Raw genomic sequence first — 543,749 nt, 5'->3', positions numbered from 1 at the left:
TACCCTGATATCTATTGTATGCTTTATAGAAATTCCTTGAATTTTCAGTATAGCACAGATACTTTGTTTTGTGTCTAGAGCTTTTATAGATTTGTCTTTTGTCTTGTATCATTCCTGTTTTTCAAGGTGAGATTATGGATGAAAAGAAATAACTGCTACTGTGGTGTTGGTGACTATTTTTCCCACTTCACAATAGATGAATAATCCAATGGATAAGCTTAGAATCACCAGCCTAGCTTAGGCTACATAAAATAAGCAAAGATTCATTGACGTAATTGAAAATTTAGCTTTGTCATTGTATTCAGAATTTGTGTTCATGTGACTAGATTATTGCGGATGGACATCTTTACCATGATACTTTAAAAATGTAAACTAATAAATGATGTTTATATACCTCGTTGTACTGCTGAGAATTTTTTAAAGTTCTTTTCTGAATGATGTATATATCAATTGACATAGAAATCTATAGTAACAAATATATGATTTCATATGAAGAAAAAATACTGTCATAGAAGTAGAATTTTGAGTGATATTGATATTTTTGTTTTTAGATTATATTTTTTAAAGTTGCTACAATAAACATGTATGTAGTTAAAAGGAGGGCATTTAACAATAAATGCATTTGCTTTTGTTTTCTTTCAGTTCTCTAGATAAATGTTATGCCACACTCAAGACAACAGAGTAGTGATCACATTGTAAAGCAGCACATTTAAGACATAGCACATTTAAAAGCATGATCAGTCTCTCATAGACTAGTTGTATAGGGATTTTTTAATGTATACTATGGACAAGCATGGGAATGTAAAACTTTAAACATTACTTCTGCTCTGCTTTTTCCTGCCAGCTCTGACCTTCAGATGAACATATTATTGAAATGACTCAAGAGAATCAATGTAAACTAGAACATCTTATTGCTAAAAGTTTCCTCCCTCCCTAGGTTGCTATAATAATGTAGCAATAATGTATAAAGGCAGAACAAAGTTCTACAACTGAGATTAGAAATCCGTCGTGTCAGCACATCTGAAAGGAACTGTAATTCTGTTAGGAATGTGCACAGAAAGAGTCAGTGTTAACTACTCAGTTAAAAATAAAATTTATTATGCCAAAGAATTAACACACCAGCATTTCAAGACGAGGTCACAGGCTGGCACCATGGCTTAACAGGCTAATCCTCTGCCTAGTGGCGGCGGCACACCGGGTTCTAGTCCCGGTCGGGGCACTGTATTCTGTCCTGGCCGTTCCTCTTCCAGGCCAGCTCTCTGCTATGGCCCGGGAAGGCAGTGGAGGATGGCCCAAGTCCTTGGGCCCTGCACCTGCATGGGAGACCAGGAGAAGCGCCTGGCTCCTGGCTTCGGATCAGCACAATGAGCCGGCCGCAGCGGCCTTTGGAGGGTGAACCAACGGCAAAAACGAAGACCTTTCTCTCTGTCTCTCTCTCTCTCTCTCTCTCTCACTATCCACTCTGCCTGTCAAAAAAAAAAAAAAAAAAAGAAGAAGAAGACGAGGTCATTTCTGATTCATGTAGGGCCTAACACAGAGCTTTGTGACCTCCATTACAATCTGGCTTGTAGCATCCACCTCTCAAATTTCCATATAAATTATATACAAATTATACACAGAAGATTTTTTTTTTTCAAAACATGAGGGCACTTTGGGGCTGGCGCTGTGGTGTAGCAGGTAAAGCTGCTGCCTGTGGTGCCAGCATCCCATGTGGGCACTGGTTCTAGTCCCAGCTGCTCCACTTCCAATCCAGCTCTCTACTATAGCCTGGGAAAGCCGTAGAAGATGGCTCAAGCCCTTGGGCCTCTGCACCCACATGGGAGACCCAGAAGAAGCTCCTGGCTCCTGACTTTGGATTGGCTCAGCTCCAGCCGTTGCAGCCATTTGGGGAGTGAATCAGCAGATGGAAGACCTCTCTCTCTGTCTCTATCTCTCTCTGTAACTCTTTCAAATAAATAAAAATAAGTCTAACAAAATAAAAAACAAAAACAACTATAAGGACACTTCAAGGATTTCATGAGATGATAATGTAATTAAAAGATAAGTTTATTTTAGAGAAAAACTTGAATTCATGCACAGGTTTTTATTTATTTATTTGTTTATTTGAAAGGCAGAGTTTCGGAGAGAGAGAGAGAGAGTAAGAGAGAGATCTTCCATCCACTGGTTTATTCCCCAAAGGACTGTGGCAGCTGCAACTGGGCCTATCCAAAACCAGGAGCCAGGAGCTTCTTTCTAGTCTCCCACGTGGGTTCAGGGGCTCAAGGACTTGGGCCATCTTCTACTGCTTTCTCAGGCCATAGCAAAGCTGGATCTGAAGTGGAGCAACCAGGTCTCAAACCAGCGCCCATATGGAATGACAGCACTGTAGGCAGTTGCTTTACCTGCTATGCCACAGTGCCAGCCCTGGTATTTTTACAATATGTATTTTACATGAATATGTGAAGACTTTTCACACGCATGGATTCCAAAAATTACACCCAAATAAACTTACCTTTTAATTCCAGATTTCTCTGTATGTGGAAATGACATCAGGAGACATTTTCAAAGTCTAATGAAAATAAAGAGTTCAAAGTATTAACATTTTAATTTTACTTGAGCCATCACCTGTTACCTCTCAGGGTGCACATTAGAAAGAAGCTGGAATTGAGAATAGAGTAACTGGCTGGCCTCAGAATCAGCCCTTAAGGCATTCGGATCTGGCTGAAGAGCCCATGAGAGTATTTTAGGCATGGAAAGCCAAGACACTCTGGAAAAAAAAAAAAAAAAAACCAACACCTATATGAAAGATCTCTGCGAGTGAGATCCCAGTGGAAAGAATGGGTCATCAAAGAAGGAGGTACCTTTCTCTGAAGGGAGGAGAGAACTTCCACTTTGACTGTGACCTTGTCTAAATAAGATCAGAGCTGGCAAACTCAAAAGGCCTCCATAGCCTTGGCAACTCATGACAAGATCCTAGGGTGATTACTGACGCCATAAACAAGAGCGTCAATTTGTTAAGTCAGCAACAGGAGTCACTGTGCACTTACTCCTCATGTAGGATCTCTGTCCTTAATGTGTTTTACACTGCGATTTAATGCTATAACTAGTAGTCAAGCAGTATTTTTCACTTTGTGTTTCTGTGTGGGTGCAAACTGTTGAAATCTTTACTTAATATATGCTAAATTGATCTTCTGTATATAAAGATAATTGAAAATAAATCTTGATGTGAATGGAAGGAGAGAGGGGAGGGTTGTGGGTGGGAGGGAAATTATGGGGGGGGGAAGCCATTGTAATCCATAAGCTATACTTTGGAAATTTATATTCATTAAATAAAAGTTAAAAAAAAAAACCACAAAAAACAAAAACAAAAAAAAGAGAATAGAGTAACTGGGATTCGAACCTAGCCTCTGATATGGGATGCAGTCCTCCCAAACAGCATGTTAACCGCTTTGCCAAACATCAGCCCTGACATTCCTCTTGACTAGTATGGAAACATTTTTTTAAAATAATTATTTAATTTATTTGAAAGTCAGAGTTACACAGAGATAGAAGGAGAGGCAGAGAGAGAGAGAGAGAGAGAGAGAGAGAGGTCTTCCATCCGCTGGTTCACTTCCCTCTTGGCCGCAATGGCCAGAGCTGAACTGATCTGAAGCCAGGAGCCGGGAGCTTTTTCCGGGTCTCCCACGCAGGTACAGGGGCCCAAGGACTTGGGCCCATCTTCTACAGCTTTCCCAGGCCATAGCAGAGAACTGGATTGGAAGAAGAGCAGCCAGGACTCGAACTGGCTCCCAAATGGGATGCCGGCACTGCAGGCAGTGTTTTTAACCCGCTGTGCCACAGCACTGGCTCCAGGAAACAACATTTTAGCATAGAGAAATAATAACAGAATATGGAAGTCAGAAGTTTATTGGTGCATCCCAGGAATAAGTAAATGACTGAGGGATCCACAACTGTGCGTTCAATTCTCAATTTGTTACTAATTTCCTGTGAGTCTTGGGGAATTACTAAGCCTTTTCATTCCTTTGCACCATCTCTCACCAAGTATTGTAATAATTGCAAGGAAATGATATAATTTAGTGAATTTGTAGGCAATGTTAAATAAATTACTGGAAAAAGAAGTAGCATGAAAAATATAAATCTTTACAACCACAATATTATTTCATACATATTAGGATGGTGGCTATCATAAAAATCAAATAACAAGTGTTAGCAGGGATGTGGAGAAATGGAAACCCTTGAATAAAATTGGTGAGAATGTAGATGCCAAATGGTTCAGCTGCAATGGAAAACAGTATTGAAGTTCTTCAAAAAGTTAAAAATAGAATTACATGTGACCTAGTAATCCCAATTCTGGGTATACAACCAAAAGAATGAAAGCATTTCAAAAAAGTGTTTGACATCCATGTTCACAGCGACACTATTTGCAGTAGATAAGGAGTAGAAGCAACCCAGTGTCTACCAGTGGGCAAATGAATGAACAAAATCTGGTCTGTACATACAATGGAATATTATTCAGCCTGAAGAAGGTAAATTACGACACCTTTTGCAGCAGGGATGAAGCTGGAGGGTGTTATGCTTAGTGAAATAAGCACTCACAAAAGGACAAACACCTGCTGGCCTGCTTGCTTGTGCTAACTAAAGTAACTGAATTCCTGAATACAGGAAGTAGAATCCTAGACACCAGGGACTGGGAATAGGAGGAAATGGGGAATTGTTGTTTAATGAGTTGCAAAGTGGAAATGTTTTTGAAATCCACTGGGCCACAAGGTGAATATACTTAACACCTCTATACTGTACACTTAACATGGTAAGCGGATAAATTCTATGTCACCTGTTCTTACCACAAATAAAAATAGATTATTTCCTGCTAGAAACAGCTCTGTTTCTGTGTGGGGGGAGGGGGCACACAGGAGCCTGATTTCAGGTTCACCGCAGGATTCTTCCCTTCTCCCAGTTAAGGCCACACAGGAGCCTAATTTCTTATGGTTATGAATAGATCCCCTACTGTGGGTAAATATCCAACACAAAGACCCAGCACCAAGTGTGTACGTTTTTAAGAACATTGATGACCCCTTGTAAACAGCAGGCTTTGATGGAATGTGGGAAGGAAGAGAGCAGCCAGGCACAGGTTTTCTCTGAAGGGAAAGCCAGTATCTAGAGAAGCCTGGGTGTCCACCCTGTACCTCCTGGCTCTTCCTGGGGCCCTGGAGAGAGCTGTTACCACAGTGAAGGCACTTTGGTGTGGATCCTGCACATTCCTTTCCAGAGCAGACAAAAGAAACGTTCAGACAGTGCTTCAGTGCTAAGCCATGCACATGCTCACTTTAAAGCAGTGTTTTCCGTTTTTGCGAAGTTAAATTGCCTGCTGACTGTTTCTCCTCATTTCCACATCTTCTAGTTGGGTGGGGAAACATTGTATGATGAGTATAAAGGGCCCAGAAGTGTCAATCCATTTTATTGTCTATTCAAACTCAGCCCTGTGCTGTGGAACTTACTTCTGGAAGAGACCCCTTGCTAATTTTATGATTTTTTTAAAATAATAGACCTCCACTAAAAAAAAAAACAACAACAACAAAAAACATGGTTACCATGGAAACTGAGGAGTACACAACTTGGTGGCTTTAACAGAAGTCCTTACTTGCTGTTGTCAAAGCTGGAATAACTGTTGTACATTTACTAGGGGGGGAAAGGAATTTCTTTACTAATTATATACTGAATCGATCTTCTGTATATAAAGATAATTGGAAATGAAAAAAAAAAACCTGATGTTAAATTGGAAATGGCATAGAAAATTAATTAATTTTTAAAAAATATTATGTAGGATCTCTGCCTTTAATGTGCTGTACACTCTTATTTAATGCTATAACTAGTATTCCAACAGTATTTTTTTTTTCACTTTGTGTTGCTATATGGGGGCAAACTGTTGAAATCGTTACCTAATATATACTAAACTGATCTCTTGTATATAAAGAGAATTGAAAATGAATCATGATGTGATTGGAAGGGGAGAGGGAGCGGGAAAGGGGAGGGTTGTGGGTGGGAGGGAAGTTTTGGGAGGGGGAAGCCATTGTAACCCATAAGCTGTACTTTGGAAATTTATATTCATCAAATAAAAGTTTAATAAAAAAAAAAAGAAATGAAAAAAAATTTTTTTTAAAATTTTTAAATTTTATTGAAGTTATATAAGTTTCATGTATTTCATATTTACATATGTAGGAACATAGTGATGCTTGCACCCTACCTTCCCTCCCACCCATGCTCCAGCCCTTCCTCCTCCTCCCTCTCCATTCCCACTCTTAATTTTTACAAAGATCTACTTTCAGTTTACTTACTGATAGTAAAGTTAACCCTACAATAAGTATAAGAGTTCAACAAATAGTATGAAGGAAAAAACCACTGTTCCTCAACAGAAGAGACAGGACTGTAAACAATCATCAAATCTTAAAATGCCCATCTCACTCCAATGCATTACATTTTAGGTACTTTATTCATTGCCTTAGGTCAGAGAAAACACATGGTATCGGTCTTTTGGGGACTGCCTTATTTCACTAAGTCTAATGGTTTCCAGTTGCATTCATTTTGTTGCAAAAGACTGGGTTTCATTTTTTTTATAGCTGAGTAGTAGTCCATAGTGTATATAGACAATAATTTCTTTATTCAGTTAACAATTGATGGACATCTGGGTTGATTCCATATCTTAGCTATTGTCAATTGTTCTGCAATGAATATGGGGGTACCAATAACTCCTTCATATACTTATTTCATTTCCCTTGGGTATATTCCCAGGAGTGGGATGGCTGGGTCATATGGTAGGTCTATATACAGATTTCTGAGGTATCTCCATACTGTCTTCCACAGTGGTTGCACCAGTTTACCTTCCCACCAACAGTGGATTAGGGTACCTTTTCTCCATACCCTTGCAGCATTTATTTGTTGAGTTCTGTGTGACAGTCATTCTAACTGGAGTGTGGTGAAACCTCTTTTTGGTTTTAATTTGCTTTTCCCTGATAGCTTGTGATCCTGAGGTTTTTTTTTTTTTTTTTTCCAAGTGTCTGTTGGCCATTTGAATTTCATCTCTTGAAAAATGCCTTTGCCCATTTCTTAACTGGATTGTTTGTTTTGCTGTTGTTGAATTTCTTGAGATCCTTATAGATTATGGATATTAACCTTTTTTCAATTGCATGGTTTGCAGATATTTTCTCCCATTCTGTCGCTTGCCTCTTCACTTTGCTGAGTGTTTCTTTTACAGTGCAGAAGTTTCTCGGCCTGATCAATTCCATTTGTCAATTTTGGATTTGATTGCCTGTGATTCTAGGGTCTTTTCTTTTTTCTTTCTTTCTTTTTTTTTGACAGGCAGAGTGGACAGTGAGAGAGAGAGAGACAGAGAGAAAGGTCTTCCTTTTACCATTGGTTCACCCTCCAATGGCCACTACGGCTGGCATGATACGGCCGGTGCACCGTGCAATCCAAAGCCAGGAGCCAGGTGCTTCTCCTGGTCTCCCATGCAGGTGCAGGGCCTAAGCACTTGGGGCATCCTCCACTGCACTCCTGAGCCACAGCAGAGAGCTGGACTGAAAGAGGGGCAACCGGGACAGAATCCGGTGCCCCGACCGGGATTAGAACCCGGTGTGCTGGCACCGCTAGGCGGGGGATTAGCCTATTGAGCCGCGGCGCCGGCCTCCATACTGTCTTCCACAATGGCTGTACTGGTTTACATGCCCACTGACAGTGGATTAGGGTACAGGAAAAAGGAATTTCTATTGTAAAACTGGCTATCTTTATTTTTACCAGGTGCTCCCTAATACTGCAAGTGTGCCAGAGTGCTTCAAAATGTGGAATTACATGAAAAAATTGAATGGAAAGTTTGCACCAAAATAAACTTATCTTTTACCTCCATTTGTTCCATAACTTTTTGAAGTACCCTCATATTTTCCAATATGGGAGCAATAGCTTCTGTATTGATGACACAGAAAAATGTTTATTACTTGGATATAGCAGTATGGAAGTTAGTGAAAAGTAAAACTAAATTGGCATTGGCATATCATTTATGATACCTCATGTTTCTGTATCTTCTCTTCTGCAAGGGAATCCTTGAGAATTTTCTTTATCTTTAATTAAACACTGAAGTAATCCACTATACAAAATTTGTCATGCACAGTAAACTGTTAAGAAGGAAAAAAGTCAAATTTAGTTAATTTGATCCATGTTCTTCTTCAAGTATTTTTTCTTAAACATTTTCATAGCATAGCTGAGAATGTTGAAGGTTTTAGTTGAAATTATAAAAGGAGTTGCAGGCTCCCTTTTTAAATGGCCTGGATACATGAATAAAATTGCTTTGTTTAATATTTTTTTACCTTTAATCTTCAGCACTGATTTTTTTTTTTTTTTGCCAGGCAGAGTTAGACAGTGAGAGAGAGAGATAGAGAGAGAGTTATAGACAGTGAGAGAGAGACAGAGAGAAAGGTCTTCCTTCTGTTGGTTCACTCCCCTAATGGCCACTACAGACGGTGCTACACCAATCCGAAGCCAGGAGCCGGGTACTTCCTCCCAGTTTCCCATGTGGGTGCAGGAACCTAAGCACTTGGGCCATCCTCCACTGCCTCCTGGGCCACAGCAGAGAGCTGGACTGGAAGAGGAGCAACCGGGACAGAATCCGGTGCCCCAACCAGGACTAGAACCTGGGGTGCTGGTGCCACAGGTGGAGGATTAGCCAAGTGAGCCACGCCGCCAGCCCAGCAGTGAAATTTAACCCAGCTATCTCTCATTCAGCATTAACCATTAATATGCTCTCACTTTTGCCTTAGAATGTCTATTTTCCCATTTGATGTATGGTTTCTGTAATTTTGAAATTTATTTGATTGATAAATACTAGTGTTAGGGAAGAAAACAGGAAAGATCTTTGGTGCCATAATCCCAAAGCACTGCTGACAGATGAGAGTTCTGAGACTTAAGATGACAAAAATATTCAAAGTGATGATGACACCTTTTTTTTCTTAAATTATTTATCTGAAAGAGTTACTGAGTGGGAGGGGGAAGGAGAGACAGAGAGAGAGAGAGAGAAAGAGAGAGATCAATCTTCCATTTGTTGGCTCATTCAACAGATGTTGGCAACCACCAGGCCTGGGCCAGGCCAAAGCCTGGAGCGAGGACCTTGGGTCTCCCATGTGGGTGCAGGTGTCCAAGAACTTGGGCCATCCTCAGTTGCTTTTCCCAAGCATGAACAGGGAGCTGGATCAGAAGTAGAACAGCCAGGACTCAAACCGGTGCTCATCTGGCATGCCAGTGGCTTTACCCTCTATGCCACAGTGCCGGGCCTGAGACTTTCATGGCTGAAGTTGAACAATGGTTGTTCCTTCTGTAAGAGAAGAAAATTTTTCCTTTTCCCTCCCTCTATTCATCTTGGGTTCATGGGCTGGAGTGTTGTAAACTAGACTGAAAAAAGGTAGATTGACCAGAGAAAAACAAGTCACGTTAACATGAGCTGCGTGCATACATGGTTAGTAGTTCAGCATCTTAATAATAAATTTTAGGACTATGAAAGGTCAAGATACAAGACAAAGGAAAAAGACTTTGAGTCTCCAGGGTAACAAATTCTGCCTTTCAAATAAAAAAAAAATCTTTTAAAAAATAATAATTTAGGTTGATCTTTTGGAAAAGCAAGTAAGTTGAAGATTTTCCTTAATATGATTGCTAAAATAAAAAAATAAGACTGCAGATGACAAAATCTCTCCGGTCACATTGTAATATGAGTTATCTCATTGTTTTGGCTAGAGAAAAATATCACCTACAGTAAGGTGGTGAGGCAGTTTGAATGGAAGCCTGAAATACATATTTTACTTCATGCATTTATTATAAAAGAGAAATGAAAACCTAAATCTGAGTGACTGATTGTTAGAAACATTCTTCTCACTCACTCTAGTGGGACTTTTAACCAGGCAAGGCAGCTTAAGTGACAGACGAGACCAACAGTACAGTTCCATAAAGAGGATGAGCACACTGCACACACAAATGTCAGCGGAAAGCTCTGAAGTCAAGAGTGCAACAGCCAGATGAAGCCATGAGGGTGCCTGGAATCTAAGTAGGTCTTTTCTGATATTTATAAAAATTGTTAACTGAACTATAAAATTCTCTCTTCTATCCAAGATCAATTCTAGCTTCTTGGCTGTTGCAGTATTTAAGGGAGTGAACTAGTGGATGGGAGATCTCTGTCCATCTGTCTCTCTCTCTCTCTCTCTCTGCTTCCAAATAAAGTGAAAATTAAGGAAAGAAAAATTTTTAAGTCTTATAAAAACTCCAGAAGGTACAAAGTAAAAAGAATGCAAGATGTAGTCAAGTTCAAAGGCTTGTAAAGTTAGACAGGAAGATAATTTAATATCTTAAGGGTGAAAATCCAAACAAGATGATCCAAAAGCAAGCTGACAACAGCCGTAGTAGAAGACAAGTGTGGCCTATCCTGCTTCATGTCAATAAACCACTGCTGACAATCATTACTCCTGCACATAATTGTTAACAGGAACCTACTTCCAGTCATTTTAATTGGGAAAACTTATACTAAACATCCACTCAAAGCTTCTAAACAATTTCTTACAATACCGAAAGCATTGCAGATGAGTAACAGACTCTAATGTTAGGAAGGGAAATTATTATGTATTGTATGTTTGCAGTAGTGCTACAGTGCCTGTCTTTAAGCTGTGAACTTCGAAAGAGTCACACCCCTTTCACCGACATTATGATAGGCTTGTCAAGGCTTTCACACTGATTTTGTCATCCTGGCAATTGTATTAGTTTTTTTCTTTCTCATCATTTTGGTAGAACATATTGCATTGAGCTTTGGGACACAAATATATATACATCTCCCTCACCTAAACACCAGCCAGAAATAATGTATTGAGAGGAGAGAGAGAGAATATTTTTATGAAGTAGGGGTATTAAAAAGCATTTCAGTAGGTCAGAAAATCCTGAGGAGAGAATCAGTGCTTGTACCACTATTAGGAAATCTATGATTTAAATGCATGGACTTGAGCTTTGTAACACTGCCTTCACCTTGGACTATGAAGACTTGAACAAACACTATCAGTTTCTCAACAGCTCAAGGCTGCATCCCTAGGATAACTGTAGCCTCACTTAAAGTGACTGCCTGAAAAAACTTAAGGCTCCAAAAGATCTCACCCCTTATTCCAGCCAACACCTGAGACAGAGCCGCTATCTCCCAGGCTGTAGGGGAGGACAGGTGGCTGACATCAATAAGCTTGTTAATAATCCCAGATGGTTTTCACATGGACCACCCCCATGTCTCGCTGTTTGTAATTTTTCACTTCCCCAACTCTACTGATTTCCACTTCACTCCATACCCCTCATTTTTTTTTTTTTTTTTTTTGACAGGCAGAGTGGACAGAGAAAGAGAGAGACAGAGAGAAAGGTCTTCCTTTTGCCATTGGTTCACCCTCCAATGGCCGCTGCGGCCGGCACACCACGCTGATCCGAAGCCAGGAGCCAGGTGCTTATCCTGGTCTCCCATGGGGTGCAGGGCCCAAGCACTTGGGCCATCCTCCACTGCACTCCCTGGCCACAGCAGAGAGCTGGACTGGAAGAGGGGCAACCGGGAAAGAATCCGGCGCCCCGACCAGGACTAGAACCCAGGGTGCTGGCGCTGCAGGCGGAGGATTAGTCTATTGAGCTGCAGTGCTGGCTCATTGTTTTTTGTTTTTTTTTTTTTTAATTTAATTTAATTTAATTTTTTTTTTTTTGGCAGGAAGAGTGGACAGTGTGAAAGAGAGACAGAGAGAAAGGTCTTCCTTTGCCGTTGGTTCACCCTCCAATGGCCGCTGCAGCCGGTGCACCTCGCTGATCCGAAGCCAGGAGCCAGGTGTTTCTCCTGGTCTCCCATGTGGGTGCAGGGCCCAAGCACTTGGACCACCCTCCACTGCCTTCCCAGGCCACAGCAGAGAGCTGGACTGGAAGAGGAGCAACCGGGACAGAATCCGGTGCCCTGACCGGGACTAGAACCCGGGGTACCGGCGCCACAGGCGGAGGATTAGCCCAGTGAGCCGTGGCACCGGCCCCCTCATTTTTGATAAGGCCTAATCACCTCTTCCAAATTGAAGGTCAGTTCACACAGGACTTTTCCTGAAGAAGTATAGCCCTGATGAAAGTCTGCCCTTCCCATTTCAACCATGTCCATAGGGAAAGAAAAGAGAGAGAGAGAGTTGGGTTCCAGCTAGCTAACAAACCATCACTACCTACTACTGGCGTAGTGTGGGTCAATCAGGTACTCTGTACAACAGAAATAGAACTGAACTCAATGGCTGCAGAGCCAAGCTAAAAATGCAGATAGGTAGCATGTGTTTCCCTAGTTAAGTTGTAGTGAATTCTCTAATTTTTAACCTCCAAGCCTTTACTTGGTTCTTTATTCATTAACTGCCACAGCAGCAGGCCATTGGTGAGTTCTGACGTTGGCCTGGAACTGTGGGGCAAAACTACCAAGAGCCTTGATAATAAGCAACCTAATTCTCTCTTCTCGAGGTGAGCAACTTATTATTCTGCTCAGGTGCAAAAGCAGTTTGAAACTGATTCTGGCTCTGGCTCTTGAAGATTTTTCCATAATCAAAAATAGACTTTCTTTCCTTTTAAAGTAATCTACAAAGCACTCTGCCCAGCAACATGTACATTTTATAATTTGGGGGGAAGAGAATAAGGGTGGCCTAGTGTGATACCATTTTAACGAGCCCGTTCATCCTGGAGCAAGCTCTGGGCTGTGGTGCTTAGGAGGAAAATTTTTGGTAGGTCAGAATCACTTACTGGTCGCCCTCTGTGTGTGGATTACTGTGTTTGTATTATTGACAATTTAAAAGAATAACAGAAGGAAAAGACTTGGACTTCAAAGGGTTGCTAAAAGCCTTTGTGGAATGTGGAGTAGCACTTCTGGGTAGGCAAGGCAGGGACAACATGCTGCAGCCAGGAGTCAACTCCTGGGCAGCAGGTCCTTTGGCGGGATAGGAGAAGGGGTGAGAACTAGAAGGAGGCTATAAAAATAAAATCATCTTCAAAGCAATCCTCTGACTAATGGCCAAATGAGACATATCAGATGAGGACTAGAGAAACCCATCAAAGTTCACACCTCTTATGAAACGCAAGATGTGGGCCAACGCTCAGTTCAATGAAATACTTGCAGATTGAAAAAATCATGTCTTCTTGAGAGACTGAAAATACAGGGCAAAGGGCAGGCCCTCCATGACAATGCAATTCTGACTCACACCGCAGCAGCCAGTCCCAACCCATCAAGATATGGTCAGCGACTGCTAATTTGCAGCACAAGCCCAGCCAGAGAAATCCAGATTTGCCCTCACGTGATCACGTAGGAGACCTCCCTTCTTCTTAGCTCATCTGTAGCCTCCCTATGCCAACAACCTCCAATAAGAGCAGATCCAAGGCTCCCCCACCCCCTTGTTTCCCCTGCAAACCTTCCCTGGCTGTCTTGGAGTCTCAGCCAAGAGTAAATGATAGTGACTGATTCCTTTGCCACAGCGAGCTCTAAATAAGCAGCCTTTGAAAATGCTCGTTTCACTGGTCTTCTTGTACCTGCACAGTTTCACTAGAAGCCCCACCTAAACACATGCTGTGTGACCTGTTGCTGTGGACCCTGGCATCCAGCCCAGCAGGCCCTGTTGTGCCTCGCTATTCTCAGGGAGTCCACATCAATGTGGTAGGTCAGTCAGACCTAGGTCTGAATGCCTCTCTCTCTCTCTTTCCCTCTCTGCTTTGAGTTCCTCAACTCATTTATGCTGTTGGATGGCTAGAATTAATTATTGGTTCCTATTCATGTGGAATCTTCAGTGGTATTCCTTTTTTTCTGCCTTTTGTATCTTGTTTTGTGCTGTGATGCTTGACAGTGTTGTTTGTTCTAAGGAAAATCGCAGGTTGGACTCCTATAAGCCTGGAGCTTCAGCTGGCATCAGTGACCTGTGAATTTGTGGCTCTTATTGGATGGATTTTCATTTGGATAAATTTACCAAAACTAGATGTGTTTCTCCTGTGCTGACTTTTTGTCTCTGGAGCTTGTATTGATCCAGAGACAAAGTTCCCTGATTTTCTGCCTGTAAAGTGGAGGTGTAGATTGTTGGGTTTGCATTTGGAGGCAGCCAACCTAAAACCACATGTGCACAAGAGTTTTGACCATTGTCAGCTTTCCTGGAGTTGTTTGTTTCTAAATCCTTTCCTCACTAGGAAAACCTTCCTGTAAGTGCTTCTCTAGCCTGCTCCTCACACCTATCTATCTAAATGGCATAGCTTTACCAAGAATGGTTTGGGCTGTCCAAAGCCACTTTAGGGAACATTTGAATTGAAAAGAAATTGTCCATTTTAGAAATGTCTTAGGAAAGAAAAAGAATAGTATTTTTTTGGTCCACTGGGCAATACTTTTTGATTGGTAGCAGAGGCTTGTAAATGAAATTCTGAATCAAAAACTGCTTTGTTAAAAGATTCTTTGGCCAAAAATAATAAACAATTTTGTAAACTTAAGCCAGAATAATACTCATCTCTCTAGTAAATCCTTCCTCTTTGTCCCCCGGTTATCTCATTACAACCAGCTTTCTCTATTCTCCCCCTGTCCTCTGATGGCTCTCCTTCTGCACATCCATGAGTGCCTTCTTCCTCTTCCTCCAATTCAAACCCTCATCCTTCTGCCAATGACTTTAAACATCCATTCCTCCCATGAGCCAGTTCGGCAGGCAGCCATAAATTTAAACCTTGGACCCAAAATGAATTGAAACTCTGATTAAGGGTTTCCCTAAACCCAGTCAAGAGTTGCAAATATTCCTAGATTTAGAATTTTCTTGTGTGCATAGGCCTTGGTTGCCTAACTTGCACCCATGTTGGTCCAAAGATCAGATGCTACATCCTGATGGCAACTTGAATTGGACTAACTCAGACAGAAACCTTTGATATCAATCTTAGGAAACCTGAGGGTCAGAAAAAGACTCAGAAAGGAACCTAAAGTCTCCTGAAACCACTCCTAAAATATTTCCAGTGAAAGTTGATTGGATCACAATTTTTTTAAAAGATTTATTTGTTTGTTTGAAAGTCAGAGTTACACACAGAGAGAGGAGAGTCAGAGAGAGAGAGAGAGAAAGAGAGATCTTCCATCCGCTGGTTCCCTCCCCAATTGGCTGCAATGACCGGAGCTGGGCCTATCCCAAGCCAGGAGCCAGGAGATTTTTCCGGGTCTCCCACACGGGTGCAGAGACCCAAGGACTTGGGCCATCTTCTACTGCTTTCCCAGGCCATAGCAGAGAGCTGTAATTGGAAGAGGAGCAGCCAGGTCTCGAACCCACTCCCATATGGGATGCCGGCGCTTCAGGCCAGGGCATTAACCCACTGCACCACAGCGCTGGCCTCTGGATCACAATTGAATTATGCAACTAGAGGAAAGAAATTTCTAAGGTAGCCTAGAAAATACATTTTTGACAATATTAGGAAATTAAAGAAGGCACTGCTATAATAAAAGGCTTTCATCTCATTTTGCAAATGCAGTTAAACCTGAAATTGGAGAGCTACTTCAATAGAAGTTGCCAATGACTTCATAGTCATTTCCACTAGCTGGTATGTTAGGAGGGTTGCTAGTAAGAACAGCTTGAGGGACGCATTTTTCCAGTCATGTAGAAATGTCAAGACTGCACTTAGTGAAATTCCAGTCAACCATGCAGAAAAACTAACATTTTGTCTTCATAAATGTGATAGAAAAATTATACAGATATCAGAAATAGGTGAAAATGAGTGTTACAGTACTCTTTCATCACAGTATTGGACTTGCAGCTTTGGTTAATTTTCTATTTTCCACATTATTTTATAACTCTGTAGGGAAGCAGATTAACGTGTATATTTTTGGCCAGTAAAGATGCAAACAGCTTCTGCCCTGTGTCATTTATTGCCCTGTAAGATATTAACCAGTTCAGTAATCAATACTAATATTGTTTTGTTAAATCACCTATAGATTCCTGGTTCCTCAAGTGTTGTCTGTACTAGTTTGAATATATTATTGGCTCCTTCTTTAATGACTTTAATAATATCTTTGATACATGTTCATTTGATATTTGTATAAAAGATAGGATTGTAACTTTATGAAAATAATTTAACCATTACAATTTGAAGCTCTTGAAGGAAAGCCATCATATGACTTATTCTCCTAAATATTTATATATGATAATATATACCAGTACTCAGAGTTATAATATGGAATCACCCTTGCATTCTCAAGATAAAATATGCTTGAATTTTTAAGAAGATTTATTTATTAAATTCAGAAAGAGAGGGAGAAAGAGAGAGAGAGAGAGGTATCTTCCATTTGCTGGTTCAAATGCCAACAATAGCCAATGCTGGGTCAAGTTGAAGCCAAGAGCCAGGAACTAAAACTTGATTTCCCAAATGGCTAGCAGGAACCCAACTACTTGAGCCATCATTTGCTGTCTTCGCAGGGCCTTTATCAGGTAGCTGGATTGGAAGCAGAAAAGCTGGGATTCAACTCATATGGGATGTGGAAATCCTAAGTAGCAGCTTAATTTGTTGTGCCACAATGCCCAGCCCTCTACTTGATATTATTGTGACAAACTTTGTTTGCTAATATTTGTATTTAGGATATGTACATTTATAACTGTAACACAATTATCAGAAAAAGGGAAAATCATGATGTATACAAATATAGAAATAACATAGAAATGTTTTACAGGGAGAGTCAACACAGGAAAAAACCTACATGAAGTAAAGGAATGTTGAAGAGAGTTGCAAATGGGAACAAAACAACTTTTTTCCATAGGGCAAGAAACTGAAAGTCATTACTGGAAAAGACAACATCTATACATTTATCAGCTGTCTAACATAAAAAGCAATCAAAATAGCTTAAAGATAATAAACAGGAGCAGAGTCTGATAACCTGGAAAAGAATGCTATGGGTGATGCATAGTTTCATTCGAAACACAAAGAAAATTTTGATATAATCATTGGTGAAACTGGTCAGTAAGTTAAACTTTTATGTACCATTTACTGCATTTTGGTATTGCACAAGGAAATCAGTTTTGCAACTCTCTGCATTAGTTAAGTTTTCTGTTGCTGTAATAAAATACCTAAGGCTGGGTAACTTATAAAGAGAAGGGGTTTTATTGAGCTCTCTGTTGGAGGCTGCAATTCCAAACAGCGTGGCTGGGCCAGCTTCTCCTCACCTCTATCAGTGCCCCTGAGGCTGCATCAGATGACAGGTGGCAAAATGGTGGGAGTGCCTGTAAGAGGGAGAGTGCATGGTGAAACAGGGGGCCAGAGAGCAGGGGTTTGGTCTTGCTCCTTTACAACAACCAACTCTCCTAACAGCCAACTCTTGTGAAGGCAGCAACTCCCATTGACCTAATCACCATGCACTAAGCCCCAGGTCTTAAAGGTTCTACTACTTCCCACAAGCACCACATTGAGGACCAAGCCTCCAACATATGAACCCTTGGGGAAATACCCAAACCCCATCTAAACCGTACCACCTTCTGTCTGGAGAGTTTCAGGACACATGGACATAACTAAAGTTGGTGGAGTCTGAACTTCAATGGCCCTGTCCTTCCATAGAAACCCCCAATAATCTAGCAAAAACACCCAGGATCAACTTTGTTGGAACTCTGAAAGGTAAGCAAACAAATAAATGCAGCCACAAGGGGATGATTAATTGGGAGGAAAGCCACTGAAGCAAGGTGAAAGAAATTTGTGACAGTTTAACTTAGCCTTGGCCTACCCTCTCGCCGGCTCAATAGAGGACCTAAGGCAGCACCCTGTGTTCTTGGTGTGGGGACATGGTTACCCAGGGAGTCAAGGGGACCCTGTATTTTTCTCTTTTGTCTTATCTGTGGGTTCCCTGAAATACTGACACAATGGCTCTGCCTTCCGTTCACCTAACTTGGAGCTCTCTCAAGGTGGAAAAGCAATGTCCTCTAAAACATTGTTCCCTAATAATACACATTCTTCTAAAATACTGAAAGCCAAAAGAATGTCTTATATGAACCAGCACAAGAAATAACATCTGGGGGCCAGGTGCTGTGGGTACAGCAGATTAAGCCACCCCTTGAGGTGTCTGCGTCTTACAGTGACGTGCCTCACTTCTGATCCAGCCTCCTGCTGACGTGCCTGGGAGGCTGTCAGTCATGATTCAAGTGCTTGGCTCCTGTCACCCACGTGGGAGACTGGGATAGCCCAGTCCTGGCTGGTGTGGACGTTTGGAAAGTGAATCAGAGGATGGAAAAACTCCCTGCTCCTCTCCCTGCCCCTCCCACTTAGTCACCCTGCCTGTTTTAAAAAGAAGAAAAAAAAAAAAGCCACTTGGGGCAACAGATACACAGAAAGCCATGAAGAAAATTGGGGAGTAAAAATCTTTGGGGACTAAGGGCTTTGAAAAGCTCTTGCCTATCCAGGGGAACCTGGAATGCCACACACACACCCAGGCCTGCTCACGGCAAGCAGGAAGTGAAGCTGAAGGCAGACTTTTAAACAGGCTGGGCTAAGCCGTGAAGACGTGCTTCAACACAGGGCAAGCCCAACCCCTCCCCTCTAATGCTAATGCTGTGTTTTTCTCTGTGTCTTGGTCTCTGCCTCTGTCTCTGTCTCTAGGGTCTCAAAAACACAGGGATGAGTCTGTGGACTCTCTTGATTAATTTATCTATTTCTACGTCAGAATCCTAATGTTTTAATTAAATAGTCTCAAGTAAATTTTTATACTGGGTAGTGCAACTTATTTTTTAAGATGTATTTATTTATTTGCAAGTCAGAGTTACACAGAAAGAGGAGAGGCAGAGAGAGATAGAGAGACAGAGAGGCAGAGAGAGAGAGAGAGAGAGGTCTTCCATCTGCTGGTTCACTCCCTAGTTGGCTACAACGGATGGAGCTGTGCCAATCCGAAGCCAGGAGCCAGGAGCTTTTTCCAGATCTCCCACGTGGGTACAGGGGCCCAAGGACTTGGGCCATCTTCTCCTTTCCCAGGCCATAGCAGAGAGCTGGATCAGAGGAGGAGCAGCCGGGACTAGAACCTGTGTCCATATGGGATGCCAGCACTGCAGCCGAAGTCTTAACCCACTACGCCACAGCACCGACCCTCATAGTGCAACTTCTTTAACACTACCTTTTTATAAACTTCTTGCCAAGTTTTTTGTGTTTGCTGTTTTATATAAACTTGATAATGATTTTATTGAGTACAATGCTTAAGAATTTGGGGGATTTTTATGGGAATTACATATTTATATATTATTTTGAGAAGGAAAGACTTGAAGTCTTTCAATTCCAAAGAAATATGTTGGTATTTAATCAGTATAGTCATGATATTTAATATTTTTAAAAATTATTTTCTTGAGATTCTATGTTTCTTGGTAAATTTATTCCTACATATAGCTTTTTCATTATTATGGATGTGATTTTCTGTTTTAATTTTTTTTGAAGGATGTAGGGACAGAGACACACAGACAGAGATCTTCATTCAGTGGTTCACTCCCCAAATGCCTGCACCAGCCAGGACTGGGCAAGCTGAAGTCAGGTGCCTGTAACTCCATCTGGGTCTCACACATGGGTGGCAGGGACTCAAGTACTTGAACTATCATGTGCTGCCTCCCATGATGTACATAAGCAGGACTGGAAGTGGAAGACCCAGGCCTCAAATCAGTCACTCCGGTATGGGATGTAGGCATCCAAAGTAGTGACTTAACTGCTGGGCCGAACATGCATCCATCCATTTTAACTTCTCTTTTTAAAGATTTTATTTATTTGAAAGGCTGGGCGATATATATAGAGGGAGAGACAGAAAGAGCTATCTTCATCTGCTGGTTCACTTCCCAGATGCCTACAACAGCCAGGGCTAGACTGTGACAAAGCCAGGAGCCTGGACTTCGATCTGGTTGCAGAGACTCAAGTACCTGCACCATTTTCTGCTGCTGTGCAGGTGCATTAGCAGGAAGTGGGATCAGAAGTGGAGGCAGAGTGCAGAAGGCAAACACCTAGTACCCGGCCCATGCAGCATTACTTCTCCATGTCTCCATAAATCATCTTTGGGGGATTTCACCACACGCCATGCTATGGAGCTACAGGGAGGGTACACATTTTCCCCAGCAGAGCTGCAGGAAGGGTTCCTGTCTGCATCCCGTGAGCCCTCACCAGGTCTTGGGGGGAGAGTTCCCTTTCCTTTCTTAACCCTTGTTTTTCCCTTTCCTTTGTTCCCATGAAATGGTTCACATGTTTGTGGGGGAAGGGAGGGAAGGAAACAGTTTGGGACACTCTGGGCTGGAGTCAGGAAGGGCCTGGGAGGCATGTGCCCCCTCCCCCTGGGCCCCTGTGGATCTTTAAGTTCCCTTGGTGGGTGATGGTACTGGGACTTGGGAAGCTGTGTGAGTTGCCCTTGGAAGGGGCAGGAGTTGAAATGAGTCGGCCCCTTCTGCCCCCATGAAGTTGGGGTTCTTTTCCCCCAACTTCTCACATTTCTAAAAGGCATTTTGGTTTTTTTTTAATCTGTACAGTTAGAGCAACTTTTTATGTCAAATAAAAATGAGAAATGTGAGAAAAAAGAAAAAAAGTGAAGGCAGGACTTGAACCAGACACTCTGATATAGGACGCAAAGGTCCCGAATGACAGCTTAACCTGCTGTGCCACTGTGCTCACCCTCCATTTTTATCTCTATCTGGTGATTTCTAGTGTAAAACACTATTGATTTCAACATATAAGCATGCCTCAAAATATCTATGCAAAATGGAATTAAAAGTTTAATTTAAAAAATTTATTTTAGTTCCAAAAAAATTTTGAAATCCATGACTAGTTATTTTTATAATATGCATTTTCTGTGAACTTTTTGAAGTACTCTCATATTAGTCATTTATCAGATTCACTAGCTATTATAGTCTTTTAAAATGATGAGCAATGTTAATGGTAGCAGAGATTCCTGTCTTTTTCTCATTTTAATTCACTGGCATCAGTATTTTCCTATTTTATATGATGTCTGTAGGTAGTTTCTGGGAAATGTTCTGTCTTTAAGGAATTGCTTCCATTCCTTTTTACTTAAGAGCCAGGGTCTGAAAAGTTTGCTGCACTGTCCCAAATGTCTGTTGATATCATCACTCATTTTTAAATTTTCATAATTGTAAATATGTTGATAGAGCCCCTAACTGCAATTGCCTTTCTTGTGTAAATCCTACTGCCCTGGAACAAAACCCAAACTTCTTTGGTCTGCAGGATCTGGCTCCTGCCTACCTTCATCGTTATCCCGCATGGTGGTTTCCCAGACCTCTGCTCTCTTTGGCACTCTGAGCCTCTCTGTATTCTACACCATCACCAAACCTTTGTACACAGCTGCTTTGCCAGGAATGCTCTCTCCCTCGTTCTCTACTCGGCAGACACATCGGATTCCTTCTGTGTCCTCAGGACGGCTTTCTCTGACCAGTCTGTTTAAAGAAGATTCTTCCGAGTACCCTCCCTCCTATTATTCAGTTTCTTTACATTGAGTTTTTAAAACTGTATTTAACTTGCTTTTTTTTGTGTGTGTGCTCTAGTTCAGAATCAGCAAACCTTTTCTAAAAAGAATCAGGTAGTGAGTATTTTAGACTTGGTGGTCTGTATGTTCTCTGTTACAACTACTCAGCTTTGCCACTGTTGTGTGAGAGCAGACATAAACAAATGGAGGTGGCTGTGGTCCAATAGAAGTGTTTACCAAACAAACAAACAAACAAAACACCCAGGCAGCAAGGAGATTTAGCTCACAAGCTGGCATTTGCCACTCATGGTCTGTTATGGCTTCTGCCTCTCTAGCCTAGGAGATGAAAGATGCTGTGTCCTTACTTCCTGGCAACTTGCCTGGTTGATAGAGGTGGTCAGTGCTTGGTACACTTTTACTTTAGTATAGGCCTGAATTCTGCTTGCTGTCTTTTTAAATCTTTTAAGAATTTGAGCATCTGTTTTTATAAATGATGGTAGTGCTTTTTATTTCTAAGTGCTTTTGTCAGCCATGTGTGATGCTATAAATGTTTTGGGGAATTTTTCCTTATTTTTCTAAACTGAGTAGTTTGAGTTACAGGGGATATTCTTGGGAGGTTAGATAGAACTCAGATATAAAACTATACTGGAGTGTCACCATTTTGACTGTAGATTGTTAACAAATGTGTCTTGTTCTGAATTTTCAGTTCTTAGGTCAACAATAAAATTTGTTTTCGCAGAAAAGCTCCCATTATGCCAGATTTTCAAAGTTATTTCTAGAAAGTGGTATATGATATGACAGATGGAAAAAATGGACACAATTCTTTGCAACCTTTCTTATCACCAAGAATTGGAGTCTATTTCCTCATTTTTTTTTTTTTTAAATTTGGAATGGCCTTGTGATTTGCTGTGTCCAATAGAATGTGCAAAACATGTTTTATCTGAGTTCACAGACTGTTCCTTCAAGAAGATGTATGACTCTGTTGTTGTTTCAGAACTCACAACCTCCACCTGGACAGGCCCGGGTAGATGAGCGAAGGACGGGACACCAAGGGGAGAAAGGTCCCAGTTATGTAGTCCATACCAGCTGAGATCATTCACAAACCAGCAAGCCTCAGCTGGCCACCAGCAGACCAGCAGACAGAGGGTTCAGAGCGGAAAGGTCATCCGATTGAGTGCAAGCCCAACCGATACAGCCAAACTGTTGTACTGCCAGCTAAAGAAATGTTTTGTGTTTTACTGATTTAAATTTCAGGGTGCCTTGTTCTACAACAAAAGCTAATCGCTGTAGCATCTACTCATTAATTTCAAATTTTACCTGTAATCATTTTCTTCTTGGTGTTTTAGTGTACTTGTGGCAAGTTACTTATTTGGTTCTTTTCCTACTTTACCAAATCCAATGATTATTTCATTCCACTGAGCTTTTCATTCTTCATAAAGCACCAGGACTTCTATGTAAAGCATGCCTTTAAGTAGAGGTTTATCTGAGTTCTTTGAGATTTATTCTGGCATTTTGTCTTTTTTTTTTTCCCCACTTCTTTTTTTTTTTTTTTTTTGTCACTCTTTGGTGATTTTACATTTCATTTGAAAACCCTATTTCTAGGCAGGCATTGGTCTAGAAGTTAAAGTGCTGTTTGGGATGCCTGCCTCCTGTATTGGAGTGCCTGCATTCAAGTCCCCAGATCTGAGTTCTGACACTGCTGCAGATTCTAGCTTCTCGCTAACGCTCACTCTGGGAGGCAACAAATGATGGCCCGATTAATTGGGTCCTTGCCACTCATGGGGGAGACCTGGATTAAATTCCTGGCTCTTGGTTTTGGCCTAGCCTAGTTTCAGGAGATAAGAAAATTCTAAATTCTAAAATTCACTAATTAATTAAACTATACAGTTCTATTTCTTTTTGTCATCATTTTAAAGTGTTTTCTGTCATAAAGCAACTAAGTTTATATTATTTTATGTTATTGATTCTGATTTTTTGCAGTTTAGTGAAAGAATATACTTGCTAAATCTCAGTTTTTAAGTTTTTAAGTTTTTCATCTGCTTGGTTTCAGATTGATTTTTGTAATTGTCCTATAACAGTAAGAAAATAAGAAAATCATATAGTGATATGGATGGATATAAAATATATACATATATAATTAAGCCAGTACTAACTTGTTCAAAATTTTTGTTTTTATTTTTTTTGGTAAATAAATATTAGTGTTTTTTAAGCAATTTTTATCGTTTTTACCATAAATTTCCTTTTGTTTTTAATACTTTCAAATTTTACCATATTGATATTAATATGGTAAAACTAATTTTAAAAATTTTTAAATTAATTAAAAATATTTGTTTTGTTTATGTATGCCTATGAAATCTTTGTCTATCCTTTTATATTCACTCTTTGTCTATTATGGTCATTGTATGGTTAGAGTTTATTTCTCAGAGAAATGTGAGAATCTATCTTTTGAAGGGGGAATTTATTGAAGCCAATTAATCAACTTGATCCATCCAACTTCTATTTATCCTTGAGTATAGTTTTTTTTTTTAAACAATGAGAGAATGAAGGGGGGGTGAAGAGAGAGAGAGAGAGAGAGAGAGAGATCTTTCATCTGCTGGTTCACTCTCCAGATGGCCGCAATGGCTAGGGCAGGGCCAGGCTGAAGCCAGGAGCTTCATCTAGGCCTCCCATGTGGGTAGCAGGGGCCCAACACTTGGGCCATCTTCTGGTGCTTTTCCTAGGATCACTAGCAGGGAGGTGGATCAGAAATAGAGCAGCTGGGACACCAGCAGGCGCCCATATGAGATGCTGGAATTGTAGGTGGTGGCTTTTCCCACTGTGCCACAAAGCTGGACCCATACTCTTGAGTGTATTTTGTTACAGGCTTCTCCTTCTCCCCATAAATCCCTTGTGTTAATCTTTATAAAAAAATTCTAATTTATTCTAACCTATTGACCTGTTTTAATGAATCTGCTCTAAGCCTCTGGGTGATATTCCAAATGAAATAATGAGTGTGTTCTTCTGTCCACTCTCTCTTCCACCATTCTCCGCTCTTCTGATGCTGGGGATTGCTGGGCTGTCCCGGAGCTGGAAAGCAAAGCTGTAGAGAGGCAAGATGGCTGAGTTTTCTGGAAATTCTGCATGCATATAGAAAGAATGAGCTAATGAGCAGGGGAGTACGGGGAGAGGAACTTCCTCCCTCAGAAAGTATCTGCAATGAGAAGGTGGTGTCCAGCCAGCTTCCATGTCATTGACCCTCTTCCTGTGAGGGCTGCATCCGTTCCCCATTGCATTGTTCCAGGGCAAAAGGGCAAGCGTTCACTGGCTATGATTAGAGTTGTTTAAACCTGAACATCTGCTGTTAATTAGCATAAATCCTTCCAATGTTCTGATATATGATGAATTCTAATCCTCGGTTTCCAGAGGCATTGCACATGTTTTTCTAATTTATGTTTTCATAGATATTTCCTAAGATTTATTGCGGGTTTTTGTAGCCAGTGAAAAAGTAAGACACAATATTGCCTAACATTTGGAAAATACAGGAAAAAAACTCCAAGAGAATACACCCATAATATATCTACATGAAAATGCTGTCTCCAGGTTTTTGTATATATTATTCTAATTCTGATTTAATCTATTATTGTAAAACTACCATCAGTCTATTTGTAAACCATTTTATATGTTTAAGTCTACATATCATGGACATTTTATCTTCTACTTACTATTCTTCAGAAACATAATTTTTATTGTTACTTACTATCTTATATATAATCCCAGAAAATTATTTTCAGATTTGTCAGAATTATGCTGGTATTTTTTTCATCTTTTAGTATCCTCTGGACTATGTGTATTTGCTTTAATCAAATTTATTCATTTTTGTTTACTTCCTCTCATTTTTTATTAGACTATGTAGTGTTTATCAATACTTTTTTTTACAGGCAGAGTGGACAGTGAGAGATAGAGAGAGACAGACAGAAAGAAAGGTCTTCCTTCCGTTGTTCACCCCCCAATGGCTGCTGCAGCCAGCGCACCGCGCTGATCCGAAGCCAGTAGCCAGGTGCTTCCTCCTGATCTCTCATGCGGGTGCAGGGCCCAAGCACTTGGGCCATCCTCCATTGCACTCCCGGGCCACAGCAGAGAGCTGGACTGGAAGAGGAGCAACCGGGACAGAATCTGATGCCCCGACCGAGACTAGAACCCGGGGTGCCGGCACCGCAGGTAGAGGATTAGCCTATTGAGCCGCGGTGCCAGCCTATCAGTACTTTTTAAAACTTCTTTGGTAAACTTTATTTCAATATATATATATATATATATATATATATATATATATATATATATATATATAAGTTGAATGAGTAGGATAGGGAACTCCCATATGCACATTACCCAGATGTATCACTGTTTCCATTTTACCCCATTTTCTGTATTAGTATGTTTATATGTATATATGTACATTATAAATACATATATATATGTACTTTTCTACTATTCTACCTCTTTTGCAAACCATTTGAGAGTAAGGTATGAGAGTTTAAGATATGGTACCTATATTTCACTAATTACTTTTATTATGTATTTCCTAAGAATGTCTTCTTACTTAACTGCACAGTTGTAAAAATTGGAAAATTAGACATTGGCATACTACTATTGAATCTGCAGCCTATACTAAAATTCATCTATTCCTAAATAGTATCCTTTATAGCATTACTTTAATTTTCATATCTCTTTTTCTTAAATCTAGAAGAAATTCTCATCCTTTTTGTAACTTACTTGACCTTGAAATGTTGAAGAGGGCAGAGCAGTTATTTTGTGGAATATGCTACAATGTGACTTTATCTGATCCTTCTTTAAGATAAGGTTTGTGTTATGCATTTTGGCAGAAATATCGTAGAAGAGATGTTGGGTCATTTCAGCGCAAAACAGAAGGAGTGAGTTGGTGCCCACAACAACGGTGTGTGGTGGTTTTGATCACTGACTGAGGTGATGTTTGTGGTTTTCTCCACTTTAGAGTAATAGCTTATCCCTTTAATTCTAACTGATAATGTGAGGCTATGAAAATATCTCGACCCTACTCAGACCATTACTTATTTAACATCTCTAGAGGATTGTTAACTCAATCACACATTGTTGTACTATATGAAGGAGTATTCATTCTCCATTTCCTTACAGCTATATGGACTCAGTGATTCTTATTTTATTAAATTATTTATAACCCATTGCTACCATTATTTCTTTTGATATGCAACTTTTCCCAAAGTTAACTAGTGGACGCCCCTTGAAGCTGCCTTCTTTTTTCTTTTTCAACCTTGACATTTTATTGCTTTTTCATTAGTCCTATTTCCTGTTGTTAAATCTGTTTCCATGTGTACTCACAATACATTGAATTATGTTGCATAGGAGATTCCTAAAAAAAATTGCACTTTTTCCTCAAAGGTGTTCAATTACAATGATCTTGACTTGATCAGAAATTGTCTGCATTAGAGAGTAACTTACAGGGGAAGCAGTACACATGGTTAGATGTCAGGACACACTTACCACCTCTCTTGTGTCTCACTGCAATTGTTTGTGGGAAAGCATGTGTTGTTTTTACCTTTAGGAAAACTTTCTTTGCACAACATGGACTGAGAGGCTCACTGATTCATTAATGCTGTCATAGCACTACTTTGCTCTTTGGACTGTTTCTCTTTGTCATCCATCACAAAGTTTTGGTTTCCACTTTTGCTCACGGTGAGAGCTTGTGGATCCCGAAGTGTTTGTGGATTTTCTACACACCCGGGCTTTGATCTTAAAAGTGTTACTAAGATTGTTCTTTAAGTTCATCAATGTCCTGTAGGAGGGGGCTTTGAAAAGTTTGTGGAAAGTGAAACTAAAAGATAAAGTTTGTTTTGGTGCAAAACATTTTGAAACTCAGGCATGGTTTATTTATAAGATGCATTAGCAAGAAGCAGAAATTTGGAGCAGAGCCAGAACTTGAATCCAAGCACTCTGATATGAGATGCGGTTGTCTTAACTGGTGTTTTAACCACTGTACCAAATGACTCCTCTGAGCCAGCAGGGTTTGCTTGTTATTTAGGTGTTATTCTGGATAAGGCTGTAACTAATGCTTAAGGGCAGCATGGGTTGGACATTGGACGGGTCACGAGCTTTCCCAGGCATGGTCACAGCTTCCCTCCACTCCTCAGCAGTGGGGGACAAGCGCTGTAGTCCCTTTCTTCACTTAGAATCCCTTTTTATTCTTCTGACCTTTCCCCATGATTTTTTGAACACTTCCTTACCTTCTGGTGGAAGTAGGTGTTTCAGGGTCATTTTATTCTTTCTCTCCCCCAGGCCTGGAGTCTGCTGTTTTCACAAGGAATCCTGCCACCTTTTGGTGGAGACAGTACATAGATAACCAAGATTTGCAAGTTGGGTGTGCTCATTGCTATGATGTGTCTTTGCCACTAGTCCCTTTGACAAAGCGAACTAGGAGACCTTTATCTATCTATACTCTTTTTAAAATGATACAGCCGCTTTCTGTTTGTTCTAAAGATTTCCTTATTTATTTGAAAGACAAAGTTATGAGAGACAGAGATCTTCCATCTGCTGATTCACTCTCCACATGCCTGCAGTAGCTGGAGTTGGGCCAGACTGAAGCCGGGAGCCAGGAACTCCAACTGGCTTTTTTCCAACTTTGCATTGGGGGCTGGGGACCAAACACTTGGGCCGTCATCTGCTGCCTTGCCAGGCACATTTGTGGGGAACTGAATCTGAAGTAGAGCTGCTGGGACTTGAACCAGCACCCAGAGGGGATGCTGGTATTGCAAGCAGCAGCTTAACTCTGTGCCACAACACTGGTCCCCACACATCACTTCTATGTTTTGTTTTATATCTAATTTAATAAATATTTGTTCCAATCTCAGCTTAATACCACAGGGCACACTTTAGAAGTTTTTATCCTCTCTGTTCTGAGCATTGAGAAACTGGGATCCTGTTATCCTTAATATTTTTACTAATATTTGCCACACTTGAAATAAACAAGGAGATATCACAGGAAAGTCTCTTATAGCATTTGTTGCTCTGTAAGTTCCTGTAATTTAAAATCACCAAGATATTGCCAATATTCTTTTTTTTTTTTTTGACAGGTAGGGTGGACAGTGAGAGAGAGACAGAGAGAAAGGTCTTCCTTTTGCCGTTGGTTCACCCTCCAATGGCCGCTGCGGCCGGTGCACCGCGCTGATCTGAAGCCAGGAGCCAGGGGCTTATCCTGGTCTCCCTTGTGGGTGCAGGGCCCAAGTCGCCACCCTCCACTGCCCTCCCAGGCCACAGCAGAGAGCTGGCCTGGAAGAGGAGCAACTGGGATAGAATCCGGTGCCCCGACTGGGACTAGAACCCAGTGTGCCGGCGCCGCAGGTGGAGGATTAGTCTATTGAGCCACGGCACCGGCCGTCAATATTCTTATAATTATTGATTAATGGTTATGAATACTTCTAATTATGAATACTTCTAATTATGATGTATTATTCTAATAATTGCCATATTTAGGTATGATAGTCCCTGGACTTCTTCAATAGTTAGCACCAACATGTACAAGCAAGAAGTGTACTTATTTTTTCACTATCTCTTAACTTGGTGATATAAAATAGTATAAATGGAATCATACTATATGTATTCCTTTCCCGTCAGCTTCTTTTTATTCAGCACAAAGTCTGCAATCATTCATGTTGTCTTTCGTGTCAGTATCAAAGAACCAGTTCTCAGGTTTAGTCACCATTTTATTTTTCTTATAATTAAGTATTTCTTTTATCTTTCTAATTTCTCATTCCTTTTGTCTTAAGCCATGATTTTTATCTTTAAGTTCATGAATTTCATGGTTATTTTATTTACTTTTATTCCTCCTTGCTTCCTCCTTGCTATGTCAAAAGCATATTTAGGGCCAGCGCTGCAGCTCACTAGGCTAATCTCCACCTATGGCGCTGGCACCCTGGGTTCTAGTCCCGGTTGGGGTGCTGGATTCTGTCCCAGTTGCTCCTCTTTCAGGCCAGCTCTCTGCTGTGGCCCAGGAGGGCAGTGGAGGATAGCCCAAGTGCTTGGGCCCTGCAACTGCATGGGAGACCAGAAGGAAGCCCCTGGTTCCTGGCTTCGGATCGGTGCAGCATGGCGGCCGTAGCAGCCATTTGGGGAGTGAACCAACGGAAGGAAGACCTTTCTCTCTCTCTCTCTCACTAACTCTGCTTGTCAAAAAAAAAAAAAAAGCATATTTAGGATTATTACATAAATTTTGTCCCTGGGTTTTCCTAAGGCCACGTGCTGTATTCAAAAAACAAAAACACAAACACAAGTATCTTAACTGTTTTTTAATTAACACTATTTTCAAAAGACTTTGTAAATGGCCATTGCTTCCTGGTGAATTTTGTCCATTCCCATATAGATTCTCAGTACCATTCACTACCTGCCGCCTCTGCTCACCTCAAAATATAACACTGACCACCTTCAAAACTCTTGGTAGGGAATTGAACAGGGTACTTCAGGGATGACTTCAGACCAAAAGCATCACCTCCCTCCTCAGAAGGGAGACTTACAGTTCAGCTTAGCATCTGCCTTCAATATCACCTCATCTTCGTCATGTCTAATGAAAATTGTTTCATGTCTGAAGCATGAGTACTTCAGTCTTCCCTACTTTCCTGTGTTGTGACACGTCCCTTCAGTTTTCATATCCTTTGGACACAGGAAAACAGACACTAAACCATTAGGGTGATGATAAGCTGAATTTTCTGCTAGATAAGGCAGGCAAAATATGAATACAATGATGATATGGATGATACGAATATAATAAAAATATGAATGCTAACATAGAAAGGAATAAGGCTCTGAAAGATAGGACCTTCTCACTATGTATCGGAGAGTAACTCTGAGACAACTAAGATTCTCAGATAATTAGATCTAGAATAATTCTAAGATAATTAGTTCAAAAAATTGGAGATTGACTTACATATAGGTACCCAGAAGAGGAACTGCTTCTATGAAAACTGCCTTCCTGACCAAAGGCAAAGATTCAGTCAATGAAAGCAAATCCATGAGGTTTCATCAACAAGAGCGAGCTGCTGGTCTGATGCACTAAGTATCGTTAGAGTTAGGAGAGTGCAGTGGAGCTAATGCATGCTAATTTCTGTGACCCAGGTCTGCTTGTAAGCATTACAAACTGTGGACAAATCAAATCCATTGAGTTTAGTCAACATCGTCTAAATGAATCAAAATACCTCAGGCTGTTTTCTTGTTGAGTCTGGTCAGTTCTCCAAGGAAAAATGTTCTTATCCCTTCCTAAATTCTCTCTGCCCTTGTGTGTTTCACTCACAGGCAACCTCCACACTCAGGGTCATGCAGCAAAGAAGTCTGCATTTAGAAGCTCAAAGCTCAGCAACAATTCCCTCCACCGCTTTTCTCGTATTAGGCAGGATTTAGGAAGATGAATTGGATGCCTGGGCGGAAGCTGCCGTGTCACCTACAATGTCATGATGGACATTTTATATATAATCTGCGGGCTAGCAGGTGCTGCTGTTATTTTTACTTTACTAGAAATTATTCATTTTTAAAAAGATTTAGATCTGTCTTCATAAAGCATTTATTTGAATTATCATTCAAAGTACCTATACCATAGATTCTCTAAGTTAACCAAATGATGGTATTACTTTCCAGCAGATACTTGAATCATCTAAATTCCTTGAACAAAATCATTTATTACTGATTTTCAAAATGGTAAAATCCAGCAAAGGAAATATTGTAGATGTGGCCTGTTCTAACTTTGTTTAGTTCTTGTTTTCTTGTCAACCTATTGAGGATGTTTGTTTTTGTTGCTGTATGTTTTCTCATATGTATTTGTCAAAAAGCAAAAACGATAAACACCTTAATGAGAGCATTAACTTCTCACCATCCCAACCTGCCTGAACTTCAGGTTCTCCTTGGTAATCAAAACTAAAAAGGATAAATTGATTGTTGCATCTAGATATTGCCAGTCAGTAACAATTTATGCCTGGAAGAATAAAAGGTCTCTCATTCAAATGAAGCAAATAATATTAGGCTGATAAATGTTTATTGTAATAATTTTTTTGAAAAGTAAAACATGTCAAAATGAAACTCAAAATTGTAGCTTAAAGGAGGTTTGAAATGAGTAATCCCTTTACATGAAGAATTCCTTTTCTTAATAAAATGTATGTCTTGAAGATTAGAGTTGGTGACATCAGTATGAACCCATGTTTAGCTTTATAAAATTTTAAAAATTTAATTATTTTAGTTTTATTATTTTATTTTGAGAGAGAGGGAGAGTGAATGAATATGGATCTTCCATCCTCCAGTTCACTTCCCAAGATGTCCTTGACAGCTCAGCTGGTTCAGACAGAAGCCAAGAGACTGGACTTCAATTGAGGTCTACCATAAATGGGTGATAGGGACCCAACAACTTGAGCCATCCTTTGCTGCATCCCAGAGTGTACAGTAGTAAGAAATTGGATAGGAAGAGGATCCAGGACTAGAACCCAGGCACTCTGATATGGGATATATAGGTGTCCCATATGGTATCAACCGCTGTATTAAATGCCTGCCCTCTTTAGGGTAATATAAATACAGATGTTATATATGGAACTGTTTACAGATATGTTTGTACACAGTGATTACTAAGCACATGTGTATTTCCTTGCTTTGTCAGCCTAGAGGGCTAGGAACAATAATATTTCTGTAGCAACTTAGGGCCCAAGTCCTGGTTTCTAATGCCATTCTCCAATAAAAGGAACCAGTGCTCCTTAAAGAAACAGTTGATTCTAGGGCTGCAGCAAAAAATATACTATATAGGCATAGAGTATTTTATAGCATCAGGAAGTATAAAGGTGCTAAAAAGCAAAACCAGAAACACCTCCCATGATGGGGTCATATCAAAGAGACCTGAGCAAACTGAAAATTCTCCCAGTGCTAAAAGCTTTAGCTTAGCTGAGCAATTTGGAAAACACAAGGTTTAAAATAAATTCCATGAGTCCATGCTGATGGCAGTAAATGACTGAGTATTGAATTTAAAAGTAGAGCAGATGGCCGGTGCCGCAGCTCACTAGGCTAATCCTCCGCCTTGCAGCGCCAGCACACCGGGTTCTAGTCCCGGTCGGGGCGCCAGATTCTGTCCCGGTTGCCCCTCTTCCAGGCCAGCTCTCTGCTGTGGCCAGGGAGTGCAGTGGAGGATGGCTCAAGTCCTTGGGCCCTGCACCCCATGGGAGACCAGGAGAAGCACCTGGCTCCTGCCTTCCGATCAGCGCGCTGGACGCGGCGGCCATTAGAGGGTGAACCAACGGAAAAGGAAGACCTTTCTCTCTGTCTCTCTCTCTCTCTCACTATCCACTCTGCCTGTCCAAAAATTAAAAAAAAAAGTAGAGCAGAGACACATACCTAGGCAGAAAAAATTGAAATAATTTGTGTAGATAGCCTGCTGTCAGGAATGGGGAGCTTCACTCCTCACTCCTTCATTGTAGACTGTGCATAGTCAATTTGCTTTAGAGGAGTACACTACAGAAAGAGAGGGGAAAAGTAACTTTATAGTAGTGAAATGTAGGTTATCAGGGTTAGCATGAACAATGAGAATCATGCTATATGAAGTACCCTTATCAGGTTATGGAAATGACACTTTACTTTAGTCTTCCTTCCAAAAACTCATGATCCCAGTCTAATTGTGTGAAAAACATCGGACAAATTCTGTAGAAGAGCATTTTTATAAAACACCTCATTGTGTTCCCCAGAATTGTCAAGGCCATCACAAACAAGGGAAGTCTAAGAAGCTGCAGCTACCAAGAGGAATAGGAGACAGGACAACTAAATGTCACGTTGTATCCTGGGTAAAATCTTGTAAGGACAAGGACACTGGATTAAAGCTAAGAAAATCTGAATAATGTGTGGACTGACTCCAGCTAATAATAAGGTATCAATATTAGCTCATTAATTATAACAACTTTAGGGAGCTGGCACTGTGGCACAGCAGGTTAAAGCCCTGGCCTGAAACACCGGCATCCCATATGGGTGCTGGTTCTAGTCCCAGATGCTCCTCTTCTGATCCAGCTCTCTGCTATGACCTGGGAAAGCAGTGGAAGATGGCCCAAGTGCTTGGGCCCCTGCACTCATGTGGGAGACCTGGAAGAAGCTCATGGCCCCTCACTTTTGATCGGCTTAGCTCCAGCTGTTGCAGCCATCTGGGGAGTGAACCAATGGATGGAAGACCTCTCTCTCTGTCTCTACCTCTCTCTGTAACTCTTTCAAATAAATAAAATAAATATAAAAAAAAATTATGACAACTGTATCATACTAATATAATACATCAATAAGGCAAACTACATGTGAAGTATAAGAACTCTATATGTTATTTCAGTTTTTCTGTAATCTAAAATTTTGTTTTAAAAGTCATTTTTTTGAGGATGGTTTTGTGGCACAGTGGGTTGGATTGCCACTTGGGACACCTGCATCCCATATTGAAGTGTTTGGTTCAAATCCTAATTGCTTTGCTTTTTTTGAATCCAGCTTCCTGCTGTTGCACATCCTGGGAGGCAGCAGGTGATGGCTCAGGTACCTGGGTACCTGCTACCCACATGGGAGACCAAAATGGATTTCCTGGTTCCTGGTTTCAAACTAGCCCAGTCCTGGGCTGTTTCAGACATTTGGTGAGCAAACCAGTGAATGGAACATATCTTACAATATCTCCTCTCTGTGTGTCTCTCTGCCTTTTAAATATATTAATAAATAAACCTTTCTTTAAAAGTCAGTTTTTAAAAAGAACATGTTGAAATCTGAAAAGCTCAGGTGATTTGGTGCTGTATGCATAAACTATTATCAGTGTAAAGGTCAATTGTGTTAAGTTCTTATGGATTATTCTTTCCTTGGCTTTAACAGTAACTGATTCTTCTGGTAAAATGATTCCAAGTTATTTACTTTCACTCCCTTTAGCAAAAATGTCCACATCTGCTCTCCAGTATGCTATTTTGTGGCCTCTAAAGCAATGTTTTCAATATACATTCTTTTTAGTAACAATACATTTAGAGTTTATATAGTCAAATGTATTGAATTAAAAACATTGGTTCTTCCCTACGTAGGTTCAATTAAATCTTGAATTCAAAATGCAGATCTCATACATATTACTCGATTCTGAAAAGGAAAATGTGCCTTCTGTGATACATAAAACAGGGTAGTATGTGAACATAATTGTGGATCTTGAGTGTGAAAGTGATCCTGAAATGAACAGTTACACACTGAACAAATCGTTCCAGCAAAAAGTTATGACAGCCAGGGCAGAAAAGAAAGTAAAATAAAAATAAAACACTCAACCACACCATAAATGGCAAATATTAATAAATGTTAGAAATAATATTAGTAAAGGTGATCTTTTTTTAACAAGAATTCTCAGTAGGGCATAGGGATATAGTTGGGAGCCTATTTACCATGAGTGTGTTAATATAGAATCCGGTCTTGTTTCCCAACCTTTGAAATTTTTATTAAGACTAAAGACTCTTCCTTGACATTAAAATTCTGCACAATCCTAGCAAAATTCTGGAAAGAAATTTGTTTCCTTCACACAGAAATACATATTCCCTGATATTAAAGGGAAGAATTTAGTTCAATAAGAGGGCTTTCCCTGGAGTGCGACACTGTAGAACTACTGAGAGCAGCCTTTTCTGTACTGGAAATAGAAATTGGTGCTGCTATAGAAAATTTTGTAAAATTCAAAATCAGACAAAGTCATCACTGATGGCCTTTCAATATCATAGTGGACAGTGCCTTAATAGGACCTCCCAAGGACTATCTAATTCTCAAGAGGTTATACCTTTGTTTGATTCACTAGTTGCATTTGATTAAAGCCCAGGTTCTGTGAATTACTTGTCAATGATATAGATTTTATTCCAGTGAAGTGCAAATGATTTCTCTCAGAAAAGATAACCCAAGATGTTACAGTTTTATCGCCCTTAAGATATTAATCAGTTTTGTCTCTTGCTGAGTAGACTTATTTCAGCAAATCCCTTCTTTCATGGTTGATTTAATATAAATCAATATGTATCCTTTTATATGTAGATATAGAGAGATCTTTATACAATACATATGTGTCTGCATATATGTAACTTTGCACATACATGTATCTGTGTATTACCTGAATACATATATATATAATGGCTTTATATATAAGATAATATATAATTTATAATATGATGTGGTATGTATGCATATATATGTATGTGTATATAGATATGTATAAAACTCAAACATTATCTGAAATATTCTTGGAGGAACTTTGCCACTCAACTGGCACCTTTATGAATAAGTCAGATGCATCTTTGAAACACAGGTTTTCTACACTTGTTTGAGAGTCATGCTTTAATAAAATGAATCAGAATTATTTACCTGCATTTCCCCAGGCAAGGTCTTCCATGTATATTAATAAACTCTTTAAGTCACTGAGAAAAGACATAGATATACATTCATTGGTTTAGAGCTGGATTATGGCTACCAGATTTCACTGTCATACATCCTCAGTCACTTATGATTATTAGGTGGCCTCACAGAATGTAGCGGCTTTATTTTGCCAAGTTGCACAGTTTGACTTTGTGATGCATGTACAAGTTGAATGTGTCATTAGCTTTCAGAGCATCTATATAGTTAGCAGTTGAAGAAAATGCTATGGTTTAACATTTGTATTTTAAAAGAAAGCCATTTTTGAAAATCATAAAATACTATCTTCAAAATAAAGAAATTGATTTTACTCAATGTGTTAAATGAAGGGAAGAGAATAATAAAATGAATTAACATTATTATTTCTCAAGTAGTTAAATTATTTATTTTTATTTATTATTTATTTTTGTGAGAGGTAAATGGATAAGGTAAATCCCATACATTGATTCACTCCCCAAATGCCAGAAAGGATCAGGGCTGATTCAGAGCTGGAGCCAGGACCCAGGAATACAATCCAGGTCTCTAATGTGAGAGGCAGATATCCAATTACTTGAGCCATCACCACTGCCCCTTAGAGTCTGCACTGATGGGAAGCTGAAGTAAAGAGCTGGAACCAAAAATTGGGATGTGGGTGTCTTAACTGCTAGGCTAAATGCCTGCTCTACGAAGTAGTCACTCCTAAACATTGTGTTACTATTGAATGCAATCACTGCAAAATGGAAAGACATTAAATAGGTAATTTAAATAAGTAAATAAAATGAAGACAGAATAACTGGGCTATTAAAGTTTATCAAATAGTCATAGAGATAAGTTGCATTGAATAAATCATTTGGGTGCCCAGTCAGCCTAGGGACAAAGGTTTACTGAATGACAGTTACCTTTGAAATTTCCCTGCTTATAGCTTCTGGGACAAAATAAACAATCATCAGCAAAACTATACAGTCTGATATAACCATTATTGATAATGGGAAGGTATTGAATATTTATATCTTCATATACCACAGTCAGTGTTTTACAAAGAAAAATACTTCAAAATCATCATAGAAAATGAAATTAAAAGTTTGTTTTGATGGAAACACAGGAGACCTGGTTAGCTAAAGCAATGTTATACAACAAAAACAAAGCCGTAGGCATCACAATACCAGATTTCAAGACATAATACAGGGCAGTTATAATCAAAACAGCCTGGTGCTGGTACAGAAACAGATGGATAGACCAATGGATCAGAATAAAAATGCCATAAATCAACCCACACATCTACAACTAACTCATCTTCAACCAAGGAGCTAAAATCAATCCCTAGAGCAAGGACAGTCTCTTCAACAAATGGTGCTGGGAAAACTGGATCTCCACGTGCAGAAGTAAGAAGCAAGACCCCTATGTTACATCTTACACAAAAATCCACTCAAAATGGATTTAAAGACCTAAATCTATGACCTGATACCATCAATTATTACAGAAATTTGGGGAAACCCTGAAAGACATTGACATAGGCAAAGACTTCTTGGAAATGACCCCAGAGGCACAGGCAATCAAAGCCAAAATTGACAAATGGGATTACATCAAATTAAGAAGCTTCTGTATTGCAAAAGAAACAATCAGCAAAGTGAAGAGGCAGCCCACAGAATGGGAGAAGTTATTTGCAAATTAAGCAACTGATAAAGATTAAAAACCAGAATATATAAAGAGATCAAGAAACTCCACAACAACTAAACAAACAACCCAGTTAAGAAATGGGCAAATGACTTAAACAGGCATTTTTCAAGAGAGGAAATCCAAATGGTCAACAGACACGTGAAAAAATGCTCAGGACCACTAGCCATCAGAGAAATGCAAATCAAAACCACAATGAGGTTTCATCTCACCTCAGTTAGATTGACTTTCATACAGAAATCAACAAACAACAAATGTTGGTGAGGGTGTAGGGAAAAAGGTACCCCGATTCACTCTTGGTGGGGATGTAAACTGGTACAGCCACTGGGGAAAACAGTATGGAGGTACCTCAGAAATCTGAATATAGACCTACCATATGACTCAGCCATCCCACTCCTGGGAATTCACCCAAGGGAAATGAAATCAGCATATGAAAAAGTTATCTGAACCCCCATGTTTATTGCAGTTCAATTCACAATAGCTATGCTATGGAATCAACTCAAATGTCTGTCAACTAAAGACTGGTTAAAGCAAATTTGGTGATATGTACACCATGGAACTGCTACACAGTTGTAAAAAAATGAAATCCTGTCATTTGCAACAAAATAAATAAAACTGGAAAACATCATACTTAGTAAAATAAACCAGTCCCAAAAAGACAAATACTGTATGTTCTCCTTTATCTGTGATAATTAATAGAATACCTAAAAGGTAACCTATAGAAGTGAAATTGACACTTTGAGATGCACTGACTTTGAGCAGCCCTTTCCTCAACTGTTAAGGAACAGCTTTTTATATACTATTTGTTGAACTCTACTTAGTACAGAGTTAATCATATGTGTATAAAGTTAATTGAAAATAGATCTTAGCAAAAAAATAAGAAGGGGGATAGGAGAGAGGAGAAAGAGGGGTGAGTGTGGGTGGGAAGGTAGGCACAGTGATAAGAATCACTATGTTCCTAAAGTTGTACTTACGAAATACATCAAGTTTGTATTCCCTAAATAAAAGGTTTCTGGGGGAAAAAGTTTGCCTTGGTGTAAGAAATTTTTTGAAATTCATGCATATTTGTATATGGATGTAGAAACACAAATCCTGTCCCAGTGAAAATCCCTTGATTCATCAATTCCTTTGTCAGGATTTTTAACGAATTTCTGTAATTTACAAATCATGTTCAAGAGCCAATATGTGTCATGGTTGGAATTTTTATGTAAATCTTTAAACTCTGTATTGAAGTTCTTTCCAAAAGATGATTGTATCCATATTCCATACATCTTGATTTTATGTTATTTTAGATTAGGGTTTATTAAAACCTTGTTTCATGTTTCAGAATGTGAAACAGTATTTTCCAAGTTTCACTTCCATAGAAACGGGATGCATGTATATATAAGAAATTCACAATTATCCAAGCAAATAAAAACATTAGCATGAAAGATGAAAAGACCATGTTAAATCTGCCACCTGAGAGAGGTAAGTCCCACATGCAAAGAAGTGCATGTTTGTCTCCATCTGCATTCATATTTATGTGTGTCCTACAAAACCATCTAGTCAACTCCTGATTGTTCTGCACATCTTTTCTACACAAAATACCAATGTCATCTGGAGTTCATTCATATTTACAAAAGCTGGGGTTTTATCTTTCTTTTATTGAAGTACTATCTTTATTTCTAAAGCAAATTATACCTCTGCCTAAAGGCCAACACTTATAGTAACTTGGGGTTTTTCAACAAATTTAATAATATGGAAACACCACTAAGATTTGGACAGTTTTCAAACAAAGATGAAAAATATAAATAGAAAGGCCAAAAATATTGGACTGGACTGGGGGTCTAAGAACCTCTGGTTCCAGTAGAGGAAATTAGGAAATCAGCTGGGATGGTTTTCCTCTAACAGAAAATCAGAGGGCTGGGCTGACTTCCAGAAGATGTCTGATTTCTCATCCATTCCATAATTCACTTACTTCTCTTAATCTTTTTCAAACATGGAAGATGAATTCCAAATAAAATCCCATGTTTACGTAAACATAAACAAGCACCTAGAATTTAAATATGAGCAATTTCTTCCAGGGTGGAAAAAATAAAAGTTAGGATTACACCAAGTTTTAGGTTTACTCAAAAGAGCTAAAATAACCAAGAAAATGCTTCCTTTGCAATACAACTATAAATTTCTATGGCTCAATAAATGTTCAATGTATTATAAACCTGCAACTGCACTAGTTGAGACAAAATTGAAAATATCGCTTAAACCTGGATTAGCCATAGTGTTTTTGATATGTTGACTAAATATGTTTAACTATGTTAAATGTTAAGGTTTAAAAAATAGCTTAAAAATGAGAATTTAACAGATTAAGTCACTTATTATCTGGGAACATATAAGCAAAAACTAACAAGAATCTTTATAATATTCACTTTGGAGAATGGTTGATGAAATCAACAGTAAAAGCTATATAGCTAAAATGTCCAGCTTTGAAAAGTAAAACCTTAATTCTGCAGTGTGAATTCTATCAGCTTTTGTTGTTTCAATCTTTTAATTCTCCTTCCTCTACCCCCCAATATGTTTCCCATTTAAGTTTCATCTTTGGGATCGTTAAAATCCAAGTACATGTGGTTGACCGAATCATTTTGCACCTCAGCTAGGAAAGAAAAACAAAGTCAATAACTTCCATAAGAATTAAACCAGGGCTCCTTCTATTCGTGAGGGTATTTCAGTTCTGTTGGGAGACCCTCCCAAGTTTAGCTGGAGACAGTTTCTATGGTAACTGAAGAATGCGCTCTGATGAGTCTTGAAGCAGACAAATAAGAATCTTTGCTTCTTACAAGTGGGCAACAATTTACCTCTCTAATGCTTAATGGAAGATATTAAAATGTATTTTTGTTTGAGACAAAAACTGGAAGAAAGCCAGTTTTGTCAATTATGTGTCAATTACACAAAATTTGAAAGGTAGATATTAATAAAGTTGAAGCTAGTACTGGGTATTAATATGCATCCCAGCTATTTTAGCCTTTCTAAGATATTCTTTTCCAAAACAAAAGATGTATTGTTATAATCAGATAACTTCTGCTACCAAGAAGAACTTTAAAACTAATTTTCATAATCCAAGGAGATACATTACTCTTCATTATCATTGTTGATTTTAACAATTCTATTTCTTATGAAATATAAAATGAAAAGTTGTAACACTGCAAAAAGTCCAAATTGGTGCTAATGTTTTATGGGTTTTTTTGTTTTTTGGGTTTTTTTTTTTTGGTGGAGAAAAATTCAGGATAAATTAATGGGAATATGTGAGTCAGTACATGATAGAATGAAATACTTGCAAACTATTGAGTTGAAAAACAGGTATAACCTTTCAAGGCCTGAAAAACACCCCAAAACCATGAACTTATGAAAAGAAAATTAGTAGTACTCAATCATGATACTACCTGAAAATATCACTGCATCAACTTGAATGGTAAAGATAGAAAAAAATAAATAAATATCGAAATCCAAAAACAATGTCAACAAAGTGACAATCAATTTCCTGGAGAGGTTTCTGTGTTTCTCTTGTTTATGATGGTGGTTACCAAGGTAGTGATTATATCTGAGAGGCCCCTGGCTGCAAATCCAGGATCTCAAAGACCTTAAGTAGAATCTAAATCAAACAGACCTTCCTGGTGCACTAACTTGTGTGCTTTAGTGGTCAAACGACTGAACCCTAGCCAGGCAGGCTTCTTTTAATACAAAGCCACAACAAAATCAAGGTAATTATTGCAAAAATTTGGGTTAAAACTGCTTTTACACTCCCAGGAATATGAAGCACAACTTGAATTTAATCTCCCCCTCACTCCTACATCCAGATGCAAGATGCATTTGTGCAGTGTATAAAAGAATAGCTATGGTCCTAGCCTGAGATCTTGCTTAGGCAGTGATAAATAGAAACAATAGTTGAGATGTGTTTATTAAAGGACAATTAGATTTTTTTAATGAATATAAATTTATTTAATGAATATAAATTTCCAAAGTACAGCTTATGGATTACAATGGCTCCCCCCCATAAATTCCCTCCCACCCGCAACCCTACCCTTTCCCACTCCCTCTCCCCTTCCATTCACATCAAGATTCATTTTCAATTCTCTTTATATACAGATCAGTTTAGCGTATATTAAGTAAAGATTTCAACAGTTTGCCCCCACATAGCCACACAAAGTGAAAAATACTGTTGGAGTACTAGTTATAGCAATAAATCACAATGTACAGCACATTAAGGACAGAGATCCTACATGATATTTTTTAAAAATTGATTAACTTTCTATGCAGTTTCTGATTTAAAACCAAGGTTTTTTTTTTTTCCATTTTCAATTATCTTTATATACAAAGATCGATTCAGTATATACTAAGTAAAGATTTCATCAGTTTACACCCACACAGAAACACAAAGTGTAAAAATACTGTTTCAGTACTAGTTACAGCATTACTTCACATTGGACAACACATTAAGGACAGATCCCACATGAGACGTAAGTACACAGTGACTCCTGTTGCTGATTTAACAATTTGACACTCTTGTTTACGGCGTCAGTAATCTCCCTAGGCTCTAGTCATGAGTTGCCAAGGCTATGGAAGCCTTTAGGGTTCGCCGACTTCGATCTTATTCCGACAGGGTCATAGTCAAAGTGGAAGTTCTCTCCTCCCTTCAGAGAAAGGTACCTCCATCTTTGATGGCCCCATTCTTTCCACTGGGATCTCACTCGCAGAGATCTTTCTTTTTTTTTTTTTCCAGAGTGTCTTGGCTTTCCATGCCTAAAATACTCTCATGGGCTCTTGAGCCAGATCCGAATGCCTTAAGAGCTGATTCTGAGGCCAGAGTGCTATTTAGGACATCTGCCATTCTATGAGTCTGCTGTGTATCCCACTTCCCATGATGGATCGTTCTCTCCCTTTTTGATTCTATCAGTTAGTATTAGCAGACACTAGTCTTGTTTATGTGATCCCTTTGACTCTTAGACCTATCAGTGTGATCAATTGTGAACTGAAGTTGATCACTTGGACTAGTGAGATGGCATTGGTACATGCCACCTTGATGGGACTGTATTGGAATCGCCTGGCACATTTCTAACTCCACCATTTGGGGCAAGTCCGATTGAGCATGTCCCAAATTGTACATCTCCTCCCTCTCTTTTTCCCACTCTTATATTTAACAGGGATCACTTTTCAGTTAAAATTTAAACACCTAAGAATAATTGTGTGTTAATTACAGAGTTCAAACAATAGTACTAGAACAAAAAAAATACTATAATGGATAAAGAATTGCATTGTACATCAACAGTCAGGACAAGAGCTGATCAAGTCACTGTTTCTCATAGTGTCCAATTCACTTCAACAGGTTTCCCCTTTGGTGCTCAGTTAGTTGTCGCTGATCAGGGAGAACATATGATATTTGTCCCTTTGGGACTGGCTTATTTCACTCAGCATAATGTTTTCCAGATTCCTCCATCTTGTTGCAAATGACTGGGTTTCATTGTTTTTGACCGCTGTATAGAATTCTATAGAGTACATGTCCCATAATTTCTTTATCCAGTCTACTGTTGATGGGCATTTGGGTTGGTTCCAGGTCTTAGCTATTGTGAATTGAGCTGCAATAAACATTCATGTGCAGACAGCTTTTTTGTTTGCCAATTTAATTTCCTTTGGGTAAATTCCAAGAAGTGGTATGGCTGGGTTGTATGGTAGGGTTATATTCAGGTATCTGAGGAATCTCCAGACTGACTTCCATAGTGGCTTAACCAGTTTGCATTCCCACCAACAGTGGGTTAGTGTCCCTTTTTCCCCACATCCTCTCCAGCATCCATTGTTGGTAGATTTCTGAATGTGAGCCATTCTCACCGGGGTGAGGTGAAACCTCATTGTGGTTTTGATTTGCATTTCCCTGATGGCCAGTGATCTTGAACATTTTTTCATGTGTCAGTTGGCCATTTGGATTTCCTCTTTCGAAAAATGTCTATTGAGGTCCTTGGCCCATCTCTTAAGTGGGTTGTTTGTTTTGTTGTTGTGGAGTTTCTTGATTTCTTTATCTGTTGCATAGTTTGCAAATATTTTTTCCCATTCTGCCGGTTGCCTCTTCACTTTCCTGACTGTTTCTTTTGAAGAACAGAAACTTCTCAATTTGATGCAATCCCAAATGTTAATTTTGTTTTTGACTGCCTGTGCTCCTGGGGTCTTTTCCAAGAAGTCTTTGCCTGTACCTATATCTTGCAGGGTTTCTCCAATGCTCTCTAATAATTTGATGGTTTCAGGTCATAGATTTAAGTCTTTAATCCATGTTGAGTGAATTTTTGTGTAAGGTGAAAGGTAGTGTCTTGCTTCATGCTTCTGCACGTGGAAATCCAATTTTCCCAGCACCATCTATTGAATAGACTGTCCTTACTCCAGGGATTGGTTTTGGATTCTTGATCAAATATAAGTTGGCTGTAGATGTTTGGATTGATTTCTGGTGTTTCTATTCTATTCCATTGGTCTATCCATCTGTTTCTGTGCCAGTACCATGCTTTTTTGATAACAACTGCCCTGTAGTATGTCCTGAAATCTGGTATTGTGATGCCTCCGGCTTTGTTTTTGTTGTACAAGATTGCTTTAGCTATTCAAGGTCTTCTGTGTCTCCATATGAATTTCAGCATCATTTTGTCCAGATCTGAGAAGAAGGTCTTCGGTATCTTGATTGGTAATGCATTGAATGTATAAATTGCTTTTGGGAGAATAGACATTTTGATGATATTGATTCTTCCAATCCATGAGCATGGAAGATTTCTCCATTTTTTGGTATCCTCTTCTATTTCTTTCTTTAAGGTTTTGTAGTTTTCATCGTAGAGATCTTTAACGTCCTTGGTTAAGGTTATTCCAAGGTATTAGATTGTTTTTGTAGCTATTGTGAGTGGGATTGATCTTAGAAGTTCTTCCTCAGCCGTGGCATTGCCTGCGTATACAAAGGCTGTTGATTTTTGTGCATTGATTTTATATCCTGCTACTTTGCCAAACTCTTCCATGAGTTCCAGTAGTCTCTTAGTAGAGTTCTTTGGGTCCCCTAAATAAAGAATCATATCATCCTCAAAGAGGGATAGTTTAACTTCTTCCTTCCCAATTTGCATCCCTTTAATTTCTTTTTCTTGCCTAATAGCTCAGGCTAAAACTTCCAGAACTATATTGAAGAGCAGTGGTGAGAGTGGACATCCCTGTCTGGTACCAGATCTCAGTGGAAATGCTTCCAACTTTTCCCCTTTCAGTAGGATGTTGGCCGTGGGTTTTTACATAAATTGCTTTGATTGTATTGAGGAATGTTCCTTCCATACCCAGTTTGCTTAGAGTTTTCATCATGAAAGGATGTTGTATCTTATCAAATGCTTTCTCTGCGTCTATTGAGATCATCATATGGTTTTTCTTCTGCAGTCTGTTAATGTGGTGTATCACATTGATTGTTTTACGAACATTGAACCATCCCTGCATACCAGGGATAAATCCCACTTGATCTGGCTGGATGATCTTTCTGATGTATTCTATTGCATTGTATTGGCCAGAATTTTATTGAGTATTTTTGCATCTATGTTCATCAGGGATATTGGTCTGTAATTCTCTTTCAATGCTGCGTCTTTTTCTGGCTTAGGAATTAAGGTGATGGTGGCTTCATAGAAAGAATTTGGGAGGATTCCCTCTTTTTCGATTGTTTTGAATAGTTTGAGAAGAATTGGAGTTAGTTCTTCTTTAAATGTCTGGTAGAATTCAGCAGTGAATCCATCTGGTCCTCGGCTTTTCTTTGTTGTGAGGGCCTTTATTACTGTTTCAATTTCTGTCTCAGTTATTGGTCTGTTTAGGTTTTCTATGTCTTCCTGGATCAATTTAGGTAGGTTGCATGTGTCCAGGAATCTATCCATTTCTGATAGATTTCCCTGTTTGCTGGCATATAAGTCCTTGTAGTAATTTCAGATGATTCTTTTTATTTCTGTGGTGTCTGTTGTTACGTTTCCTTTTTCATCTTTGATTTTATTGATTTGGGTCTTTTCTCTTCTTTTTTTAGTAGTTGGGCCAATGGGGTGTCAATTTTGTTTATTTTTTCAAAAAACCAGCTCCTCGTTTGGCTGATTTTTTGTAATTTTTTTTGGATTCAATCCTGTTGATTTCTTCTTTGATTTTAATTATTTCTCTTCTCCTACTAGATTTGGGTCTGGTTTGCTGCAGTCTTTCTAGATCCTTGAGATGACTTGAAAGCTCATCTATTTGGTGCCTTTCCAATTTCTTGATGTAGGCACCTATTGATATAAACTTTCCTCTTAACACTGTTTTTGTTGTATCCCATAAGTTTTGGTATGTTGTGCTGTTATCCTCATTTACTTCCAGAAAATTTTTGATTTCTCTTTTAATTTCTTCTATGACCCATTGTTCATTCAGGAGCATGTTGTTCAATCTCTATGTGTTTGCATATGATCTAGGGATTCCTGAGTTGCTAATTTCCAACTTCATTCCTTTATGGTCTGAGAAGCTGCATGTTATGATTCCAATTCTTTTGAATTTGCTGAGACTTGCTTTATGGCCTAGTATGTGGTCAATCCTAGAGAAGGTTCCATGTACTGCTGAGAAGAATGTAAATGTTTTCTGTGTAGGATGAAAAGTTCTGTAGATATCTGTTAGATCCATTTGGGCTGTAGTGTCATTTAAATCTACTGTATCCTTGTTGAGCTTCTGTCCTGTTGATCTATTTCTGAGAGTGGAGTATTGAAGTCCCCCAGTACTATTGTATTGGGGTCTAAGTCTCCCTTTAAGTCCTTTAACAAATCTTTTAAATAAACTGGTGCCCTGTAATTAGGTACATATACATTGATAATCTATATCTTCCTGTTGAATTGATTCCTTAATCATTATATGGTGCCCCTCTTTGTCTCTCCTAACAGTTTTTGTGTTAAAGTTTATGCTGTCCGATATTAAGAAGACTGCACCCATTCTTTTTCATTTCTGTTGGCATGGTATATCTTTTTCCAGCCTTTCACTTTCAGTCTGTATGTATCTTTGTTGGAAAAATGTGTTTCTTGTAAGCAGCAAATAGATGGGTTTTGTTCCTTAACCCAATCAGCCATTCTGTGTCTTTTAACTGGACAGTTCAGGCCATTAAAGTTCAATGTGACTATTGATAAGGAGTAACTTTGCCCTGCCATTTGCCAAAGATATTTTCTAATACATGTTTTGAATTCCCTGTGATCTTTTACTGTGAGGTTTCCTTCCTTTACCTTCTTTCTTATTGATGACCGTGTTTCTGTGTTTCTGTGTGTAGCACATCTTTAAGCATCTTTTGCAGGGCTGGATGAGTGGTGACAAATTCTTTCAATTTCTGTTAGCTGTTAAAGGTCTTTATTTCACCTTCTTTCACAAATGAGAGCTTTGCAGGATATAATATTCTGGGCTGGCAGTTTTTCTCTCTTAGTACCTGGGCTATATCTCACCATTCCCTCCTAGCTTGTAGGGTTTCTGATGAGAAGTCAGCTGTGAGTCTAATTGGAGATCCTCTGAGAGTAATCTGACGTTACTTTCTTGCACATTTTAGGATCTTTTCTTTATGTTTTTCTGTGGTGAGTTTGATTATAACGTGTCGTGGTGAGGATCTCTTTTGGTCATGTTTATTAGGGGTTCTACGAGCTTCCTGAACTAAGATGTCTCTGTCCTTCTCCAAACCTGGGAAATTTTCTGCTAGTATCTCACTAAAAAGGCCTTCTAATCCTTTCTCTCTCTCTATGCCTTCAGGAACTCCTAGAACCTGAATGTTGGGTTTTTTAATAGTATCCTGTAGATTCCTGTCAATATTTTTTAGATTTCTAATTTCCTCTTCTTTTCTTTGGTTTGCCTGTTTCCTTTCCTGTTCTCTGTCTTCTGATATTCTCTCTTCTGCTTCACCCATTATGTTTTTAAGGCTCTGTAATGTGTTTGTCATTTGATCTAGAGAATTCTTCATTTCATTATGATTTCTCATCACTATCACAGTTTCATATTCTACTAGTTGTTTCATTTCGATTCCTCCTTAATATTTCATTTTCATGAGAGAGATTTTCTATCTTGTCCATTAAGGATTTCTGTAGTTCAAAAATTTGTTTTTGAGAACTTCTTAATGTTCTTATCAATTTTTTGAGATCCGCTTCTTGCATTTCTTCTATCTCATCATCTTCATAATCTTGAATTTTGGTGTCTTTTTCATTTGGGGGCATCATAGTGTCTTCCTTGCTCTTGTTACCTCGATTTCTTTTTTTGTTTGGCATATTGGAGATATTCTTTGGTTCCTTCACTGTAGTGCTTTTTCTCCTAATACTATGACTCTAGATTAAATGGACTGTCTGCTTTTGATGGATCCTTAGAGGCTGTGATGGGTGTGGCCAGAGAACTCTGTTTGGTTCTTCAGGTTTAAGGGTGTGCCAAAGGTGACTCACCCAGATTGTTCTCTTGCTCGCTCGCGCTCTCTCTCTCTCTCTCTTTTTTTTTTTTGACTCAGTTGGGAAGTAATTCCACACAGCTGAGTGGAATTGAGGGTAGTTGATGTATGGAATCTGGCCTCTGTGGGTATTCATCTGATCTACCCCTGGGACCACACAAAGAGTTTATGCAGTCCTCAGTGTGGTCTCAAATTTCTCCACAGTCTCTCACAGGGTTGCCAAGGTTACTGAGTTTGTGTACTCGGTGAGTTCTCTCGCTCCCCCCCCCTCAGATTTTCACAGTCTCAGTTTGTTAGCTCCACAGTTTCACTAGATCCTAACCTCCTGTTATTTCTCCCCACCAGAGTCAGGTTTTCTGCTTGGCTAATGGCGGGCACCGTTTTACATACGTAAAATGGCGCCTGCTCTTTGTCTTGCTCAGCTTTGTAAGGTGAGTGGAGAGAGAGGCCAGTGTCCATGCCGGTTCCCCTTATTTATTCCTTTTTTTCTCTCCTCCAGTCAGCTTGGTGAACTTTCCCCAGTGGAGCCTCAGGCCTCTTTATGCCTTTCCCCGCCAATGTCTCAGGTTACCAAAGCTTTTGTTTCACCTCCCCTTCCAGCGCTGGCATGCAGACTCTGCAGCTGGGCTTCCACACGGTCGGCGACCTTATTCTCCCCGTAGGTCCTCTGTGTCACATCCACTAGATCCGGAAGAGTTTCCTCTGCAGTTTTTTCCTGAGCCTTTTCCTGAGGCTACAGTAAGTCCACTTTTATTAAACTATCTTTTCCCGGACTATTGGTGTGCGCCCTCACTATTCTGCCATCTTGACTCCACCCTCCAGGACAATTAGATTTTAAGTAAACTGGAAACAACATGCATTGAGAATCTTGAATATCTGAGAATAGAAAAAGGACTCACAACACCTAGCAACTCATTCCAACCCCCATATTAAAGATGTGACCAGCGGTGGCATGGTTTCTGGCAGCCTAAGGCGGTATCCCTGGGACAATTCAGCCCCGCTTTGAGTTCCTGTCTGAAAAAGTTCAAGGCTGTCAAAGAATGTACCATGTGTTCCAACAACACTTGATAATAGGCCCGGAACTCCCTCTCTTTATTACAGAATTTACTTTTTAAGAAAGCTCCTAGTCATAAACCCTTCTTTTGTCTCTTTGAGGTATCTAGGTATGTATCTCCTGTGACCTAGAGTAGCTTTCACAAGGACCTGCAAGCCATTCCTTTGACAGGAACTCCGTTTCTCAGTTTGGAACTCACACACACATCCATAAGCTGTACTTTGGAAATTTATATTCATTAAATAAAAGTTAAAAAAAAAACAAAAAAAAAAAAAGAAAAAAAAATCACAGAATGTAATAGGAAAGACTATGGAGACAGAAGTGAGAATGTACTAACTATCAAGCTTGCACAACAGCAAAATATTGATTATTTTCAAGCTTAAAAAGATCATCCATCAATACTATACCACAATAGCAGCCCCTATAAACTACAGATCATGTATTCTCACTACAACAGAATTAAAAATCAATAATGAAAAATACTTAGAAAATCCCTAAATCTTTGGAAATTTAACAACATTGGTTCAAAAAAATCACAATGAAAATTAGAAAATGTGTGGGGCAGGTGTTGTGGCTCAGTGGTCAAATCTACCACTTGGGCCACCCACAACCTACATCTGAGTGCATGGCTTCAATCCAGTATCTGCAGCCAACCCACTTCCTTCTAACATGCATCCTAAAAGGCAGCTCCACTACCAGACAGATTTCCAGGCTCCTGATTCTGGGTTAGCCCAGCCCTGGCTGTTGCGTATATTTGGGAAGTGAACCAGTGAAAACAGTGAATAGAAAGTCTCTCTCTCTTTCTCTCTCTCTGCCCCGTGTGTGTGTATGTGTGTTTGTGTGTGTCTCCTCTCTCCCCCTTGCTCTGCTTTTTCATACAAATGAGAAAAATAGAACATAAAAGAAAATTTAAATCGTTTAATAAAAATTTAATCTACACCTTGCAAAATAAAATTTCCTAAAGCAATCATTTTAAATTCTTACATTTGCAAAAGAAGAAAAGTCTAAAATATATTACCTAAAATACCCCACTTGTTACCTGAGATACCCCACTAAGAAACTATAAAAAGAACAAAAGTAAGCATAATGTAAGTAAAAATGATGAGCAGAATTTAATAAAATTAAAAATAAAGAAAAATGGTGAAAATTAATGAAACAAAAGCTGTTCTTTAAAAAGATTAATATATTTAAACTGCAGTTAGATATTACAAATGACAAAAAAGTGACTCAGATTACTGATGTCAGGAATAACATTAAAGAAACTCTTTGAGATACCATAATAATTAAACAAATAAGAAATTACATTTTAGATGTTCAACAATGATTTAAATAACCTTGATAAAGTAAGCAAGTTTCTTGAAGAAAATCACAGAGTAGATCCAAGAAGAAACATAATAGCAATACTGGCTGAGAATTTTTCTATTAGAAAAATAAAAATTTACAAATAGAGTGAAGAAGCCAAATAGCCCAAATCTCTGTATTTATTAAAGAAATCAAAATTCTAACTAAGTGTCCTCCCACAAAGGAAACTACACAGTGCAAAAGACAAGAAAAAAGGCCCATATAGACTGATAATTACAGACTGGAACATCTTTCTTCAATCACAGACAATATGATCAATTATCTAGAAAAGTCCAAGGAAGCTAAAACTATTAGAGTTAAGTAAAATTAGCAGTATAGTAGGGCCCAAGTCAATATACAGCAGTCAATTGTTATCTTTCTATACTTAAAGATACAAATAAACAAATGAAAAATAAGATCTATAAAGCAATACAATTTATAATAACATGATATAGTTAAGAATAAATTTATCAATGTGTGATTAAAAAGTATTCACCATTGGAGAGAAGCATCAAAGGAGATCTAGATAAATAGGATCTGTTATTGGATTAGAAGACTGAATGTTTAGATTCAATACTCCACAAATTAGTGATTGCTAAAATGATTTTAAGATGTATAGTAAAAAAAAACAAAAGACCTAGAAGAGTCAAAATAATTTTTTAAATTACAAAGTTGGAGAAATCAAACTGCCTAATACATCAAGATATATTCAAGCACCACTCTACGTCTGTATATTTAGTCAGACTAAAGGAAGTGAGAGAGGATCTAAAACCAAATCTATGATCCTTTGATTACTGCAGGGTTGCCAAGGTAACTCAGTGAAGAAAAAACAGTAATAGAACAACTGGATTTCAATTTTTTTTTTAAAAAATGAAATGACCCATACTTTAAAACACAGAAAAATTAACTTGTAATGGATCATAAATGTAAACATAAAAGTGAAACTGTATAATTTTAGAAGGAAACCTTGGGTGATCATGAGATGTTTTTCTTTCAAAGTACAAAAAACACGAACTGGAACAGAAAAAAAAATGACAAAATACACTTCATCAATATTTAAAATTCCTGCTTGTCGAGAACCGTGAAGTCTCTCACACTATATGCCTCTTGCAAACGAATAAGTCACCCTATCACAGTGCCATGGACACTGTCACCCAGGATTCCTGGCTCAAACTTTTATTATTCTCTGCACAGCAAGCAGCATGACCATCAGCATATTTGCATCAGTACCCTTTGCCCCCAAGCCCCAGAGAGGAGAAGCAGATAGGGCAAGATGGGTGCCCAAACATGCAGTGAGTTGCATTATCAGAAGAATCCTTGGGGCTGGCACTGTGGCATAGCAGGTAAAGCTGCCACCTGCCGCTTCACCCACCCATATAGGCTCCAGTTTGAGTCCTGATTGCTCCACTTCCGATCCATCTCCCTACTAATGCACCTGGGAAAGCAGCAGAAGATGGCCCAAGTGTTGGGGCCTCTGCATCCACTTGGGAGACCTGGAAGAAGCTCCTGGCTCCTAGCTTCGGATTGGCCCTGTTCTGTCCTTACAGCCATTTGTAGAGTGAACCAGTGGATGGAAGGCCTCTCTCTCTCTCTCTCTCTCTCTCCCCCTTTCTCTCTGTGTAACTCTGTTATTTTAAAATAAAAAATAAAAATTTTTAAAAGTAGAATCCCGAGCTTAAGGAAGTCAATATTTATTTATTTATTTATTTATTTATTTATTTATTTATTTTTACCATATGCAGAAAGCTTGGTTGCCCTTCACTTCTGGAGATTATCACCCCAGGCAGTTTCCACTCCTGCCCTTGGGTCTGGAAGAGACAGCATCTCTTTCTTTCAAGGCTGCTTGCTATACAAACATTCTTTAAAAGACAGACCATAGAAAAGCTCAGTTAGCAGTGTGCTAACAATAAATACAGAAATACTAAGGGCTCATGAAAAATTTTCTCCCCAAACTGTTCCTCTAATGACCCTAAGCAAATAAAAAGGAAAGACGTATAAGAAAGAATTTACAACACACGTATGTGACACAGAATATATAAATAACTTGTATTAATAAAAATATGAGCAATCCAATTTTTAAAAAGACTAATGTTATAGATATTTCACAAAAAAAGATACTGAATTTGACATGAAGTTTATGAAAAGATGTTCAACAACATCTCATATCGTAGTAGAACCCCAAATTAAAGCTATATACAATAGAATGGCTAAAATTAAAAATACTGATGTGACCAAATGTTGAGAAGAATTTAAGGCAACTGGAACCACATAAATTGCTGATAATGTTGTATAATTGTACAATCATTTTATAAAGCTTTTTTGGCAAATCTAGTAACGATAAAATACACTTAATTGATGATTCAGCAATTCTAATGTTAAGTACATGTTTAAGAGCAATGGCATGTCCAATAAAAGACTTATGCAAGAATAAGACTGGAACAAGGATATGAGTAATTATCATACTAGTCCAAATTGAAACATCCTAGAGGTCTGTTCCTCCCCTGGAGTACTGCTTGGCAATTATAATAATAATAAATAATAATCCCAATATAATCAACAACATGGATGAATTGCAAAAGTATTATGTCAAACCTAAGAAGTCAAATACAACAAATTCTAGAAGATGCAAAGACAGAATTAATCGATAGCAACCAAAAGCATATCTCAGTGGGTACTTTAGAGTTCAGGATGAATATGGCTTCAAAGGGGCTCGTGGGACTCCTGAGAGTAATTGAAACATTCTGAATCTTGATTACAGTGATGGTTACCCAGTTGTATACATTTGTCAAAACTTATTAAACTGTACATTTAAAATATGTGTATCATGTTGCATGTAATTTATGTCCATATAGAGTTGCATGTAAATTATGTCCATATAGAGTTGATTAAAATAATCTATTTCCGTGGAGAGGAACAATTCTGAGTCTTAACCCAATTTTTTGAGGCCTTGTTTCAGCAAGACTAAAAAAAATAAATAAAAAATAAAATAAAATAAAATAATCTATTTAAGGATAAGATCTGGCTAAATAAAATATGACTCAAATAACAAATGCACAGGTAAAAACATTATGAATGAAAAATGTGGTATTAGACTTTGAATTCAGTGCAATATAAGTTTAAATGCAGTGAAATCATCTGGTATCTACACAAAAAAGAATTGAGTTTCTGTAATTAGTTGAAAAGATATCAGTCATTCAGAAAGCTAGTTGGATGCAAAATTAATATTCAAATATAATTATTTTGGTATGCAATTCAAAAATATAATGTAACAACATTTGCAATAACAACACAAAAGAAAAAAAAACACTTGGGAATGCACTGGAAAGGAAATATGAAGAAGATATATGAAATGCATTTTATAATTCTAATAGGGAACACAATATGTACTTGAATAAAATAGGATTGTTTTGATTGGCTGCTGTTATATAACACATCACTCAATAACCAAATGACTTAAAATGTTCATTTACCTGTGGATTTTATGGTGTTTAACTGACCTAGGAGAAGCTTACCTGGACAACACTAGCATTTTGCTGTATGTAGGTGCTATTTCAGGTTGTGTAAGCTAGGATGAATCCACGCCACATCTCTCTTATCTTACCTCTGAGAGTTGAAATAAAACTGGATAATTTTCTCCTAATGATAGTGGCAAAGACTCTAGAGGGCAGCCCCATGACTCAAGAGAATATCAAATTCTACTGCTATTTCTGCTAAAACATCATTGGGCAAAGAAACTCCACATGTCCATGGCCAAAACCAAGAGGCAGGAAAAAAATATTCCTCCTGTAGTGGAGTAGAAGAGAGTGCAAGGTCACATGAGAAGGTTGTGCTATGGATTGTTGCATTCCTCCAAATTCTCATGTTGAAGCCACCTGCCCCCCCCCCCCCAATACGCTGGTACTTATAGGTGGGGCCTCTGGGAAGTAACTGGGTTGCAATGAGATTGTGAGGATGCAACCCTCGCAATGGGACCGGTGCCCCTGTAAGAAGAGGAAGAGACAACAAAACTTCTCTTCACCACATGTGGATAGAGCAAGAAGGTGGCTGTCTACAAGCCGGGAAGTAGGACCTCTCCAGGAACAAAATCTGTTCACATCGTGATCTTCAACTTCACAGTCTCCTTAACTAGCAGAAAATTAATTTTTGTTATTTAAGCTACATAGTCCATGCTATTTTGATGTGACAGCTTAAGCAGACTGCAACAGATCATCATTAGAGGAAAAGGTAAGCAACTGGACCTATAATGAGGTCTACGAAAAAGATTAACTGGATTTTGGACAGAAAGAGTCAGTCATTACGGTAGTTTTAAAAGATTCAAATAAATCCTTTGCTACTTGTCCCATGAAGAGAAGTCAGTGATTCCCCGACTTGAACCTGCGAGGCTGCTGGCAATGGAAAGGATGAGCCACAGGATTGGGAGGCTTTGTTGGAGAGGTCCACAGGCTTTTAAAAATCACCTAAGTGCTCAAAAAATGATTACTGTTGTCTCAACTGAACTTGTTCATCTCAAAATGTGTCATAGTACACATGTTTTGTTAGAGTGCCCAAAATGCATCTTATAATTACCATTCGTAATTGTGCTTACCTTTCCACTTTTAAAATTGTTGCACATAAAAATTTATAAAAAAATACTGAGACTTTTAGTTTTTATTATAGAACTCAGCTTTCAAGCCACTTGAATCAAAAGAATTAAGAATAAAATAAATACAACTGTAGAAGACCCATTTGCTCCTAATTGTCTACAGAATTGTGAGGACTATGCAGACTGCACTGTTGGTCTAAGGAAAGGCCAGGGGTAGCTGTGGTGAAGTAGGCAACAACGAGAACGACAGAGTTGGCACACGGAGATAAGTTCACTAAATCAGAGAGCTGCAGGTGGAGCCAGTGTGGTACCACGAACCTGGGGTTGTCTAGTCCTGGATGAAAGCCTTTCTGCCGTCCTCTATCTTCACAACCTTTGAGATATCTACACCGAGGTCCTGAAATCCAGCCAGTGCACCCACACTGCACAGCTGAATTCACAGCCCCCAAATTCAGCTAACCAGGACATGAGTGAGAGCAAACGAGATAAATATCGCTAAATAGTGTTTGTGTGTTGTGCAGAATTAGAGCAGCTGTGAACAGAGCATCCAGAAACAAATGGACATTGAGGAGCCGCAAGCAAACTTGAAGTAAAACTGTGCAGTAACAGAATGTGAGGTGGGTGTGCAAAAACTGACGAGAGCACGTGAATTTACAAGCATTAGAATAAGCAGAGTGGTTTTTCTAGCAGGACCAACACTGCTGTCATAAAATGGAGACTGGTAATACATGTGAGTGCTCAGTCCAGAGACTGTAGCTTCCCAGGAGAGCTGTCTGAATCTCCTATAAAACAAAACCTGGGTCAGTGCCCTGGCTCAACAGGCTAATCCTCCGCCTGCGGCGCCGGCACACCAGGTTCTAGTCCTGGTCGGGGTGCCGGATTCTGTCCTGGTTGCCCCTCTTCCAGGCCAGCTCTCTGCTGTGGCCTGGGAGTGCAGTGGAGGATGGCCCAAGTGCTTGGGCTCTGCACTCCATAGGAGACCAGGAGAAGCACCTGGCTCCTGGCTTCAGATCAGCGCGATGCGCCAGCCGCAGTGTGCCAGCCACGGCAGCCATTGGAGGGTGAACCAACTGTCCACTGTCCACTCTGCCTGTCAAAAAAAAAAAAAAAACAAAAAAACAAAAAAACCCTGAAGTTCTGACTCCTATACTCTGTTCAATCGCTTCCTCCAATTTGAAATAACTTCTGCATTCCTGGTATCACTACCAGGACCTCCTCTGTTTCAATATCTGGACAAAATATCTTTTAACTTCACTCAGCCCAACTTCCAAAGTGACCACTGCAGTTGAGGGGACAGCCAAGTAGAGTCAGCAACATTGCAGGCAGAACTGTAAATTTCTTGTTAGAGATGCCCCCTGCCTTTACCTGGCCAGCTCTCCTCCCAGGCCAGCCAAGTAATGAAAGTCAACAGAGTGCCTTCCCCTAGGAGGTTCACACCTCCCTTAGGATATACCCCATGTGAAGAGATAGATAGGTCTGGGCCTCTTAACTTACAAGGCCTAAAGCCCAACAGATTATTATCAAGCCCCTTCTATCAGGTTCTATTTGCCTCTCAATCAGAAAAATTACTTGTAGCTTAGACAGCACCTTTCTTAGCTCCTCTAATAATGACTCTGTCCTTTGTTCTAGACCCTGTCTAGTGCACTTGGGCCTCATTCCTTTGTAATCATAACCTCTACTCTACCACCAATGGCTCTACTCCCAACCTGTGTGTACTGATGGTCCTCTTCCCCACTTAATGCTGTATAATTGTTCAGACCTGGTTAAGGCCACTCTTAGGATCATTGGTTACTATCCTCAACCTGTCTTTTATGACCTTGTCTAAATATGATCAGAGTCGGGGAACTTGGAAGGCTTCCATAGCCTTGGCAACTCATGACGACAGCCTAGGGTGGTTACTGGCACCATAAACTAGAGTGTCAATTTGTTGGGTCAACAACAGGAGCCACTGTGCGCTTGCTCCTGATGTGGGATCTCTGTCCTTAATGTACTGTACATTGTGATTTAATGCTATAACTAGTACTCAAACAGTATGTTTCACTTTGTGTTTCTATGTGAGTGCAAACTGTTGAAGTATTTATACTAAATTGATCTTCTGTATATAAATAGAATTGAAAATGAATCTTGATGTGAATGGAAAGGGAGAGGGAACGGGAGAGGGGAGGGTTGCGGGTGGGAGGGAAATTATGGGAAGGGGAAGCCATTGTAATCCATAAGCTGTATACTGGAAATTTATATTCATTAAATAAAAGTTAAAAAAAAAAGAATATTTTATTAAAAATATTCAACACAAAAAAAATGTACATATTTATGGAGTTCTATGTGATGTTCTGTAGTATGTATACATTGTGTAATGTCCAGTCAGTGTAAATATATTTATCCTTTCAAGCACTTAACATTCCTTTATAGTGCAAACATTCAATGAGTCTATCTGTTAGATTTTTAAATAGGGAAGTACACAAGCAGTTAACATTATCTGTCTTCAGCCTACCGTGGCTGAAGGACCCAGAACTTCCTACTCCTATCCAGCTATAACCTAGTCCCTGCCGATCTTCTCCAGTCCTCCCTTTCCCACCTCCCTCCCCGAGAGAGCTCTGAGCTCTGCTCAGCTCTCAGCTGGTCAGTCCCCATTTTGAGGCTGCTTTGCAGTTTTGGCTGAGAGTTATCAACATGTGTGTTCTATAATTTCTACTAGACCTTGATCTTCTGGAGGTGAAGCATACAAAACCTTACTTAATCTCTGTTTATTACATCATTGTGCTTACTATATGCCTCAGTCCTGGGCATCCTCAAGATATGGTAGTGACGTATCTTCAGGTATAGTTAATGGCACATTGGCAAAGATTATAATTGTGTTTTTCCGAAGTAAATCATCAGAAAAAACCTAAATGATCATTGGAAATGCAGAATCCTGGATTCAACCTTAGACCAATTGAACCAAATTCTGGGTGATACCCAGAAACCAAAATTTAAGTAAACTCCTCTGTGTCCTTATGTTCAGTGAAGTAAAGATGTACTTCAGGAAGCAAGCACTGTGGTGCAGCAGATTACCCCATTGCTGGAGTCCTGGGTATTCCACTTCCTACCCAGCTTCCCTGGCACCTTGGGAGGCAGCAGGTGATAACTCAAATACTCGGATTCTTTCCACCTGCACAGGAGACTCAGATGGAGTTCCTGGTTCCTGGGTTCAGCCTGGCCTCAGGCCTGGCTGTTGTGGACATCTAGGGAGTGAACCAGTGGATGGAATATCTCTCTCTCACTGTCACTTGCCTTTCAAATAAATAAAAAGATAATGTCTAGTTATATATTTTTAAATTATCAAATTTTTGCAAGGATCTTACAAGAAATTAATATGACAAATAATATCTCTCCTGGATATGAATGTAAAATTCCTGGACAAAATATAATCAAATAAATCTAGCGTTCTATATGCATATACATACACATTAATAAAAGTGAATTACATATAACATTGAAGTATTAGCTTAATTATAACCATATATATGAACATATATTTATATATGTGTGTATGTATATATTTATATGGTGGTTATTATCTTTTACTGACAGTAAGATTACATTGAGAAACTTTATAACTGTTCAAGCAGTAGTGTTTCAAATACTCCAACTGTGACTATATTAAGCAATTATTACTTCACATTCCCGCAATGGAAGTAATTAATTAGAATGGATTTGTGGGCTGGCGCCGTGGCTCAACAGGCTAATCCTCCGCCTAGCAGCGCCGGCACACCGGGTTCTAGTCCCTGTCGGGGCATCAGATTCTGTCCCGGTTGCCCCTCTTCCAGGCCAGCTCTCTGCTGTGGCCTGGGAGTGCAGTGGAGGGTGGCCCAAGTGCTTGGGCCCTGCACCCCATGGGAGACCAGGAGAGGCACCTGGCTCCTGGCTTTGGATCAGCGCGTTGTGCTGGCCGCGGCGGCCATTGGAGGGTGAACCAATGGCAAAAGGAAGACCTTTCTCTCTGTCTCTCTCTCTCACTGTCCACTCAACCTGTCAAAAAAAAAAAAAAAAAAAAAGAATGGATTTGTGAAAAGCAGTGCTTTAAATGTTGATTATTTATTTATTTATTTATTTTTTTGACAGGTGGAGTGGACAGTGAGAGAGAGACAGAGAGAAAGGTCTTCCTTTGCCGTTGGTTCACCCTCCAATGGCCGCCGCGGCTGGCGCGCTGCGGCCGGCACACCGCGCCGATCCGATGGCAGGAGCCAGGTGCTTCTCCTGGTCTCCCGTGGGGTGCAGGGCCCAAGCACTTGGGCCTTCCTCCACTGCACTCCCTGGCCACAGCAGAGAGCTGGCCTGGAAGAGGGGCAACCGGGACAGGATCGGTGCCCCGACTGGGACTAGAACCCGGTGTGCTGGCGCCGCAAGGCGGAGGATTAGCCTAGTGAGCCGCGGCGCCGGCCTAAATGTTGATTTTTGAATTAGCACATGACTGAGTCTGTTTTAGCTATAAGCTGATCTGAAAATAAAACGGGATTGGGGGCAATAACCATACTCTGCTTCACCTTGACATAGAATTTGTAAAGGTTTTTAAAGAACATTTGTTGTTTCTTCTTCTCTTTTTTATTTTAAAGACCACCTAATAGTTGTATATATGTTTAGGCCCAGTATGATATTTAAATATATATATGGACATACACACACACATATATACACACATACAATGTGTATTTAGCAAATCAGGGTAATTAGCATTTCCTTCTCATGATGATTTCCATGTTTTGAGCCTTCAAGATGCCTCTTCTAGCTCTTCTCAAATATATAATAGCTTACAGTCAACTTACCATGCTGCCTAACACTACAACTTATTACTCCTGCAAACTGATTTGATATCCATCTCCCAAACTCCTTCTCTTCCCTCTCCCCCTTCTTCTAGCCTCTAGTTACCATATTCTACTCTTTGTACTTTGAGATCAAATTGTTGAGCCTCCACATATGATAGGGACGTACATTTTATATATAGCACATTTTCTTTATCCATTCTTCTATCAATGGACACCGAAGTTGATTCCATACTTTGGGTAGGATGAATACTGATGCAAACTGAAACCATGACAGTGAAGATGTCTCTTTCATATACTGATCTGATTCCTTTGAATAGATAGCCAGAAGTGGGACAGCTGAATCTATTGACATGATCATATTGTTTTTGTCATTCATTCTGTTGATGTGATGTATTATATTTGTTGATTTGTATATACACACCCATTCTTGTATCCTTGGAATAAAATCCATTTCATCATGGCATCTATTCTTTTTTTGATGTGCTGTTGGACTCAACTTTCTAGTATTTAGTGGAGAATTTTTGCATTTATGTTCAAGAGTGATATTGATCTATAGTTTTGCTGTTGTTGTTGTATCCTTGTCTGGTTTGGCTATCAGGGTAATGCTAGTCTCGGAGAGTAACTGTCAAGCTTTTGGAGTAGTTTAGAGAAGAACTGATACTGGTTCTTTAAAACTTTGGCAGAATTCAGCAGTGAAAACATCCAGTCCTGGGTTTTATTCAGAGATTTTTTTTTAATTACTGATTCAATCTCATTACTGTTTTTTGGTCTGCTCTGGTTTTCTATTTCTTCATGGTTCAATTAAAGTAAGTTTTATGTGTCCAGAAATTTTTCTATTTTGTCTAGGTTTTCCAATTTGTTGGTGTTGGAATATTGTTGTTCATAATGGTTTCTGGTTATTCTTGATATTTCTGTGGTATCAATTGTAGCGTCTGTGTTTTCACATCTTCCTTTAGTTGTTTCAGTCTTGTATCTTTTACTTTTGGTTAGTCTAGGTATAGGTTAGTCTAAGCTTCCCAATTTTGTTTATATTTTTAAAAATTCATTCTTCATTTTCTTGACATTTCATCTTTTCAGTTTCTTAATGTCTACTCTGAATGCTTGTTATTTCTTTTTTTGGATTTGATTTCTTCTTTTATTGTTCCTTGAATTGCACTGATGGGTTGTTTATTTGAGATCTTTTATTAAATGTAGGTGCTTATTGCTATAAACATTTCTCTTGATGCTGTTATTTCTGTAACATATAGAATTTGGGATGATATGTTTCCATTTTCATTTACTTCAACAAGTTTTTATTCTCCCTTTTGGTTTCTACAATGGCCTGTTCTTTGTTCAAGAATATATTGTTTAGTTTCCAAGTATCTGTACAATTTCTAAAGAGCCTCTTCTTGATTTTGAATTGTATTCCATCGTGGTCAGAGAAGACATAAGATATGATTTTGATTTTTTTTTTATTTTGTTTGGACTAGGTCTGTGATCTCCTATATGGTCTATTCTGTTGAATGCTCATGTGTTTATAAGGAGAGTGTGTATTCTGTGGTTGGCAGATGAGTGGTTCCATGAATTGTCTGTGAGCTCTGTTTGGTCTAGACGTCTGTTGTTAACTTTGATGTTTCCTTGTTGATTTTTCTTTTATCCGGATATTCTCTGAACTGATGAAAGTGAAGTGTTGAGATTTCATGCTAGTTTTTTTTTTTTTTTTTTTTTTTTTGGACAGGCAGAGTGGACAGTGAGAGAGAGAGACAGAGAGAAAGGTCTTCCTTTTGCCATTGGTTCACCCTCCAATGGCCGCTGCGGCCGGCGCACCGCACTGATCCGAAGCCAGGAGCCAGGTGCTTCTCCTGGTCTCCCATGGGGTGCAGGGCCCAAGTACTTGGGCCATTCTCCACTGCACTCCCGGGCCACAGCAGAGAGCTGGCCTGGAAGAGGGGCAACCGGGACAGAATCCGGCACCCCAACCGGGACTAGAACCTGGTGTGCTGGCGCCGCAGGCGGAGGATTAGCCTGTTGAGCCACGGCACCGGCCTATCTCTTCCTTTAGATCTGACAATGGTTGCTTTATAAAATTGGGTGTTCCAGGCCAGCGCCCAAGTCCTTGGGCCTTGCACCCACATAGGAGACCAGGAGAAGCACCTGGCTCCTGGCTTCGGATCAGCGCGGTGCGCCGGCTGCAGCGGCCATTGGGGGGTGAACCAACGGAAAAGAAAGACCTTTCTCTCTGTCTCTCTCTCACTGTGCACTTTGCCTGTCAAAAAAAAAAAAAAAAAAAAATGGATGTTCCCGGCAGGGTGGGGGGAATTATAATGCAGTGAATTTAGCTACCACTCAAAATGCCCGCATCTCATATCGGAGTGCTGGCAAGTGCCGGCTACCCTGCTTGTGACCCCATTTCCTGCTAGTGTATCCTGGAGGCAGAGGATGGTAGCTCAGATGATCAGGCCCTTGTTATCCCATTGGAGATCCAGAGTTCTTAGTTCCTGGTTTCAGCCTGGCCTACCCCTGGCTACTGTGGACATTTGGGGAGTGAACCAGTGTGTGCTCTCTCTCTCTCTCTCTCTCTCTCTCTCTCTCTCTCTCTCTTTCTCTATGTTTGCCTTTCAAGTAGATTAAAATAAATATTTTTATTTATTTATTTTATTATTATTTGACAGATAGAGTAAGACAGTGAGAGAGAGAGACAGAGAGGAAGGTCTTCCTTCTGTTGGTTCATCCCCTAAATGGTCGCTACTGCCGGCGCTGTGCTGATCCAAAGCCAGGAGCCAGGTGCTTCCTCCTGGTGTCCCATGCGGGTGCAGGGCCCAAGCACTTGGGCCATCCTCCCTGTGTGGCCTCCAGAATGTGGCCTCCCTGGCCACAGCAGAGAGCTGGACTGGAAAAGGAGCGACCGGGACTAGAACCCGGTGCCCATGTGGGATGCAGGTGCCGCAGGCGGAGGATTAACCAAGTGAGCCACGACACCGGCCCTAAAATAAATATTTTTTAAAATTTGGTGTCTCAGCATTAGTCACATATATATTTACAGTTGTATCTTCTTGTTGAATTTATCCTTTGATCATTTTGTAGTTTGTCTAAGTAAAGCTATTACTGTTCACTTAATGTTTCCATTTGCATGAAATATAGTTTTTGCATCCTTTTACCTTAAGTCTCTGTGTGCTTTTATTTTGATAAGACAGCATACGTTGGTTCTTTTTTAAAATCAATTCAGTAGTCTGTATCTTTTAATTAGGAAATACAAGTCATTTACATCCAAGGTTCTTATTAGTATGTAAAGATTTCTTCCTATCATTTAAAAACTTTTCTTCTGGTTATGTTTGAAAATGTTCTGTTCCTATGGAAGGCAGCACTGTGGCACAGAGGGTTAAGCTGCAGCCTACAGTGTCAGCATCCCATGTGGGCACTGGTTCAAGTCCCAGTTGCTGTACATCTGATCCAGCTTCTGCTAATGCGCCTGGGAAAGCAATAGCAGATGGCCCAAGTGCTTGGACCCCTGCCACCAATGTGGAAAGCCATGATGAAGTTCCTGGCCTCTGGTCCCAGCCGGGCCCAGCCCTGGCCATTGCAGTCATCTGGGGAGTGAACCAGCAGATGGAAGATCTCTGTCAGTCTGTTTTTCCCTCTCTCTCTGTAACTCTGCTTTCAAGTGAGTACATGATAAAATCTTTTTTTAAAATAAAATGATAAAGCTTCTGGAATAAGACATAGGAAGATGCCTTCATGATGTTGGAGAAAGCAAGTATTTCTCAGACAAGAAAAAAACCAGAACACTGATTTAACTAATCGGTATCATTAAATGATTGTTGTTATTAGTTATCAGAGAAATTAAAATCAAAACCCCAATGAGACAGTTGGAAACCTGGCACAATGGTTAAGATGCTGCTTTCGATTCCTGAATATTGTATCAGAGTATCTGTTTGGATTCTCAGTTCTTCTAATCCTTATTCAGTTTCCTGTTAATGCCCCCTCTGAGAGACATAGGGGATGGCTCAAGTACTTGGGTCCTTGCTACCCATGTGGGAATCCTGGATCAAGTTCTGGGCTCCTGGCTTCTGCCAGGACCAGCCCTATCTGTTTTTTTTTTGTCTCTCTCCTTCCCCACCTTTTCTCTTTCTCCCTCTCTCTCACTGCTTTTCAAATAAAATAACATAAATAAATAAGTAATGCAAAAAAATGAGAGTGTCTGACACTTAATAGAATGACTAAAGTATATAAACACTATACCAAATGTTGATGAAATGTGGATTGATAACTGTCATATACAAGGCAAACTATTGTAATCATTTGAACAAATTGGCAATGTCAGCTAAAGCAAAACCAGTACCTATCCTCTGATCCAGGACCAGGTGTATACTCCTGAAAAATAAACATATATGTCCCAGAAAATTCATGTCAAGAATGTTCAAGGAAATTTTGTTCACAGTAAGCCCAAACTGGAAGTAACCCAAATGTCTATCAAACTTAGAATGGATAAATATATTGCAGAAGTCATAAAATAGAATATATGTATACATAAATGTATACACAGTAATATGTGATGAATAAACTGTTTATTCAACGTAATTATTGCTGCACATTACGTTGACTCAAGGACACTAGACATAACAGAGTACATGCAATGTGGTTTCATTTACATTCAGTTCAGAAAATAAATTAGACTGATAGATGCTGGTCAGGTTGACCTGGGTCTGTCACCCCGGGGAGGGGAATTAAGGGAAACTCATTAGATTGTCCTGTCTTCATCTAGTTGGAGCTTCCCAAGTGCATATGTGTATTTAAAAAATCATCTAACTTTTAATTCAAGATTAGTTACTTTATACACCTTATTGAATTGTTGCAATTCAACGTAAAAAGGGAGGAGTATTTTTATTGGCTGAAGAATATGTGAGCTTTTTTTCCCCAAAACGTGTTTTATGTGAGACAGGGACGGAGTCTCAGGAGAGATTAAGTCAACTCTCGTTGATCACAGTATGCATGTTCCAGAAAGCTTCCAGCTACACTCCATTAGCAAATACCAAACCATTGCTCCGAGGGGAAATACAAGGTTAAGTCCCTGCTAGCACGTGGTCACAACATTTTTGTCAACTGATTAATACATAACCTTACAGTCTGCACGCTTCAGTGTAAGGACGCCACGTGTAATGTATGCTGTTGATTCCTTCACAGTGAGCTCACAGCTCCAGCAGTGTAACTCATGCCTGAACAAAGCCGGTCGCACACATGCATTTTCTCCACAGGATACTTCACAGACTGTGTCTGTTGACACCAGACAGTGCTTTAACACGGTGCCACGTAGGGGCCGCTTTGAACAAGGAAATTTTCAAGAAAAAGTGCAAAAAAGCAAACGCCGTGGTATAAGCTAGACTGTGAAAATGATAGCAGAGGAGTTGAAACCAGAGACAGAGCATCAGCTTGTTTGACTTGGGTTATGAACATACTTTACAGGCAGCACAAAGTCTGCCCTACACCGTGCTAGGCGTCAAAGAGCTCTGAAAGTGCCTCAGGAATTGATTTCAGGGTTACAAACAATCTTATTGAGTAGGTAAATTTGTAACTACAGAATCCACAAATAACAAAGATAAGTACTTTGGTACTTCTTTCTCCAATTCTGTACAAAGAATTAAGTACATTGGTACTTCTTTCTCCAATTCTGAAGTTCAGGAATAATATCATTTATAAGGAAATTGATTTGGAAATCAAAAAGCTAGATATGGCTGAAACAGTACTGAGACTGATAAAATATCATGGAAAATGTGAGAGAATTATAAAGCAAAAGGGGGACCTTCCAGCCACGTCTACACAGAGCAATACAGGAGACCTGGAGAAATCACTGAAGGAGTTATTAATGAGGTAGCTAGCACGATGGGGTCCCTAACTCACTTTGTAACTCCATAATGCAAAGAACTACATGCAGCAACACCTGCAAAAGGCCCGAGACCAACCGACAGACAGATGGACAGGAGCCCCCTCCACCAGGGAGCCCTCCTATAGCTGCTGGATTGCAGCACACACAGATGCTCACAGCCAGCCTACATCCAGCAAAGCAGTGGCACTGCCTACAGCAAAATAGCTCCAAATAAAAAGGTAATAAACTACAAAAATATTAACCAAGTACCATTCCTTTTACTAGCAAACAGCCATCAGGGAGTCGGCAATCATGAGACAATATTAATGTGTAGTAGATAGAGCTGTAGAGTTGCCAGATTAATCAAATAAAAATGTAAGAAGCCCAGTTTAATGCGAATTTTAGATAAACAACATTTTTAATATAAATATGAGGATTCTTAAAAAATGTCATGGAATAAGCATATCATGTACAAAATGATGCCAGGATTTCAAGAAACTTTTGTGCCAAGACAAATTATTTCGATTCCATTTTTCCACATACTTCCTGCAAGACTCTTATATATCCCATGCAATGTTTGTTTGACTAAACTGATCATTCTGAACTCGAAATTTAGCAATTTCTGTGTTAACTTAGACAACCTAGGCAGAGAAAACCAGGCTTTATGGTAGTTGAAAATGGCCTCTTACTCCAAGTCAAAGTACAAAGAGAGCTTATTTGCTTTGTTCACCAGGGGAACTAGAAGGCAATGTTTTGGGAGAGAAATCACTTAGGCTACTGCTGACAGTCAAGGAAAGCTACAGTTGGAAGCATAGCCTTGTCTTAGCTCTATTTTCTACTGCTATAACAAGATTCCTGAGACTGAGCAGCTTACAAATAAAAGATTTATTTCTTACAGTTCCAGAGGCTTGAAAGTCCAAAAGCATGGCCCTAGCATTGAACAAAGGCCTTCCTGCTGCGTCATAACATAGCAGAGGGCACCACGTGGGGAGGAAGTGTGGCACAGGAGCAGAGAGAGAACCAAGGGAACGCCTCCCTGGATCAGCACGTGACTCCCAAGATGGTCAGCCCCTTCCTGGGATAACAGCTTTCAACTCCGCACGAGGGTGCCGCCTTCATGCCCCGTCACAGCTTGGAGGCCCACTGTTGTCATCTGTGTCACAATGATGATTAACTTTCATCATGAGTTTTGGAGGGGACATTCAAACCACAGCTAGCCTCCAAATCAATTGACTTCCAAAGCCCAGAGCAGAAATTGAACTTGAGAGAAGTCTCTTAGGACAGTGACCTTCAAATATTTTTATTGATGTTTTCCCTGAAAGAATTTTTAAAGTGATATGCTCCCTTGAATATTTCTAAATGACACACTAAATTTTATAATAATTTAAAATAGTTGTATGTCCAGCCTCTTGCATGCAGTGGATATGCTTTAGATGTTAGATATTATTTAGATATTTCTGTTGAAACCTCATAGCTTCATATGTAATTCATTCTATTTACAGAAAATTGTCCTGCAGATGACCAAATTGGCAAAAAAAAAAAAAAAACCACACACACACAAAAAAAACTCGCAGTCCCCATTACCATAAGCCAGATCAGAAGATACTTTCTTTTATAATTAAATATATATGTTACTGTGGGTCTCAGTGATAACCACTTCTGAACTATAATTCCCAGCTAAGAAGTAAAGGGAGAAATATGAAATCATGCCAAGAGTTTGTCTTCTAGACTAAGTGGTACATCATCCTCTTCAAATTTCTTGATATTTCTTACCAAATTGTATAGTCCTTTTAATATGACTCACCTAGTGCCTCCTTGTCTTCGATCACAGGATGCATCCCTTTGCAAACTCATCCCTTTCAAACAATGCCTTTTCCATTTTCTTCTACTCTCCTCTGGGTTTTTCACATGGGACTTTTAGAATGAACAAGAGATGGATGGTGTTTAAAGTCACAGAGACTCCACTATTGAGTCCAGGACTTGCAAAGAGGGTTGAATTATTCAATGAGGGGTTGGTCAAGAGGGAGCTCACAATAGGTCAGACACCCAGGTGCTAAAACTGCAAGGTACTCTGTGGGGTGGAGGAGGCTGGCATTGGGGTATAGTATGCTAACTCTGCTTATGGTGCTGGCATCCCATATGGGCGCCAGTTTGTGTCCCAGCTGCTCCTTACTGATCTAGCTCTCTGTTAATTGTCTGGGGGAGCAGTGGGAGATGGCCCAAATGCTTGGGTTCCTGCACTCATGTGGGAGACCCAGAAGAAGGTCCTGGCTCCTGGCTTCAGATCAGCTCAGCTCCAGCCGTTGTGGCCATTTGGGGAGTAAACCAGCAGATGGAAGATCTCTCTCTGTGTGTCTCTGTCTCTGTCTCTCTCTCTGTCTCTCTCTCTCTCTTTCTCCCCTCCTCCCCCCCGACTGTAACTCTACCTCTCAAATAAATAAAATCTTAAAAAATTAAAAAATCAGATACCTGGAATTTCTGAAAACTTCAGCCAGATTAAAATAACTATTGAAAGTTTATCTTACAAGTATCAAAGGTGAGGCTTAGGCATGTGATGCAACAGATTGAGGTGCTCCATGCCCGTGCCCCCAGTCCCATTCTGGATGGGGTGTAAGTTTAAGTCCTGACCCTCAACTTCTGATCCAGCTTCCTGCTAATGCATTCTGGGAGGCGGCAGACTTAAGTGCTTGGGTCCCTGCCACTCACATGGAAAACCTAGATTGGAGTGCCATGTTCCTGGCTTCTGCTGGTACAGCCCCAGTTGTTGTAGGCATTATTTGGGGGGTGAGCCTGCAGATAAAAGATTCTCTCTTTCTCTCTCTCTCTCTCTGCCTTTCAAGTAGATGAAAATAAATAAGCATTTAAATATATATATATATATATATATTCTAGTTAATTCACTAGAATGAGTGCCTTGCAAATACTGATGTTCATTAAATGCTTAATAAATCTGCAAGGTCTTCTGTAGATGACCAAGACACTTAAAAGATAGCTTGAAGGGCCAGCATTATGGCATAGCAGGTAAAGCCACCTCCTGCAGCAGTGCCAGCATCCCATATGGGCATTTGTTCATATCCCAGCTACTCCACTTGCAATCTAGCTCCCTGCTAATGGCCTGGGAAAAGCAGCAAATGATGGCCAAGTGCTTGGGTTCCTGATATCCATGTGAGAGACCCAGATGAAGCTCCTGAATCCTGGCTTTGCCGTGGCTCAGCGCTGGCTGTTGTGGCCATGTGGGATGTTGGATGTGAACCAGTGGATAGAAGATCTTGCTTTCTCTTTCTCCCTTTCTCTCTGTAACTCTAACTTTTAAATAAATAAATATATCCTAAAAAAAAAAAGATGGCATGAGCAGGAATGTTGGCCTGTTCTAGCCGAGGACAATGTAGCCAACAGGAACCCCAGGACAGCTGGCACCAGGAGGTGAAATAGTGGAGAGGGATGTCCCTGTATGAGCACAGGGACCTAGCAGCAGAAGGCAGAGCAGCTGGCTAAATCACACATACTCTGGGACATACTGAAGAGTGTTTATGCTGTGACTGACACACTGGAATGATACAGTGTTGGTAGTGCATCTGCTGAATTTTCCCAACTTTTCATAAAACTTCACTCAAACTTTGTGGGCAATGTGCTTGCGAGAGAGGGCATCGATAACAGAATGGTGCTATCAGTAAGGATACTGTTAAGAGCAGGGAGCGTTGTCTCAGGTTCTTGGTGGGATAAACCTAAGCACATTACCCTGGATTTTATGTTTTGTTGAACCAGCCTACCAGCCCTGCGAATAGGTCTGCCCAGTTAAATAATTATGTCTCATTTCAGAACAGAGTGGTGATCATTTTTCGTCTTTGTTTCTTATCTCCTTAGCCACAATCTACAATATTACACTCATTGGTATCCCCTATGTTGTTACCCTGTTTGTAATATAGATAGTTATGAATGCAAACATATGAACACACTACCCATGTTTATCTGCTTCCCATCTTTTAGCCAAGGTCACAAACTATCTCCTTCATGTCCCCATGTTCTCAGGCATTTCCCCCACATAGTCTGTAGAGCAAGATCAGAGGAGCCTTAGTTGGATAAGATTAGTGTTATGAGTATATTTTGGGTTGAAGTGTGACAGTCTAATAGTAAATGAGACTTAGTCAAGTCTGGACCCTCTTTTGTTTGAAGATACCTGTGTTATTCTTCTTTGCCATTTGTGTGAATAATGAGTTAACTCCATGTGTGAGATGAAATGAGAAAAACTAAGCAAATTCTGGGAGATATTTAATCAACAGATTCACAAAACTCATCAGTGTAATAAAACTGTACAAATATTTAGCTAAATTGCAAAACTGCTATGAGTATTCCCAGAATGCAATTTGGCATATAACAAATCAAGAGAAAAATTATCTCTGTGAAGCGAACACCAAATAAGTAAAATTATACAAGGTTATTTGCTAGCTCTGAAACAATTGTTTACTTGAATTTTTCATGAAGGCTGTTTAATTAAATATACCTGATATCTTGGGTTGCATATTGTCATCTATTTCTTTGTATTGTGAATGTTTTTCATATTGAAGAGCTATGTACAACACATTCAGTTATTCTGAAAGTAATTGTTGGAAGTTAATTTATCTGTTTATGAATGATTGATTTCATTGCCAATTATGGTTAGACCATTCATCAAATATTCTTCTGTCCAGTAAATTCTATCTTCTCAAACTATTTAAAGGAAGTAGAGAAATATCTCCACAAACTTTCTGGACTGAAGGTCACAATAACCTGGTTATTTACTAATATATATATATATATATTATATATAATATATATGCATATATCTATGATATATATTATATGTATAATATATATATCATATTGCATAGAGTGACAAAAGGGCTTATATGGATGGGGGAAATGTCTATAGAGAATGTTTGTGTTTTAAGAGAAATATGGTAATGAAAACCAAGAAATAATTATTCTGCTGCTCTTTTCTCTTTTTTATCTTCTCCTTGCCATAACATAGCCATGGCAAACCTAGGAAGTCTTTTATCCTCACTGGGATCAATTTTTAATTTGGAGCCCTGATTACAGTGGGTTCAACATTGGTCATGAGCCAATTACTTTTCTTTCTAAAAATATTTCCTTATTTATTTATTTGAATGGCAGAGTCATGGAGAGAGAGAGGGAGAAATCTTCCATCTGCTGTTTCACTCCCCAAATGGCTTCAATGGCCAGGGGTTGGTCAGGCTGAAATCAGGAGCCTAGAACTCCATCTGAGTATCCCAGGTGGGTGGCAGGAACCCAAGTACTTGGAACATCATCTGCTGCTTTTGTAGGCACATTAGCAAGGATCTGGAAAGAACGGGTTAGCCAGCACTCAAACTGGCATTCTGATATGGGATGCCATTGTCACAAGCAGTGGCTTAACCTGCTGCACCACAATACTGGCCCCAAGCCAAGTACTTTCTCTCCTTTGTTTTCACATTTGGCACCTAATTGATAAATGGTATCTTACCATATGTGCTTACAAGTTTGTTGTTGCTGTCATCCTTGAAAATTTAAATTATTCTTCAAACCAATCAGGGCATATAGACTTACGTGTGTATGAAATGTGTAAATCTTACCATTTTTCTCTTCCAGTTCTCTGCCAGCCAATTCCAGATGTTGAAACTTGCTTACTAAATACCTACTTGATCATATTGGTTTGGTGAGCACTAATGTGCTACATATTTATTTGATTTTTTTACAAAATAAATATGAATAATCCACCAAGCTTACTCATTTTGCACTCTGAAGAATGTAAACAAATATGATATTATAGAATCTGATCTGAGGAAGAGACTATAGACAGGAAAATCATCCCTTTGTGTTAAATATTCATTGAGGGCCACAGCTAATGCTGTAAGAATACAACGCATCTTTAACCAGTGGTTTATAAATTAGGACACTTTCCCTTATTAAATTTCAGAACAGTGTTATTCTAATTGTCATAACTATTAAGTTCAATAAACTTCTGAATCATTGGCCTAGTGTCAAAGTATAATCTTTGGAAATTTTATAAGTCATTCTTAGACAAATATAAAATAAATGATTGTTGTAGATATATTAAGGCATTAATGAGGGCACTGAGCCAGCGAGATGGTAAAGACCATTCAAATGTCATCTGGGGAGGTGGGCATCATGGTGCAGGGTACTGAGCCACCACCAGGGATGCGCCTGGGACCAAGTCCAGCCTCACTTCTAGTCCAGTGTCCTGCTGATGTGCACCCTGGAAGGCAGCACATGTGGGATTCCTGCCACCCAATGGCAGACCTGTCCCAGCCCTGGCTGTTGTGGACAATTTAGGAGTGCACCAGCAGAAGGAAGATCTATTTATCTCTCTCTCTCCCTATCACTCTCCCTTTCAAATAAATGTAAATAAATATTTTTTCTAAATGAAAGAAAAATTATATTTATATATTATATATTATGATTTAATTATAATTAAAATTTAAAAAAGATTATTTTGAGAAATAAAGTACTTACAAGCTATTTAGGAGATGGGGTCAAGAATGGCATATTAAATGCAAACTACTTAATGTCCTGCAAGACAACTTAACCATAACCTTTGTACTTACCATTTTTATCAAATAGAAATCTGTAAGTTAACATGGTATCCGCATTCTAATCAAATAGTAACATAGCAAAGTAAAGTGTAGGTACATTCACTTGGTTAGGCCCTTTATACCTTAACTTATATTGCATTAAAAGTTTGTACTATCCCATTCCTCAGTAGCAACATTTTGATAATTTACTTTAAAACGAATTTGCCCACTTGGTTACAAAAGTTAAATTACATAACTTCTTGGCCTCACTTTTTTGGTTGATTGTTAAAAGGAATTCAAAATTTACTTTTTTTTTTTTTTTTTTTTTGACAGGCAGAGTGGACAGTGTGAGAGACAGAGACAGAGAGAAAGGTCTTCCTTTTCTGTTGGTTCACCCTCCAATGGCCACTGTGGCCGGCGCATTGTGGCTGCTGCACCGCGCTGATCCGAAGCCAGGAGCCAGGTGCTTCCCTGGTCTCCCATGTGGGTGCAGGGCCCAAGCACTTGGGCCATCCTCCACTGCACTCCCAGGCCACAGCAGAGAGCTGGACTGAAAGAGGAGCAACCGGGACAGAATCTGGCGCCCCAACCGGGACTAGAACCCAGTGTGCCGGTGCCACAGGCGGATGATTAGCCTATTGAGCCGTGGCACCGGCCAAAATTTACTTTTCTCACAGTGGAGACAATAAGCTAATGTACAAAGGCTCTTGAAAAGGTATCATATTTAATAATTACCAATTATTAATGCCATATAAATCTCAATATATTTCAAGAAATAGCTATGCATTTACATGGGTAAGTATATACTTCCACTCCGGATAGTAAGGGCATTGTATAGAGACTGGAAAAGGCTCTGAGACGGGACTGACTTCAAACTCTGCTTGTGCCCCTTGCCAGGTTTAAAAGATGACAGATGATTAAATTTCAGGGATATGTATGGACTTCAGAAATCTTAAAATCTGACAGTCAAATGATCAAGATAAAGAAATGAGTGAAATAAGAATTCATTTCATTATAATCATTGTATGGACATGAGATACCAGCAGAAAGGCCAGTGCATGTCTTAGTTACAGAAGATCACACTGAAGGCAAGCTCAAGGTCTTTGTCACCTTGAGCGGCTATAACAAAACCCTGTGGACTGGATAATTTATAAACGATAGAAATTTATTTCTCACAGTTCTGGAGGAAGTCCGAGATCTGGTGTCAGCATGGCAGGGTTTTGCTGAGCGCTGTCTTCCAGGCTTGGAGATGGTGACCGCCCTGCTGTGTCCTTGCCTAGAGGCGAAGGGAGGTGCTCGTGTCTCTTCCTCTTTCTTTATAAACAGTGACTGAATCATGGGGTCTGCGTCCTCATGACCTCATCGGGAGCTAACTCCCTCCCAAAGGCCTTGCGCTGCCATCACATTGGAGGTCAGGACTTTTAACATAGGCATTTGGGTTTCGGGAGACACAAGCACTCAATTCACATGATGGGTATTTAAACCAAGTCTTCCATGCTTGGCAAAGGATGGGAGCAAGCGGGCCACAGATAATCCACCATGAATTTTCCAGGGTGTCTCAGAATCAAGAAATACCTTATGTCCTCAAAGTTGGCAGGCTGCTGTAGGACATATCATGGAGAGGTTTTTCATTTAGTTGGTTTGATGTGACTTCAGGGAATGTGTATTTTTATCAGTCATTCTTACTGATTTTGACTGAAGTCGTCTCTGGACTCCACTTTGACACACACTGGATTAGACATTCTCTGAGGTCACTTAAACTTCCGAAATGCTGGTTATAAAAGCCTAAGAAGTCATCAGAATTCCATCTGACATACATTTGTGCTGGTATATATCATCAAAGCACTGTTTGTGAGTTCTGATTACCGGAGGAAGACCAACCCATGACCTGTAGGATAATTAAAAAAAATAAAATAAAACAAATTTGAAAGAATGGGGCAGCTGTTTGGTGCAGGAGGTGAGACACTGCTTGCAATGACTGCCGCGCATGTTGAAATGCTTAGATTCAAGTCCTCGCTCTGCTCCCAATTTCACTTTTCTTCCAATGCACACCCAGAGAGGCAGCAGGTGATGGCTCAAGTAGTTGGGTCCTGCCTCCCTGGAAGTTGAATTCCTGGTTTCAGACGTTTCAGGAGTGAATCAGCAGATGGGAGGGCTCTCTCTGTGTCTCTCTAGCTCTGTGTCTCACAAATAACATAAAATTTTTGAAAATTATAGGGAGGGCATTGTAGCACAGTGGGTTGAGCCACTGCTTGGGACACCCTCATTCCACATTAGAATACCTGGTTCCAATCCTGACCACTCCATGTTTCTGTTGAACTTCGGGCTAATGAGCCTGGGAGGCAGCAGATGATGGCCCAAGGACTTGGATTCCTGCTACTCACATGAGAGAGCTGGATAAAGTGTCTGACTCCTGGCTCCTGGCTTCAGCCTTGCCTAGCCCCAGTTTTTGAGGGAACATGGGCAGTGAACGAGTGGATGGAAGCTTTCTTTCTGCCTCTTCCTCTCTCCCTCCATGTCTCTTCATCTCTCTGTCACTGCCTTTATTTTTTTTTTTATTTAAAAAATTTTGTTTATTTGACAGGTAGAGTTATAGACAGTGAGAGAGACAGAGAGAAAGGTCTTCCTTCCATTGGTTCACTCCTCAAATGGCCGCTACAGCTGGCGTGCGGCGCCAATCTGAAGCTAGGAGTCAGGTGCTTCTTCCTGGTCTCCCATGTGGGTGCAGGCACCCAAGCACCTAGGCCATCCTCCACTGCCTTCCTGGGCCACAGCAGAGAGCTGGACTGGAAGAGGAGCAACTGAGACTAGAACCCAGCACCTATATAGGGTGCCGGCGCTGCAGGTAGAGGATTAACCAAGTGAGCCACGGCACCGGCCCCTGTCACTGCCTTTCAAATAAATAAATAGATCTTTTTAAAAAATTATAAAGCAAAAAGCCCAAAAGAAATAACTTAAGATAACCTTTTATCCTTTGCTTGGCACAATGAATTTATTTTGCCCTGGGAAAAAATAGATCCTCATTTTCATATTTTATCTTTTTCTCCTTCTTTTTCTTAATTACCCATATTTTACCCAGGATACAATTTGTCTGACTTCTACATGATTAGTATCATTGGTAAGGTTCATCTGCACCATAATACTAATAATTATTTTTCCTGGCATGTTTTTATTCAATCTTTTGAAGCAGTCTAGGCCACAGTGTAAGTTACTTAGTTCAAATTGCTTCTAATTAGAGTGTCAGCCTCATTTGATTTTTTATAGTGCCCTTGAGTTGTTCAATTCCATTAGTGTTTTTTTAAAGGTGGGGGAGCAACACAGACAAAGAAGTGAGAGTATCTGCCTTCTGTAGTTGTGTACAGTCTTATAGACTTTATAAGCTATTTTCCTTGCTTTGTATTTCTTTCTACTTTTCTGATAGTATGTACCCACTATGAATAATTTCCAAGACACATAAGCTGGATTGGGTCAATAGAGCAATACATAGTCAATGATAGTCTTGTTTTTCTTCTTAATATTATGAGAATTAAGGTCTCCTGGAGTTGTGGTCAGCTCTGTTGTCAAGAGCTCTTGGCCAATTTCCAGGTCAAGGTCTATTAAATGAAGCTTCTGAGAAGCCACATGATTTGAATGCCCGGGAGTTAAATGAAGGAGCTCTATTCAAGTAAGCATCAGCAAAGACGATGGTACTTTCTCTATTCCATTAACAATTCATGAATTCTCAGCGAATGGCGATAAGTTAATTCAATCACTATAGGTAAAACAAATGGTGCTTAGATTCTGATAGTTTTCCTTCTTCACCCACAAAATTTAATTTGCCTTTTTTTCAATGAAATATGTTAAGGAGGAAAAGGGCTTTGAAATGATACTGGGCTGGTTCACATACCAGACTCACCCCTTCTTAATAGCTTTAGGGAGATTATATAACCTCTGCTAGATTCAGACCCTCCCCTCCTCCACCATAAAGTAGAAAAATACACTCTACTTCATAGAGGCTGTCCAAAAATTGACATACAAGCCGACATAGGGACGGGTGTTGTGTTCACAGTTAAGTCACTATTTGCAGCCCGGAACTCAGTCTAGGTCTCCTACAGGGGTAGCAGGAGCTCAGCAGCTTGAACCATCATCTGCTGCCTCCCAGGGTACACAGCAGAAAGCTGAATAGAAGTGGAGGAGCTGGGACTCCAACAAGGCCCTCTGATATGGGACGTGGCAGTCCAAGGGTATTTTAACTGCCACCAAAGTTAGATATTTATGAGTACAAACCATCAGGAATAATGAGGGGCACTTCTTTGGAAGAAAAACAGCTCAGGTTGGAACTGACTCCAAAGCCAGTCTTTGGGTCCTAGGAGCAGTCCGTCAAGATTTCTAAATCTTGGACTTGAAGCATCTTTATGTGGCAGTGCCGATTTCAGAGTCATGGTTATTTCCCAGAGCTTGGGGGACCACGTTTAGATGAACTTCCTCAGGGAACCAACTGCTGTGAAAACTCCTTTGAAGTTATGTCAAGTCCTCTGGCTTCACTTCTAGTTCAGGGATGGCAAGTCAGGAGGGTGTTCCTGATTACGAGATGACAAGATCCAGTTGGCAAGTGGATGACAATGGCAGTGATCAACCCTACAGGGCTCTATGGGTTTCCATTGAAACATACAATTTCTCCCAACTATCACTCCCATTGGGATCAAAGATAATCAAAGTCAGATTATTTATGTTTACCAAGTAAGTCTAGTCATATTAAATCTGGCCTAATTTTTCACATAAGTGACGTAAGAATGATAATTAATCACATAAACCTCTTAAGTTTGCTTTGCTAGAATTACTTATAAGGAATTTCAGGTTAGACTTTATATTTTTAAATTTGTTTGTTCAATTGAAAGGCAGAGAGGGAGAGAGACAGACACACACAAATGGAGAGAGGGCTCCAATCTGTTGGTTTACTGCCCCAAAGGCTAGTGCTGGCCAGGACTGGGCTGGGCCAACCTAGGCAGGCAGGAACACAATCCTGCTCTCCCACGTAGGAGGTAGGAGCCCAGTTACCGGGGCTATCACTGCCATCTCCCGGGGTCTGCCTTAGCCAGAAGCTATAATCAAGAGTCGGAGCCAGGGATCAAACCTTGGTGCTCTGATACGGGACACTGAATCTTTACCATCTTAATGGCTAGGCCAAATGTTTGCCCTAGATCAGGTTTTTAAAAGTCTCCTGAGGCTAGGAGGCCACATCAAGAATGCACCATCAGACTTCACCTACAGATTTGATGTGCCCAAAGTATCCTAAGTTTTCAGGGTCTGTCTGGAAGTAACCTGTACTCACCTATAAAGCCATGAACTTTATAATTGGTGAGATACCAAGCTGGAACTAAGGGGCTTTGTACGCATTGCTTTATAAAATCAGCTTGAGTTTCTTCCAACTCAAAATCACTGTCTCATCATATCTGATTCTCTGTCCATGATTTCCAAATACCATTCTCATCAAAGCCTTGGTGATAGAAGCAATGTTTTTAAGCACATCCTGTTGTAAGAACAGATTATTATTGCATTTATGTAAATAACTGTAGTACCAAGAAAATAAAAATATGCAGTTAGAGTTTCTGCATTTTGGAAGGATCAGATAGGAAGCTACTTTTATTTACAGAAGTATAATCTGCTATACTATTAAGAAAAGAAAAAGCAGTTTCTTATATTCAGAAAATAAAACATTCGAGAACTAGAAGGGGCAGGCACAAGGCCTAGTGTTAAGATGAAGCTGGCAATCCTTGTGTTCCATATCAAAGTGCCTGGGTTTGAGTCCTGATCCCATTTCTGATTCCAGCTTCCTACTAACGTGCATCATGGGAGGCAGCAGCTGATGGCTCAAGTTGCTGGATCACTGCCACCCACAGAGGAGACCTAGACTGAGTTCCTAGCTCCTGGTTTCAGCCTGGCCTAGCCGTGACTATTGCACACATTTAGGTAGTAAACCAACAAATAGGAACACACTCTTGCTCTCTGTTTGCCTCATAAATACATTCTTTAAAAATTTTAAAAGTACAGGGGCTGGTGCTGTGGCGCAGCGGGTTAACACCCTGGCCTGAAGCGCCAGCATCCATATGGGTGCCGGTTCTAGTCCTGGCTGCTCCTCTTCCAATCCAGCTCTCTGCTGTGGCCTGGGAAGGCAGTGGAGGATGGCCCAAGCCCACATGGGCCCCTGTACCCACATGGGAGACCCGGAAGAAGCTCCTGGCTCTGACTTCGGATCGGCGCAGCTCCGACCGTTGAGGCCAATTGGGGAGTGAACCAGTGGATGGAAGACCTCTCTCTCTGTCTCTGCCTCTCTCTGTAACTCTTTCAAATAAATATAATAAATCTTTTTTAAAAAATCTAAAAGTACAGACCATGATACAGGAAAAATTTGTGTTTAACAGAGATAACTGTATTCTAGTTTTGTATTTATATATTATTGAAATCATTTTAAAAATACATAAACCTGTTAAATATCAGCCAGCTTGACCACACTATATAGTATTTTTCTCTCCTTCTCTCTCCTTTTGCCCTCTTCATCTGTCCCTTGCTCATAGACTCTTTCTCATTCTGGAACATCTGTAACAATCTAATTTAGAACGAAATCACTAAACTAATTTGAAACAAAATCACTAAACTAATTTGGAACAAAATCATTCTCCTTTTGCCTTTATAAAAACACATTCTGCATACTTTGTGTACTTGTCCTTACCAAAATCACATCTTCCTTCTCTTGCATGTAGTTTGTAGCTTTCCCTTATTATTCATTTACAGATTTGATTAGATTTCTTAAATCTTAGTAAACTTACTTTTCAGTGAAAAAGAAGTAGACAATTGTGAACTCTTAGTCACATGCCCAGCTTTCTATAGAACATTAGCCATTCATAATTTCTAAGCAGCATACGTTTCCTTCAGACGTCAATGTTTTTTCAATTTTTCAATGTGGCAAAACATGTTTATTAATAGACCTGCATATCTTTAATTTCTCTGTAAAAATAACAAGTCAAAGTAGAGCAACTTAAACTTACATTCAGTAATCAAAATTTTACTATTTTATCTTAACCGAAATGATCTAAATAGTCAATGAATATCTATCATTTACTGTAATATAACTTTAAGGTTTCAAGTTGCCAAAAAGATTTTGAAAACTGATAAAAGCAGACATGCTATAAAACATTAATAGCTTAAAAGTTTATTTACCAACTTTTATCCTACATACATCCATTGAATCACATGTTTTTAATAATCATACTTTAATAATGATAATTTCATGAGATATTAAATGGTGCTAGTTATCATCTTGAATCAATTTCTTTTAAAAATATTTAGTTACTTGAAAGACAGAGTTACATGGATGTGGTGAGACAGAGAGAGGGAAATATCTTCCATCCACTTGTTCTCTCCCTAAATGGCTGCAATGACTGGGGCTGGGCCAGGCTGAAGCCAGGAGCCTGGAACTCCATCCAGGTCTCTCATGTGGTAGGCCTCAAGTACTTGGGCCATGTTCCATTGCTTTTTCCCAGATGCATTAATAAGGAGTTTGCTCAGAAGTGGAACAACCAGAACTTGAGCCAGGGCTCATATAGGATTCTTAAACAGGGCTTATATAGGTGGCAGCCCAACATGCTGTACTACAACACTGACCCCTAGAAGTCAGTTTCTTATTCATGAATTTTGTAATATTTGCGTATTAGGAAAGTATCAAAAATCACAGAAGCCAAGAATCTAAAAAGTTAAATATAGGTCCTTTTTATTGCTGTCTGACATACATCAAGCAATTCATTTTTACTATAGATTTGTTCTTAGTTTAAATTTAGAACATTATAATAATCATCTAGCAAAGATAACATAAGTTTATTTGATTAGTAAATCCAGGAAGAATAAAAAGGTTTGTCTGCATATTCTTATTAACAACTCTGAAGACATACCTGATTTTATTAAACCAATGATACTGAACTAAATTTATTTACCTGAGGTTTTCTCAAATCGCATGAACTTGAAGAGCATTAGGGTTAGTTCCTGTATTACTGAGAGTTTTACTAATACTTTAAAAGCATTGATTTTTTTTTCTAAACCAATTAAAATAGAGCTCCTTGGGGTGAGCATTATAGCACAAGGGATTAAGCTGTCTCTTGGGCTGCTGGCATCCATACTGGAGTACTGGTTCGAGTCCTGACTCCTCTGCTTCTGATCTAGCTTCCTGCTAATGCATCTGGGAGACAGCAGATGATGGCTCAAGTTGTTGGGCTGCTACCAACCATGTGGGAGACCTGTGCAGTTCCAGGCTCTTGGCTTTGGTCCGGCCCAGCCTTGCTGTTGCCAGCATTTAGGGGAGAGAAATACCATATGCAAGGTACCTATTTCTCTTCTCTCTCCCTCCCTCCCTCCCTCCCTCCCTCCTTCTCTCTCTCTCTCTCTCTCTCTCTCTCTCTCTCTGCCTTTCAAGTAAATGAAAATAAATAAACATTAAAAATTAAATGCAACTGGAGTTCTTTAAGAGATTTTATAAATGGGAACAGAGAGACCTTACAGCTTTCATGTTAAACTTGTAGCCATGTGTCAGGTATACAGAAACACAAAACTCACTGATTTGTGTAAGGATTGGTTTTCATTTCTTCCTTATTTTCTTATCTGCATTATATTTCTGGCAGGTGGAACAAGTTACGATTATTTACTCAATATGAAAGCTAAAGTCTTTTTATTAGTATTTATGGAAAAGACTTTTTGGCTTTTCATTTGCCTGATATTTATTCTCATGGAGCTTGTGAACTGAATTTGGGAAGAAGGACCTTTTGGAAATTACTGAGCTAGTGTCTGGGTGTCTCCAAAGCTCATCTGCATGAACAGAATATCCACCCAGTCTGTTTCCAATGAGCCTTTTTTCTTTTCAGCCACTGGTAGTTTTTTGTTGTTGTTGTTGTGTTTTTTTTTTTTTTAAGTCAAATGAGAAGTTAAATTGAGGTGCCCTTGGGTCAGCATCACTTTTCTTAGATATTTTCATTTTAAAGAGATGGGCTTCCTTGAGAAAGGCAGGCATTGTGGTGCAGTGGATTAACTGGGACACCCACACATCCCATATCAGAGTGCCTTCTTCAAGTCCTGGCTACTCTGTGCTTCTGCTCTAACTTCTTGCTAATGGGTCTGGGGGGCAGCAGATGATGGCCCAAGTATTTGGCTCCTGCCACCCATGTGGAAGACCTGGATGGATTTATTGGCTTCTGGCTCTGGGCCTGTCTCAGCCCTGGCCACTGAAGAAATTTAGGAAGTGAACAAATGGATGGGAGCTCTCTGTACCTCTAATATTTAGAAACAAATTTTTAAGAAGATGAAGATTTGTGGTTGGCTAGGAAGACAGTCTAGCTTCTCTTGCTCCATGCAGTGCATGAGAATTTACTGAGACCAGTGCTCTATACCCTTGATAATCAAAGCGCATTCTAGACTAGACATGCCAGCAACAGGAGGATTTCGTTAGAAATGAAGAATTCCAGGCCTTTTCCCACACCTAATGAATCATATTTGGGGTTTCACAAGATCTGCATTTGAACAAGCTTGGTATATATACGTTAAGGTCTACACTGCAATGTAAGATGTCCTACATGCCACTATTTGAACCTGTCTCCCATATTCAGTTACTTAAAATGTTGTCTTTGACTTCTTATTCTTCTTCTTTTTTTTTTTTTTTGACAGGCAGAGTGGACGGTGAGAGAGAGAGAGACAGAGAAAGGTCTTCCTTTTTGCCGTTGGTTCACCCTCCAATGGTTGCTGCGGCCAGCGCAGCGCGCTGATCTGAAGCCAGGAGCCAGGTGCTTCTTCCCGGTCTCCCATGCGGGTGCAGGGCCCAAGCACTTGGGCCATCCTCCACTGCCTTCCCGGGCCATAGCAGAGAGCTGGCCTGGAAAAGGGGCAACCGGGACAGAATCCGGCACCCCGACCGGGACTAGAACCAGGGGTGCCAGTGCCGCAGGTGGAGGATTAGCCTATTGAGCCACGGAGCCAGCCATCTTTTGGCTTCTAAAAGAAGTTCCTATCTGTGACTTTACTTTTCAGTGGCCTGGACTACATACAACTGTTAACAAGAATTCAACTTTAAAAGACAAGATTGGGTTAAGTCTGTCACAAGACTAGTGTGACACGTGACAAAATAGAATATCAGGGTCTGGAGAAGCTGGGGTCTCTCCCAGGATTCTGTTGATTGATAAAACTAGTGCTAGAGACCAAAACTTTTAATTTCCACCACTAGATCTTCTTTTATTTGCCTATAAGTGGAGAAATGGAAATAAAGGTGAAGGAGTGAGGGTCAACCTCATCAAGCTTAAGAGTGGAAATCTCATTATCATTGCTTGAGCGTCTCCTCTAAGCCACTCTTACAAACAGGCAGGCCAGAGGCCTCTTCACACATACCCTTAAGAGAAATGCAGACCGGCCTCTGTGAAGCCCTGTGTGTATCAATGGCACAATGTGAGAATCCTTTCCATTTCTGTATGACACATTTAAAAATCTGGAGAAACATTTTGTTAGCCAACGTGTTGTAACAGCATTTGTTTAACTGCACTAGAAGATAATTTTCAGAGTACAATGAAATACTGACTCTCATATAGATATATAAGTAGACATGTATTAAAGATTTTATTTTACTGATTAATTAATGAGTGAACCAGGCAGATGATAAAATTGATTCACAGGAAAAGTCAAAAAGCACAAATTCATATGGAGAAAAGAAATGGATTACAAAGGGAGGAAAAACTGGTTTTTCCACAGGGGTTAGAGAAGTAGACCAAAATTCTATTGATGGCAGAATTTGCATATTTATCAATTATCTGCACATTAAAAAGAGGTGCAAAATAACCCAAAGATTTAATGAATCTGATTACTACTAGACTGCCCAGATGGATGTGTGATAGAAAATGTGTAGTTTTTCATTGTAATACGAAATAGGAGTAGGCCATTGGCACTTGTAGTTAAGATGTCACTTGTGATCTCTCCATCCCGTAGCAGAGTGTCTGGGTTGGAGTCCTGGCTTGTAGTTAAGATGTCACTTGTGATCTCTCCATCCCGTAGCAGAGTGTCTGGGTTGCAGTTCTGGCTTGTAGTTAAGATGTCACTTGTGATCTCTCCATCCCGTAGCAGAGTGTCTGGGTTGGAGTCCTGGCTTGTAGTTAAGATGTCACTTGTGATATCTCCATCCCGTAGCAGAGTGTCTGGGTTGGAGTCCTGGCTTGTAGTTAAGATGTCACTTGTGATATCTCCATCCCGTAGCAGAGTGTCTGGGTTGGAGTCCTGGCTCCACTTCAGATTTCGGCTTCCTGTTCATGTGCGCCCTGGGAAGCAGCATATGATGCCTCAAGTACTTGGGTCCCTGCCGCCCACGTGGGAGACCCTGCTGGAGTTCTTGGCTCCTGACTTTGGCTTGGCACAGTCCTGGCTTTTTCAGGCACTTGGAGATGCAGGTTGGCAGATCCCTTTCTGTATGCCTCTCTGCTTCTGTTTGTGTGTCTCTGTCTTTCAAACAAAATGGAAAGTAAATACATTTTTAAAATATATTTTAAAAATAGAGAAAATACAAAATACATTCCTGTAATGATAAAATAACTCATTGTTCTTTTTTTTTATAGCTGTTACAATGACAGTGTGGTCATTTTCCTTAAAAATAATTCAGTATAATTAAAAATGAACACTACCTAACACTCTAAAAAAACAGATTTCAAGTGGATGAAAGATCTAAATGCAAACAGTAAAACTATGATGTTAAAAAAAATTGGGCAGACATCTTTGTAATATAAAGAAGTTTTTTTAAGAAAACCCAAATGCACAAGTTGTAAGACCAAAACAAAATTAAGGATCAACAAGGACAAAGTTAGAGGTATGATACTTAGGGCAGGTGATAGTTGCAATGTCTAAACCCTGAAAGGGATCTACATGGGATACATGAGGAACTGCCGCATATCAATGAAGGAAAAGCACCCAAAGGAACCCCCCCCCCAAAAAAAAAAAAAAAGGAATAGGCAAGGAATTTCATCTGAGAGTTCCTTTTCTTATTACAAACTACCTGTGGTCCCAAGGGCCTGCCCTTGCCTTTAACTGACAAGAGCAGCTAATGTGTTTTTTCACGGAATCCAACAATGTTCAAATGTCTGACTTAGTTTGGTTGGCAACAGCAGCTGAAAACTTCCTGTGACTGAAACACCGGGTTGCAAATGTGGACAGTGGAGAGGGGGGAGGTCAAGAAAGTGGAACACAGCCCAGAGAGATTCTACCAGGTACAGGAAATGTTTGTGGCCATGGGAAACAATCCCTGACACCTTGGGTGTGGAGGAACCCGGAAACATTGAGACAGCCATGGAGCCAAACACAGAACACAGTGTGCCATCTGGCTGGCCTTTTCTTTCTCCTCACCCTTTGTACTTACCAACCTCAAACTGCAGGAGCTACTGCACTTACAAACCGTGAAAACCACATCCAAAGTTGTGCATGTATGTATATGTGTATTTCTAGTGTGTGTTTCATCACATTGTGTTAGTCAGCTTTTCACCACTCTAACTAAAATACCCAAGCAACTTTGGAGAGAAGACAGTTTATCTTGGCTCACAGCTAGAGGATCACAGCCCAAGATCAGGCATCCCCATGAGCCTGGCATTTGGTGGAGGCTGCTGGCAATGGCAGACATGTGTGCAGGAGCAAACTCAGGGAGAGCCAGAAATCAGACACAGGGGGCACACTCTGCGCTTTCAGGAGAACTGCCCTCCTAGGACAAGCCCCCAGTGACCTAAGGACCTCCCACCAGGGCCCCCATCCACATCCATAAATAGATCAAGTCTCCACCCTCAACATTAGACTTCAAGTTGAAATGTTTGTATGAATTAGGTAGCCAAATCCTGTTCAGCCCATAACACTTATATAGGTTTAGTATAACCACTTGTGATGTACTTTGCGTCATGTAATAAACTTAGCCCTCAGAGGAGACAGCAAGATTAAGTGTCCTGGTAAAATATTTTTATTGTCAATGACTAGATGGTATCTCAACAAACTTCAATCTTGCTATTAAATTGTTCCCAGGAAGAATGGCTTAAGAGCAAACAGTGTAAGAAGATGTAAATTATCATTTGAGGCAAATATTTGAGTTTAATAAACTTACATCTAATTCCCCCAGGCAGGGGATGAACTCAAAATGTGTAGGGCTACGTTCCACAATTAGTTCAACTCAGAGGGTCCGCTTGAATATTGTATTTTTAAGATCATATTTTATGGAAGCTTTTTGAGCTATTTTGTGCATCATCTCCTCTAAATATTCCCCAGGCAGAAATAATTATGGAAAGTTCTGTTGCTTTCTGGAGGACATTAGTTCTTCACTCCTTTGTTAAGTACTTAACAAACTTTAGAATTATTTCTGGAGAAAAAATTTTGGCTTTGTCTGCCAGCAGGTCCTTGGTCCATCTCTGGTCGGAAGCAAAGATGACCGTCTGTGGCCATCTTAATTTGTAGAAGAAGGAGTTCTCCTACTTTGACAATTAGTTTGAGTGTCAGGGCCCATCAATCTGCCCTTTTTGGCAAAAGAAAATAGGTTCATTCTAGTTTCCTACCAGAGTATGTCTGACATTTCTTATTGCCTGAGTCTCTCTCTTTCTCCACCTCCCCATTATTTAGCATTAAATGTAATTTGTTTTTAATTTTAATTTTTTTAGTTGAAAGTAAAGGGGCAGTGGGGGGCAGGGAGGATCTTTCATCAGTTGATTCACTCTTCAAATGCCCTCAACAGCTGGGGCTAAATCCATCAAACTCAGGGGCCTGGTACTCAGTCTGTATCTCCTACGTGGGCAGTAGGGACCCAAGGACCTTAGCCCTCACCTGCTGCCTCCTAGGGTCTGTATTAGCAGGAAGCTGGAATCAGGTCAGCAAAGACTCAAACCCAGGGACTCTGACAGGGAACATGGGCAACCCAAGCCATGTCTTAACCGCCATGCCAGACAACTGCCCTTATCACCCATAGGAGGAAAAAAATGGAAATTTCTTGGAAAATCTGTAGACGTGATTGAAGGTCATGGCTCCTTCTGTATGAAGCATGCCTTTGCATTTTCTGTAATTGGGCTGCTTTTACATCTGGGGCCTTGCTGGCCTGTGAAGCTTGCCCCTCTCAGGGATAGCCAGGGCCTGGAGAAAGTCAGTCCTCCTCTGAGTGCATTTTTCAAATGCGAATCAACCCATCCAGAGCCCACTCCCCAGCCTCTGCCTTTATCAGGCTCTCACCTCTGGGGCTGTTATTCCTCTGCCCTGATCACAGCTGTCCGTTAACTGCCCTTTAGCGACAGCCACTACACTTCAGCACCTGCCTAAATTATTGAAATAATCCAAACTAGCTAAACCTAAGTAACTATAAAACCTACACTTCCAAGGACCTTTGGAAAAGAACAGATCTCAGACTGAGTCTCATGCGACTTGCTTTTAGTGAATCATCTTTTCACATATGCCATCCACCTATATTGTAAGATTTTTAAGAGAAATGGGTGGAAATTGTTTGTTATTAGATAAAGGGGAAGTTGTTGCTAATAGCAGAACCCACTATTGTCATAAAATGTGCCTTTTATGAATTCAGTCAAAAGAAATGTAGCCTCAAACATGCTTCCTACCTCATATTTTACTTTTAGCACTACATTACTCAAAATTTGAGTTTATTTTTGAGTATCTAGATATTTTAATCAAATGTTTACTATAAAAAGCTTTTATGTAAAAACAAAAAATCTTAGGAAGGCATTTGTTGTAGTGGTTAAGATGTTGCTTGGGACAGCCTCATCAGTGTCTGGATTTGAGTCCTGGCTCGATTTCTGATTCCAGCTTCCTACTATTGTGCACCTTGGGAGGAAGTGCAGTAGATGATGGCTCAAGTACTTGGGTTCCTGCTATCCACATAGGAGACCTGGATTGAATTCTAGGCCCCTGGCTTTGGCCTGGTCCAGCCCTGGTTGTTTGAGCATTTGGTAAGTGAACCAGTAGGTGGAAGATCAATGTCTTCTTCTCCCTCTCTCATTTAAAATAAAAATAAACAAATAAAACTTCAAAAACTGTGTAATTTGGTGTCACTAATTACCTGCTAATGTCCTCTTATTAATTCATTTTCTTCAGTAGTGAGTAGGACCTGGGTCTCACTGGCTTGTGTTTATCATGTTATTAGGAATTAATTGTGTGTTGATAGTTTGAAACAAGCTGTAGTTGGAAAGACACCATGAGTATTGACTGTCAGATACTGCAAACTAGGGCTGCCCCATCCCGATGGAGAGCCCATTATTAGACACACATCCACACACTACTAGTCTTTTTATATTTACTTCATAAACCAGTATACGTCAAAATATACAGAAAAGGTGCAGCCTCGTTTACAGTACTGATCTTAAAATTTGCCAAACACTAAATGGAATCAAAGATGAGGTTTTGGGGCTGGTGCTCTGGCACAGAGGGTTAAGCCACAGTCTGCAGTGCCAGCATCCCATATGGGTGCCTGTTCAAGTCCCAGCTGCTCCACTTCTAATCCAGCTCCCTACTGATGTGCCTGGGAAAGAAGTTGAAGATAGGCCAGGTGCTTGGGCCCCTGTATCCACATAGGAGACCCAGAGGAAACTCCAGGCTCCTGGCTTCAGATTGACCTAGACCCGGCTGTTGCAGCCATTTGGGGAATGAGCCTGGAGATGGAAGATCTCTCCTTCTGTATCTCTTCCCCTCCTTCTCTCTCTGCCTGTAACTTTGCCTTTCAAATAAACTAATCTTGGCCGGCGCCGTGGCTCAACAGGCTAATCCTCCGCCTTGCGGCGCCGGCACACCGGGTTCTAGTCCCGGTCGGGGCACCGATCCTGTCCCGGTTGCCCCTCTTCCAGGCCAGCTCTCTGCTGTGGCCAGGGAGTGCAGTGGAGGATGGCCCAAGTGTTTGGGCTCTGCACCCCATGGGAGACCAGGGGAAGCACCTGGCTCCTGCCATCGGAACAGTGCGGTGCGCCGGCCGCAGCGTGCTACCGCGGCGGCCATTAGAGGGTGAACCAACAGCAAAGGAAGACCTTTCTCTCTGTCTCTCTCTCTCTCTCACTGTCCACTCTGCCTGTCAAAAATTTAAAAAAAAAAAAAAATAATAATCTTAAGAAAAAAGTTAGGTTTCATACCAATAATCAAGGTGCTTGATTTTTATTAGACCAATAACATGTTTTGTTAAATTGCTTTGTAAATTGAAATGGAAATTCAATGAAAAAACAAGTTTAACATGATTCCTTAAGCTAAAGGGAAATGTGAAAATAACAAGTATTTTCCATTTGCATAAGTTTAAAATTAAATAAGTCTGGGAAGAATACTGACCGAGAGAGAGAGAGAGAGAGAGAGAGAGAGAGAGAGAGAGAGAGGTAGAGGGAGGAAGAAACAAGAATTAGTGTCTTCTCTGGCACAGGTTCAGTGAGCTACCAGAGAACTGACTGTACCCATTTCATCAAAATAGAGATGAATCTGGGGCAGGCATTTGGCGCTGTGGCTTGAGTTTCTCCTTAGGATACCCAGATCCCTTATCAGTGGCTTGAATTCTGGCTACTCAGCTTCTGATCTGGCTTCCTGCTAATGGGCATTCTGGGAGGCAGCAAATGATGGCTCCAGTGTTTGGGTCCCTGCCACAGAGATGTGAGATCTAGATTGAGTTCCAGGCTTCTGGCTTCAGCCTGGCCTGGCCCTTGCTATTGTAGGAATTTGGAGGAGTGAACCAGCAGATGGAAGATCTTTCTCTCTCTGTGTCTCTCTACCTTTCAAATAAAAGTGAAAATAAATAATAATAAAAAAAGTTACAAGTAAGGCTGAACCAATTAAAACCATTCCTTGTCAGACTGGAAACAGTGGTTCCACCTAAACCAGTACCCTAAAGTGGAGTCAGAATCAGAATATCATCTGTATCTGTGAGGAAAAGTCATTTGACTTTTAGTTTTGCGTTAGTAAATAAGAAGTCAGACGTGCGATTACAAATATGTCAGGGTTAAAAGAGCCTAAGCACTTTTATGCTTTCAAAGTATTTGGTGCTTAAATTTTTATGATACAAGTAAGTAATAAAGTACCCGAAAAATAAAGAAGCAATTTCTGTCCCTTCTGGGGCATTTGTGAAGCTAGAAATGTGAAGACGACCAAAGAACGTTGATATACAGGTTACCTTCACATACCACTGACTCTTGATTTTTGATGATTTTCCAGGGATCACACATGCAAAATTGGTTCTCTTTTCATCTGTGAAATTACACTTTTTTTTTTTAGTGTGGCCAAAAAATACACAAAATTTACCTTCTTAACCTTTGTTAAGTCTAAGGTACAGTGTTATTAACTATGTATATGAGTGTCATGCAACAGAGCACTGAAAGTTTTTTGTTGTGCAAAATGGAAACTATATCTATTGGATAACTCCTTCTCCCCTGCTGCTCCCCCAATCCCCTGCCTATGGCCACCACCTTTTTACTTTCTGTTCTAAGAGTTTGACTATTTAGGTATCTCATATAAACAGCATCTTCTAGTATTTGTCTTTTTGTGACTGACTTATTTCACTTTATATAAGATCCTCAAGATCTATTCATATTGTAGCATATGACAGGAATACTATCTTTCTTAAAGGCTGAATAATATTCTGTGATATGCATATGGCTCATTTTCTTTATCCATTCATTTGTTGACAGACATTTAGTGTATTTCTACCTTTCAGCCTACATGAGTAATGCTGCTGTGAACATGAATGTACACAAATTTCTTTGCGACCTTGTTTTATAATCCTTTGGACATAGATCCAGAATGGAATGGCTGAATCATATGGTAATTCTATGTTTAATATTTTTGTCAGAGCAACCATAATGGTTTCCATAGCAACCATACCATTCTATTCATGCCAGTAATGCACAAGGGTCCCAGTTTCTGCATATCTTTACCATGCATTTTATTTCCTGTTTTATTTTTTTTTTGACAATGGCTATCCTAATTAGGTGTGTGGTAATATCTCACTGTGGTTTTTATTTTCATTTTCCAAATGATTATGGTGTGAATGAATTTTCACTTGCTTGTTTGCTTGTCTTCTTAAGAGAGCTATCTATTTAAGTCCTTTGACTATTTTCAAATTGTGTTGATTGGATTTTTGTTACTCAGTTGTAGTGCTTTACATATTTTGGATATTAACCCCTTATTAGATATATATTTATTATATATATGTACAATATATAGTTTTAACCCCTTATTAGATATGTATTTTCTCCCATTCCATAGTTTTCATGTTATTGATAGTTTCCTTTGGCTGTGCAGAACTCTTTAAGTTTGATGTATTCCCACTCATCTACGTTTGCTTTCATTGCCTGTGCTGTACTTTTGGTGTTATGTCCAGAAAATCAACACCCAGTCCAATATCATAAAGTTTCCCTTGTTTTGTTTTAGAAGTTTTATAGCTTCAGGTCTTACACTTGGTCTCTAACCCATTCCAAGTGAATTTTTGTGTATAATATAAAGTAAAGGTCCAACTTCATTGATTTGCGTGAGGATATCCAGTTTTCCCAACACCGTTTGTTGAAGAGACTGTCCTTTCTCCATTATATAGCCTTGGAACTTTGCCAAAGATCATTTGATCATATATATTGTGATTCATTTCAGTGTTTCCTATTCTGTTCCATTGGCTGAATGCCTAGGTTTGTTTTTGTAAGTGCCATGTTGTTTTGATTACTATAGCTTTATAATATGCAATGAGATCAGGAAGCTCTGTTTTTCTTTCTCAGGGTGAAGCCACATTTTTTTAAAAACCTATTTGTTTATTTGGCCAGCGCCGTGGCTCACTTGGCTAATCCTCTGCCTGTGGCGCCGGCACACTGGGTTCTAGTCCCGGTCGGGGCGCCAGATTCTGTCCCGGTTGCTCCTCTTCCAGTCCAGCTCTCTGCTGTGGCCCGGGAAGGCAGTGGAGGATGGCCCAAGTGCTTGGGCCCTGCAACCGCATGGGAGACCAGGAGAAAGCACCTGGCTCCTGGCTTCGGATCAGCACAGCGCTGGCTGTGGGGGCCTTTAGGGGAGTGAACCAACGGAAGGAAGACCTTTCTCTCTGTCACTCTCTGTGACTGTCTATAACTCTCTCTCTGTCTCTCTTTCTCTCACTAACTCTGTCAAAAAAAAATTAAAAATAAAAAAATAAAAAACATATCTGTTTATTTGAAAGGCAAAGTTATATAAGGAGAGGAAGAGACAGAGAGACAGAAAGATCTTCCATCTCTGGTTCACTCCCCAAATAGTCCAACAGCACTGGGGCTGGGCAAGACCAAAGCCAGGAGCCTGGAACTCCATCCGGGTCTCCCATGTGGGTGTAGGGGCCCAAGCACTTGGTCATGTTGTGCTGCTTTCCCAAGCACATCACCAGTTAGCTGGATTGGAAGTGGAGCAGCCATGACTCACAACAGTGCCCATATGAGCTGCTGGTGTCCCAGACAGTGGCTTACCACTGCACCACAACACTGACCCCAGAAGCACATTTTTAACATAAAAATTGGCTATGAGGAATTCATACTTTTCATAATGAAAACTGGCTACAAGATAATACTCCATGCTGGCTTCTTATATATTATCTAGTATGTCATGGATAAGTTCCCATTATATAATGAAGCTGTACAATATTAATTATTATATTACAAAGTGATTTTTATATACCAGTAAAATATTTTTTGTACTTAATAATAAAACATTGTTAACCTGTAGCTGTGACAATAATGAGGTGTGACTAACTTGCAATAAAACAAATATATTACATGAATAACTTGTGCATCAAAGTGAGATTTGTTCCCTTCCGAAAATATGCCTTTTCAAATAATGCTAAATATCAGCCTTTGAAATTCCTCTTTTGTCATTAGTGACTATTACCCCATCACTGGGATACTTGATAAAAAGTAGAGTCACTGCTTTCATTTCATTTCAAATCATATTTGAGTATAAATGACATGAGATTGTTTATAAATGGCAAATTCCTTTTCAAAGTATGAAAGTGTTCATTCTTGAATAGACTTAGGAAATTGTTTTGAGGTAAGATTCATTTGGATGCAAATTTTGGACTATTTATTTCAAAATTATCCACTGTCTGATATATGTGTGTGTGTGTGTACACATACTTATATATGTCTAGAAAAAAATTTGACTATGAGGCATCTGAGAAAATAAAGAAAAAAAACAAACAAAGCCAGGTATTTAGAGAAGCTACCTGCCCATGAGTCTCATCTAATTTTTTACCATGTCAAATCAAAGAATTATTCCCTTATGTGTTAATTTATGTTAACTGCATTCCTAAAAGGATTTTAAGCAAGGTATAGTTAACATTAGTTCATGTTACAGACATTTTTGTAAACCCTCAATAGGGAGTGGAATTATTGATCTAATTTTTTAAAGACTTTGTTTTATTTTATTTGAAAAGCAGAGTTACAGAGAGGTCTGGGGATCTTTCATCCGCTGATTCACTCCCCAGATGGCTGCAAGTAGAGGTTCACTTACCTTCCCTTTCAGGTTGGGAAGAAGCCATTTTTGCTTTCCCTTATGAGCAAATTTCAGTATTCCTAAGTATTATAAATGCCTTTTAAAGAGTCCCTTAACTATTACAATATCTTGCTAGTTTACTCAGTAATGAATTAAATAGCATCTTTGACATGCTATAATTTTTACATCTTCCTGTATGAGAGTCACATTCATGTTTAAAAATGACTTTTTAACAACATTGTTAATATCTGGGTGCCTCACAACTTCTCAATTTTCTGCCAGAATTGGAATTTTAGTGGCTATGAGAAGTTTCCATCAGTTGTTCTGGAAAGTTTCTGACATACAAACTGAGGTAGCTTATGTATTATTCTATTCTCAAATTTAAACAAATTCCAAGAAACTAAAATTTTGCTGGATAGTCTTGAAGTTAGAGGAGAATTTGGAGTGGAGGAGCTCAACAAGAATTCTCAGTTCCTAGAAGTGTGAATATCACATTTACAGTTTTCCTGGCCTGTTTGGGTCCATGTAGAATGCCAGTTAGGACAGTAACCACAAAAGCAATGGGTAATACCATCATCCTAACCAAAAAGCCAGGGGGAAATCGCTGTGTCAAAATACAGGAGAGTATGCTGGGGCTAGTATGATTTCTGACATTGCCAGCTCATACTACATAGGCTTCCCCACATATATGACAGCCCTGGCAGACAGAGGCCAGCCAACAGTCATTCAGGAGCAAGCACTTCAGTGTATCTTAGATATTAGCAACTTACTTTATTGTAGTATCAGTTACATCATCTAGCCAGTGTTTCCCAAACAATGGAACCATCCTGGCAGCCTTCTGGGGTTTACTAGATCCCACTCAGAGATCCTTGTTCAGAAGAACTGACATGGGACCTAGGAATTGAGTCAGACTAAGCTTCTGTAGGTGATTGCAATTTTTTTCTCAAGGTTTGGAGCCAGTGAATATGATACTCTTAACAGAGTTATATTCTGAAAGTTGCAGTATAATTCATATATTTTCCTTTTTAAAAAAGATTTATTTTATTTGTTTGAAAGGTAGAGGTACAGAGAGAGGGAGATATAGAGAAATCTTCCATGTGCTGGTTCACTCCCCAAATGACACAATAGCCGGGGCTGGGCCAGATCAAAGCCAGGAGCCAGAGGCTTCATCCAGGTCTCCCATGGGGCTATAGGGGCCCAAGGACTTGAGTTATCTTTCACTGCAAGGCACATTAGCAGGGAGCTGGATAAGAAGTGGAGCAGCCAAGACTGGAACAGGCACCCATATGGGATGCCGGCATTGCAGGCATCGGCTTAATTTGCTATGCATCAATGCTGGCCCCTGTATATGGTCTTATATTGCTTTCCAAACATCCTTTACAAAGACAAGATCATCTAACTCTCATCTTTAGTTATCAAAAAATGAAATATACCAAAGAATAAATGCAGAGAATCAAACATTCTGGTAGCAAGAAACATAATGGGATCTTAGTAGATTCCCAAGCTACAAAATTGACATTTGATCTAATTAATTAATAAACAATGCAACCTATTTTTTCAAAAACATCTAAAGCCTACCAAGAAGTATTTAAAGTCAATTATGTGTTTGATTTCTACGTGGTGAGCCTACAACACAGTCATGTATTGAGAACACTGTGTGTTATTTTTGTTGATCATTTGGTCAATTCTGAGGTTTTACATACCTAAACATAAGGTTATAGAGAAATCGTATCTTTCATAATTGTGACTGCTTCATTTAAAGTGAAATAAAAGTCACTGTGGTATGCAATAACCTTGTAATTTTTAAATCACACTGAAGAGATCAGAACAGTTTTAATGAGGTGATGATGACGTACAAATATACTAAATATGCTTACATTTGTAAATGTGTTAGTTTCTGGGTCAGTATTCATCTAAGATCTTGGTGCCAATTTTAAGCTTAGCGTTACATTTTTTAACGTATTTGCTTTTCTGAAACTCTAACTACATCACATAATAAATAACTATTTATTTACGCATCTAAGTGCCTCATTTGGCTATGAGCCAGCTCTTTGGGGAGCATGTTGTAGTCTATCATTTGCATGTCGCTGGCCTTTGCCTAATTTCTGAGGTTCTTTAGTAGATTCAATGTAGTGAATTTACAAAATATGTATACTTTGCATAAATTACGTTATAGTGTATTGTACTCACAAACATGAAATTACAAGAAAATAAGCTTCACAAAATAATGTCAGATTAGATTGCTAGATTCTAGAACATGGAGAAATTTTTAAAAAGTTCAGTTTCTTTCCTTTTAAAGCTACACAAGGTCAAATGTATCTCTCTGGAAAAGATGATATCTTGTTCCTATTCTTAAATTGACTTAAGCATCTTCTAAAATTATAAAATTTTAATTCTTATCAACTCAATTTCATGTTAGTGTGTTTGTTTTTATTCGCAGTATCATAAAATATGAATTTCATTTCCTTTCCTTTGAGGACACATCTAGGTATTAAGTTGTTTTAACTATTCACCATGCTGTTTCTATATTCACAAAATAAATACTTAGCAAGCTGTTTATATTGTGAAAATTCAACAGAGAAAATAAACAGCATTTTATATTTTTCATAGACACATGCCACCTTGGTGTGTATAGCTTTCCCCTTTTAAAAGTAACTTGGTAGAAGGAAACAAGCATTTAGTTTGCAGAGAATTATCAAATTGAAGACCCCAAAGTGGAGCTCTGATTATCCCAGGGAATCTAGATGTAGTTGATACACTGATATCCTGAGTTGTGCAATTTCCATGTTCACCAAATAATTGTCAACCCATCATTCATTTATTTTGGTCTTGATGTGCTCAGAGTTCCATGCCACAGAGCAACTTCTGTGTAGAATTTAAAAGTGTTTAGCTCAATGAAAATAGTATCAAGAGCAGCATTAAGACAAGACTGTCTAAATTCTTTATTTCATCTTATCTATGTAGATGTAGTTACATAAATCTGAATTATAGGGCAGGCATTATAGCACTTAATATGCCAGCATCCTATAGGAGTGCTGGTTCCAGTCCTGGCGACTTGGCTTCTAGTCCAGCTCCCTGGTAGTGTGCTTGAGAAGAGTGGATGGTGGCTCAGGTACTTGAGTTCCTATCACCCACGAGGGAGACCTAAATGGAGTTCTGGCTCTTGGCTTCAGCTTGGCCCAGTCCTGGCTGCTATGGCCATCTAGGGAGTGAATCAGAGGATAAAAGATCACTCTATGTCATATGGAATGCTGGCGTCGCAGGTGGCGGCTTTACCTGCTTCACCATAGTGCTGGCTGTCTCATTTGAGTTCCCCCATGGTGGCTGGGGGTAAGACAGTGTGGAGTCACGACACACATATGGGGCAGAAGCAAGCTAGTGGGGAGCAGCTCACAAACTCGTTTATTTCAGTTAGTGCAGTAGCTTATATAGGGGTTCTAGCCAATCAGCTCAGAGGGCATTTCTTTAGTCGGCCTATAGGTGCTGGTTGCCGGGCAGAGTACTTCTGTGGCTGCTCCCTGCTGCCATTCCTGGTCGCTCAGTTATATGTCGCTTGTGGCTGTTGGCACCGTCTTCTGTGATGGCTTGCTTTCCCCACAGCTGGCCCCTAGCATTTTCTTAAAATACAGTGTGTCATTTGTAAATTTCACATAAAATGGGGCTATTATTGACCCTTTGAATGAGATTGTTACTAAAGCCAGACTGGAAATGAAAATGAAATTACAGGAATCTCCTATTTATTTGTAGACAATTTTTTTTTTTGCTTGCTTGTTTTACTTCAATGGCAATTCATCAAGGCTAATGTTATTGAATAGAAAAACTACTGAAATACTTCTGTTTTTCTTTGATTACTTTACACCAATTTTCACAACTAAGAGTGCCTTGCCTTGGCTGACTATTGTCCCTGTCAGTGTTGTGCACAGAAGAGTTATCACATGGCTCAGGGACCAGGGTAAAAGACAGTAAAATGTCTTCAGTTTGACACATTACTAACTGTTCTGTGAAGGATCACTGTGTCTCTCCCATTTGTTTCAATCTTGAAATAACAAATGATTCTGAAATAGGATTGACAACATGCCAATCTCAAGGAGCCAGAGTTCAGGCGAAACCTATAGATGGAAGAGGCAGACTACCACTGTTGCAGAGTAGATTACCACTGTCAGACATACTCCTGCCAGATGGGCTGATCTGCTGCAAGCAACAGTGAGCTTCTGTAGAGAGAAATACCTTACACTTGTTTTTAAATGTGAAAATTAAAAGGAATGGTGACAGCTGCTGTTGTTTCAACCTTAGAAACACTGACAATAATGAAAACATCATGCTGGTCTAGCCCAACAAAAGTCTATTTTCTTTGTTTTGTGTGGATAGGTAAATAATGTGATAGTAGGGAAGAAAGATAATAATGTATCATGTTAGCCAAAGATATGCTGTGTAGATCCACTATTGCTTATTTGCAGATGTAAGATATTAATAGTAACTTTAAAGTGATCTGAAAAAAAATCTGCACGTGTTCTACCTTTTATTTCTCATAGCAAATAAATGTAAATCCTCAAACTTTCCATGAGACATCTTTCAGGCTGAGAATCCAAGGTACTGGGTACTGGGTGGACCATGATGATGACAATGAACTTTCACTAATACAGCCAAGTGACGAATATTGACAGAAAGCCATGCCGAATCATTATAGACTTATGTAAACACAAATGACATGTTTAGTTTCAATTTCCTAGTTCATATCAAAAACAAGACTGACCATAGATACCCTGACATGATATTATCAGTGTTTGCCTGAGAACTCCATGACTATTGGAGACATAGATTTTACTCCACAAGGAAGTGTCTGAAATACCATAGGAAAAAAGGATGTAAACCTAAACTTTTACCCTTAAATAAGAATGGCTATTTTATGGAGTTGGTGCTGTGGTATAGTAGGTTAAGCCTCTGCCTGCAGCACCAGCATCCCTCATGGGCACTGGTTTGAGTCCTAGCTGCTCCACTTCTGATCCAGCCTCCCTGCTGATGGCCTGGGAAAGCAGTGTTAGATGATCCAAGTGCTTGGGCTCCTGCACCCACATTGGAGACCCAGAAGAAGATCCTGGCTCCTGGCTTAGGATCTGCCCAGCTCTGGCTGTTGCAGCCATCTGGGGAATGAACCAGCGGATGGAAGACCTCTCTCTCTCTCTCTCTGTCTCTCCTCTCTGTGTATAACTCTGCCTCTCAAATAAATAAATAAATATATCTTTTTAAATAAATAAGAATGGCTATTTTAAAAGGTGGACCTTTAAGAAAACTGATATCAACATTAAAGGCTGAAGGCAACCAATCCTTTGTAAGACATTTGCAAATGTGAGATAAGCAGCTGTAGCCACACTTGGCAACAGGCTGCCTCAGCTCTATCAACAAGTTTTACTCATTACCACTGGTAAGGTGATCCTGCAATGGTGAACCATCCTCTTATGTTCAAATTTTATGTAAATAACCTGCAGGCATTACTCTCACCTTGCTTTGCCTGCTCCATGCAGAAGCTAAGTCTGGAGACCTTTCACTTTGTTCTGTTCTTTTGTCTCCCTCCATGAACTTCTGTGAACACACCACTAGCCAGGAGCCCTTCTGCTGTAAGTCAAGGTGTGATGGGCAATTTTCAGCCCCTGCACAGTTTACTTTAGTCTCTCCCTCTTCTTTTAAATTGACTTATTTACTATTTTTTTTTATTTGAAAGGCAAAGATGCACAGACAGACACAGACACAGACATACAGAGAGAAAAAGTTTCTACCTGCTGCTTCACTCCCCAAATGCCTGCAATAGTGGAGGCCAGGCTGGGCTGACATCAGGAGCCTGGAACTCAGTCCAGGTCTCCCCTGTGGGTAGCACAGATCCGGGTACCTGAGCCATCCTGTGCTGCTCTTCAGGGCAGGAATTTGGTGGAGTGGTTAAGAAGCCACTGGGGAAACGTGTGCTGGGTTTGAGGCTTGGCTCTACTCCTGATTCTAGCTTCTTGCTAACACATATCCTGTGAAGCAACAACAGCTCAAGTTCTTGGGTCCCCACCACCCATGTGAGAGACCTCAATTGATTTTCACGCTCCTGGCTTCAGCCTGGCCCAGAACCCAGCTGTTGCAAGCATTTGAGGAGAGGATGGGAGATTTCTGTCTGGCTGGCTCCTTTCAAATAAGTTTAATACATAAATAGAAACTTTTAAAAAGATAAAAATTTGATTCAGGCTTGATTTGGGTTTAATTTCAGAGCTACACCCAATGTCTCACTAAACACATGAATGATTTCTTTGAATAGTTAGTCAGACTATCCACTGTGGAAATTAAAAAAAAAAATATATATATATATATATATTGAACAAACCTCTAAAACAATGTAGAATATATTTTGTACTTTTTGCTTAACTGACAATATTGCAGTTTGTTCTTATTAATTATGATATTATTGGTTACAAAGGGAATGAAAATAATATTCCATAATATACCATAATACATTCCATAATATTCCATAATACATAATACATGATTTATAAAAGGCTGAGAAATTAGAAATGAAAACTGAAAAATTTCTACCCTACACAGCTTTTGGATTCTTCGCATATCAATATTGACTCTCATCTTTCACAGTCCCTGTGCCTTTCCAGTTGACATACATAAGAGCTATCAGATCTAACGCCTGCAATAATACGGGTCTATTGAACTAAGACATCCTTACAAAGTCAATACATGTCTCAGTTCTTACACAAGTGGAAATGTTCTCTAAACAGCACTGTCCGATAGAAATGCCTGTGATGGAAGGGGTCTATATCTACACTGTCCAGTAGGGTTGCCACTAGCCACATGCAGATACTCAGCCCTTCATCTGTGGCTAGTGTGACTGAGGAACTGAATTAAAAAATGTTTAATTTTTATTTTGTTAGAGAGAGAGAGAAAGAGAGAGAGAGGCAAACTGCTCCCTCCCCGCAGCCAAATGCCCACAACAGCCAGAGCAGGTCCAGGCCAAAGCCAAGAGATTGGAACTCAACCCAAGTTTCCCACGTGAATGTCAGGGACCCAAGTAGTTGAGTCATCTGCTGTCTTCTCAGGGTCTGCATTAGCTGGAAACTGGACTGGAAGGAAAGCTAGGACTCGAACCATGCGCTCTGATAGGGGATGTGGATGTACCAAATGCACCTTAATCTCTGGGCCAAGGGTCGTCCCCTGAATTTACAATGTATTTAACTGTAGTTCACTTAAACAGCTACATGTATTGGATTAGCTCAGGTCTAGCAGACCCTGTTAGAAGCTGGAGATCCATTATGGGCAACCCAGGAATCTTAAATGATCACCATGATGTTTTAAAAACTCTCTCATTCCTTCAGCATGAATTTTCCCAGAAGTTTCACATTTTCAAAGAACAAAATCCAAATCAACCAAACTCTTCAGGCTGCTTTTCTGTATGAATCATCTTTTTTGCAAAGAGGTGTAAGACTGACTTTATTGCCAATTCTGCCCCCTCTTCTACAGACAGAACTTGCTGATTAGATTCTGCATTTATTTAGATTGTTCCCCTAAAAAAACCTGGTTTCCATACTGCAAATAAATGACAGGAACTTTTCCACTAGATTATCCAGACAGCACAAATGTTCTTTCCAAAAGTGGAGACTGGATCCACGGCCCCCTCACACTGCCTGCTACATCTGTTTATGCTTATAGAAGTGACATCCACTTCATAGACAGAGGATGCCTGTCTTGGGAAAAGATGGAATTTGGGGAGCCTGAAGAAAAAAGACACCTCACTGTTCAAAATAAAAGATGTAGTATTGATCAGCTACCAAGTCTTTCTGAAATCCAGGGGAAGGTTTTGCTCCTGGAGTACAAAGATTCAGCATTGCATCGGTGCCTGGGTTCCTACCATGTCTTAGTCATCTGCTCCCTAATTAAAGATGGAGACGTTAGGAAAGTTCAACCTCAGTTTGCCCATCCATAAAATGTGAATAATGATGTTCCCTGGGGAAAACTTGTGGAAGCCTTTGCAATGGGCAACAAAGGACTGTGTTATCTTCAGGCTCTGGAGTTCTGGGATCCTACAGAGGTCTCCACCTTTAACTGCCTTTCACTAGGCTTTATACCACTCAGTAAACTGTAGACACTTAAGGTTATGTAAAGTATTCTTACCCACAGAGATGCAAATTACTTAGGGAACTAAAGAGAGACAGCTTATTACTGCCCTGGAGAGCAGATGGGGGGTAGGGGGCGCTTACCTGCTATTCCCACTGACCTTGGTTTCAGTTGCCCTTGGTCTACCCTGACCTGTAAATACTAAATTCCCCCAACACTGTCCAATTTAAATAACTTTAACAGTTGTTCTACTTTATTATTCTTGCTCATCTCTTATTATGCCTAATCTATAGGTTCAACTTCATTTTAGGTGTGTATGCAGGGGAGAAAACATGCAGGACTTGTGCTATCCAGGGTTTCAGCACCCAGTGGGGACCCTGGAGTGCATCCCCGTTGGGTGAGGGGAGGGCGCCTGTTATGCCAACATCACGACGACTCTGTGCCCTGCAGAACATGCAGCCGTTTTTGTCATTTTTCCTGACATCATTCTTCACGTTTCATCTGAGTAGGGTGCAAGATCTTGCTGGTTCCTGCCCTAATGAGTCAAATAAAAATTTCTGACCCATGTTCATCTGGGGAGTGTCTTTCTTTCAGGGTCATGCTCTTCTCCAAAAACGACCGGGTGGGCGCCGCAGGCTGCTCCGGAGCAGTTGGAAGGTCTATATGGCCAGTTGTGATCAGTTGTGTTTTGCAGGAAGGCTGTGGCACTTCCGGTATTCGGGGGCGGGGGAGAAGGAGTTCTGAGCACTTATAAAAAGGGCGAGGGCGGGCAGGGGGGCTGAGCAGCCCTCCCCAGAGGAGAAACTCACAAGAGCTGCCCCAGTCCTTTGCTTTTAGCCGGGAGACCTTGAGGTCAAGGTGGGTAGCAGGCCCCAGGCGCTGGAGGCCAGGCCATCCTGGGCCTAGTCTTGGCCCTCCAGGTCAGGAGCATGGCCCGGGGCTGTGGATGCCTGGGGGTCACGGGGTTCACTGCGGCCTCCGAGGGGCTCGAGCAGCCTGCAGCCCCGGGACCCAGGGACCCAGTGCCCGGTCCAGCAGCCCTCAGGAAGGCAGCCGGGCCCCCACGGGGCAGGCCGGGTCCCAGGCCCGCGAGGCCCCTCGCCCACGGCCGAGGGGGTGGGGCGGCCTCGCCTCGGGCCGGTGCTTTTCGCCCTCCGTTGGCCGCCAGAGGCTCCCTCTCGCTCTCGCTCCCTCTCCTGGGATTTTGCTGCTGGGCTCCCTCTCTCTCTGCGGCCCTAGAGTTAATCCCATCCAGCCGAGGTGAGGCACCTGTTACCCCGGGCCTTCCTCACCCCCCACCCGGCCTCTCCTCCTTCACACCGCGGCCTCCCGGCTCGGTCCAGCGGCCCGCGCCCGGCGGCCGCACGTGCGCCCAGCCCCTGCCCCGGCCGGCGCCCCCCGCCCCGGGCCGGCCCGAGGGCGCGAGCGCGGCGCTGCCCGCCCGGCCGCCGCCCGCCATGGCGTTGGGGAGCGCGGCGCGGGCAGAGCGCGCGTGGGGGCCGGGGCGCGAGTGGCCGCGGCCGCCGTGCGCGCCGCGCCGTGAGGAGCGGGTGGCGGGGCGGCCAGCGGGGCCGGCGCCGAGCCGCGGCCACTGTGGGGCGGGGGGCGCCTGCGAGGAGGGGGTGGGAGCCGCGGCGGCGCGACCCTCCCCGCCCGCGGCGCTCCCGCTCGGGTAAGGGGGAGGCTGAGCGCGGCGCCCGGAGCCGGGGAGGGTGGCGATGGGGAGGCGCGCAGCCGGCTCGTACAAAGGCTGAGTTGCAGGCTGGGGTGGGGGCGGCTGTGGTCGGGGAGCGCCAGGTGGGGGACCGGAGGCTTTATCAGTGGGATCTATTGTTCCCTGGCACGAGGGGAGGGATTTATGCTCATTACCCTGTCATTTTGTTCTTGCTTTTTATTTTTTTTTAAATTTTATTTATTTATTTATTTTTTTAACTGTGGCCAGGGAGCTCGTCTCTCCCCGTGCCACCCTGGGCTCCGCTTGGCAGCCGCCGGGAGCCGCAGCCAAGGTGTCAGGACTTAAGGTGCTTCTTGGCACAGAGCTAGACTGCGACCTCCTACCGTAGCGCCTGGCGTCACCTGCTCGCCCGGCCCGGCCCCGGGGCCGAGGGACTGCGTCCCGAAGCAGGCTTGGGAACCGGCCGCCTCTCAAGTTGGTGTTATTTATGTTTGTCTTTTGTGAGGGCAGGATTTGAACCCTCCCCGGCGGCCCCTCCGCCTCCGCCCCCTCGGGCTGAGCTGGCGGGGGAGGGAGTGGGACGGGTGTGTGTGTGTGTGTGTGTGTGTGTGGAGGGGCGAGGGGAGGGTGTGGATGGCTTTAAAAAAATGTCAGGGTAAAAGGAGATTGTCGATGGTTTAGAAAAAAAAAAAAAAGGAAAAAAAAAATCGAAACGAAACAGGCAACACACTCTGTAGCCGTCCTTGTTTGCATGGGCCTGCATGCGCGATGGGCCAGGAGCCCAGTCTGGAGGCGATTTAAGCGAAAGTGATTGTGGGCGAGGGTGATGGGGCTCAGGGAGTCAGAGCAAAACCAAACCAAAACCTAAACAAGACGGGAAACCTTTAGCACCGCATTGTCTGCTGCTCAGTGGATCCGCCAAGTGCTGGATTGCTGGTGTATCGATTTGGAATCCAGCTGTGGGCTAGAGCAGGCCAGCACCACGCAGTGCCTCGCGGTCTCTGCTTGCAGTCAGCTGGAGGCCAGGAGGCATACACGAATCCGGGCTTTGGAGAGAGGTGGCATGGTGTCCTGATTGCTACAGCTCACGCATTTATTCGCATGGTAGTCCACATCCCACTTCCTAATTAATAATAGCCACTGTTAGGACATTTCCCCATGCTTGATAGAACTGAACTGGAAGAACTTTGTTTTTCTGCTTGTTTTGATTGGAAATTGCTTTGGGGATGTGATAGAAGAGTGATGCCCTCAAGAGTGAAGAGAAGCCTCTATGGGCATGTTTTTAAGTTTCTAAACATAGATTCGTCACTTTCACTTGTGCTTAGGAGTACTAAGTGCTGCCTGGGTGTGGGGAATCCTGGATGATAATTCTGGACAGTTAGAGGATGAGTCTTGGAGGTCTGCGAACTGTTGTTTCCTTTTAAGGTCGTTTACAAAAGCAACCAATTCTCAGACTAAAGTATTGTTTTCAGATGTACTTATGTGTAACTGTGTGTATGACAGGAGAGGGAGAGAGAGAGAGAGAGAGAGAGAGTGTGTTTTGGTAGGGATCTCCAAATTTTGTTTGAGATATTTTTGTTACCAAAGACCAATTAGAATAACTTTCAGCTTCTTGACTTTTAACTACCTATTTCAATAAGCAATGATTTCTGTTTGATGGATGGCTAAACCACATGGAAAATAAAGTATGTATCAGTAACATAAATTCAAATAAGTCAATGAGTTCAGAAATTCATTTCTTCTGTTCCAGATGAACCCCAACGTCTTGCTTTGAAAAAGCCATTTTGTGTTGAGGCTTGACTGTGAATGGCTCCCTAATACACCTGTTGGGACGATCACAACAGAGTATGCTTTTTGAGAGGTACTTGGCTTGACCAGATATTGGTACTAGAGAAGAGAGGCATTTTGTGTTTTGGTTTATCCTGATCATTATGAACATTGGCTTTTGACCCCTGAAGTAACAATGTTGAAAGCTGAGTCTTCAGGTGAACGGACCACTCTCAGAAGTGCCTCTCCACACAGGAATGCGTATAGAACTGAGTTCCAGGCACTGAAAAGTACCTTTGACAAACCCAAGTCAGATGGAGAACAGAAAGCAAAGGAAGGTGGTGAGGGTTCTCAGCAGAGCAGGGGGAGGAAATATGGCTCCAATGTCAACAGAATTAAAAACCTGTTTATGCAGATGGGTATGGAGCCCAATGAGAATACTGCAGTTGTTGCCAAAACCAGGGGGAAAGGTAGACCTTCATCCCCTCAGAGGAGAATGAAGCCCAAAGAATTTCTGGAGAAGACAGATGGCTCGGTGGTTAGGTTGGAGTCCTCTGTTTCCGAACGCATCAGTAGATTCGACACCCTGTATGATGGTCCTTCTTACTCCAAGTTCACGGAGACTCGGAAGATGTTTGAGAGAAGCGTGCACGAGTCAGGACCCAACAACCGCTATTCCCCAAAGAAGGAGAAGGCTGGAGGGGGGGAGCCGCAGGACGAGTGGGGAGGCTCCAAGTCCAACCGAGGCAGCACTGACTCATTGGACAGCCTCAGCTCGCGGACCGAGGCTGTCTCTCCAACCGTGAGTCAACTGAGTGCTGTGTTTGAGAACACTGATTCCCCTGGGACTGTTAGTTCCGAGAAGGCTGAAAACAGCGAGTACTCGGTGACTGGGCACTACCCCCTGAATCTGCCAACCGTCACTGTTACAAACCTCGATACCTTCGGCCGCCTGAAGGATTCTAATTCGTGGGCTCCTTCAGACAAACAGGGCGTGGGTGCAGAGGATGCTCCGAAGAGTGACTCAACCCCAGTGCTAGAAGTGGCTTCTAGAAGCACCTCTGTGGCTCCGGTTCCTACTGAAGAGAATCAGCAGAGCAAGGAAGCCGGGGACTCCTCATCCAACCTAGAGGCTCCCAGCAGAGTCGACGCAGACACTCCCGAAGGACCTTGTGCTGAAAATCGGGCGATGCCGAGGTCTGAAATCCTCTCCCCGCCACACCAACCCTCAGCAGATGCCGAAGAAAATGTGGTCGAGGGCGAGGCAGCCGAGCAACTGAGAAAAGACCCTGCAGGTGGTGCTTTCCCCTCTCCTGTTGCTTCTTCAGACACCTGTGGAAAAGAAGGACCTGAAGATGCAGACGATTTCGAGAGTTCCCACGTGTACATGCACAGTGACTATAACGTGTATAGGGTGAGATCCAGGTGTAATTCAGACTGGGGAGAGACAGGTACCGAGCAGGACGAGGAAGATGACAGTGACGAGAATAATGACTATCAGCCAGACATGGACTACTCCGAAATCCTTGGACTGCCCGAAGAGGAAGAAATCCCAGCAAACAGGAAGATCAAGTTCAGCAGTGCTCCAATTAAGGTGAGTATGTCCTTTGCATTTGTTTGTAGGCCTGACTGGATGCAGAATAGATTTGAAAAGTGTTAGAAGTTTTTGTTGGGAATTCAAGATTGTGGACATGCACCTGTTGTCAGGTGATTTTAAAAGCTTGGTGTTTGAGAGGTATCAGTCACTTTGATTACATTGAGTTAGCGTGATATCCACCAAGAGTGAGCACTGTTTAAGTTGAGGAAGTTTGGGGATTTTTGAAAAGCATTCCAGTGGCTTGGAGCATTGGTACTGCACAGGCTGAAAACCAGGAGTGTTAGTTTGTAATACAACCACTTTCACAAGTGTATCTAAAGTTAATAAATAATTATATTTTCTAAATCTATATACACTATAGGTTATGAGGTATAATGAACAGTGGAAGAGTTAAAGTAACTTTGAAATAACATTCTCTATTAACTTGCTTCAAAAATCTGATTTATTCCTAAGTGTAAGTGGATTGTGAGGAATGTTGTTGGAGCTGAAGTTTATTTTTTGTACTGCTACTTGGTATTGGACATTTGATTTATGGAAATATATTAGCTGACTTAAACACTTGGATTGAAAAACTATGTAAACAGCTTTGAGTTCAGAATTTGTTATGTAGCTTTATAGTGGAATTTTGTGAAGGGAGGTAAATATTGATTTGCCAATCGTGGATTTATTTTTACTTCTCAAAAATGAGAGGAGTGCCAGTTGAATTCAGACGCCCTATTCTAGTGACTTCACCGAGCGAACATTTGGTGTAGAAGAATAGCACTAAGTCCATCCGCGCGGCGCTGGCACCTGAGCAGGGGGTGATGGCAGCAGGGGCAGCGGGTGGTTGGTGAAGTACCTGCATCCCTGGAGAGTCTTCGCAAAGTGCACTTGCGCAGCGGCTCAGCCCCGGGGGAGTCCAGAGGGCTAATATGGCAAATGTGTAGCTTGACACCACTTTCTAGGGGCTTCTGGCTTACACAGTGTATGTATGTAGATTTGGAATTTGATATCATACCTTTTTAAACCTTCTCAAAATCTAAAATCACTCTCTGTCATTATTTTCATCTTATTGAGTTTCTATGTAAGACTACATGGAAACAGCCAAAAGGGAATCTGACGTTTCTTTAATGGTGAAATACTATGTTGAGATGAAGTAATAATCTGTGAAATTATTTACAGATGTTAGCAGAAAAACTCTAATTTTATTAGTGTCAAGCAGAAATTGTGGATCAGAATGGGACATTTCGAGTCAGGGTTTAACGGGAAACATGAGATGTGAAGTAGTTTGAAAGTGAGCTAAGTTTCTTTGCAGTTCTTTGCTACTGGCCTTTGTTTTTCTCTGTTTTCCCTTGTCATCTTCCCCCTCTCCACAACCTCTAGGCACCGCCTTCCAAGGTGCCTCTCCCTTAAGTCTATCCCTGAGCTCCTAAATTTCACCATCTATGTCTTCTTTGAACATCATCTCTGTACCCTTTAGGAAGAAAGCCATAAGATTAAATTGCTTCACATAGAACAAGGCAAGGATAATTGAAATGCACTCTTCAAGGAGTATGTTAAACCCAGTGACTTATTTTTTAATAGGGGGATAGGAGCTTATGAAAACGTATCAAGTTAGAACAATGCCCCTTCAGTCAGATAGGATGCCAGCCTTGCATTTGGGTCCTGTGCCGCACAAAACATACCTGCACAGGAGTAGATTTATTGGATTGTAAAAGATTCATCATTGAAATGTGTCTGTTCATATGTGAACAAATTAGCTCTTGGAGTAAGATATTTAGAAATTGAAGTCGTTTTTAATATTATCGCTCTTAATTTTCACATAGGACACCGGATTCATATAGGAATGAATGAAAATACATACACTGAAGTATAAGAGAAGTAGAAGACATTTCATCAAAAATTTAGATCAAGCATCTGATTTGTGAGAAGATGCTAGTGCTTTGCACTTTATTGGACACACACAGTGCTAGTTGGAGTGGATTGATTTTGAAAGCAACAATTCCTTATTAGCCCCTTTGTAATGAATAAAGCAGTTCTTCATTCTAGTTGCTCCCATTGTTTACCATGCAAGTGGGTCCACTTGGAAATTTTCAGAGCCGCTTTCTACTGGTGGTAGTGGCAATAGTAACAGGGTTATTCTCTAATTAAGATTTTTTTGACTGGAAGGGTGGTAATAATTAAATTCATTAAGTATTTATTGAAGACTAATCATGTGTGTTCTGTCTTGCTGTCAGCTGTGGAAGAAACAGTTTTCTCCTTCTGTGAGCTTGTGGAGTCAGTTCTTAAACACATATAGCACAGTGTAAAGAAAAGTGCCAAAATAGCTAATATCCTGTGAGTTCTTTAAAAAAATGTGGCTGTACTAAATACATAGAATAAAAGGGATTTGATAGATATTTGGAAAGGAATGCACACAATCATTCCTTATGTGTGTTTCCTTATTCTGCTCATAAGATTTATTCATGAAATGGGAAGTTGTGATTTCCAGCCTAAATCTTTTCCTTTGACACTTAAGCACAGTCCCTCTTTGAGAAGCAACAGGGAATATATTCCTTACAGAAATGAGTTTTGGAGCATTTATATTCTTTTACTGATATCCTCATTTTATCATTTGCTGTGTTTCCAACATCTTTAGTCTTATGTTGTAGGTCTTGCTCATGATCTGTATGTGTGTGTGTGTGTGTGTGTGATACTGTCATTAGAATGTAGTTCAGTTCTGTGGATATTTTAATAGGTACTTCCCTAAAATGTCTTAAATCTGCACCTAGAAGAGCATCAAAATGATGCCTGATCTTTTCTGTGTGCCATTTTCCTTCTATTTGTTAGTGGCTTTTAAAAGTAGGTAAATTGGGTTGCTGGTCAGCAGTTAGTATGACTGCCTAATCTTTCACAGACATGGTCATTTCTTATTGACAGGTTGATGTGTTTTATAGAGTCGTGGAGTATTAGAAAGGGATATACAACAGAAAATATAAAATCCAACTTTGAGATATGGAATGGAGGACTCTTTATATGCTATACTAATTAGAGATGTGGAGTTATGCTTTTATTCACTGGAATTTCTAAAAACAAGAGATGGAATTAGAGTAAATTTGTCTTGGATAAATGAAAGATGGAGAAGATGATGCTGATCAGATTTTTTTTTCTATTGCTTGAGAGCACTTACTGAGCCCCTGCTATGTGCCAGGAACAATGCGAATGTCATAAACACACAAAGTGACTGGAGCCGACTGAGCAGGAGCTGCTGGGTCGGGAAGCAGGCGGCCCACGCAGGGGGCCCCTCAGACCATTCCACCGGACTCTGCTCCTCATGATCTTTCCAAGGTCACTGCGACCTCCTTCAGGAAGGCGTTGCTCCCTCAGTGTTTCTGTTAGCTTTATGTCCTTTGGATTGGCATTTCTGAGATATAGTCATACATATATATATATATATATAGCCCCTTTATAATGAATAATAATAAATATATATATTTATGTCTATATATGTCAAATATACATATAACATATGTATATATATACATATATTATATGTATATATAATACATATATATATTAGGGAAATCTCATATATATATGATTTCCCGCAGGGTTAATGTTGAGGTGTGTTGTGTTAAACCTGGAGAGTTTCTCAAACTGTGTGGAGCTTTACAGAGCTGGAGCTCAAAGGAGTATGGGAAGGCCTGGACTGTGTCTTTAAACCTTGCAGGGTGGTTGTAGAGAAGGGGGAGAGAGAGTCTATCCATCTTTGGGGGCTCCGAGTCTTTGTCGGGAGGTCCCTGGTTCTCTGCATTGAGGGTGGCATTCAGGGCCCAGTTCTTCTGAGACACTGCTTTTGTCTGCTGCTTTTGTCTTCCTGGGTGTCTTTCTTTCCTTGCTCCAGTTTTGTCAATGCCTTTTCAATCTTAGTACGCAGATGAGTCACTTGGGGATCCTGGTGAAAGTGCAGGTTCTGATTCTGTAGGTGTTTCGTGGGAAATTGCTTGGATAGAATGCTTAACCTCCAAGAGCACTACCCAGCAAGATGCCTCCGGAGGCTACAATAGAAGAGCTCAGCAACCCAATTGAAATGCTTGAATCTCATGATTTACCGAATTAATTTAAAACCTAAGTCCAGAAGCAAGAGGAATGCCATGGGGTAAGTTAACACCTTTCAGTAACATGCAAATTAGGCTGGAAGGACCACACCTCCTGCATTTTAGGTGAACAAAGTTCATATGTCTTGTATCACTTTCACATAGGTTTTCTCCATTGATGGTGTGGTTATGAGGAGGAGAGGGTGGTATTTGAGCCCATACTGTACAAACTCATGATGTCCGAGGTCAACGATACATACTTACCCTATTGAAGAGATGTGGGACGGGTGCCCCCAGGTATGGCAGCAGCTTTGCCAGTTTACCTGCCGATGAGCCATGAGTTTTATTTGCTTTTCTTGGGTTGAGCACTTGGAGATGCAGAATAGGACCACACTGGGTGTCCTCAGGAGGTGACTGGTAGGAGGAGACATACATGTTTGTCCAGAGATGGGATAATGATGCCTTGGTCTTTCCATCCCTTTCTGTCAGTGAACCTCATTTGTTTCATCTTATTTTTTATTTATTCTGGTTTTTTTTTTTTTTTTTTTTGGTCATTTCTTATAGGTTACTTACTTACCTAAGGTATTTAAGAGGGAGGGGGAGGAAGAAATGGTGAAATCTCTCTCTCTCTCGCACACACATGCGCACACACACACAGTGGTTCACTCCCCAGATGGCTGCAACAGTGAAGGCTGGGCTAGGTCAAAGCCGGGAGCCAGGAACTCCATCCTGGTCTCCCACGTGAGTAGCAAGGGCACAGGTTCTTGGGTCATCTTCCACTGCCTTACCGGTGTGTCAGTGGGAAGCTGGCTGAGAAGCAGAGCAGCAGGGACTTGAACTGGCACTCTGATATGAGATGTTGGTGTCCCAAGCAGCAGCTTCACCTCCTGCACCACAGCTCTGGCCCACAGAATTTAATTTCCTTGGATACTACAACAGACCTGGGGGAGAGGAGGCCTGGCGCGGAACCTGGCTTTGACATTTCTTACAAGCTCCTCCGTGCTGGTGCTGCTGATCGTGTGGACCGGTCTTTGGAATAGGGGTTTGAAGTTCAGTCCTCCTGCTTGTGAAGAGGCTGGCCATGACATGCTGGGGAAGTGCTTTTAAAAGCCTGCCGTCCAGAGGAGGCTGCTGCAACTGGTTGGCTGGAATAGTGTTCTTGGAAGATGAAACCAGGCATAATCTTGTGAGGAGTTTTGTTTATGGATACCAATGTGGACTATGATCCCTGCATTTGCAAGCAGTCTGTGTCATTAAAAAGTCACATCCTATGGCCCACGTGCTTGGGCCCTGCACCCCATGGGAGACCAGGAGAAGCACCTGGCTCCTGCCATCGGATCAGCGTGGTGCGCCAGCCGCAGCGCGCCTACCACGGCGGCCATTGGAGGGTGAACCAATGGCAAAAAGGAAGACCTTTCTCTCTCTCTCTCTCTCTCACTGTCCACTCTGCCTGTCAAAAAAAAAAAAAAAAAGTCACATCCTAGACCCTTGTGTGTTCTGAGTCTTTAATTATAAAAGGACAAAAGAGGAACTTCTCGATAGGCTCAGAGATTCTATTTCTTTTACTCGTTTGGATGCCTAAATTAATAAACTTCTGGAGCGACTTGTTTAACTTGTTTTAATTTGTGTAACTTTGATGGTATGGCATTATTTGATTTCCTTTTAAACTTTGATGTTTTGTAAGTTATGGTTCATAATAAAGTAAGGGAAATATTTTATTTTTAAGATTTATTTATTTATTTAAAAGCAGAGTTACCGGGGGGTGGGGGGTGGGGGGTGGTCTTCCATTTGCTGGCTCACTGGTTCACTCCCTAAATGGCTGCAACAGCTGGAGCCGGGCCAATCTGAAACCAGGAGCTTCTTCCAGGTCTCCCAGTTGGGTGCATGGGCCCAAGGACTTGGGCTATTTTCTACTTCTTTCACAGACCATAGCATAGAGCTGGATGGGAAGTAGAGCAGCTGGAACTTGAACTAGTGCCTATATGGGATGCTGGCATTGAAGGAGGCGGCTTTACCTGCTACGCCACAGTGCTGGCCCTATGAAATATTTTAATTCACTGTGTAAAATCATATCATAAATATTGTGTGAGTTCTAAAGTCCAAAGGTAGGCACTATAATATTTTTAAAGACTTATTTATTTACTTGAGAGGCATAGTTACAGGAAGGCGGGGGGGAAGACCTTCTATCCACTGGTTCACTACCTAAATGGCCACAATGGTCAGAGATGTGCCAATCTGAAGCCAGTAGCCAGGAGCTTCTTCCCGTCTCCCACGTGGGTGCAGGGGCCCAAGGACTTAGGTCATCATCTACTGCTTTCCCAGGCCATAGCAGAGAGCTGGATCTGAAGAGGAGCAGCCAGGGTTCAAACCGGTGCCCATATGGGATGCCGGCACTGCAGACGGATGCTTAACTTACCATGCCAGAGCAGCAGCTGTGCACTATAATATTTTTTTAAAAACTGAACAATGAATGATCATTTGGTATTTAAAAGAGGTTCTTTTCTTTCTTCTTCTTCTTTTTTTTAAAGGTTTTATTTATGTATTTGAAAGGCAGAGTGACAGAGAGAGATGGAGAAACAGACAGGAGGATCTTCCATTAGCTATTTCACTCCCCAAATGCTTACAACAGGGCTCATAAAGAGTTTGTTTTTCTTCTGAACTTCCTCACAAATGTCACTACTTGTTGGATTCATGAGTTTCATAGATAAGACACTAAATCTGGAGCAAAGCAAGATAACTTTCTATCATGTTAACCATACATAATTTACCTTTTTTTCTTTTTTTAAAGATTTATTTATTTATATGAAAGTCAGAATTACACAGAGGGAGAGGTAGACAGGGAGAAAGCTTCCATCTGATGGTTCACTCCCCAGATGGCCACAGCAGCCAGTGCTGGGCCAGGCTGAAGCCAGGAGCCAGGAGCTTCTTCCAGTCTCTGTCGTGGGTGCCTGGGCCCAAACACTTGGGCCATATTCCGTTGCTTCTCCCAGGCTGTTTAACAGGGAGCTGAATTGGAAGTGGAGCAGCCGGTGTCACAGGCAGCAGCTTTACCAGCAATGCCACAACACCGGCCCCCAGGCATAATTTACTTTGTTAACCCAATTATATGCCCATTAAGAGTAACTTGTTTTAAATCTTATCTTCATTGGATTTTTTTCTCTAACATTTTTACTTCATTGCCTCTGAAAAAAAAGAAAGGTTTATGAGTTTCTGTGGAGAAATACAATTAGATGTAGGGTAAATTACATATTAAGTTTAGAAAATAACTTGTTGATTTTTGGACTGTTATCTAACTGCTTGCTTTGTTTTTTTCCTTAATTTTCTTGTTTAAAAAAGGATTTTGTTTATTTAAGAGGTAGAGTTACAGGGCTGGCGCCGTGGCTTACTTGGTTAATCCTCTGCCTGCGGCCCGGCATCCCATATGGGCGCTGGGTTCTAGTCCTGGTTGCCCCTCTTCCTGTCCAGCTCTCTGCTGTGGCTCGGGAGGGCAGTGGAGGATGGCCCAAGTGCTTGGGCCTTGCACCCACATGGGAGACCAGGAGGAAGCACCTGGCTCCTGGCTTTGGATTGGCGCAGTGCCCGCTATAGCGGCCATTTGGGGAGTGAACCAACAGAAGGAAGACCTTTCTCTCTGTCTCTCCCTCTCACTGTCTATAACTCTACCTGTCAAATAAATAAAAAAGAAAAAGAGGTAGAGTTACAGACAGAGAAAGGTCTTCCATCTGCTGGTTCACTCCCTATACGGCCGCAATGACTGGAGCTGGGCCAACTGAAGCCAGGAGCCAGGAGCTTCTTCCAAGTCTCCCACCTGGGTTCAGGGGCCCAAGCATTTTAGCATCTTCAGCTGCTTTCCCAGGCTATCAGCAGAGAGCTGGATGGGAAGAGGAACAGCTGGGACATGAACCGGCGCCCATATGGGAAGCAGGCGCTGCAGGCAGAGGCTTAGCCTACTGTGTCACAGCGCTGGCCCCCTTTTCCTTAATTCTCTAACCTCTACCTTTTTGGACCTATCTTATTTTTGTCCTTTGGCTTCATTATATTCTTAAGTACTCACTTTGAAAAAGAAAAAAACTTTGAAGTTATACTTTGTAGTTTTTTTCCTAGTTACTTTTAACATTTTCTCTTGGTTCTTGTTGATTTGTGACATAGAAACATAAGAGATGAAAAATTCTTAGAGGTAATCTAGAGTAATGTCCCAGTTCCATCAGGAAGCCCCTCAACAGCATATTGCTAACAGGTGACCTTTCAGCTTCTGCCTGAGTGATTCCACTTTCCGGGAGTTTATTACTGGAAAGTTAAAAGAGAAATTAGGAGGAGGGGCTTGCTGGTGTGTCCGGTGCACCAACACACGATCCTTTTTGCTTACTTACTTTTAACTGGTGATTTCTTTTAGAGACAGAATTCAAATAGCATAAAATTCACTCTTTTAAAGTGCCTAGTTCAGTGGTTTTCCTTACATTCACAGTGTTGTACGACTGTCACTTTTATCTAATCCTGGAACCTCTCCGTCTTCTAAGAAGAAATCTCATCCCCATTGCTAGTCACTCCCGATTCCTCTTCTTCCTCCTTCCTCCAGCAAACACCAGTCTATTTTGTGTCTCTGTGGATCTGCTTCTTCTGGCCATCTCATGTGTGTAGGAGACACAAGGAAGCAGGCCTGGGATAGTGTTCCATGGCAGATGCCAGAGCCTGGCAGGGTACAGGAAGCCTGGAGAACTGGGTGAAAGGGTTTTCTGGATGGTAACATAGTCTAAAAACTAAGTGGCAGGAGATGGGAGCACAATTCCCGCCTGCCCTTTTATGCCGTTTCTTAGATGATGTGAAGCCAGGGAGATGGCAAAGCAGGGATGAGTCTTGTAACTGAGAAAAAGTGGGTTTCTGTGGCAAAGAATGGTTGGAACAGCTCCCATGCTTAGGACATTGCGCTTCTATTAATATCATCTAAACTTGGAATTGATGAAGCCTGAGGTTTGATTCAGCAAGGGGGTTCTGTGAAGGCACACATGGAGCGAACGCTGATTCTCTTTATGTCAGTCTTTTTAGTGCAAGGCGCCCTTTTCTAAGGCCTGATGTTCAGTTCAGCCCTACTGCTGTTAGGTTGTTGCTTTTTTTACTCTTTACATTGACTGCAATTCTTCATGGGCAGATACTACTATTTATTTAAAGATGTTTCCTTAAGTATTGCAATATAGATTTTTTTTAGAAAACTTTTATTTAATAAATATAAATTTTGAAAATACAGCTTTCAGATTATAGTGGTTTTCCCCCCATAACCACCCTCCCACCCACAAGCCATCCCATCTCCTACTCCCTCTCCCATCCCAATCTTCATTAAGATTCATTTTTTTTAACTTTTATTTAATAAATATAAATTTCCAAAGTACAGCTTTTGGATTACAGTGGCTCCCCCCCCCCCCCGCCATAACTTCCCTCCTACTTGCAACCCTCCCATCTCCCGCTCCCTCTCCCATCCCATTCACATCAAGATTTGTATTCAATTATCTTTATATACAGAAGATCAATTTAGTTTATATTAAGTAAAGATTTCAACAGATTGCACCCTCACAGAAACACAAAGTGTAAAATACTGTTTGAGTACTAGTTATAGCATTAATTCACATTGGACAACACATTAAGGACAGAGATCCTACATGGGGAGTAAGTGCACAGTGACTCCTGTTGTTTGTTTAACAATTGACACTCTTGTTTATTGTGTCAGTAATCACCCTCGGCTCTTGTCATGAGTTGCCAAGGCTATGGAAGCCTTTTGAGTTTGCCAACTCCGATAAGATTCATTTTTAATTATCTTTATATACAGAACATTCAATATAGAGCTCACATTTCTACTTGCTACTGTCTGTACTATTACCATCTGTAGGATGATTGATTTGGGACAGGCATTCATTTATGTACTTATTTTGTTATGTATTATTTTGTTTAATTTCATTTTCTTTTAAACACACACACACACAGACACAAAGATCTTCCATCTGGCTGGTGCCATGGCTTAGTTGGCTGATCTTCTGCCTGCAGTGCCAGCATCCCATATGGGTGCCAGGTTCTAGTCCCAGTTGCTCCTCTTCCACTCCAGCTCTATACTGTGGCCTGGGAAGGCAGTGGAGGATGGCCCAAGTGCTTGGGCCCCTGCACACACATGGGAGACCAGGAAGAAGTGCCTGGCTCCTGGCTTCGGAATGGCACAGCTCTGGCCATGGAGGCCATTTGGAGAGTGAACCAACGAAAGGAGGGCCTTTCTCTCTGTCTCTCCCTCTCACTGTCTATCTGTCAAATAAAGGGGAAAAAAAAAGATCTTCCATCTTGTTGATTTATTTCCCCAAATACCCTCAAAAGCCAGGGCTGTGCCAGACTGAAGCGAGGAGTTCAGAACTGAATCCTGGTCTCCCACATGGTGGCAAGGCCCCTGGTAATTGAGCCATCACTTCAAGTGAGCCAGCATATTCCAGGGTGTGCATGAGCAGGAAGTTGACTTGGAACCTGGATAGCTGGGACTGGAACCAGCCCTGCAAATGAAATGCCCAGCCCTGCTGTGAAATGTTATCAACTGGTAATAATAAAAATGACACTGACAATCACTTTTATGTTCTGTAAAGCTGAACAAATCTGCCTCTTGAGGCTGTGGCTTTCTTACTTGCATTTGAAACCATCTTAAGATCCCTTCTCAGCTTTGTCATCTTGTCATTCTCAAACTGTTTCTTAAACACCTTTGTACCAAACCATAATCATTAATATTTGTGCTGCTACTGCAATGGGAAAATTTTGGTCATCTGTTGAAATATCAAGAGAAAGAATTTCCATTAAATTGCTCTTGAGAATGTTATTTATGCTACAGATTATAATAAAAACTAAAATTGTTTAAAATATCAAATCCAAGGGAGGACATTTCATAGAGTGGATATTTAGAGCTATTTGACTTTTGAAAGTAGGGGTTGAGCTGCATATTAAACTCCCCTGCTGAGGAGCCTGAGAATAAAGAGAGAAATGTTTCGTAATGCAGTTGCTGACATGTTAATTGCATCATTCAGTTTTGTTCTGGAAATAGCTTCATCACATAGTTCAGTGTGATTGAAGTATTGATAATTTTTTGTACAATTCCTAAATTTTTAGCCTAACTTGTTATTTCTCACATTCCTGTCCTTAAAAATGAGACAATAAGATAGAGAATAAGGATACCTGGGAATTTTATATTTTAGGAGAGGGAAGTTTTATTCTTTTCTTATTTAATTTGTATCATTGGAATTTTATTTTTTTCTAAAAATTTATTTATTTATCTGAAAGTTGGAGAAGGAGAGGAAGAGGCAGAGAGAGAGAGAGAGAGGAAGAGAGAGAGAGAGGTCTTCCATCCATCCACTGGTTCACTCCCCAATTGGCCGCAATGGCGGCAGCTATGCTGATCCAAAGCCAGGAGTGAGGAGCTTCCTACGGGTTTCCCACACAGCTGCAGGGGCCCAAGAACTTGGGCCATCTTCTAGTGCTATCCAAGGCCACAGCAGAGAGCTGGATCTGAAGTGGAGCAACCGGGACTGGAACCGGTGCCTATATGGGATGCTGGCACTGCAGATAGCGGCTTTACCTGCTGCGCCACAGCACAGGCACCTCTTTGGAATTTTAAAAATGTATTTGTTTGTATAGCCAAAGCTGTTCCTTGTTTATTTGTGGATGGTGATAAATGATCTTAAATGAAATGGCTCACAAACTTGTTTTTTTTCCTCTTTCTTAAGCCAGATAATGACTTGTGTGCTCATCCATGCCAGTTGGGACACAGTGGGTGGGCTGGGATGGGGTCAGGAGGGGAACAATGTCCTGCTCATGGTTTCTCTCTGGGAGGGGCGGATGAGAGGCTTCCTGAGCTGGTATTGGGCGCTCTTCTCCCCATGCCTTTCCATGACTCAGTGATGAAACTGAATGATGCTGAGATGAGACTGTTACTATAACATGAAGCAGACTTTTTTTTTCTTTTATCCACATCAGATTTCTCCTCCAAAAATTTTATATTTGCTTCTACTCTTGCAGAAACAGGTAAGGATAGAGAGTACATTCACAATGGAAGATTTGTATAATCTTGAACATAAATATTTTAAATAGAGTCAGAGATGACTCTTTAGACATTGCAAGAGACCACCGTAGAGGTTTACTGGTAGGGTCTTTTTTAAATTAATTAATTAAATTATTTGAGAGTCAGAGAGAGGGAGAGACTGAGAGAGATCTTCCATCTACTGGTTCACTCCCCCAAATGGCCACAACGACTGGCTGGAGCCAGGCCAGACCAAAGCCAAGAGCCAGGAGCTTCTTCCATGTCTCTCACAAGGGTACATGTACCCAAGAACTTGGGCCATGTTCCCCTTCCTTCCCAAGCTCATTAGCAAGGAGCAGGATTGGAAGTGGAGCATCTGGGTCTTGAACCAGCACCCAGCACCCATAAGGGATGCAGGCTACGCCTTTAACTCGCTGAGCCACAGTGCGGACCCCTACTGGATAGTTTTTTTTTTTTTAAATTTATGTATAGTTTGTGTATTTACTTGAAAGGCTGAATAACAAAGGGAGAGAGAGGGAAAGAGGGTGGAGGGAGGGTGAGAGAGAAAAAGAGAGAGGCATACAGATATGTTCCATCTGCTAGTTCACTTCACAGATGACTGCAACAGTCAGGTCTGGGCAAGGCTAAAGCCAAGAACCAGAAGCTCCATCCTGGCCTCCCATATAGGTGGCAAGGGCCCAAGCACTTGGACCATCATCTCCTGCCTTCCGAGCACGCATTAGCGGAAGCTGAATTGGAAGCAGAGTAGCTGGAACTCAAACATCACTCCAGTGTAGGATGCACGTGTCACAGGTGGTGGCTTAATCCATTATAGCCTCTACTGGTGATTTTTTTCAGATCTATTTTGGAGTCAGTGCTGTATTGTTGGCTTATTTTCCTAAATAAAGTGAATGTGCAAGATCATTTTGTGGAAGAAGCAAATTTATCTTTTCATTATTAGCCAAACTGATATAACGATGCATTTTTTTTTTTTTTAGAAAATCTATTCCTCAGGTAAAACTTATTATAGGGTATATGAACGTCATGTTATCTACCAGTACATAAAATGCACTTATTTTTAGAGGCTTATTATATAGGTGGAATGATAGAATGTGCTTAAGTTGCCCAAAGCACTTATCCCCTTGGAAATTTTGAGACTGTGCACTGAGTACTAAAACAAACACACATGTAAACAAGTCTTATGAAAAATAAAGGGTGTACCAGAAATGAAAATCTGTGCTACAGTGGGCAAAGCAAAACTCAAGAAAAAGATTATATAAGCCAGTTTTTTTCATTGACATTTTTCTTTTTGAATTTTTTTAAAAAAAATTTTTATTAGAGAAGAGAGATACTGAGATAGTGAGGTCCCACCTGCTGCTTCAACCCTGAAATGCCCACAATGTCAGTGGCTGTGTTAGGATGGTGCCAGAAGCCTGGATCACAATCAGGTCCCCCATAGAGGTGGAGGAACCCAGATACGTGTCTCGTCACTGCTCCCTTCTAGGGTCTGCATAATGGGAGTCTGGAGTTGGGAATGGGACCTGGGAATTGAACCCAGGTACTCCCATCTTGGCCACAGCTATCTTGGCCATAGGTATCCTTTTTTTTTAAGATTTATTTTATTTATTTGAAAGACAGAGTTACAGAGAGAGGAGGGAGAGAGAGAGAGAGGTCTACCATCTGCTGGTTCACTCCCTAGATGGCCGCAACAGCTGGAGCTGCGCTGATCTGAAGCCAGGAGCCAGGAGCTTCTTCTGGGTCTCCCACGTGGGTGCAGAGACCCAAGGACCTGGGCCATCTTCTACTGCTATCCTAGGCCACAGCAGAGAGCTGGATTGGAAGTGGCGCAACCAGGACTAGAACTGGCGCCCATATGGAATGCTGGCGCTTCAGGCCAGGGCATTAACCCACACTGCCACAGCCCGGGCCCCTGGCCACAGGTATCTTAAAAACTATGCTAAGCTTCTGCTCCTCCATTGACTTTTGGTAGATATACATAACACTACATTAACATTAAAAGAGGATTAATCCTATATACATTTTTCCCTCACTATCTAGAATTATTTATGATTATATATTTAGTATAGATTCCTAAAACTAAAATTGCCAGAATATTTTAATGACCTTGATACCTAATGCCTGAATTATTTTTTGAAATGTTTTATTAGTATATAACTAACTTAATAGTTTTCTCACAATCCCCGCATCAAAACATAGTACTGCTTATACACTTTATGGTTTTCAGTTTGGTAAGTGACAATGTCTCTCATAATTTCCACATATTGATTTCTTGGTGAGGTCCAAGGATTGCATGTATTATAGGCCTTTTTTTAAATAGAATTCTGAGTACTTTTTTTGTTTTTTTTTCTTGGTCTGTGATGGTTAGTAAGAATTAATGTTGTTTGCAGTGGTACAAAGTTAACATAATTCACGTATCTGAGAGTAGGGGAATGGTTAAATCCATTATCATAGCTGCAGGTGGTGGCATCAGATAAAGCTGTGTAACTCAGTTTCCTAAGATTAAAGGTGAGAAATAGTTCACACTAGAAAGATAGCTAAATAATATTTATTTCATATTTTTATTTTAAAGTAATTTAATATTTTAAAGTATAAATATTTGCACCAGGAACAAAGTTCAAAAGCATGTATAAAAAATGTTAACTCTGGCAATTTCTGGATGGAGAGGATAAAGGCAATATTTAAAAATTATTTAAATATTTCTAGGATTATGAATTTTTTTTTTGACAGGCAGAGTGGACAGTGAGAGAGAGAGACAGAGAGAAAGGTCTTCCTTTGCCGTTGGTTCACCCTCCAATGGCCGCCGCAGCCGGCGCACCGCGCTGATCTGAAGACAAGAGCCAGGTGCTTCTCCTGGTCTCCCATGGGGTGCAGGGCCCAAGCACTTGGGCCATCCTCCACTGCACTCCCGGGCCATAGCAGAGAGCTGGCCTGGAAGAGGGGCAACCGGGACAGAATCCGGTGCCCCGACCAAGACTAGAACCTGGTGTGCCGGTACCGCAGGGGGAGGATTAGCCTATTGAGCCATGGCGCTGGCCCGGATTATGAATTTTTTTCCAATAACATAGGTTACTTCTTTTATCACATTAAAAATGATGGTGGTGCATGGGAGACCAGGAGGAAGCACCTGGCTCCTGGCTTCGGATTGGTGCAGTGTGCTGGCCATAGTGGCCATTTGGAGAGTGAACCAATGGAAGGAAGACCTTTCTCTCCGTCTCTCTCTCTCACTATCTAACTTCTGTCTGTCAAAAAAGAAAAAAAAAAGTGATGGTGACAAGATGCAGTTGAGGGGCCAGCGCTGCTGGCATAGTGGGTAGGCTGCTGCCTGCAGTGCTGGCATCCCATATGGGCGCCAGTTTGAGTCCTGGCTGCTCTGCTTCCCATCCAACTCTCTGCTATGGCCTGGGAAAGCAGTAGAAGATGGCCCAGGTCCTTGGGCCCCTGCACTCACGAGGGAGACCTGGAAGAAGCTCCTTGCTCCTGGCTTCAGATCGGCCCAGCTCTGGCTGTTGCAGCCAACTGGGAAGTGAACCAGCGGATGGAAGACCTCTCCCTGTCTCTCTCCATCTCTCTCTTTGTAACCCTGACTTTTAAATAAATAAATAAATAAAATCTTTTAAAAAATTTTTAAAAATATGCAGTTGGAATGATCAAAATCAACGATTTAAGGAAGTTCACAAAAAGACATTTTAAGAAAATTCACTCAAGATTCTAATAGTTATTTTTTAAATGTAATTTCTTTTGGAGGACATGTCACAGAAAAAAATTTGCTTGAAAAGTGTTAATTTATGTAACAGTGAAGGTGTTAGCTTAAGAACATTGGTGAGCTTTTGACAGTTGAATTCATTAAGTGCATTTTTGTTAAGCCTTTGATAAAATTGATCTTACATTGGTGGCAAAGCTCACGGGTTATTATGGGACAAGGAAGCCCTTCCTACTTGTTTTAAATTATAACTAATATTTATGTAGGTGTAAGATACTTCCTTGAATTCAGGCATTACAAACATAATTATGTATGTTTTTTTTTTTTTAAATTTATTTGACAGGTAGAGTTATAGGTAGTGGGAGAGAGAGACAGAGAGAAAGGTCTTCTCTCCCTTGGTTCACCCCCCAAATGGCTGCTATGGCTGGCGCTACCAGCGCTGCGCCGATCTGAAGCCAGGAGCCAGGAGCTTCCTCCAGGTCTCTCACGCGGGTGTAGGGGCCCAAGCACTCGGGCCATCCTCTCTGCCACAGCAGAGAGCCTGACTGGAAGAGGAGCAACTGGGACCAGAACCTGGTGCCCATATGGGATGCCAGCGCTGCAGGCGGAGGATTAACCAAGTGAGCCAGGTGCTGGCCCCTAGCATGTTTCTTAAAAATATGCTCTTCAAAGCCAGGTATATTGAATTTGAAGTGAAATATTTTGTTTTATTTTATTTTAAGATTTATTTATTTATTTGAAAGGCAGAGTTACAGATAGTCAGAGGGAGAGAGAGAGAGAGGAAGAGAGAGAGAAAGAGAGGTCTTCCATCTACCAGTTCCCTCCCCAAATGGCTGAAATGGCTGGAGGTGGGCCAATTCGAAGCCAGGAGCTTCTTCCTGGTCTCCCAAGCAGGTGCAGGGTCCCAAGGACTTGGGCCATCTTCCACTGCCTTCCCAGGGCATAGCAGAGAGCTGGATGGGAAGCAGAGCCGCTGAGACTTGAACTAGCAGCGGTGTGGGATGCCAGCACTGCAGGCGGTGGCTTTACCTGCTATGCTACAGCTCTGACCCCCAAAATGAAACACTTTAATTAGTCGCCTCTTAGAACACAGTGAACATTTGTTTAAAGCCTAACCGTGGTCCCCTGTGAAATGAAGTCTTTTTCATCTGGTGGATTACTGAGCCTTAGCAGGCTTCCTTTCCGTGGAGAGTGGAGGTGCCAGGCCCAGTGCCTTGCCCTCCTTCAGTCCTGTGAAAAACTCAGCTATAAACAGGATTTTAGTTATGGGCCTCTCCAGAGTCCTTTTGAATATGTTTCCTGTTCTGAAACACCAGCCAGTGTGTCACTTCCTGTTGTTCAAAGAGAAGAAAAGTATTAGCTGAAAAGAGATTCGTTTGATACCTGATTGGATTCTATGGAGCATATAATATTTTCAGTGAGCGTCAAAGGTAAGTTCCCTCCTGTATTGGACAGTTTCCCATCTGTGAAAGCTTTGGTAGATAAAATTATAGACCTGAGAAGCATATTTGTTGGGTAGCGGGGTTTTCTGAAGTTAGAAGTTTAAAATCCTAATTCAGCTGGTAATTGTACTCTTGCAGTTTTAAGAAGTTTTAACATTTCATAGATTCTGATGAAGGCCTAATTAAGTCAGTTTACTAGACAATCTGGTGCTGCACTATTGTTTTTCACTGGATATATTTAAAACTTACTGTAGTATGGCTAATAACTTCTATTAGTATTGTATTGAATATTGAGTTTCTGGTATGGACACTTAGATGATTATATGTAATTAAGTAATTGTAAGGACAATTTGAAGGGAGTCAACATTAATAGGTGAAACATTTAATTTTTTTTATAAAATAGTTACAGTAGAAGTTCAAGATAATTACTTTTACTGGTTGTGGTTTCAAATGTTTATATACTTTGTCTTCACAAACGATTGGAAGCAGTGATAGCTTTGTTAGCTGATTATGTACCCCAGTTTGAGATGAGACTTGTGTTTTTCTGCTGGAGATTAGGAACTCTGGGATTTTTGTGGTCTTGGCTCCTCTGAGTTCTGGGAGCAGGACCTTAAAGAACTAAGAACTCTGTGGAGATCGCTCCGTTTGCAGATGGAGTGATCCGAAAAATTTTAGCTTATGGTTTCGAGGCTTTGGCTCTGATTTTCATACAGAATTCTTATCCTCAATGTAGAGAGACAACCGCTGTCTAGAATTGACCTGTTAGAGCCATTGAGAATTCCTCCCTTCCACTGGAGGAAGGCAGAAAAAACTGAGAGTATTCACGTGATGTAGTTACAAGGCTCTCTTTCTTCCTGTCCTTGTATTTCCTGTTAAGGTAGTGCATTAATTGGGTTCTGCAGAGGCACTGGACTGCTAAGATATACACAAATACACAGAGAGATCTATTTCAGGGAATTGGCTTATGTACTTACGGAGACATCAAATGAAAAGTCTCCAGCGTGGGCTGGAAAGGGTAGCCTTGGGCAGAGCTGTTGCAGCGCAAGTTTGATCCCTTATTGCTCTGGGAACTCTGTTGTTCTATCCAGACCTTAAACTGATTGGGTGAGGCCCAGACACATTACAGAGTGAAGTCAGCTTTACCCAAAGTCCACTGATTTCAATGTTAACCTTTTAAACATACGCTCACAGAAACATGCAGAATAATGTTTGATTAAATATCTGGGCACTGTGGCCCAGCCAAATCGACATATGAAATTAACCACAACAATCACTTTTTTTTTTCTTTGGTTGCACCCTTTTATAGCAGCAGTTTGCAGGAGAAAACTCTTTCCCCCATGTATCTTACTGGGGGAGTTGGTTCTTCTGTTCCTCTTATTCTTAGAAAAACTGCTGAAGGGGTTCCTTGTCTTTGTGAGATGTGTTGTGATGGAAGATCACTTGGTTTGGAATCAGGGACCTGCATTCAGATCCTGCTGACCTAGGATTTCCTTAGGAAAGTTTGTTGGGGCCAGCACTGTGGCGTAGTAGGTTGAGCCTCTGCCTGTGGCGTTGGCATCCTATATGGGGGCCTGTTCGAGTCTCTGGCGATAACACTTCCAATTCAGCTCCCAGCTAATGGCTCGGGAAAGCAATGGAAGGTGACCTAAGTGCTTGGGCCCCTGAACCTGCATGGGAGACCAGGAGGAAGCTCCTGGCTCCTGGATTTGGATGAGCCGAGCTCTGGCTGTTGCAACCATTTGGGGTGTGAAACAGTGGGTGGAAGACATTCTCTCTGTCTCTCTTTGTCTGTAACTCTGCCTCTCAAGTAAATAAATAAGCCCCCCCTTTTTTTTAAAGTTTGTTGAAACTTTGAGGATGAAGCCTTTGTATAATTCTTGTGTCTGCAAGATTCTCATCAGTGGGTGTTAGCCTTCATGTTTATCATCCATGGGCACCTTCTCTTCCTCTCTCACTTCCCATCTGGACTTGAAGTTGGGGTATTGGCATTAATATTTGTGTATGTATACTGAAGATGTGATTTCTTTATAGTTGGCAGTTGTGAATGAAAGCTAAGTGGTTCTGTTACAGGTTATACTCTTCTGGCAGCTGCTCTGGCTTGCTGGAGCAACTTTGCCCTCTTTCATTTAGGAGATCTCGGTCCATTGCTGTGTGAAGTAACGGTGATTCCTAAGTAACCAGCAGCAGTCATTACAGTGTGGCTGTGCACCACGTGGCTATAGAGGTTGAAGGGGGAAGGCAGTCATTTTTGCATTAACTTTATTTCTGCTTTTGGTGATTCCCCTTGTGAGAGAATCAGGAAGTTGCGCCTCCATCATGGAGTTGCACAGCAGATTAAGCTTCCACCTGCAAAGAGCAGCATTCCAGTTGAGTGTTGGTTAAAATCCCTACTCTTCCACTTACAATTCAGCTCCCTGCTAATGCACCCAGGAAGGCAATGGAAGATGGGCCAAGTTCTTGGGCCCCTGTTATCCGTGTGGGAGACCCAAACGGAGTTCCCGGCTCCTGGCTTTGACCTGGTCCAGCCTGGGCCATTGTGGCCACTTAGGGAATGAACTAGTGAATGGAAGATCTCTTTCTCTGTCTCTCTGTTTCTCTCTCTTTCTTTTCTTCTTTCCCTATACCTCTGCCTTTTAAATAAAAAATCTTAAAGAAAATTGAAGCCACCACAATTTGAGTATGTGAGTGAATGAGCATACTACAAAACTGTTTTAGAAAATGAGATTGAAAGATAAGTATGCTTTGGTTCAGATATTTTTTGAGATTTATACATAGTTTTTTTTTTAAATGTGTATTTTCCATGAACTTTTTGAAGACCCTTCATATGCATGATTTAAAAGTGTTTTACATCCGAATACACTTAGCTTTTAATTCCATTTTTCCACAAACTCTGTGAAGTACCCTCCTATCTATATTCTGGAAATAGAATTTATTGCACATTTAATTGAACAAGAAAATTGAATTATTTCTTATCATTTTATCTCTTTCTCTTTTATTTATAGATCTGTTTACTTAAATGTGGTTTCTTTTGTTGTTTTCAGTAATCAGGGGAAATGACATCTTTTCATAATTACCATCCCCCAAGTCCCAGTTGTGCTTGGTTTTACTTCAAGGGTGATATTGCAGCTTTGATACCACCAACTACCAAAATAATTACATTCTTTAATCAGGCGCTTGCTGAGTATGACCTCTATTCATCCAGGAAAGAATTTTCCATTTTTTTCTGTGATTTTAAGCAATTAGTAATAAATTGCATAGGATCAAATAATCCAAGGCTTGGAGTTATATTTTTTCCTGTTTGTTTCCTCCATGAATTGCACTATCTGGTAGACATCTGCCGATTGTTATTATTCTAAAATATGGAATGACTTTGCTTGTTCATGCAAATTTGTTTATGTACAAACACACTTTCCCTAGGCAGAATTAGCTCTTAATAGTACCCTAAGGAAGACAATGGCTAAGCTGTTTTCTGCAATTTTCTTTTTAAATATGACAATAACTTTTGGCAATGATGTACATTTCTGGAGATATACAGAAAAGTGTTCTGTAAAAGCAGTCTACACTGTGTAGACATTGAGACAGGAGAATAAAATTAGTATTTCAGAGCCCCTGATAATGTCTTCTTTGTTTAAAAATGGAACTATAAAGTTATTATTTCTCCATTTCTAAAATGGATGTGATAAAAACACCTTTTAGAAAGATGTTGATAAGACTTCACGTGAGAGCTCGTGTTATTTGAATGAATTGAGCTGGTATATCAGATGTGATTTTATTACTGCTGATACTTTTCATTTTGAGATTAATATTCTATAATTATTATGTAGTCGTTAGTCAAGGCTGACAAGTCATCTACTAGGAGTTTGTAAATAACTGCTTATGCTACAGCTGTTTAATGAAGTGTTGTTTTTGGTAGATAAGTCCAACAAATACTGAATACATATACAGTGTGCTGAGCTTGGGGTTGTGCTGTGTGGATATTAAGGTAAATAAGACAAACTGGCTCTTCAAGAAATTTGTAGCCTTGTGAAGAAGGTAGAAAAGAAGAAATTTATAGGGTAGTATAATAAATGCTGTGATGTAGGTATATGTATAGGGTGACAATATATAATTTATGGTCCAAACGGACTCTTTTGCAAATAAAAGGGGGTGGAGCTGGCATTGTGGTTAGCGGGTAAAGTCATCACCTGTGATGCCAGCATCCCATGTGGGCACAGGTTCCCATCACAGCTGCTTCATTTCTGATCCAGCTCCCTGCTAATGGCCTGAGAAAAGCGGTGAAAATGGCTCACCCACATTGGAGACCTGGAAGAAGTTCCTGGCTCCTGGCTTTGGCCTGGTTCAACCAGCAGATGGAAGATCTCTGTCTTCCTTTCTCTCTGTGTAACTCTGATTTTCAAATAAATAAGTAAGTTGTTAATAAAATAAAAGGGGATTAATAGTAATTACAAATATCGGAGGCTTTATATAGTTTGATTTTTTTTTTTTTTACAGGCAGAGTTAGACAGAGAGAGAGAGAGAGAGAGAGACAGAGAGACAGAGAGAAAGGTCTTCCTTCCATTGGTTCACCCCCCAAATGGCCGCTATGGTCGGTGTGCTGCAGCTGGTGAGTTGTGCCGATCTGAAGCCAGGATCCAAGTGTTTCCTCCTGGTCTCCCATGTGGGTGCAGAGCCCAAGCACCTGGGCCATCCTCCACTGCATTCCTGGGCCACAGCAGAGGCAGGACTGGAAGAGGAGCAACCGGGACAGAATCCAGCACCCCAACCAGGACTAGAACCTGGGGTGCCGGCGCCACAGGCGGAGGATTAGCCTAGTGAGCCGCGGCGCTGGCCTGGTTTTTTTTTTTTTTTAAAGAAGTGTAGGGGCCAACGCTGTGGTGCAGCAGGTTAAAGCCCAAGCCTGAAGTGCCAGCATCCCATATGGGTGCTGGTTCTAGTCCCGTATGCTCCTCTTCTGATCCAGCTCTCTGCTATGGCCTGGGAAAGCAGTAGAAGATGGCCTAAATCCTTGGGCTCCTGCACCCACTTGGGAGACCTGGAGGAAGCTCCTGGCTCCTGGCTTAGGATTGGTGTAGCCCAAGTAGTTGCGGCCATCTGGGGAGTGAACCAGCAGATGGAAGTCCTCTCTGTCTCTGCCTCTCTCTATAACTCTGTCGTTCAAATAAATAAAATAAATCTTTAAAAAAAAAAAAGAAGTGTAGAGTGTTGTTTTGTCTTCTATCATGTAAAGTCTAGGGTGACCATAGATTTTATTCTACAGATGGGGACATGTTTTGTGAGTGAGGGGTGGTGCTGTTCATACTTAGTCTTGGGGCAGCTGGTATGGCCTAGGTCTGACCCTGGGAAGCCAGTGCCTGTCATCATCTTGGGTGAAGCAGCTCCCAGGGATACTGCTGAGCAGGGTGTCAGCCTTCATCAGTGGCAGGGTGAGCAGGGGGTGGGTGGTATTGGGAGGGAGGGGGGAGGGGAATCGTCTAGGAGAGAGACACAAAGAAGGTGGTGTTTGAGTTGAAGGTTTAAATGCATCTGTCCTTGTAGTTAAGGTGTTCGCATCCCGTGCTGGGGTGCCTGGGTTTGATTCTCCACTCTAGCTCTCCACTGTAGCTTCTTGCTAATGCAGACCCTGGGAGGCAATGATGATGACTCAAGTAGATGGGTCCCTGCCACCCATATGAGACCTGAATTGAATTCCCAGCTCTAAACCTCAGCCCAAACCAACCCTGGCTCTAGTGGGCATTTGGGGGAGTGAACCAGCAGATGAGAGCTCTCTTTGTTTGTCTTCTGTATCTCTTTCTCTTTGTGTCTTGAATTTAAAAACAAAACAAAAAAAAAAATACATGCAGGTGGAAGTTCAAGAAGGGGCTTACCTGCAAAGGCTTTGTAAATAAAATGTAAACTAATTTTCAGGGCTAGATGACAGCATCACTTTGCTGTATACCTTCTCCCTACATTGCTAGCGTTTGGGTAAGGTCAAAGGAAATCCATTGGTTCTTCATTCTTTCCCTCTGTTCTCTCAGTAAACATTTATCCCAGCAGGTTTCAGTCAGCTTCTGTTGAACCAATTTGGTAGATTAACTGATGTCCTCTGTGTGCCGGGTAGAACATGCTGGCGTTGCCCATCTGAGCTGGGGATGCCTGTCTGGATGATTCTGGACTGCACCTGTTCTTAGCATGTGCTTGCCACTTAGCTTGCCACACTGAGTTCTAGTCCTGCTAGGAACTGAGTGAGACACTCCTAAACCTACTTATGCTGACTTCATTTGTCTTTTTAAGTGATTTATTCAGTATTATGTAAACCTATGAAACATGCATGTTGAAAGATGGTTTTCCTATCAAGATATGAATTGAATTCTTTGGAAAGTTCAGATAAAGATGTCATTTAAAAAAATCTTCCTGTTGAACTAGGTGAGGGTGATATTGGTGCCTACAGCTGCTTTAATAAGTGTCTGAAATGATTTGCTGTTCCAGTTACCTTTAAAGTATCTTCAAGTTTCTGATCCATGTTAAAACAGCCAAACTGGCCTTGATAACTGATGAATTATGCGAGAAAGAGAATGCCCCTCATTATTTTTCAGATCTAAACTCAAAGGCCTTGGATTGATATACACAATTGGCAAATGAATGTACTTTTAGGTATCTTACACTGATGTAGGTATGTGAAATATATATCAGTTTTTCTGATTCCTCAACCTTAACTTCCCTGTTCAATTGTCTGACAAATCCTTAGTCCAAATTGCTTTGAAGAAGCGGGCATCTTGTGAGCAGCGTCTTCTCTAAGGCAGGCACCGTGCTCATCAGCTAAACTGTGTATTTGAAAGTGTCCTCTATCAGAGAACCTGAAATCCAGGGGGAGAGGTGGGCGTGGGAGTCACTAGTTGCCGTGCAGTGACAGTGGCACTGTGCTAGAGTTGTGGTCAGGACACTGAATGCAGAGGAAGGGTCCTGGGGTCTGAGTCCAGGAAGGAGAACCTAGTGGGAGGAGAGAGGCTCCATCTGAGCAGTGAGGAGGAAGTGAATGTTAGCGGAGAAGGGGACAGGTGTACAATGCATCAGGAAGGCAGAGAAGAGAAGAAAAAAGCTATCTTTTGCAGAAGTCAGAGCAGTTTGATGTTGTTGGTTCATGGTGAGACAAGGACAGCTCAGGAAGGTTTGTGCTGGACCTAGGAGTTTGCATGCTGTCCTGAGGATGTCTCAGTCCCTGGAGGAGGTTCGCGTAGTTGAGTTTGTTTAAGGAAGACCACCCTAACGGAGAGTGGAAGACAGGTTGAAGGGGTGGGTGTGCAGGAGTTCAAGGAAACAGGAATAATATTAATGAACATTTGTAAGACTTGAGGTAAAAACAGGCAAAAAGCAGGTTGGGGCAAGTTGGGTTAGGCAGAAGATGATGAGAGGTTCTATTTTGTAAATAACTTTATTTAAAAAAAGATTTGTTTATTTATTTGAAAGTCAGAGTTACACAGAGAGAGGAGAGGCAAAGAGGGAGAGGTCTTCTATCCGCTGGTTCACTTTCCAATTGGCTGTAATAGCTGGAGCTGCGCCGATCCGAAGCCAGGAGCCAGGAGCTTCTTCCGGGTCTCCCACATGGGTTCAGGGGCCTAAGGACTTGGGGCATCCTCTACTGCTTTCCCAGGACATAACAGAGAGCTGGACTGGAATTTGGAGCAGCTGGGACTCGAACTGGTGCCCATATGGGATGCTGGCACTGCAGGTGGTGGCTTTACCAGCTATGCCACAGCGCCAACCCCCCCAAAAATCAACTTTTAAGAACAAAAATGACATGCCACCATTTTCTTACTCATTTATGTATTTCTCCTACTCTCCATACAATGGATCTTGCATAGCTAGTGCTTGGTTCCTAACAGATACTCAGCAAATGAGAGGCAGTGTGGAGGCATTAGGTAGATACAAACAGGGAGGTGATGGCCTTTATCCAGTCATTGCAGAAATAGATGGCATGAACCGATGGAGTCTTTACAGCCGCGACTGTGGCCCTTAGTGTGAGACCACGGATCTCTGTCACTGGGATACTGTGCGCAGAGGGAAGATGAACAGACAGGGTATTGCAGCACAAGGGGCAGGCTCCCTTTTGGAGAAATAGAGTTTGGGAAATAGGGCTGAGGAGAGCCGTGCCATTTATGGTTGAGACTTAGGAAAGAGCAATTCTAATCAAGAAAGAGAAAGGAGACAGAGAACTTTAAAGACAACGACTTACATGTATTTCTGGCAAAGTAGGTCACCACTGTTGGGCCATTTAAAATATGCGGGAGTAACTCAGGGCTGTATACAGGCATATCTTGGATTAGAGATCAGGTTCCGCAAGAGGCAGTGCTGGGCCCGACTGCCAGTCTTGCAGGTGAGGCTAGACTGTCATCGTGTCCATATGTAGTAGTCAGGTGTCCATGTGGCTGTTACTTTCTGCAGAGTTACTTTGCACAGTCCACTGGAAATCTCTGCAGATTTCTGCATTTGTCTTGCCCTCTGGAGGTACTTAGTTTGCAGTGATCCTCAACCGAGTGTCCAAAGAAATAAACATGAGTATTCTTGATCAGCACTAGGCTGAAATTTCTCTTTCAATCTTAATTTGCGTTGAAAAATAAATGCTCATCAGTAAGATATTTTCTTTGTTTTTTTTTTTTTTTTTTTTTTTTTTTTTTTTTGTGTATTTGTCTGAAGGCATGGTAACTCCTCACTTACCCACCCAGCTGATTGCAAGCACTGGTTCTTTGACATGTCATTGTAAATTAAAGTCTCTTTTTCTGTTGGCTTGATGTCACATAGTGAGATTTTGTTCCTGGAAACATAGTTCACCCTACAACAGTGCTAAAATTAGTCATGAAAATGAATAAGAAGCACATGTAATGTGTGTTAATGCAGATACCAGGTATTCTAACCAGCACGACAATAATGTGAATGTTCCTTTTAGAGAATTTTTCTGCATGAATTTGACTGTGAGTTCTTAAAATACCATTTCTGTGTGTGCCTCTGAACGTGTCTACATGGTGAATGTGAGGGAGTGCCTGTTGCCATGGCTGTTTCTTCGTGGAGTTTTTGCCATTGAATCTTCACTGACCTGGCTGTCGGCGTTGACTTCACCTGGGATGGTGTTGAGGCAGTCAGCCATTGGCAGTTTAAAGACAAGTTAGTTTTCTTTACTGTTCTATAAGGTAAACTGGCCAGTGCTTGCGATTGAGCTTTTTTGCCTCAGGGGTGGCAGAAATAGATCTACTTAGTGTTGACAATTTTTTTTCCTTTGGCAAGAATACATTATGATTATTATTTTAAAAAAAGCTTGTATTTACCAGCTGAAAGGTGCTTTGGTCTCTTAAAATGAGATTTATTATTTAATTAATTTAAAAGGTAAAGTGACAGAGAGAGGGGAGAGACACAGAGAGATTGTCCATCCAGTTCTTCATTCCCCAAATGCTAACAACATCGAGAGATGGGTCAGGGTGAAGCTAAGAGCCAAGAACTCGGGTCTCCTAAGTAGGCTGACAGGAACCCAAGACCTTGGGCCATCCTCCGCTGCCTCACAGGTGCATTATCAGGAAGCTGGATTAGAAGTGGAGGCAGGACTTGATCTCAATATGTGCCCAGCCTCCTGGATCACAAATCCTGCCCCAAAGGTGCTTTGGCTTTTGTGTTGTAATGAGCTGTTTTGTTTTGTCCTTTGTATGGTATCAGAAAGATTAAATTGGTGCCAGCTCGATATTTGAATTCTGTAAAGCAAAGCTGCTGGCACAGCCTTTGTATCTTCAAATTCCATCAAGATAAGGGTTTCTAAGAAATATTTATTTATTTGAAAGGTACAATTAGAGAGAGAGAGAGAGAGAGAGAGAGAGAGAGAGAGAATGAATCTTCCATCTGCTGGTTTACTCCCTAAGTGGCTGCAACAGCCAGAGCTGGGTCAGACCTAAACTAGGAGCCAGGATCTTCATCCAGATCGCTCATGTTGGTGCAGGAACCCAAAGACTTGGGCCGTCCTTGGCTGCTTTCCCAGGCACATTAGCAGGGATCTGGATTGGAAGTGCAGCAGCCAGGACTCAAACCAGCACCCATATGGGATACTGGCATTGCAGGAGGCAGTCAAAATGCCAGTCCCCAAGATAAGGATTTTTTAAAAAGAGTTATTTATTTATATTTATTTGAAAAATGAAGTTACAGAGAGAAGAGAGTGAGAGTGAGAGAGAGAAAGAGAGAAAAAGAAAGAACAGTTCTATCCACTGGTTTACTCCCCAGATTACTCCCACAGCATCTGGGCCTTGGTCAGGCCAAAGCCAGGAAATTCATCCAGGGTCTCTCATGTGGATCTGGGGGCCCAGGTTCTTGGGCCAGTATTTTGCTGCTTTTCCTAGGTGCCTCAGCAAGGAGCTGGATTAGAAGTGGAGCAGATGGGACTTGAACTAACACTCATATGGGATGCCAGTGTCACAGGTAGCAACTTAACCTGCTAAGCCACAATGTCAGCTGCTAGATAAAAAATTTTATGCATTTATTACAGAGTTTTTCCTACTGTGCTACAAGAATTATCAGACTCCTTTTTGTGAATACTGTTTTAAGATGCAAATTCACTATTTATTAGAACTGAGACAAAATTTTGGCAACACCATGGAGAGCTAACTCTGGAGGTTAAATGTATGCCCATTGAGAGGGTATGTATCCACAGCACTCGGCCTTGTCATAATAGATGGGAGTGGTGGGACTCAGCATCATGGCAGTCCATGAATTGGTCACTCTACTACTAATAATTACAGTGTATCCTTTTTGGTTTGCTGCTCTTAATTTACAAAGATGCAGGAGAAGATTCCAGTATACCGAGGGCATATGCTTTGTTCGTCAAGAGAGGTAATAGGGTTTTGATCCACTCACAAGCCATGATCTGATCTCCCCATGACTGGTAGCACACTCCTGTGAAACATGTAGTTGGGAATGTGGTGTATGTTGAACAGAGTGAACCAGCACTTTGTGATAAAATACATGAATATGATTAAAAGACACAAATAATTAAACTTTGTGTATGAACATACACAGACATAGATCTTCTTTGATGACGTATGGATAGGTACATCTATTACAAACACAAACATACACACTCATGTGTATCTATAATATCCTGCCATCATGTAGGAAAATTTGAGTGCTTTAATTATTAAAAATTGTTACATTATCATTTTTAAACATTTATTCATTTATTTATTTTAAAGGCAGAGTTACAGAGAAAAGGAGAGGCAGAGAGGTCTTGCATCTGCAGGTTCACTTACCAAATGGCCACAGTGGCTGGGCCTGGACCAGGCAGAAGCCAGGAGCCTGGAACTCCATTTGGGTCTCCCACATGCGTTGCAGGGGCCCAAGCATTTGGGCCATCTTCGACTGCTTTCCCAGGTACAATAGCAGGAACATGGATTGGAAGCAGAGCAGTTGAGCCTTGGACTGGTGCTCAGATGTGATGCTGGCATCACAAGCAACGGCTTAACTTGCTATTCCACAATACCAACCCCGAGAACTGGGGCACTATCCAGCTACAAATCTAAAAGACATTTAGGAATGTAGTTGGTTATCATCTCATTTGAAATGTGCAAATTTACAAGGAGATTAACGGAGATAAATTTATTATGAGTTTTAAACTAAGGCTGCTTCTTCTCCAGAAAGTCAGAAATACAACTCGAGTGAAGTTAAAATATTCTGAACTATTTGCAGAAATGCCACAGAAGCATGTGAAGCACCAAAACGCTGCTTCAGTCGTGTTTGCATTTGTGGAGACAGGCAAGGGGATGAGAATAGAAGGTGAGGTGGGAGGCTTCTCCTCCCTCCTCTCAGCCAACGGGAGATTCAGCTCAAGGTGCTTAGCACTGTGAGAAGGAGGAATCCTTAGTTTCGTGCTGCTACTGCTGGGGATGAGTGTGTCTCTTACCCCAGAAGGAACAAAGCTTTCATCCCCCCCCCGGCCCCGCCCCGGGATATTAGCACATTTATGATAAAGTAAAATCAGCCAAGATGGGCCATCTATCTGAGGCACCGTTTAGAGGCCTTTGTTCTTTTTAAATTCACTTAGCCCTTATAACAGCCAATGACTTCAGCAGCAGCAACTCCTACACAGAGGACGTCGGGCCTGGGCCCAGTATTCATGGGTGCAACCAGCACATGACCCAGGCCATGTGACCTGCACTTGTCTCCCAGCTGATGCAAGATTAGGTTTTAGAATGAGCCCTTCATGATATCGTTACTGTCTCCTTTTCTATATATTTAACCCACTTGGAAAATTTAATACTTCTCACTGAGTTTAGAGCTAATTGCCATTGAAAAACCCGATCAAAGTAAATAAAAGCAGATGTTCTCAATTTGGGACAAATGGAATTCTAACATTTTTCATTTCCTTGTGTTAGTGTTATTTTATTGGCTAGACTTTGAACGTGTCTGTGACATAGTTCATACTTAACAGATGGGGAACCAGTGGCAGTTCAGTCCCACAAACTCAGGGTACGTTAAGAGGGGAGTAATTTGAATGCAGGATTTTGTTTGGGCATCACGTTGACCTTTTAGTGGATGTCCATGTAGAGCAGCGACTGCCTGTCAGTCTGTGTCTTCCCTCTATCAGACCCACAGCGGTGGCTGCGAGCTGTTGGGTCACAGCAGCATACCCTTAGCAATCTGCACATCATGTCTGTTCTTTAATCTCGTCTGATGTAGCCTTGTGCAACCCTAGCACGCACTGTGAATTTGAGAGCTTCTCAGCTTCTGCTGTGCAGCTCTGTCTCGAGCTTTAGCATCTAAGTACGACCCCTCTTGCTTATAGAAAAGATTTTTTTTTTTCTTGTCAGAAAGATATCTGGTCTTTGAATTCAGAGCGGATTTGGTGTAGTTAAGAGAGATGTCAAAACAAGTGTAGTCGGCAGTTCATAGTGCCTTTGTGTTCTGGATAGTCTGTTATCTGAGACTCACTGCTTTGCTCTTTTTGTTTTCTAGGTTATCTGTTAAAATATATACAGGCTTCTGAAATAATAGAATTTTTGATGGACAATGATTGTAACAGAATATTACATAATACACTGTGGGAATAATTGGTGCAGTGGTTTGAACTTAAAAACATGCAGCTTGTGTAGTCATCAGTGACATGCACTGTGCTTCGCGTCTTCTAAGTCTCCTGACATCGCTCCCCTGGAGTCCCTCCTCTTGTCTCCTGCAGGGCCGAGTCACTGCTGAGCACTGTTTCCTTCTGCAGCCTTTCACAGAGCACCAGCAAGCAGGGCTCCCTACAGGCTGGGGTCAGGTGACAGGACGGGGCAGTGTTCTCCAGAGTTGTGTCTTACATCCTTAGGGAGCATGGGAAAAATGGCTCTGGGCTTGAATATGTTTGGGAAACTTCATGACATAGCTCCTGCTTGGAGAATCATGAGACTCTTCACCTATTCAAGGCTTCTCAGAGATCGCACCATTTAGTTTCTTAATGAATATGTTAATTTATTTTTATTGCTTTTATTTCTTTGAAAGGCAGAATGACACACACACACACACACACAGAAATCGGCTGATCCCCTCTCTGCCGTCTACCCCACCCCACCCTCTCCCAAGATGCCTGCAATAGCTGGAGCTTGGCCAGGTGGAAGCCAGGAGCCAGGAATTCCATTTAGGTCTTCCATGTGGGTTGTAGAAAGTCAAGTACTTGGACCACTTGGACCATCATCTCTTTTCTCCCAGGTGCATTAGCAGGAAGCTGGATCGTAAGTGGAGGCAGGTTCTAGCCCAGGCAGTCTTGAATGCGATGTGAGTGCCACAACACCTACCCTTACATTCTTTCAGTTTTGAAAAAGTGATCTTCCTGCCTTGTTCTTCATCATTGTGATATTATTTGGCAGTCTATGCTTGTGAAACACACTTTGGGGGAATGTTGTATAATTTTTAAAACAATTCTTTTGAATTGCATTTCCAAAGTTCCTTTGTTCTTACCGTCTCCCCCCCCACCCCCTATTTTTTTCCTCATGGTTAGCTCATAAACCTGAACATTTGTAATAATGAATGTGGGGTTGTGATATGGTAATTTCAATGAATGGAAGTACTGTTGTGATAAAGTTGATCCAACTTTGGGTAAAACCTGCTGATTGTAGCAAGTAGTCTGTCCACTTTTGCTGTTTCGTTCCAGAAACGAGAAATTCTGGATTTTATACTTTGTTTTAATCTCCTGAATCAACCTGGATTATGCCATGCCACACCACACTTACTGTCTCATGATAACCATGCTGCTGTAAAATATAAGACAATTTAGAACATATTCCTTTTTTGTTTACATAATTGATAAAAGTAAATGTTTTAGGCTATGTTTACATTCGGGAAAGAAGATTTGAGTGGCAATTTCACCCCCTTGAGATAGTCCATTTGGATAATTAAGCCTAAATTAAAGTAATTTTCATCAACAACTAGGTTTAAGTGGTGCTCTGTGGGCACCAGAGAAGACAGTGGATTTGCGTGAGGCTAGACTTGGCCAGTGTGCCCTTCTCTTGGGAATCCTTAGTGGTGGGCGGCCTCTCTGTGGGCCTCAGTTTCTCCTTCTATAAAATGGAAAAGTTCTATTTCATAATCTCTCTAAGTTCCTTTTTTCCTTCTAATACTAGCTTTCTTTAATTCTGTGTCTAAACCATAGTTCTAGTTCTCATCATGTATTGCCTGGAAAAACTTTTAGCATCAGCTCAGGATTAAACCAGTAACACTCTCTGTTCTTTAGTAACTTGGAGGTCTAGGGGAAAAAGGGCTTCTCTGTTTTCATCCTGACATTTTCCATTTTATTTCATCACTGTATTCCTTATTCTCTCCTTATGTTATTTTTTATTGGATTTGAACTGTCTTATTTCTGTTGGATTATTAATAGGAATACCTGAGTAAAGATGGCATGATAAAATCTTTTAAAGTACTTTGCCCTAAATTGTGTTAAAGAGCAATACATTGATAAAGTCTTCCACTGAGTACAGAGGTAGTATATATGTATGTACACTCACATGTGTTGTTTTCAAAAAGTACTTTAACAACTCAAATAATTAAGAATTCTAAAAATACTAGAGAGGAATGTTACTAAATGGTACCACATTAATTCTGTAATATGTTATGTTTAATAAATGACCAGCCCATAGTCATTAATTGCTTCCTTCACTTTGGACAAGTCATTTTTTTTCAGTTGTTATATTTCTTAGTTCTTACTTATATTTTAAATTATCTACCTAAATAAATTTACATATCTAAAAGTAAAAGTGGGACCATGCTTTTTTTTTTTCCTTCAGGCATCTTGCTCGTTTCAATTAATTATATGACAGCAGCTATGTGAGTTCACTCCATATCTGATATCATCATTTTTAATAGCTCTTTATTATGTAATTTATTATTATAAATTACATAAATTATAATTTATGTACATTCCCCTGTTGATAGATATTAGATTATTTCCAGTTATTTTTACTTCTGTGAGTAGTGCTTTGTCCTGATACATCTTTTGCATATATGTGAGAGGTATTGTGGGATAGAGTCATGGAAGCAGTGCTACTCAGAGTCCTCTTTTGCACTGCAGGCTGGGTTATGCCCTCTCTCCTGCACTCCCAAAGCTCCCCGTGCACCCCTCTGGCATGTACTGAACCATATTTTATTGAAAGCATGAGGCTGTCCCCTTCAATAGACGTTCCCAGAGGACACAGATTTTTTATTTATTCATTGAGTGCACAGTAGCTAAAATAAATTTGATCTGAACTTGAACATCAGTTTCCAATTCCTGCATTTTCATCTTCATCTGTGTTTTGCAGACTGGTTTACCTCTGCAGTAATTTTCTTCTCTAGTTGTACTTGTGTCATAACATAGCTCTGCTGGAGTCCACAGCCATCAACAGACAGGGCGGTTCATCCGTTGCAAGCAACTTCAGAGTCTTGTCATGACCCTTTTACAGGTGTTGTTTCCTGCAGAGTGAACGTTTTACATGTCTCTTGAGATAATTCTCCTAATTAGAAATCAGAGGACAAGAACTGTTATGTAATCAGCAGTGTGGTAGAGTGAAAAGAATGCAGGTTTTAGAGTGAGAATTTTGAAAGCATCTTCCCTATGGCATACTGTAGCCATTTCCTTCAGGCAATTCCTGGATGTCTGTGAGAGCCAGTTCTTTTTATCTGTAAAATTAAGAGACAATATCCTATATTAAGACAGGGTAAGGGAGCTCCTGAATGTAGGATTTGTGCAGGGTATGTTCTGGGAAATGTTAGTTCTCTTCCTCAAATACTTTGAGAGTTTTCCAACCTTGAGGGGACCTGAGCTGACAATACACCCACTGTAGTTATATACTTGGGATATTCTAGTAGAGTAGAATGTTGGTCTAAGTGACAGGCACTTCAGGGATTTTAGATTGTTGATGTTCTTTTCTTTTTTCTTTTCTTTTTTTTTTTTTTTTGCATTCAGAAATATCTGGTATTTCCCTTTGTTTTCTTCCTCTTTAAGGTGAAAGTATACTGTAGCAGTATCATCATCACCAAGAAAGACGTGACCCTCATTTATCACTGTTAATGATTTCGTGTTCTCATCACTAGCCTTTGCCTTTTTGCTCTATCTGTCTTAATATGGTTTCTTCGAAAATTTCTTTGGCCCTATTTCAGTTAGTTGGCCCTATTTGAGTTAGAGTGTGCTGACCAAAAGGTCAGAAGTGGTGTTGTTTCTCATCTTTCATGATCAAACCCATTTTAAAACTGACCTGCAAGTTTCATCAGGTCAGCTTGTCCATGGGAACAACTAGTAAAGCCACCTTCAAAAGCACCAGCTAGCAGAGATGGAGTCAACTGGTTTCCTCTGATTAGGGGTCTCCTTTTGGAAGTGTAAAATGGAAATATGCCATGCTGTGTGTCTGATAATTGAAAATGTTTGGCTTGTGTTTTCCAGTATAGTCTTAGACAATTAGCATGATGTGGGTTCAATACTCCTATGTATATTAAAGGGGAAATAAACTATTTTTTTCTCAACTCCTGAAATAAATGAACATGAATATTTGTAACCATCTACTGTTATTTGCTTTCTGTGTGATAAAGATGAGTCACTGAGGAGTAGACAGGCTGATGGATTTGGAGTGAGCATATCTGGGTTTGGGTTTCAGCTCTCCTGGTTACCCATTGTGATACTTTGTGTCAGCTCTTCTCACCCTCAATTTACTCATCTGGGAAAGGGAAGAATAATACTGTTTCACAGTGTTGTTTTGGGAATTAAATGAATATGTGAAGGTACTTTCTTAACTTAAAGTCATTGTCTGCATTGATTGAGTTGTTATTAGGATGGCATTGAAAGCAGTGTTGGCAGATGGTGGAATACCATAAATACTTGTGGAAAATAATTTTCCGAGGGAAAATTAAACTGCAAGATTTCTTAACATAAACCATCAGTTTACCCTTTTTTCTTTGTTAGTTCTGTATGTTCCAAGTCAAGGAAGGAAATGTTAATCTTGTAATACTTGTATATAGATTTTTGACAGAGGCAGGATTTTGGTAAGAATATACTGTTCAATATTCCAGAGGAATCCAGAGCATTTTATTCAACAAAGTAGACATAGTATACAAATTATTTATATTATCAGACAGTCTACATATGTCCTTATCCTGTAATCAGTTATATAAACATTGATTGGGATACATACCATTGTATAGTGTGACAGGAACAAAGATAGCTCACCCAACGGGTCTGGGCAGCTGGGTGCACTTATTTCTTCTTCCTCCCTTGCTTTGATTGTGCCAGTTACCGAATGCAAATTCCACAGGTTTTGTTGTGTTCATTCCTACACCACCAGCACGTGGCATGGTGTCTGGAATGTGATAACTGACTCGTTAATATTCGTTGAATCATGAATAGATGAAGGCTCTGATCCAGCGATACATGTGTGGAAAGGAGTTTGAAACATCACAGTTATGATGATTAATATTAATTAAATGCTTATAATGTGTCAGATCTCTGCTATGTAACTTACAGATAATAACACATTTAATCCTCTCATTACATCTTGCAAAGTTTACCATTATTATTCACATTTCACACATGAAGAATTAGACTCTTGGAGAGGCTGGGTAATTTGCCTGATGTCATGTGGCCGTCTCCCATTTCTCCCTTTCTTCCATTTGGGAGGATCAAGTGTATCAGGGGCTCTCCTGTTTCTTTCCCTTTTGTGCCATCAGAGGTGATCCAATCTGAGCCCATTTCATCCTCCTCACTGCCCCTCCCATTTCGTTTGTAACTCACTCCTCCTTAAGGCAAGATCTCTCTTCACCCCTCTACTTGATCTGTGAGCCAGTGATGGAATTAATCATAGCTCATAAGCTTGAGTTAATATTTGTGTGAAGGAGAGGAAAACTAAACTTGGAAATAAAATGAACCAGTTCTATTAGTCTCTGGAATCCTTGAAAAGAATTTAAAGTCTCTTTAGAATCTCCCTGAAAGTCTTCATTGTCTTGACTGAAACCTATGTCTCTTCAAAGACTAGAATGCAAGTTCCAAAAATAAGGTGTCACACAGTGGTGATTTCTGGTAGATTACTCATAGTATTTCAAAACTTGAGATAATCTTTGATACATTAAAAAACTTAGTAACAGGGAACTGGAAACCTGGGGGTTTTAACTTTGACAGAACACACCCAGTCTTCTGAAAGCAATAGGAGTGGGGAACTTTTTTTCTCCCAAGGGCCACTTGGATATTTATAACATCAGTCATGGGCCATACAAAATTATCAGCTGAAAAATTAGCCTGCTGTAGATTTATTCAATCTGTAGTTCCGCCTGTGGTTGTCTTGGCATTGCCAGATCAAACCATGTTGCAGGCCTTGTACAGCCCAGGGGCTGGACATTCCCTGCCCCTGCCAGTTGGTCGTAATGAAGAAACAGATCTCTTCAAGCAACACAAAATCAGAGGAGATGCACATTTGAGGATTACAATGTGTGTATTGTCACTGTGCTGTATCATGTCGCCAGAGAGAAAAGAGCAGTGTTTATTGAAATTAAGAAGTAACAGAACAGACTTAATATACAAGAGACAAAGCTAAGGTTGAAGTAGAGAGGAAGAAGTTAGTAAACAAAGCGCTGGGAAGCTGTTGCAGAGACAAAGAGTGGGACAAACAGGCATTGGGTTGATGACAAAGCGACAATGCATGGAGGAGTGGTGTGAGCATAGTGTGTGTAGGTATGAAATTTTCACCTAAACTCTAGTGCTAATGGGGGCACTGAAACTGTACCTTTATGGTTCCTTTTTGGTTTTAAATTTTGTTTATTTGCTTCTTTGAAAGGCAGAGAAATGAGAGTTCTTCTCTCTGTTGGTTCACTTTGCAGGTGTATCCAACAGCCATGGCTGGGCCAGGCTGAAATCAGGAGCTGGGAACTCTATTTGGGTCTCCCAGATGGGTATCAGGGACCTAAATACTAGAGCCATCACCTGTTGTCTTCCAGGGTGTGGAATGGAGAGCAGAGCCTGGGTTTAAACTTAGATGCTCTGGCATGGGACACAGGTGTTGCAGTGTGGTGACTTAACTGCTGTGCCAAACACCCATCCCTCTTTATGGTTCTTAAATAGAATTTGATGCTAAAATGGTTAAGCCTCAGTTAACTAGCTCAACCTTACCTCCCTACCTCCCTTCCTCCCTTCTTCCTTTTGATGTAGGCTGACCCATTTCCCAAAAGTAAAAGCCACCTGTGTTTGGCTGTTAGACTTTGGTGGACTGGCAAGAGTGGGAACCTAATTTTCATCTAAATCTTGAGGGTTTTTTAAAAGATTTATTTATTTATTTGAAAGGCAGAGTTACAGAGAGGCAGAGGCAGAGAGAGAGAGGTCTTCCATCCACTGGTTCTCTCCCTAGTTGGTTGGAGCTGGGTCAAACTGAAGCCAGGAACCAGGAGCTTCTTCTGGGTCCCCTACATGGGTACAGGGGCCCAAGGACGTGGGCTATCTTCAGCTACTTTCCCATGCCATAGCAGAGAGCTGGATCAGAAGTGGAGCAGGTGGTGCTCAAACTGGTGTCCTTACGAGATGCCAGCACGGAAGGAGGCGGCTTTACCTGCTATGCCACAGCACCAGCCTCAGAGTATTGTTTATAATAGTTATGCTATCTATTTATCTTATAAATCTTTTAAATTTTAAAAATTCATCCTGATGATAAAAGTTGCAGTTCTATCTATGTTTAAAGTAGACAAGGAAATAAAAAAATCATTAATTTTTAGCTTATTATATTTAATGTTTTTGTAGTAATTTTCATGTACTTGAAAGATAGAGCTAGAGCGAGAAAAGAGAGAAGGAGAGAGAGAGAAAGAAAGCCTCCATCTACTGGTTCACTCCTCAAATGCCTGCAACAGCCAGAGCTGGGCCAGTTCAAAGCTAGGAGCCAGGAATTCCCTCCAGGTCCCCCACATACATGACAGGGGCCTAAGAACTTGGGCTATCTTCTGCTTTGAGTTAGTCCCAGGAGGCTAGGAGTAGGGTAGAGACAGTATCTATTGAGTTTGTTTCAGATACAAAGCTAAGTCCCATCAATAATGACATTTAAAAAGTCGGTTAATGAATAACCAACATTTCTATGCATGGTAAAGTGATAGCTTATAATAAAAGAGATTAGAAATGTGTTTACAAATTCAAATCTCTTGCAGTGGAATATAGTGATGAGAAAATCAATGAAGGCCAAATTGTGACCTATTTTTATCAAACTTGAAGTTATTTTGTTTTTCAGGATTTATTTGTTTATTTAAAAGGCAGAGTTATAGAAGGAGAAGGAGGGAGGGCCACTGAGAGAGACACTGAGAAATCTTCCATCTGCTGGTTCACTCCCCAAATGGCTGCAACAGCCAGGTCTGGGCCAGGCTGAAGCCAGTAGCCAGGAACTCCATCCCAGTCTCTCATAGCAGTGGCAGGGGCCCAAGCACTTGAACCATCATCTCCCATTTCCCCAGGTGTATTAGCAGGGAGCTAAATCATGTATTTCATGTATACAGTTTTAAGATTATAATAATACTTCCCATGCTACCTGCCTGCCCTCCCTCATTCATTCCCACGCTCCCTTGTTATTTTTCTTTTAATTTTTACATTGATGTACTTTGAATTTGCTTTATAATCACAAGTTTAGCCACCCATTAAGTAAATAATTCACCAAATAGTAAGTAAAATGACCACTGTTCCTCCAAAGTGTAGATGAATGCTATAAAAATAATCAAATCTTAAAATGTCAGTTTTGCTCATGTAGATGACGTGTTCTTTTGCATTCTGAATAGCAGTTATTACAAATCAGGAAAAACATATGTCTTTTTGGAACTGAATTATTTCACTAAGCATATGATCTCCAGTTGCATCTATTTTATTGAGAAAGACATGTTTTCATTCTCTTTTACAACTGAGGAGTTTTCCATACTGTATATACACCATAATTTCTTTATCCAGTCATCAGTTGATGAGCATCTGCATTAATTCCATACCTCAGTTATTATAAATTTAGCTGCTAAAAAATGGAGTTACAGATAACTCTTTCATATACTGATTTCATTTCTTTTGGGTAAATTACCAGAAGTGGAATGACTGGGTCATATGTTAGATCTATTTTCAGATTTCTGAGGAATCTCTATACTGTCATCCATAATGGTTGTACTAGTTTACATTCCCACTGATAAAATATTAGGGTACCTTTTCCCCCACATCCTTACGAGTTATTTTTTGATTTTTGAATGGTAGCTATTCTAACTGGGGTGAGGTGAAATTTCACTGTGGTTTTTATTTGCATTTCCCTATTGGCTATCCTTTGAAAAATGCCTATTCATGTCCTTAGCCCATTTCTTAACTAGATTGCTTCTTTTGTTGTTGTTGAATTTCTTGGGCTTCTTATATATTCTTATAATAAGATAATAATATATATTATATATTATATTAATCCTTTATCAGACATATAGTTTTCAAATATTTTCTACTATTCTCTTGCTTGCCTCTTTCTTGAGTGTTTCCTTTGCTATGCTGAAGCTTCTTAGCTTGATGTAATCTCATTTGTCTATTTTGCCTTTATTGCCTTTGCTGCCGGAGTCTTATCCAAGAACTCCTTGCCTATGCCAATGTCTTTCAGTGTTTCCCCTATGTTTTCCTGTAGTAATTTGATGATTTTAGGTCTTAGATTTAGATCCCTGGTCCATCAGCCTTTTGGCTAAGATCAATTATAGTATTTATTTTTAGATATGTACTGTTTTCTCATTTCTCAGTCTATTATACCCTTTGTTTGTAAAGTGTGTCCTTACCTCATCTCATCTCTGTGAGTGTCCTGTCCACACTTCAAGTCTATTCTTCAAGTCCACCTCCTCATTGAGTGTTTCCTGCCTTCCCTGTCCTCCTGTTCCAACACATGGTCCCTTTGATCATGCATTTGTTGAATGTGTCTAACAAAGCTTACATGGCAGGACCCTGGATGTTGTCTCTAGTAGTGCTTAGCACCATTTCGTCTACATACTAACTGTTTACTATATAATTAGTGAAGTAATGTGTGATTATAGTAGAAATGTGCCCCATTAACAAAAATCATTACTACCTGTTGAGTTCCTTAGAGTTGATTCATGGTTCTTTAGATTTGCCATTCTTTGAGGAATAAGTAGTCCCCTCATTTCCTAAACGTGCAGTTAAAGTTAAGCTTTGACTAAAAACAGAGTGGTGACTTAGTGATCAAAGATATTTTCTTGACAGCTTTGTTTGTTTGTAAAAGTCCCAGTTCCTTTTCAGAGAAGTTTCATGGCCCACTTCTTATACATGTTGTTGGGCTCTCTGGTTCTTTTTCTCAAAATTATAAATGGCCTGGATTTGTGATTCTGGATTTGTGGTTTTGAGAGCCACTGTTGCCTTTAGTTGAGTTTCAGGGCTTTGGGAGTAGTGTTTTTCAGAAGTGTATGGAAGCTAGCCTCCAAGAATTCAAAATATGGAAAATTTTAATCACATTTTGCTATCTAAATCCAGTTTCTTCAGCTTGTTCTACAGAGTTTGAGGGGATGGTATATGATGTCCATGTTGTTAAGACTGTATATAGAATACTTTTTAAAAGAGTATTGCAGCCCAGAGACAGCCTTTTGCTCCTGAAAATGTGTAATTGCTTTTATTTCTATTCCTTATGCAAGATGTGTACCTTTACTTAACTTGCATACAGTATAAAAACATCCTGTGTACATGTTTGCATGCACACGTATGTTCCTATCATCTGTGCATATTTGTGTGTGTATGTATAGACGTCTGGATATCTAAGAAGATGAGAGAAGGATGGCAGAAAAGACGTTTAGGATTCAGGGAGGTCCCTCCCCTCTTGCCAGCCTGTGTGATCTGTAAGGGACTTCACCTCTGGTGCTTCTCCTGCTTCTTGCAGAATGAGGATGGTTACTCCTTAAGTGAAAATCTGGAGGCTTCTTTTAATCACACATAAAAGCACAGGGATTCTTGAGATTAGGTTAACACAGTTCAGGTTACATGGCTAATTAAAGCTTGGGGAAAAACATTTTGCAGGGATAGAAGGATATTTTGTGGGGGTTTTTAAATAGCTTAACTTGAGTCATTGTATTTGTCTCAGCTTACTGAAAAATTGCCAATTCTTCGTTTTGTTTTGCATGAAGTTGGCATAAAACCACCACTGTAGCCACTTCGTGTTCCAGCCCATTTCACTGACATCCTCGTGCTGTTTAGTCATGGTTAAGAGACAATAACATTCCATTAAAGTCTATCAGCTACAATAGGCTGAAATACTTATGAGCATATGTTTTAAAGTTTGGAAACATTAGAGGAAAAGATCAATGAAAATATAAAGTTGTTTTGCTGAAACACTTTGAATTTTTAAAATATTTTCTTAGTAATCTAATTACTTGGCATGCACAAAGGACTAGAAATAAAATAACTTGTTAACAAAGAGATTTGCTTATGTATGGAATTTACTTCTTAGATTTTTGTTTCATTTGTTAGAATATTTTAATTTATTTTACTGGATCGGGGACTTACAAAGTATTAATTCTGGGAACTTTATCATCTTCAGAAAGCTATTGTAATGCTAAGAATGTCAGAGACTCTTCCAAAGCTCCAAATTACACATGGAAATGAGTCTGTAGGGGCAGGCTACTGGCACAGCGGTTAGGACGTCACTTGGGACTCCCACATCCTACATCAGAGTGTCTCGTAAGACAGTGCAGCTTAGATAGATGCCCGCTCTGAGAGGCTGCAGTTGATGGTAAAGTATTTGGATCCCTGACACCCATGTGGGAGACCTGGATTCTAGCTGAATTCTGGGTTCCTTGATTCTACCTTGCCCAGGCCTGGGTGTTAAGGACATGTGGAGAGTGAACAAGAAAATAGGGTCTGTCCTCTCTCTCTCTGTACCTTTAAAATAAAATAAAAATAAAGAAAAATAAAGAATCTGTAGATTTAAAACTGTGATTAGAAAGATTAGAAAATTTGTTGTGGTTAAAGATAAGTTCAGATCCAATGTGGGAAGTGGGATACACAGCAGACTCATAGAATGACAAATGCCCTAAACAGCACTCTGACCTCAGAATCAGCCCTTAAGGCATTTGGATCTGGCTAAAAAGACCATGAGAGTATCTTAGACATGGAAAGCCAAGACACTGTGGCAAAAAATGACCTAAATGAAAGATCTTTCTGAGTGAGATCCCAGCAAAGAAGGAGGTACCTTTCTCTGAAGGGAGGAGAGAACTTCCACTTTGATTATGGCCTTGTCTAAATAAGGTCAGAGTTTGTGGACTCAAGAGACTTGTGTAGCCTTGGCAGCTGATGACAAGAGCCTAGGTGATCACTAACGTCATAAATAAGAGTGTCAATGGTTAAATCAACAACGGGAGTCACTGTACACTTGCTCTCCTTGTGGGATCTCTGTCCTTAATGTGTTGTACTATGTGAATTAATGGTAAAGCTAGTACTCAAATAGTACTCTATACTTTGTGTTTCTGTGTGGGTGCAAACTGTTGAAATCTTTAATCAGTATAGAGTTGATCTTCTGTCTATAAAGAAAATTAAAATGAATCTTAATGAAGAATGGGATGAGAGAAGGAGTGGGAGATAGGATGGTTTGCAGGTGGGAGGGTGTTTAAGGGGGGAAGCACAACTATAATCCAAAAGTCATACTTTTGAAATTTATATTTATTAAATAAATGTTTTCTATTAAAAAAGAGTAACATGCGTTCTATGTATAAAAGAATAAAAAAAAAAGACAATGTAATTCTTAAAAAAGAGATAAGTTCAAGCACTTAGATAAAACGCTTTATAGACAGATGAAAGGAAATCTAATATAATGATATAGGGAGACCGCACTGATGTAACTGGCATTTTATCTTCTGATATCTCCAGTTTACATAGGTGCCATGACTTGGAGAAGTTAGAGGGATTCCCTCTTCCCCCAATTCTCTATAAAGGGAAATATATTTGAAAATGTATACTGAAGTACCAGCTTCCTCTGGGAAGAGGATAGGATTAGGGACTGCCTTTTTTGAAGTCATTTAGAAGTTACTACAGCCAGGAACCCGGGTTGGATAATCCCTGCATTTATGGAAGCTGTGTGTAGAGATCAATGTTGCACTCAACAGTGAGGTGAAAATCCCTTAGTTAAAGTCATCCTCAGCAATTGCATCTAACACAGTAGCTGATTTTAGGTTACTTTCCCTTTTTTCAGTCTGTATTTCTATTTTTTTGTTTCCTTTTTTTTTAAAAAAGATTCTATTTATTTATTTGAAAGACAGAGTTGTAGACAGAGACAGGCAGAGACAGAGAGAGAGGTCTTCCATCTGCTGGTTCACTCCTTGGATGGCTGCAGCAGAGCTGCGGGAATCTGAAACCAGGATGCAGGAGCTTCTGGGTCTCCCACGCGGATGCAGGGGCCCAAGGAGTTGGGCCATCTTCTACTGCTTTCCCAGGCCATAGCAGAGAGCTGGATGGGAAGAGGAGCAGGCAAGACTGGAGCTGGCATCCATATGGGAAGCTTAGCTCACTATGCCACAGCACCTGCTCCATTCAGTCTCTATTTCTATGTGTTCTGTTTCTTCATTTATTTCACAGGAAACTCATTAATATTCATTTGCACGTGTCATTTCTTTAGCCTTAGTCAGAAAACACTTAAAATCATTTATCTATTCTTTCCATAAGATCCAGCCTGTACACTGTGCCTGTCATACATTATCTGGGGATCAAGGGATACAATGGCCCACATGACTGATTCCGTAATTTAATTGACCTTTTATTCACTGAAGATGCCACTTCACTGTCTTGATAATATTTTGACTTTATCTTAGTGGCTGTGTTTTAATTGCTTATACAGAAGGCAATATCATGGGAAGATGTCTTTTTGCTGTCTTGAACTATTGTAATACTAAAAAATATGTGTGGATTTTTGGTTCTTTGAATAATCATATTGATTTGATCTGCCCTTTCTTTGAGAAGTGTGTTTATGTCTTTTTAGTGACTTAATTATGAATTGTGTGTTCTATTATTTTTATTATATTTATTGTTATTAATAAATTGTCATTCTTTTTTAACTGTTTTCTGCAGGGGGAGTGCCACTATGTTTCTAAAATGGTATAAAGAAAATATATGAAACTTGTATAACTTAAATAAAATATATAAAAAAGTTGTTTGCAGTGTCAGAATCACGGGAGCAGCTCAGAGGATTCTGCTTGTGGCCCATAGGGCCAGGAATACTGCACAGGTTCACCCTAGTGAGCTGGGCCCAGGACACAGCACCCCTTCTGCTGCCCATCCACCAATTCTGGACGTGGAGTCGAGGTCCAGAGTTGCCCATTGCCCTGAATCTAGTTGCTGCCACCCTTTCTGAAATGGATTCCTGTTGTCCTTGCTTCTGCCCATCGTGAGCTTCTGATGCAAAGACCCAGGAGCTAATTGGTTGGTTGGCTGGGTCCAGGTCCTATGGCTATGTCCTAGTTTGAAAGAAGGCTGGGCTGTGGAGTATCTGGCATTTTGTAGATTTCCAGCTATATGTGGGCTCTGCATTTTGAAGTCAGAGGTTGTCTATATACAGACAGTCATTTCAGAGGCTGGATAAAGCAAGAAAGCTCTCCCAGGGGAAAGTAGCATTCCTAGAGAGCCAACAGGACCCGTCCTGGGGACAAAAAGACCCTTTGGTATGGTGTAGGTGTCACTTGAGTTTGAGAAGTTCAGCACATATTTGGAGAAGGCAGATTTCTGCTAATTTATTGTTCTTCTTAGTGTTTTGAGTGCATACAATAGTAACCTATAATTTATATATGTTTATATATAGTTTATGTATGTTATATGTTCACAAAGAAGTAAGCTAGAAAGTGAAATAGGAGGGAATGTTTGTGCCAGTAATGCAGCCAGTAAAAACAGTAACATAAAAGCTTGTTTGTGAAAATATGGCCCCCTGATAGGGTTGACAACCCACAGTCAGGTCTTTGGAACACTGAGACTGTGAATGTGAGTACGGGTGTTGTGCTACTTAAAGGAGTGCTCCTGTCCATTGGGTGCCCACCCCTGTGTGTGGTCATGTTGTCCCTTTAGGTGGGTTCTCCTTCCCCAGATAAGGCCTCTCATACTCAGGGGCATCAGTAAGGATATACTGGTTTGTATCATAATAAGAAATGGGTGAATTAATAGTAAAACTTTGGGGGGCCAGCGCTGCAGCTCACTTGGTTAATCCTCTGCCCCTGGCGCCGGCATCCCATATGGGCACAGGGTTCTAGTCCCGGCTGCTCCTCTTCCAGTCCAGCTCTCTGCTGTGGCCCGGGAAGGCAGTGGAGGATGGCCCAAGTGCTTGAGCCCCTGCACCTGCATGGGAGACAAGGGGGAAGCACCTGGCTCCTGGCTTCGGATCAGCACAATGCTGGCCGTAGCAGCCATTTAGGGGGAGAACCAACGGAAAGAAGACCTTTCTCTCTGTCTCTCTCTCTCTCTCTCACTGTCTAAATCCACCTGTCAAATAAAAAAATAGTAAAACTTTGGAGCATGAAAAACATGATGAATTAGAAATCTGTCACCTGCTTGGTACGGGGTCAGGCAGACCACATCAGAATGATCTAGCAGACCCTTAGTTAACTACCATTAACTTCATTTACCACTACAGGGGATTTCATGTTTGAATTTTTTCTCTTTGCTCTCTTTCCTGACCAGAGAGTCATTAGCATTCACTGGGATGGGGGAGGGGCATGTACCTCTGACACATTTTCTCCAAGAAGTCAATGATCTGAAGCCAGTTTACAAAAGCTCACTTAAGCTCATGTGTCTCTGAGGTGTATTAAGGGGTCAGAAGGAAGGGGAAGCTAGTTTTCCTTTCTGTTTCTTAGGTGCGTGGTTAGTTCCAGACATGATTTCTAAAGATTAATTAATTAATTCAAACTCACAGAGACAGACAGACACATACACACACACGCACACACACTTACACACTCACACACATCTTTTTTTCTGCTGGTTCACTTCCTCAAATGACTGTGATAGCCAGGAATGGCCCAGGCCAAAGCCTGGAGACCGGAACTCAATCCAGGTCTACCACATGGGTGGCAGGGACCCAACTACTTGAGCCACCTGCTACCTGTATGAGTTGCCTTAGCAGGAAGCTAGAAGCAGAAGCAGAGCTGGGATCTGGAACCCAGGCACTCAGATACGGAATTTGTGTGTCCCAGTTGGCACCATAACCACTGGAAATGGGCAGATGTTTTTCTCTTTTCTTTCTTTTTTTTTCCTGTTAAGATTTATTTAAGGAGAGAAAGAGGGACAGACAGAAACAGAAACACAGAGAAAGATCTTCCATCCTCTGGTTTACTCTCCAAATGGCTGCCACAGTCAGGTCTGCATGGAGCTGAAGGCAGGAGCTGGGAACTCCATCCTGGTCTTCCACCTGGGCCCGTATTCTGGGCTGTGTCCTGCTGTCCTCCTAAGCACAGAAGCAGGAATGCTGGCCTGGAAGCAGAGCAGCCCAGCCTGAACTGGCATTTAACCCCATCCTCCACAGTGCCAACTCCTTCGCGGTGTTTTTGCCATTTTCCTCTTGTGCTTGAAAGGAGTTTGTGGTTTCAAGTTCAAGACTAAAGTTTTGTAGTTATTCATAGTAATTCAAGCTAATTGCTGAGGTTGTTGAATATTGTCTCTGCCAAGTGTCTTATTAACACTATTCTGTTGTATCTGTTGTACTAGTGAGAAAATTTTTATTATTTACATATTTTTAGGCTTTTAATTATATATAATTTTAGAGTTATATCATCCTGTGTTATTTTCTAAACTGTTCTTTCATTTCCTGTATATATGCCATTTCCTCAATTCCACTTAAGGTCTATTATATCTGATGCAGATACAGCTATATCAGATTTCCCTAGAAGTCTTGGTACCATTTTATTTTCAGCTTTTTGTATCCCACTGTTTCAGGTACTCCTTATGAAGAGTATCATTGGATCTCTTAAAATTTTAGACTTCAGAATTTTGTTTTAAATAGCAGGTTTGGTCCACTTAGATTAATTATGATTAGTCCTATATTTATGATTATTTTTAGCACTTTTTGTGTACAGTGCCACTTACTGTTTTTCAATTTTTCCTCTTTTTTTGTGAGTTCTAAAATTTTTCTTATTTGTTTTTCAATAATGTAGAAATTACAAAGTTACTTTAAAAATTGGTTACTCTGGAAATAGATATATTTATGTGTATTTATGTGGATGTAGATGTGTGAGGGTACTTCAAAAGGTTCATGGATAATGGAGTTAGAAGATAAGCTAATTTTAGTGCAGAAAAATCTTGAAATCCATACATATGAGGAGTCTTCAGAGTTCATGAAAAATATGTATTTCAAGATTTATTTATTTATTTGAAAGAGTTCCACAGAGAGAGAAGGAGAAGCAGAGAAGAGGGGGGTGTCTTCAATCTGCTGGTTCACTCCTTAATTGGCTGCAATGGTCAGAGCTGAGCCAATCCAAAGCCAGGAGCCAGGCTCTTCCTTCAGGTCTTCCACATGGGTTCAGGGGCCCAAGGACTTGGGCGATCTTACACTGCTTTCCCAGGCCATAGCAGAGAGCTGGATCAGAAGTGGAGCAGCTGGGACTCGAACTGGCACCCATATGGGATGCTGGCACTGTAGGCAGTGGCTTTGCCTGCTATGCCGCAATGCTGGCCCCAGAAAAATATATATTTCAAAAACACTATGCATTCATTTCAGTTATTTTGTGCCAAAATAAATATCTTTTAATTCCATTTTCCATAAACTTTTTGAAGTACCTTTGTATATATGTATAACTTAACAAAATTTGGAGTTATTTATTATTTTTTATTTCCCACTTATACCATAAAAGTAATTTATGTTACTCTTCCTATGTTCAAAAATTATACACTTTCATTTGTTGCAAAGTTGTTTTATGTTTTAAAAATCTATTTTTGACAGAAATAGTACTTTGAGTTTCTTCATTTGTGTATTTGTCGTACTAATATTGTGGTAACTTATAAGATCGTCAACAAATTCTACCAGTCTCGCATGGGCTTGTCCTACTTCCTGAGGCAGTCCTGGTTTAGAATTACAGTAAGAATGAGTTTTATAAACCGAACTTAGAATTCAGTGATAAAACCTGATATATGAGTCTATAACATTGAAAAATTATAGTAATTTTTATATTAAGATAATCTCTGGATGATGCTTTTGTCCAAAACAGTATACTCAGGAACACCAGATTATATATCATATGAAATAAAGCAAGTTAATGACAAGCTTTGAAAGTATCTATTTTTTTTTTAAATTTTTTTGACAGGCAGAGTGGACAGTGAGAGAGAGAGAGACAGAGAGAAAGGTCTTCCTTTTGCCGTTGGTTCACCCTCCAATGGCCGCTGCAGTTGGCGCGCTGCGGCCGGCGCACCGCGCTGATCCTATGGCAGGAGCCAGGGGCTTATCCTGGTCTCTCATGGGGTGTAGGACCCAAGCACTTGGGCCATCCTCCACTGCACTCCCTGGCCACAGCAGAGAGCTGGCCTGGAAGAGGGGCAACCGGGACAGGATCGGTGCCCCGACCGGGACTAGAACCTGGTATGCCGGCGCCACAAGGCGGAGGATTAGCCTAGTGAGCCGCAGTATCTATTTGTTATATATTTGAATATATACAATCCTTCCAACTATAGAGTACTATAAACTTCAGTACTAAATACTGAAGGTGTAAGTAAATGACTCTTTGCACAGGTACAATGAAATATTTACTAATCTTGCACACTTATGCTTTTTCAATAATATACAGGCTAAATATAAGGTCTCCTATTATCATACTCTAGATTTATTAAAGATATAATGAAAACTTTTTCTTACTTTCAAGTGATTGTCCATAAATGGTTCCTATTAATTTTTTAGTAGTTGTCCATTAATATTTTTCCTATTTGATATTTTCCACAATATGTCAGTGTATTCATCCTTGGTATTTGAAACCATCCTGTTGTAATAGCTTTAAAGAAATTTGAGTAATTATACAGAAAAATGCCTTTTTAAAAATAGCCAGGTCAATTGGAAAAGAAATTATTTATATGATCTGAGATTTCAGCCAGGTTTCAAATTTTACGAATGGAAATAAATGTATAATCATTGTAATGAGAAAGCCAATGCAATCTCAAAATTTAATTTAATTTTGCTATTAACTTAATAAAACTATATTTATCTCATAGTTGATTTGATGTGGCCATTCATTATGTTTTAGGGAACACCTATTATTTATTCTCATAATAACTCTAATAACACCATTATAACAAATAACAAAGAAGGAAAAGTTGGTTTGAGTGAGGAAAAGTATCCATTCACTTAGCAAACTATTTTTTTTTTTTATTTTTTGACAGGCAGAGTGGACAGTGAGAGAGAGACAGAGAGAAAGGTCTTCCTTTGCTGTTGGTTCACCCTCCAATGGCCGCCGCGGTAGGCGCGCTGCGGCCGGCGCACCGCGCTGATCTGATGGCAGGAGCCAGGCGCTTCTCCTGGTCTCCCATGGGGTGCAGGGCCCAAGCACTTGGGCCATCCTCCACTGCACTCCCAGGCCACAGCAGAGAGCTGGCCTGGAAGAGGGGCAACCGGGACAGGATCGGTGCCCTGACCGGGACTAGAACCCGGTGTGCCGGCGCCGCAAGGCGGAGGATTAGCCTAGTGAGCCGCGGCGCCGGCCCGCAAACTATTTTTTTTAAAGACTAGGCATTGATCTACACCCTAAGGATAGAGGTAAATGAAAGAGATAAGCTTACTATTGTCTTTGAATATGAATTCTAGTACAAAAATAATAATCCTAAATCTCACAAACTTATGCAGCAGCTTCAATTACTTAAGATTCTATTTTATAAAATTTCCTGGATTTCTTAAATACTTTTCTGAGAACTGAAATCATCCTTACACATCTCAAAAATTAAACTTATAAATTGGTAACTCTAATGTTCCTTAAATAAGTGAACATGGTCAATAGAGTTGGTAATATTTCTACTTACAATCATGAGTCTAAATCAATTTTTCATGTTTTAATTTTAGTTGGAAATACATAGAATTATTGACCTGTCACTCCAACACACAAACTTCTTTTATTAATTGCAAATCCTTAAATTATGGTTGGTTTTGTAATAAAATACTGGAATTGGATTCCCCTAAATACTTTTATGTTTCATTTTCAGCCTTCTCGGGATTGTATCACTCAGAGCAGTTTTCTACACTATTTGCAGTTGCATGAAGAACTTGAGCAAGCTGCTCATTGGATTCTACTCAGTTTGTTTCATAGCTTCTAACTGAGCTTTACTTAGAAAGAACAGTGTTATAAGAAGTTACTCCATATCCCTGTCTTACTCATGTATAGGATTTTATCTGTAATACTTGACTGGGCTTTGTAATTCATTGGCTCTTAAGATAATCAAATATCTTCTCACCAAGCTTTGAAGCTCTTTGAACTTACAAGAATTTTCTGCGTTCTTTTTTTTTCCATGGTGTGTGTGTGTGTGTGAGTGTTCTTTCTGTCTGGCAGGAGCACAGAAATCTTACTGTTATTAAAAATATCTGATTCACTTTTGGCATTCTCTCAAGGCTTTGTTCAGTCTCAACTCCCAGGGTCATTTACTGTTATGTGGAAATGATCCATGGACTCTGTTAGTCCTTGACTGTTCATCTAGGGTTGTATGTCTCCTGTACTAGGAGAAAGAAAAAGAGCTTTCTTCAAAGGTGCACCGGTACTAATGCTATGGTTTCATTTATGTTATAAATGATAGCCTGTGTTCCTTTGGGTTCGAAGCAAAATACAATAAAGGGGGAGCTTCTGAAATGTCTTGTCAAAGTAGAGGTACGTAACTGCAGTAACACTAGATTTCTACACTTTGCCGGGTATTTCCTAGACCATTTGGAGTTAACTCATTTCAGGGGCAGGTGTTTGGTTCACCTGTTAATGCTGCTTGAAATGCCCCTATCACAGTGCCTCGGTTCAGGTCCTGGCTCTGCTTCCAAGTCCAGCTTCCTGCCAGTGTGTGCCCTGGGAGGCAGCAGGTAATGGCTCAAGTACTTGGGTCCTTGCCACCCATTGGGAGACCTGGATTGAGTTCTGGGTTTCTATCTTTTTGGCCTGGCCCAGCCTCTGCTGTTGTGGGCATCTGGGGACTGAGACAGTGGATGGAAGTTCTCTGTGTCTCTGTCTCTTGATAAATAAAAATAAATAGCTAAAATTTTAAATTTACTTTATTCTTACCACAAATCTGCCAGGTAAGTATTATCAGTCACTCATAAAATTTATTTACAGATAAAGAGATAGCCATTCAGGAAGCCAACAACTTGCCAGGGGTCATAAACCTTGTAAGTGATGGAGCCAGAATTCAAATTGAGATCTGTTTTTTATTTGTTTTTGTCCAGATCTCCTTTCCTGCCTTGTCAAGATAAATAAATGAAAAGAAAATGAAGATTGTGTTCATTTGAAAAATATGTTTCTAGTGGCTGATGTGTTTCCTCACATTTGCTTGTTTTCCCTGTGAATGTATTTAGTATGGAGAAGCAAGTTCCAATACATGTTCTAAGTTGTCCCCATTGGTTTTGTGTGCTCATTTGTTGGCAGGGAAGGATGTGTGTGCTATAGAGCTGGCATGCCTTGCAGGTTTCCTTGGCCTCTTCACCACATCAATTACCTTGACAGATAGAGGAGAGAGTTGAGTGATGATGCACACTTTGTTTGGGAAGGAAAATCCTAAATCACTACTTTACCTACTCCGATTTGGCCTCTTTTCCCTATGCTTCCTAAGAAAACAAAGCTTATTTGTAAAGTGACAGATTTCCACTAAAATAGAGAAACTTGGACCTTACCTAAGGTGGTTCCAGTTTTTCAGATAATTGCTGTATATTTCGATTTTGTTAAATGTTTTATAATTTCCAAAATGGTATCATGACTAATAAAATTAGTATATTACTTGAGTAACCTGGTGGATTATCAAAATAGTAATCTAGGTATTATTCCTATTTAATAGAAAAATGGATAGCCTAAATCACTTTAAGAAGTAAAAATCTATATACAAGAGGCATGATAATAGAAAGTTAGATTTAGGAATTCTAGCTGATTATATGAAGTTGAAACAATGAAGGAGTTAAGGTTATTTTTAGAAATGACTGGTGCCTTTCTGCAAAACCTATTTTGAAATATTTATACCCACTCTAGCAACAAATAGTGCCAAATTTGGATACAAATATCCTTTTGGGAAGCAAATTACTATTTAAAGTGTGAGTTAAAGAATTTGGAAGATGTTTGCCCTTAGCCCTTCAAAACACTTGTGTTAACTTGTGATCTGAGCATGTCCCTAGAACAGAATTTTTTGGTATGGCCAATGTATTCAGGCAGAGCGTGAACATTGGTATGTCAGAGGATGGTCATTTTTCCTTATTTCATGAGTATTATTGGCTATTACAGACATGTTTGAATGCTCACTTTGTCCCTAATATGTGTCTTATGAGAAAGATATTGAATATACTTTTTGAATTACTTGGGTTGGAAATTTACTTTAGTTTTAAATGAATTTCCCGAGATTAACTGCAGATCATCTAAACCCTAATCTTAATTTAAATATTACCAATTCACAGGAGTGAAAGAACTCATTTTCCTGGAATCTCTCTCTCTCTCTCTTTTTTTTTTTTTTTTGGGTGTAGTTTACCTGAATATTGATTCTTTAGATAGAATGAGTTGTTAAAAAACTCTCTGATAAAACAGAGTTGCTAGATATTATTATGCTGAATTGTCATTTGAAATTAGTTTAAAAAAAGCTGTAGTCAATATTTTTATAAATATAAAATATTCAGCATGGTTTTTTTCTGCATGGTATGAGTTCATGACATATGACCCTAACTTGGAATTCTTCCAAATCTCACTTTTTTGTTTAAAGACTTGTGGAACTTATTCCTTATAAGGAAAAAAAATCTAGAATTCTATTTATAAGCATATGGTATTCAAGCAAAACACTCATGTTGAAAATCCAAATAAGTAACTTGCAAAATCACCTTGTATTAATACATTGAAAATACATCAAAATACATTGAAATGATACACATCTAATCTAACAAATAAGTGTAAAATTTAAATGCAATGAAATTCTCCTTAATTTTAAGCTTGAGAGTCTGAGTGACTACAGTGTCATTGACTTGAGCATAAAAGGACTAAGTATATTCCTGTTGGAGTCAAGCTCCCATCTTAACACAGCTGCCTTTGAATTTCAGTATCTGTGGGTTTCAGTGTAGGCAGAAGACTTGCCACAGAATAATAAGATAATACATAATCGGTTTTTAGAGAAAGAAATTTCCTTTTCTGGCTTTGCTTCCTCCTCACACATGTGTTATCAGAGAAGTGACTTACTTTTGAATATATGAAGTCATAGCATTTAAAATTCCGAATAGAAATTGCTTAAATATAGCAAAATGCCCTCTTTCTTCAGGATGCTTGGGGAATCAATCAGACATTCAGGTTTGAGGACCCAAACAGGCTTTACATGGACATCCAAATGTGAAGATATTAAATGGGAGGAATCTAATGCCAAACCTTCTTTGGGGATGGTGTTCTGGTGTAGTGGGTAAGGCAGTCTCCTGGGATGCATGCATCCAATATGGGTGCTGGTTTGGGTCCCAACTGTGCCACTTCGGATCTAGCTCCCTGCTAATGGCCTGGGAAAAGCAGCAGAAGATACCCCAGGTGTTTGGGCCCCTGCCACCCACATGAGAGATCTGGAATAAGCTCCTGGTTCCTTACTCCTGGCCTTAGGCTGGGCCAGCCCTAGCTGTAGCGGCCATTTGAGGATTGAACCAGAAGATGGAAGATCTCTCTCTCTCTTTCTCTCTCCTCCTCTAACTTTGACTTTCAAATAAACAAATCTTAAAAAAAGAAAAACCAGAATGTCTTGTCCATTTCAGATGCAATTTCTAGACTGGCAAATGGACTAAGGTTTTCCTCTAAAATCTCCTTTCAAAAAAAAAAAAAAAACCTAAGCAAAACACTTTGTTTGAATACATAGCTTTATTTTCATATAAATATGGCATTTTGAGTGCCTGAAATGAATTTTGAATTTACCAGTTAAGTAACATTTAATTTATAGTAGTGAAGCATAGAAATTAAAGTTTATGAATTACAGTTCTCAGATTCTAATATGCCGAATAATTCGGTGTTTAACTATAAAAGTTACTATTTTTATTTATTTATTTTTGACAGGCAGAGTGGATAGTGAGAGAGAGAGAGAGAGAGAAAGGTCTTCCTTTTTGCCGTTGGTTCACCCTCCAATGGCCGCTGCGGCCGGCGCATCTCGCTGATCCGAAGCCAGGAGCCAGGTGCTTCTCCTGGTCTCCCATGGGGTGCAGGGCCCAAGGACTTGGGCCATCCTCCACTGCCTTCCCTGGCTATAGCAGAGAGCTGGCCTGGAAGAGGGGCAACTGGGATAGAATCCGGCGCCCCAACCGGGACTAGAACCCTGTGTGCCGGCTCCACAAAGCGGAGGATTAGCCTGTTAAGCCACGGCACCGGCCAAAAAGTTAACTATTTTTAACTGCTTTATTGAAAGACAGTTCACCTACCACAAAGTGGTACAGAGAGTTGAGCTGTAGTCTGTAGTGCCTGCATCCCTCATGGGTGTAGTTAGAGACCTGGCTGCTCCACTTCCTATCTTGCTCCCTGCTAATAAGCCAGGAAAAGCACTGGAAGATGGCCCAAGTCCTTAGACCCTTGCACCCATATGGGAGATCTGAATGAAGCTCCTGGCTCCTGGCTTTGGCCTGGCTTAGTCTGTCGTGCCATTTGGGGAGTGAACCAGCGGATGGAAGATCTCTCTGTCTGTATCTGTCTCTGTCTCTATCTCTGTCTCTGTTAGACCGCCTTTCAAATAAATACATCTTTAATGAAAAAGTTCTCAGTCTTTCTGTATGATTTTCTGTCTCTCTCTCCACTCCCTCCTCGCCCCACCCCCATTCAGCAAAGGTTTGTCAAGTATTTACTGTGTGGCAGAATTAGTTCAAGAACTTGGGGATGTTTCTGAGTGTTGATGGACCACTGAGGAGTCTTCCATGGGGGGTGGGTGGGGCAGGCCACAAATCAGGGGTCTGGGAAGATTTCTTCATGGAATTGACACTTGAGCAATCCTCTGGAAGTCAGCCAAGTGGGTTATTGTGTAAATGGTGTTTTATGACAAAAGCTAGTTGGCAATTATTTCATGCTTAAAAGTTGGAGTCACTGAATTGTTAAATTTGACCAAGCAAGAAAAGGTTGCAGCACGTTTTCCTCCTTCCCTATACATTGCCAGACTTCCCAGTTACTTTCTCATTGAAAAAGAATGTGAAACAAGCTGATTAAGCTTAAAATAACTCTAATTCTCACCTCTCACTTAGACCTGTTCTATCCACCTTCAAAACTCCTTGCTATCAGCAGGAGAGAATTCACAGTTTTCTGTACTTTTGTGTAGCTGGCTGATGAAGTGCATGGGACTTGAGGAGCCTCTTGTAGGAAGCAGTCTGTAGCAGGAGTGTTTGCGAGAGGTTGTTCCTCCCTGGAGAAACAGAACCACAGCCTAAACACACGCTCCAAGAATTGCTGTCCTAGCTCATGAAATCCAGAATGCAATCGAAATAGATCTTTAAAAATCTCTTCAGTGCTATTAAAAAGAAAAATACAGTGAACTCGGTTCATCTATTGAAATTAACAGAATTTTCAAAGTGGTCAGGATATAAGAACTGTTTCTCCACTCCCAAATTCTTCCCTGTCTTTTGTAGTCTCACTTGCTTTAAAGCCAGATTTAAGGCTCTGGTTTGGAGAAATTACTGTTGTGGAAAAAAAAAAATCTCTCTTACTCTGTTGTTTGGTATGCTCTTGTGCAGTTTATTATCCAGTTTTAATTCTGCTAGTAAGTTGTCTTAATTTAAAGTACAGAGATATTTCTGTTGTGAGCTCAAGGACCCAGGCCCACGGAGAAGGTGGCTGTGGACTTGAATGATAATGCCTAATTCTAATTCATAAAAGCAGTTTTCTGGTTCTTCATATGTCCTTAGTTTTGTACTATATATATACTATTTATGATCTTGTTATTTTTAGTAGGCTGTTTGGCTATCCTAAGTTTTAGTTCTAGATATGTAAGTAGATAAAATTCACTTTGACCTCAACTTTCATGATTTATTACATTGATGGAAATCAAACATAGGTCCGAGAGAAGGGAAATGGCCTTTCTTAGATGAAGCAATGCATTCCTAGCTTAATGCTGTTAAGACTTCTTTTAGCTACAAATGTGACAGGCTGCTCATTCTCTGGCAGTGACCTCTACCTTGGCCCTGACTCAGCTGGTATGATGGTTTTTTGTGCAAATATTTTCTCAACCTTCAATTTGTCACAAGTAGCTAAGCATTATCCCATGAATAATAGATTTATGATTTTTCTAGCATTAGCCGAGTGACTTGGATACTAACTTATTCCAGCTGTGTTTCCTGGATCTGGTTTTTCTTCCCAGGAACTAGCCCTTCTGAGCAAGAAGAAAATGAATGGCCAATTAAATAGATTCTCAATAGACGTGCACTGGTTGGCCCTGAGAAAGATGCATCTGAAGATAAGTTGCGAGTACTTGGAATACTTTAAGCTTTAGGTGATCTGAATGCTAAGTGTTGCCAAGTCATGGGGCCAAGTAACTGTCGTGTTACTGGCAGAGAGACTGACTCTGGGATGGAGGGACTTGCCAAAAGACATCCCATTCTGAATGTAATACGCACCTCTGACTTCAGGTTCCATGTTCTCTCCATCTCATTGCAGAATATGAAGACCAGCGAAACGAATAGATTTTTAAGGGCAAGAAACTACTTCTTGGACATAATCTTTTTTTTTTTTTCAACCAGAAGTTATTTAAAATATCACTTTCATTTTTTGCTTTCTGAAATTTTTGTTGTTTGTCTTTAAGTAGTATTTCACAGTAGTAGTATCACCGTGAAAACAAGGATTCTTCTTAAATGCTAAAGTAAGAAATATGTGTATGTTCACAGCATCCTAAAAGTAATGTGTGTGTTTGTATATTTTGGTGACTGTTTCTTACCACGGTATTTTTTCCCCTAGGTGATAATTTCCCAGAGTGGAAGGGGGGCTCAAACTGTCTATTTAACCTAACAGTGCTAAATTTTGTGCTGTGTGATCAGAGAAACTCAGGGTTTGGATTGGAAAGGGGAGGAAAATCCTTCTGGAAGAAAATACCTTGAGCGGAATCACGTCAGCCATAAGAAACTCTGACCAACTGGAGTTCATTGATTCAATGTAATGGATGAGGCTTTGAGTCTTGGCTCTGGAACCTGGACTGAAGACCTAGTGCTGTCTGTCATTGAGTTAGGGAGAGTTTTAAAAAAGAATTTTATGAAGATTATTTTCTAGGAGAGGTTGAGTGAATGGTAGACTAAAGCATGTTTGTAGTTGTAGTAATGCAATGTGTTGAGAGTCAAGATTGGAGTTTAGGACTTCAGCTTTCTCATGAGGGATAAACAGAGACGAGAGAATGGGAATTATGGATTTTTGAGGAGATGAGTCCATGGTGGTGCGGGATGTTAGACTAAGATGAACACAGTTACTGAGGTAGGAATTAGTGTGTTGAGTGAGCATTTGTGACCAGCAAAGAGAATTCATGGGAAGTAAGAGAAGGAGATAGTTTTGAATCAGATTATAGGAAATGTCAAAAATTATGAAGAGGAGTTTTAATCATAGCATATCAAGACAAGCTACAGAGCAGAGAAATAAAAAAAAAGGTGTTTCAGAGATTTCAATTTGAGGAAATGTAGATATTTAGTAAATTAATTGTAATGGAAGGGTGCTGGATCTTGAGGTAGCAGCAGTAGGATGTGAGGGAGGATGGTGGTGATGGTGGTGATGGTGGTGAAGGTGGTGAATGGAGTGAGTTAAGGATGAATGGACGTAGAGGCCCTCACACTTCCTTGTGCACTGGGCTCATCTGAGGAGCTTATTAAACATCTTCCCTTACCCCACTCCCAACTTTTGAAGGTCTGGTTTTGGAAGGGTGGGTCCAGGGCAGAAATCTGTATTTTCAAGAGCATTTTTTATATAAATGGTAAATATAAGTTCCTAGCCAGAGATACTGTGGTTATCACAGTGAGAAATGGAACTTAGGGGACTTGTTTTGTAAAGTGAAATGGTGAGTTTGGTTTTGGACAGGTCAAGTGTAATCTTTGTATTTAGAACTTCCAAATGGAAAGAGCTGTCTGGGAAGAACAGATAATTTTGCATTGAGATGGAGTACATCTGTTTAGTTGTGAGAATGGATGTCATATTACAGGAGGATGTTGGAGAAAGAGCCAGAGAATGACCTTTTCTCATGATTGCCTCAGAAACACCAGTCCACTGAGGGATCTCTTTAGTTAACACAGCTTCATTCCTGTTTCTCTTATAAAAGAACATTGGCATTACTTACTTTGTTTTTCTAGCTCCTGGGATATGTACATAAATGTCATTGGCATAGTTGAGCTGGTCTTGACATAGCTAACAGTATTTCTAACCACTGCAGACAACCGTTTGAACTGCTCGGTAGAGCCACATTAGAATAATTCATAAGTAAATGAGGCATTAGTACTAATAATTATAGCACTAATCTGCCACAGTATATGTGTCAACGACTTATTTGGCTCTATGCTGTGTACTCCTTACTGTTTCAATGTAGGTGTTAACATCTTCATTTTATTTGTAATATCTGATATGCTTCCATATATAAGTGACTCTTAACTCATATTTTTCAGGACCACCTAGAAAACATCTCAGGTAATTTTAGCAAGTCTTTTTAAAATGTTAAAAATGAATTCTGATTTCCCATAATTTGAAAAACAAGTACCATGTTGCATCATTTAGAAGTGTCTGGGTATGTCCCTGTTCTCTAAGTCACATAAGCAATGACATTGTACTTCCACCTCAAAATTTATGTGAATCACTCTGAGAAATGAAGTTTGGTCTAGTCCACTCCATTTGTAGATGAAGCAAAGAAGCCTAGTAGCTTCTTGAAGCCTTTATTTTAGTTTTCTACAGATTTAATAAAATGTTAAACATGTCCATTCAGCCTGTGGATAAGCTGGAGGTATTGGAACTGCACCATCTGAGTGGAACAGGCCTAATGTAAAATGACTCACTCTAAAACACATTCAAAAATGCATGGGCCAAATTGGATCCCCTGAAACCTAACCTATATACAGATAGCTTCCAGCAGATGAGCTGGTTGTGTTTCAAGTTTGTGTATAAGGCAGCTGTTTGGAACTCAGAAAACATTTTTTTCCTCTTTACTGAAACAGCCTAAAGAATATTGGCAGTATTCCCAGGCTAACTCACAAATCTTTTTAACCCAAAATGTGCCTTAAGGATTAACTGTACAGTTTCACTTTATTAAGTTGATATTTTTGTTTCTATGGGGAAATACATCCCAAATCAGTTTGAAAGGAATGGGTATTATCTTTGCTAGCTGGGCCCAGGTCTTCTCAGAAGACGCCAGTGGTCATGCTGGGAACCAGCCTCTCACTGACTGTACATACTAAGTATGACCCCTCACCTTACCCATTCGCATTTCTAGGTTTTTTATTCCGTAGATGATTACCATTTCAGAAGCATGGCCTGGGTTCCTTTCTTTTCCTGTGAGTGATTATTAAACCTATGTTTGTAAATCAAGGGTTGTCTATAGGTTTGGCTATAAAATAGCTAGAATGCCTAAATTCCTGTGTTTTATAACCGTCATTATTAGCAAGATTAATCACTTGCTGTCTTTTTTTTGCTTTCAGTTGAGTTTTTTTTTTTTTTAATTTATTTGAGAGTTAGAGTTATGGGAAGAGGGAGAGAGATGTTCCATCTGCTGGTTCACTCCCCAGATGGCCATAAATGGCCATGGCTGGGTCAGGCTGAAGCCAGGAGTGTGGAGCTTCATCTGGGTCTCTCTCATGGGTGGTAGGGGTCAAAACACTTGGGTCATCTTATACTGCTTTTTCCAGGCCATTAGCAGGGAGTTGGGTCAGAAGTGGAGTGGCTAGAACATGAACTGGTGCCCATATGGGATGCTACAGCTTTACTCACTATGCTACAACACAGGCCTCTCACTTGTTGTCTTAAAAAGGGACTGATGGTTTGTTGTGTTTTTTTGCCAGGCAGAATTAGACAGTGAGAGAGAGAGAGACAGAGGGAAAGGTCTTCCTTCTGTTGGTTCACCCCCAAAAAGGCTGCTACGGCCAGTGTGCTGCGCCGATCCAAAGCCAGGAGCCAGATGCTTCCTGCTGGTCTCCCATTCAGGTGCAGGCACCCAAGCACTTGGGCCATCCTCCACTGCCTTCCTGGGCCACAGCAGAGAGCTGGACTAGAAGAGAAGCAATTGGGACAGAATCTGGCGCCCCGACCGGGACTAGAACCAGGGGTGCCGGCGCCGCAGGCGGAGGATTAGCCAGTGAGCTGTGGCGCCAGCCAATGGGGGTTTAAGACATGAAGTTTATTTAGGAAACATTTACCTAGTAGGGATGGTGATAATTTGTATAATGTAAGGCAAAAATCTGAAATACCAATTAGGTAATCAATGGCATTGTTTATTATATTTGGTTTTGATGCTTTGAAATTTGGTGAGCCACACAATAAGTTCTTATTATAATTGACATGTTTTATTCTTACTCTGCTTTTATTTTGACTAGTCATGGTTAGTGAATGTGTTCACTAAGGAAAAGGGGTTCTGTGTAAGAATGTATGTCTATTTTAGGTTTGGCCTTAAAGAAGGTTTTACGTTGATGGGACTGTGATTATTTTGAATGGAACCAAGGTCTGGAGCCTCTCGAGGTTCATTCTTTGAATCATCTACTCCACATGTATTTTTTAGTGCCTGCTATATGTCAGGCTCTGTTATAGGTGCTGAGGATAACTACCAACACAGGCTTAGTCTCTTCCCTTGTGTAGCTTTTTTCTTGCTGGTGGTACTGAGACTAAGCGACGGTTGAGTAAATATGGATAAATTGTGAAGGAATATTTATAGCACCAATTATGTGATAGAACTGTAGCACTAAATTATAGAGCCTTGCAGGTAGCTTGGCTGTGCTGTAGGAGAGACAAGGATGTCAGTCAGCTTTTTGGCCTAAGCAACAGGAAGTATGTTATGGCTTTTCCTAGTATGGATGAGACTTTCGGAGACAGGAGCTTGGGGTACGGGAGGGGCGATTAAGAATGTAATTTTTATTTATTAAGCTTGTGGTGCCTGTTAGACCTTCTGATCAAAATGGTGGGCAATTCTGGGTAGAAGTTGAGGTTGAAAATGAAATGTGACAGTTGTCATTAGAGTGGTGACAAGAAAAGAGTAATTTGCAGATAAAAGCTCTGGAGTTCTCCCATATCGAGGTATTGGGAAGGTGGGAATTAACAGAGGAGACTGGGATGTGCAGTCTGTGATCTAGAGGAACCTAGATGGATGGTGCCCCAGAAGCCAAGTTAGACTGATGTTTCAAGAAAATGAGAATGATCCTTTCTGTTCAGCGCTGCGAATGGTTCACCAACAGAGAATTGGCCGTTGATGGAGCCACATTCAGAGCATCCATCTTCATGGAGAGGTGGGCCGAAAGCCTGAGCTGAGTGGGTTCAGAGAGCATTTAGAGGAGAGAATGAAAAACTCACAACTCAGTCATCAGTCTGTAGAGAGTTATAAACGGTGACTCCGAGGACGCTGTGGCAGTGTTTCAGGAGCTGAGGAAGGATGAGAGGTGGGACGTAGAGAGACCTGTGGGCATCCACTAAAGAGAAGTGGAACAAAGGCCATGATGTGCTCAGCGCTAGTCACCTGGGAAGGAGACGGTGATGCAAAGTCTGTGGGTGCGGAGGGGTGGGAGAGGGTGGATGTCCATGGACAATGGAGTGGTTTATTATAGGACATTTTGCTGAGGAATAATATAGGAAAGTAAGTTGCTTCAGTTTGCCTGAGATTAAATGGTACCCAAAAGCTAAACTATGGCTGTCCAGTAAATATAGAGCCTGTATGCTTTTACCCAAGTTGTGATTATAGAGTAGACTGAATTTTTATGGGGCATATAAATGGCTGTTTAAGAATAAGTGCCTGAAAGTATAGCTTCCAGTAAATTTCTGAAAGCCTGATAAATAATTTTAAGCATGAATGGTAATTTTCCTTTATAATTCACTCCTTTTCTTAGAGATTGGCAAAAAGTCTGTATTGCTAATTCAGTCTACTGGATTTTTCTCTGTCTTGATCTGTTCTTGGTGAGGCCTCATTCATTTATTCATTTTCATTCAGTGATGTTTGTTTTTGTTTTTTGTTGCAAGCTCTCCCCCCCCCCAAAAAAAACCACCACATATATTAAAATTAAGTAATAACCCAGTGTCAGTTTTCTGAATATTTATTTTAGCTTTAAACATTTCTGAAACTTATAGGCTGATTTATTTATCAGCATTCATTTGATTTAGATGTTGAGAATAGTATCTCTTCTTAAAGCATCAAACATTTTAATGACAGAATTTGATTATTTAAAGTTTATTTAGCTTCCTGGGGGAACTCTAAAGAAAGAGATAGTTCATTCATTATTAGAATTTACTTGTTTGAGTAAACTATCATTATTTTGTAAATTGAATCTGTCATATGTGTGTTATTTGTAATTCCAGATCATAGTTTCAGTTTTTCAACTATAAAGTTGCATTAATTTTGGTTTACTAATTGTCAGGAATATACTATAGATCTCTCTCAATGAGTCTGTGCAGGGCAGTAGAATCGTGGATCAGTGCTGTCTTGTGAATTTTGTTGGAGGTCTCTCAATGGGATGTGTGGTTTGAGTGTATCACCCATGTGTTTTTACAGAAGATAATAAGCACTAATGTTAAATGCTATTTAGCAAATGGATGCAAAGGTTTGACAGTAATTTTAGGTTATTTCTAGATAATGTAGACTTGCTTTTTTTTTTTTTTTTTTTAGAAAGCTGTTTTCAGTTGACTTGCAGTTAGTGGTAATCTGTTATTATCAAGGTCATCGCATGGAAGATCTTTGAATCCCCATTGAGCTGTGTGTGGTTATTACCTCTTGATTGTCTTCAGAGGCTGTATCACTTTCTGTGGAGGCTTAGGTGGAAGATTTAGGCCTGTTTGCCAGGTGTAGTTTGAGTTGTAGCTGTGCAGCTGTCTCCTGTGTCTGGTGGCCAGTTATTTAACACAGCGGAAGACGAGTTCTTGCTTTGTGTTACATGGGCAAAACTCCATGATCTAGGAGAACAGTTGTGTGTAATTCATACTGGATTATTTTAGCTTTGGAGGCTGAGAAGGTTGAAATCTTTGATCTGAAAATTTGCAGAACTTGAGAGTTTGTGTTATTATCAGGCTTGATGATCGTCTTACCATTGGTCAATTGTCTACATGGAGACTAGTTCAAAAAATTCGACCACAACTCCTAATTCATAGTAATCACTTTTTCTACATTCTAACCCAGCACACTACTGTCTCACAGATTTATGTGTGTGTCATAATTTATGTATGTGTTAATAACTAGTTATATGTAAAAATGATATACATAAAAGTTTTGTTTTTTAAAAAATCTATTTGACAGAGTTAGACAGTGAGAGAGAGAGACAGAGAGAAAGGTCTTCCTTTTCTGTTGGTTCACCCCGCAAATGGCCACTACAGCCAGCGTGCTGTGCCAATCCGAAGCCAGGAGCCAGGTGCTTCCTCCTTGTCTCCCACAGGGTGTAGGCACCCAAGCACTTGGGCCATCCTCCACCACACTCCCGGGCCACAGCAGAGAGCTGGACTGGAAAAGGAGCAGCTGGGACCAGAACCGGTGCCCATATGGGACGCCGGCGCTGAAGGCGGAAGATTAACCAAGTGAGCCATGGTGCCAGCCCCAAAAGTTTCATATTATTACTTACTTTCACATTGAGAAGTTGAGTCTAGAGTTTTTTCTATTCTAATTATTTTTTCTTTTAAATGTTTGATGTGAACTAAATGATTTCATAATCCCTTAAGCCAAGTCATAACTTGCTGTTTTGAAAGATGTGGCCTAGGAGCTGGCCATGTGGCCCAGCAGGGTAAGTCTCAATTGTGATGCCGGCATCCCATTTGGGAGCACTGGTTCAAGTTCTAGCAGTTCCTTTTCTGATCCAGCTCCCTGCTAACGTGCCTGGGAAATCAGTGGAAGATGACCCAAGTGCTTGGGCCCTTGAATCCTTGTGGGAGACACAGAGGAAGCGCTTGTCTCCTGGCTTCAGTCTGGCCCAGCCTTGGCCATTGTGGCCCTTTGGGGAGTGAACCAGCAGATGAAGGTCTCTCTCTTTCTCTCTGTCTCTCTGTCTCTGTCTCTCTCTGTCTCCTCCCACCCTCTCTCTATCTCTCTGTCATTCATCCTTTCAAATAAAGTAAATCTTTAAAAAAGAAAGATAGAAAGAAAGAAAAAGAGACCTGGCTAGCTGTTCTCCAAGGTGCTCCATGACTGTGGAATATTTTACTATGACAGTGTGCCTAAAAAGAACTTCATTGTAGTTCTTGGTTCTTTTGAGAATGATAAAAAATATTAAATATAACTCAAGTCCATATGTTATCTTCACCAACAGATAATTTAAGAAATGTACTCAGCAGAGTCATTGTTTATGCACCTGTCATTGAATGATAATTGTGTGTCAGGCTCTGAACTAAGCACCACATAGTGAAAACTGAACAGAGGCTTTCTACATTCCTGAGAACTTCCAGTGTAGTGGAAGAGACAATGACAAGGAACTATTTGCAAATTTCTGTGAAACTCTGAGAATAATAGGAGATAGTTGCTTACTCATTTTTAAACAATATATTTTATTAGTAATGCAGAGGGAGACACACACATACAGAGAATGAGACCACAGTTGCAAAAGCACAAGCACTTCCATCAGCTGGTTCATTCCCCAAATGCCCACAATAGCCAGGGCTTGCTAAGGCTGAAGCCAGGGTCCTGGACCTCAAGCCTGGTCTCCCACATGGGTGGCAGAGGCTCAAGTACTTGAGCCATCATCTGTTGCCTCGTAGGAGCTGCATTAGCAGAAATGTGGAATTGGAAGTGGAGCTGAGACTAGAACCCAGGCAATCCAATATAGGTTATAGACATCCCAAAGAGGATCTTAACTTCTGTGCCAAATGCTTGCTCCGGCTTGCTTAGTTTATGTTCACTTCCTTTGTGTAGAACGGAGAGCTAAGCCAGTCAGCTAGAAGCTTAGGTTTTTGCTCTCAGGTGTCAGGTCCCTGTTCTTGGATGGGTTCTCTCCTCCCCATGTACTGTCCTAGGAGGCCACTGTATGGTGTTTTAAGAAGCTTATTATTACAGAGAATTTTCTTTTGGGCATCTTTTTACTTTGTGTTACAAAGGCTTTTATTTTGTACCTTTTTTGTTTGTTTTACTGTTAATGTTCTTTTTAACGTCTAGTTGGTGTTCAGTATTTTCAGATAAAACCCTCATCTTAGAATATTTGTGATATTTAGCTCACAGTTATACATATCTATACATATATGAATATATATGTATATTTAAATATTCTAGTACAATTTTCTGATTTTAGTTTTTTCACAGTAATATCCATATTTTCATAGCATGCATGAAGAAAATTGAGATCATTACAAATCATTGTGGTTGTTATAAAGGAACATTTTTCTTGATTGAAGGCCTTTGCCCAAATTTCTCTTTCAACTTGATTTTTTTAAACTTTTATTTAGTAAATATAAATTTCCAAAGTACAGTTTATGGATTACAATGGCCCTCCCCATAACTTCCCTTCCACCCGCACCCCTCCCATCTCCCGCTCCCTCTCCCATTCCATTCACATCAAGATTCATTTTCAATTATCTTTATATACAGAAGATCAATTTAGTATATTAAGTAAAGATTTCATCAGTTTGCACCCACACAGAACATAAAGTGTAGAATACTGTTTCAGTACTAGTTATAGCATTACTTCACATTGGACAACACATTAAGGACAGAGATCCCACATGAGGAGTAAGTACACAGTGACTCCTGTTGTTGACTTAACAATTTGACACTCTTGTTTATGGTGTCAGTAATCTCCCTAGGCTCTAGTCATGAGTTGCCAAGGCTATGGAAGCCTTTAGGGTTCGCCGACTTCGATCTTATTCCGACAGGGTCATAGTCAAAGTGGAAGTTCTCTCCTCCCTTCAGAGAAAGGTACCTCCTTCTTTGATGGCCCCGTTCTTTCCACTGGGATCTCACTCACAGAGATCTTTCATTTAGGTTGTGTTTTTTTTTTTTTCCAGAGTGTCTTGGCTTTCCATACCTACAATACTCTCATGTGCTCTTGAGCCAGATCTGAATGCCTTAAGGGCTCATTCTGAGGCCAGAGTGCTGTTTAGGACATCTGCCATCCTACGAGTCTGCTGTGTATCCTGCTTTCCATGTTGGATTGTTCTCTCCCTTTTTTATTCTATCAGTTAGTTAACAACTGATGATATTGCTTTGTATGGATGGATATGAGAACCTTTAAAGAATAATGAGATATTTATCCTGAAAATTTGATAGGTTGGGAGAGAGGAACTCGTAGCCCCTTTGAGATATTAGTGGAAGAGGGATTGTATAATATTTTCTTTTTTTAAAAAAGATTTATTTATTTATTTATTTGAAAGTTAGAGTTACAAAGAGAAAAGGAGAGGCAGAGAGAGGGAGAGAGGTCTTCCATCTGCTCATTCACTCTCCTATTGGCCCAGTGGCTGGAGCTGAGCTGATCTGAAGCCACGAGCAAGGAGCCAGGAGCTTCTTCTGGGTTTACCACATGAGTCCAGGGGCCCAAGAACTTGGGCCATCTTCTACTGCTTCCCCAGGCCACAGCAGAGAGCTGGGTTGGAAGAGGAGCTGCTGGGACTTGAACTGGTGCCCATATGAGATGTTGTGGCTTCATCTGCTGCACCACAGCACTGGCCCAATATTTTCAATCTCTGAATACTAACTTGAGTCTTATAGCCAAAAAATATAATGGAACAGATCTGGATGGATGAGGGGGTATATTAGTCAGTTTTTTTTAAGGGTTATTTATTTGAAAGAGTTATATATAGAGAGAAGAGACAGAGAAAAATCTTCCATCTGCTGATTTACTCCCCTAAAGGCTGCTGTAGCCAAAGCTGGGCCAGGCCGAAGCCAGGAGTTAAGAGCTTCTTCTGAGTCTCCCACGTGGGTACAGGGGCCCAAGAATTTTGGCCATGTTTCTGCTGTTTTCCCAAGTGCATTAGCAGGGAGAGGGACAGGAAGTGGACAGCTGGTGCTGGAACTGGTGCCCATACAGGATGCTGCTGGCATAGTGAGCGGAGGCTTTACCCTCTATGCCACAATGCCAGCCCTAGTTAGATTTTTCAAAAATTTAATTGAATTATTTTAAATTTTTGTTAATATAAAGAGAACAGGTTTTATGCATTCCATAGGTACAGTTCCAAAAGAACCACAATTCCCTCATTCCCTGGCTTCTACTATAATCCCCCACCTTCCCCTCCATCAGTTTTTGCAAAGATATAATTTTAATCCACTCTATATTCATAGGCTTAATTCGCCATTAATCATGATATTCAACAAGTAAAAATTAGGAAGATCATAGTCCCGGGGGCATAAATAAGGGCTAAAAATGATAATTATATCCTAAAATGACCATTTCATTCCTATACATTTGTTGGTATTCTGTATTAACTGCCATATATCAGAGAGAACATATTTGTCTTTTTGAGACTTATTTCACTAAGTGTAATGGTTTCCAGTTACATCAATTTTGTTTCAAAAGACAGGGCTTCATCTTCTTGTATCCCTGAGTAATATTGCATAGTGTATGTATACCACATTTTCTTTATCCATCAGTTGATGGACGTCTTGGTTGACTCCATATCCTAGCTATTGTGAATTGAGCTGCAGTAAACATAGGGGTACAAATAACTCAGAGGCTGATTTCATTTGGTTTCGGAAAATTTCCATGAGTGGGTCATGTGGTAGATCTATTTCCAGATCTCTAAGGTATCCCCATAATGTCTTCCATAATGGTTGTACTAGTTTGCATTCCCACCAACAGTGGGTTAGGGTACTTTTTCTGATTTTTGGATGGTAACCATTCTAACTATGATGAAGTGATACCTTATTGTGGTTTTTATTTGCAGTTGCCTGATGGCTAGTGATACTGAGCATTTTTTTTTTCATGTGTCTGTTGGCCATTTGTATTTCATCTATTGAAAACTGCCTGCTCATGTACGTTGTCCATTTCTTAGCTGGATTGCTTATTTTGTTATTGTTGTATTTCTTGAGCTCTTTATGGATACTGTATGTTAACCCTTATCAATTTGCAAATATTTTCTCCATTTCTGTCGGTTGCCTTTTCATTTTGTTGACTATTTCTTTTGCAATGCTGAAATTTCTCAGCTTGATCAGACCCATTTGTCAATTTTGTCTTTGATTGCCTGTGCTTCTGGGGTCTTTTGCAAGAAATGTTTCCCTATGCCAATGTCTTACAGAGTTTCCCCAATGTTCTCTAGTAATTTGATCATATCAGGTTGTAGATTTAGGTCTTTGATCTATTCTGAGTGGATATTTGTATAAGGTGTTTCATACTTCTACAGGCATAGATCCAGAGTCCCCAGCACCATTTGTTGAAGAGACTGTCCTTGCTCCAGGGATTAATTTTAGCTCCTTTGTCAAAGACAAGTTGGTTGTAGATGCATAGATTGATTTTTGGAGTTTCTGTTCTGTTGCATTGGTCTACATATCTGTTTCTGTGCCAGTATCAGGCTGTTTTGATTATAACTGCCTTTTGGTATGTCTTGAAATCAGGTATTGTAATGCCTCCAGCTTTGTTTTTGTTGTATAAGATTGATTTAGTGATTCGGGTGTCTCTTATGTTTCCATATGAATTTTAGCATCATTTTTTTCTAGATCTTTTAGGAATGTTGTTGGTATTTTGGTAGGGTTCACACTGAATCTATAAATTGCTTTTGGTAGTATGGAGATTTTGATGATATTGATTCATATAGACCATGAACAATGAGGATTTCTCCATTTTTAATGTCTTCTATTTCTTTCTTTAGTGTTTTGTAATTTTAATAATAGATTTTTTTACATCCTTGGTTAAATTTATTTCAATGTATTTAACTATTTTTTGAGCTAATGTGAATGGGATTCATCTTAAAAGTTTTTTCTCAGCCATCGCATTGTCTGTGTGTACAAAGGCTATTGATTTTTCTGTGTCAATTTTTTTTTTTGACAGGCAGAGTGGATAGTGAGAGAGAGAGACAGAGAGAAAGGTCTTCCTTTTTGCTGTTGGTTTACCCTCCAATGGCCGCTGTGGCCAGCGCACTGTGGCTGGCACATCGCGCTGTTCTAAAGCCAGGAGCCAGGTGCTTCCTCCTGGTCTCCCATGCGGGTGCAGGGCCCAAGCACTTGGGCCATCCTCCACTGCCTTCCTGGGCCATAGCAGAGAGCTGGCCTGGAAGAGGGGCAACTGGGATAGAATCCGGCACCCCAACCGGGACTAGAACCCGGTGTACCTGCACCGCAATGCAGAGGATTAGCCTGTTGAGCCACGGCGCCGGCCTCTGTGTCTATTTTTTATCCTACCTCTTTACCAAACTCTTTTATGAGTTCCTATTTTCTCCTAGTGGAGTCTTTTGGATCCCCTATGTAATCATGTGATCTGCAAATAGGGATAGTTTGACTTCCCCCTTCCTAATTTGTATCCCTTTGATTTCTTTTTCTTTCCTAATGGCTTTGGCTAAAACTTCCAAGACTATATTGAATAGCAATAGTGACAGTGAACATCTTTGTCTGGCTCCAGATCTTAAGGGAATGTTTCTAGCTTTTCCCCATTTAATAGGATGCTAACCATAGTTTTGTCATAATTTTCCTTGATTATGTTGAATAATGTTCCTTGTATACCCAATTTTCTTAAGGTTTTCATCATGAAAGGATGTTGTATTTTTTCAAATGCTTTCTCTCTATGTATTGACATAACCATATGGTTTTTGTTCTTCAGTTTGTTGATATGATGGATCACCTTGATTGATTTGGGAATGTTGAACCATCCCTGCACACCAGGGATAATCCCACTTGGTCTGGGTGAATGATCTTTCTGATGTGTTGTTGGATTCTATTAGCTAGTATTTTGTTGAAGATTTTTGTATCTTTGTTCATCAAGGATATTGGTCCATAATTCTCTTTCTATGTTGTATCTTTTTCTGATTTAGGTAATGCTTATTTCATAGGAGTTTGGAAGGATTCCCTCCTTTATAATTGTTTTGAATAGTTTGAGAATAACTGGAATTAGTTCTTCTTTCAATTTCTGGTAGCATTCATCAATGAAGCCATCCAGTCCTAGCCTTTTCTTTGCTGGGAGGATCTTTATTACTGATTCAACTTTTGTCTTAGTTTTTGGTCTGTTTAGGTTTTCTGTGTACTTCATGACTCTCAATTTTGGTAAATTGTGTTCAGGAATCTATCCATTTCTTCTTGGTTTCCCAATTTGTTGGCATACAGCTCTTTGTAGTAATTTCTATTTTTTTTAAATTTCTATGGTATCTCTTGTTACATTTTCTTTTTTATCTCAGATTTTATTGATTTGGGTCTTCTCCCCACTTTTTTTGGTTAGTTAGGCCAATGGTGTGTCAATTTTGTTTGTTTTCAAAAAACCAGTACTTCATTTGATCTTTTTTATTGCTTTTTTCTTTGTTTCAATTTTGTCTATTTCTTATCTGTGGTTAATTATTTCTTTCTTTCTACAAATTTGAGGCTTTGTTTTGTTTTGTTACTTTTTTAGGTCCTTGAAATGCATTGATAGCTAATTTATTTGGTACCTTTCCAATTTCTTCATGTAGGCACTGATTGCTATAAAATTTCCCCTTAATACTGTTTTTGCTGTTTCCCTAAGTTTTGATATGTTGTATTGTCGTATTCATTTGTTTCCAGAAATTTTTTGATTTTTCTTTTGATTTCTTCAGTGACCCATTTTTCATTCAGGAACGTGTTGGTCAGTCTCCATGTGTTTACATGTGTCTGGCTTATTGGTGATCTCAAAGAAAGAAAACAGGAAGAGTGAGCAGTAAAATTAAAATATTGGTAAGTGTTCAGAAATTGATAACAGTATTCAGAAGATGACATCATGTTGTTGACAAATTAATGTATATTTTTCTTATTGAAACTTTCCCTGTTTTAAACCTAGCTTTGATATGTCTCTTACTTTTAGTGCATAACATAGTCCATTCTATTGCACAAATAGGTGGTATCTCAAACTTTGACTAAAAGAAAAAATTGAAAATTCAGTGAAACTAGAAAAATGATTGTTGTGAAAGTAAGTCCTATTAAGAAAACTGTGTTTTAGCTATATAGATAAAGTAACACTCCTTTTGCATTAAGTATGATAGTGAGAGAAGGTTTTTTTTGTTTTTTTTCTAGTAAAAATCAAGTCATGTTCTTATCCTTTGAGCTAGTAGGCCTCCATATCATGGTATATTCCATGTAAATATTCCTAAAGGGATGATGCTTTCTGTATCATTATTTATACCAGTGGACCTTACATACACCATTCTAAAAGTGAAACATTTTAGGTATCTTCCCTGAATGCTCTTTTATGCAGCCATTGAAAAGGATATTTTGTGGAATTAATAATGGTAACATGGGACATGTAGAAGTCTTTTAAGAATGAAATTTATACGGCTATTACATATGAGCTATCTTTTTAGCTCTAAAAAAAGCCCTTTCTTTTTGAAAGCATGTTTTGAACAGTTTTTATCTTGTTACATATATTTGAGTTTTTCTTCAGATTTCTAGATTTCCTCTTATTTTTTTAAAAAAGCATTTATTATAACAATGATGGAAGATCCAAGATGGTGGAATAGGGTGGGAGCTTATTGCTGTAGGCTAGGGGATAGTTAAAACAAACAAATAAACAAAAAAACATAGAGTGCAATCTCAGGGAAGTTAGGAAGAAAACCGCAGAGGAAACTGCATGCAAATTAGAGGGACACTGTGGATCCATGTGGAGGGTGTGGATGCACACAACTCAGGACCCTAGTAGCCAAGAGCCTCAGGACCAGCTTTAGAGAGTGAGGTGAGACCAGACTGCAGCAGCCCAAGCCACTGGCGATAAAGCTGCAGGAAGAGCCTGGGGTGAGTCTAGCTTGGAGGCCAGTGAGGGACAGTGTACTTGCCAACCTAGAGGAAAAAAGAAAAAACTGGCTAATTTCTCTCTACCCAGCTACCTGGCACTGGCATCCTGTAACTAGCTGAGAGAGGGTGGGGACTATTTTGGACATATATATAAATCTGCACCAGCTTGTGTCCAGGTGCCCAGACAACAACTGAGAGGAGATGCCTGAGTCTGGCTGGGAGAATTGACAGAGGGCTGGGCACTCATGACTGTGGAAGCCTTGTGTTCTGAGATGGACTGTGGAAAACACTCTGGTTGCGTGGGAAGGTACAGAGAGTGGGTGGGTCCTAGCAGTCACTGTGGGTGGCTCCACACACCCAGGACTCCCTGATTGCCTGGTGAGAATCATCCTGCAGGATCCATGCTCACAGTGAGGACTGCATGAATCCTTTGTGTGGTCCTTACTGCAGCGCAGATGAATACTGCACCCACTGGGACCAGTGCCAAGCATTGGTCTCCTTGGAAGAAAGAAGGTGAGCATGAGACTATGCCAACAGAGCTGATCAAACCCTCCCCTATAATAATAATTAAAAAAAGAGATTTACCACGCCCAACTTGAATGTCACCTTGGATGCGACTCTCATCTTGGAGCACTGAACAGAGCTCCCTGGCCACATCCACCATGTGACTCTGGGTATTTGCTGAAAGAGCAGGCACTCCACTAAGCCACAGAGGAATATTCCAAAGCTAAAAGCCATCACGGGGGAAAAAACCCAAGAATCTCCATGAATGCCTAAACATAAATGCAGAAATTCAAAAAGCAAGAATAAGGAAGACAACATGACACTCCCAAATGGACGCAGCACTTCAATACTAGAATGTGAAGATGAAGAGATTGAAGAAATAGCAGAAATAGAATTCAAAAATTTGATCATGGGATTACTTAGAAGTAATCAGAAGCAAATCTATGAATTAAATCCATGCATGACATGAATTAAAATATTTCCTATGAAATAAAGATTTTTAAAGAGAATTCAAAATAAAATATTGAAAATGAAGAATTCAGTAGATCAAAAATAAAATGCATGGAAAGCTTTAATAACACACTCAGTGAGCAGAAGAAAGAATATCCAAGTTAGAAGACATATCTCTGGAAATGTTACAGTCAGACAAAAAAGAAGAAATTTTAAAAACTAAAAAAACAATGTTTGAGATTTATTGGATACTTTCAAAAAACCCAACATACGAGTGTTAGAGTTCCTGAAGGTGTGGAAAGAGAAAGAATTAGAAGGCCTTTTTAGTGAAATAATTATGGAAAACTTCCCTAATTTGGAGAGGGAAAGGGACGTCCAAGTATAGGAAGCACATAGAACTCCTAATAGACATGACCAGAAAAGATCTTTACCACGACACATTGTAGTCAAACTCTCCACACTAAAACATAAAGACTCTAAAATGTGCTTGAGCAAAATGCCAGATTACTTTCAGAGGATCTCCAGTTAGACTCACAGCTGACTTATCAGACACTTCTACAGGCTATAGGAGAATTGTGAGATATATTCCAAGTCTTAAGAGAAAAAAAAAAAACTGTCAGTGCAGAATACTGTACCCCACAAAGTTCTCATTTATAAATGAAGGTGAAATAAAGACCTTCCATAACAAACAGAAATTTAAAGAATATGTCACCACCTGCCCAGCCTTAAAAAAACATGCTTAAGGATGTGCTACACACAGAAACACAGAAACATGTTCATCACTATGAAAGAAAGTAAAGGAAGAAAATCTCCCAGTGAAAGTACAAAGGAAATCCAGAGTAAACAATAGGAATATTTATGGAAAAATGGCAGGGCCAAGGGGTTGCTTATCAATAGTCACCTTGAATGTAAATGGCCTGAACTCTCCAGTTAATAGATACAGACTGGCTGAATGGATTAAAAAACAGAACCAATCTATTATCTATTTACTGTCAACAAGAAACATATCTCACCAGTAAAGGTATGTGCAGAATGAAAGTGAAAGGATGGAAAAAGATTTTCCATGCTAACAGAAACCAAAAAAGAGCTGGTGTGGTATCATATAGACTTTAACACAAACTTGTTAAAAGAGACAAAGAAGGGCACCATGTAATGATTAAGGGATCAATTCAACAGGAAGATGTGACTGTTATAAATGTATAGACACCTAATTACAGGACACCTGGCTATTTAAAAGAATTGTTAATGGATTTAAAAGGAGACATAGACTCCAATACAGTAGTAATGGGGGACTTCATCACCCTACTTTCAGCAATGGACAGATCAACCAGACAGAAAATCAGCAAGGAAACAACAGACCAAAGGAAACTATACATCAAATGGACCTAACAGATAGCTACATAACTTTTCATCCTAAGTTGCAGAATACATATTCTTCTCACCTGTCCTTGGAACTTTCTCTAGGGCAGACCACATACTAGGCCATAAAGCAAGTCTCAGCAAGTTAAAAAAAAAAAAATTGAAATCATAACCATACATCTTCTCTGACCAGAATGGAATGAAGCTGAAAATCAACAACTCAGAAATCTCTAGATCATATGCAAACACATGGAGACTGAACAACATGCTCCTGAGTGAACAGAGGGTCATAGACAGTGTTGCAATGGAGTCAAATTATGGGACATGCAGTTGGTATCTGCTGGAAAATTAAATTGAATAGGGGGAAAATGTCATATATTTGGTGCTTAGAAGTGTAGGTTTGAATCATAAAGAAAAAAACATGAGTTTTTTCCTATAGCATATATAAGTTAAATTTGCCACGCTCAGAAATTGTTTTGTTTTTCTGAACTTCTGTATCACTGCTGTAACTGTACTGTTAAGTAATAGTTGCTCCTTGTTATTTATTAAGCACCTATACCCAGTGTTTAAAAAACTTTGTGGGTATTAACTCATTAATTAAATCTGGAAATGACAAAAAAAAGCATTTATATTTTTGTAAAGCAGAATCACAGAGAAAAGCAGTGATCTTCATCTTCTGGTTCATTTCCTTAATGGTGGCAGCAGCTAGGGCCAGGCCAGGGAGAAGCCAAGAACTTCACATGGTCTCCCTTGTGGGTGGTAGGGACCTATGTACTAGGGCCGTCATTTACTGCCTCCCAATGTAGATTAGCAGGAAGTTAAATTGGAAGGTGGAGGCGATACTCTATCCTAGGTGCTCTGATATGGGATGTGGGCATCTCAAGTGGCCCATAACGCCCCACTCCCACCCCCTGATTTATTTTTCTTGCAAAAAATTAACTGTCCCATGAAGTACAATTCTCATTAACTTTTATATTCTAAATAGCTTGATACCCTAGCTTAAATACATCCCTCTATGTATAAGCTTTTGTTTGATTTAAAAAAAAAATTAGCTAACACAGTGAATAGTTGGCATTGGGTCAGAGTGTCATTACTCTGGACACTTGTGGGAAGGAGGCCTAGGAATTTGTCATTGGTGTTTCCAGATGGGAAACTCTTAACCTTCCTATATTTGGTCTTCATTATAACTAAAATCCCAGGAAGTTTTGTTAGAAGCAGATGTTGGAAATGTGTAAATATAACTCAAATGTGTATTTTGCAACACTGGAGGAAGTAGTGCATTTAAAACAATACATATATCAAGAATATTAAAGGTACTTTATAATTTGGTGATAGAACTTTTTTTTTAAACCTTTATTTAATGAATATAAATTTCCAAAGTACAGCTTATGGATTACAATGGCTTCCCCCCCTCCAAGATTCCCTCCCACCCGCAACTCTCCCCTTTCCTGTTCCCTCTCCCCTTCCATTCACATCAAGATTCATTTTCAATTCTCTTTATATACAGAAGATCAGTTTAGTATATATTAAGTAAAGACTTCAAGAGTTTGCCCCCACATAGTAACACAAAGTGAAAAATACTGTTGGAGTACTAGTTATAGCATTAAATCACAATGTACAGCACATTAAGGACAGAGATCCTACATGATATTTTTTAAAAATTGATTAATTTTCTATGTAATTTCCAATTTAAAACCAAGTTTTTTTTTTCATTTTCAATTATCTTTATATACGGAAGATCGATTCAGTAAATACTAAGTAAAGATTTCATCAGTTTGCACCCACACAGAAACACAAAGTGTAAAAATACTGTTTCAGTACTAGTTATAGCATCACTTCACATTGGACAACACATTAAGGACAGATCCCACATGAGGAGTAAGTACACAGTGAATCCTGTTGCTGACTTAACAATTTGACACTCATGTTTATGGTGTCAGTAATCTCCCTAGGCTCTAGTCATGAGTTGCCAAGGCTATGGAAGCCTTTAGGGTTCGCCGACTTCGATCTTATTCCGACAGGGTCATAGTCAAAGTGGAAGTTCTCTCCTCCCTTCAGAGAAAGGTACCTCCTTCTTTGATGGCCCCGTTCTTTCCACTGGGATCTCACTCACAGAGATCTTTCATTTAGGTTGTGTGTTTTTTTTTTTTTCCAGAGTGTCTTGGCTTTCCATACCTACAATACTCTCATGGGCTCTTGAGCCAGATCTGAATGCCTTAAGGGCTCATTCTGAGGCCAGAGTGCTATTTAGGACATCTGCTATTCTATGGGTCTGCTGTGTCTCCCACTTTCCATGTTGGATTGTTCTCTCCCTTTTTGATTCTATCAGTATTAGCAGACACTAGTCTTGTTTGTGTGATCCCTTTGACTCTTAGACCTATCAGTGTGATCAATTGTGAACTGAAGATGATCATTTGAGGAGTGGCCCCATGGTGTCACGGTCAGCACTCTGGACTCTGAATCCAGCGATCCAAGTTCAAGTCTCAGTGGGACCTGGTTTTTAAAGTGATCCCTGTTAAATATAAGAGTGGGAAAAAGAGAGGGAGGAGATGTACAATTCGGGACATGCTCAATCAGACTTGCCCCAAATAGTGGATGCCAGGGGATTCCAATACAATCCCATCAAGGTGGCATGTACCAATGCCATCTCACTAGTCCAAGTGATCATCTTCAGTTCACAATTGATCACACTGATAGAGCTTTTATATCTTTTCATATTCTCATGTTTATTTTAGATATTTCTAATTTAACCACTTAAAAAGAAATCTTTCTAATTTCTGAAAAATTGCTGGATAAAACATCAGCTCAACAGTTTTGTAAATTGTTTATTTTTAAATAAATTCCCAAGTGATAATGCTGTGTATACTTCAGTAATTAATAAATTGGAGAGATGAGCCAATTTTCACCACTATCATTAAATTAGAAATCCAGGAAGAATGATATTTGCAGTATAAAAACAGAATTTGAGCATCTGAATTATATGAATATTTTCTTGTGTTATATTTTCTTAATTTTTCTTCAATAGTGAAAAAGTGAAATAAGAAACTTCTACTTTATAAAAGATGAAAATAAGAGTATGTGAATCAAAATATGTATTGAGAGTATACCATTCTGTAGGTGTAGTAAGGGTCTAAACTTTAGAATTACATATATAATTCTAATATACTGTTCCTTTTCCCAATATCCTGGAATAGATTGACACCCGCTTCCCCATTCTGCCCCATTTGGTGGTGGTCATCGTGGAAGTGATCACCTAAATTTTTAATATTGCATAACTCCTAATTTAGTCAGATTTTTCGTTAGTGTTTAGGTGTTTGGTGCTCTTAAATGTGCCTTAAATAATTTAAGTTATTATTTATAGAACTACCAAGTAAATATGGCAAACCTTTTCACTTTACAATACAGACTAAGCAAAATGAATATAGTTAACCCCCAAACAGTATGCAGCCAATGCATTATTTGAAATCTAAGTCAGATTATTCTTTTTTTTTAAGATTTATTTTATTTATTTGAAAGACAGAGTCACAGAAAGAGGTAGAGACAGAGAGAGAGGACTTCCATCCGCTGGTTCACTCCCCAGATGGCCACAATGGCTGGAGCTGTGCCAATAGGAAACCAGGAGCCAGGAACTTCCTCCGGGTCTCCCACACTTGTGCAGGGGCCCAAGGACTTGGGCCATCCTCTACTGCTTTCCCAGGCCATAGCAGAGAGCTGGATCAGAAAAGAAGCAGCTGGCCGGCGCCATGGCTTAACAGGCTAATCCTCCACCTTGCGGCGCCGGCACACCAGGTTCTAGTCCCGGTCAGGGCGCCGGATTCTATCCTGGTTGCCCCTCTTCCAGCTCTCTGCTATGGTCCGGGAAGGCAGTGGAGGATGGCCCAAGTCCTTGGGCCCTGCACCCGCATGGGAGACCAGGAGAAGCACCTGGCTCCTGGCTTCGGATCAGCGAGATGTGCCAGCCGCAGTGGCCATTGGAGGGTGAACCAACGGCAAAAAGGAAGACCTTTCTCTCTGACTCTCTCTCTCTCTCTCTCACTATCCACTCTGCCTGTCCAAAAAAAAAAAAAAAAAGAAAAGAAAAAAGAAAAGAAAAGAAAAGAAGCAGCTGGGACTAGAACTGGTACCCATATGGAATGCTGGCGCTTCAGGCCATGGCTTTAACCCACTGTGCCACAGAGCCGCTCCCCCCTCCCCCGATTATTCTTATCAGCTGAAATTTTTCACTTTTTTATTGTCTGTAAAGGAATTTTGTATTTATTTAATAAGGTAGTTGTAGAGCACTTATATATAATTAGAAAAAAAGTTCTGTTTTGAGCGAATATAAAATGTGCTTCATAAAGCTTTTGATTGTTTAGAATATTGAAAATTTCAGTTGAAGATTCTTAGTAGGATTTATCATTTCTCTCGAGTCAGCCTTTTTGCATAAGAATCACCTCTCAATTCTAGAAGGACTCAGTTATTTTGAGAGGTCGAGTGATGTAACCTAGAGAGCCTTGGAATCAGGAGTTCCATCTAGGCTTATTCTCCTGTACAGTTATGTAATGTATAATTCACAATGGTGGTGAGGACATGAGGGTGAATGGATCAGGGCTCTTGTGATGAAAAGAACTTGCTTTCTGGACCTCAGTTTTCTCAAGTACAAAGCCAGGGTGACAGAGCCAAGCAAGATCCAAGGTCATCTTAGGCACTCAGGTCATGTGGTACTTTGGATATTGCATAGCAGGAAACATTCTCTTTTCATATTTTCCTTGTTGCTTTTCAAAGCCTATTTGGTAGTACTATCTTCTTTTTAAAATAGCTTTATTGAGGTATAGTTGATATCCAACATACAGTACATGTTTAAAGTATAGGATTTGTTAACTTTCAACCTCATGAGACCACCAGAACAATGAAGATAATGAATTTATCATCATACTCCAGTGTCTTTTGAGTCCCTCTGTAATCTTCTCCCTCCCCAACTTCAGACAAGTATTGATGCCACAATTTGTTGATCCTTTCACCTTGTGAATGATATGTGGAATGTTTCCAGTTTTGGGTCTTCCAGGTGGGGCCACACTTAACATACGTATATAGGTTTTTGCATAAGCATGTTCTTTGTGGATCACCACCTGGTTTAGGACTGACTGGATCATTTGGTAGATGTACGTTTAATTTTTAAAGAATCTGCCAAAATGTTTGCCAAAGTGATTTGGTATGGTTTTATGTTTCCACTAACATGAGAATCCCGTTCCTTCACAACCCTGCTGGTGCTTGATAGGGTCAGTCTTTAAATGTTAGCCATTCTAATAGACGTGTAGGAGAATGTTCATTTGGTTTTAATATGAATTTCTTCAATGTTGCTGATGTTGAGCATATTTTCATGTGCTTTTTAACTTTTCCATCCATGTATTTTCTTTTATAAAAAGTCTGTAAGAATATTTTCTTTTTTTTTTTAATTAAATTATGTGTTTTCTTACTATGGGGTTTTAAAAGTTCTATATATTTTGGATATAAATTCCTTATCAACTATAGGCTTTTGTAAATACTTTTTCCCATTCTGAGGTTTGTCCTTTCATTCTGTTACCAATATCTTTAGGATAAAGTTTAATTCTGATGAAGTTTAGTTTAGCAGTTTTTCTTTTATAAATCACCCTTTGGTGTTGTATCTAAGGAGTCTTTCATTAATTCAGGGTTACCAAGATACTCTCCTATGCCTTGTTCTAGATGCCCATTGTTTTACTTTAAGTGTAAAATACATTTTGAGTTAATTTTATATATGCTGATAATTTTGATTAATGTGATTTTTTTCTGCACAATTTTTATATCTTTTTTAAATAAAAAGACTGCCTTCTTTCGACTAACTCGCCTTTATAAAAAATCAGCCGTGTGTGTATGTGAGGATCTGTTTCTGGGAGCTGTGATTTGTCCCTTTGGTGTATTTGTTTTATGTTGATGCCAATGCCATATTGTGTTGATTATGATAACTTTATGATGTGCCTTAAATCTGGAGGAGTTAGCCTTCCAACTATGTTCTTTTCCAAAGTTGTTTAACTCCTCTTGGGTACTTTGCATTTCTTTATGAATTTTAGAATCAGTTTGTCAGTTTAAGCAAAAGAACTTGCTGATATTTTGGTTAGTGTTGTTTGGATTCTCTGAATCAATTTTGGGAGAATTGACATCATAACAGTATTGAATTTTTATGAACAATCTGTAGCTTTCCATTTGTATAGATCTCTTTAATTTCTCCCAGCAGTTTTCTTTCAGTGTACATGTCTTGCATATCTTTTTTTTTTTCAGATTTATCCCTAAATGGTTCATATTTCTGCTGCTAATATAGCAGAAATATGACTTTTAGGGGCCGACACTGTGGGTTAATGCCCTGTCCTGAAGCACCAGCATCCCATATGGGTGCCGGTTTGAGACCCGGCTGCTCCACTTCTGATCCAGCTCCCTGCTAATGTGACTTTCAAATAAATAAATCTTAAAAAAAGAGATATGACTTTTTAAAATTGTTAATATTACTGACTTTTAAAATTTAAATTTCTGGCTGTTAGCATCTAAAAGTACAGTTGATTCTTAATTTTTTTATACTGTATTTTTTCAAGATATATTTATTTATTTTAAAGGCAGGGTTACAGAGAGATAAGAACAGGCAGAATAGAGATCTTCCATCCACTGATTCTCTTCCCAAATGACTGCAGCAACCAGGGCTGTGCCAGGCTGAAACCAGGAGCCAAGAGCTTCATCTGGGTCTCCCACATGGTTGCAGTGGCCCAAGGACTTAGGCGATCTTTCCTGCTTTCCCAGGCTCTTTAGCAGGGAGCCTGATAGGAATTGGAGCATCCAGGACTCAAACTGATGCCCGTTTGGGATACCTGCATTGCGGATGGTAGCTCACCCAGCTGTGCCACAGTGCTGATCCCATGTGTTTTAATCTTGATAAGTTGATTTATTAGTACCAGTAACTAGCAGATTTCATCAGATCTTCTAAGTAGACTATCATGTCATCTGTGAGTAAAAGTAATTTAATGGGGCCAGTGTTGTGGGATAGTAGGTAAAAACTCTGCCTGTGACACTGGCATCCCATTTGGGTGCCAGTGTGAGTCCTAGCTGTTCCACTTCCAATCTAGCTCCCTGCTATTGCACCTGTGAGGTAGCGCGAGGATGGCCTGGCTGCTTGGGCCCCTACACCTAGGTGGGAGACATGAGGAAGCTCCTGGCTCCTGATTTTGGTCTGGCCCAGACTTGGCCATTGTGGCTATTTGGGGGAGTGAACCAGAGGATGGGAGATTCTCTCTCTTCCTCTCCCACCCTATCTCTGTAATTCTTTCAAATAATAATAATAAAACTAAAAATAGTTTCATGTCTTCCTTCCCAATTTGGACTTTTTTTTTTTTGGTCCTGTTGGAAGCCTCCAGTTGAATGTTGAGTGGAAGTGGTGAGAGCAGGCATCCTTGATTTTTCCAGATGCTAAAGGTGTGGGAAAGAAAAAGTTGTATCTTTTCATCACCTATTGCAAGACTCATGGCTGACATCCCCAACAAAAGATAGATCGGCAAGAGAAACATAAAATAAAGCTGGATAGCCAAAAGGTTTACCTGACACTGGAGTATTCAGAAAAAGGACTCAGGGAAAATGGTTTCTGTGATTAGGTTTGATGAAGAATGGGAAGTCGTGCGAAAGTATGATTGGAACAAGAGGATGTGGTCTAATTTCTGATAAACTGAGGGGAACATAGCAAGGTCTCTGTCAGATTGTTCTTGGTGTCTTTGTGCCTTCATTCCTTTCCTCTGGGTATAGGGCAGGACACCTGTCAAATGAAGATCTTCAGGAGAGAAGCGAGGGAGTTAGGAAAAATGACTTTTCGGCTCACACCAAGGTGCAGTATTTTAGTGTATCATGTTGTGAGTCCTGATAGGAGGAAAACGTTGAGTCTTTCACCACTAAGGGTAATGTTAACGGTCGGTATTTTTGTATATACAGATGATCGCTGGTCGTTTGACATAGATTTAAAATTTTTTTTAAAAATAATTATTTATTTGAAAGAGAGAAAGAGTGGGAGGGAGGGAAGGAAAGAGAGAGAGAAAGAGAGAGAGAGAGAGAAACACAGAGAGAGCTTCCATCTGTTGTTTCACTCTGAGCTTCATCCAGTTCTCCCATGTAGGTGGCAGGGACTCATGTACTTGGGTCGTCTTCCACTGCTTTTCCCAGAACATTAGCAGAGTGCTGGATCAGAAATGGAGCATCCAGAATGTGAGCTGATGGACTGATGGCTATATGGGGTCTTGGTGTCACAGATGGCAGCTTTACCTGCTGTGCCACAATGTCAGCTCCATGCTTTGGTTTCAGGATGGAGTAGAAACGATATGCAGTCAGTGGAAACTGGAATTTCAGTCCTTTCTTGGGTTGATGATGCCATTGTTGATACTCTCCTGATGCAGAGCAATGGCAGTGAGCTTCAGCCCTATACTGCTAAGCTCTGATATTCTCAACATCGGCTGTGTTAAATGCATTTCTGATCCAGTGTAATTTCAACTCCTGGTGGGTTTGTTAGGATGGATGGCACCAATCCTTCTGTAAGTTGAGGGTCATTAGTACTCTTCATCAAATTGAAGAGGTTCCCTTCTATCCTTAGTTAATAGAGTTTGTAATAGGAATAAATGTTGAACTTTTTCCTATGTTTAATCTGCATCCATTGAGATGATCATTTATATGATTTTCAGTTGTTAATATCATGGTACATTTGAAAGAAGACTGATTTTTTTATGTTAAAACCACCTTGTGATTCTGGGTTAAATCTCATGTTGTCATAATACTTTTATATTGTCCTTTCAACATACAAGAGGTCTTAAAAAAGTTTGTGGAAAATGTATATTATGAAGCAAGTATGCATGGATTTAAAAATATTTTTGCAGTAAAATAAACTTACCATTTGATTCCATTTTCGACCAATTTTTTTAAGTGCCTGTATACTCTTTGATATAATTTGCTAATTGTCACGATGGATTCTTTCAGCTTTTGCATGTCTGAAAAGTTATTTTGTTTGCCTTGCCTTTATTTTGAAAAGATGTTGTCATGATTTTAGAATTCTAAGTCGATAAATTTTCCCATTACTGTAAAGATGTGGCTGTGTTATCGTCTTACTTGTATGATTTTTCATGTGAAATCTCCTGTCATCCTCATCTTTTAGCAGCTCCTAACCGTTACTTTTTATTATTAATTTTGAGTAATTGTGTACCTTGGTATTTTTTTTCCTTATTTCTCGTCTTGGGATTTGTTGAGTTTCTTGGATCTATGAGTTTCTTGGATCTACTTTTTGTCAAGAGAGTGGAGCATTCTTGCCATTCAGTTCTTTAAATATTGTTGTCCCTCTCCTGGGAACTCCAATCACACATATGCTGCGTTGCCTCAAGTCTTCCCACATTTTATTGATGCTCTTTTCATCTTTACAAAATTATTTGGTTTTTCTACTTGTGATTCATTCTGGTTAGTTTCTATCATGTCTTAAGTTCGCTAAGCTTTTCTTCTGCGGTGCCTGATCTGCCGCTCATCCATCCAATGTGTTTTGCATCTCAGACTCTGTAATTCCATCTCTAGGAGCTTGGCTGCAGTCTTCTTTGATATCTTTCATGCTCCTATTGAATGTTCTGAGCATATGAAGCAATTTTAATGCTGAATTTACGTCATATCTACCATTTCTAATATTTGTGTCAGTTTTACATTGTTTCAATTGATTTCTTTCACCAAATTTTCCTGCTTTCTTGTGTTTTTGAGAATCTTTGAATGCTGAACATTGTGAATATTACCTTATTGAGGTGCTAAGTATTTCTGTATTACCATAATTCTTGTGCATTTTATCTGGAATATCTTTAAATTACTCAGGGATAATTTGATCCTTTAGAAATTTGGAGGCAGGACAAGAGCAGCATCTGCTCCATGGCTTATTATTTTTCACTGCTGAGGCAAGGCCCTTTGGAGCACTCAGCACAGTGCTTCATAAATTATGATATTTCCCAGTCTTGCTGGAATGACTGGATATATTTTTGGGAAAAAATGTACCTTGACCTCTAGTTCATGCTATACAAAAATCAGTTTGTGATGGATTATAGACCTAAAAAAGATAGTTAGAACTTTGCCATTTCTAGAAAAAACACAGAAGAATATCTTCCTGTCCTGAAGATAAGAAATGATTTATTACACGGGATATGGAAAGCACTAAGCACAGACCAAAAAATTGATAAATTTGACTTCATAAAAATTAAAATCTTCTTATGAAAAGGGACTGTTAAATAGATAGGAAAACAAGGGAGTAGGAGGAAATATTTGCCATATATTTGACCAAAAAGAGATGTAGATGTTTCAAAGAACTTCTGAGGCTGCTTGCAGATTTTTCTGTTTGTTTCCAGGTCTTAGTAGTCTGATGTTGATGTCCTCTGGTGTGGTTCTCATTATGTATATCTTACTTGAGCTTCATCTGTCCGGGAGTGATTGTCCTTATGACAATTTAGGAATTATTGGCCATTATTTTCTCTGATGCTTTTCTGACCCTGTCCTCCCTCCTGCCTGCGTGCTAACTACACATGTGTCAGGTGGTAGAATGCTGTCCCACAAGTTACTCAGGCTCTATTTTTCCCATTTTTTAGTGTGATTTACTGGGTCCTAAATTTACTCTATTTTTAATTTTCACTTGTTTTTTCATCTGTAAAAAATCCATTTTTATATCCCCATTTTCATTGTCATAGTCACATTTTGTTTTACGTACTTGAGCATGTTAATATTAATTGTTTTAAAGTTTCTTTGGGGTGCTACATTTATTCACTTGCAAATTTTTCTTTTTTTTTCTTTTAATATCGATCTATTTATTGGAAAACATAGTACAGAGACGGTGAGATCTTACATTCACAGGTTTACCCTTCGAATGGCTGCAATAGCCAGGGCAGCCAGGACTTTAACTGGCAGTCTTAGGGGATGCCAGTGTCACAATCAGCAGCTTAGCCTGCTGTGCCACAATGCTGGCTCCAACTTCTTTTAATTTTTGAGTCTATTCTGTCTTCTCTCTGTTTTGTTTTATTTATTTATTTACTTTGTTGGTACACATTTATATGTCACACTTCTATTTTTTTAACTCATTCCTATAATTTTTTATTGGATGGTGAACATTATCTTCTAATTGTCTAGAATTTATTATCCCTTAAATTTTTTGAATTTGTGTCCATTGATGTCTAAGTTTATTTAGTTTAGCTTGATTTTTATTTCTATTTATCATGGACACAGAGTGATTGTACATATTTATACATCTTGATTTTTTTGGTTGGATATTGAATATTGTGATTATTACCCTTTGAGTATTTCTGGATTTTTAAAAATATGTATGTAATTATTTGAAAGGCAGAGTTATATATAGAGAGGGAGAGACACAGAGAGAACTTCCATCCTCAGGTTCGTTCCCTAAATGGTTGCAATGGTCTGGTCTCTCATACAGGCGCAGGGGCCCAAGCGCTTGGCCATCCTCCGCTGCTTTCCCAGGTGCATTAGCAGGCAGTTTAATCAGAAGCAGAGCGGCCAAAACTTGAACCCGTGCCCAATATGGGGTGTCTGCATCTGTCTCAGAAGGCAGCTCAACCTGTTGTTCAACAACACTGGCTCTGTGCGTTGGTTTTTTGATTCCTTTATCCATGTTGTGTTATAGTGGATCTGGTGACATTTTCACGTAGGCTAATTTAGTGCTACTTCTAAGATGTGACCTCTGTGGGGTGTCTGCTCAGTAGAAGACATTTGAATCTCTCTGTTCCTGTCCATCAGAACTCAGACATTTCCCACTTGGGGCAGGCGTTTGGCATTGTGGATAAGATACTACTTGGGATGCCTGCATTGCCTATGACCGCCTGGGGGTCAGTGCTGGCTCATTCCAGAGTCCAGTTTCCTGCTAATGTGCACTCTGGAGTGCAGGTAGATGGCTCAAGTAGTTGGATCTCTGCCACTCACGTGGGAGAGGTGGATTGGGTTCCCAGATTCTCGTTTCTTCTGTCCCAGGCCCAGACATTGCATGCATTTGCGGTGAGGGGTGGAGTGGGAGGTGGCGGTGGGGTGAATGAGTGGTAGGGGGAGCTAGTTCGCTCTCTCTCTTAAATAAGTGAAATAAATTTTAGAAAAAAGTGAAGTAAGTCTCCCAGCTCTGTGACAGTATTGGAAATTACTTAGCTGATGTCTCCACAATAGTAGTTTGCCTGATCTCATGCAATTTTTTCCCTACCTATATGCACTGCTTAATAGTCAGCAGTAGGCCAGCGCCGCGGCTCACTAGGCTAATCCTCCACCTGTGGCGCCGGCACTCTGGGTTCTAGACCCGGTTGGGGCACCGGATTCTGTCCCGGTTGCTCCTCTTCCAAGCCAGCTCTCTGCTGTGGCCCGGGAGGGCAGTGGAGGATGGCCCAAGTGCTTGGGCCCTGCACCCTCATGGGAGACTAGGAGGAAGCACCTGGCTCCTGGCTTCAGATTGGCACAGTGCGCCGGCCATAGCAGCCATTTAGGGGGTGAACCAATGGAAGGAAGAACTTTTTTATGTCTGTGTGTCTGTCTCTCTCTCTCACTAACTCTGCCTGTCCAAAAAAAAAAAAGTCAGCTGTAGACCTCTGTGCAAATTTCTAGAGCTTTCTTTGCTGAGCTTAGAGCTCTTAGTGTCCTGTCCCACAAAATGCAGCCTTTCATGCTCCTCAGAGTCTTATTGTTTTCTCTACAAGTAAGTGAGATTGCTATTGCCCAAGCAGGTTCTCCACCCTGCACTGCATTGTGGGAAGTTCCTGGTGCAAGAAGAGTTTCCCTCCTGTGTGTAATAGTCCTGAGCTGCCTGTCACCTCAAAGTCTGAAAACAATTTGTTTTTCTAGTTTTCTAATTGTTTACCGTGAGAGGCCATGATCAGTTTTATTCTGTATGATGGAAGTAGAATGTTTCTGGTTTTTTTTTTTTAAAAGGTTTATTTATTTATTTGAAAGTCAGAGTTACAGAGAGAGAGAAGGAGAGGCAGAGAGAGAGAGAGAAAGGGCTTCCATCCCCTAGTTCACTCCCCAGTTGGCCGCAGTGGCCGGAGCTGCGCTGATCCAAAGCCAGGAGCCAGGAGGTTCTTCCAGGTCTCCCACATGGGTGCAGGGGCCTAAGGACTTGGGCCATCTTCTACTGCTTTCCCAGGCCATAGCAGAGAGCTGGATTGGAAGTGCAACTGCTGGGACTTGAACCGGAGCCCATATAGGATGCCAGCACTGTGGCGGTGGCTTTACCTGCTATGCCACAGCGCCGGCCCCACGTTTCTGTTTTAAATATAGATATGTTTATTGCAATCCTAATTTTGAATAAGTACTATGCATGTCAAACGCTCAGCGTATTTCAGGGACAGGTTAGTGTGGCCACTGCCTCCTACTGCGGTAGCAGCCCAGGCTCCAGCCCGAGCCAGTGGCCACCTGGGCACAGCACGGTAGAGCCAGCTCCGGGGACAGGCCTGGAGCCCTGAGAGATTATTTATTGTTGTTAATGTTTAGTACATTTTTTAGCAAGAGCCCTCCTACCCTTCTATTTTCTTTTTCAGATGAAATTTTGCACAGAACCTCAATATAGGAAAATAATTAAAACTTCATTTGCTACAATTTAAATGAAGTGTAGAACACTCTTGGTTTCTCCTTACTCTGAGTCAATCTAGTTCTCCTGAAAATAAAATTTGACGACCGGTGAACTATTTACCCCTCTCATTTTACATACGAGGAAACTAACCTCTAGCAGGGTCAAATGCTTTGTCCTAAAGTAATGAATCGTAAACCGTCTGGCTTACATGGGTTTTCTACCATCTGAAATAAGACCTCTTGTATCCTCAGTGTCTCATTTTCCTTAGTCAGCTTGGTTTTGAGCTGTTCCAGCATGAAAGTCGTGGAGAACTTCATTTCCTATTCACCTTTCTGGAATGCATTGAAACCACATGGGCTCTGTTGCAGCTTCTAGCTGTTTAAACAGGCGCCAAATCATTTGTTCTAAAGGCCAGTGCAGCATTTTGGTTTATTCTGCTTTCTGAATGCTTCAGTATGTGAGATTTCTGCTTATCCATTTGACAAGAACGCTGTATGAAGTTGGCTACATATATCTTATTTTACTCTTCACTCCTCTTCAGTTATTGAGCTCATGTCATTTAATCTCCTGGAGACTACATGGACTATATTCTGAAGAATGCTGTACTTTGAACTCTAAATAGTAGATCATTGATTGTGACCTCGAGTTGCTGGGGAAGTTTTCACACTGAAGGAAGCAGGGAGTGTCAACAACTTGCACTGTATTACTTGGCAGAAGTGTTCTTTGTGTGCACCTGCGGTTGTCTGCAATCTGAATCTCAGCACTTCCAATTTAACGATTTCATCCTGAAGGCTGTCCTGTGGTCAGTGACTGCTTTTATCAGTGAGGCCCATGATATAGAAAGGGGGTAACCAGTATACATGGATGAGAGGTAAGAAGAAAGAATTAGTCTATATCTTCAGTTTGACGTTAAGATTGAATAACTATGTTGCTGCTGTTCTATTTATTTTTCTTCTTAATTAAAATTAACACAAAACACCAAATTACTTAGTTGTATGTACTTTGCGTAAGCTTAGAGTTAAGATTTTCCTTTGAGACACAGGCTGCTGGGGAATCAGTGAATGTTTCCAAAGAACACATGAAGTAAACCTAATAAAGCCAAGAGAACATCCCCAAAGAAATTGTTGATGATGTGTAACAATTTGAGTTGCATTACTTCGAAAACAAGAACAATAGCATCACTCCTTGGCAGAACAGTTGGATTCCCTTCTGCTTTATTAAGACTCATCATGCAGTTCCCATGTAGCTCTCCTGTGAGTAGTACGGCAATGTTTCCTTCCACTAATCTCTGTGTCCTCAACACCTAGTATGGTGCTTCACACCTGGTAGGTATCCGGGAATTTCCTGTGGAATGGAACAGGAAATCTTTCCTCATGCATTGTGGGCACTACTCATAGACCCAGCAGATCTTGGACAAGCTATTTGTTATTCATTTCATCTAGAGATTTTCATACACGTTTCACATACACATCTGTTTACTATCTAACTATAATATAGGTTAGTAGTTATTTCCTTTCTAAAACATTCATCCTTACTGTCTGATTTTTTTTTAAAAAATCTTATTTTCTTTTATATAGTTAGTAATTGATGCTTTTTCTGTGTGTTCTTCCTATATGCTCAATATCTGAACTTATTTTATTTTTTCCTTTCCCCTTGAAAACATATCACCTATTAGAAATGTAGTTTGTAGCTTTATGACTGATTGTGCATTACAATTTTAGAAGTTCAGGAAGGGTGTTTATGAATATTATCTAGTTTGGTCCCTCAGTTTCTTTATAAAGTACTTAGGCAGGCAGGTAAAGTAAAGTGATATAGATAGGTTAGTTAACTCTCTTCCAAGTTGCACAATCAACTTGCAAGGCTATGACTCCAAGGACAGTGCTGTTTTTGCTGATTCTATACCTGTATTCTATGAACAGGATGAAATACAGTATCTCTGGATATTGTATTTCAAAATATGATAGAAATTCTTTCTACCTTAGTTAACTCTTTAAAATTGACTTGCGGCCAGCGCCGCCGCTCACTAGGCTAATCCTCCGCCTGCGGCGCCGGCACCCCGGGTTCTAGACCAGGTTGGGGCACTGGATTCTGTCCCGGTTGCTCCTCTTCCAGTCCAGCTCTCTGCTGTGGCCCGGGAGGGCAGTGGAGGATGGCCCAGGTGCTTGGGCCCTGCACCCTCATGGGAGACCAGGAGGAAGCACCTGGCTCCTGGCTTTGGATCACCATGGTGCGCCGGCCGCAGCGTGCCAGCCGTAGTGGCCACTTGTGGGGTGAACCAATGGAAAAAGGATGACCTTTCTCGCTGTCTCTCTCTCTCACTGTCTAACTCTGCCTGTCCAAAAAAAAAAAAAAAAAGAATTGACTTGCAATTTTGATTAATGAGAATGATAAGGAAATGACACTGTACTTAGTGGAAACAACATAATTTGATTTAAAACATTTTTAAATATAATTCTCTTGTCTAGAGCTGTATCTTATCCTCATTTAATAATTTGTTTCTGATGTAAGCAGATGGTGAGAGAGCAGTGATTTCCAGGTCTGTTGTCACTGCTGTGGTAACTTGATGTTGCACAGATAAGCATTTTGACTGGTGGGAGGCTGGCCTGGAACTGACATGTCTCTGGGGTGCCTATTGTTTGGATTTGGAAGTGTACTTGCACTTGGATTCCATGAAAGCTGTTGTTCACATGCTCTTGACCTATATTATAAGTAAAATTTGAATCTTTATGTGGCTTTTCCATGGAGCTATTGAAAGTAAAAAAAAATTACCAACCAAAAAATCCAAGAAAACCTTTACTTTTTAAAAAGTATATAGAAAAGTTTAGACTTTCCATTGTTTGTTAATGCCGTGTGCCAGATAACTGTCACAGTGACAGATGTAATGTATGTAAAGGCAGGAAAGTCAGAAATCAGAACGCATTAAGTCTTTGTGGCAAGTAGGAAACTGTGTATCATGTAATGCATTGAAAAGGAGTAAATTCTAAGAGTCTTAATAGATCTACCTGCCATGGAAATCTCACAGTGCCATCCTGTCTGAATTGTTCCCTGAGGACTTTTGTGACATTCAAAATTAATTGAAACACAAATTTTATTTTGATTTGTGAGCTGTTTATTATAATTTAATCTATTATCTTTCATTTTCTAAGTTTCTCATCCATTTGATTAATGATTTTTTTAAAAAAAAATTTTATTTGAGAGAGAAGAAAAGAGAAGACACAGAAGAGAAAGACAGAAAGAAATCTCTTGTCTTCTGGTTCATGTCCCCAGATGCCTACAACTGCTAGGGCAGGGCTTGGGCTCACACTAGAAGCCTGGAACTCAATCCAGGTCTCCCATGTCAGTGACAGGGACCCAGTTTTTCTTAATTTTATTTTATTTTTATTTTTATTTTTTTTTTAACAGGCAGAGTTAGACAGTGAGAGAGAGAGAAAGGTCTTCCTTTTCCATTGGTTCACCCCACAATGTGTATTGCAGCCGGCGCACAGCGCTGATCCGAAGCCAGGAGCCAGGTGCTTCCTCCTGGTCTCCCATGAGGGTGCAGGGCCAAAGGACCTGGGCCATCCTCCACTGCCCTCCCGGGTCACAGCAGAGAGCTGGACTGGAAGAGGAGCAGCTGGGACAGAATCTCGCGCCCCGACTGGGACTAGAACCCGGGGAGCTGGTGCCCCAAGCAGAGGATTAGCCTATTGAGCCGCGGCACTGGCCTAGGAACCCAGTTTCTTGAGCTACTACCAGTGCCTCCCAGGGCTGTGTTAGTGGGAAGTGGGGTCTGGAGCCAGAGCTGGGAATTGAACCCTGGTACTTGAATGTTGGATGCAGGCATCTTAGCCACAAGGCTAAATACCTATCTATTGATTAGTGATTTTTGTTCATCAGTTTAAAAAGAGTTAATTTGACTGCCTTCTCCAAGCTGAATCTGGGATTAGCTTTCTGAATGTATCAAAGATTAAGTCGTTCATTAAAATCTGATTTAAGCTCTCACTTTCTGAAGGCACGTTTGAAAAACACAGCAAAAAGGAAAAGAACCTTAGTATTTTTTCTAAATTGCTTTAATTAAAATGTATCTAGTCAAAAAGTTAATGGTTTACAAAGTCATTGGAAATGTTTTAGTATTCATGTGTCACAAGCTATGCTTTCTAGAAACCAGAACTTTGGAGTAAGAGCCCTCTCTGCAGCGGTTATAAACAAGTCTTAGCTATGGTGTATCCTGATGTTGATCTAGAAGGGGGAAATAGCCCTTCAGAGGGCCTTTGTGGAAGAAAAAGCTGCCTTTCCTATCATATGACCCTCTAATGAGGAAAGCTACAAATTTTTCAGGATGTGTGATTAAAATTACGAATGTGAAATTTTAAATATGTGAATATCACTACACAAATTGTAATATCACAGCATAGGATTTCTTCATGCAGTGAAGGTCTGATATGTTGCTGTGAACTCTTGTTCTAGTTAACAAGCCTCCGGAGCAGGAGTCAGGATTACGTGCAATCTGGAAGTTCATCCGTATCCTGTAAATTGTCCGAAGAACTGATACGCAGCTAGTGCATGTGTCTGGGTAGCACAAGCGAAGATGGGATATGTTCGGTGCTAGGGGACTTGGAAAAGTTTGCTAAGTGCTGAGCACCACAGGGAAGTCAAGTCTGAGGTTTCTTTTAGGAAGGTGAGAAAAGCAGTTTAGATCTGAGATTGCGTTTGTGGCCTAGAGATGCAAAGTTAAAAGAAAATCTACAGACTTGACAAATATACTACATGGCCCAAGAGTAGAAGTCGAATGGTCTGACAGGACAGAAAAATGAACAAGGAAGTCACCCCTTGAAGGTAAAATACGACAGTGAGGGTAAGAAAGAGACTGGTTTGTTTCCAATCTGATGTTAGCTGACTGAGTGGCACAGGATGGGCATGTAGCCCAGGTGTGTGTGGTTTGCCTTCGCCAGCTGCCCCTCCACTGTGATGAAAGTGTTTGAATTTACTGTGCTTTGACCTTCTGTCCCAGACAGCATTGTCTGCAGCAAGGAGGGCCAGCCTCCAGTCTCCTGGGCTCCCCAGGTCTCAGGAGTACCCAGCGAGTGTGAGTGTGGGAGCTCGATCCAGGGACCTTTGTGTAGACTTCCCAGTGCTAGTCCAAAGCTTATAAAAAATGTCCATCAGATATTCATAAAGGATATGTGTTTAAAAGGTATGTAAGAATAAGTTGGCAGACAATTGGCTTTGAAGATGATAGTTATTTATTTTTTTTTATTCTCAGGACTCTGTAGTAAATTATTTTACTACACTAAGGTGCTAACCTTAGTGACAAAAGAAAAGAATTGTCTTGTTTTAGTAGTCAGATTCAAGCATGTTATGAAAAATTTAAGAGTGGCTATTTTTATATGTATCGATTAGCATGAAGAATCATGCATAAAATGTGGTCCTTGCTTATCTCTAAAATGAACAAGGAAGTAAGATTTCCAGGTCCTTGTAGCTGTTACAAACCGTGGTTGCTCAACTATTACTCTGTGCCTGGGGGAAAATGCTTCCTTACTGAATCCTGTCTGCTGTGTAAGGTGAACAAACATGATACTTCAATGGGGAAACTTTTCCATTCTGAAAACTCTGATGAGGAAACAAAAGCATAACATTTGTGTGGTTCCTTGATTCAAATACCAATCTTCTCTTTTGGTGATGAGACACCCTGGATTTAATCATTGTGTAGTTTTCTTGTTTTGTTTTGTTTTTAGCAGAAATAATTTAAAGTAGGGAGAGGTAAGACCCAATCATAGGTCACATTCCTCCTGATTCCTCTGACCTACGATTTTGGTTCTTGGTCCCGGCTGTGCTGTAGAATCTCCTGTGGTCTCAGCCCCAGAGATGCCGATTTTTCACTGGTCTGGCATAGGGCCCACACATAGTTCGTAGAGTTCCATAGGTAATTCTAGCAAGGAGCCAGAGTGGAAAACCACTGCCGTGGAACCGTGCAGTCTTCATGAGGAGTCAGCAGGGGAAGGAGGAAGAAAAGGAGTAACCTGTAGGCTGGGCTGCCTGTCTGTGCTTCCCTGCGGGGTCAAGGTCAAGGAGCTGCTGAGGCCCGGCTTGGGCATGCTGTGCACCAGGACGCCCGGCCCCGTGCGGGGCTGGAAGGATGTTCTTGAAGGCTGCAGCGCAGGGGCGTCTCTTGCCAGGAGGACAGAGAATAGATTATTTTTGCTTCTATCATTCTTCTTGACTTCAGTAAAAAGTTGAATGTGTCCTGCTTTTTTAGCATTTTAGTAAAAAAAAAAAAAATCACTGTGCCAAGAGTAACACGGTGATTTGTCAGAAAAATATATGAATGGAACAGATCTGTGTGTATCCCTGCAAACCAAAGAATGTTTAAAAAGCTTTCCTTTTTCTTTCTAGCCAAGCTGTGACAGCACAGTCACTGGTAACTTTGTGAAGATATTTATTTTAAAACAGCATAGCAGCCATGAAAAGCTATTAGAAAGAGAGGAAGAGAAAGGTCACACCTGGGTTATATTTTATGTCTTTTAAAATCTTAAAAGTGTTTAACATCTTTAAAGAAAGCTAACTTTGTCTTTATCCCATTTCTGCTACACTTTTAAATAAGCTTAATTATGTAATTCTAAATTAACTAAGTTACAAATATTTATTTATTGACTTGAGTTCCATGTATGCTGGCCTATTTAAAAAGAAGAATGTGAATTTGTCTTGTTAATAACGGTTCTAGACACTGTACACCTACCTACATGGACTTTATATTTTTGGCCAAGCCAATGCAGCACACAGTATATTCTGTGTATTCCGTCTGCTGTTGCTCTCCTGTAGACGTTGGTTAAATATACGCTTGGTGACAGATGGGGACACCCACTTCACCCAGCATTTGCTGGTGCACATTGCCATGGTGAAGGGGAAGACACGGGAGAAATGACAGCTCCTTCCCACCAATGTCCGTCCATACCCGGTCAGTAGGATGTTTCCTGGTAGCAAAGAGGGAATGGGTTTGTGTTTCAATCAATTATTGAAGGTAATTTTTGTGGAAAAGTATACCCTTGTGTTAGTAAACTTGACTGAGATTTGGCTTTCTGTTGGTTGGATCCCAAACCACTGGACTCTAAGCACCATGTGGGTAGGAATTTAGTTTGTTTTGCTCACAATTGTATCCTCAGTGAAAGTTAAATGTTTTTAATTATGATAAAATTTATTTACTTTTGTGATTCTTCATACTTGTTACTTCATTTTCTAATTATCTGATATGACACATTTACAGTTTTCTCCACAGGACTATATGTGGTAATATTTTACAGCTTATTAAGGATATTTAGAAAAACTGAGGATTTATAGGTTATTTTTTTACAGATTAACATTTTAAAAAAATACTGAACATTAGTGTTGGAACTTTGTCTTATAATAAGCTTTTATAAAAGCTTGAATGTGATCTTTGAAAGTTCCAAGGATGAAATCACAAGTATAAAACATTAAGAAAATCTTTTCAGAGTTATTTACGTTTCACTTAACTATGTAAAGGTTTTTCTAAAGGATGGTTTTAAATCACAAACTCATCCAGTGAATTTAAGCCTGATTTCATTTCCTCTATTCAGTGTTCAGATCATCTTAGGACCACAAATATTATAAAACGTGATCTGCATGTAATGGGAGTGGTCCGCATCCACTGGGTGTTAGTGCAGCCTTTCCTTAAGATCTCAAAAAATTGATGATGAACAGGATTATACAATTTTAGAGATAGAAAACATTTTGGAGATTTATTTTTAGTATCTTGACTAAACATTGTAATTTTATAAAAACACACTTAATAGTGCTTTTTTTGAATGTTTACTTATTTCTATTTATTTGAAAGGCAGAGTTACAGCGGCAGAGAGAGAGAGAGAGAGAGGGGGAAAGAGAGAGAGACCTTCCATCTGCTGGTTCACTCCCCAAATGGCTAAGAGAGCTGGGGCTGGGCCAACCCAAAGCCAGTGGCCTGGAACTCCATCCAGGTCTCCCATATGGCGGCAGGGGCCCAAGGACTTGGGTCATCTTCTACCTCATTAGCACATTAGCAGGAAGCTGGATTGGAGCGTGGGCATCCCAAGTGATAGCTTAATCCTTTGTACCATAATGCCTGCTGCACTCTTTTCAGAAAAAAATAATTTGAGAGGCAGAGAGAGATACACGCAGAGATATGCAGACAGACAGAACTCTCATCTGCTGGTTTGCACTCTGAATGCATCCAAGGGAGGGTGCAATCAGAAACGGAGTCAGGATTTGAAGCCAGGCTCTCCTGTATGGGATTTGTGTGTCCCACCTGTTCGTCTTCACCCCTGGGCTCTGCCGTCTGTTTGGTCTTTCTGAGTTAAGGTAGGGCGCAAGGTGGGCACTGCTGGCACTGAACCAGGTCATTTGTCGTTAAGACTGCCCTGTGCTTTCCGGGATGTTGAACGGTCTTCCCCACCTTTATCTAGCAGATGCCAGTGGCTCGTCCTCCCCTAATCTGTGACAACCCAAGATGTCTCCAGACGCTGGGACTACCCTCTGGAGGTTGGAGTCTCCAGTGGAGAGCCAAGCTGCCTGAGGGCAAGGAGCTGTCTTCTGTGTGACTGCACATGTGTTAGGTCATAGCTTTAGAAGCCCAGGAAGTTTTCACTTAATTGAAGTCATAGCTTTAATCCCAGGCCTGATTATACTGTGTTGAAATTGTGATTTTTATTTTATAGCCTATGTGTACCAACAAACACATAAAAGCTTAGAGAGGATAAAATATGAGTAGAATCAAAACATACCATAAATTGGTTAGCTTTGGGTATTTATTAGCTGAGTTTTAAATGTCATCCTTAGCATTCCATATGTGGCTGTTACAAAGTTAGGGAACCTTGTAAGCTTCAGGTTTTTTTCTCTGGGTAAGATGGAGATGCTATTTTTTTTATTGGTTTTGCTGTGAAGAGCAAATTAGATGATTCACAGAGTAGGCTAAGCTTTGCTGAAATTCACATGTCTTTGGAACATGTAGTCTGATGGTGCCCTTCCCCCTTGTTGTAACATTACTGTAGTTTCTGGTTTATATACGAGACCTTTAAGGGAAAAATCCTACCTGAAATTTCCCTCCAATTGGTATTCAGATGTATACACAAGCTTTTAACACGTGTTATGGGGACTCCTTATAGGTTTATGTTTATATTTCTTTAAAAAAAAAGATTTATTTACTTATTTGAAAGAGAGAGAGAGAGTGAGAGAGAGAGAAAGAGGAGAGAGAGAGAGAGAGTTTCCATCCACTGGTTCACTCCCCAGGTTCACTCCCCAGGGGGCTGCAACCAGGAGCTTCATCCAGGTCTCCCACATGAGTGGTGGGCATGCACTTGGGCCATCTTCTGCTGCTTTCCCAGACCGTTAGTAGAGAGCTGGATTGGAAGTGGAGTAACTGGGATTCAAACTGGTGCTCATTTGGGATGCCAGCATAGTAGATGGTGACTTTTACCCATTATGCCACAACGCAGGCCTCTGTATGTATTTCTTTATCTGCAAGGGGGAACAATGGATAAAGGTCAGTAGACCTTACTGTGGGATCTTGTTTTAGTTAGGGTAGGCTTATTGAAAGAAACAGATCCAGTGTTTCATGGCTCAATTAGGTAAAATTTATTTCCCACTCACGTAGGATTTCACACTGCCTCGGGTTGGTGGGCCATTCATCCAAGATGGAGTCACCATGCCCGTGGCATGCAGGTAGAAGGGGTCAAAGTGTTGAAAGAGGTACCACTGCATATAAATTTTCTTATTCCTCCTTTGGGGAGAACTTGTTTTCCTGAGGGAAGAATGAGAGAGCACGGGTGTTGGTTTTCTCTGGGGCTGTTTCCCCAAAGGAAGGTTACTGCCTATTCTCTCACCAGAGACCCTCACACTGTTCTCAGGCAATGCAAGTGTGCTGGAATTCTTGCCTCCTAGCAACAAAGCTGCTGTGGCTTGCCAGTGCCACCGGTGTTTAGGCCTTTGTGGTTTGTCACTGCTAGCTTTGATTGCTGGGGGTCTCCAGTCCCCATCACACCGGATCTCAGTGACCTGTCAGGGGAAGTGGAGCTTAGGAATAACTGGTGGACTCTTGCAAGTGTTCCTTTTAATTCCCAAGAATACTGGGAGACGTGCTTAGGCAGTAGTACAGGTACGGCTTAGACTTGTTGGCCAAGCAGCTAGGAGTTTAGAGTTACTAAGAACCAACTGAAATGAGAGACAAACATATATTCACGGGCTGGTGAAATGTGAGATATTTTGTTGATTCAAATATGAAGAAGCTAGACCATCAAGTGCACATGACACATGTTTCCTCCTCTGATAGGCCATGTGCCCAGCCATGCTAGAATGCAGAATGGTTTGGCCAGAGAGCCACATACCTTGGCAGGTAGGGTAGATGGACCTTTCAGCTCTAAGGTTTTACAGCCAAGGGCATGTGGACAGCAGTTATTTGATTTTAAGAAAGACAGAGGACCTTTTCGTTCAATAATTTAATGAATGGTGTGTCCTGTTACGAACCTTCCCGTGCTAGAGATCTTCTAAAAACATGTATTCAACATTTCTGGTACCATATGTACTATTCAGAGGATACAAGCTATTAACAGTACCACGAATGTTAATGACAAAGACTACTTGCACATATTTTACTTCATACTTTTCTGTAAAGGCAATCTGATTCCTGAATGTCTCTGATCGTTCTTTGCCAGTTTGGTGGTGAGTATCTCTGCTTTTAGATGAAAGAAAATTTGTTTTTTCAGATTTACTGGGTCTTTTTGGTTTCTGTCACTGAATCCCACTCATAAAGAATTTGTAGCAGCTGGGGGGTCAAATTATGTAATACATGAGTCGCCATCTGTTCAGTGTAGCTGCTTAGTTTTGAAAGTGTACTGTGAGCAGACAGGTTAGGCCTTATGTAGTTACCAGGCCTGGAGACACTTTTTTCCTGCCTTTTACTGTGGTTTACCCTAAAACATCTAATCAAAGTGTATATTTTCAGGACTATTTGGTATTTTTTTTTTAAAGACCATAGGTATTTCAACCAGGCATAAATTCACCAATTTGCAGAGTGATTATAATCTTTTAAACACCTCTCATTGGTAGGCACAAAAATGTTATTTCAGAGATGTTTGGGGTAAATTTAAAGACGCTTATTCTTGACTTGTGCCTTATGTTACTGTCACAGCTAAGGTTTAAGACAAACTAGAAGGCTTGTTCAAGGAATGCCGTTTTGCTGTTGATGCTCTTATTTTGTTTTAGATTTTTTTCTGTCCATAGACACACACATACCACTGATTCTGGTCTTGCACCTAGCAATAAGATACAAATGATGAATTGGTTTCTGCCTGACACAAGTGCAGCCTGAGAGAGAATTTTCCTCTCTGAAAAGAACTTTCTTTACACTTGGCCTGAGTTTCTTTAAGACAACAATGCTGCTTTTCAGGATCCAGCCTTTCTCTAAAGATATTTTCTGTATCAGCATATTATATCCAAGATACCTCATGTTAAATATTACATTAAATTTAAAATGAGAGTCATTCAGACTTCAACATCTGAATTAAGTATACCAAAGTTAATTTTGTGCTTTTAAATGTGGAAATTACAACAGAGCTTTCTTTTACAAGGTTGATTTTTTGATTATCTTACAAGTAAAAGCATCTGAAAAATTTTGGCACAGTTGGTATTTCTCAGTTAAGTATGACTTTCTTTTTATAGTGGAATCTTGGCAGATTGTGAACTGTTTTATGAGCTACTGATTCTAGGGGGAAATAAAGATGCTATTTATTTTTGTCGTTTTTGTTTAAACTGAACAATCAAGTGAAAACCTGAGATTGTTTTCAAAGGCAGCTGCCACATATGTACTTTTATTCTTTCATCTTTGTTTTTACTGCAAGCTATTTCTTTTCTTCTCTTCCAATTCCTTATTATTTTTTTTACTTTATTCAATTAACATTTATTAATCACACATTTACTACTGATCTGGAATTCTTATGAGGACTGGCATTTAAAAACCACTCTCCTAGAAGGGCCAACTGTTCAGTTAAAATAATTCACAGTTGGGCAGATAAAGATTCCAAAAGGGAGTGGAGTGAGTGAATCTGTGTTGGCTTGGAAAGAGCTCCTCTCCAGGGCTACACACCACATTTCTCATGAATGACTTAGATAAAGACACACAAAACACATTTTTAGGTCATACAGAGTTGAAAGGAATAGCTAGTATGTTGACTAGAGAAATGCAAATTTGGAGTTATCTTAGTGGGCTAATCTGCTGTGTCATAGCCAAGAAAATATAACTTAATATGAATAAATGTGAATGCCCAAATTTAAAGACACATAAAACAGTCCTTTGATTTCAAGAAAACTTTGACAAATGGCTTTTGGTGACTGACACGTTTTATACAGACCAAAAAATGATAAAGCCACTCGATGGTCGGAGTCATAATAATGAGCTGAGGCGTGGTTGACAGTGTCTAACTCAGAGTTCACCAGGGGCCCCCTGAGCTCGGTTGTCTGCTCTTCAGAGCATCTGTGGAGAATCTGTTTTCATTCTAGACTTGAAGTATTAAGGCATAGGCATGATCAAACTTTTAGGAAGAGACATTGTTTCTGGAAGGAATGATAGTAGGTATCTGGAGGACTTCTCTGTACAGAGAACTTGATATGAGGGAGAAACTCTAGGGGTGGGTGAAAAATTACTCACCCTTTTTATAAAAGCCAGAAAAAGATAACAGAGCATGTTGCAAAAACATTATCACACAAATGACTTCTGTCCAGGATATACAAAATGCGATTTCGATTTTATGTAGATTCAGCATCCCTGATCCAAAATTCTGAAATCTAAAATGCACCAAAGTCTGAATTGGAACACTAACATGACACTATTAATGGAAAATTCCACATCTGGCCTTATGTGAATGCAGGCACATTGAAAATATTGTATAAAATAACCTTTGGGCTATGTATATAGGATGTTTATGAAATGTAAATTAATTTTGTGTTTAGACATGAGCCCAGCCTTAAAATGTCTCATTATGTATTCACAAATATTCCAAATTTTTTTTTTTAAAACAACAAGTCTGAGACATTTCTTGGGTAAGGGATACTCAACTGTAATAAGTCAAAGAATCCAAATGTTTGAAAAGAAACTTCACAAAAAATATATGAATCATTGACAAGTATATGAATCAATGCTAGGCATAATTTATCATCAGAGAAGTCAATGCCTGCTTCATCCTGCTGTGCCACACGTCAGCATGGTGAGCACGGGATGCAGCAGGGACTTTCATGCATCGCTGCTGTGAATGTAACATGGCAGAACCAACTTAATAAGCATTTTTGTAATGGCTTAAGAAGGTAAACTTCTACCCTGTAAGCCAGCCATTTAACTATTGGGTGTGTGCACAAGAGAAATGAAAATGTATACCCACAGAAGACTTATACGTGAAGGTTCACAACAGTTTCATTGATAACAGTCAAAACTGGTAACAACCCAAATGCCATCTGCAGGTGAATGGGTAAACAAACTGTGTTGCGCCCATACAGTGGATCACTACCAGCAGTAAGAAGGAATAAATGGTGACATCATGCACCTAGCTCGAAAGTTACACACGAGGAAGTCAGACCGGAAAAGCATATATGATTCTGTTTGATGTCATTCTAGAAAGTGTGAATGACTGTCTCGGGCATAAAGCAGCTCAGACTTATCCTGACAGTTGTGCACTGTGAATAGGCTCAGATCACTGAGAACGAATGAAATATCAATAATGTTGAAAAAGGAATTCATCACCTCAAATTAATTATTTTTTACACAATTCCATTTGTAAGTTCAACCTTACAGTACCAAAGAGCTACACATTTTTATTTGCTTCATGTATTTCTTTTACTGTTGCTTTTCATGAATGATCTGTTTATATATTTACTTTTAGATCCATTTAGTGCCATAGGGTTTAAGACAACATAATAGTGCTTTTTTTTCCATTGGCCTTCCTTTCCTCAACTGTAAGTTCAGGACTGTGTCACATCTTAGAGTTTCTTCTGTCATGAACATTCTGTATTGTGATTGCATATAAACTGGCCTTTGGTATTAAGAATCACCTCACAAGAGAACAGTACAGAGAGAGCAAGACAGTCTAGTTGTAGAGATCATGTTTAATCTACTTGGATAATATTTTGATAATTTTAGGTCAATTTAGTAATGCAGTTTTAGACAACCAGAAAACAGCTACTCAAAGATGAATTAACTGGTAATTTTAAAATCAGGAATACAAATGGAAATATAAGACAAATGAATCTTTCTTTTATGAAAATGAGTTTATATAGTTTACTTTGTGTTTGGAAAATATTAGAATAGCCATCCCAAATACCCTACAGAAGGGAAATTTAAAAATCCACACAACATATTTTATTAATACATTGTTCTTGCAGTTTCAGATGCCAACATGCAGCTAATCTAAGCAAATGTTTGTTAGAAGTCATGTGATGGCACGGGTGTTAGGTAACCTCTCCAGCACCCAAGGAAAGAGTGTGTGTTTACATGGCCAGATAGGATGTAGAGCATGCATGTGGGGAGGGAACAAAAAGTGTGGTTTTTTTCTTAGCATTGAGAAAAAATGCCTTTTCAAAGTTGAATGTGGTCTTTGGTTTTACTCTAACATGCCTGTTCCGTCTAGAACGTTCCTGTTTAATACATAGAGACAAGTTCCTTAGACTGATGTTCCCTGGTGACAAAAATGCGGTAACTCCCGAGTCGTTTGTGGCAGGGCTGCCCTGGCACAATAGCCCCCTTTGAGTGGAGCTGGAGCGGGGGATGGCCTCACTGAGCAACATCCTGGTTCCCCCTCCAGGCTCTGCACGCACACAAGGCGGCCAGTGTGAACAGTCTGTTTGTAGGCCGGTCTCAGAAGAAACTCTCAGAAGTTATTTTTTAAAAGCTGGGGAAAATAGAGCTCCTGTTTTGGGGACATATATCACAGCCGAGCCCTTCGTTGGAAGAGCTTCACTTAATCTTTCTTGCCTTTTGGAATGTAAGCTCTAGACTTCTGTCCTAGACACGGTGGCATTGAGACACGTTAACACACAGGGGCTCTGTGTACTTCTTGAACCCAGCACTTCCCTCACCCTGGTGTATCACTGGCCTTTTTCCCAGGGTGGGAAGTGTTGCATGGAGGGCCACATTAAAAAGTGATGTCAACACATCAGTTGAAATGTATTGTCACTACTATTATTTGTCCTAATAGAATTTTCTAAGTATCCTGAACTGTGAGCAGGTTTTGAGACCACTGGAAATAGACCAGATTTTGACTTAGAAAAATTGTTTGGGGAAAAAAAAATTAGGAAAATTATGATTGAGGTAATATGTATCAGGCAATAGCTTTTGATGTTAACATTCTAAGCAATTGGGTAGAATGCATATGGAAATATCACTTAACCATCATGCATAAAGGGCACTCAGAAGAGCTGCTAAATAACTGTAGTAGAAGCCACTTGTTGGTAAACTTTTTTTTTCTTTTTTTAATAGATGTTTTAATTTATTTGAGAGAGAGAGAGAGAGAGAGAGAATCTTTTATGTGCAGTTTCACTCCACAAACGACCAGAACGGCCAAGGCTGGGCCAGGCAGAAGCCAGGAGCCAGGAGCCAGGAGCTGCATCTCAGTCTCCTACATGCATGGCAGGAACTCAGACCTCAGACCATCACTGGCTGCTTCCCAGGTGCATCAGCAGGGGAGCATAGTAGCCAGGACTCTCACTAGCGAGTGTGATCTGAAGTGCGGACATTCCGAGCGGTGGCCAAAACCTCCGCACCAAAATGCCTCTACTGAACTTTTCCTTAATAAAGTTCGTAAGGGAGCATTAAGTAGAGAGCAGGTGTTTAAACTTAGCAGTTAAGATGCTCACATCCCACAATGAAGTACTGGGGTTCGATTCCCAGCCCTATCTCTGAATCCAGTTTCCTGTCAATGCAGTCCCAATGCAGTGATGGCTCAGGTAACTGGGTTTCTGTTACCCATGTGGTAGACATGGATCACCTGCCTGGCTGGTTCCTGGCTGTGACCTTGTCCGAGCCGCAGCCTTTGCGGAAATTGGAAGAAGGAACCAGCAGATAGAAGATCTCTCTGTGTCTTCCTTTCAAAAGTAAATAAATAAATAGATAAATAAATAAATAAATATTAGGTACATCAGACATATAACACTCTACTGCCGAAATTGTTACCATTAATTTTAGAATGGGAGTTTTATCTAACAGGTCCCAGGGAAGAAAATACTGCTTTGAAACATGGCTTTTTGGCTGGCGATGTGGCTCACTTGGCTAGTCCTCCGCCTGCGGTGCTGGCACCCTGGGTTCTAGTCCCAGTTGGGGCGCCGGATTCTGTCCTGGTTGTCCCTCTTCCAGGCCAGCTCTCTGCTGTGGCCCGGAGCGGGGGGGGGGGGGGGGGGGCAGTGGAGGATGGCCCAAGTGCTTGGGCCCTGCACCCGCATGGGAGACTGGGAGGAAGTACCCGGTTCTTGGCTTCAGATCGGCGCAGCGCCGGCCATGGCGGCCATTAGGGGAGTGAACCAACGGAAGGAAGACCTTTCTCTCTGTCCTCTCTCTCACTGTCTATAACTCTGTCTCTCTCTCTCTCACTGTCTAAACTCTGCCTGGCAAAAAATAAAAAAAAAAAAAAAAAAAGAAACATGGCTTTTCTATCATGTTCAATTATTTGCGTTTTAGACATGTATTTCATTTCATTTCCTGTTTCTGATATGTATTTTATTGTCAGAACTGATATATAATACTATTTTAGTTGGCAAGTAGTTTATTAAATGGTTGATACATTTCCTGCCATTTACATGTTACAGTCTTACAGTGACAGCAGGTTTAGCCTCAGAGCATCATGACTGGTGCCAGCACTTAGGCTCATGTATTTGCTTTGCCCCTGCCTCTGCAGCAGGGGGAATGTGATAATGATCCTTCCAGTGGGTTTCCATCAACATGGATCTCATCTTCTACCCTTCTTGTTTCGTCTCTCTGAGCTTGTCCTTTACTTTGCATTTTGAACTTCTTTAGGGAACACCTTAGGCTTTGTGCTGTCTGTTGTGCCTGGCCTTGTACCTACGCTTGCTTTTATCAAATGCCAAATGTTCCAGTGTTCAGAACCCAACTCTGGGATTGAAATTGAGCAGCTTGGGGCTGGCACTATGTGGCATAGAAAGTAAAGCCTCCGTCTGCAATGTCGGCATCCTTTTTGGGGACTGGTTCGAGTCCCAGTTGCTTCACTTTGAATCCAGCTCTCTGCTAGTGTGCCTGGGAAGGCAGTGGGAGGTGGCCACATACTTGGGCCCCTGCACTCATATGGGAGACTCTGAAGAAGCTTCAGGCTCCTGGCTTTGTCCTGACCCAGCCCTGGCCACTGTGGCTATTTGGGGAGTGAACCAGCGGATTGTAAGATTTCTCTCTGTGTGTCTCTCTCCTTCTCTCTTTGTATCTCTGCAGTTCAAATACATAAGTAAATCTTTTAAAAATAGAAATTAGGCAGCTGTGGATGTTTTCAGTATTGGCAGAGTAATCTGGGGCAACTGCTTCAAGCGTCATTTTCCTCATCTGTCTGATAGGGGTATTAACAGCTATCTGAAGGTAAATGGTCAGATCCAAATGAGAAGTTTTAGAAGATTATTTTAGTAAGCAAATATAAAAATACTTAAGGGAAAAGCTTTTTGAAAGCACTTCAAATGTTATTTATCCATTTTCTCTGTTGAATCAGCAAATTGAATTGAACTGGTATCACTTCCAGCATTTGGTGGTATTGTAGATAGCTGGTAGGTTTTTCAGGTTTAGCAACCCTTATCAGAAATGCTTGGGGTCAGAAATGTTCCAGATGTCAGGTTTTTGGGTTTTGGAAAGTTTGCGTAGTTCAGTCTCGCTAACCAGGAAATCTAAAATCTTCTGAAATAGGAAATGGAAACATTTTAGATTAAGAATGCTCAACTTGTAGTCCATTGAATTCCTCTGAGACTGCAGTAAGAGGAAAGTTGTTTATTTTAATATGTTTTGTTGAAAACCATTTCTGTAACCCGTGTGTGCGTGCGTGTGTGTGTGTGCATACACTGAATCAAAGCTGGGAAAGAGACTGATGCAATCTTTTAACTGTATGATTTTCTAGAGACAAACTCTTTGTATTCAGCCTGGCAGAGTTTTCTTGTTCAGGTGTTGGTTTTGAAATCTTGTCACTGTGATGGCAATCAAGGTGACCTAGAAGAGGAAAAGGAGGGGCTTTTGCTGTCACCCACATAAAGCTGCCTGTGATCTGGTCACCTCAGCTAATGGGATGGCAGAGTTTGAAGTCTGACGCAGCAAACCTTTTTTTGGAATGTGAAATGTATAAAGAGTCTTTCCTTATCAACAATTTGCTTCCCATGGTTTCAGTGACCTGTGCCTCTGATCAACCATCATCTGAAAAATTCAGTGGAACATTCCAGAAGTAACATTCCCGAATTTTACATTGTGCGCTGCTTTAAGTAGTGATGGATTTTCTTGTCGCCCCTCTCTGCCCCTCATGGGATGCTAGGAGCCCCCGTGCAATGTAGTCGTGCTCCATGTGCTGTCCACTCATCAGGTTCATTGCAGCCTTCCCAGTGACCACATTGCCCTTCAGGGCATCCAGGTGACCCTCGTGTGCCAGCCTAACACTGAGTCACAACACCTGTGTCTTTCACATCACTTCATCTCATCACATAGGCTTTTAAAAACAGACTTATTTTATTTATTTGAAAGGCAGAGTAATAGGGTGGTGGAGGGACAGAAAGAAAGAACTTTTCCAACCCCTATTTGACTCCCCACATGCCCACCACACATTTGGGCCAGGCCAGAGTCAGGAACCAGAACTCCATCCGAGTCTCCCACATGGGTGGCAGGAGCCCAGGTACTTGGATTATTGCCAGCTGCCTCCCCAGGTGCATTAGCTGGAAGCTGGTTAGGAAGTGGAGGTGGGACTCTATCTAGGCACTTTTGAGATTAGGGATGGAGGTGTCCTAAGGGGTGGCTTAACCCACTGTGCCAAAAAATACCTGCCCCATAGCGTAGGTTTTGAGTCATCTCAGATCATCACAAGAATAAGGGAGAGTGTGGTATAGTGAGACATTTTGAGAGAGAGGTATAGAGACACCACATCCACATAACTTGCATTATGTGCTGTTGTATTGGGGTCTATTGAGTTCACTCCCCCTGCAGATATCAAATTCCATGGATGCTCAAGTCCCTTATATCAGATAGTGATGCACACATCCTCCTGTGTACTTTACAGCATCTGTAGATTATTTATAATCCCTAATACAGTATGAACACTAAATAGTTATTATATTCTACTGTTTAGGGCATAAGTCTGTACTTGTTTAGTAGATTTGTTTTATTTAGATTTATTTGAAAGATAAAGTTTTTATTTGAAAGATAAATTTAGAGAGAGAGAGAGAGAGAGAGAGATCTCTCATCTGCTGGTTCATGCCCCATGTGGCCCCAATGGCCAGACCTGCGCCAAGCAGAAACCTGGAGCCTGGAACTCCATTTGGGTCTGCCATGTTGGTGACAGGGGCCCAAACATTTGGGTCATCATTTGCTGCTTTCCCAAGTACAATAGCAGAGAGCTGGGTCAGAAGTGGAGTAGCCTGGACTTGATCCAGTACTTATATGGGATGCTGGCATCACAGGCAGCACTGCAATACAATGCTGGCACCAGCAGATGGAATTTTTAAAAAATGATTTTCAACTCACAGTGAGTTAACTGCATGGATGCAGAGGGCTGACCACAAATTATTACAATTGTTCTATTTTATTAATTTTTAACAATTAATAAATTACAATTAATAAAATATAATTAATAAATAACAACAAATTGTTCTAATTTATTAATCTGTTGTTGTGCCTAATTTATAAATTAAAGTTTATCATGCAGGTACAGGAAAAAAGCACACTATATGTATGGATCAGGTAGCATCCACTGGGGGTTTTAGGATGTATCATCTGTAGGTAACAGGATGCTGCTGTATTTTACTTCCAGTTTACCCAAGATGGTTTCTCATAGGCTCCGAGGAGGAGTTAGGACTGGGAAAGTGTACCAGGCCCACCCTGACTTGCTAGAGTTTAGATCTTCAGTCATAGTTGACCCAGGCAGGGATTCTGATTAAGGAGCCTGGGATCTAATGTGTGAAAGGTGCGCTTGGAGCTGTGTTAAAAAGTGGCTGCTGGCAAAGTAGTTCAGAGACCCCTCTGACTGCTGAACATCCAGCCTCAGTTTGCTTCAATGGGCATGTCCAATACAGGACTCATTACTCCTGGGTTTCAATATTGTTGTATGGAAAGGTGTCATTCCCAACCCCCCCACCTTGAATCATCTGTAGGAAATCATTGAAGATATGACTGAAATACATTTGGTACATTTTTAGGAAGGCATATGTAAAGAATTACTTTATTATTATTTATTCAAGAAACCAAGGGACTGATCTCCAGTCTGCTGGTTCACTCCCCAGATGTTTTCAATGTCTGGGCACTCAGGGTCTCCCATGTGGGTGGCAGGAACCCAGTCACTTGTGGCATCATCACTGCCTTCTGGGGTCTGCATCAGTGGGAAGCTGGAGTCAGGATCCAGAGTGGAGAATGGAACCCAGATATTCCAGTGGAGATCGTGAGCATCCTAACTGGAGGCCTAAACGCCAGACCACATACCTGCCCCAAGTGTTACCTTTGATGAACAGAAATGTAAATTCTGGGAAAATAATTAAAGAAACCTGTTTTGAATTATTTTGCAAAGTGATGATTTTAATTTATCTTAGGTATAATACTGTTTGTTTTTAACTAGGCTTGTTGTAAAAGCAGAATGAAAGTGTGTAGAACTCTACAGCCTATATAATTTTAGAACACTAATGTACATATAATCATAGAGATGGGGAAAGAACCTTAAGTGATAGCAGATTGGTCCAACTCATCTGCTGGCATCCAGGTGAACACCTGAGCTCAGGTGAAAGCCCAAGTCAGAGCCTCCAGTGCTGTCCCATGTGTTGGCCCCATGCCCTGTTCATGTGCACAAGTGACCACCCCCTATCCCCACCCCAGCTGGCCTCTCCAAATCACGTCGACAGCTGTGATGGTGTATGGCCTGCAAAATATGTAGCATGGAAATTATTATTTCTGTTTGAAATTTCCTAGCTCCTGATCTGATTTCACTCTTGGTGCTGGGGGATGTCAGAGAAGCAGTCTGTCCCGTTCCCCATGTGGCTAGCCAAAGACATCCTCTGTACACCTCTGGGTTGCTTATGGTCACAGTGAGAGTTAATATATGGACCAGATCCAAGGACGACTTCTCAAATATCCATGTTAGGAAAGCACACCAACAGGGAGAGGGAACTTGACCCTTTTGTTTTTACTGAAGGGCATTTTTTTTTTAATGAATTTGAAAGCTGAGATCCAGGGAAGCAAGTTCACTCAGGAAGATTTCTCTCATCAAACCAACAGCAGGACTATGGTGGAACTCATTGAATCCCTATGTCCAACTCTGACCCCTTAACACCCAGACCAGTGCCGCCCCTCCCATGCACCATTTTCTGGAACAGTTTATGGGTCTTATTGTATTCTGCCTACACTGAGCATTCTGACTTTAGAACTACCCAGTGCGGGGAAATCTTCCTGATTTTTTTTTTTTTTTTTTGGTCCTGGAGTATGTATTCCTGGCCTGGGGTATCTGGAAAAGTGTTACTGTTTGCTCTGAATTATTTTAGTACCTTTAGGAAAAACTGCACTGCAAACTATAACACACACCAGAGTATATGCAGTGACTGCACAGCGTGTGTAACCATGAAAGGAGCACCCCTGTGGCCACCCCACGTCAGGAAGCACAGAGTGCCATTGCCTCAGATGCTCCCTTAGTCCTTGGAAGTAGCCATCATCCCAACTTTAATCCTTTTAAAAATAACATTAATTTCCATTGATTTTATGCATTCTTAAATAGTACATTTTAGTTTTGTCTATTTTTAAGTACATGTTCAAGTCCTCTTAATTTTTTTTTTCAGTATACTAGGCTGTGATTTTTTACCAATTGGAACAGTTTCTGCAGAGTGCTTAGAAACCCTGGTTTCTTGTAAGCTCATGTGTCTTGTCTCACGTGGTGCCATGCCTTTTCCCCCCTTATTATCTCTTCTTGTGGGAAGTCTCTTGTTTATAAGTTAGCCAGGTGTATCTGTTATTTTCTTTATAGTTTAATGCTTTTATGTATGTTTGCAAAATTTTCCCTACCATAAGGTGAAGCTGTTCTAATGTACTCCAAATGTTATTGTTTTCTCTCTGCTCACATTAGAGCCTGAAAATGTGCCTGAAATTGATTTGTTTTTCCTTGCTAGTGTGAGGGAAGGGTCAGATTTCACTTTTTTCCCTATATGCAGCCTTAGTTATTCAGTGTTCTCTGTGGAGAAGCTGGTCCCTCCCTCTGAAGAGCTCCTTTTGCCCCAACTCTGCTGCTCATTTGTGGAAGGGTCTGTTACTAGGTTCTCTAGTCTGCTACATCGATCTGTTATCTTTGTGGTATTCTGTTAACACTACACTGTCTTAATTGATATTTATTTAAAATAACTTCACATTAGAGAGACTTATCTCGTTTATTTCTCCTGTAAGATTTCTTTGTTTATTCTTGGCCTTCTATATTTTCATATAGATTTTAGAATCAGCTAATCAATTTCCATAGTAACCCCTTTGTGGATTTAGCCTGTGATTACATAGAGCAGATTTTGAGAGATTGATATCTTCATGATATTTACACTTCAGTCTATGTAAATAGCTTTTCTCATTATTCATATAGATCTTCTTAAATGTCTCCATAAAATTTAATCAGGTTATCTTTAGGTGTTTGTATATGTCTTTTGTTACACGTATCCCTGTTTTTCAATGTTCCTGGTAGACAAGACAATGTTAAAAATAAACAGTTGTTTATATAATAACATCAAATGGAATAAAATTTTAAATGATACAGCTTACAGTAATATTTATCCTAAGTATCCTTGAAGTTACAATTTAAATTTGCCTCCATATTTTATGCTTTTTACTCTAAGTGTATATATTTGGTTCTACAAATACAGTAGAGCCTCTGTTACCTGTTATTTATATAGTTTTCCTGTTGTGGAGAATTTTGGAGTATCCCAGCTTGAGAAGTAATAGAAACCTTCTTTTATAGTATTAATAGCGTTACTTTTCTCCTGTGCTGCACTCTCATTTAGTCCTTCCATCAGTTTCATGATTGCAGGATTGATTCTTGTATATAGCAGATGGAAATTAAATGCAGGGTGTTAATCTTCTAGAAAGTTTTAGTGAGTCAGGCCATGTTTAACCTTGATGCTTCATGCTAGGATTTTGGCACATTTTGATAACTGGTGAGGATAACACAGTATTTCATCATAGGATGATGGGTAATTCTTTGTGGTGACAACAAACCTAAAGCATCTATCAAAAGACCAATTAATTAATTAATGTTGACTTATTTTGTTTTATCAGGCAAGAAAGAAGATAATACATTTTACAAAAATTTCCATTTAAGCCATTAAAATCAAAGTTTACTGAGCTAAAAGTATGATTCAAATTCATTTAAAGACATGTTTTTCCAAAGTGGGTAGGGTATATAAAGCATAAATACAGTTCTTATTAATGCTGTATATTTCTTAAAACAGGAAAAATTTTATATTTAATAGCTTCACTTACTACATAGAGCTCAATTTTTCAGGATAGAAAATGTGAAATTTTAGCTTATATTTATATATCTTTTCCCCTTCTGTCAGTGACTGCCACCTTGCCAAATCTGTGGGTGTTTTATGATCTGTTATCCTCTGAGATCTGTGGATTCATTTAACATTTTGCTGTGATTTTATTGGTTTTGGAATCGAGAACTGAAAACTGAATATAGTTCACTATTCATATAGCAAGATTTAAGGATGTCTAGTTTTCCAAAGTTCCTTTGGTCCCTATTAGATTTATTTCTGTTTGACTAATGAGTAGATGGAGGGAAGAAATCAAACACTGCATATGGTTTCTGGAGGTATGTTTTAATAACAAAATCAAGTCTGGTCAATGAAAGCTTTCAGAAAGTGGTTTTGTGAACAAACTTGGATTCTTTTAGATCAAGAGTAGTTTCCCCCAAAACTTTATATTAGTCATACCACTTTCTCCCATCTTATTCTCTGTTTTCCATTTTTGTTTTTTTCTTTCTTTCTTTTTTTTTTTTTTTTTTTTTGAAGTTGGTTTGCATTAAGTTGAAAGGGGGAGAGAGAGAGAGAAAGAGAGAGAGAAAGAGAGAGATCGTCTATCTGTCTACTGCAACACAGAAGGCTGGGCGAGCTGTATCCAGGAAGCAAGAACTCCATTCGGGTCTCCCAGTTGGGAGTCTGGAACCAAATTATTGGGCCATCAACCACTGGCTGCAAGGATGAGTTAGCAGGAAGTTGGATTGGAAACAGAGCAGCCAGGACTCGAACTGGTGCCCTGATGTGGGATGCAGGTGGCTTAACACAATATGCCACAACCCTCACCCCTTTGTTGATTTCTTAAAAGTGTTTCTTAGCTATGTGGAGACTTCCCAGAGTACTGTCTCCTACTTGAGTAGAGGTCAATAAAATGACAGCTGGAAAAACTTCATATCATTCCTCCTAAATGCAGGAATGGACCAAAAGACATAAAAGGAAATGCAGTTGTGATATTCTGTATTGTGTTTGCAGCTCTCCTCTCTTAATAAGAGCAGCAGTGTCTTTTAAATGGAAGTTTATAACCCATTGGTGGGTCATGAAATAGGTTTATAGTCAGCATTTCATTGAATGAATAGACACAGACATTTAAATGGAAATATAGATGGAAAGGAATAAATGTAAATTTGGGAATTTAATGGGATAGGTAGGTTGGAAAAATTAGTATACAATACAAAATAAAGAAGAGCATTGATGAAAATACTGGGTCATTTCCACAGATACACACAGACACATCAAATAGTGTGTACGTTGAGATTCAGTCCAGGAAAATACATGTGTTCACATAAGAAAATATTTAATACAAAATAAGTGCATGCTTTTATAAAATGGTTGGGAAATCTAAAATGTAGATTCTAGACTGTTTCTCCTGGAATGACTGACAGAAACCACAGAACTGACCCACTGAGGAGCCCAAGAGCCTCTAATGCTTGTGACTTGCGGATCCATGCATTTATGAATAAACCCTTCTTGTTGCAGCCCAGTCATCCAGAAACAAAATTAAACTGCCACTGCCCCGGCCATGATGCCTTTCGACACTAAGAACAAGATGGAGACTGCTTCGATAAGTGCTATTGTAGAAAACCTTGCATTTTCTTCTGTTTGCCTGATTCTCATCCAGAAGTCTGATTGCAAAATAAATGTTTTTGACTTACTGTCCTCCCCAACTCTGTGGATTGAGGAGAAGTGGCACACACCACCCAAGTCAGCCCACTCCTGCTTTGCCAGCACACATGCACACACTCTTGTGCTCATGCCTCGGTTTCCACACACCAACACTAGTGGCGAAAACATTCCCGTTATTATCCAGGAAAATCAGCTCACTTCTCCCCAGAAGCCAGGCAGTGCAAAGGCACTGTACTCAGGGCATGCGCTTTCCTTCCCAGTAGAGATGTGTCCTGAAAACACTTGCCTACTGGTGGGATTTTCCTTGAAAGCATTCTGAAAAAATAAACAACGTAGGAAGGACAGAGGAAACACAGCCAGTCAAAACGTTGGTAAATTTTGAGCCTGAATTATGAGTACATGATTATCCATTATGTAATAATTTTTCTCTATTCTGTGTATGTTTGAAATTTTTAAAATTAGAACTTTTTTAAAGATTTGAAAAGCAAAGTCTTACACACAGACACAGACACGGAGACAAAGAGATCTTCCATCTGCTGGTTCACTCCCCATATGGCCGCAATGGCTGGGGCTAGGCCAGGCTGAAACCAGGAGCCAGGAACTCCATCTGCATCCATGTGGGTAACAGGGACCCAAGGAACTGAGCCATCTTCTGCCTCCCACACACGTTAGCAGGAAGCTGGATCAGAAGTGGAGCCGGTGCTCTGATATGGGATACTGACATTGCAGGTGGTGGCCTCTATATGTAAATAATTGTAAGATTCTATTAGCTGAAAAAAAAATTGCTTTTACTTTTGGGAAGAAGTAACAACAGACAAGCAATTAAACTGAGCCACTGTGAGAATGAATTATACAAAGATTATTGATTCTTATTGATTCTTTCTGTTCTCTGGAATTGTTTACTTGGTAAAAAATTTCTGAAAATTTTTACTTAGTTTATGATCGCATTCACAAATAGTAGATTTTTAGTCTCAGTCTCTTATTTTTTTTTTTTGACAGGCAGAGTGGACAGTGAGAGAGAGAGACAGAGAGAAAGGTCTTCCTTTTGCCGTTGGTTCACCCTCCAATGGCCACCGCGGCTGGTGCGCTGCGGCTGGCGCACCACGCTGATCCGAAGGCAGAAGTCAGGTGCTTCTCCTGGTCTCCCATGGGGTGCAGGGCCCAAGCACTTGGGCCATCCTCCACTGCACTCCCTGGCCACAGCAGAGAGCTGGCCTGGAAGAGGGGTAACCGGGACAGGATCGGTGCCCCGACCAGGACTAGAACCCAGTGTGCTGGCGCCGCAAGGGGGAGGATTAGCCTAGTGAGCCGCGGTGCCGGCCTCAGTCTCTTATTTTTAAATGAAGCTGCTACCTGGGGTTATGATAATTAACACCCAAATATGTTATTACCAAAAAGTGATTTTTCATCTATTTGAATGAATTAAGAGTAAAGCAATAAAGTGATGGATGTGTATATTACAGCTGAAACATCTCAAGGCTGGGTTCATACCACTCTAATGTACTTAAGTAGCTATCATTCATTAACACATTCGAGCGTGCTCTATTCATACACTTTCTTCTTGAGAACAGGATCTGAAAGTGTGTGTGTGTGTGTGTGTGATTTCAGCACTCCATCAGTGTAAAACTGAGACTGAAGTTTCAGCTCTGGCATTTCAAGAGACCATGGGAGTCACCTCTTTGCGAGAAAAAGCTGGATAAGCTAAAATAAATCGACAACTCTTCTGGTCCTTGTCAGAGAACTAAGGTTATAGGGCACATAGCCAGCTTGAAGCCTGAGGAGACAAGTATATCCAGAAGTGTCAGCCAAGGTCTGTTCACCCGGAGAAGAAGCTGCTGGGCCCTTGAACTGGTGGGAGCACTGAAATTGCTGGAGCCACAGTTTGCATTAGGATGAAAATTGGAAATGTCTATGCTCTGCAGCCCCTAGCCTCCTCCCTACCCCCACCCTGTTCATGGCCTTACCTACAGGAACTCCATCAAGGCCTCCCAGTGAAGATTGAGCCTTGAACCTGATACCTTCATGGCCCTGGCATGGGGACTAGCTGAATAATGGCCTTAAAATGTGCCCAGAGGCTTCTCCCAAAGACGCCTGCTGCCCAGGGTGAAGACTCGTATTGGAGGCTCATCCCAGAGCCTTGGGGTTGGGGTATTCTTCTGGAGTGCCCTGTAGCCATTTGCCTCTCCTAAGGAGGGAAGGAGAAAGGAGAAAGATGTCAAGAAGAAATACTGGTAGAAGGTCTGGGCAGACACAAGCCCACTGAAAGTGATTTCATTAGTGACTGAAGAATGTGCCTCCTGCCCACACCTTGCCCACACCAGCAGGTCCCCAGCACAACAGCCTCTGCAAGGGCACTTTCAGAAGCCCAAGGTCACCAGGGGAGGCAAAAGCAAGGGCAGGGGAGGAATATGATGCCTGTGGCACTACAGCTCCAGCAAACAACAAACACAGCCCAGGACACAACCAGCTGAATATAAAGCCTCACACTGAAATCCTGTGTTCCTCATTCCTGTTTCTCAGTACATGTCTGCCTTCCACAAAAATTACAAGGGATACTAAAAGGCAAGAAAAAAAGAAAACATTCTGAAGACAAAGCAGTCCTCAGAACCAGACTGAGATATGACGCGGATGTTGGAATTGCCATAAGACAGACGATTTGACGTAACTGTGACTAATATGCAGGGTTTCTGACTGAAGAAGCAGAGAACATGCAAGCACAGATGGGTTATATAAGAATACAGCTGAGGACTCTAAGGAAGAAGGAAAAGGAAATACTAGAAATCGAAAGCACAGAAATGAAGAATGCTCTCAGTGCATCAGTGAATTCGACATGGCAGAGAAAGAATAATTGAGTTTGAATATAGCTAGTTAGGAGCTTCCCAAAGTGAAATGCAAAGAAAAGAAAAACAACAACAGAATATAGCATCCAAAAGTGGTGGGGGCAATTAAACAGGTAAAACATATTCATAATTGGGCTACCCGAAGGAGGAAAAGCTGACAAAGGAATAAAAGTCGCAGGGGTTAGGTGGCAAGAATTTTCTGAAATTAATGATGTAAAACTGAAGACCCAGCACGCTGAGAGAAAACGAGGTAGCATAAACACCCAAACAAGCAAGTGAGCAAAAGTCAAAAACCAACAACCCATTTCTAGGGACATTTTATTCGAATCACCAAAAACTAAAGACCAAAGTAAAATCTCTAAATAAGCCAGAGAAGGGTGAGGAGACAAGGATAAGAATGGTGGGTTTTGAGGTAAGGTTGCATATATTTAATATTTATATCTTCAGTTGAATATGGATATTTAAATACCTTTTCTGTGGCATGTTTTACGAAAGGCATACAGGATGAAAAAGACCGAATAGCTTCCCTGTCCCCCAGTCAAGTAGTTAATCATCCAGGTAGTAGATAATAAGAACATATAATCAGTAATACAAACCAGGCCTTGCAGTGGCACAAGGAGGTACCAAGCAAAGGTGTTTGGAGAGATGAGAGCAGGAGAAGCTAGCATGGCAGGGTGGTCAGGAGTGGCTCCATGAGTAATGATGGTGAACAGCTCCTATTAGTATCCTCTCCTGTCCACAGGGGTTGACCCAAAGCTTTATTTAAGCTTTTATTCCCATCTCTTAAGCTTTTATCCCGCCCCCCCTCCCTCTTCTTGCCTTCTATTTTCCCAGAAAAGAGTGACTACACCGGACCGAGGCCACCTTTGTCTCTCCCTTTTCCCTCATGCCACATGATTTCACCGGGCACTTGGCATTCTCTGCAGAAATCGCCAGAGTGCTGTGTCTCCTCTCTATTTCCGTAGGTACTCTCTCACCCTGGCTTGTCTTGCATGATTGTTCTGGTGCTCCATTCACCTTTGCCCCCAATTCCACCTTCTCAGCATCCCGTGGGCTCTCCACGAGGTGAATTCTTTCTCTCCCTTGCTTACAATTGCAATTCTCACATTGCCTGCAGTAAAATCCACCTCTTTAGCCTGTTTTCCAAAGACCTTCACATTCTGAAAAGATATGAAATATTTTCCAAACTTATTTGACAGAAATAACCCAGTTAAAGTCTGCAGGGTCTGTAAATGTTTTGCAGAGTAGTTTGGAAAGGGCTGGGATTGAAGGAGGAATGTGGGCCTTCGGGAGTGGGAGCGGGAGGGCAGTGCGTGAGTGAGGTCACCCCAGCAGTGAGGAGCTGTGTGTGAGGTCACCACGTCCAGGAGCAGACGCGTAGCCAAGACTGCAGAGTGATCTCCTGTGTCTGCTCATAACCTGTGAAGACTCTGTCATGCAGAAAAACTGGAAGAGAAAACCCTTCCGCTCGTAGTCTCTGGAGAAACTAGATTTTAACCATGTTTCTGGAAACTTGTGCTGGCAGAATTTAAAGTCTTCCAGAGAGCTCGGTTTTATTTCAGTTACGGTTCTATTTCATTTTGACAGTGTGACTGTAGGATTACTTGGCAAATTTGAGAAAAATGTGTTTTCATTTCTTATGAGTATTTGTACTGCTTTTTTATAGCCTCTCTGAAACAATATTTATATTTATACAGTTGCCACCCTAAAATACATTGACTTGGTGATGTTCCTATCACAAAATCTGTGGTTCCTTGAGAATTCTTTCATTTGAAAGTTCTTTTTTTTGTGACTAGAAATCCCCTGCTTGACTGAAATAGGGATAATTTGATAGTTGCTATCTTGTCATTAAGGAATCCTGTATTACTCTGAAGCTGCTTTGGAACATCAAAGCTATTAATTATGGATGCTTGTATGTATGATATTTTACTTATTATTAACTGAAAAACTCATTGTTTTTAAAACTGTTCTCAGTGAGACTTCCAGGTTCTGTTGACTACAGGGCCATTTGCAAGTGTGACCACTCACAATGGTTGGTACAAATAGAAGTTATAGCTCTTTCCACGTGACCTTAATATTGAAGGACACATGACAAATCATATAGTGCATCCTTGGGAACAGGCTATTTCTAGGCTCTTGCCCCTGGGGGGAAGAGGCTCATAACATGCATGTGGACTGGCTCCATCTGGTGCCAGGCCTGGTGGTGGCCAAGCTGGTGTGGGCACAGGTGTTACCTGGTGTGATAGAGAAGGTAGGAGCCAGGCATGTCCTGTTATCCCCAGGGGATTGATTCCCGGTTTAGTTGCATATGAAACATATGTATTATAAAACATTTAAATGTTATTTTAACATTTAAAATTTTTCATTTAAAAATGTTTGATTACTATGTAATACCTATAGATTTTTCTGGAGTACAGTGTAATATTTTATTACACATAAGCATAGCGAAAATCAGTCAAAGCAGACAATAAGCTTTTCTATTTCCTTGTCTTTTCTTTGTGTTCGGAGCCCACCAGCCCTCTCTTCCAGTTTCTTCTCTAGTGTATAACAGGTACTGCCATCTGTAACCACCCCTCTGTGCTGTGGAGCAGCTCACATCTAACTGCATTTTGGTACCTATTGTCCTGTCTCCCTCCAAGCCTCTCCCACCTCCCCTTTCCAGCAGCTCTAAGTGTTCTTCTTCTTCTTTTTTTTTTTTTTATTGACAGGTAGAGTGGACAGTGAGAGAGAGACAGAAAGGTCTTCCTTTACTGTTGGTTCACCCTCCAATGGCCGCTGCGGCTGGCGCACTGTGCTGATCCGAAGGCAGGAGCCAGGTGCTTCTCCTGGTCTCCCATGGGGTGCATCCTCCACTGCACTCCCAGGCCACAGCAGAGAGCTGGACTGGAAGAGGAGCAGCCAGGACAGAATCTGGCGCCCCGACCGGGACTAGAACCCGGTGTGCCAGCGCCACAAGGCGGAGGATTAGCCTATGGAGCCGAGGTGCAGGCCTTCTAAGTGTTCTTCCATTGTTCTAAGTTCAGATAGAATTTGTGTTTTTAAAAAGTATTTATTTACTTGAGAGGCAAAGATAGAAAGCTCTCATCTGCTCATTCATTTCCCAAATGACTGTAATAGTTGGAGCTGGATTGGGCAGAAGCTAGGGTCTAGGGACTTAATCCAGGTCTCCCATGTGGGTGGCAAGAACACAAGTATTTGACCTCCAGGTTATGCGTAAGCAGGAAAATGAATTGGAAGTGCAGTTGGGACTCCTACCTACACACTCTGAGGTAGGATGTGCCTGTCTCAACCAATGTCATTCATGACGTAATGTTAATCAGCAGACCAGATGCTCACCCCTGGATGACTGTCTTTTTTTTTTTTTTCATCCTTTTATGAGACAGACATGCAGTATTTTGTCTTTCTGTGCCTGGCTTATTTCTTTTACCATAGTGATCTCCACTTCTAGATGTTTTGCTGCGAATGTCAAGAGTCCGTTCTTTACTATGGCTGAATAATATTCCTATCGCGTTTTCTTTATCCATTCACTCCTCGAGCACTTAAATTTAAGATTATACTCTGAATATTGACTTTTTAGAAGGTGTAGGGTAAGGAAAAGGGGAAGAGAGCATGTAGGAAATCCACGACACAGACACATCATGTGCAGAGAAAGGAGTTCTTTATCTGAAGTGTCAGCTCACAAACCGAAATCCCTATGCTTGCCCCTCCTTTGGGGATGGACATGCTTTCCCGGAAGGCAGGGGCACGGACGTCTCTTTAGGTGGAGAACGTTTTGCATCAAATGAACTTAAGAATATTGTGATCTTGTTTTTGTGTTAAGGTGCCTACACTATTTTTAATCTCATCAAATGAAAACACCAAATTTTGCTAAAGACTTGTTCCATTTGCCGTGTTTTGTGCCATACACTGTGGTCCGTTTATCCTTTGAGCCATTGACGGTGTGTCAATTTTCTTTACTATGTAATCTCTGGAAATCTCTTGAGCACTGTTCCTGTTCTTCCCAGGGCGTAGTGATGGGGACCTCATGATGCTTTCCTCTAGAGTGGAAGCTTCTTTTTTGATTGGAATTTAGTCAGTATGATGTCTCGTGTTATTTTCATGATCGAGACACGGAGAAAGCTATCCACTGCCAAAATGCAGTGCTTTTAGCATCATTCATGCTTTGAAATAAACCTATGTTGCAATAAACACTTTAACTGATAACTCTCATTATGGGATTGCTACATTCCTGATACCTGTAAAATTGTATTTTTGCTTAAAAAAAAAAAGTTCTTGTGTGAGAGAGAAGATGTTCTCTCTGCCCTCTGATTGGTTGATGATTGAGTCTGTGAAGTGACCCGACAGTAGACCTATGAGCAGGAGAGAGGCCGTCTTCATCATGCAAGCACAGGTGGAGCCCCGGGAAACAGGAGACTTGCAGAACAGCCAGCTGACTGAATTTTTACAGCATCCAGAGCTTCAGCAAGAAACAGGGGCTTGGGGCTTCTGGGGGTATGGGAAGGCAGGGACAAGTTATGGGAGGAAGTAAATATAAGGGCAGATCAAGGTCGTCTTGTTCAGCAGATCAACGTCGTCTTGTTTGGCGGATCAAGTCTCTTAGGTAATCATGGGGTCTGGGTCAGCCCTCAGAAGAGTGACCGCAGCCCCCTGAGACTGTCCATCCTCCTCCCCCGAGAGCAGCTTCAGAGAAAGCATCTCCCTGTGCCTCTAGGGAGAGAGGGGTGAGCGGGAAGGCTCGGCCGCCCCAGCCCTCCAGTCTCCCGCAGTTCCAAGTGCATTAGGCGGGGTTTGGCTTTCGGAGCCCTAACATTCTCTTCAGGTAGACTTTAGGAACTACCTTTCCCACAGGGCTATGCTGACTCAGAGCCCTATTTTTAAAATGGTTCCCTCGTGTAGGTAAGTGACAGGAAATTCAGCTCTGGTGTCCCCCCCCCGTAATTCACAGGGAAGCTGAGGATGCCCAGTCAGGTCTTTCCATCTGCACTTTCTTCACAAGGATGCTATTGTGTTCTTTTGTGATATTTCCACCTTTTAAGGGAATGAGATTTCAAATTAAATTCTAGAGAGACTTAAATTCTCCTCTGCCCCCCACCCCGTCTTTCCAGGAGCATGCGCTCAGCGGTAATTAGTAGAATGTTTTGGACAATGATGTGTAACAGAAAACGCAGGCAAATGACGGGCTGTCAGCCCCGTACTCCTCTCAGTACTGCTGTTCAGACTTCATGTCCAGACCTGGACTTTGCTGTCTACCTCCCAGCCATTGGTTTCCCGTCCTAATCCGACTTTGCCTCTTGACTATTCTCTCCATTTTGGCCCTCCCTTCAACACCTAAGTGTTGTTCACTCATCCTTTTTCTTAGGTCTTAAAGCGATTCAGTGGTAAGGTTTAGTAGCTTGACCAGGATTAAAGTTGCACTTATCTCGAGAAGAAAAACTCATGGGAGACCCTGTGTTTTACGATTTAGCGGAGGACAACAATCAAAAGAAGCCTTAGGCTGGGTGAGGGGGAGTGAGGCAGTTAGGGTGTCTGAGTTGTTTTGGCTGATTTCCTGCTGCGCTGCTGTGAAGTGCTTCCTCTCTCCTGCCCTGAGAGCCACACTTGATGCACCTGCTCACCTCATCTTTGCTGCCAAGACCCAGGCCCCTGCAGCGAATGCCCTGCCCTTCCTCCTCTCCCACCACTCACACTGTCCTGCCTGCCTCCTGGGCCCTATACAGCTGCAGTTTAAAAACAAAAACGATGAGCATTTTGCTGCTGCCCTGTCATTTACAAGATCAGGAACATTCTCTCCACTCTTCTGTTTTTAACTTGAAAGTTTCTGATGAGTCCAAAGGGGAAAACAAATGTGAAACTGACTTGCGAAGCAAAGGACTATACACTAAATAGGTTGGTGTGGTTAGTGATCCTTTCTGTTGCCTGATTTTGGCACAGTTCTGTCCAATTTTTGTTAGTGGTGTAGATTTGGTTTTAACTGATATAGCAATATTTGAGTGGATTTGGAGAAAAGTCCCCCTCCCCCAAATGATGCAAAGAATAGAAATAAATTCCAAGAGTAAAGTTGCAAGGGCTCGGGGTTTTATTTTGTCCTCAATGTAAGCAAGTTGGTGAACCCCTTCTAACACCCAATCACTTGGGGACCTGGGCCTACACTGGAGCAACAGAGGATACGTAGTCAGGGTTTCTGAACTAGAAGGGGTTGTCAACGCTCTAACAGGCTGCTCAGGAGGCGGCCCAGTTGTATGGGGTATTATTTCTGTTGAATGCTTCCGAGACTTGCATTCTTCTAAAAGCAAGTGGCCTGATGGCCTTTTGCTATTTTAAGACATTGGGTCAATGGAACATCATACGTAGCCCTTCCCTTTCTGTTGTATTCTAACAAGTTTATTATTTTATTTTTTTTAAAGATGTGTTTATTTATTTGAAAGGTATTGGGGGTAGGGTGGGAGAGAAGTCTTCCATCTGCTGATTCACAACCCAAGTGGCCACAACAGCCAGGACCAGGCCATGTTGAAGCCAGGAGCCTGGAATTCCTTTCGGGTCTCCCACGTGGGTAACAGGGGCCCATGTACTTGGGCAATTCTCCACTCCTCCTAGGTGATTTTGTGCACGGGAGCTCGATTGAAGCAGCGTAGCCAGGACTCAAACTGGCACACTGATATGGGACACCAGTGTTGTAAGTGGCAGCTTAACTCACTGTGCCATAGCATCATCCCTAAGATTTCTCCTCTTCCTCCTCCTCCTCCTCTTTCCTCTTTTTTTTTTTTTTTTTTTAAGAGACAATGTAGAAGACTGCATGGGTAATAGTTGGGTTGGATCCAGAAGATTCTCTGTCTCACTCATGGATTTCAGATTAGAGGATGTCAGCTGCTATTTATTAGCTACTGACTTCTGGCTCCCTTCTTTTTTGTACCAGTTTTCCATCGCTTGTTTCCAAACAAACCACCATCTTTAACGAAGTTAGACCAGCAGTCATAGCTCACAGATCTTCAAATGCAAAGCATTCCAATCTCCTTGACTCTGCATTCCGAACTTATTCCCTAATGTTTATCACCGCCTCCGTTGATAAAAGTCTTCTTTCCTTGTTCCCTCTCAGGGAAACAGTGATCTGCAGCCACCTGTGACCGCTGAGCCAGATGTATTATGATATCTGCAGTGGAAAGCTTTTTGTGTGTCTTGGTCGTGGCACTGGCCCTTTTCCCAGATTTGTTGATTTCAACAATGGCGTGATTCAGGGGAGTGGAGAGGGAGGAGTCGGAGCCCTCCAGGTGCCGGGTAACACACACCACTGTTGGCAGCAGCTGAGTGATAGCACATGGACCTCCGCTAGTGCCAAGATGAAAGCCAACTGGCCATTTCTTTGCATTATCTTTCATGGCTTTTTACTTCTGTATTTTACATGCATAAATTCCATCAGTGGGAGTTGTCAAGTGAGTTTTTAGGAACATTTTAGAGCACATTGTTTATCTGCGGTGTCCTAAGTGAATGATAGCCACCAGTCCCATTTGAGTCCTCACCGACAGTCCTCTACTATCCATTTTCAACTCACTGTAAACCTTCCCTTTTTAAAAACTCATTTCTTGAGCTGTGATGGCCTCAGTCCTCCAGAATCTTTTTGTGCCTGTTCTGAATGAGCTCATTGTTTCTTCCCAGGGAGGAATGTTTCAGATACTGCTTTGTTGTAAGTACAGTTGAGTGCCCTAGCGGGCATGCTTGTTGAGCCCAAAACGTCTCTGCTGAGCACATTTTCTCCCAGGCACCACCTTTGCAGAAACTGAAGAAGGGGGCAGTGGACAGTCTTCTCTACCTTGCCAGCCTATGTTAATGGCCCTTCACTTTTTTTTTTTTTTTTTTTTTTTAGACAGGCAGGGTGGACAGTGACAGAGAGAGACAGAGAAAAAGGTCTTCCTTTTGCCGTTGGTTCACCCTCCAATGGCTGCTGCGGCCGGCGCACTGCGCTGATCCGAAGCCAGGAGCCAGGCACTTATCCTGGTCTCCCATGGGGTGCAGGGCCCAAGCACTTGGGCCATCCTCCACTGCACTCCCAAGGCCACAGCAGAGAGCTGGACTGGAAGAGGGGGCAACCGGGACAGAATCCGGCGCCCCAACCGGGACTAGAACCCGGTGTGCCGGCACCGCAAGGCGGAGGATTAGCCTAGTGAGCTGCAGCACCGGCCAGCCCTTCACTTTACACTTGGACCTGGAGAGACTTGCTAGCATTGGAACTGCTTTGTCCTTTGCAGTGTGGCAGGAGGCACAGGTTTTCAGGGGACCCTTTGCTGGGGCTTCTGATTCCATTAGGCCTTTGAAAATGGATGTAAGCCCGGTGAATAGGGTTTGAAGGTCTTTAAACAAATGGTGCTGTAGGCCGAACACATAGATCAATATGGTTAATAAATATTACTTGTCTATTAATAAATAAATATATATTGTTTTTCCTTAAGCAGAATATAGTTTTACTTGTATGATTAAACTAGAATAAGACGTTTGTTAAATTTTCCCAAGTTGAGTATTTATTTTAAAAAGGAATGGATGTTAGTTCCTCATCTAGTTTCACATGAAACAGAATGTACAATAACTGGCATGGTGGTCCACACAGTGGCATAAAACCGGCTGCTGATGCAACTAGAGATGAGACATTCTCATGCAAGAAGGTGGTTAGCATTCAGGGGCATTTTCCTCCTTAAATCTAGCTTACCGTTTCTTCTAGTATATGCTGTTAATTTATTTAGCATTTTTAAGATACTCATTTAATAAGAAAATTATGTAAATGGAAGAGTGTTAAGATGATTAAGATTGTACTTTCCCAAAAGAACTAACTTTAGAAATTTGAATATGAAAGATAAGCAAATACTGTGTGAAAAGTGCAGTAGTAAAAATGTTACAGCAGAATTTTGGACGAGAGCTTAGCTGGCTTGAGAAGTTAGGGGAAGGTTTTCTGAAGAGATGAAAATATACACTGGGGTATTTGTTTCCCCACCATGGAAACCATCTTGAATTTTTTTTTTGTTTTTATTAATGTAAATATGTCAATTATTTGAAGTATAGCAAAAATGGCACACATACGAAGAAATAAAAAAAAAAATGATCCAGGCAATTCAAAATCATGCCCTGAAATATTTTTGAACAGTGGCAAAAAATAAATAAATAAATAAATAAATAAACTAAAAGGAACACAAAGGTGAAACACAAAAAATCTGGCCCATTTGCTAGGCTCTGGGCTAACAACCTCCTTTAGGCTTGTGAGGCCTGCTTGGGTATATCATGCCAGACCCACCATGCTGGAAAGAGGCCTACAAAGGAGAATGTACAAGGCCACATGTGGAATGAACCTTATGAACAGTCAGTTCCAGTCCTTAGAAGTTATTTTTTTTTTTTATTTCAGGAATTAAGATGAGATGGAATTTTTCTAATTTATTTATTTTGAGGAACAAAGATCAATACTCATCCCTGGGGGATAAACCACTCCTTTGGGAAAAAAGAGGTTGTTTGTCTGTTTGTCTAACTTTTGGAGCAGTTTTAGGATTCTAGCAAAGTTGAACGGAAAGTAGGGTTTTCATTTATTTCCCAACACCAACCCTCTCCTCCCCAATTCCTGTACTACCAGCCTCATCTGAGTGATTCTTTTTTATTTTAAGATATATTTATTTATTTGAAAGTTAGAGAGAGAGAGAGAGAGAGAGAGAGAGAGAGAATGAATCTGTAACAGCTGGAGTAGACCAGGCTGGAGCCAGGAGCCAGGATCTTCATCTGGGTCTCCCATGTGTGTGCAGAGCCTGAGTACTTGGGCCATCTTCCACTGCTTTTCTCAGGCCATTAGCAGGTGGCTGGATCAGAAATACAGCAGCCAGAACTTGAATGGGTGCCCATTTGGGATGTGGGGCTCGCAGGCCTCGGCTTAACCTGCAAAGCAACAACTCCGGCCTCTGAGTGGCACATTTTACATAACCAGTGAAATGACATTGGCTCGTTGTCACCCACAGCTTACGTTGGGGCTCACTCTTGGTGGTGTACATTTCGTGGTATTGGGGAATGTGTAATGTGTCCACAGTGATGGTGACAGGCAGAGCAGTTGCACTGTCCCAATAAGTCCCCTGTGCATTGCCTCTTCCTCCCTTCTCACCCCTAACTCTGGACAACCACTGATTTTTTTTATTGTTTCCATAGTTTTCCTTTTCCAAAATATCATGTAGTTGGAATCATACAGCTCATGTCCTTTTCTGGTTGGCTTCCTCAACTTAGTAATACACATTGCCATTTCCTTAGTGTCTTTTCATGGCTTGAGAACTTACTTTTTTTTTTTTTTTGACAGGTAGAGTGGACAGTAGAGAGAGAGAGATAGAGAGAAAGGTCTTCCTTTTTGCCATTGGTTCACCCTCCAATGGCCGCCGGGGTAGGCGCGCTGCGGCCGGCGCACCGCGCTGTTCCGATGGCAGGAGCCAGGTGCTTCTCCTGGTCTCCCATGGGGTGCAGAGCCCAAGCACTTGGGCCATCCTCCACTGCACTCCCTGGCCACAGCAGAGAGCTGGCCTGGAAGAGGGGCAACCGGGACAGGATCGGTGCCCCGACCGGGACTAGAACCCTGTGTGCCGGCGCCGCAAGGCGGAGGATTAGGCTATTGAGCCACGGCGCCGGCGAGAACTTACTTCTTTTGAGCTCTGAAAAATATTCCATTGTTTGAGTGTGCCACAGCATACCCATTCAACTACTGGAGGACACCTGAGCTGCTTCCAAGTTTTGCAGTTATGAATAAAGCTGCTACAAACATCTGTGTGCAGGTTTTTGTGTGCACATAAATTTTCAGTTCTTTTGGGTAAAACAAAGGCACATAGTTGCTGGGTCATACGGTAGCAGTATATTTCGTTTTGTAAAAAACTGTCAAATTATCTTCCAAAGTGGCTGTACCAGTAATGAATGGGAGTTGCTGTTGCTCCTCACTCTACCAGCATTTGATGTCACTGTTGTTTTGGGTTTTGTCCCTTCTAGTGTGTATAGTGGTGTCACATTGTCATTCTCATTTGCAGTTCCCTGTGACATGTGATGTAGAGCACCTTTTCACGTGCTCATTTGCCATCTGTCTTCTTTGGTTAGGTGTCTGTTCAAGTCTTTTGCTTATTTCTTATCAAGCTGTTTTCTTACTGTTGAGTTTTAAGATTAAAAAAAATTTCATAATAGTCCTTTATCAGAAATATCTTCTGCAAATATATTCTCCTAAATTGTGGTTTGTCTTTTCGCTCTGTTGATAGCATCTTTCCCAGAGCAATTTTTTTTTTTTTTAAACTCAATGAAGTCCAGCTTATCAGTTATTTCTTCATGGTTTGTGCTTTTGTGTTTTATCTAAAAGTCATCACTACGTCCAAAGTCAATTGTTACCTTTCAGGAATTTCATGTTTTTGTGTTTTACATTTTAGGTATGTGATCCATTGTTGTCAATTCTTGGGAGGGGCTTAGGATCTTGTTTGAATTCATTTTTTCTTTCAATGTAGCAGTCCAAGGGCCAGCATTATGGCATAGTCAGTGAAAGCCACCGCCTGCAACACCAGCATCCCGTATGAGTGCTTATTTGTGTCCCGGCTGCTCCACTTCTGACCCAGCTCCCTGCTATTAGCCTGGGAATAGCAGTGGAAGATGGCTCAACTGCTTGAGCCTCTATCACGCACATGAGAGATTCAGATGAAGCCCCTGGCTACTAACTTCGGCCTAGTCCAGCCCTGGCCATTGTAGTCATCTCGGGGAGTGAACCAGCTGATGGAAGGGGTGTGTGTGTGTGTGTGTGTATGTCCCCTCTCTCTTTGTAACTCTTTCAAATAAATAAATAATCTTAAAAAAATGTGGAGGTCCAGTTGTTCCAATACCATTTATTGAAAAGACTGTCTTTTCTCTATTGTTTTGCTTTTGCTCCTTTGTCAAAGATCAGTTGAACATATTTATGTGGGTCTGTTTCTGGGCTCTCCATTCTGTTTCACTGATCCATTGGTCTGTTTTTACACCAATACCCCGGTGTCTCGATTTCTGTAGCTTTATAGTAAGTCTTGAACTTGGGTAGTGTCGGCCAAACTCAAGCTTTGTTCTCATCCTTCAACATTGTGTTTGGCTCTCTTTATAAACCTTAGAATTGGTTGTTGATACAGGTAGTATTAGTCAGTTTTTGTTACTCTAGCATGAGAAGGGTTTGGAGGTTCACAGTTCTAGATTGAGTGGCCCCATTTGTCTCTGGTGGAGGCTGGCAGGGGTGGGTTGTGCATAAAGGAGTGATCACATGGTGAGCCAGGAAGCCGGGGGACTCTTCCGCGACCTTCTATGTAATCTCCCCTTATAATGACATCAGGATTTGATCATGACGCTGCACCCCAGCAGCTGATTCAATTCCATCACTTCCCAGAGTCCTACCTTCAGATGCCATAATCAGATCATCCATCCTGAACCTATCAACCCTTAAAGTAAGACTTCAAGGATTAAGTACCTGCATGAGTTTGGAGAGCAAACTAGTATTCGATTTATAACATCTACAGAAAACCTTACTGGGATTTTGCTTGTGTTACATCTATAGATCAAGGTGGGGACAAATGACATCCTTATTCATCAGAGTTTAGGAAATGTATTTAAGTTCTTTAATTAGAATTTGAAAACCCAATTCAGACAGAGGGCAGCAGATATAAATCTACTAAAGTCCGAAAAACTTCTATTTGGGAGAATTCCACTGTTTGGTACAATTGGAAATTAACATTAAAATGTAAAAAACGAAACTGGAGAAATAATCAAAAACCACATTACAAAAGACTGTTTATATCAAATAAAATTTTTTTTGACTATGGGTATTCACTGAACACAGATACAATTTGTGTTGATTGTCTCTCCCCACTGTAAAGGAATAGCCCATCATTAACAGCCTTAATGTCAGTCAGAGAGATGAGAACTGGCATGAAATATAGGGAGATTAATTTTTGCCAAACTTGTAGAGAATTGATTGAAAAAAAAGCAAGAATGAGAAAGTGGGCAATTTAGGAGCCTAATTAGTTAGAAGGTTGAATGCATCCAGTGGTTTAAAAAAGGAGCTAAGAACCATGCCCAGGTTTCTGGCGGGAGGGAGCCTATGGATGATGTGACCATCCTACAAAATAAATGCAAGCCAAGCAAGCAAGGTATGGGGGCAGTAGTGAGCTTCATAGCAGATGTGTTGTTTCAGGTGCCTCTTTATTATTATTATTATTATTATTATTATTATTTTAGTTTTGAACAGGTTCATTGCAATTAATAGATGAAGTTTTGACAATACAATGATAGTCCCTTTCTCCCTCCCACCCCTCTCTTTCGTTCTTCTCCTTTTGAGGTATCACCTTTAATTTACGTTGCAGTCTAGAGCTTATTGCTCTGATAAATAAAGAGTTTAACAAGTAGAAAGCAAAAAGACTCTAGTTAAGCAGAACTATAGGCAAGGGCTATAAGCAATAATCAAATGGAAAAATGAATTTTTCACCCATATACAATAAATTGCAAAGTAATCACAGATCATTAAAATTATAGTAGTATAACATTTTCAACCATTGGTTTGACAGAAATATAAAGCAAAGTTTGATAAAACTATATTTGTAGCAATATTGATACACCCAGGCATTTCTTCTGTTGTTTTTTTTTTAATTTTCTTTCCTTTTTTTTTTTAATTTTAATTTCCACTTATAAGGGAGAACATGTGGTATTTGTCTTTCTGTGTTTGGCTTATTTCACTCAACATGATGGCCTCCAAGTGCATCCATTTTGCTGCAAATGGTAGACTTTCATTCTTTATAGTGGCTGCTTAATATTACTTTGTGTATATACACCATACTTTCTTTAACCATTCATCTGATTATGGACACCTTGGCTGATTCCATATTTTGACTTTTGTGAACAGTGCTGCTTTAAACATGGTGGTGCAGGTATCTCTTTGATACAATGTGTTCCTGTCTTTTGGATGTATACCCAGAAGTGGGATTGCTAGATCATATGGCAAGTTTATTTCTAGTTTTTAAAGAATTCTGCATACTGTTTTCCACAGTGGCAGCACTAATTTGCATTCCTACCAGCAGTGTATAAGTGTTCCCCTTCTTCCACATCCTCCCCAGAATTCGTTACTCTCTGTCTTTTGGATAGTAGCCATTCTGACAGTGGTGAGGTGATATCTCATTGTGATTTTGATTTGCATTTTCCTGACAGCTAGGGATATTGAGCATTTTTTCATATATTTTTTGGCCATTTATATTTCTTTGAGAACTTGTCTATTCAGCTCTTTGTCTATTTCTTAATTAGATTGGTTGGGGTTTTGTTGTTGTTGTTGAGTGTTTTAAGTTGTTATATTCTGGATATTAATCCTTTGTCAGATAGGTAGCTTGCAATTTTTTCCCCTTCCTGTTGGATGTCTGTTCACTCTGTTCATCATTTTCCTTGTGTATAAGCTTCTGGATTTGATATAACCTCATTTGTTTAGTGATATTTTTGTTGCTGTGCTTTAGAGTTTTTATCCAAGAAATCATCACCTACACTGTTGTCTTGGAGTGTTTCCCCTACATTTTCTTCCAGCAACTTCATAGTCTCAAGCATTAAATTCAGGTCTTTGATCCATCTTGAATTGATCTTTGAATACAGTGTGAGGTATGGATCTAATTTCGTTCTTCTACATTTTTACAACCAGTTTTAACCAGTTTTGTCAACATCATTTGTTAAAGAGTTTATCTTTGCTCCAGTATACAGCCTGAGCACTTTTGTCAAAAATCAGTTGGATGTATGTATGTGGATTAATTTCTGGGCTCCCTATTCCATTGATCTGTGTGTCGGTTTTCACGCCAGGGCCATGCTGTTTTACTTACTAGAGCTCTGTAGAATGCTTTGAGGTCTGGTGTTATGATGGCTGCAGATTGCTTTTTTTTTTTTTTTTTAAACTAAGGATCACTTTGATAATTCTGGGTCTTTTGTGATTCCATATGAATTTTAAGATTGCATTTTCCATATCTGTGAAGAATGTCATTGGTATTTTGATAGAGATTGCACTGAATCTGTAGGTTGCTTTAGGTGGGTATAAACTTTTTAATGATATAGATTCTTCTGACCCGTGAGCAAGGAAGATCATTCCACATTTCTGTGTCCTTGATGATTTCCTCCATCAATGCTTGATAATTTTCATTGTAGAGATCTTTCACTTCTTTGTTTAGTTTATTCTAAATATTTGTGGTTTTTGCAACTATTTTGAGTGATAATTCTTTCTTGATTTCTTTTTTTAGTGAGTTCTTCATTAACATAAAAAAGCTACTGGTTTTTAGATGTTTACCTTGTAACCTGTGATTTTATTGAGTTGGCTTATCAGTTCCAAACCGAAAAATGTTTAGGTTTTTCTTTGCACAACATCATGTGATCTGCAAACATGGATATTTTGACTTTTTTTCCAATTTTGATGCTTTTATTTCTTTCTCCTTCCTAATTGCTCTTGCTAATACTTCCAGTACTATATTGAATAAGAGTGGTGAAAGTGGACATCCTTGTGTTGTTCCACATTAGGCACCTCTTTAATAACCATGGTATTTTGCCTTGGACCTACCCTTGATTTGGAAAGCTGAAGCAGAGTGGTACTGGCCAAAACAGTGATGAGGATGTTCCGCCCTTCCGTGGGGTGTCGGATGTTTTGCTAAGCACCACTCAGACGTTATTCCCTCCTCACAACAGTCTTGGTTGGGGGGAGTGGTGTCACTGGCAATCCCATTTCATAGTTGAGAAAATGGAGGTTTAGAGAGATTAAATTATTTCCCCTGGGGCTCAAAGCTAATGTGTAAAGTGGACACTGAAGTCCAGGTCTTTTTGTCTTCAAAGTTTAAGCAGTGTGTTGAACTACTCCAAGTACAAGAATAATAAATACTTAGGCTTCTCCCATTACTTTCACTAATTCCATGATAACCCAGCTTCTGGCTTCTGATCTGGGATCCTTATTAAACAAAACTGAAACTTTTTTTGCACCTGCTTTTGTTCCTTGTGATCCCTGTCCCATCTGAATGCCATCCTGTTTCCTGGTTGATTGTCATGACTCTCAGAGCTCTACATTTCCTGTCTTTAACAGCCATATTGATACTTTACTATTTACTGTTAATAGCCTTTCTTAATACTTGATTTTACTGCAGAGAATAATGTGTAGCACAAATATCAGCAATTTATACCCTTCATTACATATCAATTAGTAGCTTATCTGTACAAATAACCACAAAAAGATATGCTATCTGAAGTAATGGTACAAAGGGAACTAAGGGATGAATAAAAGTGAATGGCCTACTTTACATTGTCTCTGCTTCTTCAGAAAACCTGAGTTAGAAGATAAACCAGGGATTTTCAACCTTTCTTTGGATGGTGGATAATTTTAAAGATTATGTAAATTCCAGCATTGATTATTGATTGAATTAATAATATATGACTGATGTGTGTATTGTTGTGTTTCAAACATGTAGAAGCAGTCAATTTCAATAAAATGCAAATGCATTTATAGTGTTATCAAATGCATAGTAACTTTTTGGTTATTATACAACCTCTGAGTAAACTAATGCTAAAAGTGCACCCATTGCCATGTGTTGGGTCCACAGAGGTTGGTGATTTTGAAATTCAATGTCCAGACTCTTGCGATAAGATCCCAGGTTTTAGAAAGCACCTGGAGCCACAGACAAGGCTGTTAGTTCCAGTTTGGATGAGAAGTTTGTTAGGCCTCCTCTCTGATGATCAGATTTTTTAAAATAGATTTACTTATTTATTTTAAAGGCAGAGAGAAAGAGAAGAAAAGAGAGAGAAGTTGGGGCTGGCGCTGTGGCGCGGCGGGTTAAAGCCCTGGCCTGAAGCACCGGCATCCCATGTGGGTGCTGGTTCTAGTCCCTGCTGCTCCTCTTCCAATCCAGCTCTCTGCTTTGGCCTGGGAAAGCAGTAGAAGATGGCCCAAGCCCTTGGGCCCCTGCACTCACGTGGGAGACCCAGAAGAAACTCCTGGCTCCTGGCTTTGGATCAACGCAGCTCTGGCTGTTGTGGCCATCTGGGGAGGAGTGAACCAGCAGATGGAAGACCTCTCTCTCTGTCTCTACCTCTCTCTGTAACTCTGTCTTTCAAATAAATAAAAATAAATCTTTTTTTAAAAAAAGAAAGAGCAGTCTTCTGTCTGTTGGTTCACTCCTCGAATGGCTGCAACAGCTGGGGCTGGGCCAGGAAGAGGCCAGGTGCTAGAAACTCCCGCATGGGTGGCAGGAGTTCAAGTACCTGAGCTGCTACTAACTGCTGCTTCACTGGAGGACCACCAGGGAGCTGAACTGGGAGCAGAGCAGCCAGGACTCAAATGGACACTCTGATTAAGGAGGAAGGCACCCTCAATTAACTTGCTGCACCACAATGCCTGCTGTGATCAGATTTTTAATTGAGTTTATTTTCAACCTTGAACAAGACTTTAATTTGAATCAAGGCTTTGATTTGGACTGTCCTTTTGCACTTCCATTAAGCTCCTCCTAGAAAACTTCTTAAAGAGCTTATCCGCCCTGCTCTCAAGTCCCGGTCAGAATCTTACCTATCCTGTAGGCCCTGAGCACTGACTTCCCTTTCACAACCATGCTTCCCGGCACGGCCGCTTTCTGTTTTCATCCAGCAATATTTATTTTGCTGTCTCAGAATAGTTGCAGTATGATACCAGCCTGTGTCCTCTCATGGACCCCAATTACATTCCTATCAGGAAGGCAGATCGCAGGCAAGTGTCTAGCCGAGCAGGTAGGATGCCTATATCAGAGTAACTGGGTTTGGTCCCTGGCCCCTGCTCCTGACTCCACACGAATGCAGACCCTGGGAGGCAGTGATTATGGCTCAAGCAGCTGGATTCCTGCCAACCACAGGGGATCCCTGGCTCCTGCTTTCACCCCTCCTCTTCACTACTTCCTTTTCACACTCTGTCTCTGCCATGTTGGGCTTTTGGGAAGGTAATCAGTAGACAGAAGTCTCTCTCAGTCTCTAACTCTCTCTCTCTCTCTCTCTGTATCCCTCCTTCCTTCCCTCTCAAATTAATAAATATTTTGAAAAATCAAATCTCTTTTGAGTGATTAAAAATTAACCATTTGTGACTGACTCAAAGCAGAAACACTTCATGAAAATGTGATACCACTTTTACCACTCTTTTCTTCAGAATCGATGCTGTTCTGAAAAAATATTTTTTAAAGATTTATTCATTTATTTGAAAGTTTGAGTTACAGAGAGAGGGAAAGACAGATCTTCCATCCACTGGTTCACTCCTCAGATGGCCACATCAGCTAGGGCTGGGCCAGGGCAAAGCCAGGAGCCAGGAGCTTCTTACAGGTCTCTCACATGTGTAGCAGGAGCCCAAGCCCTTGGGCCATCTTCTGCTGCCTTTCCCAGCCCATTAGCAGGGAGCTGGATCAGAAGTGCAGTAGCCAGGACGCAAGCCAGCTCCCTTATGGGATGCTGGCATTGCAGGTGTTGGCCTCAGCCGCTATGCCACAACACCAGCCCCAGTGTTTCTGAAAGTTCTGCATTGAGGTGTTTTCTGTGAGTACCAGAATTCATAGAGCCTAATAATTGGTTTAAGGTTTCTTCATTGTTTTTTATGTGCCCGAGGTAGCATCTCGAGAATTAGTAATACACACAAGGTATTTCTTTGGAAAGTGTTTGTCAGAGGATAGTACTTGGTACTTGGTGATGATGGGCAGAAGGCCTTATTTTCATTTAGAAAGGGCTCTGGTTGTTGTAGTGCTTCTTGCACAAAATGCAGCGAGTTTGTATATCGTGCTTTGCTTGGGACAATGGAAGATGGGGAATGGTTTTTAATTATTTGGTAAACAGCCAGCTATCCTTCCTGTAAAATCTAGGAATTCCAGTATCTTGCTAAGTAAGCATCGCAGGTCACCGAGGATCGTGGCAGGGAGTTTAGATTTCAATGATTATTTCTTTCGTGCGTGTCCTTTATCCCGTCACTGTATTCTTGGGACAGGAAAACACCCCGAGCAGAGTGAAAGTACAGAAACTGTTAATAGTTTGTGGCACTCAGGTAGTTATTTTCTGTTCACAAGTTTTAGTGTTTTCTTTGCATATGTTTTCAAACTTACACTGTATGTAACTGGCTAAGTTTAGCTTTGTCTTTTGATTCCCAAACTCAGAGTACTAGAAGCGGGTAAGGATCTGGACATATGTTAGTGTTTATGACTATGGAATTGCGAAACAGTAAGTTATTAAGTTGGCCTCTTCCTGCTGCATCTCTCCAAATGGGGGTCCTGTCAGTGTCCTACCTTCTCTCCAAGGGCTCATTTTTCTTCTGTGTTCCCAGTTGTAGCTATTGGCATCCACCAGCAGTCAGGAACTCAGGACAGCCGTGCTGGGGTCGTTCTGTTTCCCTCTTCCGTCACCTTCTGCGTCCAGCCAGTTGCCAGCTGCCATCAATTCTGAGTCTGCAATGTCTCTTACCTCCACTCCCTTCCCTTGTCACCGTGCCTGCTCTATGTCTTGCTCTCATCATTGCTCCTCAGGAAAAGCACAAAAGCTGCAAGTTGTCTGCTTGCCTCTGGTCTCCTCCTCCTCCAGCTCATTCTTGGCCAAGGCCCCAGAGTGGCCCCACGCCTGACAGAACAGGCAGCCTTCAGCGAGGCCGCTGGGCCGCTCCAGCAGGGTTGGTGGATCCGCTCCCCCTACTCCCCTGTGTGCTGAGCTGATGAGAAGAGAGGAACTTGTTTAAGGAAGAGCAAACGAAATGACTCACGTCCCCTCCAATCAAATCTAAAGGAAGGGAATGAAATTGGGTTCTGGTTCTTATCAGTAAGACGCTGGTATGTGTTTGTCGGGGCAGTTGTACGGAACAGAGGGAACGGGCGTCATGAAGGTGGGACGTGAACCTCACACTGAAGAAGTGTTTCCGTAGCTGACTCACGGTGCAGTTGGCTCTGGGGGCATCTCATGTCGCAGCAAAACCCAACACGTGTTTAAGTTTCTCAAGACAAGCACAGTGAAAAATTCTAGATAGCAGGGGCATCAGTGTTGCAAACTGCACAGGAAGTCTAACGTTGGGTGGGACTTTATCTTCATATTCCAGTGGTGGGAGATAGTTAGGCAGGTCCAGCTGTCTCCGGAGAGAGCTCTCAGCCACGTGGGTCTCCAGACCTCCAGAGCCCACGCAGTGCAGGCCGAGGTTGCCCGTGAGCCGATTGGCACGTCCCGCTGTGCTGCAGGCTGTGGGGTGGGCCCTCGCATCTTCCATGCAGGTTTTCTGCTGCCCTCTCCAGCCTGGGGAAACCCCGCCATGGCTCTTTTCCGGCACCAGGAAGTGGCCTGGAGAACTGAGCCACATACTTTGGGGAGTGCCCCAAAGTGCGTCACAGGCTGCTCTCTGGAAGTCCGGAACGTCCAGCTCACGTAGGTATTTTGAAAACTGGAAAGACCTCAAGGGCCATTTTTATCAGATGTAAAAGTGATGGAAAAAAATATGAAAAACAGCTGAAGTAGGTCTGCACAGACGTAACCCTTGACTATCATGTGTGTTTAAAATATGTTATCTCAAAAAAAGGAGATAAAAGGAACGAATTTTTAAAACTCAGAACATTGGAACCAAAACAAAACAAAAGAAAGCTCAGTCTACACAGATGGCGCACGCTGGGTGGAGAAGCACCTTTGAGAATGGATGTGCGGGTCCTTCCCAGCTGGTTCGATGCGGCTCCCTCCACCCCGTACTTTGGATTTATTTCTGTTCTTCACCGTGCCTTGCCCTTAACCTGAAGTGACCAGTGAACGAATCGTCGAAATCAGAATGCTTTTGCCAGTGGAAGGAGGTGTTCCTACTAATGGCACCAGAAGCCCCGACGAGTCAGACTGTGTGGTGGGCCCTGAGCAGGACGGCCCGGCTGTCCTCGTCCCCATCCACTCTCATGGTGGCTGCCACTTTGCCCAGGTCCGCGCTGGCCTTTCTTCCCCTCTGTGACTGATCTTGGTTTCTCTTTGACTCAGGGCCTTTCTGCTTTCTCTTCCTGCTGCCTGATACGCCACCGTGCACCCCGTCCCTCGCGTCGTCAGCTTCTCAGCAGTGAAGCCTCCTCCCTGTGCCCATCTGAACGAGCCGTGTCCTTACCGGTGCATTGGCCGTTGGTTGTCACACACTCAACGCCATTTGAAAATTTCTTTTTTGTGTGTTTGCTTTGCTTATTTGTCTTCCCGTAAAATGAAAGGGAAGGACTATATTTATCCAGCTCATTTTTCTAATTCCAGTGCTTAGCACACAGTGCCTGGTTTATAAGGTTCAAAAACATTTGTTGAATGAATAAATGTAAAGTAGCTATTACACAGTGAATGACCGATTCCTCTTGAATTAATGTATCATGGTGTTAAGAACAAAAGTTTGCCGGCGCTGTGGCTCACTAGGGCTAATCCTCCGCCTGCGGCGCCGGCACCCCAGGGTTCTAGTCCTGATTGGGGCGCCAGATTCTGTCCTGGTTGCTCCTCTTCCAGTCCAGCTCTCTGCTGTGGCCGGAGAGTGCAGTGGAGGATGGCCCAGGTGCTTTGGGCCCTGCACCCGCATGGGAGACCAGGAGAAGCACCTGGCTTCCTGTGGATCAGCGTGGTGCGCCGGCTGCAGCAGCCATTGGGGGGTGAAACCAATGGAAAAAGGAAGACCTTTTCTATCTCTCTCTGTCCACTCTGCCTGTCAAAAAAAAAAGAACAAAAATTTGTTTTTTGTTTTCTTTGGCAGGGGGAGGAAACATTAAATAGGGGGGCTGTGGGTCCCATTTTCTGTGTTATCTGCAGCTCCCATGGGACTGTCCTTCCCTCCCTGAACCTCGATTTTCCAAATCCATTAAGTGGGGATAATAACCCACACTGCATGTCTCATCATCCTTAGTACAGAATTCGTGTTTGAGAAAGATGGGTAGAGAGTGTCAGGGGGCATTTTATAATTGTAATTGTAATTGTAATTTTATAATTGGAAGTGTTTAGCATCTATTTCCTACCTCCCCTTCTTGGTTAATGTTCTTACTGTTTTCCAACCTCTCCATTTCTGGTGAGAAACTCAAGGTCTAAAAAACTTCAGAAATTATTTTGTAACTCTGTTTCACTCTTTGATGCTTTTCATGGAGTTAAATCCCTGAGCCCTGTTAATTCTGCCTTTGAAATGTCCTGCAGTATCAATTTTTTTTTTTTTTAATTTTTTTTTTTGACAGGCAGAGTGGACAGTGAGAGAGAGAGACAGAGAGAAAAGGTCTTCCTTTTTGCCGTTGGTTTTCACCCTCCAATGGCCGCCACGGTAGGCGTGCTGCGGCCAAACGCCACCGCGCTGTTTCCGATGGCAGGAGCCAGGTGCTTTCTCCTGGTCTCCCATGGGGTGCAGGACCCAAGGACTTGGGCCATCCTCCACTGCACTCCCTAGCCACAGCAGAGAGCTGGCCTGGAAGAGGGGCAACCGGGGACAGGATCGGTGCCCCAACCGGGACTAGAACCCGGTGTTGCCCGGCGCCGCAAGGCGGAGGATTAGCCTGTTGAGCCACGGCGCCGGCCTGCAGTATCAATTTTTATTACCTCTACCTGATTAACCCACTCTGGGGGTCTACACAGTATTTTCCTAGATTGCGCTGATAAAATTTACCATGTTTGTTTTCTCTTTCCGGACTTTCTGACCCAAAGCAGGTTAATCTTCTTTAGCTAGATTTTTGTCAGTGATCCCAAGTGACTCCCCGTGGTCTATTTATTAACATCCGCATTTTTAAGCCTGCCCTGTTGAGCCTTCTAAAGGTTCCTACATTGTTAGTTTTCACATCCCATCGCCCTCATTTCTTACTAAAACCACTCTTTCCTGTGTTTTTCCCCCTCTTTTTCTAATTCTACCCAGAATGCCATTCACTCAAGCAGCTGATCTTTTAGGAAGCCTTGAAATTTTCCTTTACTTGTTTTCTAGCACATAAACATTGTGCATCTGTTTCCAGCGTCCACACATCGAGCACCTACCATGTTCCTGAAATGATATGCTGGATGTTTTAAACATTGCAAAAAACCAATACAGAACAGCCCCAAACAAGTATTTAATGCAAATTTTTACTGACGTGTGTTATTTAAATGTTGTATATAAAAGCTTTCACAAGGCAAGGATCCAGTCTGAGTTCTGTAATTCTTCCACTTGCACATACTGTTAGCAAAACTAATCTCTCATTTGTTAAAATCGAATGTGTGTTTTACATTTCCTAAAGGCTGACTTCTCTTATGATTGACATTACTTGATACCCATGGATCTGTGTGCTAAGGAACTTTAATGGTCCAAGAAGTTCTTATCTAAGCAATTAAATTGGAATGACAAAAGTTCAGTGAGTTTGCTAATTGCCTTGCAGGCTTTCTTGATGTGGGAACAAGTTTACAGCCATGGAATTTATGTGGATAGTCCACCCTTACACTCAGCAAGTCAACACACTGGTCAAGACAGTCATGCAAAGATAATTTGAGTATCCTACTGGAATGCTTTGAGCAGGATAGCAGGTATTTCTTTTAATAGTGGTTCCTTAAAAACCCTGGAGTTCACAGTGATCTGCGATTAATGAAGTATTGTATTCTTATTAGCCATGCTAAGGTAACATTCAAAATAGCAAATTTTTTTCTCACCCTACGATTTTTTCCCCCACCGTACAATTTTGCTGCATTTTTTAGTTTGTGAAGACTGTCTGCATTATTTTACCATATTCCCAGAAATTGCTTGGTGATAGCCAAGTTTGCCCAAAGTAATTAATACTAATGGCATTTGCAGCTGTCTGTAGTATCAGTTCACCTCATGAAACTTATCACTGATGTGTTTAAACCAAATATTTTACCTAGGACATTTTTGCAAGTATTTGTTTTTAGCAGTAGCTCAAAGGGAAAAAAAAATCTATTCACATAGCATTCAATCTTCAATAGGCAAAGTCTTACAGAAATATTTTATATTTGGGACATTTGCTGTGTAATTCAGACAGGGAAATTTAAAAACATAATCAGAGATACCCAGAGAAAAGTAATCAGAGATTTGAGACAACTTCAACTTCCACGTAAGAACTGACTAAATTGCCAGTATGGTTTCCTGCATTTAAAATGTTGAATTTCTATCTGTGTATGTGTATGTATGAATGAGAGAGGGGAAACATTGTTTAGAGGCTTTGCTTAGAAAGAAAAAGAGGAAATTTATGACTTTATCGAAAGCTTCATTAGGGAATGTGTTTGGCTTTCACACTGAGTTTCTTTTCTTTTTTTCTGCTGCTGTTTGTACCCTGAAAAGTTCAGCCTTCCCCCTGGCATGACTTTGAGAATTTCTAATACTACATTGTTCAACCACAACTACTTTTTGTATCCCATAAGTTGTAGTTGTATGACTTTGTGTTTTTAATTCCTGAATATGAAAAAAAAAAAAAAAAAGGCTAAGGATGCAGGAAAGCAAAACACAATGGGGAAAGCTTATACTGTCCTCATGGTACCCAGACCCCTCAGGCTTAGTAGTGGCCCACCCCGCGTTTTCATGTGACATCGAACGCTGGCATTGCTCCTCATTGAGTGCACATGTGCAGGGGGCTGCATCCCAATGGTTTGGAAGAAGTCATGGTCATGGTAAATGGGTTTAACTTTGGGTCTACTCCACAAACTTAAGAAATTTTTCCCAAGAAGGTAATGTGAATTTATGCACATTAAAGAAATACAGACTGACTTGTACAACCTCTAAATTTGGAAAAACCACCCTTCTATTTTTTCTTAATCCTCTCTGATCTTGTTTACTAGCAACCCTGTTACATTTTTATACCTGTACTTATCCAGATTTTCTACATGAAATAGTTTTCTGTGTAACAGAATCCATTAGATTTCTTCTTGTACTATCTTAGTATAGTATTAAAGAGAAACTAGGTATACTGGACCAGTTTCTTAAACTTGGTTTCATTTACCTCCTCTTTACTTAGCCATTTTTCTCCTCAAAATGGGAGAGACCAGGGCTTGGCTTTGTGCCACTGAGGGTTAAGCCACTGTGCTTTACCCCTGCCACCTGTGAGGGAGACCCGGATGGAGTTCCTAGATCCAGGATTTCGCCTGATCTGTCTCGGGTGGTTTGTGGCAATTTTGAGAGTGAACTAGCAGACAGATCATTTCTCTTCTCTCTCTGTTCCTCTCTCTCTGTCCACTCTGCCTTTCAAATAAAATAAATATGTCTTTTATTAAAAAAATGAGAAAAGAGCTTTATTTGAATAATGGGAGTCAGCATATATGCCAGTTAGATACATAGAGCAATGGTTGTGTACTGGAAATTCATGGAGACCATTTGAAAGAATTCTCAAGTTTGCACTCAGAGGTTTCTAAGTTAGTAAGCCCATAGCAGTCCTTGGAATGAGTGCCATAAATAATGGACACAGTATTGTTTTAAGTTACCTTAAATGATGCTTTAAAGATTGGCTTCAACAAACAAACAAAAACGAGTCTTCTGTCCCTCCTGTAGGCTTTCCTCCTTCAAGTCTCACCTTTGCCCTGCTCAGTTGGCCCCCTGAGTAAGGAGGAACAGTTTTAGGCAGAATTAAAATAATTTTATTGGGCTATTTAGAGATCCATTCCGAGGTGCTGGATATTCGCTGGATAAGATGGAAAATGCAAAGAATGCTAAGATGTTTCTGCTAAGAAAGGGAAAACAAAGCAAAGCATCCGTCAGAAGATGGGTCACTGGGTGGGAGACAGGTATCTGTGGCAATTGGAACCGACCAGCAGTTTATGAGACTTGGGGGAGGCCTGCCTGCCGAGAAGGGCTCAGGGAAGAGGGGTGTAGCCTGTGGTTAAGGGGGAGGATCTGAAGCCGTCCTCAGAGCGGCAGGAAGAGAGCCAGAAGGTGCATCATGCCAGCTGGGGCAAGAGAATCTGCCAGAAGGGAAGAGTCTGTGTGCCAAGGCAGCCCTGGAGGCCGAGCAGGATGCGAAGTAGGAAACCTGCCTCTCCTGCTGGGTCGGGGGCCGGAGATCAAAGCAGTACTTTCCAAACTTGACGTGTTCATGTATCATCTCCATGTTTTTTTTAAAATTTCCAATTACCTTGCCATTTTTCATTATATTTCTTCTTTACTTTTATAGATGATATTTTTAAAAGGTTAAAAGTAATGCAGATTTTTATTTATCCAAAGGTATGCATTCTGATTCATTTCACAGTCATCCATGGCTCCTTCATTTCTCCTCACTGCTTCTAGCCAGCCCCTTCCTCTTAGTTCCTTGTGTGTCCTTTCTTTCTTTCTTTCTCTTTCTTTTCTTTCTTTCTTCTTTCTTTCTTTCTTTCTTTCTTTCTTCTTTTCTTTCTTTCTTTCTTTCCTTTCTTCTTTCTTTCTTTCCTTCTTTCTTCTTTCTTTCTTCTTTCTTTCTTTCTTTCTTTCTTTCTTTCTTTTTTTTACCAAGCCTGTGAAAACCCTACTCTTTTCTTTATTCACATTTTTCGGAGGCTGACATACCAGTGTAACAGAATCACAAAGTACAATGGGCTCAAAGTTCTCAGCCCAGAATTCAGGAAGCCCTGAACCAGTCAGACCATATGATTAGTTAGTTTAATGTCAAGCACACATCCCGAAACAGACTGGCCCCAGCACCAAAGGTAGTCCTGAGGTTCATATTTTATTAATCTGTCTGTATGTGTTATTCCTGGAACATACCATAAGCAGCTGGCATTTTGTGTAAGGTTGGCTATAACATAATTTCTACTTACTGAGTGAGTGTGGATTTTAAAGACAGAAAATCCTGTATTAGCCCCTACAAAGGGACTTTGTAGCTCAGCCCTCCACTGCCTAGACTGCAGTTTGAGTTTTACTTAGGTTCCTGCATTGCTCCTTCTCAGGCTGTGGAGACTTTGGACCTGGTCTAGCCCCCGAACCCCCTTTCACTCTTGTTGTTGTGCTGCGAGGACTGGGAGGGACAGCAGCACTATCAAGGGGCCTCTGAAGTGTGTGGCTGGTGTGTGCCACCTGTGATGTTGGGAGGCGTTGAGGTGTGGGAGAGCCTACAGGGAGAGAGATGCAGCAGGCAGCGGGGCTGTGGCTCTGCAGGTGGGCAAGCGCCTGCCACTGAGTGGATCCTGGGGAAGACCCATGACCCCGCTGCTCTCACCAGCAGAGCTGACGAGCCTGACCATAAAACACGGGCTCCGGGGTGCTAGAGGGCCTTCGGGACCCGGGCTCACATCTGCTGATGCCTACTTAGGAAGCCGCAATCTGGGGCGTCTGTGTCCTTGCCACACAGTTATGAATGGGCTGGGTGTCCCCTTGTGGACACCACTGACTGTGGACATCAAAAATGACCATACAGTGTGACAATAGGTGGTGCCGAGCTGGGGCTTTGTGTATGTTGACTTTATGGAACAGATGGAGCAGGAGGTTGAGGTACAGGTTAGAAATGGAGCTTGGGCTCTTTTTTGTTTTTTTGAGATTTATTTATTTATTTGAAAGGCAGAATTTTGTTTAATTTTTACTTACTTACACTAATTTTTATTTTTTTAAAGATTTATTTTTTTATCTGAAAGGCAGGGTTACAGAGAGGCAGAGGCAGAGAGAAAAAGAGAGAGAAAGAGATTGAGAGAGATCTTCCAATCACTGGTTCACTCCCCAAATGACCGCAATGGCCAGAGCTGTGCCAATCCGAAGCCAGGAACCTGGAGCTTCTTCCTGGTCTCCCATGCAGGTGCAGGGGCCCAAGCACTGGGGCCATCTTCCCCTGCTTTCCCAGGCCATAGCAGAGAACTGGAAAAGAAGTGGAGCAGCCAGGACTCAACGCCCATATGGCATGCTGGCACTGCAGGCGGTGGCTTTACTGGCTAATGCCACAGTGCCGGTCCCAGAGCTCTTAAGTAACAAACAGATCCCTCACCAGGCTGTGGCCTGTTCCTTACCAGTGCCAAATAAGAGGCTCTTTCGTGACTAGGGATGGAGAGCTGGAGTTCATATAAATTAGATAATGGACCCAAATTAAAGAAACAGTGTCAGAAGCCACTGGGTTTCCCCGCCCTGGCCCAGCCAAGGGATCACTAGATTCAGTTGCCGACACCATCTAGATCATCCTAGAAAGCTGGCTCTTCCCGCTCCTCCTCCCCAGCCTCAGTGGGTTATGTACCCAGACAGATGGGCAGTAGCACCTGATCAACTGCAGGGGATGTTTATTCCAATTTATAATCTGACTTTGATATAATAATCTTACATCATGTAGCAGTAAGGTCTCTGGAGTGAACATAAATACTCCAACAATCCCAGTGTAACAGACTATGCGTGTATAGTGGTTGGGGAGAGAGCCATTCCTATATGTAGAAGATATAAATGTCTTACAACACACTCCCATAATAGCATGGGATTTTAAGAAATCATCTGAGATAGACATTGTTGTGCATCAGGTTAAACCCTTGCTTGTGGCACCCGTATCCCGTTTGGAAGTGCTATTTCCAGGCCAGCCTCTGCTTCATAGCCAGCTTCCTACCAATGCATCCTGGGAGGCAGCAGGTGATTGCTAAAGAGCCTGGACCTCTCTACCCACGTGGAAGAATTCAGACGGAATTCTAGGCTCCTGGCTTTAGCTGTCCCACCCTGACTATTGCAGGCATTTTGGAAGTGAGCTAATGTGTAGATCTCTGTCTGTCTCTAGGTCTCCCTCTCCCGCCACGTGCCTTTCAAGTCGATGAAAATAAGTTTTAAAATAAGAAAAAGAAAAATCATTTGTATTATAAGTGGATTCTGAGTCCAGACAATCGAATACAAAGTAACTGGACTTTTCCAGATGTTTTTGCCTTCCTGGAATTGTGTTAGGACTCCACACAATGCTAGCAATGTGAAATGTGTAGGTAGTTTAAAAATACATGTATGATCTAACATCCATGAAAATTTAGTGAATAAACAAACAATTTGTAGGCTATATTCATAATTGCCATGGGGAAAACTCTCACTTACATGATGAAAATCATACCTTCAACATTTAATAGACCTTTAAAAATATGCCTTGTTATCATTCTCTGAGTGGTATATAACATGCCACAGCTTTGTCTCGATTAGCAGCACAATAGAGAATAATGCCAGTGTTTCCGAAGACAAAATAAAACTTTAACACACAGCAGTGTACCTGCACATGGCCTGTCAAATCATGTTTTTGTTTTTTTTTTAATAAAATCACTAATATATTAGTGAACACAGAGTTTTCTTAAAATACTTGAGTGCTTGTACCAACTCGGATTACCATGGAATGATGTCCTCCCAGAGCCCCTGTTCTCGTTTAATTTAACTGCTCAGGCAGTGCCTCTAGCTTGCATCGTCTCATGGTCGTTCCAGTTCTCACTTTCCTCTGATAAGACAGTGGCGTAGATGGTGACTTCGGGGGAGACACTCTGCTGCCCAGAGAGCCGGGGACATGAACTGGAGGATCAGGGTGAGCGCAGCAGTCAGAAACCCGTAACTTCAGACTCCTCACCCTGTGTGCGGGAGAAGCCTCTGACACCTTGTATCTGAGAGTGTCACAAGACGGTCACGAACCCTAACTTTGCCAGGTCCCTGTGCATCCGCGTGGAAAGGAACCAGAGACGTCCCCTTCGGGTCCTCCCCGCCTCTCAAGCTGAAGCAGCTCGGGGCATTGACCAGAGATTGTTTTTTCCTTTCTGGTATAACTGTCGTGTGACCATAGAACTGTTTTCTTGTCCCCTCCCCCTCCCCCTTGTTTTTGCTTCTGTCCACACCGATACTGTTTTTTAAATTTTTGTTTTATTTTCTCTTTTATTGAAAAGGAGACAGAGAGGCCGGCGCCGTGGCTTAACAGGCTAATCCTCCGCCTTGCGGCGCCAGCACACCGGGTTCTAGTCCCGGTTGGGGCACCGGATTCTGTCCCGGTTTCTCCTCTTCCAGTCCAGCTCTCTGCTGTGGCCCGGGAAGGCAGTGGAGGATGGCCCAAGTCCTTGGGCCCTGCACCCGCATGGGAGACCAGGAGAAGCACCTGGCTTTGGATCAGCGAGATGCGCTGGCTGCAGCGGCCATTGGAGGGTGAACCAACGGCAAAAAAAAAAAAGAAAAAAAGAAAAAGAAAAGAAAAGGAGACAGAGACAGAGGGAGAGCTTTCATTCCCTGATTTTCTGTGCAAATGCCTGCGATAACTGGAGCCCCAAACCCAGTCTGGGCTCCCCTGTTGGCGGCAGGGATGCAGATCCTCAAGTCATCACCCGCTGCCTCCCAGGCCACACATGAGCAGGAAGCTGGGGTTGGGAGCAGAGCCGGGACAGGACCCCAGCCGCTTTGAGATAGGATGCTGGGGTCTCAAGAGCGTCTTTGCTGCCGTGGCACAGCCTCACTCCCACTGCACGTTTGGAAGAGGAATATTCCCCCCAGCTTCACCTCACAGAGAGCGTCTGTTTCCCAGTCTTTGGGAGGAGCGTTACTCGGTAGCAGTCGGGGCTGTGGGTGTCTGATGGCAGATGGGGGCCGCGGGGCTGCAGCTGCCGGCCGGCAAATACTGGAAAGATAAACTTCCATTGAGCAAACGGAGTGTCGTTGTGATGAAACAGAGCAGAAAGTCGAGTGCGCAGAAGGCCAAAGGCATTGCCTGACCCACGGGAAAGTTTGTGCAGAGCAGTTCTGGGGAGGTGCCTTGGCAGGGCCTCTGCGGGCTGTAACCCCAAGAGGGCTCTGTGGAATGACTGGAAGATGGTGTCTCTAGTAGAGTGTTTTGAGGAACAAGAAAGCAACTCTAGTATTTAATTTAAGACAGTTTCATTGCACAAATTTGCATGGCCCAGTATGCGCACCCCACAGTGTGAAAGAGGCACCTGTCCTGGATCTGTGCATCCATCCGTTTGTTTCGCATGGGTCTTGTGAGTTTGCAGGTGACATGTCACTGTGACCTGCAGTGTACACTACAAACACAGTTTTCTTTCTTGCTTTAATATGTTTCATGAACACTTTTAAAAACATATATATTTTAAAATTTTTCATTTTATGTGAAAGGCAGACATACACACACACAGAAAGAGAAAGAAAGAGAGAGAGAGCGATCTTTCATCTGCTGTTTCACTCCCCAAGTGCCTGCAACAGCAAGGGCTAGGCCAGGCTGAAGACAGGAGCCAAGAACTGCATCTAGGTCTTCACCATGGGTTACAGGAGTCCAAGTGTTTGAGCATCACCTGCTGTCTTCCATGGTGTGCATTAGGAGGAAGCTGCTTTGGAAGTAAAGTAGCCAACACTTGAATTAAGCACTCTGATATGGGAAGTAGGTGAGCCAAGTGATGATTCAGCTGCTGCACCAAATGCCACCCCAGCAGTTTCCTTAAACCTGCAAGAGCCAAGTGAATAATGAGTTGTTCTCATCATAGGAGTTGAGGCAGTTTGTGGGGATTTGTCTTCTTGTTTGTGTCTGAGGTGTATGCATGTTGGAATAAATATTGCTTTTTATAAATTATAGTCTTATTTTTCTTTCATAGTATAGATAAGCCATAATATCTATTGTTTTTGAAAGGAGAGGGTGTGGAGTTGGTATTGGCCCAGCAGTTCAGACGTCTGTTAGAATGCACGTGTCCCACATTGTAGTGCTCGAGTTCAGTTCCAGGCTCTGTCTCCTGATCCAGCTTCTTGCTAATACAGAACTTGGATGGCAGCAGTGATGGCCCCAGGGATTGTGTTTTTGCCACCTGTATAGGAGACCTGGATTGAGTTCCTGGCTTCTCCCATCCTAGCCCTGGTCTTCATAGACATTTAGAGAGAACCAGCAAATGGGAATTCTCTTTCTCTCTCTGCCTCATCAGTTAAATAAGTAAATAATTTTTATATCATGTGTGAGGGTAGGTTTTACCACATGAGTTCATTTCCAGATAATCTAGAGGGATTTACAAACTATAGTGTATGAAGAGGGCCTTCTGAGATCCACTTACTCATAGGCAGAATACAGAAACAGATTCCCACCAGCCTCTGGTCCCAGCGTGTTCATCAGCAAGTTGTTAATAGCCCTGTTTCATATATATTATTGAATTGTGCCCACCCTCCCCCACCAAATTCCTATTTTGAGCCCTAAACCTCAGTACCCCAGAATGTGACTAAATTGGTAGATGAGGTCTTTGAAGAGAGGCTTACATTAGAGATGAGGCTATTAGGGTAGACCCTAGTCCACTCTAACTGATGCCCTCATGCTAAGAAGAATCTTAGCTATACAAAGGGTCGTAAAGGACATGTGTGCAGAGAGGAAAGAGCATGTGAGGACACAGCAAGGTGGCTACATGCAGGCTGCAGAGGGAGGCCTCACCAGAAACCAAACCTGCCAGCACATTGGCCCTGTGCTTCCAGCCTCCAGAGTTGTAAGGAGACAAATTTCTGTTGTACATGGTGAGAATCCCTGATCTGAAACCCCAGATCCTAAATGCTCTGACATCTGAAACTTTTTGAGGGTAAACCTATGCAAATATTCCAAGATGTGAAAAACTCTGAAATCTGAAATATTTCCGGTGTCAGGTGTTTCAGATAGGAGATATTCGGCCTGCATTTTGTTGTGGCAGCCTTAGAAAGCTAACACTTGTACTCTTTTTCTTTTTGAATATGTATTTATGTATTAGACAGAGTTACAGAGAGAGAGTCAGACACAGAGATATCTTCCATGCACTAATTCATTCCCCAGATGGCCACAACAGCCAGGACTGGGCCAGGCTGAAGCCAGGAACTAGGAGCAAGGAGCCAGGAGCTTCTTATAGGTCTCCCATATGGGTAGCAGGGGCCCAAGCACTTGGGCCATTTTCTGCTGCTTTCCCCAGGCCAATTAGGAAGGAGCTGAATCACTGTGGAGCATCTGGAACACAAACAGGCATACATATGGGATGCTGGCATTGCGGGTGGTGACTTTATTCGCTATGCCACAACTCCAGCCTCAACACTTGTATTCCTAAATAAATAAGTAGGCAGAGCCAGACACAAAAGACAGATAATCTAGCAGTTCAAGAGAAAGTGAGAGTAAGTAAGGCTGGAGATAATGCAAGCAAGAGGAGGAAACATTAAAAATATTCATGTAATACAAGAGAATCCATTGGATTTATGACATAAAAATGGTATCCAGAAGACAAAAGTACATAAACATAAAATGGACATATTGAGAGTCTACAATATTTTGTAGGTAAGGTTGGGGAAATGCCTGGAAGAAGTGGAAGACATACTATATTTGGAAAATTGTAGAGCATAGTGCTAGAATATTCATGATACTCAACACCCAACTGACAGAAGTCTAGAAAATTAGAGAGCAAAGGAAAAGGAAGAGAAAGTATAAAAATAAATAATATTGAAATTATCCCAGAATGAGGATAAGTATGTATTATATAGAAAGGTTTATTAATTTCATAGTAAACCAAAGAATAGGTTTTCCTTATGGCATGCCATTATGAAGTTTCAAGACATCATACATCATAGTTAGGATAACTTGAAAACTTCCAGGGAAAAAATAGGCCACATCCATGGCCCATTTGAATGACGTAAGATTTTGCAGTGATGACAAAGGAAATTCAAAGCATAATAGAGCGATATCTTAAAATTTCTAAGGAAGAAATGATTTCCATCCTAGAATTCTATAGCAAAATTACCAATCATGTATTTGAGAAGGATGGAGACACTGTCATATAAGCAGTGTCTTACTGTTTTCCTCTACCTTTTCTCAAAACCTGCTGGGTTGCGTACCATGAAACTAAGTGAATTAATGAAGGAAGGAGAAATGTAAGGAATTCATGAAAGTGGATCCAGCAGAAAGATGAGAAGGGGAATCCCCAAAGTCATAGTGGAGTTTAGGAAAATCGTTGGCCAAATGCCTTGGGAGTTATACTCCAAATTAAATCGTAGGGGTGTTCAGGAAGAAGTCTAAGGAGAAACAAGCAAGCACAGAACTGGTAAATCATCAGACCTGCTAACGCTGGAGTAAAAGAAGCCCTGTAGTCCTTTTTGAATGTCTGGGCTGAATTTGTGAAAATACCCAAGCCAGTTACTAAAGAAACAAAGTCAATTATTAATTTTAGTGTTGATAAAGTTAGGCAAGGAAGAAAAGGGAATTAATTATACACATGAAGTGGCTCAGATGGAAGCAACCTTGGTATAATAATAATGTTAATTCTGCCTAACATGTGAGGATAGAGGGTGATGTGTGTGTGACTGATCAAAGGAGGAGGCAGGGGCAGGGACAGAAGACAAAGGATTACTATTTTTTTTAAGATTTATTTATTTATTTGAAAGTTAGAGAGTGAGAAAGAAGGGGAGGGGTGGGGAGAGGGTGTCTTCCATTTGCTGATTCACTCCCCAGATGGCCATAAAGGCCAGGCTAAATCCAGGAACCAGGAGCTTTTTCCAGGTCTCCCACATGGGTGCAGGGACCCAAGCACTTGGGCCATCCTCTATTGCTTTCCAAGGCCATCAGCAGGGAGCTGGACTGGAAATAGAGTATTTAGGAATTGAACCGGTGCCCATACAAGATGCTGGCCTCACAGTTGGCAACTTAGCTCCTGTGGCACAAGGCCAGTCCTAAGACGACTCTTTCTTATACACCAGACCAGTAGTAGTATTTGGCTTTACATTTTTTATACTTGTGTCCTTTTGGCAAAACTGTATGCCAGTAAGGGAGGTGGGGGGGTCCATCCTGGATGAGAAATGCCTTCAGAAGGAAGAGGTAGTGAGCATGGAAGAAGAGAGCAGGAGGAGTGCCCCCTGCCTCCTCCAGCCCCTCCCCCAACCAAGTTGGGGTTTTTGAGTGCTTTGGAATCAGAGAGGGCAGAAAAAAATGCGGGTGCTGTTGCAACTCTCCTTACGTGCTCCGTTTATTTTGGTTCATAAATTTTTGATACTTTGTGTATGAAGGATCTTTAAAAAGTTTGTGAAAGTGCATATTATGAAAAAGCTAAGCAGTTAAAAAAAAAGCTAAGCAATTGAGTATTCTCCTTCCTGGTAATCCTGGCCCCTGCCTCTGCCTGTTCCTGGGGTCAGTCACACACGTATCACCATCCATCCTCACACGTTAGGCAGAATTAACAGTAAGTATTATTATACCAAAGTTGTTTCCACCTGGGCCATTTCATGTGTATAATTAATTCCCTTAATTTCAAGAAGTTTTGTAAAAGTTTTGTGCAAAAATAAATGTATATTTTAACTTCAGATTTCCACAAACTTTTGAAGTCCCCTTGTTCTGTTATTACAGGGGGTACTTTTCCCAGCCCAACATTCTGTCAGTGTGCACACACTGGCTTTCCAGCCTGCTTCTCTTTGTTCATGTTGCTGTAATATTCTAGTGGTACCTGATGTTGTCTAGAAGTCATTCCAAAGTGGGTAAAAACCATATGTGTCAGCTTCGTATCCTTACAGCCTGTTTTCTGTCATTATGTGTCATGGAAGTACTTTTTATGTCAGTTAGAAGGGACTTGCAGTTTAATTATGTTTGAATGGAGGCAAAGCTTAAGAAAGAGACGTTGAAATGATTGCTTGAGTAAACATAGACCACCATGACCTTCTAACAGTTGTCCCGTGAAATCATTCAATTGAAGCAGTTTTGTGGAGTTACTGAACACTGGTGGTCAAAGACAGGAAATGAACTGTCAGGGTTTTGTATTTCATGGGACCAGACAAAGCATCCCCCTGGATTGTCTAGTGCTAGAGTTTAAATTTCATTCATTGTATTTTCTGCTATGTATGTGTAAGATGTTGCAGTTTTGGCTGTTAATTATTTTTTTTTCAAAATTTTTTTTCTTTTTTTTTAAAGACTTTATTTATTTATTTGAGAGGAAGAGTTACAGTGAGAGGGAGAAACAGAGAGAAAGGTCTTCCTTCCGTTGGTTCACTCCCCCAATATGAAGCCAGGAGCCAGGAACTTCTTCCCAGTCTCCCATGTGGGTCAGGGGCCCAAGTACTTGTGCCATCTTCCACTGCCTTCCCAGGCCACAGAAGTGAGCCGGATTGGAAGAGGGGCAGCTGGGACTGGAACCGGCGCCCATATGGGATGCTGGTGCTGTTAACCTACTTCGCCACAGCACCACTGGTCCCAAGCTGTTACTTATTTAATTTTTATTTGAAAGAAAGAGAGAGAGAGAGAAAGAGAGAGAGAGCGAGAGAGAGAAAGAGACTGGACCAGGCTGAAGGAGCTGATAACTCAATCAAGAACTCCCACTTAGGTGCCAGGGCCCAAATACTTGAACTACCACCTGCTGCCACCCAGGGTGTGCATTAACAGGTAGCTGGAATTGAGAGTGGAGGTAGAACTCAAACCTAGACACTCCAATATGGATGCAGGCCTCCCAAGCAGCTTCGTAAACAAAAACATTGTTGTCTGTGCTTAATGAAATAAGATTTTTTTTTTTTTCATTGTCAGAAGTCATGTACTTATGAAGCTTTAAGTACAGGATCATCCTAAAATCATACTATGATTTTTGGGAGAATTTGGTCAGGTCATGCTTTTTTAATCCTTCCCTCTACTTTATTTTACAGTTTTTACTTAATTCTCCTTAAAGGTATTGAGTATCTTGCTCTTTTCACAGTATTATTAAGTCACTTTGTGTGTGCAAAGAGAATTCTAATGAGCAATGGCTGCTACTTTGAAATCTCCAGCAGCCTAGGAGCCAGTCTTCAGGTAATCAGGAGAATGATAATGGGCAGGAAGAAAGAAAAGTGAGGAACTTCTTCTTTGGATTGTCAAAGGCAGAAAGAGGCACTGAGAACATTGATTTATGGCTCATCTTGAGTTGGAAGCTGGTTTCCAAATGTGGCTTTAAGTCAAATACTTTTTACCTGATTCTTTTGTATTTGGGGTTTGGAAAACTAAGCTCTCTGACTTACAAATTGTTTCACGCTACCACAGAGACTGGGAGAATTAGCAGACACTGTCTCATTATAGCAAACTGAAAGTGTACTGGTGATTTTAAAAAACATGGACATAAAATGTTTGAGTTTAGGGTTTAGAAAATCATTGCCAGTGCTGCGGCTCACTTAGGCGCCAGCACACCGGGTTCTAGTCCCGGTCGGGGCGCTGGATTCTATCCCGGTTGCCCCTCTTCCAGGCCAGCTCTCTGCTGTGGCCCGGGGGGGCAGGGGAGGATGGCCCAAGTCCTTGGGCCCTGCACCCCATGGGAGACCAGGAGGAGGCACCTGGCTCCTGGCTTCAGATCAGTGCGGTGCTCCAGTGGTAGCAGTCTTTTTGGGGTGAACCAACGGAAAGAAGACCTTTCTCTCTGTCTCTCTCTCTCTCTCTGTCTAACTCTGCCTGTGCCAAAAAAAAAAAAAAAAAAAAAAGAAAGTCGCTTCAGGAGCTGTCCTCCCTGCTGTGAACTGACAGTGCTGGAGAAGCATTTGTAGCACAGCAGGGAGAGGGTGAGAGTTGCTCATCACAGAAAAATCGATTTCCAGAGCTGCTTGCAGAGTTAAACTGTATCAGATCCTTGTTTGGAAATTTTTTCAGTTTCAAGTTTTCTTTTTCCCAGGTACCACATTTAGTTGATATATATATATATATATATATATATATATATATATATACATACATACATATATATATATATTTTAGTGGCATTCTAGTATTATCAAAGAGCAGTGGCAAATTAGGAGTTGAAAAAGGCTTTGCTCAAACTACCTTCCTCTGTTTTACTCACTAAAAAAATTAGTTATTTATTTTCATTTTATTTGAAAAGCACAGGGAGAGAGAGACAACCAGATAAATCTTCCATTTGCTGGTTCAGTCCCCAAATGCCCGGCAAAGCTGGGTCTCCCAGCTGCGTGTCAGGAACAGCAGGGCTTAAGCCATCGCTGCTGCCTCCCAGGCTGTAGGTGAGCAGGAAGCTGGAAGGGAAGCTGAGGGGCTGGGAGTGAACCAGGCACTCCCATTTGGGATGCTGATGTCTTAAAGGGCACCAAACTCCTGTCCCTCGTCATTTTCAGTGACACAAAATACTCTATACAAAAATGTTAGCTCTGTAGGTTTCTTCATTTGAATATGTAACATTTTGGGGTAATTGAATATTCAGTACTTTTAAAATGAAGGGGCTGTTGCTGTGGCATAGCAGGTAAAGCTGCCATCTGCAGTGCCCGCATCCCATATGGGTGCCAGTTTGAGTCCCAGCAGCTCTTCTTCCATTCCAGCTCTCTGCTATGGCCTGAGAGGGCAGTGGAGGATGGCCCAAGTCCTTGGGCCCCTGTACCTGTGTGGGAGGCCTGGAGGAAGCTCCTGGCTCCTGGCTTAAGATCCACTCAGATCAGCCTAGCTCTGCCCATTGCAGCCATTTCCGAGTGAACCAGCTGATGGAAGACTCCTCCCTCTCTCTCTCTCTCTGCCTCTGCCTCTGTAACTCTGCCTTTCAAATAAATCAATACTCTTTAAAAAATTTAAGGGAATATGTTTTATTATAAAAGAAAAATATAACTATTGTGAAAATACAGAAATAGTATGAGGAAGAAAATGATAAATATCTTTGTAGCTATGCCACCCAGTGTTAACTACTAGTACAATTTGAAATTAGATTTCCAGTCTGTTTTACAGTGAAGACCAACACTTTTACTTTTTAAAAGATCATATTTTATCTACCTTATTCTGAACTTTCCTTACCTAACGTATTTTAAAAATATATATAATTTCAGTATATATTCTGCAGCATAATTTTGGTGTCACATACTGTTATATTGGTAAATCACATTATCATATTTAATTTAAGTGAATTATGTCAATTTTATCAACTAAGTTTATAAAAGAACTATGTATATAAAAGAAATATGTATATTCATATTAAAACCATAATGTATTATTTCATCATTTCATTTTTTAAATTACTTTCTTACTTAATTAACTAATTTATAGGGTGACAGGTCTGAGAGACAGTGACAGAAGGAGAGAGAGACAGAGAGATTTTCCATCTGCTGGCTTACTTCCCAAATGGCTGCAATAGTCAGATCTGGGTCAGGCTGAAGCCAGGAGCCAGGAACTCCATGCATATCTTCCTCATGGGTAGCAGGGGCCGGAACACTTGGCCCACCTTCCACTGTCTTCCCAGGCTCATTAGTAGGAAGCTGTATAAGAAGCAGAGCAGCCAGAACTTGACCTGGCACTCCAGTACTCCATTGTGGTATGCTTGCATCACAAGCAGAGGCTTAACCCGCTGTGCCACAGTGTCTGCCCTGTGTGTTTCTGTTCATTTTAATTAAATTTTGATTTTAAGAATTACCCATATGATACACATGCATTTTGTTATAGTATAATGTTTGGTTTCTGAGACTTCAGGATATATATTTTGAATCAATTTTGTTTTAATAATAGGTACATATAAAGATACAAACAAGAGTGTAGAATAAGATTAAATTCAAATTTGACTCTGGCGTAGTTGTTTTAGAACTTGTTTTCTTGAAAGAATTCCTGTCAAGGGCTTGCTCTTTAGTAATTTCACCTGCTTCCTTTATAACTGAACAAAATATTGGTAGCTGTCTTTTTCTAAAATTAATTGATGCCATCCCCAATAGCTTTTCTATTCTTCCCTTCATTCACTACTCTATCAGTTTCTTTTGATTTATCACCGTTATTCAATACAATGCCTGCAAGGAGTAGAGGTTTTCCTTGTCAAATCTTACTTCCTAGAAGAACTAAGAATAAATTCTCTTTATGTCTTTCTATGAATTTTATATGTACTCACATAGATATCCGTAAATACTTATTTATACAAAAATATTACATAAGCATGTGTATACCCACACATAGTTGTAGAAAACATGAGCTTTCTTTTTTTGTTGTTGTTGTTGTTTAGGTTTATTTTTATTTATTTGAAAGGCAGAGTTAGAGAGAGAAAGAGAGAGAGCTCTTCCAGCCACTGGTTCACTCCCCAAATGATCTCAACAGCTAGTGTTGTTCCAGGCTGAAGCCCGGTGCCTGGAGCTTCTTCTGGGTCTTGCACATGGCTGCCAGGGGTCCAGGCACTTGGACCATCTTCTGCTGGTTCCACAGACACATCAGCAGGGAGGTGTATCAGAAGCGGAGCAGCTAGGGCTCAAATTGGCACCCATATGGGATGCTGGCAATGCAGGTGGCAGCTTAACCTTCTGTGCCACAGTGCCGGCCCTGTGAACTTTCATTTTAAGATCCATTGCACGAATAATATTTGAGGTTAAAACCAGCTGTTTCAAACTGTTCCCAATGGATTGAGGCCCAATTTCAGTGTTACTATATGTGACATCTCATGCAAGTTATTTAACATTTTAGTGTCTCAAATCCATGTGTTTAAGATGGTAGGGAGGGTGATACCCATCTCTCACAGAATTGATGTGAGTATACATGAAAAGTACTTGATAAGTACAATTGGAGAATACTTACCACAGTTCCTGTGGAGATATGGAACTACTGTGCATTAGCTGTTTGTTATCTTTACATGAAAAGGAATATACGTTTATTCTTATATTTCCAAATGATTTCATTTGAATATTACTAAAATTTATTGAACTATCTCCCAGTATGGACATTGGTTTATTTCCCTGTTTTATGTTATTTTATTTTCAAGATTTATTTATCTGAAAGAGTTACAGGAGTTGGGGTAAAGATGGAGAGAGAGAGATATCTTCCAGCTGCTGATTCACTCCACAAATGGCTGCAACAGCCATGGTGGACCAACCTGAAGCCAGGAGCTCCATCTGGGTCTCTCATGTGGGTGGCAGGGACCCAAGCACTAGGCCATCTTCCACTGCTTTTTCCAGGCCGTTAGCAAGGAGCTGAATCAGAGGTGGAACATTTGGAGCTTGAACCAGTGCTTGTATGGGATGCTGGCATTGTAGGCAGTGGCTGAATCTGCTGTACCACAACTTGGGCCCCATTATTTTCTATTACTGAAATAATGCTTCAGAGACTAGCCTTACTCCTCTGGCCTTGTAAACATGCAGCAAATATGCATAGAGGATTAGATCCTAGAAGTATAATTTCTGTTTCAAAGATATATGTTTAAAGTTTTCATGGGATTGCTAAATTGTCATTCAAACGTGTGAGATCCTTTTCCTTGCTATCCTCTCAAACAACTGGGTGTTAACGAATTTTTCAGTTTTTGCTAATGTGATAGATAATAAATGCTACATTTTAATTGACATTTCGTTGTTACTGGACATGACTTTCTATTTATATTTTGGGGCCATTTCTGTTGTTTCCCCATGAGCTACATATCCATATAATGGGTTCATTTTTCTACTGGTTTATATGTTTTTCATTTGCTTATATGAAATCAGTTTGTCTTAAAAGCAAATAGCTTCTTCTCAACCTATTCATGCAAAAGTGATTTTCTCAGTTTATTATTGACTTTTGAATAATGTTTATGGCTTCTTTTCCTTTTGACTCATTTAGATTATTCTCATTTTTATGTTGTTAAAACATATTTTTAATTTTGTATTGCTTCTGCATATACCATTTTTTGAAAAGGTCTTCCCCAATATAAAGTCACATGTAACAATACCTACTCATCTGTTCCATTAGTACTGTATAATTTTATTTTCACTTTTACATCTTTGATCTATTGTAAATGTAGGGGAGGAAAAAATACTGCTCCTCTGCCTTCTTAAGTTCAGATGTTGGAGTATAGGAATCTAACTAATTAAATACAGATTAATAGAAAGAAGAGCACATTTGATTATGCACCTAGGCATGCATGTTCAGTAGAGATATGACTGAAGGAGGTGGTTAGTACTTGGGGCTCATATACCAACCTAACAAAGAGTGAGGAAATGTGGAGAAATGTGGGGCTTCTGCTGGATGCTGGTGGCTGTAATCTGTGGGAAGGTGACCAGGAAATGCATGGTGAGAGCAGACTGTTTAGTAAGGTTTGTTTTTCATGTAAGAGCACTTCTTTTTCTGGTACTAGACATGAGAACTCTTTTACAAATTGGAATTCACGTTGACACAAGCAAGTTATTTCTTGCTTTTAGGCAGAAAGTCAGAGGTCAGAAAGCTAATTATCTTCAGTTAAAAAGTCCTTATGCCAAAGTGGCAATTTTTGAGGTGACATTCTCTGATCTTCTTCACCAGTAGACTGTGGAATAAGCAATTAGTGAGCATCTAGCTTTTCTTCTCTTTCCCCTATAGTTAGCAGTTACTGTTTGTTGACTCAGCCATTTATCTTCACTCTTTTGAAGAGGAATCATTTGACTCCTAACTTATAATGATGCTGATATTTCCCGTTTGATTATTTTAGTCAGGTTGGCAGTGGACGGTGAGGGCCCACTGCCTGGTGTGCAGTCCTTGGCCTTGCCTCCAGAAGGAATTCATGAGCAAGTTGGAGGGCAGGGAATGGCCAGCAGCAAGCATTTTGTTGAGACAGCAAAAATTCCCACTCCACAGTCCCTGTCTCTGAGCCAAGTTTAACATCATATGGGTTATTTAATGAATGGGGCAGTACTTTCTAATAAAGGAGATGAGTAGTCATGGTTTTCCTGGGAAATAGGTGGATATTTCCTGGAATCTAGCTAATGCTCCTTTGCACTCCTTTTGTGATCCCATGTTTCTCGTCATAGTGGCTGGTTGGTGTGTATTTATAGTGAGTATATAATGAGCTGCGGGTCAGTCTAAAGCTTCTAGAGGATCCAAACCCATATCCTGCATGTCTTGGGATAACAGGCATTACCATCCCCAAGTCGCTCAACTGCTCCCTTGGCCTCCTTGTGTTAATATCATTTGCAAACTATAATTTTGTCCCTTTTTCACCAATATTTTTGCTTTTATTCCAACTTTGTACCTTCTCTTTCTTTTTATTCTCTGATTTCACAGTGTGATTCTGTCCAAATACACCATTTCATTTTCAACTTCTTAAGTGACTATTCTAAATGAGGCTTTTGTGTAAATATATAAATGATTTTTAGTCTTTGATCCAGTTTGAACAAATTTTCCCTTTTAATGACTGAATCAGTAAGCTATTACTATGATGCTATAAATGTTTAAGCTTAATTTTATCAGCTTATTTTGTTACATTCTATTGCTACCTTTGTTTTTAAAAATTCTTTTTTTAAAATTTGAGAGAGACAGAAAGGGACAGAGAGAACTCCCATTCTCTGGTTCATTCCCCAACAAACAGAAGTTTACTGACACCTATGTGTCATGCGAGCCTGGTTGATATCCAGGAGGAATGAGTAAATCTTAGAATCAGACTTAAATACCATCTTTGGGACAAGCAAAGAGAAAGTTGTGGTTGAAGGCTGGTGGCCTGGTAGAACAAGGTGAAGAGAGGTCAGGTTTGTTATGTAGATTTAAGTGCCTTTTCCTTTGAGAAGTCTCTGTGATTTAGTCATCATCTCTTGGTGGAACAGACAAGGGGACACCCATACAAATAGAGATTTCCTTTGTAAATGTGAATTTCCCTTACAGAAGGGAATTATTCTCCCATGCATGCTGTTTCTCAAAATAATCAGCTCAAAATAATCCTCATGCAAAAGAGACATATTTAGGGGCTGAACCAAGTGGCCGTTCCAACAGCTTCAGAGAAGTCAACATAGCACAGATCTATGGAGGTAAAGAGATGTTGAATTGATTGGGAATAGAAACAAAATTAAATTTTCAGGGTGACGTAGGATGCCAATTAAAAGACTACCAGGCAGATTAGAATTGACAAGGTTGCAAAATAGCTCAGTCAGTGAACAAGACTAGAATTCATTAACCCAGAAAGATAAACTATGTAACGTGCATAGTTTCCCCTAAACTCATTTTTGGCTATGACTTTTTATTTATTTTTTATTTGACAGATAGAGTTAGACAGTTAGAGAGAGAAAGACAGAGAGAAAGGTCTTCCTTCCGTTGGTTCACCCCCCAAATGGCCGCTACGGCAGGAGCTACGCCGATCCGAAGCCAGGAACCAGGTGCTTCCCCTTGGTCTCCCATGTGGGTGCAGGGCCCAAGCATTTGGGCCATCCTCCACTGCCTTCCCGGGCCACAGCAGTAGAGCTGAACTGGAAGAGGAGCAACCGGGACTAGAACCCGGCACCCACATGGGATGCCGGCGCCGCATGCGGAGGATTAACCAAGTGAGCCACTGCACCAGCCCCTATGACTTTATTTTTAGTTAGGAAATGTTTGACTCTTATTTACAAATATTATTATTATGTGATTAACAGGATAGTTTAGCCTTCATTCACCAAATCAAATGTTGGGATCTATTTTCTGTATAGGGCTTGATAGGAGTTTTTAGATTTTGTGCCACATGCACAGTTTCAATCATCTATTCATTGTTTAATATTTTCCCCATCTCTTTACAAATGTTAAAGTCATTGATTATGGGCTGTTCAGAAACAAGTTCTATGCCATATTTTGCTGACCTCTGCTCTGTACAAATGATTTGAAGTTTAGCACCATACTTTTGATAACATCCATTTTCAATTCTTGAGATCTTTGTTTTGATAAGTCTTGTGACTGACTGCTTGTCAAATAAACACAGGTGAACACATACCTATTTCCTGAGAAAGCCCATTGGTGCAGTTGATGTAGACAGAGCAGCAGTATGAACCTGAGGATGGCCAGCATCTGTGTTGAAGCCCCACACGCACTGCCCAAAACTACCCCGTCCTGTGCAGACCTGCCTACCAAGGCGGCACCAGCTATAAATATCTAACATGGCTGCAAGCTTGGCACATCCAATCCTGTCAGGCACAAAGCCTCACTCCCCATCATGCACCATTGGCAGGCCCATCCCCATCCTGCACAGCTGCCATGATACTTCCTAGATTCTAATGTATGTGCTGTGGCCCCATGTGGGCCAGACACTATGGCGTTTCCCAAGTTTCCAAAAAGGGGCATGGAAATGGGTATTCCTCAAGCCCTGCCAAACCCTGACTTCATTTAAATATTCAGTTAAGCATTGTCCCAGGTACCACTCTATCCTATAAAAGGCTGAGCCCAAATCTTATAAATTGCAACTGTCCTGTGTGAGGTTGCCTACACTCCCATGTTAGTGTCCGTTGCTTTCCTTATCACCTGTAACTATGTCTGTTCCTTGAGTTATCTCATGTGTGGAGACAAGAGTTTGGACTCAGTCTTGCTGGGGTCTCCCTCCACAACATAATGTAGATATTTCTCATTATTTTCTTCATGTCTCTCAGTGTTTTTATGTATGTCAGTGCCACACCATAGTTAGGACAGTGGGAGTGATGTTCCCCAGCTATCCGCAACTAGGAGGTGCCATGTCCACAGAAAATTTCAAAATAATAATATATAATATATAACATAATATATAATAATAATACACTTCAATAATTTCAAGAGTACATTCAACTTTCTTGCACTCATGGTATACTAACAGAGATTGGATTCATACTCCTCCTTGAGACAAACTGTATAAGATAATGGCAGGGAAAACGTTGGCTGTCAGGCCATGAAGGGCACTGATCCCTGAGAGCTGGAAAATACAGTCTTACAGTTGCCCCAGCCTAACCTGAAGGCAGCTGTGAGACCGCGGTGTAGTTCAGTGGGACCCAGGCATAGCTTGGAGCCATTGCTGAGATGAAGTGAGAGCCTGGAGTCTAAGGAAGGCAGAATAGCTGGAGTGCCCAGGGCAGGGCGCCAATACGGACACAGCCACACAGTGAACTCCCAAAACCTCAAGAGTCCTTCTCAGATGTGAAGTTGAATACTGCTCTGTGCATGCATGTGAGAAAAATCACTCCTTATCAGGAAATGAAATACCAGAGACTAACAGAGGGAACAATGGCCAGCTGCTGTTTCTGATATTTAATAGTCTTTGTTCTCAGTGGTCATTGTGGAAAAACCTCATAGTTCTGTAGGTATGTTCAGGGAAGGAAGGATCTCGCTTCCTTAGTTGGAGCAAATAATTAAACCTGGAGTAAAGGTAGCTTCATTTCTTCTTTAAAAAGCTTGAAATCAAGGTTTCTAAGTAGCTTAATTCTACCTATATTATTGAGCTTTTTGTCACTGTAATGAAAATATTTGAGAGAAGCTAACTGTATAAAAAAAAAAAGATTTTTTTTTGCTTACAGTCAGGTTCAAGTCAAAGACCAGGCAGCCTCATTGTTTTAGTGTCTGATGAGGGTGATAGATGGCAAAGGTGTGACTTGTGCAGAGGAAGGACTCCTTGGCTAGCCAGGAAGCAGAGACAGTGGTGGGGCCCTACAAGGCTTTGACAACCAACCCTCTGAGAACGACCTTCCCAGGGAACACCCACAGTGTTCCAGGGACCGCCCCCCACTAGGCCTACTTCCTAAACATCATAATTAGGCTAAGTTTGCCCCTTCACCTTATGGTCTTGGGATTCAAATTGCTGCATGAATCTGGAGTAAAGTCATGTCCCAACCATATTGGCATTCCAGAAAGAAAGCTCAAGAATGTTTGTACAAATTTAAAAATATCCAACAAGGTTAAAGTCAAAATTCCTGGCTATCAGAAATTTGCAGCCATGTAGAGAAACTGAAATAACACAGAATAATAACAAGGAGAACATCAATCAAAACTGACCCTGAAATGACAGAAATGCAAGTATAAGGACACTTGTTTAACAATGGTTATTGTTGTGAGGGAGCCCCTCCTTAGCCTTGGTCCAAGTTCTTGTCTTCATGCCAGAAAGAATTCAAATAAGAGACATGGATAAAGATGAGCAGAGAAGCAAGATTTATTTAAAGGTAAAGAGAAATGACAAAACCTAGAGGGAAACTCAAAAGGCACACTGCCCTTGACAGTGTTTGGAGATGTCCTTTTATAGGGTCTGGAGGGGTTTATAGGGGGTTGATGTCTTGGGTGGTGCTTGAATATTCAAATGGGGATGGAGTTTAAGGTAAGGCTTGAGTACTGCCCATTTCTGTGCCCTTTTTGGAAATCTCAGAAGTGTCGTGCATCAGGTGCATGATGGGAGTTGGTGTGCTGATCATGGTAATTTTATTACAGTGATCCGAAGGTCATCGCAGGACCCCAGCCTGCAACCATATTGGATATTTGTAGCCAGCTCTTAAGCAGCACGACTCTGGCAACTGCAGTTGCCATGGAACGGGGCGGGGCTTGGGCTGCACAAGCAGAGTTGTGATGCGCATGCTTATCATCCCCAGTCCTCTCTGCTGCCTTCCTGCCTGCATTATCAAGACTGGTCCAGTTGGTTTGAGATGATAGTGGAAAAACATTAGAAAGAGGTATGTGAATTATACAAAAAAAAGTCCAGATAAAATTTCCAGAGATAAGCCTGTAATGAAAAATGAGAGGAAATATTATGAATTAACTATGCACAGTTTAGTCAAAGAGCACAGTACTGATCACAGGGAAATACAGCTAGGGAAAAAGGCTCTGAAAGTTGTGTTCGTAACTGTGAGACACATATGTGCAGTGACGTCCCCAGGAATGGCAGAGTGAGGATTTCTGGAAATCCTTTCTCCAGGAAAGCAGCATGAACAGCTATGGTCAGAATCAACTTGTCAGGAATTCTGGAAGTCAACCAAAATCTTGCAGCAATCATGAAGCATTTGTTCATGGAAAATAGCTATAATATCAGAAGGAACAGCATATTTTGTGGTATTTTTGCCTGCTCTGTTCCTTTCTCCCCATATTCTCCATGCTGTGGGGGCCTTGAAAGCCAGAATCATAAAAATCCCAATTCCAGCAGCCACTGTGGGGCATGGCATGGTGGATCTCCTCCTAAGCCTGTTTTCTTTTTTTAAAATTTATATTTCAAGGAATACAAATTCATAAGTAAAACTTTAGGAATATAGTGATTCTTCCCACCATACCCACCCTCCCACCCACACTTCCATCCTTCCTTCTCCTCCTTCTCGCCTTGCCAGACCTATTCTCCATTAAGATCCATTTTCAATTAACTTTGTACACAGAAGACCAACTCTATACTAAGTAAAGATTTCAAGAATTTGCATGCACACACACGCACACACACACAAACTGTTTGAGAACTAGTTTTACAGTTAACTCTCATAATACAACTCATTGAGGAAAGGGGTCCTGCATGGGAGTTAGTTCCCAGTGACTCTTGTTAATTTAACAATTAACACTCTTAAATATGATCACCTGAGGCACTTGATATGCGCTGCCAAGGCTATGGAAGCCTTTTGAATCCACAACCTTTGTCAGTATTTGGACAAGGCCATAGGCAAAGTGGAAGTTCTCTCCTCTCATTAGAGAAAATACATCCTTCTCTGATGGCCCCTTCGTTCCACTGGGATCTTACAGAGATCCTTCATGTACAACATTTTTTTGCCGCAGTGTCTTGGCTTTCCATGCCTGAAATGCTCTCATTGGCTTTTCAGCCAGACCATGAAACCTTAAGGGCTGATTCTGAGGACAGAGTGTTACTTAAAGTGATTGCCATTCTATGAGTCTATTGTGTAGACTGCTGCCTATGTTGGAAGACTCTCTCCTTTTTAATTCTATTATTATCAGGCACTTGATCCTATTTATATGATCACTTTCTTTGTATTTGTATTTGTGGGTTTTTTTTTAGCTTTTATTTAATAAATATAAATTTCCAAAGTACAACTTTTGGATTATAGCGGCTTTTCCTCCCCATAACTTCCCCACCACCACCACAACCATCCCATCTCCCACTCCCTCTCCCATCCCATTCTTCATCAAGATTCATTTTCAATTATCTTTATATACAGAAGATCAATTTAGTATATACTAAGTAAAGATTTCAACAGATTGCACCCACACAGAAATACAAAGTATAAAGTACTGTTTGAGTACTAGTTATAGCATTAATTCACAAAGTACAACACATTAAGGACAGAGATCCTACATGGGGAGTAAGTGCACAGTGACTCCTGTTGTTGATTTAGCAATTGACACTCTTATTTATGATGTCAGTAATCACCGGAGACTCTTGTCATGGGCTGCCAAGGCTATGGAAGCCTCTTGAGTTTGCCAGCTCTGATCTTAGACAAGGCCATAGTCAAAGTGGAAGTTCTCTCCTCCCTTCAAAGAAAGGTACCTCCTTCTTTGATGGGCCGTTCTTTCTGCTGGGATCTCACTCACAGAGATCTTTCATTTAGGTCATTTTTTTTTTTTTGCCACAGTCTGCTGTGTATCCCGCTTCCCATGTTGGATCATTCTCTCCTTTTTAATTCTATCAGTTATTATTAGCAGACCCTAGTCTTGTTTATGTGATCTTTTTGACACTTAATCCTATCATTATGATCAATTATGAACAGAAACTGATCATTTTGACTAGTGAGATGGCATTGGTACATGCCACCTTGATAGGATTGAATTGGAATTCTCTGGCACATTTCTAACTCTACCATTATGGGTAAGTCCGATTGAGCATGTGCCGAACTGTGCATATCCTCCCTCTCTTATTCCCCTTCTTATGTTTAATAGGGATTACTTTTCAGTTAAATTTAAATACCTAAGAATAATTGTGTGTTAATTAAAGAGTTCAACCAATGGTATTAAGTATAACAAAACAATACTAAAAGGAATAAAATAGTAAGTTGTTCCTCAGCAGTCAGGACAAGAGCTAATCAAGTCATTGTTTCTCATAGTGTCCATTTCACTTCAATAGGTTTCCTTTTAGTTGCTCAGTTATATGATCACTTTAACAATTAAGATGACATTTTGCCACTAAGCTTAATGGGATTTGGAGTCCCATGACAAGTTTTTAAACTTTTAGAAGTAAGTCCGTAGGAATGTATACAGAACTATACAGCTTTATAGTTGCAAACTTCTTCCTCCCTCTCTTATTCCCACTCTTATTTTTTTCTGAGACCTATTTTCAATTGACTTTTGACACATATGATTAACTCAATGTTGAAGAGTTGAAAAAATAATATGAAGAAAAAAACCGAAAAAGCAAAGATAACAAAGCTGTTCCTCAACAGTCAAGACAAGGGCAGCTCAAGTCATCCCTTCTCAAAGTGTCAGTTTCACTTCTACAGATTTCCTTTTAGGTGCTCTATTAGTTCTCACTGATCAGGGAGAACATATAATATTTGTCCATTTGGGACTGGCTTATTTCACTAAGTGTGATGTTTTTGTTTTCCAGATTCATCCATTTTGTTGCAAATGACCGACTTCTTCTTCTTCTTCTTCTTCTTCTTTTTTTTTTTTTACTGCTGTGTGGTAATCCATAGTGTATATATTCCATAATTTCTTTTTTTTTTTTAATTTTTGACAGGCAGAGTGGACAGTGAGAGAGAGACAGAGAGAAAGGTCTTCCTTTTTGCCGTTGGTTCACCCTCCAATGGCTGCCGCGGTAGGCGCACTGCGGCCGGCGCACCGCACTGTTCCGATGGCAGGAGCCAGGTGCTTCTCCTGGTCTCCCATGGGGTGCAGGGCCCAAGCACTTGGGCCATCCTCCACTGCACTCCCTGGCCACAGCAGAGAGCTGGCCTGGAAGAGGGGCAACCGGGACAGGATTGGTGCCCCAACCGGGACTAGAACCCAGAGTGCCGGCGCCACAAGGCGGAGGATTAGCCTACTGAGCCATGGCGCCGGCAATATTCCATAATTTCTATATCCAGTCTTTGGTTGATGGGCATTTAGGTTGATTCTATGTCTGAGCTATTGTGAATTGAGCTGCAATAAATACGGAGGAGCAGATAGCTCTTTTGTTTACTGATTTCATTTCCCTTGGGTAAATTTCCAGGAATGGGATGGCTGGGTCATATGATAGGTCTATAATCAGATTTCTGAGGTATCTCCATCCTGTCTTCTATAGTGGCTCTACCAGTTTACATTCCCACCAACAATGGATTAGGATACCTTTTCCCCACATCTTCCCCAGCATTTGTTGTTTGTTGATTTCTGTATATAAACCATTATAACTGGGGTGAGTTAAAACCTCATTGTGGTTTTCATTGGCATTTCCCTGACAGATATGATCCTGAACATTTTTTCATATGTCTGTTGGCCATTTGGATTTCCTCTTTTGAAAAATGTCTGTTTAACTCCTTGGCTCATCTCTTAACTGGGCTGTTTGTTTAGTAGTTGTGGAATTTCTTGATTGCTTTGTATATTCTGGTTATTAATTTTTTATCAGTTGTATAATTTGCACATAATTTCTCCCATTCTGTCGGTTGCCTCTTCACTTTCCTGAGTGTTTCTTTTGCCATATAGAAACTTCTCAATTTAATGTAATCCCATTTGTTAATTTTGCCTAAGCCTTTTTCAAAGGTTTATCATTACTTGACCCCTGTAGTGGTTCTCGGAGTGACCCTCCCCACAGGAATGGCCGTTACTTGACCTGCTCCGGACTTTTCCAGTGCAAATAGGTTTTGAGATGGGGCTGCAGGGAAGGCGTTTGCCACAGCGACAATTGTTTAAGATTCCTGCTGCCTCAGTGGTAGATTCCAGCAGGCTAACATCAAAACTGAAGTGGAAGAGTTAGGGCATAAATGCTCAGAGAGGGTTTAAAGAAGTTGTGGTGTATTCCTTCATATGGAAAAGGCCATGTGTCTGTGCTCTGAAGATACCTGAGAAGGCTCCACACTTTCCCCTTTGGCTGCCCTCCAGGCCCCATGCAGGCCACAAGCGAAGGCTAAGGAAGAGGTGTCCACTGCTTGGTGTGGTGAAGCTGTAGGATGAAAAAAATTTCTTTTCTTTCCCACTGCAAGGTTCATGACTGAAGTTCCTGTAGCAAAAGATAGATGAATAACAAAACAGCATAAATTATAGTATAAATTACACATGACACAGCGCTTTCAGAATTGAAGAACCAAAGGAGTGGGTAAACATAGATGTTTTTATGGATAGTCATGAAGAAGTGTGACTGGGTGACAAAAGGCTGTGCTCACATGGCAATATCCATCTGTTCAGGTTCTTTAGACTGCCCTGTGTGACATTTCTTCCCTCCGGGGTATAGGACAAGACACTTGTCACATGAGGTCTCAAGGCAGCGGAGAAATAGGCCAGAGAGTGCCTTCCTGGGTTTTCTGGCTTCAGGCGAATGGCCTTCCTGCCTCTGCTGTCTCCTGTTTCCCAGGTGCTGTGTTTTGGGGCAGTGTGCAAAAGCATGCTCTAACACAGGTGGACTCCCCCCGATGCCCAGAGCCGTGGCGTTTCCTGATGGTCGGAGGAATCCTACCTCACTTTTCACTCTGTGCTAAGTTAGCCAAGGGGGGACTTTGGGGGCCCCACACCCCAAATAGTTTTAGAGTCACCAGAGACATAGTTACTTCAGCACCCACCATGACAAAGAGCAGCAAGAAATATATGTGAGGTTGGGTTCCAAAGACAGCATGGGGAATGAAAAAATATTTGAAGAAACAATGCCACAAAACATCCAAATGTGATGAAAACACTAACTTCACAGGTCTGAGTACTTCAGTGAACCCAAGCAGAAAAAAAAAAAAAAAAAAAAAAAAACCGCAAAGCAGACTGCACTAAAGTATATCATAATCAAATGGCTTATCATCAGTGGGATTGCGGAACGTTGGAAAGTGACCAGAGACCAAAGAAAAGTAGTGGACAAAGGAACACAGAATAAGGGTGACAGCAGATTTCTTATCAGAAACGTTGTAAGCTAGAAGCAGCACAGCAAACAGCCGTTTTTCAGTTCTGAAAGGAAGAATGGTTCATACTCAGGGAGCATGATGTTAGCATTCATCCATGAGCTGGCTGAAAATTCTGGGAAAAAGTTTGTTAAAGCTCAGACTGGACAGAGAAGTCAGGCTGCTGTTGCCGACGTGTGAACGATGGTGTCCTACGGGCAGAGTCCAATGAAAGGGGTGCAGTGGAATAGCAAGGAACCTCGCTGGAAACCTGGGGAGAGAGGTTAAACGCCACCAAGCAACTTGTCTGCCACATTCTGTACCCCCACACTTTTATTATAGTGGATCTCTGACATACAGAAATCATGGAGTGTGACGACTTGGGTACGCACCCTTCAGCTTTGCAAAATGTTCATGGTTTGGCACAGTTCTGCTTTAGCAGGAAGCTGGAATCAGGAGCTGGAGTAGGGAATCAAAGCCAGGAACCCTGGTAAGGGGTGTAGATGTCATAGCCAGTAGGCTAATGACGGCCCCTCCTTGGTTTCTTCTTCTGAGATTTGTCCTTATTGATTTGTATAATTGTGGTCTGTGTTGTTAGTGTACGTATTCTGTTGTAGGAAAATTCTGGAATTTATTTAGTCATTTTCCTGTTGTGGGTATTAAGATTGTTCACAGCTGACCGATGTCACCAGCCATGCCGCAGTGAGCATCCTTGTCCCTGCTCGTGTGTGCACGTAAAGCAAGTTTCCTCTGTGTGAAGCAGCCCAATTTCAAGTGTGTGTATGCTTTACCCTTACTGCATGCGGCCACATTATCTCCATTGAATTTCTCTATATCCTTCAGAGCTGTGGAGACCGTCAATTCTTACCATCGGTCCTTTTGGTCTCTTCTGAATACTGGAACGAGGAACACAGATTTCTGCTAAAACCAACCTCTAGTTTTGCTGCACTAGTACAAGCACTTTTTATGCTTGTTCTTAGTCTTTTCTACCATACTTTACTAGTACAATGTACACTTTAAAATGCGCACACTTAAAAAGTGTAATACATTTGAAATTCAGCTGAAGATCAATGAAAATAACCAAGGAAAATAGTGAACATATTGTATACAGTAGTTGATACTTTAGATAAGAAGTCAGTGGAATTCATCAGAATGTTACCTGTCTTCAGAAAATAGTTTAGAGCAAAAGAAATTCAAAGACATAAGGCAGAGCCATAGAATTGAGAGATCAAATTATTATAACTCCATTTATATATGTATATATATTTTATTTATTTGAAAGGCAAAGTCATAGAGACAGAGAAGGCAGAGAGAGACATCAAGATAGATATCAAGATAGATAGAAAGATAGATAGACAGACAGACAGGCAGACAGATAGATACATAGGAAGTCTGCCATGTACTGATTCACTCCCCAAATGCCTACAACAACCGGAGATGGGCCAGGCTGACACTGGGAACGAAGAACTCCATCCTGGTCTCCCATGTGGGTGGCCAGGACCCAGGCACTCGAGCCAGCATCTGCTGCCTTCTCAGGTACACTAGCAGAAAGCTGGACCAGAGCAGACCAGGCAGGGCTGCAACCAGCATTCCAGTGTGAGATGTGAGGGTCGCAGTTGTGACTTAACCTGCGGCACTGTGATGTAGGTTCCGAAACTCAAGGTTTTTAAGCACATATGCTTATGAGAATTTCTTTTTATTTTTCTTCTTAAAAAAGGCCATGGCCTCTGTATTCCATGTTTTCTAACTTTGGATTTGGATGTTTCACTGGAGTTTATAACACTCACAACACGTCCAGTCAGGGAAGATTCCAGATCAAAGAGGACAAATTAAACCCAGATGAGCAGATGTCCAGGTTTATTGCAGAGGTGTGTTTGAAGTCTGGATTTCAAGGCACCGAAGAGCAAGATTCCTCTTCTCTAATTCTGAAGCTTTGAGGGAAAAGACAGACATTAGAGTATTGGAGATCTGGGTCTCCGTTGGTAAGGGTCCCGCAGCTGGGGGTCTTTCTCAGGCCCAGTTTCATATCCCTGTTGGACGAGCCCAGTAAGAAAACCCTTTTTGGGGCCAGCATTGTAGCACAGCAGATTAAGTTGCTGGCTGGATCGCCTGCATCCCTTCTGGGTGCCAGTCTATGACCCAGCTATCCCACTTCTGATGCAGCTCCTTGCTAATGCCCTGGGAAAAGCAGCGAAAGATGGCCCACGCGTTTGGACCCCTGTGCCCACATGGGAGACCCGGATGAAGCACCAGGCTTGGCCTGGCTCAACCCTGGCTGTTGTGGAGTAAACCAGTCAATGGAAGACCTCTCTCTCTCTCTTTCTCTCTAGCTCTGCCTTTCAAATAAATAAACAAATAAATCTTTCCAAAAGAAAACTAAAAAAGAGAAAACCCTTCCTTCCTGGGGCCGTGTGTCATAGGCATGAAGCCCTTGTCTGAATGACACCCATTCCAGTGGGAAACCGCTGGTGCTGCCAAGGCTGCAACCTCAATGGAACAATACATTGCTGCTTAGAAAATAGCAGATCTATTATAGGTACAGCTTTGCACTTTCAGAGCTAAATGTGATCCTGGAGACCATTTCCTTTATTGCCCTAATTTTTACAGATGAGGAAAATGTGGGCCTCAAAAGGTCACCTTACTTAAGATAACACAAGTGGAAGAGCAGATCTGAGTCACCATGCCCACATCTGTTTAAAACTAGGAATGCCAGCGTATTGCTTTCTAGACAGCAAATAAAGTGAAACTTCTCAATTCCATTTTTTTCTGCAGAAAACCAAAATAGAATATACAATACAATATAATGTAGTATTATTATACAATATAATAAATTAATAATACAGCTACTTTAAAACAACTATCATTTTTGCACATTTCTTTTCAAATTACTTACACTAATTTTTGTTGTTTTAAAAAATTTATTTATTTGAAAGGCAGAGTTACAGAGAGGCAGAGGCACAGAGAGAGAGAGAGAGAGGGGGGGGGGGGCCTTCTGTCCGCTGGTTCACTCCCTAGATGGCCACAATGACAGGAGCTGCGCCAATCCAAATCCAGGAGCCTGGTGATTCTTCCAGGTCTCCTATATGTATGCAAGGGCCCAAGCACTGGGCCATCTTCCACTGCTTTCCCAGGCTATAGCAGACACCTGGATGGGAAGTAGAACAGCTGGGACTAGAACTGGCACCCATATGGAATGCCAGTGCCGCAGGCGGCTGCTTTATGCGCTACATCACAGTGAGGGCCCCCTAATTTTTATCTGAAAGGCAGAGAAATAGATCTTCTACCTGCTGGTTTACTCCCCCAAGACCTGTAACACTCAGAGCTGGGCCATCCAAAACCAAGAGCTAAATACTTGTGCCATCACTTGCTGCTCCCACCACGGTGTGCGTTACAGAAGATTGCATCTGAAGCAAAGGAGCCAGACTCAAACCAGGCACTCTGATATGAGACGTAGGAATCCCAAGCAGTATCTCAACCCTGTACCTAACACCCTTTCCATTGGCTTTAATGTGTAAGACTTACATGGGAAATGTAACTATGACAGCCAAACTGAAATTTCTGAGAGGGGCTCAATATGTTTTCATAGTCAAGTACATATTTTAATATTTTTTAAAGTAGAGAACTGTTCTGAAGGGTCATTAAGTAAATATCAAAAATACCCTATAATGTATGTGTAAATTTTTTCTAATTTAGCTTTGAATATCTGTGTAAGCTTCCTTCCTTGCCTCTAGAATAGATTGGACCAGATTTGGCAAATATGTTTCTTTTATCCTTACCCAGCTTGATCAGTTAGTAGTGTCGCTATGAAGATGCTGGGAGCATGACTGCACCTGCCTGGCATTCAACTCATGGATAATCCACTTCAAAGAGGGAGGAGGGCTGTGTGTCATGGTGCTTTGCCTCCATGTTTAAGCAGTTTTTCAGATCCCATTTAATTGCAAAATTCAGGAGTGTGTGTATGTGTGTGTGTGTGTGTAGTTATATCTATATTTAAGCTTATTCATTTGAAAGAAATAGTAACAGAGAGAGAGAGAGGGAGAGAGGAATTTTGAGGTCATCCATCTGCTGGTTCACTCCCAAAATGCCCACAATAACCAGGATGGGAACTGTATCCAGGTTCCCCACGCTGATGTCAGGGACCTAAGCATTTGGGCCATAGCCACTGCCTCCTAGGGTGCACATTATCAGGAAGCTGGCTCCAAAGTGCAGGTGGGATTCCAACCCAGGCATTCTGATATAGGGGTGCTGGTGTCTCAAGTAATGGCTTAATCCACTCCACCATAATACTTCTCCTGGGCTTGCATATTTTTATATTGAACTACACTAAATTATAGTATTACTGGGTTTTAAATAAAGTTTTGTCCTTCAGACCAATCAATATGCAAAATCAGCTGTCGACATTTTTGTTCGGCACGATCACTCAGCTTCCACTGAGCAGACTTCAGCCAGACGTCTGAAAGAGGAAGGCAGTGCAGTCGGCTCTCCTAGAGCATATGCTCAGAAGTAAGGTCACAGTAGCCAGGTGACTAACCTTCTTTGAAAGGGAGTGGGGTCTTGGGTGTTCTTTCTTAATGAAGTCAAGTCTTTGGTGGTATTAGCTGCAAAGCATAGTTCTACAATGCTTGGCAATTACATGCTTATTACATTTAAAGAAAACCTGAACAATGATTTTATTTCACATTTAAGATTCACAAAACACAAGGTCCTTTTGTCTGTGTCACCCTACAGAGTGATAATGGTGGTGCTATTAAAGTATATTTCAATTAATATGCAGCCAGATACACTTGCTTTTACAGCGTGTAAAGAAATTTATGCCCATTGTTCATTCAAATTTTGGTAATGAACATTTTTAAGATGACATTTATTATTTTTTGTTATTTACCAAAACTCTGTATTAAAGAAATGTCAGAAAACTGAGAAGAAAAAAAAATTACTGATAATTCCAGGACCTAGAAATTGTGGTGTTTCTATGAACATATGTACACACCTGAGATATTCATAGCTATGCATGTGTATATACATGTGATTTTGTTATATGTTCATGTGCCATATATTGAAATGCCATCATGTCACCAAATAATCTTTTAAAAAATTTTTTAAATTATTTTTTATTTTTTATTTTTGACAGGCAGAGTGGACAGTGAGAGAGAGAGAGACAGAGAGAAAGGTCTTCCTTTGCCGTTGGTTCACCCTCCAATGGCTGCCATGGCAAGTGCACTGTGGCCGGTGCACCGCGCTGATCTGAAGGCAGGAGCCAGGTACTTCTCCTGGTCTCCCATGGGGTGCAAGGCCCAAGCACTTGGGCCATCCTCCACTGCACTCCCGGGCCATAGCAGAGAGCTGGCCTGGAAGAGGGGCAACCGGGACAGAATCTGGCACCCCGACCGGGACTAGAACCCAGTGTGCCAGTGCTGCAAGGCGGAGGATTAGCCTGTTGAGCCACGGTGCCAGCACCAAATAATCTTATACAGCATGAATTTTACAGTATATATGTATGAATGAGTGTATCCTATACCCTATCTTTTGATATACCATTATATCTTTAATCTTTCCTGGTTTTGAACATTTAGATTGTTTCTAATTCTTTTCCTTTTTGTAGATAATACTGTGATTTATGTAGTGAACATATTAGATTGAATCCCTAGAATCTGTTAGGTAAGCTGCTACTAAAATTTTCAAGGTTTTTTTTTTTTTTTTTTTTTTTTTGACAGGCAGAGTGGATTGTGAGAGAGAGAGACAGAGAGAAAGGTCTTCCTTTGCCGTTGGTTCACCCTCCAATGGCCGCCGCGGCCGGCGCGCTGCAGCTGGCGCACCGCGCTGATCCAATGGCAGGAGCCAGGTGCTTCTCCTGGTCTCCCATGGGGTGCAGGGCCCAAGCACTTGGGCCATCCTCCACTGCACTCCCTGGCCACAGCAGAGAGCTGGCCTGGAAGAGGGGCAACCGGGACAGAATCCGGTGCCCCGACCGGGACTAGAACCCGGTGCGCCGGCGCCGCAAGGTGAAGGATTAGCCTAGTGAGCCGTGGCGCCGGCCAAGGTTTTTAATATGTTGTTCTTCAGAAAGTTTTCCTGTTCTTTCACAGATTAGAGTTGGTCCATCCTTTTGTCTTCCTTATATTTTTGTAGATGACAAGTGTCTCATAGTTTGCCATTCCTTAGTTACTAGTAACTTTGAATTCCACTCCCCTCCACTGCCACCAATTTATTGGCTCTTTATAGTTAGGGTGTGTGTGTGTGTGTATGTGTGTGTATGTGTGTGTGATTTGCTGTATATTGAGGTGCTTCTTTTATTTTTTTGTATTCTTAATAACAGTGCCTCTACTATACCAGTGTGGCATGAGAAAAAGAGCACGGACTTATAAAAATATTTGTTTATTTATTTTTCTTCTGCTTGAATGGAAGAATGCCAGCGAGAAAGCAGGCTGGAGAGCAAGAGGAAGGAGGCGATCTCTCATCTGCTGGTTCACCCCAAAATGCCTGCCACAGCCAGATCTCGGCCAGGCTAACGACAGGAGCCTAGAACTCCATCAGGGTTTCCCTTGTGGAGTGGCATCTTGAGCCATCACCTCCTCCCTCCCAGGATGCACAATAGTAGGAGCTGGGACGCAAACCAGGCTCTTCAGTATGGGATGCAGGTGTCACAAGAGGTCACTTAGCCTGTTGTGCCGCAATGCCTGCTCCAGAGCTTAGGCTTTTTTTTTTTTAAAGACTATTTATTTATTTATTTATAAGGCAGAGAAAGAGAGAGAGAGGGAGATATCTTCCTCCCACTAGTTCACTTCCAAATATCTGCAATGGCCAGGGCTTGGCCAGGCAGAAGCCAGAATCCAGGAGCTTCTTCCCTGGCTCCCGTGTGGGTGGCAGGAACCCAGGGACTTGGGCCATCTTCTGCTGGCTTTCCAGGTGCATTTGCAGGGAGCTGGGTTGGAAGTGGAGCACCGGGGATTCAAACCAGCACCCAAATGGAATGCTGGTGCTTCAGGTCTAGGCTTAACTTATGCCTCAGAATAACTTTTAATTCAGCCAGACCTTGGCTTGAATTTCAGTTGCCATTTCTGTATTTCCCATGGGTCATTGGGCTAACTGCCTGTCACCTAGGAGCCTGAGGCCCACTGATGTTCAGTAGAGGTGATTATGAGATGTAAATGTAAAATCTCGTTTTCTATTTCTCCAGAGGAAGTCACTCAGTGGTCGCTGCAGTTGTACTCCTCTTCCTCCTTTCTTTCTTTCTTTCTTTCTTTCTTTCTTTCTTTCTTTCTTTCTTTCTTTTTTTTTTTTTTTTTTGACAGGCAGAGTGGACAGTGAGAGAAAGAGAGAGACAGAGAGAAAGGTCTTCCTTTTTGCCGTTGGTTCACCCTTCAATGGCCGCTGCGGCCGGCTCATCTCGCTGATCCGAAGGCAGGAGCCAGGTGCTTCTCCTGGTCTCCCATGGGGTGCAGGGCCCAAGCACTTGGGCCATCCTCCACTGCACTCCCGGGCCATAGCAGAGAGCTGGCCTGGAAGAGGGGCAACCGGGATAGAATCCGGCGCCCCAACCGGGACTAGAACCCGGTGTGCTGGCGCCGCAAGGTGGAGGATTAGCCTGTTAAGCCACAGGGCCGGCCCCCTCCTTTCTTCATCATTACCTTTTCTCATTCCACTGTGTGTGCGCATTTGAACAGAATTGAAGGCAGGGTCCATTCGGGCCTGCTCTTGGCTTACCTGGAGAATGGTGGGCTCTCCTCAAGGTCCACCTAAAAATCACTGTTGAAATCTTCTCAGCTCTTCCTTGGAGGCTGATAGGCACACATTTACATCTTACAGAGGGAGAAAGGAGCAAAAGAATGTCCACACTACCAAAGGCCCGGCCATCAGAGGGGCAGCTTCTTCTATCTTCCATCTGGTAGCATTTATTTTTCTGCTAAGGGCCCACTCTCAATGATTGCTGCTACTGGAATCTTGGGTCCCCTAAATACCAGTGCTGCAGAAGCCAGACAGGGAGGAAGATTCGTGTGCTCATGTTGCCAGCTTGTCTGGAAAACTTGAGCAGCTGTTGGAGTGAGTGATTGGAGTACCCATTTAAGAGAGTTAAGTTACAGAATTCCCAAAAAGAACTTGATTTATAAGGTAGTCTCCCTTACAAGCAGCTTCCATCAACAAGCATCTGCTGAGCGATTAGCCTGCAACAAGTGCAATGCTAAGGGTTGGGGATACAATGGGAATATGACACTAGTCCTGCACGGAACATGCCAGATAGTGGTAAGATTTAAACTGTGAAGTAGTATTAAAAAACAAGCAGTAGGATGCAAGTACCAAATGGTGGATAAAAGACTTGAAGAGTTTTAGAGACGAGAAAAGTCTTTGAATATTGGAGGATATTGTCAGAGTTAGGTTTCAATGTATTCAAGATATTGAGGCCTATATATATGTTTTAATTTATTTATTTGAGAGGCAAAGAGCTAGAGCTAGAGAGAAGTTCCTGTTCCCAAGTTCTCACAAAGACCAAGGCTGATCCAAGGCCAAAGCCAGCATCTGGGAGCCAGGAGCTCAGTTCAGGTCTCACACATAAGTGGCAGGAACCCAACAGCTGGAACCATCACTGCTGCCTGCATTGCAGAAAATTAGAGTCAGGACCTGGAGCAAGAACATCAAACTCAGATCCTCCAGTGTGGGATGTGCACATCCTAACTGGTGTATTAACTGGTGGGCTAAACACCCTCCTCCAGGCATGTATTTTGGAAGTGTTTTTGGTTTCTTCCAAGGTGATATGGTAGGGCACATTTCTCCTCTGTGTTACACTTTGTTATTCCTGAAGACTTGGGCTAAACCAAATGGGCATCTGAGCATTTGAGGGCATGCATACTTTGGTTTAAGGAACATGGCATTCAGTTTAGTCCCCTGATTTTAGTGTGACAGGTGGAAATGCCATAGGAACAGGTTTTGCAGTCGAGCTCGTATACACTGAATTTTGTTTGTTTGTTTGTTGGCTTGGAAAAGGACAGGCATGAACAGACAGGGTTTCTCTGGGATGGATACCATGACCAGAATGCAAAGCTATAAAAGTGACTGCTGTAGTTAATAGGCAAATTGGCCACAGTTGTGGGACATTGAGGCCTTAACTGACCCCCTGGAATTTAGGGACAGATGCTATACTCAAGGGTACAAAGGGAGCCAGCCACTTGGATTTACTCAGATGTTTAGACCTACTGCCCAATAACAAAATACCTTTAAACATTTAAATTCATCCTACCAGCTCTTCATGTCAACCAGAGACCACAATATTAATATTGTCTCTTGCAAATAGATTTCAAATAATTTTACTTTAGCATTTCAAAATATTTTTAGAAAATTATGATTTATTTTATATCAACTTCTTACTCAGTTACACTAAAATAATCAAAAGGAGGAAGATTATTACAAAATTTCTTTACAGGAACAAAACAGTACCTAAAAAAGGAGGGTAGAGGGGCTTAGTGTTGTGGCATAGCAGGTAAAGTCATGGCCTGTGATGCTGGCATCCCATGTGGGCACTGGTTCATGTCCCAGCTGTTCCACTTGTGATCCTGCTTCCTGGGAAAAGCAGGATCCTGGCCTGGGAAAAGCATCAGAAGATGGCCCAAATGCTTGGGTCCCTGCACCCACATGGGGTGACCCAGATGAAGCTCCTGGCTCCTGGCTTCTGCCTGGCCCAGCTCTGGCCATTGTGACCAACTGGGGAGTGAACCAGCAGATGGAAGTGCTCGCTCTCTCTCTCTCCCTCTCTCTCTCTCTCTAACTCTATCTTTATAATAAAAAAAGATCTTCTTTTTAAAGGGCAGAGAGGTTCTTTATCATCTACAATAAGATATAAAATTATTTAGTAGTGGAATGTGCCTTCTTTGGTCATACTTACTCCTTGATATAAATAAACTTTGAGGTCATATCACATGAGGCCATCTCCTCTACAGTACAGCCCTGCAAATGATGGTGCTCACTTGGTCTTACAGCAGGTTGGTTTGGCTCCTAGTTGGTGATAGAAAGTAACAATACCCCATCTGCCAACTGCTGATAATTTTATTTGAATAGAAGTTGTGGTCACAGATAAATGTGATGTATAGCAGATTATAATAAATTTATAGCAAAGAAATAGAAGATGAAAGAGAACCTTGCAATCATAACATATAGCAACATCTTTTGCATCATCAGGAAATAGTTTTAGGTGAAGTTTTGGCAGCCTGGAGCCAAAGTCCTTCAAAGTCTTTCAGTCTTACTCTTTAGGTGATGAATAACCTTAGGATGCTTTAAATATATATATATAGGGGCTGGCGCTGTGGTGCAGTGGGTTAACGCCCTGGCCTGGCCTGAAGTGCTGGCATCCCAAATGGGCGCTGGTTCTAGTCCCGGCTGCTCCTCTTCCTATCCAGCTCTCTGCTGTGGCCTGGGAAAGCAGTACAAGATGGCCCAAATCCTTGGGCCCCTGCACTCACGTGGGAGACCCAGAAGAAGCTCCTGGCTCCGGATCAGCGCAGCTTCTGTCGTTGCGGCCAACTGGGGAGTGAACCAGCAGATGGAAGGCCTCTCTCTCTGTCTCTACCTCTCTCTGTAATTCTGCCTTTCAAATAAATAAAATAAATCTTTAAAATATATATATATATATACATACATATTATATATATACTATATGTAAGATTTATTTATTTTATTTGAAAAGCAGATTGACAAGGAAAGAGGGTGAGACAGAAGGGAGATCTTCCATCTGCTGGTTCACTCCCCGAATACCTACAACAACTGAGGTTAGGACATTTGGAGTCTAGAAGTCTGGAACTCCATCTGGGTCATGAAGTGGCCGTCCAGGACACAAGTACTTGGGCCATTGTCTGCTACCTCTCAAGGGCATTAGCAGGAAGCTGGCTTGGAAGCAGAGTATCTGGGATTGGAATCAGGCACTCCAGTGTGGAACGTGAGAGTCCCAAGCAGCGTCTTTACTGCCAGGTCACACACTTGCTCCCTCGGGAGGCATTTAGAGTATCAGGCTCACTCCATCTCAGTTTGAAAGTAATATCTGGTTGTTATATGGAATTTGAAAAGCTATGGGAGAAATTAAAATCATTCACACATTTATCCACTCTGGGAGGCTGCTATTGTGGCATAGCAGATAAAGCTACCACTTGTGATACCCACATCCCATATGGGCACCAATTCGTGTCCTGGCTACTCTACTTCTGATCCAGCTCCCTGCTAATGCCCTGGGAAAAGCAGTGGAGGATGGTCCAAGTACTTGGGCCAAGCCCACTAGGATGAAACTCTTGGATTCTGGCTTTTGCCCAGCTCAGGCCACCTGGAGAGTTAACTAGTAGATGGAAGATATTTTCTCTCTCTCTCTCTCTCTCTCTCCCTCCCTCCCTCCCTCCCTCCTCCCCTCCCCACTGTAACTCCTTCAGATATTATATATATATATATATATATATATATACATACATGTATATATATATATATATATATATTTTTTTTTTTTTAATGTGCCCATTCTCTGCACCCTGCCTCAGCCCCCTGTCCCAGGCTGTTTCCTGACCGTAGAAGCATGTGTTGGGAGTGGTGCTCAGAGGCAATACAGCACACATTACAGGAGAGCTCTGAGTCAGAAGACAGTAATTAAGCTGGGACTGAGTGGAACAAGAATCCTCATAAAGATAGAATCCGTGGGAGATTTTGAGTGATGGTATGTGGATGTGTGAGGGGAGAAGAGAAGGAGGCAGTATTATTGACAGCTTTTGCAGGCCTGTGAGACAACAAGGCTCCGGTTGTCCTCGAACATGATAGACCGTGAGCAGATAGAGCATGGGGGACACTCTGCATAATCTTGACTTGCGCACGCCGAGTTTGCCATGTCACCAACGCGTCAGTCTGGGCCGGGATCCTGTGCAGTCTGTACAGAACCCTTGCTGCACGCTCTTCCGTTTTCACGGAGCATTTGCCCATTGCAACAAAGGCTGACTTCCAGCTTTACCAGGTTCGTCGTTTGTAAGTTTTTCAGGTTGTGGAGCCAATGGATTTAAGAAGTGCGGTGGTTCACACAGCATTTTCAAAGCCATCAGTTCTGTTACAAGATCTATGGGGTCAAAGTTGGTGAGATTCAAAGGTCAGTGACCCCAGGTTTGACCATCAATTCTGCGGTAATGGGAGTCCTGGCAGCTTTCACTTCAGATGCACCAAGAAAAATGTGCCAGCACCCTCCCCCACATGCTTTGACAAAGACCACCAATTACCTCGTTTCCTGGAAAGGCTCCTGCCCTTTACATTTTGCCTATAAACACAGGGAAGGGAGACAGATCCCATTGTAGATTTCGCTGTCTGCTGGCTTGTCTATGGTGATTGAGAATCCATCAGTTACCTTCGATTGCAATTCTTGGAGAAGTTTCAATGGAAGGGAGGGTTTGTTTGTGAGAAAGCAGTCTTTTCTGCCTTGTAGGGGCAGTACCATGGCCTCTGACGAGGCCCCCTGCTGCCCAGGGCACAGTCAAGTTCCTCTGCATCTGGTCTAAGGTCTATAGGGGGTGGGATTCTCCTGTGGGATTACCTTCCTCGACAATTGGTTACTTGTGCTTCAGTCTTGTTTCTCAGGTGTTCCCTGCCACACGGTGCCTGGCTTCTGCTTGCAGATTTAAAAATTAAGCATAATTTACTTGTGACCTTTACAGAAATTAAAACTTTCAGTTGTGCCCATGTAGGTCTCAGTTGAAACACCAATTCACCTCTCTGGGCAAGTAAACACGTTTGAGGTCTCGGAAAACTGTGCAACCGTTTTTTCTATTATTTGACCCCCTAGTTAATGGTGCTAGACTTGAAGTATGGGCCTCGCTTGCCAAGACCTACCCACTGCGTCAGTGCAGGATGTCAGGTAGACCTTTGTCGTGTGCGCATTTTACACAGTTTCATCACAGCATGTTACAGGTGTATCGGCACAGGTAGGCGTTCTGCTGCTGTCGTCCCTTCTGCCCTCTTCGTGTCTGACCTGGAAAAGTGGGTTCTTAGCTCCTCTTCCCCGCAGCAGTCTGCTGAGCTCGAACTGGCCCTCTCTGTGTATTCTTCCATCCCTCTACACTTCCTGCCCGAGTGTATCCCTGCCTCCTTTCGGCTGTTGCAGGAGTGCTGGGCCCTGACAGCAGGGGTTCTGCTAGAAAGATCTCTCAGACCCCAGAAGGACTTCAGTTCCCACAGAGACCCCCGGGAGGATTCCTGGGCCTCCTGGTTTCCTGCCCTCCTTTTAATTCTGGTTCTTTTCATGAAATTCCGTTCTCTGAAAGTACAGTGCTCGTTGGGACCCTGCACGGTGCGTGAATTTTGTCTACACCAATTGGCTTTTCTAACAAAGCTCCCCTACAGACTTTAGGATTCATTTGCCGCTGCCGCTGCAGCCATATTGAATTACTTCCTCTCCTGGAAGTCTGTTCTTGTCTCTTACCCTTGCCTTGACATCAGATTGCTCCCTTTCATGATGGCTTCCCCCTCTCCTCCAAACACACGGGTTATTTGCTGTCACTGACTGAAGTGTCTGCTCTTAGGGTAGCTCGGGAAATGTGCTTGCTCACCTGTCCTCCCTTCTCTCCCAGGCAGACATGGATGTCTCCACCTGTGCTCCCATAACCTTGCCCACACCCCTTCACGGTTTCTCTTATGCTGGCTACAGCACAGATCTGAGATTAATAACATAGTCCCAGGACTGGGCACAGCACCAACAGTGCACAAGAACTGGAAGTAAGAATCGATGGCTCAAAACAGAGAGGAAGTATGAAGTGTAGTTATGTCTGCACTTGGCTCAGTAGTTTGAGAAACCTACATTCTCACCTTTGGTGGTGATGGTCTTGTTCTTTATTTAATTTAATTTTTTTTTTTTTTTTACTATTCCTAAAGTGGCACTGTTGCTCATCGTTTTACATCAGTACATACTTTGTGTGTACGTATTTGCTACTTGTCATGATTGTTGATGCTTCCTATTGCATCATTTTCTGTTTAACTTTTCTTAATGCTTCTCCTGACAGCCATTAGATTGATTCACAGGCTCTGAAGGCCAGAGTCAGCACGTGGAAAACTGCTGCTCCAGTTAACTGTGCCTCTCCCTGTGAGGAGAGCTGTAGTATTGGTGGATCAGTCGGGATTCAATGTGAGCAGCATAGCCAGGAGGCGACACATCTTCAGAGATTATTAGAAGGATTTTGGCTTACACAGATGTGGGGGCTGTGTCTGCAAGTCTGCAGGGCAGGCTGTCCAGCGGGGGTTGGACCTCTCAGGCAAGGCTTGAAGCTGCTGTCAGAGCAGAATTTTTGATCTCCAGGAAACATGGAGTCGCCTCTTCAGGCCTTGCGATCGTTTGAATCAGGCACACTCACATGATGTAAGACGACCCCCTTACCCAAAGTCATTGATTTGAACTTTGGTCACATCTCCAGAATACATTCACCAGGATAGCTCGGTTAACGTTTCAGTAACTGGGAAGAGTACCAGGCACATCGCGGTCCCAAGAGATCATCACCATGGTGTGAGGAGCCTGACTGTTAACCCTACTTCATCTAACCTGGAAGGATGAGGTCTAATTTACCCACCCTGGGATGCTTCCTGTCATGTCTCCTTCTTCCTCTGCTCTCAAGTTAGCCTTCTTGAGCGCCCCGCCCACTTGTCTGGCTTTCTACACAGCCCCTTCCATGACTTCCGTCTCTTCCACAGCCCTAGGTAAGCGCATCGTCCTTGAGAGTTCCACCAAGTTCCTTGTGTTGGGAGCCCTTTTGCCGTCAGCCTGCCCAGTTCCTACTGATAATCTGCTGGGACAAAAAGTCAGGTTCCTTCAAGGCTGCTTTACTGTTTCAGGCAAAATCCTGGACCTGAGGTGTTCACTCCAAGGTTTCCAAAACCTCAGTTATGAGTTGACTTTTTCTGTTATTCCCTGGCTCCACCCCTCACTCACCCAGAGGCCACCCTTGGGGACTTTGCATGGGAAACAGAGGAGTTCTGTAGAGGAGGAACTTAGAGGTCTCATCACCCTTCCCATGCTTTGGAGAGGCCCCCAAACCCTCTTTATTGTGGCTGTCACCCCTTTCCCATTGTAGGCTTGCTCCACCCCCAATACATACACACTGTTGCCCTCCTCTCCTATTGAACTGTTGGACAGGTCAGAATAGTCTCATTCGTTGGGTCCTGAGCAACAGAGTGCTGGCCATGGCCGTGAAAGGCAAGGCGAATACCAACAGCTAAGACAAACACTAGAACAGAAACCACTGCCCAGCTCATCCTGTGCGCCTGAACAAGTCTTCCCTTCTGGAAATGAGAAATCAGTCATTTCTCCCAGGAGATTTATCTACCCTCCTCCTCCCCCCGAAAAAGATGCCAATTGGGTTAGTGAGTTAAAGTTCTCTGTGATAAGGACACCTGTCCAGTAGGAACTGGACCAGGGCCACCAATTCATTTCATGCTGTCCACCAGTTGTCAGTTTGGAAAGCATATGTCTCCAATTTAAACCAGAAGTCTGGCTGAGCTAAAAGAGCACATTGTTAATTTCTCATGGATATGTTTGTTTATAATAATTTGAAAAATGCTGTGGAAAACATGAACAACAGTGTAATTGCCCAGTTCTTTGTTAAATTGTCTACGGGAAAAATTCACTAATTTGCACTTCATGGTCTTAGAATTTGTCCAAGTCTGGAGTCAGCTAAGTTTATTTGTGAAGGAGCTTTTTCTTGATTATTAGTGGCGAAGACTATTTTTGCTCGAAACTTTTCAAGTGCTTTAGGAACTCATATTTTCAGATAAATGCTACTAAATATAATTGAATTCTGTTTTGTTAGAAGCAAGAGGCATAGGACCGTTTAAACCTTTTTATTTCATTGATCATTTCTCTATATATGGGACCTTAATACAACTCCACCAATTTGGAAATACTCTTTCATTAGCAGCCTTCATATACTTAAAGCCAACCAGAGTGCTTCTAAATTTGAGAACTTTTAGATCTTGAATGTTTGGCTGTTAATTATCAGCAAGGATAAGGTGGCTGGTGCTTTTGATAACATAAAAAGGTGAACATAATTTTACCATGGACTCTTGCACATTTTGTCGAATGAGCTTAGGTGTATGACAGTTTATAATACTTCAAGTAATACATGGGGAATGCGTGGAGATATGAATTAAGATGACTTAGAAGGCAGCATAAATTGCCTGTTTTAATATCTCCATTGCACCCTTCTGATGACTATTTTGCCCATCTTTATCCTTTAGGTAAGGACATTATTGTGTAAAGGAAGAAATCCATGAGGACAGGTTGGTGCTACCATGAACAGCACTCCTGGGTGTCGACCGCCCTGGGTAGGAAGAAGCTGGGAAGACTTGGGACCACTCTGGACTGGGGGCTGGTATTCTGTGTTCCCTGGGCTCTGGAGACTGAGGCTTCCTGGCACAAGAACAGACAGTAGGGCTTCTGCTTGTGATTAATGTGCTTCTGAGACCCCTCTGGATCTCATTCACCATCACTTTTCCACTTAAAATGAAGTAAAAGAGTTCTGGTAATCAGATTCATCTTTTGTACTCAATTCTCACCTTTTTAAACCAAAATGGGATCTTGACAGTTATGCTAATAGTTAACAAGTGATCCTCTTCCGTGAGAAGCCACTTTACATGGACTGGTTTATATTGCAGTACGACGTAATCCCACTGTCTTCTCACAGATGTCTACCTCTCCTCAGGCTCCACGTCTGTGATGGGTCAGAGGAAAGCTCTTGTATTCCATTGCAGTTGCTCAGATGCTTAGGCTTATAGAGGCTGTGTTTCTAGCATCCATACTTTCTGGATTGTAGAGATGCAGAAAGATGAAAACACTGGAAGATCGTGTGTCTACAATAAAATGCCTCAGTCAGGAAGTGACACACAGCACCTCTGCTCACGACCGTGGCAAAGATGATCTACATGGTCTATCCCAATACCTTCATTTACCATGAAGAACCAGAAACAGCTCACCCATGGGGCCACCATCACCGTGGTCAGCCTGGCTTCCTTTGCATCTGTCTAACTCAGATTGCAAAAGGAGGTTACCTTTTATGTAAACAAATATAAATTGAGTCCTTACCTTTACTCTCAAATGATGTGAGTTTTATATGGATTACTTGTCATACATCTTCCCCCCTCCCTTTCTGTTCATTACTGCTGAATTTGAGTCATTATGTGAGTGAGAAGATGAACACCCAACCGGTCAGGAAAGCATCACCCAGGGAACACTCCCTGCAGAAGCAGGTCATGGATATTAGCTTTTACCCTGGTTCAGTTTTTGCAGGCAGACAGCGTGCTCTGAAGGTCTTTGTGATAGCTAATATTTTTGTGTCAAATTGTCTTCAACATGGTATCCAGATATTTGGGCAAACATTATTCTGGAAGTATCTGTGAAGGTATTGTTTAGATTTTAAAGATATACTTATTTATTTATTTGGAAAGAAGAGAGAGAGAGAGATTGAAATATATTGAGATATCTCTCATCCAGTGATTCACTCCCCAAAGGGCTACAACAGACAGGACTGGGTCAAGCCAAAGCAAGGAGCCAGGAACTCCACCTGCGTCTCCCACATGGGTGGTAAGTGTCATTTTCTTCTGTCTTCCCAGGCTTATTAGCAGAGGCTGGATCTAAAGTGGAGCAGCCTGGACTTGAACCAGCAGTCTGATATGGGAGAGCAGTGTCAAGAGCAGTGGCTTACATTGCTGTGCCACACACCAGCCCCTAGATGAGATCAAAAATAAATCAGTAGACTAAAGCAGATGACTTTCCATAATGTGGATAAGACTCATTCAGTGTGTGGAGGACCTTAATAAAAGGAAGTCTAACCTCCACTGAAAAAAGAGACATTCTGTGAAAGACTGCTTTTGGATTTGAACTGAAACAACAGTGTTTCCCTGGTTCTACAACTTCTTGGACTGCCCTGAAGACTTTGGGCAAGCTAGACTCAACTAACATGGAACCAATTCCTTGAAAGAAAACCTATTTTAATATAGGAAAATAAAAACATATAGTATATGTAAAATATACGCACCCACACTCCCCTACACACACATATACATACATATCCTGTTGGTTTTCTTTCTCTATAGAATTCTGACAAATTATAGGCTTTAAAAAAATTTTTTTTTGACAGGCAGAGTTAGTGAGAAAGAGAAACAGAGAGAAAGGTCTTCCTTCTGTTGGTTCACCTCCCAAATGGCCAACATGGCCAGCGCGCTGCGACGATCTGAAGCCAGGAACCAGGCGCTTCCTCTTGATCTCCCATGTGGGTGCAGGGCCTAAGCACTTGGGCCATCTTCCACTGCCCTCCCGGGCCACAACAGAGAGCTGGACTGGAAGAAGTGCAACCAGGACTAGAACCTGGAGTACCGGCACCACAGGCGGAGGATTAGCCTAGTGAGCTACGGCGCCGGCCTAAAAATTTTTTTTTTTATTTGAGAGGTAGAGAGACAGAATTCTTATCCTCTGGCTAACTCTTCAAATGCCTAGAACAGGGACTGGTGCTGTGGCATAGAAGATAAAGCCGCCACCTGCAGTATTGGCATCCCATATGGGTACCAGTTCAAATCCCAGCTGTTGCACTTCAGATCCAGCTCCCTGCTAATGTGCCTGGGAAAGCATTGGAGGATGGTCCAAGTGCTTGGGCCCCTGAATCCACATGGGAGACCCAGAAGAATCTCCTGGCTTCAGATAATCCCAGCTCTGGCCATTGCAGCCATTGGAAGAGTAAACCACAAGATGGGCGATCTCTCTCTCTCTCTCTCTCTCTCTCTCTATCCCTCCCCCTACCCCCCTTTGTAACTCTGCCTTTCAAATAAATAAATAAACTCTTTTAAAAAATGCCTACAACATGGGTGAGGCTAACCCTGGAGGCAAGGAACTCAATGCAGGTCCCCAACATGGGTGGCAAGAACCCAACGTCTTGATACATTACCTCTGCCTCCCAGGGGCTGCTTCAGTGAGAAGCCGGAGCCAGAGCTGTCTGCTGAACCCGTGCGCTCTGATGTGGAAGCTGGAACTGGAAGTGGAGCTGGGACTTGAGCCCAGACACTCCACATTTCCTTCAGATTATTTCAGTAAATAAAAATTAATGCTGGTAATAACTTTGTTTTAGAAACCTTTATTTAGCATTCTAGCTACCTCATTCATGAATCCACCCTCTAGCATAAGTTAGTATTTGAACAAGACCCTGATTAGAAGTCTTTAATCTACATAAGACAGTTGATTAACATTAGGTGTGTTACACATGATTTCTGAAATGAGTGATGCTGGAGATATATGGATTAGACTTAGATATATTTTATGTAAATGACTTTGAATCAGACAAGACCAGCAATTAAAACAGCTTTTGGAGAATCACCTAGCTGTAATGCTCCATTTGGTCCTGCTTTCTGATACGTCCAACGCTGCCGAGTGGTTCAGATAAAAGGTTAGATGCACCCTGCTGTTGACTGTGGCTGCAACCACTTTAAGTAAATCTTTTTCACAGGTTATTTTCCAGAGTGGTTGGATAACAGGTGCCTGGGACTTTCCCAGGGTTTTGAGATATGCGTGTGGGTCTGTGTTTTATACTCTCCTGCTCAGCAGTGTTTTACATGAAGCCAGGATTTAGTTGGAAATTTTTATACCTCATAGTACACTCCTTTGTTTCAAGATTGTAGTTAAGGAGACTAAAGACCACGCCCATTTAGACTCCTTGGGGACTACTAGTGTTCACCCAAGATGCCTGGTAGTTGTACATTCCAGTGTGGCACAGACTGCACAGTTCTCATTACTGTCAGTTGGTGAACTATCCTTGGTTCTGAGAGAAGAAAAGAGATTGTGTGTTTCCCTGCGGCTGTCAGGATCCTCCTTGCTGAGCACGGTTTATGCCAGATTTGTTTCTCAAATGTGAAGATATGAACTAGGTTCAATGCTGACTGTTAGTTTCAATCTAGAAGCTCTTTAGAGGGACTAAAATAGTGTGAAGGTCAGTTCAGGTCCCTCCAGGAAGGCTTGCAGTGAGCAGTGCCAGCTCGCGGAGGCATGGGGGTGCTTGGCCGATTTCCAGGTGGAGCGCACTGCCAGGTCTTGTTCCAAAACCCCATGTGCTGGAACCTGGGACATTGTCCACCTTTGATGCGTGTGGAAGATTAGCAGAACCCAGACTGCAGCCAGAACTGAGACGCTGTGGGAGCATGTGGGAGATTCCCTCCAGTCGGTATGCACAGAGAATGTTGGCTTCACTTTGACCGGTACTGATTAAAAACAATGTCATAAGGAAGTCAAGGACATCATGGTTTCCCCCCTTCCTGTTGAAAAAGTTTTGTAATTCAAAGTACCAAAAATGTAACTTAAGATAATGATTGTAGCTGAAATCTTGTAATAAGCTAATTTTCACTTAGTTTGCCATAGCCTTGGGTTGCAGGTTCAGAATGCCCAGCTCACAATGTTTATAAATATGTTTACTCCTGCAAGCAGATCTCTGCTGTGGAGTGACGATGAGGTCTTATTTTGTTTCCTTTGATCAAGGAACAGAATATCCTTGTTGGTTTAGAAAGAGTCTTAAATTTAAACATCCTTTTGTTTGCTTTTCTTGGTGAAATAACACAGGCCCTGTGAAGATGACTAATTTTAAAATATGTATGTACTACTGGTGTTGACTATTGGGGCCCACAGTGCCACTGGCCTTTCAAATTATCTGTGTTTCAGTGATGCCATGGTAAGGCACCATCATTTAACTAATTATAAATATTTTGCAGAGTTATTAAGGTTATATGTATAAAAATAGCAGCAATATAAGAAAATTGAAAGAATCAAGATGATGTGGATGAAAGGGGAGGTAGATACCTAGGTCAGCCTTTTGTCTCTGATGTTTAGATGCTCCAGGCACTGTGAGAGCAAAGCAGGCAGTGGACCCTTTGTGTAAGGATGGCTCTGGGCATGGGGAAGGGCCTGGGGAGGACTTTCCACGATTTAATATCAAGGTGGTTGTGCAGGTTCTTGTGTAAAAGGTATGAAACATAGTGGATCGGAAGTGGAGCATACAGAACTTGAACTGGCGCCCATGTGGGAAGCCGGCACTGCAGATTGTAGCCTATTTCAAGATTTCAGCTATAATCATTCTTTCATTTTCTTATTGCTACCATTTTTACAACCTGCACCACAGCGCCAGCCCCCATATTTCATCTTAATATTTGGCAGTGTTTTCTCCCAAACTACAACTTTTTCTTACAACCTCATTATGGCATATATTGTTGTCTAGAAGATTTCAGCATTTTTTAATACTTCATTATTTATTTGTTTTATATTTATTTGGAAGAGAGACACAAACACACACAGAAACAGAGGCAGAGATCTTTCATCTGCAGGTTTATTCCCCAGATGCCTGCAACAGCTGGGGCAAGGTCAGGCCAAAGCCAGGAACCAGGAACTCAGTCCAGGTCTTCCATGTGAGTGGCAGGGACCCAATTATCTAAGCCATCACCTGCTACCTCCCGGGGTTTACATTGTCAGCAGGCTGGACTCACAAAGTGGAGCCAGACTTGAATCCAGGCACTGCAATAGGAGAGGCAAGTTTTGGTCCCAAGTGGCATCTTAATTGCTGTGCCAAATACCTGTCCCTAACATAGATTTTAAATCAGTTTATTCATTTCCTTTGAGACTTCTAGAATCTAGGGCTTTCCGTCTAGCCATCCAGTGAAACCTTTCCCCGTATTTTCTTTTAACACCTTGATATTGTGTGTGCATATGTGTGTATACACTATTCTTGGGTTAAGCAATATGATTTCTATTTTGTTAATGATAGGAAATAGGAGTATTTTTCAGATGGTTATCTAATTCTTCCCATACTATCTATTAAATAGACCGTTGTAACTCATCAAAGAAAAGAAAAGGAATGGAAGATAGGATGCTGTTAAAAAATCTACCCCATGGCCAAAACTACATTGCCTTAATAAACAAAGTTTCATTGTGTGTTTTTGTACCTAGTAGAATCTGTTTTCATATGTAGTCCGCTTTTTCCAATAGCTTGTTAGTTTTTGTGAAATATGTGCATGGGATTTTAATTTTTGCTGCCCTAAATTTTAAATTAAGTAGAGGTAAACTCATGTATATAGTAAGTTGGGAGCAAGGCTTTCTTGAAATATTAGATTTTAATCCAGGAAAATAATATAACTTTACACTGATTTAGGGATTTTTGTGTTTTTCAGTTTTTTAGAGAAGGAAATACTTGCCTATTTATAATGAGGAATTACTTGATATTTTATAGTTTTCTTTTTTGGTTATATTTTCCAAAGCTCTTATTCTAATATTTTAATTTTTTACAATTAACATTCCCTTATTGAACTCTTACTAGTTATAATAGGCTTTCTTTTAAATTTCTTGAACATCCCAAGTAAACAGTAGTATTACAAATAATGAATTCTGGTTGTTCTTTTTCAATTATTTATAGTTTTTTCCTTCATTCTTATGTAATTTACCAGGATATAAGTAAGCTGAAGACAAAACATATCTTACATTATTTATTTCCTGCAGAATGAGGTGATGGTACAATCATCTGATTGCTTGATGCCTCAAAAAAAAAAAAAAAGATTATTTTCTCATATGCAATACTCTCAGCCTGGTTGGCAAGGGACATTTTGATAATGGTTTTGAGATCCAGAAAAGAAAGTTAGGAAAGTGTTAATTTGTTTGCAGCAGTTCTCTCCTACTTATTTCACACACACACACACACACACATATATACACACACTTTTATTGACTTACTGTGTTCCAGTGAAATTGAGCTATATTCCTGAATGAATGCCATTTAAACCCTTGTACTGCAATCATGTTGCAAAAGTAGGTGAGTGGTAAATATTAATGGAATAATTTCCAGTTATACCTCCCAGTGGTTTCCAGGATATGTAAGACTGAGCCTCAGCTAAACTGTGTGTGTGTGTGTTGTTAAAATCTATTCCCTCAGGCATGTTTCATCGTAGTCTACTCAGCTATCAATATTTTCCCCAAAATAGTTTTTTTTTTCTAAGTAAACCTTTTATTTAATGAGTACAAATTTCATGAGTGCAACTTTAGGAATATAGTGTTTCTTTCCTCTATACCCGTCCTCCCACCCCTACTCCTACCCCACCTCCTCCTCCCTCTCCCATCCCATTCTCCATTAAGATTCATTTTCACTTAACTCTAGAAACAGAAGACCAACCCTGTAGTAAGTAAAGATTTCAACAATTTGCACCCACCCACCCACACATACAAAATATAAAAAAACTGTTTGAGAGCAAGTTTTTTCAGTTAATTCTCATAGTACAACTCATTAGGGACAGAGGTCCTGCATGGAGAGTAAGTGCATAGTAACTCCTATTGTTAATTTAACAATTAACACTCTTACATATGATGTCAGTGACCACCTGAGGCTCTTGACATGAGCTGCCAAGGCTATGGAAGCCTTTTGAGTCCACAATCTCCGTCAGTATTTAGACAAGGCCATAAGCAAAGTGAAACTTTTCTCTTCCCTTCAGAGAAGAGTACATCCTTCTTTCATGGTCCCTTCTTAACCCTTCCCCCAAATGATTTCTATACTTCCTTATTTATTTTTGGTCTAGGGTCTTGTATGTGAAGTAAACATTCTTCTTCTTCACTTGACTATGTGAATCCCTATTTATTCTTCAAGACTCAACACAAATAACTTCCCCTCCACAGAACTCTTCCTTTTTCTCAGGTGAATTTAAAAAAAAAAAAAATTACCCGACTGGCTGACGCCATGGCTCACTAGGTTAATCCTCCGCCTGTGGCGCCGGCACCCCGGGTTCTAGGCCCGGTTGGAGCACTGGGTACTAGTCCTAGTTGCTCCTCTTGCAGTCCAGATCTCTGCTGTGGCCCAGGAGGGCAGTGGAGGATGGCCCAAGTGCTTGGGCCCTGCACCCCCATGGGAGACCAGGAGGAAGCACCTGGCTCCTGGCTTCGGATCGGCGTAGTGCCGGCCGTGGCGGCCATTTGGGGAGGTGAACCAATGGAAAGAAGACCTTTCTCTCTGTCTCTCTCTCACTGTCTATAACTCTCTCTCTCTGTCTCTCTCTCACTGTCTATAACTCTCTGTCTCTCTCTCTCACTGTCTAACTCTGCCTGTCAAAAAAAAAAAAATACCCGACATATCCTGTTACATCCATTGTCATCCTACAGTATAGTTGCTTATTTTGGCTTCTGTGCCCCTCCTAAGCTGTGAGTTGCTAGAGATTGTGCCTTCTCTAATGTGTGTCATAATTTCTGGCATAGAGTTGGGACTCTGTAAATTGTTGTTGCATGAGATAAACGTGAACACATGATTACCAACGAAAACACATGGAAAGAGAAAAATCAAAAGGGCTAAGAGGAAGTCATAGTCTAGCAATTGAATAAGAAAAATACTAGAGGAGTCTGTGGAAGGGCATGGGAAGCATATTTATGAAAGATAAATCAAAGTTCAATCTCTGTGGTATAGAAATGTGCATTTTGCTGCAGTAATGTTTGCTGTGGTGGAGAGGTGTGGTGCATGATTTTGAGAATAATGTACCATTAGGAACCATCTTCTTTTACACAGTCAACTTTTATTTCCTGTTTTTAGGATCCCAGGTATAGACTGTAAGAACTGCCAATTTTCCATTAATACGGACAGCATACTAGACTATCAGGGACAACTTTGTAGGCTACAGGCATGATTACTTACATCTCTGATCTTCTGTAAATAGAAATTATACAACACGTTGTAAGCATTGTGTTTGTTTTTCATTTACCTGAAAAGGGAAAAAAGGGAGGGAGGGAGGGAGTGAAAGAACAGGACAGAGAGATGGGGAGGAGGAGGGAAGAGAGAGGTAAATCTTTCATGTTCTGGTTTACTGCCCAAATGTCCACAATAGCTGTGGCAGAGCCAGGTCAAAGCCAGGAGCCAGAAACTCACTCCACATCTATCATATGGGTGGCGGGGACCCAAATATGCGAGCCATTCTCTGCTGCCACCCGGGGTTCACATTAGCCAGAAGGGAGATGGGACACAGAGTAGCCAGGACTCAAATCCAGGCACTCCCGTAGAGATGTGGGTATCCCAAATGCATATTTTTTTAAGTTTATTACCATTCTATTTATAAAGCAAAGAGGCAGAGAGACAGACAGACATACGGACAGATACAGAGAAGTGTTCCCTAGTTTACTCTCCAAATGCATGCAACAGCAAGGTCTGGGACAGGCTGAAGTCAGGAGCCAGAATTCATTGGATCTTCCATATGTCCAAGTACTTGAGCCATCATCACTGAATCCCAAGTGCACATTAGCAGGAAGCTGGATCAGAAACAGAGTAGCCGGGACTCAAAGTAAGTACTCTGATATGGGATGCAGGCATTCCCAGGAACAAGTTAACCACCATGCCACACCTGTCCTCCAAGTGGTGTCTTGCCTACTGTGCCCAGATATCCACTCCAGCTTTCTCTTTTAGTTATAGCATCTTATACTTTGAAAACTACTCAATCTCAGATTTTAAGATTTGGGAGTAAACTTTTATTATCTCTTTCATAGTTTAGATACTTAACAGTTGTTGAATTTAGTTGAAAAAGTCAGTTTTTATTACATATATTAACTGGACTTGAGTTACCCATTTATGTCTTTTAAATATTCTTCAGTATATTAAGAGCAGGATCGGAGAGCTATTTCAGTTCATTTTCATATAAGGCAGCTAGCTGTTTCACCAGAAATCAGGGCGATCAACTTTCCCACAGCAACCCTTGAAGGGTGTATACGTCAGAAATAAAGCCCTGTCCATATCCTACTTGCTCCATAGCTCATGAGCAATGAATGTTGTGATAGTCATTTCAAAGAAACAGGCAATGTGAGTTTAATTGCAATCTATATACAAGTAAAATGAGTAATGACTCTCATATTGACCAGGATAGTATGGACCAGAAATCAGGCTCGGTGATCCTGTGATTGAAAAATGATTACAGCTTTGGTGCACTGCCATCTTGGGGCTGGACGAGGTGGCACTGCAATACAGCTTCCGTTGAGGGTATTTGCTTAGGTAGCATCAGGGTGCTTTTCCTTATGGTTTATTCTGGGGATTCTGTAAAAGATGATGCATATTGTTATTCAAATGGGTTATTTTGTGGCTAGTGTTGTCTCTTAAATTATTAAAAATGGTAACACCTCGATTAAAATTAAAGACAAAATAACGGTTTAGAAGGAATCCATCATGGCTTTTTTTAAACTTAGATATTGTGGAATACCTAGCAGATTCTCTTTTGTTAAGAAAGCTGTGGTTTGTGTATTATCATCTTGTTGTGGGCCTCTTACTGCAGGTGTTCAACACATACTCCAATGAAGACTACGACAGGAGAAATGACGAAGTTGACCCCGTGGCCGCTTCAGCCGAGTATGAGCTTGAAAAACGAGTAGAAAAGCTGGAACTTTTCCCGGTGCACCTAGAGAAAGGCACGTGAGCATGACATCTGCAGCGTCACTCATTGTGTTGCTGTGTCAGTAATGCAGACTTGCTTTTCCCAACGGTAGCCTTTTCGCTAAGGCTTGGTGAAGTTTCGATTCTCCAGGATTGTCTGATTTACTGAGGTTCAAAAGCAGTTGATTTGGATTCTAGTTAGATGGGTTGAGAGACTCCCTCATGCCTCCCACTGCCAGCCCCTCCACTTCAGCTGCTCATCGTGGTGGTTGGGATCAGGGCTCACTGGGCAAGGCCCAGCACTTTGTGTATTCCTGGAAACCAGGCTGGTGTGACAGAGAGCCCAGATGGAGCTAATACAAGTGAGAGCTCCAGACGGGTGGTTGTTTTTGTTTTTGTTTTATTTTTGGTGGAGGGGATAGTAGACATGGTTTGACTCAGAAGGTGGTAGATACCGGGAAAGTCTGTGTTATCCTGTGGAAACTGTGGATGTCTGGAGGAGGGTGATGGAACCCAGGAAAATTTAAACAGTGACGCTACATCCTCTTTGTCTCTGGGGGAAAAAGCAGAGAGAGAGAGAAGGGGGGGGGGGGGCAGAGGGCCTTCTGCCTGCTCCCTCCGCTGTTACAGCAGCCTCCCTGCTGCAGTCTCTCCTGATCCCATGGGACTAGGGGACAGGGACTGATGGGCACCCAGAAGCAGCTGTGACCCAGTGCATAGGACAGTAACACATCCCAGAGCGCTTCGGTAAAAAGCAGCACAAGCAGATGAAAACTTGAATAAACAAAAAGCCCACTCAGGGATTTTCAGCATGGCTTTAAAAAGATGTTCTGAAGGAAACTAGCAACAACAAACACTCCTTGATCTCAAATAAAAATTTCACCAGAGGAACTAAGAAGAAAAGGATGGTTGTTGTTGAGACTGCACCTGCTACCTAGAAGAGCAAGTGTAAGTGATGTCCTAAACTCATTCTCAGAGTAGGGTCGGTATCCAGGGCAAGTCACAGGGAGCTTGGATGTGTGGTTCACAGGCCACAGGAGGAAAAAAGACAAGAGCAGTCACTCTGACACGCGTCAGGAGGATTTTTCTCCATAATGTCTTTCCTGCCTTCGTCACAGTGTTACGGCTCCCCCCAAGGCTGCTTAGTCAGGAACGCTGCTGAGACCCCACCTTGCTCTGCACAGGTCGTTAGGCACAAGCAAACACACGAAGTAGGTAAAGCAACCAGGAGAAGGGGGAAAGGACAGTGAGGCCGTGTTGTTATGGAAAACACCCATGTGTTTGCAAAGGTAAAATACTATTCTTAGCTCATGGGCCATTCAAAAACAGTTGGATTTGGCCACGGGCCATAGTATTCTTGCCGTAACAAAAAATGGGGCTATGCCAAATATTCATGAATGATGGTGGCGTATCTAGTTAATAATATATTATATTATTCAGCAGTAAAAGTGAATGAGCCACCAATCACAGCAGTCTGTATGATCCTTACAAATAGGAAGTTGCGGGAAAATAAAAACACATCTCAGCAGAAATCATTCAGTGTAATTCCACTTATTAAATTTCATAATGAGAAAAACTGAACAGCATATCAGATAGGGATGTACAAATAAGTCAAATAAGTTGCTTTTTTTTTTTTTTAAGCAGTGTCAAGTAAAGGAGGGAATGGTGAACACAATGGGTAGGATAGTGGCCAACCAGTAACAGTGAGAGCAAGATACACAGCAGGCTTTGGGGGTGTCAGTAGTGTTCTGTGACTCTGTTGGTTCTCAGTGTTTGTTCCCTTTTTGTTCTTTAAACATATGTTTTGTAAGTAAAATAGTCCCATAAGCTCTTTTGTATGTATGCTTCATTTCTACTAAAAATTAACCAGAAAAGTTAAACTATAAGATAATCAGATGTAAGTATTAAAGATTTCAGTACATTTCTTGGAGAAATGACAGGTCTATAGACAGTAAGGACAACAGAAGACTAGATTAATATAACTCATTCAACTTAAAACTATATTTAAAAGGAATACTGTCCCTTGGAAAATATTTTAAAATTAAAATTTTAATATTGTGACTACTTGGAAACTAAAAAAAAATTGCTAGATAAATGTTTGAGAAAAAGAGACAATTAAAATTAATATTTCCCAACCATCTTGAAAAGGATTACATTTTAAAAATCTATAACACATAGCAGAAGCCTTATTCAGAAGAAAAGTTTAAGCTTTCTTTAAAAGAAAAAAGTTAAATACTTGTGTCAGAAATCAGCAAGGCAAATACAATAAATCAAACAAAGTAGGAAGGGAGAATAATATGAATAAAAGTAGTGTTAATGACATAGAAAAGAAAAAATCTAGTAAAACAAGTCAATGCGAGTTTTTAAATTACATATATTCATAAAATATATCAGCCCTTCACACTGCTGGCTGAGGAGAATTGAAAGTTAATATATGCGGCATAGGAATGGAAAGCAAATACTTGCAAATATCCGGTGTGTGAGAATTGTCAGCCACTGATCTTCATTGGCAGTAGGATGAATGTTGGGAAATCTTTAGTTATTTCTTAACAAAATATGAATTATCAAAATCAAGTCAATTTGTATAGAACTGATTTTTATAGGTGAAACTCGATTTGTGGGTAAAGACAAAACATTAAAAAGTCATCAGAACCAGGTAGTTAGTTCTATTATACCTTTAGAGAACACATAGATCCAGTGTTATTTTGGCTATCTTAGACTATGGAAAATGAAGGAAAGCTATTGAATTTGTTGTAGCAAAAGAAAAAAAAATGACAGTTTATACCAAAAACTCAATTTGCAACCAGAATTGCTATAGTGCAACTCCAATTATGAATATATGTTTTAAAATGTCAAAGGAAATAGTATCAAATGTAGCAGTATTTAAAGGAAAAAATGCAAGTAAGGTTTTAGATAAGAATGTAGTGTGGTTCATTATAAGGAAATTTATCCACATAACAGTTAAAGTAAAAAGCCTACAGCCATTTGAAAAGGTAATTGATAACAGCCTTTTCATATAAAAACTCTGTTTAAATTAGCACAAATTGATTCTAATCTAAAAATACTAGACTTGGTAAGATAATTTATAAGAGAGAAGGTCAGATTTAAGTTCATATAAAAATTAATATTTGTCTATGTATTTCTATTCTTTTTTCTATGTATTTCACATTAAAAACTAAGAAATGAAAATGGGAAACATATTTCATTTACAATGGTGCCAAAATAACATAATACTTTTAAAATTTATTTTTAAGAAATACATGTAATTTATTGAAAATATTTATGAAAGACAAAATCTAAGCAAATTGAAGGACATGCTTGCATGGGAAGACTCAGTACAGAAACATTTCTATAAATTTAAATATAGGACCAATGCAGTTCAAATAGTGCTGCCAACAAAGTTGGGTAGGCAGAGGGCACTGCAAAAAGTAATGTCAAATTTTATATGGACAAATAGCTATTGAATGTATGAAAAAGAATGCAAAGGGGCCGGTTCTGTGGCTCAATAGGCTAATCCTCTGCCTTGCGGCACCGGCACACTGGGTTCTAGTCCCGGTCGGGGTGCCGGATTCTGTCCCTTACCCCTCTTCCAGTCCAGCTCTCTGCTGTGGCCCGGGAGTGCAGTGGATAATGGCCCAGGTGCTTGGGCTCTGCACCCCATGGGAGACCAGGAGAAGCACCTGGCTCCTGACTTCAGATCAGTGCGGTGTGCCGGCCGCAGTGACCATTGGAGGGTGAACCAACAGCAAAGGAAGACCTTTCTCTCTGTCTCTCTCTCTCTCACTATCCACTCTGCCTGTCAAAAAAAAAAGAATGCAAAGGATTTAATTTATCAAATATCTAAACATAATGTAAAGTTTGTGTGAATGCTTTAAAATTGTGGTCATACAGAAGTTAATAAGTGGAATACAATAGAAAATCCAGAGAAATGCGTTAATATGTGTGAGAATTTAGCATGTGATGTGCATTGCATTTCAGCTTAGAGGTAACACTGTGCTCCCTTGAATGTTCTGGCATAGCTGAGCCTCTGTCTGGAAGAATGTATTTGTAGTGTCAGATGCCTTTATTACTTGTTGTGGTAACAATCCTGTGAGGACTAAATCATGAAATATTAACAATAAAGATGTTTGAAGAAAATTTCATCTAGGTTGGTGGGGGGAAGAGTGTATTATTCAGAGTTCTCCAATAGAATCAATAGAATAGGAATATGCAAATAAGAGAAGGGATTTAATAGAAGTTAATTGACATGATCGTGACAGCAAGAAGTCTCGTGACAAGCTGTGGGCTGGGTCATTGTCACTCCTGTGGCCTCAGAGCTGGGGGAGCCAGTGGAAGCTTGACAGCCTGAGGAGGAGATGGCTGGGGTCCGTCGTGGAGGCCAGAGGCCAGACAGCCTGGGTTCTGATGTCCCAGGCAGAAGATGAGGGCCCCGGCTCCTGCAGGGAGAGCCCAGTCTGCCCCTGTGTCGCCGTCTCCAGGATTCCTGTTGATGCGGTAGTGCCCAGCCACAACAAGAGTGATCTTGCCCTTCTTCCTCCCACACTCAAACACTAATCCCCTCTGGAAACACCCTCACAGATAGCCCCAAATCATACTTCTGTAAGTTACAGGTTTCTAGATATTCCCTACTCCAGTGAAATCCACACCTAAGGTTACCATTCACATGGGGCTTAACCAAAGTGGGAAATCAAAATAAGAGAAAAATAAGCAATTCAGTCATCCAAAATGTTAGGCTTTTAAAGGTAATTATGTCAGAACTATTGGAAAATGATAAAGGTGGCAGGGGAAGGCTCTGCCTTGTGGATTGCAGAGTGGATATCTGTGGCATGCCAAGAAACTTTGCACATTGTTCCGGGAAAATAAAGACAGCGAAACTCAGTAGAAAAATGGATGAGAGGAAATCTAATGGCCCACACACCTGTGAATATAAGTGCAAGTCTCTCCAGCAGTGTGCAGAATGCTAAGCCAGCGTGGGTCCCTTGCTTGGGTTGGGAAATAAGCTCGAAGCTTATCTTCCATAGAAACACAGCCTCAGTACCATTTCTACCTTTTCCTGGCTGCTCTGCCTGCTTGGTGATTCTCCTTGTCCCCAGGACTTCGTCCAGAGCAAGGTGGGGTTACTGCTTGGTTCTTGACAGTGCAGTCCTGCGAGAAACCCTAAAACTAGTGAATGTAGGAAAACCTTTAGCAAGAAAGATCTTTCTGATGAATGTCAGAGTGTTTAGACCAGAGAAGGAAATGGAATGCAATAAATATGAGGGATTAGACACATACACAAACATTCTGAATATAATGAATGAGAAAAGTCTTTGGCGATCATTCATACATTAAACAGCATTAAGGTCTCACGCTGGAGGGATTTCCATGTGTAGGATTAATGTGAAAGTGCCTTCAGCTGAGGTTCATGTCAGAAAACTCATCCAAGGAAAACACTATAAATATTCCTGTGGCATACAACTAAGCAAACAAATCACACTTTGCCAAGTGGAACCTTTGTAAACATATGTAGGATATTGATGTGGGATTATGAATTGTGCTTAGAAATACTTTAAGCAGAAGTTGGTGAAAGGTAATAGTCAATGAGATAAGCCCTCTTCAAAAGAATGCTGATTGAGAGTACTCATTACAGTCCAGAGCTGAAAAAGTGTTTCAAAAGCTATTAGTATTCTGTTGCACATGGGGGCTAGTTTTCCTTTAGTATTCCATCACTGTTGATCAGCTAGTACCTATTTTTTATGCTGTGAATAAACCATGGCTTCAAAGACTTTGAGCCTATCAGAAAATAGCTTTGAACATTAAGCAATAAATGTAGTACACAAATAGTGTGCATTTTATTTCATTGGAATTCAACTATTTATGACAATTGAAAGGACAATTGGAAATATGGATACGCTCTTGATTTCTAAGTGAATTTGAAAGAAAAGCAGCTATTGTCAGTATTGTCCACAGAGCCAATAAAATGGAAACAAAAGTGAGTGTCTGTTAACAGAGAAGTGGCTGGACGTGGTATGATTCCATCTCACCAGAAAATACCATGCAGTTATTAGAAGTGATTTTGAGTTATACAAGTTTTGTCCATAAGATGTCACTGATTTTTGAAAAGCTGTGGAGATATAATATTTATAAATAAATAGTTGTAATATCACTTGGGTAAAGGAAAGAATGTGTGTTCACAGCCAAATATGTTTGTGTATGTATGTATGTATGTATATATATATATATGTATATATATATATATATACCTGTGTGTTGTATATGAATGTGTAGCATGTATATGCTGTAGTTAAGTATATATCCTTGTATAATATTAGCACACGGGAAAGTACTCAAAGACACATACGATCTTATTAATGTGAGTGGACAAGTTCAAAAGAAAAGGGAAGTATATGTGAATAAATAAGAAATTCCTATATGTGACATTTACTTAAATTTATGCACATGTTTGAGTATGTGTGCTTTTATGCTGAAAGTAATTCATGAGATTTTTATAAGAATCTGTGTTTAAGTCAGATCGATTATTCAGTAACCAAATTACTGCTTTTCTTTGGGAGCACAATGAATGGCCACCCGCAGTGGTCACATGCGATCAGGGGCCTTTCTGCAGATCTTGTTTGGTGCCCTCCCTCCAAGGACGAGGAAGACTTCTGCTAAGGCAAGCATTTCATGTCTCCTGCGCAGAAAAAGAGCAACACCGGAAGCATCCAGCCGACCTCCCCGGCTAATCACAGACCAGTGTCAAATCTAGAGTTTCCCTTTTTTTCTCTGCAGATGAGGATGGCCTTGGTATCAGTATTATTGGAATGGGCGTTGGAGCAGATGCCGGACTCGAAAAGCTGGGGATATTTGTCAAGACAGTGACAGAAGGCGGTGCAGCCCAGCGGGATGGCAGGTGAGCAGAAGGCACTGTTAGCCCCAAGCCATCCAGGAAACTTGCCTGGCAGTTCTTTCCTTGACAGCTTGTTATCTTCTGACTTTTTTAGGACACAATTTTAGAGTATTTCTCAGATGTGGAAATGAGAAAGCACGTGAATGACTTTCTGATTTGTAGGCAGAACACTGGCTTTCTTTTATAGACATAAGATCCCCGGGTGGGTGGATCTCTCTGTGTCTGTGGCCCGTCATTTCCTTCCATTGACCTGACTGCTGGGGTGCAACAGATGTGGGTGAGGACAGCTGGCTAACGTCTTCTAGGGCAGGCAGCACGTGGCTGCACCTCAGAAATATCAAAACAGATGATCCCCGTTCTGGTACTTTTATTCATTTATTTAATGGTTTATTTGTTTGAAAGAGTTAGAAAGAGAGAGAGAGAGAGAGATCTTTCATCAGCTGTTTCACTCCCCAGATGGCCTCCACAGCCAGGTCTGGGCAAAGCCAAAGCCAGGAGCCTGGAGCTTCAGCTGGATCTCACACATGCGTGGCAGGGGCCCAAGCTCCTGGATCATCTTCTGCTGCCTTTTCCTGGCCATTAACAGGAGCTGGATTGGAACTGGAGCAGCCAGGACATGAACTGGTACCCATATCGGATACCAGCACTGCAGATGGTGGCTTTACCGCTGTGCCACAAGACCAGCTCCAGTTCTGGCATTTTTAAAGATAACACAGGTAGAAGGGAAATTAGGAACCATGGTTGATGATTCTGGACATGAGCAGTTCTCCAGTGTGTTTTTGTCTAAAACTGCAGGCTCTCGCGTGCCTTCTAAATCTATGAAGTTAAGATCTCTAGGATAGGGGTCTGAGGTTGGGACTTAAACACTCACCTAGGTAATTTGGATACACATCCCAGCATCCTGTAATCGTTTTTGTCTTGGCTTTAAACATCTCAAGCTACATGGACTTATTAAAAAAAGATTTACTTTATTTACTTGAAAGACAGAGTTACAGAGAGAGGTAGAGGTCTTCTATGTGCTGGTTCACTCCCCAAATGGACACCACAGCCAGAGTTGAGCCAATCTGAAGCCAAGAACCTCTTCTAGGTCTCCCACATGGATGCAGGGGTCCAAGGGATTGGGCCATCCTCTGCTGCTTTCCCAAGCAAATTAGTGGGGACCTGGATCAGAAATGGAGCAGCTGGGACTCAAACTAGCCCAATAGGGAATACCTGTGCTACAGGTCAGGGCTTTAACCCACAGGGCCACAGTGCCCTATATGGACATTTAATGTAAAAATTTCAGTTTAGCCTCACACTGAATACCTGATGTGTCAGGCTGGGGCTAGGAACAGAAAGTTAGACATGAAAATAAAATACACCCAGAAATGTGACTGCCAACTTCAAAGAAATTTCATCTTTTTTTGAATTAGAACATTGAATAAGTAGCTTTGAATTTTTTTAACATTTAAGTAAATACCATTTAGCCACCTTGTCAGGAGAGAGTAAACTGTGTTGAAAAAAAAAATTCATGAGTTTCCCATGAGAACCATAGCAGCATCATTTCTTTTGTAGTCTTCAGATCCCATATTGACATACACAGCTGTTCCCAAGGGAAACCAAGCTAATTTATGTAAATAGAGATATCACACCTTCTGTAAGAAGGAGCACATCTTAGTGTAATAGTCTTGTTTGTTTGCCCATAGCACTTTGTTTAATATTTTGCACCAGGAAAATTTGAAATGAACCTTTTGAGTGAAATGTTCAGCTGACTGCATGTGTGTCACGCCTAAAAGAAAGTGGGATTATTTCTTTTAAAGATTTATTTTTATTTATTTGAAAGGCAGAGTGAGAGAGAGGGAGAGAGAGATTTTTCCATTTCCTTTGTGACTCCCCAGGTGGCTACAATGACTGGGGCTGGGCCAGACCAAACCAGGAGTCTGCGACTCCATCTGGGTCTCCCACGTGGGCGGCAGGGGACCAAATATTTGGCATGGACCCAAGTAGCAAGAAAACATCTTCCTCTGCCTTCCCAGGCACATCAGCAGGGAGCTAGATTGAGAGCAGAGCAGCTGGAACTCAAACAGGTACCCCAGGCAGCATGTTAACATGCTGTGCCATAGCACTGGCCAGAAATTGGGATTATTAATATTCTGCTTTTGAAAGTAATTTATTGGGGCCAGCGTTGTGGCGCAGTGGGTTAACACCCTGGCCTGAAGCGCTGGCATCCCATATGGGCGCCGGTTCCAGTCCCGGCTGCTTCTCTTCCACTCCAGCTCTCTGCTATGGCCTGGGAAAGCAGTAGAAAATGGCCCAAGTCCTTGGGCCCCTGCACTCACATGGGAGACCTGGAAGAAGCTCCCGGCTCCTGGCTTCAGATCGGCCATCTGGGGAGTGAACCAGTGGATGGAAGACCTTTCCCTCCCTCCCTCCATCTCTCTCTCTCTCTCTCTCTCTCTCTCTCTCTCCTCTCTCTGTGTAACTCTGACTTTAAAATATAATAAATAATTTTTTTTAAAAAAGAAGTTAATTTACTAATAGTCTTCTGCCTTTTCACAGATGATAAGGAAATAACCTCTTAGAACTTCATAATTGCAGTAGGACTTTTCATTATGAATTTACAGACTTTCTTCCAATTGAGCTAAAACTTATTGGGGCCAGCATTGTGATGCAGCAGGTTAAGCCACCACCTAAGATGCTGACATTCTGTATGGATGCCAGTTCAATTGTCAGCTGCACTGCTGCCAATCCACCTCCCTGCTAATGTACCTGAGAAAGCATCAGAGGATGACCCAAGTGCCTGGGCCATTGACACCCACATAGAAGACCCAGATGGAGTTTAAGACTTCCAGTTTTGGCTTAGTCCAGCTCTGTTGGCCATTTGGGTACCCTCTTTTGAAAAATGCCCATTCAAGTCCTTTGCCTATTTCATAACTTGATTTTTTGTTGTTGTTGTTGAATCTCTTGAGCTCTTTATAGATTTGGGATATTAATCCTGTATTAGCTGCATAGTTTGCAACTATTTTCTCCCATTCTGTCAGTTGCCTCTTCACTTTGTTGAGTGCTTCCTTTACAGTGCAGAAGCTCCTTGGATTAATATAATCCCATTTGTCAGGTTTTTTTTGTTTTTGTTTTTGTTTTTGTTTTTTTTATTGCCTGTGCTTCTGGGGTCTTTTCCAAGAAGTGTTTGCTTATGCCAATGTCTTGCAGAGTTTCTCCAGTGTATTCCTCTAATAACTTGATTGTATCTGGTCATAGATTTAGATCCTTGATCCATTTTGAGTTGATTTTTCTGTAAGGTGTAAGGTAGGGATCTTGTTTCATACTTCTGCATGCAGAGGTCTAGTTTTCTCAGCACCATTTGTTGAAGAGACTGTCCTTTCTTTAGAAGGTAATTTTAGCTCCTTTAGTTGGTCGTTGATAAGTGGATTGATTTCTGGAGTTTCTATTCTGTTCCATTGGCCTACATATATATTTCTATGCCAATACCAGGCTGTTTTGTTTATAACTGCCCTGTTATATGTCTTGAATTCTGGTATTGCTTTATTTTTGTTGTTTAAGATAGTTTTAGCTATCCAGTGTCTCTTATATTTCCATATGAATTTTAGTGTAGTTTCTTACAGATCTGAGAATAATGTCAGTAGTATTTTGATTAGGATTGCATTGAATCTTTAAATTGCTTTTGGTAGTATGGACATTTTAATGATATTAATTTTTCTAATCCACAAACATGGAAAATTTTCCCATTTTGTGTGTGTGCTTTTTTTCTATTTCTTTCTCTAATATTTTCATCAGAGAGAGCTTTCACCTCCTGGGTAAAATTTATTCTGAGGTATTTAAATTTTTTGTAGCTATTGTGAATGGGAATGAGCTTACAACTTCTTTCTCAGGCATGGCATTTTCTATGCATAAAAAGGCTATGGATTTTTGTGTGTTAATTTTATATCCTTAAACTACCAAACTCTCTGAGTTCCAACATACTTCTTACTGGAGTCTTTTGGTTCTCCTTTATATAGATTCATGTCCTCTGCAAACAGGGATAATTTGATTTCCTCCTATACAATTTGTACCTCTTTGATTTCTTTTCCTTGCCTAGTGGCTCTGGCTAAAACTTCAAGGACTGTATTGAATGGCAGTGGTGAGTGTGGGCATCTTTGTCTGATTCTGGATCTTAGTGGAAATGCTTCCAACTTTTCCCCATTCACTGTGATGCTGGCTGTGGGTTTGTCTTAAATTGCCTTGATTATGTTAAAGAATGTTTCTTCATGCCACGCCGCCTCTCAATAGGCTAATCCTCCACCTTGCGGCGCCGGCACACCGGGTTCTAGTCCCAGTCGGGGCACCGGATTCTGTCCCGGTTGCCCCTCTTCCAGGCCAGCTCTCTGCTGTGGCCCAGGAGTGCAGTGGAGGATGGCCCAAGTGCTTGGGCCCTGCACCCCATGGGAGACCAAGAGAAGCACCTGGCTCCTTCCTTTGGATCAGCGCAGTGCGCTGGCCTCAGCGCGCCGGCTGCGGCAGCCATTGGAGGGTGAACCAATGGCAAAAAGAAAGACCTTTCTCTCTGTGTCTCTCTCTCTCACTGTCCACTCTGCCTGTCAAAAAATAATAAAATAAAATAAAATAAATTTTAAAAAGGATTAAAAAAAGAATGTTTCTTCTATACCCAATTTGCTTAAGGTTTTCATCATAAAATGATTTTGTATTCTATCAAATGCTTTCTCTGCATCTATTGAGATAATGATGTGGTTTTTATTCTTCAATTTGTTAGTGTGATGCATCACATTTATTGACTTGTATAAGTTGAACCCTCCCTGTATACCAAGGATAAATCCCACTTGATCTGGGTGAATTATCTTTCTGATGTGTTATTGGATTTGTTTAGCTAGTGTTTTGTTGAGGATTTTTGCATCTATGTTCATCAGGGATATTGGTCTATAGTTCTCTGTTGTGTCTTTTTCCATGGTGATGCTGGCCTCATAGAAGGAGTTTTGGAAGGTTCTGTCCCTTTCAGTTGTTCTGAATAACTTGAGAAGAATTAGAGTTAGTTCTTCTTTACAAATCTGGTAGAATTCAGTAGTGAAGCCGTCTGGTCCTGGACTTTTCTTTGTTGGGAGGGTCTTCATTACTGATTTAATCTCTGTCTTGGTTATTGGTCTGTTTAGGTTTTCTATGTCTTCATGACCCAGTTTTGGTAGATTGTGTATGTCCAGGAATCTATCCATTTTTTCTAGGTTTTCTAATATGTTGGCGTATAGCTATTTGTATTAGTCCCTGGTGATTCTTTTTATTTCTGTGGTATCCATTGTTACATCTCCTTTTTTGAAAAAAAGATGTATTTATTTCTTTGAGAGGCAGAGTTACAGAAAGAGAAAGGAGGAGACAGAGAAAAAGATCTTCCGTCCACTGGTTCACTCCCCAAATGGCCACAATGGCCAGAGCTGGGCCAATCTGAAGCCAGGAGCCAGAAGCTTTTTCCAGGTCTCCCACGTGGGTCCAGGGTCCCAAGTACTTGGCCTATCTTCCACTGCTTTTTCAGGCCATAAGAAGACAGGGGAGCAGCCATGACATGAACTAGTGCCCATACAGGACACAGGCACTGCAGGTGGAGGCTTTGCCTACTATGCCACACTAGCCCCATTACATCCCCCTTTTCAACTCTGATTTTATTGATTTGGGTCTTCTCTCTCTTGGTTTCTTTTCATTGTTGTTGTTGTTAGTTGGTCCAGTGGTGTATCAATCTTATTTATTCATTTCAAAAAAACGAGCTCTTCATTTAACTGACTTTTTGTAATTTTTTGTTTCAATTTTGTTTATTTCTTCTCTAATTTTAATAATTTCTTTCCTCCTTCCAATTTTGAGTTTGGTTTGTTGTTTTTCTGGGTCCTTATGATGCATTGATAGCTCATGTGTTTGATGCCTTTCCAATTTATTCATGTAGGCACTAATAGCTATAAACTTGCCTCTTTACACTGCTTTTGCTATATCTCATATGTTTTGATATGTTGTAGTGTCATCTTCATTCATTTACAGAAATTTTTTATCTCTCTTTTGATTTCTTCTATGACCCACTGTTCATTCAGGGGCATGTTGTTCAGTCTCCATGTGTTTGCATGTTTTCTAGAGTTTCTTAACTTGTTAATTTCCAGCTTCATTTCATTATGGTCAGAAAAGATACATGGCATGATTTCAATTTTTTTTAAAAAAAATTTGCTGAGGCTTGCTTTCTGTCTAGCATTTGTTCTATCCTAGAGAAAGTTCCCGGCACTGATGAAAATGATGTATATTTTTCAGCTGTGGAATGAAATGTTCTGTAGATATCAGTTAGGTCCATGTGGTCCATAGTGTCAGTTAGGTCTGTTGTTTCTTTGTTGATTTCCTGTCTAGTTGATCTGTCTACTGATTATAGTGAGGCATTGAAGTCCAATATTAATATTGTATTGGAGTCTATGTCTCCCTTTAGATCCATGGACATTTATTTTAAATAGTCAGGAGCCCTTACATTGGGTGCATATACATTTATTATAGTCACCTTCCTGTTAAACTGATATCTTAATCATTAGATAATCCTTCTTTGTCTCTCTTAACAGTTTTTGTGATAGTCTATCTTGTCTGATATTAGGATGTCTACATCTGCTCATTTTTGCTTTCTGTTAGAATGGAGTATCTTTTTTTCCCATCCTTTTACTTTCAGTCTTTGTGTATATTTGTTGTTGAGGTGTGTTTGTTGTAGGCAGTAAATAGATGGGTCTTTTTTTTTTTTTAATATATTCAGCCAGTCTGTTACTTTGGATTTCCTTTGTATTTTTACTAGGAGATTTTCTGCTTTCACATTCTTTTGTAATGATGGCTATCTTTCTGTGTTTCTGTGTGTAATGTATCTTGAAGCATCATTTGTAAGGCTGGACAATTGGTGACAAATACTTCAATTTCTGTTTGTTATAGAAGGTCTTTATTTCACCTTCATAAGTGAGACCTTTACAGGGTTTAGTTTTCTGGTTTGACAGTTTTTTTTCTCTTAAGACTTAGTCTATGTCTCTCCTTTCTCTCCTAACCTGTAGGATTTCTGATGAGAAATCAGCTGTGAATCTAATTGGAGATCCACTGAAAGTAATCTGTCATTTCTCTCATGCAGATTTTAGAATCTTTTCTTTAGGTTTTACTGTTGAAAGTTTGACTACAGTGTGTCATGGTGAAAATCTTTTCTGGCCATGCCTATTAGGAATTCTATGTACTTCCTGTACTTGGATATCCCTTTGTTTCTTCAAGTTAGGGAAGTTTTCTATTATTATTTCACTGAATAGCGAGAGGGAGAGATAATAAGGGAGGAGGTGATGGGGGAAAGATTAAGGGAGGGAGGCAAAGATTTTTCTATCTATTGATTCACTCCTTAAATGCCTGCAATAGCTGGGGCTGGGTCAGGCTTAAGTCAGGAGGCTGGAACTCAATCCAGGTCTCTCACATGGGTGCAGGGACCCAAATAATGGAATCATTACCTGTGCTTCTCAGAGTTCACATTAGCAGGAAGCAGGAATCAGAAATGGAGTTAAGATTCAAACCCAGGCACTCTAATATGAGACACTGCGTCCCAAATGGTGTCTCAACCTGGGCTCAAGGTACATCCAGGCACTAGACTTTTGAAAGGCACTCAAACCTGTTGTGAGTGTATTAATTCCATTTCCAGGAATCATTTTTTTTCTTTGCAAATTTCCTGTGACTAGTTTTTAATGTTCTATTACTTTTCATAAAGGTAAGCTATAGTAATCTGTGATCTTTGTTTCATCACCATTTAAAACAACACTTTATCATATGACTGATGATTTTCATGGATTATTTGGAAAATCACTGTGAACCCATCTATCTTCAGTGTTATTGCTGCTCTAGTTTCATTTGACCTTCACTTTGAAGAGTGAGGACTCTCCTCTTGATATCAATCACTTTTATTCAGATTTTCTTAACACTTACTTTAACGTTTGGTATAGCTTTTCACATCTCGTATCTCCACTCCCTGCCACATATGCACACATCCTACTTAGGCATCTCTACACATGTGTGTATATATGTATGTGTATATGCATATGTATGTGTATAATATTCTCAAACAGGGGCCATACCTCACTCAAATATTTATCCTGACAGCTCTGTCCTTGGAATACACTCAGGATCATTTCATTTTGGTAAATTGCTGATGGAATCACTCGAATCAATGAAGCAAGCATCTTCTCTTTCTCTACCTAAATCTTTCCAACACTTTTGCTTTCTTTGATTAGAGTTCTTAGTCCCTACGATTGCATTGGTTTCTCTGCATTTCATCTAAATCACTCTGAAAAGGAAGGATATTTTCAGGAGCTTCTTTGACCTAGTTTGTTCTTTCATCTTGCCTATTGAGACACTCATCTACTTGGTTTTCCTTCATCTGATCATTCTATCTACTGACTGTACAAACCTGTATTTTTCTTCTTTTTTTCTATAGAAAGTGGTAGTTCTGTACTATTATTTTTTCTTAAAAAGCTTGATTTTCAGGATTTCTCTATTATGTTTAGTACTTCTCATATTCTTCTTTAAATTTTGCTTTAAATGAATTTATTGTATTTAAATTTTCAATTAACATGCAATATCGCACATTTTAAGGGGGGAATAATGGAACATTTCAACACATATACCAGCCATACCAGACAACCAACCTTCTCACTTCCCTGTTGTTTCTTTGTATTTGGAGACTATCAACTAGTCTGTTCTAGTTATTTATATAGGACTTAATACTCCATCTTGAGCCATGGTTACTCTGCTGTGCTACAAAACACCAGAACCCACTACATTCACCCTGCTGTGTTCTGCCACCTGTTGTCCGGTCTTACCTTAGCGTCCTGCCTGCTCTGTTACTGGCCCCTAGGAATCACAATTTTAAATTTGAAGATGTTCTGGATGTGGGGACTGTGTATGATGAATTAATTTTACTCGTTAATGGTTATAAAGGTAACATGTTTAGGAAAGTATGCAGGTACAGGATAGAAAGTATGTAGGATATATAAATGTATCTTATATAAATCAATAAGAAAAAAGACTTTCAACCCAAAAGCAGTGACAGATGGGTAAAAGAAGTGGTCTAATAATTTATGGAAGTAGGAGATGATTCATAACATATAAGGAAATATTCACCTGCACTAGTAATTAGGGAAATGCAATTAATAATTGGAACATATTACCTTCCTAAATCCCTATGATTTAAGAAGTACTTAAAGGATCTGAACATAACCATGTATTCCTGGGGTGTGGAGATTTGCCAGCATCTAACAAAGTTGAAAATGTCTGTATCTGGGGCCACCATTGTGGCCTAGTGGGTTAAACTGCCTGAGATGCTGGCTTCCCATGTGGGTGCCGGTTCATGTCCCAGCTGCTCCACTTCCAATCCAGCTCCCTGCTAATGGCCTGGGAAGGCAGTGAACAAGTGGCCCCAGTGGTTGGACCCCTGCCACTCTTGTGGGACATCCAGAAGGAACTCTTGGATCTTGATTTTATGTTGGTCAAACCCTGGCTGTTGTGGCCATTTGGGGAGTAAACAAGTGAATGGATTCTCTCTCTCTCTCTCTCTCTCTCTCTCTCTTCCCTCCTTTCTTTCTGTAACTCTGCCTTTCAAATAAATTAAAAATCTTCCCAAAAAATTCTGTATCCTTTGACTCAAGAATTTCATTTCTAGTTACATTCATCTTTATACTAAAGAAACGCACATATACGTAAGAAGTGAAGTGTGAAACTGGTTATTAAGGCGCTATTTATAACGGCTAAAATGGAAAACAACAAATTGTACATCTGCAAAATAATACATATGTTCTGATATGCATAAAGATAATACAATTGTAATTGCAATTATAATGGCCATGGAGAAACCTCAAATATAAACATAAGATTGTGGGCCACAAACAAAGTTGTAGAAAGATAAACTTCATAATTTATGAAAGTATATAAATGAATATACATTGTGTATCCTCATGCATACATATTATTTCTATTTCAAAATTCTATAGGAAGGTTAGATACCCAAATTAGTTTGATAGTTAGCTCTGTGGAAGCAGTGATGGAGATAAATTTAGAGACAAAAAAATATTTTTTGTAGTTCTTCAGTAATGCATCTGGGTATATATATGTAAAAGATCAGTTAGAGTATCTTAGAAATCAAGTATTTCGCCAACTCATTTGTTGGGAATGATAATGCATTATCAGATAAATTAATTGTGGGTCATTTTTTCTTCTTCCTAAAGAATACAAGTCAACGACCAGATCGTAGAGGTGGATGGAATCAGCTTGGTGGGTGTCACCCAGAATTTTGCTGCAACAGTTCTCAGAAACACCAAGGGTAATGTGAGGTAAATGCTTGGCTTCTATATACACAATTTGGTGTCTTTTGATCTTGCTGAATTTGAATTCCCTATAGTTTTATTGATAAGTATATGTGATTCATGAAAATTTTATCTGAATACTAAATACTTAGTCTTTAGTTTTAAGTTCCTTATTTTGTAATTAGTTCATGTCATGCAATCTAAAGTTAGAAATCATAATATTCTAGAGAGACATGAAGTCAGGAGAGTGTCCATGTGATTCAGTATGGTAATTACTAAGGTATACCAGTTACCTTATTGCCAATACTGTAAGAATTGCTGTGAGGTTAGACTTTTTAGTTATTGCCTCAATAAATATGAATTTAGGCAAAGGTCTCTTTAAGGGAACTAGTTTTACAGTAAATTGAAGTTTAAATGAATGTACCTATATTCAGTGACACATTTGTTTAGATAATTAGACTGATTTGAGGCTAATGAGTGCATTTTAAAAGCCTACTTACTATTTTAAAGAATCAGCCAGAACCAATCTTTGATGAAATATACACTTTCGACCGGTGCCGTGGCTCAATAGGCTGATCCTCTGTCTGTGGCGCCGGCACGCCGGGTTCCAGTCCCGGTCAGGGCGCCGGATTCTGTCCCGGTTACCCCTCTTCCTGTCCAGCTCTCTGCTGTGGCCTGGGAGTGCAGTGGAGGATGGCCCAAGTGCTTGGGCCCTGCACCCCATGGGAGACCAGGAGAAGCACCTGGCTCCTGGCTTCGGATCAGCGTGGTGTGCCAGCCGCAGTGCACAGGCCTCAGCGGCCACTGGCGGGTGAACCAATTGCCAAATAAAACTGATTCAAACCTTGACCTTCATTGGCTTAGGACTGCCTTCTTATTAGTTTTCCAAGCTACAATTTTCACAATTCCAGGGTCTGATACAAACTTCAAGGTGCTAAAGATTGTGCCATTTAACCAATTGAGTTAGAAAATGTATATTTCTTTTTTTTTAATTTTTTTTTGACAGGCAGAGTGGACAGTGAGAAAGAGGGAGAGAGACAGAGAGAAAGGTCTTCCTTGGCCGTTGGTTCACCCTCCAACGGCCGCCGCGGCTGGCGCGCTGAGGCCAGCACACCGTGCTGATCCGAAGCCAGGAGCCAGGTGCTTCTCCTGGTCTCCCATGGGGTGCAGGGCCCAAGCACCTGGGCCATCCTCCACTGCCCTCCCGGGCCACAGCAGAGAGCTGGCCTGGAAGAGGGGCAACCGGGACAGAATCCGGCGCCCCGACCGGGACTAGAACCCGGTGTGCCAGCGCCGCTAGGCGGAGGATTAGCCTGTTAAGCCACGGCACCAGCCATGTCTTTACTTTTTCATAAATCCTGTGAAGGAAAACATTAGGGAGACATTATTTATTATGTGTAATTATGAAATGGATTATTGTTCTCAACATCAAAATGAAACTGGCAGATCTTCTGAAAATATTAATGAGCCATCATTGCCATAAAGAGGGCAACATTAGGACTTCATTGCAACATCCGTTATGTTGCACACTCATGCGTTTTCAGACCTTTAGACTTTGCCATTGGAAGTGCCTTTTGATGCTGACGGGATGCTCTATTAATTCAGCCCTTGAGCATTATGCTGATGCTTCTAGCATACTCACAGTGCAAAATGGAATGAGTAGAGAGCTGGCCTGGAAGAGGGGCAACCAGGACAGGATCAGTGCCCCGACTGGGATTAGAACCTGGTGTGCCGGCGCCGCAAGGTGGAGGATTAGCCTATTGAGCCGCGGCGCTGGCCGAAAATGGATTTTTGAATTTGGATGTTATCTGAAAAATTACTAAACTTAGTTTGAAATTTTACCTAGTACAGACTTGTGAGGGATGTGTAGAACTCTGCTTTAAAGAGCTGGGAAAGGGAAAGCTATGCAGCTAGTGGTGATAAGAAAATTAAGAGTGAAATTTGGATTGTCATTATTTTTTAAGTACCAGAATTTAAACTTTTAATATGTTTCCTGGAAATGTATATGAAATTGGTGCCAGCATTTGGCTATAAATTAAAATCACACAATGAAGTTCCCTGACTACCAACTATAGCAAATCATTTTCTCTCTAACTTCTTAATCTGCTTCATTTTATTAAGCTTTGAATTACTGTACCTCAATTAATGAACTAGCAGTGTGATAAAAAACAATAACATGTGAGTTTCAACACAATGGAGGAATCATAATGCAAGTATGTTAATATGATAGCTTCCAAAGGTATGTATGTTTGTCAGTCTTTCATTATTTATATGAAGTAGAGCACATTAGGCCACTTTGAAGAAGATAATTTGGCTCACACCAGGTCAGGTTCCTGAACGATATTAGAAGCACAGGTCTGGTTCAAAGCATATGTAAACTGTTATTATGTCCTCTATTTTACTGACATCACTTATAATTAAGTATTCACAATGTGTACCAGGCTAATACCATATTAGTTACCCCAAGTAGTTGTTTATCTAGCACTCAGTATGCTGCAACACAGTAACAGGAGAAAGATATTCATATAGGGGATGTGGATAATTCAGGCACCACAGGGTCTCAGAGAACTCACTTGTTTTTCATGTAAATGAAGCACCTTGGTACTAAGAAGCTCAATGTGATGCCTGGGATAGGGATCTCTCATTGCAAGCTAATCATGTGGGTGCATTCCCACTACAAGGTCACTGCATGACAAGCTGAACTGTTAAGTAACCCCTCCTCCGTCCACATTCATTTGTTACTCAGGATTCCACTGAGAAATAGAACCAATAAGAGAAAGGAAAGGAAGAAGAGGAGGGGGGAGGGGAGGGGAGAGAAGAAGGAAGGAAAGAGGGAGAGAAGGAGGGAGGGAGGGAGGGAGAGAGAGAGAGAGAGAGGGAGAGGGAGGGAGGGAGGGAGGGAGGAGAGGGAATAGAGAAAAGAAATCAATAGGAGATAGAAGGAGTGTCTGAGTCCTGAAATTGCCTCTTGCCTTATGGAAGGTGGTAAGTCCCATCGTCTACCAGTGGAACAATTTGGTCCAAGTTGGAAGGCCTGATAGCCAGGGGCAATGATGTCCAAGGGCAGGAGAAGGTAGATGTTGCAGCCAAATCAGAGAACTCACATTCATCCTTCTCTAACTTTTTGTTCTATTTGGATCCTCAGTAGTTTAGATGATGCCCTCCTACATTGGTGAGAGTGATATTTACTCAATCTGTTGATTCAAAAACTAATCTATTCCAAAAACACGCTCACAGATACACCTAGATGGATTTGGGTGTCCCCATTCAAGCTGATGCATAAAAGTGACCATCACGGTCCATCCAAATCCTGATGCAAGTAATGAAGCCGGTGATTATTCCAAAATGCCTTATCCTGTTTACAGGGCAGGCATGGTGGTGCAGTGGGTAAGCTGCAGCTTGGGATGCCCACATCTCATTGGAGGCTGGTGCAGGTCCTAGCTACTTTCCTTCCAAACTGGCTTCCCACTCTTGTACCTGGGAGGCAGCAAATGGTGACTCAATTATTTGGATTCCTGCTACCCATGTGGGAGACCTCAATGGAGTTCTTGGCACCTATTTCAATGTATTCACTGATATTTCTTGCTGGTTTTGGGACCAGGTACCAAGGGCAGATTTCTCTGATAACTGCCTTTTTCCACCAGAACTCATATTTCATAGCTTCAGTTTCTGGATCAACCACTCCTGAGCTAATCAAGGTTATGCAAGTGATTAAATCTCCCTGAGCCTTAGTTCCTTTGTGTAAAACATTGGCACGGTGATAGTACCTACAAAATAGACTTGTGACGAGTGAGTACTCAGTGAGTTAATAGATTTAAACAACTCCCTTCAAAAAGTTGGATCGTATTTAAATATTAGCTGTTGGGGGCAGGCGTTGTGGCACAGATGAACAGATACTAAAAGAAATTATCAAATTTAAACACAGAGATGGAGAATGTCAGAGGATCTGGGAAAGATATCTAAAGAGATAATAGCTAAAATCTTTTCAAATCTGATGAATTTTGTGAGATTTATAAAATCGCAGATCTGAGAGATCCAGTCAATCCAAAGCAGCCAAGGACACAGTAAAAACTATGCGAAGGCCCATCATAATCAGATTGGGAAAACTGGGAAAAGCGTCCTCAGGAGGAAGACATTATGTTCAGAGAATGAAGAAGATAACAGCTGATCTTTCACAGAACATAATGCAACAATGAGGAAAGTGAGCAGGGTTTTTCAAGTTCCAAAATAAAAGTTGGAAATTTGTATTCAGAAAATTAAGTGTGAAAAATAAAGGTAAAATGAAGACTTTGTTGTATACATAAGCAGAAATCATCTGTTACCAGGAAAATGGCATTAAGACAAATGTTAAAGGAAGTTCTTCAGAATTTAAATCCTATGCAGTAAAAAAATCTAAGTCTGCAAAAAGGAATGAGGAAAAACAAATTGTAAGTATGTGAATCAATGCAAAAGATTTCTATTAAAGTTTTCTGAAGATTATTATCTTTCTGAGTAATGACTATATTATTTGAGATTTATTGCTTTGAGAAGTAAAATTTAGAACAAGAACATAATGACTGTCATCAAGAAGGGGAAAGACATTTGCGTAAGGTGATTATACTGTACCTGAAATGGTATTCCATTACTTGAAGATAGGATGATATGCTGAAGTGGTATGTGATAAGACATAAAATAACCCAGAAACAACAATGAGGGGTCATGGCCAATAGAACAACAAAAGAGATAAAAATGGAATCATAAATGTACTCAGTCAAAAAAACAAAGGACAGAAGAGGAGAGTACAAGTCCTGTCGGCTGCACTTCAGTCCAGCTCCCTGCTACTGCACCTGAGAAAGCAGCGAATGATGCCCCAAGTGGGCACTGACGTAGGAGACCTGGAGTTACTGGATCCTGGCTGTTGTGGCCATTTGGGGAGTCCAACAGTGAATGGAATATCTCTCTCTGTCTCTCCCTCTCTCTTCATTGTTCTGCTTTCCAAATAAAGAAATAAATATTTTTTTAAAAATCAATAAAATTGTTAAGCCTATAAATAGATTAAAGAGAGAGAGAGAAAGCACCAGTTAGAAGTCTGACTTCATTATATGTCCTACAGGCACTGTAAACATCCAGTATTGTGAAGAATTTTATGCCAACAAATATGACAACTTAGACTAAATGGTTAAGTTTCCTAGAAGACCATACTATGACACATTGCCACGCTTCCTCAAAAAAAGTGTACATGTGCGTGTACATTAAGGTGAATTTAAGGTTAAGACCTCACAAAGAAAATTCTGGGCCCAGTTTGTTTCACTGGTAAATCTTACCAAATACTAGAGGAAGAAATAATACCAACTCTACTGAAACTCTCCCAGGGCCTGAAAGAGGCACACACTCAACTATGTCTATGAGGCTGGTGCAGCTGACATATCCAGTTTAGAAAGAGGTATCAAAATGCAGATGGTTACATACCAATATTCCTTATGGATATAGATAAGAAATCCATGTTGGATGATAAATCACAACCAAGGGATGTTTGTCTTTCAAATGCATAGTTGATTTAATGTTTAAATATCAAACTATGGAATTTTCCATACTAACAGAATAAAAGAGAAAAGTCATTTGCTTGTCTCAACAAATGTAGATTAAAAAAAGAACTCTCTCTCTCAGAGGCGGCAAGATGGCGGAATAGGCAGGAAGCACACTTAGTCCGGGGGGGAGAGAAAGCTTAATATAAGTGGAGATACTGCAGTGTCAAGGAAGAGTAGGGGATGAAACAGCAGAGGAAACTCTTCCGGAACTAGTGATTCACAGTGGACCTGCGTGGAGAGCGTGGGAGCCCAAGTTCGGGACACCAGCGGCAGACTCAACACACCAGCGCTGGAACGCGAGGTGAGCCGAACCTCCATAGCCCGAGATACCAGCAGGCAAGCGGAAAGAGGAGGCTAGAGGGAATGAGGCTTGAAACTCCGTGGGGAAAAGTTCACCAGGCTAACTAGAAGAGAGAGAAAAAAAATTAAAAAAGTGACTGATACGGACACAAGTTTCTCTCTCTCCGCTCACCTCTCAAAGGCGAGCAAGACAGAGCAGGCGCCATTTTGGACATACGTCATAAGCAGGGCGACCTCAGGTCTGCACCAGCCCTGAGCCTAGCAGAAAAACCTGACTCTGTGGGGAGGGGTGAAATAACAGGAGATTAGCATCTAACTTGGCAACCCAGTGGGAGACTGCAGGAGAATTGGAGCCCACACTGAGGGCAGCACAGATTCCCTGTGTGGTCCTTGGGAAAGAGCTTCCGATCTCTGGCTCCTGTGGGTATATCATTTGCCTGCTAACTACCTCCAATTACGTTCAGCTGTGCGGAATTACTTCCCTTTTAAATCAAAAAAAGAAAGAGAGATTTACCACACCTAACCTGGGAGTGTCATCCTTGACACACCCTCAACCCTGAGGAACCAAACACAGCTCTCAGTCCACACTCATCTCAAGCCTCTAAGGCTCCACTGAAAGCAGACAGTCCACTTAATATAGAGCCATAGTGTAACAAGAAAAAACACCACAGTGAAGAAACCAAATATCTCCAACATGCCAAACAACAAACGCAAAAACCAAGCTAACAAGAACAAGGAAGAAACTATGACGCCCCCAAATGAAAAAGACACCCCAATTCAAGATTATGAAGATGATGAGATCGAAGAAATGCAAGAAGCGGATCTCAAAAAATTGATAAGAACATTAAGAAGTTCTCAAAAACAAATTCTTGAACTACAGAAATACTTCATGGACAAGATAGAAAATCTCTCTCGTGAAAGTGAAATATTAAGGAGGAATCAAAATGAAATGAAACAACTAGTGGAACAAGAAACTCTGATAGTGACTAGAAATCATAATGAAATGAAGAGTTCAATAGATCAAATGACAAACACATTAGAGAGCCTTAAAAACAGAATGGGCGAAGCAGAAGAGAGAATATCAGACTTAGAAGACAGAGAACAGGAAAGGAAACAGGCAAACCAAAGAAAAGAAGAAGAAATTAGAAATCTAAAAAATATTGTCAGGAATTTACAGGATACTATTAAAAAACCCAACATTCGGGTTCTAGGAGTTCCTGAAGGCATGGAGAGGGAGAAAGGATTAGAAGGCATTTTCAGTGAGATACTAGCAGAAAATTTCCCAGGTTTGGAGAAGGACAGAGGCATCTTAGTACAGGAAGCTTATAGAACCCCTAATAAACATGACCAAAAGAGATCCTCACCACGACATGTTGTAATCAAACTCACCACAGTGAAACATAAAGAAAAGATCCTAAAAGGTGCAAGAGAGAAACATCAGATCACTCTTAGAGGATCTCCAATTAGACTCACAGCAGACTTCTCATCAGAAACCCTACAAGCTAGAAGGGAATGGCGAGACATAGCCCAGGTACTAAGAGAGAAAAACTGCCAGCCCAGAATACTATATCCTGCAAAGCTCTCATTTGTGAGTGAAGGTGAAATTAAGACTTTTCACAGCAAACAGAAACTGAAAGAATTTGTTGCCACTCATCCTGCCCTGCAAAAGATGCTTAAAGATGTGTTACACACAGAAACACAGAAACATGGTCACCAATATGAAAGAAGGTAAAGGAAGGAAACCTCACAGCAAAAGATCACAGGAAGCTCAATTTCTCTTTGACATAGAATTAAACTCTGATGCTCTGTTAAAGCAATGTGTTAAAGTAATCTATTATGTTCTCTTGATGTCTGTTAAATTCTAATTGTTCAAAAACAGCTGAATTTTTATTAAGAGCTATGGGTTATTTAAATATGTGCTTTTTTCAAAAATTTGAATATCTGCTGCTCATAAAACTAAAGCGTTGTTGGTTCTGTGTTTAGCTGTCCTCCTATAGGTTCCTATGGACTTTTTCCAGCCACTTTTCTTGTATTCAGTACTTTGGGATGGCTCTGTAAACAGATGAAGCCAATAATGTATTAACAGTACCAACTGAGAGAAAGTATGGTTAACTGAGGTTACTAAAAAGAAAAAGCAATTCAAATCAATTGGCAATCTACAAAAAGAGTTAAAGATTTTAAAAGCTATTATTAAAATTGATATATTGGTCTATTATGCTATATTATATGTGTGTACATATTGTATGTCCACATGGGGAAATTTTATTAAGAGTTTTATTTTAAATGGCTTATAGATAAGATTGTCCATAAATTTAAGCTGCTAAAATCAATCAAAGATACATTTTAATTTGTGGGACCTGAATCTGTGTATCATATGTTTTAGACTTGTTGGTAGAAAGAAACTAAAAACATTTTAGATGGTTGTGCTTAAGTTTACTGGCTAAACAAACTACACCATGTTAGATATTTAAGAGGTGTTTTCAAATACATGATTCTTAAAATTTATAGAAGGCATTGGACCTTCTGGTAAATGTTTTCTTAAGTTGTTATCTAATGGTTGAAACGGTTTGCTAAGTATTCATGTGATATTGCTATTGTCAGCAAGCGATCTAGGACTTGCTCCCTCATTTCTCTATTCTAAGCCCAACTTGTTCTTTCATTTCTCTATTCTCTTCAAGGTAGGAAACTAATTCTATTATGAAGGAATCTGTAGGATGCACAATTTAATCTTTAGACCTTATAAAAGACATGGCTAACATTTTTCTGCAATAGCATAGCCAAAATAAGAACTCAAATAATAATCTCATAGCTAGATTCACTTTGCCATCAGCGAAGTATACAGTAAGTAGAAAAAACCTCCCTTTCAGACCAAAGGGAAAGAAAGTTTTAAAGTGAGAATATAATTTTCCTCATGGGCATTGTCTACCTTAGAAAAACTACTACAGAACATGCCTGTGACTATAGACTTGTATTGTAGTTCAGGCCACCGAAGATTAGAGATGGGAAACGGGCACTCCCTTGACTTGCATCCTCTGGTCTGCTTGAACACAAACCAGGAGGAAAAGAAAGCTCGGCATCAGAAGCAATGGGTGGCAGGCCTATTAATGGCTGATCTGTACAGTGATCTGCCCTCAAGGAGACCCAACAGGCCAGTCCACTGCAGTGGCTTTCAATGTGGTAAGCCTGGGCTTCAGCAGAAGTCAGCTTGTGAAGAGCCCTGGCAGCTCTGCCAAGAGTTGGATCACTGGGAATGGACCTGCCCTGGAGTCGAAGGATGCCCAGGTCAGAGCCACAGATCTTATTGGCTCTAAGCTGAAAAGCCCTTCACTCAGCCCAACTTCCAAAGTGACCACTGCAGCTGAGGGGATGGTCAAGTAGGGTCAGCAACATTGCAGGCAGAACTGTAAATTTCTTGTTAGAGATGCCCCCTGCCTTTACCTGGCCAGCTCTCCTCCCAGGCCAGCCAAGTAATGAAAGTCAACAGAGTGCCTTCCCCTAGGAGGTTCACACCTCCCTTAGGATATACCCCATGTGAAGAGATAGATAGGTCTGGGCCTCTGAATTTACAAGGCCTAAAGCCCACCAGATTATTATCAAGCCCCTTCTATCAGGTTCTATTTGCCTCTCAATCAGAAAACTTAATTGTAGCTTAGACAGCACCTTTCTTAGCTCCTCTAATAATGACTCTGTCCTTTGTTCTAGGCCCTGTCTAGTGCACTTGGGCCTCATTCCTTTGTAATCATAACCTCTACTCTACCACCAATGGCTCTACTCCCAACATGTGTGTACTGATGGTCCTCTTCCCCACTTAATGCTGTATAATTGTTCAAACCTGGTAAATGCCACTCTTAGGATCATTGGTTACTATCCTCACTCTGTCTTTTATGACCTTGTCTAAATATGATCAGAGTCGGTGAACTTGGAAGGCTTCCATAGCCTTGGCAACTCATGACGACAGCCTAGGATGGTTACTGGCGCCATAAACTAGAGTGTCAATTTGTTGGGTCAACAACAGGAGCCACTGTGCACTTGCTCCTCATGTGGGATCTCTGTCCTTAATGTGCTGTACATTGTGATTTAATGCTATAACTAGTACTCAAACAGTATGTTTCACTTTGTGTTTCTATGTGGGTGCAAACTGTTGAAATCTTTATACTAAATTGATCTTCTGTATATAAAGAGAATTGAAAATGAATCTTGATGCAAATGGAAGGGGAGAGGGAGCGGGAGGGGGGAGGGTTGCGGGTGGGAGGGAAGTTATTGGGGGGGGGGAAGCCATTGTAATCCATAAGCTGTACACTGGAAATTTATATTCATTAAATAAAAGTTAAAAAAAATTAAAAAAAAAAAGAACTCTCATGAAAGGTGAAATAAAAGGGAACTTCTTCTGTATGATGAATGATCTACATAAAACTTAACAGAATCATACTCAGTGACAAAAGACCAATTGTGATCACCTTCAACTCAAAAACAACGCAAATATATTTACCTTCACTACTTCCATTCCAGAATGCACTGTGCGTCATAAATGGTTCATTGATACAAGAATAGGAAATAGAAAGCTTAGATTGAAAAGGAAGAAGGAAAGCTCCTTCTTCACAGATGGAGAAAATGCTAAGGAGCCTGTAAGCAATCCCATTAGGAGAGAGAAGGGACTCTTACAAGATTGCAGGGGATAAGATGGGTGTACAAAAATCTACCAGCAAAACAATTTAAAATTCCTATTAAAGTAGCATTTATGATCTCATAAAAATTAAATACCTAAGGATAAATGTTAACGTGTTGATGACTTCTATATTTAAAACAATGAAGGGGGCCGGTGCCGCGGCTCACTAGGCTAATCTTCCGCCTGCAGCGCTGGCACCCCGGGTTCTAGTCGGGGTGCCGGATTCTGTCCATGTTGCTCCTCTTCCAGGCCAGCTCTCTGCTGTGGCCCGGGAGGGCAGTGGAGGATGGCCCAAGTGCTTGGGCCCTGCACCTGCATGGGAGACCAGGAGGAAGCACCTGGTTCCTGGCTTCGGATTGGCGCAGCGCCAGCCGTGGCAGCCATTTGGGGGTGAACCAATGGAAGGAAGACCTTTCTCTCTCTCTCTCTCTCTCTCTCTCACTGTCTAACTCTGCCTGTCAAAAAAAAAAAAAAAAAACAATGAAGGGGCCGGCACTGTGGTGCAGTGGGTTAACGCCCTGAAGCGCCGGCATCCCATATCGGCGCTGGTTCTAGTCTTGGCTGCTCCACTGCCTATCCAGTTCTTTGCTATGGCCTGGGAAAGCAGTAGAGGATGGCCCAATGGGCGACTGCACCTGTGTGGAAGACCTGGAAGAAGCTCCTGGCTCCTGGCTTCCGATCGGCACAGCTCCGACAGTTGTGGCCATCTGGGGAGTGATCCAACGGATAGAAGACCTCTCTCTCTGTCTCTACCTCTCTCCGTAACTCTGTCTTTCAAATAAATAAAATAAATATTTAAAAAAAAAAAACATGAAACGCTACTGAGAGGAAATAAAAACAAATTAAAGGAGTGAAGAAGAAATTGAACTTGTTCATGAATCAGAATACTCCATCTTGTTAATATTTCAGTTTTCCCCAGATTAAACATAAGCCCAATGAAATTATTTTGTAGACATTATTTTTTCAAAAAATAATGAAGTTGGGTGACTTTTGCTTCTGGAAAGCTGTGATAATCAGTGCAGTCTTATTTAGACATGAAGAGAATAATATTGATTAATGGAATAAATTGGACAATTGGAATATTGAGATACAGAAATGTAAATAATTGAATTTTTGCAAAGACATCAAGGGAAGTCAATGGAAGAAATTACATCTCAAAAAATCGTGCTGAATATATTTGAAAACCTCATTAAGACAAAACAATATAAACAAAATAAACAGAAACCAAAGAACCCTTGACTCTCATCTCACTCTCTATATAAAAATTAACTAAAAAGAGATCACACACCTAAGCACAGCTGCTGAAACTTCTAGAAACAGGTGAAAATCTTTGTGATCTTAGGTTAATCAACCGTTTTATTTTAGGACACAAAAACAAGGAGTGTAAGAAGAAAAATGATAAGTGCACCAAAATTTAAAACATCTGTTTAAAAAAGATGCCCTTTAAAATAAAACAGTAAGCATACAGGATGAGTAGTTGTAAGATAATTTTCTGATTAAGGACTGTTATTTAGAAGAAGGACTAATAATTAAATGAGGTTAGTATAATTGTCTTACCATAGGCTGTTGATTGAACTTTATTAAAATGTGCAAAATACTTAGACACAGTTCATAAAGAAGATAACTCATTATTAAGGCCAAACAATTTAAAACCACAATGAGTTACTCCTATACACCTACTAGAAAGACTGAATTTTAAAAGAATGGTGAGACCATGCACTGAGGAGTCTGTGGAAATGCTTGAACACTCATTCATAGCTGATGGGAATGCAAAGTAGTTCTTCCACTTTGCAGAAGAATTTGGCAGGTTCTTACAAAGTTAAATATTCACTTATCATACCAGCCAGCAATTCCACTCTGCTGTTTACTCAACAGTGATAAAAAGCATATCTACACAAAGACTCGTATTTGTATGCTTATAGGAGCGTCAGTCGCAACAGCTAAAAACTGGAAACAACTCCTGTCTTTTAACTGATGAATGGATACACAAATTGTATTATGTCCTATGCAATGAAACATTTTCTCAGAAATAAAAAGGAATGAACTACCAGTGCATTCAACACTATATATGACTCTCAAAACCATTGTAATAACTAAAAGAAGCCAGACACAAAAGCCTTTGTACTGCATGACTCCATTTATATAAAATAGAAAATTCAAAATTACACTGTGGAAAGTAGATCTGTGATTGCTCAGAACCACAGATGGAGGCATGGAATTGAGGTGATGAGAATGTTCCCTTATTATGATTATTGTGTTTGTTACACAACTATGCATTGCATATATTTTTCAGAATTCACATTGGCAAGTTTCATTATATAGATATAAGTTTGACCTCAACAAAGCTGATTTTTAAAAAATGTGTGGTGGGGAAACAGGCATTAACTCCAGTGGTTAAGATACCTGCATCTCACCTTGTAATTAATACTGGATTCAATTTCTGGATCTGGGTCTTAACTCCAACTTCCTGTTAATGCAAAACATTGGAAGGCTGCATGGGATGGCTCAAGCAGTTGGGTTACTGCTCCCCACATGGAAGACCTGGATTGAGTTTTCAGCTCCTGGTTTTGGCTTCTGTCTAGCTTCTACCATTTAGGCATTTGGGGAGTGAATCAGCAAATGAGAGCTCTCTCTCTCTCTCTCTCTCTCTCTTTCTCTCTCTGTATTTACCTAACTCTGTCTCTCAAATAAAATTTCTGAAAGTGTCATAATTGCTATGATTAATTTTAAAAAACATCATGCTAATTTCTTATTGTTGATAATGATTTGGAAGGAAGAACTTAGTCTTTTAAAAAAACAAATGTAATCAAAATGGTTTTCCTTAGCAATATAGAGGTTTAATGATGCTGTATATTTCTATTTTTAAAAAATGTTTATTATTGACCTTTTAATCAGAAAAAAATTATCTTATATAAAATTCTTTGTATCTGGGTCCTTTACCTTATATAAACATGGATTTCTAGCATAGTTTTTGAAGATTTATGCTTTCCTGAGTCTACAGCTTTATATATGACCTTATGTGTTTGATCTTCCATTGCATGCCTGGCATAATTGATATACATATGGTTCCATCATATATTTAGGGACCTGAAACAACTAAGTTTTATTATCTCATGATTTGTATAGCACACTTCCCAGTTAATACTTGTTAACAAGATACCTTACCACAGGGAAACTGGTTTCTCCAGACAGTTTTCACAGAGTGCCTAAAATGGAATCTGCACCCTTTTATAACCTAATGTCTGAAGCCACACCCTATAAATGCTATTGTTTTTATTTGATAAAAGTGAGTGAGTACATTTGAGCCACACTCAATGGGAGAGAATTACATAATACATTACATTTCAGGAGTTCATTTGTCACTTGGGTCATGCTAGATGCTGCCTGCCACCATAGTAATCAATGGCCTGTTGGATGGCTACATAAGTGGGTGGATGGATGGAAGGGAGGGAGGGAGGGAAGGAGGCGGGAAGGATGCAGAGATACATTGGTGTTATACCACAGTGTGTTTTGATTGATATTAGGAGTGTGCCCAACATAAGAACAAGCTAAAATGTTTGAGACTATTTAAAAGACTGGCCAGCATTGTGATAAGTTGTAAACAATTTTCCTTCTATTTGAAAAAATTAAAAGATTCTACATCCTTTTACCTTGAAAAAATAGAAAGTTTAAAGAAGACATGGTAGCATCTATAAGGCATTTCAAAGAGTGAACTCTAGGAAAATTAGTAGATGTTATTGACAACAGTTAAAGCAAGTGGTGTTTTAAGAGAGGCGTTTTGTTTCAGTCTGAGGACGCTTCCAGTGATTGATATGTTTGCTCTTCAGTGTCATTCACATTACATTTTAAATACTTTCTGAAAAGTACCTGTTACCCATGATCAATAGCCATTCATTTATTGGGATATAGAATTATTGACTTATTGATATGGAGCATTTCTGAAGGTCAGGATTTCATAGGGATCATAGTTACACACAATTAAAAATAATTAATTTGAGGATCTTAAGTGTTCTTTTTGAAAGAGCTTAGAATAGTGAGAAGGAAATATAAGTGAATACAAGTGAGATTTTCCAATAGAGGTGAGCATGTTTTGGTTTGAATACATACCTGGGCATATAATTCTATGTATGAGGACTTTTTTCCTTTTATTTTTACTTGAGATCATTGGTGTATCTTAGATTTCATTTGAAATGTAGTAAATGGGGCTGGCGCCTTGGCTTAACAGGCTAATCCTCCACCTTGTGGCACCGGCACACCGGGTTCTAGTCCCGGTTGGGGCGCTGGATTCTATCCCGGTTGCCTCTCTTCCAGGCCAGCTCTCTGCTATGGCCCGGGGAGGCAGTGGAAGATGGCCAAGTCCTTGGGCCCTGCACCCATATGGGAGACCAGGAGAAGCGCCTGGCTCCTGGCTTCGGATCAGTGAGATGCGCCGGCCACAGCGGCCATTGGAGGGTGAACCAACGGCAAAAAGGAAGACCTTTCTCTCTGTCTCTCTCTCTCTCACTATCCACTCTGCCTCTCAAAAAAAAAAAAAAAATGTAGTAAATGGTGAAATGTTTTCACCATTTATAGCACTTTATAATGTTTCTGTTACCACCATAGCACAAGAGACCACCAATAGTTTCCCCATTTTATCAGAGCCTTTGGTTTTGTGATTGTATGTACCCGAGTGTGATAAGTAATTGAGGGCAGTAGGAGGTTTCCATGTTTATAGGAATCAGCCATCATTGTGGACTTTGTATTTACTCCCAAAACTACCCCCTTCCTCAAACAGGGGAGAAGCCAATGTGGACTTGATACTTTGCATATAACTTTTCCGTATTATCTATATAAAAATGGATAACAACTCTTGATGTTAGAAAATGATAAAATCAGCAGGGATTTTAAAAAATTAATTAAAGCCAACAATTTATTAATGGAACATTTTCTAGTGTCACTATAAACAGATTAACATGTTACAGATTACTTTTTAAATATTCAAATGCATGAATATTTAAACTGAATTTTCAAAGCTGACTATTTATAAGAGAGATGTTATTCCTGGAAAGGATGTAACACTTTTAGACAGGTTTTTTAAAAAATAATTAAGCTATTTTTTGACATTGAAATATAGTATATAAAAAAATTTATAGTGGGCATTGGCTTAGATACAAGATTCATTTCAAAGAATTAATGCATATAATTAAGTTAAAATATATTAAGTCTAGCTTTCCTTTTTAAGATTTTATTTAAGGTATACTCAGGTCTAGCTTTCAAGAGTGAACATTTTTATAGATGAATTTAAAAATTGTAATGTTGGATATATAGGGTTTTATGTTAATTGAGCTCTCAGTAAAGAAAGGCAAAGTATGTAAAAACGTGCAATTACAAATAAGGGCAAAAGCGTAGTTCTCTAAGACTTTCACCATTATCAGCAAACCCTAGTGGAAGCATCTAGAGATACAGTTACCACCACTTGCTTATAGAACAAAGTTACATGTTTAAAAAGCTATCAAGTTTGGAGAAAAGCCATTTAATGTGATGGAACAGAAGAAATGAGACTGCACAAATCTTTCAAAGCACTAAGTTCTTGTGACCCATGGCTCACAAATATATCACAATGGAATATTCAAGTAAAAGTTTTTATTTTTTTATTTTTTTATTTATTTGACAGAGATGTAGATAGTGAAATACAGATATATACTGTATCTATATATAGATGTAGTAGAGATATAGATAGTGAGAGAGAGAGACAGAAAGGTCTTCCTTCCATTGGTTCATTCCCCAAATGCCGCTATGGCCGGCACTGGGCCGATCCAAAGCCAGGAGCCAGGAGCCAGGAGCCAGGAGCCAGGAGCTTCTTCCAGGTCTCCCATGCGGGTGCAGGAGCCCAAGCACCTGGGCCATCTTCCACTGCCCTCCAGGACCACAGCAGAGAGCTAGACTGGAAGAGGAGCAACCGGAACAGAATCTAGCACCCATTTGGGATGCCGGCGCCGCAGGCGGAGGTTTAACCATTAAGTGAGCTACGGCACCAGCACCCAAGTATAAGTTCTTTTAATCTATTTGTTTTTAAAAGATATATCATTCAGGTTTTGGATATGCATACAATAAATATTTGTTTAAAGAGTATTTGAATGGAAGACTTTGTCACATTAGTACTAATAATTATATACTAGTATAGCATTTCCTTTTTACACTAGCTTGCAATTAAGTAAATATGTTTTGCTCTAGACTTTCCTTTAACCATCAGCTAATACCAACAGATATTTCCCTTTGCCCCATTACTTCGTGAGTCTTCTCTCATGCCTTTTTCTCAAGAGAAGAGAGAATTAATGCAGCACCTCTTGTTATTTTAGTTTTTAATCTTAAAAACAAAAATATTACTTCTGTTTCCTTTTCTTTCTCTTATCTCCAGGGTAATAGTAACTTAGCAAAAACATCAGCATTCTTCTATTTATTTAACCTTCTGAGTTATCGTATACTTCAAAATCTCTGTTGGAAGACATTATTAGAAACAAGATTAACTTAAAAAATTGAGTTTGCTTCCATTTTATAAGACATCAAAAATGTATAAAGTACTGTACAATGTGGATTACATTTAAGACTTGTTCCAAAGCATTAATTTTTTTATGCTCTATTATTTTCCCTTTATTTTCATCTATGAGCAGTGTCCCAAAAATTCAGTTTAATTGCTCAGCTAACTTGTCCTTACACCCAGGCATACCATTTGAAGTACATAGGTGATTCTACTATAAAATATAAATGTGTGTGTGTGTGTGTTGAAAGGTGAATTGACGGGAGACACACACACAGGAGAGAGAGAGAGAGAGAGAGAGAGAGAGAGAGAATATCTTACATCCACTGGTTCAACCCTCCAAATGGCTGCCAAGCAGCCAGGAGCCTGGAATTCCATCTGCCTCTCCCAAGTGAAAGGCAGGAACCCAGCTACTTGGGCCACCATCTGCTGCTTCTCAGGCACATCGCCAGAAGATGCATCAGAAATGGAGCAGCCAGGACTGGAGCTGGCCCTCCACCATGGGATGCCTGAGTCACAAGCACTTCGGACTTTGCAGCATGGACCCTGCTGAGGTCTCCGGGTTAGATGTTTTTGTTCGTGCTCCTTTTCACTGGAAAGTCTTAATGGTAAGTCTTCTGTAACCTTTCTACAGGTTTGTTATTGGACGGGAAAAACCAGGACAAGTGAGTGAGGTTGCCCAGTTGATCAGCCAGACGCTGGAGCAGGAGAGGCGCCAGAGGGAGCTGCTGGAGCAGCACTATGCCCAGTACGACGCTGACGACGACGAGGTAGGGAGCACCTGCAGCATTCCGGTCCGGGTAGTGCTCACTCATTGCCTGCCCCATGTCCTGCTCTCTCCACCACGTAACAGGGTGACAGGTTCTTTGCAGTTCCTTAAGGATTCTATATCTACAGTGAACTTGAGTTGAACCTCATGGAAAAGGAATACTACTTGCATCTGATAATAACTTTAAGAATCGAGTCCCGGTGTCCTGTGGACAGTTGGAAGACTGTGGAAACCAATCAGCCTTCTCTTTGACCATGCTTTCAGAAAAAAATTAAAAAAAAAAAAAAAAAAAAGCAATGGGCAAAAACCCCAGAACATGAATAATGGTTATCTTTATTGTCGGAATAAGGTGATTTTCTCACTCTGCTTTATGTTTTCTCAATTTCTTCCAAATGTTGTACAAGAGCATGTAATTAAAAAAAAATCAGTAAACATTTTAAGTGAAAAAACACCCCTGCATGCAGTATCCACAGAAAGGGACTAAAGATTGCTGAGTGTTTCCAGAGTTTTTTCCCCCAGGAAGAGAAAGTTCTTTGGATCTGTTCACTATGATTTGTGCTAACATAATGCAGAACAAAGCTTTTCCACTAGCACATGTTCTATAGAGTGGATACATGTTGGAATAATTTTACATCCTGCTCTCTGTAGAAGATCAAGTAAGTGAATAGAAGCTAACCCCCAAGTGAAAACGGTTCTCTGGACCCCTTGTGTGTTGTAATGTAATACAGATGCTGGTCTATTTCTAATGTCAATGCCAAATGTACATTGATATCACGGGACAACACACTTTATTATAAACACATTTAAACATGCACATGTTTCATATTGGCATGTCAAAAGACCCATCAACAATTTAGTTGTACTATTTCTTATACCATAAACTAGTAAATATTTAGATAAAACAAATATTTTTCTCTATACCGGCTGATATAAGCACTGTGAAACTTCATCTGTTCAACCTCTACTCATCTGAATATATTATTTTTCCAGAACTTTTTTTTTTTTGCTTTCAGCCATGACATAGAGAAGATTAATAAATGGCATTCAAATATTTTCATGTATTTTTAGCCTGGAGTGTTTTTAACCCAAATATCTATAAAGTTTTTACGTGTTTGTATTGTAGTGAGAATGTATTCTCTATTTATTAAAGTAGAAAATTAGAAGTGATGTATCAGTTAGCTTTCAACCAAAAACAAATACATTAGAAAGCTTTTAAATGAATGAATTAGTCTCAAAGAATTCTTTTTACTTGACTTGGTTTTTTACGTGCATAGTCCATTTGAAATGGCAAGTATTTTCTCGTTATACTAAGACATTACTTATGAAAATCTGTTATCTTAGATTTTGAAACTAAAATACAGTTTCTTCAAATATTTGAACTTGTTTCTTACCTAGTTTTCAATATCTGTGTTAGTCTTCTGTGCTTTATCAGAGGTGCTGATTTGTTTTGGCTGCAAGCCTGTTTTAGGATCGTAGTCGTTCTGTGCAGGTTTGGTTTTTACCCCTTCACCCTGCTGGAAAGAGTCTGGCTCTGAGGTTACAGGACAGCAGTGACATTGGGGGTGGAAGGAAAGGAGGCCAAGCTTTGTGGTCTCTGTGCCTCGGTGTCATTGCTGTTCAAGTACAGGGGCTGGCCGACCTCTGAATCCCTCGTAGCCTCCAGCATTCCATGACCATGAAACATGAGGGGGAAATAAAGACAAGGAGATCTTGAAGGCTCCCCAAGAGAAACTTTTCTGCCATATATCACAAACTCCCTCCAGTTGTTTGGAGGAAGTGATTGTCTTCATCCCCGAAAGTTTTCACTTCAAACAGCCAGCGCTTTGTACAAAATACACACATGCACACACATACACATGCTTTTCTTGTACTTTTATAATGTGGTAAATGAAAAAGAATACTTGTTACTCAGTGTTTATACTTGGAAACTTATCAAATACCAAGTGAGAGAGTGCTTTGACGGGGGAAGGGGAGTGCCTATTTTGGTCATGAAAGTAGAGTTCATTGTCATCTGAGGAGGTATTGTGAAAGGTGAAGAGAATAAATTCTCAGTGACAGGCGCTTTGCAAGGTGCCTTTCTCCATGACCTCATTTATCATTTAATCTTTAAAGCAAACAGAAGACTCTCTCTCTCTCTCTCTCTTTTTTTTTTCCTTCTGGAAATTCAGCAGCTGAGTTTTTTTGTTTTTTGTTTTTTTTTTTCTAGTGATCAAGCAAGGGGTTGACAAAGTTAGGATTGGAACAGAGTCTCCGTGGCTCCAGAGCCTGGCCTCTGCAGGCCCCTGTGCTGGTTCTGGATGGAGAGCTCAGGCTGCATTCAAGCACCTGCAGAATCATCAGGATGCTTGTGGAGGTGGTGATTTCTCATAATACTTGGAGTCTGTGACTCCTTCTTCCGTATTTCTAATCTCTGTGCTTCTAGCATTGAGGAGATGAAATACTTGGATTTTTACTGTAGGCAGCATTCTGTATCATCTTCATATGAAAGATAATTGAGCGCAGAAATATTTTACAAAAGAGAGTTTAGCTTTGAGTTAAAGGACTTTTTCCTCGGCGAGTTGTGGAAGTTGAACTCAGGTTTGTACTACTGTGTAGCTCTAAGTAACCCTCACTGGAGACTTCAGGGAGTGTTTTCTTTGCCTCTCTCCCTCTCTCCCTCTCCTCCCTGACTTGTATGTTTTGCCTGTCTCTTGTGTCATGCACTGCTTCTCTAAAACATGCCCAGGGAAAAGCAGCTACTACTTTTTTGCTCATAGAGACAAGAGCTGTACAATGAAAATTCATTCCAGTGAATTAGTATTATCAGATTGTCACCTGATTCAAATAATTCTTATTTTTAAACTAATGCTAGGAAATATTATTAAATTGATTGATTGGACTGTTATCTCCCTATTTTCTGTTTACTTTCTTTCTCTCTGTTAATGAAAAGTAAAATGTCCAAGAGGCAGAGAGGAAATGAGAAGAACCAGTATTGGATATTCAGTGGATAAATGCTCCTTGAATAATTGAGTTAATTTCTTATGTAACTCAGCAGTTTATTGACTTGCCTTTGGTACAACAGGCATGGCATGTGAGTGATCCATCTCTTGGCTTTTCACTCTGCTTTAAGTTACAGAATGCTTAATTTATAGAATCATGATTTCAAAATCAGAATCCTTTTTTGTTTTATTTTGTTTTTGATGCCATCCTCTGTGACATTCCTTGGACCAGCCAGAGCAACCAGGTTCTTCCCACTGACGTGCAGAGCCAGCCATTCCGCCAGCAGTATCTGCTGAAGGGCTGCTGGCTTCTGTTGCTGATCAAATCACTCACGGTGGACTCTGTCGTGGAACTTGTTGCTTGAGCGGAAGAGAGTTGTTGCTGGAATTGGCTGTATGGCCTACAGGGCGGCATGCGAACTACGTGCCGAAGTGCTGAACATACAGTGGCTTTTCATCCCAGCCATATTTAGGAATTACATTTGATCGTGTGCTGCTTATTCTTAGATAGATTTGTTTTAATGATCCAAGAAATTTTAAGTCATACTCTAGTATAATTTGAAATACATAGGTAACCTTTGAGTCTTATTTAAATGTCTGCTTTTTCTTTTGTTGGTTTTTTTTTTTTTTTTTGTCTTCCAAACATTGAAACTGGAAGAGTTTAAAATAGGCAAATAGCCAATTCCATTTTAATTTGCATTTCTGTTTCTGTTCATTCTCTTTTAAACATTCTGGTTTTAAAATGAAGTTAAAATGGCTCTGCTAAACAGCTGAAGAGTAAAAGGGAGGGTTCTGTTCAGAACAGAAAATGTGAACAACTGAAAAAAAACGTAATGCACATTTAAGTATATCTGTGGTTAGTGGTTGCATTTCTGGATTTAATAGAATTTTCATTCATCTCTTTTTCTTGTTCTTTTCTCTTTCTCTCTCTTTTCTTTAACAATCTGAAAGGTAACCATGGAGGATTTCAGTAAACCCCTCAGGAAGTCAGCCCTGTCCCATGAAATTCTGGGGGTACTTAATTCCAGTTTCAACTGGAATTTAACTTTTAATAATATCTAATCTGTAACACTTCACAGCTGTCAGTGCTGAGCCTTGTAGTAGTAAGGCAATGTGGTTTTTCTGTTTATTTTATGTAGATTCTTTGTGTGAGAATCTTCTCTGTTAAAGGGCATCATGCAATTTGGAACCCTGTGAGTTCAATCTGCAAATACAATGTAAGCCAGTACCGCCCCCATTTTTTTAAATTAGAAAATAGAAATGTTATGTTGTGTTATAGACATGTTAAAGTTATATAATTATTTGCTTTCCTTAAATATCCTTTTAAAGCATAATTACATTACAAAGTCTTAGAATACAGGTGACATTTCTGTCTTTTGGGGGTATAGTTCATCATTACTCTGGAAATGGAAGCCATTTAATCCTTCTTTTATAACTTGTTTTCATTACTAGAGAGTATAGAGTTTACAAAATGTATATTTGGTATGGAAATATCGAAGGGAAAGCACTGAATTTGACTCACACCGTTTGCCATTCCTAGTTGGAAACAGTTTGTGTTATTTGAACAAGAGGTTGCCATTATTATGGATGGCCTTTTAATGATGTGAATTTAATCCCAGGAATAGACTTTATATTTTGTGTGGAGTAGTGAGAAACTGAGAGCGGGGGCACTTTTACCAAGGTGCAACCATAATCTCTTAGTACTTGACAGTCTGTGTCACAGTTAGCCCCAGAAAGAACTTCGTAAGTTTTTCTGTCCTCATCTTTGGGCTCTTCTGTTTTAAGGAGTACAGGCCTTCTTTAATTTTTTTTTTTTTTTGTCAACATTTTAGAACACTGTGGCTGAATTACAAGGAGTGTCTGGCAACTTCAATAACAATAACAACTATTTCGTTAAGGTTTGTTTATTCATAGAAAGTAATGCTTCTCTGTACCTTCCTGCTTCCTATGGGAACTTAAATAATCCATGTGTCTTGTTAACTGCCTGTATGTTCTGAAGCACTTCTCTGGAACACATATTTTGTGTTGAATAATAATTTCAAAATAATGATTTGAAAAAAATAACATTTAATTCTGAAACACAGCACATGTTTTAGGCATGGCTTCTGCAATTTGGACTCACTTCCTAATATTTGTCCTTGAATAGTTTTAACTCTAACACTTTCAAATTTTGTGATTCAAATTAAAGAGGGGAAAAAAGATATCTAATATCAGGGCCATATGTTTAGGAAATGCAGTACACATAAAATTTATATTATTTTAAAATTCAGTATCTTGTTTTTAAATTTTTTTTGCTACAAATTTCTTAGTTTTTCCAAACACTAAGTGAGTATATCTTTGACTAAAACAGTATTTATGTGCATGATCTATGTGGTGGGCATGTCAAAATATCTAAAACAGTATTATGTTTCCAGTAATAAAATAATCCTTGTTACCATTAGTTGTCAGGAATAGAAATAATGGTGTTTAGAATGGAGATCAGGTGTGTGTAAAAGGTAGCCTGACTTATGGTAACACAAGGAACCTGAAGCTTAAAAGAAGTATTAGAATCTTTAACAGTTTGCTCACAGACCAATTTGGTTAGAAACTGCAAATAATTACATTTCATTCCATCATTTCATTTGTAATCCCCACGGAAACCTAGAATCATAAGGTCATTGGAATTCATTGAGTTTAAGATCTAAGCTTGATCTATCCTGAGCAATGTACCCATACCTGCTTATACACATGCTGTCCCCATGAGGTAGCTAACCTTTAGTCCTTGAAAAAAAGCCTCTCTATGAATATTCTTTATATAGAGACATACTACTGTTTGTTAATATTTATTTTTATTTTCATATAAGGGGGGGGGAGCGTGGGAGAAACTGCCCCTTCCTCTGGTTCACTACCCAAATGCCCTCAGCATCCAGGATTGGGCCACTTTAAATCCAGGAGCCCAGAATTCCATCTAGGTCTCCTGTGTGGGTGGCAGGGGCACAAATGCTTGGGCCATCATCCACTGCCTCCCAGTATGCAGTGGCAGGGAGCTGGATCAGAAGTGGAGTAGCAGGGACACAAACTGCTGCCAGTAGGGGATGCTGGCATCATAGGTGGTGACTTAACCTGCTAGGCCACAATGCTGGCCCCAGGTGTCATCTTTCTATAGATAAATTTCTTTTATATTTATTACAATGCAAGTGACTTGAATACCTTTTCTTAATTTCTTTCTAACTGCCACATTGTAATATTATTTACCCATGATCTAGAATCAGCATACCAAACATCCTTTATTAGATCGATTCTTCTATGCTGTTAAATTCCCCTGGAAGAATAAACTCCTTAGAAAATATGCTAGAACAATTCTCTCTTATCAACAATAAACCATAGACTTTGCTGTAGGCAAGAGATGTTGCAGAAGCAAACACAGATAAAAGTATTTTCTGAACTTTAAAAACATTTCTATTTTGTAACCTGAATATAATTCTTAAAGCTCTTAAATGCTAAAAAAGACATCATGAAAGAGGAACCTTACTAGCCTGGGAAACAGACGTACTTTGCCATGACATGTGCATACTCTGGTTTCCCCATGAATATTCTGGTCCCTTCTTTTCCTTGAAGGTCTTTCACTACAGCAACTCTTTGTTGCCCTGTGTGCCAACTTATTCCAGTTCACCTGTGTGTATTTCATCTCCTCCATAAAGTCATCTTGGGCTCTCTCAGGTAGCATAGGGGCCCTTATTTAAAAAAATGAGTCAATAGAACCATGTACATCTCTCTCTACCCATAGTCTCCACTTCCCTACTCCCAACAGTTTGTCATCTCCTCCATGACTTTTTCCAATGGCTTATCGATTTTTAGCACACACAGGAATGACTACAGCCCTAGGAAAATAAGAGGAAGCCAAGAAATTGAACCGAATTGAATCATGCATAGGTGATTAAGATGAAAATTAAGGAATAAAATTAAATGTGAATGAAATGTAGTCGGAAACGTGACCTGAGATAGTGAGGGAAGAACACTGAAGAACAGAGGTATAAGTGGCGTTGTCAGCCTCATGGGACTAGAGATTGGCGCCAGGGAGAGATGTGAGGAATCTGCACTCAGCCCCTAGCACTGACACTTTCCGCTGGGCTGTGGCTTGCTTACCACATCGGTATTATCTGGAGGAACTGACTTTTCTATTACACTGCGCCAAAACCCTCTGCATGCAAAACCAGAAAAAATAAATATGCATCTGCTTTCCTTGAAGATCTTTGGGGCTTTTGAAGTGGCAACTGGGTGACTCAACTTGACATGACTTCCTTTTTGTCGTAACCATGTAAACCAGCACCAGGAACAGAAGAGTCAGGTGGTCCTAAATACTGTTAGACCCAGAGGACTGTCTCCTTCCCTGTGTGTTAACTTAGACAGTTCCTTCACTCCTGGAAACCCATTCTCCTGAGCCTTCAGGACTGAACGGTGACCTCACCAACAACTGCCTTGCAGGAGCTGCCTTGTCGCAGGGGTTTACCAGCTTGGTGGAGGCTCCGTTCGCCTAGAGATGAAGCCGCTGTGCATCAGTGTGGCAGTAACACTGAGTTCCAGACTTCCAGCTCCTGAAGGAATTGCAAAACGCACACACAGAGGACTTCCGTGAAAATACAGCAGTGCTGCCCCCTTTCCTGAACTGAGTTCCTCATCCATTGGAGATATCGTTCATTATCTTTTCTACTTGCTTCATAAATAGTCCTTGTGCCCACTAAGTCCTTGATAAAATTAAAACTGCCATGTGCGATACCTTATGCTTAGCAGTTCTATGGATATAAAATGTATGTGACGTAGTTCATTCTCTCAGAAAACTTAGACAATTCTGTGTTTACTTACCTTGATCTGAGGCTCTCATGACACTTCTTCAGAAGTACAAATGTCTCTACCCAGCCTCAGAACTACTGACCCAGAATATATGTTGTAGGAGGCCTAGGACTATGGCAGTTAATGGGAATGGGCTAGGTACACTCAGAGCTGGGTGTCCAGGATAAAGATGCTGGGAAAACTAGAGTAAGGACCTTTGATCCCTGGTACTATAGACGCTTTGCTGAAAGGAATTGTTGGGATGGACTATAACCTAGCAGTTAAGATGCCTGCATCTCATATACGAGTATCTGGGTTTAATCCCCAGCTCTGGCTCTTGGCTCCAGTTTCTTGCTAATGCAGACCCTGGGAGGCAGTGATGATGTCTCCAATAATTGGGTTCCTGCCACCCATATAGCAGAGCTGGATTGAATTCCTGGCTCCTGGATTTGGCCTCAACCTAATTTTAGCCCTTGCAGGCATTTGGGGGCGTGAACCAATAGATGAGAGAGTGCTGTGTGTGTGTGTGTGTGTGTGTAGTCTCAAATGATAATATACATTCTAATGGAGGAATTGCTGCCACAGTCTATAAGACAGCCATGTGAAGAAGGGATTAGAATTACTGTCCCAGGGAGAAAATTGTAAGATTGAGATCTTTAATGTATACACAATCCATGGAAATACCATCAGTGACATTCTTGTTAGCTTCATTTATAAATTTTTTTGTGTTTTAAATTCTGTAATTATATGATTTCTTGATGATCTGCTACCATTTTTAACAATCAAATGAATCCATTTTTATATGAACACATGATTGTTTCCATGATTGCATGATTAGGAATTATTTAAGCAGTAGTAGTACATGGTCTTGCAGTTACTGCCATCATCCTTTTCTGCCCATTAGAATTCGAGGGAAATACAAATTTCTCAGTCTCTTCCCACAGTTCCTCTGACATCAGAATAAGTGCTTCATTGTTTTCTTTGCAAGTAAAATGAAACTCACAGAAAACTGCCAGTTTGAAATTGCAGTGTGACGTTTGAATTATAGAGATCTGCTTTGCTCTGTTGACTATTTAGCTCTGGATCTCAGTGGGAAAATGAGGGATCACTAATTCCCTCCTCCTATGGAAACTATTTATCAGATCCTTACAGACAATGGCATTTTATCTCTTTGTACACCGGCCGGTGGTTAACTTATTAACAGGAATTGAATTAACTATATTGAGTCATGGAAAATATACTTTATACTCAGAAGAAAATTGCCATTTTGCTGTGGAACCTTTAAATCTACATGGTAAAGAAATTAAAACATTTTTAAGTTAACCTACAAAAAAGCCCAGTAATCACAGTATTAAAGAATATTTCAACTGTGGGCATCTAAAATAAAAGCATGAATTTGAGGTTTCTGGTTTCAGTTTTTCTTTACAAGTAGGTTTTTGTTGTTGTTGTTGTTGTTGATGTTCATTCTGCAGCTTAAGAAGCTGGGGAAATACAGCACATGTTTAAGAAACAAAAAGATCAGTTTACCTGCAGAGTAGAATACATAGAAAGCAGTGGTGGTTAGAAAGGCTCGGAAAACTAAATCGAACAATATTCTTTAGATTTTCTAACATCAGCCCAATTGTTAGACTCTCCCTCTCATCACGTAATCATTGGAAAACAGTTCTCCAAGGGTCTCGCATTTCTGAGACCCTGACTAACCTTTCTGGAAGACAGGGCAGGGTGGTAAGTATCACTATACTCCTAAATCTGTATAGATTAAATACATGACATTTTCATCTTAAATTTGAAAGCTAAACACACAAAAACACCAAATGTTTATGTAGTTTATATAATGGCCGTGGAAGATAGAGCTGGGTTTTCCTTCCAGAGCAAAGACATGATTCCTACCTACTGTAAAAGATCCAGGTAACCTCGGCTCTGCCTTCCTCTCCTGACACGGCTCCCTCCGCATGGATCAGCTGGCCTTCTCATCACCACCCTTTGGAAATCATGGATGGAGGAACCGGTCTGTTACAAAGTCCCATCCTGGGTAGAGGAAGATTCTGACTCTGTCCAGACAATAGCAGCAGAGAAGCACAGCTGCACTGAGCACCATGGGAAGAGTTTGCTCTGTCACCATGGGCAGAGCCCAGTGCATCATCAGAACTTTGGCTGGCTCACTGGTGAAGGAGGAAGTGGATGTATACTGTTGGTCAGGGAGGAATCACGACAGCTAGACTGCCTATTGACTCTGCCCCTTCTGCATCCTGCTACATGTGTCACGTCTATCTTAAATCCATTCTGACTTAAAAGGTCTCAAAGTTCTCGGTAGTGGATCCTGACAGCTGTCAAAGAATATTGGTCCTGTCAGGGAGTTTTCTTTGAGACTGACAAACTCCTGTGAGTATTTGAAAACTAACTGCCTTGCATTGGGTCCACCAATGATGATGAAAGCAACCCACTGGAGAATAAAACTTTTCCCCCCAAGTAGATAAATTTTTATCATCAACTTTATCACCCTGGAAAACCCCACTATCCCTTTCGTTAAGACTAGGTTTCAAGAGATGTTCTGATCATGGGCCATGAATGCTCCAAATTAAGACAGACTCTGTAAGTGAGTCTGCTGTGGAAGTCAAGGCTATGCCTGCCAAGTCAGCGTCCACAGACTAAACAGGGGGTGTCAGTAATGGTGACTCACGTTATATACTATGTTAGGTGGGCTATTGACATTGGAAGTTACATTATAATATGAGCTACCACTGCATTGCTCAGGACTAAAAGGAAATGCACCTTGTACTGGCCCACGGCTGCTGTCAGCCTCCACACTCCCGATGCTTCCTCCTCTCTACCTCCGCTGCTTTAAGGAGAAAGATGGCTGATGGTGGGATGGAGATCTGTAGGCCCACCAGGGAGACTACATGCTGTTGGAACCCCTTGGGAATGCTGTGCAACTTTGGGGAGGGGAGGCACTTGAAAGTCTTGGTTCTGTGGATACAGGCTCATAACTCATGATCTCACCTGTTCTCTTGGTGAGAAGCATGTGCAAATTCAACTGAGATGCTGGAGCTCACAATGGGAAAGGAAACTAAAGTTACCTTGTTGATGGGAGCCTTCGTGGGCTCCACTGCTAACTGCAGCGTGAACTTGGTGTGCTCCGTGCCCTGTCCCATCTGTGAGAGGGCATTCTCCACTCAGAGGTCGCCACGGTAGAGCAGCAACAGAGGGGCATGTAGGCGACTCTCCGTGTTTTCTCGCAGATGGCAGAGACAGTGTAGCATCCAAAGGAGGAGAAGGCAAACTCACAGCCCTGGTAGACACTTACTGGTACCAGAATGCTCAGGCCTTTTCCCAGCACAACGCTCCATGCCTAATTATCCACTGAATCTCCTCTTTTCAAAAAGGTAGCTTTCAATATGCTACTATGCTGTTGCTGAAAATAAATTTCTGGGCCAGCACCGTGGCTCAACAGGCTAATCCTCCGCCTTGCGGCACCGGCACACCGGGTTCTAGTCCCGATCGGGGCTCCGGATTCTGTCCCGGTTGCCCCTCTTCCAGGCCAGCTCTCTGCTGTGGCCATAGAGTGCAGTGTAGGATGGCCCAAGTGCTTGGGTCCTGCACCCCATGGGAGACCAGGGGAAGCACCTGGCTCCTGCCATCGGATCAGCGCGGTGCGCCGGCCGCAGCGCGCCTACCGCGGCGGCCATTGGAGGGTGAACCAACGGCCAAGGAAGACCTTTCTCTCTGTCTCTCTCTCTCACTGTCCACTCTGCCTGTCAAAAATAAAAAAAAATTAAAAAAATAAATAAATAAATTTCTGACCCAAGGCTGCCTTGTGTCTCTCTGACTGGGTAGTCTCAGTTTGAGACAGGTCAGCTTGAACTCCTGATTGTTTGAATCTTGAAACTTACAACTAACACACCTTGTTTGTCAAATGAAAACAAAAGATCCAAGTGAGCTGCTGGATTAGCACAACAGCTTCTTGGATTTACATAAATGAGTGGCAGCTCTCCATTCAGGAGAAATGTTGTCTGCACGCTGCCTCCAACGCAAGGCCTCAGGCTCAAGGCCCTCTCAATTCATAGATTTGTTGTTGTTGTTGTTTGTTCGTTTGTTTGTATTTAACAAAAAAATCCTAGCTAAATTAGTTAATATAATCTATTAGTATCTATTAGATTTAATCTAATCTATTAAGATTTGCAACCTCAGCGCCAACTGGAAGACCCCAAAGATGACATGGTCACTAGGCAGGACTCAAGGCCATCCTTATGAGCTCTGACCAGTACTGCCCTGATGAACCTTGTAATATTTACTGGCTTTTGAACTGTTGCCAATGATCTAGTTGTGTGACCTGTGACTTAGAAAATTACAGGCCAACAGAATAAAGTTAGAAACAACAAAGTATAGCAACAAACTGTGGCTACAGATTGAATTCTTTGGGCTGCTAATGTAGCCTCACCACAGAAGTGTATGTATGTAAAGAAAGACCTTTTACAACTACTTTAAAGAAGAATCTTTCTTAGTAAATATGTTTATATTCAAATATATGTTTATATTCAAAAAGTCTGCTGTCCGGTCTCATAGCCTTCTCCATTAGATCTTCTTAGTCCTAGTCCGTCCAAAATGAGGTGGTCATCGATTACTTGGGGAGTTCCCTGAGGTATGGTACCTCATTGATTATTTACATGCAACCTGTGGGCAGTTACGCTTAGAATGGTTGCATAAGATAAGGTAGGGAATTTGCTCCTGACTAGGTGATGTGATCAATGACATTATCTCAGTCCTGGAAGGCATTCAAGTCAGCCTTACACCACTGGCCAAGGTTGTTCTGGATGATAGAATTGCTGTAGACCACAGATTACGCCAAGCCTATGCAGTCACCAGGGTATCCTGATTGACCTGTTAGTGCTTCCGACCAAGCAGAAAGGCCACAAAGAAACTTAAGGAGAAAGTCACGTGGGTTTCTAAGGCATATCCTGATGGTTTATAGGATTTGTTTAACCTATGGGGTCTGGGAGCTTAGGGAATATAGTTTACCTCAGCACTGCAGGTTGTGCTTATTCAACTGCATAGAGTTTTATTGACAATAGGACTTCATTATACGCTGTGGAATAGACTGAGTGGATTTTGTCCTGACCACTGTTCGTCACACTAACAATGTGGCTCAGGGATTGTTATCCTCATGGGAAAATGCACCACAAGTCAAGACAGGGTGGAAATGGAGGTGGCTGTTGTTCAAAGACAGTTCCCCCATGGGTCTCCTATGCCTCTGTGTGTTTTGTGAGCAGGTATCCACAGCCTTTGATTCAGCAGATCTTAGTGTTATTTGTGCAGTGAACATCCTTGCTGACAGAGAAGTGTCTCCCTTTAGAGCAATGACAGACTTGCTCACTGGCCATTCACCAAAATTAGGGTTCCCTAAACTCAGAATTCCTAACAAGACTTTGTGGTCACACCCTCTGCTTCATTTTTAGACTGAGTTCTTCTGGCAGTAATCTAGATTTGAACTTTGCTTGGATGCTGTTTCTTAATTTTAGACTTGGAGACTTGAAACCTCATCAAACCTTGGCTTCTTTTTGTTTAATAGTATTGAAAACACATCTCCTCTCACATTTTACCATACACAGTGAGAGGAAATAAGGTGGCACCTTCACCACTTTGTTTGGAAATCCACTTAGTTGGAACACCCAGCTCACTAGGAACATTTCCTGTTTTCTCATTAGAGAAGGTGATAATGGTGCTAAGCTTCTTGCTGCTACATAATGAACCTTCTCCCGGACATTTTCTGGATTGTCATTAACAATCTGTTCAGGGCAGTTCAGGCTTGCTGTAATATACTTTTCAAACGTCTTTACTAGTTCTCAGTGTTTTTGGTGTGTGTGTGTGCACAGGCACAAACTGTTGGGATGTTTACTTAGGATAGAGTTGGTCTTCTGTATACTAAGTTAATTGAAAATGAATCTTAATGAAGAATGGGGCTGGGAAGGGGAAAGGGAGGGGGGTGGCAGTGTGGGTGGGAGGGCAGGTATGGTGAGAAGAATAACTGTATTCTTAAAGTTGTACTTGTGAAATTTGTATTCCTTAAAAAATTTAAAAAAAAAAAGTCTTTCTAGCCTCAGCTCACTGCTGATTTCCAAAGCCATGTCCTGGTGTTTGTTGTGACAGCACCCTCTGCTATTGCTGCATAACAAATTATCACCAAACTTAGCAACTTAAAGTAAGAAATATTTATACATTACAGTATCTGTGAATCAGTTTAGCTGGATGCCTCTGACTCAAGATCTCTCCCAAGGCTGCAAATAAAGTTTCAGCCAGAGCTGTGGTCATCTAAACGCTCAACTGGGAGAGGATCTGCATCCAAGCTTAGTTACAGCTGTCCGCAGGACGCAGAAGAGCTGCTTGCAAAGCTCCCTCAGGTGACTGTTGGCAGACTCCTGCTGCTGGCTGCTGGCCAGAAACATGTTTCTTGCAGCATGGGCCTCTTTGCTCTCTCACATTCTAGCAGCTTGTTTCCCAATAATGAGGGCTTGGGCACATAACAGAGAGATGCCGAGGGACAGAAAGAACAAGGGAACGGAAGAGGCACAACTCACAGTCTTCTGTAAGTTAACCTCAGTGGTAACATTCCGTTACTTTTGTTGTAGTCTGGTTGTTATTCTAGGTACACTGCGCACTCCCAGAGAAGGAATGATACAAGGCCAGGAATACCAGGGATCACTGGGGATATTTCAGTCTGCCCACCATAACACAAAACAGGACGCCCTGTGTTTGGAATATATGTTCTAAAAGGAAAGAGATAAAAACCAAAGCAGTCTTTAAAAAAATCAGAGGCTAATTTCAGAGCCATCTACCACAATCAGTAGAAAAGTTTAAGAAGGAAAAGATTGCTTCAGTTGTCAGAAAATATATTATTGGCGAATCTTTAGCTGGCAGAAATTTTAGGAGGATGAATTTGTCAGAGATATTACTGATAACTGGAGGCACAGAGAGACTGATGGCAGGAAACACAGAGGCCATATCAGTGTGTGATTGAGCTACGGATTTTAGTGATCCTTTACTTGGTGACAAGACAGAGAATGGAGTGAAATTCAGGAAGCAATCTGAGAACAATTGATTAACAACAAAATGTTGAATGGATTGATAAATGGAGGAGAAATGAATATATAACTGGTGGGCTAGAGATCCTGTTGAATAGTTTACAAGTTTTATTTCTTTAATTCTTCTCAGTATCCTGTGAAATCGGTATCTTTTGCACAGTTTTATAGAAGAGACCTCTAAATATACAAGCCCAATCACCTACCTGCTGTTGTGCTACTGCGACGTTGAGTCTTTGGGTCACTGATCTCTCCAACCCCCATGCCCATACCCGTTTGTAAGGTGTCGTCTTAGGACATAATCATAATCCTAACGTCAGGTAACATTTAGCATATTCCAGACTCTGTGACTTTACCGCTCCTGTAAATCCTCTCAACCACTTTGGGACTAAGGGGTTGCTATTCCCATTTTATAGATGTGCAAACAATGCTCAGGGAGACTTCAGTGGCCCAACCTAAGTGAAGCACACACAGAAGTCACTGACCCAAAATGGAAAGAGCCTTTGCAAAGAAGAGGACACTTTTGCCGAAAGCTGTCTTTGTGCTTGGTAGAGATGTGGGAATTTTAAACACTGAAGTGTTTGATTGAGGTCTCTCTCCTCCCAAGAACAAGCAGCTCTCCTGCAGTCTCTCACAGAGCTGAGTGTGAAAATATCTGTAAGCTAATTCAAATGCAGTGAACACATTCTAACAAAAACTGCATAATTAAGGCTATTTTTATGATTAGCGTCATTTAGTTTCCATGAATTTACCAGAGCAAACATTGCTGCAGCAAAAATGACTGCTAATGGTTGAACCTAACAACAAGCGAACATTCCCCAAAGGGTCCTTTAGGCCTCAGCTGCAGCTGTGCCTCCCTGTACTTCATACTGGAAAGCTGAGACTAACAGGAAAATCAGGCTCTGCCGAGCCGTGCAGATGTAGCTACAACTGTCTTAATTTATTCAGCAAACATTTGTTCAGGGTAGACTAGATGCCAAGCAATGCGCTAGCCACGCTGGGATTGCATGGATAAATCACACCTGGCACTCTAAGGATCTTTGAGTTGAAAAAAGTTGATGAAGAAAGGCAGATATGGAGCTATTGAAGGGTTATTGGTGTGTTAAAGAGTACAGTGGGAACATCAAGGAGTGAATTAGGGCAGTGAATTCGCTGGATATTCTAGCATGCATGACGGTTCATCTTGAGCCGGTGGGGCAGCTGGGGGCTGTTGAGTGAGGAGTCTGCAGACGTGTGCTTGGCTGTGGGTAGGTGCCTTGCTCAAACACCGGGAGGAAAAGAAAGAGAATTAGTTTCAGTAAAGGAAACGGTTTTACTTCAGAAACGATCAGATTGCTTGTAAAAGATTCATGCATCACGGTCTTCTAGGAAATTTCATTTACAAGACCAGAGCTTGGCAACCATCTGGCTATAAGGTACAGCCTGGAGAGGCCGTGACACATGGCTTCTGCGGGATTGTTAGCAGCAGCAGCAGCAATCTCACGTGTTGGAGCACCTATCCAGTGCTTTACAGACTGGTACCATCGAACTCAATCTTTGACAACCTCTGCATGCAAAAAACTACTTTTAGAAAGTTTTTCATTGTAAGATGAAGAAATTGAAGCCAAGATCTGGAAGCTGACACTCCCTGTGTCTCCCAGGCAGGATTTGAATAGGGTCTAAGCGCCTACAAAACCAGGATTGTTTTGTTGAATCCTTCTTAACCAACTCACCAATATGACAGGCAAACATGCAGGCTGATAAAAAGAGCACTCGTGTGCTCTGGACCGTAGCCCTCCTGCAGCCAGAAGTCCTGTGTTCACCAAGAGGCGGAACCTGCCAGCTGCTCTTGGGGTTGTAATTATGTAATAAACTATCAAGTGCCCTCTCGCAACAAAAGTGACAAGGAAGTTGCTGTGTCTGTAAGCTAGATCTCACAGCAAAGAGTCAGTAAAGACTGGTAGCTCAACAGGTGTGAGAAGAAAGTACAAAAGATAGGGCAAATCCAGATCCTAAAAACATGAACTGTGCTCATGTATTTCCTTGCAAGGCTCTTTTTCAGCCATTTTAAGGACTTTACAGCAGTTGTATGGATTGTATGTTATAGTTGTAGTTTTTTCTATAAGAACTCATAAAACATCAGCCAGCAGACCCACAAGATGAGAGGAAGACTTGACCCTGCAATTAAAAGATAGGAAAATCATGAATACCTCTGTGACCAGGTAACATGAAACGGTATGTGCATGCATTTGCTTGTTCCCCAATGATTCCTGTCTCCACGTTGCAGTTAACGCAGCCAGTACTTAGCCCCCGTCCTCTCTAGGGGGCCTCCTTTGCCCTTGGCCAGGATGAGTGTATTATGAGGGAAGAGCACAGGAATTTTGGGTCCCACTAGACACAGGTGCAAGTGAACTGAATGATAATGTTCAACGTCGTGGAAGACGAATCCCAACACAGCAGGATTATGTACCAGGGGAAGCAGGGAAGGAATGTATTCTCAATTCTCCTTCTCCCCAAGATACTTTAGGTTCAGTATACTGAAGCAGCATGGCCTAGAAGACAGTGTGGGCTCTGGGAGTATCCTCAACAACTTAGCTGTCTACCCTTTGGTAGCACCTCTGAGGCTCAGAGCTGACTCCAATTGAGATAATACAGTAATATCCAGAGCATGTCATTGTTGAGGAATGTACAGTGCTGGCCACACAGTAACTTGCAAACAGATTAATAATCCCCTCCTCCCCTTTATGGAGCTCTTAAGAATATGAGACATTAGTTAGGAAGGTGGAGGAGAGCATGAAACGGAGCATTTAAAATCTATGTTGGTTTTTACCCTAAGAACTGTTCTCACTACATTCGAGATGAGTTTGGAAGTTGAGAAAAAAAGGATGTCAAGAGTCTAACTCCTTGAAAGATTTTTAACTTGGCTGGAAATACTTTGATCTAGCGATTTGATTTTGGTGCAGCATTTTCTGTCTTCCTATATCGCTTGAAGGTTTGATCTGAAGTAATTTGGGAGTTTACAGCATTCTGCTAACGATTCATTCTATTGTCATTTATTTTACCTGCAGAGTAACTATAAAAAGTTTCCATTTTTAACAAAGATAAAAGGATCAGAAGTGAACGAATACTCTTAGTCCACTGAGTCTAACTTTTCTTATTTCCAAATGTTTATGAGGTCCTGTGATAAATGCACCTGTTATTCTAAAGCCTATTCAGGGTGGGAATGGCAGATGCTCAGCAAGAGAGAATGACAGCTTAAAGTCCCAGCACCCTATCCATGGCTTGTAATAAACAATTAGTAGAATCAGGACAGTAAAAGACATAGTGTGTCCTCCGAACGCTTACAAGACTAATCAGAAGGAGAAAACATTTGTAAGCGGAAAGATGAAATGAAGGATAAGAATTTCAGCAGGATTATAAGTAACTTGGGTGTTGGGAAGGAGAAGAAATTGACAAAAGAATCAAGAAGAATTCTTTATAACAGATTTATGAAGATAGTTTCAGTAAAGTATATGTGGGTAACAAAGCTAGGTCTACCCTTAGAGGTAAGAATTTGCTTATGTTATACATACACTGCAAGGCTGTTAAGAATACGTCTGACAGAATACTGCCTTATTAACAAATGACTGCTGTTCACTGTCTTATATTTTCGAAACCCCCTCAGGAACTTCTAGGGAGCACTAAGTAAATGCAGTTGTCGTTCTTGGATTTATGAAGAACACTTGTTTGGATCCTGTTCCATGGCAGGCCCCGTCCTAGGCATGTCCTCTCGTCCATTCTCTCACACAGAGTACTTACGTATTTGTTTCACCCTGGCAAAGGGAAAGCAAGCTGTTCATTTCAGCTCATGCTTTAAATGTACCACACTAATATTGCTTAGTCAGACCTTAAATTTAGTTTTAGATTTTATTGAGTCAATCATGTTATGGCTCAAATTGATTATGTAGAACTGAATTTTACATACCTGGTGTAAGCCTTTATAGGAAAGGTCTCCCTTTGCCACTAGTCTTACTTCCAGGGTTGAACACAGGCACACAGTTTCATACTCACATGAAGGCTTTCCACAAGGTTTGTTTGCTCCCCAGCCTTGCCTCGTTCCTGTTAATTAACATCACTGGTATGCAAAGTACCTACTGACTATAAAAAGTGTGTAGAACTAGGAGGTTCAATTTAAAGAATCGCACGGAGATCATAACAAATTTTAAGGTTGGTGGTTTCTCACTGTACACACAAGCACGCTGTCAGGGCCTTTGCTCTGCCAGGGCCAGACACTTGGGGTGGTAGGTGGAGCCTGGTTTCCATAGAGTCCTGGAGTTCCGGGACTGAGGAGTTCTCTCAGATCGACACGGAGACCACTGGCTCCAGCTCCCTTTCCTTGCAGTCAAAGAGCAACGGTGCAGAAACCCCCAGGGTTCTTGTCTAGCGTGGACACCAGTGCAAACACGCAGACAACGGGTTCAGCTGTAAGCAGAAAAGAATTTATTTTGGCGTGCCCAAGCCAGGAGCAAGATTGTCTCATAACCAAAAACCAGGCCCCCAGAGAAAAGGAAGTTTCTGTGTTTTACGGAGTTTGCTTTTCGGAGAGTCCTATACATTCACTTAGTGCTGGGGAAGCTTCGGGAAGGGTTATACATCGTTTAAAGGGGGTGGCGTTCATGTCCAGTAGAACCTCGTGTGTGTTGCTTGCGTTCCATGTTCATTTGGAGGTGGAGATTTAACAGTCGGATGAGAAAAGGGTTTGGTTTTCTGCAGCAGAAAGGTGAAGGGGAGGCCAGCAGCAGCTTGTGCACAGGTGCCTCAAAACTGACCGTGGCGGCGTGGGGACCAGCCGCTTCCTGCAAAGAGGCGTCAGCCACTGAGCTGCGTCTGTCCAGTCAGCTGCCTCCCATCCGTCTCCAGGAACACCTGGTTATCTTCAACTCGGGCTTAGTCAAGGTTCATTTCTTTTCTGTCAGGGAGAAGGGGTAGTGTTAAAAGCATCGCTGATTTTGCTTGAGGAAGAACAACAGTTTAAAACAAACAAACCAAAGCACCAGTTCACTCACTTGTAAGCAGTTAGGGAAACCACCGCTGTGTGTAAGATACCCTAGGCTGTGCAGAGACCACCCACCCCCCGACCCCCAGTCCAGGTTGGAGCCTGGAGGGTGCTGAGGCGGTGTGCCCGCCTCGGCCAGTGGCTCTCACTTCCTTAGGAGGAACTGTGTGACTCCCAGGCTCCACAGCTTGGGGAAAGTGGAGAGACGTCAGTGAGCAGCCACGGAGGCAATTAGAGAGAAAGCAGTCCAGATCCACAGAGGAAGCTGGAATTGTTTGGTTTGGAAAAGGCAAGTCTGAAAGCAATGTAATAACGGCCTTCCAGACATTGGGGGTTATTGCATTGAGGATCAGGACCAGATTTCCTTCATGTGCAAACATAATTTTAAAAAGAAAGCGCTTCAGCTCTAGCAGGAAGAAGACGGTGCAAACCCACAGGAAGAACGGCAGTCGGATGCTGGAGCTGTAGAGTGCACGTACAGTTCACGGGCGCTCTTTTTAAGAGCAGTAGGAATTCCGCTCTGCGTTTCACGTGTTAGATAAAGTCCGACTAGAAGGAAGGCATGAATTAAACGAACCCTGTCTTTGGAGCCCTGTGAATCTGTGATTTATCTTTAAAGTCTATCATAAGGTAAAGATTTTAAACAATTATGTTGAATTATCGTCCCACAGCCTGATGTGCCAGAAGAGCTGCTTTCTAATAATGTTCCGGAAGGTAGCGGCAAAGAGCGACGTGTACTGCAGGGGTCATGAACTCAAACCTGCAGGGGCCTGGGGCCCGGGGCCTGGGAAGGAGGCAGGCTCACTGCTCCGGGCAGCCCAGGGCAGCACGGGGCTGGGGAGGCTGTGGCGTGTCACGAAGGGCATGGCCCAGCTAAAAGGCACGGCCAGCGCCAGTTCCGGCCGATTCTTACCACACCACAACGGGCATGTCCGGACAGATCCTTGGCTCTCTCAGAAAGCTGGAAATGGACCATTTTGTGTGAGAATCCCCCTCCCCCCACATCAACAAAATAGATTTGTAAAAGTGCTGTTCTGGCAGAACAGTCCACATGTGCGACTGTCGGTGAGAGGCCTTCAGTTTATCCCTCAGCTCATGGCCAATCACTAGGCAATTAACAAACAAGCAGGGCTGAGTGAGCCCTCAGGCTTAGGAGAATTAACCTGCTGAAACTTTGCAAGGTTTCATTAAGGTCCTTTCCAACTCTACAGGTCTTTGATCTCTGCCTCCTTGTTCCTTTGCTTCCAATGTTGGTGGCTTATTCACACGGGAGATGGGAATTGTAAGAAATTACTCATTTCCCTTAGCAACATAATTTTATTTAGCAAAACCATCAAATGCCAGGATTGAAAGAATGCAACTCGCATTGCTATACTAAAGATGCAGCTGATGGTGTTTGATTTTCAGACGTTCACCTGTGTATGGTACAGACTTGTCACTTTGGATCTTTGAACTAACCTTTGTTTATAACATTGCCTGCATGAAGCATGCTTGGTTTAATACTCTTACTGTTTGGTGACACGTTTCATTGCTCTTTCATAAAATATTTTTCAAATAACCCATCTCCACTTGGGGTGAGGACAGCTGGATTGCTGAAACCCCCTTCCTTTCAGACAGGGGAATATGCCACAGATGAAGAGGAGGACGAGGCAGGGCCCGTTGTTCCTGGTGGGGACATGGCCATTGAGGTCTTCGAGCTGCCTGAGAATGAAGACGTGTTTTCCCCGTCAGACCTGGACACGAGCAAGCTCAGCCACAAGTTCAAAGAGGTAAGCCACAGATCGGCCAAACGCCTCTCTGTACCCGCGTGTTCTGTCTCTGAGTATACATTTTTTATTTGAATAATATATGGAGAATAATCAAACGAAGGCTTTTTAATAACAGAGTTTCTTGAGTCTCAAACGCCAAAGTAAAATTTAAGTGGATCTCATTCTAAAATCACTCATAGAAATGCTGATTTCTTGCCATAGTGGCAGCTTGACAACGTATCCAGCTCCTAATTTCAAGCTGTAACTTGATGTGCCACTGGGTAATGAATTCAAGTGGTATTTTTTCAGGTCGACAGAAGCTCTGGTACCTGTTGAGGAGCTTCCTTCTTAAGGCTGTGATTTTTCTTTTTCTTTTTTTTGGACAGGCAGAGTGGACAGTGAGAGAGAGAGAGAAAGGTCTTCCTTTTGCCATTGGTTCACCCTCCAATGGCTGCCGCCGTAGGCGCGCTGCGGCCAGCGCACCGCGCTGATCCGATGGCAGGAGCCAGGTGCTTCTCCTGGTCTCACATGGGGTGCAGGGCCCAAGGACTTGGGCCATCCTCCACTGCACTCCCTGGCCATAGCAGAGAGCTGGCCTGGAAGAGGGGCAACCGGGACAGGATCGGTGCCCCGACTGGGACTAGAACCTGGTGTGCCGGCGTCACAAGGCGGAGGATTAGCCTAGTGAGCTGCGGCGCCGGCCAAGGCTGTGATTTTTCTAAAAAGGCTCATTTTTCTTTCTTTTCCTAAAATAGACAGGGTCCTAATAAGACTCAGATGGCATACCCAAAGAGTTTAATTGGAGAGAGGTTAATGACCAGACGTTGGATGGTGTTAATAGACCTAATAAGGGAAGGTGAAGTGCATAGGGACTGACAACAGCAGGAAGCTGTCACCTTCTTGGGGGTTAATAAGTAAAGCGATTGAAAGGGAGTCCCTTTTTGGAGGAAGCTTAAGATGCAGCTACTGTTACCAAACACATCGTGGAGGCAAGGGTGGTGGCGACCCCATGCCCCGGTGCCACGGCCCTTCTCTTATGGGGGTGCCCCTGATGACCATGTAGACTCTTCTTCCACATTAATGCTCACGTAGACTCCTTCAGAGTTCTGGGGGACTATCTGTCCACCTTTGTTGAAGACATATACCCGTATGTCATGACTTACAACCTCTCCATTTTTAAAAAAATGATTTATTTATTTATTTGAAAGAGTTGCAGAGAGGGAGGAAAGGCAACAGGGAGAGAGATCTTCGATCTGCTGGTTCACTCCTCACATGGCTGCAACAGCCGGACCTGAGCCTGGTTGAAGCCAGGAGTCAGGAGCTTCTTCCAGCTCTCCCACATGGGTGGCAGGGTCCTAAGTACGTGGGCCATCTTCTGCTGCTCTTCCCAGGACATCAGCAAGGAACTGGATTGGGAGTGGAACAGCTCAAAGATGAAACTGCACACGGAGGGATACTGGCATCACAGGCAGCATCTTTACCTGTTAACGCCACAACACCAATCCCTCTCTCAAACCAAAGAACACTGGAGACAAAGGAAAGTCCTACAGGAAGCAGCTGAGCAGGAGGGAAGGGTGTCGTCTAGATGCTGATTTCACTGAGTGGTTGTGGCTCTCAATCCAATTTAGATCAGTTTTGGAAGCAGAGAGATCAGAATTGAGGTCTTTCATGTTGCCGGGTAGGGAAAACTCTTGGTCCTTACTAGATGACTGAGCTAGACAAAGGGTCCTCATTTCCGTTATGGAAACTAAAGACTCTAAAAAAGCAGAAATAATGTGTGGAAGGTTGTATCTTAAGGCTCTGAAATTAGCTAAGGACTCAGCACTACATAAATATGGTTCTAAGTTTGGGCCATTGTGCAGACAACTGTGGTCTAGACCAGCGACTGGCAAACTATGACACACGGGCCAATCCGGCCCACTGCTCTTTTTGGTAAATATAGTTTTATTTGAACACAACTGTGTCCATCTGTTTGTTGTCTGTGGCTGATTCCATGATGCAACAACAAGTTGAGTAGTTACAGGAGACTCTATAGCCTGCGTATCCTAAGTTATTTGCTATCTGACCCTGTACAGAAAAATTCTACTGATGTTGGTGGACACAGCTGCACTATCTGGATCCATTCCATATTACATAGCTGATTTATTTTCAGTCAGAATAACCAACTCTGCAGCTTCATTTTAACTTTAGTTTTTAAACAGTTGGTGGCTTGTCTCCAACTCAAGAACAGGCAGCTATCACAACATTGCACTTGTAGTTCTCTGATCTTCTCTTGCATTTAACATATCAATACATTAACTGCTTCAGGAAATTGACACTGAGTCTCAGCTGTGTGGCGTTCTTTCGTGGTGCTTGGAGCTTGGACACTGCCACGGTCACAGTCTCAGATCTATGTGGTTACCACGCTGTGTAGAGCACTCGGGGATTGTCACAGAATCCTGCAGCCTGGGGTGAGCACGGCGGTCCCGTTGTTTGGAGTTCTTCATAACGTCTCCTGTTACAGAGTTGTCTTAAACACTTCATTTTGAGCAAAAGGACTTGTTGCAGTACCTGAGCAAAATGCACTGAACTGAAACTCTCTCAATCAGCTCTACCTCTGGTGCATTGTGTGTCTTCCCACCGCCTCACACAGTTCTTGCAATAGAGTTAGTACTTAAATATTTAGTGAATGAATGATATCAAGCATTGCTGGAATTTGTTATGTGGTATAAGACAGGTGCCTATTTTAATTTTTCTAAAAAGCTGACAGATTGGCCAGCCCTTTCATTAAATGCTCCTTTGTCCATTGCCCTGTGGTTGGAGGGCCGACATGGTTATCTACAGACCCTGTGCCTATACGCTCGGCACTGCTTTTGGCTTGCACATTATGTTCCATCTCTTCATTTTTCTTCAGGGCAGGACTGTTAAAATATACATTAACATTGATCGATCTAGTCAGATCCATCTAACTCTTCTCTTCAGATACCCTTCCACTTTTCAGCTTATTCAAAAAAAACATTTGAATCATTTTGTTAATTTAATTTCCTTGAACAATTCCCTTGCAATTTTTATTGTAATTACATTGCCCTGTAAATTAATTTGCAGAGAACTGACATTTTTATTACACTGACTCTTTCAATCCAAGTATATGGGGTATACGTTGAAGTCAAGTCTGCGTGTCTGATCCCACTGTTAGCTAAATGAACGTGCAACTGGTAAGGGATAGAAAACGTAACCAGAGTGGGTCAGTCAACAGCTGTCGAAAAGAACCTGTGACCTGCAGTGTAAAGACGATTGTCCTGTTTGCAGAAATGGCTTTTATAAAAGAGACGTAAGGATTTACATAAGATAGAAATTCCTGTTCTCAAAAGTTTGTTACTACTTAGCCATAAACCATCTGTGTATCTGTGGAGGAAGATTTTAAATACCTTTTATAATAATGATTTTTAACTCAAGTTTTCCATCTAAGCAGGCCAATATTGGTATTTTTGAATTTTTAAAGACATTTGAATATTTTCTTTAGGCTTTGTGTATATGTTAGCATATTTTTATGAAATGATTTTATAGGTATTGACATTTTATAACTATAATTAATTACCATTTCAATATTCTTTATTTTAATGTCTTCACCTTTTTCTTACTTTCATGATTTTATCTTTCATGATAAATTTGACATTCCTAATAATTTATTTTTTAATTAAAAAAGCATTATTTGATTGTTTCCTATCAATATATTTTCCTTCCTTTCTTGTTTTTGATGAATTAGTTAGTACATTTATTTTTAATTACTCTTGCATCATGATAAATATAATTAAAGCTATGATTCTTTTCTGATTCTTGCTTAAGCTATATGTCACAAGTTTTTACATGTAGAGTATCATTGTCATTGATAGATAATTTCTCTTGTGTTTTCCTCTTTAACATAAGAAGTATTGAATTGCATTTTTTATTTTTAAGGCATATCAACATTTATTTTGCTAAATTTTATTGGACTTTATTACATGCTAATCAGAAAACGTATTCCACATAATTGCTATCATTTACGAATTTTGAGATTTTTTTATAACTTGATTCAAAAACAGTTTTGGTTTACTATTTCTAGTAAATATGAAAACCACACATACACTATATTTGGGTCTGACATTTATATATATTTAACATATATGATTAATGTGTATTTCAATATAGATTTCAATATATATTTAATATACATTTTAATATATAAGATTAGTAATACAAATACACACATGCATTTTTCCTGTAGTATGACTTAGATTTGTCTGCCTGATCTACCAGTTCTGTAAATCGTGTGTTCAAATGACCAGCTACAGTCATGTGTTCCTCCCTATAATTCTGTCAGTTGTAGTTTTATCCCTTAAATCTTTGATGCTAGCTGTATATATGTTCAGGACTATTACACCGTTTTGATTGATTATAGCGTATCTCTTATCCCTTCTGATACGTTTTTCCCCTAAATCTATGTTGTCTTATGGTAAAACTTCAGTTCTGGCCTTCTTTTATATTTGCTTTTTTTTTCTCTATATCTTTATTTTCAGCCATTCCTGTCTTTTGTTCCAGTGTCTGTCCCATCCTAACCTGGGAGTGAATTTTTGTCAGTTAAGTGGATAATTCAGTCAGTTCACGATTACTTTAGTCACTTTAGTACTGGAACTTAACATCTGCTGCCTTGTTTCAGAGTTTGCATTTTCATACCTCCTTGCTTCTTTTTTATCTTTCTACCTGATTGTCATTAGATAGGCCAGATTTTCATCTGCTTCCTAAAAGTCAATGCATTTTCTTTTGATTTCCCCTGACTTGCTTTTCCTTGGTCCTAGGTGATTTTTGCCTAGCAGTATATAAAGCAGATGGATACTTCTCTCTGCCACTTAACAAGATAATAACCAGGCGTACTGTCCAGTACCTCCTCTCCCCTCACCGCATTTTTTTTGTTCTGTTTTGTTTTGTGTGTTTCAGTTAACTGTATTTATATGTGTATATTATATATTCACAAGGTAGTGAGCTCCAGCTCCCCTGGCTGTGATGGGGCCCAGTGCTGCCCTGCTGTGGGCTCACTGGCTGCTGCCTTCCTGCTGTGCGGCACTGCAGGCTGTGCCAGGGGCCCGGAGGTCCCAGCAGGGCCTGGCATAGGCTGCGCTGGCCAGTGTGCCTCCCAATGCAGGCGCAGCCAGGCCGTGCGCGGCAGTCAGAAGATAAACTGCCGTCCCCTCTCCTGGTTGCTGAGTGCCCCTGCTGCAGAGCCTCAGTTTCCCAGACACCTGGGAACACAGTGATCTGTTTCTTAAGCATCTCACAGGCTTTTATGTCGCTGATGAATGAGACCCTGAGGCCTTTGTGTGATGCTTTTTCTCTTTTGGCCTCTCTATAGTTGGACTCAAGAGAGGGAGGAAGTAGCCTTCGTTAGTTTAACGTATTGGTATTGTATTAAACAGGGCTTCCCCTACCTGATTCAGTCATTTCTGCCTTCTGTTGGTGTTGTCAGTCCCATCGCCCTGTGTTGCTTCAGCATGTTTGATTTCTCCTATTCTAACTCCTTGCAATCAGTGCTTAATTTAGTGTCACACTTTATTGTTTGGATGTGAATGCCGTTAAAATTATAAGTCTGTCTCCTAGTATGCCTTTGGCCGCATCTTTTAGTTGCAATGTGCATTCTTCTTGTCATCACTTTCCAAACCGTCTGTAATTTTTATTTTTGTTGTTTTATTTTCTCTTTGACTTGGTTACTTGAGGGAATAGTTTTTAATTTGTAACTTTTTAATTTAATGTTTCTTACATTGTGGCTGGGTAATGCTGTCTCTTCAGATTTGGGTTTTTGAAAGTGACACTTTTATTGTGGATTAAGATGCACGACTTGTGATAGAAGTGACTGTGCTTCACTGTAGATTCTCAGGGACTGTCTTGTTTCACTGTAGATTCTCAGGGACTCTTTTGATAACATTGGCCATTGTGTTTTAGACCTTCTCTATCTTCTGTATCCTTATTCAGTGTTCCTTACTTAGCCTCCGGAACCAAGGATCATACAATGAATTTACACCTCACTATTGTACTTTGTGTCTTATAGCTTGGTTATCTGCTTTGATGCTATGTTGAAAGTACTTGAAACATGACTTAATGATTTTTTTTTAACCATTGAGAATCCTTTGTCTAATGTTAATATTCAGACTGATATTTTTGTTGACATAGCGAGGTAACCACACCAGTGCAAGTATATACCTGTGTTGAATGTAAATGTTGTTGCTGTACTTTGTTTTACTGTAACTTAACAAGAACATACTCTTGGAGTCTGTATCTTTTACTAAGAAAACTTAACCAATTAAAATTTTGTGTAATTATTCAGAGTTAATTACTCTGAATCAATTTCATGCTTATATTTCTTTTATGCTTATTGGTTTTTACAAAAAAGTATCTTCAAGCTGTTCAAAAGTATTCTTAATTCTATAATTTTTAAAATTCAGAATAACACAATATCATAAGAATACTTCCTATATAATACAAGTTTGAGCCTAAAAGACATAGTTAGTAAAATTTGTTACATTTTTAAAAACTTATATTTTCAGATAGCTTTAGAGTAACAGTTGTAACAAGTAGTTATACTCTGAGATTAATCAGTTTCCACTCTTATTCCTTTCACAGCATAATTTCCTAATTCTTAAATTCTGAGCCTTTCATCTTTCAGAGTGTATCTTTAAATAATGTAAGTGTCTGTGGAGGACATTGTTTTCAGGAGCTTCCCTGAGAATGACATTCTAATGAGCATCACATAGAAATGATAATGAACTGGGTTTATCCACAGAAAACAGTGTAGGCCAAGCTTCCTTGTTTAAAGCATATTTAAAAGGAAAAGTGTTGTGACAACCTGACATTTGGATGCTTATGCATTTTGCCTTACTTTAAGCTTGGTTTCACATTATCCTGAATTATGCCTCTTTCTTTTGTTTGTTTTCTATTTTGATTTGGTTTTATTTTAATTTGCTTTCATTTTATCCCATTATTTTTTTTTCAATTTTGATTATTTCCTATTTGTTTCTTTTCTTGAAACAGTGTCATCAGTATTTAGTGCTTTTTTTAATGGTTTTGTTCTCTTTTTTTCTGGGTCTGAGAGTTTTTCTCAGATTTTTCTTGTTATGCCAACATTCCATTTTCTGTAGGATTAAAATGTGCTTTTACCTTCAATTCCTGTGTTCTCTTGAGCACATGGAAAGAGGCTTATTCCTTATTTAGTGTATCATTTTCTTATTCTCCATTTTTACTTTCTTTCTTTATGTTCTGCCTGATATTTCAAAAAGTTACTGTGAAATATCTTTACTTTGGGGATACAGAATTTAGTTCACTTATTTGTGTTTCCAATCTGATACTTTCTTTACCTTCTTCTGTAGTTTCTGATAATAGACAAGGTTTGCTTGTTTTTCTTTTGTCTTGAAATGAGGCAGCAGCTGTTTTGCTTGTTAGTAATTATTTACTTTTAAAATTGATGAATCCCTTTCTGGATCTACACCAGGACGACACAACTAGTTACCCAGTTTCCAGCCTGCTTGCTCTTTTCTGGCATCTGTTGTCTGGGGCAGTTCTCTGTACTGTAAGATGCGATATGCTCAGATCTCACTACTCAGTTCCCTAAGTTGAAGAAAAACAATGATTTCCATTATGTCTTTCTCTCTCTCTCTTCTTAAAGATTTTTTAAACTGTATTTGAAAGGCCAAGTCACAGAGATAGAAAAAGGTCTTCCAAAGCCAGGAGCCTGGAACTTCATCTGGATCTCCCCCATGGGCGGTGGGGTCTCAAGCACTTGGACCATCTTCTACTGCTTTCTCAGGTGCATTCGCAGGGAGCTGTTTTGGAAATGGAGCAGCCATGAGTTGAACTAGCACTCATATGGGATGCCAGTGTCGCAGGAGTGGGCTTAACCCACTATGCCACAATGCTGCTGCCTACCCCCGGCCACTCCTCCACCCCTGTATCCTTGTCTATACCACTTGATATTGAGGTCTGTAGTTGAAATTATGCATTGTCCCAGGCAATGCAAGACATCAGCCACCTTCCTGCATTCTTTGCCTATGTTAGTCATTGCCTTCTGAGCAACTGTAGACTAATGAGGGAGTTAAAGAACCCAGCTAAGGTCCCACTCCTGGTTGCCATGGTGGAGGTCGTCCACATTCCCAGCACAAAGTGTCTCCCTGTCACTGGAGTGAAATTGGACAGATTTTTCTTAATTCACCTCGATGACACTTTCATATTTTTGGACAGTTGTGTTCAGTTTTAGTGTCCATTTAGAGCTATGAGTTTTTCTTTCTCCAAGATGATTTCACTGGAGATTTGGTGGGAAGGAGGTACAGGCTGCACTAGGAGCCACAGAGGCTGACAATCCAGCATCTCCCTTCTCCTCATCAGGAGTTGCAGCTGCTAGCTCCAGCGAGTACGTTGTACATTTCTCTGGAGGAAAAACAAAAAGTCTGAAATTTACGTTATTTTATTTGTTTAAGTCTATGAAAAAAATCCATAAACATTATAATGCATTAGATGATAATGTATTCTTTATGGAACTTTCCATTAACACATAGACAAGCTGTAAATTGTTGTCTACTTGACAGTAAACAGATTCTTACTATAAAAGGAGCTGTTGCCTGCATCTGGCATCTTCATTATTAATAACCAGCTTATGAGTTCCTACTCAGAGAGTGACCTCCTTGGAGGGTCTCACCCTACTCGAAATCTGTGTATCATAGTGTGGTTCAGTCAGCCTCTTTCATCTCATTCAGCATGTACCATTCCCTGAGAGAACGTTAACGTAAAGATGGGTGTCATTTATAAAGAGAGTAGGGTGTGGCTTAATTTTGCCAGCACTAAAATGTCAGTAAATATAGGTTTGCTGACTTATTTTGTGGAGCTTATTCTCTTGATGGTAAGACACACATCAGGCAAATACTCACAAAGATAATTTGTAAAAAGTCTGGTTCCAATTATGAAATCACTTTATAAAGAGGATAAAGCCCTTATCTGATTAGATCATTTCTAATACTCCATTAAAAATCCTTCCTACAAATATTATATATATAGATTTACTTTTTCAAGAAGAAATGTTTTTCTTGCCTGCACAAGACAAGTGGAGAGGGTACCGAAGTTCAGTCTCGTTATTTATGTTTCCGTGTAAAGATGTTTCTATTTCTAGCAGTTGTATTTGGGTTACACTGATTCAGTCTATGCACACATGCTCCATGTTTGTCTCTTTGAGAGAAATAAACAGACACTACGAACCACAGGTGCCTCTGCAGAATGCTGGGAGCTGTTGTTCTCTGTGGGAAGTGTCTGTTTATTTGGACGTGGGTCCTGGGATGCCTGTTGTGGCGTTCACGTTAAAAGCGGTCTGAGAGATGACAGGATTGGTCTTTGGTGAGAAGACCCTGAGCTGTCATCCCCCACCTTTTTCCATCTGGTTCTCGCATTCCAAGCCTTCTCTCCAAACCCAGGTTCTCAGAGGTCCGAAAGCCCCGGCAGGCAGCTCAGGCTGCGTTTCTGTTACCCAGCCCTGTTGACCTGCTCTCCCTGCAGCCAGCCTGTCCCTTCTCACAGACTCCTGCACCTGCCCCTTAGAAAGGTTATTGGTCTCTGGCATAAATCTCTTGAGGAAAACAGACCTGCTGTCGAGTAAGACAACTCAGCCTTTTACCAGCTCTACTTCTTCTGTCAAGTTCCTTTACCCCTTTGGGAAGCAGTTTTGTCTTCCTCATGACAGGGAGGTCTCTGAGGCCCATCAAGCCCCAGAGAACAACTTAGAGGCAGAGGAAGCCCGTAGTCCCAGGCAGCTGCAGGACGTAGGCTTGGTCGCCCTACTGTGTGTTCCCTGCCAAGAAAATAGCATCGGGCGCTCACCCACAGGGCAGGGTCCGCTGTGAAATGTGTGCCTTTGATTTCTTGTTCCTCTTCTGCGGCACCCAGAGGTGTTCATTTCATTCCGGGTGTGACATTGTACAGCAGTTAGCACTTCCGTGCGAGAAGTGGAGTTGTAATTTTCTTTGAGTTCTTTGTTGGTCTTGGCTGACCTTCGTAAGGACTTAGTCTATGCTTAGCCACGGTGCTGAATGCTTTACAAGGGTCATCTCGCTTTATCTTGCAGGGAGGAAGCTCATAACTTATAAGCAACTGCATTTTCAGGTGAGGAAAGAGAAGTCATTTTTCCCCGGGCCACATGAGTGCATCGCAAGCCCGAGATAAACTCCAGCAGTCTAACTTAACCACTCCTCACACTTGGCATATAACAGAACAGACACGGAGTAGACCCTTTGGTCAGCAACCATTAGAGACTCGGCATGCTCACGCGTGTGCACACTGGAGTACAATGCCTGCATGAGAAAGTTTCATGTATGTGAGTGCAGACGCGCGTGTGTGCACATAACACACATTTATAGATTTATATAGAGACCATATGTCTAATGTCTTTTGCCCTTTAACTTTATCATATTGGTGCGGGAGGTTAGCCCTGATCTTTCTTAGTGGGTAAAGGGTTATCTTTGCAGTATACTGTATGCAGAAACTCTTCAAGAAATGTCCTGGCTTTCATGATGATTGATTGACTGTGAGGGCTAGCCCAGGCCAGACGGCTGTGAGCCTCAGCTTCCCACATCTAAAGTGAGTTCCAGAAACCCAAGGATCCGTGACTTTGCAGTAGTGAGTTTGCTCCAGGAGCCGGCCTTGCAGGAGCCCTGGGGCACAGGAACCTGCTCATCTGACTTGCCAGCATCGCTGGGCTCTCGGAAGCTACCTCCCTCCCAGGGCTTTGAGTGGGCACAGAACTTGGCAGCAAGATGCAGAGCAGCACTGCTGTCTTTGCTAAACCTTCCCCGTCTGGTCACTGAGAAAGCCTGTGGCAGGTTCCCAGCCAGGCACACTAGGACTACAGGCAGGAAGTAATGGTGGTGTGCCTGGGGCTATGGTAAGAAGCCGCAGGATGGGCTATTTGGGCCTCAGAAAAGAATTCAACGTTGGCAGGGAGGACCCTGCCTCTCTGGAGACCCCTGGGGCACAGACACTGCAGGTGGAAGGAAAAAGAGGAGAGAGTGAGAGTGAGACAGGAGGTGTGTGGGCGGAGCGGGGGCAGCAGTGGCGTCCGCAGTGGAGTCACCCCCTCCTGTGTCACGAGAGAGCCCGGAGCACTGAGGAGGGGGCACCTCGCTGGGAGCTTGCAGACCCCCGACTCCTGGGAAGTTGACCCCATTGCCCTGTTGTTGATTCTTCCTGCTTTCCCTTCTGCCTCCCCCAGGCCCCCAACACTGGGTGAGGACCAACCAAGGAAATACAAGTTGTAACTCAAGAGAGCCGAGTGGGTGAGGGGCTGTGGTTTCGAAGTTCAGGTGCAGCTGTGAGGGTTCCACAGCCCTGCCCTTTTTCGTGCACACCCACTCTTCTGTGATTGGGAACTCTCGCAGACTGGCTTGACTACATGCGTGGTGTGCGTGCAGGGCCCCTTGTGTCCAGTCCGAAATCCGCAAGGCCCTGAAGATGCTCTTTTCTGTAACTTTGTGGCACGTTTTTATCTTTTGGTGACAACCTGGCCCAGGCAGGATGCCTTTCCAGTACTTCAGAGCTCACTTCAGGGGAACCTTCTCGTGCTTGCTGGCAGAAGTACTCCTGTGTTTGATTACACAGACCCCGCCGCGGGGAATGTGTGCTCCCCAGAGATGCATTTGTCACCGCTCTGACATCGGAAGAATTCTGAATTCCAAACACACCCGGCCCCGAGGATGTCAGACCAGGAGCTGTGAATCCATAAATTGTTTCCCCTGAATTTGAGGGCATTTACCTGTCCCTGAAGGAAATTAATGATTCATCCGTTCTCCCCTTACAAAGGAGACAGAGCAAGGGGAAGGGGTGAAGCCAACTTGCGCTTGCTCCCAAGCTGCAGAGGGGGGTGTGAGCCTTCCCCACGAGTGGGCCTTCTGGAGGGCAGAAATCTCGATCTGCACCTTTTCTGCAATGAAAAAAATATGTCTATCGGAGGTTCCGCTGTGAGCTGCATCCTTCCCCTCCCCCAAGGCGCGGCTGAGCTCAGCAGAACAAGCGTGGGACTCACAGAGCCAGAGCGCCACCTCTCTTCCAGCTCGGGCCACGGAGCCACTGACTCGCCCTGACACTCACATAAAGGAAGAGCGGCAAAGAGGGCAGGAAAACGTGTTTCCTTCTCTTTGGTCCCTGAGCAATTAAACCGGTGAACCTAATCTCACCTTAGGGCACGTGAGCCGGAAGCCCTGTGCTGAATTGGTTTGCGCTGAGTCGTTTTGCACCCCAGGCGTTTGCATTTACAACCTGCTGTGCTACAGCACTTTCCTAGGCTTTTGCAAGGGACTAAAGTATGTGTGTAGTTGCTGAGGCTTCGGAAAGATGGGTGTACTGTCTCCGTTCAGATGTGTTCTCTCTTTTCAATTTTCAGTTGCAAATCAAACATGCAGTCACAGAGGCAGAGATTCAAAAACTGAAGACCAAGGTAAGCACCAATAAGCGGTGTCCACATTGTGCTTGTTGAACTTCGGATGCCATGGGTCACTACACCCTAGCGCTAAAGGGTTTGCTCCTTGGTGCAGTTGAAAGAACACGCAAGGGCGATTCGTTTCCAGTGTTAGTGGGTGTAGAGAAACCTGCCTGGGAGAGCAGGCACCCATGCCTGCCTCCGTGCCGATAACATTGCATTGACATATATACTGAAACCTGCACAAGCATTTGTGTATATGTGGCCAATTCCCTTGGAGATTTCCTCAAAAATTAGTATTTTTAATGCTTCCAGTGTTCGTGTGTTTTATTCACTGATTCCTTAAGCATAAGCTAGTCTGTGTTACCTGCTTCTCTTTATTTGCCTTATTGTGAATAGCTTCAAACATTTATTTTTTTTAACTTAAACAATGTATTCTTTAAATATAACACATTAATTATTTTTGATAGCAGCAATTCCAATTTCTAATAATTAAATGTTATGCAATCAATACGATACGTGGGTAATTGACTTCAACTTCCAAGAACTGCTAGAGGTTTTTAGACATGTTTAGTTCATATTATCTAAATTTATGGTAGAGAAAAGTTTTAATAAAAGGAAGTATTTTTTAGTCCCTATATATGAAATAATTCAAGATTCAAAAGAATATTCTTAACTGGTAATTATAACATACTTGTGTGAGACACAGTTCTAGAAATTGTGTTTAGTTTTGTTAAATACATAATCTCAGATACTTTTAAACTATCTTTTAAATTGTTTTAAAAATAACATTCCTTCATGTTTTCTATGATTCCTTTAAAATTCAGGTAGAATTACTCCCCCACCACTAAAGATGTGTTTTCCTGTTCATGTTAAACACTGGTTTGGATTTTTCCATGTGTTTTTTAAGCGGAGATTTATGAGCGAGGCCACGTTGGTTAAATGGTGTTCTCGGCCGGCTGATACACCCCATAGCTCTTTAGTCAGAACACGTCTGTGCATCATTCATGGTGTCAACTCAGCTCTGTGCACAATGAGTTTTAAGTTAGTGGTAGTTGGTAAATAAACAATTTGATGAAAAAAAAATTTCTTAATAAAAGATACAGTAAAAAAAAAAAAAACTAATCCTGTTTTAAATTGTTAATGTTTCTTAACATAGGAAAAATAAAAGTTTGGTTTTAAAAAAAAATTGCTGGTTGTATCCAGGGAAAAGATTCCCTTGTGTTTATAGATATTTTAGTGGAGCTGATATGTTAGAATGTAAACATTTAATTTACAAACTATGATAAACTGTTTTGTTTTTCTCATTGTGATAACATTGATATGTAATAGCCACAGATTAGCTTACTTTATTATGATTCTTTATATTATTCAAGTTGATAATAGAGTTACTGATTTTGAACTGCTTTGGCTGCTTTTTAGCTTTATAATCTCTTTGACAAATGTGTTTACTTAAAAACGTATGCAGAAAGATACATGTGTTTATATACTTGCATGTACATATGTTCATATGTACACGTGTGTGAATGCTGCATGATTTAGAACATTGCTGGTTTATAATGCCTTTGTAGCAAGTAAGCTGCAGCACGAGTTTGAATGCCAGACAGCTGTTGTGAATAAGTGACTTTTGAGCACTCTTCTGAACGGTCCATGTGGAATTGCTTTAGCGATGAGCATGTTAGACTAGTGTACTAAAACTCCCTGGAAGCAGAGATCCCAAAAGGCTGCCTTTGTGGTTCATTGGAGGAATTTAAAATAATCAAGAAACAATTTACTTTTTAATAGAGTGTTTTTTAAAACTTGTCTATGAACTGAGGTTTATAAGACTCTAGGAATTCATAACACTGCCTGTGAAATAATGAGGTGTTGACTATGTTCACATCGATGGAAATAAAGAATGTAATAATATCATCAAAATGATTAAAAACAGAGTAAAAATAGCTAATATTCCCCAGGTGATTATTATGCTGAGGGAGCTATTCCCAGAGTGCTGATGTGTCCATGACGTTTCTGTTGTGTAGGTCACATAAGGGACTCTCAGAGAACTTGAGTTACCTGCCTGAGATTTAAAGGCCAGCAGTGGCAGAACTGGGGTTTAAGTCTAAGCTGAAGGACTGCAGGGCCCCTCGCTTAACCATCAGGCCACTGTGGGCTTCTACCCCTTTCTTTCCCTCCTTGCCTTTCCCCATCCCTAAATTAACTGAGTGTTAATTTTTACTTCTTATTTTAAAAACTCTCAAAGAAAGTGTGTTGATGTTCATTGGATATGAGCGAACTCTAAAACATCTTCTACTGCTCGTGGAATCTCAGAGTGAGTGGCATGAAAGACAGTCATGGGACTTGGAATCAAATTCATGCTTTATCATGTATCAGATGTGCGACTTGGACAAAGCATTTCACTTTTCAAAATCATGGAAAGGATATTTGGTCTTCTCATCTCGAGGCGTTTAGATACAGAGTCTCTGTAACAGTAGAATGTAATCTAAAACAGGCTATAAAATATAAGCAGTTTTTGCAAGAAAAGTTTCCAAATTACCTTTGCCTTGACCTTTGCTTTCTCCAGCTGCAAGCAGCAGAAAATGAGAAAGTGAGGTGGGAACTAGAAAAAACCCAACTGCAACAAAACATCGAAGAGAATAAAGAAAGAATGCTGAAGCTAGAGAGCTACTGGATTGAGGCCCAAACGTTATGTCACACAGTGAATGAGCATCTCAAAGAGACCCAAAGCCAGTATCAGGCCCTGGAAAAGAAATACAACAAGGCGAAGAAGTTGATCAAGGATTTTCAACAAAAGTAAGCAGCCTTCAGTAGCTAAAGATTGATTATGTGTGTGTAAAGAAGGTTGGTGTCCACCGACTCCAAGATATCTGGTGGAACAGGAAAGATGCTCTCAGAGTTACCCCTCTCAGGAGCATCGGTAGGCAGAAGTGGACAGCAGAAACACATTTTGGGTATCACTTACATCATTTTCTCAAAGAAGATAATATTTATTTCTTACGCTTTATAATTTCTTTGGCAACCAGTTGCCCCCTGATTTCTTTTTTGATGGTCAGTCATTGACAGTAACTTAAAATATTTGAATTTCTTTATCTTCTTTGAAACATAGCTGTGACTTAGAAACATGAAGTCCTGCCAAAGTCCTACTGAATGACTGGCTACGACATTTGGTGCACGTAGAGGAGCAGTTGGGGTCTGGATCAGACAGCTCCTGTTTCTAATAATCAGTATTTGCAGAATTTTCCCATTAAACACGGTGTAAATATCGATAGCTTGGCCCCTGCCCTGCCTCTCTGCACTTCGCTATTGAGAGTCGCAGAGGCCTGGGTTCACCACCATGAGAGAAATCCTCACCACGTTCTGCTTTTGAATTTCAGTAGCTCTTTCTGGCTTCTGCTGCTCTGTTTCCATCTGTTGGATCTTGATGTGGTCTCAGGGAGCCCAACCAGAGAGACTGTCACCAACATTTTTTTGTCAGGCTAGCTAGCACAGAAAAAGTAGTGCTGGTACCTTTTCTGGTCTTCGTGCCAAGTGTTGGAAGCTGAGCATGTGTGTTACAATTCACCATATCTCTCTTATTTCCTATCATGGAAGTAATGTTGTCCATATTTAAAGGAGATTGAAAAGTTTATTATTAAAATGAGAGTAACTGTTCTCAGTGACCATGAATTCAATATATCACTGTTTCAACATGCCTAACTCCATAGCAGGTAATGTTGTATTGAATCCTGTTCAATTTGCATATTCTATCCAAGCTCTCAAAATGCAGGCATTTCTTCTCCCTTTGACATTCACAGATCTGAGAGTGCTTGCATTGGTGTTTGGGACCCGCCCTGCCCACTTGCACTATTGTTCATAATAAGAAATCTCCCTGTAATTCTCTCTATTGGACTCTTACCATCCACTGCCGTCAGCTGGCTCTGTATCTGACATTGGACATCTGGAGCCAGTTCTACCTGACGTGTAGTTATCTCCCCTACATCTGGTGCCGCAGCTCCTATCTAAATGTGTATGGGTGCTCTGGAATCAAGAGTGAGAAAAGAAAATCATAATAGGCAGAATCAAAGCCTTTTTCCTTACTTTGTGACCCATTAAAAAGATGTTTTCTTTCCTTTCCTTATTGTGCATGTTTGGTCTGTGACTGAGTTTTGTTGAACAGCTGTCCAGTTGTTTATCCCACTGTGCATTTACTGCTTCAGATGGCACTTTCTCATTTCCTTATTTTCTGAGTGTTTGATACAATCAGCTTTATTATTTTCTTCTTAAGAGAGCTGGATTTCATCAAAAGACAAGAAGCTGAAAGAAAGAAAATAGAAGATTTGGAAAAAGCTCATCTTGTGGAAGTCCAAGGCCTGCAAGTGCGGGTGAGTTGTGTTTTCTAAGTCCCTGACCAATGAGACGGCGCTGCCTGGTGCTTGGAGAGGAGTTGTGGTCCAGAGGTTTACACACGGGTTTCTCTTTCCTAGATTAGAGATTTGGAAGCTGAGGTGTTCAGGCTACTGAAGCAAAGTGGGACTCAAGTTAACAATAACAACAACATCTTCGAGCAAAGAACATCTCTGGGCGACGTCTCGAAAGGAGATTCCATGGAGAACTTGGACGTGAAGCAAACCTCTTGTCAAGACGGCCCAAGTCAAGGTTGGTCGAACCTGCCCACAGAAATCGTGATTTTTTAATACCTGCATAATTCTGCCACATATTTTTTCTTTTTTTTTTTTCTGATCCAGCGATTTCAAAGATAGAAAATGCTTTTTAAGAAAAAGAAAGAAAGAAAGAAAGAAAGAAAGGCTAACCCTATCATTTTAGCTTTCATCTTACAGGAATTAGCACTTTAATGTAAAGAATTAAAAATATCTGAGGTGGGCATTGTGGGGCAGCAAGTTTAGTCACCACTTGGGATAAAGTTCTTCATAAAGCAAATGGCCGAGTGTCTACTTCCATCGCATGGGATTCATTTCGTTACAAAAGCGTCTATCTACTTCCATCCCATGGGATTCCTTTGGTTTTCTGCTGGTACTCACTGTCCTGTGTGTGCTGCTTCTGTCTGTCAACTACCAATGACCGAAACACTGGAAACACTTTCTGTCGTGTACACCCCAGGAGACAGAGCACTTATTTTCTCACACATACACAGCATACATAGGATGTGTGTATATGATTCTGAATACATGCTTTATTATGCAAAGTATAAGTTGGAAGATGTATAAGAATTTTGTAAAGATAAATATTAAAATACAGGAGGATATACAACTTATTATTGCATCTTTATTTTAAGAGTTTATTTGAAAGGGAGAAGGAGAGGGAGGAAGAGGTAGAAGGAGGGGGAAAGAGAAAGAGAGGTGAGGTGGGGGCAGAGGAGGAGAGAGAGATCCATCCTTCCTGCTGGTTCACACCCCAAATGCCCACAACAGTGGGGCTGGGCCAGGCCAAAGCCAGGAGCACCCTCCAGGTCTCCCACATGGGTGGCAGGGACCCAGTTACTTACACTATGATCTGCTGCCTCCAGCGTGCACATTAGCAGGGAGCTGGGTCAGAAGCAAATCGGGGCTGGATTGTGGCCACTCTGATTTATCATGTGGGCATCCCACGCAGTGGCCTAACCTGCTTTGCCACAGCACCTGCCCCATTTCTCCTTACAAATACATACACAGTCATCCTTAGAGAGTGAGCAATGAAGCATGGTCTACAGCAGGACCGTGCGATAGCGCCAGCAACTCACAGGCAGCTGTCTGACATGCAGTAAAACCCTTCCGATAATGAGCTGTTTGGTGCTTTGATGATCTTTCTCAGGTATTAAAATGCCTCCCATGAGATTTTCTTGATAATCCTATCATTAACTTTTAGAACTAACCTCTTACCCATTAAAAATGGAATGGAAATCTTCATTTAAAATTAAAGTGATATCTAGAGATTTGAATACAATCACTAGACTTATATCTTTCTGATGGGTTTTCCCTAAGTAGGACATAATTTATAATTAATTCCTCCCCTGCCGCTGAAAGGGGAGAGTTCAGTGCCAATCTCACCAATAGCTGCAGAGCTGTGTGCCTTCAGAAAGATCATTCAGTGTCTCTGGGTCAGTTACACTGTGCGTCATCTAAAACATTACAAGCTTTTGCTTCTCCATATACAGGCTGTTTTGAGGCTATCTGGTATAGCCTATTGGGCCAAAATCAAGGAGATTTTATTAGGATTTATGGAATTATAATTTTCAACACACCAGGAACGTTATGCAGTGATAGCTAAAGAAAAACATCGCAAATCAAACCACTATATTTTTCCATCTTTTTAAAAATGTCTTAATTTTGAAATGAGTTGTAGCTCATAATAAGTACACATTGCTGGACCATCCATAACCATTAGCTTTTTCACTTCGGTTTGGAATTCTGTGCCTTGTCAAGCATCTAATTAATGCTATTTATTAAGTTATATGACTCCAGAAGCTCAACAAGCTCTACTAGGACCCTGCTGATTCAGACCCAAACCTTCCGTTTCTCCTGCACTCCTATTCGCATCCTCTCTTCTGCTGCTTAATCATCCGTCGCCCTAGCAGCACCGTGGGTTGGCCATGTGATGAGACCGCGCTGAGCGGTAGAGGCGGAACCTGCCAGCTCGGCCAGTCGCACACGTGTCCGGCGGCGCTTCCCGCAGCTGGGCCAAGGCCAGGCGGTGATGAGACCCCTGAATCTCAGGGCGGTGAGGAGACCCCTGAATCTCCGTCGCTCGGTCACCTACACACACATGGCTTGGGCCTCGCTGCATGGGATGCTCTGGAAGGCACTCTGAGCTGATGCCCCAGGGGAGTGAGGCCAGGGTCAGCCCAGCGCGGCCGCTGCACCCCCTCCTCCGCGATGTCCGCCCTCGTGTGCTTCCGGGGCACTGCCCTGTGAGGAGCAGTGGCTGGGGGGCTTGCAGGCCCCGAGACGCCCACAAAGCCAGAGGCTTCTCAAGTGCCGTCCCTGAAAACCCGAGGGAGGAGAGACAGGACCAGAGGGAAGGGCCGGAGGAAGGGGGAGGGAGGAGAGGAAGGGCGCTTCCGGGACAGAGCGGCCGGCTGGGGCTGGGTTAGTCCTGTGACTCTCAGTGCTGAATGGGTTTCAAACCACAGGTCAAGTTATATCTGAGCACCACTTAGGAGTATGCTTTTCTCTATCAACTAAACCCATTTGAGGATTTCATTAAGATTTTGATTGAGATTATATACACAGGAGCTGGTGCTGTGGTGGAGCAGGTAGAGCTGCCTTCTGCTGTGCCAGCATCCTATAAGGGCTCCACTTCCAATCCAGCTCCCTGCTAATGTGCCTGGGAAAGTAGCAGAGGATGGTCCAAGTGGGTGGGACTCTGCACCCATGTGGGAGACCGGGAAGAAGCTCCTCGGTACCAATCGGCTTAGCTCTGGCCATTACAGCCATTTGGGGAGTGAACCAGCAGAAGGAACATTCTCTCTCTCTCCTCCCTCCTCCCTCCTCTCTCCCTCTCCCTCTCCCTCTCCATCTCCCTCTCCTTCTGTCTCTCCCTCTCCCTCTCCTTCTGTCTCTCTCTCTGTCTCCTCTCTCTGCCTCTGCCTGTCTGTAACTTTCCATTTCAAACAAGTAAATAAATCCTTTAGAAAACGATTATATGTACAAATGTAATAGACTCTAAGACTTTTTTCTTGTGATTCTCCCATAAAGCAAACGCAGCCTTTTTTCCAGCCAGCAGCCATGGCATATCCCTTCATACCAGGGGATTGGGCAAGTGATATTCTGCATATGTGGCAGGATAGGAGAGAGCATGACTTTACCCCATTGCCATGCTTCATGGTTGTCGTTTCTTAACACTGTACCCAGAAACCTTGACGTGACTAAAATGCCTTTGGCTCCCCAGCTGTTGGTCAGGGTTAGAATCAGAACAGAAACATACGGTTGCAATCTTTGTTTGATTACATTTCCTTATAACACGCTCTGCGTGTGCTTCCAGCTACTCCAGGATTCTTATGAAGACAATACTGTTTCAGCGTCAAATATCTTAAAGGCTGTTTTGTTAAGGAAGGATTGTGCATATTAAATAGAGACACCAGAAGACCAGGACCGATAGTGGAAATTACCTAGGAAGGCAGGTTATGGCTGTCCCACCGTTAGCAGTCGTCAGGCGTAGGCACGACATCCTTAAGAAGTTATTTCAACACCAAGAACCTGCTTCCAGGCGCACTTTAGGTTGCAAAATGACTCACAAGGAGACGTCTTTGAGTGTTTAGTGGGTGGACAAGACACGACAGGTGAATGACGAGTGTATGTAATTTGCAGGGTCTCTTGGACCAAGAGTGAGAAAGAGGAAGGCTTGTTAGTAGGAGAGAAGGAAATGGAACATAAAGCACCATCTTGATACACATCTCAAGAGATGAGAAGATGTGCAGAGAGAAAAATCGAATAAAGTTAGGATAATAATTTTCTGATTCACAGACCTTTTGCGAAAGGTGGGGCCGTTTGAAGCGACACTGCTTCGCCTGCCTGCAGAAGTGGTTACAACCATCCTGACCCATTAGCAGTTTTTGAAGTGGGACAGAACTGAGTCACTTGAAGGTTTGTAAGTGTAACTCAAGGCTCCCTGTGAAGTTTGAAAATGGCTACTAAATGCTGCTTCCTTCTCACACCCCGCCCCCGGCTCAGCCATGGATGGCTAGTTAGATAACACAGCGTGCTGTCTTTACAAAGGTGTGAATGTGGAGGGCGCCTTAAGCATTTATAGTTAGCTCCTTTATTGGCTTACTCTTCCTTCACTCTAATGAGAACCGAGCAAGCAGAAAAAGACTTAGAGTGCAAGATCCAAGGTTGTAGAATAGTCTGGGCTTTCAGAGTCGATTGTGGCTGGGATTACTCAATCTTGTGCGTCTTTTAAGAAAGGAATATTTCTGTTTTTAAAGATTTATTTGTATTTATTTCTTAGCTACTTTCTAGCTTATTTAAAAACATCATGGAGGAAGGAGCATAAGATATTGAGAATGGCACCTTCTCGCTCCCTCCTCTTTCCCCTTTTCTTTTCCCACAAAGTGGTTGGCAGTCGCAGTAAGGCCTCAGATTCCCCAGAAGTAGCTTCTGCGCGTGAACCCAGTACACTTGGCCCCAAACTCAGGACTTCGCTGAGCTTTTCTGAGCCAGCCAATTACCTGGTCATCAGGCCCCAACCACTTGGTTGATACTCTGGTCTGCTCTGAATTGAACCACTTCTCTGAAATTTACCCAGATTTGAGTAAGGTCTTTATCAGAAAGGACAAGAGGACATAACCAATACCTTTCCTGCCCCTGTGTTTCCTCCCTCCCTTCCTTCCTCCCTCCTCTCTTCCCTTTCCCCTTTCTTTCTCTTTCTCTCACTCTACTTCCTCCCTTTCTTCCTTCCTTCTTCCCTTCCTTCCTTCCTTCCTTCTTTTCTTTCTTCCCTCTTCTTTTCTTTTTTTCTCTTCTCTTCTCTTTGTTCTTTTCTCTTTCCCAAAGTGACAGAGACAGTGGGAGACAGAGAGAGAGAGAGAGAGAGAGAGAGATCTCCCATCCTCTGATTCACTCCCCTGATGGCTGCAACAGCCTAGAACCCCTCCTGCTTTCCCATATGGGTAGTGGGGTCCCAAGCACTTGGGACATCTTCAGCTGCCTCTGCAGGCACGTTCACAGGAAGCTGGCTAGAAGCAGAGCACCTGGGACTCAAACCCGAACTCCCATAGGGATGCTGGCATCGCCAGGCCAGCCCCAAACCCCTGGGTGTTTCTGATCCTTATCACTCATTCATTCATGTCTGTCTGGAAGTAAATTGAAAAGACACCTTATATGGCAGGATAGGGTGAGTTTAATGCAGTAATATAAGAAAGGGGGAGTGAGTTTGAGCTCACAGTAGAGCCCAAAATGCAGCTATGAGTACCTTCACCTAACCTGATGCTCTCCCCAAGCCTGGGCCCTCAGTCTGCTTCTAAACTTTCTGTTTCCACAAGGAAGTGGAAACTCCTGTCAATTACATAATTCACAAGAGAAAAAAAAAAACAGCTGAAGAGAAGCTCAGCTACTGGTAATGAGATAGAATGATGCAGGGTTTGTGGCAAACGGTGCTATTAATATTGATAATGCCCTTATAGTAAAGCCATTGATGATTTTGCTAGAACATTTTCACACAGTGACCCTCTATGTAACCTAATAGCATTACACAAATATATGAATCAGTAAAAGCAATTAAATTACTGGGGAGGGGATGGATAAGAGATGATGGCACCTAGCACCCTGCTCCTCTAGCTTTGTGTGCAGATAGAAGCCTATCATGTATATAAGGTCAAAAATTTTTTGTTTTGAATAACCGTGTTATTTAAAGCTTTGATTATGTCAATTTCAGCTGAGCTGGTGTTAACAGGTGCATTTGAATTAGAAATGGTGTCTCTTCCTGGTAGATTGTCTTAATCATTAGGAAACGAACCTCTATTTCTAATAATTCCCCTGACTAACTACTTTACCTGGTATCTGAAGAGCTATGTCAGCTTTCTTTTGGTTAGCGTTTGAATGGTATGTCTTTTCTCATCCTCTTACTTACAATGTTTTGTCTCTTGCAAGCAGTATATGTATTTGCTTTTATTATATTCTATGAATATTTAGAAAGTTCCTATTTAGTTGACTTACCATTATATAGAGTTTAAAAATAGAATCTTACCATTTGTTTCCTTTTTTCTAGCTTTATTTTTTTTTTAAATTTACTTTCTTGCCTTCTTTTGGATTAATCAAATTTTATATTTCAGTTTTCCATGAATTAATATTTCTTTGAATTTTAATGGATACCTACAGGTAGAACTTAAGACATTTATAGGAGAAAATGGGCCAAAATTCATTAAGATGTCTCTCAGCCAAGTGGCATTGTTCTTAAATGAGCTTTTTTTTTTTTTTTTAAAGAAAAATAATTTTTGGATTAACGTGATAGTGACACATTTTTAAGGACAAATATAACTTTTCAACACATGTACATAGTTTGAACTAATCCTATGAGGGAGAGGTTATTCCATTTCTTTGTCTTTTGTGTTTGGAGCCTCCGAGCTCCTATCTTCAAGTTCCTTATATCATTCAAGTTCTTTGTATCATTACATTAAATGAAATAACCAGACACAGAAGGACAGATACCACACGTTGTATCTTCATATGTGGAATACTGCATGTTCCCTCTCATATTATTGCATATTATACATAACACATAGAGTACACTTTAAATCCAAATTTAAAATAGTGATTACGTGAGCTTTTAATAAAATATTGAATGGAAATGTGCTACAGGTTTTACTCCTTGCCAAATGCCTTAAGTGTGATTTTCTGTGTCTTTAATGGAGAACGTATCTGTGTCCCTTAACACACAGTTAATCTGGAGATAGAGTTACGCATTTCTGTGAGATTTAAGCTGTACAGCAGTTACGTTTCACAATAGAGAGGCATGCCTGTCTATTCACCCATTGACTGGGCAGATTCCCTTCATTGAAATAAATGAATGAACACATTTGTTCACAAAGACAAATGGGAAAATGAAGTTCCAAAGAAGACCAAAGGAATTTTAGTCTGAAAAATTTGTATAGACGTAACCTAAAGCCACATCAGCCAAGATGAACTGATTCGAGGATGTGACTGGCTTTAAAGTAATATTACCTGGTGTACCTGCAGAAATAGAATATTTTGGAAACATGTGTGAATCCTATCCATGGAGCTGAGATAAGCTATAAGGAATTGTTATTTAGAAATAAATTCCAAATTAGAAAATTCCCACCAGAAAATGACCGTTTCCATTATAGAATGGCTGAATGGAAAGTTAACAGCTGACTGTCTGGTGGAGATTTTCCAGTGACTCTGATGACTGCTGGATGAAGAAAATAAAATCCTTTCATCTGCTTAAAAGGGAATGTGCCTTTGTATTCTTTGCTTCATTAGACATGATACCAAGGAGTTAACAAAAGCCCTTAGAAGAAGCAGCTTTACACTAAAATGGATTTGTATGAATTTTGTATGTTTGGGTTCAGCAATCCCATTGACTTTGACCTTGAGATAAGAATATGGTGCTGGTTCCTTATTCAGTTCTTGTAGTGCAGCCCATAATTGCTTTTCTAAACAGACTGAGAGGAACAGTGACAAAGCGCGCAACCATTCCTGCACAGGGTTCCTAGGCTGCCATCACCGAGGACCACAGACCAGGTGGCTTAGAGAGCAGAAATCTGTCATCTCTCTGTTCTGGCAGCAGGAGTTCAAGGTGGAGTTCAAGGTGTCAGCAGGGTCGGCCTCTCCTTGACCAGGAGCTGGCCCTCTTCCCCCTGTGCTTTCACATTCTCTTCTCTCTAGACATCCAGGCCCACCTGTCCCCTTCTTCTTCTTCTTCTTCTTCTTCTTCTTCTTCTTCTTCTTTTTTTTTTTTTTTTTTTTTGACAGGCAGAGTGGACAGTGAGAGAGACAGAAAGGTCTTCCTTTTTGCCGTTGGTTCACCCTCCAGTGGCCACCGCGCTGATCTGAAGGCAGGAGCCAGGTGCTTCTCCTGGTCTCCCATGGGGTGCAGGGCCCAAGCACTTGGGCCATCCTCCACTGCACTCCCTGGCCACAGCAGAGAGCTGGCCTGGAAGAGGGGCAATCGGGACAGAATCCGGCACCCCGACCGGGACTAGAACCCAGTGTGCTGGGCCGCAAGGCGGAGGATTAGCCTGTTGAGCCATGGCGCCGGCCACATTTCCCCTTCTTATAAGGTCGCACCCTGCCCCCTGTCTCCTTGTTTTCACTTAATTCCTTTGTAAAGTCCTATCTCCAAACACAGTCAGCATTCAGAGGTACTGGGGGTTAGGGCTTCAATAGATTCTGAGGGGATCACATCTTTAGCCCATGGCAATATATGTTTATTCCTGATGGATTTTTTACTTGTTTTATGTGATTATGGTTTAATCTGAAATTTACTTGTTTATCCAATAAAACATAAACCCTAAAGAATTCCAAGGTGTAAAGCAAGTAGCAATATACAACTTGGATAAGCTAACAACTTAATAATTATGAAATTGTTTTTTTTTTTCAAAAACTAGAATAATTCATACTTGGGTCAGCAGATATAATAGAATAAGAAACAGCGTGGAATTGGAGTCAGGCAGACCTGTTTTTAAATATCAACTCTTCTACCTATTCATTGTTTGAGTAGAAGCAAGTTACTTCATTTCTCTGGCCTCAGAGAAGTGGAATAGTTATAAAATTCTGAAAATAGTGCTGGTGAGAATGAAATGAGACCCTGCCAGTTAGATATTTGTATCGCACTGAGCACATACAGAGATTAGCATTATTGACAACAAATGTTGTACTGAGTATTTAAGCTGATCCTTTTTTTTTTTTTTACAGGCAGAGTGGATAGTGAGAGAGAGAGACAGGGAGAAAGGTCTTCCTTTTTGCCGTTGTTTCACCCTCCAATGGCCGCTGCGGCCGGCGCACCACGCCGATCCGAAGCCAGGAGCCAGGTGCTTCTCCTGGTCTCCCATGCGGGTGCAGGGCCCAAGCACTTAGACCATCCTCCACTGCCTTCCCGGGCCATAGCAGAGAGCTGGCCTGGAAGAGGGGCAAGCGGGATAGAATCCGGCACCCCAACCGGGACTAGAACCCGGTGTGCCGGCGCTGCAAGGCGGAGGATTAGCCTGTTAAGCCACGGCGCCGGCCTAAGCTGATCCTTTATAGTAGTCTCTGAATAGTGGTGGAGGCTGAAAGACATATTTTAAAAAATGTTCTTGAGAGGGACAGGAAGGGAGAGGGAAAAGGGCAAGAGGAAAGGCACAGGGTGACAGAGAGAGAAAACACACGTTCACGTACCCTGGTTCACTCCCCACATGCCTGTAGTAGCCGGGGCTTGGCCAGACCAAAGCCAGGAGCTGGGACCACAACCCAGGTCTTTCGCATGGGTGGCAGGAATCCATTACTTCACCCATTGCTGCTGTAACCCAGAGTCTGCACCAGCAGGAAGCCGGAGTCGGGAGCCAGAGCCAGAAGTCAAACCTGGTACTGTAACGTGGGAGGCAGACATCTTGACCAGGGTCTTACTGCCCACCTGTGGAAGTCATCATCGTTAACTGTTTCATTAAAGTTAATATTTCTGTGAGCTCCATGAAATGATGAACTGTGACCAGCAGCTAATCAGAAGAGGTCCTGGTTTCAGCAAGAACCTGAGAGCTGGTTTAGAGAACAGGGAGAAAGAGCACTCCAGGGCCCCTGAATTGGGACCCCCACCAGCACACTCAGCAGTGTCTCCAGCACTTGTGCCATAGAATTTGCAAAATATCATGCTTAGCTGCTTCCCTCATGTTTCACTATAGCTGGTGTACCCCTGCCAACACACTGAGAATTTTATAATACCCTAGAAATCATACAGAATCCCAAACGTCCACTTCCAGTTTTTCTCATGGATTTCTTGTAACTTCTCTGACATATATTTTATCACCAGGCAAAACCTTATCAAATCATGTACCAGGTGGATGAAGTCCATGTTAGCTATAAAATTTAACTGATATTGAGTTATCTAAGACCAGCTAGAATCTGAAACAGAGGAAACCTCTCTCCACAAGTTAAGGGAACTAGGGTTTTAGTGGCATTCAAATAAGAATTGGCTACCATTTATAAATAGGGCTATAATGACTCACCTCATGGGTATATAATTTTGTTTTCCTGTTATTTTTTTGAATAGATTTCTCAAAGTAGGATTATTAAGGGTAAATTATTTAAAAGTCCAAAAATTCTAGGTGAGATAAATAAAAATAAATCTATAATTACGTACATTATAATAAAATACCAAAGACAAAGAAAATTCTGAGTACCCAGAGAGTCTGAAGTATCCAATGGAAAAGAACTGTGTTAACATCTGAGAGCAGGTTTCAGCATTGTGATGCAGGGAGTTAAGCTGTCACTTAGTATAACCCCATCCCATATCGGAGTGCCAGTTCAACTCCCAGCTGCTCTGCTTCCAGTCCAGCTTCCTGCTTATGCATCCTTGGAGACAGGTCCGGGGCTCAAGTGCTTTCGCCCCTGCCACCCTCGTAGGAGACCGGGATGGAGTTCTGGGCTTCTGGCTTTGGCCTGGTCCCACTACTGGCTGTTGTAGGCATTTGGAGAGTGAACCAATGTGTGGAAGATCTCTCTCTCTCTCTCCTCTTATACAAACTCTGTTACTTTACCTCGCAAGTAGAGGAAAATATAAAGACAATGTCTTCAAAGTGCTGACAGAAAATAACTGTGAACCTGTGTAATTAGCAAAAGTGTATTTTATTTTATTTTATTTTTTGAAAGGCAGAGTTAATGAGAGAGAGAGAGAGACAGAGAGAAAGGTCTTCCTTTTTGCCGTTGGTTCACCCTCCAATGGCCGCTGCGGCCAGCACATCTCGCTGATCCAAAGCCAGGAGCCAGGTGCTTTTCTTGGTCTCCCATGGGGTGCAGGGCCCAAGGACTTGGGCCATCCTCCACTGCACTCCCGGGCCACAGCAGAGAGCTGGACAGGAAGAGGAGCGACCGGGATAGAATCCGGCGCCCCAACCGGGACTAGAACCCGGTGTGCTGGCACCGCAGGTGGAGGATTAGCCTATTGAGCTGCGGCGCCAGCAGCAAAAATGTATTTTAAAAATAAGAAAGAAGTGTTTCAGGTGAATTGAACTGAGTGTTTTCCACCATGTACTCCCACAAAATGAATTTCTAAAGAATATATGTATTTCAAAAGGAAGACAACTGATCTAAGAAGAATGATCTCAAAATGCAGACTGATTTTTGAGGGAAAATAAAGTTACACTGAATGATATTAAGTATCCTAAGTGAAATATTAGGGAGCTGAACCCAGAAATATACTTAAAGTAGTTATTACTTATATATAATATAACCAACTTAGGTCTATGCAAAGAACACAAAATTGGCTTAACATTGGAAAACCTTCTCATACAGTTTAAACGTGAACTGGAGGGAAAATGAGTAGAATTATGTCAACAGATGAAGGCATGTGAGAAAGTTTAATACCTGCTCATAGCAAGTTTTATCAAGCTAGAAACATGGAGGCTTTCCTTAACTTGATATTGCGAGGCTAATGAAAGCCCCTGTGTCAAACATCACATTAAGTGGTAAGATGTGAAAATCAAGAATTGCTGTTACAAAAGCTGTTTAATATTTCATCACTAAATGTACCATTACCATTCTATTTAATGTTGCTCTAGAAGTCCTAACAATTACTATCAGACAAGCAAAAGAGATTAAAGATTTAAAGAGTGGGAAGAAAAGCAAAATTCTCATTCATTGGCAGTGAAACTGAGAACATAAAAATACTCAAGAGCCTACAAGTCTTTAGAATGTATGAGTTTAGTGGGGTAAATGACTGTTAGAATTGTTAGACATAATTCCAACACATAAAAAAATGCATTTTTTTTACCAGATACTATTTACAATAGCAATAGAATTTGCAACCAGTAATAAACAAAAGATGTCCAAAGGCCATGGGGAAACATTGAAGAACTACATAGATGAGAAGAAGGTGCTGTAGAAGGTCAAGGTACCATTTGGGATGCCAGCACTCCATGTCAGAGTTCCTACATCAAATGCTGCCTCCTTTTCTGATGCAGCTTCCTGCTAATGCTCACCTTGGGAGGCAGCTGGTGATGGCTCAAGGACTCGAATCCCTTCTACCCATGTGGGAAACGCGGTTGGAGTTCTTGGCTTCAGCCTGGCCCAGCCCTGCCTTCTGTGGGCATTTGTGGACTGCATTAGTGAATAGAAAATCCCTCCCTCCTTCTCCCTTTCCCCCTCTCCCCCCTCCCTTTATAATTAAAAAAATAATAATAACAAAAACAAGCTGTAAGAGAAAGGAAACCCCTTGGGGCCAGCACTGTGATGCAGCAGGTTAACGCCCTGGCCTGAAGCACGGCATCCCATATGGGCACTGGTTAGAGACTCTGCTGCTCCACTTCCAATCCAGCTCTCTGCTATGGCCTGGGAAGGCAGTAGAAGATGGCCCATGCCTGGAAGAAGCTCCTGGCTCCTGGCTTTGCATCAGTGCACCTCCAGCCTTTGCAGCCAATTGGGGAGTGAACCATCAGATGGAAGACCTCTCTCTCTCTCTCCCTGCCTCTCCTCTCTCTGCGTAACTCTAACTTTCAAATAAATAGATAAATCTTAAAAAAATACATCTTAAAATGAAAGGAAGCCCCAATATTGTAAAAATGCTGTTATGCCAAATGAATCTTATATCCCATATAGTTTATCAGAATTTGGACAGGTTTTGTTTTGCTTTGTTTCCTTTTGTCTCCCTTGGGACTTGATGCATAGTTTCTAAAATGTCTGTGGATGCAGAACTTGGTCCGGAAGTTAGGGTACTCTTGAAGAAGAACACGTTCCTCCAGACTCAGAGATTCATTGTGAGGTGAAAGTGACTGGGGCAGTGTGGCGTGGTCTCCGCCATTGAGGATAGACCAGAATCAGTAGCAGACAGACGCATTCGTGTGAAGAACACAGAACTACACTGCAGATTGGCAGTGGGGGAGGGTGGTGCTGGGAAAAGTGGCCATCCTTTTCCAAATGGAAATGGGAACCCAGCTCACACCGTAAAGAACTAACGCCAAATGGAGTACAGTTCCAAATAAGAAAGGCAGTATTTACAACTTTTGGAAGAAAATGTCTATGGGTTCTTGTATAAGATGTAAAAATTCTAAATCATAAGAAAAGTTTGATAAGTTTGACCACCGTAATATTAAGAAAATGTGGTCATCCAAAGATATGATAAGCTGCTTGGAAAGAAATCCAAAAATTGAGAGAATATATTTGTAGCACATAAAGCTAAGAAAGAAGTATTGCTAACCAGAATCCATTAAGAGCTCAACTAATACAGCAGAAAAGTGAACAAGATACAGGAGCCAGCAGCTCACAGTGAAACCGCAAATAAGACATGCAACCTCACCAACACAGCTGAAGCAAATGGCAGAGATAAAGTGTCACAGCAATAGATGTCAGCAGGCATGTGTGAGCAGAAGGCAAATTCATACAGTTTGTTGGTTGAAACAATTTGGTATTAGCCAGTGAAACAGAGTATGGAAATTCTGTGGCCCAGCAAGTTCACTTCTGTGTGTAAATCACCCTCTGTAAACTCTGGCCGCGGTGTGCACACGGACTTACTATCAGCTACACTGTGCGCAGTCGCAACAGTAAGAAGTGTATTGATCCTAGTGACACTTTTCAGCATCATGCTGAACAAACAAGCAACAGGCAGAACATTGTATATAACTCGTCACTAATTATAGAAAGTTAACCGACATGGAAAACTAACCAGTGTGTTCTTTAGGGATGGCTAGAAGTAGGTCCCAGGGAGGGAGGGCCTCAGCAGTACTGTGTAACTGTCTAGACTTGCTACAGGTACACCAGTGTTGACTTACATATAAAATATGGCAATTTTTGTATGAATAAAGTATTTAAAAGTGGAAAATTTTTAATAATTTTGAAAGGTAAGAAAAAACCATAGATTTTTTTTTTTAGGCTTAAAATATTACATTTAGGTTTAGGAGGGAAAAAAAGGGCTAGTACTAGCCAGGCACATATATCATAAGGGGTCCCTGAGGTCATTCAACTCCTCAGGGAAATCATTTTCCTTGTCCTTTTTGTCTTCTCTCCTGCCCTCAATGTTAGTGATTCTTTTCAAATACCTGTGCCTGATGCGCGTGCTTGATTTACTTCCCAGAGAACGTGAGAGAGCCTTTCTCATTCGCTTTTAGCAGTGGGACCCAGAATTCCAAAATAAGGGTAAAGGCTTGATGGCAACCACAATTCGTTAAATGGGAAGTGAACGCGTGACCAGGAATGCCTCACACAGGAGCGTTAGACACAAAGTGATGAGGCTGTTACTAACTAAAAGCCCTCTCTCGTTGCTCAGTTCTCCAGCAGGGTAAGGGGATTTCTGGAATTCACTTTTTTTTTTTTATCATGCATACAAGTATAACAAGTATAATTTCTTGGTAAATTTCCACAATTTTCATTTTTCATGAACAATTCATTTTCAGTTCTTTTTCATTCCCTATAAATAATTTTTACAATGAAGTGTTATTGAATTGCACTAATGAAAGAGTGAACATTCCTGGTAAATCACTATGGAAAATTTTAATGAACAAGCCAAACAAATGAGAAATCAATATTTACTGATTATTTTTTAGCTTATCATTAAAGCAAAAAAATCTGTCCTTTTACTCAAAAAGCAAACCACTTAAATTACTTCCCTTGCTCTGTACAGGGCTTGAATCTGTCTATGTGTAACCCATTAAAACTACTGTTGCCGAGTCAATGGGACACTCACTCACAGAGAGGCATTCCATTTCACGAGGACAACTCTATTTGGTTCATATTTCTACTCCATCTTTATAAGTTCACAGAAGCCACGAGAACCTTCAGTCATACTGAGGTATACGCAAGGTATTTCAGAAAGTTCATGAAAAATGGAAATATTTGGGTGCAAAAATAATTTGAAAACTGTACATATGAGGGGATCTTCAAAAGTTCATGGAAATGCACATTGTGAGAACTCTGTGCCTGGAGCTTAAACATTTTTTTGCATCCAAGTATACTTATCTTTTAATTCCGTTTTTCCACAAATCTTTTGAAGTACCCTCATAATAGAAGATAGCTAAAGTTGTTTTTAAAGGAAACATAAAATTATCTTCTAGAATGAGTTTTTAGTGATATTTGGGCTTCTGCACATTTTATTTTGGCATTTGGATTTTATTTGCTTTTAGTTTATAATGTAGACTATGATTTGCTGGAAGTAAAGATAATTTTAAGTCAAATGTGCGACATTCCTTTCCAAGGAAACTTCATAAGACAGATTATGCCCCAAAGCATTTCTTATATTTAGGTATATGATCAGGTCCATCATATAATCCTAATCATATAGATTGGAAGATAGCCGTAGAGTTACATTAAGGCAAAGTTGAATAAAAGAATAGGCGAGGAAATCAGGGAAGAGAGATCTACAAATAGGAAGGAACGGAAGACATTTGGCCTAGCCATTGAGATGCCACTTAGAACATTTGTGTCCACATCAGAGTGCCTGGGTTTGACGCCCTGGTCATGCAGACTCTGGGAGGCAGTGGCGATGACTCGCACAGTTGGGTTCTTGCCACCCACGTGGGAGACCTGGATTGAGTTACTGGCTTTGGCTGCCCAGCGCCAGCTGCTGCAGGCATTTGAGGAGTAAAGCAGCTGCTGAGTGCTGTTTGTGTCTCTCCAACTGATTTGCTAAAAGATAGAAGAAGATGCTGCACCTGGGGTAGTTTGTATACGAACTGTTGCCTTGGGCTCCTGTAGGTTGTTCATGGCAGACCACGCATTTCATAAAAGATGTCTAAGACCGAGTTTCTGTAAAATTAGAACTGAGCATCTGCATTGAAATTCCTAGAATTAGGACCTGAAATTCAGTTGCCCCTCTGTTTGTGGTTGTGAGAAAACTGCGCCGGCCGCAGCAGCCATTGGGGGGTGAACCAACGGCAAAGGAAGACCTTTCTCTCTGTCTCTCTCTCTCTCACTATCCACTCTGCCTGTCAAAAAAATATATATATATATGAGGGTGCTAAGAAAGTTCATGGAAAATGGAATTAAAAGGTAAGTTTATTTTGGTGCAAGAGATTCTGAAATTGTATTTTTGGAAGGTCTTCAAAAATTCATGGAAAATGCATGTTATGAAAAACATTTCAGAATTTTGGGAGGCAAAATAGGCTTATCTTTTAATTCTGTTTCTCCACAAACTTTTTGAAGTGCCCTCATATTCGGTGTTCTTGTTCTGTAAATATTTTAAATGATTGTATGTCTTCTGCAATTTGATTTATTCAACAGCTTGCTGATTTCCTCGTGTCAGTCAATACAGGTTCTGCATTCTATGTGTGTCCGGGTACCAGTCGCTTTCATGTCCGTCAGCGCGGTGAGCCTTCGTAATGATGCAGTTACTATTCTGTTAGATTATTGTTATGCCCCTTGTGCAATGGAGGGTCCCGGGAGACAGAAAGGGGTGGTAAATTGCCCAGTCTGATGGCAGCGCCACTCATCTGGCTTCTGTTCAAGGAAGACAGAGTTCAGGGCTCTGACACAATAACTATTTGACGCTACTCCTCTGGGACACATTCCCCTACTGCCTGGATGCAGTGTGATCAGCCCAGACCACCCCCCCCCCGGGGGGGGGTGACTTTTAGGAACTTGCAGTGACTGAATGATAGGCAGATTCTGCCCACGTGTTAAAATGCCACCCGGTGCCTCGTTATGCTCAGCTTTTCAGTTGATGATAGCCCCAGCCAGGCCTGAGGTGTGATGATAATAGCCCAAGCCAGGCATGAATGCAGAGAGGTTGTGGCACGGACCACGTGGATAAGCCGCTCCATGGCCCGAGTTCCCTTGCTGCCTATATCTATGTGGTCCTCGGGCTGCGTTCCGCTTTACATCAAAAATAACGTCAATCTAGAGAACCAACCATTTCTGTAGTAATATGATATAGGACATCCTAATTTCATAGGGCATTTTTCGTAGCAGCTGCTAACATGGTAATTGAATCCCTTGAATTCTTTCAAAGGCTGAGTTTGAGCAGCATCAGATTTGGTCTTAAAATGCAGGTAAGGGAACGTGGAATCCCACCCACTCCGAACTGCTCTGTCACTAGACTCCTTATCTTCTCTGGATTTGTCTGGCTGGGTTGATTGATTGTTTTGAGTCCGCCCACTTTTTTATTGCTTGCTGCATTTGCATCAGAGATAGGCAGGCCGTTTCCAAAACTGCACTGTCTGACAGAGAAACAAATACAAAACCAGAGGGCCAACAGGACATTTTCCTCTGATCCTCCTGGACCGCAGTACAAGGTACACTGGAGAGAAGGGGTGAAGAGCTTCCAGACTTGAGAATAACCTTCTGTAAGGATCGTTGACTTCTGAGGTCTGAGCTATAATCAGTCTCTTCCACAGATTGTGTGGTACACATTAGTACCAGGAAACATCAAAGGGTTTGTGGGAAGATAGAACTAAAAGGAAAGTTACTTTGGTGCAAAAGAATTGTTTAAGATTTATTTATTTGAAAGGTAGAGTGATAGGAAGAGACAGAAACAGAGAAAGAGATCCTCCATCTTCTAGTTCATTCCCCAAAGGCAACGGCCAGGCCAGGCCAAAGCCAGGAGCCTGGACCTGCATGGCAGCACTTGGGCCATCTTCAGTGACTTTCCAGGTGCATTAGCAGGAAGTTGGATCAGAAGCAGAGCACCTAGGATTCGAATTGGTGCCTACGCAATGCCAGAGCTGCAAGCAGTAGCTTAACCCACTATGCCACAGTGCCAGCCCCTGGTGCAAAATAAATTTGAAGTCAGTACATATGAGGGGACTTCAAAAAGTTCATGAAAATTCATATTATCAGAAAACTTTGCGCGGATTTCAAAATTGGGTTGCACCAAAATAAACATCTTTTAATTCCACTTTTTAAATAACGTTTTGAAGTGCCCTCATACACAGCTGACCTACCTTTCTGAGCCTTTGTTTCCTTATATGAAAAATCAGGGACCAGCACTGTGGCTCAGCGGGTTAACGGCCTGGCCTGAGCATCAACATCCCATGTGGGCCCTGGTTCTAGTCCCGGCTGCTCCTCTTCCCATCCAGCTCTCTGCTATGGCCTGGGAAAGCAGTAGAAGATGGCCCAAGTCCTTGGGCCCCTGCACCCACGTGGGAGACCCGAAGAAGATCCTGGTTCCGGATCGGTACAGCTCTGGCCATTGCAGCCAATTGGGGAGTGAACCACTGGACGGAAGACCTCTCTCTCTCTCTCTGCCTCTGCCTCTGCCTCTCTGTAGCTCTGCCTTTCAAATAAATAAATAAATCTTTAAAAAAAAAATAAAAGAAAAATCAGATTGGACCAGAATCCCAAGGTCATTTTGAGTTGCTATGTTTAATGTTGTCATATTACACATAAAGAAAGTACTTAGGGGCCAAACAAATTACCCCTTAAATTATTAAGAAACACAAGCCTCACACGTTTTCCTTCTGTGAATATATCTACATCTTGTCTAATGCTCTAAAGAGGTTATGTTTCGTGTGGTGCCATTGGTTGAGGCTTCTGATGAAAGTTTCTTCCAGCTTCCTCCTGGTACAAGAACTATTGAAATGTTCTCAGCTCAGTTCTTTTGCTGGTCATTTATAAAGTTTTTTTTTTTTTTTTGTCAGAATGGACTATAAATTACTGGCTTATAATCCATGAATCACTGCTTTGAAGCACCTCTGAGATACTTGCCTTTAGATCTTCAAAAATTAATTTCATGCGATGTGTGTTGTCGGCCACTTGGATGCACTTTAAGGCACTGCTTTTTCAGACTCCAGCTCTCTGCATATTTAATAGTTAAAATTTCATGTGTGTTTTCAAGTGGTTTACACCAAGTCAGCTGATGTTAAAGCAAATACACCAGATTGCTGTTTGGGGGTTGTCTTGACACAAGCACCTGCAAATTGCTGAACAGTCATGTTGCCAGAAATCTCAGAATAAGTTCTCTGCACTCTTACCTTCAGCTAATCAGTTGCTCTAGTTTCCCCTCATTCTGTCACTCTATTTGTTGAGCACCCCTTGATGGAGTAGCTACTGTAGCCCTGGATGTAGGATGCCATTGTGCATCCCCATGGCCAGGATTCTATTGCAGAAGGAACTGTGTTTACAAAAGTGGAGCTTCTTCCATGGGTCCTTTTGTCAGTGAGTAACCGAACCTGTAATTAAACCAGCCATGCAAGAAATCATCCATGAAGCAAAAATTTCTGTATCTTAGATCATATCTTCCCTTTTTCTCATGTTCACTGCCACATATATGGAAGATTAATGATATTTCACAAAGTAGTCTATTGTAGAAGTAGACATCTGAGACTAATCATGTCATATATGATTTTAAAACCTAAAATATTGAACTTTTATGATATTGAATTTTTTAAAGATTTATTTATTTGAGAAGCAGAGTTACAGAGAGGCTGAGATTGAGAGAGAGAGAAAGAGGTCTTTCATCCACTGGTTCACTCCCCAATTAGCTGCAATGACTGGAACTGCACTAATCCAATGCCAGGAGCCAGGAGCTTCTTCTGGGTCTCCCACGTGGGTGCAGGGGCCCAAGGACTTGGGCCATCTTCTACTGCTTTCCCAGGCCACAGCAGAGAGCTGGATCAGAAGTGGCACAGCCAGGACTCAAACCAGCACCCAAGTGGGATGCTGGCACTGCAGACTGGGGCTTTAACCCACTGTGTCTCAGCGCTGGTCCCAGGTATTAAATTCTTACCAGGTAGGCGCTTAGCCATACAGTGGTCTCTCTCTCTCTCTCTCTCTCTCTCTCTCTCTCTCTCTGCTTCTCAAATAAACAATAAATAAAAGGGGGTTCCCCCCAAATCTTATGATACTAGCTTTTTCAACACTAGCTAAATCAGAGTGGTTAACTTAGTCATCTGGACGTCAGAACAGTCGGATGATCGTAGCAGCTTATCATCTAAATATCTGTGCAAATGAAGGCAAGCTACTCAAGTATGCTGAGCTGCAGGAGAGGAGCAAACATAGTTCTGTGGTGTCTTGGGGGTGTTGTGAGGAACAAGCGAGACAGAGTATGTAACAGTGCTTTGTATCACAGAGTGTGCAATCCAGATATGAAACAGAAAAGGTATAAAACGGGCCGGTGCCACGGCTCACTTGGCTCATCCTCCGCCTGCGGTGCCGGTACCCCGGATTCTATCCCGGTTGCCCCTCTTCCAGGCCAGCTCTCTGCTATGGCCCAGGAAGGCAGTGGAGGATGGCCCAAGTGCTTGGGCCCTGCACCTGCATGGGAGACCAGGAGGAAGCACCTGGCTCCTGGCTTCGGATCGGCGCAGCTCGCCAGCTGCAGTGTGCCGGCCAAAGCGGCCATTTGGGGGGTGAACCAAAGGAAAGGAAGACCTTTCTCTCTGTCTGTCTCTCTCTCACTGTCTAACTCTGCCTGTCAAAAAAAGAAAAAAAAAAGAAAGAAAAGATATAAAACATGCAGGTACTATGGTATTTCTAGGTACATTATTTTCATCTATGTGGTTTTCCACGTACATTTTATATGTAAACAAAGCTTGTAAGGTTGACTTTCTCCCAATTAGCACAACTAATGAACACTTAATGGGCAGCTGCAAATACAGAATTTATTGGAAGGAGAAAATTAAGGTAATCGATGAGTTGATTTTTTTTCTCCATTGACATGTAAAAAGCAAAGGGACTCCTAATGAGAACATATTTACTTGTTCTCTATGTGTACCCACATTGCCTAACTTTTAAAGGTATTCTCTCTTTGTTCAAGTATGGGAAAGGTAAAGTCAAAACCTCCTGTAAATATTGGATGACTGTCCTGGGTAATTTTGTTTGTTAGAACCATGTGGTAGCTGCCAGATTTTGAGGGCACAAGAGGCACAGCCTGGGGTCCTGCTTTGCTTGTGTTTTGAAATAGAACGTACTCAGAGCACATCTTTAGAATCATGCTGCAAAATTAATTACCTGAGCTAGTGATAGGGCAGGAAATTGTTTTATTCCATTAGTTCCAGCACACATTAATTTTCTACAACTCAGTTTTACTTTTATTTTTATAAACTTTTATTTTCATTATATTTGAAAGGCAGAAGGAGAGAAGCAGAGAGACAGACACAGAGAGATCTCCCATCTGCTGGTTCACTGTCTAAATATGTGCAATAGCCAGGAGTGCGCCAGGCCAAAGCCATGAGCCCAGAACTCAGTGTGGGTCTCCCACATGACTGGCAGAGACTCCAGTACTGGAGCCATCACCTGCTGCCCCCAGGGTGCACACTGGCAGGAAGATGGATTGGAAGGGGAGTATTCAGGCATTTCACAATGGTGTATGGGCATCCCACGGTGTCACGTGCCTGCTGTACTTTCAGAAGTTTAAATCCAGAAGCACTTAACTAGTCATTCCTTGAACATAAGTACATGTTGTGACTGCCACCCTGAAAATATAAAATAGGATTAGTGGTCAAGCTACTTTACTATTTCTAAGGAGTGATTGTATGTACAGATCTAAGGAGTTGTATGCCAAAGATATCCAAACGGAGAGTCCATTTCCCCAATATCCAGGTGTGTTCATGGGTTACCTTTCGCTTTCCTCTTTGGAATATTAACTCCTAGGTTCCACCTTAAAATCTTATTAGCAAAATTAAAGATGTTAAGAGCCAGACCAAGGAGGATCACATCGGTCTCTCCCTGTAGCCTTCATTCTTTTGTTTTCTTTGTATTCTACTTAACTGTTTTTCTTCTTTTTTTCTCTTGGAGTCTTTGTATTTAAAGACAGACATCTTCCTCTGGACACCCATGCAGGTTCTGGTTTGGAGAAAAGCTATTCAGAAAGAGAAATGAGACAGAGCACATACAGATAACTTGGAGTATACTGGCAGACTTAGACGTTAATGAGGGAAAAAGGTCATAATTATCCTATTTCACCCATCAGAGTAGTAAGTTTAGTACTTGTCCTTGGTTAACATCATTTGTGTAGCCAGGTCTGGTGTTATTTCCTTGGCTGTCTTCAATTTGCTGATGAAGCAAATTTCCCTTTGGTCTTTCTCTATGATTCAAAGAGGATTAAGCTAGATTTTCAGAAATTCTGTTTGGGGTGGAAAAGTATATATTAAGACCAAAATGGTACAGCCACCACAACCTATTAGTAAATTTTGCTATGAAAGTGTATGTTGGGGCAGACATTTTGAGTAGTGGTTAAGACACTACTTGGAATACCTGCATCCCATATCAGAGAGCCTGGGTTCATTTCCTGCCTTCGCTTCCAGTTGTAGCCTCCTGCCACCCTGGGCGGCAGCAGTGATGGCATAGGTGTATCTAGGTCACAGCCACACACATGAGACCAAGATTGAATTTCAGGCTCCTGGCCCAACCCTGCTGAGGGCATTTGGGGAATGAACCAGCAGATGGGAGATTTCTCTGTGCCTGTCTCACTACCTTTCAAAAACATAAAAAGCAATAAGAAAAAGAAAATGTATGCTGCTAGCTCTCCTTTGTACGCCACACTTGACCTGGCAATCTGACTTTTAAGTTTTTGTCCTCTGTTAGATCTCCCAACTTTGCTATACTTGCCTCTTGCATATTTGGTCCCAACATGCACACTCATAAATAAACAAATACAAATCAACACTTTTTATAATTGTGTCACAGGAAGATTTTATGTTCTTTTGATGTTACATTTTTGTTGTTGGTTTTATCTTTAGTATTGAATTTGAACCTTCAGGCTTTTCCATTCCTCCTAAATCCCACTGACTTCTTTGTTACCAGTGGGATAGCAGACAGGCAATCATTGTTGCCATTTGTTTCTCGCCCAATGTTACTGACAGCTTTGTGGTCAGTGTCTGTGGGCTCCAAAGCTTTCTCTCACTGTTCCTTTTGCAATGTTCTTTTCCTAGACCTGAACGAAGCAGTCCCAGAGACAGAGCGCCTGGATTCGAAAGCACTGAAAACCCGCGCCCAGCTCTCGGTGAAGAACAGGCGCCAGCGGCCTTCCAGGACAAGACTGTATGACAGCGTCAGTTCCACAGACGGGGAAGACAGTCTGGAGCGGAAGGTGAGCACCCGGACTGCAGTGTTGGCCTCTACCATTTTTCCTACAGCATATGGAAGAGAATTTTTTTTCCCAACTAAAATCTATGTCTTGGCTGGAAGAGTTCACATCTTTGTCCTCTGATTTCTTCCTCAGTGTTACACACTGTTGTAATTCAAATCCAGTGAGCTAACCAAGAGTGTTATCCCTGTTGTCATGTTTCTTGAGGATTTTGCTTTCCTGTTCAACTGTGTTGGCTTTAGCAACTGGGAACTGCTGACTCTGTTTCTGTGTGTTGTAGCTGTCTGTGTTAGCTACCCTGTTAACTTGGTGAGTTGTTGCGAGCTTTGCATTCTTATCTGTAAACCAACAAGCAAACACGGTTTCCATGGGGATTCACTTAAAAAAAAAAAAAGTGATTGGTCTTATTTCCAAGTAAGTATTGCATAGAACCAATACTCAGTATCATAACCTTTATAATCTCTTATACCAACAGCTTTCAAACAGTTTCTATAACCACATGCATATTACCAAATCACTTCTACCCAAGGGTTCAAGATCTTCTTCTCCAGAATCAGATTCTGGTGTTCCACCCCTCACCCCAGTGGCTAGCGATGTGCCATTCTCACCTGACCACATTCCTGGATTCCAAGAAGAATCGCTGCACCCAGACAGGGAGTCCTTCTCCTCTGCCTGGGGAGACACATCCCTCTCCTCTCCTTCCAAATCTGATCACGACATGGAAGAATCTCCTTGCCACCATCAAGCTACGTCCAGGAAAATATCACAAGACAAAGGTATTTTAAGTTTCTTCCTGTTTTGCTTTGTCATATATCGCCAGCCCCCAAATTGTGCAATATAAGGTAGCTTTTTCTTACAGTCATAAGTTATTTGTCTTCTCACTACTAGCAATACTGCATTCCTTTTACATTATGGGAGCAAGCGAAACACACCTAATCCTTGCCCCCCACCACCCCCATGTGTTTCATTTCAAGTGTGTCATCGTTTTCTGCCTGATTCAGTGTTTGTATCTCTTAGGCTCAGAAGAAGAGTTTACTATCAAAGGGAATTCTGGAAGGGATCTTCTAAGTAGCCCAAAGTTTCAATAAACACTAACATACTCATTTAGGAAAAACCAGTAAAGATCAAAGTGATGTCAGTCTTAACCTATTCGTTGATTTTTACTTATTTTGTTTATTTTATTTTTATTTAGAAAATATTTTCACAATTATGATTTATAGTGCAAAGAATGTGACAGAAAGTGGCAATAAAGATAATTCAAGAAGGCTCATCAGTTAAAGTTTAAAACAGGCTCCTAGAATTACACCAGAATTTTACAAAACTATCAGTAGACTTTTGTCCTTTTTTTTGTATACTTTTTAAATTTATATGTAAAGATGATCACAGTTACTAAGGATCAGAGACGTGGTCATTTAAATTAGATAGCAAACTGCTAAATTTGGCAAATTGCCCACAACTTCAGATTGAGATTTGGGGTGAGATTCACTCAACCCTGAGGGTGTAAGGGTGCGTCGCTCCAGTTTTGAACATCCTGTATCATGCATTTCTAGCAGATCACAATTGTGATCCCTGTACAGATGCCTTGTGGACATAGAGACACTGTTGGCTGTGGGGCTTGTACTGTTGAAAAGCACCCAGCTTCGTTCCTGATGTTTTCTCGTTGTTTTCCTCTCCTGAACCTGTCAGCTGCTAGAATTATCTCCCAAAGACTGATCCTGAGCACAGCTCTTCTAGAAGCAGTTTTGAGGTAAAAATTGAGTACTTAAAGAGTACAAAATGCCAGTGGAGGCCAGATGATTTATGTCAGGTTGGTGAAAAGCTGGCCTGTGATTTCAGCCTACTTTCCAAAGAATTGAAGACTTCAAAAACCTTCATTAATTAACCTAAATTGTGGGTTAAAATGGCATTTTAATTATATTTTTATTTTATTTTATTTATTTATTTATTTATTTTGACAGGCAGAGTGGACAGTGAGAGGGAGACACAGAGAGAAAGGTCTTCCTTTTGCCGTTGGTTCACCCTCCAATGGCCGCCGTGGCCGGCGCGCTGTGGCCGGCGCACCACACTGATCCGAAGGCAGGAGCCAGGTACTTCTCCTGGTCTCCCATGGGGTGCAGGGCCCAAGCACTTGGGCCATCCTCCACTGCACTCCCTGGCCACAGCAGAGAGCTGGCCTGGAAGAGGGGCAACCGGGATAGAATCCGGCGCCCTGACCGGGACTAGAACTTCATGTGCTAGGCAGAGGATTAGCCTGTTGAGCCGCGGCACCAGCCAAATTATAGTTTTATTTTTTAAAGATTTATTTATTTATTTGAAAGTCAGAGTTAGAGAGAGATCTTCCATCTGCTGGTTCACTCCCCAGGTGTCCTCAATGGCCAGGGCTGGGCCAGGCTGAAGCCAGAAGCCAGGAGCTTCATCTGGGTCTCCTGTGTGTGTAGCAAGAGCTCAAGACTTGGGCCATCTTCCACTGCTTTTCCCAGGCCATTAGTAGAGAGCTGGATTGGAAGTGGAGCAGCTGAGACACAAACCAGAGCCAATATGGGATGCCAGTGCTGCAGGAGGTGGCTTTACCCACCTTGCCACAATGCAAGCCTCTGGCATTTTTATTTTTCTTTTATTTTTTTCTAAGATTTATTTATGTATTTGAAAGGCAGAGCTACAGAGAGGCAGAGAGAGAGAGAGAGAGGTCTTCCGTCCGGTGGTTCACTCCCCAATTGGCTGCAATGGCCGGAGCTGTGCCGATCCAGAGCCAGGAGCTTCTTCCGGGTCTCCCACATGAGTTCAGGGGCCCAAGGACTTGGGCCATCTTCTTCTGCTTTCCCAGGCCACAGTAGAGATCGGGATCAGAAGTGGAGCAGCCGGGACTTGAACAGGCGCCCATATGGAATGCCAGCACTGCAGGCTGCAGCTTTACCCACTATGCCATAGTGCTGGCCCTGGCATTTTTATCTTTTAAATTGAATTGTTTGTTTTCTTTTTGTTGAATTTTTAAAAGAGTTTATTTGTTAATTTTATTTATTTGAAGGCAAAGTGACAAAGAGAGAGAGAGAAAGGCCTTCTGTTTACTGGTTCCCTCCCCTAAATGCCCACAGCAGGCAGGGCTGGGCCCTACTGAAGCTAAGAGCTCCAGCCTCTATCCTGGTCTCAGCGTGGGTGGCAAGGACCCAAGTACTTGGGCCATCACCTGCTGCCTCCCCAGTCACGCTAGTGGGAAGCTGGATTGGAAGGCAGGGACAGGATTTGATCCTATACACTGGGATATGGGATGCAGGCATCACAAGCAGCAGCCCAACCCACTGTGCCACAACACCCACCCCTCAAAAAACACTTTTAGAGAAATCTGCTTGTGGCAAGCCCTCTGTGATCTCTTTTTGTAAAAAAGATGTGTATAGACTCGTCTGTGAGGAGGCAGGAACAGCAGCTGCATGCACTTTGGAGCAGGTTGAGTGTAGGAGACCTCAGCAGCTATTGTAAAGGCATCCCATGATCCTGGAGGAATCCATCACTCACACACGAAATCTGACCCGCAGGCTTTTGAAGGCGGCCAGATCTTGTCTGGATTCTCCCTCTGCCGTTTCGTTTCCCACTTGTTGGGGATTCTTTGAAGTTGGCAGATGTTTTCTCTCAGCTTTGAGAGGTGCTGCGTGGGTGTGAGCCAGGCTTTGCGCTCCACTAGCAGTGACCTGCCAGGAAACCATCAGAATTGCACGCCGCCCCCCACGCCATGCCGCCTGTGTGCTTCTGGGCCTTCTTCAGGATTAAGCCCCAGTGAAGCAGGCAGGACCAAACAACCAGGGGAGCTTCATTGCTCGCAGAGACCAGCTGCCGCCCTCAGCATCCCCATTCCCGGTTTTCCTTGGCTGGCTGTGCTTGGTTTTTTATAAGGTACTGGCTTCATCCCTGGTCGGTTACCACTGTTACCATCGTTAGGTACTAGCTGTGCCCAGGTGAAAGCAGTGCCAAAGCCTCATGTTCCTCCCTCACCTTGATAGATACTTGGGAGGCCTTCCCTGTCCTCCTGACACTAACCCACTCCTTCCCGTCTTCATGCCACAGATGGTTGTTGTACACCCACCCTGGGCCAGCAATGTTCCATAGACTGCTGTACGATGAGGAGCATGGTTGCTTCCGCTCCCTCAGGGAACTTCTCACTGCTCTGCCTGCTGCTGCCGCCTTCTGCCTCGCCCCCGCCCTCTCTCCCATCCTCTCTCTCTCCCGCACGTACTTGGTGACAGACCTTGCCACCCCCATCAGCAACAACTTGAAGACCGTCCATCCTCTCGCCTTCTGGGAGGCCCGTGACCCACTGACTCCCTCTCAGTCCCCTGTCACCAGCCCACAGAGCAGCCTGGCCCTCGGTCTTCTCAGTTGGAGAACTCAGTAGCCTACCCTGATTCAGTCAGGCTGAGGGTGGCTGCGTCGTGCTGTCCGGCTTCGGAACACGTCGCTAAGCCAGAACGCAAAATTTCTGGTTTCCTTGGGAGGTCCAGGTGGCATTATAACCAGTGTCCTTCATTTGTTGTGGTCTCTCTCTCTCCTGGTTGGTAGGTGCGTAAGTCAGAAAATTGTTCAGTGTACATAAAATCAGAAGTTCCCTGGGTGTGGAAACAGGCTATGTTCCCCTGACTCAGCCTGGCTTAGGAATCGCCCATTTCCCTGCAGCTCCACCAGTCCCCCTGCTCTCTCCGACCTCAGGGCTCTCCTGACCCAGCAGCCAATCAGCGTACCCCACTAGCATCCAGGCTTCAGCAGACTGCATGCTGCCATTGTTAAGACACTGTGGTGGCTGATGCCACGGCGATTAGGAGAGTGGGGTCTACCTTTATCGTCTTCAAAAACAGCGTTTACAAAAACTAGTGAGTTCCTTGGCTCGTATGAAAGAACTCCACTACTCAGATCTGGAATGTAGAGACGTTAGGTGTGGTTCACCTGTGGCTGCCGTCTCTGTGTGCTTCTACGTGCAGTTTTCCCAGCTCCGTGACTCAGCAGTAAGGGCAGAAAGATGAGATGTAGTGATACTCGCAGGTACAGACTGAACTGCATGTGTGCACTGTAGCCAGACTGTCCACTCCAGGGGATTTCTGATCCTCCTTCAAAGCCCAGCATAAAGCTTACCCCCTTAGAGCAGACACCCACCCCTTCGCATCCCAGGCAGTGTGAATTACCCTCTTCTAGCTGAGGCAGCAAAAGTTTCATACTGTTACTCCTGCCTCTGTTACTTTGTGTTTGATAAATGATCTGGGTGTCAAACAGGAGCCAAAGTTTTCTCGTTTATCTTATCAGTATTTGTATTCCTATTTCCCAAGAGAGAATATGGCATAGAATTGATGTTCACTGCTTTTCTGGATGAATTTCTAAGCACCTCTCTCTGGATAATCAGTGCAGATCTTAGCAGGGCATCAGGCAGAGCCACTCTGCACCTGTTTCTGTGAAGGACCGCCCCACTCTTTCTCTCCTGTACTGTCTGCCTCCCTGCTGCAGTGGCAGAGACTGTATAGCCCACAACCTAAAATGTTCTCTGGCCATGCAGAAGCGCCTTCCTGACCCCTGATTTAGAACTATGTCTTCTTCCATTCAGCATTGCCGATAAACTCTGAAAATGGCCCGGTCATTGGTTTCACGAACACTTTGGTCTAGCAGGTTACTAAACAAAACGATTAAGTACAGTTGTGTCTGATTGCAAGCCTGAGGTTGGTCCTTGGTTGCTCTCACTGAGTTGGGAGTTTTCTCAATGGTGCTAATACCACATTTATAAGCTGTCATTTTTTTATTCATATGTGGGAGACTTTGGTGGAAATTAGGGTAGATTGAGCCTCATTATAACCAGTTAAGTGATATGCATTTTACTGAATGTCAGCTAAATTAGAGGAAGTAAAAGTGTGGTTTTTTCTCTCCCTAGGGGTTTATGGATAAGGTTGTATGGCAGTAAATGACATGAAAATATTTTCCTAATTCTTACTTATATGGACAGCCTCATACTAAAGTTTTGGTGTCTGGTTTACATAGCAATGGGCCTTTGTTCCATCAGGATTAAGTAGAGTAAATTAAACACCATCAGTTTCTACTCACAATTACTAGAGATTATTCTAAGTTTATGTGTGGTTGGTTATTAACTCTGCCTAACATGGAATATGCCTTCAAAAATATTCATTGAATTGATGACCTGGAAAATAAAACCGGGCTTTTTTAAAGCCTTATAAAATGCATTGCTTATTTGTGTGTTGCTTTAGGCCTCTATAAATATATATATATATAATAAAATTATATCATTATTCAAAGGAGAGCAACGTTGCATCCAGATGAAATTGGTAAACAAAACTTGCCAAAGGAAGTGCAGTTATAGTAACCAGGAAGGGACTTTAAGAAATACGAAAAGGTCGTGAAGGAGAGCATATTGGGTAGAGCAGTGGCATCAACAGTGACAGGCACACTTACTATGAAGTCGGAGGAATGGAGCTGTGCCAGCCTGCAGAAGTGGTCTGTGCAAGGCATGGAGGTCCCACATCAGAGTGAAGGGGCAGAGGAAATCAGAGCTCTAGAACTAAATGTCTCAGATACCTGCATGTACCCTTGAAAGGAGGAATGCGAGTCTAAACTGAGCACAGAAAATGGGCAGTCAGAAACATTAGGAGGGCAGCATGATTAGCTAACTTGGTCTTTGTTTTTTCACAGAATGGGGTAAGCTCCGGAGAGAAGCCCTGGCTGGGAGGGAGATTTTCAAGTCTCCACTATAAAGCAGGGGATAGTTAAGTGTGTTGTTGCAGGGAATTTAAGGCGAATGCAGTCAAGAAAAGACCTTAGGATTTAGCTATCAGGAGATCATTTATTACCTTTGGAAATGAAAACCAGGTTGCCAAAGCCTAAAGCAGAGGCACTTAAATCTGCCGGCTCAGACTTGTACTTGGTCATGAAGGTAGTACTGGTCATGAAGGTAGTACTTGGTCATGAAGATAGTACTGGTCATTAAGGTTGTACTTGGTCATGAGGGTAGTACTGGTCATGAAGGTAGTACTGGTCATGAAGGTAGTACTTGGTCATGAAGGTAGTACTGGTCATGAAGGTAGTACTGGTCATGAAGGTTGTACTTGGTCACAAAGGTAGTACTGGTCATGAAGGTAGTACTTGGTCATGAAGGTAGTACTGGTCATGAAGGTAGTACTTGGTCATGAAGGTAGTACTGGTCATGAAGGTAGTACTTGGTCATGAAGGTAGTACTGGTCATGAAGGTAGTACTTGGTCATGAAGGTAGTACTGGTATGAAGGTAGTACTGGTATGAAGGTAGTACTGGTATGAAGGTAGTATTGGTCATGAAGGTAGTACTGGTATGAAGGTAGTACTTGGTCATGAAGGTAGTACTGGTATGAAGGTAGTACTTGGTCATGAAGGTAGTACTGGAGAGACTTCAGAAAGTCTTATGGAAGTTGTACATAAGGCTAAATAAATAAATAAACAAAATGTCTTGTTTGTTCCTCCTTCTCTGAAGTCATACAAGTCCAGTGTTGTTCTGTATGCAGCTATAGGTTCTGATGTGCTTATAGATGGACGCAATGCATTTAAAGTGGGAAACTATATTATTCCTGAATCTTGCCTCTTCAGCCTTGCAGGAGCATTCAGTTCAGTGTTCCTTGGAATACACTTTGGCAAATGTGTGAGAAAATGATGTGAGGTTGCCTAGCAGCAAGGTCTGTGATGGACAGAACCTGGCTTTTCGTCCTGAGATGTCCAAATAAGTGCAACACTAATAGGTGACAGAGTGTTTCCATGTACGTTGTCTCAGTTGGTTTCCTCACCACTCGTTAAAGCATCTCCCAACTACCTCTAATTCAGAAAATAATTGGGCAGTCTCCTTTTAACTTTGCACAGTCCTAGCCATTGAGAGGTACTTTAGGATTGATCTGGAAGAATTTAGCACTTTCTTTTCTTCAGCGTCTATTAAGAAAATTGAAATCCTGCTTTTTAAAAATATCCATTAGCAAAATCACTTTAGAAGGTATTTGTGCTATGACTGTGGATTTCTTTAATGTGTATACGCCACATCTGTGGCTGTTTAATTCTGTGACCCAAAGAATAATGATGCAAATATCCATTATAGATATTCAGGCTAGAAGTGGATTTTTGACACAGATGTATCTGACGCTTGTATTTCATTAGGTACATTTCAAGGAACTGATTAGTATAACCTAAGTTTCATTAACTGAAAATCTGAAACGCTCACTGCTAAAAATCCCTGTAGTATTTGTCAGTGTCCTGAGCTCCCCGAGAGCTTTGAACTTAGGTATGTAAATGGGCACTGTGTGTATGCTTCAAGTTCCTCTCACATAGCTGCCATTGCTGGTTTAGACATTTCTCCCAAAGCAGATACAAATCATAGCAAAATTAACTACCAAAGGTAATTGAACACTATCTTCGAATGACTGTTTCCTCTGTACTCTGTGCCAGAAAATTTCTAGAAATTCTTGAAAACTTTTAAAAGAAGCAGACACCAGAGAGAGCAGTTAGGGAGGAGTAGTCTCACATGGAAGAATGTATCAAGTTGAAAACACCATTGGTTGATCATGTCAGATGATTGGCTTTGCTAAGCCATGGCACCAACACGATCCTCTACTGGGTGGCTCCAGGTGGCGCCTTGGAGTTACCAGCCTTTTTTTGGGTGGAATAAGTGTCTAGTGTCATTCGCAAAGCTCTTCTGATGGATTTCTGGCTATGCCCTACCACTGCCAGCTTAACTCAAAGAGACAAAACCCCATTGGCTGGAAGTACTAAGGAGGCTGGGTGTCTTCTACATCACAAGTTGTGCTCCAACACTAGACAGTGAGAGAGAGAAACAGAGAGAAAGGTCTTCCTATCCATTGGTTCACCCCCCAAATGGCTGCTACAGCCAGCGCAATGTGGCCAGCTCGCCGTGCAGATCTGAAGCCAGGAGCCAGGTGCTTCCTCCTGGTCTCCCATGCAGGTGCAGGGCCCAAGCACTTGGGCCATCCTCCACTGCCTTCCTGGGTCACAGCAGAGAGCTGGACTGGAAGAGGAGCAACCGGGACAGAATCCGGCGCCCCAACCGAGACTAGAACCCGGGGTGCCGGCGCCACAGGCGGAGGATTAGCCTAGTGAGCCATGGAGCCGGCCAACGAAGGACCTTTCAAAGCAGGAAAGGTTTCATGCTGATCACTTACCTAACAAGTCCTCCCCCATGTTCTGCCCTCCTCTAACCCAGTTCTGGTCACAGGCCATTGGCAAGGAAGACACCAGAGTTAGGTAAAACTTTAGCTCTCACTTCCTCCCCAATCTCCCAGACTCTTAGAGGTGGCTTTCTGTTTTGGACTTTGAAGACATGGGAGCAGTGGGGTGGGCTCTTGGTAGGGGACACAAAACCTTGGTGGAGGCAAGAGGGTATGGAGGGCAGAGCCCAGTCATTTGCAACCAAGACTTGGAGCCAGAGAAGGAGTGAAAGGAAATGAAAAAAAAGTCACTTTGGTCCCTGCTTTGAATGCAGTGGACATTCCAGCAATGTGCTTCTTGGTCACCTTCTTCCTTCCAATGTGTTTAAAGCTGAAACTCTTTGTGATAATCCCTGTGCCTGCTTAACCAGATGCTCCCCACACAGCTGTATTTCCTACCACTCATTCAAAGGCATCTATCTTTCTTTTACAGTTAGGGATTTAGGCAAATGCCTTAGATTCAGAGGCACACTGACATTTTGCTCATGGCTTTCAATAATAATTGTCCTTTTTCATCTATGCGTGTATCCTAGATGGTGCCAAGGATCCCAGGTCATTAAGGACGTCCAGTTCATTGGTGGTGCAAGGAGGAAAAATTAAACGGAAGTTTGTGGATCTGGGGTAAGCACTTTATAAAGGGTAAAAAGCAACCCATCTGTAAAGGAGGATTAACAGAATCTCAGCTTCCACTGTTCTGACTGTGTGCTGTCATTATAGGGCACCTTTGCGAAGGAATTCCAACAAGGGAAAGAAATGGAAAGAAAAAGAAAAAGAAGCCAATAGGTTCCCTGCAGGTAGCAGGTACTGGTGCGTGATTAAGAACACAGATTTATTTCTGTACTTAAACTTTCTGGCCTCTTCTATTGTTAACCAAAATCAGTGGTCACTCTCTTTGAGCTGAGGTCATATTCTGAGAGTTGGGATGGGAAAAAAAATTGCACAGTTGGTTTGTATTTGTCTTATTCCAAGATTAGCCTGTACCTTGACATAGCCATTGGTCCTTAATTACATAATTATGATCATGTGAATAGTTTCAATAAATGTTTATCTAAATGCACTATAATTATATTTTTGTGATACGTTAGATATATTTCAGATTTGTCTTGGCCTGGCTACCCACAGTGTTAGTACCTTCTAGCTTTTGTTAAGTCTGAAAAGATAATTTTGCATTTAAGTACCTTGTTGGTTTTCAAGACTGACTTGTCTGTGTGCAGGTAAGACTGACCACCCTTCCTTGCTGATCTTGGCCACCTAATTGACTTTGCAGGCACCAGAAATTGTGCTTCCTGCTCAGTAAAGAATTTCCTGTAGAGAAATGAACTGTGAACGACATATTGTCGCATTTTCCCAATTTTATTCTGAGATTCCACACTGTTAAACTTGGACTAGTATAGGAAAACAGTGAAGTATGAAACCCAAGTCCAAGTGCTTGGATTTGAATATTATCTCTTCCACTGGAACCTTTTAAATCTTGGACAAGTTATTGAACCCTCTGTGAGTCTGCTTCCTCATGTAAAATGAGGGTAGTAATCTCATGCAATTAGTGCAAGAGTTAAGTGAGTTTTCTTGTAAAGCATTTAAAATGATACGTGGCATATGGGAAAGATTCAGACATACTCATTACAACAATTTTTTTCTGCATAATTATCCATATCATTTGCAAGTTACAAAGAAGTTGCCCCTTTGTCACTCCATTTGGTCCTTATGGTGAGGTCAAGAGGGCAGATAATAGTCCCGCGCTTTGCTGAGGAAGGACTTTACCTTCCCAGAATGTAGTTGATTTGTGCGGAGCTGTGCAGCAGGTAATTAATGTCAAGCTGGGCTTGCGCCTCCTCTCTGGATACCTTCCCAACGCGTCATGCCACCTGCAGTTACTGATGCATCTAATGACACTTAAATTTCTTTATGAAACTTTAAGTCATCTCAATATCATTGAGTAAGGAAGAAAAAGACAAAATGCTAAAAATAAAAGTCTGTGAAGTCATTTAGGGATCACTTATCCAGCTCACGAGTTGTCCACCTGCTGTTTCCTTCTTTCCTCTTCTCTGACTCACGCCTTAGTGAGAAATGGTACCTTCTCCCCGGCATTGCAGGAGGATGGGGTGAGGCAGAGGAAGGGGAATTCCCAGAGGAGTTATTTTTGTTAGTCTGGGTTTGCTTTATGCAAAACGATGGAAGAGAGGTCAGAAAACTCTGGTTATATTGTGGACAATAATCTCGGGAAAAAGAAAGATAATCCTGAGGCCATTAGCAACTCAAAAACAACTTCATTTTGAGAAACATAAAATAGTTTACTTTGTACCTTAAAACTGCGAATAGAAAACTATCAAACATTTGTTAGGAGGAAAAACCAAAACAGATAGTGAGATTGTTTAAAAGTGACATGGGTTGGCATTTGGTGTAAGAGTTAAGATGCTCGTGTCCCACGTCAGAGAACCTGGGATCTGTACCCAGCTTGGGCTCCTTATTCCCACTTTTGCCAGTGCAGTCCCTGGGAGGCAGCAGATGATGGCTCAAGTAATTGGGTTCTTGCCACCCAACTGGAAAATCTGGGTGAAGCTCCTACCTCCGGACCATTGTGGACATTTGGGAAGTGAACGAGAAAATGCGAATGCATGCTCACTCTCTCCCTCCCTTTCCTTATCAAATAATGTACAAATACACAAAGAGACAGAAACTCACGCATGTCTGAAATGACATGACACTTTCCCTCCTTGAGTCTCCGGGTGTCAGGGGCAGTCCCTGCCTCTCACTTGGAGCTTCTACCGAAGAGTGATGTGAGCATGACAGCGGGGGGAGGGTGTGTGACTGAATTGCAGGTGAAAATCAAGTGTGAGTCAATGCTGTTGGTGAGTGTTCACCACAGACAGCCAGGGAAACGTGGTCATCAGCAGTGTCTTCCCCAGCCAGCACCAGCTTCCTGAACTTCTAAAGCATCCATTCTGGATTCTCCCTGCTCCAGTAGCCACAGACATCCCACATGTACCAGTGCTACAAAATGGTCATCAGTTAGACTCGTAATTTTATAATTATTTGTAATTACAATAGAATTTTGGCAGGGTGGAGAGGAATCCATATAATTGAAATAATAAAGGAAAAGAGAAAAAGACATGTTTCTGTCTCCAAAAAACCAATTTTTAGCTTTCAGAATAATTGCTCAGTACTAATTAAATCTAATGACAGTTCTGTTATCCTGTAGGGATTAATAATGGGCCCAGAACCTTAGAAAGCATTCCAGGGAGGACAGAATTACTCCCAGGAGGTTCTTGGTGCGGTTGAGTTGGTTTCAAAGGCCCCCAATCTGGGTGGGCTGGTCCAGGTCTGGAGAGGAGTCAGAAAGGAGCTCATCACCCCTACAAGGTCTTTTAGAGAAACGAGGGGAACACTCACAGACTGAGTTAGTAAGCTGTGATTTAGGCTTTTCATCTACTTCTTTCAAGCTTTTGAAACACCTGTTGAGGTCATCAGTTGATTCTAACTCATGACTGTCAGATTTTAAAGAGGCAGGAATTTTGCTAAGTTTGTTCTTGGTTTTAGTTTCTTTCTACCCGTAGAGTAAGAGTCTAGTGTGTTCTTTGTGAAGATATAATAATGCAAATACATAACCAACATGATGTATACATAACCAACAAGTGTAGGAAATAGATGAGTGCAGTGGTCCTAATAACAAGTAAACCCAACAGACAAACATGACTTGGTCCTATCCCTTTTCAAATACGTGCTTAGTGAACATTCCGATTTAAGCAGGCAGCATAGCAGATAGCAAATCAGCTGTCAGAACACATTCTTCCTTTTAAGTGCATGCCACAGGATATGATGGAATATTGTTTTAAATTCTAGAGTAGGAAGCCTCTGATGTCGGTGGGGTGTCTTCTAGGAGCTTTATGGAAAAGCTTACGGTTTAGTCACTGAATGGAAAGCAGATACCCGAGTCTCAGGCTGGATGGAGGGATGTTGGGAAAGTAGGGGGACAGGAGATGCCAATCCACTATGGAAGTGAATTTGCATTCCCCTGAAAAGTGTGAACAATGCAGAGAATACCAACCTGGAATCCAAGGTAACAGTCCTACTTTCCCATAGGTAAGTCACCTTGGTTTCCTACCAAAAAATAGGTGTATTGGATGAAAATTGTGCAGTGTCTACTGCTCATCCATCTCTTTGTGTTCCATCAAAAATGGCAGCATCTAGTCAGATATGGCTATTGAGCATTTGAAAGGTGCCAGTCTTCACTGTTTCCTAAAGCAGAAAATGCATGCCAGATTCAACACTTTAGTATCAAATATCTTACTGATGGTTTTATAATACTGATTATGCTAAATAATAATATTCTAGGGTTTAGAGATTTAAATAAAAATGTACTATCTTTGAAATTAATTTTACACTTATTTTTTCACGCGGCTACCAGAAGACTTTAATTTACATGTGTGATTCATATCAATGTTGATCTATATGAATCTGTGAAAACAAAACCTTCTGATTTCTAACTCAATATTTAGTTGGTCTATAAATAAGCATGTATAGTCATTTGTCTATTTCTTTTTAAGTGTATATTCTGATCCTTTTCACTCCAAAACATTATTTGTATACAAAGTACATGTACTGTAATCATAAAATTTATTTAAAAACTAGTTGAATAAGGAAAAAATAAAGCAAAAAGTGAGATTAGTACTTACAATGCAACTCAATAATGCCTCCTAGTAAGTATTGCAGTGGCTTTCCAGGGAAGGCCAAGAGCACTTTGTCAAAATGGGCAAGAGCCTGGGTTCAGATCCCACCTGTGCCACTTATTATGTCGGGCAAGTTATGCAACTCTGTGTGCCTCAGGTTCCTCTTCTATAAAATGGAGACATGCACTGTATAAACACACACACACACACATACACACATACAATCCCCAACTAAAAATGGCTCAACTTAACGACATTTCGAGTTTACAATCTTGCAAAAGCCACAGGCATTCAGTAGAAACCAAACTTTGATTTTTGAGCTTGAATCTTTTCTCAGACCAGCGATAAGGGGATAGGATACCTGCTGTGATGCTGGGCAGCCCAGCAAGCTGGCGCTCCCCCATCACCCCGGTGATCAGGGACAGCAAACCACCAATGCTGTGCACTGTGTGGTGTTGCTAAGCTATGCTGTTTGGTGTGTTAGGCATATTAAAAGCAGTTTCCATTTAGGATAGTTTCAGTTCAGGATGGATGTATCGGGATGTAGCCCTATCATAAATTAACACATGTATGGTTGTTGGGAAGATTGGATGGGCCACATAAGCACATTTTAAATCCTATCATTATTTATATTTAAAGCAAGTTAGATGGGAGGGATGGAAAATAAAGTATTCTCTATATGTATTTTGCTGACAGTCTTGTTCATCCAAGGATGGGTTTTATAGAGGGATATATGGATTATATTTCCAGCAGTTCTTCCTAGTTGATATCTCTGTTGAAGATGCTTTAGATAAAGTATGGTTTGACAGTGTGTTTGAGATTATAACCTAAGGCAGCTGCCTGGAGGGAAGCTCTGCCCTGCTGCTGGGTAAGACAGAGGCCCTACTTAATGGAAACAGCCCCTCCTAAAGACTGAGGATCAAGATGCGCATGTGTGTAAATAGACAACTCCTCTACCTAAAATAAACCTAGCCTGGTGAAAGCAGTCACTTTTTATGGAGACCTTTGAATAATGTCAGCTTAGCCTTAGGACAGCAAACTTACTCACCTATAACTATCCCATTCATAGCAGTATTTATCAATTTAATATTCAGTTTTTTTCTTAAGTATTTCAGAAATCCCAGTGCAGTTATCAATGAGATTAATTTATTGTGTACATCTAAAAACACAAATATAAAATGAATTTTGGTGGCAAAAAAGAATTTAAGTGAGTGTGAAATTTTAGGATAGAATCAATAAACAAATTCCTCTCTCAGATTTCTACTAGTACGTATTTTCTAAAATATATTATTCCTGAACCTGGCACTTACGTGAGAGGGTATGGATTGTATTTACATGATCCTCTTTCCTGTTTCACTTTAAACTGTGCTAGCTTGTGGAAGACTCATTAAAGGAATAGTTTCACTGTCTCAAATGAGTTAAGGTTGAATAGTCTACAGTGGTGAAAGATTCAGACCAGAACTCAGGATCTGGAAGCAGGGTCAGCAGGCTGTGTCTAGGGCAGTTGGCCCTGAGCCACACTTGGACACGTTGCTCACGGCTGTTACCCAGTGAGGTCTCCTAGCCCCCATTGGCTGGGGCTGGCCTTACCTGCCCCCTTTTCTTGGTGATTTTTTGAACCCTACAGCACTCCTTCATCTGACTTGGATAAATGGATATCTGCAACCCTTCCCTGGGGCACCTAACTTTCTTTAATGAACTTCCTTTACTACCCACTTCAACTCAATAGTCTTCCTGTACTTTTTCTGTTGTGGCAATTCCTGAAATCTAAATACTATTTTGATGAGATTCAGCTAGATTCTGAATAGTCCACACACCTGGTGTTCAAAGTTAAAGCAATAACAACAACAAAATCACCATGGAACAGAGAGTTGAACAATTTGATAAGATGTATATAAATTTGTTAATTACTCTTTATACTTACTAGCTATAGACCACATAGATGCCAAGACACAGCTATGCCAAAAATGACATCCGTGGATTATGAAGACTGAACCTGAAGCCATTCTTTTTCCCAGTTCCTAACAATAAAGCATCAGGGGTATAACAGTGACTTGTGGTTATATGTTTTTTCATAAACAAGAGCAAGACATTAAGTAGGTCAAGGCAGCATGGAGCATATGGCTATTTTGATCCTCTGGAAGTTATTTTCAAATCCATCAAGAGGTTTATTTCTACCAATTGTGATTTGGGGAAGGAGGGAGAAAACAGACAAAAAGGAAGGAAGGAGGGAAGATTGAAGGTAGGATTTTGTGTTACTCCTAAGGTTTTTACACAATGTGCAATGAACTATAGGATTGGCCAAACTAGAGTAACCACTACCAAACCCTTTCTGCTCCTTTTATGGGCCGAAGAATTCACTTTATCCAAAACACAGTGGCATTTCCTTTAGAAAACATGTCTGGTGAACTGATAGGTCTGTAATTTTCAAGTAATAGAATAGGATTTTGTTCATTAAGCGAGCATTCTGGATCCTAGGTTCAGCCAAACAAAAGCACACCACTGTTGCGTTCTTCAGCGTGCAGAGGCCATGCCGGTCCATGGGGTTTTACATTTCTAAAGCCACTGATCCACAGAGCAATGAGGAGGACCAGATGCAGCTTCAGCAGGGCTACAACCAGGCCTCCGGGAGAACTAACCGGAGAGCACTCTTGAGAACGCCCCCAGCACGGGGCGCTTGGCAGCTGTGGGGACGCTGGGGCTCAGACGTGGGCTTTTGTCCCTGTTGGGCTTCTCCTGCATCCTGTCAATTCTCTTGATGCGTAAGCTCGAAAAGAGGCCGGGCTTCCACAGTCCGGGCCACCACAAGGGGTGAGAACAGCGTGACCTACCTCAAGACCTGTCCTCCATACAAGTCCACATGGAATTATTAGCATGGAATATTCCCCTGGCAGAGAGAATTTTATGACAGAGTTGAATTAGATGTGGCCAGCAGGCGTTTGTTTGCTTGTTTTTCACATGTACTCTGGCTGGGATTTGGCCTACCAAAATTCCTTTTCAGATAAGGTTACAGAAGGACAATTAGGAAACAATATTCACATTTGCCGCCTGTCTTATTGAGAAGGCAGTGGTGATGGTTCTAAGAGCATTGACACAAAGGGAGTGGGACAGTTGTCGTTGTCACTTTGTCATTGGTCACTCCAGGGAGTGGGACAACTTCATGTTGTTAGGTATGGCCTATTTATAAACTTTGAGGCATCCATATATTTAAACAACCCACACTTCATTGGAATTACTGGTAGAATGCTTTTAAAAATGCCTTTAATTCAGAAATATATAACCAGCAATGATAATGATCACTAGTCCCGGTTTTTCCTGGATATGCCCAATTATAAAATGAAGGCTACAGAGAAGATATTTTTATGTGACTGTGTAGTTATCGCTTTCTGAACCTTTTTACTGGAGCATGGAACCCAAGATAAAGGACAGCTTAAGCAGTTAAATCATGGTGGATGGGAGAATTTCAGAGATGTACCTCTCCGGAGGTACCTGGTGGCATTCGAGGAGGTGAGGGGAGACTGGAGTGGGTCCCAGAGCTGTACAATGTGAACCAAAGCCCAAGAACCCATGATCCTTCCCAAGTGGAATGTGTCTACATTAAGGAGGTCATTTCTCTCCATCTCCAAGAGTGGCTGGGGACAGCTGTCCCCTCCTAAGTAACCATCTGGAATGACAGTGTTGGAGCTCCTCACCTATGCTGTGGAACCAGTGTAGGTTGACATCTGGTTCTCATAGTGTCACCTGGAATGAGCAAATCCATACCTGGAAGACCAGTACAGTAATTTTCCATGAGTAAAGAATGATATGTTCTCCAAAACCCTCATTTATATTCATGATCATATTATACAAGGGTGTGTCAGCAAATTAAAAGATGAGTTTATTTTGTTGCAAAAAAATGTGAAAGTCATACAGATTTTACATAATCCTTTTCAGGAACCTTTTATTTTTTTATTTTTTTATTTTATTTGAAAGTCAGAGTTTCTTTTTTTTTTTTTTATTTTTGGCAGGCAGAGTGGACAGTGAGAGAGAGAGAGACAGAGAGAAAGGTCTTCCTTTGCCGTTGGTTCACCCTCCAATGGCCGCCGCGGTTGGCGCGCTGCAGCTGGCGCACCGCGCTGATCCGATGGCAGGAGCCAGGTGCTTCTCCTGGTCTCCCATGGGGTGCAGGGCCCAAGCACTTGGGCCATCCTCCACTGCACTCCCTGGCCACAGCAGAGAGCTGGCCTGGAAGAGGGGCAACCGGGACAGAATCCGGTGCCCCGACCGGGTTCTGTCCCGGTGTGCTGGCGCCGCAAGGCAGAGGATTAGCCTAGTGAGCCGCGGCGCCGGCTTATACATACTCGAAAGTCAGAGTTTCTACATAGAGAGACAGAGAGAGAGGTCTTCCATTCGATGGTTCACTCCTCAATTGGCAGCAATGGCTGGAACTGTGCTGATCCGAAGCTAGGAGCCAGGAGCTTCTTCCGGGTCTCCCACGTGGGCTCAGAGGCCCAAGGACTTGGACCATCATCTACTGCTTTCCCAGGCCATAGCAGAGAGCTGGATGGGAAGAGGAGCATCTGGGACTAGAACCGGCGCCCATATGGGATGTCGGTGCTTCAGGCCAGGGCGTTAACCCACTGAGCCACAGCAGCAGCCCCTTCAGGAACCTTTTAAATGTACCTCATAAATGTAGATATTAAGCACTTTAAAAGTCAGCTCAGACCTGTGTTAGAGTACAGATTATAGATCCTTCCTTCTTCCCTTCCCCCAGATTCTAATTCCATAAGTTGGGTGCCCATGATCTGTATCTGAACAGCTTGTTTGGGGAATACTGCACTGGCCCATGGCCCAGAATAAAAGGTGCTTCTTAGCAAACAGCCTCTCCCTGATAACAAGCTTCTTTAGGTCCAGTTATCGTGCTACCCCTCCTCCCATTGTTGAATTGTAGTTAGGAGAACTTCAAAATGTATACATTTTTTACTCTTTTTTTTTTTTAAGCCATTTGTTTATTTGAGAGGTAGAGTTAGAGAGGTCAAGACAGAAAGAAAGGTCTTCCATCTGCTGGTTCACTCCCCAGATGGCCACAATGGCTGGAGCTAGGCCAGTCCGAAGCCAGGAACTTCTTCTGGGTCTCCCATGTGCTGCTGTTTCCCAGGCCATTAGCAGGAAGCTGGATGGGAAATGGAGCAGCTAAGACATGAACTGGTGCCCATGTGGGATGCCAGCGCCACAGGTGGAGGCTTTAGCCTGCTACGCCACAGCTCTGGCCCCCAGTCTTCCTTGCTGTTTGTAAAATGTTTATTTTCATCTATTTGAAAGGCAGAATGCCTTTGAAGCTTTTAAGAATTAAGCAGTAAACATAGGCCTTATACTCAGATGGTTTTTAGAACACTTTTACATGTATTATCTCACTTAATTCTTAACAACCACATATGAGATATGAAAATATCCCACCTTCTCCAAATGGGGAAGTAGGAGCGGAGAGAAGGCCTGAGGCATGCGCTCAGGGAGTGGTAGACACCAGACCCCACTGACAGCTGAAGGTTTCAGGTCTTGTGCTCCTCTTGTGGACTGTGATGGCCAATCCATAAGCTATACCTTGTACTGAAAAGATCTCGAGCCCTCAAGTCCGCAACTTTCTTAAATAGACCATCTTCTAAAGTCTCAGAGCCTTGAGAATACGAGCCAGAGGAAAGCAGGGAAGAGTACTGGTTCTGAGCCCACGTCGCTGGTGGTGAGGCACTGGTTTGCCACCCTGGTGGAGTGCTTGTTGTGATCGCTCATCTAATAGCAGCTCTCTCCCTGATTTGACATCTTTCACCTACCTACAGTTATTTAGCACGCTTAATAAAAACTTGCCATGGCAGTAGTGACATGTAAAAATGATCACTGTTACAGTGTGAATGTAGAGGCCAAACAGGTCACTGTTGAGATTAGTGCCATAGTCGCAGTGCATAGCTTTGACTGTTGAGGGGCAGTTTCTCCAGCTGTTTTGGGGACCATATTCAGAGTCCCTTCAGAATCCGGGTCAGAAAGGCTTACATCTGCCCTTTCTTGGTCTGACACCCTTGTTCTTTCTCTTCACAAAACAGGATCTTCAGAGGCAGACTGGACAACTGGAGACCCAGGCCGCCGTCCGCAGTGCAGGCCTCCACCCGCTCCCCTTGCATGCCTTTCTCGTGGTTTAACGAGAGCCGGAAAGGATCCTATTCCTTCGGAAACCCGTCGTCACCTCCAAGTCCCCTTCAGCCTTCTCCTGAGACTCTAAGTTCAGATAAAAAGAGGTCCAAGGTAGAAAACACATGGATTAACCATGCAAACAAGGAAAACCCCAATCCCTCCTTCTCTTGTCTTTGGAAGGCACTGTCAGCTTGTGTGTGTACCCTGGACCTGAGCAACCAGTGTAATAACACTGAGTTCACAGTGCATGGTGTTTCCTGGGTGGGAAACAGAAAGCCCCACCTAACCTTCACCTCTTTTAATACTGTTCTGTTCTAGATTGTGCAGGACTCTTTGATTGGCCTGTCTTTCCACAGATTGCTGTGTCGTCTCGGTTTGCCAGTTTAGCCATGCTGGGAAAGATGCATTGGAATCATGGATCAGGGTGATAGATCTGTTGACCAAGTATTCTGCTTTAAAATATAGAACAAAACTATTTTGCCGTGCTCTTCAGAATTTACTAGAAAACAAATACAGTTGGGACCAATGTATGTTCAGTACATCTCCATGAAACTGTTTCAGACAAACGAATGCAGGCGTAGCATCCTGACTCACTCCTTCCTTTGGTATCAGACTTCCATGCTGAACAGCTGTTGTAATTCTGTCACCAACGGTCTTTGACTTAGGCGGAATTACTAGTGACCTGCATGAGTGTTACTTGCTTTTCAAATGCATGGTGGTGATTTCCAGCATGACACTGCAAACCTTAGCTAACATGTTATTGAACCCCACGTGGTCGCTAACCCTCCTCACACGTTGTTCAGTGTCCTTTGCTCCGTGATCACTTTTCTTCTCTTGAACAGAAATGTGTGGTTAATGTGACTTGAATTTTAATTTTATTTGTTCTTGAGGTCAGCAGCTCACAGGATTTGGGCCGGGGCCTGGAACTGCGTCTTCACTAACAGTGCCCAGGGTGAAGTTCTGTGTTCAGTGTCTCCTGCTGGGCTGCCCCCCTGGCCTCTGCCTCACACGTGTGCTAGCATTTAGGCTCCTTTTCTACAGTTATAGCAAGACCTTGGAGTAGGTCTGGTACTGAGTTCTCCAGCCTCTGGTGTGGTGTTTCTTGTTGATAACCCACTCCTCCCAGTGCAAGGCAACCTAACAGAACACTCCTCATAGCCCGGTTGCTAGGGAAGTGGGTCCTGAAACAAGACGATCGAATGCATAGAACTTCTGGGAACCCAGCCCTGGCAGAGCTACCAGCAGCTGATATTTTGACACCCACACACGCCTTTGGCCTGGGGACATTTTCAGTGTTGGATCTGAGACATCTAAATGTTGCCTGAATGATTCTACCACAATATCGCACTAAGGAGACTCCAGACTTGGTTTAAAATATTTTTAGGAATGCAGCCACATAGCCCTTGTTAAGTTCTTTGATCTTAATATCCACTCAGCATTTTAATGGAGTTTCATGGGGGGAGCTTGATTTACCAGTTCCCACCTCCCCCAGCCCCACGTGGTAACTTGGCGGTGTGTATCTGCCCTGTGCTGGTCTGTTTGCTACTCCGCTGGTGCTGGCAGAGAGCTGTTTTCAGCGTGTACTACGCGTGTGGTGTTGGCCTGTGACCGCCCCCAGAGCTCATCATCTTAAAGGGTACATCCAGGAGAGGATGTGCCACTTCTCACAGTATTTATCACGGCCAGGAACACGCGATCCTTCCCAGGGGTGCTCCAGCTACCTCGCTAATAGGAATTGCCATCTGTTCTTAATAACTCAGCCTCTCTCCACACCATCTTGTGTTTTTACTTACACTGTTACTCGTCACGATTAGGGTCAGAGAAGAGAGCTTGATTAATATTACTCCTCTGAGCAGTTGCCAAGGATAATGAATTCTGTACCCTTGAAGGGAGACTGAAGCAGCGTTCCTCTGAAACACCCATGCTTTCATCAGACGGGGAGAGAGCACAGAATTCCCTGTTAGCTGCGGAAGGCACCGCGTTCCCAGGCGCTTCACGGGTGACGGCTGTCACGGAGCCAAACAAGAGTTTCTTCTAAGATTGCTCTAGAAGAGCCCTCTGGAACTTGCCAACACATCTACCTCTGGCCCATTCCCTGTGCCCATTTAACGCCGAGCTCTCTTTATTTTGGCAGAATTTTACCTTCAATGACGACTTCAGTCCCAGCAGTACCAGCTCTGCAGACCTGAGCGGCTTAGGAGCAGAACCCAAAACGCCGGGGCTCTCCCAGTCCCTAGTGCTGTCGTCAGATGAGGTACTTGCTCGCACGCCGAGACAGCTGCTTTCTCAAGGCCAAGGTTGCACCATGAACCCTCTCCGGGAAAACGTTTTCAAGGGTAGCTTTGCAGGGAAATGGTCAGGATTAGGTTTTTGTTTGCTTGTTTTTTTAAATCTAATAAGAAAGCAAAGCATTGTTGCTAAGACCCTTTAAGGGACCCCTTTGCTGCACCTCTGAGGAGGCCGGGCACTGGGGGACCAAATGGAGGAGCGGCTCAGAAGTCATGTGGAAGTTACAAAGCACACGTTCCCTTTCTCCCTTGCCTCCCCTACAACAAGCCCTAGCTCTGCGATTCTGATCGCCTGGGGATAAGGGTGGCCCCTGATGGAGAATCCTTGTGGTAGGGCATCACCTTTCTACTGAGGGAGGGAAGCAGGCAGGCCCTCTTCCTTAGAAACCAGGGTCTGGATGAGCATTGCTAATGAGTATCACAAGGAACCTGTACCCCAGATGCCAGAAACCACACAACAGCATTGACTTAGTTCTTGGAGGGGTGGGGCAGGAAGGAATACAAAGATATTTTGCCTCTTATTAAATATGTTTCTTGTTTATGTCTGATAGGATTTTTGTTATTTAAGACTTTTTCCTCGTAAACTTTTCTGCCCATGTTCTTCAGGTGTGCTGTGATTTTAATTGTTTTAGAACTGTACTCTGAATACACTGTGTGTCCTGGTTCTGTAACACTTTTTTTCTCGATTCCTTTGTTGCTCCCTCGTTCAGAGCCTGGATATGATAGATGATGAGGTGAGCTCGCTTGTGTGGGGCCACGCTTGGGGTTATTGTTTGAACCTGCTTGTCTTTCTTTGCAGATGGCTTAAAAATCAAACAGTGCAGGAGCACTTTGCTCTGTTAAACAGTTTCACTCTGTGCCCTTGGCCGCATCTTACTTAGAGATGTCCCTGAGGGAAGAGGAGGTCCCGACTGCCCCTCCAGAGCTCCTCGGCGCACCTCCCATCACCATTGCCTTGGCACAGCCCATTCTCGTCCATGGCCTTGGCTTTCATCCCAGCTTGCCCCATCCCCTCCCCTGTGTTCCCCACATGGGTCACCAAGGTGACTCCCGCCCTTCCTCCAGGGGCCACCATCACCTTCATCTCCTCTCAGCTTAGCAGCGCTAGGAACCACCCGCCTCTTTGCCGTTCTGTGGCGGGTTGGGCCCAGGGTGTGAGACAGGACATTAAGCACTAGCTGTTGAGCTCCACTACTATCTGTGGGGTCTTAGACCAAGCAGCCTGCCTGGGTCTCAGCCTCGCCATGAGTTAGAGGTAGCTATGGACATTGCCTGCCCTGTCTTTCGTCACAGATTTCCTTGCTGCTTAAAAGGAATAATGGTGGTGGACTTTCCCCTGAGAAGGTCTGAGGGCTTCATGCTGTCCTCTTCCAAGTGAAAAATATTTCAGAATTCTTGAATGCAGTTTACAAAACTGTCATGTCTCATCCGTGGATAAATGCAGAGTGACAATGCATGCAGAGACTTACGGGATATTTGTTTTCCACATCCGATCCTCTTCCAGGGTGTTTGAATACTAAAATTTGCAACATGAGAGTGTGTTTTTTCAGTATTAAATTCATACATGAGTAGTGCTGCTTTTTTCTGGGGGAATTTTGAGATTTCCAAATACCTAAGAACATGTAGGTAAGACGTGTGTATCTTTTTAACACAGCTGGAGCCATCAGCTCATTACTTTATGGTTTGGCAGTAAATGTGGCTCCAGTCGGTTAAGAAATTGCTTTTGATGGTGTACTACAAGCCATGGCGTTCTGGTCCTTTAACAACACTGCGTAACATTCCTATCTCAGATCCTTGATGATGGACAGTCTCCCAAGCACAGTCAGTGTCAGAATCGGGCCGTTCATGAGTGGAGTGTGCAACAGGTTTCTCACTGGTTAATGAGCCTAAATCTGGAGCAGTATGTATCTGAATTCAGTGCCCAAAACATCACTGGAGAGCAGCTCCTGCAATTGGATGGAAATAAACTTAAGGTAAAGAATTGTATGTCTGTGGTAGGTTACCAGGTATAATTTGTATTCCTCAAAGCACCTGAAATGTTTTCATTAGATGCGAGCTTTTGCATATCGTAGCGGTAATTCTCAGCGACAGTAGTCGATGAGTTCCAGAAGGTGGTCAGGGGTTCTCCATCAAGTGCCAGGCTGCTGATCAGGAGAGCTAGGGACCCACTCCATGGCTTCCACCCAGCAGCACATGGGCCACTTATTAACTGCATACTTCCTCCGTGGTATGAGTTTTAATAATGGCCAACGTGGACCTGGTCATCGCATTAAAGTTACAGCCCCAATCCATGAGTCTTCCTTTGCTTGTTCGTTCTCCTCTACCCCCATTTCCCTGCGCACCACCCAGTGCTGGGATGGTCTTCTCCCAGAACTTCCTTCCCTGAGCACATGCAGGCCGTGGCTTCCCCACCCCCTCCATCACTCTCATCTCCGCTTGTCCAGTCCATCTGTCTAAGAGACTGCGGTGACACCCACCCCTGTGGGAAAAGGGCAGAAGTTGCTCACAACCAGTTCCAAGGACCCCTCCACCCCACTCCCAACCCCCAGCCCCCTGCCAGGCTGACGGGCAGATGAACAGCTCTTGACAGTGTGGAAAAGGTTAGGGATCAGTCAATAGCTGGTGACGCCAAAGGCCCCTTGACAAGGCCTCCCTGCCGGGGAGCTGGATGCCTCCCCACTGTGGGTTCTGAAGGTCAGAAAACATTTAAAGTGTGCAACCAACTCCCCTTGCTCTGCATTCCACGCGCACAGAGCAGCCACCTCATTATAATCAGGCTTCTGTTACAGGCCGGCCTACAGGGAGAGAATGGTGGGTCCCGCTGGCATGAGCATTCTGGCACCAGCAATACCCTTGGTTCTTGGTTCTCACTGTAAACGAACCCCAGAAGGGAAGCCAGCACTCTTCCTCATGCCCCTTCCTGGAGCTCTGTGGCAACAGGGACCCCCGCACCCTTTGAAGTGCTATTTCCCGTAAATGGCCACAGCCCAACGATGGGGAGAGTGGAATCGTGCTGTTTTTTCCATTTGCTCACCCATCAGTTACCAATGTGGAAAAGTGCTTAATGCGTTTTAGGGTGTACTTTGTAATGGCCTTCGAAGCATGAATGCAGTCCTGCCCCCCAAAGTGTGTACATGTTCAGCACAGGCCACAGCTCTCCCTCCGTCCTTTCTCGTTTATGCTTCAGTTAGTGTGTGAGTCTGGACAGACTGTGATAGTAGCCTCGTCGTCCGCAGAGAGGTCACGGCTTCGCAAATTCAGGCTGTGCGTGTTTTCCTCCTCAGGCTCTTGGAATTACTTCATCTCAGGACCGCGCAGTAGTCAAAAAAAAACTCAAGGAAATGAAGATCTCTCTCGAGAAAGCTCGGAAGGCCCAAGAGAAGATGGAGAAGCAAAGGGAAAAGCTGAGGAGGAAAGAACAGGAACAAATGCAGAGGAAGTCCAAAAAGACAGAGAAGATGGCGTCCGCCGCCACGGAGGGCGCGGGGGAGCAGTAGCGCGCCCTCCTGCAGGGTGCAAGGTTCCAGGGGAGCCCGCCCCTTCCTGCCCTGCTCGCCTCCCTCTCCAGGAAGAAGAAGGAAGGGACGACCCGGGTAGTGTTGCGCTAGGCAGATGGAGGAACTGTGTGTTGAGTGACTGCATTTTCTGCAATAATAGAAGGCACTCCTAGTTTTAATCTACTGAAATGATCCCCTGGCACGTTGGGTTTATTCACAAACCAGAGATCTCATTTGTGAGAGAAGCAAGGTGGCAAATCTTTTCCTTACCAACATCTCGTGTTGTGTTGGGTGTGTTGTGCCCCCTTGGAGAACCAGCAGGACCCTGCCCAAGGAGAGCATGACACACCCTGCTCCTGTTAATGGAATGAATTTTCAGTATGGGATCCCAAAACTGGTCAGTAGCTGATTGCACACAGCTGAGAGCTCCCTGTCGCGAGACCTAGGCTCAGAACGAACTTCTAGGGCTGTAGAATCTATTTCAGCAGGTGGGACACATTCCCCCCTCAGTGCTGGCGGGGGGGGGGGGGGGTCATGGGAAAGCCCCACTGCAGGGGACATGGGTGCTCCGCCCCGCGATCACCCACTGATCTTCTGTCTGCAGGAACCAGAGAGAAGGAGTTAGCTGTTTGTTAGCTCTAGAAGGAAGCAAAAGCCTTACAGATGTGGGCCTGGGGACCCCTTGGAGTTCTGAGGGTAACATTTATCCCCCAGATACAGCTGAACAAGGAAGAAAAACACAGACATTCACCAGCAGTGGGGTATCGGGATCTGCTGTTTACTTTGCTGCCCGCTGCGTGTTCGCTGTGTCAACAACACCGGCAAACACAGCACAGTTCCTTTTCCTCTCCCCAACAGAACGAACAGGAAATTGATTTTTAAGGAAACCAACATTTTCAGGTGTTGTCTCCTGGGGAGTGTTCCCTGGCCTTCATCCTGCCGGTGACCCAGTCGGGGACACGCCCCTATTTTCTACTCAAGATTCCCCAAGTGGGCTCAGTTAGTGTTTTAACACATGTTCTCGTAAGAAAAGCAAAAACACCAGTTAGGGAAAACTTAGGTTGGAGTAACACGCCGCCCTGAGGTGATGTCTTCGAGCACGTAGAATGTTCCTGGAAAGGAAGCTGTCTGCCCCGTGGTAGAGGTGTTCTGAATGGCTTCGCCTCCACACTTTGCAGATTTTCACTTTTTTATTCACGTGTGTTTCTACGGTCCATAGGCGACACTTTAGTCGTGGGGGAACTTGTACTTATTTTAAAGCCAGTATTAAGGAGTCCAGTATTTCACCAAACTGAAGCGAGTGCAGGAGACTGGGGCAGGAGGAGGAGAAGGTAAACCCACCCTGGGAGATGGCGAGTGGGTTGGATTTGTTTGCTTGCTTGCGTTTTATGTTTTATGCTCATGGGTCTGGTTCTGTTGGCTGCACCGGCTCTCAGCTGAGGTCATCTACTTTCTAAAGGACTGGTTTCCGGATGAGGCTTGAGGCTGGGTGAGTGCGTGGACGAGTATTTTACTCCTTTTACCCTCCCAGGCCCCTCCTCTGTTCCTGGAGGTATCTGAATCTCCGGGGAAAGTTTTGTGTTTGCAGAGCTTGGGGACAGTGTTGGAGCACCACAGATGTCAGAGAACTTAGGGGCCCTCTTGCCCACAGAGCCCCCATGTCATATTTTGAACATTGTGACTTTTTCTTTCTTTTTGTCTTATCTGAAAATTGAGTTCTGGGATTGTCTGAATAAGGAATTTATAGTCCTACACCCCCTGCTGCAGGCCTGCTTCCTGTTCAGTGGGCGTGGAGTCTGTTTTGTCATGGGTACAGGTCATTCATTCATCCTCAGAAAAGCTGACATAAAGTCAGACTGTGTTCACCATGGTCAAAGTCACCACGGTGTTTTGCTCTCCATCACCATGTGGGGTCATGATAATGAAGCTGCCATACTGGATGCTCTGTTAACATCTGGAGATGTCTGGTGCTTTGCTGTTTATTAATATCGTGGGAAATGAGAAGCCACTATTAATGAACTATACAATTTGGAACGCTTTTCTAATACTAAAATACTACTAAATTATTAAAAATCTGCTTTGTAAATTTTTGCCATTTTTGCTGATCCTTGGGGGAAAAAAGTAGCCTGGCTCACACTGGAAGTTTCTCCGCGTTCATTTCAAGGGTGGAAGTTGAGTTATGTTTACACTGGGTAATATTTGAAAATGGGTGTATATATTGAAGATGTCTATAAGTCTGTCTCTGCACATAATTTATGATCTATTATATTGCATTTTCTTACATGTCTTAAAAATATTATTCTTTGTTATAACTTTATTTGTACATTTGCAGTATTTAGATCAGTGTCCCAATGGACAATGTTATAAATCAAATTCTTATTCATCAAGTCATCTAGCTTGTATTCTAACTATTTTTAAGTTAAATTATAGTAATTTTAGGGCTAACTGAGCTATCTTAACATTACTACTTAAAACTGCTGAATGTGCAAAAGGGACCTAATTTGATTGATGGAAGAGTATGAAAACAAAGTGAAGGCCCTCAGATCTTGTGAGCATTTTGTTTTCCTGTTATTTCGTTTATTATTGACTGTAGCGCACGATGCCCAATTGAGGTTGCAGTGTCTTGCGCAACTCCTGCTTTATTGCTCTGGCTTTTCACTGTCCATACAGTTTAACATAGAATCGTTGCTTCATGAAACTTAAAGATTTTTGCTTTTTTTATTATCAAAAAAAAAAGAAAAAAGAACAAAAAGGGGATATGTGGTCCTTTAGAGATATAGTCCCTAACTACAGTGACGAATGTCCTCGAGGGGCCTCTCAGTGCGACTCTGGCAACAGGCAAGCGTGCCTGGGGCTTAGATGATGCTGTGCGGAGTGGGGATGTGTGGTGGGGCCATGCTGCAGACAGCAGTGTGTGCGCTGTATCTGGGTCAGGGTTCTCCATTGGAGGACTTTGGTTTTATATTCCATCACTTTGTTAAGGTAACTCAGAGTTTGTGAAATATTCTTCCCATTCTTTTCTTGCCTGAATGAGGCGTGTACCCCCAGAGTGTTCAGTACGGACAGAAACCTCACTTCTCCCATTCCGACTCTCGGATGAGGCCGCCTTTGGTTTCAGGACAATGAGCCACGCTGTGCTGGCTGCCTTTAGCTGGGGCTGACACTGATTTCCCACCCCCAACATCACATACGCCTTGTTAACCCACAGTAGTTCATGATTGCAGGCTGAGAGGTGACGAAGCTTTCAAGCAGCAAGAAAGGGGGCCATCTCCATCGTGAAACAAAAGTGACAAGAGGAAAAGCGAGGAACCAGATCCACCCTTGTCACTCCCCGTGACCCTGTAGTCATCTCTAGCCTGAAATCTTAAAATATCCCAGGCCCAAGCTACCAATTCGTCACAGGTGGTTTAATCTGGTATCTCAGCCTTTACAGTTTTTGTTGGACACAGAATTTTCACCTAGTTTCTTTGTACAATAGGATTAACATACTAAAAATCAACATCATAAAAGAGGTAAATGGAAATTTTTATTTATACAAATATTCTGATTCATTTATATGCGTTTCAAGTTACACAGACTAAGCGTCAAGAGGAGACCCAATGCTTGAACGATACTGTTCATGAAGAATCTAAAGAGAGACGCCCCAACAATTCTCAAAGGAAGAGCTACACTATGTGTATGTTGTAAGCCCCTTGTATGCTGTGATATTTAAGAAGTACCAAGTTCCGTTTGAGTAACTAGAAGTAATCTCAACAGAACTGGGAACAAAGGGCGCTTCACTTGTAGGGGCACTGTCACCTACTTCATGCTAAGGCCTTAGTGTTCTCTTAACAAAAAGGTAAAATGAAAAGCCAAGTCTTTTACATCATTTTTAAATTTGCCTTTGATCATAGATCTACCTATGTGCTATTCTAATAGAAACGAAGCATTTCAGGATGAGGTCCAGAAAAAAAGAAAACGAGAAACTGTATTTTCCTATCAGAATTGTTTTCAATCTGATGGAACGGGGAGGGAGGCAAATTCTCTAAAGAAAGTGTCGCAGGGCGCTGGACGTGCTTCAGTGACTCTTTCCTGGAAACCAGTCTGAGTAGATTGGCAGATTTTGTTTACAGTTGTATTGGGTATTTGAAGTCTCAGGAAATTTAATTTTGGTCCAAAACACTGAGGGGGAAAAAAAAAATAACACCAGATGAAGCACATTTTAATAACCTGAGGTAGCAGTATAGAGTAGGCCCAACTTTGAAGCCAGAGGGGAAAGGCAAAACCTGCAGAATCAGATCCGCCCTGAAAAGAGAGCGATAGAGTTCTCTTTATGGTCATCCAAGGGTCCTCCCTGGCTCGTACAGGAGTTGCTGGAGTGGTAGCCACACGCAGGTGTGCTTATGTGGGCGTGTGGACCAAGCACAGCTCGTGAGCTACTTACAGATCCTTAGAGTGGGGAGGGCACACCCACAACCTCCAAACCACTAGAGAGGCAGCAGTGAGTCGGAGGTAAGGAGTGAGAGAACAACAGGTCACTTCTCCATAGTGTGCATGCCACTTGTGTAGATGTGCAGAACTACAGACGTGTGAATCTGTCTCCCACCGCACACACACACATGCACCCCACAGTCACCTGGCATAAAGGCATATGCTTCCGGAACTCAATAATGTCAGTTAGGACCTGGGCTGCAGTCATGGCCTTTTGCCACTTTTTGTGTTGTGTATACATTGAATGGCTCATAGATTTTAAGAGATTTTTTTAATGTAAGTATTTCTACTAAATGCACTTATCCTTCTACATGTTTATATATTTTGGTAAAATTGATTTATTAGATACTTGGTATTTTAGTAAGAAGAAATTTCCTCAGATGTTTTGTTAATGCTTTGATGTCAAGATTGCACACTGCTGAGTTAGCACTCAGGAGACATTTAGGCAGCCTGTGGCATTTTCAACTGCAACCTGCAGTTTTCTTAGGTAAAAATTGCACCGTGTGTTCTTGCACCTGTCTCACGCTTATTCTAAAATGACATCACTGGTAGCTGTGATGCTTAAGTCACCAACCACTGGCTCTCTGGTGGTGACATTGCCATCACATGACCATTTAGTTACTTCTCATGCCAAGTCATGGCATTTTGGTCATCACCAAAAATATGGCAAGTGGTTGTGAGTATGAATCTGTTGTTGGAAGGTGTATACTTCTGTTTCTTTCCACTATTCTATCTCTATACCCTGGTTTTCTTTTAAAGATTTAATCATCCATTCATTTGTGATAGAACACTTAACCAAGAATAAGTTAACTAAAAAAGTAGAAACCAAAAGGCACTCCAGCTACACAACACCTTCCAACAATATCACATTTAGCTGATGCTCAGTGAAGTTCCTCAAATCCACATTTGCCTCATTCTTATTTGATATCATAACTATTGCTTCTGTGTCTCTTAATAGTATTGCCATTCGACCACTAGTACACCTGCTATGTATTTCTGACAAAACTGGGCAGCTGAAAAACAGAAGAGAGAATAAATTCTGTTCCACTCTAAGAAGTTGACTTAGTTTCATCTTTCTGTGTATATCATTAAGGGAAAGGAGCTGTTTGAAATAATTTTAAGTCTGATAAGTATGGATAGCATGTTACCTGGAACTTTTAATTTGTACATTTTGATGTCTGATCATTTGCATGGAAGAGACAATAGTGCCGCGTCTGAATTGTTCTCTTGTGCTTGGTTAATCTGTACCTCTCTAGATTGTTCTGTTTCAAATGACATTCCTTACTCTTTGGTTTTCAGAGGCATTCAAAGCAAAACTCTCACAGTGGTCCTTTGTTTTTTTTGATCAACCTAAAAAATACCTGTGATTAAATTTTGATTTGTTAGTGTAAATAAACTTCTTGCCAATGAGTATTATTGTTGTTAGACAACGAATGCAATAAAAAGAGAAATACAGAGATCTGTCGATGTAATTTTTCCCTCCTCTTCCATTTTCACCTTCAACTAAAACAAGCCTCAACCTGGTAAACCTGCATTAACTATCAAAACATATCTGTCAATCAAGAGAAAAGTATACATTTTTCATGGAAATGAAACTAAAAATAAGTTTTAGCTCTGGTATGTTGTGCATTGGCAGCTAGAATTACAACTGAAAGGACAGTTATGGAACTGGGCATAAAGTTACTGGAACCTCCCCTGGAAGCTCCCACACCCAACTTTTTGTTCCTGTCACTGCACCGCCGTCAAGATTCCTGATACTTATCACATAGGAAAGGATCTGTGACTAATCCATTAAGCCTGTCCCAGCAAGGGGCTTGTTGAGAGAGAAGCAGCCTCATCTCAAGCAGTAAAACTTCAGAAGATGTGGTTTTACCAAATGAAGGGTCTTATTGTCATATACCTCCCCCCCACCCCCCCCACCCCCACACACACAGCTGTGACTAATGCTTTGACAATGCAAAAATTTAGATCTTGGCATCACAGAATAAATGAATTAAGCTGTTTCCCCTTAGAATGTAATGTGACGAGATTTCTTTTTTATTTATTTGAATGGCAGAGAGAGTGAGAGGTATCCCTCATCCACTGATTCACTCCCCCAGATGGCCACCATAGCCAGAGTTGAGCCAGTCCAAAGCCAGGAGCCTGGAACTCAATCTGAGTTGGGACCCGAGTACTGGAGCCATCACTTGCTGCCTCCCGGGGTGCATGTTAGCAGGAAGCCAGGACGGAGAAAGGCCAGGGGACTTGGACCCCGGCCCTGCATCACTGGATGCAGGCATCTCCAGTGGCAGGCAGCACGTCCTCCCGCACCTGTCACTCAGCTTGCTCACCAAGGTGCTGCCCTCTGACTTGAATGCTTGCTATGACACATTTCTTTTGGGGACAGAATGTGCTTACTCTATCAAGAACAGAAATACAGAATACAGTCATTTTATTGAAGATGTTGTGGAGGCTAACTACGCAAGGAGTTCCTTTTAAAGGAAAATACAGCTCTCTAAGCAGCACGCTCATTGATCACTTCAAACAGGGTCTCGGAGAATGCAGCTTGCAGGGGTTCAGCAGCTCGCTGGCTCATGGAGCATTCAACTTGTCCCCTACGCTGCCTGAAATCGTGACTTCAGTACTCTAATCCTGTTGCGAGGAGAGTGTTTTCAGGTCAAAACAAAATGTTCCTGTTTATTTAAGTCAGTGGTCTTAACTGTTGGCAGTTCTCAGCTTATCGACCATTTTTCCCAAAATGTCAGACCATCGCGCACCCAAGAAAAGTGTTACTTTTAAAGCGACTGCCTTCATGTCTCAGGAACATAGTCCTGCGGGGGGATCTGTCCTCAAACACAGAAATAGACAGGTCGCCTCTTCATGCCGGCTTCGACGGCAGATGCTAGCGTCCGCTCTCTTCCTCCTGCCCCTCAGAAGATTATCAAAGGTGGTTATCTTTTCTCCATTTGTGTGTACTTTTCTATTTCTTTTTCTCTCTCAGCCTCTCAGCAGGTTAGATTGAAAACCAAAACAAACAACAACAAAAACACCTCTACCTCTACCTCAGCATCAGTATAGTCTTTGGCAAATACTGCACGTTCTCTCCCATATGCAGAAGTTAAAGACCATCTATATGAATTTAGAATAAAGAGTGCTAGAGACTGGGAAGGGGAGGGGGAGGCATGGGGAGGGGGTTGGATAACCGGCACCAAAACACGGTGAGATGCTTCACTGGGGGACTGTGGTTCACAGAAACGTATCAGATCCTGGATAAAGAATTGGGAGAGAGGAATTGGTAGGTGTCAGACATAAGGAAAAAAGGTAAGGAAATAGAAATGTGAGTTGCCCAATTTGACTAAGGTAAGCTGTACGTCCTGTATACAAGTGCTGGAATATTACACTGTGCCACATAAAAATGTACAAGTAATCCACAAAAAATTAAAATATGGAGAGAGAAGGAGAGAAAACAAGTGAGTTTTGGGGGCACTTAGCTTAACCTGAGTCAATTATAGGTTTTATTCTGTATCCAATCATTTAACCAGGTCAAAGAAACTGAAATATACAATGCTGAGTGCTGAGCCAACAGACACATGTGATTTTCAGGGGTGACAACACTTCCAAAAATTCTACCTGCCATTGCTGCAGGACATTGAAAAGTGAGAATCAAGGGGAGCCGGGGTCATGCACCTTACAGAGAAGAGGACAGTGGATGCAAGTGTGAGGATGCCAGGGTGTCCAACCGCTCGGCTATGGAACCAAGCCTGGAGTGGAGAGCTCACTGCGCTGCCCTGTCGGGGAGCTGGAGTCCCTGAGTGAGGACTGGGGTTCTGGCAGCGTGATCCCATCCTGCTCCCCTGTTCTCTGCTCCAACAGCACATGCAAGGCAGAAATACACTCAGATAGTTTCAGGGAACAGCAGTGGTAGGGAATGAATGTACTTTTTGGATGACAAACAGATAACTTATTTAGAGCTCAACAATTGACATGATAAAATTCACTATTTTAATGAAAAGGGACTTTATTGGTAAAGTATCCCAAGACTGATTTGAATTCACACTCTCAAAAAGCCCTACTCTTCATATCCGCTCTAGGCTGCAATGCACTTGATGTCAAATTTAGGGTTGTCCATCATCCCGCCAAAGACACTGTGGTCCCGAGAATGTGGCCGGCAAGCAGTTGCAATCGTGGGTGCCAGTTCCCGCGGCATGGGTGCTAACTGGCCTGTTAGAGCTCACAGTAGAGAGCTTTGTGGAACACGGTGCCAACCAGCATTTTCCCTTTGTACACAGCGGCCACCGTGCTGCCCTGTAACACGGTGCCATTTTCTGCATAAACCACTGTCACTTTGGGTTCTTCGGATAAAATGTCCTGGATTCGAAGCACCTATCAAAGCAATAACAGGTTAATATGACACTAAGTTTAGGTTCACACTAGGTCGTACACAACAGCTTTCAGGATCAGGTCATTTCTCTGTTAGAATCCATTTAGAGCAGTCATACTTTGTTCCAAAATTTTACATTTCATGCACCCACTTCCTCACTTGCAAACCAACAGGTTTTGATCATGCGATTGTTTGTGGGTTTGTTTGTTTCATTCATTGAAAGGCAGAGAGGTAGGCAAAGGGAGATCCGCCGTCCTTAGGTTCATTCCCCAAATGTCTACAACATCCACCCAGCCTTGGTCAGCCTGAAGCCAGGAGCCAGGAACTCCGCTCCCAGCAGTCACAGTGAGGAAGAGGAAGCCGAGACGGAATCGGGGTAGTGACTTCCCAGGCTTCTGCTGGGTCATGTCCAACAGGCAGAGGCCAAGTTCCTCGCAGATGGCCTGCTCCACACACAGCTCCCTTCTCTCCTGGCTTCTGACAACCATTTCCTGCTCCCTTGCTGGCCCTGGAATTTGCATTATTCCCTGGTACACTAGGGGAATCCTTTTACTCAAGTCCCTTCAAAGTACCATCTACGTCCTGCCTAGACTCTGACCAGAACATCCCCGTAAGTCCTTTCATTTCTAATCACTTGGATCATCGATACATGTGTCCCCCTTTATTTTTATATATACTTGAGAATTGTTTCTCATGAAAAAATAATAGCTGAGAAAAAAATTGTCGCTGACGCAACTAACTTTTCAAACTGACCTCTGATGCAGGGGGATTCTTTGAGTCGTAGAAGAAGATTCGCATGCCATTGGGATGACAACCAACCCAAAGGTCCCCTGTCACAGGATCCACGGATATGTTGTCCACGAGAGTGTTGAAGTCGAGGGACTTGCAAGGTGCAAACAGGGAGAGAAGGAAAGGCAAAGTGAAAACAATGCAGCTACAGCCTTGTCGGTGTCTGGTTACCACACAGCAGCGTCCAGGGACCCGACTCTGCCCCGATTCAACAGCACGGGGGAACTCCTCTGGCCTTCTATCCGTGCCAGTATTTTGTTAGTTTCCAGAACAGATGGGGCAGGCAGAACAGACAGGAAACCAGGGAATTCTGTTAAAAGTTCGATGCAATCATTTGAACTAACATCTGTCCCGGAACCTAAAACTAGGAAAAGAAAGTTTTTTAAGTGCAGCATAAACCAGTTCCTTCTAAAACAGCATGCGCAAATGATATTCTTACAAGCATTCCGAACACAAGCAGGAAACGTACATTCATTTCTGATGAGAACCCAGATGAAATGTAGGCTCTTTAATGGCTAAGGATAGGCTGTGTAGCCAGAGGAGAAATGACCACCTAGGGTCTAATCTTTGCCTTGGAGTTGAGAAAAAGTTTGTGCTTTAAGTTCCGCGATGTTATTCAACTCCCTGTTCTCCTGCTATTTATTCTCTCCATAGAAATTGGAAGCGCTTGATGACTGCTCGCATTGCTGCTGCGCCTTTGTATCAGGATCGTAAATAATACCAACGATTCTTCATTCCACCGTTCATCATCTTGGCTGCCTTCTACTGGAGAGAAATCCCATCTATTTGTTTACCTGTAGCTCTCACTGGAGAAACAGTATCTCCCATGTACCTCAGAGTCCAGTGCACGTTAGTGCCTAGAGACCCGGAAGTTACTGGTGGTGCCCACTGCAAAGGCCAGCATGTGGACACGCAGCCACTGCTGCCCCACGCATGCTACGCAGAGTGAGAGCTGTCCTCACACGTCTGCAGAGGAATTGGAGGGCTCCGGCAACATGGCAGGGCCTCATGCTCACCTTCCTGCGCACCTGTCACACCTTGCCTTGGCAGCAGGCCAGTTTAGGCAGAGGAGGCAGCTGAGCAAGCCACCGCCAGTCAAAAGCTCCAGGATTGCCCCATCCCACTCACCCCACACTCCTGTGTCCCCATGATGCTCTGATACACGGATTTCTGCGAGGGAAATGTGTGAATTAGGACTCTGCTATTATCTTTGGAGGGGGTAGCCACTTGGTGAATTGCAAGGCAGATAAAAGCTAAGAAGAGAATCGGGCCCGGGGGAGTTGGGTGAGAAGGACGTGGAAACCTGGGGTCCCCTCCATTCAACATGAAGTTGCTGAACCCCTACCGTGCCCACTGCATGCAGTTGGCCCCTGGAAAAGCAGTGTCTCCTGCAGACCTGGTTGGCACCAAGCAGGAGCTTGAATGCCCAGCAGTGACCCATTCCCGGCCAGGAATGAACTCTTGCCTTTCAAATAAGTAATTCCCAGCCATGCTAGCACATTACAGCTTGTGTGGGGGCCACACGCATCTCGCTCCCACTGAGCCAGCTGGGAAATTTTACATTTCTTGCTCAAGAAAATTTAATCAACTATTCTCTTTGAAAAACTGTTTTCTCGGTTAATATCCTGGTTTGTAGAGAATGGAGGCTTACGCTCACTGAAGTGTGACTAACTCATTGCCTGAGTCTTAGAAACTCTTTTGGGAGGGTGGGGCACTATTTTTATTGTGGTGAAATATACATACAATTTTGTAACAACCATTTTTAAATATAATTACAATGTTGTGAAACTATCAACACAATATATTTCTAGAACTTACAACCATTCCAAACACAAATTCTGTACTCGTTCAACAACACACTCCCCATTCCTCTCTCCTCCTAGGCCCCTGGGAATCACGATTCCACTTTCTGCCTCTTTAAATTTGTCGAAGTACTTCATGTACGTGGAGTCACACCATATTTGTCCCCTTGTGTGTGGTCGATTTTGCTAAGCATGACGTTCTCAAGGGTCATCGATGTTGCAGACCTACCAGCAGGTCACTGCTTCCTAGGGATGAAGGGTAGTCCGTTGCATGGCTCTATCATGTTTGGCACGAGATAAACCCATCCACACTCATCTCAAGTTTTACCATTAGACCCCGTGAGTTCATCAAAATTATTTACCTTTTAATGTATTAATTAACTGGTGTTAATCAATATAATCCTTCAAATGAAAGACTAATACTACTGAATAGTTATGATGGGAACCAGGCATGAGCTGTGACTGAAAGTAGGAGCCAGACAAGAAATCAGCCTTGGCTTGGATCTTGTCTTGCTGGGAGCAGCGCCCCAGCCTTCTTTGTTGAATGTGCATTCAATTGATTTCTATGATAAAATTCCCTAACTTTCAATGTATGTAAGTATCTATTGTGATAACCACTGTTCGTTGTTTTTGTTTGTTTGGTTTTTTTGTTGTTGTTTTTGTTTCTTTCTTTTTTTTTTTTTTTTTTTTGACAGGCAGAGTAGATAGTGAGAGAGAGAGAGAAAGGTCTTCCTTTTTGCCGTTGGTTCACCCTCCAATGGCCGCTGCGGCCGGTGCATCGTGCTGATCCGAAGCCAGGAGCCAGGTACTTCTCCTGGTCTCCCATGCAGGTGCAGGGCCCAAGGACTTGGGCCATCCTTCACTGCCTTTCCAGGCCATAGCAGAGAGCTGGCCTGGAAGAGGGGCAGCCGGGATAGAATCCGGCGCCCCAACCGGGACTAGAACCCAGTGTGCCGGCACCGCAAGGCAGAGGATTAGCCTAGTGAGCCGCGGCACCGGCCCACCACTGTTCGTTTTTAGCCCATCAGCCAGTATGAGTGTGTGAAATTCCATTTTACTTCAGCTGATACAAACCTACCCCTTTTAAAAGTCAAACTGCGAGGGAGCCGGCGCCATGGCTCACTTGGTTAATCCTCCACCTGTGGTGCCAGCATCCCATATGGGCACCAGGTTCTAGTCCCAGTTGCTCCTCTTCCAGTCCAGCTCTCTGCTGTGGCCCGGGAGGGCAGTGGAGGATGGCCCAAGTGCTTGGGCCCTGCACCCACATGGGAGACCAGGGGGAAGCATCTGCCACCCATGTGGGAGACATGCATTGAGTTCTGGGCTCCCAGCTTTGGCCTAGCCTTGTCTTGGCTGTTTCAGACATTTGGGGTATGGAACCAGAAGATGCCCCCCTCCTCTCTGATAAATTAATAAAAAGAAGTGTATTACATATGATATTTATTTAATATGTGCAATATACATATTATATATATATATATGGAGGCTGTTTATTTAACTGTTCCATTAACATAGAAAAGGGGAAATGGAAGGAAAGCAGGGAAAGAGACCCAGAAGGCCACTGCCAAGCTTAAGCATCACAAGGGCAGAAAGAACCTAAGCCCCACAGGTGTGTGGTTCATTGTTCTCCAGCCTGCACTTGGGGAAAGTGAGCAACACACACCTAAGGATGCTGGTGACTTTTAATAAAGGAGTAAAAAATTAGCTCTCACCCACTCCAATTAGACAACTCTGTTTTCTTCACTTTTAATTTCACAACTCAGAATCTGATTATCACTCTGCAAACTTACAGTGTTAATACATCTTACCTTCAACGGAGTTAAAGTCCAATTAGCGTGCTTTTCATACACATGGATCTTATGAGCCAGCAGTTCAGCTATATAGACATACCTTCAGAGAAGAGAGAGCTACATCAAAGTACTGGATGTAATTAGAATTCAAAAGTCACAGTGGGGTTATAATAACTCTGCTAGGAAGAACTTTGCTCAGGGATTGGGAATAGAGCCTATCTCAAAGCACACTAAATCCAGAAAGAACTCAATGAGTTTCCAATGCACAAGGCGGGGTTACGGTCTGGAAAGTTATTTCTAAAGGGGGGAACCTGCTTGTTCCTAATCAGTATCAATGGAAATCAGCCCTAACACCAGCTCTTTCTTGCTAAAAGCAAAATACATAACAGTGCTTCTTTCAGTTTGTTAATATAGCAACAAACCCCAGGTTCTGCATTTTGGGGGATATGGAGTCTCTAAGGCAAGGTGCAGGAAAGTACTGTGACAAGAGTTCCTTGTTTTGATGAGAACCAACAAGATGCTTGGCCAGGATTGACAGAAATCTTCCTCGCCTTCATGGCCTGAGTCTGGTCTGGACCCTGTGGATTTAGTACTCTGTGCAGACTTCAATGCTACACATCACAAAGTCCATAGCTCATGGCCATGGCTCATGGACTCAGCACTGTGCATTTCACATCATGAAGAAAAATGACTACTGGATTACCTTCTATTTTTAAAGACCAGGAAATGATAGATATCCATGTTGCTTTTTCTAAATGTTTATTAACAAGCCTCTGATATTCTTGGTGATTCAAGATGAGAAAAGACAGCTGAATGGACATATAGATTTTGTGTATACACCAATGGTACCCAATGGATGGGCCCCCATTCAATGCTAATATGTGAATTGCTTGTTGCAAGGCCAGTAAGAGATGATTTTACAAATCAACTAATCAGTAAGGACATTGCTTAGTTAAGTAAAGGACTTATTTTCATCATGGTGAAACTTCCTTTTTTTTAAAAAAAGTGAGACATTTTATTTATTTGAGACAGAGAGAGAGAGACTACAGGCAGAGATGTCTCATCTACCAATTCCGCGCCCCTCCCCCAACCCCAACCCCACTGCCAAACGCCTGCTATAGCCAAGGCAAGGGTGGTCCAGAGACAGAAGTTGAGAAACCAGTCAGAGTCTCCTACATGGGAGGCAGGGACTTGGTGAAGCTACAGTGCCTTGGTTTACCCTTTGGCACAAGTTATTTGTCACAAACCAGCACTATTGATATGTATGCCTACACACTACTAATCTCATTATATGAGGGTACTTCAGAAAGCTTATGGGAAAATGGAATTAAAAGATAAATTTCTTTTGGTGCAAATTTTGTCAAGTCCATGCGTAGTTTTTCTCATAGTATCTGTTTTCCATGAACTTTTTGAAGTCTCCTCCTACATTCAAAATTCTTCCTTCCAAACAATTCTAGTTAGGAATAGTGAATGTTTGTCTCATTTCTCTCTCTTGAAATTTATTTTGTTCTGAAGAGAAATATTTCTAAAGGGGGGAACCTACTTGTCCCTAATCAGTGTCAAAGGAAATCAGCCCTAACCCCAGCTCTTTCTTGCTAAAAGCAAAATATAAGACTTTTATTTGATAAATTTTACTCGTTAAAATATTGATATTTACATTTCTCCTAATTCCATGTTATTAGAGTATCACATTGAGATGTATCATATTACTTAGAAAAAGATTATATTTTGAAGACATCTAACAAGACTCTGAGTAAATCCATTATGTTTCAAAGAGTGTACATACTTGCCGTCTGGTGAGATGTTGATTCCGTTAGCAAAATCAAATCCTTCTGCTACTACTCGAACATCATTGGGACTATAATAAGTAACAAATGACCACGCTAATCCCAAATGCATTTCCCAGGATTTTAAGTAGTGGTCAGCAAAATAGTGATCATTGGTAGCATAAAAGTGTTCAGGTCCCACAGCAACAATGTCATTCACACTGCAATTAAAACAGAAACACACCCATATTAGAGGTGAAGGGATTGTACACTGGGATTATGACTTGGCACTCATTAATGTCCATCCCCAAAATCAACATATAGGATGGAGCCTTCACACTGTTGGCATAATACAGAATTCATATGAAATCATCCTTATGCCAGCCTCAAAAATAATAAATGCTCTAAGAAATTCTAAAGGAGTGATCACAGCATTTTAACATAAAAACCCTATTAGTTCTATCTCAAAAAGTGTTCTGGAATGTGTGTGTGTGTGTGTGTGCGTGCGCGCGCGCAGAGTTACTATATTCCGTAGATGTGAAATTAGACCAGGAATCATTATCAGGGTAAAATGTAGCTGTGCTCATATAGCACTGACTCCCAAGAGTCCCTGACTTCATAAAGCAGTAGGAAAAAATAAATCACTGAACTGTCAGCCCGGAGACTTGCATTTTAGTTAAAGCTGTGCTGCTGAGAGCTGTGTTGTAGGGAAAACCAATCCTTGCACATGCCGTGGTCTCAGTTTCCCTAACTATAAGAAAAGAATGATATAGACTGGTCCATCTTTCAGCCTCAAAGTTTCATGACTCCAAATTGGATAAAATGTCTGTGAACAGGAAAGCTCAGAAATTGGATGCCAGGGTTTTTGTTCTCTCTGATTAGGATTCTCTGGCTGCGACTGGAAATGTAACATATCAGAATCTATTGTTCTCCTTTAACAGGTGCAATAGCAAACACATAAGGAGTCACCCTGTGCTGATCGAGGTGACGAGTGTTCCCCAGGGCCGTGATCTGGGAGAACACAGTGCCACTCTACTGTGGAGGACGAATGGCCAGCCCACCAGCTCTGGGCTCCTGGGCGAGCTAAGCAACACAGCCCCTCAGTCTTCTTATCTGTAATGACAGGTTAAAAGATTTCCCAGAGTCATACAGCTCATTAAGAGGAGAATCTGAATTTGTGGAGTTATGGGGGGAATTACAAGAGACAATGTCTGTTGTGTGTTTTGCAGGGAGCCTGGCATTCAATAAATCCTCCATCAATGGTAGCCACTATCACTGCATGGAAATAAAAAGGCTTAGGAATGTAGGATTAGTCTGCACAAGCTCCAGACATAAATCTGTAAGCTGGTTTTACTCTTGCTTCGTTAGAAGTAATTTGCTGAAATTCATGTGGCTTATGATGATTGGCTTATTTCTCATCTAAAGGAACATAGTGGACAGGTTTAGAGCAACCGCTTTGAAAGCCAGTGACACTGCATGCTGCTCTAACTTACAAGCCTGGGTCAAAAAGAACATGAAATAATTCATGAAAAGGCCCTGTGCCATGCCTGGCATATATTAAACAACCAAAAAAGTAGCTGTGCTATTATAAAAAATAACATTCTTAACTTACAATAATAGATTTAGTACTTGGAATATTAATGCCAGAAACAACGATAAACACAAAGCTACACCTCAGTCCTTGGGTTGTGAAGGCAGAATTCCAGGTAACTGTGGCTCTCTGCTTATTTTCAGTTTGGCTAGGCACTGGCAAAGACCAATACTTTTACAAGTGGCTCAGAAAAAAAAAAAAAAATCACACCCCAGGAAACTAGACAAACCTGAGATTTCCGAGATTAAATAGTGAAACAAATAAAATAAGTTTTCATTATTTCATAGCTCTGGTGGCTCAGGACTCAAGCTATCAAGATTAAAATCCCTTCCGCACCATTTAATGATAGGTCACACAGAGTAACTTAAGAAATATTGCCGGCCTCTGTTATTTTTTTCTAAATTCACAATAGGTGTAATAATAAAACCTAATTTAGAATGTAATAATAAACCTAATTTAGAATGTATACAGTCAATAAAATAGTTTGTTTAAATTGGTTAGTGCAGCATCTCACTTGTATCTAAAGCTTGTGAAGTCGTTTTACCATTGTTACATGAGCCCAGCTTCGCAATCCCATGTATTATTCCCCACGTTAGATCTGGCCTTCTTCACATTACCCAAACATTCATGACTTCATTCTCCCCCCCCCCCAAAGTATATTTGTTGAATGAATGCATGAATATGTTCTTCCACCAAAAGATTTCCAGGCTTGTGGAAAAAACTACTTGGCCACTAAACAGTGGCTTGGTCTTTATCCAGTAACTCTATTTCTCTCCCATCTCAGTTTCCTAGTCTTCAAAACCACCAGGTAAGAAAGGTGAGGAGGGGCGGGTGCTGTGGCACAGTGGGTTAAAGCCCTGGCCTGCAGTGCTAGCATCCCATATGGGCGCCGGTTCTAGTCCCGGCTGCTCCACTTCTGATCCAGCTCTCTGCTATGGCCTGGGAAAGCAATAGAAGATGGCCCAAGTCCTTGGGCCCCTGCACCCATGTGGGAGACCCTGAAGAAGCTCCTGGCTGCTGGCCTCGGATCAGCTCAACTCTGGCCATTGCAGTCATTTGGGGAGTGAACCAGCAATGGAAGACCTCTCTCTCTGGCTCTTTCTCTCTCTGTAACCCTAGCACTTTGCCAGGCACCTGCAGATGTGCAAGTAGAGATTCACCAGTAATGAGGCAGTCAAACGCTGCATATAAATGACACAAATAGAGGTTGGAAGACAACGCCAGGTTTCAGTCCTAAATTCCTAACTGGTCTCGTAAACCACACCTTCACAAGTCAGGAAGTTGTGTGTTGGGGATACTTGTCTGTTTTCTGGCCCCCGTATGTTATATTGTTAAGGAGCCTAAGACGGAGCGAAGTGTTACTTTAGATGTGCTATTGTGTAAATGCTGCACAAACAGCAGTACAGGCAGCACAGGCAGCCCCCAGATGGGGTCTTTTCTTAAATATTCATCTCCAACTCACATAAACATCTGACACGCTCTGCTTTTTAATATACACAGAAATAAATCAACTCAAGATGTAGAATCTGTCTATGAAGGTTTGTTTGGGTTTGAAACAGGAGCAGAATTTTTTTCTTGCTAAAAGCTCGAACAGAGATCCTGAGGTCAGGAGCCGGCAGCCATCAACCACCCTGGGAAACGAGGAAGAGAATGGGCCTTCTTCTGAGGACTGGAGGCCTTCAAGGTTCTGCCCAAGAACATTTGGAGGAGTCTGCGGTCACGGAAAGGAGAGCCAGACCAAAAGGCCAACCCGTAAGTGGGTAACCACCAGCTGCTGTTAAAGAAACATAGATGCTGCATTGCAGTACCTAGGCAGAAGCTTGTGTCTGATGGTTTTCAGATGCAAAAGTGATTTTTCTTTTTCTTGGAATTTAAATAACTCCACTGTGGACTTGGAATCTGGATGGTTCACCACCATCAGGTAGACGATATTATCTGAAAGGAGATTAAACACAAAAGATGGAAACGTTCACTGCGCTCGCAGCTGTCAGCCCTGCTCCAAAAGGCAATTTCAGCTCCCCTCCAACTAGTGCTCAGGGTGTCGGGCAGATGGAATGTTTTCTTCTCTTTGCAGAGAGAAGCATTTGTGATTACTCCAAAGAAAAGCGGCTGGAAGAAGAACCAGTGACAGTTGCTAGAAACTCAAAACTCCACAGGGGGAAAAAAATCCCTGACTTAAGATGAGCCCCACTGACAATACCATTCCAAGGAGCGAGTTAAACTTTCTCGTTCAAATGGTCTTTGCGAGATGCAGAGTTGCGATAAAAGGGATAAAAAAATGCAGAAACTACTAATACAAGATGTGCTCAGGTATCACTGACACAGTGTGAGTTGACAAGTTCAATGAAGAGTTTCTGGGAGACAAGAACAAGCAGAAACAGCTTTTTGGAGTCAAGGTGTCTTTGGGACACAAAGGAGACCAGATTCGCCTTCAAGAAGGCATGAACCAAGTTGGCTAAACTCAGAGCATGCTCTCTGCTTAAGAAGCGGTAAGACTTTAGAAAACTCTGACATGGTCAAGTTGGTGTTTGAAGGGGGAAAAAAAGTGCAAGGTGTAGCAGCTTGAAGTGAAGCAATTTGAACAGAGAACCAGCTGAGATGCTTCATGAACCCAGTCATCAAACAGGTGTTCAATTTCTTTGAGTTGGTGTTCAAATGCTGCAAAGGAAAATAAAACTGTGTGAATGGATAGAGAGGAATGGGGTGTTTTCTTCGTGGGGGTCAACAATGATACAAGAGAGCAAATCCTGTGGATTTCTAGGGAAAGAGCATTCCAAGCAGAGGGAATATATACAAAGGGCCTGGGGCAGCAGCTCCACACATTCCCTTAATGGGAAAGCTGGAGCTGGAGCAGAAAGCAAGCAAGAGAGGGAGAGTGGGAGGTGTAAGCCATAGAAGTGGGGAGCAAGCACCAATCTTGCTACGGCTTAGGGTACAGATCCAGGTTTTATCTACTAGGGACCCTGTGCCCAGAAGGAACCCCAAACTGAGGCTACAGCAGTCATGCAGGCAGGTGGAGAGAGAGGACTGGACCAGAGCATGGCTCTGACAGAGACAGCAAAGGAGTTGGACAGGAAGCACCAAAGGCCCTGGTGAGGGCTAAGGCGGGAGGGAGACAGAAACCAACCACCAGGGCTGATAAAAACCTGGTTTCATATCTTGTACAGCAGATTCTCTTAATCTGCAGTCTATCCCAAGGAAATAGTCACAGAAGATGCGTGCATAAGGATGTTCATTTTGTCCTCGTTTGCAATGAGCTTAAAGATGGGGAGAACCTAATATCCACCAGCAGATGAAATTCGCTGTGGTCTTTAACACACAATTGATTTCGCGAGCACCCCACACAGCAGCTCTGAGTGAACTGCCATAAAAGATAACCCTTGATGCAGTGCTCAATGCAAAGGAGATTGACAGAGGTGTTTTGTGTAATACTATCCCCACTTTTATTTTTGAAAGTATATACCAAACACTAGGCTTCTTACACTTAAAAATATTTTAAAAATAAAATGTGATGCTAACCTATGAGTGAATGAGTGGCAAGGCCACTGAAGAGAATGTACCAAGGAGGCTTCACAAAGTTTGTGGAAAAATGGAATTAAAATATAAATTTAGGGGCTGGCACTGTGGCTAAGCCTCCGCCTGTGGCATCCCATATGGGCACCAGTTCGTATCTCAGCTACTCCTCTTCTGATCTAACTCTCTGCTTTTGGCTTGGGACAGCAGTAGAAGATGGCTCAAGTCTTTGGGCCCCTATACCCATGTGGGAGACCTGGAATAAACTCCTGGCTCCTGGCTTTGGATCAACCCAGTCCTGGCCATTGCAACCATTTGGGGAGTGAACCAGTGGATGGAAGACCTTTCTGTCTGTCTCTCCCTCTGTGTCTGTAACTCTACCTCTCAAATAAATAAATAAAATCTTAAATGTGTGTGTGTGTGTGTGTTTATTTTGGTACAAAAAAATTCAAAGACCATGTGTAGTTTTTTTTTAATAATAGACCTTTTCCGGTCGGCACCGCAGCTCACTAGGCTAATCCTCTGCCTGTGGCACTGGTACTCCTGGTTCTAGTCCTGGTTGGGGCGCCGGTTCTGTACTGGTTACTCCTCTTCCAGTCCAGCTCTCTGCTGTGGCCTGGGAAGGCAGTGGAGGATGGCACAGGTGCTTGGGCCCTGTATCCACGTGGAGGACCAGAAGGAAGCACCTGGCTCCTGGCTTCGGATCGGCGCAGTGCACCGGCCGTGGCAGTCATTTGGGGGGTGAACCAGCGGAAGGAAGACTTTTCTCTCTGTCTCTCTCTCTCTCTCACTGTCTAACTCTGTCTGTCAAAAAAAAATATATATATATATATATGTATATATATATTCCATGAACTTTTTGAAAACCCATCGTGTGTGTGTGTGTGTGTGTGTAAGGAAGCTATATAGCAAAGAGATGGAGAAGGGAATAGAAAATGATGGAAAATGATTTTTGACATTTGGAGTTTAAGGTGCTACAGGAGAGGAACTCAAACAGAAGACTTGCAGTAAAGGAGTTAAAGAGTTGAAGAAAATAATACCTGTATTTAGAGATACTCTAGGAAGCAGGCACAGTGACACTTGTTTAAAATTTCTGAAATAGAGAAATAAAGAGGGGCTAAAAGTGGAACCTCTGGGCCATGTCAGAGAACCAGTAATGATGACAAAGCGAGGAGCAGGGGAGAAAAGCTGAGGTCAGATCAGAACCAGGGTAAGTCGGGGCATTGGAATATTGGGTGGGAGAAGTTTTCTCAAAGAAGAAAGTGGTCCATAGTATAAAGTGATGTGGGGGGAGGGATGAAGGGAGAGGGGAGGAAAGAAAGAGATGGAGGAGTTTCGCAGTAAGGAACCACTGATGACTTCCCGGGGAGCAAGTTTAGTCACCCACGATGGGAAAGTCTGGAAGGAGGACTGAATGAGGGCTCCTCTGATGAGGAAGGGAGGCAAGGAGTATACACGCTGTTTGCAACCCTGGCCTTACATTTTTATCACCGGGACAACCTTTGACAGGTGCTGCTGTCCCGGCCTCCCTAGGATCGACTGAGTCAGAATCTTTGAGTCTGAGCCCCGGCCTTTTACAAACGCTCCGGACACCTCTGTGTACACCTGGGTTGAGATCCAAGGCTATGACAGTGAATAGGGAGAAGGAGATGGGAAGAGGCCCTAAGGGATGAGGGCAACAAGTCAGGCATGGAAATGCGGAGGAGCACTGTGAACCCAGAGCGGAGGAACCACACGCGGGAAGCCTCCCAAGGTGGTGGGGCTGAAGGAGAGCAGCCCTGTGCTGGACCCAGAGCTGCAGATGCCCAAGGTTAGAAAGCCTGCTCTGGGAAATGTCCGTATCTTTAAAATCATCTAAAATCCAAATCCTGAAATGATTGGGACTACGCATTGTTATCACAGTGATTTCAGGGATAATGTGAAGGTTGGCATTTTACAAAACTGTGCTTACAAATTTCAATATTTTAGCATCATCCAGCATTTAAGTGGTTTTAATATTGTATTTAATTAGAATGGGGGTAAATTTATTACCTAGAATAAGAACGTTCATGATAATTATGTTTTCATTAGCTGAGACAAAATATTCATTCATTGGAATGTTGTATTTATTTTAAATTTGATTTATGTACTCATTCATTTGAGACTGAGAGAGAGAGAAACAAAGAAAAAAAAAGAATTCAAGATCCTGTCTGTTGGTTCACTCTTCAAATTCCAGGGTCTGGGAGCTCAATCTGGGTCTCCTACACTTGACCCCTCACCGGCTACCTTCCAGGGTGCACGCTAGCAGGAAGCTGGAGTAACAGAGCCAGGACTCAAACCTTGCCATTCTGATATGGGGTGCAGGTGTTTTGACCACTAGGTCTATTGTATTTTCAAATTTCTAAAAAAATAAACAGCAAATAGAGCTGCTGTTAGGCCTAGTGGCTAAGAAGCGTGTTAGAATGCCCACATCCCACATTGGAAGAACTGGCTTCAACTCCTGGCTCTGATACTCAATTCTGGCATCCTGCTGATGTAGATCCAGGGAGGCAGCGGTGAGAGCTCAAGGAGCCGGGGTCCTGCCATGCACCGGAGAGACATGTATTGAGTTTCCCCCTTCTGGCTCCAGCCCAGCCCATTTCCAACTGCTGTGGGCATTTGAGGAGTTAATCTGCGAATGAGAGATCTCTCTTGGTCTCTCTGCCTCTTACATAAATAATATCAACAAAAAGGGGGGAAAACAGTAGATATTGTTACCTTCATCTGTGAATGTGCTAATCCCATGTGGGTTAAATGAAGATAAATCCAATGTACTTCCAGTAATGCCCAATTCCAACACTACTGGGTCTTCCTCATTCAGGTCCATTAGAAGTATCTTTCCAGGCTTATCAGGGTCAAAGCTCTTTATTCCTGGATATTTTAATCCCTTCGAAAACATGAAGGAGAGAAAGCAGCCCCGTTATAAAGACTTCCAATGCTGATGGAGCAGTGGACGGGACACAGGTTCACATCATCTGTCCCAGGTCACAAGGTGCCAGGGCTACTCGTGGATCCTCTTACCTGGCATGTGCAATAGACCCACAGGATACTCTGGAAACTACATGCTCCCCACAACCACTCCCAAAAACCCTCCCATCACCCAAAGCAAAGTCACAGGTGTACCACACCAGTTTTCAGCCCACAAGAACGTGGTAGGACTGCTCAGTTTAACTGAAGGTGGGCACTGATGTACAGAAGCCCTCAACTGGAAAATACTATAGGACACAACACTCACGGAGCTGATGAAAGCCAGTCCATTGGGCAGTATTTCCAAGTCTTCAGAACCATTGTCTGGAATAAAAACATGCAACCATTGAATATTACTGCAGGGAGCTGAGAGCCCATGTCTTCATCGCTCATTTGAAAATAGGGCTACTTATTAGCTCTTCTTTGACAGGTTAGAATAATTCATTCTTTCATTTATTATTCAAATTGGTGAAGTGATTACATAGAAACGTAAAAGATTCTGATAAACAGCTTTGTTGCAAATTGATGGACTAGAACTTTTTCTTCAGAATCTGAAATCACTTACATAAACTCAAATCCCACAAAATGTACAAAAGGTAGGATTATTTGGAAATAGATTGCTGTCTTTCTAAAGATACAGAGTTAACTACAAACATATATTAATATTACATAGTTCCAAATCTATTAAACTCTTTGAAAACCATATCAGAAGTAGGAGTGTATTTTAAGTGCTGAAGTTAACAGGAGGATACGTTTCAGACGATCAAGGACTTACATTTATTGCTGCTAATTATAAATCTCAGTAAATATCATTATCTTTAAGTTACACTATATCTTCAAGTTATACTATATCTTCAAGTTTATACTGTAAAGTACATGAAGGTTTTGACTTTCAATTAATCTAAAGATAAATGAAATATTTGATTTTATGTTTATACTCAGTGGAAATGTCTTTTTTTTGAAATATACAGTGATATTTGACATCAATATATTATTTTTTCTAGAAAAAGTAATACAAAGAAGATAACGTAGCCAAGTTCACTGATAGTAACTGATTAGGTCTTCTAGTCTACCATTCTGAGCCTTAGTCAAGGGAGACAAAAAAATTTAAGAAAACAAAAACAAGACCACCAAATGCAACAAAAGCATGGATCTCAAACATATTGTCCTCAAATAACAAAGCTCCTTGGTTAAACCACACAGGAATTTGAGCCCTGGGACACTCCATTGGCTGTCTACCAGTTGCTATTCCCCTGCTTTTTATCTTTGCTAACAGTAGACCTAAGAATTACTTTCCCAGCTTCCTTTGCTGTTACGGCACCAAGCTGCCTTTCAGCTCTGCCTAATGAGATCTAAGGAGAAATTTGTAGGGAGCTTCTGGAGAAATTTCTTCCTCTCCAATTTTAATAAGAGATGAATGCAGAGAAACTGTGTGGTAATTGCAAAGCCCTGTGAAAGTTCTTTTCCTTTTTTAAAGTATTTTTTACTCTCTGCTTCCTGTCTGTCCCTCTTTCTTCCCTTTCCTGCCTGACCTCAGGTTAGAGTCCCATGAAGCCAAGCATGCTTCTGACCATGACTTTTGGTCTACTGATCAAACAAAACAATCAAAATTGCCAATACCTAGGCAAAAACATTGCTGAAATCAAAACTCAAACAACATGGAATTTATAATTAACTACGGGCTTACTCATCTACACCTGGTTCAAAGTTCTATTTTTGAACAGAATTAAATGCATACATGAATTCGATAGAGAACTAATACTGATAGTTTAGGTGAGACACTTTCTCCACTCACATACGTACCAATTCCTTTAACTAAATTACAGTTAGGAAGTTCCACTGGAGTTATTTCACGGTGAACATTAAATCGTGTTCTAGGGGAAAAGAAGAAATAAAACACACATAAAACTCTTCAGAAATTAGAATTCAATCCCAAGGGTGAGTAGCCCACAAAGTTCTCCTTTATTGTTTTGCCTTGGTTTTGACCCAAGTTAGTGGCTCCTGGCACGTGCAATTCTCTCTCTCAAGGCCAGAGCAAGACAAGTAGTGTCCTTTGGACACAACAGTTGATGTTTGTGTAGCAGAGGTGGTCAGACACACACAAGAGATCCCTAATGTCCTGTCCAGGGCTCTGTGCACCTGGACAGAAAGGGAAGTGTTCTATCAGCGATGTGAGAAGTTCTATGTGGAAGGTTGGATGGAAAGGCATCCTGGTTCAAGTTTATTCCATTGTTGGGTTAGGGCTGCTGACAAATGGGCCTTCATTCGTCTGCCCAGTCTGACTCCCCAGCCTGAACTGGGCATTTGCTTTCAGATGCAGTGCTTGAGAAATGCAGGTGTGTTTAAAGGATTTGTAGCTTCAGAAAATCATACCCTTGTGGTAGATAATTTGTAAAGTATCTTAAAAAAAAAAAAAAAACGTTAATGAGCCGGCACCGTGGCTCAATAGTCTAATCCTCTGCCTGTGGCTCCAGCACCCCAGGTTCTAGTCCCGGTCGGGGCGCCGGATTCTGTCCCGGTTGCCCCTCTTCCAGGCCAGCTCTCTGCTATGGCCCAGGAGTGCAGTGGAGGATGGCCCAAGTGCTTGGGCCCTGCACCCACATGGAAGACCAGGATAAGCACCTGGCTCCTGCCTTCAGATCAGTGCAGTTCACCGACCGCAGCGGCCATTGCGGGGTGAACCAATGGAAAAGAAAGACCTTTCCGTCTGTCTCTTTCTCTCACTGTCCATTCTGCCTGTTAAAAAAACAAAAACAAAAACAAAAAACCCTTAATGTATATGGGTGAAATTCACATCTTGGGATTTAATTATTGTTTTTAGCCCTTGTCTATATTCCTGTGGAACAGTGGTCTTCCTGCTTTTTGCCTCTTGAACTCTTTATTTAGTGGAGGATTAAGCCTGTGATCATAAAGTAAATTAGAAATATTTTAGTGCAAAAATTGAAGGAAAAAAGAAAGGAAGGAAGGAGTTGGGGGAAGGGAAGGAGGGACTATCATTACTGTCTTAGAATTATTATCTATTAACTACATGAAGTCTGTTTATATAAATAAAAATGAGAGCGTATTTAGTGGGTACACCCTTTAGCTAATATTAAAGTTTTCATACTAATTTGTTTTCTCTTAGAGACATTCTGGTTTTATAATACACATTTAAAAAAATAAGACTATATAACTATGTAAATGCAAGAGAAAAAGTTTTTTTTTTTTTTTAAAAAACAGAGTCATCTTTTCATTTCTATTTCATTTATTTAATGCCCTAAACTGAGTTAGTGAATATTTGAGTAGGAACTCAAAGGACAGATAGAAGACGTGCAGGATGAAGGTCAAAACCAAGGAGATTACAAGAGGAGCACAGAAGAGAGTCAAGGATGTGAAACTGCTGAGTGAGCAGTTGTGAAAAATGCCAGCGATCACAACACTGCCTTTTCTTAGATTCAAAACCACACGGCAAGAATAAGCGTGCTGGGGCTGGTGTTGTGGCACAGTGGATAGCACCTCTGCCTACAATGCCAACAGCCCATGTGGGTGCCAGTTTGAATCCTAGATGCTCGGCTTCCAATCTACTCCCAGCTAAGGCGCCTGGGAAAGCAGCAAAGATGGCCCCAGTGCTTGGGCCACTGCACCCATGTGGAAGACCTGGATGAAGCTCCTGGCTCCTGGCTTCAGCCTGTCCCAGTCCCAGCTGTTGCAGCCATTTGGGGAGTGAACCAGCAGATGAACATTTCTCTCTCTCCCTCTCTGTGTAACTCTGACTTGCAAATAAATAAATCGATCTTAAAAAAGAAAGAAAAGAGAGGCCGGCACTGTGGTATAGTGGGCAGTGTGGTGAGGTGCTGCTTGCAATGCCAGCATCCCATATGGGTGCCAGTTTGAGCCCGGGCTGTTCCACTTCCAATCCAGCTCTCTGCTATAGCCTTGGAAAGCAGTGGAGGATGGCCCAAGTCCTTGAGCCCCTGCACCCATGTGGGAGACCTGGAAGAAGCTCCTGGCTCCTGACTCCGAATCGGCACAGCTCCGGCAGTTGTGGCCAATTAGGGGGTGAAACAGTTGATGGAAGACCTCTCTCTCTCTCTCTCTCTCTCTCTGCCTCTCCTTCTCTCTGTGTGTAACTCTATCAAATAAATAAATAAATCTTAAAAAAAAAGAATAAACGTGCTCCCTGACTCTCAGGGTTCATTAAACAGGATGAGTTAATGCAGGACAGTAGACCTGTTTCGCTCCTATTCTAATTCAGGCTTCTCTCTCACGGAAGGTGACCTCTCATCTGGACAAGGTAGAATAATCACAATACAGGGAGTCCAGTGAGGGCAGTGAGGCACTGAATCTACACCCTCTTGTTTGGGTTCCAGTTTGTGGGCCAGACAAATCATATGTCAACAGAGTAATCATTGTGATTATCGAGTACTTGCACACATCTCTTCCTATCTTCAAACACCTTCCCTATCTTACAGATGACAAAGATGAAGTGACTTTCCAAAGCTATGAAATGACTGAGCTGGGATTGGGACTCAAGTATGAATACAAAGCTCACATTCAGTCTCCTAACCAGGAAATTCCTAGTGCTTAAACACTGCTGAAAAGCTGCAGGAAACACTTTGAGACTCACCTGTGTTATTCTCAAATTACCATAAAATATCTTGCCAAGGCCTTAAGTCCAAATGTTCCAGGTCTAAGAGATAAGGTTTAATGTCTGGGAGATGTTCCTGATTCACAAGCTTCCGATCTCTGTCCAACAACACAACCTTTGCTGGGAACTATTCTGTGAGAAAGTCTTTTCAAAAGAAACTGAGAATCTGTAGTTGTGCAGTAAGAAAAGCATTCTGGGCGGCCGGCGCCGCGGCTCAGTAGGCTAATCCTCCGCCTTGCGGCGCCAGCACAACGGGTTCTAGTCCCGGTCAGGGCACTGATCCTGTCCCGGTTGCCCCTCTTCCAGGCCAGCTCTCTGCTGTGGCCAGGGAGTGCAGTGGAGGATGGCCCAAGTGCTTGGGCCCTGCACCTCATGGGAGACCAGGAGAAGCACCTGGCTCCTGCCATCGGATCAGCGCGGTGCGCCAACCGCGGCGGCCATTGGAGGGTGAACCAACGGCAAAAAAAGGAAGACCTTTCTCTCTGTCTCTCTCTCTCTCACTGTCCACTCTGCCTGTCAAAAAAAAAAAAAAAAAAAAAAAAAAGAAAGAAAAACATTCTGGGGGACATTTGGCATAGAGACTGAATTGCCAGTTGAGACGCCTGCATCCCATAATGCAGCTCCAGGGTTGAGCCCCAATTTCTCTGCTTCCAATCCAGTTTCCTGCTAATGGGCACCCATGGAGATAGCAGATGGTGGCTCAAGTATTTGGGTCCCTGCCATCCACATGGGAGACCTGGATTGAGTTCCAGGCTACCGGCCCAACCCTGGCTACTGAGAGCATTTGAGGAGTGAACCGGTGAAAGTAAGATTATGTCTGCCTCTGGGTCTCTCTCTTTATGTATCTTTGATCTTCAACTAAAATAAAAATTTTAAAAGGAAATCAATTCTGGAACTTTGCTTGGGACTATCATCCCCATCATTGGTTGACACCGCACACTTCTTCAGTCAATATTCCTTTATGAAGCCTACTGTGTACCAAGTCCTGTTCTAGGGGTTTTCACACATGCTTCTCATTTAAAATCCTCTTTAGCCACCCTTGAGACAAAGATTAATATTTTCCCGGTTTTATATGTAAGAAAACTAAGACAGAGGGCTAGCTAATGTGCATTGGTTGCTTATTTACGAGGGTAAAGCTTGGGCTTGAAATTAGATGTCATGATACCAAGGGCTCTTCCTGCAACCCTTTCACACCTCTTTTCGTTTTCTCACACTTTTCCTTCCACCTCAAATTTCCTTTCCCTCCATTCACGACATTCTGCAGCTGCTCCTGATCTTCCGTGGCAGGAGCAGGAACTCCTTCACTCATCTTCATGTTACAATCATCCATCAAGTCTCCTACCATGTTTGACAATTAGTTGTTGGTCTTGTTGCTCTCAGGACACTCTGAATTAGGTGTGTGGACACAGTATCCTACCCACCTCTATCCCTGCCAGAAGAAACGTAACATAGCAGAGAGCCAGTGCTTGGTGGGTGTGCTCTGAATTATTTTATGGAGATACAAGGCTAGTGCATCAGTCTGAGAAGATGGTTGGTAAGGGAGATGGGATGGTTGGAGGGCTACTTGTCCTTAGCTTAGGGTTTCAGAATGTATAATCATAGTATGTTTTCAAGTATCATTCATTAGATTTCACAAGTGGATTTTTGGGGTCACTTATTATAATTATAAAAGCCAACATTAACAGTTATATTAGGGTACCTGTTATATGCCAGATTTTATACCTTATTATGATTTGTATTATCATTCTACAATTTTCAGGCAGCAAAACAGGCTGGGACTTTTCTTGACCTGAAGTGGTAAAGTGACCAGAAATCTGCAAAATGAGATCCAGCCCAAGTGATCAGGAACCCTCACTCCCTTCTCCCACCATGGTCTGGGGCCTGCAGTGGGCATGGGGTGCCGAGATGCACTGCGAGGCCTACTGCTAGCTGTGCCAGCCTTGAGATTTCCTTCTGAGCAAGGGACACACAGGGGTCTCACACATTACCAGGGGTAAGTTTCCAACCAGAGGTTGGCACAGATAAACAATGTGCAGCATTCCAAACTCCCAGAAGATCCTGTTTTTATCTTGGTCCAAGGGCATCCAGGGAGTTGCCCAGTATACTTCCCCAAAGACCATATGCAGCTGACCGCAAAGATGGCTCGGAGGGGCTGGCAATTGGAGCAACTGCTAGGATACTCCATTCTGGAGTGCCTGGTTTGGGTCCTAGATCTGCTTCCAATTCCAGCTTCCTGCTAATGTGCACCCTGAGAAGCAACAGGTGATGACTCAAGTAGTTGAATTCCTGAAACCCACATAGAAGACCTAGATTGAGTTCCTGGTTCCTAGTTTTCACCTGACCCAGCTCCAGCAGTTATGGGTATTTGGGAAAAAACAGAGATGGAAGATCAATCTCTCTCTCTCTCTCTCTCTCTCTCTCTCTCTCTCTCTCTCTCTGGTTTTCAAATAAATAAAATAAATTTGCAAATACAGACACACACCCACATATTCAAAGGCTCTTGGTCCAGGGGAGTTTTGCCAATTTCTTTCTCTGTGCTGCTCTCACCTTGAAGGCACATGGGATCCCCAGAAGGCCCCAGGCTGCACCCCCACCTTGCGTGCTCCCGCAGGTTCCATCCTGCCTGAGCCTATCTCTAACTCCTTGTGAATGCCTCATCCCCACCCTTCCCACACGGCGTCTGAAGAGAACAGAACGCACTCTGGTGATCTGCTTGTTCCTAAAGCCCCAGCAGATCTCTGCCCTTATTTCCCCTGGGCAGATTCAAGATCCAGGGGACTAAACTGGGGATAAAGGGCATTTATGGATCTTCCGGGATCTCTTGATCTGGTCCCAACACAGGCGATGACAGTATTTGAATATCCTTTAGAGAGGTGCATACAAATCCTCTGGGGAGTTTTTTAAGTAATTCTGGTTCAGGAGTGTGTGGTGAGACCCCCTCTCTTGCTTGTCCAGCGAGCTCCTAGGTGATGCTCAGGCAGCTGGTGGATAAACCCCTTTGGATACAGTGAGCATTTATGGCCTCCAGGATGGTAACAGCAATTTCCATCTCATCTCCATCGAACTACTGCAAGAGGCTCCACAATTGTGTACCAATCTGTCTATCTCTCCATCTATCTATCCATCTCTCTCTCTAGTATCTTTGTCATCTATCTAATTTCCTTTGGCAGCAAATAGTACCATGATGAATAAAAATTCACAAACTTGTATTTTTATATGATATAAAAGCCAAAATAACTACTTACTGCTTACTTTTTTTCTAAAGAACCGTGACAATTTTTTAAAAAATTGTTGATTTATTTGAAAGGCAGAGTTGCAGAGAGGCAGAGGCAGAGAAAGGGGGGGTCTTCCATCTGCTACTTCACTCCCCAAATGGCCGCAATATGTTTTTTAAAAATACTGTGGTTCTGGGGCCTGTGTTGTGGTGTAGCAGGTAAAACCACTGCCTGCAGTTCCGGCATCCCATATGGGCACCAGTTTGAGTCCTGGCTGCTCCACTTCTGATCCATCTCTCTGCTATGGCCTGGGAAAGCAGTGAAAGATGGCCCAAATGCTTGGGCCCCTGCACCCACATAGGAGGTCCAGAAGAAGCTCCTGGCTCCTGGCTTTGGTCTGGCCCAGCTCTGGCCATTTGCGACCATTTAGGGAGTGAACCAGTAGATGGAAGACTCTGTCTATCTCTTTCTCTCTTTCTCTCTCTCTGCCTCTGCCTCTCTGTAACTCTGCCTTTCCAATAAATAAATACATACATACATACATAAATCTATCTTTAAAAAAACCCCTATTCTGAATGTGAGCTCATAATTAGTCTATACACACATATTTTTAATTCAAAATGTTCAACTTAATTTTTTTTAATATTTTATTTCAGAGTAAATAACAAGGTAATATTGAATAAGACTTTGAGACTATGATAATATTTTATCATATGATAAGACTTTAAACCCTATAAAAAAGTTACCATGAAAATTCTGATGGATGGTCTGCAGACTTTGAATACTATAAAAAGCTACTATGAAAACTCTGATGTAACCTTCAAACACTCCCCCTGCCTTGAGTAGCCCCTATCAGTTTATTAAATACTTTACAAGAAAGCATGGACCTCTCATTTATTGAACAGCTACTATGTCTCTGGCATGGTTATTACCATTTCTAGCAGCTAAGGTCTAGAGAGGCAAAGTGATTTGTCCAAGACCCTATATTCAAGGAGCAGAGCCAGAACCAGAACACCCAACAGCTGCACCAGGCGCTTCCTCCCCTCCAGGCCCCCACTGGAGCTGCCCTCACCTCGTGGGTATGGGCTCCCACCTGCTCCAGTTCACACCCAGGGTCCCTCTCTCTTGAAAAGCTCCAAGCCTGAAGGTTGGCACCAAGTCCCTTTCTCAGACTCGCACGCTACCAGGGTCCTCCTAGGATGGGTTTTGGGGGATTTTAAGGCAGGCGGACGAATGCAATCCGCAGCCAAGCACACGGATCTTCATGAAACGCAGGCTCTCACACCACTGGCAGTGGCCGCCCAGCCCATCCTGCAGCCTGCCCGCAAGGGTGTGAGCACAAGAGGCACGTACAACTTAGACACACATGTATGGACCCTCAAGCTGCCAGAGGATTTTGTTAAGAACTTGGATTCTCCTTGTGGGGTGGGGGTGGGGGGTCTTGGAGCTAGCTGATAGTGGGGAGCAGCGGGGAGCTGCAGCCCTCATCCCAACCCAACTTACTGGTAAGAAGACTTCTGTCCGTCGAAGAGAGCCAATCCCAGCCCCAAGAGCGTGAGCGCTGTCAGTTTAGCCATGGTCAGGGCAGACTAAAGGCTGGACCGGCGCGAGCACCACGGGCTGGGAGCCTCCTCCCGCCTGCAGCCAAAGTCGCGCACCTGCAGCCCGGGCTCAGCCCGCCCCGCCCCGCCCCGCCCCGCGGCCCTGGGCTCCCAGGCTTAGCCGTGCGCCCGGAGCCGGCTTCGCCTGTGGCTGCCGCACACTTTAGAGAGCGAGAACAGCTGCTAGGAGGGTCAAGCAGGGAACAGGAAGCAACCTGGAGGAAACCGAGAGCCGTGGGAAAGGAGCCCCAAGACTTGGTGAGGGCTCGCTGTGCGCCGGCCAAATCCCAACCCGTGTCGCTCAGAGGGGTTCGGAAACCTAATCGTGGTGACTCAGCCAGCGAAGGACGCGAGGGCCACCTGTGGCTGGAACCCCTAAAGCCTAAGTGTGTTCTCCGCAGGCTCCCGCGGATCTGAACCTGCTGCCGGCCTCGTTCCCCTCCCTGCTGGCACCGGTACTGTTCGTTCACGCCTGTACTGGGCATTTGGTGAGCCCCTGCTGGGCGCCAGGCACCGTGGGAGATGTGGAAAGTCTCCACGGACCTCACATCCCAGTTAAAAAAGGAATCGGGTGTGTCGTGGACATGCGCTTCTGTTATGGGGAAAAACAGAGCTGCCAGGGGCTTAGGGAGCCGGGGAGCTGCCCTGTAACACTGCGGAGCCGGGCAGGCCTCACCGGCGAGGGGCCGCTCCTGCAAGGACCGGAACGGAGCGCCTTTCTCCCCATCTCTCTGAAGGGGTCCTGGTTTCCCCAGGGACAGCCCCTTCTTTGCGCCCGGAGCCTCTCCTTCTCAAGGCTCCTGATCCAGTTCCACGTCCCCTGTGTGTAGTAGCCATCTCTCGCTCTTCTCTGGAACATGGCCCTCACAGAACAACATGCTTCAGTTATCACTTCGAGTTTTCTGCGGTAAATACTCTTTCACATTCTAACCACCGTCCTCTTTCTCGACTCCTCCTGGAAGACTTGCTCTTAATCCTTGAGCTTATGTGGAAGGCATCCAACCATCACTGCAGATCCGTGGGAAAAGCATCTCGCAGAGTGACCCGCTAAGGCCAGGCTTCGAGCCACCTCCAGCTAGGAAACACACATGTTGAGGGAAGCCTTGTTGGACTTTGAGATAAGCCCAGATACCAAGGGAATAGGACACAGACACCTGGTTGACCTCGGTGGAGCAGAGGATTCTACCTGTGTTGGATCACAAAATCCAAGAGAGGGGAGTATGATCTGTGGCCTGCGTGGTTATGATTGAACAGAATTAAGGCAAAGGAGTATCCACTGGGTTTGATAACATGGATGTAATGGATAATTAATTTTTCAGTTTCTTACTAATAAAAAAGAATAGATTTCATGTAATATGTGGGTAAAATTCTAAGAACCTAATGATACTTTGCTCCCTCCCTCCTCCTTCCTTTTTTTGTTTTTCCCTTTAATTTTTGCAATAGCATGCTTTCAATTTATTTTATAATCACAGACCTAACATTTCACTGAATAGTGTTAAATAACAGCAAAGTCTTCAACTGAGTCAAAGGAACATGACCATATTAGAATAAGTGGAAGGAGAGAATGGGAAGTTAGAGATATTCCCTAGGGTTAGTTGTAAACTGACATTGGGGTAGGACTCAGCAGGCTGCCTCATTGACGTTCCACTTGGGATGTCTAATAGTCTCTTTGACCTATGGCCAAAGCAAACTCTTTTTTAAAAAAGATTTATTTATTTGAAAGACAGAGTTACAGAGAGAGAGGGAGAGAGGGAAGAAGGGAAGGAGAGAGAGAGAGAGAGATCTTCCATCCGTTGGCTCACTCCCCAAATGGTCACAAATGGCTAGAGCTGGGCCAGACCAAAGCCAGGAGCCAGGAGCTTCTTCCAGGTCTCGAACCACCACCCATAGGGGATGCCAGCATCACAGGTGGCATCTTTACCTGATACATTACAGTGCCAGCCCCCAAAGTAGAACTCTTGATCCCCTCCCTCCAACTTGTCACGTCCTCTGTGTTTTTACACAATAAATACCATTACTACCATCGACTTGCTCAAGTCCCAAGCCTAGACATCTTTAATCCATCCTTTTTTTTCCTCACATTCCCTTACACAAATATACCAGTTCCTAGACTCTATTATTTGTCTTACTAATCTATTGCTGCATAACAAATTAGGCCCAAACCTAGCCATTAAAAATGGATGTTTATTATTTCTTAGATTCCATCTGTCAGGAACCCAGTCGTGGCGTAGCTGGGTATGTCTCAGTGGTGTTATGGGTTGGATGTGGTTTGTCTCTTAAGTGGTTCATGTGTTGGAACCTTGATCCCTAGTTTGGTGATGTTAATAGATGGGTTCTAGGCCGGCGCCGTGGCTCAACAGGCTAATCCTCCGCCTTGCAGCACTGGCACACTGGGTTCTAGTCCTGGTCGGGGCACCTATCCTGTCCAGGTTGCCCCTCTTCCAGGCCAGCTCTCTGCTGTGGCCAGGGAGTGCAGTGGAGGATAGCCCAAGTGCTTGGGCCCTGCACCCCATGGGAGACCAGGAGAAGCACCTGGCTCCTGCCTTCAGATCAGCGCGGCGCGCCTACCGCGGTGGCCATTGGAGGGTGAACCAATGGCAAAGGAAGACCTTTCTCTCTCTCTCTCTGTCCACTCTGCCTGTCAAAAAAAAAAAAATAGATGGGTTCTAGTAGGAAGCCCTCGCATTACTAGTGCATTTTCTGGAAGGGATTAAGATTGTTCACATGGGATCCTGAGTTAGTTCTTGGGAGAGCAAGCTGCTCTAAGAGCAAATCTGACATATTAATGGCTCTCTGGCTTGCTGTCTTGTGATGTGATCTCTCCCTCTCTCATGTGCTTCTACTATCTAGTATGAAGTTCTCACCAGAGCTGAGCTGATGCGGACGCCATGCTCTTGAACCTCCAGACTGTAAGCTAAACATGCCTCTTTTCTTTGTAACGTTGCATAGCTCCAGATATTTCATTATAGGAACAGAAGACTAACACAAGTTGGTAGCTGAGTCATCAGCCAGAGTTGCAATCTCATCTGAGGGCTCCACTAAGGTGGACAGAAAGTGAGACCAGCCTCCAAGATCATCACATGTTCCTGGCAGGCTCCTTGCCACATGGGCCTCTCCAGGAGCTGCAGCAGAACGTGGCTGCCTCCCCCCAGATGAGCAATCTGACAGAGTGAGACAGCATGCCCCCCACATGAAAGCCAGAATCCTAGAACAACCAAACTCCAGAGTGACATGCCCTAACTTCAACCATTATTCTACTTCCTAGATGCAAACTAACTCCACCCCCCATGCAAGGGGAGACGAATTAAGCTCCGATTCTTGCTGCGAAGCATATCCAAGAGTGTGGACATATCTTTTAAATCCACCGACTTCCAAACACACCTGGAACCAGCCCACTGCTCTCCATTTCTACTGCCATCCCTGTGCTTGTCCTCTCCTCCCCCCTCCAAATCCACGCTTCTCACTGCCGTCCAAGATTACTTGGGCTTAAATATATTTACTTAAAACATCAATAAGAGCATATAAGTTTTCTGCTTAAAATCCTTCTTCTGAAGGAATCTCATTTTACCTTCTTATCATGGCCTAAAAGGCCCCACAGGATCTGACCTGTACTTGCCACGACCTAATTTCTTATCAGATGCTCAGCATAATGTAGCAGCACCAGCTTTCCTGCCATTCGGTACACTGCCAAGCTTGTGCCAGTTTCTGGCACATAGTAGGTGCTCACATATTTTTAGAAGGATTGCATGAATGAACAGATGGCAAGAAGGCAAGAGGAGCAGGGAGTGATGAGTGGGTGGGGGAGTAGATAAGAAGTGCCACACTGGGGCCGGCGCCATGGCTCACTTGGTTAATCTTCTGCCTGCGGTGCCAGCATCCTAAATGGGCACCGGATGCTGTCTCGGTTGCTCCTCTTCCAGTCCAGCTCTCTGCTGTGGCCCTGGAGGGCAGTAGAGGATGGCCCAAGTGTTTGGGCCCTGCATCCGCATGGGAGACCAGGAGGAAGCACCTGGCTCCTGGCTTCAGATCAGTGCAGCGCACCGGCCATAGCAGCCATTTGGGGAGTGAACCAACAGAAGGAAGACCTTTCTCTCTGTCTCTCTCTCTCTCTCTCTCACTGTCTATAACTCTACCTGTCAAAAAAAAAAAAAATGTGCCGCACTTTTCTCTCCTGACCCAGCTGTCTTCTGGGCACTGAGAACCCAAGTGTTCTTTGTTGCACAAAAATTCATGGTCTTTTTAAGAGCATTGGCCATTCGTCCTCCCCACATCCCATCCCCTCTTTTCTCAGTCTTATCCTCCCTCCCTTTCCCAGCCTACTCGCCTCTTTCACAGTCAAAACAAAATGTTCCCTAGCCAACCACAGGATACGACTATGCAAAGATGTGAAGATACAGACCACATCTTTTACTGACTGCTGTTGTGACCCAAACACTTAGTCTAACTAAATGTCCTCTCACTTCCACAACCTCCTCCTGAGGTTTCAATAGGGCATGGCTTCAAACTCATGCAAATGGCTAAATATCAAAATCACAAGTTGATGGTCAAAAGAGGGTGGAAACTTAATACAATTATGGGGTATAAGAGGAAGTCTCATCTGCTGATTCACTCCTCAAATGCTCATAACAGCCGGGGCTGGGCCAGGCTGAAGCTAGGAACCTGGAACTCAATCCAGGTCTTCTATTGTGGTTGGCAGGGACCCAACTAGTTGATCCATCACTTGTTGCCTCCCAGAGAAGAAACTGGAACTAGCAGCAGAGCTGGAACTTGAACCTAGGCTCTCTGGTGTGAGCTTTATGTCTCAAATTATGTCTTAAACACATACATGCCCCAAGTCATCCATAAAATGCTTGATATTTGAATCTCCTTTCTAACTTACTTATTCAGCTCTGGAGACTTCAGAGCAATGACTTTTAGCTTTTTTCAGAGACCCAGCCAACATGGAGACTGATTAACAGAATGCACCTTGTCACTGGATTTGTACATACACATAGCACTTACATTTCATTTCAGGGGTTTCCCATGCCAAATACGGAAGCCCATCATGACCAAATCAGGCATTAGGAATCCTCATCTAAAAGAAAAGTCAAAACTCTTGAGTAACTCATGAAACCCAGCTGGCTATCAATTACTTCCATGTGGTCAACCCTCTGAAACTTTTGCCCTAGGCTTTTGATTTCACCTGCTTTTTACCTCAAACACTGTTTCCCTAAAACCTCTATATTCTCCATTGTTTACTTGACCAAATCCTACTTGCACCTTGAGACAACAGTTTGAAATTTACCTCTGTTAGTCTTTCCTGACTCAGAAAAAAGCCTTTGAAATCCTTCTTACGTGTCCCATTGTACCCTACTGCTTCTTCACTCCTTACTGCGCTGCCCTGTTAATATATTATTCTGTTTCTGTTTTGTTCACTAGACTATATAAACCTATACAACAATGCCATATTTATTGTGATAGTTCTGATGCTTGGACAGCACCTAACCAAGGGTGGATACTCAATAGCATTTTTTTTAAGATTTATTTATTTATCTGAAAGGCTGAGTTACAGAGAGGGAGGGAGAGAGAAAGAGAAGGAGAGAGAGAAAGAGACTCTGTCTGCTGGTTCACTCTCCAAATGGTTGCAATGGCCAGAGCCAAATAAAGCTGAAGCCAGGAGGAGGAACTTCTTCCAGGTTCTTGTAGCCATCTGGGGGAGTGACCAGTGGATGGAAGATCGATCTCTCTCTCTCTCTCTCTCTCTCGCTGTCTTTAACTCTGCCTTTCAAATAAATCCCGGGTCTCAGCCAGACCAGAGCCAGGTGCCAGGAACTTAATCTGGGTCTCCCACATGGGTGCATGGGCCCAAGGACTTGGATCATATTCCACTGCTATCCCAGGGGCATTTGCAGAGAGCTGGATTGGAAATAGAGCAGCCAGGACTCAAAAGGGTGTCGATATGGGATATGGGCTCTGCAGGCAGCAACTTTACTCACTAAGCCACAGTGCTGGTCCCAAAAATAAATCTCAAAAAAAAAAAGTCATCAACATTAAGTGCATAATGATCTTATTATTAATATCATATTTTATCTACAACCAGGAAAGGAAATTTAGCAATTACTCTACAACGTAAGTTTAAGAAACGACACATTACACAATAATTTCCTGTTTCAGAGATATTAAAATGTGCAAATAACAATATGAGTTCATGGAACATTACAAATTTTAATTTGCAGAATGTTGTGGATGTGTTTTAAACTTAGAACTTCCTTTTAACACCAGAAATTTATAGCCCAACATTAATAAACAAACTCCTATTAAAAAGCTCAAACATCACCTTGATTTTATAATCCCTTCCTTCTTTCCTTTCCTTCCTAGTCCTCATGTGTTAAATATTTATTTGCACATGTCCAAATACCACTTTGTAAACATATTTGGAAAAACCGCATCCACTTCTTCTTTTATTTGCACACAAAAAGCCCAATTCCCTGGGTATTTATTAAAACCTCTTGGTGGGTTGGTAGACTTCCTAGACTGTCAAAGCTGAATAGATACATTTGAATGCTGTGCAAGCGCAGAGTTTGATTCGGTGGCAACTTTTGGTGCTGTTCCTCTACAGAAGACACTGAACCTGGCTGGCAGTGCTTACAAAGCTCTCAAGTGTCTGAAAGGGTGAAATTCCAAAGTCTTAAGAGTGCTGGTAACACCTTCTACTTGAGGCAGCCAGTAAAAACAGAGAAACAGAAAACCAAGACTTCAAACACCAAATCTGTGGTCAGTTCCAGAAATCTCATAGTAAGAGAAATAACATCTCTGAAATGGAAATAATTTCAGTAGGTTTACTGCATGAAACTGTATAGATAGATGATAGAGAGTTAGATGATAGGTATCTGTGAAATCACTACACAGTTATAAGGCAACTGCAGTACAAACTACAAAGTTCTATCCAAGTCCATAAGTTTGTTTACAAAGTACTTACACCATCTCACAATATCCTGATAAAGGAAATAAGATCCCTATCAACCTCAATTTATACAAAATCTCCCAGTCAGGAAGCATAGGAATGCCAAGTTTGTATGTCTAGATTTGGGAACCCTAGATTTATGTGCACCTATAAACAGAAACTCAGGCTACAGACAGCAAAAGCTAACAGAATTATACCATTTCACTTCAGTTATCCAATTGTACATGGCATAAAGTTAAGAACACATTAGAATAATCAAAACAATAAGAAAAAAATTGGTCAATGAAATACAAAGGGATTTAAAGAGAGAATGTCCATTGTATGGAATGTTATTCAGCCATAAAAAAAAAAAAAAACCCAAGTCCTAATACCTTGTAAAATATAGATGCATCTTAGAATCATTATGCTAAGTGAAAGAAGCCAGACATAAACAGTCATATCTTGTAGGATTCTGTGTATATGAAATACCTGGAATAGGCAAATCCAGAGACAGGAAGTACTTTAGTAGTTACCAAGGGCTGGAGGGACAGGAAAACGAAAAGTGACTTTTTATTTTTTTAAATTATTTTATTTATTTATTTGAGAGGTAGAGTTAAAGAGAGAGAGAGAGGGAGAGACATAGAGAGAGGTCTTCCATCTGCTGCTTCACTCCCCAAATGGTTGCAATGGCTGGAGATGGGCCCAGCAGGTTCTGGGGCCCAAGCACTTGGACCATCTTCCACGGATTTCCCAGGCCATAGCAGAGAGCTGGATCAGAAGAGGAGCAGCAGGGGACTGAACCAGTGCCTATATGGCATGCTGGTGCCGCAGGCACAGGCTTAGCCCACTACACCACATTGTCGGCCCCAAAAAGTGACCTCTTTTTTTTTATATAGAAAACTTTTATTTAATAAATATAAATTTCAGAAGTATAACTTTTGGATTATAGCAGTTCTCCCCCCCCCCCATAACCACCCTCCCACCCACAAATCATCCCATCTCCTACTCGCTCTCCCATCCCATTCTTCATTAAGATTCAGTTTCAATTACCTTTATATACAGAAGATCAACTCTATACTAAGTAAAGATTTCAACAGTTTGCACCCACACAGACACACAAAGTATAAAGTACTGCTTGAAGACTAGTTTTACCATTAGAAAAGTGACTTCTTAATGAGCATGATTTCTTTTGAAAATATTCTGGAACAAACTAAAGGTGATGGTTGTATAACATTGGGAAGATACAAAATGCCATCGAGTTGTACACTGTAAAATGGTTAAATGTGCGAATGTCATCACAATAAAAATATTAAAGAAGATAAAAATATGAAGACTAATAAAATATACAAGCCACTAGTAAGGCTGGTGGGGGACAGGGAGAGAACAAATTTTAAATTTGAGGAATGAGCACAATGTTAATTCAGATCCTGTAGATGTTAAAAACAATTTAAAATATTTTGCACAGCAGTTAAGATGCCACCTGGAATGCCTGCACCCTGCATCGGTTTCTGGGTTTGAGTCCTGGCTCCTCTTCGATTCCAGCTTCCAGTACGTGTGCCCACTGCACAGTAGCAGGTGACTTGGGTCCCTGCCACCCACACGGAGGCTCTTAACTTTGGCCTAGCCACATTTCAGCTGTTTCGGGCATTTGGAGAATGAGTCAGTAAGTGGAAGCTCTCTCTTGTCAGTTTCTCTATCTCTTGAAGTAAATAAATAATTTTAAAAAATTAAGTGGAAATACAAAAAGTAAATAACAAAAATTTCTGAGGAACAGCAAAATTAAGATTTATTGTACTTCTTTTATAAGCAAAACAGTGTGGCACTGGTGCAATGGTTGACAGATAATCCAAAGGAACAGAACACAGCATCCAAATATACCCACATATTTGTAGTTATTACAAAGTGCTACTTCAATGAAGTGGAGAAAAGATTATTTTTTTCAATAAATGATGCTGTATCAATTAGAAATACATATGGCCACAAATGAATCTTGATCTCTACTCACAGAATACCCCAAAGTATACCCCACATGTATGATAGATCTAAATGTATAAAGTAAACTAAATAAAATAATGAATCTTCTATAATATAACAAAGAATCATATTTCCTAACTTTGCTACACATAATGATTTCTTAAACAAGAAATGCAAAGAAACATAATGGACAAACACAAGATTGATAAATAGGACTTCATCATTAAGACTGAAAATTTTCTGTTCATCAAAATACATAACTAAGAGAATAAAGACTCACCAAAAGTGAAAATGTGTTTTCAATACATCTGTCCACAACACATTTATGCCTACAAATCAATAAGAATAGTGATGCCAGGGCGAGGCTTATCCATTGCACTCCGGATGTGCTGACCCCTGCGATTTCCCCAAATGTGGGAAACTCGACTGCATAATTTGTGGTAGTGGGGGACTGCGTTCGCGCTCTCCCCTTAAAAATTAAAAAAAATAAAAAAAGATAAAAAAAATATAAAAAGATTTATTTATTTATTTGAAAGGCAGAGAGAAAGAGAGAGAATCTTCCATCCACTGGTTCACCCCCCAAATGACCATTACGGCCAGGGCTGAGCTTGGCCAAAGCCAGGAGCCAAGAGCTTCATTCGAGTCTCTCACATGGGTGCAAGGGCCCAAGAACGTGGGCCAACTTCTGCTGCTTTCCCAGGCACATCAGCAGGGCGCTGAATTGGAAGTAAAGCAGCTGGGACTCAAACCGGTGGCCATATGGGATGCTGGCATGGCAGGTGGAGGCTTAACCCTTCTTTGTCACAGCACTGGCCCCTAATCCAATTTTTTAAGTGGACAAAACAGCAAATGCTACCACACAAAAGACTCCAAATGGCTAAAAAACATACAACAAATTGTTCATCTCCATCTGAGTAATACCAATAAAACTACAATGAGATATTCATACACAGTCATTGGAATAGCTAATTTTTTAAAAAAAAAAAATGAAAACATGCACAAGTGAGTGTTGGTGAAGAAATGGGGACACTGGCACCCAACACTATGAGTGGAGAGCAGGCTGGTCTAAGCATTGTGCCATCTGTACCACCTGCCAAAGCTGCACGCTCTGAACTCCAAGATGCAGGGATTCCTATTCTGTGTATTTCCCAACAGAAATGCTTACATATGTGCACGAAAATACACTGGGAAGAAAACTTACTGCACTTTATTCCTATTATGCAAAAAACTTGGATACAGCATAAGTGCTCATCAATAGTGGAATGGGTAGTGTTATTTTTATACCATGAACTCCCATACACAACAAATGCAGAAGATGAATTACAGGAGCGTGCTGCAAAGGAGGCCTGGGACAATATCTTCTTCCCTGCCCATGCTACCTGTGCATTGCAGCTTGGCTATGTGGCTGTGGCCCTGCTCCCTATCATCAACAACCCAGGATGCAGTCTGACAGAGCAAGCTGTCTATAGCAGTGCCATGGGGGCCAAAGAGAGAAGAGGCACAGTGAACCACACACAGTGGCTCATCAAGTTTTACCTGGAAGTGATCTGAGTTATTTCTACCAACAGTTCCTTAGTGAAATAAGTCACAAGGTCACTCCTGCGTGCTCCAGCACAGAGACGTATATTCAGCCTACTGAGAGCAGCGCAGCAAGAGAACCAGAATGTCTGGGCAGCAGTTTTGCAACCTGCCACAGAGTTTGTGCAAGTGAGTATCTGGTTTCTGTCTTGGGCAATTTGGACACATTGGACTCAGCAATGTTTGTGTCTGGTTCCCTAGAATTGGAGAACAGAGAGGGTTTTGGAAGCATGTAATTTATAGAAAAAATGTTTGATAGGAAAAATCCTGTGAAGGAGGGAGGATGGTAAGCTATAGATGGGGAAGGAAACTTTTAAGCCTGATAAAATACATTTGACTTTGTTATTTCCAATAGCTATGTATATATTTGTGTGTGTGCATGTGTGTATGTGTGTGCATGTGCGTGTGTAACTTTTAGCATATGAGCTAGAATCCACTCATTATTTTCCAAAGATCTTCAATTTGTATTTCACCCACAGACGATTTTCAGATTTAATGCAGAAGCCAATATTTTCTTTTGTTGTAGAAATTGGTAACAGTCCTCAGAGTGCTCCATCTGCACTGCATTTGGGTTTTACTTCTTGATGGAATCAATGGCATTCTGTGGTTTATGTGATTCACCAATTCGCTGTAAGAAACCACAGAGTGAGGTCAGTCCGCCTGCAGCACTTGCATTCTATATGGGTGCCAGTTCAAATCCCGGCTGCTCCTCTTCCGATCCAACTCTCTGCTATGGCCTGGGAAAGCAATGGAAGATGATCCAAGTGCTTGGACCCCTGCACCCGCATGGGCGACCTGGAAGAAGCTCCTGGCTTCAGCTCAGCTCAGCTCCGGCCGTTGCGGCCATTTGGAGAGTGAACCAGCAGATGGAAGACCTCTCTCTCTGTCTTTTCCTCTCACTGTCTGTAACTCTACTTCTCAAATAAATAAATAAAATCTAAAAAAAAAAAAAAAAAGAAAGAAACCACAGAACTCCTGTGGTGTGCAAAGCCCGTAGTTCGACGAACGCAATTACCCAATTTTGTGATAATCATTTCCCCATTTCCCAAAGCAAGCCTCAATGGACTGAGCTTTTTCTGCTGTGTCCGTTATAAGGTGTATGACGCTGAGTGTGTTAAAAGTTTCCATTACATTCTCTGCTTCCACGTTAGAACATGCCTCTTGGTTTTCCTTGAGTGGCTGACTTCTCCTTGGTTGTGCTAACTATGGTCTTTTACATCTCCATAACATCATGTTTCTGAACAACCTCATTGCATGATAAAAAATCTTGTAGTATTGTGAAAAACAACAAAACATCAGCCCATTCCTAACACCAAGTACTGTACTTATGTGCTATATAGCAGAAATGCTAAAGCTAAACCGTCCATATCTTTTCAAACATAGTTTAGGTGTCATGTTTTTAAACTCTGGCTATGTGTTAGAACCACCTAGAGAGATATTATAAATTACAAGTGCCTGAACCCCTACAAAGAAGTTGTACGCACTTTACTAGTGTGTGTTCTTGCTCAGCAAAAGTAGAAACTAGAAGACTTACTCCCATAACTCCCTTGAAGTCAGTGGAGAGGACTTAACTGTGTGTGAAGTCAGAAGGGCTGGAGCAGAGCTACAATTTAGGAATAACAAGTGGGGCAAGAGAGAGGATTGCAAGCCTCTGTTGTTCTAGCATGGACCAGAGCTGCGGGAGTGGCTCTGAAGCTACACTTCTTGTGATTCCTGGAACTCTAGACCTTTTAAAAATATTATTTTAGATTTTCAGGAATTTTTGTTTTTTTAGAAGCAGGGAGACAGACAGACAGCTCCCATGTGTCGGTGCACTCCACAGATGCCTGTAAGGGTTAGTACTGAGCTGGGGCCAAAGCCAGGAGCTTAGGACTCAAACCAGGCCTTCCATGTAGGTTGCAGGAACCCAGCTACGTGAACCATCATTGTTGCTCTCCAGGGTTTGCTTTAGCAGGAAGCTTGAGTCAGGAGCCAAGGGACTGAATCCAAGAATTTCAGTGTGGGAAGCAGGTTTCTTCATCAGTGTCTTAACTGCTGGACCAAAGACCTGCCCCTGGGCTGTGGGTGTTAGCTGTCATGGCTACAAATACCTACACATCCACCAATGACACATGCAGTTTCCCATATCACCACTTCCCCATCAACACTTGGCAATATCCGATTTTCAGATTTTTCTTGTCTAATATGTTTAAAGTCGTTTAAAAGTTGTGTTTTAATTGGCACTTCTCTGATTGCTAAGAATTCTGAGCATCTTTCATATGCTTCATTTTTTCTCATCTCCTGTAAATTTCTTCTTCACACCATTTGCCTATTATTTCTGGGATTCACATCCCCACTTTGCTATCTTCAAGAGTTCCTAATTTATTCTACTTATTAGTACCATGTGCATTTAACATCGCAAATACTTCTCATTCTGACATTTCGTCCATCATTTTTGCCAATGTTATATTTCACTAAATGGAAAGCTTTAATTTTGAGTTATCAAAATTGAATCAATTTTTAATCTAAGGGTTTATGCTTTTAATCTTTTATTTCAGAAGTTCTTCTCTACCTTAGGTCATAAAGATAGATTCCATCTACTAGAGGTAGATTTTCCATCTACTAGAACACTTCTTGAATGCCTGCAACATTTAGGGCTGACTCAGTCCAAAATCTGGAGCTGAGAACTCAATCTAGATCGCTCACATAGGTGACAGGTACCCAGGTACTTGAGATACCACCTTGCTGCCTCCCAGGGTGCACATTAATTAGAAGGAAGTAGGAATGAGCAGCAGAATGGAACTCCAGCCCAGGCACTCCAATATAGGGAGCAGGTGTTTCAAGCAATGTTGTAACAATGTCTTATTTTTATTATCTCAAATTTAAAGGAAAGTGAAGTTTAGAGAAGGCCAGAGTTGTGATTAGTGAGTGCCTAAACTGAGATTAAAATCCAAAAAATTGGCTTCCCCAATTTGTGCCCTTCCCTATGGCACTGTACTAACTTGCGGCGATGTTTATATTCTTAAACCACTCTACCTGAGGTCTTGTTTTTAAATCACTTCACATGACCTTAAGAATATAGAAACTTGAACCCAAAAGAGGGGTTCAACAAAGCCTTAAATACGTGGTTACACAAGAGCCGTGGAAACAGATATCACACACAGGCTGCAGAACTGGATGCCTTGGTAATATAATTGCAAAGCCTCACAGTCCCTGGAAACATGTTTGACAGTTTCTCCAGAGAACAATCAGAATGCTGATTTGAGTCAGCTCTCCCCTGATGCTTTAGCAGACGACAATAAGAATATTATATGCTCAAGTCAGAACCAGCAGCCAGCAGGCCTAGACAAAGTTATGAGGCTACTTCAGAAAGTTTGCGGAAAATGGAATCAAAATACGTTTATTTTGGGACAAATGTGACTGAAACCTGTGCAGTTTTTTGATACTATGGATTCCTATGAACTTTTTGCAGATCCCTCCTAAGTGTGGATTTTAAAATCACCATCCACCATGAGGAGGAGTATGAATGGACAAGAGTGACTATGCCAGGCATGACCTTGAGTTCTCCATGCTAGCAACCGTCCTGAGGGTCTCTCCAGGGGAGCAGTACTCCCCATCGGTGTTTCAGAGCTAAAGATCCTTCCTTCAGCTTCTTAGGGCTTTGTCCAGGTGCATCTGAGCAGCTTCCAAGCGGCCATACTTCCAGCCGATTTTTCCGTTAAGTTTTAAATTTCCACTACTAGATTTTCATTTTTTAAGTTAGTTTCACATTCTCTAAACCTCTATTTTCTTAGTTTACCATTTGCTGAGTTTAAGCTAGACTTTTATTTCTTTGAACACTCCGACTACAGCTGTCAAATCCGTGCTTGGTGACTGAGCATCCAGGGTCTCCAAAAGCCCGTGTCTGTTGCCATTTGTTTCTCCCTGTGTCACCCTGTTTCTTGGGTTATATTTTACTATGAATTGCTGCACATTTTCCTTGGCAAACTAATTACTGGGGTTACTTAAGACCTAGGGTATAATCCAGAGAGGCTTGTTTCTTCTAGAAATACAACAAACCTCTTGGGCCCGGCACTATGGCATAGGGCGTAAAGCCGTCACCTGCATCCCATATGAGTCCAGGCTGCTCCACTTCCAATCCAGCTCTCTGCTGTGGCCTGGGAAAACAGTAGAAGACAGCTCAAGTTCTTGGACCCCTGCACTCACGTGAGAGACCTGGAAGAAGCCTGGCTTTGGATTGGTGCAGCTCCAGCTGTTGCAGCCAGTTGGGGAGTGAACCAGAGGATGGAAGACCTCTCTCTCTCTCTCTCTCTCTCTCTCTCTCTCTGCCTCTCCTTCTCTCTCTTTATAACTCTGACTTTCAAGTAAATAAATAAATCTTAAAAAAAAAACAAAACAGAAATACTAGCAACCTCTCATGACTATACTAGATTCGAAGCTTGAGTTTCTTTTGACCAATCAAGTGAAAATTTGGGCTCAAATCCTAGTGACAATAAACACATGTTTAACACTTCTCAGCAATATTAAAAATTGTTTTCTTCTACCAAGACAATTTCCCTTTTCAGCTTTTGGAGTGAAAACAGGGGGACGGTCTAGGTTTGCTCAACCTAAGCTGGGTACTCAGTCCTTTAGTTCCATGGGGTTTCAGGTTTCACTGTTGGTCTCCTCACTTTGGGTGGACCTGGGATTCAACTTCTTTCTCCCATGCTCTATGAGACCTTAACAAAAAGCCAGAGTTCAACCACTCAGAAGGCACCCTCAGGGCAAAAGTGATTTCAATTCTACTTACCTCTCTGGTTTCTACTTTGACTTATGACTCAGTAATTCCATATTATATTGTGAGATTTTTGATGCTTTCAAAAAATTCCCAATATATAGTTTATTCATTGTATTTTGATGGTTTTATTGAGTAGTTTGGTTAGGAATTACTTAGCCTGCCATATCACTAGAAATAGAAGCTTTGCTTATAAATTTTAAATAAACAACTTATTTTAAAAAATTCCAATGGATTTTTAATTCATTGATTAATTTGGGGACAGTTTACAATCAGGAATATAAATCTATGTATATTTTTTAGAACATTTTCTAGGTCTTTTAATAGAATTTCTCCACAGCGATTTTGTTCACTTGGTTCACATACTTATCAGATGCTATATAATTTTGTATCTTTAAAATTTATAGTTGTCGGCCAGTGCCATGGCTCATTAGGCTAATCTTCCGCCTGTGGTGCTGGCACCCCGGGGTTCTAGTCCCGGTTGGGACACCGGATTCTGTCCCGGTTGCTCCTCTTCCAGTCCAGCTCTCTGCTCTGGTCTGGGAAGGCAGTGAGGATGGCCTAAGTCCTTGGGCCCTGCACCCACATGGGAGACCAAGAGGAAGCACCTGGCTCCTGGCTTCGGATCGGCACAGTGCGCCGGCCGTAACAGCCATTTGGGGGGTGAACCAACAGAAGGAAGACCTTTCTCTCTCTCTCTCTCACTGTCTAACTCTGCCTGTAAAAAAAAATTTTTATAGTTGTCATTTTTTGTGCACTTAGCTGTATCTGTCAACACTGTTGAATATCCTGTTACATTTATTGGTTCTACTGTTTTATTTCTAAGTAGACGACTGTGCTGTCTACAAACAATGATAATTCTATCTCTCCCCTTTGATTCTTACGCTCCTTACTTGTTTTTCCTAGTTTATAGCAATAGCCAGGACATTCAATCTTATATTAAACAACAGTCTTGGTGAAATCAATAATCCTTTATTAGCATCAACCTTAAGGGAAATACCCAAGCATTTTATGAACACTTTGTTTCCTACTTTTGATACTTTTTTGTTTTTTAAATAACTAGTTAGAGTTGTTTCTGCTACCTGAAATTTACATGTTTGATAGCAAAGGAATATAGACTGATAATTTTCCTGTGGTCATAGAATCAACATTTAAGAACTCAAGATAAAAATAACAAAGTATTATGTATCCCACATTCTGGAAATAGCAAATATCACACTCAAAACTTAGAGTTTTGAAAGTACTCAATCACCCTGATCATTGCCCCACTATCACCAACCTGCAACTCTGATAATTAAACTGGAAGACTGTGGAGGGAAGATAATGAGTTATCAAAAACGGCATTCATCGTTGGGCCAATTCTTCTTTCCAAGTCAAGTGAGGGAAGAGGCTTGAGACAGTCACAGAAGGATTAGAAGTGCTGGAGAGGGCACTTAACCCAGTGGTTAAAACATTGCTTAAGATGCCAGCATCCCATAGCAGAGTGCCTGTGTCCAATTTCTAGTCCAGGTCTTGACTCCAGCTTCCTACTAATGTGGACACTGGGAGGCAGCAGTGATGGATAAGTGACTGAATCTCTGCCACTCCTGTGGGAGACCTGGATTGAGTTCCTGGCTCTTGGCTTCGGGCCTGGTCCAGCCCTGGCTGTTAAAGGCATTTGGGGTGTGAGTCAGAAGATGGGTTTTGTCTGTGTCTCTCTGCATGTTTGCCTCTCAAATACATTTTTAAAATTGTGCGTGCTTATGCAGAAAGGGAGGTTGGTTTGAATGACTGTCTAGGTAGCAGGTCTGTTGATAAGCCTATGCCTACCTAAGAAGGAGGGAAAATATCAAAGAAATATGTCTGGAGAAAAAGAGGACAATATTAGTACAGTCTCCTACCCTTGGCCAGAATGGGTAAGTTGCCTGCTCCAGGAAGAATTCAAGCTTGAGCCTTCTTGCCAGGGCCTCTCCCCAACAGATGACACACTGAGTGAAGAGATCCCAAAGCTGAAGACTGAGAGTGACCTACGAGGAGCCAGAGAAGGGGGTAAGGTGTCAAGAGGTTAAGCTGGAGCTGAATCCAGGAGAAGCTAACACAATAGCCTGTTGGCCTTAGCTACAGGTTCAGAACAGGCAACGAAAGACTGTGGTCTGTCTCATGTCCTTTACCAAACACTAGTGCTTTCCACACTGTACTGCTCCAACTCTAAAAATATCTCTCAAGTCATATAATATAGCAGAAATTATTTTCTCTATAGCTTTCTGCAATTTTGAGTCCCCATAATTGACCTTAAAAATCAATCTAGAAAGCAATTCCACAGCCTCCTCCCAATCCTTGGAATTACGTCCAAAGCCCAGGAGGCCATGGTAGAATCTGAGTATCAAGGAAGACATCTGGTCCTTGAGGTCACCATCTACCCCCTGGTGCTCATCCTAATCAAATGACAAACTTGTCTGCACTTCCCTGACGGCAACGCCTGCTCATGTCCACTGGAATTCTCTCTGTGTGTTAACTCCTATGCCCCTCCTGGGCACCTGGGGATTTGCTGTCTTCTACACCGGTTTCCAGAGCAGGTGATGTGATGCTCTCTCAGAGCTTCTCTGCCATGCACAGCAAGCCACACTGGCCTTTCTTCTCTGCTCTTACATCAGGGTGGGCACACAAGGGCCCAGGGCTCTCTGAAAGGACTCACTGTTCCCTCACCTGATGTCCTAGCTTTCTTGGGCTGAAGGTGGTTGTGATACAGACTTTCCTAAGTTGGCCTGGGGAGAAGCCAGGGAAGGGTCACTTTTCAGGAACCTCCCCCCCCCCAGCATTTAATTCTCTTTGTCTTTCTCTATCTAACTCTCTTTATTCTTCCCTAGTCTGGTAAACTGTATCTAATTTAGTGGAGTTGAGGGTTAGGAACCAAAGCAATCATTATTGTATCATTCAAGACTGACTGTTGCATATATAACCTTAATTTCTATGTTTTTTTCTGTGTCCTCCTGAGGGCCAGACTGTTGAATCTTAAAATCTGATAACTGACAATAATATTTTGGAGGGCTTTCTTCCCTGTAAGCAATATAAATTACAAAGTCTTTGTGTCTGGACCACAAATGGGTTAATGGGCTAAAAAGTGGGATTTTACTCTGCTAAATTTTTTTTCAGGAACACTTAACTCTTATTGAATGGTGTTTTTTAGGATACAAAGTGGTCTTTCTAACCCCTCATCCCCTTAAGAAAGAAAAGAAAAAAACACCAACTACTCTCCAGAAAAAACCGTAAGCAGGGAAGGGAAGTTCATGGGTACAGATTACCATTAACTGTGTGTCACAGTTGTCCTGGTTTGTGACCAGGAAAAGAACACCGCTATTCACCCCATCAGACAAAGGTTGGGAGGCTGTAACAGAACTTCAGAACAGAATTGTGTTATTCATTTCAAACTCCTTAAGAACAAATCTACTGAAGGTTACCTAACTGGAGTTGATCAGATTAACCACAGGAGCAAATTGAAAGTACTGGAAAATAACTTCCCCGAGGCCCTAGCTCATGGTTCAGAGCCAAGCAGATTGGCAATACTTGAGACACAGGTGTGAGTACAGAGATCTATTGCAAAAGAACATGTCCGCCTTGCTCTAAGGCAGCTTCTCTGTCAAATTTCCCCAGACCTGGATTTCTGTGTGTCTGTGCCTGAGGAGACTGTAGATTTTAGGAGAACTTGGGACACTTCATGATGTCAGCTCTTGCTTTTGTGTGTGGGTTGGGACGCTGGGTAGCAGAATGTGCCCAGCACTATTAGAAGAAGAGAATAACATTTGTAAGTAGTTGAACATTAGTTTTCCTCCTGGTCTTGACTGTCAAAGGCTCAGAACAGCACAGTTGTGGGCTACGCGGTCACCAGTGCGTTCTAGCTGATTTGGGGTCCTCACTGGCCACTGTCCACACATCTGATTGTTGAAATCATATTGGGAGTTCTAGACAAGAAGTTGAGCATACTAGTTTCTTGTTGGACTTTCACTAACTTGACTTGCAACTTGGTCAATACATGTTACCTCTCTGTGCCCCTTCACTTCTATCCATAAAAAGAGCCAGACTCACTTTTGTTGGTATTTGTTATTTACTTATGGTTCCAATTATGACACCTTTACAGATTTACTTTTACCAAACAGGTAGACTTTTTGGAAGAGCTGGAGACTAGAGCACACAGTACAGAGTTTTGTGAAATATAGTGCCTATGAGAATCTTCCCTTGGTACACAGGAGCCACGGTGGAGCCCTGAAGCACAGAGCCATTGTTGGTGTACACGGTGCTCACCCTGGGCTTCTCAGACAAAACATTCTGGATACGAAGTACCTGTCAGGAGAAGATCGCTCGTTAGTACACTGTGTGGGCAAGTCACTGTCCAGTGATGGCTTCCTTCCCAAACTTTTTGATACCAGTATAATTTTTCAGAAGTCAGCAAGCTAAAATCTATGTATGTTCAATAACTCCTTTCCTTCTGATGAAAATACTAACACCCTGATGGTATCTAGGCACTAGGTGAACTGACTATCTGATATTGCCAAAGTCCTCAATTGGTAGCTTACATAATTTTGATAGTTCAGGCAACCCCTATAGATGAAGGGAAGATTAAGTGGGTGCTCTTATCCAATTCTTGAGTGAATAGTGAGCCTGCTTTTGTGGTAAGGTAAGGAAACACAGAAAAATAAAATGATCATAGTACACTTGAGTAGCAAGTCAGCCCAGCTTAGGCACCATCAGGATGGTGGTTGTCACAGCTGGAACCCTCCCAGAACTGCACAGTGGTTAGGAAGCATAAAGAATCCATACTACTCTGAGAATCCACACATCCCTGCTCTGGCTGTGACCGAGTCCCGGGATTAGCACACTCAACTTCGCTAATCAGCTGAATTTAAACAATCATGTTTCCAAATAACTGGGATGAAGTGTATTCAAATAGAACTTGATAGGAATTAAAGGAAAACAATCAGAGTTCATACTGACATCTTTTATCAGACTTGAGTTTTGCTTCTTCTTTTTTTTAATCTTAAGAAAGATCCTACAATTTTTTTTTTTTTGACAGGCAGACTGGATAGTGAGAGAGAGAGAGACAGAGAGAAAGGTCTTCCTTTTTGCCATTGGTTCACCCTCCAATGGCCGCTGCGGCCGGCGCATCTCGCTGATCTGAAGCCAGGAGCCAGGTGCTTCTCCTGGTCTCCCATGCGGGTGCAGGGCCCAAGGACTTGGGCCATCCTCCACTGCCCTCCCGGGCCACAGCAGAGAGCTGGCCTGGAAGAGGGGCAACAGGGACAGAATCCGGCGCCCTGACTGGGACTAGAACCTGGTGTGCCGGTGCCGCAAGGCGGAGGATTAGCCTGTTAAGCCACAGCGCCAGCCAAGATCCTACAATTTCATCTCAGGTTTGCTAAACAAAAATACTCAAGCTTGGAGCTCATGCAAGGATGTTAGTATTGTGAAGAGAGGAGTCTTATCTAAAATAAGCAAGGATTATTTTCATAATAATATGAAAAATGATTCTAAACAATTTTCAAATCACCTAAGGATAATATTGTCTTCCCATAAAGCAGATATTGTGGTTGGGCCTTGGTAAGTTCTCTCCCTCTCTTCCAGGAGAAGTACCTATCTGGAGCCAGCTTAGCTTGTTAGAGTATGATAACCATTCTTCAGATTGGGGGCTCAGGCTGAAATTTTTTTTTTTTTTAATTTTTGGTGTTCTCTTTAAGACGCTATGACTAATATGTTAATTAAAAAGAAAGTCTTACTTTTTTAAACTAAAAGACAGTAATATTCTTCAGCAGAAATGACTTTATTTTCTAATTTACCCACTGGGCCAATTACCAGGCTAGGATTTGGATATCAGTTTTCCAACTGCCCAAACTGGTAGTGAAATGCTATCTTTGTCATCAAACTGTACCTTCTCAAAGGGGGCCTACTCTGATCTCTGCACTTAATCGCAGGCCCTGTCCTCTCCCTGCTCACAGCAGTCCTGGTTCCCTTGACTATACTGTTTTCCCCAAAGAACTTACCATCCTCAAACCCACCATGTAAGTTGTTTGTTCATTTATTTTGCTTATTGTTCACTGTCTGCTCCCCACCAAGAGCAAGGATCATGGCATATTTTATTTTCTAATATATCCTAAGCATGAGAGCAATGTCTGGTACTTTGTAGGTTCTCTATCACTGATCCTGTGAAAAGGGGGTAACATCCAGCAGGGGCTCCTTCCTAATTCAGGAGTGAACAGTGATCCTGCCTCTGAGGGAAGGGAACAGGAAAAGATACCAATATGCACCAAGGATTTATACCTTTAGTTAAATTCACTAGAGATCTTTTATTCTTAAATCCAATTATCACAGAAAATATAATGCTTCATGCTATTGTTTTTAGTGCCATAGAAAATTCAATGGTTTATGTGACTGTTTTAGGAGGGATATTTAAATAACACTAATAAAATTTTTAAAATGAGACATTTGTCAACACTATCATATCTATTAGAACCTACAGGCAAAACAAAACACTCATTTAGTTTGAAGCTACAGTCATTTAAACTCTTTTTCTTACAACTTCATGTTGTATAGTGCAAAAAAAAAAAAAAATCCATACAGGACTCTATCCTTGCCTAATGGTAGGATTTGACCACAGCTTACATCCTTGTTGGAGACACAATATGGCAATCGGGTCAATATGAACAGTCAAGCTCATGAGTTCCCATTACTCCCAGTGGTAGTTTTATCCCCAGCAAAGACAGGACATACTGCATACTGTTTCCCACTGATGTCAAATTGGCATCCCATGGCCTGAAAGCATTAGCCGTATCTAACCATGTGAGCCATATCTAACCATATCTAACTCCCTGTCCATCAGAATCTCTACGATTTTCAAACATAGAATTATTTAGTTCTGCAACATTAAATGTGACCCAGTCAAATATTCCCAAGTCAACTCAACAAATTGTTCTTGCAGCTTTGTGAGATCAGGCAAAGACAGAAACTTACTTCTGATCCTGGAGGATCCTCAGGGTTATAGTTCAGAAGCTTCATGCCATTAGGATGACATCCTGCCAAGATATCTCCCGTGGCAGGATCAACAGACAAATTATCCACTAAGGTGCCCAAGTGTATTACCTTCCAACAAAGAGGAAGTAGTGAAGACATTGTCCCAATGTTCTTCCCCATCCCCCTCTACCACCTCCCACCAGCATAGCCTTATACACAAAATTGTATTTTTAGGGGTATAGGCTACAGTATTTTTAAAGCACAGCACCATTTTACCAGAATTTCTCTTAAACAGTCATGTTTTCATGCCCAAGGAGCACACTCTCAGCTCAAGAGTGGGACAAATGTCAGAGGCCATGTCATGTACGCAAGCCAGGGTGCTCCTACCTTCAGTTCAGTTAAGTCCCAGTTGTCATGTTTTTCCATTACATGCACGTTCTTAGCTGTGACATCGGCAACATAGACATACCTTTGAAGTAAATAACATGCCCATTTAAGCAGTTAGTAGTAAAATGTGATACCGACTTTTACTTTGGAGAAGGGGTATAAAAATTCATACTAGTTCAATGCACCACAGTAATGCCTTCTAGAGCACAATGTAAGAAGATAATGGAGCAATACTTTTTAATGTGCTTGGAGAGTGCTGTAAGTAGGTTTGAATATGAAATACAACCATAAAGTAATAAAATTGTTTTTCTAGGTGAGATACAGACTTTATCTCATTACCTAGGAATCATGATTTTTTTTCTTTTTTTAAGTTTATTTATTTCTTTGAAAGGCAATTACAGAGAAAAGGAAGGACACAGAGAGAAAGAGATCTTCCATTTGCTGGTTCATACCCCAAATGAACAAAATGACCAGGCTGGACCAGGCCAAAGCCAGTAGCCAGGAGCTTCCTCCAGGCCTCCAACATGGAAGCTAGGACCCAAGCACCCAGGCCAACCTCTGTTACCCTCCCAGGTGTATTAGCAGGGAGCTAGATTGGAAGTGGAGCAGCTGGGACTTGAATGGGCATCCATAAGGGATACCAGCACTATAGGACAGGGTCTTAACCCACTGAGTTACAGCATTCGCCGCCCCCCCCCTTTCTTTCTTTAAATAAAAGGAGGTAAGTAGATCACTTAAAAGACCAAAATAGTATATACTTCCAAAAACTAGTGATAGAGAAGAAGTATTAGACTACCATGAATCTCGGTCACAATCATTTTTTAAAAGAGGAAGAACATTTAGAGTTATGTTGCACAAGGATCATCTATGTACATTATCTCCAATTTACATGTCACTATTTATGGCAGTTTTCTTAAAAAAAAAAAAACCACCTTCAATTCTGAACACTTAATAAGAGTGTTTTCTCACTAAACTCCATGGTACTTCTGTTTCCTTATTGACTGAACTTGTACAATCACAAAAACCCAATCTAAAGTAGACTCCCTCTGCAAAAAGAGCTTTGGGCACTGACCTTAGTGTAAGTGAACCAACAGCTCTAGCCTCATAAGGGGCAGAGGTTTTGGACACTTATCCTCCTTTTTGTGTGCTAGGAAAGTGTTCTTTAGAGTGACGTAAGAATTATGAACGAGAACTTCATCTATTTTTTGAGTCAAATCTTTCCTTTTATTGTGGTGGGGGGGGGGTGGTAGCTGAGACACACGAGAACATGTGGTTTGCTTCAGATCACACATTTGCTGTGTGGCCACATCTGATCCTCTACTCATAGACTGCTTATGTAAGCCTAAGGAAGTAACCACCCACCACCACTGAGCAGAACCACTGTAAAAGAGCATACTTCTTATCTGGTGAGACTGTGATCCCATTGGCAGAACTGAATCCTTCGGCCACCACTTTGACCTCTTTGGGGCTGTAGAAAAGAACGTAAGTCCAGTGAAGATCCAAAAACATCTCAAGAAGTGCTAAGACATGGTTGGTAAAATAGTGGTCTCTGGTGGCGTAGAACTGTTCCGGTCCAAGAACCACAATGTCATTCACACTAAAATGAGAAAGAGAAAGAGAGAAACCATGGGATATTTAAATATTAGGATCACTGTCCATATCACTAATCTGTATAGATCTGTCCATTTAAGAAGCATACAAAAATCAGTATGGAGGCAAAAATTCCATATAAAGCACATGATCTTGCATTTCCCTGGTGGATTTCCCTTTAGCCATTTGTTAGTTTTTCAACTTCCTCTTCCATAAAACCAGTACAATTTACACATGAATCTCCCAACTTCACACTCTGTTGACTTGTGAATGTTAGTAGTGATTGTATGTGAAAGTTATAATGTAATTCATGGATAGTTATGGTTCTCCTTCTCTATAAATTCAACTTCTTCATCCCCTTGAAGTTAGGCACAGTCAAGTGACTTGCTTTGATTAATGAAGTAAATAATGTGTGTGGCTTCCACATGGAAGACTTTAATAGCCAATGAGGGATCTACCACATTTCTCTAAGATTTCCAGATGTAATGAGAAATTTTCCTGAAAAAGAAAAGAGTATTCTCCTAAGGTCCTAAATGAGGACATGAAACTAAGTGCCTACATTAGATGTGTTAGCAAGAGTGAGAAAACAAAACAAAATAGAACTTTGTGCTTTTTAGTCACTAAGATGTTAGGGTTTTGCTTTGTGTTACAACATAACTCAGACCATGCTGACCTTTCTATTTGTCTGAGTGTATGGGATTATGGACGATTTTTTTATAGCATTCTTTTTTTAAAAAAAAATATTTATTTATTTTGAAAGGTAGAGTTAGGGGGGAGAGAGAGAGAGAGAGAGAGAGAGAGAGACAGAGAGATCCTCCATCTGCTGGTTCACTCCCCAAATGGCGCAACAATCAGGGCTGGGTAGATCAGGAGCCAGGAGATTCTTCCAGCTCTCCCGTGGCTGCAGGGGCCCAAGCATTTGGGCCTTCTTCTGCTTTCCTAGGTACATTAGCAGGGAGATGGATCGGAAGTGGAGCAGCCAAGTCTTGAACCGGTGCCCATATGGGATGCCAGCACTGCAGGTGGTGGCTTTACCCCCTATGCCACAGCACTGGCCTCAATATTGTTTCTTTTGTTCTTCAATGCCATTAAAAATTTTTAAGTGGAAAAGTCTTACTTTTATTACCAGTAAAACACCAACAAAGCCCTTTTCAGTTTTCAGAAAGAAAAAAAAAAAAAAGAAAAACAGTAACTTGAAAAAAATGTAGAAAAGAATTTTACATTTTTTAGCTTTTAAGAAAGGCAAATTTGGGTGAAACAGGAAATATTTTCCTATTTTTATGTATCATTTGCCAAGGTCACTGGTCTACTCATCTTTTGTGTCTTAGCTTGTTTCTTCCTCCAAAAAGGATTTCTCAACATTATAAATTATGTTAAATTTACCCCTATTTGTTTCTGTCTCTCTTCTGCCCCCTTGTAATTATTTCATCAGTGCATGTACCAGGGCAGCTCTGAAGTTTTTCATTCTCACTGTGTTGCCTGCCTTGTTCCAGCTGCCTCTACTTCGACCAGTTCTGCATGGAGTCCAACAGACTTCCTGCAGATGCAAACCAACAGTGCCTCTCCTCATGCCTGGTGCAGATCTCTGGCTTCCCACTTCCTAACTTCCATGCTGACATAAAAGCATAGGAAACCATCAGACTTGCTCAAGCATGACCAGGACTGTGGGGGAGTTAATGCCCCTGGAGGCTCATCTTTGACTAACGGGAGCTGGGGCTGATGGACAAACTCTTCCCTTTCTCATCTTGGCCGCGGTGTCCTGAGATGAGCCTTAGGCTGCTTACTGGAGAATAATCTCATGGTTTCAAGCAGCCAGGTGCACTTAGCAGTGTGCATTTGCTACACCTCTCTCCCTGTGTGAGTCTCCTAGTGCTACCCTAACAAACTACAGTAAGCAGCATAGGAATGCACTGCCTCACAGTTCTGGAGGCTAGGAGTTAGAAACAAAGCTGTTGGCAAGGCCAGGTTCCCTCTGATGTTTCTCTGGCAGGAATTTCAAGGATACTACAAGACATTCCTTGGCTTGTAGATGCATCACTCCAATGTCAGTCTCCATCTTCACATGCCAGTGTCCCTTGTGTCTGCTTGTCTTCTTAGGGAGACCCGAGTCATACTGTATTAAGGTCACACCCTACTCCAATATGACTTCATCTTAGCTAATTACATCTACAATGACCCAATTTCCAAATAAGATTACATTCTGAGATACTGGGATTTCAACATAACTTTTGGGGCATGCACGCTTTCACTCACAACACGCTCTCTTCCGTCCCGCAGGCTGGCTGGTTGCCTGCTCCCATTCTCTGGAACTGTATTCCCTAACAGAGTTACAGAACAGGATTTCCCTCCCATTGTGCTTTCTGGGAACTCTTCCTGTGAGGTCACACCTGTTCGCATATGATCCTCGCCATCTACCAGTTACGTGAGACCAATGAGAGAATCTCTGATTTGCTGAGGGAAACTGAGGTACAGATTAATTTTGTCTACAGTTTCCCAGGAACTTCATGAACCTTCTGGCCTCCAATGTGGCCTCAGAACAGAATACAATGTATTATGGAAGAAGTTCAGCAACTTCAACTTCTCTTACATCTTCTACCCTCTACCCTCCACTTCTGGTGCCTCCAAATTTTGTGGGCAGAAATTCCTATGTGATGTTGATAGGGAAAGCAATGGAGAGCAAATAAACCTCCTTCCATCTTCTTATTCATCTATCCTGTGGAAGAGTCAACTTCTGTGGTTTTGGAATGGGTCTTCTGGTGCTGAACCCGTTACAAAAATGTAAACTCTGCATTGTTGGCTACAGAGTTGAAACAGGCAGCTTATCCACTGGTTATTTATTTATTTATTTATTTTTGGAAAGCAAAAAGAAAGATGTTCCTCATTGTGATCGAGAGCTAAGCTTAAAGACTCAGTTTACTCATGCCTACTACTAGAGGCTAATGTGAGAACCAAATTAAGTATTTTGGCACAGTGCTTGGCACAGTACTGATGCTTAGTAAGTGCAATTTTTTTTTTTTTGACAGGCAGAGTGGACAGTGAGAGAGAGACAGAGAGAAAGGTCTTCCTTTGCCGTTGGTTCACCCTCCAATGGCCGCTGTGGCCGGCGCATCTCGCTGATCTGAAGCCAGGAGCCAGGTGCTTCTCCTGGTCTCCCATGCGGGTGCAGGGCCCAAGGACTTGGGCCATCCTCCACTGCCTTCCCGGGCCACAGCAGAGAGCTGGACTGGAAGAGGAGAAACCGGGACAGAATCCGGTGCCCCGACCAGGACTAGAACCCAGTGTGCCGGCACCACAAGGCGGAGGATGAGCTTAGTGAGCCGCAGCGCAGGCTGAGTAAGTGCAATTTTTATAAGTGCCCATGAGTTTTTATCAAATTCTACTCTAAAGCCCTGATTGAACAAAGAAATGGCTCATCTCTAGTTTTATTACCCAGTGGATGAGGCTCATGGAGTACAACCTACCAGGACAGCTAGAAAAGTATGTAGGTATTCAAAGAGAGCCCTACAGTAGGCGTTGTGTTCCTGTGGTAAAGAGCCGGGACTCTAATTGAGCACCTTTATAGGATTAAAATGCTTTCAAAACATCAGAAAATATAGGGATATTCAATACTGAACACAGCAATTTCCAGTGAAGTGCTGGGCAGTGCCACCATGGGAATCTCTGGAGAGCTTTAAGAAAAAAAAGTTTCAAAACAAAAGTTTAAGAAACCTGCTGAACCAGGGATAACAACACTCAGCAGAGGTGCAAAATAAATAGAATTATGCAATACTTTAATTCCATACCTCTTGAGAAGTTCATGTTTTATAGTTTTCAGGTGTACAAGAGAGCGTTGTTGTTCCTCAAATTTAAATACTTCCACAGTAGACTTCATGTGGGGATGATTCACAACATAAAGGTATACAGTATGGTCTATGTGGGGGAAAAAGCATACATTCAAAGAAGTTCACTTCGATTGCAATCATTATTAGACCTGTTAGGTAGGAAGTCAGAAATTGAGCCTACGTGTCTGTGAGAAAGGCCTGAAGACCAGCACCCACTGCGGAAGCTCCAGAAGCCCAGTATCTGCACTTCAAAGTCCTGCCCAGACCCTGATGACCTTCCTGGAGGTCCTGCCCCTTCTACTTGGCCTGATAAATATCCTTCCTCTAATGCCAGCCAGGCTTCCCCTGTCTGATAACTTCAGGGGGAAAAACTCAGAAAGGAATTTTTCCTATTTACACCCAAGAAGTCCTTTGTTCGGGAGAAGAAGGAGAGGGAGAGGGAAAAGACGGGAAGGCAATACCCATCCCCTTAACACCCCAGCCTAAATGTGCACTGCGCACTCTCAGGCTCTGTCTGCAGAGGTGCCCACCCGTTCTTACGGATGTCCCTACCCTAATAAACCTTGCAATTTTGCTTTCCACTACTCTGTCTCACGCCTGAATTCTTTCTTGCACAAAGACAAGGATCCTTTGCTTCTCCGGTAACAGACCAGTTTTCAAACTTGGTCACTTCCAAACGTTTTCTTTACACATGTCGAATTTCAGCCTCACTGTCCCCCTGTTAGGTTGGAAAAATGCCAGAATCCCCAACGTATTGAGGAAACTGAAGCTCAGTAGAGACATGACTCAGCAGTTTCACCACCATCGCATGGCAAGGGCCAGCACAGAAGTTTCTGTAGAGGTGTCTTCAGCCTCACCGGCACACTTTCCCTAACAGGAAGACACATGTTGCATAAACACCCATGTGGTTTCTCCAGATGACCCTCCAGCAGAAGTGGGTGCAAACAAACAAAACTTGACTGAGAACTTTGGATGTATAACTGTCCACATTGCAACACAAGTTCAAATAATGTCAGGGCTGTGTAAATACCTGAAAATGAGCAACCTTTCCCAGCTGGACAATGAACTTGTGACACGAGTCAACTGCTTGGGGTTGAAATGAAACATGGAGTGAACCCAGAGGACATGGGATGAGAATACGAATGCAGAGGAAAACAAGGAAATGGGAATGTGAATGGCATGGAGAGTAGTAACCTCTCAGAGTCCTGTTTTCAGACAGTCTGATGAACTCCACAGTTTTTAAAGGGTCTGGCCCCATCTTCCCACTGTAGGACTTGTTTTGGGTTTGTCTTCCCTATTTCTTTTCTTGCTATAGCTTCCAAGGAGGTAATAGAGCAAGCCCAAGCCCTGAGATATAAAGTTTAGACCTAGGACCCTTGAATCACATTGGACATCTTTATTCAAATTAAGAAAAGATGCTCCTTCATGATGCATCTTTCTTCTGGCCTGGTTCAGCTTTGCCCCAGGGCCAGACCTGGGCAAGCAGAACATCAGTTAGATTTCAGCCCCAAAAGGGCCCTTCAGCCTAAGACTCCTGCAGGACAAAGCATGAACAATCACATGTGCTGCCCTGATTTTATCCCTTTCAGTGCCTCACAGGACCTTGGGACCACATTAGATACACTTGGTGAGAACACTTTGTTCTCCTCTTGTCATTCCATCCCACCTCTGCTGGAGGTGCCTAACGTATAAGCTAAACTGTCTTTCATTATATACTTAACTTTTGAAAGCCTGAGAGTTAATGTGTGAATTGCTCTCATCTGGAAAAACAAAACAAATACAAATAACTATGCTCCCCCCTGCCCCACCAACTAACCCCTTCTCTAACATTATCCCATGCTTGGCCATAAACTGTTTGAAGATTCCCTCATATAGTTATAGAATTGTGCAAGAACAATCATTATCTACCTGTATTTCATTTTCATCACACTCAAAAGAAGTCACATACCCATTAGTTGTCTGTCTCTCTAGTTCCTGCCAACCATTAATCTGCCCTCTATCTACAAGAATGTGCCTGTTTTGGACACTTCACATAAATGCAGTCATGCAACGTGCCACCTCAGTGAGGGACTGAGCATAATATTTAGAAGGTCCATCTGTGTTGTAGTATTATCGTTCCTTCCTATTGCCAAGTTGTTCCATTGTATAATATGACACATTTTATTTTTGCAGCCATCATTTGCCAGACATCTTTTGAATATTAGGAATCATGCTGCCACGAGTATAAGTATACAAGTTGTTGTGTGGGTTTTTAGTTCTCCTGGGTAGATACCAAGGAGTAGAGCTTCTGGGTCATAGGGTAACTCTGTGATTAACATTTTGAGGAACAGCCAAACTGCTGTTCAAAGTGGCTGCTTCATTTCGCAATTCCACAAGCAAAGGAGGGTGGTTCAAATTTTTCTACATCCATGCTAACATTTGCTACTCAGGTCTCTTTTTCTAAAATTATTGTTATAGTTCTAGGGGTGTGAAGTGGTAGACCTCATTCTAGCGTTCATCTGCTTTCCCTAATGACTGAGGTTGTCGAACACCTTTTCATGTGCTTATCTGCCGTCTGTGTACTTCTGTAGGAGAAATGTCTGTTCAGATCCCGTGTCCATTTTTAAATTGGATTATTTGTCTTTTTTAGCACTGAGTTGTAAAAATTGTTTGTATTTTGTGGATACAAGTTTCTCATCCATTTGTTTTGCAAATATTAGTTCTCATTCTTTGCATAATTTCTTCACTTCCTTAGGGTGTCATTTGGGACACAAAATTTTCTCATTTTGGTGAGTCTAATTTATCTCTTTTTTTCTGTATGATATAATGTTTAATGTCACTCAATTGTTTTTTTTTTTTAAGATTTTATTTATTTATTTGACAGGTAGAGTTACAGAGAGAGAGAGAGAGAGAGAGAAAGGTCTTCCTTTTCCGTTGGTTCACTCTCCAAATGGCCACCACGGCCAGAGCTATGCCTATCCGAAGCTAGGAGCCAGGTGCCTCTTCCTGGTCTCCCATGCAGGTTCAGGCGCCCAAGCACTTGGGCCATCCTCCACTGCCTTCCTGGGCCACAGTGGAGAGCTGGACTGGAAGAGGAGCAGCCAGAACTAGAACCCGGCGCCCATATGGGATGCTGGTGCCACAGGCAGAGGATTAACCCCATGGAGCCAGACCCACTCAATTGTTTTTTAAAGCCTTTAGTTTATGTTAGATTTTTGAGAACATATTTCAATCAGGTTGTGATAGTCAAATAGGAAAAGAGGATAGAAGAAAGTGCAGTAAGCCACACTGGGCCAAAAATATTAGTCTTCCTTGTTTCATGTGATGTTTTGAGATGTTTCTGTACACATTTACAATTTTACAAACTTGTATACATATTTACAGTAAATCAACATTATTCCTTACCTTTATCAATGAAAGTACTGATCCCATGTGGATTGAATGATTCTTTTTCAAATCCATTGCTGATTTCCAGCTCTTGTGCTCTTGGGTTCTGCTCATTCATATCCATCAAGAATATTTTTCCTGGCTCATCTGGTGCAAAATTTGGCATTCCTGGATATTTTAATCCCTTTAAAAATAAGGAGAAAATAGGCACACACACACACACATATCAAACAATGTATCAATCAAATAGGAGCTAAAATCTCAAAGCTAAACAAAAATGCTCAAAGTTCCAAATTTCATCTAGATTTCTAAGATTTTGCACTCTTTCCATTGCTGTTATTTGAGCTCAGGGGTTACCAATATCATCTAAGCATTGGCCATGAATATGGGAAGAACAATATTCAAGATAAGGAAGAATTGTTAATTTACTAAGAATTAAGCCAAAAAACATAATGCAGGAGACCATGCTGTGTTACCTTGTGTGAGTTCCTTGGCCTACCTGTGCCTCAGATTCTGCCTCCATCAAATGAGGAAGTGAAAATGGGCGATTGGGAAGATTCTTTCTATTCCAGATATTCTACAACCTAGCCTTCCTCAAAGCAACGACACAAGCTGTATTACTCCCATCCCCACATTGATTTTATTATGTAGTGGCACATAGTAGAATCAGCAAAGATTTAAAGTAGGGGTGAAGTCTTATAGAATGTGACTACTTCTGACCAATTTTGTTCCTGTAAGTTTGTCTGAAAGGTCCAATGTGAATGCTTTTCTCCAACTATTGCAGAAACCTCATTGTAGTGACTTGGCCAGTGGTCCTTTCTACTAGCAGGAGTGGGTGATGATCAACTCCAAATACACATCCTGAATGCATCAGGCTTTTGTTGCATCCCACCTCACCATGTCAAAACTTGGGGCTTGTTGATTGTGCACTGGCTACAGAATAGTCCACCTCCTACCCATGTCCCTTCCCCATCACTCTGATCTGTATCAATATCAACAACCCTATAAATTCTCCTGTGTGCTTATCTCACTTACAGTCCACTTAAATTCTCTCCTTCCGACTTTACCTTCTCTTTCCATCTCTCCCTCTCCCTACTCTTGATTGTATATGCCCAAACCCCGTGGCTACACATACTTATAAAATACTGTTTTTGACTTTGTCGTGCAGGAGTCAATCTTGCCTGAATTCCCTCACCTACATCTTCGAGTTTTTCTCAGAACACTTTCTGTGTCCAGTTCTCGTTGTCTGGTATTGTGCGGGGAAACTAGGTTTTCCTCTGGACCACAGCCCGTCAGAGGACGTGCCGTTCCTCTTCCATTCTCCAGAAGTCACCACAGCTGGAGGAAAGATGGACAAGTCCCCTGCCACAAACATTTGCTTCCACACCCAACTCTGTCACCCTCAGTTAGTCACAGTCTTCCAAGGAAGCCATACCTTTGCTCCATCATCAAAATCTCTACCAGCTCTCTTTGCTCTGATCTGGTTCTTTTTTTTTTTTTTTTTTGACAGGCAGGGTGGATAGTGAGAGAGAGAGAGACAGAGAGAAAGGTCTTCCTTTGCCATTGGTTCACCCTCCAATGGCTGCCGCAGCCAGTGCGCTGCGACTGGCGAACGGCGCTGATCCGAAGCCAGGAGCCAGGTGCTTCTCCTGGTCTCCCATGGGGTACAGGGCCCAAGCACCTGGGCCATCCTCCACTGCACTCCCGGGCCATAGCAGAGAGCTGGCCTGGAAGAGGGGCAACCGGTATAGAATCCGGCACCCCGACCGGGACTAGAACCCGGTGTGCCAGCGCCGCAGGCGGAGGATTAGCCTGTTGAGCCGCAGCGCCGGCCTGATCTGGTTCTTACAAAGGGCAAGTCAACTATCAGACTAATGAAAGACTTCATTTGCAAATCATCATCCCAAATTCTGACGGAGATTCAACACTTTCTGGGGACCTCTTTGTTCATTTGAGTAGGCAATCTACTGGATTTTTCCAAGTACCTATTCTAAATTTATGTCCTTATCTTCCGGAGTCCACACTTTCTTCCTTTTTATTCTGAATGCATGACTTTTCTCCTAGTTGTTGAAACACCATTCTATTTCATATGAATTTCTTGATTCATTCCTTTCTCTCTCAAAAATTCATCAGTTTTACCCCTTTTTTTCTTTTCTCCCTCTTTTTTCAATGAAGTATCCTTATGTTGTTAGGTTAACTATTTCACCTTTTTTCTTGATTCCATATTCTGTAGGGCCTGTGTTTAGAAATGGCATCCCCTTTTTACTTATTTTAGTACTCATTTTTCACCAATGGCCCCTTCTTTGGCTTTAAATATTACTCAAGTTTCTCCTTCCTTGACACAAATCTAACATTTCTACCTCTTCAGATACACATTTATTTCTTTCTTTCACTGTCAAATGTTTTTTGAGGACCAGCGCTGTGGCACAGTGGGCTAATGCCCTGGCCTGAAGCGCCGGCATCCCATCATCCCAAATGGGTGCCGGTTCAAGACCTGGCTGCTCCACTTCCAATCCAGCTCTCTCTGCTGTGGCCTGGGAAAGAAGTAGAAGATGGCCCAAGTCCTTGGACCCCTGCACCCACATGGGAGACCCAAAAGAAGCTCCTGGCTCCTGGCTTTGGATCGGCACAGCTCCAGCCACTGTGGCCAGTTGGAGATTGAACCATCAGATGGAAGACCTCTCTCTCTCTCTTTCTGCCTCTCCTCTCTCTGTGTAACTCTGACTTTCAAGTAAATAAATAAATATTTTAAAAAAGTCTGAAGCATCACCTGATATTGTTGCCTAATTTGCCTCAACTTGCATTCCCTGAAATCAGTCTTCCACACCTACCACTTTGTAGAACACCCCACAAAGATCTTATCAATGATCTCCAAAATATGTTACCTTACAATGCTTCTACCTTTCCTTATCTGTCCCTCTGTGACATGTGACCCTACAGCATTCCCCTTCTTTTTCATCAAAAAGTCAAAAATAGAGTTATCAGGTAGAAGTCTTGCTTCCCTTCCTACCTCTTGTATTTCTTCCTTTTTCTATCTTCATTCACTGCTTCCCTTTCTTGCTCTATACACTTTCCTTGCAGACTTTAGTCATAAGATTTCAGGTTTTCTTCTACAACTACTTCCTAAGGAAGCTCAAAATCAACTCACCAAGCAAACATCAAGGCAAGCGCTTAGCTTGGGGTGTAAGACAGCAGTTCAGATGCTCAAGTCTCATCAAAGTGCCTGGGTTTCAGTCTGTGTGCCAGTCCATGGTTCTGGCTCCCTGCTAATGTGCACCCCTGGAAGCAGCAGTGATGGCTCAAGAAACTGAGTTCTTGTCACCTTGTGGGATACCCAGATTGGGGTCCTGTCTCCCAGCATCAGCCCCACCCAGCCCTGATCATTGTGGGCATTTGGGGAGTTAAACTTGGGATGAGAATATTTTTTCTCTCTCCCCCACCCTCTCTCAAATGAATAAATTTTTTTTTTAATTTGACAGGTAGAGTTATAGACAGAGAGAGAGACAGAGAGAAAGGTCTTCCTCTTCCGTTGGTTCACTCCCCAAATGGCCGCTACGGCCGGCGCTGCGCTGATCCGAAGCCAGTAGCCAGGTGCTTCTTCCTGATCTCCTGTGTGGGTGCAGGGGCCCTAGCACTTGGGCCATCCTCCACTGCCATCCTGGGCCACAGCAGAGAGCTGGACTGGAAAAGGGGCAACCAGGACTAGAACCCGGTGCCCATATGGGATGCTGGCACTGCAGGCGGAGGATTAACCAAGTAAGCCACAGCGCCGGCCTCAAATGAATAAATTTTAATAAACAACATTATCCCTCAAACCCTTTCTCTCACTGATACTGACTCTCTTCTGAGTAGGGTATCATTAGTCTCTCCAAGACCAGGCCATAAAATTCATTCTCCTAGTCTGCTCTTTCCCCATAGCCCATTTGTCAGCAACCCCAGTAGTCCAGAGAATGGCATCCCTGCGGGAAAATGCACAAGCATCCAGTCCCACCCCTCCCCCTTCCTCATGAAAAAAGAGAACCCAGAGAGGAAATCTTCTTAAATCGCCTAGATCGCTCATTGTATGCCATTTTCTGCCACATGTTAAAGGTTTGAAAGAGAAAATGCTTGCTCAGGAAGGCAGCACCCCAGAGCAGGCATGTTGGTGGCTCTGGGAAGAGAGGAGGTCTGAGGGTACTGCCAGGGAGTGGAAAGACCGGATGCTCGAGAAATGGAAAGGATCTGATAGGGAGGCATGGGTGGAGCTCTGCGAACAAACCCAGCCTTGATTCAGCGTGATGATGAGTGCAGTGCTCTGGTAAGTGTCCTCATACTTGCCTCATCGGCTATGCAAGGCAGTTAGATAAGCATTGGAGCAGCAACCCACGGAGTCCTAGTGATCACGAGCAATCCTCTGATCCCATTCACTCATGAATACCGTGACAGCCACTTGGCAGTGCAGGGAACTTAGGGGCCCCAACAGACCACAAGACTGTGTGGACAGTCAAGGAGCTCCTCAAGTCCTCATTCCCCAACATGTGCATTCACCTGCTTATGCCAAACAGTGTGTTAGGAGCCAATGTCAAGGAAAATTCCAAAGTCCTGGCCTGAAGGAACTTGAAATCTAGTTATGCACCAATCAGCAAGCATCAGTGTGGGATGGTACATAACAGCCTAAGCACAGGGGATGTGGGAGACCACGAAGGAGAGACCTCACCCAGCTAGCGGGCGTTAGGAAAGCTTTTCCTGAGGACAGCAAGGCCTCAGAGAGAGACAGGGGCTCCTCGGGTTGTGACCACGGATGTCATCTTGTCATCTTGCAGGCAAGAGAAGCACGCTGAGCCCCAAGTCGGGGAGACGGAAACCCTGTGTGGCACCTCTAAATGTGTTAAAAAGATCCACTGCACAGAACTGTTCCCTTTCAGGGGTGCAGAACCTTTTTTTTTCTTGCCAAGGGACTTTCGGATATTTATAACATCATTCATGGCCATACAAAATCATCAGTGTGAAAATTGCCTGTTATCATTGACTGAATTTCGAGTCCTGCCTGCGGTTGTCTCAGCAGGGCCAGACCAAGTGCTTCTGTGGGCCTTAAACCACCCATGGACTGGACATTCCCCACCCCTGCAAAATTACCAGCCTCCAAATGTCTTCTAGATGTCAAGAAACAATGGTAGGAGGCACCAAAGAGAACAGGATCCTGAATTTATTGTAGAGCAGAAAGATGAGAAATAAACAAAGAACATAATCTTTAGCCCCTAAGTATGAGTTGCTTGTAAGTTTACAGAAAGAGACTCATTATTTAGACATTTATATTGACATTTCTTATGGGATTATTTGTAATGAGAATATTCCCTCTCTGTGTAGTAATAATTCAATACTTTGAGCTCCAGCAAAAAACAGAAAAACAAAATTCAGTAGGAATGACAAACATTATTTCCTAATGGCAAAGATCTCTCCTAACTATAAAATAATCATTTTTAACTATCTATTCGGTATGTCATTGAAAATCTAACTTGACAATAGAAATTCAGGCCAACAAAAAGTATTTCTAGACAGTTTTGCTCTGTATTGATTTTGAAGGAAAATAAAGAAATAAAACCCCACCCATACATTCCACCACCAGGTTCAACCGTGCCCACAAAGCTAAAATGAGACCTCAACTATACTCTACTGTGCATACTTATAAACTGATTCTGGCAATATTTATTTTATATTCCCTCTTTTTTTGGCCCAAAATATCTAGATTTAAAATTCATAGAGGGAGGGGCCTGCGCCAAGGCCATATGGGCATACCAGCCTGTGGCGCCAGCATACCATATGGGCTGGTTCAAGTCCTGGCTGCTCCACTTTCGATCCAGCTCTCTGCTGTGGCCTGGGAAAGCAGTGGAGGATGCCCCATGTCTTTGGGTCCCCATGCCCATGTGGGAGACCCAGAAGAAGCTCCAGGCTCCTAGCTTTGGATTGGCCCAGCTCCAGCTGTTGAAGCCAATTGGGGAGTGAACCAGCAGATGGAGGACCTCTCTCTCTGCCTCTGCTTCTCTGTAACTCTGCCTTTCAAACAAGTAAGTCTTTTTCAAAAATTCATCGAGGGAGGCCTAGTGATAAGGACATGGGTTAAGACACCCATTACCATATCAGAGTACTTGGGTTTGAGTCCAGGCTCCAAGGCTGATTCTAGCTTCCTGCTAATGCAGACTCTGGGAGACAGAGATGATAGCTCAAGTAACTGAGTTCCTACCGCCCATGTAGGAGACACAGATTGAGTTCACTGCTCCTGGCTTTGACTCAGCCTCGCCCAGACATTGCAAGCATTTAAGAAATGAAGAAGTAGATAAGAGCTCTCTCTCTGTCTCTGTCTGCCTTTGCCTCTCAAATACATTTTCAAGTATAGATAAACAAATACAAAAATTCATGTTCTCAAATATATTTTAAAGTAATAAATAAACAAATACAAAATTCATGTTCTTTGGTGGTGTTTCATTAGCCAAAATTAAATATTAGGCGTGTAATTCCAGTGCTAAGAATTCACATTGAAAATGTGATAAATCCATTTTAATAAGGAAAATCTTAGTCTCTGTTCCAAAGTGCAACTGATTTAATAAGTGCATAATAACTTCAATATTTCACAAATATACTTTACTTGTGAATGGAATTTAGTCCTCGAAACTTGCAAAGTAGTATTGGGAATAAAATGTTTTTGAAAGACATGGAAGGAAACGCAGGGAACCCAAGATGGAAGGTGCTCAGGGTTTTGAATCAAGTAATTTGCCATTTGATTTACTAACATCTACAGACACAGGCGGTCTGGTGAAGAGGAATGCTGGTTAGTGAGAAGATGAGTACTAGATACTGAGAACCAGCCCAAGACGGCAGTGTTCGGTATGAACAACCACAGGACAGATGTGGAGGTCCTCCTAGGAATCAAATGGAAATCAATACACGTTGATTTAGACCCCAGTGAGTGTGCAGCTGCCCGCAGGGAGCTAGCTGCCTCCCATGGGGCTGTCAAAGCTGGGCATCACCTCTGGCATTTTAATTAATCCTCCAGAATCCTGTTTTCCTTTTGTAGTTGACTGGTCTCCCAAGAGGTGGGATAAGAGCTTTGGGGTCCATCTGGCAGGGATAGTCAGCAAAGCTAATGTACTTTCTATACAGCTATTGACATGAGCAGCAGAGTGTCACAGAAAATACTCACGTTGGAGATAAAAGCCAGCCCACTAGGAAGTATATCAATATCTTCCGAGCCATTTTCTGCAAAAGAATCAGAAAGATGCATGTATGAACGCTTAAAAAATAAATCTCTTGATTCAAAGTTTGAACTTCTTTTGGACACTACACTGACTTTTTCAACCTTTGCCTGGGAAACATTAACTCTTGAAATCCCACAGGCATGCTATTCTATAAGAAAAGCTGAGTCGGTCACCACAAATACTAAATTATTTTTTTTAGAATCTCATTTCCAGGAGAAAAGGGCAAATGATGAGAAAATAAATTCATATCCTAGATTTATTCTTTAAATACAATTTCCAGGACATGTCCTGGGAGATATTAGTGTTAGTCCCCATAGAAGGCTGGTCTACAGATTGAGTAAAAAAATTGGGAAACTTTTAACTCTGTAGGTCTCTTATAGTCCTCTGTGTCAAGTATTCCTGCTCTTCCAACTTGTCATTGAGGCCTAACAACCTATTATACAATTCTGTTGGGAACTTATTGGGTAATTATTCTCTGCAAAAGCAATAGATCCTAGACTTTTGGATCTATTGTCTAATTTCATTTTCAGGTTGATGATTCAGGATCAGTCCCAACTTTCAGTAAAATAAATAAATCTTTCTCTGTTCTCCAGTTCTGGGTGTAAGTGAATTTTTAAGAAGTTTAGTGAGATATCTTTTTCACTGAAACCTATCTTGAGTACTTTACTATGGAAAGAGACATGGAAGAAGTAAGTTTTTCCTGAGAACATAATGAAAAAAAGAGCTAGTGTGACTTTCAGTGAGTAGACGGATCCACATAAAACGTGGCTGCAAGCAGGCAGAATTGAGACTGAAGACAGTAATTGTCTGGAGTGGCAAACTATTCTACAAAGACATCAGAACAGGTTTACACCACAGCCACATGCTCGTCCTAAAATGTGATGTTCACACTGTTACATCAAGAAGTAAGTTCTCTGTTCTCGCCCCTTGAACCTGGAAGGAGCTTTGTAACTACCTTGCCAAATAAAGTGAGATGAATGAATACCATGTGACACCCCAAACTAGACATTACAGCCACAGATGCGCTCCCCCTCCTTTTCCCTCTCTTTCCCCCTTATTACATCTATGACATCTAAGTGTATATCTATGTCTGCACCTACACCTACACCTACACCTACATCTGTGTCTATGTCTATGTCTATGTCTATGTCTATGTCTATGTCTATTCTACATCTCAGTTTATGACTATCTCTCTCAAGGCATGAAATTTGAAAGCCCTGAGTCAAGATATCAAAAACTGGGTGATCTTAAATCTGCAGAGGACAGACTACAATGAGCTCTCACAAGGTGGATGGAGATGCCAGAAGAGGCCAGTTGAATCCAGTGTCTGAGTCACTGTCAATGGAACAGGGTAAACTGTCTCTACTAAGCTCTGTCAAAATTGCAAACTCATGAGCAACATAGTCATTGCTTCAAAACACCAAGTTATGAGGTGGTTTGTTGAACAGCCATGGTAATTGGAACATATGGGAAAATGGTTACCTGGGAGAATGGTTGGTAGGACATCAAAAGGCATTTGGTAGAGGATAGGGGGGAATGTGGAAAAAATGAATGGGACAAAGCCAAAGAAAATGCAAATTTGAATCAATAGAATGGTGAGCAATAGACTCTAAAAGCTGGAGAACAGAGAAAGATTTATTTATTTTACTGAAAGTTGGGACTGATCCTGAATCATCAACCTGAAAATGAAATTAGACAAAAATTTTCCATTTCCTAAGCATTCAGTTAATCTGGATTTACCCATATTAGAGGCATCGTAAAACACTCAGGGGATGGGGCAGGCACTGTGTTACAATGGGTTAAAGCCCCAGCCTGCAGCGCCAGCATCCCATATGGGCGCCAGTCAGAGTCCCAGATGCTCCACTTCCTATGCAGCTACCTGCTAGTGTGCCTGGGAAAGCAGCAGAGGATGGCCCAAGTACGTGGGCCCCTTGAACCCACTTGGGAGACCTGGAAGAAGCTCCTGGCTCCTGCCTTCAGATCAGCCCAGCTCCAGCTGTTGCAGCCATTTGGGGAATGAACCAGCAGAATGAAGACCTGTCTCTACCTCTCTCTGTAACTCTGTTTTTTCAACTAAATAAAATAAATCTTTAAAAGAAACACTCAGGGAAAATGTACACATGGAATTTTAAAAACTGTAGCAAAATAAGCATCTTTTAATTCTATTTTCCCACAAGATTTTTGAGGTACCCTCATATATGGTCCCTTGATAACCTGAAAGACTTACTGCTATTTTCATATTGGGTGACATAGTTGTTGGCATTAGGAGAATCTAGAACACTGAAGAAAGCATTTTTAAAAATCATATCTAATACAAGTTGATTACTTTTTGGTGTTTCTGTTGCCTCTCTGCACACCCATTCTTGGTTCCCTTTTACGTTAACCTTCTCCCAGCCTCTGTCTTAACTGTGGATTTTCTCTAGGCTCCGTGTGCTTTGTATCTTTCTGTTGACAGAGCATCCACTCTCCTTGCATGATTCACTCCAACTGCATGACTTTGGCTTTCAACTGTGTGATTCTGTCTCTCTAATCTCTAAATAGAGCCCAATTCATTGCCTCAAGTTCTAGACCTCTGTATCCACCAGTATATTGGACGTTTCTGTCTGATTTTTCCATTTCTCATATTTAATAGATGCCAAACTAATCTGGGCATTTCTCCTTCCAATCTTCTCTACTTTCTATTCTTCAGTGTCGCTAGATGACAGACACTTCCATCCCCCAAGAACCCAAAACAGAAACTTGGAGTTGCTTTTGATGGCTCCCTTTTCCTTAATCCTCATACCCAGCTGATCACAGTCATTCAAACTCTACAAGGGCTTTCCGACAGATTATCTTTGCTCCTATACAGCCGTTGTCCATGCTGCTGAAAGTCATATATTTAGTTGTAAACCAGACCTTCTCATTCACTGGCTTAAAACCTTCTAGAGCCCACTAGGGCTGGCAGTATAAATTCCAAGATCCTTGCTCTGGATCCAAACCCCTCCATTTTGGATCTAGTCTCAGTTCTGGCACCCCTCACCACTCCATTCTACATTCCAGCTGTGCTAAAGAACATCTAGGAGGAGTCTGAAATAAGTGGACCAAGCACTTGTGAGCCAGAGCACATGTTGTTCTCTCTTTTTTGCCACATTCAGATCTTTCACACATGAACCTCGACTCCACTTGGCCAAGCACAGGCTGTTTCAAGTGAACTTGGGGGCCAGTCACTCAGCCTTTCCAAATTCTCTTGGTTTTGCAACAGTTTAGGTCTAATAAGATTGCCCATAACCATCTCCACCATGGAGCAAGGACTGGTTTAATTATTCATTGTAGAAGCTCTCAATAAAAGGTAGTTGGTTCAACAAATAAACACTTATAGTTTTTTTGAACTTCATCTTGTTTTGAGGTTAAACTGCTAACACTTGAGTGTTGATTTTCCCTGACATATTATGGTTCCACTTGTGATTTTTTTGACTTGATGATAGAACAAAAGCAATATGCATTCAGTAGAAATTGTACTTCAAATTGTGAATCTTGATCTTTCCCCAGAAGTAATGTTATGCACAATGGTCTCCATTCCTAACACTGGGCAGTGGCCACACCACAAGCTCCCAGCCAGCCATGCAATTGGTAGGGGAAACTCCCCATGCTCTACAGCACTCTGTTGCTAAGCCTGGATGTTCAGGTTAGGTGTACTCAATGGATTTTTGGCTTTTGATATTTTCAACTTCTGAATAGTTTATCAAGATATAACCGCCATTGTAAGTTGAGGAGCATCTATACAAAATATCCTGAGGCTTTTGCTATTTGTTTCATTTCCTTCTCTCCTCCACACACCATTTGAATAATCGCGTCAAAAACTTGCCTACAAGTAAGTGCTTTCCGGAGGTGTTGTGCCTGTCTCTATTTACTTGCTACATCCAGAACAGGGGGAAACTGTTGCTTTATGATTAGAAGTCCAAAAGAATTTCCAGCCTATTACACAGTATTTCCATCCTTTGTTAACTTCACCAACACGGCACCTGCAGGAGGGACCAGTGCATCTCAGCGACAGTGGCACCAGTGGGAGTAAGATCCCCAAGGCCTCCCTATGAGTTCTCCCCATACACTCATTAGCTTGCACACACTGTCAGGGAAATAGCACTATAATCTAAAATCAGTGTTATGAATAGCTGCCTACTGCTTTTTAAATGGCCAACCCTACTACTGCTTGGGATAACTTAATTCTTCAGTCATTTCTTCAACCATTCCCTGCAGGTGCCCTGAAAAAGAATTACACCAAAACATTACTGTCAATTAATTTTATCATTGTAATTTCATATCTTAGAGAGAAGGTTCTGACAGTCAGCTAAAAAAACAAATGGCACCTATTATGGGGTGGAAGTACATCTTGGAACACAGGAAGCTTCAGAGAGGAGAAGAGATGAAGGGAAGGTAGGCAGATATCAGATATAAAGGCTGTACTCTTGATAACACTGTTCAAGAAAAACTCTAATAAATCTACTTATATTTCTAGTGCAGCTTTGATTAGAATCCAAGAGTAGCCACATAACTTCCTATTTAAAACTATCCTTGACCTTCAAAGTCTTGGGGAAAAAAATGAACTTAATACCAAATGATTTATGAGATATGATTCTTAGAGGGAAAAATATTTCAGTTTTCTGTATTCCCTCTGAGAAAGAATTCTGGGGAAGAAAAACCAGAAAACAAAAATCAAAAAGCATTTCTTCTAGCAATAAAATTAACCTTAGAAGTCTGGTCTTGAAGAAAACAGAAGTCAGCATTTCTCTCCAGTTCTGCTACTGCCTTCTACAGCCCACTTAAAAATCCTTCAGTGGCTCTCTGTGGCTTCATAATGGCTCTGTGTGTTGAATACCTGGGTGGGTCTGGTGTATGCTGTCTTATTAATAACTTTCATATGCCTAGTCTACATTCCTTTGGTCAGCCTGTATTTAGTAATATTTCAGCTGTTTGCACCCCAGATTTTCTATTTTTGGCTGCTACAATACTTCCTTGGAGCTTCTGTAATAAAAATGTGTTGCTGACAGATAAGAAAGGCAGTTTTACACCAACACAGTACAAAGGCATACAGAAAACCAGGCTGGTTCACGTTCTAGCCCCATCATCCTCTGATTCTGGACTATTGGGCAAGCATCTGAAGTATTCTGTGTGTTGATTTCCTAATCTGCAGAGCACGGAGAGCAGACTTCACTTTACAGTTTAGCTGTGAGGATAACGTAGATGACATAAAGAACTCAACAAGATCTCAGAGACACCAGGCCTTTGATGAAGCAGCCTTTTATTATCAGGTATCAGCACTGTCCTATTGGCAAATGACTCAATGATCACTCTATCTTGTGGTTCGTCCTCCAAGCATAAGGTATAAATATGCCAACAGACATGAGAAGTAGTAGGGAATATTTTCTGCTGTTCCTAGCCAGCTTTGAAGTAGTTAAGTCATTCTCTTCAAAGTATTTGGATATCAGAACACTGACCTAGGATAACTCTAGTTTTGGCTTCTCAAATGTAGTCGATACACACTTGGAGAGTCAGAATATTTCTTAACAATTATCTAGTCCAATTATCCCTCTAAATTATTTGGCAGGCTCACATCTTTTCCGAGATAAATGAGTAGATGGCCTACGTATTCACAGCACCTCACAAAACAACAAATGAATGTGTGAATGTCATGTTTCCTTTCTTTTCAAGTCAAATCTGCTCTTCCATCCCACCAAGATAATGGGAAATCCAATCTTATTCATTAGCAGGGCTTTCTGTTAGGGTTGTACAATGAGTCTAGCTGGTGGTGGGTCTTAAAACCAAGCAGAATATTTTTGGAAGGCCATATGGCCTTCAGTCTATTCTAGTCACCACTGAATTAACCACTCACTGCCAAACCAAGTGTGGTTCTTTTACTTTTGACAATTCTGCCACTTCCATGTCACACATGGACACATGGTGGACACAGGCAGGAAGCTGGAATCAGAGCTGGAGCTGGGAACTGAACCCAGGCACTTTGATGTGGGATGTGAATATCCTAGTCACTGCTTTAACAGTAATGCCAAATACTCCTTCCCAAGGCTTTTAGAAACGAAAGTCAGGAAAAGGGTTGTTCTCAGCTCTTTCTGCTTTCTGTTGACAGCAAAAACCACCTCTAGGCCTAGGGAGCACAAGGTCTAGGTTACTCATTTTTGGAAATTAAGATTTCAGGGAGTAGGTGTTTGGCTCAGTGGTTAAGATATGGCCTCGGATGCCCACATAACACATCACATGTTCTGGATCTACTCCTTATTCCTACTAGTGTAGTGCACCTTTGGAGGCAGCAGGTGATGGTGGCTCAATAGCTTGGGTCCCTGCCACCCAATGAGAGAATCAGATGGAGTTTCCAGGATCCTGGCTGTGGCTTGGGTCAGCACCAAATATCGTGGGCATTTGGGGGAGCGAACCAGTGGATGGAAGATCACTTTCTGTCTCTCTATAGCTCTCTCTCTCTCTCTCTCTGCCTTCCAAATAAATAAAAATTAAATAAATAAACTTGTAAAAGATTTCAAAAAAGGCAGAAAATAAAAAAAAAACAAAAAGGCCCTTTTCTGCTTTTATAATATATATAATGTATGTATAGCAAGAAAAATAAAACACAAGTTCATACACGCCGAGTAGACTCTCCTGTCACATACTGATCAACAGGTCGCAGCTCTTGCCCACAGGGCGTTCCCCAGTCTGACAGTGAAAGACAGAACACAGCAGCTGGGAGGTAAACAAGCTGTAGGTGTGCTGGCGGAGTTAGAGGAAAGAAATAACGTGCAGCTGATTTCAATAAGCAGGGAGGGAGGAATCAGTTTTCATATGCAGAGGTGAGAAAGTGAAAGAACAGGTTCCCTGAGCTGTGACACAGTCTAGTCCTTTTTTTTTTCCTCCTAATAGCAGTGTTAGGCAGGACCGGAGGCTTGCAGCCCAAATAAACAGCAGTGGTGGTAATGAGAAGGTGAGATCGATCCTTGGTGAAGTCACAGAGACAGATGCCAACAGGTCTCGTGTAGGAACAGGAGGGCCAATGGGAAAGCAAATAATTCCTGGACTTGGACCCAAGTCTCCTGAGAAAGGGGCACCATAGAGAGGGGAAGCCTAGCAGGAGACATGGTTGTGAGTCGGGGGTGATGGGAGAGGGAATGAAAAATGTAAAGCTAACCTCAGCGGGAGTTGGTCTGAGCTGGAGCAGCCACTTGCCTAACTGGAATGGAAGTTGTGTGGTTTGAGAGGTTAGGGATGTGGCTGTTCTTGTTTAGATTAATTTTTAAAAAGACATCAAGGTAGGTCGTGAGCTTCTTTTTTATTATCTGTTTATTTCTACTCGAAAGGCAGAGAATGAGAGCGAGAAGGAGCGAGAAAGAGAGTAAGCTTACATCTTCTGGTTCGCCCACCAAATGCCTACAACAGCCGGGGCTGTGTCAGGCTCAAACCAGGAGCCTGGAACTCAATCTGGGTCTCCCACGTGGGTGGCAGGGACCCAAGAACTTGAGACATCTCCTCCTGCCTCCCAGGATGTGCACTGGAAACTGAGCTAGGATTCAAACCCAGACACTCAGTATGGGAAGAGGGCATTCCCAGCAGCTTTTTTTTTTTTTTTTTTTTTTTTTGACAGGCAGAGTTAGTGAGAGAGAGAGACAGAGAGAAAGGTCTTCCTTTTTCCGTTGGTTCACTCCCCAAGTGGCCGCCATGGCCGGCGCTGCACCAATCCAAAGCCAGGAGCCAGGTGCTTCTCCTGGTCTCCTATGGAGTGCAGGGCCCAAGCACTTGGGCCATCCTCCACTGCCTTCCCGGGCCACAGCAGAGAGCTGGACTGGAAGAGGAGCAACCAGGACAGACTCCGGCGCCCAGACAGGGACTAGAACCCAGGGTGCCAGCGCTACAGGCAGAGGATTAGCCTGTTGAGCTGCGGCACCGGCCATCCAAGCAGCGTCTTAACCATTGTACCAAGTGCCTACCTGTGAACTTCTTAAGGTAAGCTACCTCAATTTCCTCTTGGCACTGCCAGATAAATTTTGAAGGAAATAACACTTGAGGCCAGGAATGTCACCAAGAAATAGGAGAGAAACAGGAAGAAGGAAAACAAGTTAGAGAGGTAACAGAACAGAGAGGAAAAGATCCCGGAAGGAAAAGGGGGATTCGTGGGACCAGCCAAGGAGTGGTCAGAGACATTCCTCAGATGATGAGATATGGCAGTTAAGCAATGGGCCAAAACTAAGACAGATTTTGGCATTTAGGAGACCCCTGGAGACCTGGCGTGGGGCATCATGGGTAAAGCAGATGGGGCAGAATCCCCAGGTGTAACAGGGAATTACATTAGTTGGCAGCACTCACTCAGGTGGGGGGTGACCAAGGAGTCACGCTGGCCCCTCTTGGTACTGTTGTGCACATACCGAGTCCCTCAACAAGGACACAGGTCTGGGGTTCTACTGGCTCCAGTTCTCGAACTGCACCAAAGCTGCTTCTGTGGAAGACAGAAACAAACACAGAGGTGAAGCCACAGCCTCCAAACCCATGTCTAAGTAAGTGTGACCTTTAGTCACCTTGCTGTTGGTTAACTCTTTTTATTTGTAATTAACAGACGGCACAGCGTGCACTAGACATCTTGTTTTACTTATATTAACTTACATAATGTGGTGATACGTGGGCAGTGTGCCTGTGCTGGGTAATTCACTGTGATTACTGAAAAACTACAACAGGATTACACAGGGAAAATACTACATTTTTAAAAGGAACTGAATAATATTAATTTAAATGCACAGAATATCATCTAATTTTCTAAAGTTTTATTTATTATAAAGTTGCACTTGCTCCATTAATCTATGGTTTTGAATCTGATTCCCTTACTCAAACTGCTTTCCCAAAACTCAGTAGAGTCTCCTAATAGCTTAACTCCATAGCTTTTTTTTATTTAAAATTTTGTACTTAACTCATAAGTCACTGCATGATATTTGACATATAATTGAAAGGAGTTAGGGGAATTAAATAACATTGCTTTAGCAAATTCCTCCCTTTCCCATCTACTTATTTTTTTTAACTCCATAGCTTTTGCTTCAACATTATTTTTTAAATCATAGGCTAAGTTCCTTTGCAAAAATGTAAATTCATAAAACTGACCACAATTGGCCAAATCATTGTTCAACACATTGTTCTGGTTTCTGCAGTGAAACATTCTTCTAAGTATCAAGGATAATTTTAAATTTCTCTTACGCTATCTTCAGGAACTCCACACTGAGACTTTTACAGCCAGTTATCAAAGGTCCTTAGGTCTACTTTATTGATGTTATTTTATGATTGCCTCCCTCGGTTGCCCTCGAGCGAATGGAACAAAAGCACTTGGAAGCTGATGCAGGAAGTGTTCACAGAGGCTTCAGGCCACTGTGACCCCTCCAAGGGCCCGGCTTCCACACAAAGACAGGAACCCAGCGTGGAACGGCAGTGCGCACAGGCGCTGGAGCCCAGGACGCCGGGCACCACCTCACGCTTCCCCATTCCAGCAGGGCGGGGCCGTCCTCATACATTCCCCATGGTTACCACCCCCAGATCTTCCACTCCAGTTCCCATCCCCACCTGCAGCTTCCTGCTCATCACCCCGCTCCCCAGCCAGCTCCTCGGATCTGCAGCGGGTTCTAACCCGCACGTCTACACGGGCCCCGGGGAAAGTCGGAGGGGGTCACGAGTGGCCCCCTGGTAGCCTGGCCCCAGCTGCCAAGTCCCGCGCTTCGCACGGACTTCGTTTGTCCACAAGCAACACGTCGAGATGTGAGAGCAACGTGGACAGGGGAGCACGACCCCCGGAGGGCACACGTGGGCATCCCCGCCCCACTCTTCAGGACCACAGGCGGACAGCTCGTGTCCACAGAAGGGGTTCCCAGGGGAGAGTCTGCAGGCTGGGGCACAGGAGTGAGGTGCCCAGGCTGCTCGCCCTATCCTGGCGGAGGAGAGCGAGCCGCGGGTGCCCCACCAAGATGCCAACTCACCTAAACGCCAGCCACCTCTCCCCGACGAAGGCGAGGCTGGCCCCCAGCAGGGTCAGCAGCACGAGCTTCGCCATGGTCCCGGCGAGCCAGGGGACGACGGGCCGGCTCGAGGCGCTCGGAGGGAGCGGCCCGCAGCTCCGGCACCGCCCTCGGCCCGCCCGCGGGCGCCTCCTCTCCTGGGCGGCCGGCTCTCCGCCCCCGGCCGCCGCCCGGGTTCCGGTTCGCGGCCTCCGGGACGCACCCGCGTCTGAGCGCACCTTGACGCGTGAAGTTCAAGGGGAACTAGATGCGCCGGCTGCTGCTTCTTCCTCCAGGCTCAAGTTTCAGTCTCCTTCGGGTCTTGTTCCCTAGGCGGCGGCTCTGCCAAGAGCTCACCTGCGGGCGCACGGGTGGAGGAAGCGGGCTCCAACCACCCAGACAATTGCACCCAGCTCCTCCAAGGAGCTGAGCCCGAGGCCCCAGAGCTGGAGTTCAGGAACTCTGGCAGGGTCTGAGCCCTGAGAACTGCTCCGAGCGCCTGGGAGGGGGGAGATAAGGGTCGCGAAGAGCTGTAACTCCTTCCCCAAGGCGGGTCCCCAGAACGCCATGCGCTACCCGGAGTGCGGAACGTGGTGGCTGTCGCGTTCGGGCTGTTGAGGAGGGGGATTGATGGATGTCAGTGGTTGCCCCAGGAGTGGATGGGATGATGGAAAACCCGAAGAGAAGGTAAGGAAATAGGACCGGTGGAGAGGAGCAGGGTGGGGCACAGAAAGGTGGCTTCCTCGCCTGCTGGGGCTTTCAAAACGCCCTCCTGTTCTCCTTCTTGCAGGTTCTCACTTCAGGGCGAGGAGTGCGCGTCCCTCTTTCCTGATGAAGACCAGGTTGGAGGGGAGGACAGGCAAGAGGGGGGTAAGATTTGAAGAGTTTGGACAAAGTGGCGTCTTTAAGCATGGCTTATTTTTATTTCCCAGCAGTAAGAAGTGACCCCATTAATTGCAACTGAGTAAATATTGGGTGAGAAATCAAGATTTTTCCAGACGGGGATATTAAGAAAAGGTGGTCCCTGACACATGGGATGCAAAATGATAGGAGGAATACATAATTATGGAATGAGTAATGAAACAACTTCCATGTGCTTACATGTTAAATGTTTTAGTTCTAAAAACAGCCTTTGAAGTGGGTAACATTAACTCACCTTTATAGATGTGAAAATTGAGCACAGAGTGGTTAGGTGACGTATCCCAGGTCACACAACTCATAAGTGACAGTGTCAGATGGTCCGACTCCAAAGTCTGTGGCCTTAACCATTTTGTCTCTGTTGAGATACAGAAGGGCCGCACTAGCAGAATCCTGTAGCGCCCAGCCTTGTACAGATAAGACAGTTCTTTTTAAGATGACAAGTTTTAACAGGTGCAAGCATAGGAGGAACTGAATGTTGTATCAAGGACTTCGTGGGAGGAGAGTTTGCAGAGTTGGGGACTGTGGTGGTGTGGAGGGTTTGAGATTCAGGGTGCCTGATTTTGGATCCAGTCTGGAATGTTCTCAACTTTCTTAAGCTACAGATTCCTCTTCCGTGAGACAATGTGTCTCTTGGGTGTCAAGCATATAAAGATCAAATCTGAACCTCCACTTGAGATTGTAGGTTCCTTTTGGGTACAGACCCCATCCCATTGATGATTGTGTCTTCCAGTGACATCCATAGGACTTTGTACTTACTAGTGGCTCAATAAATGTTAAGATAGTTGGATGCCAACTATGGACTTGGGAGAAAGAAAAATAGGAAGAATGAAAAGAAATGGAACGGATGTATGATGGAGTAGGAGTAATTGTATTATAAGCTAAACATTTCTTACAAGCATACCTTCTCACATTGTGGATTGGTAAAACCGTTGTTTAAGCAACTGCAGTCCCATTTAGAGTAAGAATAACAACAAGGAGGCCAGCAACCTCATACCCCCTGGCTCTGGGCCACTGTTGGTTGTTGTGTCCACATGGTTGACCCAAGAAGATTCTTCTCTCTGGTTCAACGTGAATTAAATCCTTCCCTCAGAACTGCACCTGAGACCAAAGCTTTTTGTCATGTGTTGTTGAAGTGCCTCTAAGGACAGATCTGAGTTTGCAGAACAACAGATCATAGTATGATAAACATTTATGTGTAACAGACTTGGGTTTGAGTTTTGAGCTGGCTGTATCAATCATCTGGCACCGAGGTTCTATGTACAGGGACTTGTATAGCCACATCGAGATCTAATCTTTGAAAGTAACTAATGTTCAACAAGCGAAGAAACTATGGCAGTAGGCTCAGTTGGCCTGGTCAACAGACCATGGAATACATCAGTGTCATTAGAGGGGGTTTGTTGTGAGTGAAAGAGCAGGACAGATGTACTCCTAAGTTCCAGTTCCAATAGAAGTCACCTATCACCCCTGGGCCATCATTTTCTTGGGGGCTATTCAAAGAGCTATTAGGAACCAAATAAGGTAGAATATGGCTGAGCAAAGGTAGTACCATATGTCTGCTTAGTCCAACAAATGATAATCAAAATTTCTCTCAGGGATATGGACTATACATAAGGTGTAGTCTCACTGTAGAAAATGCAAGTGAATGCCATATTAGACACAGGTGTGTAGATATGGAAACAAGACATGCACTGATGAACAGTCACTTCTACAGCAGAAGATTGGGGTCGTGGAGAGTGGGGTGGTCAGTGAGCATGGAAGAAGCCACCTATGATGTTTAGAATTTTTAAACCACATGTCTTGCTCCCATGTATAATTATAAAATGTTCTATGCAAAAAGGTCTTATCAGTAAATTTTTTACAGAAAGAGGTCATGATGGGGGATAGCAAAACATCGAAAGGTATGATTGTATCTGAAAAGGCTGTTCTCCAAGAAGAGCTTATGAAATAGAGCAGTCGGAGTCATGATCCCAAGCCACAGGGCCCAGTGTCTGAAATCTGGGTACAGACAACTCCGTGCCATTGATATGTGTCTTGTGCTGCCTGGTGGAGAAAACAGGCTAGGTGACCACAGATTTGTGTTGTTGTGTGAGTATGATATACAGGGTACTTCACACAGTTCATGGAAAATGGAATTAAAAGATAAATTCATTCAGTGCAAAAAATGTTCAGAATTCCTGCATAGGGTTTCCATAATACATGTGTTCTATGAACTTTTGGATGACCTCTTGTATACATGGATCTCAAAATTTGGGGCACCAAAATAGTCATCTTTTAATTCCATTTCCCATGAACTTTGTGAAGCCCCTTGGTACATGAATTTAAGTTTACTGTCCGGTTTTGCTCTGAGGATACATATGATATTGGAGTTTCATGGTGAATGTCTGACACAGTTTTCATTACTTCCTGCAACCAATGCAGAAGGTCTGACTCCGCCCAGTGCAGCCCTTTATGTGCTGGGGGTCACCTGTGCTGCTATCCTGTATCACTGCTAAGTAAGGGTACTTAGCAGGAAGGAGCAACAGGGCCTAGCCAGTCTCACGTTCACAATTTAGGTGTGAAGTGAATGGGGGGAGTTTCAAGGGGTCATCTTTTGCCAGGAAGGACCCTTCTGGACTGATCCCCCACTTCAGTTCATCAGAAAACCCTTCATCAGTATCTTGTAGCCCTTCCGTGTCTCTGAGTTGAATTATACCTCCATGCAGATCCAACATATTAAGTTACTTAACTCAACATGAGCTTACCAGATTGTGTGGCCAAGATGAGTGAGTTAGGCCGAAGAAAGGTGGTGAGGCCCACAGAAGGGGGGCAGAGCACCAATGCCCCCGAACAGCAGCGCGATCGGTGCAATGTGACTAGAGCAGAGGCTGTTGAATTGCGGCAGGTGTGAGAGTTTGTGAAAACAGACGGCCGGCCCTACTCCCAGGGTTGCTTGATTTGCTAGGTCTGGGGTGGGGCTTGAGGGCTCTCACAAGTTCGCGGGTGAAGATGAGTCTGCTGGTCCAAGGACCACAGTTTGAGAACCACTGCGGACAAAAGAGCCAGTGAAGAGGATAGCAAAAACTGAATCTAGAGAGGAAGCCAGGGCTTGTAGACCAAGACATCTACATTATACCCTAGAGGCACCGGGAACTCACAGGAAGTGATGTGACTCAGTAGATGTTTTAGAAATGACACTGGACAAAGATGAGGATGGGTTATGGAGGGGTGGAGGGCCTGCCTATCCTACAGCCTGGGACATGGTTGGAGTCCTGTCTTAGGGTAGTCTGAGTGAGACGTGTGATGGGGATCGGGGAAGCTCTGGGATCAAACTGTGTGGACCTGAGATGTATTTATGTGGGAGGACTGCGGATAGGGACAGCTACATACGGGCAGAGGCATGGTGAAGGAGACACAGAAAGAAGGGAGGTGTGTGGCCTCGGAGAACGAGCCTGGTAGAGAGGGCTAGATGCATGGGTCTAGGAGACCACAGAGGACGGATATGAAGAGAAAAACAAAGGAGTCTGTTTAAACTGGGACTTCCATTTGACAGTACAGGAGACATTTTTGAGTTTTCTTCCAAGTAGAGGGACAGAGTCATGTTTGTTATGATAATTTTCAGGTTCGGAGTCAAGTACATGCAATACATTTATTTATTGCTACGTTAGCCCTTGCTTAAGAAAAGTCAGAGTGATGTCTCCTGCGCTCAGTACTCCATGTGATAGGGGCAGGTGAGTTGCATGATTTTGAAACTTTAAAAACGTCCATAAAGCCTTCTGCTCTGCTGAGAGGTGTCGTTTTCTTGTGCTTTCAAACCTATCTGGAATTACATAACTAGATTTACAGTTATGCCCTGAAAAGGTAATCCCATCTTTTACACATGAAGAACTCCTGGATATTTCCATGAAGAAGACCAACATCTTCAAAGGAAAAAAAAAAAGAAGAAAGTTCACAGAAAAACAAATATAAAACTCCCCAACTCTCTGAAAGTGTGATTAAACTCGTAACAACAAAGTTAGAGTTAAAACACATTGGAAGAAAAAGTTTTGAAAAGGAGGAGCAGAAAGCTAAGAAAGAACCTCTGGGTTTCTCCCAACCATCCTTCTATCATACCCAGAAACCATTTTGTAGAAAGCTGTGGAGTAATGACAACTACAAGTAGCCAAAGTGAGATGGGAGTGGGTGGTGTAGTGGAGGTGCTGTGACTGCATTGCTTTGTCCAGGGGACACTCACTCCTCTGTAGGCTGTGACTCCAGGACAGGAGGCCAGAGAAGCAATCAGCCTTAGATGAGCTGTAATTAATGCATACTCCATACACAAAGTAAGACTGTATTATCTCATATATTTAAGTTTCCTTGTTCCCTCTGTTGAGTATTCACATTTACATTTACCTGTTTTAAGAGAGCTGAGGTTTTATAAACCAAAAGGATATTTATTGGCATTGAACAGGGTCTCACAAACACACACATACATACACACACAAACACACACATACACCTGTAAAACCCACATCCACCTAGTGGTAGCAAAGCCTAGTTACAATTCTGGTTGGTTTTTTTTGTTGTCGTTGTTTTTTGTTTTTAATTTTTTTTTTTTGACAGGCAGAGAGTTAGAGAGAGAAAGGTCTTCCTTTTTCTGTTGGTTCACCCCCCAAGTGGCCGCTACGGCCAGCGTGCTGCGCCTATCTGAAGCCAGGAGCCAGGTGCTTCCTCCTGGTCTCCCATGCAGGTACAGGGCCCAAGCACCTGGGCTGTGCTCCACTGCCTTCCCGGGCTAGAGCAGAGAGCTGGACTGGAAGAAGAACAACTGGGACAGAACTGGCGCCCCAACCGGGACTAGAACCCGGGTACAGGCGCTGCAGGTGGAGGATTAGCCTAGTGAGCCGTGGTGCTGGCCTGGTTATTTTCAGTGATGACCTTTTAATGAGCAACTCAATGCATGATCACAGAGGTATCACCATAAATGCACAATATATTTATTGTTTGATAAAATAGAATCCCACATGGTCCATAGATGCCAGAAAACCAGAATTTAAAAAGCTTTTTTCTATTTCTGAGATAAATAATGCAAGTGCTTATGATATTTAGTGTTAGCTAAGTAAAACTTCTAACACAATAGAAACCAAATTTACTTTATGTCCACTGTATTCTGATATTTTGTATGAATGTAGCTTTTTTAAATAATTTTTTTATTTGACAGAGAGAGCTAGACAGTGAGAGAGAGAGAGAGACAGAGAAAAAGGTCTTCCTTCCATTGGTTCACCCCCCAAATGGCCGCCACGGCTGGAGCTATGCCAATCTGAAGCCAGGAGCCAGGTGCTTCCTCCTGGTCTCCCATGCGGGCGCAGGAGCCCAAGCTCTCAGGCCATCCTCCACTGCCTTCCCGGGCCACAGCAGAGAGCTGGACTGGAAGAGGAGCAACTGGGACTAGAACCTGGCGCCCATATGGGATGCGGGCGCCGCAGGCGGAGGATTAGCCTAGTGCGCCATGGCGCCGGCCCTGAATGTAGCTTTTTAAATATCATAATCTTCTAAAATCTAAAACATATGTATCTTAGTTTCTGATCCCTAGGTGAACATTATTTAATCTTGCTTTATTCATCTTTTCCCATAGATAATTGGAACATTTAAAAAAGTAATTAATTTAGTAAGAAATATATCCAGGACATAATTTAAAAGACTGAGAGATACACACAAAGAGCCTTCCTATCTGCTGGTTCACCCCCCAGATGCCCACAGTAGCCAGAGCTGGGCTATGCTGAAGCCTGAGAGCCAGCAACTCAGCTTGGGGGGCTCATGTGGGTTGCAGGGGTCCAAACACTTGAGCCATCACCTGCTGCCTTCCAGAGTACATATCAGCAGGAAGATGGAACAAGGAGCAGAGGGTACTTGAACTTAGCCCCCCCCGCCCCATATAGAATGTGGGCATCCCAAGTGGCATGTTAACCACTGTGCCAAATGCCCACCCTATCTACTACGTTATTAGCAGATTATTTGAAAATGTAAAAACAATGGGAAGAGGCCAAGTTAAGAACATTTACATTTACAAGCCATTAACTGATTCATCTAAAAGCAGAACTCAAACTGGTACCTAAAAAAACAGCAGGAAGTACATACATCAGAACAAAGTAAATAAGAGATACTCATTTCTGTGGAGTAGCTTCAGGTAGAAGTTAACAGTACAGGCTGTGGCCCCAGAAACAGGTTGATATCTGCACCTTCCTACATGTGTCACCTTGAATATCTGTGAAATAGCAACAGTGATGTGTCACTATTACTCCCTCAAGCTGAAATCGGCATTAAATGAGATAAGAAGTGTAACACTGTTAGTGTGTTGCTGGGCATATTGCAATTAACTGACAAATATTTTGATGACCATACTAAAGATGGAAAAAAGTATGGAAGTGAAGTAAAGGGCTTTGATAAAGGACAGTGGTAAGAAATGCAGGAAAGTCCCTCGGGAGCTGAAATGTGTGGGAAACAATTCCTCTGGAGAGAGGCACGCTTGGCGGCTGCGCATTGCTGCTGCTCAAGTGTGTGACCTTGGAGAACCCGCCCCACAACTCCTGGCTTCAGCTCACAGCTCTGGACAATGACCTCCCAGCTCCTGTGTATCCTCAAGGGGTTCCCACTGCGGACTGGAAGTACTGGGACTCGCCATGTGAATCCGGAATTCTAGTGGCCGTATCAAATCAAAATTCTCATTCTGTTTTATATGCAAGTAAACAGCCCATTCACATCCGGTTTTCACTGTGAGATGTCAACATGGCCATGCCCACTACAGCAGGGAAACCCCAGGAGGGAGCAGCCACTTTCCCATCCCCCTGAGAACGTGCCTTGAGAAACACGGACAAACCTTGGATTTCAGTCACACTTTAATACTCGTATAGCTCGACGCTTTAGTAGTAAACAAAGGTGTAAGTACAAAACATCTAACGATGCTATCAGTAGTTCTGAATAGTCACAGTGGTCACAGTGCTGGCACTGAGGCTACATACCTCACCCTGTTTCAGTGGAACCCAGGTTTTGGCAGTTGGGAGACAAGGGTGAGGTTTACTTTGTACCAAGGGTATGCACTTTATTGGAAAGCAGTCTTTCTTTCTCTCTCCCTTGCTTCATATAGTTTTTTTTAAAAAAACTGTTCATTTTCCTTTTATGTTAAAAGTGCTAAAAGAACTAGAGGGGCCTCTCCTTCCTGAAATAAAGTTAAGTTTACATGCCTTAAATTTCTCCATCAGTGTTGCTGGTTAAATTCCCTCAGAATTAGAAATTCATTGACAATTAATTGTTAAGAGAAGTTATAACACCTGCACTTCAGAAGTATAGTTTAGAGTTCACAGTACAGAGCTCTGTGGTATAAAGTGCCTATGAGAAGCTTCCCATCATATATGGAGGCCACAGAACTCCCCTGGAGAACAGATCCGTTGTTGGCATAAACTGTGGTCACTGTAGGCTTCTCAGATAGAATGTTCTGGATGCGGAGAACCTATTCAGGAGACACAGTGTATTAGTATAGAACTACTATGTACCATACCACTCAATCGCCAGTAATCCCCGGCTCCCACCATGACACAATGACTAAAAGAACAGAGTGCGGAAAGCAGATACTGATCTTTTTAGTGTTTAAATTAAAGTACTTTTTAAAACCTTCAAAGGAAGTACTTTCTTAAACCATCTAGTTATTGTCTACCAACACAAGATTTAGTGTTATTACAGCAATTCACCATTAATAAAAATGCTTCACATGAATGTGCCTACTTTTGCACTACTTCCACATGAACAAAGATCATCTCATGAGCTGACAATAAACGAGATGTTTTAAAATTGTCAGTTTATCATACAAGGGCAAATGTCTATAAAAACACCTTTTGACTAGTTTCTATGGTAATTAAATACATCAAGAGATTACCTAAAAAAAGTACTTGAACAGTGTAACATTCAGACAATTATTGGCTTAAAGCAATTACAAAACCACTACATAAGTTTGCTGTATTATTGGTTTAAAAGAATTAAATGAGTTGTCCCTCTGGCAGTTTGTTACTTCAAAAGGACTTGGATAATTGAAGTTGAAAGGCTATAAACATAACAAACCTCTGACGAGGGAGGATTGTTGGGGTCATACACATAGACCTTCTGGCCATTTGGGTGGCAGCCTGCCCAGATGTCCCCCGAGGAAGGATCGACAGATAAATTATCCACCAATGTATCCAACTGGAGTACCTTTCAAATGAAAAAAAATGTCAGTGACATGAGAAGCTTGATTAAATAATTTAACGTCAACCTTTCCCGCTCCAGTGCATGAAGAGGAGTTACACGTATCTCCTTACCGCCTCCCCTCTAACACCAATATGGTTTAAAATAAATTTAATAAACTGGTTAGGAGCTACTTTCCATCTTTGCTGAAATTAAGAAAGTTGGGGTGATAATCAATCTCTTTAAAAAATGGACTACTTCTATCTTAAAAGATGCACAATGATCAGTAAGCTCACAGAACTCAATCAAAGCAAGATGGAAAATTCCTAATCAACCTAAGATACGTGTTGTCGAGCAGGAAGAATATAATAATAGTGAATGGTGTGGAGCCCAATTTCTGCCTTCATTTATTATTGAAAGAACTGACAACGTGCATAAATCTTCATTTGAGAATTCATCTATTAGTCTTTTCAATTGTGAAAATTCTTATTGGAATTCATTGGTGCCATCAATACTTCATGGAATGGGCCCTGAATCAGAAGCAAATTTCACTTCCAACCTGCTGCTGCATGTAATCATGGTTGGTCCTTGTGACCGCTGGGAACAACAGATTTTCTAGTTGTAGGGATGTCTTATTTTAAAACTGAGAATAGCTAGTCTAGCTCCCAGATTCTGTTCTAAGTATGGTATTGCTATAATATAGTACAACTCTAATTGCAAAACATATTATTGTCTATGTATAAAAATAAATATTTTACCTTCAGTTGAGTCAAATTCATATTAGAGTGTTTATCCAAAACATGAATTTCATGAGCCAATATGTCAGCAACATAGATATACCTTTGCAAAAAGGACACATTGGTTAGAGCTCCATGCCAATATAAGCTTCATTAAGACAGTATGAAAGAGTGAGTCTAAATAACCTCCCAAGAAGTTAATCAATGATGGGCCCCTAAGGAATGCTTGATAAAGGTCAGTTTTTATTTAAAAGGCAAACTCTCAAAATCAATTCAGTGGCACTACAACAATTATGAAATTTTTATTTTTCCAAAAGGTTTTATAAGGAGAAATAATGTAGGGCATCATTTTTAATACAAAGTCCATGCTATCTGCCACTGAGGTGAAAATAAAACACTGTTTGGCTTCATAAGGGAAGCTTTTATACCCCATGTTGTCATTTGGTATTTCGAAGTGTTACATATGTTTAGAAATATGTAGTATGGGACACATTTTATTAAAATATTTATTAATGTTAATAATAAAATGATATGTGGAGAATTTTAGTAAGAGATATTCAGAACAATCTATGTACATCTAAGGGGAGGAGCCAAATAATGGGCTACTTTATGGTCATTTTACTCAGTGAATTGACAGACAGTTATTCTAGTGAGCAATTATGTGGAAAGTCACAAATTCAGTATTGTGGCAGATATAAACACCAAGAAGACGCAGGCTCTCTCATAATTTTACAGCGTGTTGGGCTGATCAGACTGGTCATACTCATTCAACTTCTAAGGCAGCAGGATCAGAACTATGAGAAATTATTCAGGTCTACAGACTACTGAAATATCTTACACCCAAGTCCACAGAGAGGCTCACCAAGGGGGAGGCAGTGGATATGGAAGCAGACATTCAATCTGAGGATGTGCGCACAAAGCACTTCTGGGAAGAGAAAAGCTCATGAGGCATAGGGGCAAGAATGTGGGAGAAATGTTGGCAAAATATACTGAGTTTTCTGTTTAAAGCTTGGAAAGTTATGGGAGCAATAGAAAATGCTGGTTGGAGTGGATTAAAGAAAGTCCAACTCTTTAGCCTGCTTTGATTTGATAGGCAGTTGGAGTCCACTGAATTTTTAGAGTAGCAAAGTGACATAATAACAAAGGGTCATTTCAGTTCAACAGTGCGCGAGCACTGGGATTGTGCCTCGCCACTGTGCTGGGCGTGAGGCATCAAAGCTAAAGACAGAAGTCCCACTTTTGGGAGTCCTCATAGGCTAGAGGATTACAGATGGACAGAATTGGCTGGAGCACTAAAATGGAAGTAGACTGAAAACAAGTCAGAATAAAGCCTCACACTGTAGCCAGAGAGGATGGGTGCTAACCTAGGCAGGTGGCCGCGGGAAAGGGGGTGGCAGAGAGGGAAGGAGGCGCAGGCAGCACCAACACTGCTTGCCCCCTGTGTGTCTAGGAAAGGTAAAAGAGAAGGAGTTAAGGCTGAACCCCCTTTTCATGGTCACTAGTTTTTAAATTTTACTTACACTTTATTTTTTAGCCTAGGTGATTGGAAAGTGTCACTCTTCTAATGGAAATATGAAAGTCAGAGAGAAAAATGGATTTGGCTGGAGAAGTCAGATCATGTTAGAGACGAGTTAAATGAAATGATTCTACATTCATCTTGTGTAATCAACAAAAAAGGGGAAAATGCATCATGAAAATAAAGACATTTAGTTGTAAAGGAATGCCAAATTTATCGCATGTTACATTTGCAGTGGTTTAAATTGTTCAGTGTGCTAAGGTAGAAGAGAAAGAGAATAAGGAATTTAATATCCTTCCATATAGGTTCTGATGGCATATACAGAAATAATGAGATCATTTTAGAGGACAATCTGGCAGTACCTGCTGACGTTAACATTTAAAGCTAACACTGTTTGAGCAGGTGGTTCTATTTCTGGGGGTTTGGTCTACAGAAATAATCTGTACAAATGTGCAGAGGTGGGACACATGACAGCGATTAGCCAGTGCCCTGACTGGGATTTGAACCCCGGTCAGCATAAGTCCAAAATCTGCATGTTTAACCATCATGCTATAATGTTCTCATGAGGGAGTTTTTCATTTAAGATATTTAAACAAGTTCCACTGGTGAGCAAGAAGTCATTTAAAATGGTTTTTATGTAGAAAAAAAATCTGCAAATCTGCATATCCATCAATGGAGAATTGGTTAAATTAGTTTAACATAGTCTTTACAATGGAATAACATGTAGCCAATAAAAACAATAATGACTTTCTTTAAAGGAAACCCTTAAACTGATATTTTAATATGTACACATAAATGGGGTCCTATTTTTATTAAAATTTATATTTATAAAATTAAACTTGACAATGATGCATACCAAAATTTATATATTATAAATAAATATGTTTCCATATATATTTACACATAACATGAAATACATAATGCATACAAATATACATTATTATGTAAATACTTCTATATATAATGAGTGTATATACTCATTTATGTATATGTTTATATCTGTTTGTTAATTATATACCAAAAATGTCAAGACAACCATTGTCACATCACATTCAGAAAAGCAATGTAAGGACTTTGGACAGCATCACAATTTAGGAGAAATGAAGATATGCTGAAGAGTCCTACTTTTTATCAGGTGAAATATTGATCCCATTTGCTGAATCAAATCCGTCTGCTACCACTTTAACTTCATTTGGACTGTAGTAAATCACATTGGCCCAGTGCAAGTTCAAGTATGTTTCCAAATACTTTAAGAACGGATCTGAGAAGTAGTGGTCATTGGTGGCATAGAAATGTGCTGGGCCGACGGCTATGACATCATTCACACTGAAAGAAAACACAGGAGAGAAAATAAAAACCTTACACTGCAAATTTATATTCATTAAATAAAAGTTAAAAAAAAAAAACAAAAAACAAAACAACAAAAAAACCCTTGTGTATCCATAGGGCTTACACAACATGTGCTTTACATTTTGAGCAAGAGATTATTTTTAGGAAAAGATGTTCTAAAATCACACAGCTATAGTTGTATGAAATACACTACAATAATGTTTGTAAGAGAACAATTTTGTATAGTACCAGCTAGTTTGAAGACAGGTTGCTTAGCAATTATGGCAGGATTTTTATCACAAAAGAAAAGAGAACTTGGTGCCAAAAGGGTGTGTTTCTTTTGACAGCCAGCCATTGTAGGATTTAACGATTAGACATAAGGACAGAGCTGGCCACAGTATAGAGCCAGGGGTAGCCTGACAGCCTGGTGAGGTGGCCAGGCCATCAATAACATTTACTTAGCTTCCTTTTACTCAGTGGATGGACTTTTGCTGAGTTGCCTGCATAGTGATTAGTCAAGCTCAGGCCGACTGTTCAATTTCTAACTGCCTCCCAAAGCTGACATGCCCAGAATGAACAGGCACTCAATAAACCTGCAGAGGACTGGATGATGAAGTTGCCTAAGATCAGTGCTGCAGGTGAGAGATGGATATGCTAAAAACAATTACATGTTTAAAGCCTGTTAGGCAAGGGTGTTATTAAATTTAAATTCCAATTACCCTATGCAAAAAATTCTGAAAGAGCTGCTTTCTCCTCTGTTAAATAAAAAATGCAGGGTTGCTCTCGGGTGGGGGGTGTCTCCTTGGCTCTGAAAGAGCTCCGTATAAAGCAGAGGCTCCCTGAGTGGTGGACTCGCGCCCGTGGATTAGGAAGGGCATTTCTGGAAGAATGATTGGGAGCTACATGCTTACACCCTAGAAGGGGAAGTAGAAATTAGAAGTATCCATCACATTTAAACTAAAAGCAGCAGTAGGCTAACGCACACTGAGCTGGGAGGGTGCACACGATTCGCTATTAGCCACATCACTCATAGGCCTTATGTTCTTGCGTAGTAGTGACCCACTGCCAGCGTGAATGCCTGATTCTAGAAGGCCATTCTCTTATAGGGGAGGCACATAGTCACCATTAATCCTGTGAAAGCATTCTGTAAATTCCCATACAAAGATACAAACCCCAGATGATAAAACAGGCCACTCTTCCTTGGCAGGTCAGGGATTCTGAACTGGGTGTGGAGTCAGCTAAGAGGGAGAGTGATAGCAGACAAAATGGTGCAGCTTGACTTCTACTCCAAGATACTTAAAAATATCACCCTGTGGTCCAGTATTTAGGCATTTCTCTAGGGAGTCCTCACAGAACACTGGTTATTATTATATGAAAAAAAAATTTTTTTTGACAGGCAGAGTGGATAGTGAGAGAGAGAGACAGAGAGAAAGGTCTTCCTTTTTGCTGTTGGTTCACCCTCCAATGGCCGCTGTGGCCAGCGCATTGTGCTGATCCGAAGCCAGGAGCCAGGCGCTTCTCCTGGTCTCCCATGCGGGTGCAGGGCCCAAGCACTTGGGCCATCCTCCACTGCCTTCCTGGCCCATTGCAGAGAGCTGGCCTGGAAGAGGGGCAACCAGGACAGACTCCGGCGCCCCAACTGGAACTAGAACCTGGTGTGCCGGCGCTGCAAGGCAGAGGATTAGCCTGTTAAGCTATTACTTTACTGTATGCATGAAAGAAAGTTTCATGGTATGGAATTGTCCAAGTGTCAAGTCAGTGCTGAGAAAGTTTCAGATTTGGGAACATTTCAGATTTCAGATTCTCATATTTGGAGTACAAATACACACACACACACAGGGGTAGAGAGAGAGAGAGAGAGAGAGAGAGAGAGAGAGAGAGAGAAGCTCTTGCATTATGTGCTACTTTAAAATATTCATGGCTTTATTAAAAATAGTATCTTGGTGAAAAAAATTTGAAATTTTATACATGAAAGATCTTCAAAACATTCATAGAAATGAGTATTATGAAAAAGTATGTATGGATTTCAAATATTTTTACACATTTTGGAGAACCTTCTATATATTAGATCTTACATGTTAGCTAATAAAAGGAAAAGGGCCACTCAGCATGGGAATATTTTTAAATGCCTGAGATACACAGGAGAATGAAGTAGAGGAAGAACCTTGGAAGCAGCTCATGTCTGATTGTTTTCAGGTGCAACAGAGAATTTTCTTCTTCTTCAAATTTAAAAATTTCCACTGTATTCTTGAATTCCGGGTGGTTTACAACAAAGAGATAAATTGTGTCATCTAAAGAAGTGAAAGAACCAAGTTAATTTACAAGACACCATGGCACCTCTGGGCAAACACTGACATTTAAATGCTACAGGCAAGGCAGGGTGGACTGTGTCAGCCCTGAGGTGACCTAGCAGCCATTCTTGTCTCCATCTTCCCCGGCGACAACTCTTTGGTGTTATTTCTGATCACTGGTCTCCTGACCTTTAAGACAGAGCATTTCCCACTGCCTGGACTGAAGTCATGTATAATCTGTTTACAGTTTTAAGTAAAAAATATAGCTGTTTTCCCATGTGATGATCACAGCTTTATGAAAAGGTTATGAAACCTAAACATTCAGGTGCTGTTAGAAATTTCAAAAGGTGACTTACTGCTAGCTGAAGAGGCAAACAGACAACCTGTTTGCATGAAAATGGAAGTAATTCATGAGCTAATTGTTCTTCTCTTCCTATACAAATAACCAATCTATTCTCCACAGTCATTTGGGAGTCATTATACGCTTCCCCATGTTGGCAGCTCTTTAGTTCTTACCATCATCTATGAAAGTGCTGATGCCGTGTGGATTGAATGAAGCCAAGTCAAACCCGCGGCTGATTCTAAGCTCCAGTGCCCTCGGCCTTTCTTCTTTGAGATCCATCATTAGTATTCCTCCAGGCTTATCTGGCGCAAAGCTGTGGAGTCCTGGACACTTCAGACCCTTTCCAAAACAGTGACAAAAGACAGATATAAAGGCTTACGTATTTTTATAGCCCAAAGTGGACACTATACATGGATTGAGGATGATGGCATAAAGCCAAGAAGACAACAGAAAAAACAGAGCTCGAAGGCTGAACGCTGAGGAATAACTGATCTTGTCGAGCTGAAACATAAGATGAAGGGTTCAGGTTAGGGAGTGTGGTGGGCTGGGACATTCCCAGCAGAGCTGAGGGTGGGGACACCTAAGTTCACACGTGGACGGTGGAAATCCTGAGGCCCAAGCCTGCATGCTGTTTCCACAGTGCTACAAGTCTCGGTCAATATCAGTCAGCGCTCCCTTCTTACCGCACCCTCATATCCAATCCATCAGCAAAGCCTGCTGACTCTTCCTGGACCATATATCCCTTCCTAAGGCTGTGTCCTCACCACTTCCTCCACGATTCGACACCAGTCTCCGCACTGGCCTTACCGCTTCTGTCTTTTCCTGCATGCTGCCCGGTCTTGCCTCAGAATCCAGATGTCAGATTATATCACACCCCTGATCAAAACCCTCCATCACCTTCAGATTCCCAGGAAAATGTTTTACAAGGACCTAACAGCCACGTGTGACCCGCCCTTTTCTGCACCCTCCCCCTGCCCCTGCCACATCCCAGCCACCCCATTCCTCTGCCCTATGTCCTGTGACTGTTCCTCATCTGGACCCCCTGATGTTCTTCAACAAACGGACCATGGTCTTGCCTCAGGGCTTTTACAGTGTTTTCTGCCCAGGAATGCTTTCCCTCTGAGATCTAGGGCTCCTTCCCTCAAATTCCTTATATTTTTTTCCCAACGTCCCTGTCTCACTGAGACCAACCCTGATCAAAATTCCCACTTACCCTGTTCTCCTTAATGATGGTATATAGATTTTTTCTATTACCCTTACTGCAGGGGCACCTCAAAAAACTCAAGGAAAAATATATCAAAAGGTAAGTTTATTTTAATGCCAAAAGAATTTGAAAACCATGCGGTTTTTGCATAATATGTTCTTTCATGAACTTTTTGAAGATTCCCTCATATATGGGACATTCATTGGGTATACTGAATGGAACACTTTATTTTGGTTTTTCTTAGTGCAGAGGGATGCCACTCAGTTTGATGCGTTCATTCTGAATCCATTAACTTCACCTCACTCTCCTGTTAGTTCTAATCTATGCAGTTACAAAAACAGATGAGCAAATTATCTAAAACTAATGGCAGTTTTGCCTCTTTCCTCTGCTTCACATTTAGTTTTTCTTGCGTTTTAGGTTGTTAAACTCCAGCAGATTACTGATGGTTTTTGCCAGGCATTTTCTAACTTTGTGAACATTAATGGGCCTGCCCCCCAAATTTTACCACTAGGAATGATGTTTGTTGCAAGTTCCATCTCTGCTTAGAGGTTTCAATTAGGAATGAGTACTGACTTCTATTTAATGCATTTTGGGAACTCACTGAGATCTAGATCTTTTGTCTTTTGAATTAGTCAAGCAACATATTATCTATCTATCTAGCAATCAAATGTTTTATCTGCCAATTGATCTATCAATCAAGTTCAAGTAAGTTTTATTTGAATGCACTACCTTATTCAGTTTTCTAATACAATGCAGTCATTGTTTATATACATTTAGTGGGCAATAAAAAAAGTCTCACTTTATGCACAAAATTGGACACAACCAGAAATCCCTCCAATTTAAAAAACCTACCTATAATTGCATAATTTGAATGCTGGCAGTCCTGGTGAGCAGAATAAGCTGGAATTGTGCTGTTGCTACATAGCAGTGCCTTCTATTGTTAATAATCTCCATTTATAATCAGAGTCCCAAAACAATAATCTACACAGGAAGATATCCCAGATGGTGGTAACTAGACATGGTTATGTTAAATCTTCCTACTATTTAAATATTTCTCCTCATTTAAAAATTGATTGTAGTAAAATAGATATAACATGAAACTCATCATCTTCACCCTTTTAAAGTGTGCAGCTCAGTAGTGTTAAGTACACTCACACATTGCTGTTTAAATTTTATATTCTATCAATCTCTCTTAAAGTCTAATGTTAATTTTGAGGTGACCCTCACCCCGTAACTATGGGACAGGAAGCATTTGATGAGCCAAAATTCCAGGAAGATCAAACGGCCCTCATGATATATGAACTGTTTCTTTAGAAGGGAGAGCGGTTTGGGAAGTGTAAACAAACAACAGTGGTAAAGTAGGAATTTTCTAAATTTATCCCCCTCCAAAGTCACATAACCAAGAAAGGATAATATTTTAAAAAGAAACAGAAATTCTGTTGACGTGGCTGCAAGATCATTGTGACTGTAATATGTCCCACTGTGAAAATGATTGCAGGTTTTGTGCTTGGAGACCACTATAGTTTGAATATGATTTGGCTCCTGAATTCGTGCAGACATTTAAATCCCAAAGTCTTGACTTGGTAATGCTGGCAGGGCAGAGATTTGATTCATGTATGGTGTTTAGGAGAGAGGCCTAGTGGGAAATCCTTAAGTCATGGGGGAAGTGCCCTCAGGGGGTAGCTCTTGAGAGGAGTCACTGTATCAGCCTGACTCAGGCTAACTAGTCTCTCTGCCTCTGCTTCCAGCCTCACTATGGGATTCTTTGGCCACACATACTCCATCATTGTCATCCTCCAGCCTCATCAGATGGCTGAACCAGAGGTGCCTCCCTGATCTTGGACCGTGATCTTCCAAAACCATGAGGTGAAATAACCCCCCTTCTTTCATGAGTATCGTGTCCAGTATTTTCATTATAGTGATGGAAAGCACCCTCATTCATACAGAGACCTCACCCTTCCCACTTCAGAATTTTTGGGGGCACACAGGATCTTGAAATAGGTGAGTTCTGAATTATACAAGTCTCCAAGAATATGTTTGCAAAAAACAAACAAAAAGCCAGTGTGTTAGCCGTCACAAAGCACACCAGCATTATTCTGGATGTTTGCATCTTAGTTATGAACCATTCTGACTGGCAGTCCCATTGTTTTGTTCTAGGCCTACAGACAGGTGCACATGCATGTGATTTAAGCAAACCCAGAGTCTTAGAGTAATTATCCCATTATTCATTCTGTACAGGCAATTAAATGAAACTTTTCTTTTAAAACTATATTTTAAATGTTAAATATAAATATTAGTGTTTTTGTCAAAGCCCATGGTACTTCTTTTTTCCCTCATGGTAATAACCAGTTGCTCTCAGTATTTCATATAAAAGCCATCAAGAAGCGTGGCCTAACCTCATTCTCTTCCAAGCTGAGCCCTCTCACCTTCTCATAAATCTGACAACTACTTCAGTAGTGTTGCGACTTTCTTCTAAAGCATCTCCACGTTTTTCACATCCTTCCTGAATCTTGGGGACTGAAATACTGGCTACTTACAGGGAGCGATCTGATTACAGGCAGTCTTCCAAGTCATGTACTTCTTCCTGAAGAAGAACTGGACCCAGAAAGAGGCCTAGGACTCTCACCGATGCGCAAGCCAGAAAGGTGAGTGGTCAGAGCCTCTTCATCTGCCCGCTCACCTGAATTCTCAACTAGCACTGATTTGGTGCAGACCGGCATCATCAATTTTAAATGTTTTCTATTGTATACCCAGAAAGGATATTATTTTTCAGCTTATAAGAATTGAAGTCAGAATAAAGGGTATAAATACAATCACTTGATGACTTTCTAGTTATGATAAATATTTAGAGGGTGAAAGAAAGAAAGAAAAGGCATTGGCCCTGGTTTGGAAAAGGGGGTATATATTTTTAAAATAAACAATAACAAATATGAATACGTAAAATTAAATAAACAACACAAAATGTAACCGCAAAGATAAATGCTATATTTAAATAGATGAACAGTATCAAATATCCACAATAGTGCCTGAAATATCCAAAACATTGTATGGAATATTTTAGTGTAATGCAATGGAACAGCAATAAATCAATTGGCAAAAACTCTTCATCTCCATATTTGGAAAAACTTCCTAAGTCTTCCAAGGTCCTATTGACCTGTCTTTCCCAGAAGATATTTTAGAAAGTGAGGAATTTTAAAAGCCAGTATCTGCTCTGCAGGCCTAACTGAATAGCCTTGAACCTCCTGTACTGAGTGTGGGGGAAGTTCAGGTACTCACCACACTAAAGAACGCCAGACCATTGGGCAGAATGTCAATATCTTCAGAGCCAGCTTCTGCAAGTTCAAGGAATAGTCAAATATCACGTTCAAGTTCTGTTATCTGTTAGTGCATTACTGGGATGTTGTTTACGCTATCAGAATGTCAGTACCTTCAGGGATAGTTCTGATTTTTTTCCAAGGAACCACTCTCTTTCATAAACGTCAGTCTAAACCTCTTCCTAAAATGAACTTCTGACTTTAAATGCTAGATATTTTGTGTTTACTCAAATCAAAGTCAAGTTATCACCACATTTCCTGCTATGATACAGAAAAAGTTGACACCTGCACATTGCTATGATAAACATCCAGATGTCTGTATAAAACTAATTGACATCAGGGGATTTTACTTTCACAAAGGAGGCCTCGCAGTCACTTAACCATGCAGATATCCTTGTCCTCTTCTCACTCATCCCATCTGAAGCAGACAGACATTTCTCTCATTAACAGAGACAAAACACTGGGATTACATAGTCCCGCTTTAAAAAACAGTGCCTACTTGTTCTCATAGGTAAAGGAAGCTTTCCATTTAATCTCTAAACTTAGGCTTTAAATTACAGAAAATACTAGTAGAAGAAAATTAAAGAAAAATGCCAAGTACCTAAGCCAGTTGCAGCTTCTGACTCCTGTCTCTGGGGCAGGCTACAATGACTATTGACTGTTCATTGATTGTCTGCAGTACATGCCACATAGCATAGCACATAATTAGACATAAGACCTTCCCAGTGGTCTCACTGCATAGATCCCACAGATAACAGACCCAAACAGAGAAAAGAGGAATAAAAATGGCTTAGATTAAGCCAAATCATGACACATTCTTTGAGTCCACAAAATCCAATCTTCCCCTTTAAGACATCTCCAAAGGATTTCTCTAAGATTATTTCTAAGTTGCTAGGTTGTCAAGATCAACGGCATCTATCTGACCAGCCATTTTGGTTTTGATTCATGAGTTCGCATGTAGCTGATTGTCTCCAGGGTTGCTTGCTCTATTACAGTGCAGAAAAACAAAACAAAATAAAAATGCCAAGAACCTTCACTTTGTAAAGATGATCTGTTTACCTGTTCTTCAAAAACAGGTGCATATCTAAGCCTAAGTATGGCATAGTGGAAAGCTGCTCAGCCTGAATGGTTGCCCACAGAATTGCAAACCAGCTTCAAAGTATCGAATGGACCCTCTGAAATTCTGTGCGATACAAAATGAAGTGTGTGTGTACAGAAAAGAGCTCCAGTGCGAAAGCGTCCTTGACTTTAGCAGATTCGAAGAGTCTGGGATGTCCCCAAAAAAGGTCATGAATGCCTAGACCCTAATCTCATGGTGGTTCTCAATAGTGAATAAGCAGGGACTGGAGAATGCCCCATTCCATACACCAGCAGGCATACACACCCACCCACACAAACACACACACAGACTCACACACCTACACACACAGAGACCCACACCACACACATACCACACACACCTATACACACACAAACACACACACCTACACACACACAGAGACCCATACCCACACACATACCACACAACCTATACAGACTCACACACCTACACACACACACAAGCATACAGAACCCACACACACATATCCACACAGACCCACACAGACCCACACACATACATGCACACAGACCCCCTCACAGCACACACAAACACACACACACACCACACACAAACACACACAGACCCATGCACCACACATAGACACACACCACATACACACATACCACACAGACCCACACACAAACCCACACATACCCACACCCACACAGACCCCCCCACACCACACACACACATACCACACACAAACACACACACAGACCCACGCACTACACACACACACCACACACAAACACACAGACCCACACAGACCCAAAGACACCCACACAAACACACACACAAACACACACCTGTATCCACACACACAGACCCCCCTGCACACCTACATACACCCACACCCACACAGACCCACACACCACACACAGACCTACACCACACATACACACACACACACACCACACCTACACAAAATACTAGCCCATATTTTGTTTTCTGGACCTATTTAGTCGAAGCTTAATTCATAAAAATCTGTTTTCCTGAACATTCTTTAAGAAAACTTCATTTCAGTGTGTACATACATGCTTAGACATATATAAAAATGGTAATATAGAAAAAATTAACTATGTTCCTTTGGGTGGCACAATGTTTTAAAGACATTGTCATTTTAACTACACTGTAACTTTAACTCCGTAGCCTAATTTCAATGGGAAGAAATGAGTCTCACTTTAACTTCCTTTGAAAGAGTTTTCAGACCTACATCCCCATCTCATGTCTATGACCACTACCACACCAGGCTTTAATCACTCCCTGTCACGTCTTGGTGATTACGGTAAGAACAGTCAAGGTTACAGAAATCTGTTCTCCTCCGATTCAATCACAATAATAGGTACTAACATACAAAAAGTGCTACCAAGTACCATGCTCTTTCTAAGTACCTTGCATACAAGATCTCACATAATTTCACAAAGCTAAGAGGCAATACCATTATCCCCCTGTGTTTGTGATGAGAAAATGGAGGCTTTGAAAGATTGGGAAAATGGCTCAAGAACACAAATTAGGAAGCTGGGACTCAACTTCTTTGGTCTTACCTGAACACACATAGAAAATATCCACTCTCGTGTTGAGCTTTCTCCATCAGAACTGTCCCTGGTTCCTTTCTAAAGACACTTCACATTGTATATGCAACTGTGGTCAACTCCCCCTGAATTTTTACTTCTGTGCCTCTCACAGAGATCTTCACCAATCCACACCCTGCACTTTCCTTTAAACTCCTTCAGAATGCCGCTTCTAGAAAATCTCTTGGCTTACACATCTGATTTCCGTCCCTTATTATGTTAGCAATTCTCTGTCCGCATCAGAGATAACCCCCTATTTCGCACCATCAATACTTTCCTTCTTCCTTTTTAGCAACAGGCACATGGCAACATAGCTACCAACATCTCTCGCACTTTCTTGCTGATAGATGTGACCATGGGCTTAAGTCAGGGACAGTGGGATGTGAAGATACAGATGCATGTAACCAATGGGACAAATAAAATTAAAATCATATCCATGTAAACTGTCATTTTTCCATCCTGCTGATAAATGACAACACCCAGAGTTCTGGTCTTGGACCAAGACAGGAGCACTGTATTGATGGCGGTTGTGTTGCTTCATCAGCCTTCATCCCCGAATGACCACGGTCTGCAGTCTTCTAATTATCCTAGACCATCTGCTTCTCTTTGAATGTTACATGAGAGAAAAAGAAAAACAAATTTCTCTGCTACAGGCTATTTTAACTTTCTAATAGATGTGTCTTTACCATTCCCAACAGGTAATACAGTATGGAGTGTAGCCTATTGTTTATTCACTAGTAAGGTATGTGTGTGAATCACCCCGAGAAAAGATGCTACAAGAGAGGACCTGAAAAAGTCACTTAACCTCTCTGCACCTCAGGTCTTTAACTGTCATAACAAGAAAAAAGATATCTATGTAAGGGGTTTTCATGGAAAGTTCATAGAAAATATGTATTATAAAGAAAATATGCTTGGATTTCAAAATGGTTTTGGCCTCAAATAACTTATCTTCTAATTCCATTTTCCATGAGGTTTTTGAAGTCCACCTATATCTCCCAGTGGTTTTTTATTTGTTTTGTTTTTCCTTTTTTTTCCCCATAGGTAGATTGTGAAGCATTGATGACAAGGGCTACAAACTTCAATGCTGTTCTTTTTTCTCCCTTATTTCCCAAGGAACAATTATTTTAAAGACCTTGACTGCCAAGTGCATAAAACTGTTAGCTAACTCAACAGTGACAGTCCATTCAAAATTTTGCTTCAGGGTGGCTGTTTGGCCTGGTGGTTATGACATCAGTTGAGATTACTACATTTCATGCGTGTAGTGCGTGAGTTTGAGCCCTGGCTCAAATTCCAACTCCAGCTTTGTGCTAACGAGTACTCTGGGAGGCAGCAGGGAGTGGATGAAGTACTTGGCTCCCTGATAGCTCATGTGGGAGAACAGGATTGAGTTCCTGGTTCCTGTTCCTATCTTTGGCCTGGGATGGCCCCGGTATTTGGGAGAGTGAACCAGTGGTTCGGTGCTCGCTCTCTCTCTCTAATTTTTTTTCAAATAAAAATGCTTTGGTTCAGAACTCTGAATGAAAATTTTTAAAACTTTTAAGCTTCAAGTAAAGTTAGCTAGTTCTTGCATTATAGTTTTATTACATAGATGTTGATATTGAGCCAGATCTTGGGTGTGTAATAGCTTAGATTGGGAAAGAATAAAAATATGGAATCATGGACTTACTTTCTGCCACACAGATATTGTAGTCAGGGACTATTATTTATTAAAGCAAGAAGACATGATATTTGATACAATAAGTACAAAGCACCCGAGAGTGACAACGAGTTCATTTTCAGTGATTGTAAAGATGCTGAACCTAGCATTGCAGTGTGTGTTGTTGTTGTTGGTGGTGGTGGTGTGTGTGTGTGTGTGCGTGTGTGTGTGTGTATTGATGGGAAAAGAGATCAAGGGCAAGGGGTCTCCCTCTTGAAGGGATTAACTAGCCTCAACTGCATGGCTATCCTGTTTCCAAAATAGAAAATAAAACTTAAAATAAGGTCCTCTCTACCCTTGCTGCCCACCCAAAGAAGCTGTTTTTGCCTCTATAGGAATGAATGTACTGCACACCATTATTCATTATAATCAAAGATCATTGGATAAATAACTCTTGTTAAAAATACACAACCACAAGTTATTATTACCCATTATGCATCACTAATACAGCATTCAACACATGTTCACATGTGTGTGCTAACCACAGGGCAAAAGCAAAACAGAAGGAAAGAAAAGCACAATGCTAATTAGATCTAAAAACATATCCCAAATGTGCTTCTGATCACGCATCTTCCCCGCTCTGTTGCCTTCTGAAGTGCCTCAGAGGCATTAAACACTCACAAGAGGGCCCATAGGTGGCCTGTTTCTTCATTCTTTCCCATTTCAGATAGCAGCTCACACACATCACACATAAAGGTCACAAACACAGACAGATGCCTGTGCAGAATACAAATGCTGCCAGGCTTGCTTTTCCCCGGGGGAGCCCTCCATCCCAGGAGTGCTAACAGGAAAACACTTGGCAGTGTGTCCTGCGGCCTGTCTGGTTGTGCCCTGCTGTCTACGCTGAGACTTGAATTCACAGAAGGTGGGAGTCCCCGGGCTCAGGGCTGTTTAATGATGTGGCAGTTATTAAGTCAGTAGCAAAGGTGACTTGTGAGATCACTGACCCAGCCACCCAAGATGGCCTGGCAACCCTCACAGGTGCCAGGTGCTTGACTTAGTGTCTGGTTCTGAGGGTTCTTACTGATTGCAGCCAGAGGGCAGGAAGAAGTTGCTGTCACTGGGGACTCCGAGCGAACTTGGTTCTAGTACCTTCTGTGTTATCCAACAGAGATCTAGTCTATCTGGTATTTGACACTTAATTTGCATCTTCCTAGGTGTTTGGGCAAATGAAGGAAAGAGAGAATCAACCAGTTCTGGGTTGAAAAGGTGGCTCTGACAACTGACATTCCTTCTGGTTACAAGAACACTGAAAACCTCAGTGAGTGCAGTGACCAATAGGAAGCCTTTATATTATTAAATACTGGTGTTGCCAACTCCTGGGCAATTTAGCAATGATGAACAAAAAAATTTTTTTGACAGGCAGAGTGGACAGTGAGAGAGAGAGAGAGAGAGAGAGAGAGACAGGGAGAAAGGTCTTCCTTTACCGTTGGTTCACCCTCCAATGGCCGCTGCGGCTGGTGCGCTGCGGCTGGCGCACCACACTGATCCAAAGCCAGGAGCCAGGTGCTTCTCCTGGTCTCCCATGGGGTGCAGGGCCCAAGCACTTGGGCCATCCTCCACTGCACTCCCTGGCCACAGCAGAGAGCTGGCCTGGAAAGGGAGCAACCGGGAAAGAATCCGGCGCCCCAACCAGGACTAGAGCTGGGTGCGCCGGCGCCGCAGGCGGAGGATTAGCCTGTTGAGCCCCGGCACCGGCATGATGACCAAAATTTTAAGTGTGTCCTAACTGAATAACAATCCCACTGTTGTCCGAATGATTTATCACAGACACACAGATACAAGAGCGATGGTGTTCACTCACTTGTTTGTAGTTTCCAAAAAACTGCAATAAAACTAGAAATGCATGAGAAAGGAACTGGTTAGGGGTGGGCGTTGTGGAGCAGCAGGTGTAAGTCACCTGCATTTCATATCAGAGTGCCAGTTTGACTCCCAGATACTCTGCTTCAGATCCAGCTTCCTACTAACGTGCCTGGGAGGCAGCAGATGATGGCCCTGGTACATGGGTTCCTGCCACTCACATGGAAGATCCAGAAAGAGTTCCTGGCTCCTGGCTTTGGCTTGGCCCAGCCCTTGCTGTTGCAGGCATCTGGTGACTAAACCAGTGAACAGAAGATCTCCCTCTTGTTACCCCCCCCCCACCTTTTTTTTTATTTCTCTTTCTGTCACTCTGCCTTTTGAATAAATAACTTGCTTTAAAAAAGAGTTGGGGCCGGCACCGTGGCTCAACAGGTTAATCCTCCGCCTTGCGGCGCCGGCACACCGGGTTCTAGTCCCGGTCAGGGTGCTGGATTCTGTCCCGGTTGCCCCTCTTCGAGGCCAGCTCTCTGCTGTGGCCAGGGAGTGCAGTGGAGGATGGCCCAAGTGCTTGGGCCCTGCACCCCATGGGAGACCAGGAGAAGCACCTGGCTCCTGCCATCGGATCAGCGCGGTGCGCCGGCCGCAGCGGCCATTGGAGGGTGAACCAACGGCAAAGGAAGACCTTTCTCTCTGTATCTCTCTCTCTCACTGTCCACTCTGCCTGTCAAAAAAAAAAAAAAAAAAGAGTTGGCTAAATAAACCATAGAGTGCAGAAGTATTAAAAAGAATGAAGTAAATCTACCCGTGCTGATGTGCACAGCTGTTCACACTGTGTTAGGAGTAAAGCAGGTTGTGGAATATTTATACTGAGATGCAATTTTTGGAAATAGAAAAAAAGACATGTATGTATATGCATGTATTTGTGGCTTTGCACTGAAAATATCAAGAAGAAAAAAAATGAAATTTAATCTCAGGTTATTTTTTGTGAGAAGATGAAGAATTTGTTAAGAAATATTTATTTTCCATTTTGTATCTTCCTATACTGTTTGAATATACATTTACAGGATCTTTGCAGAGAAAGATACTATGCATTTGTTAAAAAAAAAAAAAAACAGTGTACTGACATAAATTTTCAAAGTATAGTATTAAGTGCCAACAGCTGGTTCTGAAATATGTACAATTTGATCCCATTTATATTTTAATTGCATGTGTGAGAGTATTCACAAACAGAAAAAGTATAGGACACTCAAAACTTGTTTAACAATATTACCTATACAGGAGATGAAGAGGACACTTTCATGTAATCTGTATTTTAATTTCTTAAAAAGAATGTGAAAATTAAACGGCTCTCCCACCTCTAGAGAAGGGTGTTGCTAAGGACAGGAGGGCACGATGCCACGTCTAGTAGTCACACTGAGGCTCTCATTCTAAGAGTTCAAAGACATGGCCCCAGGATATTTTCTCTTGTTAAGGATTGATTTTATTTATTTGAAAGGCAGAGTTAGAGAGAGAGAGTGAGCGAGAGAGAGAGAGATCTTCCATCTGCTGGTTTACTCCCTAAATGACACAACAGCTGGAGCTGGGCCAGTCTGAGGCCAGGAGCCAGGGGCTTCCTCCGGATCTCCCATGTGTGGTCCTAGGCTTTTGAAAATCTGAAATCCTTCAGTGTAATCACAAACTCATCATTACAGGTGAAAGACACAAAAGCCAGCTTGCCTGAGGTCACACTGCACATCTGTAGCGGAACCCGAACCAGAAGCTAGGTGATCTGACTTCTTACTTGTTTTGTAGCTAATCACACCTTGTACTACCTCCAAGAAACAACCAATGTTTGATTGTTCACTGATAATTCAGCAATAGTGACTGAGACTCTATTATGTACCAAGGACTTTGGTAGATGGCAAAGGGTAAAAACAGCAGGACGTGGACTCTGCCCTGGAAGAATTTGCAGACAGGCTGGGCAGGCCCTGGGTGCTAAGGGGATGGTGTAGACAGATGTCTTGCAACTACAGCAGAATCAGGGCTGCATCTCCAAGCCCCTGTTCAAAGACTCAGGCACTACGGGGCATCCTGCATAGAATGGAGACAGCAGAACCCGTGAAGTTGTGTCCCCTCAGTCATGGCTTAGAAAATAAAGCAGTGAACATTTTCCCAGTACATGTTGTGAAACGTCTCCTTTGCACTAGGCATAAGACCAGAGGCTGGTTACAGAGTGATGAGCAGGATAAATACAAGCTGCTTTCAAAATTTCCTTGAACATTAAATTAAAAGATCATTATTTTGGCATAAAAAGTTGAAAGCCACACATACATAGGGTCTTCCAAAGGTTCATGGAAAGTGTGAATGAAAAAACCAAGCGTGAACTTCCACATTGTTTGCACCCAAATAAACTCATCTTTCCATTCCATTTTGCATGAACTTTCTGAAGCTCCCAGTACTGTGGCTGCCTACACAGAACCTACCTTCTTCTCTTACGAGCTGAGCAGTAGGCTAATGGGACACGGACTTCAAGTGGCATCACAGGAAACAATACAGACTTCACAAAAGGAGTTCAGAGAAGCCACGAAACAAGCAAAACTCAACAAAAAACAGGATTATACAAATACTGTCTTACAGTCAGAATAAGAGAGAAGAAATACAGTATGTGGGAGGTCACAGGAAGTGACCAAAACACTTCCTGTTGATCTAATTTAGTCTATCTGCTGAAAAGCTAATTGCACGCCAAAATATCATTGGTTAGTGTTTTAACATTGATGGCCAAACACTGTAATCTATACAACAAGCATTTTTACATACGAACCAATTCCTTTAATCAGGTGGCAGTTTGGAAGGTCTATGGATTCAATCTCTCTGGAGGCTTTAAGTCGATTTCTATTGGGAAAAAAAGAAGAATATTTGTTGACATATTCTCTGTTTTGTTTCAGAGGGGTTCAGGAGACTTACAGCAATACTTAAAGCTGCATAAATCTAAAGCATATGAAAGACAACAAAGGAAAACAAGAGAAGGAACATAAACTAGCACCAGACAAAGATATAACAAAAATGCATATCATAAAGATCTACATATGGATGTGGGTTATAAAAGAACACCAAGGGGGCAGGTGCTGTGGCGGAGTAGGTTAAACCTCTGCCTGCCATGCCGGCATCCCACATGGGCGCTGGTTCATGTCCCAGCTGCTCCTCTTCTGACCCAGCTCTCTGCGTATGACCTTGGGAAGCAGCAAAAGATGGTCCAAGTGTGTGGGCCTTGCACCCACGTGGGAAACCTGGAAGAAGCTCCTGGCTACTGGCTTTGGATTGGCCCCTGGCTGCCATTCGGAGAGTGAACCAGCGGATGGAGGACGTTTCTCCCTGTCTCTCCCTCTCTCTCTATAACTCTGCCTCTCAAATAAATACATACATTTGAAAAAGAAGAAGAAAGCCAAAAACTCAACAAATAAAGCTTGTAGTCCAAATTCCTAGGCAAACATAAATAGGACACAGGTCACATTTCTCACAGCTTTGGTATTGCGAGAAGAGAGCTCTACATGTAGAGTCAGAAGCCCCGTCTTCCTTCTCCAGAGCCCAACAATGAAAAATGACTGCACGCCTCATGTGGTGACTGACAGGAGGCCAAATCAAAGAGCACACCAGAGCCTGGTACACGAAGGACAGTACAGGAGATATTCAGGAAGCCAAGGAGGAGATCCCACCCCCACAACAGTTTCTATTGGAGCAGGAGGGTTGGAGAACACCAGCCACTTTTCCAGTTATTTTAGCAAAGCTACTCATGGTCATTTCAACAGCAACAAAAAGGAGGAAATACTGAGAGAACGTTGAACTCTGATACGTTATCTGTGCCCTTCCTTCCAGGCTACAGGGCAACACTGGGCTTGGGTTGACATGTGGGGCATCTACTGTTCTGACAGCCACATACAGAAAAGCCGCCCCTTCCTTCCACTCTCTGTCTCTGCTCTCTAGAGCTCTAAATAGGAACAACAGTGCGTGCAGGGAACGTTACAGTTTTCAAAATGATTTCCACACACTGCAAATTTAAGACCCAAAACACCAAATGTGCAGCTTGTCCTCTCCTATTTGTCTCCCTGACCCTCCTGACTTCTGGACACTGAACATGGGGAACTCCACTCACTTCTCAGCAACATAGGAGAAAGCCTAGCCTTACATAATCGAGAATTAATAGGTTGTGCCCACTGCACATTTTGGCAATTCTTACCATACGTTGAGTATCTAATTAAAGTGTTAATCAGGGGCAGGTTGTGACACAGTGGTTAAGATGGTGCTTGGGACGCCCACATCCCATTTGGCGTAGCCGGGTTTGAGTCCCAGCTCCTCCTTACTCCAGTTTCTTGCTAATGTGCACCCTGGGAGATAGCAGATGGTGGCTCAAGTACTTAGATCTTTGTCACCCAAATGGGAGATCTACACAAAGTTATGTGCTCCTGGCTTCCAATGGTCCTGCTCTGGCTATTACAGGCATATGGGGAGTGAACCAGCAGATGGAACATCTCTCTCTGTGTACCTGTGTCTCACTCTGCCTTTCAAATAAAAAATTTAAAAGAAAGAATTTATAAATTCATATTAAAATGTTAATCAATATGTATTTGGAATCATGTAACTCATAGTATTATTTTTTTAAAAGATTTTATTTATTTATTTGACAGAGTTACAGAAAGTGAGAGAGAGAGAGACAGAGAGAAAGGTCTTCCTTCCGTTGGTTCACCCCTCAAATGGCTGCAATGGCTGGAGCTACGCCGATCTGAAGCTGAGAGCCAGGTGCTTCTTTCTTCCTGGTCTCCCATGCAGGTGCAGGGGCCCAAGCACTTGGGCCATCCTCCACTGCTTTCCCAGGCCACAGCAGAGAGCTGGACTGGAAGAGGAGCAACTGGGACTAGAACCCAGCGCCCATATTGGATGCCAGCGCTAACCTAGTGCACCACGGCGCCGGCCCCCATGGTATTAAATTTTTTAAATAATACAATAAAACAAAAAATAAGTGTATAAATGTAATAACAATCAAAAGTATTAAATACATAAAATACTAAACATTTAAAAATAAAGCACTAAAAGTACAACAAATCTGGGGTTGGTGTTGTGGCACAGTAGGTTAAGCCACCACTTAGGACATCCACATCCCATGTTGAAGTGCCAGTTTGAGTTCCGGCTATCCTCTGCTCACGTGCCTGGAAATCAGCAGATGATGGCACAAGTACTTGGGTTCCTGTCACACACACGGGAGACGTGGATGGAGGTCCTGGCTCCTGGCTTCAGCCTGGGCATGTCCCAGCGTTTTGGGCATTTGGGGGAGTGAACCAGTGAATGGAAGTGCTCTCTCTCTCTTCCTCTCTTCCTCTGCCTTTCAAATAAATAAATGAATAGATAGATAAATCTCACTCCTACATGTCCCAGAAGTGCTTTAAAAAGGAAGCAAAAGTATGCATGGCCTAATACAGTAGCAGCAGTATGAGTGATGATGAGGATGATGTGATAAAAATCCTGGATAGTGAGAAGAAATCAGTAGAATTTCCCACTGTACTAAGTGATTTACCTCAGTGCATTTATTTAATTCTTCAAACAGTCCTAACTTAGGCACCATTGTGCCCACCTTAGAGATGAGGAAAGTGAGTCAGAAAAGCCAGGCAATTTTCCCAAGCCAGCTGAGCCAAGTGCTGGGTGCAGGCACCTGCAATGGGCATCCCTTGCTCTGCACTTTCCTCAGGATGGAGTGATGAGATCTGCGGTTCTGTCTCAGCAGTAAGATGACTTTGGCACTAGGCAGCTCAATTGCTCTCTATAGCCCTCAGTTTTCTTATTGGGTAAAATAAGGATGAACCTAGGAGACCTGCAAGACTCTATGATGAGTGATGCATGACTCCAGAAACAGATGTAGACACAAACCAACAGGCCACAGCTGCAGTTTCTACCATGTGTGGGTCTGGGTGTCAAGTTTATGCAACTTGCTATTATGCCTATTTGGCTATAGAAAAATAAGGAAAATGGAAGATCTTTGGACATGTAGACTACCTGCTGTCAAAAATGAAAAGTTACAGAAGTGCTGTGCATGATTTTTCGTGAACCAAGTAATTTTTTTTCTTGGTTTCTCTTTAAGAAGAAAGAAAAAAGATTTTGCTTCCATACTTTGTGGCTCATCAACACTTCCAAATTCCTTCAGTGAAAAAGTGTTACACATTTCCATAGGCAGAACTGCTGACCAAAGGACTTCTGTACTGCAGTGTTCCATAGCCTACTGGCTAACAAAACTAAAGCCATACCCAGTCAAGTATTTGCTCTCCTAGTCTTTTTTGTATTGAGAAGTAATTATGTGACCCATGTTTTTGGGAAAGTTACTCTTGTTTCTTATAGACAGGAGACAAAAGAGGAGAACTAGCTGGCTACACTCCTTCTCCCTTCGTCATGAATCGCACACACATGGAGTGCTTGAGAAGACGACAGCCTGTCAGCATCTCAGTAAGGCTATGAGGTCAACAAAGAAGGACCAAAGCACGAAAAACAGGAAGGACCCACTTCCTTGATGTTATCGCTCACTCAATGAGGAAGCTCTGTTTGACCAACTGACAAGAGTGCCATATGAGAAAAAATACAACCCTATTTGGATAAGCTTCCATTCATCTGATGTATGCTGCTTATATCGGAAGCAATCCTAAGCAATATCAGATTTAAGAAGTTTGGGGAATATAGGAGAGAATGCTTTATAAACCTCTTTGATTAGCATAACCATAAATTTAAAAGTATTCATGCAAAAAAGTAAAGGATAAGTGGTACAGATGCAAATGAGTGATGATATGAGAGGAGAAAAATCTTGCTACTTTTGCTACAAGCCTATTTGATCCCTAACACTTTACGTTTACAGCGTGCTTATGAGTGTACCAGGTCTGCGCCGGCAGTGTTGATGCCACTCTGCTATCACCCAGACATCAATAATCAATCACAGCACTCTTTCCTATGATCCCAGAGGCATCCTGAGATATTGTTCCAGCAACCACTGACACACAAGATGGAAGACATTTGCCCTTTCTGTTCATGGCTCCTTCTGTTTTCCCCCTTTTTCTCCTTTCTCACTATGGCTCAGTTATTTTTCAATAGTAAGAAGCCTGCGGTAGGTGTAATGCAGAAAAGGGACTAGCTGGGTTGTCAGTTTCACCTTGCCTCCTGGAGGGTGGGTCTAGAGGTGAAGCACTCGGGGCAGAGCTGCAGCACAGCTCTGCTATCAGGCCTTACTGTGTGCCATATCTCACAGCCTTGGAGTTCACAAAGTGATAGGGCTTTATCTTCCACACACACTTTTCTGCACACACAAACCTTATCTTTTTTTTTTTTTTTTTTGGTGGTGGTGTTGTATTTATTTTCTTTTTTTAAAATTTATTTACTTTTAATTTGTATGTATCTAATAAATACAGCGTTACATACATGGTGTACATAATAATTCTTTCCACCATACCCGCCCTCCCACTCATTATCCCCCACTTCTTGCTGCTCCCTCTCCTGTTTTATCCAAGAAAGAAAAATAAAAAGAAAGCAAGAAAGTAAAAAGAACAAAGGAGTAAAGAAAACTAAGAGAAGTGTTCCTCAACAGTCTTTACAAGGGCTGATGTGTTGTTGCTCTTTTTTTTTTTTTTTTTTTTTGACAGGCAGAGTTGGACAGTGAGAGAGAGACAGAGAGAAAGGTCTTCCTTTTCCGTTGGTTCACCCCCCAAGTGGCCGCCACAGCCACCAGTGTGTTGCGGCCTGTGCGCTGCGCTGATCCGAAGCCAGGAGCCAGGTGCTTCCTCCTGGTCTCCCATGTGGGTGCAGGGCCCAAGCACTTGGGCCATCCTCCACTGCACTCCTGGGCCACAGCAGAGAGCTGGACTGGAAGAGGAGCAACCAGGACAGAATCTGGCACCCCAACCGGGAATAGAACCTGGGCTGCCAGCATCGCAGGCGGAGGATTAGCCTAATGAACCACGGTGTGTTGTTGCTTCTTATAGGTGATTTTGCTTTTTTTTTTTTTTTAAAGGCTCCAACATGGGAAGCAATCCATACAGCAGACTCAGAATGACAACTGCTTTACGTAGCACTCCGACCTCAGAATCAGGCATCCTGAGACTTTGTTCCAGCAGCAAAGGTACTCCAGTCTGGCTGAAAAAGCCCAGAGAGAGCATATCAGGCATGGAAAGCCAAGACACTGGCAAAAGATGCCCTACATAAAGGATCCTTGTGGGTGAGACCCCACTGGAAAGAAAGAAGGGGCCACCAAAGAAGGATGTTCTTTTCTCGGAAGGGAGGAGAGAACTTCCAGTTTGCTTATGGCCTTGTTGATCTGGTGGATTCAAAAGGCTTCCATGGCCAAGGCAGATCATGTCAAGAACCTTGGGTGAATACTGCTGTCACACATAAGAGTGGTATTTATTAAATAAACAACAAGAGTCCATGCAGGACCTCTGTCCCCAAAGAGTTGTATCATGAAACGTAATAGTAAAACTTGTTCTCAAGAATCACTTCCCTTTAGTATATTAAAAGGAGGATATTATTATGTCTCATAAGTAATAGTTACGTCTAAGAGATCATAAAAAATGTATCATTCTTGGATTCTTCTTCAAAGACAATTAAGTTGCTAAAAGGAAAGAAAGGGGAGGAAGGAAGGGAAAAGAGGCGGGGTGGGGGGAAACTTATCTTTTCTATACAGACTCGTGAAACTTTTTGTAATTCACTAAGTATTTGAGCATAAGTATATAAATCTGGGGCAAATTTGTCCCAATGGTAGAGAAGCTAGGAGGCTATGGGGAGCTGTGGGAAATGAATTTGTAATCACCAGATCTGTCATAGAGTACACATTTTGCACTAATATTTACCTGTTGAACTAACTAGCTAACCTGTTCAAATCTTTGTATTTTTATAACTTATTATATAGAAAGGAAGGTACACACACACACACACACAATGAAGGCATAAAAGTTAAGAATGCTTTCTCCCCAAATGTCAGTGAGTATACATTCCGATTTAAGATAAAAGAGTTGTACACATTTCACACTGGGGACCAGCACATAGTAGTCACGTATTAAATGACAAGGAGGATGGTCGCTAAGAAAATAAGGCTGCTCCTTCAGAAAGGCCAAAAGGCTGCCTTCTTGTTGACAAAGTCATAACAGGTGTCAGGCACTAAGTGGGATGTTCAAGTGCTTGTTTGGGGGTGTTCTGCCCACTTTCAGATCTGTGATGCACTCAAGTCTCATGATTCATCCAAGCCTGCATAACTTGCAAGAGGGAACAACTGGCCTGGGAATATCTGCGTATTTTCTCTTCTGTTGCTTAACTAGGGAGTGATAGAAAACATGGGTATGGAATGCCATCCTCCCCTGGGACCTCAGACAGTTCCAGGTCAGAGGAAAAAGACAACTTGGTTGCATTTATCCACTTGCAGCATACTTACATGAAAAACTATCCACTGTTTATCTGAAATTCAAGTTGAAACTTAAGTGAGCACCACGGGGGAGAGAAATAAAACTTGACTGCCAAAGTACCATCTCTACAAACGGCAAAATTACGCAATAGCCAAAAGATTAGAGCAAAAAAACAAACAAAAACTCCTCTGAAGAGCCTTTTCATATGGGGAGGTGGGAACTATGTTTGTGGTGCTTTTTGAAATACACTCTAAGGGTCTGAAGGAGAAATGCTACATACTTGATCACTTCACTACTCTGAAAAGGTACTTGATATTTCTCAATTCTAAGATGGCCAGGTAAAACACAGCGTGCCCAGTTAAATATGAATTTCAGATAAAGAGTAATATTTTAGCAGAATTACGTCCCCAGTCCCACACTTATACTAAAAGTGCAAGTATTATATGATTATAATGAAAATGATTGGATATTTATCAAAAATTCAAAAATAACTGGACATCCTGCATTTTTATTTGCTAAACCTAGTTACCTACCACCTACCTCAACATTCTCATATCAGCCCATTTGGGGCTTCGATAATCCAATAATGTCAACACCCTATAAAGTCACGTTCAATAAGTGTATTTTGTCACGTTTTCACAAATAAAAGTTGCATCAACTTGTAAATTTAATGAGATTGTGAATTTTTGTAACATTACCTTTGAAACTGAAAGCTGACTACTTATACAAAATCATCCATATCATAAGAACTCAAGAAGCACAGGCCATACAAGCTCTGCACAGCAAAGAAAATAACCAACAGAGTAAAGAGACAACCTATAGAATGGGAGAAAACATTTACAAATCATATATCTGATAAGGGGTTAGTATCCGAAATATATAAGGAACTCAAATAAACAACAACCGAAACAAACACACTTGATTTAACAATGGACTGAACACCCGAATAAACATTCCTCAAAAGAAGATACACAGATGGTCGAATATTCATTCATCACCACTAATCATCAGGGAAATGCAAATCAGAACCACAGTGAGATATCTCACTCCAGCCACAATGACTGTTAACAACAAGGAAAAAGACGACAAGAGCTGGTGAGGATGTGCAGAAAGGTCCTTACACACCGTGGGCGAGAATGTGATCTAGGATGGCTGTAACACAAACAGTAGGAGGGCTCCTCAGCACTCCCACAACAGGTATGTATCCAAAGGAAATGACATCACCATGTTGGAGAGATGGCTGCATTCCCAGGATTACTGCAGCAGTATTCACTGTAGCCGAGAAATGGAATCAACCTACGCGTCCCATCACAGGGGGATGGATAAAGAAACGGGTACTTCACTATTCAGCCACAGACAAGGGTGAAATCCTGTCATTTGTGACAACAGGGGTGAACCTGGAGGACATTGTGTTAAGTGAAATAATCCATGAACAGAAGAACACCATATGACCTTACTTTTACATGGAATCTAAAGGAGCTGAAGGTGGGGTAATGGTTCCCAGAGGCTGGGGAGGTAGAGGGGACAGGGGGTGGGGGGAGACTGGCTGATGGTGTTTAGTCAGCTTTTCCTCATTGTAACTACACGTGTAAAACAAGTGACATATGAAGGTGGGAGGCACATTCTGATTTACAGTTTTGGAGGTTCACAGTCCAAATGGGGTGGCCCGTACAAGTTGGGCCATCTGGTGAGGCTTGAAGATGGCAATGGCAGAGGCTATGCAGAGGAAGGATTGCACAGCAAGGAGAAAGCAGGCAGTCCCTGGGCTCACCTCTGGTATTTACAACCAACCCTCTCCAAGATCTGCCTCTCCCCTATGCCAGCACCTAAGGACCTCCCACTAGACCCATCTCCTAAACAAAATTACATTGTCTCCACTCTCTTAGTATCATTAACATAGGACTTTGGAGTTCAAATTACTAAGTACAGGGTGAGTTTGGGAGCCATATTGTATCCAAACCACAGCAAACCTCTACACAGTGACAGGCAGGAAGAGAAGTTCGGGCGCTCTACTACACAGCAGTGTCACTATGGTTAATAACGCATACTTCAAAATGGCTATGAGAGGATTCTGAATGTGCTCACCCCCCAAAAAATTAGTAAATATTTAAGGTGATGGATACACTCACTGCCCTGATTTTGCTGTGTGCATTTATTGAAACATTATAGCTCACATATAGGTACAATTATGTGTCAACCAAAAATAGAACAACAAAATCATGCATGCTCTGCAGAGCAGGATGGGCTTTTATACACCATGAGAGTTAAGCCCATTTCCCACCTGTAACTGTTCTCTCCCCAGTTGCTACCCTCCGTCTGCACCCCTGCCTCACCCCACAACACACACGTGTTCCTCCTTCATTGCTTTATCAGTATAGGAAGCTACAGCTATGGGGAGTGGAGTTGTGGCAAACAGGCTGGTATTACCTCTGACCTCAAAAGCTTGGGTTCCTTCCAGACTATGTCCTTCCAGACTATGCAGTATTTTAATTGGCTTCCCCATCTCTACTCTAGGATTTCTCAATCCTGGCTTCAAATTAGAATTGTCAGGAGTATTTTTTAAAATAAAAAAAGCCTCAGCTCCACTCTGACCAACTGAATTAGAATCTCTGGGGCAGGGAGGGGTGTCCCCCCAGCCATGGGCCCTGCAGCCATGGGCCATGCAGGAGATCCTGATGTATAGATGCTAATGGAGTAGGTCCCATTGCTGCATTCCAACCCAGCCTTCTGGGTTTAGCTATACAAAGCACACAGCTGGTTACATCAAGTTCTATCAGTAACTTCCCTTCATTGTCCAACTGACATTTAGGAGCCCAAAACCTTCCACTCCCCCTTATCATTCTTACACCATGACTTCGTGCTCCCCTCAGTGGGTCTATGTGGGAGCTTCTGAACCTCCCACCTTGGTCCCTTTGCTCATCCGGACTTTCTCTTTTGCATGGCCTCCTTGGTCCCCCTATGTGGCACCATCTTTCAAGGCCAACATCAAGTGTCTCTTCCTCCCTGAAGAACTCCACCTTCAGGGGATGTAACTGTTGCTCTTAAGCCTACACGGGTTCCTTTGCACCTGTCCTAGTCATCTCAGTTCACAAAGAGAATTTCAAAACGTTCCTATAGAAACGGATTTAAGGGATAAGGCCCATTTCCCACCATCTTTTTTGCAGTATCCTTGTATACTTATTTTATTTCTCTTCCCAGTCACAGGGTCTAGGCCATAAGGGTCTTACTCAGAGCCAGGGCAAGTCCATCATGCATAGTAGGGCTCAGTGTGTTTGGCACTCTTTTTTTGGGTGAGGCTTATAAAATTTGACTTGCTAATTTAGAAGCAACTTTTCATTGGAACGCAAGTGTGAGATGGAGTGGTGCGTTCTGTGTATGGCATTTGGGCTCCAGGGTTCCCGGGTGAAGGAACGAGGAAGTGCTGTTAAGGGCATCAGCTGAGTATCTCAAGTGCCTTTGGTCTCCTGAGCCCGGATTACAGAGCTGGAGTTTCTCCACTCAGCGGGGGAGGGATGGAGAGCGACTTCATGAAACACAGAGAGGCAGCCTCCAGGACCCGCCATAAATATTCATAATTAAAGTTTCAGTGCCTGAGTCATCGTTTTGTATTTCAGGCGAGCGCTCCAGGTCTGCTCTCCGTCGCATGGCACAGCTCGGCAGACGAGAACTTAAAAACTTTCTAGATGGTGTCGCCACCCGGTCCAAACTTTGCTGGGCTGGCTGGGGATGAGGGTGGGGGATGGGGGCCACCCAGCTGGGGACTCGCGAGCCCTAAGTCCACCCCGGGCTCCCGCCCCGGACCAGGGAACCCCTGCCCGCGCCCCACCTACCGCAGCGCCAGGAGCCGCTCGCCCAGCAGCGCCAGCGCGATCCCCAGCACGCTCACAGCCAGCAGCCGCCCCATGGCGCGGAGCCGGGCCGCCGCCTCGCTCGGGCCTGACCGGGCGGCCCCGTGGGCGGTGCCAGCTTCCCCGCGCGGCGGCGCCGGGCCGCGCTCCGCCCCGCGCCGGGGCCTCCGAGGCTCCGCCCTGGGCCTGGCCCTGGCCGGGATCGCCGCAGTCCCGGTTCCCCGACGCCTTTCCCAGGGCGCCCGCAGATCTTCCACGCCCCGGGGCAGGCTCAGGGTTTCGCACTCCTCTGCCGCGGTTGCCAAACCTCCCACTCCCACGGAGACGCCTGGGCGCCCTCCTCATTCCTGTTGCGGAATCTCCCAGCGTACATTCTTGAAGATGTTGTGTTATACTGGAGACGTGGGTGCTGGCACGTGTCTTGTAAATAATCCCCATTGCGTATAATAAGATGTAGATGGAGGCAGAAAACCCCTGTGGGAAACCGTTAGAGCCGAGACCTGAGGACGCTT

The 543,749-nt window shown here is 41.8% G+C and overlaps 4 protein-coding genes, 1 long non-coding RNA gene and 1 pseudogene across 11 annotated transcripts; 3 read left to right on the top strand and 3 right to left on the bottom strand.

Annotated features, from left to right (window-relative positions):
* Positions 1-101,873: 101,873 nt before the first annotated feature.
* PPP1R9A (protein phosphatase 1 regulatory subunit 9A) lies at positions 101,874-428,806 on the top strand. Of its 7 annotated transcripts, XM_062178632.1 has the most exons (22): positions 101,874-101,964; positions 104,130-105,740; positions 300,290-300,422; positions 307,156-307,276; positions 317,509-317,613; positions 335,271-335,406; positions 339,523-339,576; positions 340,216-340,281; positions 356,893-357,048; positions 369,446-369,499; positions 372,045-372,274; positions 373,746-373,842; positions 373,945-374,116; positions 396,900-397,057; positions 397,584-397,830; positions 406,804-406,891; positions 406,988-407,077; positions 417,012-417,210; positions 419,234-419,353; positions 420,098-420,121; positions 421,178-421,360; positions 422,672-428,806. In XM_062178632.1, exons 2-22 carry the CDS (start codon positions 104,343-104,345, stop codon positions 422,882-422,884), a joined length of 4,044 nt encoding a protein of 1,347 aa, XP_062034616.1. In that variant the 5' UTR covers positions 101,874-101,964; positions 104,130-104,342; the 3' UTR covers positions 422,885-428,806. The 7 variants fall into 7 exon arrangements, with proteins under 7 accessions (XP_062034616.1, XP_062034620.1, XP_062034618.1 ...); XM_062178636.1 differs by lacking the exon at positions 339,523-339,576 and having other exon boundaries at positions 406,988-407,071; XM_062178634.1 differs by lacking the exon at positions 339,523-339,576 and having other exon boundaries at positions 397,530-397,830; positions 406,988-407,071.
* A 2,525-nt stretch (positions 428,807-431,331) lies between these two features.
* On the bottom strand, positions 431,332-455,446 carry PON1 (paraoxonase 1). Its single transcript, XM_062178846.1, has 9 exons — positions 455,296-455,446; positions 447,754-447,824; positions 446,219-446,274; positions 445,702-445,870; positions 441,261-441,387; positions 437,882-438,082; positions 436,114-436,195; positions 432,468-432,596; positions 431,332-431,716 (listed from the first exon to the last, which is right to left on the bottom strand). Exons 1-9 carry the CDS (start codon positions 455,367-455,369, stop codon positions 431,558-431,560), a joined length of 1,068 nt encoding a protein of 355 aa, XP_062034830.1. The 5' UTR covers positions 455,370-455,446; the 3' UTR covers positions 431,332-431,557.
* A 9,168-nt stretch (positions 455,447-464,614) lies between these two features.
* LOC133750135 (U1 spliceosomal RNA) lies at positions 464,615-464,761 on the top strand (annotated as a pseudogene).
* A 9,921-nt stretch (positions 464,762-474,682) lies between these two features.
* Positions 474,683-504,116, bottom strand: PON3 (paraoxonase 3). Its single transcript, XM_062179016.1, has 9 exons — positions 503,981-504,116; positions 502,394-502,464; positions 493,940-493,995; positions 486,781-486,946; positions 483,358-483,484; positions 479,382-479,582; positions 477,986-478,067; positions 477,599-477,727; positions 474,683-474,937 (listed from the first exon to the last, which is right to left on the bottom strand). Exons 1-9 carry the CDS (start codon positions 504,052-504,054, stop codon positions 474,779-474,781), a joined length of 1,065 nt encoding a protein of 354 aa, XP_062035000.1. The 5' UTR covers positions 504,055-504,116; the 3' UTR covers positions 474,683-474,778.
* A 91-nt stretch (positions 504,117-504,207) lies between these two features.
* On the top strand, positions 504,208-523,302 carry LOC133749716 (uncharacterized). Its single transcript, XR_009864610.1, has 4 exons — positions 504,208-504,685; positions 504,789-504,868; positions 522,257-522,374; positions 523,066-523,302. It is a non-coding gene; the product is annotated as an uncharacterized LOC133749716 (long non-coding RNA).
* PON2 (paraoxonase 2) lies at positions 511,753-543,340 on the bottom strand. Its single transcript, XM_062179014.1, has 9 exons — positions 543,220-543,340; positions 532,792-532,862; positions 523,785-523,840; positions 519,478-519,643; positions 518,835-518,961; positions 516,467-516,667; positions 513,847-513,928; positions 512,987-513,115; positions 511,753-512,381 (listed from the first exon to the last, which is right to left on the bottom strand). Exons 1-9 carry the CDS (start codon positions 543,291-543,293, stop codon positions 512,223-512,225), a joined length of 1,065 nt encoding a protein of 354 aa, XP_062034998.1. The 5' UTR covers positions 543,294-543,340; the 3' UTR covers positions 511,753-512,222.
* Between the last annotated feature and the right edge of the window lie 409 nt (positions 543,341-543,749).

This window comes from Lepus europaeus, chromosome 20 (genome assembly GCF_033115175.1).
Source record: "Lepus europaeus isolate LE1 chromosome 20, mLepTim1.pri, whole genome shotgun sequence".
NCBI classification, from domain to species: Eukaryota; Metazoa; Chordata; class Mammalia; order Lagomorpha; family Leporidae; genus Lepus; species Lepus europaeus.
The sequence above is the reverse complement of the archived record's forward strand: the minus strand, read 5'-3'. Positions and strand labels throughout refer to the sequence as shown.

Bases quoted from the DNA above. Each gene is read 5' to 3' on its own strand.
- PON3 (XM_062179016.1), bottom strand. From the start codon at position 504,054: ATGGCGAAGCTCGTGCTGCTGACCCTGCTGGGGGCCAGCCTCGCCTTC. The intron at 502,465-503,980 runs GTGAGTTGGCAT...TGTCTTCCACAG, and splicing joins GAGAGGTGGCTGGCGTTTAG to AAGCAGCTTTGGTGCAGTTC. The intron at 486,947-493,939 runs GTGAGTATTTTC...TTATTTTTAAAG, and splicing joins GGCTGGCTTTTATCTCCAAC to GGATTAAAATATCCAGGAAT.
- PON1 (XM_062178846.1), bottom strand. From the start codon at position 455,369: ATGGCTAAACTGACAGCGCTCACGCTCTTGGGGCTGGGATTGGCTCTC. The intron at 446,275-447,753 runs GTACGTATGTGA...TTTTTATTCCAG, and splicing joins TAATTTAGTTAAAGGAATTG to ACAATGGTTCTGAAGACTTG. The intron at 445,871-446,218 runs GTGAGTGTTGTG...ATGTTTTCGAAG, and splicing joins GACTGGCTTTCATCAGCTCC to GGATTAAAATATCCAGGAAT.
- PON2 (XM_062179014.1), bottom strand. From the start codon at position 543,293: ATGGGGCGGCTGCTGGCTGTGAGCGTGCTGGGGATCGCGCTGGCGCTG. The intron at 513,929-516,466 runs GTAGGACTCTTC...CTTTTTGCAAAG, and splicing joins AATATTTCACCTGATAAAAA to GTATATCTATGTTGCTGACA. The intron at 512,382-512,986 runs GTTTGTTATGTT...TCTCCTGAATAG, and splicing joins ACAATCCTCCCTCGTCAGAG to GTTCTCCGCATCCAGAACAT.
- PPP1R9A (XM_062178632.1), top strand. From the start codon at position 104,343: ATGTTGAAAGCTGAGTCTTCAGGTGAACGGACCACTCTCAGAAGTGCC. The intron at 339,577-340,215 runs GTGAGTTCAATC...TCAACATTTTAG, and splicing joins ATCATGCAATTTGGAACCCT to AACACTGTGGCTGAATTACA. The intron at 397,058-397,583 runs GTGAGCACCCGG...CTTCTACCCAAG, and splicing joins AAGACAGTCTGGAGCGGAAG to GGTTCAAGATCTTCTTCTCC.